Source organism: Mauremys mutica, chromosome 1 (genome assembly GCF_020497125.1).
Source record: "Mauremys mutica isolate MM-2020 ecotype Southern chromosome 1, ASM2049712v1, whole genome shotgun sequence".
Classification (NCBI taxonomy): Eukaryota; Metazoa; Chordata; order Testudines; family Geoemydidae; genus Mauremys; species Mauremys mutica.
The window spans coordinates 97461956-97959183 of record NC_059072.1 but is presented as its reverse complement, the minus strand read 5'-3'; the positions used below and the strand labels follow the sequence as shown (position 1 = coordinate 97959183).

General features: G+C 43.1%; 1 protein-coding gene across 4 annotated transcripts; it reads right to left on the bottom strand.

Annotated features, from left to right (window-relative positions):
- Positions 1-9958: 9958 nt before the first annotated feature.
- On the bottom strand, positions 9959-374984 carry LARGE1 (LARGE xylosyl- and glucuronyltransferase 1). Of its 4 annotated transcripts, XM_044986872.1 has the most exons (16): positions 373528-374431; positions 369285-369418; positions 269574-269760; positions 214112-214413; positions 207322-207404; positions 195118-195241; positions 163011-163182; positions 103473-103577; positions 79416-79528; positions 77989-78114; positions 64365-64520; positions 49000-49163; positions 41856-42134; positions 30509-30655; positions 24899-25094; positions 9959-21852 (listed from the first exon to the last, which is right to left on the bottom strand). In XM_044986872.1, exons 2-16 carry the CDS (start codon positions 369288-369290, stop codon positions 21655-21657), a joined length of 2358 nt encoding a protein of 785 aa, XP_044842807.1. In that variant the 5' UTR covers positions 369291-369418; positions 373528-374431; the 3' UTR covers positions 9959-21654. The 4 variants fall into 4 exon arrangements, with proteins under 4 accessions (XP_044842807.1, XP_044842824.1, XP_044842816.1 ...); XM_044986889.1 differs by lacking the exons at positions 369285-369418; positions 373528-374431 and adding an exon at positions 374947-374984; XM_044986881.1 differs by lacking the exon at positions 369285-369418.
- Between the last annotated feature and the right edge of the window lie 122244 nt (positions 374985-497228).

Here is a 497228-nt window from a genome sequence, read left to right as displayed (position 1 = left end):
GTGCACTATTTGTCTGGCTTTGAGTTTTGAAATTGCTTCTGGGGCCTGTGCTCTGTAATGAGAAACCCTAGGTCTGACAAATGAAATGAAATTGGTCTGGAGTTGGTTCCTAAAGTGAGACTTCTTTTGACTAAACTATCTTGACTTTTGGTTCAGTGTTACAGCCAAAGCTCTGCATATAGGGTCAAATACTCTACCCATTGCCCAGCCCAAGCAGCTAGGTGCATGCACAGGGGACAGGGAGGGAAGGATTCCTTCACCCAAGACTGCAGAAGCTATGTCAGCACAATAGCTGAAGTGAATTGCAAGTTCTCTCCTTTAGAGTTAGTGTGGGGGTTCCTGTTCCTGGGCTAGGGGGTTCTGTAGGAAGTGTGCATTCATTACTGCTGGGGGAATTTTGCACCACCATGCATGCACAGAATTCATGTCCCCTGCAGATTTCTTTGCTTCCCTGCAGAAAAATGACTTTCTGCTGCAGAAGCAAAGGGAAGCTGCAAGAGCAGTTATACACCACTCCCTAGCTGCACAGGTATATCATTTCAGGCACTCAGAGCAGCCGGTGGAGAGAGAAATCACCACAGAGCTGGGGACACCTCAGCCAGTGGCTCCTACCCTGAACCAGGATCAGCTGCTAGTCCCAGCGAGGCTGGAGGCAGGGGAGGACAGGATTTCCTCTTCCCCTGCAAGGAGTGGCTGGGGCTGTGTCAGAACCTCCCCCAGCTGCAGGAAACTCAGCATCCTCTCCTGCTTCCTGTCCCGATTGCTTCTCAGCTGTGGGGGGAGAGGCCACTGTATGGGGAGCTGCTCCCCCATCTGCCCAACCCCCGTGCATCTGAACCTCCCATACCCAGACATCCCTGCCAAGTCTCACCTTGTACACCCAGTATCCCCCTACCTGTCCATACCTAAACCCCACCCCACTGAACCTCAATCCCTGCACCCAGACTCCCTGCCTCTGGATCCTCACCCCTGCATCCAGATCACCCTCCACTGAGCTCCCTGTCTTCAACCCTGCACCTTGACAAGCCCCATGCTCCTGCACTACCCTGAGCACCCACATTCAGGCCCTTATGCCATTGACCCCTATCTACTGCACCCAGACCCCCACCCCACCAAGCCCCACTTCACCAGCACCCAGACCCCTCTACTAAGACCCAGGGCCGCCCAGAGGGGGGCGCAAAGGGGGCAATTTGCCCCGGGCTCCGCAGGGGCCCCCAAGAGAAGAGCGGAGGCTCCCGCCTCCGCCCCTCTACTGGAGCCTCGGCGCATGAAGCGCCGAGACTCCGGCCGAGCCCCTGAGCCCCGCCCCGAGCCGCATGGTGAGGGGGCGGGGCTGGGAGCTCCAACGGGGCCTGAGCCCCGCCCCGCTCAGAGCGGCGCGGGGAGGGGGCGGGGCAGCTGCCTCCGCTCGGCGTGGGGTTCACAGCCCCGCCCCCTCACCACGCGGCTCGGAGCGGGATGGAGCTCAGGCCCCGCGGGCGGGCGAAGCCGAAGCCGGGGCCGGGGCCGGGGCCGCGGCCGGGCGGGCGGGCGAAGCCGGGCCGGGGCCGGGGCCGCGGCCGGGCGGGTGGGCGGGCGACGCCGCGGCCGGGGCCGGGGCCGCGGCCGGGCGGGTGAAGCCGGGGCCGGGGCCGGGGCCGGGGCCGGGGCCGCGGGCGGGCGAAGCCGGGGCCGGGGCCGCGGCCGGGGGGACGGGCGGGCGAAGCCGGGGCCGGGGAGGGGCCGGGGCCGGGGGGGAGAAGCGGGACCCGCCGCCGAAGCGCAGCCCGGTCTTCGGCGGCGTGGGGCCCCTTCTGTTCCGGGACCCGCCACCGAAGTGCTCCGAAGACCCGCGGCGGGGGGCACTTTGGCGGCGGGTCCCGGAACGGAAGGGCCCCCCGCCGCCGAAGACCCCGGGCCCCCGGAATTCTCTGGGCGGCCCTGCTAAGACCTCCACACCCAGACCCCTCTGCTGAGCCCTAACTGCTTTCAACTTGGATGCCCCTGCAGAGGCCCATTGCCCCTACACCCGGAGCCCCCACTGAGCTGCCTGCTGTGTCAGGGTTGGGTCCATGTCTCGGGGTGGGGAATCTGCAGGGTGATCTCCCACCTTTGTACAACCAGTGGCCTGTGCTCCCCACTGCCATGCTGGAGCCTCTGCATTTATTTATTGACAAATAAAACTTGCAGAATTTTAAAATATTGTATGCAGAATTTTTATTTTTTTGCTGCAGAATGCCCTCAGGAGTAATTCATGTGGTCAGTTTTGCAGACAGACAGCTAAAGTAAGGCAGGGGTTTGTTGTGCAGCTGTTTTTAGGACGTAGCTTGTTTCCTCTCTCTGTTTTTTGTTTTGGTTCTTGTGAATTGAATTTCATTTGCAATTCTAAGAACTAAAGTAGTGTTTTGTTGCAACCTCCCAGCAAAGGTGTGTTTGTTTTTATCTAATTTCTCTGTGTGTGTGTGTGAACATAACACATCGTAATGCAGCCCTCCCGCTGCAGGTAGGCACTATAGAATCTAGTCCTGAACCCATCCCATCTCCACCCTTCCCCTATTATTGTGTAGTGCCGCAATATTATTTTGTGTAGCAGAACCACACCTTTTCCACTGTGTGGGTAGCATCCACACCCATGGAAGAAGGGGCAGGATTTATGTCTCAAACTAGCTGAGCTCATGTGGAGGAAAATGAAAACCTATTACCCACTCCCCACCTCACCCTGCCATGTGTGTGTGCATACGCACACAATCCTGCCATGGGTTGTTGAAAACCTAACCAGCTAAATTGATATGTTTGCTCTGGCCCCACAGCTTGTCCATTCACACCAGGGGGTGCACTCCTTACTTTTGGAAATGCTATCTTGAGCAGAGAAGTAGTTAGCAGAGATTAAACCTGTTACATTACCACTGTTTTGTGTGTGTGTGTGTGAGATGCTAACAGTGTTCTGTGTACTTTACAGATGTGTGAAGCACTTGCTGGTTTAAATGTTTACAGTCTGATTTTTTGGACATTTCTAAGGGCTTGGCTACACTTACAAATTTGCAGCGCTGCAGCAGGGTGTGAAAACACACCCTCTGCAGCGCTGCAAATTGCGGCGCTACAAAGCGCCAGTGTAGTCAAAGCCCCAGCGCTGGGAGCCGTGCTCCCAGCGCTGTCCGTTATTCCCCACAGGGAAGTGGAGTACGGACAGCGCTGGGAGAGTTTTCTCCCAGCGCTGGTGCTTTGATTACACTTAGCGCTTCAAAGCGCTGCCGCGGCAGCGCTTTGAAATGCAAGTGTAGCCAAAGCCTCAGTTTCTTATGCCTTCCCCGTGGTTTATATAGGCTACCGCTATAGACTCTCTAAATTTTACATATATTCGCTGAAGTATTTTACAATCAGTGAGCTGTGGCATGAAAACAGCTCTTGTCTTGAGTACTATACCATGATGTTGGCTCAAGAGATTTCTCTCCTGCCATCCAAATCCTTGGAGCTGAATAGAGGAACAAAAATTGCTTTTTTTCTCCAACTCCACCCTATCTCATTAAGATTCTTGTTTGTAATAGTATCTCATCCAGTGGGAATGGAATAAGGGCTTGTGTTACTCTAGTTAGTGTGCATTTTGAGACCACCACCAAGGACAACAAAGGGTGCAGCTGGTGGGCAGTAGGTGGAAGGTACCATGATGAGGCAGTTCTCAAGAAGAAATATTTGTGAGCACCTCTTTGAAAGAAGAAACCAAGGACTTGCTGTAGGAAGGATGCCAACAGTGCAGTCACTTCATGATGACTTTCTGTGAGCCCCGGGAATGAAAAAGTCAGATCTAAAATGAGTTAGTATGTGTTAAACCAGAGATTGAATTGAGGCAGTTTGCACTGGTCAGAAGGCTGGTACTTTTCCCTGGTGGCTGCCATATTTTGATCCAGAATTTAGACTTTTTAAAAAAACCCTCTAGCCCTTATGTTTGCAAAAGTAATCTTAAAAGTGAAAACCCAATGTAATCAAAGCAGTGATGTCTGCAGAGAGCCTGAAACAGTAGTTCTGAGAGGTGTGAACTGCTTCCATTCATCTTAGTGGGGTGTTAACGCCAAAACCTAATTATGAAATTTAAATGTCAAGAATTAACTATTTCATTCAAAGCATGCAAAGTGACCATCCTAATTTGCTGTTAACGGTATTTTATATTGGTGTCACCCGTGAGCAGAGCTTTGGAGAGTAGTGCTTTTCCTTCCAATTCAACCCCTGCTCTGAAGGAAGCTATACTGTGCCCTTGTCTATGTAAAATGTTTGACCAAGATTTTCAAAAATAGGTTCCTAAAGCTAAGCTCCTACATGCATATTTAGGCAGAAGCGCTGAGCAGCAGCAGCTCCATTTACTGCTTGAAAGACTTGTTGGTCACAAAACTGTCATGCAGGAGTTGTTCATGGAGTGGGCTCCTAGGGGATAGTCGAGTATGTACTCTTGTGGCATAAAAGAAGGCGGGAAATGTGGTAGACAAATAGGCTTGTGGAAATCTTTGGGAGCAGAAGTGTGAGAGGCAAGTTTGGATGGTGTAAAAGCCCTTCTTACAGATTTTAAGGCTGATCCTGTAGTCCTTTCTGAGGCAAAACTCCCACAGACATCATCAGCCTTGATTTGAAAAATTTGTCCTGAGATGAAATGAAACACATGCACTTCCCTATCCTTATGTGCCTAATCTATTTGTTAGCTCAGTGGGCCAAGGGACGTACTGGCTGCCGCTTCCAGCAGCCCCCATTGGCCTGGAGCAGCGAATCGCGGCCAGTGGGATCCGCGATCAGCCGGACCTGCCAACGCGGCAGGTACACAAACCGGCCCGGCCCGCCAGGAGCTTTCCCTAAACAAGCAGCGTCCCAAGTTTGGGAAACACTGTGTTAGCTAATAGCTTGAATGCTGCTATGTGTGTGCCATAGAGCATCTTTAAGGGGCCCAGGAGGAAAGGTTGTTGAGGGTGTGGAGGTGGCTGACCCCTGTTTACCAAATTAAGCCAAGGCTCCATGGTGCTTTACAGCCAGGCCTACGGTGAAATGGAAAAAAACAGCTTGCAACATTTTAAGTCACATACATTGCTAGATGCTGTAGAGACACGTCTCAGATAAGGAATGCACTTTATCCAGGTTTGTGCAACTAACTCACTCTTGAAAACAGAATATATTGGGGGAAACAGCTCTCATAAATAGACTTCTTTACCAGGAAGGTAAATTGCTTGTTGCTAACTACCAGAAAATAGATGCATTCAGCTCTCACAAGGTATTAATCGGATAATGTAATCTGTTTGTGTAGCTAGAAGTGTCATTAAGATGTTACGTAACTAGAAAAGAAAGTAGCTAACAGTGAATAAGTATAGTACATTATATTTAGAATGCTTTTTACTTATGTTAAGGTGTCTAATGGAGGGGGGATGTGAAATGTTGCAATTTCAGTGCCAGGTAAAGAGACATTCTAGAGGCACAGGACAAGACAAACATCGTATTAACCCTTAGCTAACATGCCTTCTGTATCAATCTATAGCGGGTGCAGGATGTCTCTAAAGTTGTGCTGACTTTTGAAGTGCTATGGTCAAACCAAGATAAGAAACTAGTTACAATCTCCATCCTGTTTATTGCATAGTCTGTGAGAGCTTAGCAAAAAGTCTTTGAAAGCATGTGAAAGAAGATAGGTGTGACGTTGCACTCCATATGATTTTTATGAAAATATGCAAATAAGTATGAATATAATGTAACTGGAGGGGAGGGATAGCTCAGTGGTTTGAGCGTTGGCCTGATAAACCCAGGGTTGTGAGTTCAATCCTTGAGGGGGCCACTTAGGGATCTGGGGCAAAATCAGTACTTGGTCTTGCTAGTGAAGGCAGGGGGCTGGACTTGATGACCTTTCAAGGTCCCTTCTAGTTCTAGGAGATTGGTATATCTCCATTAATTAGGAATATGCTTCATGCAAAAGATCTCTTGAAAGGTTTCATTACAAAGCTTATAATCTACTGAGTGTGTTCATCCTATTTGTATAAATGTATCATTCTTGTATCTGAAACTAGAAATATGAAATATAACTCTGAGGTCCTATTATAATTCTCTAAAGTGTGGGCCACTAATGGTGGTTTGGAATCTTGATGGTGCCCATCAACTAGGACAATTGGTTGTAAATGGCTCCGTTTACTTGCAAGCCTTCCTGTGAGTCAGGCCAGGAAGAATGAAGGCTTGGGGGTCTCACAGTACATGTGACCATGTCACCTGGTACTGGAATCCATCTTAAACCTGGTGCTTTTCCATTTAGAAGAGGGGTGGGGACACAGAGAGACAAAAGATTCCCACCTTGTGCCAAAGCTATATAAGGGGGTGGAACAGAACAAAGGAGGGTCTAGTCTTGAGAAATCCCCTAGTTACCACCTGAGCTGGAGCTAACAAGAACTGTACCAGGGGAAAGGAGTCTAGTCTGTGAAAGAAGCTTATTGGAAGATCTCTGAGGGTGAGATTTACCTGTATTCAGTTTCTTAAATGTATTAGGCTTAGACTTGCATGTTGTTTAATAAAATCACTTTTGCTTATTAATTAACCCAGAGTAAGTAATACCTGGGGGAGCAAACAGCTGTGCATATCTCTCTATCAGTGTTATAGAGTGCTGACAATTTATGAGTTTACCCTGTATAAGCTTTATACAGAGTAAAATGGATTTATTTGAGGTTTGGATCCCATTGGCAGCTGGGTGTCTGGGTGCTAGAGACAGGAGCATTTGCTAAGCCATTTTCAGTTAAGTTAAGCCTGCAGCTTTAGGGGCATGGGTCAGACCCCGGGTCTGTGTTGCAGCAGGTTAGCGTATCTGGCTCAGCAAAGCAGGGTTCTGGAGTCCCAGCTGGCAGGGAAAATGGGATCAGAAGTAATCTCAGCACATCAGGTGACAGTCCCAAGGGAGTCTCTGTGACCGAAACTGTCACAATACGTAAGAATGATATCTAAAGAAATGGTGAAACCCTCATCTGTTGTAAACAACCCTAATATAGAGAGGTAAGGTGAAGCTCAGATTTTGAGGCAGTCTGACTGCTGTCTTCCAGATGGGTTGGTAATGTAAGTACTCTTTTGTGGCTGTATTATGGTGTATTAATCTTTGACTAATTACCTTTTATTAATAAAGTTGATTAAGCCTAGCTATTTGATATCTTATTAAACTAAAATTAAACTGAACTCATAGCACCCCTTTTCCATATGTAGGCATGGCCTGGCTCCTTTGATGAAACAAACTCCTGGGCCAGTGGCAACTGAGCTACCATCTGTCTTCATGATACTAAAGTGTAGATGTTTAACAAAGACTCAAGGTCACATTCTCATTTCTGGGGAGATCTGTTCTTTATTATTGATTTTATCAAACAATGAATAGAAAGAGGTGTGACTAATATGGAAATAGCATGGGTTACAGTATCCCGAGAGTCTGGTTGTTGAGAATCAGATGCTACTTGCAGAGTAAACGAAACTCATTTCTTGCCATTGTTTAATCTTTCATCTGAGAGTGGGCCAAATACATCACTGGTGTAACTCCATTGGAGTTAAGGGAGTACACCAGGAAATCTTACCATTGACTTCAATGGGAGCAGAGTTAGGTCTGTGACGGTACCTCGCATAAGGTTTTATGGAAATATGCTTAGAATGTGTTTTATGCTACATATGCCATGTAACATATCTCAAAGGTTATGATCTACTGAATGTATTAATCCTATTTGTATGCATGTATCATTTTTGTATTCGAAGTTCTTAATGTTATGAATGTTGGCTGTGTACTGGCTTGATTTCTAAATAACCTTAGTTATTTAGTAGAGCATTTGGTCAGTTCCTGGAGAAAGGAATGTTGAAATTAAGTACTTAATCAAGAAGCACTTAAAGGACAATGGATCTTGGAATGCTCCAATCCACATAAGAGGTCTACTTGAGGATGTTCAAGGTAGCATGTAAACAATGGATGCTACCTGTAAAAAAACTGAGAGTCATGCATGGACATGTGACTTGCCCAGGTGACTCCTAAACTCCATCTTGGAGTTGGACTTTGCATAGGAGTGAGGAGGGAGGGTCTCCACCAACAAGAGAAAGTCTATTTAACCCCCTGTGAAACCCCTCCATTTTGTCTTCAGCTGGCTAAAGAGAGAGCCTCTCTACCCCGAAAGAAACTGTAAGGGGGTGAGTGATTGCTGGACCCGGACTAACAGATTAGTCTGTAAAAGGGAGCATTCTGGAACTGGTCTCTCTCTTATCTGTATTCAGTTTGATTATAGATTTGCGCATTTTATTTTGCTTGGTGACTTACTTTGTTCTGTCCGTTACTACTTGAAACCACTTAAATCCTACTTTCTGTATTTAATAAAATCACTTTTTACTTATTAACTCAGTATGTATTAATACCTGGGGGAACAAATAACTGTGCATCGCTCTCTATCAGTGATATAGAGGGCGAACAATTTATGAGTTTACCCTGTATAAGCTTTATACAGGGTAAAACAGATTTATTTGGGTTTAGACCCCATTCGGAGTTGGGCATCTGAGTGTTAAAGGCAGGAACACTTCTGTTAGCTGCTTTCAGGTAAACCTGCAGCTTTGGGGCAAGTAATTCAGACCTGGGTCTGTGTTGGAGCAGATGGGAGTGTCTGGCTCAGCAAGACAGGGTGCTGGGGTCCCACGCTGGCAGGGAAAGCAGGGGTAGAAGTAGTCTTGGCACATCAGGTGGCAGCTCCTACAGTGTTTCTGTGATCCAACCCATCACAAGGTGAATACTGAGTGCTTCTGAAAATCCTACGTGTACATTCCTGGTCCTTTTCTTCCTTTCTTTGAGATTGACAGTTTCATGTTTCCATGTATTTATTTACATTTGCAGTAATGAATACAATTATAGTTTTTACTGTTTTCCAGTATTTTCCTTCTCTCCTTTTGGACTCAAATTCTCCCCTTGAAGCCATAGGAAACTAAGAAAAAAGTTTGACACTGAAATAATTGTTTTTAAAAAAACCCAAACAAATTCCAGGAAGTCCTGACTTTCACTTAGTTTTGGTCATGTTCACGTGACATTTAATCTTCAGTAAATAGACTGTTCTATTATCTACTTTTTCTGACCTCACATTTTTAGAACATCCTTACTGAAAGTACACCCCATAATCATATCCCAGAAGAGCGGCCATTTTTATAAGCTTCTTCCAGGCTGTCTCTGGCATTGGAGTGTTAGGTTTGGTAAAATGCACAGTGGTCAGCAGTAGCTGACCTGTCCTCCCTCTCTCACTGTTACTCCTTTTTGGGTTTTGTAGTTCCCATGGTTCTGGAGCATGAAGGCTCTTGGCCTCCTGGATGGCATGGCAGAACTGGTTCTCCCATAGGCATAGTCACTACCCATCTTCTGCTGAAAGGATCCCAAGCTGGAAGTGAGACTGACAGTAACAGCTGGGAAATCTAACAATGGGGGAGGGGGGTCAATTAAAGGAAACATTTGACCTGCGGGTGCTTACACAGCCTCTTCTGTTGCCAGGAGAGACTTCAGATTAACATGGGAATTTGCCTTACACCTGGCAGATAAAAAAAAATAAATCTGCAACTGGGCCTGTCTCTGTGAAATGGGTCTGGCCTCCATCACACTGCAACCAGCTGCTGATCACTGTGCTCATATGTATGAGTTGACTGCATCCCTAAGTATGTGTGTTGTCTTTGTACGCAAGGGAACAGCCATAAAAGAGAGAACAGGGAAAAGGGTCCACATTCTGCAAAGCACTTAAGCATGTGTTTAACTTTAAGCAGGTGAGTAGTCTCACTGACCAGTGGCACTTCTCATGTGCTTAAGTGCTTTATTGAATTGGGGCCAGGATGAACAAAGAATAATATGAATGGAAAAAAAAACACAAATGCAAAGAATAAAAAAGTAAACAAACCTCTTTCTTATGCCATCTAGAGAAACACTGCTGCTCTGCGACTCAAACCAACATGCAGCAAGTCAGACATCGGTGGAAAGGAACTGAGAGGATTATTTCACAATTTTATTGCACAACTGAAAATTAAACTTTTTTGTTTTTTAATATTTACAAGCCATTTATTTTGCACACACAATCTAAACAGCATTTTCCCCAATAAAATTATCATCTAGAAAACTTACACACAGACTGAAGCATACATGTAAACTAAGTGTTTTGTGTTAAATGCCAGTTGCCTCAATCTAACAGCCCTGGAGTGATGAGGCGCTTGGGAACTGGGATGCAGAGGTCATCCCTCTCTAGGGAGGACTTCTGTTCAAGAGTTGCTTGTAAAACAGAATGGATGGATTTTCTTTTTCTGTCCTGAAATGTAGCATAAGGACCACCTCCCCCGCTCCCCAATCAGGAGAGAAACTGAAGAGTTCACTATTCATTCACACAGGAGGCCTTCTAGTAGGGTAATGCACAGACAGGGACATGATATTTAAAATTCAAATTCTTCCGTGTGACATGTCTTGCAAAGAAATGACAAGCATCCCCTCATGCATCGCTCACCGTTAAGGGTTATGAAATTCCAGTCTTCCCCCTGAAGAATGTAAATATACCTGTGTCATGGCAAAAAAGAGTCAGGTTCAAATCAAGCTCTGCTTGGTGAGGGGAAATGTGATTTCTCATTTCATATGGATTCCTTTCTTAGGTCATTAGAAGAGAGCTGACAGATATATTGCATATGCTGTTCCTGACCTCTGCAAAACCATACAACAGTAGCATGATGCAATGATATTTGCATATCCTTACCCTCATTGCCTTGTGTAATATTTTGCTTCAACTATTAAGGTCTTCGTCACTTTAGTCTCTAAAGCAATGTATGCTAGTCCGTTAGCATGCTGTGTCCATCACAGTGCGCTTGATTTCCAAAGCACACGAACTGCTGCTCCCATGGCTGGTCAACTCACTTTCTTAGTCACTTAGGCTAACATTTTCAAAACTGTCCACACACCTTTGATGCCCAACTTGCAACACTTAGGACTTGATTTCCAGGAAGCTGGGCACCCTCACCTCCAAATGGAGTCAAAAACAGTGGTGGTTGCTCAGCACCTCCGAGAATCAAGCTATAGGTAGCTCAAGTTGGAACACAGAAAAATTGAGGCACCCAAAACTTAATAGACATATTAGAAAAATAGGGACAATGGTCCATTGCTTCTTTAATGCACTCAGCACCTGCTAGCCTCCTTCAGGTTGCTAACTCTTCTGAGACTGTCAGCTAAATGAAAAAATGAAAGCTGCAGCAAGCTTGGAAGGAGAGTGAATATTTATGTACTCTGTTATCTGGTGCGCTGTCCATCTGGTCCATTTCTACATATGCTACCAAGGGATGGAGGACAAATCAGCTGGTTGTGTGAAGGGAAAAAAATAAAATGGGCCTTTTTCAAATCTTCCAATGTCATTGCTTTCCCCAAAGCTATGCGTGGTCATCATTAGGGCCCTACCAAATTCACGGCCATGAAAAATGCATCATGGACCGTGAAATCTGGTCCTTTGTGTGCTTTTACGCTACAGTACTATACCGATTTCATGGGGGAGACCAGAGTTTCTCAAATTGGGGGTCCTGACCCAAAGTGGAGTTGCAGGAGGTGGCAAAGTTATTTTAGGAGAGGATCATGGTATTGCCACCATTACTACTCCCCTACAATAGCTTTGTGACTCGCCCCCCGCCAACTCCTTTTTGGGTCAGGACCCCTACAATGATAACACTGTGAAATTTCAGATTTAAATAGCTGAAACCATGAAATTTATTATTTTAAAAATCCTATGACTGTGAAATTGACCAAAATGAATGGCAAATTTGGTAGGCCCCTAGTCATCATTAGCATCTCACACCCAATGGTTGGTAAGATTGGATGCAGGATTGGTACAGGATTCTGAGCATCTTCAGGCATCTCCCCTTCCTCTGAGGCTATTAACATTGTGCTATATTAAAGGCTTGATCCCTCTATTCCTGACATTCAGAGTTTCTGTTTGCTTTAAAGTAGCTCTCCTCCCCCTCCCCCCCCAGAAGTTCGCAAGGAAAAGGTGGATTCTCTGCACACTAAGCCTAAACAGCCCACCAGGCTCTGAGAAGATACTGTTCTATCTTAAAAATATCTGACAAAGTAATGGGAGAGAGGGATATTATCGCCAGTGATAAATGTGGGGAAGGTGAAGCACAGGTAAAATGTGTAATGGACTAGATGCAAAAGGATCATGCGATCAAGCCTTTTAGAAATTTCACTTGGCATTAAAGAAATTTCATGCTAACATAGGAAATGTATGAAGTGGGAGAAATGTTGAGTGCTCATGTGTGTAATTGCTCATGGTGTTACTACCCTTTGACTAAAAAACAATAATTCCTGGGAATTATGTTTAGAGGCACAGGGGGTCAGGAGCCAGAATAGTTGCAACAATAGGAACATGTTAAAAAATAAATAAAACATCGGGATCCCATCCTTGTGGCTTCCAACCACTCAACGTCCTCTCAAGTTTAGACTTGAGGGGAGGTTTAGGTTGGACATTAGGAAAAACTTTTTCACTAGGAGGTTGGTGAAGAACTGGAATGGGTTACCTAGGGAGGTGGTGGAATCTCCTTCCTTAGAGGTTTTTAAGGTCAGGCTTGACAAAGCCCTGGCTGGGATGATTTAGTTGGGTTTGGTCCTGCTTTGAGCAGGGGGTTGGACTAGATGACCTCCTGAGGTCCCTTCCAACCCTGAGATTCTATGATTCTAACTAAAAACTGCCAAAATCACAGAATAAAGAGAAGTGTGTGTAGAAATGCAGAAGCCTAAAAGCGGAAGAGCACCGGATTGCTTTTCATAAAAGAAAGGGACCGTGATGGTGTATCTTTAATAAAGAACTTGCCATTTGGAATATCATGTACCTATGTTCTTTCATACGTACAGTCAGAGAAACTACTGAGACAGGAACAGCACCTGTGAAGTCTAAAAGGTCAAGACCAATACTCCAGGCAACAGGGAAGTCTATCCCTTTTATTGAACTGTTTCTTGGAGGATTCCAATGCCCCACAATTCTAGTCTTCTGCTTCACACAATGTCCTGAAAACTTCCAAGTGTGATGGATACTGAAGAGAGCTGTACAAACCTTTTGCGACAAAACTTCAAAAAGACTCTGAAGTTTGCTTGTTTCTTATACGAATGTGGAAATGAAACCAGCAAAGCTTTTTGTCTGAAATATTTTTGGGCCCAGATAACTGAGACTCAAACTGAACTTTTTTTGCTCTCTTTCTCTATAAGCACAATTTAAAAAAAAAAAAGGCTGAGGTCTATGGGTCCATAAGAAATTTTTCTCACAGTTGGTTACGTGTTAGGTCTACTGGCCTGGATGAATCCCCATGAACACAAACTTTTACAAAATCCATATGCTACTCATGAATCTTAACAAAACTCACTGCTTTTTTAGTTTGTCTTTGCTTTACTTTGAACAATCCCAAAACTTAAAAGCAAAGGATACAAACTCTGCCCAAACATTTCAGTGTGAACCAATACCAACAGGATTTGCAAATTTTAAGGCCGGAGGGGACTATTTTGGTCATCTAGTCTAACCTCCTGCATAACACAGGCCCTAGAACCACACTGTCGTGCCTGACCATTGAATAGCTGTACCATCTGGATTTTTATGCATTCCTGTCAGTGTAAGCACTGGGCAGGGTGTATGTGTGTGTGGGGAAATTACATAGGTTATATGCCCTCAGTCTGAATCTGCACAGTGGTGAGTCCCAGAAATGCCTAAGCATAATAGGTGTCTATCACTCACTGGAGAACTCTTTATGAGCTGCAGTGAAGCACAGCAAAGTCTACCCAAAAAGTAGATTATACATAGAGCTCATTAGGATCTTCTACAAAAACCAAAACACCCTGATATGCTGCTGTCTACTCATGGCTTGTTTTTTGTTTAGTCTGGATGAGTAGCCAGAGGAACAAACAGGATACGCTGGTTTTTAATTTTTCTTCTTTAGATTTCAGTTGTTTTAGAGAACTGCAAGAGAGAACTGATGCAGCCATAAATCTTCCTCAAAATCAGCAAAAGAAGCTTGCAAGGACATTAGCTTTGCTTCAGCCATTAACTAACCAACCAACCGTCAACTTCAGGTGGGCCGAATTTTAAAAGGATGAATGTCCTGATTGCTGCTATTACCATGGTTGCTGTATTCCCCTGGTGTTTCTCCTTTGCTCACACGCATCAGTGGAATGACTGTGGGATCAGCAGAACTAACAAAGATCATGAATCTTTGAGCCGAGACTGGTTTAATCTCAAAGCTCGGCCTCACAAACTCTACAATGAGCTAGATCATTTAGAATAGGGAGGCCGTGTGGTCTAGTGGTTGATAAGAAAAGGGCACAGATCCCAGACAAACCTCAAAACTAATGTTCAATTGTGACCCAACTAACAATTTGAACCTAGGTCTTCAGAGGTAAGAGAATAGGTGTTTTCACTCCCTTAATTCTTCCTGTATTTTGGCTCTTTTTAAAAAATGAGACAGGCCATTATTTACTGCATTTTAGAATTCACACATTTAGGGGCCAATAGAGTAAGCCCTCCATGTGTGTAACTCACACTGACTGCAAAGGGCCCTACCCATGAGAAGGACTTACAGAATGAAACCCCAAGCATTCTACATGGAAAGCTTAATATGCATGGGGTTTAATTGATTTTCCCAAAGGTTTTCCATGACTAAGTTTAAACCTACCCTTTGAAAAAGGGGGCCGGGCTTTGCTCAGAATCAAGGAGACTAAAATATTATTCAAAGATCAGTGCCAGTGAGGATAAAAAGAAATACCCATCAGCAGCCACATTCCCTGAGTACAGTCCATCTTGTGCACTAAATGACACAGGGTCCTCTGGAAAAAATAGCATGTGATCTTAAAGACTGTATTATAAGGCATACACAAAAGGGTCAGATTAAGGTTGCATGAGCAACTTTAATTTGGGCATCTCCTAAGTTTTCAGTGCTTCACTTTACAGCGGTTTTTAATGTAACTCTTTGTATGGAAAAATATATCCATGCACTGTTTATATGAGAATTATGTTGCTGTAATACCTAGGGAAATAGCCATGGTTTGGTTTGAACTCTTTGGTCTCACCTGATTAGAGATCTCTGCAACTCTGAAGCGTAACTAGCAGAGGGCAAAGACTGTGTGTCAAAGCAGAGTTTCAGCCTGAAGTCAAAACCCTTTCTCTCCTTTGGATTTAAACCATGCCCTTAATGTTAGCAGATTATTAGATGCAAATATTGCCTTTTTGCACTGAATAATGGTTTCTTGTCAGTATAGGAGGAGTCAAAAGGAGTAGGACATTATTCCCTAATTGAAACAGTAATTAATTGGGGAAAATAAATCAATCTAATCCTTACAGTGGACACTACAGTGGCATGACAGAAAAGATATAATCTTGTAATTTGGGGTTGATAAAACTCTGCATACTTATGTGATAAACAGGCTAAGTGCTCCACTACAGGAACTATAAGTACTTTTGGATAAACGACCAGCATACGTAGTCCATCACTTGAATAAATGTTTTGTCTTTTCTTCTAATTCGCAAATTATTTCTTATACAGCCCATAGCAACTACACTCTGTAGGGCAAGTACACACTGTGTCCAGGGAATTTTTAAGAGGAAAATGTTGTGCACAGTTCACTGGCACATACAGTAAGTTCCTTTTGACAAAAATGAGCATTCTGTGTCTGCCTTTGAGAGGTGAGTGTGGATGTTGGGGGTCCCCTAAAAAAATAGGGTATTATAGATCTATGACTATAAGCACTTTCCCAAACAGTAATGGCTGAACAAGACCAGTAGTTTCTTTCTACTCTGACTGCTTATAATGACAATTTGAAAAAATCTTCAATTAGGTCCTGATTCAGTAACGCATTTAGACATTTCTATCCACAGTCTAACTACGCATGACAGGCTACTAACATAAAAAAATAGAATACTTACATGTCAAAGATGTTTCAGCATCTTCAATACCAGAGTGCAAATGTTGGTTAATTTGCTTTCATAGTGACCCAGTTGTTCCAGTCTGCTTGATTAGAGATGCAGAAACTTGATTTTTAAAAAAAAAAATACTTGTGGGGTATTTAACTTGAGAAGCAGACAGATACCAAAGACCACAGACTTTTTCCTTTTTTGTACTCCAACAATCTAACAAAATGGAACCCATTTCACTTCATAGCTATTGATCCTCACTCCACCTGCTGAGTTACTATGTCCTGTTGATGGTCCATAGAAATCTGATGAATATCTCTTATGATATCTGGCAGAGGAGGAGGGAGTGTCTCGCAATGCCTAAAACTAGTATCTATGCTGATTAAAAGGCAACAGCTCAAGGAGTCCTGCACAACCTTCCTCAGCTAAAAAAACAGATGGTGGCCATTAGGCAGGCCATGGTGATAGGTGAATTGGCACAATCTGGAGATCACATTATTTTCCAGGTAGAAGTTTATAGTTATATTTGAATAAACAGTCATGTAAAAATCAGAACATTAAAAACATATTTTTATATTTAATTATAAAATTGACTGTTGTACCTAACAGAAAACCACCTGTAATGTGTTTGTACAGGGCATTTATAAAACTGATGGCTCAGTTGTGTTAAGGCCTTATTTACACCTGTGTAGAGAAACAGCAGCTGCATCCCTGATGAAATTATTATGCTTCTCCCTCTAATATGGAGCTTACTACATTGCAATAAACTGCACTGCAATTAATATGAAATGGTGGTGCCATTCGCACCCTTGTCACTGAAGTGATGTCTGTGATTTAAATATAAACCACAAGAGAAGCTGTGACAGCCTATTAAATAAATAATCTGTGCTTTAAAAATGATGTGAACACAGTCAGAGTCTTCACTTCTAACATGGGTAGTGGAAATGCAGGTGCAGCTGCAAATTCCTTCACCCCAATGAGTCGCAGATGATGATTTTAAGTCCCACTTGAAAAAAAAAAGCACATATACTATGTGGAGCCAGACTGTTGGCACACAAAACTGGCAAGGTTTTGGGGGGGATTATTTAAAGTAGGAGCTGAAGGAAATCTCATCGGTACCAAGGATGACTCAGGTCAGACAAAGACAGCTGCTAGGGTTGTCGGTAATGCAAAGATATATCTTTATCCAGTAAAGGATAGGATGGCAATTGCAGCCAAACTGGAGAAGGGACAGGCTGAGATTACAGAGGTACATTTCAGAAAAGTATCAGAGTGTGAGACTAAGGAATGTAATAAAAATAAGTGCATGGGTAAAACTAGAAATATCTATATAAGTGTGAGAAGCTTACAAAAAAATAAGGGAGTTAGAATGCACGGGAATGGGTGAGGACCTTGAGATAATAGGAATTGCTGAAACATGGTGGAATGTCAGATGCCAGTGGGATACTGCCATACCTGCATATAAACTATCCAGGTTGTAGAAATGGGAGAAGCTCACTATGCTTATAGGATTCCACAGAATTTAATGAGTTAAAATTTCTTAGGGGAGAGGTCCACAGAGTAGAATATGCAGGGACATAAACCCCAAATTAGAAGAATATAAATATGCTAGTAGGGTTATATTTCTGTCCTCCTGACCAGGAAAAGGATGTTAGGTACATAATGTATAGGGAGATTAGAGAGGCAACTAAGCCTCAGGGCTGGCTTTAGGCCGATTCCCCCGAATCAGGCCCCGTGCCTAAGTGGGCCCCGCGCCCACGCCTTTTTAATTTTTACTCATCCAGCGGCGCTCCGGGTCTTCAGTGGCACTTCGGCAGTGGGTCCTTCAGTGCCGCCGAAGACCCGGAGTGAGTGAAGGACCCGCCGCCGAAGTGCTGCCAAAGACCCGGAGAGCCCCCGGGTGAGTCATCCCTGCCGGGGCCCCATCGAGACTATTCTAATCAGGCCACGCACTTCCTAAAGCTGGCCCTGCTAAGCCTAATAAAACAGTAATAATGGACAGCTTCAACTACCCACACATGAGCTGGGCAAATGTCATAAAACAAAAAGTTTCGAGAACCTATTTCTCGACACTTTGAATGACTGCTTCTTGGAACTGCTCATTTCTAGAACACACAAGTGGAGAAACTGTTCTCAGCTGCACCCTACATAACATACAGGCGCCGGTTCAAGAAGTAACTATATTTGACCCAGTCAGTAATAGTGACTACAGTATAATTCAGTTCAGCATCCTTGGGGGAGGAATCACATCAAAAACTAGTATGGTGACACTTGACATTGAAAAGCAGGATTTAAAAAGCAGGTCAAAAACGTCTTAAATCAAAATAAAAATCCTTAGACTTGGCATGGAGGATACTTATGCTCAAAGACTCACAGAAGGCATGGATACCTCTAAACAAATAAAGAAAGGAAGAGGACATGAAAGTAAATGTATGATTAAATGGTAAGTTTCAAGACAAATGGGAAATAAAAACTTGGTTGAAAGGATTGTAAAACGTAAGACAAAAATCAAGAGGGCTCAAAGGGAATTTGAAGAGCAAATAGCCAAAATAAATTTGCTCCATCTGCAAGAAGCAGAAAACCTGGGATAACTGTTGGGTCCTCTGGACCGTCATGGAGCAATTAACGACTATACGGACACTGTCAAGAATGTAATGCCTTATTTGCATCAGTCTTCCCCACAAAGGATATTGCAGAGATATCTATCCCAGAGACTCACTCTTCCCAGGAAATAAAGATAAGGAAATGTCATAGACTAAGCTGTCAAAAGAAAAGGTGCTGGAAAAAAAAATCTATAAATTAAAGAGCATTAAGTCACCAGGTCTAGAAGGATTCATCAGAGAGTACAGAAGGACTTTTAATAAATTAAGTAACCAAGCTGCTAATATAAATATGCAATTTCTCATTAGAATCAGTGACTGTAGCAGAGGACTGGAGGGCAGCACATGTACATTTTTTTTTTAATGATGCCAGGGGGTAATCCTGGGAATAAAACAGCAGTCAGCCTTACTTCAGTACCAGGGAACTTGATTGAGATTATAATACAAAACAGAATTAGAACACACCTTGATGAATATGACGATACAAATAAACCAGCACAGTTTCTATAAAGAAAACCTGTGACTCTCTAATCTATTAGAAGACTTTGAGCTGCTCATCTTTACACCAGCCAACATATTTAAGCCTAAACCAGGAGCGTCAAAATTTGCCGCCAATATGGGCCAGCAAGAAATTACCACTCCCCCACCACCCAAGAAGGGGGAGCAGGGACAGAATTGTGGCTAATGACGCTAATGGCATGGCGCAACATGGGTTGTGTCCTTGTGGTGTAATCTAACCTATAACCAGCACTGCAGGAGAATGGTGTTCCCCCCTGTACCCAGGCATCATTGTGAAACAAAGAAGAAATTAACATCCAGCACTTAACTAGTGCTATAAAACAGCTTTAGTTATACAGAGGGACTGACTAGGAATTTCAAGAAGGTAAATCAGCACTTTCACACCACTGGACTACTTAGGCCTTGTCTACACTAGAAAATTAGGTTAGTTTAACTACATTGGTAAGGTGTGTGAAATATCCACACCCCTGAGTGGCACTGTTAAGCTAACCTAAGTCCCCGTATACACAGCCCTAGGTCGAGAGAAGAATTCTTCCATTGACCTAGCTACCGCCTCTCAGGGAGGTGGATTACCTAGGCCGATGGAAGAACACCTCCCGTCAGCATAGGTAGTATCTACACTGCTGCATTTTAAGTGTGGACATACCCTTAGGAACAGATTCTGCCACCCTTACTCCTGGTGAAGAATCACTGGGACTATTTGTGGAGTATTGCACTACTCAGCGTGAGAAAGGATGGCAGATTAACAATGAGGGAGGGAGGGGTTGTTTTATTAATTTGCCTATGCCTAGCTCCTCACAGGTTTTTAGGTGAGCTGTTAAGTAAAGGAGAAAAGTAGGAAGTGATAGATTCTTACACAGCCCACACCCACAGGGGAAAATGTAACAACTACATCCAGACTCCCTCCTGGTCTGATTTCTTGTCTCCAAGAAGTTGCTTTTTTTATTTTTGCTGTTCTGTTCTTTAATGTTTGTATGATTAACCAACATTTGTACTGTAAACACCTGGCTTAGTTGTGTTGAAGTTGCTGTAAATAAACCCCTCAAAAAGTAGTAGGTTAGAAAGAAAGCCAAGATCTAGCATGGTGAGGTGGGGAGGAAGATCCAATGACTGGAAAATAAAATAAAATAATGAGCACAATGAAGTGTGGATCCACTATACAGTCTAGGCAGCGGTGTCTGTAAGTACTGTTCTACATGGTCTGGAATAGGAAGAGGGACACACTTCTCACTTTAGTCGATTCTGCTTTCTCTAGTAACATTGCAAGCGAATACAAATAGCCCAGCTAAGGGCAGTGCATTAAACCCCATCTCCTCATCCCATGTAAACACAACATTAATACTGAAGAATAAAGGAAATGGTAAAAAGTCCAGTGTCTCGGTTTTTTTATGTGTTTTGCTTGTTAGGTTTCTTGTCCACCCTTCAAAATATCGCTACGCATACTGAGGTCGTGAACTGGACCCCCCCACATTCAAGCAAACACTCACACTCAGATTCCCAACACATTCTCTTCTCCCCCTCAAATGGGGAGTTTATGCCTCAGAGTTTTGCTCCTTTTATTATAAACTCCTTTAACGAAGTAGTTCTGAGCGCTTGTAGCAGGCAGCTTGACAGCACTGAGGCGCCTGGGCTCTAGTTGTCATGCTTATATTTCCCTGTTCAGCGACGAAGTCCACTTAAAGCCCAAGGCCCAAGGCCTTCACAAGTGGGCGTGCACTGAAAGAGCCTACAGGTCAATAGCCCTCAGTAGAAAATACATCCCAGGGAAAAATCCAGTTCTTGCCTTTAAAATGGTAACCAAGCTACAACATGGCCATTTATTTCACTAGACACATGTGAATAAATTGCTCAGGTGAAAACAGGCCTTACACTGACAGGTTCCTTCACATTCTGGTAGAGGCACCAATCTTTTTTACTGGACTGCTAGAACTGGAGGTGGGCAAGCAGAATGAAGGCCAACATTTCCTTCTAAAAGGGAAGGAATGGATTTTATGGCTGGGGCGGGGGACGTTTCTAGATCAAACAGAATTAACTTGAGGATCAGTGACCAATTGATCCCATGGATATGCCTCAGCCTTTAGCACACCTTCTCTATAGTGGGATATGGTATATGCTTCCCCTTCATTTTCAAGGCTATTTCAAATCTTTGCCTTGCCCTTCATTAGAATAGCCATCCATATCAAGAGGGGCAATGTGAAAGTTCACAGGTGAAAGTTCCCCTTTTAGAGCAGTGTGGGTTTAAAATTCACAGGACAGTGACCTGAAGATCTTCCTTTACAGATAAAAAGCATGTGGAATTATTAAATAGCAACATTAAATCCTATTTTCTGGAGATCTGTCTTTGCTCAACTGTTTTGAGAAAACATATTCCCGTCCCACCCCCGCTCCGCACCATTTGTGATATGATGGGCGCATGGCTGGCCCCTCTTATTCACACCTTGCGAATGCTAAAGCTGAGAGCCTGGCAGGCGGGTGGAAGGGAAGTGGCTAATGAGCACAGTCTGAAGACATGTCGCTTCAAATCTCTACTGTTAGAACTGTTGGGTATGATATAAAAACAAAAAAAGTCTCAGTTCCAAGTTAAAAGACTGGGCCCCAAACATTAAGTGGCTCCTCCCTTGAGTGTCTGTTTCCCGTAAACAGGCTCCGTCGTGCTAGCTGTTGTTCTCTGCTGTGAGATATTTGAGGGCTGCAAAGCCATAGCGGCGTGACATATCCTGCTGGAACTCCTCCTTCAGGGTCTTCAGACAGATGCGGTATTGCTTGTTGGAGCGGAACTTGGTGATGTCAAAGCTGGGAGCATGCGGCATATGGATCATATAGGCATTGGGCAGCACTATGAATTCATATTCCTGGAAAAGGAAGACACCAGCAGTGAGAGGCAGTTCCACGATCTCTCTCTCTCTCTCTCATCTTTGCTAAGGCAAAGAAGATGGTGCAGTGTAAATCCCAGGGGGAAGAGCAAATCCATAAAGATTTGCTTAACCAACCTCCTCTTTCTTTCCAAGGATCACATTAGCCCTTTTGACCAGTGTCACACTGGGAGCTCATGTTCAGCTGATTATCTACCCCCATGCTACTAAGTTCTTTTCAGAGTGACTGTTTTTCAGGATAGAGTCTCCCATCCTGTGAAAAGTGCGTAATTCTTTGTTCCTACATGTATAACTTTACATTTAGCCATATTAAATGCATTTAGTTTGAGCCCAGTTTACCAAGTGATCCAGATCTCCTATCAGCAACCTGTTCTGTTCATTATTTACCACTCCCCTGTTCTTTGTGTCAGCTGCAAACTTTATCATTAATTATTTTATGTTCTCTTTTATGTCACTGATAGAACTGTTAAACTGTTAGCATAGGACCAAGAACTGATCCCTGCGGCACCCCTCTAGAAATTCCCAGTTGATGACAATTCTCCGATTACAGTTACATTCAGTCAATTTTTAATCCATTTAATGTGTGCCATGTTAATTTTGTATCAATATAGGTTCTTAATCAAAATGTCAAGTGGTACCAAGTCAAATAATTTACATAACTCTAAGTATATTACATCAGCACTATTACCATTATCACAGCATTTATAATCTCATCAAAAAAGGTATCTAGTTAGACAGAATCTATTTTCCATAAAACCATGTAGATTGGCATTAATTACATTACTCTCCTTTAATTCTTTATTAATCAAGTCCAGTTTCAGCCATTCGGTCATTTTGCCCGGGACTGAAGTCAGGCTGACAGGCCTATAATTACCTGGGTCGTCCCATTTACCTATTTATAATATTGGCACAAGATTAACTTTCTTCCAGTTGTCTGCTTGTGTCTTTAAACTGTAAGTCCTTCAGGGCAGGAACTGTTTCTCTTCTGTGTTTGTAGAGACCAACACAATGGAGTGGCCATCCCCTTCCCAATTGGGGCCTTTGAGATATATATATATCTCAAAAGGTCTTTATATATAAAGACCTTTTGAAAGCAGTTGGGAGAGGGGCTGCTAACTGGCTAGGTCCAGGAGTCACTGGAAGGCTGGGGAAAGTATCTTAGAGCTTGTCCCTAGAGCAAGGAGAATCCCTTTCAGAAAAAATTCCCACCTGCAGGAACCTCACGCTCTAACTACAAGTTTGTAAGCCCTTAGGAGCACAGTCTGTCACTAGCTATATATCCGTACAGACCCCAGCACCATGGGCATGTGCTGTTTCTAGAATAATTATAATTATTTCCATCCTGTCTGCCATTTTGATGGGCTATAGCAGCACAGGGCCTCTGTGATGGAGTCTCACATGCAGGCCTCCTGACAGGTGCTGGATTTGCTAAAAAGCACTGAAATCTTTCCCTGAGCTGGGAGGTGACTCTGTTAGCTGAGGCTAGAATACTGAAGCAGCTGCTTAGGCAAAGACCTGATGAGTGGGAGTGGCACCTCAAATGCAGTGGAAAGCTTAATGGGTGTCCAGCACTATTCCCCCCCCCACCCCAAATTTGGGGAGAGGCTATTGCCAGAGAGGCCTGGTCAGTCTTATCCCACTCCCTAAATCCCCTGCTGATGAGCTGAGGGCTGATAAGCAGTCAGCAATGGCAGGTGGGGGTGGGAAGAAGGACCAAAGAACAAAAAAAGAGTGGGTAGGGATCCCCTAGCTGAGACCTAGTCAAGCAAGCAAAGCTCTTTGAGGAAAACCCTCAATAGGCTCTCTTTAGAAGGGAGTGTGTCAAGGAGCTCTCTCCATTGCAAGGAGGACAGAATAATGGGAAGTATTGTAGTCTCAGCACAGATAAAGGGAAAGCTCTGAGTTCCAGAAGTTCCTGGCAGAGCTGTCTCAGTGAGCTGCCGTAGGGATGGGTAGACCAGGAATTCCAAGTTTCCTCCAGGATGACAGATTCTCGATAAGAGAATAGCCCCGTCTCTCAGCCATTATAAACAAAACATCTTTTAAATATGAGTGTGTTTGGAGGCTGGAGGAGCAAGGAAACACATCCCCAGAGACAGTTCCATCTCAATAATCATTTAAAAGAACTATGCTACAACCTCCTGTGAAAGAGCTCCCACTTTCCTTTGTGTGACGCTATACGTTGGCTGAATGCCACAGCACAAATAAGCGTTAAGCTGTGAGTGCTGTATGAGAGCTACAACTGGAACTGTAATCCCGGTTACACAGATGAGCAGATAATAAATCATTACATTGATATTCTCCACATCTGAAGTTTCACTGATCAGTGATTGAAAAGTGTATTGTAAAATTAAAGTGTTATGCACGTGCTAAGTATTATTATTAGGATAATATAGTAGACGCTATTTTTATTTGGTTAATAAACTTATTTTCCCCTCTATAGGTGAGAATACCCCCATTGGGTATAGCCTTATGGAACATAAAGGGCCTGATTGCAGCCCAGCCCAATGTGACTGTGCAGAGGTGTAAGCAGGGGTATAAATGTCCCCTCAATGCACACACAGAGACGTGCACACGCGGACACACCCATCCCTGCACAGTCTCCTTGCCTCTCAGCTGCAGGCAGGATGGGGAAAGCAGGGGTTGCATACCTTGTACCTTACCCCTCAGAGTGGCCAACACAAATGAGCCAGTGTATGTTAGTAAGTACCTGCTAATGATCAGTGTCAGTAGGCAATTACTAACCTCCAGAAGGAAGTGGGGAACAGGGAAGGAAATGTGCCTCTCTGAGATGACAGACTCCTCACAGATTTGATAAATCAATTAAATGAGGCACCACTTTTAATGCTCAGCCAATACTAAACAAGGGTTTTCTCTCTTAGATGGAAATAACCAGTTACAGAATGCAGTATGGCCGGCTGAATAATTTGGTGACATGGAATCTGAATCCACTTCCATAGTATAAGGGTTTCCTATAAAAACCATGCATCTCACGAAGAATCTCATTAAGAAGATGTCTCCTTACCTGTGCATCCAGTTCCATTATGTGAGCTACTTTGTTCCAGCCGAACCCTACAAACCTTCTGTCGTACTCTGGGCAGTCCTGCCTCACAACAACATATGGCTCAAAGTCTGCTTCCCACTCAACTTGATAAGGTGTGGTAGCAGTCCGCCACTTGGCAAAGTTCGTGGGTGCATGCCCTTTCGTCCAGACGTGATACCTTGAATATACAGAACTTGCATGGGCGTGGGGGAACAGTGAAATAAGACGCATCTTGGCAAAACTGCATAACATTACCTTTTAGATGGAACCCTTGAAAATGAGGACATTCGCTGTACAGTCCACTATTATTTTTAGGACAAATTATAGGCAACTCGATACACTATGACCATTTGTGAAGCATTTTTCCATACTTCCATGTGCTTGATGCTTATACATACCAGGCTGATGAAGTTAACTGACAAAAAGACAATTATCAAAAGGGCTATCCATGACTGAGACTGGGAAACAATAATTATGGAAAACACAAAGGGTGCATCTACACTACAATATTTCACATCCATTTCCCAGCTATGGTGTAGTTCACTTAAAGCTTTTAAAAGTTAACTATTACAGCTCCACGGTGATGAGAGTTATGTATTTTATATTTACATTTTTAAGTTGTGTAAGAGACACCTGGAGCTCTGGACAAGTGCCTCTTTTTGTTATTATTACTGTAAAAACCCAAATAAATAATTAAATTAATACATAAAAGCCTGGATAAATGCTCTCCATGATACTACAGATATCATTTTATCCAACACGATTCTATGTAAGACCATTAATTCAATTTATAAGAAAGGATCCTTTAATATTTTGTTAATCTTATTTATGTCACAGCAGGTCTCTTCCAAGCACAGCTTGAATCCACCCCACTAACACAAGGATCAATGATTCTCTTGCCCTTTCACTCTTCTTACATCTTTCCAGAAATCACTGAGACAGACTCTTGCTGCAGCATCATGGATTAAATCAAGAAAAAAAAAGAAGGCAGGTGATCTGTATTGTAGTATTTTGAGATTTATAACAGAAGGAGCAAAACAAACATGCAGTTGTGCAATATAAGGCACCTTGACTTCAAGGGGACAGACAACTTGTGCATAAAGTGAAGCATGTGCGTAACTATTTGCAGGTTGAGGGCCTAGATCCTAATATTTTGATCTCAGAAGTTTGGATAACATTACAAACCATGAAGAACCAGGAGCACAGAGGTAAGAATTACAGCCATAGCGTTAACATTTTGGGTGTATCTTATTGTTTATAATACCTGGAGAAACCGAAAGAAGCTAAGGTTCACTTTCTCTCTTCATCATGGAATAGATCAGTGCAGGAGGGACATGGCTATCAGAAAATTATTTTACTATACAGCAATTTATTTTCTTTTAAGCTGTGACAGTTTCACTTTTATATGTTGTTATTATTATTATTATCATCATAGTTAAACAGGTTGCATCACTTCAGTGAGACTGGCTAACTAGTAGCACAGAGCCTTTCAACAATAAATCGCTGGTTTGACTTTCCAGGCTGCCAGAGATCAAAGCCTTTACCATCTATTGAGAGAGACAAGGTAAGTAAGGTAATATCTTCTTTTGGACCAGTTTCTGTTGATGGAAGGTACAAGATTTTAAGCTTCCCAGAGCTCTTCTTCAGGTCTGGGCAAAAGCTTGCACATTCCATCAACAGAAGTTGGTCCAATAAAATATATTTCCTCACCTACCTTCTCTCACTCATATCCTGGCACCAACACAATTTTACCATCTATTGTCCATTTGATGTCTTTAGGAAATGAGTTGGTAGTCTCAATCCAGGCCCTAGTGAAATAAACCACAATCACAACAGGGGTTTTAAATCTGATGTAGGATTGTGGGGAATGCGGCATTTCCCCTCATCCCTCCTCTAGCATTTTGAAAGTAATAAATAAAATAAAATAATAATAATAATAATACTTACTATTTAACACTTAATGTGATCTGTATTTTCAAAACACCCTACAAATGATAGCTAATTAATTAATTCCTGCAGAGAATCATGCTAGTGCTGCAGCTCCTGCCCATAATGCTTCCCCAGTGGCAACAGCAAGAGCAGAACATGAAACTGATCAGAGTTGGATCACTTTCCCTCTACAGCTATTGCTGGCCCCACTGACATAGTACTATAGGCAGGAGCAGCAGCACAGGTATCCCCTGGGAGGGAGAGAGAGGGACGAGAAACTCAAAAGGGAAGAGCAAAACAGGATAAAGAAGAGCACTAGTGAAAAAGATCAGGACGGGAGTGAGGGAGACAAAGGCAAAATAGAAAGAAAGATAGTGGGGGAAAAGGAGGGGAGAAGGTGAGTGAAAGAAAAGTGGAGACCCTGATTAAAGGAGGGAGGCGCTACATACTACCTGTCCAATCAATGTATTTCCTTTGGGAGGGTCCAAACCTATGGATGAGAGGGTAGTTCATTCTCTAAGTCTATTCCGTTCTTGGCATCTCTGCCTCAATGGCTGAGTACATCCAGACTACCTGCCGGATCGGCGGGTAGTGATCCATCTATTGGGGATCGATATATTGTGTCTCGTCTAGACACGATATATCGATCCCCGAACGCGCGCCCGTGGACTCCGGAACTCCACCAGGGCGAGAGGCGGAAGCGGAGTCGACGGGGAAGCCGCGGCCGTCGATCCCGTGCCGTGAGGACGGGAGGTAAGTTGAAATAAGATACATCGACTTCAGCTATGCTATTCTCGTAGCTGAAGTTGTGTATCTTACATCGACCCCCACCAGGCCTAAGATGCCAATCAATGCAGCAGTGATGGTTGTTCTGTGATGTGGCCACCTGTGCACAAGAAAATAAACTGAGACCAACAAATCATTTTGCACAGAACATTCAGGTTCTTTAAAAGCACCTGAAATTCCCATTGTTAGTGTCAGTATTTTCCTCAATGTAACAGGATCTCTAAACAGATCAAGGATTTTGCGTTTGCTTCTTCAGAGTGACATAGTTCTATATGATGGGATCACATGGAGAAACCACACATATTGGCAGCTAAGAGTTTATGACTAGATAATAATCATATTATTGTGCTTTCTGAATGAGGGGGAAAAATCTAGTTATTAAGTGGATGAACTCTGGGATCAGATACCATATTCACTGGAAACGCAATGCATTAACTGTTCAGTTGCTATATTAAGTGGATATTGTATCTTGTAGCAAATATGTCTGGTAAGGAAAGAGAAAGAGGGAGGTGGATGTGGGATGCTGAAATAAGGTCACTATAGACTGATTATGAAAGAACAATTGGGTTTGTAGCCATCTTCCTGATAGTTCAGGAAGATATACATGCCAGAACCGGGTCTTGGCTACATGCTGACTATCTTGTGAAATTTTAGCTCTGCTGAAGTTATTTAGATCCTGTTAAAAAGATCTCCACCCAAAAGATGCTACCGTAAAATGATAATTTTCATCAGACATTAGTCACAGAGACATAGTAGGGAGATTCATCAGTCTTACTGTCTCTCATATCAGTATTATTGTCTCTTTGCATGTCAACCAACATCCCCAGTTTTCTCATTATCCTCCAAAGTACTTCAACATGTGCTTAACTTTAAGCCCATGAGCAGTCCCATTGACTTCAATGGGAATACTGATGTGGTTATGGGCTGGGGCCTCAGTCAGTTTATCAGTCATTTCTGGTTACACTGTCTCAGTATGGTGCTTTCTTTTACCTTCTGTACCTTCATTATCCTTGTAATATTCCACCAGAAGCACACTTCCTCATCCTTGGGACATTACCCAGTACTAAGTGGATACATCTTGCTAAGGCACAATAAAAACTAATACCATGAAACAAAACCAGAATGATTTCACAAGGTATCCCCCTGGTGCAAAGGTTTTGCACACAGCACTTCTTGGCAACCGTGAAAGCTTAAATGACTTTGTGTGTGTGTGGGGAGAGAAGTTGTGCGAAGGATGTAATTGAGAGCCGTTTTGTATTTTTCAGCAGCCCAGAGGCAGAAAAGGTCACCATTTGGAAAAGAGGTGACAAAAGCAATTTCACTGAGGAAAAGATTGTAATCTACCATGTGGTGTGAGGATCTGGGAAGCTGCAGGCATGATCAGCAATCACTGTCACAGCAGTCCTCCTCCCAGCTCACTCCCGCCAGCTTGGCCTCAACTTGCAGCATTATTAAAAGCACCTTGAAAATGTAGGTGGAAATGCTCAGCCCCGATCCCAGCTGCTGTGTGTGCCTGCTGCTAGATTTGACCAATATGATGAGACAGAAACGATTAAGAGAGTGTTTATAAAATATGCCCTACATATGTACATAAATCTACTACAGGCCTGACATCTTTCCTCCGTTCTTATTCAGTCCTTACTCAGGTCAAATCCCCAATGAAGTTACAGGGTGCAGGTTGAAAATGTGATTGTCAATGGAATATAAGATCTGAAGTAAAATCTTGAGGGTATTATTTCCCACAAGAGGTTATTTTTTCAAATAAGAGGGAAAGTTATTTTCTATAAACAAACCTCAAGTTAATCTATAAATTGCCGCACAGTTAAGGAGCAATGGAAGGAGAGAGGAGAGCAAACTTTCCCCAACACCCTTGAGGTTTTTTTTCCAGGGGCTGATATAATACCTCTATTCTTTCCCCTACCTTTCAGTTGCCTTGGGTTACCTGTTTCCCAGTGAATCACAGTCAGTGGTTCCATCAAAACAATGTTCTTCAGGATCATATGAACCACCTGCTGTGATGTCTGTAGAAAGCAGCTGGCAAAAAAGTTACTAGTGCACCTCAGAAGATGCTGCAGCTTAGCAACATGAAAGAAACCCACTGCAAGTGGAGAGGTATGAAATACAGATAATGGGGGAAGAGAGGCATCTGCCACAAAAACAATTTGTGAGAAGATGAAAGAAAAGGAAGTTTTCCACTGAATAATAATAATACCACCTAGCTCTTATATAATGGTTTTCATCTATAGCTCTCAGAGCGTTTTAACACAGGAGAGGTAAACATTATTATCCCCATTTCACAGATGTGAAACTGAGGCACAGGGAGGTGAAGTGGTTTGCCAAAGGTCATCCAGTAGGTCAGAGCTGGGAATAGAACCAAGATCTCCTGAGGCCCAATCCAGTAGGCCACACTGCACACTGCACAGCTTCGTGGCACTTTCAGAATATCCACTCATCAATCCTAGTTAAGTATTATTATCCTCAATTTTTTGGTCACATGTATGGTAGTTACCTGGACTGTGCTTAGCCAACAAAGGGTATATTACACACTTGCTGGTTTAATGCTCTTTCATGATTTTGTAATGCAATAAAAATGTCAAAAATAAAATGAGGCCAATTTAACAATAGGAGGGTACACTAGAGGGAAGGGCAAGACTCCCATGGAAATATTAGTAGATAGGGTTTAAAGATTAAATACATGCACCAATCAAGCTGTTGGGGCACTAGATCACTGCCTTTTAATAAAGTGGGGAAAAACCTCAATATATTTCTTAATTGAACTACTGACTGGCCAGGGGAGAGGCGAGCCACACGTCCACAGATGAGCAAGAAGCCAAGGTTGATCACTGCTGGAGGTTCAGTGAAAGCTCCTTCTGTTACCTGAATGTGAAGAGGGTTCCCATGTCCAACATAGATAACAGCTCTGCTTTTGACTTGGGGAAGGAGAGGCGGTACCGAAGGGTCTCAAAAGCAGGTACGATCAGAGCTTTCTTGGTATTGGCCAAGTCTAGCTGGATGACAGACTTCCTGGCAGAGAAGAGCAATGAATACAAAGGGGAGAATTTTAACCTGGACAAATCACAGTGCTTTTCATAGTAAAGAACAAAGAGATGACAGTTCAAGTGGTGCATTTTTTCTTGGTGTGGAGTAGTTTTCCTCATCTCATTTAACCTGTTGATCTAGGAAAAAATGTAAGCAATATATTGCTATGAAAGTTTGTAAACCCAAGGTGCATTTGGCTGACTGCCCAATGATATAGGTCTATCTGAATAATAAATTTGAGTTGGTCCAATTGCTTGTCCCTATAAGAGACACTCAGCTGAGTAAAGGCCAAATTCCTTGAACGGTCCTGTGTGTTATTACAGATTATGGAAATAACCACCCAAGGAATGGCAGTTCTAAGCTGACACGATTTGGTCAGGACAGTTTGGGACTCTGCATGAGGAGACTGGTTACACTTCAATATAATTAGTCTCTATGTTCCAAACTCTCTCTCACATTTACACTGGTAAAACCCAGGAGTTTAGAAAGAAGTGGCAATTAATTCAGCCAGAATTTGAATCTTCTGACAATGAAAGCCAGGGAGAGCCCATCAGTAAAAGACATTCATTTCTTTAAGGCAGGGGGGTGCTCAAACTTTTTCCTTCTAAGCCCCCTTCTTCCCCCCACCCCAACACGGTATAAAAACTCCATGGCCCACCTGTCCCATAACAACTGTTTTTTCTACATATAAAAGCCAGGGCTGGCGTTAGGAGGTTGCAAGCAGGACAATTGCCTGAGGCCCCATGCCACAGGGGGCCCTGTGAAGCTAAGTTGCTCAGGCTTCAACTTCAGCACCTGGTGGCAGAGCTTAGGGCCTCAGGCTTCAGCGGTGGGGCTTCGGCTTTCCTTCCTGAGCCCCGGCAAGTCTAATGTTGGCCCTGCTTGGCGGACCCCCTGAAACCTGCTCGCGGCCCCACAAGGAGCGCCGGACTCCTGGTTGAGAACCACTGCTTTAAGACAATCTGTATACTGTTTACATGAAAGATCAACTATTCCATTCAGATAAGGTCTATGCCTTAGAGAAACACACTGTAGTAGAGTCTCGATGGGAGTTTAGCTTCTGGTTTTAAACGATTTAATTTTTGAAAGTGCTTTGTTATGGTAATTTTCCTGTCTCCTGGTCTAAATTTTGTCTCCAACTTTAAAGGGACAGAGTCATTTCTCAAACCCCACTGTATACTTTTGTACTACTACCCTCTACTGGCCCATTGAGTTGTTACTTTTGTCCTTGTTTTTGACACTTGTATAGAGCTCGCACACCATACAGACGGGGAGTGGTGCCAATCTAAACGTATTTCACAACACACACACGCGTCCTCAAAAATACCATGTGGCACAACTGTTAGTCTCTGCTCAAGGGGAGGCCCAAGTTTGGAATAACAAGCTCAGAACTGAGATGTGCTCTCAGAGGCTGCAAATGAAGACTGAAGTCAATTAGCAGAACTGTGTGTATTATGATGATGATTTGTACTGTGGTAGTATTTAGTTCCCCAGCCCCATTGTGCTAGGCAGACTGTACTAGTACGAAGAGGCAACCCCTGCACAGAAGGGCTGTGTGTATGTTGCATCTCTTTATCCCAACCCTTCGTCTGTTTGCCTATTTTGACTGGGAGCTATTCAGGGAAGAACTGTACAGCACTTAGCACAATGCGGCCTTCAGATACTGCTGATATACAAATAAATTTCACTAACAATAACAGAGCAATCTGGCATAACACCTGCCTGCACTGCATGCAGCTCCAGCCAGAGCTATTGGGCCTTCACTTTCCTAACTAAAAAAAAAAAAAGAAGTCATTGCCACCTCAAATTGAATCTTACTGTACTTGTCACCTGAAATAACTCTGCCTCAACTTCCCTTTCATTATCTTTGCATTTCATATGAAACATCTGCCTCTCTCCCCATGTCAAACTCAGTTCTCCTTAATAGGATTTACTGTACTAACTTTTATGGTACTGCAATGAGCAACCAAGGACAATGTTGACAAGCGACAAACTATCTGCAGCCTTACGAGATGAAGGATTTGGGAACGTTGTCATAACATCGAAAGAGAAACAACAAGCCACTTTTTTAGGTCCAGAATAGCAAGAATTCGTTCCCACTGCATCAAAGGAGGAGGAAGAGGTTGTTTAATAAAATTTGAGTTTTAGGGAGTTTATATTAGCTTTGCATTCTGAGATTCTCTGTAGGTCTGTCTGTAAAATGAGCCTGTTCTTAGTCAGCTATCTGAAAGTTTGAATTGTTTAAAGAGCCACTGCCACATTCCAAGAAACTTTACACAACTGAAGGATTTTTATCTGCCTCTCATTAAAACTTTCCTGTACTTTTTCCTCTGTTTCCTTCCCCATCACTGCTAATGATCTGCATGTAGATGACTCCTTTAAAGAGAGCTTCCTCAGCCTGTCAGAATCACTGAGTGATGCCAAAATCCAGTGTTTATGACACTCCTAATGATTCTTCCCCCTGATTTAACTTGCAGTTTTTTCTAGCCCCTCTCAGTACGGAAATCACACTAATTTAATCTCACTGACCATTTTAGAACTCCCTGGGCTTGGTTTGGAGATGTACAAACCTGAGCCAGCAGCCCAGGCTGCTACATCTCAGAGGATTTCATCCCTGGGGAAGGGCAGGTAGTGTTTGCACTGATGTTTTCCTTAGATGTTTTGCCAGGAAATGGCAGCTTTAAATTGTGGTTGTTGATATTATTCTTTATTTGTAGGGCGGTAGCACCCAGAAGCCCCAGTCAGGGATTGAGGCCTCATTGTGCTAAGCACTGTGCAAACGCAAGATAATCCTTGCCCCAAAGAGCATATGATCCAATTTCAGATACAATAAGTGGGTGTAACAATCAAAGAAGTAAGAGGGAAAGAAGAGGCAGGACAAGGGTGAAAGCAGTAGCACCATGTGGTTATGTAGCGGAGGTTGTCTGCACAACTAGATAGTTGCACTGCACTCATTTCTTAAATTATTAGATAGAAACAAAATAATATTTTTATCGGTAATCCTTACAGCCACTGGCAGTGGCTGACCAAAAATCTGAGGGAGAGTGGGGGCTAGGAAAATAAGGAGGTGGGAAAGGATGCAGTTGCTGGGGACACAGGGGATTTGAGATGTATGCAGAGCTCACAAAGTGCTTCTGTTCATCTCAAACCAACCAGACAGCAACAGCTGGTGCAGCACCAGAATTCTTCTCTGGATATCATAGAATCATAGAATTCAAGATCAGAAGGGACCATTATGATCATCTAGTCTGACCTCCTGCAAGATGCAGGCCACATAAGCCGATCCACCCACTCCTTTAGCAAGCGACCCCTGCCCCATGCTTCGGAGGAAGGCGAAAAACCTTCAGGGCCACAGCCAATCTACCCTGGAGGAAAATTCCTTCCCGACCCCAAATATGGCGGTCAGCTGAACCCCGAGCATGCAGGCAAGACTCTCCAGCCATACCCTCTGGAAAATAATCATTCCCTCTTTCATTTCCTCAGCCTTGCTGGTTTGTGAGCAAAGGACCTATCTTAAGTTCCAGACATGGACAATATATCCCAACTCAGGGCAGCATGCTGAGCTACCACTAGTTCTTTAGCTGGCTTTTCCTTGCACTTGATATGCTCAGTTTTACTGATCAAAATATTTTTTCAGTGCTCATTTTTCTACTGGCACCATTCCATTACAATCAACTCATTTCATAATCTGAAGTATATTTGATTTTCTTCCACCTTTTTGCTGGGCATTGTGGTGTATGAGTTAGAAAGATTTCAACCATAATCGTCACTGGATGTGTGTAATGGAATGCCAATAATAAATCTGGATATTTTGCAACTAACACTGGGGAAGCTATTTAATTTGTGTACAGTTCTTGAGAAGATATTTTCAGTTTTAATACCTCAGCACCTATTTTCTAATACCTACCATTTCCCCAAACACCTAAAACAAGGATATGTGAATTTGTGAAGACTTTCTCTTTGTTAGTATTGTCCAGGAAACCATTTCCCAGGCATCCTTGTGTGCAGCCACTGATGTAGGATATGTCATTCTGACATAATGAAGGTTGGGTTAAATTTCTACTCTAGCAATAAGCCATAGGAAAGAATATAAAGGTAAATTTCTCATTATTAGTTTTTTTGCATAGTGTGGAATAAAGTGATCTTAAATCCCAAGAATCCTCTCAGAGGTCAAACTAACTCCAAAATACAGCCACAGAATGTTTCTTCTTCAAAATGGTTACAACTATTTACTAATTCTCACAACAACCCTTGTATGGTAGGTAAATATTATCACCTGCATTTTCATATGGAGAAACTGAGATTTAGGGTACTTACAGTCAGAGGCGTGATTGTAGCTTGTGTGAGCATACGCACACTAGCTTTAATCTAGTTAGTATGGCTAAAAATAGCAGTGAAGTTGTGGCAGCACAGGCTTCATGGGCAAAAGTGATCATGAAATGACAGATTTCACGATTTCAAGGAAAGGAAGACATGAGAGCAGCAGAACAAGGCCAATGGACTTCAAAAAAGCAGACTTCAACATTCTAAGAGAACTGCTAGGTAAGGTACCATGGGAAGAAAATCTAAGGGAAAAAAGAGTTCAGGAGAGCTGGTAGTCTGTCAAGGAGCCAGTATTAAAGGCACAACAGCAAGCTATCCTGATTCAAAGGAAAGACAGAAAGAATAGTAAGAGGCCAATATGCCTCCATTAGGAGCTCTTGAATTACCTGAAAATCCAAAAGGAACTAACAAAAAGTGGAAACATGGACAAATTGCTAAGGAGGAGTACAAAAGAATAGCACAAGCATGTAGGAACGAAATCAGAAAGGCTAAGGCACAAAATGAGTTACATCTAGCAAAGAACATAAAAGGCAATAAGAAGAGGTTCTATAAATACACTAGGAGCAAGGGAAAGATGAAGAAAAGTGTAGGTCCACTATTTAGTAGGAAAGGAAAGCTAATAAGGGATCAAGTATCAGAGGGGTAGCCGTGTTAGTCTGGTTCTGTAGAAGCAGCAAAGAATCCTGTGGCACCTTATAGACTAACAGACGTTTTGCAGCATGAGCTTTCGTGGGTGAATACCCACTTCTTCGGATGCAACATCTTGCATCCGAAGAAGTGGGTATTCACCCACGAAAGCTCATGCTGCAAAATGTCTGTTAGTCTATAAGGTGCCACAGGATTCTTTGCTGCTTCTAATAAGGGATGTCATCAAGAAGGCTGAGGTATTTATAATGATTGGAGATATACCAATCTCCTAGAACTGGAAGGGACCTTGAAAAGTCATCCAGTCCAGCCCCCTGCCTTCACTAGCAGGACCAATTTTTTGCCCCAGATCCCTAAGTGGCCTCCTCAAGGATTGAACTCACAACCCTAGGTTTAGCAGGCCAATGCTCAAACCACTGAGCTATCCCTCCCCCCTATTTAAGGCCTATTTTGCTTCAGTCTTCACTAAAAAGGTTAATTGTGACCAGATACTTAACACAATTAACATTAACAACAAAGGGGAGGGAACACAAGCCAAAATAGGGAAAGAAGAGGTTAAAGAATATTTAGATAAGTTAGATGTATTCAAGTTGGCAGGGCCTGAGGAAATTTATCCTAAGATACTTAAGGAACTAGCTGAAGCAATCTCCGAACCATTAGTGATTATCTTTGAAGGCGAGTAAGATTCCACATGACAGGAGAATGGCAAACGTAGTACTATCTTTAAAAAGGGGAACAAAGAGGACCAAGGGAATTATAAACCAGTCAGCCTAACTTCAATACCTGGAAAGATACTGGGACAAATCATTAAACAATCAATTTGTTAGCACCTAGAGGATAACAGGGTCATAAGAAAGAGCGAACATAGATCTGTCAAGAACAAATCATGCCAAACCAACTTAATTTCCTTCTTTGACAGGGTTACTGGCCTAGTGATAGGAGGGAAGCTGTAGATGTGATATATCTTCATCTTAGTAAGGCTTTTGACAGTCTCACATGACATTCACATAACCAAACTTAGGATATATAGTATGGATGCGTGCATAACTGGTTGAAAGACCGTACTCAAAGAGTAATTATCAATGATTCACTATCAAACTAAGTGGATTTATCTAGTGGAGTCCCATGGGGGTCTGTCCTTGGTCTGGTACTATTCAATATTTTCATTAATGACTTGGATAATGAGTGCCACAGAAAAACCCAGAAGGAAATTAATAATTCTGTTTTCAGAGCATGGTTTGAATAGTGTGCAGTTGTGGATGACACCAAGCTGGAAGGAGTTGCAAGTGCTTTGGAGGACAGGATTAGAATTCAAAATGACCATGTCAAATTGGAGAATTGGTCTGAAATCAACAAGGTGCAATTCAATAAAGACAAGTTCAAAGTACTACACTTTGGAAGGAAAAATCAAATGCACAAAAATGAAATTGGGATTAACTGGCTGGGGAGTAGTACCGCAGAAAATGATCTGGGTGTCACAGTGGATCACAAATTGAATATGAATCAACAATGTGATGCAGTTGTGGAAAAGGCTAATATAATTCTAGGGTGTATTAACAGGTCATTGCATGTAAGACACAGGAGGTGATTGTCCAGTTGACACTGGTGAGGCCCCAGCTGGAGTACTACGTCCAGTTCTGGGCACCACACTTTAAGAGATATGTGGACAAACTAGAGAAAGTCCAGGGGAGAGCAACAAAAATATAAAAAGTTTAGAAAACCTGATCTATGAGGAAATGTTTTCAAAAAAGGGCATGTTTAGTCTTGAGAAAAGCAGACTGAGTAGGAACCAGATAACAGCCTTCAATACGTGAAGGGCTGTTACAAACAGGACAGTGATCAATTGTTCTCCATGCCCACTGACTGCTGAATCTGCAGCAAGAGAGATTGAGGTTAGATATTAGGAAAAACTTTCTAACTAAAAGGATAGTTAAGCTCCGGAACAGGCTTCCAAGGGAGGTTGTGGAATCCCCATCACTGGAGGCTTTTAAGAACAGACTGGACAAACACCTGTCAGGAATGATTTAGGTGTACTTGTCCTGCCTCAGTGCAGGGGACAGGACTACATGACCTGTCATAGTCCCTTCCAGGCCTATGTTTCGATGATTCCAGCGTAAACTGTTCGAACCCTGGGTACTTACCCACATTACTAGCCCATGCCAGGGTCTGTGCTGCTGCAGCTTTACTTCTATTTTGGGCCATGCTAACTATATTAAAGCTAGCATGGGACTGTCTACCTGTGTTACACTCACACCTTCAATTGCAGTGTAGGCATTCCCACAGAAAAGTGAATAGCCTAATCCTAAACCCCGTGAATTGAATGGGAGTCTTTCCACTGACTCAAATGGGGCTCAGACCAGGCCCAAAGTGACTTGTCCAAGACTAATTTACAAGTCAGTGGAGGAGGTGGGAGTTCCCAGTCCTGTGTTCAGTCCATCAGATCATTCTTCCTCTCTGCAAAACCAACAAATACACCTGACAAATAAAACTAACAGCTACTTTGTGAAGTTTGTCTCCCACTGAGGTGTTACCCCCATGCACAGTGCATGGCGGCCAAAAATATTTCACATTTCATACTAGAGAGGGGCAGGTATAAATCCAGAGGAACACATTGAGGATATAAACTCCCAGTGTGTCAGTGGATGTGAGGAGTATATTTGAGCCAGGTGAACTAGGAGGGAATCTTTGCACTAGCCAATGCAGATGTAGATGCTCTAGAGAAAGAACCTGCGTAGTTATTTCATGTTAAAAAACCTCGAAGACGATTCAAATATAGTACTCACAGCTACCAAAAAAGAGCCTTTGGCTTTGGGGCAATGCTAAGGTGATCTGAGTGACAGATAACCGAATGCTGCGGGTGACAAAAGAATACTACTCAGGACACACTATAAAGGTGACTTTACTATTGTAAACTGAAAGTCTCTGAACTCTACATGCTTTCTCCTCGTATGGTATAGTAGATGAAGGGAGGGGGGAAAGAGTTTAGATGGAGATCAAATGCACTGACACGATCTTGTATAAACAGCTGTGAAAAATCTCAAATCCAGTAGCTGGCAACATACATCTAGAGCAGAGGTGGGCAAACTATTGCCCACGGGACTCTCCTGCCCGGCCCCTGAGCTTCTGGCCTGGCAGGCTAGCCCCCGGCCCCTCCCCTGCAGCCCCAGCATGCCACGCCACCAGCACAATGCTCTGGGCAGTTGGGCAGCGCAGCTGCAGAGCCCGGCCTGACCCGGTGCTCTGTGCTGCGTTGTGGTGTGGCTGGTTCCAGCAGGGCGGCATGGCTGTTGGATAGAGGGCAGGAGAGTTCGGGATGTGGATAGGGGTCGGAGTGGTCAGAGGGCAGGGAACAGGGGGGTTGAATGGGGGCAGTCAGGAAGGAGGGGGGGGTTGGATGAGGCGGTGGGGGGCAGTCATGGGCAGAGTTCCGGGGGTGGTCAGGGGACAGGGAGCAGCGGGGGTTGGACAGAGGGCAGAGGAGTTCGGGGTGGTGGTCAGGGGGTGGGGGTGTGGATAGGGGTCGGGGCAGTCAGAGGGCGGGGAATGGGGTGGTTGAATGGGTGCAGGGGTCCCGGGGGGCAGTCAGGAAGGAGGGGGGGTTGGATGGGGCAGCAGAGGCCAGTCAGGGGTGGGGGTTCTGGGGATAGGAAGTGTGGGGGGGAAGGGCCATCAGGGAAGCAGGGAGGGGGTTGAATGGGGCAGGAGACCGGGGGGGGGCATCGGGGGCGAGAAATGGGGGGGGGAGGATAGGGGGCAGGGGCTGGGCCACACCTGGCTGTTTGGGGAGGCACCGCCTCCCCTAACTTACCCATCATACAATTTCCGAAACCTGATGCGTCTCTCAGGCCAAAAAGTTTGCCCACCCCAATCTAGAGTAATGACCAGACCTAATCCAGCCTGGGCCAAGTCATTGACATAGGGTGTTTCTGAAAGCGTACATTCATTATTTCAGTACGTCTCCCCTCATCCCATACACCTTACCAGGTACGCTGTAGATATACAATATGGATAAATCAATTTATTACCAGAGGGACTTTCCCTTTATAAGAGCCAGGCCTTAAGCATCATACATTATTACTGTACGTGGGGGGACAGAAATGAATGCATGCATGGGCAGCCCTAAAGAACAATTTCTGCCATTCAGATGTATATTACTAATCAACTACCCACAGAAGGTACCAGTATAAACTCCACTGAAGAAGTACACGGGGGTCACCATTATTTAAAACAGGCTGGCAGCTTGCTATGCTATTTTGCTTAAAACTGCTCATTATTTAACAAAAAGCCCTTCACAAAATGCCCTTTTGTGAAGGGCCAGAAGTAAAAGATTAGAAATTCTGACCTTCCTGAGCAACAGGGAATTACAATTAGAGTCTGACTGGTGTGAGAGGTGCATGAACATTTGTGGGGCATCACACATCAGCCGCAACATTCAGTGTAAATCTTCTCACTTCCTAATGGCACCACTAGGTGGGGCTCTCCATTTAGTCATCTGAAGCAAATTCACACTGAAAATTAGTTCTGTCCTTCAGTGTCTCAAGTATATTTCTCCACATTATCCTCCTGTTCCTCCTTTCTTCTTGCCTTTTAGTGCTGGCTTCCATTACTATGCCTCTGAGCAGCGGGAAGGAATGAAGTGCTTTCTCTGGAACACATGCCAATGTCACAACCACGGGGGCCACGTTCAGAGCTCTAACTGGAAGTCAATCGTCAGAAAGCAGGGGGCATGTATCATATGAGACATAGGCACCAAAGAAAAGAAGAGCGAATAATAATAATCCCTTTGCGTTTCCTGAGAGGGTTATCTTGGGGGCAGGAGCAGAACTGTTTTGTGGTTCTTGCACCATAAGAGAGCAGAAGGAAACATTCTTAAAATAGGTGAGAAACATAGGGCTAAAGTGATAGCTGACACCGGAGGGTGTAACACCCTTGATTTTAATGCAGTTAAGTGCATGTACACCGATATACAGATTTACAAGGTGAATGGGATAAAAGTAGTAATCAGATTGCATCCAAATGGTGCAGGGATCTTTTACAACCAAATAGCTGACCTCATTGTGTGTCTGTGAGACTAAAAAAACCTGAATGAGTTGTGAATTTGAAGCAAAGACTTTCCTGCATCATAGAACATCAAGGTTGGAAGGGACCTCAGAAGGTCATCTAGTCCAACCCCCTGCTCAAACCAGGACTAATCCCTAGACAGATTTTCACCCCAGTTCCCTAAATGGTCCCCTCAAGGATTGAACTCACAATCCTGGGTTTAGTAGGCAAATGCACAAACCACTGAGCTATCCCTGCCCCCCTTCACTGAAATATGTATGTCTCTTTATATTCAGAGAGCCCGGGCCTGTGCAATTAAACTGAATATCTGCATACTTGAAACCCTTGTTGGATGACTTTGATCAAACATTACCAATTGTTAAGAGAGAAGATGGAAAAATGAGATTCAATAGGGATTAAGGAATTGAAATCCTTCTGTCTGACCAGGGGCTGTCCTCCTTGCCCCACACACTGGGCTCTGGTGGTCAGCCTCTCTTTGCAGAAGGAAAAAGTCTCCATTAAAGGAGGCTGTGTTAAATGATCAGAGGTCCAGAGTTCGCTCAGTCAAGTGCGTTCACATTCATTACTATACAATACAATTTCAAGTCACCCCTTCCAATTTCAGTACACTAATTATTCTGCCTTGGCAGGCTCTTGTCTTGCAATTATATATCAAACCTGCTTGGATCATAACCCCATTTCCAGGGTACAGTGCTGGGTTAATAGTACCTCATGGGGAGAACAACTTCAGTAACATTTTGCATGTTTCCTCTGTCACAGACATCCTAGACTCCTACACACTAGAGACGGAAAAGACCTAATAGGTCACCCAGCCTACCTCTCTGCTAATACAGGAAGCTACTACACATTTACTAGTGCTTGGTCCAATATAATTTTCAAATTGCCAAGTAATGAGGGCCTTCCACCACTTCCCTTGGAACTATTCCGCAGTCAGATCCCACTGTGTCTCAGTTTTTCCTTTCTTCACTTCATTCAATTACGTCTAGTTATAGCCCCTTCTGCCACCCTAAATAATTCCTCTCCTCTGCTTGGTGTTCACACATTTCTAAAATCTGAAGCTATTATGCTCCATTTAGGGCCTGACCCAACTGTTTCACTGTGTGTGTGGGGGTGTGTGTTTGGAGGGGAGTGCGTGAACAGCCTCACCTATATTTACCTGAGGTACTCGTAGAGTCCATACATGGGCAAGAAGTCAATGTCAGACAAGAACATGTATGGTGTGCTGATGTGCTTCATGGCCACATTCCGCAGGAGATTCACAGGATAGAACTGCCCCTCCTTGTACACTATATGGTACCCAACATTGCGTCGGCTCATGAGGACTTCCGAGCCCTGGGCGTAGCGCAGGAATTGTTGGGCCTCTGCATCAGAAAGATAGAGTGCCAGGCTGATTGGACCCTCCCAATGTTTGCAGATAGCTTCAAGCATCTGGAGCCTGAAAGAAGAAGGGGAAGAATCAAAAAAGGGAAACGGACGGCTCTAGGACTCTTCCTGCCATGGACCATGATGCTGCATGAAGGCCTGTACAGGTGGACTCCTGCACCTATGTGAAGTCCCACTGAAGTCAGTAGGGCTCTGTGCAGGGATCTGCCTGTGTATTTTCCCTTACAGATGGGGGCCTTATGATCCAAGGTGATTCTGAGGGCTCTCATCTTCCACTGAAGTCAAGGTAACCTCAGCTAGTAAGGTTTTGTAGCTCCTTTCAAGCAGCTGGTAGAAGGGAACAGATGTAGAAGCCCATAATGCACCTGGCCTGCTATAAAACTACAAAAGCCCTGGAAGGGCAGGATCCTAAAAGGTTTTGAGAGGGAATGAAATTTTAAGGTCATACAATGTGGTGGATTGGGTGATTACTGCATTTTATGAAAATTTCTACCGACCAAAAGAAAACATACTGTCAGGATAACGGCACAAAGATGGCACTTCTACAGAAATGGGATGGGGTATGTGGATTGTGTGGAGGTGGAGTGGTGGAGGGGTTGGACCATAGAGTATGAACAGAAAACATTTCAAACAGAAATAGCCTTTAAAATATCAATTTGTATAATTTTCAATGATTTCTCTCCAAGCTGTTATGCCATTGACTTTTAAAAATAGATTTTATGAATAGTATTTTTTTAAAACTCATACACCAGTAACGACATTATTGACAAAAACACCAAACAGAGATTCCATACACAGAGCTAAATTAAATCCTATCTGATCAAAATGCTCTAAACACTCCAGGCAGTTTCTAGAGGGACATATAGAGATTAAGATGTAATGCCTAAAAATACAGCAGGCGCTGGTTAGAAAGCATCTTTAGTTAATGTTAAGTGAAATAAGGCTATACAGCACAGCCAGGTATTCTATTCAGAATCAGCAAGAATAGACTCTACCTTCCAAATCTCCACATCAGTAGATTTTTTTCCCCATTAATATTCATACAAGACTCAAGAAAAGTTTTCTGCATCATAGTAATCAAAGGAAATAATTTCCCACGTCTACGATCTCCCTAAGCTTTGTAGCAGAAAGGAATGATGTGTTCATACCAGCAAAATATAAATTCTGATTTTTATTTAATAGCTTTTTCTTCCAGGTTTGAGTGATCCTGATGACATCCAGGAAGATATAAAGCTTTTTCCCTAGATACAAAAGATTACCTTGACTAGTCCATACCTGGTGCATTATTTTCTTTTTATCTATTATTGAAACAAAGGTTATTATCAGGGTGCGACATGCAGCTGTATTAGAAACAGAGATCGATAAAAAAGATCTAAAAGGTATGTGAAAGGCTTTAGGCTACTGATTTTAGGAATCATAAATAAAACCTGTACTGTAGCTAAGCAATAAAGAAAAGCATACTTTTTTTTTTTTGCTACACAGTAGAAACCAATTAATCAGCAAAATCCTATTAATCAGATCTCAGATAAAGGGCACCCCTGCTTAAGTGGGAAAATTGCCAGAGAACAGATGCAGAGCAATGCCTTTCAAGGACTGTAAGCAATGGATACATGATACACATAACTCATTTAAACGGCACGCCTGATGATGTCCATTATCCCTGGCTCCCCCAAGCCTCTGCACTGCCTTTGAGGGGTGCGGAAAAAAGTTTCTGTATTTCAGTTTGAATGAATTATTACTCAAAGTTCTGTATAATAAGGAATCTATTGGTCAAAAACATTTTCTGAATCTTTTGTGTTGTCTGTATTGTTACAGCCATGCTTGCTGACAGGTATTTTGAAATAAATTACCAAAATAAATTGAAACTCGTGATTATATCGTGTTATTTTGACAAATAAAATGTGCAGAATTTTGCAGAATTGTAAAATATTGTGCGCAGAATTTTTTTTTTTTGGTGCAGAATTTTTATTTTTTTGGTGCAGGATTCTCCCGGGAGTAATACTTCCAGCTCTGTTGTGTCTTTCTAAATTACATGCTCAGATCCACCACAAGTTATTGGGTTTGATGCAGGAATCACAGAGTGAAATTCTATGACCTGTATTATGCAGGAGGTCAGACTAGATGATGATAATTGTTTTTCTGGCCTTAAAATCTACAAATTATGGCTTCTAAAGCAAGAAATATAGTTTCTTTGGTTTTTCAAAAAATTGCTCTGCGCAATGCTTACTTTTAAAGCAGTTCATTAAGTAAATATCTCCCAGCCCAATGTAGTCTCTGACAAATCAAGATGATCAGTTGGTACGTTTGTTTCCAACAGGGACTATGCCAGTCAAGAGGATTTTACTGTAATTCTTTTTTGTTTGTTTGATTGTTTCTTTATGATCAACTTCCCCCTTAGGAATTCTTTTGCCACTTGACTCCCTCTTATTACGGTTTCAATACACTCAACTGGTGTCAACTGTGGCTTTCTTTGTCTGCACTTCAGGCTTGCACTGTCACCACTGCTTCTGACAGCTGAATGCTAAGGACAGACAGTGCCTTAGAAAGGCGGTCTAGCCAAGGTATACTCCTGAATAATGCCTGCATAGCTCGTGGTGCAGTCAAGCAATGTCCAGAAGAGAACACATCAGTCTGAAAGACAACATATAACAAGTATCAAACATCAATGAACGTGCCTCCTTCTATGCGCATCTATTTTGGACTTCTAAAATGTAGCTCTGCTCCCCTTCCCTCTCCCCCAGCCTGCACGACAAACATCCATAAACTATCTCTGCAATCATGTCAGTCTTAGCCCCAGTGGGACTAGATCTGGAGAGACTGATACCTGCTGACTTGGGTTCCCTTTTCTTCTTACAATAGTTTGAAGGAATAATGCAGGTGTATACCCAGGGCCGGCTCTAGGCACCAGCAAAACAAGCAGGTGCTTGGGGCAGCACATTTCCAGGGGGCGTCATTCTGGCCATCCTTTTTTTTTTTTTTTTTAACTTCTTCCTCCCCTCTCACAACCCTGCAGAAACGGAGCCATGGAGCAGCTGGGGATCCAGCATGGGAGCTGAGAAACCACGGGACCCTCGGAGCTGTTGTTCCTTGCCTAGCTCCCTGCCTATAGAGCCAGCCCTGTAGCAGGGAAGAACTACATTTCCCAGCAATACCCTTGGCAGCTATCAACAGGAAAGGGAGCAGTAGGGAGTGAGGTAGCTGAGCCATGCTGCGAGTCGAAAGGGGTGGCACTGTGAATGGGGAACAAGTGTGCCCAAGGAGTAGAAGGCTTTGCCCCAGATATCCCCTTCAGAAGACTTCCTCAGACTACATTAGGGATACTTGTGTGACCTCACCTTGCAGCCCACAAAGAAGGAATTGGGTGGACTAAATGGACAGTGCCCCTCTCTATCTGAAGCCTAGCAAGGGAGGTATGTGGATCCCACTAGAATTTAAAATGAAAAGTAAGGGAGGGGAGGCTCTGCTAGGGGACTTTGGCAGCTTTAGATACAGTACCAGGCATTTAGAAGGATTTCCACTTAGACTTTAAGGTCAGAAGGGACCATTATGATCATCTAGTCTGACCTCCTGCACAATGCAGGTCACAGAATCTCACCCATCCACTCTTGTATCAAATCTGTGTCTGAGCCATTGAAGTCCTCAAATCATGGTTTAAAGACTTCAAGGTGCAGAGAACCTTCCAGGAAGTGACGCGTGCCCCACACTGCAGAGGAAGGCGAAAACCCCCCAGGGATTCTGCTGATCTGCCCTGGAGGAAAATTCCTTCCTGACCCCAAATATTGCGATCAGCTAACCCTGAGCATGTGGGCAAGACTCACCAGCCAGACACTCAGGAAAGAATTCTCTGTAGTAACTCAGATCCTATCCCATCTAACATCCCATCGGGCATATTTACCACTAGTAGTTTTTTTTTTTAAAGAATTTTTTTTTAAGACGAACTAATTGCCAAAATTAGGCTATCCCATTATACCATCCCCTCCATAAATTTATCAAGCTTAGTCTTGAAGCCAGATATGTCTTTTGCCCCCGCTACTCCCCTTGGAAGGCTGTTCCAGAACTTCACTCCTCTGATGGTTAGAAACCTTTGTCTAATTTCAAGTCTAAACTTCCTGATGGTCAGTTTATATCCATTTGTTCTTGTGTCCACATTGGTACTGAGCTTAAATAATTCCTCTCACTCCCTGATATTTATCCCTCTGATATATTTAGAGAGAACAATCATATCTCCCCTCAGCCTTCTTTTGGTTAGGCTAAACAAGCCAAGCTCTTTGAGTCTCCTTTCATAAGACAGGTTTTCCATTTCTCAGATCATCCTAGTAGCCCTTCCCTGAACCTGTTCCAGTTTGAATTCATCCTTCTGAGCCATGGAAGCAGAAATTGACTTTTCCTTTCCAGATTTAGTTAATATTCAGAAATGGAATCTAGCACCTGCCTTCCAGATTTGAACACCCTCAAAATTCAGGTGTGCTCAAGCTCAATTTGGGCAGCTGTTACTTCATTTCTCCCAAATCAAATATACTGATCCACTGTAACTTGCTGTAGAAAAAGTAGGATAAGAAATGAAGCAGCAAGAAATGCTTCCCAGTGGTTTTTAGGACTGGAATTGCTATTTTCAACAGCTATTGCCCCCTTTTTTTTTTAAAGTTTTATTTGTTTAAAAGGAAGACAGTGATATTGCATTGGCAAATTCCCCATAGAAACAAAGAGTGGAACAAAAGAATAATAAAGGCATCTCAACTTTTCCTCATTTATGTAAGACAGCCTTATAATATGCATCCAGATATCCTCCAATCACACAAGCTGATAATTGTTCCACTTTACTGCAGTTCTGTAACCATATGGGAACCAATCCTGTCTGTGTTCTGTGCACATCCAAAATTCCTGCTGAATGACCCGCCCTGGGAGTGAGTTACCAGTGACCCAGGGCTGGGACAGCAGGAGGATGCAGGTTGCCGGGGAGAGCCCAGGGCTGTGGGGGCAGGGGAGTGCGGGTGGGGGGAGGTCACTGGTGGGGAGGAAAGGAGGGAGCCCAGCACTGGGGAAGCAGGGGAGTGTGGGGGGGAGCCCAGGGCTGGTGTGGGGGGGCAGCCAAATTTTTTTTTGCTTGGGGCAGCAAAAAACCTAGAGCCGGCCCTGTGTATACCATACAGTGTATCATTTATGTACATGTCTATCTCTATCTGAGACACTATTCACAAATCTCTATAACTGCTATAGAGGAGCTTAATAAAAGCAGCTAAAGAAGATAAAAAAGGCAGCAACTGAAAGACATGAGGGAAAAATAAAACAGCTAAATGCTGCTTTGGTAAGATATTATTTATTGATTTTAGCTGAAAGAGAGTATTTTCAACCCAAATCAATAAATTATAACAACACACCAATGAAGCATGGAAGGATTTTTCCTGCACTGCATTGGAAAGGGTGTACTTTCTGAATAAAACCGTGCAGCTCTGTCTATCACTAAAATGTGTGTCCCTGTGAGGATCCAGAACAGATGATCAGACTTTGCATCATTGCCAGTGAAATGGCACAGAGCTGCAGCTCATTCTTTTGAATTAAATTCTGGAGGGAAAACACACACATACCAGCTTTACTAATTTATTGTGGCATTCACTCAGAGTCTGTTTTTTTTTACTCAAAGATTTGCAAACACTTAAGAAATTAAGTGTTTCTTAAATTAAAAATCAATACACGAAGCTCTGGTGAACATGGCAAATCATAGCTGAATGTGCAGAATATAGTGCTGAGGAGATGGCTAAGTGGTGCCACTTTCATTAGACTGTATTTATTTTTATAATATTCTGCAAATGTTTTGTCAATCTGAATTCCTTTGGTCCTCCCTGGAATAGTGCTGACCTTCTGCTGGAGAAAAAGAGGTGTCGTGCATGTGTCATGTTGTGTTCTATATGTGCTCCACTTAATGCAGCAGCAGTTGCCTGTTCATATTAAAGTGGTGTTTTCCCCCTCTTGTAACACATTTTGATAGCAGCTAGAGCAAGGCATGGCAGCAGACTCAGACTAAAAACTGCAAGAAAATGGAGACTGACTTGGGTAAAGTACCATCAAGGGGTTGATTTTGGGGTGGGCTTTGTTGTTGTTTTTAATATTAATTTTTAAGTTTCAGAAATTGCAATTGCTGGAATTAGACAAGACACATACTGACTACTGGCTGGTCAGCAAATGGAATTTTCATCCCTCAGAAAATTAGTTTCCACTTCAGAACAGAAAACTGAAATATTGTAAAATTTAGCAGAATGATAGATTCTGAAAAGTTTCAAACCATCAATATTAAAATGAAAACTTTAATTTTTTTCCAAGAAATGAAATAATCTGAGATATTGAAAAAACATGTTTTTGTTTCAAACTGACATTTCAAATTGAAAAAACATTCCATTTCTAAATGTCAACTAGAAACAATATTTTGTTTCAATTCTCCTGATGAGAAAATTAAAAAAAAAAGTATTGAAATTGACATTTTCCACAGGAAAATGTTAGGGTCGAGGAAATTGCACTTGCAAATGAGACTTTTTTTATGCTGAACATTTTGACCAGCTCTTGTACTGTGTCAATATCCAGTACACTGTTCTCCTAATTTTTATAGGTTGTTATAAATCACAACAAATAAACCATGCCACACAGTCCTGAGTGGAAGTAACCTCTGCTATTCCAAACCTCAGCTTCTCATGCAGCTCTGCCAGTGCACCTCAGTTCCTGGTATAGATAAACAATGGATGCCTGTACAACACCTGCTTGTACTCTTCTTCATTCAAGAGTGCAAGTCCCCTATTTTCACAATTAAAATGTGATATTCCTCTCTCTCATGCATGGCACTGCTGAAATTCTGGGCAGCTTCTTGGAGTTTGTAGGAGATATTCACTGTTTCTGATTTCCTTATAGAATAGAAGAGCTTTCCCTACCTGTCCATTGAGAGCTGAGCCACCAGAGTTACATCAGTGCTGTCTGAGGCAGGCTCGTACTCATAATGTAGAAAGTACAAATGAGTGCGATGGACGGTGAAGCGCTCTCGACGAAATTCGTAGCACAGGTCATCCTCATCCAGCTCGGACAGCTGCTTCTGAAGCTGTAAACAAACATCGGGCATAAAGGTGCTGTACTCCATATTTCTTATTGCAAAGCAGGAGAATAATGAGTTCTGGGAGCCCAGTCTTGGCACAACTGAACCACAGATTGAATGGAGTGAGGGAAAAAAGTAGTGGTATTCTCCCAAGTCACACCTATTTGAGTCATAGAACAAGGTGCCAAAAAAGCCACTTACAATTGATTGGGCAGAACTTTACAGTATGATTGTCCCTTGCCTTTTTGGATTCTTTGACCAGCAGTGAAACAGCCAACACTGGCATTTAAATTATCATTAGGTTTCAGAGTCATCACTCTGATCAGACGAATAAGGCAGTTCACATCTCTCTCAGAGCTAACGTTTCAGACTGTCTGTAGACTCAGGCAGACATCACTGCACTGAACTACATTAGGTTCACACATTTTCTTTGCAACTACAATGGTTAAAGATGTAGGCCTACATTTTGAAATGGGACTAGTGATATGGGGTGCCCAACCTGAAATACTTTAAAGGAACCTGATTTTCAGAAGTTGGATGCTCAGCGCTTTATAAAAATAAGGCCCTTTCAATGTCAAGATGGGGACCCAAAAACAAAAACACTCAAAATCAATAGTCACTTTTGAAAATGGAGGCTTTAAATGAAAAAAAAAAAAAAGAGAGAAGCTTAGATTCTGGAACAGAAAAGTATGCCAAGCCGCCATGATCCATCCCAATTCCACTCCTCTATCAAATTCTTTAAAAAACAGACAACTGGACTGAATATTTAAATAGCATTCATTTAAAAAGACAAATCCAAGCAGTTAGTCTTTCTGGAAGAGTCCTATGAGATTTAATAAGGATGAAACCTTTAGGGTGTCATAGAAATTAAATCAGGTTCTATGGGAATTACTCTTAAGAACTCTAGAACTTAATAAAGAACAATTGTCTTTTTATACCTTTTACAAACTGCCCTATAAAAGTGACATAATTCTCTAATAAATTACATAGAATGATCTAAAAAACCTAAGCAAGGCTATCATTCTTTATTACATTTTATAGGATTTTTCTATACAAATTAGCCCAAAGTGCAAGTCACCTTAAAATGGATATCCTCTTGTGATGAATGGTTTACAAGCATTTATTTAAAAAAAGAAAATTGTTTTTTTGGCCAGTTAAGAATATTTTAAAAAGCTTCATTATTTTCACAAAGCAGATTTTTAAATGTGAGAGGTCATCTGTGCTGACTCCGTGGCAGCAGCAAATATGCTGTTTTCTGAGATGTAAATATAATTGTTGACATCAACGATGAATCACAGAGCTACATGTTTCCCTCTTGCTGCCTGATGGAATAATTAGTGGTACCTTTTCATATATCACTCTTCAGTCTTCTCCTGAATAAGCTGCCTTTGCAGCCTGATCGAAGGCCCACTGAAGTCAGTGAAAAGATTCCCTTTGATTCCACTGGGCTTTGGATCAGGGCCTAAGTCCTTCACTGAGCTCTGAAAATAGCTGTCAAATGAGAATACTTTTGGAAAGACTATAGTCCAAATTGTGCAGTCTTTAATCAGGCAAAACTGCCTTGGAAGTCTAGGTCACTTCTGCCTCAAAATAAATGAAAAATTCCTTAACGTTTTGTTCACGTTTTATCCATTCTGCTTTACAAAACAATATGCAGCATAGGCTCTCCCCTAAAAAACAAAATTGGCAGAGTGGCTAGATAGAATATCTTCATTTGTTCTTCTTTTCCTCCCTTGTAAAAAGACGTTAATATTCCCTTATTAGATCAGCCTGAAGTTGAAATGATTAAAAGAAATAGTTACAGAGTATTTCCTGTAGACACCTTAGGATCTTGCTTTATTTTACAAATGACTAGGTTATAAGTTTGTAACTGCACAGCCACTATTAACTAGGCAGTCATTGGATTTCTTCAGGGTTCCAAACTAAAAGGACATAAAGACTTAATTATGACTTACAGAATAACATTTTGAACTAAATTTCAGCTAGGGGCTCTGTTGAGCACTGGGGGAGAGACAGCAGCTTATGTATCCCAGTGCTATGATTGTGAAAGTCATAAAACCACCAAGGGTGCTGGTGGGGAGTGCAGTGAGTAGCAGAACCTGCTACACCCAATAGGCAAGGTGTAGCTTGTTCTTCCTCCTGCACTTCCCAGAGCACAGGATGTAGACATGTCCTTGTTTCCGCTCTGCCCAGATATGGTTCCTCTGATCTAGTTAGCAATGCCAACAGTCCCAGAGACTCTCCTTTGTACTCCCCAATGCCAGTAGCCAAAATTGGCTGCCTCCAGCTTGCATCCTTTCCTCCCCTCCAGGTCATTCACAAAGTGGCAGCCATAATTTGACCCCTCATGTTATTAGTACTTAGAATCTGCAAGAAGTCTGCGCATATGCTGTCATTACAGGTTAACACATGACCAGGAAAGCAATAACATATGACCTGATGTATAGAAATGCCCCACGTATTTGGCTCAATCCTGTAACTTTCTGAGACCTCTGGCCTTGATCCTGCAAAACACTTGCACACAAACTTAATTTTAAGAATGTGACTCGTCCCATTAAAGACAGTGGGACTCTCACAGGCTTACAGTTAAGCACATGAGTAATTTCTTCACTGGAGCACAGCCAGAATGCTCAGCACTGTACAGCATCAAGCCCATTATGAGACAAAAGGCCAAGTACCTACCTCCTCTTACTGAGTGCAAAGTCAGTAAAAGTTCCTTGTGGAACATGTTCAGAAAACTTGTTAGCCAATCAGATTCCTGTCTTATCCAACCTATTTCAAGTGACACGTTTCATTTTTTAAATGAAATTGCTACAACTGGCACCAGCCACACTGCAACTCTGCAGACATCTTGCAAAGCCAAGTAACTAAGCAAAGAAAACCAGCCCCTTGAAGGTGGCTTAGTGATATTCCAGCAGAAACATCCATCTTCTCTGGCAACTGCCAGTGACAAAAGCTGAAAAAAGAAAGTTTGGGAAGTGAAATCACCACGGATTTATCTACTGGGTGTTCTCTTTTCTGGAAGTCCAGACTATTGGCACTTTACAACAAATAGCTAATAACTACAGTGTGTTAAAAGTTAATTCATCAAAACAAGTATTAAGGAGACATTGTCAAGTTGAAAATCACATTTTGTACTTACTAGTGTTAGAAGCAGAACCAAGGACTACGCAGCAGAAAAATATTAGAGAGGAAAAAAATCTCTGTTGTTTGGTCTTTTTATTTTGTGCATTTGCCAGAAGTCTGGTCCAGATCCTCCAAGGTATTTTAGACACCTAGGGTTGCCAACCCTTCCGGATTGGCTGGGAGTCTCCTGGAATCAGGCTCTATCTCCTGGAGGCTACTGAAGCCAATCCGGGAGATTTTAGGCTGCTAAAAGTCCAGCGGCGCAGCGGGGCTAAGGCAGGCTCTCTACCTGCCCTGGCTCCGCGCCACTCCTGGAAGCGGCCAGCATGTATGGCAGCGGCTCCTAGGAGGAAGCGCAACCAGGGGGTCTTTGTACGCTACTCCCGCCCCAAGCTCCCATTGGCTGGGAATGGGGAACCTCAGCCAATGAGAGCTGCAGGGGCGGTGATTGCAGGCAAGGGCAGCGCGCAGAGCTGCCTGGTGGCCCATGACCCTGGGAGCCGCTGCCGGACATGCTGCCGCTTCGGGAGCCACCTGAGGTAAGCGCTGCCTGGCTGGAGCCTGCACCCTGAACTTCCTCCTGCACCCCAACCTCCTGCCCCAGCCCCCTCCTTTTCCCAAACTCCCTTTTAGAGCCCACACCCCAAACCACCCACCCCAGGTCGCAAACCCCTTCCGCCCCCAAACTCCCTCCCAGAGCCCGTACCTGAGCCCCCTCCTGCACCCCAACCCTCTGCCCCAGTCCTGAGCACCTCCCGCACCCAAATTCCCTCTCGGAGCCCGACCTCCCTGCCACACCCCAACCCCCTGTGCCAAAGGCTCAGCCCAGAGCTCCCACCCACACTCCAAACCCTTCGGCCCCACCCCCCAGCCCAGAGCCCGCACCCCAACCCCCTGCCCCAGCCCAGTGAAAGTGAATGAGAGCGGGAGACTGCGAGCAAAGGAGGGGGACTGGGGTGGGAGGGGGCAGGGCAGGGGGCTTGGGACAAGAGTATTTGGGTTTGTGCGATTAGACAGTTAGCAACTCTATGAAAATCATTGTGAATTAGGCTTCTAAATATTTTTGAGGCTCTGAGCCTTTGCGTATAATTAACCTCATTGTTTTATTGCTCTCTCTCTCTCATGCACTTCTTGGGGAGAGGAGCGGCAGTTACACAAATGCTCTTTCCAAGTCTCTGCAAGATCGGGTTTACTGATGACAAGCAGCAGGAAAATCTAGACTCAAACGGAACAGGCAGGTAGGTGTATGTGTAACGCCGACAGACCCCGGTCATTGGCGGGTGGGATCGAACTGGGGACCTCTGTTCGCTTAGTGCATGAGTCTCTACTGCATAAGCTAAAAGCCAACTGGCCGTTAGCTAAGGCTCTAGAGCAGATTCATTTGATCTCTCTCTCTAAGTGGTCTGAGGGCCACTAGATGGGACAGAACACGACAGCCAGGAGGTGTGTGGGTTACATATGCATGGAATGAAGAGACAGGCTGGAAGAAGGGTGGGACCAAAGAAGTTTTTATCTCTCTATCGAAGGTACTTATATGGGCCCCCATTAGTGTAGTATCTGAGCACCTCACAAACTTGGTAGTACTGTCTTAAGCCTACACAAAAGACCCAGTAGGGGAGTAGAAAAAAGTCCTAACTTTTTTTTTTTAAGATGCAAACGAAATGCAGGTTATGATACTTAATGGATGCCCAGTCAGTCAATTTAAAACAAATTCAAATGTAGAGCGCCCTTTGAAGAGACAAGCCCAAACTCTTAGAAGCCATAGGAATCCCAAAGAAGGCAGGCAGAGTCTCCTGGGTTGAATTCAGCCATTTATTAATGTCTTGTGGTGAAGGTGCTGGACTAGGACTCAGGAGATCAGGGTTAAAATTCTCAACTCTGCCACAGACTGTGTGTGTGACCCTGAAAAGTCACTGCATCACTTTGTGCTTCAATTCCCCACATACAAATTGCAGATATTAGCAATTTCTTTTTCCAGCTACTATGTTACAGATGACAATGGTTGATGTTTAAGGATATTTATCTCTCTGTGTGTTCTTTTGTTACACACACACGCACACACATATACACACACATTCCATTAAAATGAAGTACATTAAGAGAATATTAAGGATGCACAATTAAGCACTCAAAAGCCAGGAAATTGTCTAAGGTAAGGTTCCATGTACAACCTTAAATTTTGCCCCATTGGTAGTTGCCTTAAATTATTTGTTGTCATACTATTTCTCAAATGACTCAATCTTATTCATATCTACATGGCGAATATTCAGTATTTACAGGCTGAGAATGTATAGCCTGGTTGAAAGTTTGCAGCCATATTATACATCAGGGGTCGGCAACCTTTCAGAAGTGGTGTGCCGGGTCTTCATTTATTCACTCTAATTTAAGGTTGCACGTGCCAGTAATACATTTTAACGTTTTTAGGTCTCTTTCTATAAGTCTACAATATATAACTAAACTATTGTATGTAAAATAATAAGGTTTTTAAAACATTTAAGAAGCTTCATTTAAAATGAAATTAAAATGCAGAGCCCACCCCCGGACCGGTGGCCAGGACCCGGGCAGTGTGAGTGCCACTGAAAATCCACTGTTATACATCCATGAAAAGCACGGGTTATAATGGGAATACTGACAGATCTGTGCAAACAGCCCCTCATTTGAACATATGCATCACCAAAATGAAGATCTTAATACCTGCTACTGTTGAAGAAAGCTGTCATCTCCATTCTACATATAACAATAAGCTTATTATAGCACAGCTTCCTTCCCTTAGAATGACAGCATGTATTTCTCAGTTGGAAATATCTAATTAATATAATATTCTGCCTTCCCACAAAATCTTTTTCTCTAAGGCTACAGGCCAATGACCAGGTAGGGAATACTACCTCTAGAGACGAATCCTACAGCTTAAAAGCCATGTTCTTTTCACCCTGTGTATAGCAGCTATTCTCTGGAGAGAATCTGTGGTTGGAGGCAGCAAGTGTTTTCATTAGCATCTGCATGTTACATGTCTCAGAAATGAAAATGGCAGCGAGCGGAGAGAGTGTGAGATGCAAGACCCAAAACAAAGAGACAGACAGATCCAAAAATAAAATGCATTTGCTAAATTACTTCTCTGGGTAGCCAGCTGTGGCATGTGAGCTGACTTCAGCTCGGGGAAAGTGGCCTTTGAGGCAGGGCTGGACTGACAGGCACAAGCAGCCCAGGCAGTATCTTTTAAGCAGCTCACTGAATTCTACCATAAATCCCCATAATTTACCAGAACTAGTTGTCTATATAGTTATACCACATGGGTGTTGCTTACTATCTGTGTGATAAAGGGTGGAATCGGGATAAACTGCACATACCATGGATCTCTGACTGCCAAACCCATGCTCTGTCCACTAATTCATCTTCCTAGGACTGTTTCAAATCTCTGAGTAGCTGCAAAGAGATGTTTTTCTTAAACTGACAGGCCATAGAAATATTTACTTCCTTCAAAAATATGTGAGATTTCCCCCAAAATGATACCGGTCCAATATCTAGGACTGCCCATATTCCATCTGGGATTAGTGACATTTTAAACTCCAATATTTCATTACCATTCCAACTAGAAACATTTGCTGTATCACAGTGGAGAGGAGGAAAACCAGGTTTCCTAATGGTATATAACCTGGCTCACAAGGTTGAAAATAACAGTTATGTAACAAAATTTTAAATCATTTTTAGAAATGTATTAATAATGCATTTTTTCTCCCTCTGTTTTCTGTACTTATATGACCTCCCCCTTACCAGAGTATCTGAGAACCTCACAATCTTTAGTGCATTCATCTTTACAACACACCTGTGAGGTAGGGCAGTGCAATTATCCCCATTTTACAGATGGGGAACTGAGCCAGAGAGAGACTAAGGGACTTGCCTAAAGTCACATAGAGAGTTTGTGGCAGAGAAGGGAACGGGTCCTGGATCTAGCCCCCTAACTGCATATTCACTCCAAAGCATGTACACTTCAGATTCATAGTGCAAAGACTTTGCAGTTGGCGAGATAGGATAAATAATATCAGCACGGGGGCAAACTGTCTGCCAGCCTTAAGTGGTGCAGTTTCATTAATTTCAATGCAGCTGTACCAATTTACACCCATAGACAACTTGACTCCTGATGTTCAGCACTTAAAATATGTCTACATTAACTGCTCTCTGTAATGCAGCATAAACAAAATAGAAGATAGCGTGGGATGGCGAAAGCATTTACTTGCCCTTGTTTGCGATGATCTACATAATGCACTTCTGGCTTCTCCACTAATTAGTGATAAAGCCAGTCTAATCCCACATCAATTAAACCTTTATTCCTCCCACACCATCACAGATTTTGTATCTACACAATGGGCCAAATTATGCCTTCAATGATACTGAGCTGTGATAAGGACAAGGAGGAGGGTCCACTGTCTGAGCAGCAATGTCAGGAGTCATTATACTGTATTAGAAGTAGCCAGTGTTCCTGCAGTGCAGTCATTCTGGCATGCAGGAGGAGATGAGGTCATAGCCTCACTCACACCCAGCCCAGAACCACCTTCTCTGCAGGCATGATGTGGCCCTGCATTCTTACTAGAAATGCCCCCTTTCTGCAGCTGGGTAGCGATGGTGGGAGCACTAGTGTAGATAGGGCACCACCATTTTTACCACCATACAGTGCTTTTATTAGCGTTACCCCACTTACAACAGAACTAAGATTCTGTCATCATCTCTCTCCCTGTGGAGAGATGAACAGGATGGTTGGGAGTAACAAGTAAAGGTAAGAACAATGGCTACGCAGATAGTGAGCTGTGACTGCAGCTTATCATGCTGGTCATAATTGTCTCATTGCCACCATGTGCTCTCCTTCTTCTGTTTCTTGTAGGGACCTGTAGTTGTCCTTCCTGTGGACCAGAACTAGAGGAGGGAAGAAACAGATACTTTGCCAGAGGGTTTCACAGATATTTGCTGACAGCAGGGGAATGATGAGACTCATGAATCTTGGGTTCCATTCCAGACTCTGGAGAGGAGTGTGCTCCAGGGAATACAGAATCTTCTGCCCATTCCACACAAACTTGACTGCTCTGCTACTTCCCTCCAACCTTTTTCTGTCCCACTCCTGTTTCTTCCTCACCTCTGGCTTCTTTTCCCAGTCCCATTATTATTATCATCTACCCAATCTCCATTCCTCAGGCTTCTCATATCAGTCCCAATCTCCTTGCCTAGCTATTCCTACTCTCCCTCTCTGGGCTTGCTGGCCGAGTCCTAATCTACCACCTCACTCCTGGTCCCAGTATTCTTGCCCAGCCAGTCCCAGTCCCCACTCTCCTGTTCCAATTTGTCCCCAGTTTCCTTGGCCAGCAAGTCCCAGGTCTCATCTCTTGGCTCTTCTTTCAGTTTGTCTCCCCCGTCCTCCACATACACTGGCTTCCAGTCCTAATCTCCCTCCCCGGCCTCTCATCCAGTCTGATTCGTTTCCCCACTCACTTCACTTTCCCCTTGTCCCAGTCTCTTTGCTCAAACAGTCCCAATTCTCCCCCCACATCCCAGACCCTCTATCAGATGTGTCTTCTCTCCCCAACCCTATTTCCCCTCACTGGTCCCTAGCTCCAGTCATCTTGCCCAACCAGCTCCAGACTCCCCTGCTCACTTCTCTGCCTTCCTTCCCCCCAGCACCCAGTCCCTGTCTCCTTCTGACCTCCAGGCTCCCTGCTGTCATTTCCCAGTGCCAGGCCACACTCCAGTCTGGAGTAGCTAAGAGCAGCAATTACAATTGTGACTGTAGCCCTGGGCTGGAGCACGCTCAGTCGCTCTGTGGGGATGGCATATGCAGAGTTTGGTCAGGGCTAGGAGCTCTGAGACGCTCCAGCACACTGAGGAGAATCTTCAGGGATTTTACTTGGGAAACTCTGGCAAGTCTCTACTGAATGTGTGCAAAGTGTGATTTTTCAAAGGCTTGTAACTTGGCGAAATGTGTACTGATTTTCATGGAGATGGCAAAAGGCACATCCCTGAGGCAAAGGCTATACCCCGGCCAAATTTCAAGTCCTTGCTCCCATGCAGGTGCCTCAAAGAAAAAGTCACCAGACTTTTTCCCATGGATAAAACAACATATTTTTCCATAGGCTGTTCTCAAAAATGGCTGAATTGTGTTGGTTGAAATTTTCCAAAAATATCAGTCCGAGGCAAATAACTGGAATGGAAAATTTCAGCCCAAACAGTTAAAGTTTGGTGAAGTTATAAGCAACTGAAAACAGGGTCTTACAAAGGGAAATGTCAGGCAACCTTAATCAGAGGTGGTAGTACCAACCCCATGTATAATAACAACAACTGAGGCCAATGAACAGACAAGGATTCAGCTAGGAAAGACCAAGGTTTCCCATCTCAAATAACGTATGGTTTATAGGGAAAAAAACGCCATCATGACAAATCTTACACCCCAATCTTTCCATTAGTGCAGACACTTGTTCCCATGCTGGAGTGCTGCACAGGCACAGGGTTTTTTTTCTGCATCGATCTGATTATAAGATTGGGGACCTTTTGTCTGGCTTGAAAGCTGTATTGCCAGTTTATTTTTAGACATGTTTAATTTTTTAAGAAGAAAGCTAACATTAGGTGGGGCATGGCTTGCAACAGTCACCAGTTCCTCTGATGGAAATTATAACAACGCATGCAGAGGTCATCGCCACTAGTTAAAATTTTTACATCTCCAGATTGGTAAAAACAGCCCCTTCTCAGCGAGGGCTAGTTAGAATGGTTTACATCTGGTGTGTTGCTGTTATGGAACAAGGGCCAAAAAGAAAATAGTTTGAAAAAGTGCTGCTGTGTTTTCCGTTTACTTTTCGGGAAATTCTTTTAGAAGGGTCTCATCCAAAGCCCACTGAAATCAATGGGAGTCTTCCCGTGAATCTCAATGGGCTCTGGATCAGGCCCCGAGTCTCATAAATATGGGTTGTCCCATTGCATCTCAAGCGTAAGAAGAAAAAAAAATCCCCCTTTGGCAGGGAATCCTCATGAGAAATTGTCTGCAGAAAGGAGCTTTTATGGGACAGCGTAAAGGTTGAGTCTTTGTGTCCATGTGCCAATATCAGGCTCCTAGTGGATATTATAGCCTTAGCTATGGAGTCACATTAGGACACTAAACATATTGCTCAAGCATTTGAGGCTTTACAAGTAGGCCCTTTAGTATGAAATGCTGGACATAAATATTATAAGCAAGAGAAAACTCATAACTAAGAGATTATTGTGAGCTTTACCTTTATGGGTTTCCCTGAAAACTTGCTTCTTGCATTAAAAGACAAGAGGATGGGGGGCAGGCCGACGTGGAAAAGAGCATGAAACAAGTGGGACAGAGTGACTAAAGGCCTGATCCAAAGCCCAGTGAAGTCAATGGAAGCCTTTCCAGTATGCTTAGGCTCAGATCTTAACTTCCCATCCACAGGTTGCCTGAAGGGAAGGGTAGTGATATGTCACAAATCAGTACAGGAGAGCATTTTCACTCTGATTTTTCTTTTAGTGCCCATGAAAACAAAAGGGACTGATGGCACTGGTTCCACTGCAAGCATAGTATGGTCAGCTCCTTCCAATGACCTCCAGCTGTTCCTCTATAGACCTGGCAAGGAGCTCTGATAATTTGCCTCATTTCTGACCAGCAGCCATCCCTTCTATTCCAGCATTGTGCCCCCTTCATCCCCACTGTGGGAACTGGGCCAGACCCTCAAACGTCATTTGCTGTGCTGTCAGTTGTACTAAGGGAAATGAAAGATCCTTTGATTCAAGGAACTCTCTTCATTTCTGTGTGTAGAAAGAATAAGAAGAAGAACGGTGGAGCAAGGCAATGACTGAATATTCTAATTCAAGCATTTTCATCCAGGAACTTGTAATCATGGCAATGGAGCAGCAGCCGCCACCAATGAACATTTCCACCACCTCAGCTCCAAAGTCCAACAAGCCAGCTTTTTCCTTTTCTCTCTTTGAAAATCACCACCATCTGTGCACTTGTCACAGCTAAAACAGCCTCTTCCTGCTAGCCAGGAGGATCCAACTTTAACTTAATTCAAAAATGTTAAACCTTTCTCTCTCGTTGTGTACCAAGATGACAACTGACATTTGCCAATGAACTGGGTGACGGTAACTTCACAGGGTTTCCTTTGCTACGGTTGCCATGTTAGGCAGACTGGTTTTAGAGATGGAAGACCATAACCAACACACAGGAATTTCTTCCGACTTTAGGATGTGGGCTCACCTGTACATGATGCTCAAAAGCTATAAGCACTGTAGACACACTCTATGCTGCACTGAGAAGAAGTTAAAGCTGTCACCGCATGTGTTGTGTGATTCCAATAAAAAAATGTATCTGCTCTGTTTGCAACTGGCAGCAGATTGACAGCACAGCAGCTATAAATGGAAAGGAGGCTCATACATAGTAGAATGCACAGATGCCCATCATTTTTTCTCAGTGCAATACACTGATCACTATGGCCTATGCCAGTGGTTCCCATCCTCTGGTATCCTTACCAGTAGTTATACTTCTGGCTTTGGGGCCTGGTATTCTAGGTTCCAGCTCCCAGCCATAATGATGAATCTGCATGGTATGTGCCATTGCCCATCTCCCCTTCATGTTCACAGTTTCTAACCCACAGTGGAGCTTGTACAGCTTGAAACTCCAGACTCATAACATCCCTGCTGTTTGGTGCAGCTGAAATGCCATTATTGATTAGAAAAGACTACTAAATACAGGGTCCCTGGGGCACATCCGTTCCGTGTGTGGCCCCCTGGGTCTTTTAATAAACACTTTCAAAAAGAGGAAAAAAATATGAGTTAATTTACCTGCACATCGATAGAGATATAGGAGCAGATTATCATTTAAACTAAGGCAGTGTAAAGGGGCCTTACAGGGGGAATAAATGTAATTACATCCTTTTAAAGGCCATCTTTATAATCATCTTCACACTGCCAGAGGGCTGTAAATGGGCCTTAGTGTAACTGGGAATAGTGTATAAACTAGTGAACTTAATTATATATTTTACAGATATTTACATTCCAAGCAAGACACTAAATACATCACCATTACAAGTATTAAATTACAGTACTGTAATAACCAGCATATTGGACTGAGGCCTTAAGGGTGGCATCTGATAAAGCCAGATTGTGAGTGACAGACACAACAAGCCACGGCTCTTGTAAATGATCACAGGTAGGGTTCAGGGGATTAGTGATCATCTAGCTCTCTCTAGTTTTAAAACAGTTTAGTGTCATGGCAGATGTACCTGCTTACTCAGTTACCTACCACTATCTATATACCAACTACAAGCTCAGTGAAATGTGCAATTTTAAGCTTTCTGAACTGCCAGTTTCAGAACCCAAAATATACATTTTTCTCTGCACTCTACCAACACAATCTCTGGAATAAATCAGTTTACCAAGGTATTACAGAGGACAGGGAGATACAATGACAAGCACATGGCTGCACATAAAGCCTTCTAATCCACTAGGAGTATCATCATCTCAGCATAATTCCATCCCCTAGCCTTATTTAAGCAATAAAACATGACAAGGGGGTGTGACTCATGCTGGGATAATGCCATATTGAACAACATGTGCTGTGTGAGTCCTAGGAGCAGCATCAAAATGCACGTGACATATATGCTTGCTTTGCCATGCCATATGACCTTTATAAAATCAGATACCATTAAATCAGAGAGATCCAAGACGTTGCATCTGACAAACTGTCTATATAAAATATATATCTTACTATGTGCCCCTTGTTTTGTTTTTTAACCTTCTCTCCCTTTTTATATCCTTCGTTTTCCCTTCAATATTTTGATGCCTCTGTTCTTCAGCCTTTCAGTGACCTTTTAACATTTTTTCAGTTCATTTTATTCTCTAAAAGTCTCTCTCTTGAAGAGGTTTTTCCTCTTCTGATTTGACCTTTCCCCTCCACATCTATTTTTGCCTTCGCTGTTTCTTCTCTTCTCTGTTCCAGTCTCTCCACCACTATTTATCCATTTCTCACCACTTTCTTTGATTCCCTATCCTCCCCAAATGCAGATGAGATGATAATTCTGGGTAACAGCCAGGCCTTTGGCTGTACAGCATATGCTCATCTAGAAGTGCTGTAGTTGAGAAACTATTGGTGGCATGTCCTATGGCTGACTTACCCACAGAGGCAATGGGAACACTCTCAGGTGTTGAAAATACTAATGCCTGCTTCTTGTCTCTTGGTTAGTAATGTGTAAGCGGCACTGGTTTTGCTTTACTGACTTTCATATAGAGTATCTCAGGTATTTTACAAGATCCATTGTCCTTTTCTTAAAAATGCATCATAAAGGGCTACTACTTTTTGCTTCTATCTTTTCAAATTTTGTAGCTGAAATTGATATTTGGCTAGAACTCTTTTGTGGCTGCACTGCACAGAAAGTTCATGTATCTATCTATATGTAAAGGCTTCCTTCAACTTTTAAAAAAAATTGTTACCACACCCACATCCACATTCCCTGTATATAAATGTCCTTGCAGTATTCAGAGGAATCACTTAATCTGGCAGATTTGTCTTGTAAATATTTTGCTGCTGTTCAGAACACTGCTACTGTAGTTTGCAGGGAAGGAGGAGGGCACATAGTTATTAAAGAAAGATACTGACAAATATGGTATTTTCCTGCAATATCCTGGACAAGCCTTATTGAATTAAGTTTAAGTATCTTAGGAGTTCATTGTATTAAAAATGCAAGTGGTTATGTATTTGTTGGATTGTGTGTGTAATGTCTCTAGGGGTGAGACATGACTAATGAAGACCTTGGGAAATATTATGAGCCTCACAATCTATTTGAAAAAATGTGCCAGAAAAGAATGAACTCTTATAATTAAGTGGCTTTCTTAAGAAATCTCTAGGGGGAGGTGTATGCAAATGTTACCCCTCCAGTTATGTAAGAACTCAGCCTTTTGAAGCTTCGCCCTGAGGAGGGAGGACCTTTGTCTGCTGATCACCTGTTACATGAGGACAAGAGCAGAGGCCCAGGTGGTATAAAGGAGTGACTCACAGATTCATGAGAGTGCTGAGCCAAGGTGGTTATAAACTTGTAAGCACAGAAAAAAACCCTGGTGGAGTTTGAGGGACTGACCCCTACTAGATTCTTGGTTGGAGTTGGAGTGATCTCTGGTAAGCTTATCAGCATGCACGTAGCTTCTTGTATTGTTTTCAATATGTTTTCTCTGTTATGCTCTTATCTTAAGAATAAATGTGCTTGCTTAGAAAGGGCTGTGTGATAACTTACATCTTTGGGCAATTATGCTGTTTATTACCACGGAGGGGAAAGCAAAGCAGGTCTATTTAGGCAGTCTAACTTGCTGGGGAACTCACAGTATAGGCAGGGAGCTGTGCAGCCCGAAAAAGCCCTGGTCAGGAGGGAGAGAGACATGGGTCTCCACCCAAGAGAGGTAACAGTTTGAAAGCCTAGAATATTGTCATTGCTGGACCACAAAAGGGGAATACAGGGGCAGTTGCCCTGAACTGTGACAGAACCCTCCTGTAGTCTCACAGCATAATTGCACATTCATGGATTAACTCATTGTATACTATGCAGTATACATGTAAAAGGCAGATTTTTGACTTTCAAACCCAGCATTCTGGATGCTTTCATTTCTTCTTTATTATTTGCATTATGGAAACACCTAGTGGCTCCACCTTACACCAGGGCCCCACTGTGCTAGGCACTGTACAAACACATTATAAGAGACAGTTCCTGCCCCCAGAGATCTTAGCCATAAGGGTGGGATTGTCAAAAGTGCCTAATGGAGTTAGGAACACCAGTCCTGTTGATTTTTAACTTGTGCTTCTAAATCTCTTAGACAATCCCACCCTAAATAGAAAAGGCAGCCGAAGAGTTGGGGAAAGGGAGGATTATTATCCCCATTTTACTGACAGGAACTAGAGCAGAGCGAGAATGAACGATTCACCCCAAGTCAGACATAATGTTATGGGAACTGCACCCACATTTTCTGAGTCCTAGCACAGTCTCTTAACCAAAAACCAGCCTTCCAATCATCTGCATTGTCTCTGTGTTGAAAGAAACCCTCAGGCTTCCCACTTACATTTTCACTGTTGACGTCTGCCTCACTGGGGCAGCCAAAGAGCTCCCGCCTCAGCAGGTTCCCATCGTACTCTAGGAATGTCAGGTAGAGGTTGCGGAAAAACTCCACATGCTTGTTTTTCACTCGCAGCTTCTTTGGCGAGTTCCAGTGAATCACCTGGTACGGAAAACAAAAAGGAAACAATCCTGTTGTCAGAATGCAGCCTTGCTCTAGCCATCACCTTTATACATCTTTAATATCCTTCCTTCTTCGCAAAAATATCCTTCCCTCTTTCTGCCCTTTCATTGGGAAGGTTTTGTGGAATATTCCATAAGTAATGGCATGCACGGGATAGATTCTATGCTTTTCTATATCTTCCATACAATGTATTGCATATAGATGTGAGTGTATCATTACACTTTGTGATGCAACACCACATGCATGTTGGCAGAGCTGGAGTCATGGACCAGTTATGTTATAGATGTTGGTGAGGGGAGAAGTGTGATGGAGAAAAAGCTGAGCCTACAAAATTTGGCCTGGGATTTCCCAGTGACTGTCTCAGCCGATGAAAATTATTCACTGTCTAGTGTCAGACAGCCTCTTCACTTATTAGGAATTAAAGAGAAAGATCCTCAAATTAATTTCTGTTTCTCTTTACCCACCACTCTGTCGCTCCAAACAGACTGAATCTGATCCAAAAAGATGCATTAGCTGACAATGATTCATGTTGGGTAACTATATTTCCCAAAGGGAAAATGGGACACCCCCAGCTGCTTACCTGCACACCCCCCACCCCCACGTGAGGCTGTTGCCAGTCACTGGAACCCTGCCGGACACCTGCATACTGGAATGCTGCCTCCTTGCCCCCTCCCCACCTGTGTGGGCTGGCATCTCTGCTCGCCTGCCCACACGTTTCTCCACACCATACCCCACTTTTTTGACAAAAGTGGGCATTTGTCCCATTGCTCTTGCCAACTGATCAAATCGGCAAAAGAAAACGGGACAAATGCCCACTTTTGCAAAAAAAAAAAAAAAAAAAAAGTTGGGATGGCCGGGACAGGGCTTAAAAAAGGGACTGTCCTGTCCAAAATGGGACCTATGGTCCTTAGCGTCATGTGAACTTGGCTGAACTTTGTTGTGTTGCATGGCAACACTGTTTAACTCCAAGTGCCAGCAGGTATTTAGCCATTACTAGAGGGGGATGACTCCATTACTGGCCTAGGTTTAACAGTGCCCCAGACATAAAGGGTCTGATTCTCACCGCTCTGGTGGCATAATTGAGAATAAAGCCCAAAGAAAACAGCAAGAGAGGAGCCAGGAGTGGCTGGCAGGAATGATTTCGTTTTATGGAGATTATATTTTAGCCATAAACATGAAAGCTTCGTATTCAATTTTTTTCTGTGACTTCCAAAGGGATTAACCCTCCTCTCCCTTTTGGGAGTACTTCCAGATGGGGATTTCTGGAGGTCCTGTGTACCCATTAAAGTAATGACATGAAGGCGTAGTGTCCCTCACAGTCAGCTGCAACAGACTTCAGTGGGTGCCAACTGCTAACCTACTGCTGCATCCCTATACTGTAAACTTTGTTCTAACAACCCTCTTTTCTGATATGGAAACCTTTATTCCTTCCCTGGCCATTGATAAGGAACCAATCAAAGTTTCAGAGGACCAAATATGCTGTGATGTAAATTCAAATTGTGAAAAATAAGATCACCTTCAGAAATAAGCAAATCATTTTTTTCCAATTAAAGAAACATTTCAAATAAAAATAATGAAGTATCTACATACTGTATGATCCGGGGAGACCACTTGGAGCAAAGATATTGCTCTAAAAATTATTCTTAGGCAGTGTTGCTTTTTGTTGGTGTGGTTTTGTCTTTTTCTGTATTCTCAGTGTCTAGTTTAACTCTGAAATAACATCCTCTATGGTATGCAATGAGAAGTAAACATGATATAGAAACAAATGGGAGCTTTAAGCAGCATTGCTGGGATCTAAAACAGATTGAAAGCCATACAAGATTTACTCCAACAAAAGAGGATCTTGAAGACTCCCTGCTTTAAAAAGGGCTTTACTGGTTTCACCCCATTGTGTTTAACTGCAGCAGAGGGCACTGCAAAAACCAACTCTGAATCCTACCTCAGGGGAAGCTGACAAATATAACAACACAAACAAGGGACTGAAGGAAATCTAAGGGGCTGCTAAACAGTTTTAAAGGGTTCTAGCAGTTTTGTCAAACAGGCATGGAATGTGAATTGTTCATCTGTTGATAATCTGGACTGCTTTAGGATGAGATCAAAGAACAGAGAGACTGGAAAAGTGCAAGAAAAATGCCTACCAATGAAATCTTTTCTGTGCTACTCCCACACTCAGGATGATATCCTTCCTGCATTCCCCTGGGGTATTGTGTCTCGTGCCTGAGCACCTCAAATCCTCATCTTAGGGATTTGAACCATGCAAACAGTTAATGAGAATAAACAAAATTTCTGTGTATAGGACTGGCTCCCTTCCCCACAGGGCTTTCCCATCATCACACACTATGTTACATTGCAGTAGAATACTAGTGTCATGATGCTTCTATTCTACTACGTGGGTGATGATGTCAAATCTAGACAACTGCAGATGCCAGCTCTGAGTCTCCTTGCTGCTGCAATTGAAAAGTTATTGTGTCTCCAAAAGCTGGTAAGTGTCAAGGACCTGGTGGTCATGATCTGATCAGATTTGAAATGTGTGTCAAGATTCTGTATGTGTACAGATGTCAAGGCTGCCTGGAGTGAGCTGAAGAAAGATGAATGGAATTGATTACTGTCCAGAAAACTTGAATTTTTATCAAGAAGGACAAGCATATTTCAACTGGTCAGAGGATGGAAAGAAACAATGTGTCAAGGACACTAGAAAAAGCACAAAACAGATCTACTAAAGGGGAGGGGTTAATTTAAAAAGGAGCGTAATTAATGAAACTCCCTGTAATACCTGAAAATACAAAAGGATAGCAAGCTTCACAAGGCACTGAGCATCTTAACCACCAGCATCAATTCTTAATATACACAGAAGACAATATGTTTTTGCGAAGAGCCAAGCCCACAAATTCACCACGGGCTCAGACTGAAGCTGGATTATTTCCATTTTGTGCACCATCACCAACAGCAGAGATTCTACAGGCCAAAGATACCAGTGCAACCTTACATGGGTTGGAACACGCATCACTGAGGGCATAATATGAAGACAATAATAGGAAGATATAGCTGAAACCATAATGGGGCTATGAGAATCTTTGTTACTGGGGATGATTACAACTCAGTTTGACTGTTAAGAGTTTAAGGATGATTTGGTGGATAGGGCAGTTAGAAATTAAAAATAAATCTTTACGTGCAAGTTGAGCAAATCTGAACTGGAAATTAGAAAGAGACAATGAATGTAGAACCCAAAAATGTCATTTTTGCCATGCCCCTTTTCCAGGACTGAACCACACTTTAATATTGTGTTCGTTTTCTTTCTTTCTTTCTTTCTTTCTTTCTTTTAATTTCCTAGCATTTTAAAAGAAACTGAAAAGAGAGAGCTTCAATTTCCAGGACTTTGAAGCTCTGGTGGTGTGGAAAAAAAACCCTGCAGCTAGAGCATGTAAATTCCACTGCCTGGAACTGCTTGGTTAGACACCACATAAACACGGGTATCCTTGACCAAGGCCTCCTCAGAACTAAGGAAAATATACCTCTTAATCTTTATTTAGCAATTTACTTACTAAAAGATCAGATCTTAGAATTCCACACCTATTTAACACCTGATTAATCACCATTAAGCAACTTGGCACTATCTAAATTTCTACTAATACCAACCCACTTAATCAGCAGCCTTTACCACTCACTGAAATTAGGCTCAATCAGTTCCCTGGAATACATCCAAATATATTGTGCCCAAGTGAAGCAGAGTACATTGTAATGATAGTTTACCTTTATACCACATTTTTTGTCCCAAAGCACTTGGCCTGTTATACACTTGGCACATCATGAAAATGCATTTAACTTTGAGATGGAAGACAGCAGAAAATGCTATACAGCAGTGGAGGAAGGATATGTAGCATAATGATGCAAGCACAAACTCCTACTCTTCCAACCCTGGCTCTAACATCCACACAGACATCAGAGCTGCAGTTTTTAAGGTCTGGCCTGAAAATTCACACAGTTAACTGCATGGAACTCAGTTAAAGACAAAGTTCTGAGCAACCTTTCCCAGGTTTCAAGTTGCTCCAAGCTGCATCATTTGCTCCAGGGAGACTCAATATTTCAAACCTGATGTTCAGAGCACACAGCCATACCCTCCAGCAGAACACTGTCTCTCTGGGTATCTTCTTAAGGCTCGTCTAAATGGTGGAATAATGTGTTCTACCGGGATGTGATTTCTAAAGCACACTAACACATTAATGTGAGGTGGTAGGTGATAAGTAAGGGTGTGTTTTTTTTCTTTATCGAAGCAGGTTCTCCTGTGGTATTTGAGTGGCCCTTTCCATGACGTGATCTACTTCTCTGGTGGAGTGTCCTTGTTTAGTTAAGACAGATTTAAGCACACTTAGGTGTGTGTATTGCAAACTTTCTCTTCAGAGCAAATTCTGTGGTATCTGAGTGCCTGGTGGTAGATAACAGATTTCTTGGTGTGTCTGGGGTTGGTGCTGGATCTGTGGAGGCAAGAGTGGTCATCAATGAGTTTCTTCAATACAGTCATTTGTAGCGTTCTAATGTTGAATTCAGTTGTAGTGTCTAGGAAGTTGATGCTGAGGTTGGAGTGTTCTACAGAGAGTTTGATGGATGGGCAGGAATTGTCAAAATTGTGGTGGAAATCTCTGAGACAGTTTAGGTCTTCTGTCCAGAGGATGAAAATATAATTGATGTATCTCAGGTATATTGTTGATTTTGTGGTGCATTTTTCAGAAATTCTTCCTTGAGATGGCTCATGAAGAGGCTGGTGTATGGGGAGCCAACTTAGTACCCATGGTTGTTCCCACATTTTTGGCAAAGTGTTTGTTGCTAACTTTGAAGTTGTTGTGGTTGAGGATGAAATGGATGAGTTTGGTGCTGTGTTTTGGTGCTGAGTGTTGTCCATTCTCTTGTAGGTATTTGAGGCAGGAACCAATGCTGTCATGGTGAGGAATGTCGGTGTATAGGGAGGTGACTCCATGGTGGCAAGGATGGGATTCTGGGGGAGGTTGTTAAGGTTGTGGAGTTCGCAGAGGAAATTTCTAGTGTCTAAGGTGCCACAGGACTCTTTGCTGCTTTTAGGAGGAAGCTGGCACTTTGTGTGGCGAATCATGTAAGGATGTGCAATAGGGCCCTCAGTGGCCGGGCAGTCTAGTGGCTAGATCGTTAGTTCGGGGGGGCTGTAGGAGGACCTGACCGCTCCTTCTCCCTCAGGTCCTGGCCCGGGGTCCTGTGTTGCTCAACCCCTAAACAGAGAAGATGGATCTTTCTCCCAGCCGTGAGGGGAGTTCAGGGCTTGTTTTCCTGGCCTGCTCCCTATGCAAGTCCTTTTAGTTTGTGGGTTAGCCCCGCTAGTCCAGCTGCCCCACATTTGGGGATTCTCTGTAGGTTCCCCTTGGCCGGGGAAGACTTACTTGCCTCCAATGGCTGCGTTGGCAGGTAGGTTGCAGGTCTGTGCCTTCAGGCAGGCATACAGAGAGCTCCTCCCTCTTCACCAGTCAGCCCCTGACTGAGCCAGGCTCCCTTCTTTTCTCCCCACGCCAGACCTGGCACTGGCTGCAGGTATAATGGGGTGGAACTAGCTGAACCCACAGGCTGCAGTCTTGCTCGCTGCTCCTTCACAGGATGGTTTCTATGAGTTCTGATATTCCTTCAGTAAGGATGATGAGGCCAGATATGATGGATCTGCATGGGTTCCCTTGTTTGTGTATCTTGGGGTGCATGTAGAAGGTCCCTGGGATGGATTGATGGGAAATGAGATTGTAGAGTTTCTCTTGGAGTTGTGTGGGGAAGGATTTGATTGTATCCATGGACTTAACAGGGACACTGCTTTCATGGATCATTAAAACAATCTGTAACATACACCTGCCTGCTGACAGTTAATGGTCCACTTCAAACTCCTTTTGCATAACAGACTAACCCTTATTGCCCACTCCATCTCAACTGACCTGCTGCATATGACTCCTTATGCTTAACTATCTGTCACAACTTGTATTTAGCTCAGACAATCTGATTTCTTTCCCCAGACCTGAAGAACTCTGTGGAGTTTGAAAACTATGGACCTCCCACCAACACAAGTCAGTCCAATAAAATAAATTTTCATATCTACCTTGCCTCTCTCATATCCTAGGACCAACATGACTGCAACAACACTGCAAATAATAATTTAGCAAATTCCCCGAGTCTTTTTACCATGACTGAATTACCAGAATCCTTGTGTGTAAACAGAAGTTGAATAATTGACAATTAGCCTTCTTCTCATGCTTCACTCATTCATTAAGGTCACAATTCACTGTTGGAGACATTACAATTGTTTACTTTCTTTCATAGGATCTCTGTTGCCAATTGGTCTTTGCCTATGGTTGCCAGATACCCAGTTTTGGACCAAACTTTCTGGTCAAAAAGGGGACCTAGCAGTGTCTGGTCAGATGTGCTGACTGGACACCAAAGGTCTAGTTACCATGGGGTGGCGGGAGGCGCCGGTCATTAACCCGCACCAGCTCCTGCTCAGCCGGGGCTGCTTCCTACCTACAGACAGGCTCCTTGTCAGACTGCTGCAGCTTCCATCCCAGCCCTGGAGCAGAGAGAGTCCAGCTGGGGTGGGAGGGAAGTGGAGAAGATCCAGTGAGTGACACAGGGATGGGGGAAGAGGACAGGGGCAGGGCCTTGGGGGGGGGGGTGGCCTCAGAGGAAGAGGCAGAGCCTTGGAGGAAAAGGCTGGCAGGGGCAGGGCCTTGGGGGTCCAGTTATCAGTAATTAGAAATGTGGCAACCCTATCTTTGTCAGACCCCAGTAACAGAAATGTCTTCACAGACAAGAACACACCTTTTGCCAAAAGGGAAAAGCAAACATAGGTTCCCATCCAACTCTGCATGCAGGCTGAGCCCCACTGATTTCAGGGATCAGGAGCACTGAGCATATATGTACCTCCAGCATATATAACTGTAAGCTATTATCTATACAGTGTGAGTATCAGTGCTTCAGCACCTCTTGCCTGATGTACTGTGCCCCTCTTACGACTTCTATAAGAACGGCTCACTCTGAACATTCTGAGACGGATCCTCAGCTGGTCTAAATTGGGATAGCTAATTTTGACAAAAACAACAAGGAGTCCGGTGGCACCTTAAAGACTAACAGATTTATTTGGGCATAAGCTTTTGTGGGTAAAAAAACCCACTTCTTCAGATGCATGGAGTCTCCGTGCATATCTCCATGCATCTGAAGAAGTAGTTTTTTTTATCCACAAAAGCTTATCCCCAAATAAATCTGTTAGTCTTTAAGGTGCCACCGGATTCCTCATTGTTTTTGTGGATACAGACTAATATGGCTACCCCTCTGATACTAATTGCAACAGCCACCAAAAATCTGGGCCTCTCCAATTTAAAACAATGAAAATTGCTAAAGAAGATATAAATGCAACTTAAGGGGAAAATGCACAGAGAAAAATAATGATTAGAATCCTATGCAGCGTTGACAGGATATATGCAAGAGCTTCCTATACCGTCATAAAGCATGCTGACCACATTGTGCTTCCATTATTCAGGGTTGTGAACAGAGCAGCAGAGAAGTATATACATACTTCAATAGCAGCTAACTATGAAGCCTCCCTAAGTTTATTTGACATAATGTTGTATGTAATGATGACAAATCCTCAGATCCTATGGACTTTGAGACCAGATGGAATTAAACTGGTGTATTTTCAGCTTGACAGGAAAAAAATGCAGTTTCATTTGACTTGACTAATACTAAGGCCTAGACCAGCTTTAGTCTGGAATTTAAATCTCTTCCAGTATTTCCTTTTTTACCACGACATCCTTCTTAATCCTCCACCACCAACTTTACAATTCATCTTTCTCTCTCCCCTGGAGGCCTCTACTACCTTATTCTTTACTCCAGTCTTATTCACCATGAAATACAGGATGTGCCAAATATATTGTGTTGTACCATTTATATCAAATGTCATGGAAGCTGACTAATTTACAGATTTAAAAAATATGTTTTCAAACTTGTGTTAAATATGTCTGCTGCACAATTCACGTAAAGACCACATACTGACACAGCTTGCATTTTGTTGGAAACTAGAATCTCGCTAAATGCCATAATGCTAATCAACAAATTAAAAAATGCTCAGAAAAATAAAATAAAAATCCCAGTCCTGTGGTCTCACTTTATTGACCAGTTCCTCAGCTTGTGCACATTGGCACAGTTTCACTGAAGTCAATGGAGCTATGCCTATCTACACCAGCTGAAGCACTGACCCGATAACTCATCAAAGATTTATGCCCCTGATTTAGTAAGATACTTAAGCTTATGCCTGATTTTAGGCATGTAAGCATGGGCGTAGTTTGGGGGCAGGTGCAGGGAGGGTATTGCCCCCCCCTTAAAAAAACAGAGGCAAGGTGTGTGAGGGGGTGTCACATGGGGTCACACGCCACTCCGCCCTCTCCGCCCCGGGCATTTCTGCAAATGCTAAGCTGCCCTGCAGGGCTTGCTTTGCTTGGCCTGCCTGGGAGCGGGGCTCTGACCTTCCCACGCTCACCTCCTTCCCCGCATCCTCCCTGGCATGTTTCAGTTCAAGGGGAGCAGAGGAGGTGGTGGGACAAAGCAACTGTTCTCCTGCACTTGGGTCGCTGCCTTGACAGCTGGACGCTGCCTCCTTGGTCCTAGTGCCTCCCTGTTTCCTGTACAATGGTGAGTGCCCGTGGTGGGGCCGGGCAAGGGGGCAAGGTGGTGCTAGGGGAAGGAGGGTAGGTGGAAGAGAAAGGGATTGGATGGGGGAAACAAGAGCCTGGCATGTGGAATCCCCTCGGCAGCAGCAGCAGCTGCCGCCCTTGCAGGGAGGCAGTCCCAGCAGCACCAGAGCAGTGACATCGCTGCAGCAGCCTGTGCTGGAGTGTCTGCCAGCAGCAGCTGGGGCTCCTCCGTTAAGCCAGCCATCCCCTCCCCCCTGCACCGGCAGCCCAGGTACCCCTCAAGGTGGGGGGAGAGAGCCAGTGAGCCAAGGGAACTGGCTTCAGCATTCACACGCGTATGCGTGCGCGTGTGAGTGCTTTGCCCTCCTCCCCAAATATAGCAGTCACACAACACCTATGCTTGTAAGTACAACTGAAGCTGGAGGGACTAGACTACTCATGGAGTTAAAATTAGGCAAGTATTAAAGTACCTTGCTGAGTCAGGAGCTAACCCCAGGTTGCCTGAATTAGGTTCTTCTGTATCTAAGGCTTCATTACTTTTTACAAAATATTACAGTAATTTTAGTAGCATGCTATGAAATACAATAATACATAATTGAGACTAAATGACATTAGTCAGCATAAATTTGGTAATCCACAATGGGTGTCTCAGATATTTCTGTGAATTAACATTACATTATTCAATTGTATATGGAAGATATAACATTTTTCCACAAGAGGGGCATTTTGACAGAATTTGTCCTTTAAAAGCATTTTTGCTTCTGCTCCAAGATCTCTTTTTTTGTTCTGAGCCTGGCAATCACTCTTATACATTGTTCTTACCAGAAGTGTAAAGGAACCGGAATGTCCGCCAGCACTTTATAACAGGACAGAGTGCAGTGACACTGTGAATCCCTGCTGATTGGATCCTGCCTATACATGAACAGTAGAATGCTTATGGCCTGCATTAATTTTTCAGCAACCCTCTAGATCACTCCACCTAGATTTGTGATGTAACCCCATCAAAAAATCAGTTTTCCTCCATATAATTCTGAATAGCACTGGGTGAATAATTCACAGCAAATAATGTAGTTGATGATTTTCACCTTTTTTGTTCTTTGTTAATTGTCTACAAGCAATTTATGGTTTTATAAAATTTGTTCTTTATTTTAAATTATTTACTGTCTAAGTTTGGCAAATAATGTTTGATCTGTAGATTGCATGAGCAGTTTGTTGCAAATATCTGCTCTAGGAAATTCAAATCATGTTAGTTACCTTTGACTGGACATGTAGGTCATATGCCATGTTTCTGGTCCCTTTTTGGATTCATGTAACTTTTTGAATCAGGGATTACTTACATTTATGAATCCAAAATGTGCTGTTTCTATGAGCTCTCCTACCAAAAAATTCATTTGATTGAACATTGAGAGAAAACACAAAGATGGACTCAGCCAAAATGAATGTTTTAACATTTGAAAAAAAAACAGTCAGAAAAATTGTTTGCAATATTCAAACAGTTCTAACTGTGACTAGTCCATACTGACAATGCTTGCCTACTGCTGCCTAGGTAGGCTGTACTATACTAGACCTTGTGGAATAGTTTCCACTCTCCGGCCCCAGATGTCCTGCATGCAACATTTGAATCTAGAATTTCAGAATTACAACTGCACAACTAATCTTAGTTAATCTGGACTTGTTTAAATCCATCCAACCTGTCTTGTAGTATGGAAACCACTACAGAACTAACTGAAACTTTGTTATAATTCAGTTTAGAAACTTATTCTGACCCAGAGAGGCAGACTAACATTCTCCATTTACGACGTAGCTATTATTGTTCTTTTGGTGCCTTGCTTCTGTTTCTCCTCCTACCCTTCAGGAGTCAGTCTTAGGGGTCCTCCTGGGTATTGTCTTCACTACGGGGGTAAGTCGACCTAAGCTACGCTACTCCAGCTATGTGAATAACGGAGCAGGGATGACGTAGCTTAGGTCGACTTACCCCAGTGTCTTCACTGCACTGCGTCGACAGGAGACGCTCTCCGGTCGACTTCCCTTACTCTTCTCAAAGAGCTGGAGTACCAGGGTTGACTGGAGAGTGCTCTGCCGTCAATTTAGCAGGTCTTCACTAGATAGAGTGACCATATTTACCTATGCTGCATACGAGACATCTGGTAAAATTACTCATATTCAAGCAAGTTCAATGGCAATGAATCAGAACTATGCAGCACAGACGTTCAAATTAACATCAAGTTGACTGAGCCCCTGTTAAAAAGAAATGCTGCGTAGCTGGATTCTTTTTATTTACCTTCTTATCTTTAAGGCTTTAGGGTTCACATGGGGAGAGGTGACAAACACACAGTCCTGTACACCTCTCTCACACAGGGAGGGTGACTGACTGACCCAACTCTCCTTGTCCAGCGCTCTCTGCCCTCCATGCCTGGCTGGGCCCCCCGGGATGAACCCGCCTCTCCTGGTACCTGGCACCGCGTCTTCCTGAGGCAACACGTGTGGGAGCACGCTGGGTCATGTGCCCCCCCTCCCTAGATTTCTGCCAGGGTTCACGCCAGAATGTGGCCACCAGCAGCCTTTTGGCACTGTCTATGAGGGAGGGAAGGGATGGGAGCTGCTTCCGGAGTGGGGAGGTAGGGATGACCTGGCCTGTGTCCTTGCAGAGCTCATCTTTCCCCGCCCCCCAGCATCCCTCTTCCCCCTTGTGGCTGGAATCAGCTTGTCCCTTCCTGCCTACACAATATCGAAAGGCAGCTAACACCTCCAGGCTGCTGCTGGCCACCGACATAACCCCGCCGCCTCCTGACCCCCGACTACAGCGCGGGCAGGAGGGATTAAGCCAGTGGTGGGCAATCTGCGGCCCATCAGGGTAATCTGATTGCGGGCCGCGAGACATTTTGCTGATGTCGACTGTCTGCAGGCACGGCCCCCCGCAGCTCCCAGTGGCCGCGTTTTGCTGTTCCCAGTGTGCTGCAGGGATGTGCTGGCTGCTGCTTCCCACCGCTCCCATTGGCCAGGAATGGCGAACCACAGCCACTGGGAGCTGTGATGAGCTGTGCCTGAGGACGGTTCACGTCAGCAAAATGCCTTGCGGCCCTGATGGGTCGCATGTGGCCCTCAGACTGCAGGTTGCTCACCACTGGATTAAGCTCTAAGGATGCTTTATGCACCAAGCCCCAGGGAACCTGACTGCAAACAGGCTGGAAATTGCTTCTCCCCACCACTCCAGAGCTTAGCTGAGGGGTGGAGAGGCTTCCCCATGCCAGCGCTGGGCGGGGCTTTGACACTTGCAGGGCTTGGCTCCTCCTGGCCAGTGTCCTGGGCCAGAGGGTCTTGGGCTTTCCCGGGGCACCAGCCCAGCCAGAGGCAGTGGGGGAAGGAAGGCGCCTGCTGGCCAGGCTGTTGGTGAGCTGAGCGCTCTGACTAGAGGCTGGTTCTCCGCACAGCGCTGGGAGTGGGATGCGCCCTGCTGGGGGAGGGGGGGGGAGATATGGAGGAGCAGCGGGGCTGCAGGGGGGTGAAGGGGCAAAGCAGGGAGAGGACAGCAAGAGGGGGAGCACATAAAGGGCAGATGGGTGGGCAGCAGAGATGACACGTAATCGGTCATTGCCTGGCACTTGCCTGCACTTACCAGCCACCGCAGATCAAAGTGTGCAGCCAGTGCCGGCTGGAAATGGGATGGGGGGCAGGGCCCTGCTGGCTGAGAGCCGGCACACAGTGACGGACCAGCAGGGGGAGTGGCTGGACTCGCGCGCTGCATCTTCACCCCCCACCAGCCTTGCACACCCACCCCCATAGTTGGCCACTGGACCCACCCACTCACCACTGGTGGGCAGGTGGCTGGCGACCAGGGATTTGGCCAGCACCAGGACCTGCCAGTACTGATGACAGAGGAGACAGAAAATACGGGACAATTCACTAGACCCACTAAATCGATCCCTGCTGCATCGATTGCAGCAGCATCAATCTCCCCGTAGTGAAGTCACCTATCGATTTCCTCTTCTGCACTCATCACAGTGAAAAATGTGTTGCTGAGTATTCTCTTTATATTGTAGCGTTACTTTTATCGTGCTATATCCTGTTATCCTTACTTGGTTTCTAGTCAGTCCTTATTCAGGGGAAGTCTTAGTGAAGTCAGTAGGAGTTTGCCAAAGTAAAGAGCTGGTAAAAGCTGAGTAAGAACTCCGTAATGTCCTTAGGATTTGGTCCTCCATACACCATAGAAACAAAGAAATGTGGGCCTGGAGAGGAAGTCAAGAGTTCATCTAGTTCACCCTCCCTCCCTCCCTCCCCTCCTGTCTGCTCCTTCCCCCCCACCCTGCTGAGGAGACAATTCAGTTCAGGGTTACACCATCCTTCCGCTCCTCTTTGTGAGACTCTCTGTATCAAACAATTCTGCTTAAAATCTCTTGCAGCATGTTCAGAATACAAGGGTGATATCATTCCCTGTTCAGGAGTAGTGAAGTACTGAAACAGCAGTGAGTGCTGCAGGTCAAGCTTAAGTACATTGGCAGAGACAGTGTGTGTCGGTAAGGAGGCGGTGCAGCATTTGTCTGCACCCAGCCTAGCTCTGGGCAGTGTTATCCATCTTCCATTTTCACGATTACGAACATGCAGACCAAAACAAAAGCACATTTGTTCCCTCATCTTTTACTGCACAAAGAATGCACACAGGTCATCCCTTATGCTTCATCTCTGCCACTGTGGGAACTTCCATTTTATCTCCCAAAACACAAGCAAGATCCAAGTCACTGGGTTGCAGCTTCAGCTAAATATACCTTTAGGTCAGAAACATCCCTGTAGCACTGTTCAGAACGGGTGTGGTCAGACAGCTGCACGTTCCAGAAACATGGAAGCTGGTAGACAAGGAATGGGTTCTGTTTGATGACTGCATTGAAGATATCCTGGCAGACAAAGACAGAAAAACAATCAGATGTATCATTTCAGTAGAAAGATGATCAATCACATCTCTCCGAACTGACTCTCTTCAGTCCTTTGCTCAGAAAGCAAGTGAGAGGGTGAATAGGGAGTTATTACATTAAGCTGTCAGCTCTGCAAACCTAGCTTCACAATTCTGTGTTGGTTAAAGGTGCTGGAACCCCAAGGGCCGACTTGCAGGTCTGAACTAGAGGAAAACAGACTCTTTTTCACACAGAATGCTAGCAGACTGCACCTGGGTTTTCAAAACAAGTATTTTGTACCACTGGCAAAAATTGTTTTTTCCCCATTATGGGGAGTACTATGTGGCAGATGGTGAACTGCCTGCTATTCCTAAGTACAGCATCAATTTTCAGTAAAAGAAAGAAGAGTGATCCTGGCAGTTACTGTCCCTTATGATGAACTACCAGTAGGAATATTAGTTATTATTTTATATTGCCCGTAAGTGCTCTAAGTGTTTCACAGAAAACACGCGAGACAGGGCTACAGAACAGCTTACAGTTTAAGTGCCACTATGATCTGCTCTTATGAAGCCATGCAGTGGGAGGGGAAAAATGGTCTTTGTGCTTAAGGTACTAGAGTAAGCGTCCAGGAATCTGGGTTCAATTCCCACCTCTGCTATAGGCTCTCCATGTGATTTTGGGCAAGTCTCTTATGATCTGACTCAAAGGCTACTGAAATCAGTGGGAGTCTTTTCATAGACTTCAGTGGGCTTTGGATCAGCTCCTTAGTTTCTCCGGGCCTCAGTTCCCCATCAGTAAAATGGGGACAGTAATCCCTCCTCACTTAACAGGGGTACTGTAAGGAAAAATACATTAATGTTTGTGAGATGCTCATATTCTGCAGCGATGCAGGCAACAGAAGTATCCAGAGACTGACAGAATCAAAATCACCATTTGCCAAAATGAAAATGACAAAAGCAGTAGCAAAAGAAACAGTTTTTTCAAGCTTCAAAAGTCTGGAGTCTTTCAAAGAAAGAATGAAAGGCTAAAGTAAAGGCTATATAAAAGAAAAAGACTCCAACTGTTTCCCTTTAAAAAGCATCTGTGCATCAGAGGTAAAAAATTCAGTTTGTAAATAGGAGTCTTATGGATAAATCTCTATCTCCTACATTCAAAAATTTCTTCAGAAGGACATGGCAATGAGTTCTGCCTGTTTAAGTAGACATGGCAGGACACCTACCTATCTTCCTTCCTCTCTCCCTCCCCACCCCCAATCCAAGGAGCAATGTTTGTACCAGGTCTTCAAAACTGCCCGCCCAACCCACCTGGTCAGCCAATGAGGTTGACAGCATGCTCATTAACTCTCTTTCAGCTGTGAGTCTCCACATCTGCTCCCATTTCATCTTTCGCAACTTATCCAGAAGTAGCAGGATAACCCCTGAAGAGACAGGGAAAGAGAAGCCATAATGTAATGTGCAAAGCAAGGACCTTCATGCCTAAGTGTTGCATCAGTGCAGTCAAAAAAAGAGCATTTTGCAAAGACCAGAGTTGGAAGTTATTCCAGTTGCCAACCCATGCTTTTGATTGAAATCAGGATAAATATTTTCATGACACATTAGTTACAGACATAAACTAGCTCTAATAAATAACAATTCTGAAGGAGAATGTATTATAATAATAATTATTAAAGTGTTTCTCTGTTACAGTGGTGCCCAAAGGTTCCACTCAGGATTGTTACCTCATTGTGCTGGGTGCCATACAAACGCAATAAAATAAGACAATGTCTGCCCCAGAAAGCCCACAACATCAATAAGGACAAGACACAACAGGGAGTTATAGAACACCACATGGATGGGGAGAACTGTGCTTGAAATGCAGTGGAAAAACTGAGGGACAACAGCCAAAAGAAATTTGGTTCATCTAGACTCAGCAAAGGGGCAGCTGGGCCAGAGGGTGGTGTTACAGGTAGGGAGGGGAGCAGGTGAAGAGCTGGGGGCAGGGAAAGGTGCTGTATCTCCAGCAGGCCCATTACATTGACCCTAGAACTAAGCCTGATTTCAGTATGACTGGCCTGGACACTAGGGCGCTGCTGACAAACTGAACTGGTTCACCTGGCCACATGAAAGAGAGAGTTTCGCAAGTCAGCTTCTTCATTCCAAAGGGGATTAGATGGGAGTTTCCAAATGAGAAAAAATGTGTCTCGTGTCATTCGATAGTGACCCCCACTGCAGCTGCTTTAAGCAGGGAAGTTATGGGCTCCAAAGGGAACCCTGTCAGATTGCTCTCTGCCAGAGAAATGGTGGTGATAATGCTGGTTCTTGAGAATGGGTGTATCTATTATCAGCCAGATTCTGCCATCCTTGCTCACACTGAGCAGAAGATTACTCCGTGAAAAGTCCTGCTGATTTAAACGAGTAGACATTTAATTCTGGCCTCATTAAGGTCAATGGGAGTTTTGCCATTCACTTCAGTGGGACTGGGACTTCACCCCTAAAGTGAAAAGTATTATTCAGTGTAAGCATGGTAGAATCTGGCCCCATGTATTTATTTTAATCACTTAGGGCCAGATTGTGACTCCCTTACTTCCAATGGTGAGCAGTTACTTACAGGAGCAATCCCACTGACTCCTATGAAATCACCATGGTAAGTAATGGGGGGGTCATAATCTAGCCCTCGTAGAGAGCCTATCACTGTGGCATTGAGCATTAAGCAAGGAAAAACATGAGAGAGAACAGGATCCTCAGATCAGAAAGTAACATTTAGTGGGAAAAACAGATGGCTCAACATTCAGTCTCCTTCTTTGGTTGTTTTGTTTCTGGATAGAATTATACTACTTGTGGATGCAGAAAATGCAGTAGAAGCAATGTAGCTGGACTTAAGTAAAACCTTTAATACAATGCCTCACAACACCTTTCTTGAAAAAATTAATTCACATGGACTTAGATAAGAATGCTGTCATGGGGAATGAAAACTGTCTGAAGGACCATAAACAAAGAGTACTGATAAATGGCAATGTATCAAGGTGGTGGGAGGTGTCTAGTGGGATCAGTGATAGATTTTCATTGGTGTTCTGGAAGAAGGAGTAAACAGAATATTAATGACATTTGCAAGTGATACTAAACTGAAGGCCTTGTAAAAATTAGCACATTTAAATGATAACTAAGGGGGATTATAGCAACTACTCTCAAATATTTGAAGAAGCAAATACCAAACAGGGAGAAAATTTATTTGGGGGAGCCCAAGGGGATATAAGTAGAAGTAATAGGAAGAAATTATGAAAAAGGAAATAAATGTAGGCTGAATATTAAGAAAAACATTTTAGGAGTTCCTATTAGATTGTGAAATAATCTACCAAGAGAAGTGATAGAAGCCCCATTGCTTCGTAGAGACGCACCAGCTGTAGAATCACACAGTCTCCAAACAGCTCTCTAAGAGAAGACTCAGCTAGGAAATTGCCCAGCACTCAAGTGCAGCTCCTATCTGAAAAGTAGGCCCAGAATAATATAGTCTTGTGCTGTAGAGAAAACTATACAACGTAAGCTTATAAATTCACCCCCTCCCTCAATGTGGAGGAAGATATGGACAACTTCTTGCTCCCCCCAGTTATAAATTGCACAAACTTGGTTTAATAATAAACAAAAACAAGTTTATTAACTATAAAAGGCAGATTTGAAGTGGTTATAAGGGCCAGCAAACAGAATAAAGCAGATTACCAAACAAATAATACAAAACACACAAACTAAGCTTAAGATCTTAAAGAGACTGGTTTCAAGAAGTAATTTCTCACCCTAAATGTTGTTTTAGACAAGTTGCAGAGTTCCTGTAGCTTAGAGTTATTTCTCTTTAGAGACTAGACTTCTGTCTTAGTCTGGACTCAGCCCTGCCTTTCCCACCGCTCATTTCCTTTATCTCTTCAGGTACTCTCAGCAGTCTTTCTTCTTGGGCAGGGAGGCAACGGAGAAGAGCCCTGTTTGCCTTACTCCCCAGCTTTAAATAGAATTTACATAAGGCGGGAAGCCTTCGTTTCCAGTGGAAAAGTACCAGTAGCGTCCCAGGTGGTGTTTAGTACCAGGTGACATGACCACATGACCTAGTAAGAGTCACCGCAATGTCCCAGGATGCCTCTCAGGAAGTAGAGAGATTAATATCTTTAAAGCCTTATTGTTTCTTCCTAATGCCCCATCAAAGCTGATGGCCTGTTGTCTGGTGGGTTTTTTGCAAGTAAACACCCAGTTGCAATTGTTACACAGTTAATATTCCTAACTTTAGATACAGAAATGATACATACATACAAATTGGATAATCACATTCAGTAAATCATAACCTTTCCAACGATACCTTACAAGACTCATCTTGCATAAAATATATCTCAGTTATGCCATATCCATAAGGTAAGCATACTTCCCTAAAGAATATGGGGTGTAACGTCACAACAAGTAGAACTACTAATCCCAAATTAGGAAGAAGCCGCCACATGTTTGAATCTGATTGAAATTTGAGAATGGAAATCTTTTGCTGCCTAGTGAATTATGCAAAAGAAAAAATATATTCCGGCTGCGTAGTCTGCGGCCTAGTTTAATGCTGTTCTCCACTTCAGTCCATCTGGCTCCTAAGCACCCTGGAGCCTTTACTGGAGGAATCCCTTTTATTTTCAATCTGCCTTTCTGCTGCAAGGGGTTATACTGGAAATGGACAAACTGCCACAACATGCCACAATACATTTTTGCCAAACTGTTTGTTTTCTATCCAACATAATTGAATTTTTTGTTCCAAGCAGATATGTGAGCATTGGACTAGAAACGGAGCTTGAATCCTATCTGGAGTTTGCATTTGTGTGTGTATGTTTTTGAGCGCATTACTGTGGATTGGCCGAGATTGAAGGTCAACAGGCAGCAAATTCTTCCCACTGCAGCAGCAGATTAGGTGAGATAACCTCTCATCCTGCTGTAGGTTATTTCCAGATGGTAAGAACTGTCAACTTTGTTTTAACAATATAATATACCTGAGGCAATGAACTATCCATTTATTTAACAAAAATCTCATTGCAGGATTCAATTAATTCTGCTACATTTGTAAAATGTGTTTTATTATATATCTATATATATGTACTGCTATATTTTGCTTTCTAATAAATCTTCTTTAAAAGCCCAATCTGGGGAGGGATGGGGAAAGTACTTTACATCTGCAGTATTCTCCATTTATTCACCCTCTCTCAGTCTTCTGTCAGGCAGTATTTTATGGTGTCACAACTAAAGAGATTACGAGTTCCTGAGGGGTTATCACAGTGGCAGGTGAGAGGCAAAAGCTGCAGGGAAGGGAGGGTAGAAACCAGAGCAGATGCAAATGTATATGAATTATGATCCAATGCAGCACAGGAAACATGTTCACAGCTTTTAAATACAATGGTATTGAGCTTACTGATGATTTCTACTCTAATTTACCTAAAGGTTTGGTTTAACACGTTGATACAATCACCATTCAGGGCTTCTGCATTGCAGATTTGTAATTTACTGCCACTATAAAAATAAAGGGGAATATTTATAGCAGTTTAAACATTCATTAAAGGTATACAATTCTCCTTAGTATTAGTGAGAATAAGGGATTTGCATTGAGGGGAGAGTTAATTCAAATAATTGAATTGATCTTATTTAGTGTGAAAGCAAAAATAAATGTGAACAGGAAACTTTTAAAAATGATAATGCAAAAGATCAGTGCTTTCTCTTTAGAATCCAGTGCACTTTCATAAAGCTCTTCCATTGCTAAAAGGACAAAAAATCAATGTGCCAGCATCCTGTAAGTCTGAACTAGCTCAGTTTGACACTTAGAATGCAGACAAAGTGCCTGGGACCATAGGAGGGAAAGATTTGCCTCAGGAGCCCGCTCCCAGAGCCAAACTGACTGAAATTTCAGGCTGGATTCAAGATGACAACTGGCAGAATGCAGAGGGCTCAGGGATTTACCCTCAGCGGCTGTGCTGGGGGAGGAAGAGGTGAGGACCCTCCTCCCCCACAAAGGAATCTTTCAGGAACATCTGGCCCCAGTTATGGAGCTTTTCGTTTTTAGATGAGAGTGAATCATTTTCTTTTCCCCACACCCCCAAACAGAAGCAGAAGTAAAAGTCTAACAGAAAGAAAACACAAAGAGAAAAGGGGGAACCCAACTGGCTTATGAGTATTAGCCAGGCTATGATTAACCGCAGAATGCCTCACTGTAAAAAACAAGCCAAGGCAAATATTACAAAGCTGTGAATGCCTTGAAGAGCTCTTTGAAAAGCACTCTGGTGCATGGACCATTCTGTTTCGGTGGGGCTTTAATATTTTTTGTGTTTCTCTTTCCTTGTGCCTTATTACTAAGGACCATTGACATGTTAACAGATTCCTTGCTTCTTAGAAGTTCATGTATTCCTACTGCTCCATGGGTCTCAACCTGGGCTATCTGAAGTGTTACAGCCACTGAGTAGATGCAGTAGGGTCAGGGGGCTAGGAGAAAGGTTCCCTTTGGTATGTAAAAATAAGACTCAAAATGCTGAATGCTTCACCACTTTGAAGAAGAGAGGGATTTTATTATTGTTTTTTATTTGGCTTGATAAAAGGTGAGGTCCCCCCCGATTGTTTAATCGAAAATCTCCTGTTGATGCTATGCTAGGTTCATATTTGATCAGCAAAATAAAAATACAGTATTTTGCCATTTTCAGGAACTACTGGCTCTGAGACAGAATGAAATGATCCCCTCATCTTTGATTTTGCTGGGGTTTGGAAAGTTCATGAGGGCCAAACTTCAGACTCGTGATCCCTGGGGAGCCATGTGCTTATTTCCAATCTTAAAGACACAGCCCTCGGTTTGCAGAGCTGTCAGTGCACTCACCACCCTCTTCTCCTGCCACCAGTTCCATTCCTCACTGTAACATTTGCATGAAGTGATGGAACTTGGGCAGGTGAGACAAGGAAGGGAAAACAGAAATGATTCCCCTTCTTCTGACCCTCATCAAATGGATATTAGGTATCAGCCTCATTTTCCTTCTGAAAAGTTGACAGGTAACACATTTATGACATCATAAGTGGTTGCTGTTGAGATGCTTCTAGCTCGAGGCGAGCGACAATTGGAACTTCCGTCCCACAGGAAATTCGGCCGTGTCAACCTTTATTTTTGTCCCAAATCAGGATGAAAAATTGAAATTTTGAAAATTTTCACAGAACAGAAATTCTGAGAAAATTAAATTTGGAAGTGTTGAAACATTTCTGCGTTTTCCCACTGTAATGCACTGCCTCATGGGAGCTGTAGTGCAGGAGTCTGCTGCTCCCACTCCTCTCTATGGGCCAGGCTCCCTCACTGAGTTACATCTGCCAAGACACACCCAGAGGTATGTGACTCCTATCATGCACCAAGCAGAGCATGGTTAGACAGTCACTGTATTTCCTTATCAGTGCACTGCATTACGGGAAATGCAAACCTCCAGGGAGCTCAGCCCATAGGAGCGAATGGGGGCTCGTAAGGCAGTACACTGACAGGGTAATACAGTTTAATGTTTTAATGAACTGGTGTGAAACAAAATGTTTTGGGTCAGTTTAGCAAAATGAAATATTTTAATTTAAGTTGAACTGACCTGAAACAAAATATTTCATTTTGATTTCTGGCAAAAATTGAGATTTTCAGCAGGAAAATTTTGATTGTGCAGAAACTGCTTTTCCCATCAGAAAGTCATTCAGATGTGAAATTCTTGACCAGGCCTCCTTCTAGCATAGGGGACATGGGGGTTTCTATTAAAATTTACAAAGGAATGTGAATATAGGAAGTTGCAAAACAGCAATTTAGCAAAGGAAACACAGGTCATATAGTGAAACTTTCAAATTAAATCCATTCATTAAAGTTGTCATTTTAAGGCAGTTGCAAAAATATTCAATACTGAGTAAAGAAAGTTTAGCTGTATTTGAAGTTTTTTATTTAGCTGTGTGACCCTGCCTCTTTCTTTCAGACAGTACAAAGTGCTTTTGCGAGTTGTTTAGGCGATAGCAAAATATGTGAACAGCATCTCAGAATCCATCTATTTTAGCTATTTACAGTGCCTATCACCATACTGTCCAAATACTGGATCATCTAAAGCAGTATAGTACCTGACAAAGATAGGCAGGGACTCACTTTAGAAATTATTATACAGCATCAGTGAGATTAAAAAAACGTATTGGGATTTTACAATGTATGACAAGCATGCCAGAGACCACACTTCAGACCACCCAGTCCAGAGTGTGTTAAGGGGTAATGTGCCAATTGTAGGCTGGCACTGTGAAGGTTTAGACTAAGCTTGTAGACTCAGCAGAATCTGTGGCTTGTAGCTGAGCTGTCCCAGGAGGAACAACAGGAAGGAAATGTGACGCAGAGATTCACATTTCCTCCCTTGCTCCAAGGGGGAGGAGAAATTTGCCACTCTATTTGTACTATAAGGTGATGATCTTCCAAAGATTATGCACATGCTTATAACTTTCACTTTACACACCTAACTTGAAGTCAATGGGACTTCTCATAATGCATAAAGTTACGCACATGCATAAGTCTTTGCAGATGACCAAAAAACCGGAGGGAGAGTGGTAAATAACAAGGAGGACAGGTCACCAGTAATGAGTGATCTAGTTCATTTGGTAAAATGGGCACAAGCAAACACTATGAGTTTCACTACAGCTAAATGTAAATGTTTACATCTAGGGAAAAAGAATGTAGGCCACACTTACTCAATGTGGGACTTTATCCTTGGAAGCAGTGACCCTGAAAGATTTGGGGGTCATGGTGGATAATCAGCTGACAATGAACTGCTCTCACTGTGACTAAAAGGGCTAATGCAGTCCTTGGATGCATAAACATGGGAATCTCGTGGAGATTATCGTAGAGAGGTTATTTTACATCTGTATTAGGCACTCGTGCGACTGCTGGTCCAGTTCTGGTGTCCACAATTCAGAGAAGAGCCACGAGAATGATTAAAGGATTAGAAAACATGCCTTATAATGACAGACTCAAAGAGCACAATCTATTTAGCTTAACAAAGTACTCACATAGGAAACAAATATTTAATAATGGGCTCTTCAATCTAGTAGAGAAAGGTATAGCACAAGCCAATGGTTGCTAGACAAACTCAGACTGGAGATATGGCATAAATTTTTAACAGTGGCAGTAATTAACCACTGGAATAATATATATCCATCACTGACAACTTTCAAATCAAGGGCTAATGGGATCCTTGGATGTATTCTAAAAGACGCTCTAGGAATTATTTTGGGGAAGTTTGATGGCCTGTGTTATACAGGATGTCTGACTAGATGATCATAATGGTGCGTTCTGGCCTTGGAATCTATTCATCTATGAAGATCATGGCCTAAATAACCAATTGTATCATTTGCTGATACAGAATCCACTGGACCAGACCAAAAGGTGTGATTCTTATTCACACCAGGAGATTATGTGGAGTACACTTTAGTAAATTCTGCACACAATTATATGTTTGTATATACATGCACATAAACATGAATGCACACACTTATTTATTGTGATGGGGGAGCCTCTAGGCAGTACTGTGATACAAATAATAGTAACAATAACAAACATGTTGATATATTAAATTAGAAGCCCATGAAATTCAGAGTTTAAGATGCACAGACATTCAAATAGCCACCACAACCATAACTCTGCCCCAGCTGGGATGTGACAGTGTATATAAGACTGAGATTTAGAAATCTCTGCATAGTTTTTTAAGTAGTTGGATATCGTTAAGTGGAAGATACCAATTCAGAGAGTGATGGTGAAATTGTTGACTTGATTTATGGACCTGTCTAACTCTTGGTAATAACACTCTGTCCTGGAAATAATTTGGATTGTTTTCTGCTGTTACTGGTATAATAAAGAACATATCTTATGAATGTGTTTTTTAATACTTAGTGAGTGGAGGATTGCACAATAATACATTTCTATTGCATCTTGATGTATCACTTAGCCATGCATTTATGTACACAACCCTTGTGTTTTTTAAAAGGCTTTAATAATGTATGACACCTAAAGAAGATTTGCAATTGTGTGTAATTTGTTAAATGAGAATACAGAATGCGTTCACATTTGAACGTGTCCCTCTTAAAAAAGGAGCAGAGTAAAAAATCTGTTTTGAATTTAAAAGTGGGCATAATGACAGAATGCATAACTCTGGTATTCTGGATGTGCGTATGGAAAATGAGGCTATGATGGAGTGCATTTCGAAGTAAGTTTATCACAGCTACTCTGCAGGGAGCCTAGTTCCTCTTGCAGCATTATGAACACTTTATTTACACTTCCCGATGACCAGGTAGCGTCATGGAACACTCTTAGTTTATGTTTTCTTCCCCCAAAGTATGAGTTATGGCTTGTTGTTTCTTCCAGGGCAAAGTTAAGATGTGGAAGCTATATGAGTATGACTCTGGCTTATTGTACAGGTGCAATCTTCACTCTGAATTTCCTAGGTTTCTAACATTTTAGATATTTATTTTAACTCCAACCTTCTTGAAAGATTTAAAATGCAATATATGTGCCTATAAGCTTAGTTTCTCATTAACTATATTTTTGGTGGAGGATTTTTCCCATTTTTAAAAAATTCTCTAAAAATACTGCTGGAAAAGAGCCTTCTTACTGCAGACTCTAGGAGGAGGAAGAAGGAAGTCCCAATCCAGGCATGCAGTGGATCTTTGGAGGTCCATGGGGTGAACACCCCTGCTGGTCATTGAGCCTCCCCCTAAGCAAAGTCGCCACCCAACCTCTTGTGAAGAGGAGTTCTGATGTGGCAAGTCTCTGAAAGGTCAGCAAAAAGAGAGTAGCACTTCTGAGAACTTCTGCAGACCCGAGGAACAGGACTTTTCTTTGAGAACCCAGGACATGCACAGAAGTGCAGCTCACCTTCTTTCAACTATTGCAGGGCTGCAGGGTTCTCCATTGAAAATTTGCAGGAAGGAGGTGGTGTGGGTGATGAGAGACTTAAAAATTAGCAGAATCAGAAGAAGCAGGGGAGAAATCTTCCCACCCATCCTACTGCTCATGGACCTCTGTGGAGAGAGTGGTGGAGAGTGATGAACCTGTACCACCGCTTTCCGTGACTGTTTCCTGCTGCTTCCTGGGTCCGATGCAGGGAGTTGTAAGGATTGAAGAGCCTCTGGAGAGGCTCTCCCCATGAACTTTAGAAGGCTCCTCAGCCTCCTGGTACCCTCCATCCCTTGTGGCCCGTATGAGGCTATTTGGAGCCTTTCAAATCTAAACATCTCATAAACACCCTACCAACAGCCAGAGCTAAAATATGTTCACAGACAGTGTGGGGGATGAGCAGTGTGTTTCATAAGGCTCACCAGTGGAGTCCACAGGCAGGAGCAGGGCCGGCTCTGGCATTTTTGCTGCCCCAAGCAAAAAAAAAAAGGGGGGGGCCAGGGCCATCGGAGCAGCAAAGCAGGGGGAGAAAAAAAACACGGCGCGGCTGGAGCGGCAAAGCCGGGGATGGGGGACATGGCGCGACTGGAGCCGCAAAGCGGGGGGGGGGGGAGAACAACACAAAAACAGTGCGGCTGGAGCAGCAAAGCGGGGGTGGGGGGAGAAACAACAGCGCGTCCGGCAAAGCAGGGGAAAAACAAAACAAAAAACCCTACAGGGCGGCCAGAGCCAGGGGACTCCCTGTGCTGCAGAGTGCGCACCCGGTCTAATGGGGGGAAGGGGAGGGAGCGGGGGGGAGAGAGAGAAGGGGGGGCGGCCAGCGCTTCAGCGGGGCACTTGCCATGGGGCCCCGACCGCCGTGCCGCCTGCCGGGATGGCTCTGCGCCACTCCGGTCGGTGGGGAGGGAAGGACGCGGGCTGCCCTGCCGAGTTTGCTGCAGGGCCCTCCCCTCCTCCGCGCTGCTGCCCCCTACAGGGCAACCGGAGCAGCGAACAAAAAAAAAAGCAGCCGTGCCGCCCTAGGTTTGGGTGGAATGCCGCCCCGTAGAATCTGCCGCCCCAAGCATGAGCTTGCTCAGCTGGTGCCTGGAGCCAGCCCTGGGCAGGAGACCAATGGCCCTGGATCTCCTTCCCCATCCCAACCCCCCTGCCATCTCCAGCCCAGACGATCTCATAAAGTCAATGGGATTTAGAGTCCTAAGTGCCTAAGTCACTTTTGAAAATGGGGCTTAGTCATTTAGGCATTTCTAAAAAATGTACACATTGTGTTGTTCTTTGCTGGTACAGAATTGTGATGCAGAGTGGAAAGAGATTTGAAAGAGCCTATGAACTATAAAAGCAGAGATTATACGACAGAGTCAGTGGAAAGTAACAACTCCAGAGGTTTCCAAATTGGTGAGCCAGAGAGAGGATCTCTGAGAGGGAAAGTAGCAGCAGCTCACAAAGTCCTGTAGACGTTCTAAAGTCCCAGAAGCTGTAAACCCCAATTAATACATTCCAATGTGAAGTCTTGGTGAGGCAGAGAAGTGGGAGCTGTGGAATCTGTACCCTGTAGCAGAAGGACAATGATCAATCAGCGTGGAGGAATGAGAGATGTCACAAGGCTGAGAGAGCCTAACACAGCTATCCCTGTAGAACAGGGGTCCCCAACGCAGTGCCCGCGGGTGCCATGGCACCCGCCGAGGTGTCTGAATGCGCCCGAGTACTGGCCGGCGGACAAGCATCTGCCGAAATGCTGCCGACAAGCTGCGTCATCCAGAGGCATGTCAGCGGCATTTCGGCGGTGACGCCCATTTACGTTGCCACTTGTCGGCGGAATTTCGGCAGATGCTCGTCTGCCGTCACAGTCCTCCGTGGCTTGTCGTCTGATGCCCGCCAGATGAAAAAGGTTGGGGACCACTGCTGTAGAACATTCATCCCCAAGGACAACTCAGAATGTCTTTCTGTATATGTCCAGGAGTCAGGATGAAGTTACAAAAATGGATACTAACTGGAAGGGAGACATTGCCAGGTACTTGTTCTAATACATTACAAAGCACTTCGGAGTGCTGAAGCATTAAAAATGTTGTAAAAAATGCCAAAGTTTTCAGAGATATTAAAGAACTCTTCCTTCTCTGTGACAGTGAAAAATGGGATGGTTTGTGGTTGTTACATTGCAGGAGGCTACACTTCTTCCCCAAAATTAAGAATGAGGAGATTCAGTTCATCAAGCAACTTGATTGGCTGGACATTCATAAAGGCTTTACGATGAGAGAGAAATCCTGCTAGATAAATTATAGTAGCTACATAAATTATAATGTCAGAAGAGACCATTGTGATTATGTAGTCTGACCTCCAATATATCACAGGCCATAGAACTTCCCTGAATGAATTCTTATTTGAACTACAGAATATCTTTTAGAAAAAAATTATCCAATCTCGATCTAAAAATTGCAGGTGATGGAGAATCTACCAGGACCGTTGGTAAATTATTCCAATGATTAACTACTTTCACCGTTAAAAGAATTTCATCTTGCTTCTAGACTGAATTTGTTTAACTTCAACTTTCAGCCACTGGATCGTGTTATACCCTTCTCTGATAGCTTGAAGACCCCTCTGTTATCAAATTTCTGCTCTCCCTATAGGTATTTATAAGGGGTGACTTGATCACAGTCTAATCTTCTCTTTGTTAAGCTAAACAGGTTGAGCTTCTTGGGTCTATTACTATGTTTTTCAATTCTTTAACCATTCCTATAGTTCTTTTCTGAATTCTTTCCAATTTATCAAAATCCTTCTTGAATTGTGGACACCTGAACTGGACACGATATTCTAACAGCAGTCACACTAGTGCTGTTATATACAGAGGTAATATAACCTCCCAACTCCTATTCAATATTCCCCTTTTTATACCTCCAAGGATCACATTAGCCCTTTTGGCCACAGTGTCACACTGGAATCTCACGTTCAGCTGATTATCCACCATGAATCCCAAGTGGTTTTTAGAGTCACTGCCTCTTAGGATAGAGTCCCCCTATCCTGTAAGTATGGCCTACATTCTTTGTTCCTAGATGCCTAACTTTACATTTGGGCATACTGAAATGCATAAATGCTGAATGAATTACTGGAATCCTGCAGAAAGCCAGAGAAACTGGGCATTATGTGGCTGGCCTTCACAGGATTTTATGGGGAACAACAATCAACCTCCTAATCCAGGAGCAGCGCAGGATCTCCAAGGTCCCTATGCGGGGCTCCCAGCCTCTGAACTTGCTCCCCCATGCACAGACTTATTTGGAGCTAGGGATCTGATGCAGAGCCCTCTTCCCCAGTGCATACATAGTAAAGAGGATCCCTGATGCACCTGTTCCACACATGTGCCCTTCACTTACAAGTTCACTAGGGCTGCCACAGTGACTTTCTTGAACTCAAAACCAATGAGTTGATTTCATATGTGGAGAAAAAAAATGGGGCAGATTTGCAGCTGGTAGTTAGCCCTACTGACACCCAGGTGCCTCAGTTGAGGACCTGACCCACTGTAGTGGGTTCTTTTTAAAATTTCCCCAATATGTGACAAAAGATGAAAATTAACTTGGAAGGTTGTTCTTGACTGCACTGTCCTTTCAAAAATGTATTTAATGTGGGGTGAAATGTCACTGATTTAACAGATTTTATACTCTAGGTTAAGTGAGAGGGAAATAACTGCACATAGCACAGGTAGGTCATTATCCCAAGCTGGCTTCTAATAATAACAACAGACCACAGTGTTAATTGGAGGAATGGACATAGTGTCTGAGAGCTGGTCACAGCCTTTCTTGGCTGGGTGCTCAGTTAGTGTTTTACTGAAACAAGGGTGTGTGTGTGTGGGGGGGGGGGGGGGGGGATGAGCCAAATTGGCTAAACAGACTCTTCAGTAAATCTTTTCTTATTTGGAGGTGTGTGTGTGTGTTTAATGAAACAATTGTACAGTATCTGTAGTTTTTCTGTTAATCAGAATTGATAATTCATGCAATCGATCAGGTTCAAGAGAAAAAGAAATGTAGTAGGGGAGGGAGAGCAGTGATACAACATGAAAACATTATCTTTAGTGATTTTTTTTTAAACCAGAGTATTTCCCCCCAATTTCTACTACCCATCTGTTTTGAACTCTGGTGGTTCAGATAAAATGGGACCCAGATATGAACCACACCTTTTGCATAACCAAAACCACCTCCGATTTTGCCCATCTCTAGTTAAATTTAACTTTTTAAACAGCATTTTAGTTGCTTATTATCAGTTTGTTATTTGGTTGCTTTATAAAATGTTTCTAAGGCAGTGGTCCCCAAACTTTTCAGGGTCACATCCCCCTAACCCTCCCCCTCGAGCCTGGACATGGACAGGAGTAAGGGGGCAAAGGCTGGGGCCACAGCCAGGGGCGGGGCTGGAAGCCAGGACTCTGGGTGTGGAGCCGGCAGCCAGGGCCCCAGGAGCAGAGACCCGGACATGGGGCTGGCAGCTGGGGCTGGGGCCAGGAGCGGAGACAGATGGCGCACCCTCTCCCCCCCCCCACCATGGGGGTTGGTCTGGGCACCAGCTGTGCTCCCCCCCAAATGTTCCTCCGTGCCCCCCAAGGAGGGCGCACCTCACAGTTTGGGGACCTCTGTTCCAAGGGCTTGTTTACATAGCACTTTATGGCAAGGCAGGGTGTGGATCTAAAGCACACCACACCAGATTGCTACACAGTAATGTCCCCTGTGGACACTGCTATAGCACAGTGAAAATCCTGGACTCAGTGTGGCTTGACGTATGCGCAGCAAGTTGGTGCACTGTAGATTCACTCCCTGGCTTGCCACACAGTTACTCGCTTTGCAGACAAGGATTGTACATTACCACCAAGCAACAGTATTTTCTAATGGAGCGGTTTTCACTTTGGGTCCTAAAGGCCACTCACTCATTACTGCAACCCACCCATTCGCACAACCCTTTCCATTCTAATAAAAGTTGGGTTCACAGCAGAACTACATAGCTGGTTCTGTGTGAGGAGTAGGTTTGTGGGCTTTCGCCTGGAGCTTTTTCTGGCTGCTAGGTGGATGGCTCAAGTGGGGACAACACATGTTGACAGCACGTTGAGACCAACTATATAGACTCTTGAACTTATTGTGGTTGCTGGGAGATGGTGGGCCTCAGCCTGCCCATAGTTAAAGGCACTCTCTCATCTGAGGGGGAAGGGGCCAGTGTATCAAGGCCACAAGTAAATACTGGGGACAACAAATGAAAAAACAGGGATGGGTGTGAAGGTCATAAAGTGAAAATCAGGTAACCAGAAGGGGACACCGAGCAAAGAACCCCTGACAGCGCCCACTGATCCTCAAAGGAGTCAGTGGGCACTGCCCAAAGAAATGCTGCTCATGGGTGTAACTTCACAGGATCAGAAACAGGCCCCAAAGTCACAGAATGCCCTCTCGTCCAGCTTCCTCCTCCTGATGTGATGGATGGCCATCAGTTTACAAAGAGTTCTCACAAGTCTGTGGGGCCACAGATGGGGTAGGAGTAGAGCAGGAGTTGTGGGGAGAATTGCAGCCAGAACCTCAGTAAGAGGTTCTGGAGGACCCGGAAGAGGGGTTGTAGTCTGACACATAGATGTGTGCCAGAGTCTCTCTATCACTGCAGAAAGGACAGGTGCCAGGGGAGTTAGTGAACTGTGTCACATACATGTCTGTGACCTCAGTTCCATGGAGGAGCCGACAACTGATATCCTTAGTGGGCCGTGGAACCAAAGTGGAGTACAGGCTCGCCCATGGGTACAGCCTCTTGAAGTGCTTGGAACTGTGTTCTGTGCAGGCAGATGGAGGAGGGGAGGGCTGAAGAACTGCATCTGAAATGGTTTTGGGTAGGAAAGGGTCAGAGCAGAGAAAGCAGGGGAGAGGAAAGGACTGAAGGGCTCCTTCCGGGACGTAGCAGCTGCCCTATTTTGCAGATTCCCCCCTCTCCCTCCCTCCCCCGCACCACCACCACCCCAACTAGAAAGAAACTCAGTGGGTTCCCCATCATGACACACTTCTGGGTAGCGCCCCACATGCTGAGAAATCCTGCACTAATGGTTGGGAGAGGCAAAATGGAGTCTAATCTGGACTCTGCCACTTCCTGCTAGGTGAACTTTGGCAAGTTACACAATCTCTGTTTCCCCAGCTATAAAAAGAAGATTTCATTATTTAATTGTCTTTGTAAAGCACTATGAGAACCTGGGATAAAAGATGCTCTGTAAGTGAGAAGTTTTGTTGTTATTACGATATATTTGTAGGGATTCTCCTTGTGTATTCCAGAAGTTTTTTTCCTGTTATTAGGCACTAGGATAGCTTTGCTCATTTTTATGCATAATTCTTTCTTCATCTAAGCTTAATGCACTACAGAGGGACCCCCTATAATAGAGAGAGGGCAGCTCAGAGTGCTGGACAACTGACTCATAAGTCTCTCTTGTTCATAAAAATCCAAAAATACTGCACTTCAAAATGACCTAAGTGGGTTGGAAAGAAGTTCAGGATTTTTTTTTTTGCATAACTAAATTTACGGTGCATATGTATGTCTACGTATTTACATTAAACACATCTAAAATATTATGGCTAGATTCTGATCTCAGTAAAACCACTTTAAAGTTGGGCCAACTTCATCAACTTTAATTGAGATACTCTGTATTTACACCAGTGTTATTAAAATTAGAATCTGATCCAGTGTGCATCTATGCCACAGCTTTTTCATCACAGGTTCCTTGGGAGATTAAGCGAATGAGTGCTTCAATAAAGCCAGGTGTTGTTCTAAAGAATGCAATTATAACAAGGCTTGATGGAGTTAATTTGCAAGGAGCAGTGCCTGTATCTCAGAGAATGCTATGAACAGTGGACCAATTCATTCACAATTATGCCATTATTTCCTGGATAGGCCTCAAACTGGATACACCATTTTTAGAAATGAAATACACATTGACCTGCATTTCTGAAATGTCAAGTGTGTTGTAAACTAGTTCACAGGACATCAAATGGTTTAGAAACTGAGAAGGGGAGATTGGAAAGGGAGCTGCTCTTAATCTGTAGCCAGTTTTAGGTATCTTATTTTTAAGTGCAAGCTGTAGATTACAGAGAGAGAACAAGACACAGGGAACTAGTCATTAAAAAGCAAAATTACCATTTCAGTGTTCCACTGATGACACAAATAGATTGAGCATTCTGCTCAAGGCTGAGTGCATTAATGCCTTGACAGAATTACATACTTACAAAATCACTACTTAAACTGCACACACATTACCCAGATTTTTCATAAACCAGAGTTAATGCAGTTGTGTAAAACAGAGTATATGGGTCTAAAAACATTACACACAGACTACAAGACTCACCAAGTAAGAAGACAGCCAGGGAAAAATCTAGCACAAAAGTCTGAAGAACTACTACAATATGAAATTGATTAAATAGACATGATGTTATCTTTTTTCTTGGCACTAGTGTTTGACCTCATTCTTCCTCTATTTTTTTAACCATATAAAGTGAATTTTCAGCTGTTTTCAAAAGATCCTGTGCTCATGGTCAGGCCTAATGAAAATTCCTGTGGGGCCAGAACTCGCAGTAGCTAATGCTTTGTGTAACAGGAGGTGTACATGTTGCACTGGCTTTCAGAGAGGGTGTGGATAAACTTAGTGAAATTGTCTGGAATGAGTCCATTTACATGCTGTATAGCTTAGGGTTCTGTGACCGACTAGTTCTCAAACCTTTTCACTCGGTAGAACATCCCTTGAGAGATTCACTCCTGAATTACCTCCTCTCCTAAACATCTGCTGCTTGGTTTTCAAAATATTCCCCCCTACAGACCACTAGGAAAGGCTCTATTTGTGGTCAACATTGATGGACTACAGTTTGAGAATCAGTGCTGTAACTAGATTGCTTAGGTTGATTTCTGGGTCTTATGGGAAAACAAATGATGGTAGGTTAGCTATTTTTCTTTATGCCAGATCTGTGCTGGATTAAGTAGTAGTATCCACAAGACTTGATCTTGAGGATTGATGACCACCAGAAACTTCCACCAAAGTCATTGGGAGTTACAAATGCTCTGAACCTCTCAGGAAACACACCAAATACTTGTTTTTTTCTAATATAATATGCAATATTGTGGACAACACTAGTTGCACTGAGCAGAGTGGAACACTCATGTAATAAAAGTTAAGCACATGTACATTTGCAGAATCAGGACCTTAGACACTCCATTTTCGAATGGTTTATATACATTACAATTCTTTGCTGTCCTTGGTAATTTATTTGTTGCATTGCAGATACACAGGCCCATAATGTGATATAACATTATTTTAAATACACAATCTGCTCTGTAAGAGGCCTTATTTGTTAATAAGAATTATACAATCTTCATGCAAAGTCTATATAATTCTTTACGTATGTTTCCCACTCCAAATACATCTTTCAGTGGTCTTTTCTCAAAGAGTGAAAAAACAGACCAATGTCAGCAGTCCACCACTCATGAAATACATTGAAATAATAAACCAGTGTGCACATGTAGTCCATTAATCACTGTGTGCTATGCTTGCCTTTCTATGCCCAATCCACAGATATGGTCTATTACAGCTCTGAGTTTGAGAGTCTGGCTCTTTAGCTCAAGCTGTAACAACTCCTTGTTTCAGTTCTCAGTGGGTCGGCCAAGATGGTGGCCATGACATAATGGGGGTTAGTCTGGGATTCAAAATGCTGTGGGTCTCAGAGGCTGAGGACGGGCTTTGTCTGTTGAGAGGAAGTATGTAATCCACTGGTCAGTATATGTTACATGTTCCTTTCTGTGCCCAACCCATAGAGGATGTCAGTTTTTTATACAGCCTAGCTCTGTAGGTCAAGCTGTGGAGATTCCTGCTTTTAGCTCAGATGGTCCCCCTGGTCAATCCCTAGTAATGATTCATACGGCAGTTGTCACATAGACATGATGCAGGAAAGGAAATATTTTGGTATGAAAACATTTCAGTTTCAAGTTTCCAGGGAATAGGATATAACGTATCATAATTAACTGCAGGGAATTATTATTTTTCCAATTAAAAATTATTTTTCCAATTAAGAAAACTCTCAGGCTCTCCTTTGAATTTTTCTGTGTCAATAAAATGCCAATCCTTTCTTCAGCTTAACCTTGTTCCTCCTTGTTCTGCATTTGGCATTGGTTCACATAGTCTCTCTGCTCCCTTTAGAATTTCATATGCCATACTGGGATGGATGTCCCCAAAGAAAGGACTCCTGTGCTGTGGCATGATAGGGGAAGGATTACAAGCTGTGCTGCCAACAGTGGGCATTGTTGTAAATAGACAAAACTCTCTCAGGCCCTGAAAGCACAATACTAAAAATATTGCATGGCACAATTTTGTTTGAACCATTTTACAACTCCATTTGAAGACTCAGGGTCCAATCCTCAGCTGCTGTACATTGGCCTACCACCACTAGAATTAAAGAGCTAGGGCTGATTTACACAAGCTGAATATCTGGCCTGGAGTCACTACAATGAAATCACCAGAAACTGCTTTTAAGAAGTGTTTTCCACCATTTGGGAAAGTATAACATAGACAGACCTATAAGTCAAATAAATTACCAGGCCCTGAGAGTTTACACCCCTGAGTCTTAAAAGAAAAGAAGAGAGATTAGAGAAGCCTTCACTTTTATGTTCAGAATTCTTTGAGAAGATGGTTTCCTGAGGACTCAGAAGACCATTATTCCAGAAAAGAATGACAAGGCTGTAGAGAACAATTCTAGAGTGATCGGCGCAACACTGGTAGATGGAAAAAGACCAGAAAAGATTATGCAGAGCCTACAGTCGTTGGGAAACATTTTCAAAAGCACAGTTTAATTAGAGACTGCCAGCATGGATTTAAAAGAAGGAAAGTTTATTTTAATTAACGACATACTGGGGTCCTTCAAGTATTACTGCCACTGTAAACAAGAGAAATGCGGTGGATGTTATATACAGTACTTAGACTTTCCACAAGGCATTTGATAAGGTACCGCACTGACTTTTACTGGACAAAGCACAGAAAAAACTGGTACAATGGTTAAAACAGCTTGCTGAACTGAAAACTGTTTCAAACAATGGAAATAAAGAGTGGCTGTAAATGGGAACTTCTCAAGCTGAAAATGAAGTTTTCATTGAGGTCTACCCTCCCACATGCTGGATATTAAGTCCTCTCTGGTTTTCTTTAGATGGGAATATTATGGGCTGGGTTGTGACTTGGACTGTCTGCCTGTGCAAATGAATGAGAGAGAATAAAACCCTCTCTGACAAACCTACACGGACTATCTGGACATTTTGTCTGGGCACATAGGAGTGGGGCTATTCATTTGCAGACATGGTTCAAAGAGCAAGTGAGCCAGGAGTGACAAGTGTAGGATACCCGGTGTTGGTGGTGATGGGGCATATCTGAAACACAAAGACACGTGGAAGGCAGCTATGGTGTAAAAAACCTAGAGGCGAGTGACAGATGAGAGCAAATTAAATACAAACTTGCCAGTGTAACATGGTGGCAAAAATCTCTTGCCACAAATCTGAAATAAGGCTGTATATTCTGCAGGGCTATAACAGAAAAATGGAGTAGAAGAGAATACAAATCTCAGGAAGTGCTACTGGTGCTGTACAAGATGCTGGTGAGATGCTATCTACAACACGGCACTCAGTCAGTCTGAATATTGGAGATTTGGTCCTTTGCTTTTAACTTCATTAGTTTGGGCTGGATTATTCCCTCACGCTAAATGACTGTTGTCATAAACATGGGGGTGTAGGGGAAGGTAGGGTTCCAAGTGGCCCTCCCTGAATGTTTGTTTAAATCACTTGGTGGTGGCAGCGATACTAAGGCAAGGAAGGAGTTTGTGCCTTGGGGAAGTTTTTAACCTAAGCTAGTAAAAATAAGCTTAGAGGGTCTTTCATGCGGAGTCTCCACATCTGAACCCCAGAGTTCAGAGTGGGGAAGGAACCCTGACAACTGTGCAGGGTAGTAGGGCTCCCTCTGTGTAACCTTCTGCAAGGCTGCATTAGCCTTGTCTGGCTTATGGGTCTGGGGGTGACAGGACAGAGCAGGAGCTATGCACGCAACACTCCCACTGCAAGAAATTGGGTCGGTGGGGGGAAATGGCTGGGCATGGTCAGGAAGTATACTGCACCCTTAATAGGGCTGTAGCAAAGCACTCCCACCAGAACAAGAAGGGAGCAGGGGAGAAATTATGCCTCTGAGGCCTTATTTACACAAACATTTAGTCCAGGGCAAGATGGGGTGTGACTTTACCCCACACTAGCCTGCTGCATGCTAACTGCCCAAATGGACCCTTTTGATGTGCTCTTTGTTCCACTTGGCTTTGACGCAGAGGTGCACTGCATGCATCAGCAGGGTCCACACAGACACTTACTATGGGATAGATTTACACTCCAGCTTACTGCAAACTGAATGTTTGTGTCGACAAGCTCTGAGACACAATTCCTCCCTGGAGATCCTACCGGAGTGGCTTAGCTACACACAGCTCCTCACACAGGCTCTGGTTTAAAGGCTCAGTCTAGCTCTTAGTTTAAAGGCAGAATATTAATGTTAGACGGTTGCGGTGCTTTAAATATGGCTTCACTTGCCGCTTACAAAGGGGGTTAGAATAATTCTCTCTGGCTTATATTCAATACCTCTATTTACCTAGTCAGCACTTTAGGATTTGCTCTTTTCCAACTCTCCTTCAGCACTCTGCTAATTATTCAAAGAGCTGGGCCCTCCACTTCCCCTTCCCATTGTTTTTTAGTGCAGCATTTTGCTAATAGTTCTCATCTCTCTTTGGCCACTTCCTTCAGAATTCTGGATCCCTCCTTGCCCTAGAACTGTGTTATGGGTCAGCTGTTTTAATTTGCTTATCACATAACAGATAAGGCTCTGATTTCCTTCAGTATTTCTTCTTCCTCTCAGGAGATTTATGTCTCTGGTCTGTTCTAGGAATACTGAGGCAAACAATGGATTTAATTTTTACATTTTTTACAGCCACTTATGCTGATTCTGTCAATAATCCATCTTCGCTATCTCCAAGATTGCAATGTCTCACTTAATGACCTCTTGTTGCATGTGCTTGAAAAATGTCTTTCCATTTATTGTAACCTCCTATGTAATCTTCCTTTCACTCTCCACCTTTTGGTTTTCTCTCTTCTTTTTTTACACTCTCATGGGCTGTAAAGGGCTGAATTTTAATGGATCTGTCAGGAATAACTGAAAAATGGGTCTCTGAGCAAGACTAAAATCTATGGGAAAGATTATGCATGGCCATGTAACAATGTATGTATACAGTTCTGTCAAGAATTACCATATGTAACGCACACAAAGTACTATAGACATTCAATTATTTTAGCTTCACCGAAGACAGAATTTAGTAATGTACTAAAGTTTGTTTGGTACTTTTACAATCTGTTTGGATCAGTGCCTTGTGCCAAGATAGAATAAAGTTACACAGCTCTCCAAGTAACAGGAGCTGATCAAATCAATTTTAAGATCCTGGGTGTGGGTCATTGCTGTGCGACTCTAGTTTTATGCCGGTGAAATGAATGGAGTTCAGACATTGTCAAACTGAAGTAACTCAGTGACGATCAAGGCCTTCTATGTCCACTTGTGCCTCAAAGCTGCCAGAATGGAAAATAGATACAAAAATGAGGAGAAAGAGGATGGTTATAAAAATGGTGGCCACCTTTCAGTGGAACAATAAGTATTGCATGGTGATGTGGCATTGAAAAGGCTTTTTTTTTTTTTTTAAATACAGCCTGCAAGGTAACTGCAGGTCGTGGGACACACCTGTGAAAATTGGCATTCTGTCAGGTAGTTTAGGATGGGTATTAGTCCTACTGTTTGCTCCTCAACTTTGGGGAATTCAGAACCAGGAACTCTCTTCCTACAATTTAGTAAGTGACATCCACTAAAAATCTTACATCCTTAGGCTACGTCTACACTGTCAGCTAAGAGTGTGAATCTCAGCTCACGTCCACATACTCACACTAGCTCATCTGAGCTAACAAGAGTATAAATAGGAGTGTAGGCACGGTAGTATGGGCAGCAGAGGCACAGCTAAGCCATGACGACTACATACCTACAGGGTTCAGGCAGGTTTGCACTTGGCATGGCTAAGCTGTGCCGCCACTGCTGCTGCTGCCCGTACTACCAGGGCTAGGCTGCTACTTATACTTGCGATAGCTCGATGTTTCTCTGTAAGGAACTGGAAATCACACCCCTAGCTCATAGTGTAGATGAAGCCTTTACCCAGAAGTCTGTTCGATCTTGTACAGGTTAGGAGCACATTCTCATTAGGATAAATATAGACATAAGTGAGATCCTTTGCGGAGGCTGAAGTTTCCCAATGCTGTCACGATTTCCAGTTGAACATACATAGCAGCATCGGATATGAACGACTGAACTACGTCAGCACAGTGCAACCCTATGGAACCCTTTTTTTAAAAACAGGAAATCCATTTAATACAGCCCAAGTATTTCTGTGAAGCAGAGTTCAGTTATAATGAAGAATTGTTTAATGATGTAGAGTTATTTAAATGGACACATATTTTTTTAAATGGAGCCTTCACCAGATGTTCTGCCCTTTTATTGCAAATGCAGAAGGAACATAATTCACTACCCTAGCATATAAAATCCGAGATAGAAGTGATTTAGATGCATGTGTGTGTTCTTTATACACCTGGTATGTTTTCTCACATTTCAAACACAAATCAGTGGGAAAACTTGTCTCTCCTGTTATAATAAACTCTGTGATATAGTGCATTTTCTCCCCTCATAGCAAGCAGAAATTGACGATCAGAGGTTTGCATTTTACTAGGACAATTATGGGCCTATTGCTGTTCTGGAGGAATTACATTTTTCTCACTCTGAAATTTTGTGGTGCCATTTACCTCCAGTGACTGGAAATGAGCCTTTGCTCCTATTCCTTTCCTCTTGCTGGGCCCAGACGTGCACGCGGGGCACATCGTCAGAATGCTGTGTGTAGTGGAGATGGAATGATGGGGTGTCAGCTCATTGAAGAGCTCCCAAAATAGGTCGCGTAACCTCCCCAGGAACTGCACAGGCACCTGCAGTTGTAACATTAACCTGTTCCTCAGTGTAACATATAGGACAACACCATAATTGCAGCTACAAAATGAACCATAAAGGATCAGTTTCTGTACTTTCAACTGCAAATTCTTGCAGCATAATGGGAAGGAAAGAGTGAATGGCTGTATCTGACACCCCCTATGTTCAAGACAAATTCTATGCTAACCTCAACCCCTCGTTGATTTGTCTTTATCCATCTGCTGTCTCTTGTCTTATACTTAGATTAGAAGTTCTGTGGAACAGGGACCATCTTTTTGTCCTCTGCTTGTACAGCACCTAGCACAATGGAGTAATGGTTCATAACTAGGGCTCCTAAGGGCTGTGGTAACACAAAATAAATAATAGCAATAACTCATAGTAACATTTGAGGGCCTACCTGTGTTGTAACCCCTCCCAAGAGCTGGCCAGGGACGGTGATTCTTCCAAAGGTTGCCCAGATACCAGTCACTCTGGTTCTCCACCAAGCCAAGAACCTGCTGGCCTGAAAACAAGCAACATGCAAACAGATAATTAAACAGAAGACAATTAGTTTATGGGAATCAAATACAAAATCTGGAGTACGGCAGGCAGTGGAAACAGAGCCCAGCAGTTCTGATGCTCCCTTCTTTCACATGTTATGAAGATGGGTAATCACCTAACTAAAAACAGGAACATCCTGGTAGTGCAAGCTCATCATGGCTCATTTCTCTCCTTTCTCCCCAGGCTAGTTTGAGTAACTAAACACTATGGGAATCTTTGTCACACTGACAAAAATATATATCAACAAGTTAAATCTGAATGCTGCCTGATTTTGGCATACCATGCTGGAGAATCCTTCCAATGAGAAGACAGGGTTAGTACCAGGATACTCTAATATAATGGTTTGTTTATACTTTGACGATAATAATTTAATTGGAAAATGGGTCTGATATGGAAAATTATTTCCTCTTGCCATTTTTTCCCCTTTAATTTCAGCATTTTCTCTGGCAGAGCAACAGAGAAAATTCCTTTTGCTCTAGCAAATGATGGATTCAAAGGTTTTAGCTAAAAGACAAAGTTGCACAGATTTAACTGAGGGCTTGTCTCCACGACGGGGTATTGCACACTCCGTGCGTGCGTGTGTGTGTGTATGTGATTTCTAAAGCACACTATCGAGCCGAGCATTCACTGGTCTGCATAGATCCTGCTGGTATGCACGTAAAGTACCCTGGTGCCAGGGGCGGCTCCAGGCATCAGCATGCCAAGTGCGTGCTTGGGCGGCAAGCCGCGGGGGGTGCTCTGCAGGTCACCGTAAGGGCAGCAGGCAGGTTGCCTTCGTCGGCATGCCTGCGGAGGGTCCGCTGGTCCCGCGGCTTCGGCAGACCTCCCGCAGGCATGTCGCCGAATCCGCGGGACCGGGGACCTCCCGCAGGCAAGCTGCCGAAGGCAGCCTGCCTGCCGTGCTTGGGGCGGCAAAATGCCTAGAGCCACCCCTGCCTGGTGCACTTTAACATAGTGCCATTTGAAACAGTACTGTGTGAAAGTGGACTAGGGAACTTTTAGTGTACACCAGCAGGGTATATGTGGATTAATTAATGTGCCATTAGAAATGCTGTATAAAATGGGAGTAAGAAAAGTGACTGTAACAGTCCTTTTGGAGGGAGGGGGAAACTTAATTTGTAACCAGGAAAAGACAAGGGTGACAATGTTTCAGGGTCTGTCTGCACTACAGCCGGGAGATGCAACTCACACTACTGGCTCAGCTAATAAAGAGCAGTGTGGACACCGGGTCACAGGTGGTGGCTTGGGCTAGCCATCTGACTCCAAGCCTGCCTGACCCCACGGGTCCGGGCTCAGGTGGCTAGCGTGAACTGCCCCCTGTGCCACAATGTCCAGACTGCTATTTTTAATGGAATAGCTCAAGTGAGTGTGAGTGTGCCTGCCCACACTGGGAATCACACCTCCCAGCTGCAATGCAGACGTATCCTCAGTGGGTAGGCCCCCTCAGGGAGATTGTGGTGGACAACAGCTGAATGACTGAGACTGGAAACTGTATTATCACCTTTTCTAGATACTATAGAAACACCATGCTCTGAAAGGTGAGTACATGGTTTCAAACCTAACGTCCCAACTACCCTAGCAAAACTGCCATGTTTCCAGTTATGATATGCTAGTATGCAGAGATTGGTCAAACATGACATAGCTAGTATGGGACCAAATCAGCATCACCAAAAGGTGTCAGAGCCATAAGAAGACTGTATTTTGAGGGAAGAAATGGTGAGCAGTGTGATTCATTAAAATTCATAAGCACATGGGACGAAGCCCGTTCAGATTAGGTGATCACAATGGTCCCTTTTGGCCTCATAATCTATAATATACTGATATCTAGAGTAGTGTACGAGAGTTCTTTGTTCCAGACCATCTTATAAGGGGTGGTTTGGAATAATAAAATAAAATAATATATATAATATAATAATTATATTATATAACAAAACAAAAATGTATATTATGGAAACATTGTATTAATCATGACATGGTTTGTCATCACCTTGACCAATCTACTTGTGTGGCCTTTCTTTTTCCATTCCTGTTTGTTAGTCTTTTTAGAATGTGAGCAATTTTGGGCAAGGACCATTTCTTCTTCAAAGGCGGTACATCAAGGATGCAACTGAAAGTTAATAATAATAGTTGTGTGAGGAGGGCATGGCAAGTCAGAGGAGGAGGTCAAAAAGCAGATGTGTGTGGTTTAGAGGTCGAGTGAAAAGAAGACAAGCACTGTCTCCTTTCAAAAGAAAAAAATATCCATCTGGAGGACTACAAGGCTAACACCTGTTGATTCAGGGCTGGAAGGCTGGCTGTTCCTTATAAACACTACTCCATTAGAGACAGAGTACAGTAAATCAAAAGAGAAAACTATTAGCAAAGGATGAGAAAACCAGAGAAGAAAATTCAGGGACAGCCTGGCTGGAACTGAATGTCACAGGTGATAAGAACTGAATGACCCTGCCCATATTCTAACAGTGCAAATGCATTTCACAACTCAGCAGTTAGCAGATGCTGCTCAGGATTATACTTCTCACATCAAAAGAAATGCTAGAATCCCATTTGAAAGAAACAGATATTTAAATTCCTCTCCATGGAACATCAGTCTGCTTTCATTATTTTATTCTTATGCATTACCAAACACAAGTCACAGGGTTCAGTCTTCAAACTGATTTATAATAGGCAATGCACAAACCTTGTTGCTGGTTAATGGATTTGCTCTCCCACCTACTGATCCCAACTCTCCATTTTGAAAGATATTCTTACCCCTCACCTAGTTTTTCCCCAGATGAAAGAGAGAGAGGAAGGCTTAGAAAATAATCTTTGGTTGTATCCTTTAATTTATTCCCCCCGTCCCCACTCAAAATAAGAGGGGAACATGAAAAAAAGACTAAAAGAACAACAGAGTAAATGAACACGAAGGGATCTAAAGAAGGAAAAGAAGAGTGACATGTTGGTTTCCATGTGCTAGGCATTTATCAACATTTTCTAAAAAGTTAAACCAAGTCTTTCCCCATGTCTGACGTTCCTCTTCCCCTAAACGTTATCTGCTCTTTAGCTGCCAGATAAGCCAAGTCGCTGTGCCCCTGGAGGCAATTCTGCTCTTCCACCTAAGCAATATGAGTCATTTAGCTATAAGCACTGCTTTAGAGACTAAGCTTTCAGTGGGTTGGAGTGTGTCCAAGATGATAGGATATATCCCAAAACGCAGTTCTGGGAAGTAATTTTTAAGGCGGTATCCATTATCATATTAATCCTCCTGCCTACTTCTAGCCAAAAGGGTTGTATGATCCTGGGACAGCCCCAACACATGTGAGCCAGCATGGCTCCAGAAGACCAACTTCTCCAGGAGCAGTCTGTTTTGGAAAGGCTCACGCAGTGTTTTCCTATGTAGGGACGAGTGTGAACAAAATATAATTTTCTGCTGGATCAGCCTTACTCGTAGATCAATAGTAGAAAGTTAAATGTTTTGCTAGGCACTTCCCCATTGGCTAGGGTTCAACGATATACACAAAGCTGTGTCCCAGGTTTGGCACAGGAAATCTACATTAGGGAGGGTCTTTGGGGACAGAAAGTCATAACAGGCTATGGCTAGCTGTAGAGCCCTCTCCCACCAAACAGCAATTCTGGAGTCTCTGGTGCTCCTAGCCCATCAGGACCAACTATGCCCTCCAAGAGGTGATTAAGCTGCAGGTAATGCCATGCAGCTGGACCAGGAAGGTTGTACTGTTATTGGAATGTTTGGAATAGCAGAAACTGATTCTCTGAGATCAACTGAGAGACCTAAATTACTCCTTTATTCCCCTGCTTTTTCCACATGAATGATTTTGCATCAATTTTCAACAATGGGCCACCCTAAAGTACAGCATCAATGTGTAACCCGGGACAGAATTAAAAATTTCTAGCAAAACTGGCCCTTGTTTGTCTGGTTGCCTACACTATAGGGGACATTTTATAATCAAAACAGTAATAGGCTTAAACCAGTCTTCCTGCCGGCGGAGGGGATGGATCAACTCTCACTCCACCAGCAGCCAGGGAGGGCTCTGCTCCATTATGTTGTGGAGACACAGGGCTGCCTGGCTAAGGATATGGGGCTGTCTGATAACACTGCCAGTTGGGGAAATGGAAGCCCAGATGTGACTGGGAGTTGCAATCTACACAGAGCTGGTCTTGGCCTCCCATCCACTCCCCAGATAAATATTTTAAAAATTCCTTTAATTTTCCTAAGATAAAACTGAGGAATAACAACTGGAGACATCTCAGGATACACACTATTCAGAGAAACACATTCATTTTGATAATATTAATTTTGCCACAAAGACTAACGGTAAGGATTCTCAGTCTGCCTAAATCTCGCACAACCTGGGTCAAAATATGCTCTAGATTAATTTTGACCAGATTTTCCATCTAACTGGGGATGAGTATTCCTAAATATTTAATATGTTTGAGTTGCCACTTAAAATAAAATAATCTTTGATTGTATCCTTTTATTTGTATCCTTCCTCACACCCCTCCCTCCCTCAGTCACGTCCTTTTCTTGACAACACTGGTCCAAATTCCATCCTCAGGAGCACCCATGGGGGTTTGACAGGACGTAAAGCAGAAATTAGCACATACGGTCTTTGTTAAACTGATGCGATGACTTCTCTTACAAGTTTGAAGTAAGTTGTGAGTGCTCATTTATATTTTTCACTAGTTCATTTCCATTTGCTCTAGACATGGATACTGTCACTGTTCCAAATTATTCCCTTCTGTAGCATCAAATCCAATGTTAGAGGTAGTTAGAAAACAGAATTTCCAACCCTCAGGACATTCTGACATTTCAAAATTTGTTTTCATCCAAAATGGGAACAAAAAGTCAAAATTTTAAAATATTTTGCAGGCCAGAAATTCTTAAATATTTTGATTTGGAAACATCAAAATGACCTATGGAAATGTTTTGTTTTGTTAACGTTAAGCCATTTTGTTTAAATGATGTTGAAACTTTAGAATATTAAGTATATAGAACACAATATTAAAATTTAAAATAAAGGTAAAAGCTTAGAAGTCAAAAGGAAATGATAAAAATTGGAACAAAATGAGAAAGTCAAAATGAAATACTTCCTTTCAATTTTGAAAAATTTCCACCAAAAATTTTGTAAAAAATCAACATGTTCCTGCAAAATATGTATATTTCAACAAAATTGCATTTTCTGACAGAAAACTGTTGTATCAACAACAACAACAAAAGTGACCAGCTCTATCTAATCTGTCTTCTCACTAGCCTTTAACACAGTATTATTTAGTTACTTTTAAAACAGAATTTAGCACTTATAAATGTGACAGCTAGAGCAATGCATAGCATGGGCAGATGCTGTGAAAAACTCACTCCTCCCACGGCTCTGTGACTACATCTCAGTCCTGGTCTGCATCACTCCTACCTGTGATCCCCACCATATACACATAGTTCTGCCAATGCTTCTTAATCAAAACCTCCAGCTATTTACCAATCCTTGGTCTTCTCCAGAGCAGAGACTGCAGTGCCAAATACACCGGTGTGCATTTGTGATGTGGACACACTTCTACCAGGCACTTCCCCAGACTCATTTAATCTCTGACCGTGTTGGCACTGGATCCCAGATCTTTTGAGGTGAAAGACTAGTGCACTAATTTGCTGTGCCACCAAGCATGGAGTCCTTTTTAAAAGGCAAACAAATAGAGCTATTGTTTTGGATGAGAATACAGTGGCTACCATGATGCATTTGAATTACTCAGTATTCTGCGCTATCTGTCTCTCCTTCTTAAGAGTTATTATAATAAAACACCATGACTAACAGCAAAAGCTTTGTCATTGTTTTCTGCTCTGGGCCTGCAGTTATGATTAAATGCACTCCTCTCACTCTTTGTTACTTCAGGCACAAGTTAGCTTATGAAAATGAAGCTGTCTTCTTTACTTATTCATACATCATCACTAACAGCCAGACAACAGAAAACAAGGCTGTGATTCTGGTATGACCAGAGTGAAAATTTGTCAAGCAGGCAGAACTAGAGCTCGATCATCCTGAACCAGGTTGCATTCTGCCAGGCTGACGGAAGAGTCTTTCTTTAGAAGACAGCTGCCCTTCTACTGTATTTTCCACAGCGCCACATTCTGACAGCTCACACAATGAAAGGTTCTTCTCACCATGCATAAGCTCAGTTGTCGTTAGAAAGAGAACAAACCATGGAAAATGGACATTTCTGAGCCTGACAACTCAGTGTCTTAAATTCTGTTTTCACGTTGTGGATTTTTAATGGCTAACAGAGAGGAAGGATAGTCTTGTGGTTAGGATGCTGGACTAGAACTCAGGAAAGCTGGGCTAATTCCTAGCTCTTGTGTGACCACAGGCATGTCACTTATTCTCCCATCTCAGCTCTTCATCAGTGAAAATGGGGCTAATAATACTTCCTATCTCCCTGTTTGTCTGTCACATCTATTTAGATTATAAACTCTTTGGAATAGGGACTGTATCTTACTGCATGTTTACACAGCACCCAGTACGATGGGCCCCTTAGCTCATGTGAGGCCTCTAGGTGGTACTGGAATAAAAGGTTTATGAATATTTTCTAAATTTTCCCTAGTGGACATCTGAATCTTTTTTGTTCCAGCAGCTTTAACTGCTCCTGCCTCCTTTACTGCGGTCACCACAAGAGCAAGGTACCCTCCTAGGGTGGGAGCGCTTTAGCCAGGCTGCCACTCCTGCCTCCTCTATGATTCCTATGGCACCCAGGCCAATCACCAAAAGTGAGAGTAAAGCTGGTCATCAGACACTTGTGGCATGTCATCACCTGGTCCTTAGTGGCCGACAGGGGAGTGGGATGTCACCTAAAATGTCCTCACCTGCATTTGGTAGAGTTTTCCATAGTGAATGGTAACCAAAATGTACTTCCCCAGCTTTAAAACTACAACATCAGGATTTCTGTACTAAAGAGGTTATTACAGCATACTAGAATAGAACTCGATGCTGCTGCTTCTGCCAACTACCTCCACCGTTGTGATTTAGACCACCTGCCCCACCCCCGCCAAACCTCTGTACAGAATGAGTCTTTGCACCACAGGTCACTCCACTGCCATAGCAATATGAATGTCTGTGTTTGTGCTGAGAGAGTGGACGAGGGAGGAAATTGGACTTCGAGTTCGGGCCTGGTAGGAGCTGGAAATATTGTAGAGATGATAGCCCCCCCCCCGGCATTTGGGAGAGAGGAAAGGAGAATAAAAGGATGAAAGTGGTGAAAAGGGAGAGAAAGTAGATATTCCCAATGGCTGGGCCTCTCTGAATTGGCCAGCACTAAGTTATGCAATCGTGGTCAGCACTGGACGAATCTACTATGGTACAGTCAAGTGAGGTTATTTTTTGCACCAATATGAGCTTAAATAGTTCCATTACTGCTCCTCCCAAACTCTTCATAACCCCCCACCTCCCTCCTTCCCCATTACTGCTCACAGCTTCACCATCTCCCTAGCATCCAGACCTGTAACCCTTGTGAGATGTTTGACTCTGCTCCAGGAGACGAGAGAGAGCGTGCATGCATGAGAATGACTCTAGGCCTGGTGATTAGAGCACTCACCTGCAAGGTAGACAACCAGGATCCAGTCCCAGTACTCCAATGACTAAATTTTTTATTCACTGTAGAACAGCTTCAACAGGAGAGATGGGCCTCCTATAGCCCAGTGGTTAGGGCACTCACCTGAGAAGTGGTAGATCCCACTTCTAAATCCCTTCTCCCCACATAGGCAGAAGAGGGGGGTCTTGAACCTGGTGTCTCCCAGATGAGTACCCTAACCACTGGACTAAAAGTTATGAGGGAGGTGCCCTTCCTCCCCCATGCTCTCCCAGTGTTTTGTGCAAGTTTACATATGGGAGCCAATCCAGCAGGCAAACTCTGAGCATGCTTACTGGATTGAGCCCCACAGGTGAGGCGGAACACCTATCCTCCTCTGGTTCGTACATTGCTCTGGGGCTTAGGTATCTTGATACTTCGCATGGGGCTGCAGTGCACATGCACAGAGGCAGAAACAGGTGCCTAGGGAACTTTTACTATAAAAACTTAGGCCCTGAGCCAGTTTAGGCCACTACAAGATTTGGTGGCAGCTGAGTTGGGGGGGTTGTGAATCCCATTGGGTCCTGATTCTGGGATATAGACGGCTAAAGTAATATTAGCCTCATTTGTGCCATGCAGGAATACATGATTATTGAATAAAGATTTCCCCCACCTCCACCCCCAAAGATGAAACTGTCGTGGAGGAATGTGCTAAAGAAATTAAAGTAATTTTTCATGCACTGTCATATCTTTTACAGTTTTATCAATTTTATTATTCAGAGGCTAAAGTTCTGAGTTACACCAAGTGGGTAGCACAGATTCTGTCTGTGACATACATTTTGGTAATGAGGAATTGAGCAGTGGGTTTCCGTGTATAACCAATACTTATACTGCACTTTTTATAAGTAGATTTCAAAGCCCTTTATAGAGGAGGGCAGTATCTTTATTCCCATTTTACATATCATAGAAGATTAGGGCTGGAAGGGACTTCAAGAGGTCATCTAGTCCAACCCCCTGCTCAAAGCAGGACCAAAGCCAACTAAATCATCCCAGCCAGGGCTTTGTCAAGCCGGGCCTTAAAAACTTCTAAGGATGGACATTCCACCACCTCCCTAGGTAACCCATTCCAGTGCTTCACCACCCTCCTTGTGAAATATTTTTTCCTAATATCCAACCTAGATCTCCCCCACTGCAACATGAGACCATTGCTCCTTGTTCTGTCATCTGATACCACTGAGAACAGCTGAGCTCCATCCTCTTTGGAACCCCGCTTCAGGTAGTTGAAGGCTGCTATCAAATCCCCACTCACTCTTCCCTTCTGCAGACTAAGTAAGCCCAGTTCCCTCAGCCTCTCCTCATAAGTCATATGCCCCAGCCCCCTGATCATTTTCATTACCATCCACTAGACTCTCTCCAATTGGTCCACCTCCTTTCTGAAGTGGGGGTCCAAAACTGGAGCAGGAGGCCCAAAAATGGGGAAAATATGGGGGAACTGAGGCACAGACTGTCATGATTTGCCCAAGGTCAGTGGGCAGGCTAGTGGAAGAGCCAGGAATAGGATGCAGGTCTCCTGAGTACCAATCCAGTGCTCTAGTCTTTAGGTCATGCTGCCTCTCTCTATATTACAATCCATGTGTGATGATCTCAGCAGTCAAGAAGCATTCAGAGAGCCCCAGTAGCACTCATTTGCTAATGGTCACGTTGACCAGCTCTCCCTTTGCTGGGTGAATTGGTGGCTGAGGAGGTTTTCTTCCTTCTCTCCACTTGCCTATAACACAGAGGAGTGGGAGTCAGGACATCAGAGTTATATTTTCTGCCCTGCCACAGATTTACTAAATGACTTTGGGCACAGCACCTGACCTTCCTCAACTGGCCAGATGCTGATTTCAGCAACACCCGTGTAAACCTGGAGGTAACGCCATTGAATTCAACTCATGTAACAGAGATCAGTGTCAGGTCCTGAGTCTGAGTTTCCCCTTTTGAAAAATGGGGATATCAATCCTTACTTCATACAGGCATTTGTTGGGTTTAATTCAACATTGTTTGTAAAATGACTCCAGATACTCAGAACAGTAAACTACTAGATATATCTAACAAAACACTGACATGAACTAAGCTGGAGAGAGAGAGGGGGAGAGAGAGAGAACGAACATATTAGTTACCCAGTAACTGATAGTGGAGGTTTTTCACATCCTTTCATTTTATATGCCACAGGAGGGAGAAAGAAAGGGAAGCAGCTATCAATATAAGGGCAAGCTATTAAAGGCATGTTTTCCCTCTGAAGTAAAAACTGTCAAGTCTCCTACAAATCGCTCAAACAAGAGTAGATACAACAGGAATGTTTAGAAGTGTGGTTTGATGCAGGTATATCCACAAGAGATTCTTTTTGCTCCATCAGGAGTTGTCCCAGAAGACAGTAGCAGGACAGACACAGAAAGAGAATGTGACAAGCCAAATGAAAAGGACTGTTGCCCTCAGTTCTCTGAATAGAGAAAATCAGGCCCATTCTTGGTACAGAAGGGCTGCAGTCACACACTTGATAACAAAAAAGGTTGCCAAATTAGCACAAGTGGCATTAGAAGTCTAACTGGACCGACATTTCTTTCCCTGTTGGGGCTTAGTCCTGTTAAAAAAATAAACAAGATCTGTGTATTGTAAGGAAAGTCCCTTTGGCTATGTGTGTTAATCAGCCTGAGAGATAGTCACAGCACAAGAACGCAGAATTATTCCTCTCTTCGATGAACATAGATTGCTGCATGAAAATAATATATACCTAATGTTTATTATACTGATGATTGGTCTGTTTATATGAAGAACCTACCCATACTGTTAACTTCAGGCTTCAAGACAAGTTAGGGGGCTCTATGATTATTGCTAAGAATGATTTATGCACTAGGGGTATCAGCTATCTATTGTTTTAAACTATTTATTTAGGAAGTTTTAACAAATTTACAGATCCTTGCCATGTAAATATCAAAAACAAAACAATCACTACATCAGTTATCTTTTGTCTAAAGAGATATAATACAGGAATATAGTAATCAGAGCTGTCTTTTTAATAGGGTGCTACCACATTACAGAGTGAGCATCATTACACCCATGAAATTTTCAATGATTTTATTAAATTGAGTGAAACATCTATATACACATATTTAACAGACCAGGTACATCTATCAAATGTTCATATTCAAACAACAGGATCAGTGTGCTTTTTTTTTCTCTTTTTTTTTGGCAGGTTAATGTACTTTGTCTGAGTACTGAATAAAAGGTAACCAAATGTCTAGAATATTTATCTGTCCTCTATCTTCCTGCGTATGTAAATTGGTGTGTGAATGTTTCCATAACCAAATCCTTCCCATTTTTTTTGAATCATTACTCAATGGTTGGGCTATTTTTTTTTCCAATGAGAGACTATCAATAGCTGAGCAGATACTTACTAGTAGATGAGAGATTAATTCTTTCCTTTTGTATCACCATTTCTACTAGGAAGCCCCTGGAGGGTTATCAAAAATCATTTGATAATAAATATCCAACAATTTGTGGATTGCATCCCAATACTCTCTAATGTCTGGACACATACACCATAAATGCATAACATCTCCTCTTTCACTGCAATTTCTCCAACATTTATCCCCATTCACTCTCTCTATTTTTTAACCTGACTGGTGTGAGGTACCATTGAAGCAAAGATTGATATCAATTAGTTATAATTTTGTTTCCTAATTGACCAGATGCCATCACTTCCATTAAAGTTCGGTTTCTTATAAAATAGGTTTTCTAGAAAGTTGAGAAAGATAATGCCTGACTTGAAAGTACTGGTACCAAGGGAGAGTGGGCCAATTAAAGTTAGTTTTGATATCTAGATAACTTGGAAAAGTTTCTTTACTGAATAGCTGGCCAACTGTGCGTATTCCATGGCTCACTCTGAAGCTTTCTGGTTTGCAATTGGGTTAAGATCTGGATTATTTGCAATGGGTGTCCTTAGTGAGGGAAAATACCTGATTTTTTTATTTTTATGATCTGGCATTAAGGACAATTCCAAGTACACGCCGAATATTGTCTAAATTAGCTAGTAATTTTAAAGTGGTAAACATTTATCCATTGCTAACAGTTGAACACAGTTGCTCCCATTTGCACATCATGAAGTGCGTTTGCTGCACTGTCAGCTCAACCAGACAACAATCTTCTGTCTTGTATCTCTAGTCCATGGTGTAGGGCATACTTCTGCTTGATGGAACAAAGCAGAGGTTGCACAGAGAAAAAAAAAAAGGAAGCAGAATGCCTTAGAGATTAGAGTAAGGAGATGTGGGTTTTAGTCCTTGTTCTGCTACTGACTTGTTGTGTAATCTAAATCACATCCTTATGGTGCTTCAGTATCTCCATCTGTAAAAGGGCTTGATCCTGCAGAGGCTAGCTACAGAAGTGTTGAGCTTATTAGCACAAGAGAAGAGGTGATGAGCAGGATGAGGAACCTGATCCTGCACTAATGAGAATACTGCAAGTTACTCTTGTCTGCTACCAGAAGGGTGCATGCCTACCTTGCAGGCTTGAGGATCATACTTGAGTCCTGACATGACCATTCTTCATCCAAACTCGGATCGTCTTTTTATCCTGCACTCTTGAGAGAAAGAAAGTAATAGGGCAATGGAGCTGAGACTTATTTCTCTCAATAAGAGGACCGTGTCTAGCACTTAACTCTAAATGCCGCCACCTACTGTCTTAGTTCACACTTGCACTGACATGCAATGACCTGGCACAATGCAAGGACTTGTAGCATCAAGGCTGGCATGGTGATACAAATACTTACCTTGCACTGTAAAACACCTGGAGATCCTGGGATGAAAGGCACTATACGTACTATTTGTTGCTATTAAATATTTATTACTATTTATTGTTATCTCTCAGATGGTCACTCCAGGTAAGGCGCACACCTATCAAATGACGATGAAGTGGTTAATATTTCCTGACAAAGAATCAAATTATTCTTTAGAGGAAGGGAAAAAAATCTTCAGACTTTTGCAAATAAATCTTTGCTGATGGCTCTAGAGATCTGAGGCTGGTTACCTAACCTCCATCTTATCACTGGCATTTCTCATTCTGTCCTGTTTATTTGCTTAGTGCTTAACGGTTCTTTTCATCTTGAGGAACATAACAGCAAAGAGGAGGGAGCTAGTGTTGACTGAGTAAGAAAAGAACCAAGTGCTATGAAAATCAGCTTCTTCAAGCTCTCTCTCTCTAATTATTCCATTAGCACAGGTCTTCCTTTAATTGATACAAACAGATGAAAAATATGATTGAACAGTTCCCAGGAGAGCAGAATTTTATTACAACGCTCTGAGCCAGTGAGACTTTAAAGTGTTATAAAAGGGTTAAAGTTTAAAAGAAAATAGGTGAGAGAGTTAGAGAAGGTGCAAATTTCAGTAGGTGGCTATGTTGTTGATAAGGGGGAAAAGGGTGGAGGGGGCAAGACTTGCTGTCCAGTGGAATGCAACAACTCTCCTAATGAATTCTGCACACCATCTCATTCAGCTCCGTAATATTTCACTCATTGATTTTACTGTCAAATGAAAAGGCGCTTGTTCCAAATGGCATTTAGTGAGACAGATGGGGAGAGACCTAGACTTCATTACTTGGAGTTTGCTCTCTGGATAATGTTGACGTTACATGGGTAGAAAGCAACAGAGGGCAAAAGTCCACCACTTCCGATGTCTGGAACATCTCTTTGGTTCACTTCCTGGCAGCTGAAGGGCTTTTAATTTCATCAGACTGTAGTCTGCCTCACCTGTCATCTGCAGAGGCTTATGAAACAGTTTAGCTCATACTGTCCTTCTCACCCACAAGCTTTATGCAACCAGATCAAATGAGAGACACTCCAGAAGCAGAATTTACTGCTGGTGCAGATGGCCAATTCTAGACTTCCCTTCCATTTTGGAGGTGGTGGGCGGGCGAAGGCTATGAATTGTTGCACTTTGACTTGGCTAAATGGATGTTATTGAGATGCAGAGTTACGGTAAATCTACCCGAAGTATTTAGCATTGTGCTTCCAAGAGAAGACATATAAGTTCTTACTCAGCTGAGCCTGTCCACTCTAGCCCCAGCATTACAAATGCCATCAGAAAAAGCCCGAAGCGTGCTTGCTGACACTAGCTGCCAATGACTGCATGAAACAGAAGGTGGCTAAGAACTCTGAGCTGGTTTTAGTCACAGCAGTAAATGAAGAGATAAACCAAATAGCACCAGCAGGTGGGAGTGCTGCCTATATACAGAGTAAGCTTGTAGTAGGAACTTACAGAAAACTGAAACTCTGCTGTTTAAAAAGCACACTGCAAACCCTTTTAGACAAGAAATTAGTAAAATTAAAATCCCCCCTTTGGGATACTTATTTGCAGCAGCACGTGGCCGGAGGGGTAAGACCACATTATCCATTCCTGTATGTAAATGAAATCCAATAAGATGGAGGAGTAGGCCCATCTGCTGTTTACCTATGACAGCCCAACAGCTGCTATTCTAGCTATGGGGGGTTGGGGACCCAGAGTTTATACCCGCCCTGTCCCCTTGAAGTCTGATGCAGACAGGGGGAATAAGTATGGTGAAGCCTCAGTCCAGGAGAGTAATAAACTTGGAGGGTAATTATCAGTGGAGGGTAATTATCGGTCTTACTTTTGAGGGAGATGCTGAGGTGGAGACTGGTCACCACAGGACTGTCTACTGGGAAGAGGGGCAGGGTAGATGTATAATGGCATGGGAGGAACTGGATGCATCTTGCAGGTAGTACTGTTGGGATAAGGAATGAGATGAAGTCCATCATTCCAGTCCCTGGAAAAATCATGGAGCAGGCCCTCAAGGAATCAATTCTGAAGCACTTAGAGGAGAGGAAAGTGATCAGGAACAGTCAGCATGGATTCACCAAGGGCAAGTCATGACTGACTAACCTAATTGCCTTCCATGAGGAGATAACTGGCTCTGTGAATGAGGGGAAAGCAGTGGATGTGTTATTCCTTGACTTTAGCAAAGCTTTTGACACGGTCTCCCACAGTATTCTTGCCAGCGAGTTAAAGAAGTATGGGCTGGATGATTAGACTATAAGGTGGATAGAAAGCTGGCTAGATCGTCGGGCTCAACGGGTAGTGATCAACGGCTCCATGTCTAGTTGACAGCCGGATTCAAGTGGAGTGCCCCAAGGGTCGGTCCTGGGGCCGGTTTTGTTCAATATCTTCATTAATGCTCTAGAGGATGGCGTGGACTGCACCCTCAGCAAGTTTGCAGATGACACTAAACTTGGAGGAGTAGTAGATACGCTGGAGGGTAGGATAGGATACAGAGGGACATAGACAAATTAGAGGACTGGGCCAAAAGAAACCTGAGGAGGTTCAACAGGGACAAGTGCAGAGTCCTGCACTTGGGAAGTAAGAATCCCATGCACTGCTACAGACTAGGGACCGAATGGCTAGGAAGCAGTTCTGCAGAAAAGGACCTAGGGGTTACAGTGGACAAGAAGCTGGATATGAGTCAACAGTGTGCCCTTGTTGCCAAGAAGGCTAATGGCATTTTGGGCTGTATAAGTAGGGGCATTGCCAGCAGATCGAGGGATGTGATCATTCCCCTCTATTCAACATTGGTGAGGCCTCATCTGGAGTACTGTGTCCAGTTTTGGGCCCCACACTACAAGAAGGATGTGGAAAAATTGGAAAGAGTCCAGCGGAGGGCAACAAAAATGATTAGGGGGCTGGAGCACATGACTTATGAGGAGAGGCTGAGGGAACTGGGATTGTTAGGCTGCAGAAGAGAAGGATGAGGGGGGATTTGATAGCTGCTTTCAACTACCTGAAAGGGGGTTCCAAAGAGGATGGATCTAGACTGTTCTCAGTGGTACCTGATGACAGAACAAGGAGTAATGGTCTCAAGTTGCAGTGGGGGAGATCTAGGTTGGATATTAGGAAAAAATATTTCACAAGGAGGGTGGTGAAGCACTGGAATGGGTTACCTAGGGAGGTGGTGGAATCTCCTTCCTTAGAGGTTTTTAAGGTCTGGCTTGACAAAGCCCTGGCTGGGATGATTTAGTTGGGAATTGGTCCTGCTTTGAGCAGGGGGTTGGACTAGATGACCTCCTGAGGTCCCTTCCAACCCTGATATTCTATGATTCTATGAAGCAGAGTGTGGTCAGAGCCCAGACCAGAACTGAGGAAGTTTTGAAGCTATTTTTGCATTTTGTTTTGAGGAAGAGGTGGGGAAAGGGTCTAGAGCAAATTTCGGGGGAAAAGAACAAGAGGGAAGCAGTTGCTGGCCATGGAGGGTCTGTTGTGAGAAGAGTGGAGAGCACAGAGGGTGTGTATTTGAAGAAATATATTGATTAGCAATATTACTACTAACAGGAACGTTAACACAATATATTAAAATATTTGTCTAATAATACAGGGCCTGATTCTCCCCTCACACTGGTAAAAATCAAGGGTAATGCCATTTAAATCCAGACGCTCTATTGGGTTAAACTGTCATAGATGCCACTGAAGTTAATGAGGTTATGCCATTTTACACCAGCTGAGGATCTGTCCCAGTGCACATTGGAGTAAGATGCTGTTCTTGTGCTGGTGCACGTGAACCAGGATGTCAAAAACTTTACATCTTCACGTATCTTTAGCTACACTGACACCAAAAGGCTGCAAACTCGGTGGCAACTAATTCAATCTGAAAACAGATTTTGGTATTGAAGTGACTATAATGTTATTAGTAACGGGGCTAAACAAAAGAGTGATTTTTTGAAAAGAGGATTTTAGTCTCTCTTTAAACCATGCTGTCACAGAGTCCAAGATGGTGCAGCAAAAGCACCAGATGAAAGAAACCATTCCTCTGCACCCCCGCAATAAACACACGAATAAATAAATAAAGTAAATGTACCAGAAGTTCTTATGACATCATAGATCCTGGACCCCAGCCATGCAATCCTTGCAAGAAAGCATTCAAAAGGCAAAAAGCCACTGTACCCATTAATCCTCTTATCCTCTACTAATGCATGAAATGTACGCAGCATTCCCTTTATGATGCAGTAAAACAATTTTTATGGGTTATCTATCCAACTCATGTCATGATGTATTTTTCAAATAAAAAAGGGTAAGAACAAGGAGTCAAGTGAGCATAAATCCCTATTGCTCATGTCCCTGGTTATCGACCTAGGGGCAACAGGGAAAACAAAGTTGTAGAATTCGCAGCTAGCCTTGGCTAACCCTCATCGCACAGATGCAAGCTGGCACTATAAACTCTTCCTTAAAAAGTAAAGCTATTAGTTAGATTACATAACAGTTACTGGCAGAAGGTCCACATGATGACCCCTCTTTGCGGTCGAAGTGCTATCACGGGTTAAAGTTCATTGGCTCTGACTCGGCTGAACCAAAAAATCTCAAAAAATGTACGTCACTCCTTACTGGCATGTGGTGTGAGGCTGAGGTGGCTTCTCTTTCAAAGGAGTGCAGCAGATCTAGTAGACCCCATACCTTCAATAATCAATATGAATTACAGTTTGAAACCCAGTTTGCTGCTACTTTGGCAGCAAAGAAAGGGGATGACACAAAGTACTGAAAGGCAGCACCAATTCAGTATGAATTCATAGATCATAAAAAGTACATGCCAAAAGCAGCACCACAGGTGTCATCAGGGACTCAACAAAGAGTAGTGGGGCGAAAAGAGTGCAGCATTAAGTTCTCACTTCAAGTCTGATCAATACTATACTGTGCTTGGCCAAGTTTCCAGGGTAAAACTGGAATCTTTGGAGTTAGGGCTGTTAAGTAGCATAGCCCTAAACTTTAAAACTAAGAATGCCTCGAATATTTAATACCTAATGGGTAAAAAGCTCACCTGTTCTAGACTATTTCCATTTTCCAGCTGTGGTTATTTTATCGCTCTTTTTCTTTAAGGATTGTACTTTATTGGTGCATGTGTTTAATAGTTGATGGGAAGGAGAACCAAAAAAAGTAGCAAGAGAGCTGGAGCCATTTTTATAGTGGGGGTGCTGAAAGCCATTGAACAAAACTGCAAACTCTGTGCATGATAAAAGCCATATACTCAGTTGCTGTAACTGCTGCAAGCCAGGATGCTGCTGCACCCCATTTAGGCATAAGGTTGTAATGCAAGCTAGCAGCAAAGAAGATTGATGCAAATTTGGGTTAAATATGCAAAGTTATCACCTGAGAAATCAGGCAGGGAACAGTTCCTCTGTATAAGGTGCTGGTGCAGCTATACCTGGAACACTGCATTCAGTACTGGGGTACCTCATTAGCAGAAAGATATTGATGGTTTGGAGGGAGTACAGAGAACAGAAACAATCTTACATTATGAGGAAAGTTTAAAGAGCTAAATATATGTATGACTTGGCTAAGTAGATAAATGATGATTTATGGGTGGGGGAACCCAAGAATCTAAATATAACTAAGACTTTGTTTATACTAACCACTTAGTTTGCAGCAAGTGGGGGTGTAAATCTACCCTGCACTAGCTTGCTGTGTACTAAGTGTCCGGTTGGACCCTGCTGCCATGCACCAAGTTCCCTAGTGTGCTTTAATCTCACTACGGGACTTCTAGTGTGCGTCAGCAGGGTCCGGACAGACGCAGTGCACAGCAGCCTAGTGTGGGGTAGATTTACACCACTGCTTGCTGTGAAATACCTGTTTGTACAGACACGCCCTTAAAGTTGTAAACACCAAGAAGGGAAAGGGCAGAGCCAGGGGATAAGTAGGAATACTAGAATGAAATATCAGAGTGAAGATTTAGGCTGGATTTCAGTGAGATCTAGTACATTCTAGAAGTGAAATCCTGACTCCTGTTGTCTTCAGTAGAGCCAAGAGTTCACCTTAGAAGCATCCATCATTTGGGATGGGACATTTAAAACTAGACTGGTCTAACCACTAGAAAATGCAACCTAGGGAAAATGCCTTACAGGCAGTCAGGATGGACTAGAATAACTACTGTGTAGGACTGTGACTTCTCCATTGGAGACCTCCATCAACCACCTCTGTCCCTTTAAGAAAACACACTGACTATTTTAATTTTGGTTCATTGGCAAAGGTTTATTTTCTTTCTTTGCAGTTTATGAGTGGGTGAACCACTTATGAAGTCCCCTTCAGTCTCAACAGTCCCAGAGTGGCTTGATCCATCCAGCCCCAGTGAAACTATCTATGGATATTTCTATCCACACTAATTGGCTTTAATTTCCAGTCTGGTCACTAGCAGGCTTCTTCAATCTGTGTGAACGGAATCCTTCCCTCAGGGTTCTCTGGAAGAACTCCCATTCCCTTGGTGTTCTAGATGGATCTGTAACTGAGCCCAGGTAGCCTACTTCCTTCCTCTCCCTGAGCCTGAATTAGCGCCTTCCCTGCCATCAGGGTTTTTTATAAAGTTGTTTCCAGCTCTAATTCCTATGATTCTGCTCACTGCATTCAGTGTGTAAAATGAGACTGTTAATAGTGCTTTATAAAAATCAATCTGAGACCTAGGGTCATTTTGACTGATACACATGCCCCCTCCGAATATAAAGGCATAAACAAACATCATTACAAAAAAGAACATGAGACGTTGATTTCTTCGCATCTAGAATGAGGTGTGACTGTGATTGAAAATAAGGCTGTTATTCTGCCACCTGGATTCAGTCCATAAATTGCAAACAAGGAGCTCATAGCAACAAACTCCGTGGCCTAGATTAAATTCTGGGACCACCTTCCATTAGTTATCACCACACAAAAAGGAACTCACCTCCTGCCTTCTGTGAAAGGAAAATAAACACTTTCCTGTTTGACATTATAAAATCAATGAGGTGAATGGAGAAGCGCGCTTGCATGCATGCAATGTAGGGAGGGAAGATTTATATAAGTTGTGACATACGTCACTAAGGCATTAAAAAAAGATAATTTATCTGGTTTGGTGGAGGAGAATAGGTCTTCCATATATCATTATCAGATTTAGATCAGCTCTCAGAAATGAAAAGTACCAAATGCCATTTTATTTTGTGACAGATGGGAAGGCTCTCCCTTCAGAAAGACTGGATGAGGGCCGACTCTGCAGCTGATCATAAATTATTAACTAATTTGAAGGATTTTCTCCCCTCCTCTCTTTCTCCAAGTCCTCTAAGCTAATTTGGTGGCTAATTCAGGACAGATCTAAGGCAGTAATTATCAAGCAGGTGAGAGAGGATTAAATAAATGCTCCAAGACAAGGCAAGGCTGGGCTTCTATCACTGAATCGCCACATACCTTAATCCTGACCACAAAAGTTTATTTAATTAAATCATCTTTGTGTAGATAATACAGGTTTTTTTTAAATTGCTGCAAGGAGGTAAAAAATATCCTTCTGTTTGGTTTTTATATGTTATCAGGATTCTGTCATTTCAGAAACAAAATGTTCAGAACCACATTGATTCACCATTAAGCATACTTGGATAAATCAAGATACCTTGCAAGTTCCCTCACTTTGTGCTTGTTCTCCTCCCCCCAAGGATTCTAGCAGAGCATTAAAAATGCATGGCTGGGGGGTGTTTAGGGAACAGCAGCAGCCGCCTGACCACAGGAGCAATATTTTTAAAAGGTCTGGGCCAGCCTTACCAAAGGGGACTCTTCCTCCTATATGTAAGGAGGTCAGCCACTAACTAAGCCCATGCTTCAATATTACAGATTGCTGGGGGAAGAAGGGAGTGTTACAGAAGGAGAGGGGATCAATTTTGAGGGATTTTTGTTGTTGTTGTTTTACACCTGTGATATAGGGTGAAAGGGAAGGGGTGGTTATTTTAAAGGAAAGGGAGACGTGAAGGGCCAGGGGAGCTTTTGGTCCCTGAGGGAGAAAAAGGGAAGTATTAGGATGTTGTGGCTTTTATTGTTAGGCTGAGGGGAGGTTTCCAATTTTATTTTCATGGGCCAGAGGGTGGGTTAGTTAGGATATTTTTGGTTGTGTCTTATCCCGCTCCTCTGCCCTCAGCGGAAGAGGGATTAGGGTTATAATGGCCATCCCCTTAGTAAGGAGTAGAGTGGGAATCAGTATGTAAGGAAGGGGATAAAAGGTATGACACTGTAACAGGTCCTCTGCCCGCCCCTCTTCCTGGGGCCCACTGGCGGCCCCAATAAAACTCAGAGAGGCCTCCAGCTCTCCAGTACCTGTGGCTTTATTTGCACATTTCTCCCACCACCAGTGATATACTAAATACAGAGCTTGCAGCCCTGACAATCTCCTCTGCTACACAGAATCTTGCCTCAGCCTGGAGACTGACCTTCCCCTGGCCACCTCCCCACTCTTCTGGCTGCCAGCCAGCCTTTATAGCCCTTGAACTCTCAGGCCCACAGGTGCAGCCAGTTCTAAAGGCCAGGAACCAGACTTCTCCTCAGCCCCAATCTATTCCCCCTGATTGGGGCTGGCTGAGCAGGGGCTAATTAGGTGCCTTTGCACCAGCACCCTGCTACAGACACCCTCCCCCAGTTTCATGGGAGAGAGAGATCCTGAGGGAGGTTGAGTGGCAGAGCACATGGGTGAGGATGGGAGCTCTTAGAGAATGAAGGGAAGTAGGGTCTTATATATATGATTCTGGAGGACTGGGCTAGATATCAACACATGCACCTGCAGTGACAGTGACTCCATCCCTGTAACAGATTCCTAAGAGGCTAGACCTATGCTATCAGGAGATGAGGATACTAAGACCCGGGGCAGCATGAGGCATGTGGTAGCTTATTCCATCCCTGTTCAGGTGGGCAAGGGAGACTCAGCAGTATGAGACCTCTTTCCTTATGATGCTATCACAGGTCACTGTGGTACACAGATGGCCTGAGCCAGATGAAGCAGAAAGGAAGATAGCTAGAGCTTTTGAAGTCTTGGCTATGATGGAGACAGAGGGGAGTTTCTTTGCCTCCACCATAGTATCTTGGAAGTCCCAAGCAGCTAAGCTGTTCGGAGATGTCAACATCTGAACCTCGTTTGCCCCCACTTGTCTGCATAGTTGAATGAAAACATCTCACATTGTGAAACAATCTAGTTGGTGGATAAAATCACATGGAATTGGACTAGACTGTCCGGCCAGTATCAACTAATATGGTTCAGGAAGCTATTACTTTCTATTTGGACCTAATGTTCTTCTTGGGTGGAAAAAAAATCCAATGGGGAAAGATCGGGTCTGTTATTAATGGAGACTCAACATCTTCCTTCAGAAGATAAAAGTGTTATCGCCTTTTGCAGACCATGTCTACTTGTTTACACTGGTTCAGTCAGTGTTCTTGCCTTTTTTAATTTCAAGCCACTGCAAAAAGTAGAAAAATAATACCTTGGACACAATCATGACAGTGACAACAAATACAAAGTATTGTGAATTGATTTTTGGCCTGACAAATCTTGACAGATTTCCTTTAAATGACAGCTAAGAGCTAAAATCTACATCTGGTAGAGCTCTGTTTTTCCCTCTGCTATATTAAAGTAAATGAAATAAATCTTTTTTCTCTGGGGAAAAAATAAGGTAACTAAAATATTACAAGAACTTTTCATTGTTCACACCCTTACAATTTAGGAAACATTCTTGTGGTATCTGTGGCCAGACATAGTGGAGGGAGATTGTTCATAAAGAATATTTCTTTTCATGATAATTAACATATATTATTTCAGAGGTAGGGGTACACCCAAATAGCTTCCATGTATGGATGATACAAATTATGTGCATGTACTTGAATGTGTGCACAATAAGGATAACAATCTAAAGCACATTGAAGTAAATATAAAGACTCCCACTGATTTCGGAGGGCTTTGAATCATGGCCCTTTGAACACATACACATATCCATATATCATAGCCCTAGTCTTTGAAAAAAAAAAAAAAAGGAACAGAAATAAAGGTCCCCATATTCTTTTCATACTGATAATTTCCAGATAGATCCTATCCATTATTCACTGGGAATAACACCAAACTTGAGGAATGAGCGGATCTGCACGCATGCGCACGCACCCACACCCACCACCTGCCAATGAAAAAAGAAATCAATAGAAATTAATAAAATTAATTAAACTCTGCATAAGGATGGGAGAGAGGGAGGTTCAGAGAGGAAGCTACAAGATGTGTGCCATGCTACATACTAAAATGTTCCCATTGTATTACTCAGAGGTGATTCAAAGAGCCACTCACGCAAACTCTGATATATTTTATCTGGCCCATTTAACTATCATGTAGTTGTTCCTCATTTCCTTTTCCATCATTACTGATTGTCAATATATGTGCATGTTTTATTTAATCTCTCAGCTTCATAATTAGTCAGGATCCTCCTGCCAGACTCATTCACTTGATGCCACAATCCCATATTCGTGACATCAAAATCATTTGCACGATGATGGATTGTGATATGCTTGAATGAAATTGGCAAGAGGGTCAGGTTTGATTAGAAAGGAAAGAGCTTTTGTTTTATACACACACACCTTGGTGATACTAATCAGTAATTAAGGGAAGGGTTAATCCAAGGAAACGCACCTGGTTACTCTGAATTTAGGTGGGAGTTGATAGCAATGGGGGTTTGGTAAAATAGTTTTAAGACTATCATGTGGGTGGCAGAGGCTCTTGAAACCTTTTAGGATTGACTGAAATTAATTCATAAGAAAATTAATAGATTTCTAGCACGTTTATATTGGATTGCTCTGGTAGCGAATGTCACTTTATAATTATTATGTTGCAGCTGTGATCAAGAGGCTGGATCTGGATTTGATGCTACAAAATCCTTGGTTCGTCTCCCTTAGCATGTCCATGTTTTTTTTCTCTTTCGCAGCTCTACTTTGTAGAGCAAAGTAGACTATGTTGAAGCAACCAGGTCAGTGCAGGTGTCTGGACACTGGATTAAAATTAGGTGCATACTGGTACAAGGGCATCTGTCTATTCAGATGTTCACTCTCTTTCAAGAGTGCCCAGAGTGGAGTTCCAGTACTATCAAGCCCCCTGAAGTGCAGGTTTGCTGGCTTTGAAAAGCTGTTGAATAAAACACACTCAGTGTGGTACTCTTAGATGTTAGCAAATGCCAACAGCTATAGACCCTGAATAAAATGAAACCTATAGAGTGTGAGAGAGAAAGAGAGAATGAAATCCCTGCATTCAGAACCACTTTATCACAGAGCAGCAAAGAGTCCTGTGGCACCTAACAGACATATTGGAGCATGAGCTTTCGTGGGTGAATACCCACTTCGTCAGATGCATGTAGTGGAAATTTCCAGGGGCAGGTATATATATGCAAGCAAGAAGCAGGCGAGAGATAACGAAGTTAGTTCAATCAGGGAGGATGAGGCCCTCTTCTAGCAGCTGAGGTGTGAAAAACAAGGGAGGAGAACTGCTTAACAAACAAATTTAATCAGGATTAAACAAAGACTGTGAATGGCTAGCCAACTACAAAAGCAGTTCTCCTCCCTTATTTCTCAACACCTCAACTGCTTTGTGGCTTTTACAGATCCAGACTAACACGGCTACCCCTCTGATATTTATCACAGAGGATGCACATGGGGCCAAGTTCAGACCTGGTGTAAGCAAGGTACAAGTCTTTACTTCAGTGGAGCTATATCGATTTGTACCAAGTCTGAATTTGGCCCATTAATCCTACACTACAAGGGGCTGTAGCATTTTTCATACTTTACCTCATAAAAAACCCTTTTGTTTCATCAGTTAATGTTGGCTTTGCCACGAACAATAAATAACCACCTTCTCTCCCAATGAGAAGCAGGGTGGTGATGACCCCTGTCAGAAAAGGAGCAGAAGAGTTTGGCCAGCAATCCTGTGGCTGAGGCGTGCTTTGAAGAGTGAATGGCTGTGTGGGAGGGGCTTTGCCACTGAGCAAACTGTGCTTTATGAACTCTGATCCATGCCACCATAAAACAAAGGAACTAGTTGCTTTGGGAAAAAAAGAGAAATATTAAACCAAATAAAGAACATTCCCAAATGCAAGAGGGTTCAAGGGCTAATACTGCACTTATAACAGGATGGCAGTGCAGGAAATCCCACTTGATATCTGTGAGAGTTGTCCAGTGGTTAGAACACGGATCTAAGACTTGGGAGAGAGTGGTTCAATTTTCTGTGCCTCAGTTCCCCATCTGTAAAATAAAGATAAGAGCACTTCCCTACCTCATACTAATGGCCATACTGGGTCAGACCAATGGTCCATCTAGCCCAGTATCCTGTCTTCCAACAGTGGCCAATGCCAGGTGCTTTGGAGGGAATGAATAGAACAGATCATCATTAAGTGCTCCATCATCTGTTGTCCACTTCCAGCTTCTGGCAAATATGCTAGGGACACTTAGAGCATGGTGTTGCATCCTGGCTAAAGCCATTGATGGACCTATCGTCCATGAATTTATCTAGTTTTTTTTAACCCTGTTATAGTTCTGGCCTTCACAACATCCTCTGGCAAAGAGTTCCACAGGTTGACTATGCATTGTGTGAAGAGGTACTTCCTTTTGTCTGTTTTAAACCTGCTGCCTATTAATTTCATTTGGTGACCCCTAGTTCTTATGTTATGTGAAGGAGTAAATAACATTTCCTTATTCACTTTCTCCACACCCGTCGAGATTTAATAGACATCTATCATATCCCTCCTTGGTCATCTCTTTTCGAAGCTGAAAAGTCCTAGTCTTTTCAATCTCCCCTCATATGGAAACTCTTCCATATCCATAATTATTTTAGTTGCCCCTTCTCTGTACTTTTTCCAACTCCAATATCTTTTTTGAGATGGGGCATCCAGATCTTCACACAGTATTCAAGATGTGGTTATACAGTACATTTATATAGAGGCATTGTGATATTTTCTGTCTTATCTATCCCTTACATAATGGATCCTAACAGTCTGTTAGCATTTTTGACTGCTGATGCACATTGAGCAGATGTTTTCAGAGAACTATCCACAATGACTCCAAGATCTCTTTCTTGAGTGATAACAGCTAATTTAGACACCATCATTTTTTATGTATAGCTGGGATTGTGTTTTCCAATGTGCATTACTTTACATATATCAACACTGAATTTCATCTTAAATTTTGTTTCCCAGTCACTCACCTCAAGGGGATGTTGTGAGGAGAAATACACCAAGGACTGTGAGATGTTCAGTTGCTATATTAATGGGGCCAGTATCATTACCTTAGATAGAGTTGTTTTATTGGCATGAATCTCTGTAGGAAGGAAATGTAAATTTTGTGTGTGTGAAACAAAATTTCGAAATTCACTCAGGATAGCATGTGCACCAAAAGTACTTGCACACTTATCCACTTAGCAAAAAGAAACAATACCATGCGACTTATCCAACCAAGCACAATTAAATGGTACAGCTCTTATTTCCAATACAGTGCCTAATCAGTCCACTGAGAACAAATATTTCAATACATTCACATAACCAATAATTCTGAGGAAACTGTGACCTGCAAGAGGAAAAAGAGGCTCAGTTTGAAAAAGTATTCGTTATAAATGATTATGTATTTGTAAAGTGGGAGCACATACAGGTGCCAACCAAGATCATGGCTCAATTGTGTTACATATCGTACAAACGCGGTAGGAAGAGACAACCCCTGCCTCAAAGATTTTGCAAACTAAATAGGCAAGGAAGACAAAGGGAGGGAAGTATGTAGTATTAATAACCCCATTGCATAAACAGGGAACTGAAACACAGTGGTATAATAAAGGGACTTACCCATAGCCACACAGTAAGTCTGTGGCAGAAAGAGTAACTGAACCCAGCTCTTCAGGGTTCCAGACCAGTGCCTTAACTACAAGACTATCTTTCCTGTCCAATTATTCACTTAGCTCCAGCCATTAGCTCAGCCTCTCTCTTTTAGTTCAGATAACTCTCTCATCCTTATTCTACCCCTCAACTTCCAGGTGGACTTTGTAACTACTTATTTTAGGAACAGATACAATAACGTTTGCTAATACTTGGACTGCACTGACATGCATACATTTCTAAAGTTTTTGGTTTTAATAAGAAAGTTTTAATAGCTGTTAAGATTGCAAAGGAGTTCAGCTCCACTTGAAGTGTTAATTTTTTAAAATATTCTACAAATCAGAGAGGTTGGGAAAAAAATAAAAAGGAAGTCGTACAAAATTTTCTCAGAAGATCTGCAATGACTCCCACAGAGACTCTGTTTTCAAATGCAATTTCCGCTAACAGAGTGGCAAAGGAACAGCTCTCTAAACTGACTCAATGTGTTAAACGTGACCTTGGAAAATGCTTTGTAATACGCCAGGACACAAAGAATATATAATTCTGTGGCCCAGTAATTAGCAAGCATGCACCAATATTATATTCGTGTTTTATATATACTGGTGAGCAGACAAACAAAAGAGGGGTGGAAAAGATGAGAACGGAATCCATGGCAGGCTGGACAGTCTGTTTGATGAGTGTAGTTAAGAAGATTAATGTATACTCTAAACTCAACTCCCCCAGTCGGCCAGTGCTCAATAATTTAAAAGACAACGCCAGAGCCTTCATTTCAAGGTGATACAAAATTCTGATGATAAAAGAAGCAGCTGAAAACTTACTTTTAATTAAAGAACAACCAGGCTGAAACTCCCATGTGCCTAGTAGGAAGCAATATCATTTAGGCAATGGTGTGGGACACTATTATTTATTTAGTTCCTTTTATTGACTAACGGGTTTGAAAGAGAACCAATAACTACTGCTCCTCCCTAAGATCCTTAATAATACAAGAGTATTACTCACCTACATAATGAGAAAAAGATGGGGAGTAAGAGAGAGCAATTAGGCAGACAGATGTACAGCTATAAGGCACAGACATAACAATCCCCAGAATGAAGGGTAGGGATGGATAAATGACCAGAATAGTATATGAAATATTACATAGTCGTAAGATGAGTAAATTGGTGACAAAAATTTATAAATGGCAGACAGATGGGCAGATAGGTGATGAGCAAATTGATAGGTGAATGCACAGATGGACAGAGAAGTGACAAATACATTAATGAATTATAGATAAAGAAATTCATCAAGATGAGCAGAGATTAAACAAACAGAGCCCACAAAACCAGCCTAAGAGATGTGGAATTGGCTTAAATGTCCATGAGGTACCAAGGAGCCTGCTTCACACCTTTGCGGCAAACACCACTTTTAAGCTATTAAAGTTTATCAGGGGTCACAAAACTATATTTGTGTTAAGAGTTTATGAGTCATGGGTGGGAACTTTTTTCAGAGGGTTCTTTGAGGGTTTGTAGCCTCAGGGAGCAGCATCTGCCAAGACCCATGCCAATGGACAGTGGCAGTTCATCATGGTCATCCAGTGACATTTTGCTGACTCTCTCTCTCCATGGTGCCAAAATCAACTATTTTAGATTTCTGCCCAAATGTCAACAACTTGGTGCTAATGGAAAATTAGCACACCCAGTCCTCCCATCAGCAGTGAGAAGGACCAGCACCTAGCAGGTGTTACTGACTGAGTTCAGAACAAAGAGGGTGTATACTGGACACGGAAAGGCCATTACTCCCCTGTCTCTGTCAATCATTGCAGGGATAGGTCGTATGGGCGCCGGTTCTGCAAGTCACTTAAGCTCAGGCCTAACATTCAGCATGTGCGCAATCCCAAAGAAGTCAATGAGACTATTTACATGCTTGAAGTCAGGAATGTGATTAAAGCACTTTGCTAAACAGGTCCCATTGAAAATAGATTCCAATGTCAGTCAGTCCTTCATCCTGGAACAACATCTGTGTAGGAAAAGGGGCAGGAAATCACAGCACCCCATTCTGCTCTCTAGTATCCTTCCATCACACTCAAAAATTGCAGGTGAATTAACTCTGGAGGGAGCCACTGCTAGCCTTCTATCGCCTTATGGAAGATCACTAGGATGCTATGGCTTTGGTAAGGGATGAGATACAAAGAAGGGGAAAATAAAGGACTTGCACAGCAATATTCAGAACTAGGCAAAATGCTGCTCTGAGCTATATAAACCTTCCTTCTTCCTCCCACAGTTCAACCTATACACCGCAAACCCTCCCCTTCTATTTTCTAGTCCTGAGCAGGCTATCAGTCACGCTGAAGTGTATGCTAGAGCCGTAACATGGATAACAGTCCATTAAAGACTCGGATGAGACTAACAAACACATTTCATTAATCACAGCACAATCTAGACCTGAACCCAGATCGGCAGGTTTGAAAGGTTTGCAATAGGATCCGTCTGCATGTCTCCAATGGTTATCACTGGGAGAGGGAATCTTAGCTGGATATTGCTATTATCCTTCTTCTTTCTCAGGGAAAAATGGCCCATGATCATTACTTTACATTTGAAGGGAGAAGGAGTCACCAGAGCTGGAGTACAAGAGAGTAACAGAACCCAGGCTGTTATCCCCCTGTTCAGAGAAAGTCGGGACACTTTGTTCAAGGATGAGGAGCCTGATTTACAGAGGAGCTGGGTACCCAAAACTCCCATTGACTTTAACAGGAACTCTTCTGAAATTCAGGCCAAAGTTTCCAGCTCTTACTCAGATGCTGTCTTTATTTAGGGCTTTAACAGAAAAACATAAGACACCCAAATGACCTTTCTGCCTAGGGTCCCATGCCCAGTACTGATTCAGTCACTATTAAACTGCAGCAAGTAAAAGCTAATGGAAACAACCATTTGAAACAGAGAAATCCCCTTTGTACCAGCTCTTATATATTAGCTCTCTGGCTTCTTTCAGTGGCTTCCCAGCCCCTTCCCTGGAAAAGTCAGCAGGTGATTTACATCCTGCTGGGTAATTGGCAGGTTAACAAGGATTACTTGCCAAGCATATCTAACCATTTAACCCCTGCTGACCCTGCATGCCTCTCTGCAGTAGATAGAGGGGTAGCATTTTTTTCCCCAGGGAGCAGACTGGGGAGGGGTTCTTTCAGCCCAGATCGGTTCTCTACTTGAACACTGAAGGGCCAGTACAGTCTGTCAAAAAAGGCCTTTATTTAGTAACGCATCTAAAGGACGAACTGACAAACGTCTGGCCAGGGGGCCAAATTTGAGCAACACTTTTTTGCTCTAGCTTTAGCTCACTGATGCTGTGCTAAATTATCTAACTCTGCTTTATTAAAAAAGCCTCTCCCAAGTGAGCAGAGGGAACTGTCCTTGGTCTCTTTAGTTGGATTTTACTATGCAATGTTAAAAATCAATGGGAAAGACAGGCTGAATGGGGAATAAATACTTAAGGAACACAGTAGCAGTACCAAAGAACAGCCAATGTATTTTTAATATAACTCCGTTCTCAGCTGTAATGAATCTGCTTTGGATTCACATCATTCCCATCTACTAAATTGCCTGCCTCCTGCTTTGTTGAAATTAGTACCATGCAGGATTCTGCAGTACACATCTTTACTGAAGTGCCAGATCAAAGGTAGGAAAAATCATTTCCAATTTTAGTGGTCCCCCGATTCTTGTTTGTGGGGACATAGCAATATTATACCTACTGTATGGCCTCTGCTGTTTAATGCCCATCTGGGGAGATTTTAAACCATGCAACACCTATAGCTCTTATTTGTGCCCTGGTAAATAAAGCTGGGTTCACAGGATCAAAGCATTTATCCTGTATCTGCTAAAGAACTTGCATGTGTGCAGTGTAGTTGTAGCCATGTCGGTCCCAGGATATTTAAAGAAACAAGGTAGGGGAGGTAGGGTACTATATTTTATTGGACCAACTTCTGTTGGTGAGAGAGACAAGCTTTCCAGCCACACAGAGCTCTTTTGGTCTGGGAAACATACTCCCTGCATCATAGCAAAATGCAAGGTGGAACAGATAGTTTAGCATAAGTAGTTAGCACACATTGTAAGGGACCATTCAAGGTAGAGTGGCCTGTTAACATCTCTGCAGCCATAAGACAAAAAGGGGGGTTTAGTAGATTACAGATTGTTGTAATAAACCATAAATCCAGTGTCTCTGTTCAGTCCATGATTTTTAGTGCCTAGCAAAGTTATGAATTTAAGCTCCCAGGCTTGTCTTTTGAAAGTGTTGTGCAGGTTTCCTTTGAGGATGAGGACTGCTGGTCAGATATAGAGAGAGAGACCGCTTTGTGAAAAGTGTTTGCCTACACATGATAGGGTGTTTTTCTCTTTTATCATTTTCCTGTGTAAGCAGGGGCGGCTCTACAAATTTGGCCGCCCCAAGCAGTCATGCCCGGGAGGCGCCCCCGAGCCGCGGGAGCAGCGGACCTCCCGCGGGCATGACTGCGGAGGGTCCGCTGGTCGCTCGGCTGGACCTCCCGCAGCTGCGGGCGGTTCGCTGGTCCGGCGGCTCTGGTTGAGCTGCCGCAGGTATGCCTGCGGGAGGTCCAGCCGAGCCGCGGGACCAGCGAACCGTCCGCAGTCATGCCTGCGGGAGGTCCACTGGAGCCGCCGGCCGAGCGTCCCCTCCGCAGTCATGCCTGCGGCAGGTCCGCTGCTCCCGGGGCTCCGGTGGACCTCCCGCAGGCATGACTGCGGCAGGTCCGCCGGCCCAGCCTGCCGCCCCCCCGGGAAAGGGCTGCCCCAGGCGGGTGCTTGCCCCGCTGGGCTCTGGAGCCGGCCCTGTGTGTGAGTTCATTTGAGAGCACAGTGATTGTCTGGTTTCACCCATACAGTTGTTATATTGGGGCATTTCCTGCACTGGATGAGTGTCTGGCTGTAGATAACAGGTTCCTGAGCGTATTTGGGATGGTTACTGAATCTATGAAGGTAGTTGTGGCACTCTGTGGTTTCTTGTATATGGTTGTCTGTAGGGTTTCATTGTTGAAGTGAATTGTAGTGTCCAGGAAGTTGATACAAGAAGCCCATGGATCACCATACCACTCCAAACACCTAAAAATCTGTTATACAACCAGGCACTCATCCAGGAGGCAGGGGACGTAGCAGATGGGAATTGTGTGAATCCACAGCAGAGTCACACAGCTGAGAACAGAGTAACACACCTTAACACAATCAAAACTGCTTTCACCAAACAAGGACACTCCACCAGAGAAGTAGATCCATCATGGAACAGTTCACCCAAATGCCCTGAGAGAATTTGCTTCAATACAGAAATAAGCCCCCCTCTCCAACTGCACACTCCTACTTCTCACCTACTACCCTACTCTGGAACCCACACGGGGTATCATAAAAAAAACTACAACCCATATTCGATGAGAACCCCATTCTGAAAGAAATCTTTCATGAACCCCCACTTTTGACCTTCAAATAACCCCCCAGCCTCTCCAAGCTCATCATCATAAGCAGCTCTCCACAAACCAGGACACACCAACTCAAAGCAGAACCAGACCGAGCCAGAACAATAGATCCAAAACCTGCAGACACATCTCCACTGCTATTGTGATCAACTTCCTCCACAACACACCTTTGAAAATCCACGGATTCTACACATCTATCGCAATATGTGGTGTATCTCAGCCAGTGCACTAAAGGCCCCCAAAACAACTATGTGGGTGAAACCAGACAATCATTACGCTCATGAATGAACTCACCGAGAAAAATGATAAAAGACAAAAACAACCCATCACTTGCGGGTGAGCACTTTTCACAAAGCCATCACTCTATATCTGACCTATCAGTCCTCATCCTTAAAGGAAACCTGCACAATGCTTTCAAAAGATGAACCTGGAAGCTTAAATTCATAACTCTGCTAGACACTAAAAATCATGGACTGAATAGAGACACTGGATTTATGACTTATTACAACAATCTGTAACCCACTAACCTCCCCTCGCCCATTTTGTCCTATGACTGAAGAGGTGTTAAAAGGCCACTCTACCTTGAATGGTTCTTTAGAATATGTGCTAACTACTTATGCTAAACAATCTTTTCCATCCATCCAGCTGTGATGCAGAGCAAAAAGAACAGGAGTACTTGTGGCACCTTAAAGACTAACAAATTTAGTGCTCTGTGTGGCTGGAAAGCTCGTCTCTCTCACCAGCAGAAGCTGGTCCAATAAAAGATATTACCTCACCCACCATGTCTCTCTAAAGAACTTGCATGAAACTTTGGCCCCACTGTGAAATTTCTTGAACATGCCATGTCTTGTGGCAAAGGCTGGAATACTCCCTAGAATTCAGAAGTTACATTTACTGTAAATTAATTCTATTTGGGGCTTCACCAATCCCTTCAAAATCTTCCTTCCTTCATGGAGTTAGGAAGCACTGGGGTCAACTCATGCAACTTTATTGAGAGTCTCAAAATATCTGGGGTTTCATTAATGTCCCAACTCCTAGAGTTATGTAAGTATGGGAAAAAATCAGCTTTTGTTTATTTTTTTAAAAGGAATTTTCTAGCTTTCATGGTTTTGAAGAAAAGCCTGAAAATGCAACTTGAGCAAATGCTAACAGTGCAAAAACAAGAAAAACAATAACCCAAAACTTAGAAAAACAAAACAAAAAAACCCCATACCTCAGGATTTTTAAGTCTGGCTCATGATTTTTTCAGGTCTGATTCGTGTGCTAGCCCCCTTAAAGCTGGTCTAAGGTAAACTATAATCTAACAGGAGGTATTTGAGATTTGCAACTACTTATTCTTCACATCAGGGAGTGTGGAGACCTACGTACAAAATTTCATGCAATACTATTAATGTCACACTGTACTGTTTGCATCATTACTGATGCCAAGAATTTGTACCATGCAGAATACTCAAGCAGTCAGTCAGGATGTAGTATGGATAAAATGGCACCAGCTCCACTACTGGTAGCTGGCTGGCTGAGCTTGCTTTATCTAATACTTGAATGCAAACAGTGACGCATCTCAACTGAAGACAAATCAAATTAACCCTCTTCAGTGATCTAGTAAGCAACAAAATGTTCATCTGGAAACCCAATGTGTTCCTTTCAAACTCTTTCTAATAAAAGGTAAAATAAATACTGCAAGAGGACAGGGATAGTTTCTTCCTCTGTAGATGACTTCTGGCAATTCCCCATAAAAAGGGCTTTATTTGCTTTGAGTATTTGCCCGTATTTCAGCCACGAGTGTGGCTGTACCCACTCCAAACCACTAGTATAGGCAAGGAAAGCTGTGATTTGCACCAATGCAGTTTGCTCTGGTTTAAAGCAAACACAACCACAGCTTACCTTGTCTACACTAGAAGTCTGTAACAGTGCACTTGTGGCATCCACTGTGGTTGGAATCAGGGCAAATTCCCCATGTAAAACAGGTCAAAGTCTTGCATATTCAGTGAAGCTGACACAGGGAGGATTAAGTAACACCTGCCTGAGCCTGCCTGGTCACTTTTAGGGATTAACCTAAGGGACGCCAGGCGGGAGCACCACTGTCACTCTCTCTTGTGGCTTTCTGCCAAACAGAAAATGCTTTGCTTTGAGGCTGGGGGCTCTGCCCTGCCGAGTACTGCCTGCTTTTGGGGCTGCATTGCCACACCATTGGAGTGGAGGCTGAGGCCATTTTCTGCCACTACAGCCAGCTCCTGGTGGATTTTCTGCTGCCAAAGGTCTTGATCAGGTTTTCATAGACTCTGGGGTGAATATGGCCCACAGTATAAAAAATGAGGAAGGGTCAAAACAGAATGGGAAAAAAAGATGCAGGAAACATCTGGTGCTACAAGGCTGCATGAATCAGGTACAGAGTTGAATATTAAACATTAAAGAGATGGAAGCAGAACCAAGTATGTCCCAACTATAGGCTGAAACTAAGGAGACTTTTCTTTTTACCATCTAACAAAGTTTATTGCATGTACTTCAAAGGCAGCTGTCTTAGGGAGCAGCAGAGGTGGGTCAGAGAGAATCTTACCAGCGATGCTCAGCATAAAAAGGGAAGCACTTATACTAAATCAGGTGAACGGGTATGAAAAAGTATTAGCCCATGACTCCCAAGAAAACTAAGAAAAGAACCGCAAACCAAATCTTAAAATAAAATAGAGGGAGAGAGAGAGAGAGAGAGAATGTGGTCCATATGAAAATGAAAGTAGAATACTTTAGCCCTTTCACTGCTAGGAATAGTGTGGGCAGATGCTATGCAAGCTTTCCACAGCTCAGCCAGGACACATACCTCAGTCCTGACCTGTAACACCCCTTGCTGTTATAAATCTCTGTTCTTTCTTGAGGAGAGGCGTCTACTGAATGTGATTATTAGTGATATGAAAAAACAGGGCTACCAACATAGTATTTACGAATGCAAATGTCACTAAACTGAGAGGTGTTACAAACACCAGTGAGAACAGAGAAACAACACAAAGGAACCCAGGGAGGCCAGAAACGTGGGTGGGGGGTATACAGAGTTCAACCTAAGCAATAATAATCCAAAACACAGAGAAATAGTGAATGGGAAAGAAATATGTGGAAAGCAGTAACGCTATAAAAGACCTAGCAATAACAGAGAGAGGAATGGTCTATAGTTCTTTCAGAGGGCTGGGATACAGAAATTTCTTAATTCTAATCTCACTTGTGAGATTCACCTGCATTGTGCTCTCTGGTCTATGCCTCAATTTCCTAATCCATAAAAATGTACAGCCCTAACTTGAAGGGATGCTGTGAGGGTTAATTACATTCTGCATAGCATTGTAAACATAAGTGCCCAGTTATTTCTGATAGTGCACAGCAAGTTAGACATGAATTTGCAATGGAATATGGAAGCAAAGGAGCCAGCACTGCCCCAGTAGGGTCATGAGTAAGGCATTGGCTTGCTAACAGGGTTTGTGGGGTTTAATTGTATCTGGGATGAAAAAATATTTATGGCTTTGTGACTAAAGTACAGTATGTAGAGCCAGGACTTCTGGATTCTCTCTCTGGTTTTGTCATGAACTTCGTATGTGACCTTGGACAAGTTACTTAACTTTTATCTCAGCCTCAACTTCTCATCTGTAAAATGGAAATAATAGTATAACTTTACCGCATGGGTCTTTAGTGAGAATCAATTCACTGATATTACTAAAGTGCTGTGAAATCCTCAGCTAGATTGTGTTGTATAACAATACAAACACATTTGTATTATTAATTTGCACTGCATCATAACATGGACAAGGAACCTGAGAGGCTCTCTCTCTGTAAATCACAGTTAAGTTCACATTTAAAATACTATGTGAAGATGTGGTTACTTCAAGACCAGAAACATCAGCTTTCAGCAAAACAGAAGGAAATCAGAGAATTAAAAAAAAGGGGGGGATTGATTTATAAGAAAAAAAAAGAACAAAAATATATAGATATGTACGCTTGACCAAACAATGATTATGGTGAGATATAACAATCGAACAACTGAGGGTTTAAACATCAAGGAGGGAGAAGAATTTACTAGGAAGGCCCATTGGGAGTAACAGGATGAAACAGAGCTCAAGAAAATAGGGTGAGGTCTACTAGACTGCAGAATAATCCCTACAGGAAAAAAGAGATGGCCCCCATCACTTATATCAGTTAAAACTAGACTGAGCAAAACACTCCAGGATGTGCTGAAGGGAACAGTGCCACATTGTCAAGGAAATTTGCTAAGTGGGCAGCTTTTTTACTATCTCTACCATTCTATGACTTGTACTGAATTTTGGTTGTGATACACACCCCCCACCAGGGACTAGAGTAAGATCATCATCATTTAACTTGTAAACCATTGCAGACTAAACTGCAGTCTCCGGCAGTGAAATGTCTCCTTTCTAATTAGCTTGTTGCCCATTTTCTTTAATGATACCACAATCCAATGCATGTGACATCAACACTTGCACTCAGTCTCAAATTCGGGAACTCAGCACCTAGCCTAAGCCAGGGGGGTAGCAACTGGCTACTTCCACTGGGAATAGGGGAAAAGGGGATGATAAAATCCTGCCTCTCTCCCAGGCTGAGCAGCAGCTGCAGCAATCCTCCACAGGCCAGCTGACTGCCTATATTGCTATGGAAAGAAAACCAGAGGATCCATACAGTAGAAGATCTCTGGTTTTACCCTCTCTGTACTGCCACACAGGAGGATTCCCTGCAAAGCTGGGGTCTTGATCCAGCCCTTTCTCCCATCCAAGGAACCACAGAAATTCTTCAACTGGGAGATTGGATTTGTCCCTAGTGGAACTGTGGGGTTTATAAAAACTGGATTGTGCCATTACAGTGCTGTATATAGTATAATTATTGTAATAAAAACAGGAGAAGCTTAGCCTGCAAATCAAGCATATACAGACAATCCCTGCATTGTGCGCACATCTCACACTATTCCTAGCTATAACAAGGCTATCGTATCTTCATTTTCATGAGCATCAAATTCATACACACTTGACATTTTTAATAGCTTGATTTATCATCTTTTTCTTGAAGTGGCCCAAGTCTCATGGGTTATTATTTTTCAGAAAAACCCAGACCCAAATCAACTGTTCATAATAACTGCTTCCGGTTTTATGCTTAGCATAGTTGGTAAGATTGTTTCTGGCAGATTTCTGCTGCTCACTAAGTCAACTGTCTTAAGTAAAAAAGTACATTGTATCGCAGATATATGCACTGTTTTCCAATTAAAGGCTGGATTCCCATCTCAGTTCCACCCGCACAAATCCAAGAATGACTTCACTGAAGTCAATGGAGTTAGTCTGGATTCATGCTGGGGTAACCAAGACCAGAATCTGGTCCGAAATTTGTAAATGTCTCCCCTCTGAATTCTATATTACGGTACTCACAATAATTTGTTACTGAACTTGCACAATATTCTCCCGAGATAAAGTGCTCAAGATCTCAATGAAGGGAGGAAGACAAGATGATTGTTTGTGTGTGTGTGTGTTACATTTACACAACTACATTAGCACATTCTGTTGATCTGGAGTTACATTTGCCTACTAATTTGCCACACTTCCTTGCTGACAGCACTAAAATGTATGTGCACACATGCCCTAAACAAAGAAACTGAATTCAGGTTGTGTGTATGTTGTGTTTGAGAGAGAAATGTGTATGTGTGTTTTAACCATACCTGTTTTCCCTGAAAAGACTCATCGGTATTAATTACTTACAACTTCACTACAGACAATTACGGACTGCTGTGGCTTTCAATATACTGCTGTGACTGGTTCTAACACGCTCTTCAGACCGGAAATGAGTATCAGGTGGAGCTGCTTCAAGCTTGCCAGCCAAGAAGACAGTTCTGGCAAAAGCTTCTCCTGGTTCACAACACAAAGTTCTCCGTACTGTTCACCCAATCGATTCAAAATGAACAATGCATCATGTGTGGGAATGCTGCTGGGAACACACTCAGTCCCATTGTTTCTGACAATGAGGCTAGACAGAGACAGACTTTGAGAGCAGATCAGAAATGTCAAATATTGTGTGTCTCCTAAAGGACGTCTCCTTTAAACATTTTTGCAAGGAAGTGTATTTGTAAGTGATTTCTTCTTATTTCCCCAAAGCCTGGGCCTCAAGTCACAGCTCCTTGCTTCTCTGGCTGAAGACTTGATGCAGCTCCTTCCTCCAAGCACTAGCCAGAAGGAATTGCTCAAGAATGACCAAAGTTGCTCACAACGAAAAGCTTGACCCCATATGGCCCATTGTCTTTCCAATAACTTCAGGTCTTAGTCTCACCAACATGCAGACTCTATAAATTATTAAATATATATTTTAAATTCCTCACTTCCACCAAGGAATAAATTGAGACTAAGCAGGCCTTGATTCACCAAACTTTCCTCTCTTCAACCCCCTGTTGTTTATGTCTCACCACGCCAAGAAATTCTTCTTTCCACTTGTCTCTAGCATGAAGATCTGAGAGCTGTATGGAAAGATACCCCAGTGGTACACGGTGAAGCAGTTGAGTTGCATATGTAGGTATGGCTTACACTGGTAACATTTAAAACACATTATATAAAATTAATGATGAAGGAAGGAAGAGATCAGGTCTGTACAAAGTAAAATGAAGGGTGGGGGAGGGGCAAGAGTAAATCAGGTAAAGGCCAGTTCAGAGAATGCTGTCAAATCTCCAACCACAGGAGGGCCCTGAGGCACTGGAGCCCCACCCAACAGGGACAGACTGATACACCCTTGTGCTGGTTACTGACCATCCTCCAGCATCGCATGTTGTACTCACTGTTTCAAGCTGCTGCTGATGCTCTGCAGTGTCAATAATTGGAGCCGGGGGGGAGGGGGGGAGGAGATATTTCCTCTTTTGTTATGGGCCTGATTGGGACACTTTGAGATTTGCAGCTCCTCATGTTTAATAAGATGTCCATAAATTCTTCCCCTAATGTTCCCCACAAAGCCACACTCTGGGTCTGGAAACACTGTCTATTCCCTAATACACTCCATGGGAATGAAATCCTCCCTCCCTCCACTGAGCTGGCATGACGCAGCAATTTGGGACAGGTGAGGCAGGAGAAAACTCACACAAAGAGCCTTGAGCCTTCTCACTATGAGGTCCAGTCAGATGACTTTAGAGGAGGCCTCAGCTGCTCTAGCACTAGTTCTCTGGGTGAGTTTATCATCACTGTGGACTGATATTACATCAGAAAGCAGCATTTTAACACACACACACACACACACACACACACACACACACACACACACACACACACACACGTCTATTTCCTGATGATGTATGTGGACGAAAGCACAGAAGCTATCAGCATTTGTGCTAACTGGCCTCTAAATAAAGACCTTTTGGAACCAGCAAGGAAACACAACTGCCTATAACAAAGTAAAGGGTAAGGCAAGACTGTTAGAGAGCACAGGAACAGGCTGAGATGGCCTATTCTACATTAGAGGTGGGAAGACTGCTGTGAAAATGGATTTGTATTGAATGCAGCTGGTTAGTAAGATTAATGAGGGCAGGAATCACATTGCACGGTGGTCAATCTTCAATAATTTAAGGATAATAGAAACTAATTTCAAGGTGATAAAAAACTCCCTCTTATTTGAAATTTGGCTGAGGCTTCTCAATGGCGCCGAGAGGCTAAACTTTGCAAAGTTAGCATGCCATCAGGTGCAGAGAGAACTAAGAAGTGCTGTAGAAACAATTAGCAATAATAATCTTCACCTATTTTTGACTCTTTCATCCGCAGCATCCCACATTTTCCCTCCATTTTTAATAAAGGTAATGAGGAACTTGGGGGCAGTGGCAGGGTGGCTAATGTGAATGAATATATGGAAATAGAAATTATCACCTCCAAGGTGGTAAGCCAAACTCAAACAGCTTAATGAGACCAAATTGAGGTGAGCAGATAATCTCATTACAAGAATATTAAAGGAACTGGCACATTACATTAGAAGTCCAATAGCCGGGATATATAATGAATCTGTAAACTCAGGGGTCATACCCTATGACTGGAAAATTGGAAATATAATACCTACATTTAAGAAAGGACAAAAAAGTGATCCAGGAAACTCCAGGCCCATTAGTTTGACCTCAATTGTACGCAAGATCTTAGAACAAATTTTGAAAGAGAGAATACTTGCAGACAGAGGTAAATGGTAATTGGGATAAAATACAACATGATTTTAACTGAAGGTAGATTGTGCCAGACCAACCTGATCTCTTTCTTTGAAAAGATATCCAATTTTCTAGACAAAGACAAAGCAGTAGATCTAATCTATCTTAATTTCAGTAAAGCATTTGATACAGTTCCACATGGAAATTATTAATTAAACGGGAGAAGTTGGGGATTAATATGGGAATCAAAAGGTGGGTGAGGAACTGGTTAAAGGGGAGATTACAGTGGGTCATGCTGAAAGGTGAACAGTCAGGCTGGAGGGAGGTTACTAGAGGAGTTCCTCAAGGATCGGTCTTGGGACCAATCTTATTTAATATTTTCATCAATGATCTTGGCACAAAGAGTAGGAGTGTCCCAAATTTTTTTTGCAGATGACACAAAGTTGAGAGGGATTGCCAATACAGAGAAGGACTGGAATATCATACAAGAAGATCTGGATGACCTTGAAAACTGAAATAATAGAAATGGGATGAAATTTAATAGTGCAAAGTCATGCACTTATGGACGAACAACAAGAATTTTGCTATAAACTGAGTACTTATCTTTTGAAAACAACAGAGGAGGAAAGACTTGGGCGTACTGGTTGACCACAGGATAACTATGAGCTGCCAATATAATGCAGGCATAAAAAACAGCTAGTGCAATTCCTTGACACATCAGAAGAGGTATATCCAGTAGATATAAGGAAGCACTATCACCATTGTACAAGGCAGTGGTGAGACCTCATCTAGAACACTGTGTACAGTTCTGGTCCCCATGTTTAAAAAAAGTGAATTCAAACTGGAACAGATGCAGAGAGGGGCTACTAGAATGATCTGAGGAATGGAGAACCTACTTTATGACAGGAGACTTAAGGAACCTAAGAAAACGAGGGCAGAGGATATATATGATTTTTCTCAGTAAATACATCAGAGGGATAAACATCAGGGAGGGAGAGGAGTTATTTAAGTTAAGGGCTAATGTTGAAAGGATAAATGGATATAAACTGGCTATCAACAGGCTTAGGCTTGAAATGAGATGAAGGTTTCTAACCATTCTGGAACAGCCTTCCATGAGGAGTAGTGGGATCATAAAACCTAAATGGTTTCAAAGACTGAGCTTGATAAGTTTATGGAGGGGATTGTATGATGTGACTTCTTACAATGACATGTAACTGATCTGCAACAGCTAGTAGCAAATAAGTTCCAGTGGCCGGTGATGAGACACTGATGGGGAGGGCTCTGAGTTACTACAGAGAATTCGTTCCCAGGTGTCTGACTGCTGGGTCTTGCCCACATGCTCAGGGTCTATCTGATCACTAGATTTGGGGTCAGGACGGAATTTTCTCTCAGGTCAGATTGGCAGAGACCCTGGGGTTTTTTCATCTTCTTCTGCAGCATGGGGCACGAGTCACTTGCTGGTTTGAACTAGAGTAAATGGTGGATTCCCTGTAATTTGCAGTCTTTAAATCAAGATTAGAGGATTTCAGTAACTCAGTCAGAGGTTATGGGCCTACTACAGGAGTGGGTGGGTGAGGTTCTGAGGCCTGCAATGTGCAGGTGCTCAGATTAGGTGATCATGATGGTTCCTTCTGGCCTTAAAGTCTATGAGACTTGCCAAAGTCTGGTAAGCCAAGAACCATGGAGAATTCTTAAGCTTCACAAGCTCCTTGCTCCCTTCCTCCCCTTGATGGCCTTCCCACAAGTTCACAGCTAGACGCTTCTACAATCATTAAAATATGCAGTATCGGAAATGTCCATACAAAAGTCACAATCATACTTGCCCAGAATAATAATGGCTAGTAATAATCTCCACATCTGACCTGCTACATACCTTAGCTTACCATCTTCCCAAATGCCCCACCTCCAAGATGACCTTTGTGGCACACCCTAATAGCAAGGATCTAGGGGTCAAAACAGGAAAGCAAGAATCAGAATCAAACCCCATCAAAGAAAACACTCTGCCACCAGGGTATATTAGCCCAAGCACCAGGGGCAGCTCTAGACATTTCGCCACCCCAAGCATGGCATCATGCCGCAGGGGGCGCTCTGCCGGTCGCTGGTCCCGCGGCTCCGGTGGACCTCCCGCAGGCGTGCCTGCCGAGGGTCCACTGGTCCCGCAGCTTCGGTGGACCTCCCGCAGGCATGCCTGCGGAGGGTCCGCTGGTCCCGCGGCTTCGGTGGAGCCGCGGGACCAGCGGACCCTCTGCAGGCATGCCGTCAAAGGCGGCCTGCCTGCCTGCCGCCCTCCCGGCGACCGGCAGAGCGCCCCCTGCGGCTTGCCAACCCAAGCACGTGCTTGGTGTGCTGGGGCCTGGAGCCGCCCCTGCCAAGCACTTCTGCAGAGCACAGCTGCTAAAGGTATCACATAGAGAGAAGGATAGTCTCAGTGGTAGCCAGATCGCAAAACATTTAGGGCTTCATAGGTCAAAACCGACATCCAAAAGCTACTAGGCAGCCAGCGCAAACCGCAGAATACAGGTCTAATGTGGTTCTCTGCATGAAGCATAGCTTAATATGAAACCTGCTTCTTTCTGCAGCTCTAATTTCAGCTTCTGAATAGTCTTAAAGAGTGCCCATTAACGCAGTCTAGTCTTTTTAATAACTATAACTATCATGACAAGATTTCTTATGTTAAAGTCACTGATAAAAAAAAAAGCCAAAGCTTGGAGTATGTTTTTTAAACTAATGTTTGTTGTCTGAGGGTTTACTCAAGCAATCTTACTGGATAATGCTACACTGGGGCTCAGTATTATTGACCTCTGAGGTAAGTACAGTAATAGAAACTTACTGACATCACATGACTGTTTTCAGACAACCAAAAAACAATATTTTCTTCTTGGATTTAACATTTTTATCATTCATTATATAACTCTAACTATATTATGAAACTTCTACAGTGGTGTGTGTCAGATTTGCAAAGAAGACCTTAGATAAAATAAAGTGGTTTACTACAATTATCACTATCTGAAAACTCTATATTGAGGGGGAAGTGAAAGAGAGAGAGAGAGAGAGAGACTGACAAAGCTTTCACCCAAAACAGCAAGCTTCCATGGTAATAAAGGACAGCTCTGTGTGATTATGGCAATTAAACCTTTAAAACAAGAATATAAAACCAAAGCAGAGAATCACAGAAACCGAACATCACCTCACTGTTGTTCTGAACTATTCCCCACTGCACAAACCACTCTGAGCCTACTTTCTCCCCACTCTAAGAACATAACTGGTGTTATATGAGCAAAACTCTTTAGGAAGAAGAGGAAAGCAACAAGGCTTTTCCTGCACAGCAATAGAATTGCAGAGATTTCTTACAGTTCCCTCTTAGAAGCTAGGAATAGGGGCCCATAACTGGAGCTCCCAGGCACTACTGCAATACAAATAACAAACAAATACAAATAACAAACAAGAATAATAATACTAGAAATAATTATTCACTCATGTCAGAGGGGGTGACATTTGCACTACTAATTTATAGAGCAAAGTAGTGGATTGCAAAGCTCAAAGTTAACTTAAATAAACGTTGAATTACTCACTAAATGTTATTCTACTAGTCACATTAAAAAAAAAAGATTTTCCTTTTTGTTCAACAGTTCCGGCAGGGGGATGCAATAAATCTGGAGAAAGATGTATTGATTTCAATAGAACTATGCCATTTACACCTATTTAGACCCAAGATAGATAAAATCCACTAATTTTACAGCCATGTCTCTTTTCTTGATTTCTCATTCCCTTTCTCCATTTCTTGATTCCTTTCTCTTCTGCTGTCTATACCACATTTTCATTCCCTTGCCTTATCCCCACACCGTTTTCTCTCTTTTTCCTCCTATTATTTTCACTTTTTTATTGTTTATCATGGTTGAATGAATTAGATGATCATGAGAGTCAAACTGATGTCAGTGTGCAAATGTTCTCTTACAGCTCTGCCAAAGTACTTCAGATCCCAATCCCTGCAGTTCCAGTCCTAGGTCTCTACACAGCTCTGCTAAATCAATTCAGCCCTGACCTGCATTTCTCTTGAGCAGAGACAGACAACTGTACCAAAATATGTGATAATTCTGTGAGCCAGCTGAGCTCAACAAACTCTTTTTATTTGTCATCAACGCCAGATACCTAGAGATGAAAGGATAGTGTATTTAATCGCTGTTGCCCCTAGTCACCTCTCCTCACCTTTTGATAATTGTCCTATAAAGGAAGATTCAAGTGCACAGTAAGAATAGTTAAGTAAATCCTATAATCAAGGAGCCAGAATCCTCTACCGGTGTAAATTGGCATTACTTTATTGACTTCAATGGTGCAATGCCGATTTACTTCAGCTGAGGATCAGGCCCATGATTTTAAGCAACACTCATCTTTATTATGTAGCTGCAGCGAAGATCACTTGCCTCTCCGTGCTACTGGGAGAGCTGGTGTTGATATGGCTCAACAATGAGGAATTCTGGCAATAAGCCTGTAGGCAGCCCTTCAGGGGTGCCCCAGAGCACCCACAACAATCACATCCTGAAGTATCCAGGCAGGAAGTATTCCACTATAACTGGCTATTGAATCCAACATTTGTAGAGGACTCAGTGGTGCAGTGGATTAGTGGAGTTCTGGAGACCGTGGGCCACATTCAGAGGGGATGTAAATGTGGCTTATGCTTCAATAAAATGGTGTGAGCATAAATGAGAGTAAACTATGCACCGAAGGGGCAGAAGGGCAGAGTTGTGGTGGGAAAGGCTGTCAGCAACAATAGCATGTAAGATAAAGCAGGGTGTTTTATCTTACACATTCTTACATCCAACTGCTGGCTGTTTTTCTTGCTACACCATCACCTTTCTGTCCCCAATGGTCAAGATCCCTTCCCTGGGTGTGTCAGAGCAGCGTCCCCTTTCCAGTGTCTCAAATTCTGGAGGATGCCAGGAACCAAATCGGCCCCAGACACAAGTGAGAGCGGTCTCAGGGTTGTTCTAACTTATCCTGAAGATAACGTCTCCCAAGGAGCTACTCTGCTGACATACCCTTCCCACTCCCAGAATGACCCCCTATGCCAGTAGGATCAGATGTAGCTGATGTCGGGCTGGCCCGATATAACTGAGGATTTTCTTAAACTAGGGGAATTCTTAGGTGCTGCCATCAGTCATTGGGTCCCCTTTGCAGAATTCAAGCCACGCAAAGGGAACATAGTAGGCCTGAGGAACTTACCCTGAATATACCAGCTTCCGCTCACTCCAACTTAAAGTGTAATTTATACCACCATATACGCCATCTATGGATTTGGTCCAAATCTTATACAGAAAACAAGTGAAAATTAATCTGTTATCTCAACCTAACCTCCATTTGCCACATCACAAAACTACTACACATTTTGGCAGTCCCCACTCAGGGTAAGCCCAGAACAGAAAGAACAAGGAGTACTGCACCTCACTCCTAATTTGCACCAATGAAGCTGTAAAGGAACCAATCCTAGAAGAATGCTATGTGCTGGTGGGTCAGAATTGGGGTTCATTGGTGGAATTATGCAAGGGGAGCTTGCACTATGACTGGCTTAAATCAGTGCGGTTATTGCTTCACATCTACAAAGAATCCTGTGGCACCTTATAGACTAACAGATGTTTTGGAGCATGAGCTTTCGTGGGTGAATACCCACTTCGTCGGATGCATGAAAGCTCATGCTCCAAAACGTCTGTTAGTCTATAAGGTGCCACAGGATTCTTTGCTGCTTTTACAGATCCAGACGAACACGGCTACCCCTCTGATACTTCACATCTACAAGCATTTAATATACTAAAATAAAAGTCTGGGACACACTGGGTTTTAGCCCATCATGGAGTTTCTGTTGAAAGTTCTTCAACCATCTCTGGTGTATATTTGGAGTGACCAGGGCTAAAACCCGTAGCAATGCCTCAGGGCATAGAAAAGATTTACTTCAAGAAAAGAGTTAGAGGAAGAAAAGCCCCTCCATTTAATTGAACTGCTTGGCATGTACTGAATGCAAGCTGAAGATTACTACAAAGGGCATGGAGAAGAACAAACTTGAGCCCTAAGTAAAGTACAGACACTTGGGGGGAGGAGTAGGTCATTACACACAAATCTATTTCTTTCTTCTGTCATTGGTCTGGGGTTCAAAGGTCCTTGGTTTTCTAGGATACTAGTCTAGGTTAAAAGTAAACATGAATGTTCTCTATTATTTCTACAGAAGTGGACTGATTAAATTAAATCCTATAAACATATGATTTGTTGTTGTGTTTTTTTTCACTGACTCACAAATACAGTGACTTTGTACACAGCATTACTTAAACAGTGTAATACATCAGCTTAATTTGATACGCCTCCTGCCCCGTTGCTGGGTATTGCAAACAGCAGTATCACAATCTTATACCGCTGATGGGGCAAGCATAGCACTGACCTCTGGGCAATGCGTTCCACCTTCCAACTGCAGCCTGCAAGACAGATATCCCCTAATCCATTCTGTACCCCTTGCACATTCTTGTGCCGTTAAGGATAGCATTAGACATGATTTGCAGCATGAAACCCAAAAAGGTGAAACCTCAGATGAGAGCTTTGTAATTGGAAATGGGGCCTTAGGTCCTTAAAAGTATGGATTGTTACTGCTGTGCTAGGTTGGTTAAGAAAATATGTCTGGCCCAGAGCTGGAGAAAATAGAATATCAAGTTATTCCAATGCACGTCACAGAGAACAGCGAAAAGCAAATGTTTTTGATAAATTACGTGTGATTAGCACAAGGGCCCTAGGCATGGAAATCTATCTATTAGATATCATTATTTCTTTAGTCCCAGTCATATAACTATCAAACCTTAGAGTAAACTTCATTTGTTACGGGAATGACCCACGTGCCTCATCCTCTGGGCTTTTTCACTTATGTCAAGTGAAATCATCATTACAGACTCGTAGCTAAATGTTGTTGGAATGATGGACAGGTAGCTCTTTCCTCCACATTCATGGTCTGTTTATTCATCTGCTCTGTTTACTGAGAATCACTAAATATAGAAGCTACTGGCACCAATATTAGTAAATGGACTAAGAACATGTGTTTCCTTCAGGGGAATATTTGACAGTGTATTTTTAAGCCATATAGGAGAAATAAAGTGTAAACAAGTTGTGAATTGATGAGAAATGAAATGCATCAGTAAGAAGTTTGATTATTATTACATGAAGGGTATATTGCATCATTGGGGGAGGGATCAACCCACCAAGATGTCTGTCAGCACTCAGCAGCTCCTGATTTGTTCCTTTTATTATTGGAAGCAGGTTTCTCATTTCTATAGAGTCCTCCACAAATCCTCAGATCCCCAACATTTTTATCCCCATCACTGAATTGTCCCTCTCCTGCACTGATGAGACAAGGCCATTGTAGAGATGTTTCTTCCCCCCATGCCCATCCTCTGGAGGCTGAATGTTCTGCCTTCTGACAATTCTCAGCCTATGCTGGATCCAGGGAGCTTGGGACCTGAATTCTGATCTCAAATGATGTCTACCACCAGGCTGACCCTCATAAGGTTTCTTTCAACAAAGGCTTGCAATAAAAGTCCTTCACAGAATAACTGACAGAAATGTAATTAAACCGGTTTGAATCTTCCACCAAGTGTTCACAGGAGACCAAGAATATTTTCCCCTTTAATACTGAAAGAGTCATACAATATTTAGTTTGGAAGTTTGGTAAATCATGAAATCCCACCATGGAGCTCTAAAATGGATGGCATGCCAACACAGACTTAAGAGAAGAGAAGAGAAGAGAGATGCTGAGAAAGCTCTATATTGGTGCTGAAGAGACAGAAACATTCCTTATGCCTTCTGCATTGCCAAGTTTTGTGATTTTATTTCAAGTTGTCATAATATTTGATGTTTTCTAAAAGCCTCAGTTGCTGGAATCAAAAGATGGCAAGTAAATCTCAGCTTTAATTTCTAATGAAGTAAGTTAATAGACCTAATAATTTTGGAGAAAATCATGAAAACATGAAAGAAGTGTATCCTAAAGGCTCAGAAACCAAAAAGCAAAGGAAAATAATCATATTTTATATATCAGGATTTCCCCTAAGAGATCTCCCAAGTTTCTATACAGCATTGGACCCATAGCCTCTAGTTTGTTGTTTTCCTGGAGGCAGAATTGGATGCAGAACAGTTCCGCTAATAGAATAGATATTTAAAAATCTTTAACCATTTAATTTGAGTGCACAACGTACACACAAAACTCTTTGTTGGCAAGAGCCATTTGCTACATCAAAGCCCATAAGTTGGAACGTGTGCATGCTGAGCCATGTAATAAACTCTCTCCTGTGCATTCATTTACTGATGTCAACATTCTCATGAGCTGCATCATCACAAAAGGAATATCTTGGCAAAAGCAGAAGAGCAATTATAAAGGAAAAGGCTTCTCTTTGCACACAAATATCCATACAAATTTGTCTGAATGGTGGGAGAATGATTAAGTGTTCTTCTTAGCCCAAGGAGTTAGTAAACCCCATTTTCTTGCTGTATCCCCCTGTCATCAAAACTTAGTATTTACTTTCAATCATTTGAATTGTTAATAGAATATCAGGGTTGGAAGGAATCTCAGGAGGTCATCTAGTCCAACCCCCTGCTCAAAGCAGGACCAATCCCCAAATGGCCCCCTCAAAAACTGAACTCACAACCCTGGGTTTAGCAGGTCAATGCTCAAACCACTGAGCTATCCCTCCAGTATGAAGCCCTACAGGCCCTTTGCCGGGGCCAGTCCGCATCCCTTGTTAGTCCCAGAACTAGAAGTAAATTATCCAGCAGCATATGGAGATCCGGAAATACCAACACATACCCCAGAATTTCTTATCAGCTATAGCTATCATATAGGATTCTTGTTGATAAGGCTTTAAACTTTTGCACTAGAAAAATGAGAAAACACATGTTGCAATAATCAGAAATAGAAAACTTTAAACAGATACAATCTCCACAGGGCCCTCTTCAAAGAGAAAATCTATTTCATTAGTGGAATAACCCTAAGAGAGTGATATACTGTAGTCCAACCATAAAACACTTACACAGGTCTTTCAGAAATTAACAGATGTTTGGTCATAAAAAGAAAAGTATGATTCGGCCCTTTTAGATACCTATAAGAATTCAGATAATTTTCAGTTATTTTAATAGCCACCTGACAATTTTATTAATGCACAGTGCCACTATCCGATCCTGTTTCCTTCTTAAAATGACCAACTCGTATTGTGTATTTTCATACATGTCAAGGTGAGAGTTGCTAATGCCTTCTCTTGATTAGTTAGAAAATGAAAACCCTTACTGTATGGACCAGAATAAACAGAAACATGGCTGTAGGATTGTTCACAAGTAATGCCTCATGCAGCCTGCACAGATCCAGTCTCAGAATGCTCTAGGAAAGCTTTAGTGATTTTACTGTGAATAGATGGGCAGACTGGACCACAGAGCCTTCTGAAAAACAAACCTTGGTCAAACTCTGTCTTAGGTCTCAGGTGACAATGAATTTTATATTTTCATCTCAGCTTCAAATGGATGTTTGATTGCATCATAAAACCACCATATGCATGTAACCCTCTTGGAGTTTAGAGAGCATGGCACCTTTACAACCCTGTCCTGAGGCAGAGGAAGTGCTGGTTGTTCAGGGGGAGAGATGTCGAGAGAGGGAGAGGACAGGGGTATGACTGTGTCTGTAGCTCCAGACAAGAGGAGCTACAGTGAGCAGGCCCTCACATGGTGAAGCAGCCAAGAACCAGCCTGAAGCCTGGGTGGGACAGAGTGGCCAAACAGGGATGCCCCAGGTTGGGAGCCAGTAGGAGCACTGTGCCGGAAGAAATCACTTGAGAAGGGGTGAAGGACAAATTGAAGTCAGACCCAGTATCACTGTCACCAAGACCTGTCTGGGGCCATGAGTACTGGGGCTTGTGACCTTGCACTGGGAATAAGGACGGAGGTTGTAGCTAGTTAAGTGGACGGAGGGTTTTGCCACTCTGCGCGGCCTGCAGAGAGCGGCAGAAGAGGGGTTTGTTGGGGAAAGTTTACTGGTGCAGAGGATGACCAGGAGCACCCAAGACTCACTGCCAAACTGGAACTCTGCCCACGATTCTTGAATTCTGAGCCCTGGTCTACACTACGAGTTTAGGTCGAATTTAGCGGTGTTAGATCGATTTAACCCTGCCCCGTCCACAGACTTAAAGGGTTCTTGAAATCGATTTCTGTACTCCTCCCCGACAAAGAGATTAGCGCTGAAATCGACATTGCCGGGTCGAATTTGGGGTAATGTGGATGCAATTTGACGGTATTTGCCTCCGGGAGCTCTCCCAGAGTGTTCCATTGTGACCACTCTGGACAGCGCTCTCAACTCCAATGCACTGGCCAGGTAGACAGGAAAAGCCCCACAAACTTTTGAATTTCACTTCCTGTTTTGCCAGTGTGGCGATTTGATCAGCACAGGTGACCATGGAGTCCCAGAATCACAAAAGAGCTCCAGCATGGACCGAACGGGAGGTACTGGATCAGACTGCTGTACGGGGAGCCGAATCCATGCTATCAGAACTCCATTCCAAAAGATGAAATGCCAAAATATTCAAAAAAATCTCCAAGGGCATGAAGGACAGCGGCTACAACAGGGACCCGCAGCAGTGCCGCGTGAAACTTAAGGAGCTCAGGCAAGCCTACCAAAAAAACGAAGAGGCAAACAGTCGCTCCAGGTCAGACCCCCAGACATGCCGTGTCTATGATGAGCTGCATGCAATTCTAGAGGGTGCCCCTACCCCACCTCTGTTTGTGGACTCTTGCAAGGGGAGGAATATCACACAGCAAGGATGAGGATTTTGGGGACAAGGAAGATGGTGAGGAGGAGGAGGGTAGCGCACAGCAGGCAAGCGGAGAAAGCGTTCTCCCTGACAGCCAGGAACTGTTTATCACCCTGGAGACAATACCCTCCCAACACTCCCAAGGCGGGCTCCTGGACCTTGAAGGCAGAGAAGGCACCTCTGGTGAGTGTACCTTTGTAAATACAAATACATGGTCTATAAGCAAGCATGTTTAATGATTAATTTGCCCTGAAGACTTGGGAAGCATTCGCGGCCAATTCAGCTACTGGAATGCATTCAAGCAACATCCATTCTTTATCTCTCTGTGTTATCCTCAGGAGAGCGATATCATTCATGGTCACCTGGTTGAAATAGGGGGATTTTATTAAGGGGACATTCAGAGGCAAAATGCGACCTTGTACCGAAAGCACATGTGCTATGTAAAGTTAACAGCTTGGTTCACCGTGAAAGAGTCTACCCATTATTCTCTAAAAATGTGTTTTTTAAAATACTACTCTCCCTTTTCTTTCCTCCCACAGCTGCAAATGTTTCAACGCTTCCCCATCACCTCCGTCCCAGAGGCTAGCGCAGATAAGAAGGCAAAAAAAAACGCACTCACGATGAAATGTTCTCTGAGCTCATGCAGTCCTCCTGCACTGAAAAAGCTCAGCAAACTGCTCGGAGGCAGACAATGTCAGAGTCCAGGAAAGCACAAAATGAACGTGAGAACAGAAGGGATGCGCGAAAGGACAGGTGGTGGGAGCAAGAGGAGAGGTGACGGCAGCAAGATGATAGGTAGGGGCAGCGTGATGAGAGGAGGCAGGATGCAATACTGAGGCTATTGGAGGATCAAACTGATATGCTCCGGCATATGCTTGAGCTGCAGGAAAGGCAGCAGGAACACAGACCGCCACTGCAGCTCCTGTGTAACTGACCACCCTCCTCCCCACGTTCCACATCCTCCTCACCCAGATGCCCAAGGGGGGGGGGGGCTCCGGGCACTCAACCACTCCACCCCCAAAGGACTGCCCAAGCAACAGAAGGCTGGCATTCAATAAGTTTTGAAGTGGAGTGTGGCTTTGTCCTTCCCTCCTCCCCTCCTCCACTACCCCACCCTGTGCTTCCCTCCTCCACCACCCCTCCTGGGCTACCTTGGCAGTTATCCCCCATTTGTGTGACGAATTAATAAAGAATGCATGAATTTGAAACAATGACTTTATTGCCTGCGCAAGCGGTGATCGAAGGGGGGAGGTCTCGGCTGGATTACAGGGAAGTAGAGTGAACCAAGGGGGCGGGTTTTCATCAAGGAGAAACAAACAGAACTGTCACACCGTAGCCTGGCCAGTCATGAAACTGGTTTTCAAAGCTTCTCTGATACGCAGCGTGCCCTGCTGTACTCTTCTAACCACCCTGGTGTCTGACTGCACATAATCAATGGCCAGGCGATTTGCCTCAACCTCCCACCCCACCATAAACGTCTCCTCCTTACTCTCACAGATACTGTGGAGCACACAGAAAGCAGTAATAACAATGGGAATATTGGTTTTGCTGAAGTCTAACTGAGTCAGTAAACTGCGCCAGCGTCCCTTTAAAAGTCCAAATGCACATTCTACCACCACTCTGCACTTGCTCAGCCTATAGTTGAACAGCTCCTGACTACTGTCCATGCTGCCTGTGTACGGCTTCATGAGCCATGGTATTAAGGGGTAGGCTGGGTCCCCAAGAATAACTATAGGCATTTCAACATCCCCAATGGTTATTTTCTGGTCTGGAAAGTAAGTCCCTTGCTGCAATTGTTCAAACAGACCGGAGTTCCTGAAGATGCAAGCGTCATGTACCTTTCCCGGCCATCCCACGTTGATGTTGGTGAAATGTCCCTTGTGATCCACCAGTGCTTGAAACACTATTGAAAAGTACCCCTTTCAGTTTATGTACTGGCTGCCAAGGTGATCCGGTCCCAAGATAGGGATATGGGTTCCGTCTATTGCCCCACCACAGTTAGGGAATCCCATTGCAGCAAAGCCATCCACTATGACCTGCACATTTCCCAGCGTCACTACCCTTGATAGCAGCAGCTCAGTGATTGCATTGGCTACTTGGACCACAGCAGCCCCCACAGTAGATTTCCCCACTCCAAATTGATTCCTAACAGACTGGTAGCTGTCTGGTGTTGCAAACTTCCAGAGGGCTATCGCCACTCACTTGTGAACTGTGAGGGCTGCTCTCATCTTGGTATTCTTGTGCTTCAGGACAGGGGAAAGCAAGTCACTGGGAAATCATCCCAGACCTGCAACACTATGCGGTCCCACCAGTCTGTGCTTGTTTCCCGGGCCCAGAATCAGCCTTCCACGGCATGAGCCTGCCCCATTGCCACCAGGATGTCCAAATTGCCGGGGCCTTACTTTGAGAGAAGTCTGTGTCCATGTCCTCATCACTCTCATCACCACGCTGCCGTCGCCTCCTCGCCTGCTTTTGCAGGTTCTGGTTCTGCACATACTGCAGGATAATGCGCGAGATGTTTACAATGCTCATAACTGCTGCGGTGATCTGAGCGGGCTCCATGCTTGCCATGGTATGGCATCTGCAGGAGAGCAGGAGCAGAGTTGCAGCGGAAGTGGTGGATAACAGAATAGATATTTATAGAGAACGACGAGAGGACCTGTGAGGTGGATTCATGAGAGCAGGAAAGCAGAGTTGCAACGGGAGCCCATGACAGCCAACAAGGAGAAATTCGCTATCGATCGAGACAAGAGCAGGAGAGCAGAGTTGCAGCGGAAGCGGTGGATGATGACGGTCATATAGAGGACCTGCGAGGTTGATTTATGGCACCAGAAGAGCAGAGTGGCAGCGAAAGTGGTGGTTGGATGGCCAGTTTTGCCGACCTATTGTACCGTCTGCTGCCAGCAGCTCCAGGACACAACAGCAGCAGTGTCCCTTAGCTGAGCTGAGCGGGCTGCACGCTTGCTGTGGTATGGTGAGACAAGAGCCGGAGAGCAGAGTTGCAGTGGATGCCACGAGACTAGATATTTATTCAGAATGATGAGAGGACCTGCAAGGTGGATTCATGGAACCAGAAGAGCAGAGTTGCAGCGGAAGCGGTGGTTGGATGACGACGGTTAGCAGTCCTACTGCACCGTTTGCTGAAAAGCAGTATGGCGCCCACACAGAAAAAAGGCGTGAAACGACTGTCTACCATTGCTTTCATGGAGGGAGGGGCGACTGACGACATGTACCCAAAACCACCCACAACAATGTTTTTGCCCCATCAGGCATTGGGAGCTCAACCCAGAATTCCAATGGGCGGCGGAGACTGCGGGAACTGTGGGATAGCTACCCACAGGGCAACACTCCGAAAGTCGACGCTAGCCATGGTACTGTGGATGCACTCTGCCGACTTAATGCGCTTAGTGGGGACACACACAAATCGACTGTATAAAATCGCTTCCTAAAAACATCGACTTCTATAAATTCAACCTAATTTCGTAGTGTAGACATACTGAGCAATGCATTTAGACTCAGGGTGTCTATCCTTTTATATTGTGGTACCACTGGGCCCGTGAGTCCTCATGTTGTTCCCCCATCTTCTCCTGCTGTTGTTTTTCTACATTCATCCCTCTTTAAATAAGTATTTCCCTTTCCTATATTTGTTGTACTATTGTGTGTGTGGGGGGGTGTGTGCACACGCATGTGCTTTGGGAGGTGGAGGGAGGTGGAACAGGTGCCCCTGGGGTGAAAGGGAATTTCCCTGCTGCATCCCACGTGCACCTTTTCTTGGCTAGAGCTACCTGCAGAGGAGACTCCATCTTGGCCAGGAGGGAACTATAGTTACGTGCAAAAAAGGACTGAGTGCTGTCTTTGTGTAAGAAAGGCCAAGGCTAAGGATTAGCAGAAATTATCAAGACTGAGCTACTTTAAGAGAGCTACACTGGGGGAAACTGAAAGAGCACTTTCCTACACTATTCCTGACTCTAGCTGATTTGTCAGCCCCTCACTTTCAGGCACATTAACTTCACACAAAAATTAAAAGCAACACACACACATGATATATAAACTGTACAGATAATAGTTCTTGTAGGAGCATTACTAAACCACCTACACAGGAATTTCTTTTTTCTGCTAAAGAAGGTGCGAGATTGCATGAATTTAGATTGTTACCTCAGGCAATCTGCAGAGCAATGTGCCAAAGCGCCTACATGCTGAGTGTTTACAAATTTAAAGTTTGGGATTGACTATGTGCCAATCCCTCTTCAGCTGTGGGCACTAGACCCTGCACCCAAATCGCTGTTGACCTTTTCTGGTATTTATGATGTCAGTACAGATTTTTATCACTGTTTGAGCTCTTGACACAAAGCAAACAGGTTCTGTAGCTTGTGTTTATCCATGCAAGGTATAAGAACTGGGATTTCAGTTCCTATCTGTCCACTCTCCTCTTTAGCTGCTTGGACAATATGGGGTGCTGCGTACATCTTAATTATTTAACAAGCTTTTTCAGAGAAAATTTTTATATATAGAAAAAAAAATGTAGACAGGCTGGGTAACCTGATCTGCATATGGGATTATGTGAAATATACCATTTATTTTACTTATTACAGTCAGTTGATTTTTAAACAACTTCCAAATATTTATAGTTAAGTACAGCTGCAAAGGCAAGTGGCCAATTGGACTGTGGAATTGACTGACATTGCACATGCATTAGAGTGGCATCAGAGGCTAGCCACATTCTCCAAGGCTGGTATGCTTAGGGTTTGTCCCAAGAATCACCAAAGCACCTTTGAAGTAAATGATAGTGTTAAGTCTAAAACTGGCAGCAAAGAGTCTTGTGGCACCTTATAGACTAACAGACGTTTTGGAGCATGAGCTTTCGTGAGTGAATACCCACTTCGTCGGATGCATGCCTAAAACTGACTCTTCAACACCATGCCCCCCCCCAGGAACTGCTCGGCTCTCACACATGCTTCTGAGTTGTTGCTTACACATGACAATGACTAGGCAAAACCAAGCAAAGATAGCAAGTGCTAGCTGCCAGTAGGCAATTAGGGTTGCCTAATCCTATCTCTGTGTGGAGACCCATACCCATCAGAGGCAACAGAGGTATAGAGGGTCCCTGCAAGTCTCCCTAGCTTGAATAACATTCACGTTAGTTTTGTGGTTCACAGCCTGGGTCGTTGTTGGAGAAATGTGTTTCTGTCTGGTCATAGCTCTTACACCACAGGTTGGGTTGTAACCTACTGAGATTAAAGGTAAATTGAAGAACCTTGTCCAACAGCAACAACAATCCCAGCTGCCTTATAAAGATACTGCTATGTGCTTTTCACTCATCTAATTACCAAGAGGCCAAAGCAGAGAAGTGAGGATGGGGAAAAGAGAGAGAGAGAAAGTAAGAAAATAAAATAAAAGAATGTAGAAGAAAAAAGACTAGTCTACACTACTTCAAAAGGGAGAAGGAGATATGGAATTCAACTAGGAAACGATATGATTACATGTGCAAGAGGGAGGGGTCTCTTGAAAACAGTGAATAAATTCTGTATTGGGATCTAAAGATATAGGTAGGCTAGAACATGGCTTTTAAAGATAGCCCTAATATGTTTTGGCCCCATCCATACGGATTTTCAGACTGTATTAGAAGAAGCCGTTTTTGACGGAACAATGTTTAAAAGAAACCTGGTTCCCATGCCAATATATTCAGAGAAAAAATGATTTCATTGTAATGGCACTGGATTAGGATTTGGGAGATTCGGGTTCAGTTCCCAGTTCTGCCACAGACTGGCTGTATGACCTTGGGCAAATCACTTAATCCTCTGTGCCTCAGTTTTCATCTATAAAAGGAAAGCATTAATACTTCCTTTGTCTATCTTGTCTGTTTAGACTGTAAGTTCTTTGAGGCAGGGACTGTCTCTCACCATCTAGCACAATGGGGTCCTGATCAAAGTTGGGCCCCCCATGCGTAATTCAAATAAGAGTGAAAAAGTCAGAGCCAAAATGGCTCTGCCCCATTTAAACCTGGGCTAGGGGCAAACAATGTTTACTAAATAATTAAAGACAAAATCAGAAATTTGGAGGGGGAAAAAATCTTTCATTGCTAAGAAGATGGAATAATCAATATAACAAAACAACTAGCTGATGGGGCCTTTTAAAAATTCTATGACTGATGGCAGAGAACATAGTTTAAAACTCGTTCTATTCTCAGCAGAATTCACACAATTTCTGCCATGAAAGTGGATTGGCCACACTAGGTTTTACTGCCTGAAACATTTTACAGCACTTTATCCAAGAATGTGTATGTTCTATGGTCTTGTTTTCCTGCCCCTAGGCTAGATGGTTTCTCAAGTATGGAACTGTCAGAATCCAATGTGAAATTAATGGAAAACCTAACCTGTGTAAATTAAGCCTCAGAAGCCTGCCCCTACCAGACTGGCTGCAGACAGAAACCTTTGAAGTTAATATTAATATATTGTTTGTTTAAAAAATCTACTGTACAGAAAGAGATACTGCACCATGCTTAACGTTGAGAGACAGGGAGAGAAAGAGGCTAAAGCAGGAATGTCAAACTCATAGCTGACAAGCTGGATCTGCCCCCCCTCAGTGCATATATCCAGCCCTCAATGAAAGATTCAGATTATACAGAATGAAAATTTCCACTACACTAATAAAAATCTAGCCCTTATGGTTGCAGAGATAACCTTCTAAATGTGACATAGCCTGAAACAATATTTCTAAAACCATCTAAGAGCTGTGTGTTTCCCATATTAATCTCAATGATGTGTCAACTCTGAAGCCTAATGGTGCCACTTCAGTTAAAAGATTTTCAAATAACCAAGTGCACATATTTATATGCGTAATTTGTGCACTCAGCTACCCTGATTGAGCAACTCTGGTAACTGCATATGCAGAGGAGCAAATAAACAAATAGCAATGGTTCTAAAAAGCATCCTATATCATTTTCCCCCGACTGAGTGATGTTGAATGTAACAGTAACTTACCAACTACAATATTAGTTATTATATAAGGGGCATATTCTCTCTCCTTGATCTTTGCACAAATCTCCTGTTTTTATTGATGATTTTTTCCTCACAATACCCTGTGAAGAAAGGAACTAAACAGGGGTAACAGGGTGAAATTTAAGTGTCTGTGATATACAGGAGGTCAGATGAGATGATCTATTGGTTCCTTCTGGCTTTAAACTCTTTGAATCTATGAATTTGTGGGAGACCCTTTGTGGATCAAGGACATAGGATATCCCTAACTTTATAGCCTTGGGTTACAAGCCATAACCACAAATTTAATTTGGGCCTCTCAAGGTAACACATCTGACATGTCTATGCTGAAAGACCATCCTCAACCTAAACCTCTTCTACATAAGTTGTCCTAGAAAAGATAATTTGAACCATCAGCCTCTCTAAATCCTTATGATCAACTGGAAAATTTAGACTTCCTGGGAACAAACAGAACCACAGATTTCAAATGTGTCTCTGTGTGTGTGTTTGTAAACGGGAAGAGGCTGTGCTGGAGTGTAATATCTGCTATCCTCCAGGATCCCACAAAAGGAAGCTCTGTCCCTCTCCATCCTATACCTGCTGTGAACATACTTTTACTGGCTGAAACATCAGATGAAATTATCACGAGATTTCCAACAGCCATTTCTAGCCAATAACTGGTGTCTGAACATTTCTACTAAGAGAATCACTAGCTCTAAAATTGCCCTCCAGGATGGAGTAGGATATGGTGTCAGACTCCTACGGAGGAGATAACTTCCCTTAACAGCAGTATTACTACTGTTGTGCTAAGTACTGTCTCAGGAACACACTGAATTGTCCCAAAGAGGTCTTTTCCAAGTTATTGTGAGAAGACTAATGGGAAAACTGAGGAATGGACTAAAGAAGCCTAAAATAATTGTTAAAGATCGATTTTATAAGTACAGTTGTCAGGCATGCTGGAAATTCATGGCGCCATTCAAGAATCAAATCTCTCTGTGATCTGAGAACAAGTGGTAGTCATCCCTCCTAGCCAGTCTGAAGAGAAGAAAAATATCAAAACAACAAAAAATAAGGTTTCAATATTTAAAGATTGAGCGTGGTGTGGCAGGAGTGATAAACTTGGTAGATTCCTGTGGGAGAGAAAATAGGAGTCCAAAGTCACTGAGTGCTATAGTTTTTAAATGGGAGTTGTGTGGCTAGCCCCTCCTTACCCATTTGCTTTGAAAATGGCTCTCTCCTCGTCAAACTGTGTGACAGACTTCAGGGAGGTAATGGCAGTGGATAGGACTGAGGGAATCTACTCCATCCAGCAGATGTCTTTATCGACTTATTAACCAAAGCAGGAAATATTTTCCTTTCATACACATAATTGCAGGCAATAATCCGCCCTCCCTTGCATCACTCCAAGTAGGTTCTCCTCATTTTCAGTGATAACAAATAGAGGCTATGTTTAAAACAATCCATTTGGATTTATTAATAAAAATAATGTGAAATAATGAGGTTATTTGAGTATTAAACATCTAAAGTTGCCTAGAATCACATTTTAGCAGGTGATAATAATTCCTCTCCCCACTATGCACCTTATTCCTGAACTCCCCATGCCCACCAAAATATTACAAAGAACAAAACTGCCCCAAATTAGTGTTGACAACTGAGCCTGCATTGTTGTGAAGAAAAACAGCAAGCAGAGTACACATATTCCAACACCAGAAACCACAAGAGTAGAAGTATTTAAAAAAAAATCTCAACTTCCCCCCAGCTTAGTTTACAAAAGCATTAAAAATGGTATTAGAATACCTTTGAACTTGTGAAAGACGGCCCATAGCTCAGCAATGTCAGTGGCAAAGGTTATGTCTGTGTCGAGGACAATGACTCGCTCGAGATTGGAAGGGAGAGTCTTTGTCAGAACCAGCTTCATCAACCCATAAATCCCAGAGTAGTGTTTGTTGGGGATCCAGGATACTTCCGACTAATGGGAAAAAAAGGAGTGGGGGAAGGAAGAAAAGGGGGGGAAAAAAACAAGCTTAGTTAGAGACATATTGTTTTATAGATATAGGTTTCCAAAATCTTCCTGACGCTAGTTCTTGCAGTGGGGGAAGAACTACTATTGGGGGCCAGCAATAATAGAACCATATGGTGGCAGCCCTGAGCAGACATCTGAAATGCTGGTTTTAAGCCAACATCAGAAAGGTACTAAAGTTTCTATAAGCTTGAATCACAGAGTAAGTTCTTTGAGGCCACAGCTTCACTGAATATAATTAAAATTGAACAAGCCTTTCCAACCTTGTTGAATCCTTGTGTGTCTTGGTAAAATTAAAATACACCTTTAATCCAAAATCCCATGTGTATTTTACACTGCTTTCATTTTCACACCAAAGCAAAACAATTCTCTGTTTGCCATTCCCAGAAACGACCAACTCTGAGGAGACAGAACAAATGCTTTTCCTTCTCTTTATATTTAGCGGGGTCTGGAGGTCTTATGATGGTCAGCAGGTCCACATTTCAAAATGTTGGTCACTTGGGAACAATGGGACAAGAAACTGGTATAACCCTTTACTTTGAAAGCTGACAAAGGCCTTCCTACCAAATGTCATCTCAATCCAGTTCTTACACTCCTAACTGCTGTCATGTGGCATCATATAGAACTGGTCAAAAATAAGGAGGAAAAGGAGGGAATTTCAAAAAATTTCAACAAAAATTTGAAACTTTTTGACCAAAAATGGGACAAAATTCAAAACCTTTTGACAAAGTTTCAGGTGATTTTTTCAAAAGTACCTAAAGTGACTTAGGAGCCTAAATCTAATTTTTAAAAGTGAAAGACACTCAGGCTCCTAAGGTCTGGTGTATACTTAAAATATTGGGCGACCTAGTTACACCACGTGGAGGCGGTGTGTGAAAAAATTCAACTCTGGAACACCATAATTGAAATGACTTAAGTACTGGTGTAGACCTGGCTAAGGTGACAGAAGAATTCTTCTGTTGACTTAGTTACCACCTCTGGGGAAAAAGAGGGGGGGTTATATATTACCTGCATTGACAAAAACTCTTTCCATCACTGTAGGAAGCATCTACACTGTTGTAGCCACTGTAGCGCTTATAGTGTAGACAACCTGAAAGATCCACTGACTTTCAATAAGACGTAGGTTCCTAAATGCCAAAAGCCACCTTTGAAAATGGGACTTTGGCTCTTAAGTCATACGCTTTTGAAAATTTTACCTTAGTCTCATTTCTGATGTTCCTTCTGTCTAATGTCTTACAGAGCATTCACTAAGCCCTGACATCCTCACTCAGTTTTCACTCAAGCATGGCTCCCATTGCTTCAGTTACAATTTTGACTGGGGGACGCCTGGGCAGTGGGCATGGATGGACTTCAGGATTTACCAGTATGCTGAGCGCTGAAGAAGTTAGCACCAGGCAGGCGTGTATAAACCTGACTTCTAACAGAGAGCAGGTTTATTTTATTGTTTCAGATCACTTCACTAGCATCTCTGAATTACTATCTGAGGGTACGTCTACACTACAAGACTATTTCGAATCTACTTAATTCGAATTTGTGGAATCGACCTTATGAAGTCGAATTTGTGTATCCACACTAAATACACTAATTCGACTGTCTGAGTCCACAGTAACGGGGCCAGCGTCGACTTTGGAAGCGGTGCACTTTGGCAAGCTATCCCACAGTTCCCGCACTCCCCGCTGCCCATTGGAATGCTGGGTAGAGCCCCCAATGCCTGCTGGGGGAAAAAATGTGTCGAGGGTGGTTTTGGGTAACTGTCATCATTGAACCGTCAATCACGCCCTCCCTCCCTGAAAGCGCCGGCGGGAAATCTGTTCGCGCCCTTCTCTGGTCGGTTACAGCGCGGACGCCACAGCAGTGGGAGCATGGAGCCCGCTGCGATCATCGCTGCACTTATGGCCGTTGTCAACTCCTCGCACCTTATCGTCCACCTCTTCCACAGTCAGCTGCTGAGAAATCGGGCGAGGAGGCTCCGTCAGCGCGGTGAGGACAGGAAGTCACAGAGTGGCGCAGACCTCTCACAAAGCAGGGTACGCCGCGCAGTGGAGATCATGGTGGCAATGGGTCAAGTTCATGGTGTGGAACGGCGATTCTGGGCCCGGGAAACAAGGACGGACTGGTGGGACCGCATAGTGCTGCAGGTCTGGGATGAATCACAGTGGCTGCGAAACTTCAGGATGCGTAAGGGCACTTTCCTTGAACTCTGTGACTTGCTGTCCCCTGCCCTGAAGCGCCAGGACACCCGGATGCGAGCAGCCCTGACTGTGCAGAAGCGAGTGGCCATAGTCCTCTGGAAACTTGCAACGCCAGACAGCTACCGGTCAGTAGCGAACCACTTTGGCGTGGGCAAATCTACCGTAGGGCTTGCTGTGATTCAAGTAGCCCACGCAATCGTTGAGCAACTGCTCTCAAAGGTAGTGACCCTAGGAAACGTCCAGGTCGTCAGAGATGGCTTCGCCGCGATGGGATTCCCAAACTGGGGTGGGGCTATAGATGGGACTCACATCCCTATCCTGGGACCGGCCCACCAGGCCAGCGAGTACATTAACCGAAAGGGCTACTTTTCTATGGTGCTGCAAGCACTGGTGGACCATAGGGGACGTTTTACCAACATCTACGTCGGGTGGCCGGGCAAGGTTCATGACATGCGTGTGTTCAGGAACTCTGGTCTGTTTAAACGCCTCCAGGCAGGTACTTTCTTCCCGGACCACAAAATAACGGTTGGGGATGTGCAGATGCCTACAGTGATCCTCGGGGACCCAGCCTACCCGCTAATGCCCTGGCTCATGAAGCCCTATACAGGCACCTTGGACAGTGAGAAGGAACTCTTCAACTACCGGCTGAGCAAGTGCAGAATGGTGGTGGAGTGTGCTTTCGGACGTCTCAAGGGGAGATGGCGGAGCTTACTGACTCGCTCGGACCTCAGCGAAAAAAATATCCCCGTTGTTATTGCCGCTTGCTGTGTGCTCCACAATCTCTGTGAGAGCAAGGGGGAGACCTTTATGGCGGGATGGGAGGTTGAGGCAAATCGCCTGGCTGCTGATTACGCTCAGCCAGACAGCCGTGCAATTAGAAGAGCCCAGCGGGAAGCGCTGTGCATCCGGGAGGCTTTGAAAGCTAGGTTCCTCGGAGAGCAGGGTAACCTATGACTCTCCAGTTGATGTACAGAGAAGCTGAACCTGAGCCTGTTTCAGTGATTGTTGACTTCGATCTGCGGTTACATACCCCGTTCTCCAGGTTTCCCCCCTTCCAACACACGTTTTAAAATAAATTTAATGGAACACTGATTATTAACAAAGTTTTCTTTAATTATGAATTCCTGTTCAAGGGTTGAAACATGGACACAGACTGTGGTGGGTACGGTGTGCACTGATGTACAGACCGCTTCTACACTAGAGGAATGACAGGCTCCTGCTCCTACAGCGGTCTCTGGGGGGAACACGGTTGCAGGTGGGTGTGCAGGAAGGGGTGGGTTTGCAGGAAGGGGTGAGGGGTGCCGTCTTTGGGACGGAGTTTGGATGCAGGCTCTGGGCTGGGGGTTGGGGCGTAGGAAGTGGTGAGGGGTGTGTGGGAAGGGTGAGTATGTGTCCGTGGATGAGGGCTCTTGCTGGGGCTCAGGGCATCGGAGAGGCTCGTGGCTAGGGTGGAAGGGCATGGTAAGGGCAGCCTGCCTTGCCATTTGTGGATGTCAGGCGCTAGGACCCTGGGGCAGCATACACCTCACAGACTGACCCGGGGCAGCATTCACCTCCCAGAATGACCCTGGTGCCTAGTGACTGCAGTCTGTGTGTGTCCTGCTGTTGATCCTGCCTCCAAGTCTGTACCCTTGTAATGGAGGCTGTCCTATGCAATTAAAAAACCCCTCCCCCCCACACAAAGTCTTCTGACAAGGAAAACGTGACTGAAACAGTGAATAACAACAAACTACTCTTAATACTCAACTACACAGTGGGGGGATGAAACTTGGATTTGGGACTGGGTGATCCAGGAAGGGAAGCACTTCTCATACTTTAGGGAATGAGAGCTGTTTGGTACATGAGCGCTCTGCTGGGGTGGAGTGACAGTTTTCACGGCCCCTAGCGCCCCTCCTTCTTGTGATTTTTGGTGAGGGGGGGACAGGACTTTGTGGCGGGGGAAGGCGGTTGCAGATACAGTTCAGGGGGGCTCTCTGCTCCTGCCTGCGGTCTTGCAGAACATCTACAAGGCACCGGAGCGTGTCCGTTTGCTCCCTCATTAGCCCAAGCAGCGTTTGAGTCGCCTGCTGGTCTTCCTGCCACCACCTGTCCTCCCGTTCGCTGTGTGAGCGCTGGTGCTGACATAGGGTCTCCCTCCACTGTCTCTGCTCGGCCGCCTCGGCTCTGGAGCAAGCCATCAGTTCCGAGAACATGTCGTCCCTAGTCTTTTTCTTTCGCCGCCTAATCTGCGCCAGCCTCTGTGAGGGGGATGCCGGGGCAGTTCGTGAAAGAGCCGCAGCTGTGTGATGGGAAAAAGGAAGTGATTTCCTTGAAAAGATACATGTTTGCGAACACTGAACACAGTCTACTCAGTTTCAGTGAACAAGACCATACAGGGCACCTAGTCTCACGAGCTCTCAGGACAAGTTCGAGATTTCGGAATACGCTTTCATTGGCTGCGGTCTTGCACAGGAGATCGGACAAGCGGGGCGGTACAGCTGAATCCGTGTAGCAGCCAGGCCTGGTAAGCACTACACTATAGGCTGCTTAACAGTTAATGGATAGCTGTGCCCTCCCGCTGAAGGCAATCTGGAAAGCATAAAGTCTGACCCTGTTCCAGCCCCTCGCGGCTGTGCCCGGGAAAGATCACTGTATGCTTTTCCTCTGCGGCCTCCAACACGTGGCTGTTAAACGAAGGTCATTGCTATGCAAAGTAAAAGTCAAGCATTCACAATAGTAACAGTACACTAATTGCCCTAATTAGATGCAGCAGTCGCCGAGATTACCCTGAGGCGGGTCACTCGGAGAGAGAGAGAGAGGATGCTGCTAGAATCCCTGCACAGACCAGGACCGTATGCTGCCATGCTGGTGGAGGCAATGATTCCGCTGTACATTAGGATGGCCTGGCGCGGAAGAGTGTGCTTCCACGGAGCACCAAATAAGGCACCTCTCCCCAGGAACCTCCTGCGGAGGCTTTTCGAGCTCCTGTACGAGAGCTTCGTGGAAGTGTCCCAGGAGGATTTCTGTTCCATCCCTATATGTGTGGACCTTCTTTTTATATAGTTTTATATGGAAAAGTTTTTATATAGTTTTTATATATTTTTATACCTGTTTTTTAAAAAATAAAGGTTTCCATGTTTATAGCACATACCGACTGATCCTTCCCCTGATTCGGAGTCCGGGTTAACGGCCGGGGAGGGTTGGTAGGGGATCTCTGTGAGGGTGATGAAGAGATCCTGGCTGTCGGGGAAAGCGGTATTGTAAGCGCTGTCACCTGCGTCGTCCTCCACAAACCCTTCCTCATCTTCCCCTTCGGCGAACATCGCCGAGGAACTGCCCCTCGACACTATCCCATACTCAGAGTCCACGGTCACTGGTGGGGCAGTGGTGGCAGACCCACCTAGAATGGCATGCAGTGCCTCGTAGAAGCGGCATGTCTGGGGCTGGGCTCCGGAGCGTCCGTTTGCCGCTCTGACTTTTTGGTAGCCTTGTCTCAGGTCCTTGATTTTCACGCGGCACTGCATTGTATCCCGGCTGTATCCTCTGAGTGCCATGGCTTTGGAGACCTTCTCGTAGGTCTTTGCATTCCGTTTGTTGGAGCGCAGCTCCGAAAGCACAGACTCATCGCCCCACACAGCGATCAGATCCAGGACTTCCCGGTCTGTCCATGCTGGGGACCTCTTTCTATTCTGGGATTGCATGGACTCCTCTGCTGGAGAGCTCTGCATCGTTGCAGGTGCTGCTGAGCTCGCCCCGATGTCCAACCAGGACATCAGATTCAAAGTGCCCAGACAGGAAAAGGAATTCAAATTTTCCCGGGTCATTTCCTGTGTGGCTGGTCAGAGAATCCAAGCTTGGACTGCTGTCCAGAGCGTCAACAGAGTGGTGCAGTGTGGGATAGCTCCCGGAGCTACTAAGTTCGATTTGCATCCACACATAGCCTAATTCGAGCTAGCCATGTCGAATTTAGCGCTACTCCCCTCGTCGGGGTGGAGTACCGAATTCGAACTAAAGAGCCCTCTAGGTCGAATTAAACGGCTTCCTGGTGTGGACGGTTGAGCGGTTAGTTCGAATTAACGCTGCTAATTTCGATTTAAAGTCCTAGTGTAGACCAGGCCTGAGACATTTTTTGCATACAAGAGCCAATTTCTCTTATACTCTCCTTCCTCCCCGCCCCCCCCCCCCCCCCCCCCCCCGAAAAACCTTCCCATTGCAAAATGAGTGCCTGAACATGACTTGGAATTTGGGAGAGGAAAGGTTAGGAATAGCTGCTTAGGCTGAACTGCTATAATGCATTTCTCTTCTAATATACAGTACAAGTTTGCTTTACACCATAACTAGGGCTCTGCTGATATAAGATGACCTGCTCTATTCCCTTTAAAACAGGGTACAGCTTTCATCTATATTCTATTAGTTTTCAGCACCAGACACAGACCTTTACACCCCTATGCAGTTCATTAGGCAGATGGCAGATACTGAAGCAACCTGTCCCATTAAAATTTTAGGGAGTAAGGTAGGAAATATCATCATGTGGTCTCAAAACAAGTCCCAAAGTGAGAGAAATTTGAACAGTACTAAATGAAAATGAAGGTTTTTTTTCTGAAGGGACCTCAGCTTAGCTTCTATTTGTATGCCTGAAACTTTACATGTGCAATCATTTGCATACACACTATTTTTTTTTAGCACTGTGACTTGCACACAGATGCAATCAAATGTACATGCACAAAACTCATTTGCTCTCACAAACAGGATTTACACGTTTGTACACTTGGAAGTGATAGTGCATATAGTAGGGTGGTCACCCGCTCCGGCCCTGAAGGGGTTAAAACAGCCCTGGGAAAGGGCTGCCCCAGGGAGCCAGAAAACGAGGCTGACTGGGGAAGCAGCCACTGCTGGGGCGACGCCCCAATCAGGCCACAGGTGGCCCTATAAAAGGCTGTGGGCCAGAAGCTCAGGAAGTCTCTCTCTAGCTGTGGAGAAATGGGCATGGCTGCTTGGGAGCTCAGCAGGGTACCTAGAGTGGAGCAGGGCTGAGGAAAGGCCAGAGGAGCTGGGGAACTCCAGGCTAGAAAACCTGCAGGCCTTGGTAAAGGCCGGGAAGGGTACTGGGGTTGCAGAGGTGCAGCCCAGGGTATGCAAAGGCAGCAGGTCCAAATCCCGCTTGCCGATGAAGAGTGGTATAGACTGCAGTTTGCCCCAGTGAGCAGGGGCTAGATGGTGACTGGCAGTAGCCACTGAGACGAGGTGGGAGTAGAGGGTTGGGGGTTCCCCTGGGTGGGGAGACCCAGAGAGTGGAGGTACTGCCAGGGGGCAGCACCCAAGGTAAAGGGGCACCAGGGTCTGGGAGGGACACGGGGCCAGCGGAAAGCGGGACATTGGCCAGCAGAGAGCGCTCCGGAGCTGGAAGAGCTAATTCCCAGGACGACCAGCAGGAGGCGCCGTGCCAGTGAGTCGCCGCATCGCTACAGTGCACAAAAAACTCAGCGACGGATTCTGATCTTACCCTGGCACTACAGATACACAAACACAGGCCACGTTGTAAAAACAAAACAAAACTGGCTTTAATAGTCCACTTCCTTGCCTCATTTTCTTTTCTTTCTTTTTCTTTCCTTTTCTTTCTTCCCATTGTCATATTGTGCGTTACCAAGCTACAGTGCTTAGTAAAGAAATCTAGTTTCTTTCTTACCTAGAAACGCACACATTGGGTAATTTTGTACGAATATAAATAAACCTTAAGTGCTCTTCAGAATTTTTTTTTTTTTTTTAAAAACAGGCAGAGCTGTGTAGAACCAAGAGGTTAATTGGGATTCCAACCCTAAAAACAGACCTATACTCAAAACGATTCATTGATCCCATTCTCTCCTCTGCATGGTGTCATGGGGAATGGACCATCATATGATAGCGTTGGTAAAGGAATATCCCCAACCCCAAATTTGGATTTTATCCTGGGTCCTGTGCCTGAAGCACCTGCCCAATCTGAACACGGGAACCAGCTCTGCACCTGTACTGGTGTGATAAAAGGGTTAATACAATTTTAAAGACTCAGGCTTGCTTTCATGAATATAATATCCATTCCTATGTTATTAATTTTAGACAGTATGTCCCTAGTCTAATTAGTGAAAATGCAATATCGCACTACAGTACCTCATAATATGCTTATGCAAATAAGACTAATACGGCAGGGGGGTCAGAGGATTCATATACATGCAGAGACAAGCAGGGAAGGAAAAAGGTGGTAAGAATCACAAGAGTCACCTTCCAGGAGCTGCTCACTTCTTTGCATTCAGGATTCCACCTAATTTCTAATACTGCTGTAATGTGTCAAGGTAGGGATGAGACCCTTTGCCTGGTAATTCCTTCAGATTTGGCACTGAGAAATGACAGTCCCACAGCACTGAAACCTACGCCATTTCGAAGGATCATTGAAAATGACATGAGTAGTCCTCAGTCCAAGTGGTCCCCCAGAGCTGGTTCGGCATTTTACATTTATCCATTAAACTGGATATCTACAAGTATGACTAGGCAATTAATGATAAAGCTTGTAGGTGCAATGTGTTTTTCTGATGTAGAGTTCTCTATGCCACAAATAGGAGTCCTGGATATCGCCACCAATTCCCCATATTCACCTTTAACAAGGTCACCAAAACTGCTCCTAAAAACTGGATGAGATTCCCTCTGACACCATCAGCACTATTTCTGGGGTGAGCAGCATAATTTGCTCATGGCTTCACCATCCACGAGTAATGGGGCCATTCCAAACTTGTGCCAAGACCACCTCTTTATATTGCACAATAGAATCACATATTCTCTCTCTCTGTATGTTTTATATATTCACATGGAAAAAAACATTAGAACATAAAAGTTGCAAAGACAAGCACTTAAAAGTTAAGGACAGAATTAAAGTTAAGTAAGGTTTCCTGGCCACAAATTCTTGTAAAATTCTACAACTTATAAGACATCCCCTACATTTCAGATAACGTGTGACAAAAATAGACTCTTATTTGTACAAATATTTTGCTGCAGATTACAAATCACCTTGACTTTTATCATCACACAAAAAATGACCCAGTTATATTATGTTTGAGGATCATTTTGCCTTAAATGTAGTATCAGAATCAGTTCCATAGCAACCAATATCCCCAGAAGATACAGAACAAGTAAGAAAGCAGGGGGACTGTAAAAGACGTGACTGAAAGGGAGGTGGTGATATATTCAGTAAGTTATACAGTTACCAACTAAGAGGATGCTAGGAATCAGAATCATAGAAATGTAAGACTGGAAGGTACCTTGCGAGGTCAACTAGTCCAGCCCCCTGCACAAAGGTAGGACCAATTATACCTAGACCACCCCGACAGGTGTTTGTGTAATCTATTCTTAAAAACCTCCAATGGCAGTAATTCCACAACCTTCCTTAGAAACTTATTCCAGTGCTTAACTATCCCTATAGTTGGAAAGTTATTCCTATTATCTAACCTAAACCTCCCTTGTGGCATATTAAGACAATTACTACTTGTCCTACCTTCAGTGGACATGGAGGACAAATGATTACCATCCTCTTTATAACAGTCCTTAATATACTTGAAGACTTATCAAGTCCACCCTCAGTCTTCTTTTTTAAAGACTAAACATGCCCATTTTTTAACCTTTCCTCGATAGTTAAGGTTTTCTAAACCTCTTATTTTTGTAGCACTCCTCTTGACTCTCTCCAGTTTGTCCACATCTTTCTTAAAGTGTGGCACCCAGAACTGGAGATAGCACTCCAGCTGAGGTCTCACTAGTGCCCAGTAGAGTGGGACAATTATCTACCCATTTCTACAGCACCCCTGTTAACACACTCCAGAAAGATAGTAGCCTTTTTAGCAACTGCATCACATTGTTGACTCATCTTCAATTTGTGATCCACCATAACCCCCAGATCTTTTTCAGCAGTACTACTACCTAGCCCATTATTCCCAATTTTGTAATTGTGTATTTGATTTTTCCTTCCTAAGTGTAGTACTTTGCAGTTGTCTTTATTGACTATCATCTTGTTGATTTCAGACCAATTCTCCAGTATGTCAAAGTTGTTTTGAATTCTAATCCTGTCCTCCAAAGTGCTTGCAAACCCTTCCAGTTTGTTGTCATCTGCACATTTTATAAGCATACCCTCCACTCCATTATCCAAGTTGTTAATGAAAATATTGAATAGTACCAGATACAGGACAGACTCTTGCAGAACCCCACCAGATAAGTCCCCCTACTTTGACAGCAAACCATTGATCATTAATCTTTGATTATGTCTTTTAACCGGTTATGCATCCACTTTATAGTAATTTCATCCAGGGCATATTTCCCTAGTTTGTTTATGAGAATGACGTGTGGGACTTTGTGAAAAGCCTTACTAAAACCAAAATATACCTATCACATCTGCACCTTTCCCCCCATCCTCTAGGCCAGTAACCCTGTCAAAGAAGGAAATTAGGTTAATTTGGTATGATTTGTGCTTGACAAATCCATACTGGCTACGACTTATAACCCTATTATCCTCTAGGTGCTTACAAACTGACTGTTAAATAATTTGTTCCAGTATCCTTCCAGGTTAGGCTGGAAGTTAGGCTGACTGGTCCATAATTCCCCAGGTCCTCTTTTCCCCTGCCCCCCTTTTAAAGACAGGTACTTTGTCCTCCATGAGTTCTTAAAGATAATCACTAATGGTTCTGAGATTTTTTCACCTAGTTCTGTAAATATCCTAGGGTGCATTTCATCAGGCCCTGCTGACCCGAATACATCTAATTTATCTAAATATTCTGTAACCTGTTCTTTCCCTATTTTGACTTGCGTTTCTTGCTCATTGTTAATGTTAATTATATTAAGTATCTGGTCATAATTAACCTTTTTAGTGAAGACTGCAGCAAAATATACCTCAGCCTTCTTGATGTTGTCTGTTATTAGCTCTCCTTCCCCACTAAATAGTGGGTCTACATTTTCCTTCATTTATTATGTCCCTTCCTAGATATAATTCATTTTGTGCCTTAGCTTTTCTGATTTTGTTCCTACATGCTTGTATTAATCTCTTGTACTCATCTTTTTGCAATCTGACCATGTTTCCATTTTTTGTAGAATTCTTTTTTATTATTTTATTTTTATTTTTATTGTCAGGTAAATAAAGAGCTCCCCTGATGGAACCAGATTAACCTCTTACTATTCCTCTTAGCTTTCCTTTGCAGCGGGATAGTTTGCTGTTGCACTTTTAATATGACCTTGTAGAGAAATTGCGAGCTCTCCGGAACTCCTTTTTTTCCTTAGATTTTCTTCCCATGGGACGTTACCTACCAGTTCTCCAAGTCTGTAAAAGTCTTTTTTTTAAGTCCATTATCCTTATTCTGTTGCTCCCATTCCCTCCTTTCCTTAGAATAATCAAATCTATCATTTCATGGTCACTTTCAGTCAAATTGCCTTCAACCTTCAGAATGACAACCCAGGAAGGGCAGGAGCAGTGTAAAAACAAGATTCTCCGGCACTAGGAACAATGGTCAGAGTGTCTAGGATTATAAACCCATGTTAGACCTGAGAGAACTATGGCTCTAAATTGAGTTTGGATATTAGCATGAGTAATAGACTGAAAGCATGTGACCAAACGGAACAAAATCATGAGAAAGAAGGTTAAACTTGTAATGACCCTTGAAATACCAGCGTTATTTTACTTAAGGTTTGGGTTGAGAAAACATGGCTAATTGGGTACCGGGTGCAGTAAATAATTAGTTATATAAGCGCGTTTTGAAAAGAACTGCTTAATCCAGTAACTAGGGAAAAATGTGACAAACTGAGATATGAAGAAAACCTTAAAGGGAGCAAAGAATCCCGTGGCACCTTATAGACTAACAGACGTTTTGCAGCATGAGCTTTCGTGGGTGAATACCCACTTGCATCCGACGAAGTGGGTATTCACCCACGAAAGCTCATGCTGCAAAACGTCTGTTAGTCTATAAGGTGCCACAGGATTCTTTGCTGCTTTTACAGATCCAGACTAACACGGCTACCCCTCTGATACTTAAAGGGAGCAAGGTTCAGCCCTAAAGTCACTCACCAAGGTTTAGCAAAAATCCGATAACCAGCAGTGACATCACTTGTTTGCAATAGTGTCTGAAAAGCAAGGTTGTTCATGGGTTTCTTTTTCAAAGCTTTTCCTTACACCTCTGGAGTCACACTATGATGGGAAGGTGTCTCCTGGGCCTCTACCTGTTGTTAAGTATTTTGGCCAGTGCTTATAATTCTATTGTTGCTAGGGTATAAAATATAGGTACATATGCTTGTATTTGTATTGTGTTTGTAACCAACACCAAGTGGCTTTTGGGCTGGTAAAGGAGTGATGAATTGTGGTAAACATGAATAAAATTATTAGGAAAACTATTTCAGAGTGCTAGAGTAAACTACTGCATCAAAAGCATGTTTAACCACGCTGAGACCATATCTGAAAAACAAGGTGGCTAAAACACCATGCCAACAGATATCCTGTCTCCCGCACTGCTCCCACTGTTGCAAAATGTTAAGAAAAGAAGCCTAATGTAGACCACAACACCTCAGAATAAAATGAGCCCCCATCTGCAAATCTGCAGGCTCCTCTCTGTTAATTCAGGACAGCTGCTATTTCAGTGTGAGTCACATACACATGGAGCTGTCACGTTTTTTCTTCCACAAAGATGCTTGAGTCTGGTTTTGTACACTCTAGATCAACATTCATAACGGCTCTCCCAAAGCCGAAACCTGTGCTGTGCCAGCTCAGAGAACTATAGCAATCATTTTTTAAAATGATTACTCCCCCCCCTCCCCAAGATAGCTGACAGGAGAGAATCCCTGCAGATTTTTCCACGTGGATACTGATTACCCTCTAGTTCTAAATGAAGTATCTAAATGAGCATGAGAGGCAAGAAGCACATAGCCCTAGTAATCTGCTGACATTCTGCACTCATTAAGGAAAGCACCTGCCTAAGTCCCACTGGGTTCAATGGAACTTAAAACACATGCTTACGCATCCTTCACAAGAGGGATGCTTTCCTGAATCAGGGTGTTTAAGCAGGGTTGTAAATGCTACTTTTTTTTTTTTTTAGGTGCTTGGATGAGGCTGAGCTATGAAGGGAGGAGCCAAACTGAGGGTCCCAGAGCAGCCTCTGACTGGGGCTTTCCAGTAAGAGAGGAAAGAGGGGACATGGAGCAGTAGGGGAGGGCAGGCTCTCTAGTCAATAGGGGGGATGAGAGACTCAGCAGAGGACCAGAAAAAGCTCCTCTCTCTTCTGAAACATTCCTACTTCTGCTGCTGTGAAGGCCAAGGGAGGACTGAGAAAAGCGCCCTAGTTGAAAAGCTCCCAACAAGCCCTGATACAGGTGGCTGGGAGCAGAATAAATTGGGGACACTACCCCAGCCTGACTACCAGAGTAATGGAGGCACCAGGGTGACCAGACGTCCCGATTTTATCGGGACTGTCCCGATATTTGCTTGTTTGTCCCGCGTCCCGACCAATGTTAGGTCGGGACACTGGACAAACAAGCAAAGGCTCCGGAGCCCGAAGGGCTCACGCCCTCCCCTGCCCCGACTCCGCCCCCTCCTTCCCCCATTGGATCCTTCCCCAAATCCCCGCCTCTTTCCAAGCATGCCATGCCCAGGAGACTCAGGGGAGTGCGGGGCCGGGGTGAGTGTGAGTCTGGCCTGGCCCCGAGCAGGCAGGACTCGGGCGCGGTACCTGGAGGGAGAGTAGGGGGGCGGCCCATGGGGCTAGGTGGCGGCTGTTCTCCCCACCTGGGCAGGGGACTCGGGAGCAGCCGCTGCTGCAGCTCCCACTGCTGCGGGGGAAGGAAGTGGCCAAGCACGTGGCGCTCGGCGGCTGCGGCTTTGGTGCCCGGGCCCGAACCCCCCGAGCCCGGGCCCGCTGCGGGGCAGCGTGCACACTGCGCTCAGCCCCTGGCCAGTCGCGTCTGGGCTGGCTGCCCAGCTGGTGCAATCCCGTGGCGGAGGCATCGGCAGCCCAGTCCCGTTCGTTCCCCTGCAGGACCCGAGCGGGATGCGGGGGGCTGGGGCCTGCTGCCCCCACTCCGAGGCCGCCCGCAGGATTGCACCTGCTGGGCAGCCAGCCCAGACGCGAGTGGCCAGGGGCTGGGTATGCGCAGCGTGCGCGCTGGGTCCCCGCAGCAGGCCCGGGCTCGGGGGGTTCGTGGGCGCCAGAGCCACAGCTGCCGAGCTTGGCCAGCGGCCGCTTCCTCCCCCCGCGGCAGTGGGAGCTGCAGCAGCGGCTGCTCCCAAGTCCTGCTGCCCAGGTGGGGAGAACAGCCGCTGCCTGGCCCCGCAGGCCACCCCGTACTCTCCCTCCAGATACCGCGCCTGAGTCCTGCCTGCTCGGGGCCAGGCTGGACTCACACTCACCCCGGCCCCGTGCTCCCCTGAGTCTCCCGGGCCTCCCTCCAGCGCTTGCGGAGGGAGGAGGAATCGGGGGTGGGGGATTTTTTTTTTTTTTTTGCTCTGCCGCCATTTTTCCCCCTCTGCCCCCGCCCCGCCCCCCCGCTTCCCGATATTTGACCTGGGTGATCTGGTCACCCTAGGAGGCACTGACCAAGGGGAGGGGACAAAGAAAATAAGGGCAGGCCCCAGTTAGAGAGGGTTACGGTGTTATTGTGGATTAGGATCAAGGTCCCAAATAAGAAAGGAAAAAAAGGCAGGTTGTAGGGTGGAGGTGCACTGTGAAATTGTCTAGGAGCATGGGAACCGATTTAAAATCTGTTTGAAGGCCCATCCAAATATCAGTATACTCCTGATTGTAAGTGTTTAAAACTTCCCAGTGCTAAGGGTCATTAATTCTTCTGGATCCCTCTTACATATTAAGAGCGTGCTTCAACTGTGATCTCACTACACTAGCTTCTCACCTCTCCCCTTTGGTATATCACTATCTATATTAAAAAAACAGGGCAGTTTTCACATAGCAAGGTAAAACATGAAAAGGCAGACTTCATAAATAAATCCTAACACTAGTGTTGGGTTCAATGTAAGCATCCTAGGGACAGTAAATTGAACTAGGATTTGAAGAACAAGAAGAGAATTACTGTACAAGCTAACATTCAAGAACACAGAGGAATGTCAAGCCAAAATTATGTTGAGCTGTACAGATTTCTCTTGTTCTCTAATTCATGTCTTGAGCATTGGAGATGTAGCTTCAGCAGCCAAACCTGCAGCCTGTTCTGTTATTTAATACTAGGTAAGGAGGGGGATACAACTGTGCTTACAAGCAAAGCACTCACCTCTTCAGCCAACTGACCAGATGAGCCTGTGATGTTGATTCCTCCCCAAGCAATGCCTCTGCCCAAATAACCCTAGCCAATTGCTATTTCCTTTGGGAGAACTTCTAGAATATGTAGTCTGACTGCTAGAATCCTGTGTATCCTTTGAGTTTCCTTGGCAACCAGAATGTAGCCCATATAGCAGTCTCTGGCAATGTCCATTAAACTTCACACAGTAAACTACAATTTTTTACATGTTATTTAATGTAAATTCTTCCCTACATCACTTACAAAGGGGCTATGCTAGAGTATCTATGGCAGTACAAAGAGCTTCCTGTATAGTGTTATAAAGCTCGAAAAGTTTTGGCCAATGGAGAGCTTTCAATGCTTGCTCAGCCCTCAACACTTTATACTAGAAAAATGAAGCCTTCAATCTTTATTTATCTTCTCAGTGTATGCTGTGAGTAAGGCTACGAGTCAGTCATGGATTCTGTGCTTTTAGGTGACCTCCGCGACTTCAGCCCCGTGGTGCTGGCGCTCAGGCTGTCAGCCTCGGGCCCTGGGGTCCGGCTTCAACAAATCCACGGATTATTGTTTATTGTCCACGTCCTGTCCGTGCATGAACAATACAATTTTAAATATCTCTCCGTAAATAAAAAGCTAAAACATTTCTCAGCCCCCAAAAAGGGGAGGGGAAAAAAAAAAAGCTCTCAACTTTCTTCTGTAGAAAAAGACTGACTATAAAGACTTTGCAACAGGCCGTAAGGTCAAAGTCAGGCTCTGTCAGGCTGCAGTGGAAAGCAAATTCTAGAACTCTGCACTGAAAATGCTGCCCTGCCCTAGCAGTACCACACGGAAGGACTGTCAGCTCAAGTATCACAGATAATCTCATCTGCCAGATTGGGATGTAAGGAAGGAACTGATCCCCACTCAGGACACACTGATCAAAATTTTCAGAAATGGGAGCGTGAATTGAAGCTCCTGAGTCCATTTGTAGGCACCTAATCAGTAAATGGCCTGAATTTCAAAAGTGCTGAGTGTCCAGCAGCTCCCACTGACTTCAACAGATGTGCAACATTTATGAAATTCAGGCTACTTACTTAGGTGCTTACATATGAACTTAAGAGCCTAACTTTACATACTCATTTTTGAAAACCTTGGTCACTGAACACAAGACTTAATGGGTTTTATAAGTCAAAACAACTATCATGAATTGCACCCAGAAATGAACTGCACTGCACTCTATGGAGCAAAGGTGCTGCTCAAAGCTACAAGTGCCACTAAGTAAACAAACAAACACATTCTTTGCTAGCTGAAGTCTTCATGAGTATCCCATGAAGAGCAACTCAATCTACATATGAATTAGGAAATGCTACTGGTTTTTTATATGCTTTTGACATGGTCTCCCACAGTATTGTTGCCAGCAAGTTAAAGAAGTATGGATTGGATGAATGGACTGTAAGGTGGATAGAAAGCTGGATAGATCGTCGGGCTCAACGGGCAGTGATCAATAGCTCCATGTCTAGTTGGCAGCCGGTTTCAAGCGGAGTGCCCCAAGGGTCGGTCCTGGGGCTGGTTTTGTTCAATATCTTCATTAATGATCTGGAGGATGGCGTGGACTGCACTCTCAGCAAGTTTGCAGATGACACTAAACTTGGAGGAGTGGTAGATAAGCTGGAGGGTAGGGATAGGATACAGAGGGACCTAGAAAAATTAGAGGATTGGGCCAAAAGAAACCTGATGAGGTTCAACAAGGACAAGTGCAGAGTCTTGCACTTAGGACGGAAGAATCCCATTCACTGTTACAGACTAGGGACCGAATGGCTAGGAAGCAGTTCTGCAGAAAAGGACCTAGGGGTTACAGTGGACGAGAAGCTGGATATGAGTCAACAGTGTGACCTTGTTGCCAAGAAGACTAACAGCATTTTGGGCTGTATAACTAGGGGCATTGTCAGCAGATCGAGGGACGTGATCATTCCCCTCTATTTGACATTGGTGAGGCCTCATCTGGAGTACTGTGTCCAGTTTTGGGCCCCACACTACAAGAAGGATGTGGAAAAATTGGAAAGAGTCCAGCTGAGGGACACAAAAATGATTAGGGGGCTGGAGCACATGACTTATGAGGAGAGGCTGAGGGAACTGGGATTGTTTAGTCTGCAGAAGAGAAGAATGAGGGGGGATTTGATAGCAGCCTTCAACTACCTGAAAGGGGGTTCCAAAGAGGATGGATCTTGACTGTTCTCAGTGGTACCTGATGACAGAACAAGGAGTAATGGTCTCAAGTTACAGTGGGGGAGGTTTAGGTTGGATATTAGGAAAAACTTTTTCACTAGGAGGGTGGTGAAGCACTGCAATGGGTTACCTAGGGAGGTGGTGGAATCTCCTTCCTTAGAGGTTTTTAAGGTCAGGCTTGACAAAGCCCTGGCTGGGATGATTTAGTTGGGAATTGGTCCTGCTTTGAGCAGGGGGTTGGACTAGATGACCTCCTGAGGTCCCTTCCAACCCTGATAGTCTATGATTCTATGAAATTCTGATGTGAGTCAAACTATTACAATAGTGTGGTTTCATTAAACAAAACTACATTTGCTTGATCTCACAGCTAACTTGCTGGAGAAAATAGATGATTATGTCCACACCTGTTTTGATTACACTATTGATAGCTTTGTTTCTGCTGTGCACAGAAATATATATATATATTTACCAATTGGGGCTCTGGCAGCTAACCTGTATTTAGCATAGGGCTGTTAGAGCTGTGGTTATCACACTGCTACTAAATTGGAGGAAAATACTGTTTGGTTTTTAGTGACCATCAATTTACTCAGCGGGGTCAGAAAACAACCTGAAATAGCAACAAAAAGCTTAAAATGAAAGGGGGGGGGGACAACAAAATCTAATTGTTAACCCTGGATGAGGACATTTCTTTATATAATTAACGAAGAAAGCTGGGCCATTTTCCTAATCACAGTATTTTTAAATTCACATAGGGAGAAGCAGTTCTTTCTGCAGGGAATTTTTCCCATGCCCCTCCTCAGACCCATGAAAACATATCTTGTACTCATGGTACTAAACAGATCAAGGCTGGCTCCACAACAGTCTCTCCTTCCCTACCACAACATCCCTCTGAGAAGGGGATTTGGTTTTTTTGGGGGGGAAAGTGAGGGTGGTGGAGGGCTGATCTGACTCCTGGTACAAAACTCCTATTTCCTCAAAGGGGAACAGGAATTAAGATCAAGACCTTTGTCAAGAATGGGTTAATTTAGTATTTGTTAATAGACAAGGTTTGGGGTGGGAAGGTGAGAATTCGGTATGAGTGAAATTCATGCCTGTCTGGCACGTATTTTATTAGTGTTTTTACAAGTTTAAAAATATGTAAAAAACCAGGAAAAGAAAAACCCGCTGAGAGATCAATTCTGTGTGAGTGAAGGGCAAAGAATTAAAAATATGATTATTGCCAATAATAATTTCACCAGGACAAGTGCCAGTATGACTCTCTTTGCAAGTCACCTCTGCAAATGCAGTGCCTTTGCTTAGTCCTTGTAGTATATTCAGCCAACATTAACAAAAGGTCATGTTTTAATTTTAAATCCTATAACTTTAACCTTGAATCTGTTTTTTCCCCCTGGATGATTCACAGGCAGCGATTATATTGATATTCCCCCCATAACAGGTCCTTACTATTTATATGAATGGTTGTCAAGGAAACCAGGTGCCGAGGAAAGCTGTATAACTTGTCTAGATTTAGAATTTCTCGTGCATGAGAGCACAATACAAAAACAGAGAAATAAATGACCCTGAAAAACAAACTCAGGAATACCTGGGCTTTCTGCAATTTTATTATTTTATAATTACTTTATTTTATTTATGTTGGGTTTTTTGTTATGACTCAGCATAAAGTTTGGTGACCTTAACAGAATTCTGACTTATCTCCTGCTTTGAGAACAGATAATATCTCCCATACACATATGCAACAAATCTGGATACAACTAGTGATAGGCAAAACATTGAGATAAAAGTGAATGATTATCTGAACCTTGGGGATGGGTAATGGAGATCAGCTGCAGATACTATACAGCAAGATACAACTGGAAAGGAAGATTCAGTATTAAATAACAACTAACACCACGCAGTAAAGAATAAAAAATAACTGCAAATTAATTCTCATCTATTTGCAACATAAGGCAATCATAGAATCATAGAATCTCAGGGTTGGAAGGGACCTCAGGAGGTCATCTAGTCCAACCCCCTGCTCAAAGCAGGACCAAACTCAACTAAATCATCCCAGCCAGGGCTTTGTCAAGCCTGACCTTAAAAACCTCTAAGGAAGGAGATTCCACCACCTCCCTAGGTAACCCAGTGAAGGCAGCCTCACGGAAGTCTGGTTTTCCTTCATCTTCTCCAAATCTTTCCCCAGTACACACAAATCAGGTAAGTGAGGAGGAAAACTTGACTTAAGAATGCCTTTTCAGCACTGGCTTCTTTAGTAACAATATAAAGCAGAACTGTCTACAGTGGGCCATAGGAAAGCATGTACCCAATGTGCTTTAAATGTGCATAAAACTGCATATGGTCACCATAAAATAAAACACTTTTTCCTCTTACCCCATCTGCAGGCCCCACAGCATCTTCAGAGAGTCAGTAACAATGTTCTAATCTCCCTCATGTCATCTACAGGAGCCATCTCCCTCCTCTCAGGTATCCATCCTGATTTCCTCCAGAAGGTTTCCACTTCTACTTCCTCATTTCCTCCCTCCAAACCTAAAAGTACCTATCTGGTTCTCTCCCCTTCCACCTCTCTCTCTCTCTCACTTGCTTTCTTTCTGCCTCTCCCCCAGCCCCTGAAGTTTTTTTCATCTGCCCCAGGATCTCTCATTCTGTCCAAAGCCTGAGGAACCCCTTTGTTCTTCCCCACTTTTCACTGGGAGATCACTAATGCCCACGTTTGGGGCGATGGAAAGGAGCGGCTAGCCACTTTTATTTGGTGCTGCACTACTTGTTCCTGACCACTCAGTCCCAGCATGGTGAGACAGTAGGGTGGAGGAGGAGGAGGTAGGAGTGGTAGAGAGTGTCCCGAGAGGAGAGAGAGAGAGCAGTGTGATGTGCCAACCTCCCTCTCCTAGTTGTCCAGGAATATCTGAACATGCAGTTGTATTTTAAAGAACCCTTATTGAGAGCAGAGGAACAAACCATCCTGATGTTCAGAATGAATAGCAAATATGGCAGGCAACCAGCTTGGCTTAACAGAGAAAACTTCAGTGATCTTAAACACAAAAAAGGAAGCTTACAAGAAGTGAAAATTTGGACAGATGACCAGGGAGGAGTATAAAAATATTGCTCGAGCATGCAGGGGTGTAATCAGGAAGGCCAAAGCACAACTGGAGTTGCAGCTAGCAAGGGATGTGAAAGTTAACAAGAAGGGTTTCTACAGGTATGTTAGCAACAAAAAGGTCAGGGAAAGTGTGGGACCCTTACTGTATGGGGGAGGCAACCTAGTGACAGATGATGTGGAAAAAGCTGAAGTACTCAATCTTTTTTTTGCCTCGATCTTCATAGACAAGGTCAGCTCCCAGACTGCTGCACTGGGCAGCACAGTATGGGGAGGAGGTTAGCAGCCCTCAGTGGTGAAAGAATAGGTTAGGGACTATTTAGAAAAGCTGGACATGCACAAGTCCATGGGGCCCGATGCAAAGCACCCAAGGGTGCTGAGGGAGTTGGCTGATGTAATTGTAGAGCCATGGGCCATTATCTTTGAAAACTCGTGGTGATCGGGGGACGTCCCGGACGAACGGAAAAAGGCAAATATAGTACCCATCTTTAAAAAAGGGAAGGAGGAGAATCCGGGGAACTACAGACCAGTCAGCCTCACCTCAGTCCCCGGAAAAATCATCGTGCAGGTCCTCAAGGAATCCATTCTGAAGCACTTGGAGAAGAGGAAGATGATCAGCAACAGTCAAAATGGATTCATCAAGGGCAAGTTATGCCTGACTAACCTGATTGCCTTCTATGATGAGATAACTGGCTCTATGGATATGGAGAAAGTGGTGGACATGATACACATTGATTTTAGCAAAGCTTTTGATGTAGTCTCCTACAATATTCTTGCCAGCAAGTTAAAGAAGTATGGATAAATGGAGTATAAGGTGGATATAAAGCTGGCTAGATTGTTGGGCTCAACAGGTAGTGATCAATGGCTCGATGTCTAGTTGGCAGCCAGTATCAAGCGGAGTGCCCAGAGGTTGGTCCTGGGGCTGGTTTTGTTCAACCTCTTCATTAATGATCTGGATGATGGGATGGATTGCACCCTCAGCAAGTTCATGGATGACACTAAGTTGGGGGAAGAGGTAGATATGCTGAAGGGTAGGGATAGGATCCAGAGTGACCTAGGCAAATTGGAGGATTGGGCTAAAAGAAATCTGATGAGATTCAACAAGGACACGTGCAGAGTCCTGCACTTAGAACGGAAGAATCCCATGCACTGCTACAGGCTGGGGACTGACTGGCTAAGCGGCAGTTCTGCAGAAAAGGACCTGGGGATTAGAGTGGACGAGAAGCTGGATGAGTCAACAATGTGCCCTTGTTGCCAGGAAGGCTAATGGCATATTGGGCTGCATTAGTAGGCGCACTGCCAGCAGATCGAGGGAAGTTATTATTCCCCTCTATTTGGCACTGGTGAGGCCACATCTGGAGTATTGTGTCCAGTTTTGGTCCCCCCACTACAGAAAGGATGTGGACAAATTGGAGAGAGTCCAGCGGAGGACAACAAAAATGACTAGGGGGCTGTGGCATATGACTTATGAGGAGAGGCTGAGGGAACTGGGCTTATTTAGTCTGCAGGAGAGAAGAGTGAGGGGGGGGATTTGATAGCAGCCTGCAACTACCTGAAGGGGGGTTCCAAAGAGGATGGAGCTAGACTGTTCTCAGTGGTGGCAGATGACAGAACAAGGGTCTCAAGTTGCAGTGGGGGAGATCTAGATTGGATATTAGGAAAAAACTATTTCACTAGAAGGGTGATGAAGCACTGGAATGGGTTACCTAGGGAGGTGGTGGAATGTCCATCCTTAGAGGTTTTTAAGGCCCGGCTTGACAAAGCCCTGGCTGGGATGATTTAGTTGGGGTGGTCCTGCTTTGGGCAGGGGGGTTGGACTAGATGACCTCGTTAGGTCTTTTCCAACCCTAATCTTCTATGACTCTATGACTCCCACGGCTGGCTGGAGATGAAGGCTGCAAACCACCTTTTTTTTTTTCTGGCAGTCAACCAGGAAAAGCAGAGACATGGTTAGGTAAAAGGCCAGAAAACCTGAGCATCTCACCAAAAGCTGGAGGTAAGACAGAGCTGGCTAAAGTTTGGCCAGGCATCAAACACAATCCACGGCTGCCCTCTCCCTTCATCTCCATGCAAAGAAAAGACAGCTCAATTGCTCAACTGCATACTATAAATAATAGTGAATGAAAACAAGCAGTTTGTACTAATCCATCAGGGAGGATTCAAATCCATGAAAATATTATAATTGTAGGCTGTTTAAGGTTTTTAAGTACGCAGATACATGCTCATTATCTGCAGCCATCAGAGTTTCTGGCAAGCTTCCAAGCAATTCTTGAGGTCACAGAGTGGAGCCATCCAATCTACATTTTGCATGATGTCAAGATATAAACAGGTATGTCGCCAGGGTCCACTGACCAGAATAAAGCACAATATGCTTTCCTCTATAATTGCACATTATTTATTATTCAAGATCAAGAACACAGTCAATCAGTCATGTAACAAAATTATAGTTGAAGTGGAAGCTTTTGCTTTAGTAGATTTGGGGAGAGGTATAGCTCAGTGGTTTGAGCATTGGCCTGCTTAAACCCAAGGTTGTGAGTTCAATCCTTGAGGGGGGGCCACTTAGGGATCTGGGGCAAAAATCAGTACTTGGTCCTGCTAGTGAAGGCAGGGGGCTGGACTCAATGACCTTTCAGGGTCCCTTCCAGTTCTAGGAGATAGGTATATCTCCAATTATTATTATTATTTTTTTGGCAAAAATCTCATGAGCCTATTTTAGGGTGTTAGAAGTGGGTAACATAGCCTTACCTGAAATTAGTGGTGTTAGCGAAGAGATGCCTGTCATAGAAGTGACTATCTAAAACAATAGCTAGCATGTATTTTTTTTCCCCTTTTAAGATGGGAGACTCTAGTGTGTGTCTTATATAGGACAGAATATAGTGGGGATGCAACTGGCGAGCGGTGCAGAAGACACTGCTCTAAAGGAGAAGGTGCTCATATGAAGCCAATGGCAGATTGATGACACCACGATAACTCGGATGGAGTGATCAAATAGATAATTTGTCTTTATCTGTAATGTTTGTATTCAGAAGGTAATTATCACAGATTTCTACCCACCCCCACCTCTTTATTTTTAGGTTTTTGCTCCCAGAACATGACTTAGAGGGACTTCAAAAGCTCAAAATTCAGTATCAGTAACAGTCTCAACAGCAGGTGGCACACACTTACCTGCTGGTGAGGAATAAATGACTTATCCCGTTAGAAACCACCAGTTCTTTTATTTTTAGCAAAAGCAAAGTATTAGCAGAAAAATAAATCATTCCCATCCCTGCAGGGATAGAAGACAGGTGAGTGGGGAATCTATTACATTGCAACTACTTCTTTAAGAGCTCAAGAATTACAGGAAGGATTTTTTTTTTCCAACAGTAACTATGATAATAGATGCTCATTCTTGGAAACTAAAAGCTCCAGGAATGCAGTCTGGGGAAAAAACACACTAATAATGAATAAAACTTATTATAGTTATGAGCAAGCAACACTAACAATAACCCAAAGAGGCACTGAATGTAATGGTACAGAAATGTATTTTTGGTTTGTTTGTTTGTTTTCAATAGAAAGAGACACGATCTCTCACAAACAATACAAAACTAACTAGAGAAACATTCTGAAAAAAAAATACATAATGGGGGTGGGAAAGTAGAGCTCCTCCAAACCAAGCAATAACAAGCTGGATCCTAACTACGACAATTCACAGCAGTTGATGATCAGGCCCAGATTCTGTAATAATGGCAAGGCAAATATAATTTCAGATTGCAAGGAGTGATGTTTTGATAAAGCATTTAAAGGAAAACTCCAAGTATCTGCCTGCAAATATCCTGGATAGTAACTGATCTGGGGCTGGCTAGGATCATTGGCATGACTCTGAATACATGTACCTTAGCGTAGTATTGTATTTTATCTCTACCTAAGGAATAACAAAGGAGAAATGCAGTGAGGTAGACATCAAGATATAGTTCTTAAAGAGTCAGTTAAAACAATAAAACTGGGTAGATATTCTAATGGCTTTTACCTTCTCTAGACAGAAGCTAAGGGGTCCATTCAGTTGCAGAAAAGAGTCGCATGAGAAAAGGCACAATCACTTGAGAAGATTAACAACAGATTATAATATACTACACTGAAATTTCATCACCAGTTTTGGAGGAATGAGTCCTATGCACCATCTTGTCCTTGTGAAACTTACTGTAGCTGGAACAACCACTTGAGTTTGATGCTTGTTTACTGTGAAAACTGATGTGTCTACCACTAGTAATAAAACTTCACCTTAGGAACTCAAGCTCCCTGATATCAAGAGGCTCAAAAGAAAGCTTTGTCATCATGGCAAAGACTATATTTATGGGGTAGCCCTTAAGTAATAGGCTTCTCATGAACTTCAACACTAAAGCGTGTACACAAACCCAAAGTTAGGAGGACTGTCTGTAACCCACACTGAGATGGATATTGAAGATGTGGAAAGACTGAATTTGGCTCATCACACACACATGCACTGTAAGAGATATGTTGCGGCTTGTAACCACTGAGACCCTAAATGCTCTGGGAAGGTGTCTCATGAGGAGGCAGGTAGGTCATGGATAAAATGAGAAGCATTTCATCATGAGACTGAATGCTCGTAGCATGGTCCTTCCTGATACAGCCTGTCTCTTTATTATCCTCTCCGTACTCTTGAAGGGAAAAGGAAACATCCATGCCTGCAATGCTTCTATATATTGCAGTTGTTCATCAGAAACAAGCTAGGACAAAGCACTTTATGATGCTTTCTACAACTTCAGGACCCTGGTAGTGGTTTAGGCTTTTACTTGGATTCCTTCCAGTCTGCCATCTTAGCTCAGCCTATCAGTCGGACATTGCAATATATGCACTCCAGTTCTTTGTAAATCCACTAAATGTTTTGTAAAAACATGGGGACTGGTATCAGTCCCCAAAAGAAATACCTTGAACTGTGAAATGCCGTCCCACTATCACTAATCACTAATGTGACATGGAGGTATCCCTTAGACACATGTAACAGTCTACAAGATCCAGAAAGCATAGCTAATATTGCTCTTTCCAGCTCCTCACCCATTAGTGGCAAAAAAAGAACTGATGGCTGAAAAAGAGCTGACCTTTATCTCTTATCAGCAGTTATAGGAGGTACATACTATTCACTGAAGAGACTGAAACAGCTCCACATTTCAAACTATATTACAAGCGTTCCCTCTGAGTCGTGCATTAGGAGAATAAATCCAAGAACAGTGATCTACTATAATACTTACATTTGAGAAAAAAAATGTGGTCAATACAGCAGACCCCTGATGCAGAAGCAATAAGCTCCCGTAAAATGCAGTTGCAGTACTGCAGAGCACCACATATGCAGCAGTCATTTCTGAGCACTTTCTCTTTTACAGCGTGTAGGTTTGGATCATTTTCATAAAACTGGATTATTTTTTCTGGAAAAATCTCATGTGTAGTCATTTGTCTTTTCTCATCCCCTGGTAAAGTTCTTGGCTTGAGATACTGCATGTCTTTCTACCATAACGGCAAAACTGAAGTACTCCAAAGAGGAGTCTATGCTGTTGAACTTTCAGAAAAGAGTATGGCGCACATGTGTGTGTAGTGCACACGTGGTGGTGATGGGGAGGCTTGGCTCATTATTTACTCAGTCTATGCATGAAAGAAAAGAAGAATGGCAAGAGTAGCTTACCAGTGAAGGTGCAATGAGGGCATTGATTTCCCTTTGGTTCCATAACAGAAGGAGCCCCAAAGGGAGCTCACAATTTCTACAGCGGTAAGGTACAAAAATGAACAAAAGGTCTCAAAGCAGGTTGATCCCAGTGCCAGTAGGCAGCATTAATTGGCATAGTGGGCTGGGCACAAGCCTTTACTTTTGAAATAAGGTTCAAATAAGGTTCAAATTCTGACTTGGGACACTGGTGACAATTAGTTTGGGAGTCTCTTAATTCACTCCTGTGAATAGCCCAAAAACTCTATATCACATCACAGCACAGTTAGCCGTCTTTGCTCAGATTAGGCCCCAGGCAGGAGTATTAGGGGTTGTTACAGGTCAGCACTGGGGTATACTGGCAGAACTCTGGGGGGGGAAATGCTGCACTCAACGTCTCAAATTGACCCATAACCTTTAAAAAAACCAAGCTTCCATGACACAAAGCTCTTCTGTAGCAGTTTGTCTTGTTTGTCTGGTGGCCTGCTTTCCTTCCAGAGACAAGATTCCAGGGAAGGCTGCTCATAGTGTACTCACCCACTTCTAGCAACAGGATTGTAGGCACATGGGTATTTCTGGAAGTCTTCTCCAGCAGCAGCAAAAGCGATCCATGCGACTGACATTCCAGTCATTTTGGGTCTGCCTTGCTGGATTCCCCCTTGTTTCATTGCAAGTCTTGTATTGAACAGAAGAAATCTCAAGACCCACATTCAATGTGCTTTTATCTTAGGTTTTTTACCAAAATTCAGGGTCTAAGTAATGATGGAAAACATATGAATTTTTAATTTATTATTTTGCATAGACTGGCTCATACCACAAAGAAATTGGGATGACAGAGAAGTAGCACATAGGCTACTGAGTATGTATGAATAGATCTTCTGGGATCATAACAAAGGCTCTGTTGTGCTACAGATTTTGAATTACCATCCATTTTTCAGTGGACACAGATTCCCTCCCAACTAGTTTGCTGGGAAGAGCCATGGCCTTCAAAAACTAGTTTCCTTAAACCCAATCTGTAGCAATGAAAGACAAAGAAAGGAAAACAGTACAGGAAGTTTAACATGATAGGAATGTATTAACCATAAACATTTTTCATAACCTGTATTTCCTGATTTAGGGTGTCTAATGTTAAAAATGTGTAACAAACAACTCCAGATTAGTATGAGACACAAATAAATCCAGATCTAAAATAATGTAAGGCTAGTGGTGGGCATCCATTTCCATAGAGTTTCTCTTACACAGATTCTATTTTCATGGGTCTGAGATTTGTTTTGTTTTGCTTTTTCTTTATCATCCCTTAAAAGGATAAAGGCTCAGGGGAAGGAGGAATAGATGTATAATAGAGAACCATATACACAGCTATGCCACATTACAAAGTCAAATCGCTGCGCTCCAGATTTAAAAAGGAGTGTTTGAAGGATTCACAGTAGCAGGGTGAAACCAGATTTGTGGGATTGTTGGGAGTAGAAAATCTGCATAATCAGTGGTCTTTGCTTTCTTTTTTTATCCCCTTCTTCTTGCAGCGTAGGCCTGCAAGCTTCCCTAAAACCTTAACAGAGATGTCATCTAGTCAACAGCCTTATTTTCACTCCCTTCCTCTGGGACACTACTTGCTGTAACTCTAAGGAAAATAATATACATTTTAGAATCTGCCAAATATTCTAAGCCCCAAATTCTACTTTTTTAAAGTATATAATCTGGTAAGGAGTGTTCTCTGAATCCTAAACAGCAATTTGAAAACAAACATTCCACTGCTGAGAAATTCATCTCAAAAGACACTATTTATATAGGACCTAGGCAAAACAACCCCCTTGAAAACAACCCCCTTCTTGACTGCAGAAGCAGTCAAGACCCAAAGACTACGCTCAGGACTTTGTGAAAAGGCTTGTGGAAGCATCATGGATGAAGTAAACAAAAACTCCTAACTCCTGCTCTATTAGGAATAATGGGTGTGTATGTCCCTGTTTACCAAATGGAGAAAGGACAAAGACAGAAAAAATTCATTTCTGAGCTACTAATATGGTGCTACAAAACACAGCGAATAAAAGGAAAATTATAAAAAAGATACTCAACAGCATCTTAAAGCTGGCTGTAAAACTTCAGCAATTGGGACTCACATAGGAACTGAATGATTTCAATGGAACAGTAGAGAGTCATTAAAAGCAAACATAATACACACTATATCGTGTATATGTCATTTCTGATAATGGTACAACTGGTAGCAAATTATTCCACAATCCGCATATGCTTTCCTAATACTGACCAAGGTAATAAGGTTCCCACAAGTACGTGTGAAAAACAAACCCAAACAAGTCATGCCAAATTCACTACCGAGATTACCTCAGAAATATCAGAGTAGCCTTTTATTGCCCCCTCCAGAAAACACCAATTTGTTGAAACCTAATGCTCTGCAGAAATGTTTCGGTTTCAACAAACTTCTGTGGAAACACAAGGCAGGGTTCCATTGGAAACCCAGCAGGCTGCTGGGGAGCTCACAGTGCCAGGGCACACAGCTTCCAGTCAGCATTGCTATGCTGACTACCTCAGAGTAAGGGACCCCAGAGCTGCCAGGCTGCCTGGCAGCCCGTCTCTAGCAGGGGGTTCACAGTCTAGGATCCTTGCTCTACAGCAGGGTGCTTGGAAGCCCAAGCTCAGGATGGTGCTCTCAGGGCTTCCTTACTCCCTGCCCTAGAGCCAGGACTCTCAGGGCTTTCAGGCTCCCTGCTTTCTGCAGGGGAACCCTTAACTCTGAGGGGCAGCCCGAGGAGTCTTCTAGCGCTGGGAAGCAGCTGACTGCTCCATTTCATGTAGGAAAAAATCAGACTGAAATGGTTTGATTTTTCTGAAACAAAAACGTTTTGGAATTTCTGTTCCATAGAATATTCTTAGTTTCAACCTGCTCTTCCTCAAAAACATGTTGGTACATCCTACTGCAAACTTGGCTGAAACTTGCAGGAGGATCTGGATATGATTCAGCATTATACGTGCCATGTGTTGTACCCACCCCTTAAAACTCCACTGATATCAATGACTCTTTGCAGTCATGGGGTCTGGTTCTGTGCTGTCACATTCACCCATGTTGAGTATTATTTCATACTCTGTGACTAGACTCCCTGAAATCAGTGAAACTGCTTGTGTAATACGACACACTTTAAGTATGGGTGGCTGTATTGGGATGGTCTACTTTCTGTACATATCAATAATTGCACCACATAAGATCTCTCTGTTACCTTTGACTTAACTAGCTTGGAACAGACCCAAAGGATAATGAGGAAAGGACTAGCAGATCAATCTCGCCAAACTGAGACGCTGAACAGGTACTGTTTATGCCCTATCATCTACTGTCGGGGACATATAATATACCTACATACAAACTACAACATCCTTCTCTGCAATGAATGTTCACAGCACTAAGGAAAGTACCTAGCTACCTAAGTTGATAACTGCCTGTTGCTTCATGTGGAAAAGATGTTAAAATAACCAAAACAGCAATGAACAAGTATTTTGCTCAAGGATCATCTTTCACTTTTACCATCTCTTTCCACAACATTTTGTTCTCAAGATCCTAGCAAGTGGAGTGCTTTGATTTTATCTTAATTAGCACAGCAATTTGCTAAAGTTTGTTTTTCCGTTTCTACAGAGTCTTGATCAAGTTTAGCAACGAGTAGATTGATATGCTATACAAATTACTGCCACCATCTCCAAATCCGAAATTTTGAATAGCGAGATCTACCTGCACAGCTGAAAAACATGCAGCCCTGAAACTCAATGTTGAACCTCTGTGATCTAATTAAAACTCTGTAATTCTGCTATGGAAAGACTTTATGTTTAGAATATTATTTTACTTATTTATTTATTTACACTGACAGAGCCTTCCTCAACTCCTAATTATTCCTTTTGAAAGGCAGTCCAGACAAAGCAGCAAATTATTTCTAAAAAAATTTATATAGATTTATAATTGGAGATATACCTATCTCCTAGAACTGGAAGGGACCTTGAAAGGTCATTGAGTTTAGCCCCCTGCCTTCACTAGCAGGACCAAGTACTGATTTTTGCCCCAGATCCCTAAGTGGCCCCCTTGAGGACTGAACTCACAACTCTGGGTTTAGCAGGCCAATGATCAAACCACTGAGCTATCCCTCCCCCCACACCTCAGAATGTATGCTGTTATGGTGTCTCCACTGCTTAATTTGTAATGAAAGAGGTGCTGGGGCCCAAGCAATTAGTGCTGGAGCTAAACAATTTTTTTACTTTCGTAACTGATGAGGCAAAGCCCAGAGGTGCCAGGGCTATAGACTGCCAAGCCTAGAGGTGCTGGGGTTCAGTCCTGGCACAAATTAAGCACTGGATGTCTCAGACTATGACTATGATTTTTGTTGTGCAAGTTTTTAGTTAATTTCATGGCAGAGATACAGGGAAAAATCACAGTCACTGAAAGGTTACATCCCAAGGTGGTGGTGGGGGAGGAGGAACAAACCCGCTCTGCATTCACCCTGTAACAGTGTCCCGCAGGGCTGAGCCTGGCTCCACATTCTGGGTGTTGTGACTTTGGGCGCTATGTTGCAACACCGATCAAGTTTGGCCCGTGCACACTTCCATCTCCATCTAAGGAGAGGCAAGACGTGTCAAACCTAAGTGGTGCTGTGACCACACGGACCAGGTCGCAACACCTGGAGCAGAGAGCCAGACCCACAGAAGCTGCTGCTGTGGGAGGTTTCAAATGTTATTAAAATTCATGATAACCATGAACACTGTGACCTCCGTGCCAAAATCATAGCCTAAAGCCTTGTCTACACTTATGGGAGGATCGATGCATGGCGATCGATGCATTGGCGGTCGATTTAGCGGGTCTAGTGAAGACCCGCTAAATCAACTGCAGATCACTCTTTCATCAACTCCTGTACTCCATCTAAACGAGAAGCGCAAGGGGAGTCGACGGGAGAGTGTCTCGCATTGACATAGCATAGCGTGAACCCCGCGGTAAGTAGATCTAAGTACATCGACTTCAGCTACGTTATTCATGTAGCTGAAGTTGCGTAAATTAGATCGATCTCCCTCCGGAGTGTAGACAAGGCCTTACTAATACACATGCCTCAGGAGTGCCAGGAAGCTGAGTGCTTACAGTATGAGAGGCTTAAGATTCCATCTGTTCTACAAGAAAGCTGTGTCCCTTTTACAGGGAAGAAATTTTATTCAATGTAATTCACCTTGAAGGACAAGAAATCTTCTGCAAGGCAGGTAGAATTTTAAGGCTCATAGACTAGATGTGGCACTAATCATACAGTGCAGTAGTTGTAATACTTTGGGCAACACAGAGAGTTCTGGTTAGTTCTGAGTTCTCAAACACACAAGCTGGAATTCTTGTCAGCCAATCAGAATGCTGTCTCAAAACTAGACAAATAAAGTAGAAATAAAAAAAAATAAAACGGCTTGAGTTTGTTTTTGTTTCTCTTTACCTTGAGCTCATCTGCATCATAGAAGTCTATGCGCACAGCAGGGACCATCCAGGTCTGGAAGAGAGTCGCCAGGATCTGTTTGGCAATAGCATCTGCAATGAGGTGGAAGTGAAGAGGGTTTCGCCTGGTATAAAAAGGGAGAGAAGGAGATATAGAAACCTTTGAACCAAGCTCAAATTATAAACAAAGGACACCGAAATCTACAAAACTTTACCCAACCCTACTGTAGCATGATAACATACAACACTTAGTACAATGGAGTCCAGGTCCATGGCTGAGGCTCCTAGGTGCTACCACAATCCACATGTATTAATTAATAATCACAGAAACACAGGATCAGCTTTTCAGCAAAATGTGCACCACTGTGGTTCTATTTATTTCAATGGAGCGATGCTAATTTACACCAGCTGAAGATCTGGCCTAAAAAGTCCAATTCCATCTTCTAAAAGTAAACAGTCCCCTTTGGAAACCTGAACTTACAAGGTGCTTGCATTTACTCTTCAGGGTTACCCTGGTGGTCTCTCTGTGTGATGACAATACTTGCCCCCAGGGAAGCAGGGAGATGAGAGGTTCAAAAAAACACCAAACATGGTGGTGGTGTTCCAGTCCCAGTGCGCCTGCACACACCATTGATTCAGAACACATGTTCGGTGACGCTTGGCAGAATTCATTTTTTTTTATATTTCAATGGAAAAAAATCAATTTTTATTTTCAACACTTTCCCCCCCTCCATTTTTATCAATTTTAATTTAATGCAAGTTTCTTCAGAGTGTCAGTGGCCTGGCTGAGCCCCCAACCGCGGGGAAAGCCACCTGGCTTCTGAATGGCTCCTTTCAAGGGCTCGCACTCCTTCTCCTCGTAGGTCTGGCTAGGGGTCTCTACTCTGCCCTACCAGCACCGCAGCCACCTCTTCCACACACACCTTGCGCCTGCGGGGATCATGTGCCAGTCATGCAGAGAGCCCTCTGCAACCCCACTGACACAGAAGTAAGAGGGGTCCTGGCCAACACCCCCAGCTGGTGAGTGAGAGAGCAGATCGGTGACAGCGGGGCTAAACAGGGCCGCTATGCTGCCACAGGGCTGGTGACGCCCAATCCCTGCAGGTACAAGGTGCGCCAGCAACAGATTGATTTTTTTTCATTGATTGCAATGTGTCCACTGAAATCAACGCTGAACAACCTTTATCAATTGAAATTGAATCCTGCCAAACCTAAAGTACGGCCTAGTCATTAATGCTAGGAGAACCTGGAGCTAGCAGTCCCATGCCAATGCCTCTCAGCTACTGTAACAATGAAAGGCCTCAAGAAATTGATTGACTGGGTATTGCAAACCCCCTCGTGCCCCTACCCACATAAAGAAGGAAGGGTTGGAGGAAACCAGACACAAAGAGAAAATTTTGTTTAAAAATGTGTCCAACTTGGATTCACACTAGGATTCATATAAGCAAGGCTTAATCAAATGCATCCAACCAGGATGAAAGATTAACCAGAGCCAACCTGAGTTGAAAGGTTTGATAAAGCTTACCGAACGCTTTCACTGCAGTAGGAGTTGTGACATTACAAACACTATGGTTAAATCACCTCTCTTTGCTTCCCTCTTTGGGGGAGGGAGAGCAACAGCCTGATCTTTATTCAACTTCCGTGGTAGGAGTATGGAGACCTGTCATTGGAATTTAGCAATGATTTGTAGTAAGAAGGGGTACTGCATATTTATCCATAAGCTGGCAACTTCGCCATCAGCAAAGAGGAATGGGAATTCGTGAAAGCCACTAAGAAGACAGATGGTCCATTTAGCCCTTAGCATCAGTACAACCTTCTTTTGATCTTCTGGGAGGCATAATGGAGTCTCATTTATGTGGAATTTATAAAAGTAAATGGGTGCACTTGTCAAAGGACATTTTTCATCCACAATGGAGGAACGTTTAATTTCAGATGCTGGGGAAGGTAATGGTTGCTAATAAAATCTGCAATGTGAATAAGAATTTGGGGAACCCATGTATGTTTGGGCCCATGCACGTCTAAGATGGTCCATTACACTTTGCTCTGGTTTCACCCAAAAGGTCAAGCGTCTTCTCTTTCCCTATTCTCTGCCCCAGAGAACAATCTGTCCATTTTTTAATTGTCATTTCCTTTCTGCTCTAAGGAAGATCATTCAGTTTTTCCTCAATGAACACAGTCAATCAAAAGAGTATGAAAATGTATACAATGAACAGGATATAAAATGGTAGCACGTGTTCCAGCAGAAAAAGTTAATCATAGTGACATTAGGTGTCAGCCACACAGTTTTGCAGTGCCTCAGACACAAGCTTTCTGCATCTGGGGTTCGAGCTAACACTCTTTGAAGTCAATGGAGTCATTCAGTGGAGATGCGGCTCATGCCACCCGTTTGAGAAAGAGGTATAAAGAGTACAATTAGCAGTATAACAAGTGGATGTACAACAAGATGGTGGAATAATTTCAGAGCTCTAACCTCACCCAATCTGAATTCAACAACATCAAACAAATTAAACTATAGTGGCCCCCAGTGTAGAGGAATTGAGAGTATTTTAGCCTTTAGCATGCCCTGAGGCAGGGAGAGAATGGAGAAGGAATTCACCATTTGCCAGCTGCTGAGTATCCTATTAGCAAACCAACGTGTCAACAGTAATATGTCTAGATCTGCTTCATTAAACCAGCACGAGAGAAGAGGATAACACCATGGGTCATCTAAATTCCCCAGTACGAGAAAACAGGTAGTTTGCCAAGAAACTCTGAGAACAACAAAGATTAAGAAAAGTATTTAATTGGCAGAGAAAAGTCTAGGGGAAACAGTACAAAAGCAGTAAATTTGGGAACAGACAAAGCAATATGTCAAGGTGTGTTGGTCAGAGTGAAAATTCCATAGGCCCTTCTATCCAGCAGAAGTTGAGGTTGATCTCACTTTGGACATCTAATGTAGTTTCTGCAGATATCTCCCAGTTGTTTTAGTTTTGTAGCCTTTCAGGGCCATTAATTCATATAACTCAAATTGGACTGGAAAAGGAGTAAAACTGAGGAAAAAACAAACAAACAAAAAGTTCCCCTTTACTTTAAACCATGAGCTAATAAAAGAAAATCACACCAAATACTAATAGATGAAATAAAGCAACAAAAAGGAAAAACATTTTTTATATAAAGAAATTCATATGTTTGGTGGCATTTCATACTCAAATGACCCAATGTGTATCAAACTTAAATAGAAGTAGCTAGGTTACATTTTCTTTAGTTTAGCTCCTCCTGGGAAAAAAGGAGAAGCTGTCCTACTCAAAAACCTCTTTCAAGATGTTAGATCGCAGTGAAGATTCAGCTGGAAGGAAGGTATGTGTCAGAGGCAAAATAGGGGCTTAACAATTATGTTCCTAATACAGATCCCAGTGACCTGCTGACAGATACAACTAAACGGTATACTGGCCAAGGCATGTCTTTGGTGAGGTGATTTAATTATGTAATGAATTAGGCCCACCATCTACAAACAGATTTAGGTATTCCAATGCCTCACTTTTAGGCACCTAGAAAAATCACAGGAACAACTTTCCTGGCTTTGTGAATTGCTCTGGGTATTAGGCAGAAGATAGGCATCCTGATGCCGACAGTGAAGCAGCCCCACACATGCCCAGAAGCAGAAAGATAGGCAACTAGGGAACTTTTACTGCAATGCCATAGGCGCCAGGTGAGTTTAGGACCTACTGGATTCAGCAGCCAAGCCAAGCAGGAGCTGTGTGTATTGCAGTCCTACTTATAAATAAGACTTAGACACCTAAGATCCTTTGTATATAGGAGCCTTAGAGTCTAGGCGAAACTGTAAATAGTTCATAGCAATGACCAAACCCCACCAAGAATCCCTTAAGAACATAACAGCTGAACTGTATCTAATAGATAATAATTGAGCCAGATTTAATAAGTAATAACCAACCCAAATCTAACAGAACATTGCTGGAGGTCATTCCATCCACCTTTGAATCTAGTCATTTTTCCCCCCCAACAGTGGCATTGAACTACTGGATGTGGGAGGTTGTGTTGTGCGCACATGGACATTTGTGGGAGGAAGCAGCATCCCGACTCACTCTGAACTCCTTCTGGAAATCTAAGGCCATTGTACAGGCATTACTTAGGGACAGGGCCTTTGACCAGATGTGGTGGCTGGACCTTTTCAAGGTCTATAGGCTATGGGTTTCTATGGAGTGTTTGTGAAATGGGTTCATAAATCTCTATGATAAACCAAACTCCACTGTAAGAGTCAATGGTTTGAACACAGAATCCTTCTCATTACCAGAAGGCATGAGGTAGAGCTGTCTTCTTCCCCCATTATTATTTGCCAGTGTTACTGAACTACTAGCTGTAAGAATTGTGAACAACTCCACAAAAAGTAAAATTTCATTATTCTCAGATGATGTTTTGATGTACCTTTTGGAATCAATGAAATCTATTCCAACACTGAGACTGGTCTTTTCCCAATAAGGAGAAACTTTGGGCAAAAAGTATACAAATCAGAAAGAGAGAGTTTCGCCTCACTCAGTGGGAAGAGGAATCAGCTGAGAGCTGGCCTTCACATACTTTTGGCTGGCTGGCTGGCTGGTGTGTGTGTGGCATCCATCTGTCAAAATGTGGCTGCTAGGGGGAGGGTACTCATGGTGGGCAAGGACGGTGAAGAGGTTTAAGTGGCAGCTGGAAAGAGTGGAAGTTGGGGGTGGGACAGTTATGTGTATGGAAAAACTGGGAAAAATTGTACTCTAATTACAAAGTAATGTGCTTTTGGCAAGTTATTTTCTTATTTTTGTATGTGTGTCTTGTCTTTTAAAATGCAAACTTGTCAGAGCAGGGACTGTCTTCTACTCTATGTTTCTACAGCACATGGCACAATGGCATCTGGTTGGGGCCTTTAGGCACTACCAGATGCAAAATAAATAATAATGTTAATTAAAGGGTCTGTCCCTCATTCTTGTGTCATATTCAGGAGACCGCTTTCTTGGGGGCTGGTCCAAGTCTCTGGTCTGAACTCAGAAGCCAGGACTATCACAAACTTCACCATCTTCTGGTCCAAATGCAAGGCACACTTCTTCAACCTGCCTTCACTAAACACACACACAGCAGCATGTACATTTCACAAAACAAAACAAAATTAAAATCCTACACTACATACACAATTGTGCCCCCCCCCACCGGGGGCCCGGCTGAGAGCAAGAATAAACAACATTTTTAATCATATCACTTAATGAACTATTGGAAAGTGCACAGACACTATGATGATGAGGGAGGTATAAGAACCTGAATAAAATAGGAATAGAGAGGCCTTAAGCTATCCATGGATGAAGATTCCTTATAATACATCACATTTGCAGAATTTAAATTTGTGGATTCGTGAACATTAAAATCTTTATTAAAACTTTAAAATATTTTCATGTAAACTAGGTTTTTATTGCACTGATCCTTGTCTTTTTTATTTAAAAAATTATTTACTTTAAATGTAAAATATTTATATTGAAGTGATCATTTTTCCCAATGATCAGTTACTTTTCACTTTCTCTCCCAGTCCCTTCCCCCATTTAGTGATGGCTTTAGTGTTCTGCACATTTCCTGCTGCTCTAGAAACCATAGGGACTTTCTAGCCTTGAACCATTATTTAAAAAGAAAACAGCACTCATTTGACTCCGGCCAGTGGGTAGAAAGATAGTAACATTATAAATAATCCTCGCCATGAATAAGCTGGGACATCTATTTACTTTTTTTAAATTAATGAATGCTGATGGCTGAGTCTGTCAGAAGCGTGACTGGCATAAGATTAGCAGTACAGCATCTCCCAAAAGAGTTTGTCTTGTTTAGTAAAAGTGGTCCAGTTTAGGTCTGGTTTAGCTAGCATGCTAATTACACATTTCCTAAATTTAACCTTTTTTTCCTAGATGAGATGCAGGGTAACAGCTTTAGCTTGATTTTTAGCTAGTGGAAACACGCAAGTCATGACACTCAAGATCCACCCTGCATAGAAACAACCCCTCTCATTAGGAGCCAAATTCTAAAACCTGCACAGAGAGGGGACAGGAAGGTCTGCAAGGCTCCCTTTCTCATCTTGCTGAACAAGCAAGCAGTTGATCTGTCCCCCTAAATATCAATTGAGGCCAGGGCTACCTATGCAGAGACCCATGCCTTAGCAGCACTCCCTGGTCAGGTCACAGCTGGAGTAACTTTTTTGGGGTTCAGGGGGAGGTAAAAAGAAACATCAGATATTTCAGCTGAAAATTTGTTTAAACTTAAGCCAAGGTTCATTACATTGTACTCTGCATATAAACAATGCTGTCTTGGAAATGGGCATATGTTTTAAAGATTAGCTTGATTGGAAAGAAAGGACCTTATGGTTAGCAGGAGCTACTAATCTGGAGAAATGTTCATACAGGTCTCCATAGTGCATGATGCAGGTTGAATGGGAGGGACACAAGTGGTTGGTTCAGAGGGTGTGAGTACAATTTCATGTCAGCTGTAGTTTCAAAGTCTGACTTGGGAGGCCACAAGTGAAAATTGGTTTGGAGATGTCTCCTTCTATTCCCATTTGTACACAACACAATTCAGCATGGTTGACAGTCTTTTGTGAGTGGGTGGGATCTGACTAGCAGCAGGCGTTGCAAGTCACAGTGAGTTGCATTGAAGGAGCTATATGTGTGTGAAAGGTGGGATGGAGGCTTGCTTGCTCTATATCTTCTTCCTTTAAACTAATGTTGTTAGTGCTTCACTTTTATGATCACTATGTTCACTCTCAAATATATTTGTAAAAAGGTGAAATGTACATGCATCTAAGCATGTTGTCAAAGACCTTTTTAGATTCTTCTGATCACTGATGTTTAGGCAGACGTGATCTAGCAGGTGCAAGATTTAACACTGCCATCACCAAAGAAAAACTGAAGGATTGTGCCATGTAACTGAAGGAGTAGATTGCAAGGAAGTGGGAGGTTTATAATGTGGGCAAACACTGTGCAGCTTCTCTCAGGCAGCTCTGCTAATGCACCTCAGCCTTGCCGCCCTAGAACACCCCTGGAACACATCCTGTTGTCTGAGAGCTTGGCCTCTTCCAGGCAATCCTCTTGTTGTCCCCTCTTCTCCTGATGTATTTCATTTGGTGTTTGTTGTAAGAGCACTGATTGCAATGAGTTTGTCTGGCATTCATGCGGATGTCACACATGCTTTTATCGGAGTTTCATTGTAATTTAGTAATTAAAGGATGCTTCAGCTAGAGTGTCACTGTGTATTTTAATACAAAAGAGGTCCCTAGACTGCCTTATACAGTCTGTGGCAATTTTCTAGAAAAGGATGTCATGTCAGTCTAATCATCCTCCCTCCTGTGCATTAACATATTTATTATATCCCTACCTTTGAGCTGGAGTGCACTAAAGAAAGACAAAAGACAGCAGGTGTGCTGGGTCATTAAGAATGTAGACAACAGGAGCTTCTAAAGATGGAGCATGCTATCCCCTCTCCCCTGCTTGAACATGCAGAAAATCTTGCATATTGAGCATGTTAGCTCTCTGTGGGTCTTTCTCTGCCAGCTATTAAAACAGCAAGTTTGTGATTCCAGACATACCATACAGATCATGGGACACAAGCGAAGCTACTTATCCAAGCAGTTTGGAAACTATTTTTGTATTCAAGCAGCAGGGAGTGGGAAGAGGAGGTGGTAGATGATACAGTGGCATTAGCGGATGTCTTCCTTATAGGAACACCTAGGTTCAAAACTGTACCCCATTCCCCAGTAAAAAGGCGCTGAATCAGAAAACATACATTCACACCACAAAAATCACAACAGCTTTTAGCACAGTTTGATGTAATTGACACACTTTTCTCAGGGACAACTCAGCAGAATTGGAGTAGCACAGAGTTTGCGGGCTACGAAAAACAAGCATTGACTGTGCTGCATGGGGGAAGCTTGCAGTCAGCCCTCAATCCTGGACCGCAGTGTTCCTGCTCTCCAGCTGTGATCATCTGAATTGCTAATTATGCCAGACTATATGGATGCTTTGTGATATGGATAAATTTCCAATAGGGACTTGGTTGAGACCATCCAACTCATTTCATTTGTGATCTAAGTAGAGTGACCATATTTTCCCAAAGGGAAAATGGGACATCCCAGGGGCCGGCCCAAGCCCCCCTGCCATCCACCCATGCGGGGCCAGGCCAAGGCTCCCCTCTCCTCCCCAAGTGCAGGGAGGCCCGAGCCCCCCTGCTGCCTGCCCATGCGGGGCCAGCCTGGCCCGAGCCGCTTTCCTGAGCCCTTCCTCCCAGGTGGGGCTGACATTGGTGCCCCCCCTGCACGTTTCTCCACACCCCACTAGGGGTCACACACCCCTTTATTGGCCAAAAAAGTCAGGACGACCAGGACAGAGCTTAAAAAAGAGACTGTCTCGGCCAAAATGGAATGCATGGTCACCCAAATCTAAGTCAAATTTAAACATAGTTTTCCCAAGGTGAAGGCACTAACTCAATCCATCAGACATTTTTAATGCGTAAGATGGTGAGAAAAATGTTTCTAAAGCACCTAAGTCCCATTTTCAAAAGTGACTTAGCAGCCTAGTTCCTACTGACTTTCAATAATTCTTAGGCTCCTAAGTGCCAGGTCACTTTTGAAAATGGGACTTGGGTGCTTTTGAAATTTTACCCTATGTGTCTAATATTGTAAAGTTGTGGCCTGCCTTAGAAACACAAACAAATTGTCCCGTGTTGCAAATCTTATTCCCATAAATATTCTTGTAGTACCTAGAGTACTGTTAAAAGTAGTTCTTTACTAGATCTTTCACAAGCTATGTGCACCTCATATCTCATACAAAGACATGTCAAACACATCCATGAACAATTACGCAAACAGATGTACTTATCTCTAAGTTAAGTAGCCCCACTTACTTTAGTGAAACTGTTCACATGCTCAAAGTTGAGCACATGCATAAGTGTATGAAGAATTAGGACCATAAATTATAACATGAAAGCTATGAGAATGGGAATTGATGGTAACTAAACTAACCAGGATAGACAGACAAAAAAAAACCCCACCCTATTTCTAGATTAAATAATATGGGTGACATCTAATTTCTAAGAAGGAGTTACAAGTCAATACTGGATGGTAATTAAAACTTATGTACAGTAATAACTATATCCCATGGAGAACACTTAGCTGTAAAGGAGTTAATTTGAGAGTTCAAGATCTCTGTCATTCTTTGCATCTCACACATCTTCTTAAACTTGTCAAGCTGTTTTTAGTGGCGTTTCTTTCTGCAACAATTTCAATGTGTGATACATTTTCCTGCTGCTATAAATGTATCTATAAATGATAGTTTTCTTTTACTTTCCAGTGATCCTAGAAATAGGGAACTAAGGGACAAAACAGGAAATTCCTCGCCCCTCATTGTCTATAAAAACAAACAAAGCTATTTATACAAATGTCAGTTAATTTCCAAAGTTCCCGTATATATCAGTGCAAAACAAACAAACAACAATATTAGAACGGGGTTCATTCTTTCCTCTTTATGATCTCTCCAAAAGCTTGGGGAACAGGCAGTTTTTAATCATAGAATCATAGAATTGGAAGAGACCTCGAGAAGTCATCTAGTCCAGTCCCCTGAACTCAAGGCAATATTATCTAGACCATTCCTGACAGCTGTTTGTCTAACCGGCTTTTTAAAATCTCCAATGATGGAGATTCCACAACCCTCCTAGGCAATTTCTTCCAGTGCTTAACCACCCTGACAGTTAGGAAGTTTTTCCTAATGTACAACCTAAACCTCCCTTGCTGCAATTTAAGCCCATTGCTTTTTGTTCTATCCTCAGAGATTAAGAAAAACATTTTTTCTCCCTCCTCCTTGTAACCAGTTTTTTCAATCTTCCCTCATAGATCATGTTTTCTAGACCTTTAATCATTTTTGTTACTCGTCTCTGGACTCTCTCCGATTTGTTCACATCCTTCCTCAAATGTGGCACCCAGAACTGGACACAATACTCCAGTTGAGGCCTAATCAGCGCAGAGTGGAGTGGAAGAATTACTTCTTATGTCTTGCTTACAACACTCCTGCTAATACATCCCAGAATGATTGGTTTTGGTTTTTTTTTGCAACAGCGTTACACTGTTGACTCCTAATTAGCTTGTGGTCCACTATGACCCCCAGATCCCTTTACGCAGTACTCCTTAAAATCAATAATAGATAATAGTTAAGCTGTTGCAAACCCCTGTGTAGACACACATATTTCAGTTTAATAGTTTAGCTTAAATCTGTTCCTAATCAACTTAAGTTAAACTGAAATAAGTCTGACTTAAAGTGAAATAGTGTCAATACAGCATTTTTCACCAGTTTAAATTTAACGTCACACCCTAAGTTAAACCGGTTCAATTATGTGTATAGACAAGCCCGGGATTCTTCTACTATTATCACAGTAAGGGAATGTCTATATTGTAATCGGGAGGTGTCACTGCAGCACATATAGACATACCTAAGCTAGCTGTGATCTAGCTAAATCAAATCTAGGTCAGGCAATAAGGACAGTGAAGTCTCAGAAACTCAGAAAGCTACAGGGGCTAGCTCTCCCCACCTGGGACCTTGGGTAAATACTAGAGCAGCCGGTGCCCATGATCTATCATTTAATCTATCTAGACCAAAGTTGACTCAAGTATTTCTACATATGCTGCAATCATACCCCCAACTGCAGTATAGACATACCCTTAGGGTCACATTTTGATACCCTTGTTCACATTGAGTATTCCACAAATGGTCTCACTGGACCTGATCCTCTACTGCCTTGCACTTTCTGCATTCATTTACAGCTGTACTAAGTACACTACCCTTCTGATTTAGGTGTGTTTTACACTCACTTTACACTGGTAATAAGTGACTACACAAGCAGCAAGGCAGTGAAGAATCATGCCTACTGGCGTCAATGGGACCACTCCTGGTGCAAGGTAACACTGACCATGAGTAAGGGCAAAGCGTTCATGCTCTTAGCACATTTTGATAACCTACCTAGTCTGCTTTAGGTTGATCATCTCTCTCCCTCCTTTCCACCCCCTCCCCCGACAGGAAAACATTTCACTACATGTACACTTACAGAGGTTTGTAGAGTACAGGCATTACAGGCGTAGCTATACTCTGCAGCGAAAGATAAGCTGCATTCACACTTGATACTGTGATGTGTAGCAATACACCACAGTGAAAGGCTCAGGCAGTGGAGAGGCAGTGGGGAAAGAGTTTCATCACGGTAAGGAAAGGCTCTGGCTGCGGGGAGGAAGCAGGACACTACACTGCTAAAAACAGCAGTGTAGACGTGGGAGGCAGAGCCTGGGCATGTGGAGAGTCACACAGGGTATAGTCCCTGGGGAGGTTCAGGCTTGTAGGGCACTCTACTCGTCTAAGCCATGCCTACCCATCTACACTGCTATTTATACCCTGGCTAGCTGGAGCATGCAGCGTCTGTACTCTACACTCCACTCTGAGTGTAGACACATCTTTTTGTTGCTCCTCACCAAGATGAGCAATGGACATAAGATGAGTATACACTATTACACACAATGCCAATATTCTAGGAGTGCCATTTCTTTTGCTGACTGGACATTTCTTCTTCAGTCTCAAACACAGTCACACTCTACTAGCTCTAATTGCACTTGATATGCTAAGGCCAGATTGTGAACACCATATGCTCACTGAAGACCCAGGAATGCGCAATCTAGCCCTTGGTGAGTATATTGTGTACGGTAACAGGTCTACTTTGGAAAAATATGGTGTAAACTGTAGGCTGGGGCAACATAATCACCATGTTTATATATAAATCTCAAATTCCTATCTACACCTGTGCCATAAACTATTAGACCTAGGCCTAATGAGTATTATATTATTATTTGACATCACTCAAGTGTGCTAGGCATTTTATAGTACAGATAGACAGATACAGTCCCTATGCTCCCATAATGTATTGGGTGTAACTGACTGGACCTCTGATCCATGAGCCCACTACAGAAGTCTGCATGAAGGGAGAGCTGTAAACTACTCCTGGCACTGTGGGGGGTAGACGTAAATCCCAACCTCTCTTACTTCCAAACAAACAGGATTACTTGCTGTAGCCTGGAAAGGAAAGCTGATCTCCCCCGAAGGGAGAGTTTAGAAAGAGCAAGTCCTTATTTTGTTTGGATTCAGACACACAACATACAAGAAGAGAAAGCCACTTTTACCTGTGAAATAAGACCGATTTGACAAGCGTGACAACATCCCGACTGGCGTTGTATCCAGCACAAACAATGGCGACGTGGATCGTCTGAGGGAGAAAAGGACACAAAAGGAACAAAAATAAAGCCTTTTTTGTGTTTTATCATTCATGAAAGAGAAAACATACATGGCAGGGCTATATTTATTGTGGCAATTGTTGGAGCTCGGAGTGGGTGGTCTGCAGCTGTTTGCAGCCCACTTGAGGCAGTTTTGTTAAAAACATTTTAATTGAGTTATAACACCATCATCATTCCAAAGTCATTACTGTTGCTAAATTACATCTGATGTAGGAAAGGCATTGTATTTATCAACTGTGCGAGTATTTTATATTTGTGTGTGTATGCATTACACACGCACACGCGCGCACACACACACACTCACAATTTGTGTATACTATTTAAAGTATGCAAATATGTGCAGACATTTTAAACACTGTTTTATCTTCTGTACTGAGATTTATAAATGTATGTATGTTTGCTATAAGCAGACATGTTCAGGAATTTTACATCATGGAAAAACTACATATGCTTATTTGGCTTTTAATCTGAGGTGAAGCAAGATGGAGGAAGACACAAGAATAGTTTTAACTCTTCTCCCCACCCTCCTTTGAATCTGAGGCAGAGGTTTGGCAAGTTCTTCTGTTAGGCTCAAGGAGGGGTAGGGAAAGGTATTGTCCCCAGCAATAATTATCAACTAACTTGAACGTCATTCGTTTACCCTGCTCTGAATGTTTCACAGTAAATCATTGCCATTGCTTTGGGAAATAGAAAATTAACCTTTACAGATTTTGATTTGAACATCCCCACTCTTCCTTTTTTTTTTTTTTAAATGAACAAAGAGGGCAAGGAGAGCTCACCACGCTGACAGAACAAAGCTCTGAAATGGGATATAGCTGTGAAAGTGTAGGGATGCCTAGTTGGTTTCCATTTGAAGCTTGGCTAGCTAGTTTCTCACTCAGACAGCTCTTACTTTCTGGAGGGAGCCCACTATGCAGAGAACAAATAGGAATTCTCACTCCTCACATAGTCAGCAGTCCCCAAAAGTGGACTGCAACACAGGCTGGGACGATCTGTAGGTTTTGAGAGACATGTATTATCCGTACAACCAGAATCTGGAGTGTTGGGTGGCAGGAAGAAGAGCTGCACCATGTGTTAGGTATCAGTAGGGCTATGATTTTGTCACAAGGCCACATAAATGATTAACTTGAGTAGAGTTTGTGAAATCTTAGAAATGGCAGTAAAAACGTATTTGGTTAGTGTCCCTCAGGTTTGACCCATCTGCCCCTCTGTCTCCATCTACAGGGGACAGATGGGCAAACCTGAGAGGTGCTGTGTCCCCATGCACCAGGTTGCAATGCCCGCATCAGGAAGCTGGGCCCAACTCCATGGGACAGGAGCCACTGCTCTGGGATGAGTGCAGGGTGGGCTCGCTCTCTGCCCTCACTCCCAGGGCCTCACCTTTCAGCCCCCCGCCCCACTATATTATTGTGTATGCTGGTGTAGCAAAAACTACTGGTGACCTTTCTGTGACTTATTTTTTCCCTGCATCTCTGCTACAAAATTTACTAAAAAAAAATTCCTTGCCAAAACTGTAGCTTTAGGTATCAGTCACATTAGATTTATTGCAGCAAACTTTGGGAGTGGTGCTGTGAGGTATTCAATCCTATAAACTCACACTGAAGTTAGTGGAGTTGAGGCCATTCAGCACTTAGCAAGATCAGACCCCGCGTCACCATCCTGATATAACGAAACAAGATAGGTTGCCAGAGTAACAGCAGTTTAACCTATAACTGCTGAATCTATAGACTTGGATTCCAGTATATTTTTTATTGCACTCTGCTTGGTTAGTCTCCCATCTGGGTGTCTCCCAATTTATCTATGGCTTTATGGAGCTCTAAGCCCTTACTGTCAATTAAAGTCATGTTAGCAGACCGGTTTTATACACAGCTTAAACTCTACTTTCTTCCGGTGATTGTAGACCAGGTACAATCATTCTGAAGCCATGTTATGGACTGGGCTTAGACACAATATTGCTTACAAGCACAGTTTTGCCTAGTCTGTCCTGACCAGAAAAATCAGATTCTAAACTGTGTTAGCATGAGCCTATCCTGTCTCTAATCTCCCTTTTCTAAGCAAGTTGGTTGAGAAGTTATCAAAAAATTGTCTCTCATGCCACCTGTCAGCTGCCAATGTCCTAGAGCCTCCTCAGCCAGGCTTCACAGGCCAGAGCACAATAGAGAGACGGTACTTGTTGCTTTGTTGAATGACTTCTTCCAGCCCAGAGACAAGGGAAAAACATCCATAGAACTCCTGCTGGACCTCTTTGCAGCACTTGATACTACTGATCACCAGATGCTCCTGTCCTGCCTCCAAGATGCTGTGGGAATGAACAAAAATGTCCTGGAATATTTCAGAGGGTTATTATGGATAGCTGATCCCCCAACTTCCAAAGCCTTCACCTGCAGTGTGCTCTAAGGCTTAGTCCTTCCCCAGATATTATTCAACATTTGTACACAGCCACTGGGAAAGCTGGTGAGACAAGATGGGCTGCAGCATCAACAATACACAGACACAACCCCGTTCTATATCTGAAAGGCAAAGTACACTCGCTCAAAGGCAAACAGCGCCATCTCCCAGCTTTCTTTATGCCTACCCAAGACTGAGTGATGCTAGCAGGAAGAGGTAGGCACTTCAGAGAACTTGCCTCCTCTGTAATATTCCTCACTATCAAGGACATCTCCCTCAGATTACTAAATTGGTCAGCAGCCATAGATCCTTTTGAAATTCCTCGATGCTCCTGGATACCCACTTCCATCTGCAACTGGCTAGAAGATTCTATCCATCTATCAGACTCAGACCTGGCCACACTGATTCATGCATTGTGACCTCCAGGACAATGGACTTCAAGACAATGTACTCAAGATCAAGTTGCTTGTCTAACACAAGACACTGAAGATGCCTTCAAGAAGGACAAAAAAGTTGGTGCTGCCCTCATGGGACTTGTCAGCTGCATATGACACTGTCTGGCATGTGGGGGCGACAGCCAAGTTTGTGCAGTTCTTCATGGACATGATAAAGAATTGGATCTTGATCTTGCAAGCTGGAGATAAAGTTAGTGAACTTAGGCATCTCTGTGATGGACTCCTGCAAGGATCTGTTCTAGCTCCTATTCTTTTTAAATTACTTACCTATGATCTACCAACAACTAAGGCTGATAAGAACATACATGGGGATGATACCTCTCTCGCCGACGTGGGTAACATTCTAAACGATATTGAAGGGTCACTCAACCAGGACATGAATGCTCCAGCCACTTACATTCTTCAGTGGACATTTATATTAACTGAGTCTAAGACAGTGGCCACAATGCTATATGAACAATCGCTTAGCCAATCAACCCCATACAGTCTGTGTTGAGGATCATTCTCTTCCTTTCCAGTCAGTTGTCACTTATTTAGGAGTCAAACTAAATCATAATTTAACATATCGGTCCCATCTAGAACTTTTGAAGAAAAAGGTCACCTCCTGCACTGCCTTAATCCAGAAGCAGGAACCTCCTGGGGAGCATAGGCAATATTCTATGATCTTCAGTCCTAGCCCTGGTATTTGCTCCAGTGGAATACTGGGCAGCAGTTTGGGGCAGAAGTCAGCATATGCATCTCATTGACTTGGAGCTGAACACAGCCACCTGTACTATTAGTTGTTCTCTTAGCCACACATTAACATCTAATTTATATGTATTGGCCTATATGGCTCCCCAAAACTTCAAGGAGATGCCATCATCCTGAAAACTGCCTGGAGAGCTATGCTGGATGAAAACAACCTGCTGCGTCCAAGGCTGACAAAAGATGCAAGTAAGCAATGCATAGAAGATCTGCATGTCTCTGGAAGTAAACACTTACTCAACCTGCAATTCCTGCTGACTTACTATGACTGACTTTGCGACATCCTTTAGCAGCAGCCACTCATGTACTCATGTCCAGTGTTGCCAGTCCAACACCAATCTCAGATGAACCAAGGCATAGTGAGGTCAACAGCTATGTCCTCACAGAGTGAAAGCCACTCTAGTACCGAGAGGCAGGCATGCTGACAAACATTAGAAGCCCTAACCTATGACCACTTGTTTGCTGCTTGGGACACAGTTCCTGGACTTAGTTTAACAAGCTGCTGACTGGAACCACCAGAATGGCTGCCATAATGGAGAAATTTGGTTTAGCCCAATCTTCAGTGTGATTGCAGGGCAGCGATGTGGACGGTCAAACACATGGTAGAGGAGTGCACGAATAGAAGATCGGAGGATGGAGTGAAACACCTTGCTACTTTTGATGATGAAGCAAGATGGCTGAATAATTTAGATATTGACTTGTGGTGCATGTGACAACTTCCACACTCAAATCTGCAAAACTCATATCCAAGTATGAAGCCACATACCCTAAGAAAGCTCCAGCTGTCACAAAATGTAGCAGACCACCACCATGAAGACATCCCCCTAGTGCTCTGCTTTGTGCTAAGTCCAGTTCTAAACCATTGTCTGGATATTCAAAGCCCTCCATGACATTGCCCATTGCAACCTAACAGCGCCTCTCCCTCTGCAATGATAATCTCCCACAACAGCTACATTCCACCACAACAATACATCTGTCCACTAGTAATGGGAGGTCTACGAGTGCAAGACATAGAACTTTCACAAGACTTGGATCTAGCTAATGCAAGCAAGAGATTAGAATGACCACAGACCTGATCAGACTTCTCTGCCCCTCATGCTACATTACCCCATCAGAACAGCTATCCCAGCCCACAGGACACAATAGGAAGTGGTGGCTAGGCTGGAATATGTTGCACATGCTATAAAATGTTAAACATCATCAGCTACATCATAAATATTGTAACAGAAATCATGTTATCAGAGAATAAATTTTAATCACAATTAATTGCATTTTCAAATGTTTTATTATTATTAAAACTACCCCCAAATGGAGAGTTATTAAATGTTTCAAGATTTAAAGAGCTCCTTGACTGTGATCAACAGTCTAATACCAGCACTTTTATTCTCCCACAGAGCTCTAGCCTCGCCCCTTCTTTTGTACTGCTTCCCAGACTCTTCCCCTTCTCTACTCCACACCCCAAGCCTTGCTACAGGCGCTCTTAGGTCAGAAATGTAGAAAGGTTCAGTTAATACCTCCAAATTTCAAAACACTGAATGTGTGCGTGTGGGTGGGGGGAGGAATACTGCCCTCACACACAGAAACACAGAGCTGGCATCTCCAGTAATAGCATAAACAATGAGACCCCTGGCAAATCTGATAATAAGGAAGTTAAAATTAAACTTCCATTGCTGTCACTGAATTATAATGTGAATTCCTTAAGAAGGAGGAAAAGCTATTTCGTTATCAACATTGCATGTGGTTAGATAGGGGACGGCATGCCCAGTGAGGTTTCATGTTTTATATAACCATTGCCTCCAGCTAAACCCCACAGAGGAAGCACATGTATTTCTGGAAGGCCACTTAAACTATTTTCTTTTTTAATAGCTATTCACTTGCTCTAAATTGGTTGAGGGCATTGAGGTTAGGACTGAGCTAACCAGTACTTGACTAAGAATAAGTATAATTTATTTACTTAGGGCCTTATCCTCCTGCCACTGAATTCTATGGCAAATCTCTCCTGTATTACAGAGAGCAAGATCAGACCTTCATTGTTCGGAGGAAAAAGTCTGACTCCCCACCTTTAGCCCCAGTATTACATTTTTTGATTGTCAGAAAAAAAGCCCAGCACTGGAAACCTGTGTTTTAGTTCTAATAGATACATCAAATTTGTCAGATGAATAGACAGCAGACTTAATTTTATATGAAGAGATAATTAAGACTAATTTTTGCCCCTCAATCATATTATTTTTCACCTTCTGTTTTTTCAGGAAAAAAACAAGATAAAAAGGATGACAGGTATCAGATTAAACGTGTTAATTTTTTAATGGGGGAGGGTAACCTATTTTTGACTCTCCTGCCCCTGCTAGTTTGGCTTCATTTTGAACTAGGCCTCATCCTGGCTTCCCATTTTACACTTGAAAATTTGTGGATGCATGTTGATATCATTTAGATGTCCAACTACCTGATTTGCAGATACAATAAAATAGTTGAAAGTCTACATGACATCCACTGCAAACATGCAGGTATAAAATGAACGACTACTCAAAAACAGACACCCCCTTATCCCAAGCCCATGGAATTGACCAACCTCTCCTAGAAGAGTCTGCCATAGCTAATTGTATAGAACATGTGGCTCTGCATCAGCTGCTACTAGATACTCCATTGATAGGCAATTCAGAAAAGCAAACAGATTAGACAGCAGCAATCTAAGGAACAGAAACTCAGAGTTGTGCTGACAGGACGGCTGGTGCACAAACAAGGAAGTAAGGTTTTAAAAAGCACTGTGTCCTTATCAGCTCATTTGGAAACATCTGGGGCCAGATTCACAGCTGACATATATCAGCGATGCTTTAGTGCAGTCAATAGAGGCTGGTTTACATCTGAATCTGGACCATGAGAATCAAAAACAAGACATCAGCCATAAGGAAGAAAAATTAATATTTTCAAGAGTATCAAAAGATGACAAAAGCAAACTATACTGTAAATCTATTAGAATTTACTGCACAACATCCCTTGAAGGGAATTGCAGCATTTTCAGAAGCACATTCCTTGGGTGAATAAATCCCCCCTCCCCCCGCATTCATTGTTTCGGGTAATGCTTTTTGTTTTACCTCACACTTCTCCACTGCTGGCTGCTGCCCACACTCTGAGCTGTTCCCTGCCACGATGCCAGCCCGCAGGCTCTCACTGTCCCCGGTCCCCTCCTCCATGGAGTAGGTTTTTGAATGATTGCCACGACGGTGCGTTGGGCTCCGGCTCTGCACCAGGCTGAGCTGCTTGCGGAGCGCCCGGTTCTCCTCCTCCACCTCCCGCATGCGTATTTCCAAGCTCTCCCGCTCCCGCTGGTTCGAGGCTGTGTAATGAGGGCTATGGGGCTGAGATTCGATTGGCGACAGCGACGCCGCCTTCCCATCTAAGGGATGGAAAATAATATCTGGATGAGAGCAGGGTTAACATTTTGTGTGTGCTTTACATAGCAAAAACAGACAATTATTTCAAATAAATCCACGTCTTATATAGACTAAGGTCCCGATTCAAGAAAACACTTAAGCACATGGTTAACTTAGGCAAGTGCTTCAGGCCTACTGACTTCAAGTCCTATTAACTTCAAGGGAACTTTAAGTACATACATAAAGATGAGCATGTCTGTCTTGGACAGACATATTTGCCAGAATCAGGGCCGGAACTGGAAGATAATGAGGAACAGGAGGATTTAATATAATGACAATTAATATATTGTTAGAGGAAGTGGCAATTAATATACAGTGAGGGAAGAAAATGTTTTTTAAAAAATGGATGAGACAAAGTATTTTTTCTATTCCCCCACCCAAAAAATTGCAGCATTTCAGGTGTCACATCTTGCCAAGAATTGACCCTGCATGATTTCATGTGTGAGGGAGTGATTTACATCACTCAGGAGAGACCCAAGATGCATGAGAAGGAAAACATAATTACATATAATGTACCCAAGAGAGGATCATTCCACCGTCTGTTCCAGGTGTGTTATTGCCACAAGGGTTTAGAGAGAGAAAAATGGAGAGAGGCAGCCAATCTTTTAGTGACAGAGACATTCTTCCAAATTGCTTTTAACAGAGCAATATATTCATGGCAAATGTTTGAGAGGTGATTAAAAAAAACAAATCTAGTGTTAAATAATTTTCAGTTAAAATTAAATGAGACCAATAAAAATGAATGGTTACAGGTGTCCACAGAGTAGCAAGACAGTCTGCAGTTAACAAGGGCTAAGTTCACTTCAACACGTCACTGCAATGAGGATGATGGGTGAATGCCTTGTGCCTAGTACTTCTCAGAAATAAACTTTCTGCTCACATGCATTTAAAAAGGCTGCACTGTTTAACAATTCTCCGCACTGTGCACAATCACACTGGCTTTATCAAGCAGTCACCAATTTGTGAATGGTTTAGAAAATGCAAAATCATACAGGTATTGCTGAGCTATCATTATTACCAGGAAATCACCTCGTTCTCAAATTTATCTCCCTGCTGCAAAGACCCTGTTCATCTCCTGCTTCACTCTACTGTTTCTGACTTACTTCATCATCACTAAACTCCTCAAACTGAGGTTATGAAAAACTGCTATAGAAAAGAGAACCAGTTTTCAAGCCTCCACTGTTGCACATCAGATACACACACAGAAATATGCATGCACTATATATTAGTTGCCCTCCCCCAAATCCTGTTTGATTTTTTAAAAATATGAATACGTTTGATAAGTATGTCTGAGTTTGTAAATATGTGTAAAGACAGAATTCTGATGCTTGTTTATTGATATTTGTAACTTGTTAAAAAATCCCAAATAGTTATTTTTAACATAAACAAAACAAAACACAACATTTTCTTAAACTTACAAAGCCAAGCACACAACAGTTAGGAAATGCCAGATTCAGAGTTGCCTGAGCAGCCTTAACCTGCCCCTTTATGAATATGCATTATGACAATTTTTATGGATCACATCCTTTTCTTTCCACTGGATCCCACCTTATTCTGGAACAGTCAACACAAAAATCTAACATTAGCAAAATGACCTATTTTTAGAGCTGGCCAAAACGTGTTAAAAATCAGCAACAATATTTTCCTCATCATTTCAATTTAAAAAAAAATGCAACCAATTCTATAGTTATTGATGACAATCTTTTTATGCCCTTCAAACTTTTTTTTTTTTTTTTTTGGGTAAAAATTCAGAATTTTTGCTGCAGGGCTGGTGACACCTAATTTCTGCAGGCACAATGGGAGGAGGTTTCACTCCTGCCAATTGTTACCAATCAATCTTTGTTTCATTGATTTCAGTGTGTCAGCTGAAATCAACTTTTACTGAAATCTACTGATTTAAACTGAATCCTGCCAAGCCTAGCTATTTGATATGAAGTTCTACATAGAAAGTGTTAAATACAGAGGGACTATTTTTCCTCCAAAGAATCTCATAAGGGCTACTGCAGCAACTCCCTCTGCACTTCTCACTAGCCTTGCAATAGAAGGTGTTTTTCTTAAAACCCCAGCCCCATGCATCTGACCAAGTGGGTATTCACCCACGAAAGCTTATGCTCCAATACTTCTGTTAGTCTATAAGGTGCCACAGGACTCTGTCACTTTTTACTGGAGACAAGTGACTGTGAAAATCTCAGCTTTCATTTAAAAGCCAAGGAAGTTTCTAGTCCTCATGGGTAGAACCCCACGTGGATACAAATATATATCTGCAAATATTTATATCCACGGATATAAATCAGTATCCGCAGGGCTCTCCCAGGAACTGCAGTGGCAAAAGAAGTAGAACGTGGGGCCGCCGCTCCCAGTAGCCAGCGCCCCATGCTGGCAGCTCTTCCCGTGCAGCTATACCACCCCCAGCCCTGTCCGTGTCTCTTCTACGCAGCTGACTGCACCTCCTGTCAGGATCTGTACAGCTGCGCTGAAGGACAGGGCTGGAGGCGGTACAGCAGTGCCGGAGGTGCTGCCAGCGCGGGCCACTGGCTACTGGGAGCGTGGCCCCACATTCTGCTCCTTTCGCCATTCTGCTCCTTTCGCCATTGGAGAGCCCTGCGGATGCCGATTTATATCCACGGATATCTGCATTTGCAGATATAAATTTGTATCCGCGCAGGGCTCGCCTCATGGGTGCAGAGAAAAGCCTGAAAATATGAACTGGTTTGACCTAAAGGCTCAGATCGGAAAGCAAATAAAAAGAATCCAAAACTTAAAAACTAAAAACAAACAAAACAAAAATAACCCAACATGATTATTAAACCAAATTCATGATTTTGGGGACATGGCTCAGGATTTCTGAAAGCTTAGGGTTGGCAGCACTGGTATTGTGAGCATTAAGTATTCTCGTCTGGATGGAGACTTGCAGAGACATTGGCTTCAGTGCACATATAATTACAGATGAACCTCTCTGAGGAGTTTCTTAATGTTGCAGAATAGTTTGAGACACAGGCTTAATCACTATGCCCACTTGACTTAGCCCCTGGTCAGTTTTAAGAACATTATGTATATTTGTTTCACCTGACCTTTAAAGAAAGGTAGGTGGACTGAGGTACAGGCTGATATAAAGGAGCAATAGTATTTGATTGATTATGCTGCTAGATAGAAGGGTTGAGTTGGTTGTACCGCACTTTAGGCTTATACTTTAAATAGTTGGCAGGGTGCTTTACGCTGATATATGGGCATTTTTTATTTAATCTAAATCAAAATAAAATGAAACCATTCATAATGGGGACTGCGTGAGTTTGGTCTGAGAGCTTGCCCAGGTAAGAATACAAGGAATCAGACATTGTGCGGTGAGGAAACTAGAAAGCTTCTGAATGCTGTAACAAATATTAATAGAGCTATTCATGTTTGTTCTTCACTTGGTGTTGCTGATCCAGTGTTTGGTCCTAAGCAGGCTCATGCCTATTTTATTTTTATACTGATGTCAAGCCTTTTACCCCAATCCTTCTGTGCTAATAACATTTTACCTAAGAAATAAAAAAACTACTTGCTAAATTTCACACCTATAGACCACAAACTAAACACTGAAACTGGAGTAATTATGGTATTGTATCCAGAAGGCAGTGGTTTATCATCACAGTAGGAATGGTAGATCGCAAACTGCTTCCCATGTCTTAACCCTTAATGAATCCATGCAAATTTATTAACAGAAAAAAAAATTAATTCTGTAGTATTATCCCTATCTTACATATGGGGAAATTGAAGATCAAATCGGTTAAGAACGTAAGAATGGCCATACTGGGTCAGACCAATGCTCCATCTAGCCCAATAGCCTGTCTTCTGAGACAGTGGCCAGTGCCAGATGCTTCATAGGGTATGAACAGAACATGGCAATCATCAAGTGATCCATCCCCTGTCATCCAGTTCCAGTATTTGGCAGACAGAGGCTATGGGACACCAGAGCATGGAGTTGCATACCTGACAATCTTGGCTAATAAGACGTATCCTCCATGAAGAGAGAAGAGTGCCACCTACTGGGCACTTATACCATTTCCTGGAGCACAAGGCGTTTTTTCTTGCAGGCTCCCTCACCGAACCACAGTCTCAAAATGACCCTCCTTAGCTTACAACAGGGGTCGGCAACCGGTGGCTCGCGGCTCGCCAGGGTAAGCACCCTGGCGGGCCGGCCCGGTTTGTTTATCTGCCGTGTCGGCAAGTTCGGCCGATCGCGGCTCCCACTGGCCACGGTTCGTGGTCACAGGCCAATGCGGGAGGCAGGAAGCCGCGGCCAGAACATCCCTCGGCTCGCGCCGCTTCCTGCCTCCCGCATTGGCCTGGGACCACGAACCGCAGCCAGTGGGAGCTGCGATCGGCCGAACTTGCCGACGCGGCAGATAAACAAACCGGGCCGGCCCGCCAGGGTGCTTACCCTGGCGAGCCGCGAGCCACCGGTTGCCGACCCCTGGCTTACAAGATCATGCATTCACAGCCCAGGTGTGTAATTTGCCCAAGGTCACAAACTGAGCCAGTGGCAGGGTCAGGAATAGAACCCTTGAATTCTTGGGTCCTAATACCATGTTGATGCCACTAGGTAAGTACACCGCTACCTCGATATAACACAAATTTGGATATAACACGGTAAAGCAGTGCTCTGGGAGGGAGGTGCTGCGCACTCCGGTGGATCAAAGCAAGTTCAATATAACACGGTTTCACCAACAATGCGGTAAGATTTTTTGGCTCCCAAGGACAGCGTTATATTGAGGTAGAGGTGTACATTGTCTAGATGTTTCTGCTAAAATGATCAGGAGTGAAAAATTCTTGACATAAAGGCACTGCCTACCATAGCTCATTTAACTGAGTTAGTAACTACACTGTCCATGCCTAGACTAGGAAAATACATTGTGTTTAAAAATGCATTAGTTAGCATGTTTTAAAACACTAGTGTAGTCAGAGCTTAACACCTTTAAATGCATATTAGCTGGCCATGGTCAATCCTAGGCTCACTCCAAGATAAGATGAATGTTACAATTAACACTTCACACAGATAACCTTTCCGTTTGTCTTATTGCAGACCCAATAAAACAATGCTCCTTTAGTTTGCGTTCAATTCACATTTGAAAGGTTTTTCTTTGCAACTTTAAGAACAAGAAACTTAATATTTTAAAAACAAAAGCTGACATTCTGCAGAAAGAAACGGGGGTGGCAGGTGGCCACCCTTGCCAGTTTGCCTCTGGATCTCCCATGAGCAAGTTCACTCAAAACCCATTACATGGCAATTTATTCCCACAGGGAGCCTTGCAGAGAATTACAAGAACTCTAGATAGCAAGAGAAACAAGAAGAGCAGAGAGAGGAATGCTAACATAAATGCTCTTTGTAGGTGGGTAGATGTTTTCTTTTGTTTTGGAACACTGATTCAACTTTAATCACCTATTACCTCTGCAGCTCCTGGACTTCTGGCTCCGTTAACTCATGGCAGATGTTGGTTACAAGGACCACAAGGATGAAGTCAGGTTTGTTAATGGTTTGGTGTTTTAATGTCTCTGTCTCCACACAAGGATCCTAGGGGATGCTAAGTCTCTCATTTCCACACTCACTGAGAATTTCTTCTCCTCTATGTCTAGGACACAGTTTGCAAGTCGCTCACAGGTGATATCAATTGGAACTGGATAATGGTGCCTGGCGAGCTGTATTGGTAGTAGCCTATAGAACTGCTAAGTGAAGCCCAAGCAATTTAATTTATTACTGCAGAAGTCTGAAGTGTAAACACAGCATCCTCTAATTCCAATGAGTGACCCTCAAGAGGCACTTATGAATTTATTATACTGACCAACTTTAAAAAAAAAAGGAGGGGGAAGAGAAGGTAAATGGATTTTGTGCCTCTGAAGATGTCATGTTGCGAACACTGAAAATTCAGGTCCTTGGAACAACTGCAGCACAGGAAACAGCAAGTCAAGCTTCCCCACATTACCTGGGTAAGTTTCCTCATCCTTGACCTGGAGGGACCATTTCCGCAAGTATTAGCTCGAGTTGCCTTGGCCTATTCAAGACTCAGTTCTGATAGTGCCAATAAAAGTGCCATTAGTTACTGCACTGAATGCATCAATTGTTTTCACACATGACACCAATCGTCAGGTACTTACCACTTTTGGTTGCTTACTCCCCTGGCCTGGATTCAGGTTCCGATTTGGCAAAGACCGTTAGCATGTATTTAACTTTAAGCCCATGCTCAAGTTCCACTGAAGTTAATGGGACTTAAGTTAAGCACATACTTATGTGTTTTGCTGAACTGGGGGCTCAGACATGAAATATCCAGCCCCACTGCATCCCAGCCTAGCCTGCAGCTCTTTGCATTATTCCTTTCTCATCCCCCACAGCAATCCATTGTTACAAACATCATTCTCTTGAGCAAAATATCCATTCACAATTAGTGTGTTTGGAAATTATATACATTATTACACTCAAAAAACAACATTAGAAGAATGTAATGGTTGCAAAGTCGAACGCACAAAAGTTAGGAAGTGTATGAATTAATTTTGCCAGTGCAACCTTCATTTGGCCCCCTAGGCATATGCGTTATGACAGTCATTAGTTACATGATCACATACTAGGATTCCTGCCTCTTCAGTGAAAAGGATGGACAGTGTTCAGTGAAGGAGCAGCCATTCTATATTTTGTGTTTTCCTCCTCACTCAGGCCTCATTTACTGCACACAATTCAAACCCTCCTCTGAAGACAAAATTGTTAGTTTCCTCATGGCCTTTTTCTATGGTGATCACCACTAAAATATCTGAGTGCTTCACAAACATTAACTTATTTTTACAACCCCCTGTGAGATGAGGGTACATTACTAGCTCAATTTATAGTTGGGGAACAGAGGCACAGACACATTAACATCAACAGGGTACACCAATTTGGGGTGTCCGATCTTGATGCGTACAGCCTGATTTTTCAGAGAACTTGATGTTTTATAGCACTTTATATGTTCAAAACACAGCTCCCATTGACTTCAGTTGCAGTTGTGAGTGCTCTCACTTCTGCAAATCAGATGCCAGGGTCTCAGGCTGGTTACCTAGCAAAAGAGGAAAACACAACATAATGACCATCTGTGAAAAGTTGGTTCAAGTGACTTGCCCAGCATCACAGAATTCTGCAGCAGAGGCAGGGATAAAATTTAGCTCCCCACAATGGATTTCAACTGCCTAAACCACTAGACCAGTGGTCCCCAACCTTTTTCGTCTGACGGGCGCCGGACGACAAGCCACTGTGGCCGGCGGACGAGCATCCGCTGAAATCCCGCCGAGAAGCAGCAACGTCATTAGGCGTCGCCACCGAAATGCTGCTGACAAGCAGAGTCATCCATAGGCGTTGCCGCCGAAATGCCACCGAAAATCAGCATCATTTCGGCGGCGACGCTTCTGGATGACGCTGCTTCTCAGCGGCATTTTGGTGGATGCTCATCCGCCAGTCAGTACGCGGGTGCACATAGATGCCCCGGCGGGCGCCATGGCACCCGCGGGCACCGCACTGGGGACCACTGCACTAGACCATACATTCTCTTCCTGCAAATTCACATTCACTACACACCTTCCTACCCCTGTTGTGTGCTCCAGAACATGAGGGCAGCCTAGGCTCCTGCTTCTCTCGTGTTCCTTGAGCGGGTCCTGAGGGAGGGTGCTCCTCGCCCACCATTCACCCCTGGCCCTCCAGAACTCGTGTATGGGCCCCTGCCCTGCGAGACTTCCCAGCCGCCCATGACATGTGACTTAAGTCTGCTAAATGCCATCCATCTGGTCTGCCTCTGAACTGTGCCCAGGAAAGATTTACATGCACTCGTGCTTCACACCATCCACTTCCTTGCGTCCCACTCTGACACCAAATGGCGGGACCTGCTGCCACCTAAGTAGGGCGAGGAACCCTGGTGGGGCCAGTCTCTGCTCCACTCTGGTCTCACGACCCACCAGGGATATTAGTTGCCGGCTCCTTCATGGAGCCGTAAGCACAGCTGTGTACCTGGCAAAATTCATGAACTCTTCCAACACCTGTCCCTTTTGTGACAATTGGGAGACCCAGGCACACATCTACACAGAGTTTCAGGTTGCAGCCCCTCTTCCGACCCCTCCAGAACCTCTTACTGCGGTTCTGGCGGAAGTTTTCCCTGCACCTCCCGATGGCTGCACACCCCATCCACAACCCCACAAAGTCACAGGACCTCTTCATCAACCTCCTCCTGACACTGGCAAAGACAGCCACCCATCATACCCAGAGGAGGAAGCTGAATGGGGGAGGGAGGTGCGCTCCCATTGAGTCTATTTCCGGTGCTTTGTCCGCTTCAGTCTTTGGGCAGAGTTTCTTTGGGCGGTGTCCACTGGATTCTTGGACACCTTTGAGGAGCAATGGGCACTGTCCAGGGTTCTCTGCTTGTTGTCCACCTTTCGATCCCTGATTCTTTACCTCTGAACTCACCGCTGTTCCTGTTTTTTTCATTTGTTGTGCCCAGAAATTAACTGTAGCCTGGGCTCAGTGGTTCTGCCTCCTTACTTGAGGAAGCAGGCCTTTAGTTATGGGCAGGCCAAGATCCGCCCACCCTAGTACTACAAAGAGTACAGTACACACCTTCCTACTTCTGCAACAAACGAGGCAGAGAGCCAACAAACAGTGGCATCATTCACAACTCAGCCCCAATTCATCCCCATAGCACCATCCCTCCTGTGCAGTGAATGACACACCACACAGTTCTGTGGAAAAAAATAGTACTTGATCATGTCATTAAGGACTGTATCATAATGCATATGCAGAAGGCTGAATTAATGTTGCATGAGCAACCTTAATTCTTTCATTCCCTAACTAGTGCTTGGGGTATTAAATTAAGAAAGGTTGAGGATAAGGCAGTAAAATATAGAAAGAGTTCGCATCAATCTAATGGGCCAAAGGAGAAACCCACTAAACATAGCATGATAAATCTGCTAAGCAGGAAAATCATCATTCCCATCAACCCCATCCCCACTGACCTATAACCTTCCAGGGTCACACAGGCACAACCCCTTCCTTCCTTGGACAAGAGGGGGCAGAGGACAGAACTAGCAGCATGGCAAGCCAGGAGCAACAGAGAAGCTGGAGGTTAGGGGAACTGTATACAGAGCAGGCTGAAGCAGAAGCCAGGGAACTGTGGGAGAACGGGGTGTGACTTTTGGACACTGCAAATGGATTCAGGTCTATGAGGAACTCCTGGAAAAGTAACAATGTCTGGGGCAGAGAGATAGTGCAGAGGGGTTCCAATGGCATACCCCACTAACTGATCCTGCCAGGAAACCTGCAACTTCCTCCTTGTTTTTAATATAAAATTGTACTGGAAAGGGCATCCCAGACAACAGGTCTGAAGAACCCAACCCTCAACGGACTGCTCCGCAGGAGTCCCCAAAAGAACATCTATACCTCAATTTGACCAGTAACTGTTTAAGCCACTGAACCTAGGGTATCTGCAACTTTTGCCTTTTGTGCCATCCTTGGTAAAATACCCCTTCACTTTAGCCGTATGTTTGAGTGGTTTTGGAGACCCACCAGGACTAGCACCTACATAGCTTGCTGATGAAGCACTTTCAGTATTTATCTCCATGTCGCGGCAAGTACCTCAGAGGTTTGGTGTACCACAGACCTGAGCAGCTATAATAGTTACAATATTATGTGTTTTCCTCTGAACGTGGCACTGGTTCTTTCAGTAGTATTCATTTTCTGTAGACAACCAAATTTCCTAACTAAATGTTAAGATTCCCATCTTATTTGTAAATTAAAAACAAGAGCCAGCAAACATTAACATACCTTGTTAATTTCTTTGCCTACAAAATAGCCTCTCTTTTTTTCCCTCCTCCTGTCTCCCTCCTTATCTTCCCCTCTCTGCTTGCATTGCCTGGCAAAATTAATGTGTCCACAAGAAAAAGACTAAAAATAACATCTCCCACCTATTTCTTCCAGAAGCGGAGCTGAAAGAAAATACAGTTTTATCAGGATGGGTATTGAGAGAAAGTAAGATTTTATCAGGGACTTGGCTTGACAAAGATAACGTTATCAAGAGGGGACCTTGGCAAAGATAACACATTATCAATATCAGGAGTGAAGCTTGGGGAAAATAACATGTTAATACCTATTAGGTTCTAAATCAAGCATCTGTGCGCTTGATGAATCGTTATTTTTTCCAAGCCCTACTCCTGCAAAGAAGCTGATTTTTTGGCAGACGATGCTTCTGGACAACACTTGGTGGAAATGCTTTCTCTAGTAGCACTAGAGGGATTTTCTCCTTTTTAAAATGTTCTTGGTGAAGGATGCCAGCCTGACAGCCCTTGAGGCTAGAATTTCTATACCCAGAACAGGATAGCAGGGCACACTTCCATACAAAGTCTCTGCAAGTACTTCAGGAGGACCACATGTAGGGAAAGAAGGCCAATCAGGCCCCAATACCCATTCTGCCCTTGACCTCTCTCTACCAAGTCTGGGAATTGTTGCCTATTATAATGATGGTTTCTGGGATGTGAGCACTTGCCTACTAAGATGCAGACTGAGAACAGCCATCATCAATCAGATGATAACGGCTTTTGGTCACTACCAACCATTTCTGGATAAGGAATGGCCAACTCAAACTGAAAATGCTCCATATCTCATTACTAATCCCCTGAGCTGCTCCGTAGACAAAGTACAATTACAGCCAGCTCCTGAAAATGTGAAACAATTCATAGTACTGTGAACAAACCCAAATCGTTACCTCAATGTGGCAGAACGTGGGTGTCTACAACTCATTATTTGCCCATCCCTGGGATAATTATGCTTGGAACTAGGAGGGGAGTTGCTCACGGGAGTAGGAACATGGGGTGAATAATAAAGCACGCTAGGGAAATATTCATTAAATGATTTCTGCAGGGAAGATATTGTAGCCAGCTGAATTTCTCTGGCTTATAGTGGGGAGCAGGAGGGAAAACAACAGCAGCTGCTAATTTTAAGATCTTCTGTGGAAGAATCACACCTCTTTTTGACAGTCACCAATTGGATACCTCATCCTTGGGCCCCAGCAACTTCATTATTCACGGGTGTGGCCATTTAAATGAAAACAGTACCTACTACAGCCCTTATTCAGAAGTCCAGCCCTATTCTGCAAAATGCATGCTCAACATTAGGCAGGTGCTTAAGTCCCTCTAAAGTTAAGCATGTGCCTAAGGGCAGTCAAAGGGTGTTATTCCTCACAGCTGTACACCCTGCTGCTATCATTAATGACACTGGGGGACAAAGAAGTAGAACTGTTCCATGTTGGCTTCTGCTCAATAAAAAAGATGGAGAGGCAGAAAGAGAAAAAAAAACCCACCCTCACCACCCAAACCAGTGTTTTCCAGTGTTTTTTAAAAGCACAACATTGGTAAGAAAATAGTATTTGCAAGCTCATAAAAGGGTATTACAGATACCTTTAGGTTTCTAGGACTGCCACAACAGTAACCACAGGCAACAGACAAAAATGCTAACTCAGGGCCTAGTAGTAGTTAATTCAGATTCTCCTGCTGATGAGTTGGCTCAGCTGCTCATCAATAGAGACTCCAGCTGATAATTATTAAGTTAAACTTCTGAGCAGTATTTGCATATGTAAAGGGCGCTTTCTCTGCTGTAGCAACAATGAAGACTAGAATGCGTTTCGTGATTGTACAGCACTTGCATTTAGGGGATTTGGGTGAGAAGGCCTACTTTGCATATGCTTTCGTATACTAATCATGTCAGCCATTTAGGAAAACTAAAAAGCTACACTTAAACATACAGACATATACATGCAGATGCAAAAACCTGTTGACCTAAATTTAAGAGTTAAATACTCTTATCGCTCAAACTGAGCCAAAACACCTTTAACAAGAATCCTGCCATTTTCTCAAAAAACACAAATGTTAGAGTCTGGAAATTCCATGTTAAGGTTCCACCTTAAACAGAAACCCCAAATATTCAAAAGAGAGGCCAATACACAGGTGAGACATCCAAATAACAACCTTAACTCTGCTGTCATAGCACCATCATGAGAACAACCAGAAACCAGAATGTAGTTTTCTGGCTAGATAACATTCTCTAAGGTGCTTTTGCTGAAATAAGGGATAGTGTTTTTCAATGTTAGAAAATTTGTTTGCCTGGGAACTTCCTTACATTTTGAAAAATGCTTAAGAATTGCTCTGTGACAAGAGACCCTGCAGACCTTGCAAACCATTCAGAAACTCCAGTGGACAATACAAATTGACCACAGATGCAGACTATTGTTTCCAAGACATCCTCTGACCTCCAAATATAGCTTTCTCCTCCCATTCATAATACTGGACCTCTTGTCTGCCACATGGCTTTCCATCTTCTACTTCCTCCAGACTGGAACCACCTGCTCTGTATCATTCTCCGCTAGCCACACCCCCCATCATGGCCATGCCCACTTTGCAAGCCATGCTTCAAACTGAGGCATGCATATAGTGCATATGGATGTTTTTACATATACAGTCTTCCACATTTTGTTATTTCGGTAACACCGCCTTCAGTTTACATAATAATTAGACCTGTTTGAATACTAGGTTATTTTTCTATGGAGATTTTCAATTTTTCATTAAAAAAAATGAAACCTAAAAAAATTTCACCCATTTTGGGGTTTGGGATTTTCCTGATGAAAATTCCAAAATTTCCAAGGAAAGCACACATCTTCCGTGAAAATGTTTATTTAATCAAAAATCCAATTTAAAAATTTTGAAAGATTTCCAACCAGTCCAATTATAACACCATAGAACCTATAGAAGGCTCACCTAATGTCCGTATAGCACTGCAGGAGAAGTGACATTTGTATTTACATTTGCTTCAGGGATAAGAGACGCCAAAAACTCTGCAAAACACAGTAGAAAGATCTTTGTGTAACCCAAATTTACACAGTGTGGCTCTTCATCTTCCAGTAGTGGCTGGACCATATAGAGGTTTATGAGTCCACCACTACAGCCTTTACATTAACAGACCTGGGTCATTTAGCTCAGACTGCACAAGCTGGTGCTTTTAGATCCAATCTGAGGCTCAATTCCTGCTGTTCCCCACCCACACACATTATGTCTGCAACATATACTCATACTAAACTCTGTGTGAGCTGCTTAAAACTTTCTAGAAATATTTTACTCTAAGATGAGATATGTGAAGCCTGAGTTGGTTTTGGCTAAGCAGAGAGGGTGGGATTATAAACAGAGGTATGATGAGATGTGGGTGTCCAGCATCTGAAAAATCAGGCCTAAGGCTTACAGCTGGGAGTTAGTTTCAACGTAACTATGGAGGAACCCATGTCCATGCCCATATATATTGTTATGGCAGTAGTCACGAGATGGCGTTGTTATGTGTGGTCTTATAAGTTCTTTTTCATAGCATGCAAGCATTCTTCAGTCTTTGAAGAAATGCTGCAGTTAGTTTTAGGATACAGTCTGTGCTGGGTGGTGTTGCAAGCAGTATGAATGTTTGCTCTATGCCTTAATGTTTGTATCTGGAGTCTATTCTTGGGGCAAAGGTGCTGCCTTCTAGGGTTGCCAGGCATCCGGTTTTTGACCAGAACGCTTGGTCAAAAAGGGACCTTGGTAGCTCCAGTCGGCACTGCCGACTGGGCCGTTAAAAGTCGGGTTGGCAACTCAGTGGGGGCCCAGGGCTGCTCCCGGAAGCGGCCACCAGGTCCCTGCAGCCCCTAGACACATGAGCGGCTAGGGAGGCTCCATGCGCTGCCCCCACCCCGAGGGCCGGCTCCACAGCTCCCATTGGCCGGGAACCGTGACCAATGAGAGCTGCAGGAGCAGTGCCTGCGGATGCGGGGGCAGCATCTGCAGACACGGGGGGCAGCGCCTGCGGGTGCAAGGGCAGCACGCTGAGCCTCCCTGGCTGCCCATTCATCTAGGGGCTGCAGGATCCTGGTGGCTGCTTCCTGGGAGCCATGTAAGCACAGCCGAGAACCCGCCAGCCCAGCGTCCCATCTCGCATCCAAACTCTCTGCTGGAGCGCGCACCCTCCTAACACGCTGCTCCAGCCCCTTCCTGCACCCCAAACTCCTCATTCCCAGCTCCACCCCAGAGCCCACATCCCCTCCCGCACTCATAACCCCTCAGCCCCAGCCCAGAGCCCCCTCCTGCACCCCAAATCCCTCATCCCTGGCCCCACCCCAGAGCCTGCACCCTCAGCCAGAGTCCTCACACCCTCCCGCCCCAGCCCGGAGCCCTCTCCTGCACCCTAAGCCCCTCATTTCTGGCTCTATCTGGAGCCCACACCTCCAGCCCAGAGCCCATACCCGCACCCCCCGCATCCCAACCTCCTGCCTGGAGCCTGCTCCTGCACCCCAAACGCCTCATTCCCAACCCCACCACAGAGCCTATGCCCCCAGCCGGAGCCATCACCTCCCTCCCGCACCCCAATTCCCTGCCTCCGCCCAATGAAAGTGAGTGAGAGTGGGGGAGAGTGAGCAACGGAGGGAGGGGAGATGGAGCAAGCAGAGGTGGGGCCTTGGAGAAGGGGTGGGACCTCGGGGAAGGGGTGTTCAGTTTTGTACTATTAGAAAGTTGGCAACCCTAGCTGCCTCTGAAATAGGCATAGATGTTTTGACTGAGATTTTTGAAAGAGGGGATTGCCTGTATGCTGACCAACCACCTCTTGTTCAAGGACTGTTTTTATTTACAGGTTATATGAAAGTTAAATTAAGAAAATACCCAGATGTCACATGACTTATTTATCTTCCAATAGAAAAGTGACCTGCAAGGCCTGCGAGTCTGCTACTGCTCAGCACAGAAACAACAGTACAAACATGCATATACACACACACACAAAAAACAAAAAAAAATCCTAGCTCTGTCAGGCAACGTGACCTCTCTACTTTCTAAAAAAATATTTTATACATGCATAATACAAGTGGAAATACCACAAGTTTATTTTTCTAATTTAACATACACCTGTGTTATTTCAAAGGTGACAGAATAGTGCATACGTTATTAATAGTCTTCTAGTATTCAGAGCTTTCTATTCTCCCCACTCATTTCCATCACTTTTCATTCGTTGCACCTGTCATTAAGCCACTTCAGTCCTGAAGAACAGTGAGAGAAAAATGCAAATAACTGCACATTCAGAATACACGAAGGCTGATCTCTGTTATGACATTTATCTTCACTTGTGAGGAGAGACAAAATAACTCATGAGTGAGTTCCCCCTCCTTCCTTATGAAGAAAAATGTCATAACAGATCATCATCGAGCAGATACAGCAAAAAGTCTCACAAGTAGCTAGCAAAAGTAAAATCACTTCATAGCTGTGATGCAAACAGTAAGCAATATTTCACAGCTATGACATCGGGGGGTGAAATATGACTTTTAAAGTGACAAAAGAAAAAAAAAACAAGCCACATTTTGAAAAAAAAATAAAATGGTGGTGTACAAAATAAAGTGACCTGGATGGTATGGTGACTGGCTGAATTACCTCTGACAGCACCGCCCAACCATAAGCTGTCCATAAGTGTTCCTGTAAACTGAACTAAATTTGTAAGCATATTTAAAAGCTTTCCCTGTTTCTCTGTAACCCTATGTTTTCTAAACAGAAACCCAAAAAATTGCCAGAGCTGGCTAACATATTGACAGACTCTGGTTAAAACACATTTTTCTTATCAAAAACTTTAGCATATCCATCAGGCTATAACCTTCCAGTTCTGATGAAATCACACATCACAAAGGGTGAAATCCTCACCCCACTGAAGTTAATGGCAGTTTCACCATTAGCTTCACTGGGATCAGAATTTCACCCAAGGGCTTTCCTCCACTAGTTATGTCACTAGGCTCCACTGAAATGTATTAGCAAAGGAAATCTTTCTGGGGGCAGGGTTAAAACCCCCCAGATATTTTGCTATAATTAAATAAATAAAAATAAAAGTATCCCTCCTACTGAGGTACAGTTGGTGAGTACATAGTGAATCTGAGGTGACTCCTACGGAAGCTACTGTAAGGAAAAGTAATTCTTTATATGATTTTGTATTGATTTATATCTTGATCATGCTTGAAGTCAATATGAGTGTTGGTCCATTTGCAAAGAATGAGCTGCATATATAAGAATCATTAGACTAGATTTCATATTTATGGTAACGGTCGCAGTCAATATATAGGAAATTTACTGAGCTTTACATTTTTTTTTGTTATAGAAGCAAAGACAGCACATTAGGAGCATAATCCCATTTCTACCAAAGTCAAAGGCAAAACTCATTGATTTCAATGGAAGCAGGAATGGTTCTAATATTGCATGAAATTTTGCATGCATAGGTCATACTGTTATTAATCATTTTTATGTAGCACCAGAAATGCACGCAGCACTCTACTGTGATAGGTCAGTATGTGGTCATGTCCCCTGTGCCCCATAACAAACAAACAGTGTTTCCTGTGCAGCAAACAAAAGAATACCTTTTCAGAAAGGCTGAATTTACTAGGTTTAGATATCACCAAACAGAGGAAATCAGATATTGTAGCCTAATGTATGAAGTGCGTGTTATATACTAATTTAAGTTTAGGTTCTGATTCACAGAAGCACTTACACATATGTTTAAGTTTTTCCCTATTCAGGACAATACTTAAGCATGTGCTTAGCTTTAATCATGCATTTAAGCCCTGTGGATGTGCTTAAGTGCTATCCTAAATAGGGATGTTTTTCTGAATCAGGGAAGTAGAGCTCAATTCTTGAAGGCTTGTTACAAAAATACTCCCCATTTTCTTCGCCTTTGTCAAATGGAGCAATACCTTTCCAACACATAATTGTCTTCAAATATATTTCTTAAATGCAAAATATTTTTGTGGAAGGATTTAATAAAATAAATACTATTAATATATGATTTTACTTAAACTTTCTGTAGGCTAGCGTGTGACTGGAAGTCATAGCCAGTGGTCTCCACACATTACACATACAGTGCACTAACTGTTTGTTTGAGTTCTTTGGCAAGATTTATTTTTTTATTTATTTTCCTTTGTCAATATAAATGCTTCCACCGCATTCTGAACCAAAGGGAGTTTGTCTGGTTGCTGATTATAGTCTTGCAATCGCCCTTAATTTTTGTTGGTGTACTTTCATTAAAATTTCTATTAACCTTCTTTCATCAATGTGATTTTAGACCAATTCATTCTTACCACTTTTCTAAAATAGAACAGATCAAACCTAACCAAAAATATCTCACATGTACAAAAAAAAAGTCAAGCTGGAAAATAATAGTTCATCCACATAAAAATACTGTATCTCTGAAAGCAGCCATGTTAGCCTTCAAAGGTCAACTTAAACAAGGCACATTAAAGTAGCTTCCTTTTCCCACTGTTGTGTAATATCTGCCTTGAGACTCATGTCTCTCCGGTTCTGGTAACAGGAAAGTGGTGGCTCAGTGCCCCACAATCAGGTTCTGGAAAAGTCAGCTTTCTGGGTCAACAGCGACAGGTAAGAGCATATATTCAGCATAGCACTATGCCATAAAGGTTACGTTTCAGCAGGAAGTGTCGAGTAGCCATACATCCTGCAGGCCTCTATACAGTGACATATTTCGTGTTCCGTCTCACACATACAGAGACAGAAATCGATTGTAAAGACTGAGGCAGACAAAGGCATTACAGCAGCATCAGTACTATGTTTATAAGTTATTTCTTGTTTTTAGTTAAATTGCCTAGGGTGGTTGTGGAATCTTTATATGCCTAATGTTAAATGTTTTTGCCCAGTATGCTGTCAGTCACAAATTCAGAAAGACAATTAAAGAGTTAAAAATTCTTGGTTGCTTTGTTAGGAGTTTTTAAAGACTACTAAATCAATGCCTTTTCTGAGGTAATAGTTAGCATTATTTTAAAGCTTTCAAGAAGGGAACGTTAGTCCAAATGGAAGATGTATACCAAAAAAACCCAAAAGGGAATAGATTTCATTGTTCATTTAGTCAGTCACTGCCTTTTGGACAGAGACAGAATTCAGATTCACATGCATTCAAAATACTATATAGAGAAAATCATTTATGTACATTGGTGCCTCCCCAATATTCGTTCTTTTCATTGCCACCATCTGGACACCTGAGCTGCAGATTCCTGCTGAAAAGTTCAGACCAAACATAAGATAATACCAACTCAGTTCCATTACACAGGAAAAGGTGCCAACCCTAAACAGGTTGTTAGGTAGTGAAAATTTAACTCTGTCAATAACATACAATGCAAATTCTGACATAGCAATTACATTTTATTTCATTTAGGGTCTACCCCTTTTATGAGTGATCTGTTTTTCCCTGCATCACTTGCTCAGGCCTTAACAAGGTCCTGGTGATCCTTAATACTTTAGGGCAGGTCTACTGTTCAATCATTGCAGCGGCGCAACTGCACCAATGCAGCTGCACCACTGTAGTGCTTCAGTGAAGATGCTACTACGCGGACGGGAGAGCTTCTCCAGTTGGCATTGTTAATCTACCTCTGTGAGAGGCAGTAGCTACGATGAGGAGAGAATCTCTCCTGTCAACACAGCACTATATCTACACCATGGGTTAGCTTGGTATAACCGCATCGCTTTGGGCTGTGGATTTTCACACCCAGGAGTGATGTAGTTCTACAGATGTAAGTTTATAATGTAGACCTTACCTTAATGTCAAAACCCACCATTCCCCAAATACCCTCTTCACTTCTAAATTTCTGCAAACTCTATCTTCATCCTCTGTGTAGCTGTGCAAACAGTAATTCTTCCTCATAGGCTGATACTGATCCTGCTCCATGGCATTAGTCAGCAAAAAAAAAGTTTTGAATTCTCCAGCCCTCCTCTCTCAACTTTAGCCTTCAGCACCCCAAGCAGAGCTAGATTAGATTTAGATTTAGAGTTAGATTAGATATATCAGTCATGCATGAGAGACCTGAAATCAGGCCTAAACTGAAGTTTCCCACAATCACACAGCTACCAGCACATTTTATTTAACAAAAGAGGCCACATAGAAGTCTATGGTGCATTCTTTGCTACATTTCTGAATTCCATACATTGTCTGAATTTAGCATGTCATATAATTTACAATGCGTGAACATCTACTGTTTTAGGAAGCAAAGCTGTGAATCCTGCTTGTGACTATTTCTGGTTAAAAAAATTAACTAAATTTCATGTGTAATTTTGTTGGGTTCTTTTTAGCGAAATGTATAATTCCTTGCCAGATGGTGTTTGAGTTATCTAAACTATTAACCTAAACTTAATTAGGGATGAACTAAGGTAATTAAGCAGGGGGTGAGGTGGCAGAAGTATTCAAGACATCCAACATCCAATATAAAATACAACTTTATATATCTGAGATGGGAATTAATCATAAAACTGTGCTTAAAAATGCAAATTCATTCAGAAACAAACTTGACTTAAACAGTAGTTACTTGCAAATAGTTTAAAATGTGACAAATTCTGAACTAGCTGAAGTGGGCACAACTCCCACTGAGATCTTTAAAGAGTATGGCTCACTTATAAATATTATCGGTATACTATAATTGAAAGTCACCAGATGGTGCTATTTCAGATAGTCTTAACAGTGGTTCTTAAAGAAATGCTCCATTGTTAATTGTGGTGCAGTTCTTTTAGACTGTTTCATGACAAGTGAAATTTGTTCCCTAATTAAGTCTTGACGGGAATTGTTTCAGAGTTGTAGAACTAATGGAACTGCTGCCCACAGTATATACAGACAAATATATAAAAGGTGCCTTTGAATAAGTGATGAGGAAGTTAATGGAGAAATTGAGTGGACAAAACTGTGCTGTTAACATTTTATGTGATCTCTTCTTTGTTGCCAATTAATTCTAGATAAGTTGGCACTGAACTGGCATGACAGACAGATAAGGCTACAGGATAAAATAGAAGTTTCAAATGCATTTGGGGAGCAGTTTCAAACAAAACTTTTTAAACAATAAACTAAAGGCTACTTGAAGGAGAAATGTCTATTAAAACCTGGTGAAAATATTCCTATTTTATTATTTAAAATCCAGCTCCACAAAGGATGTGTTGGCAAGAATTGTACATTTCAAGATAAAAGCAGTGTAGGATAATTTGTTAGCTCTGTGTCCACTATCCACTATCCTAAAACAATACATATTTCAGGACTATTAGACATTTTTAGATGAAATAGGATGGCAAGGGAAGTATAGATATGTTATGTTTCTGGAATACACAGGCAGAGCCATAACTAAGAATTTTCGCACCCACTTGCGAAGCGGGGGGCATGCAGAGTCATGTGCCCCCCAATCCCGATGTCTGCCTCCCACAGAGGTTTTCAAACTGTAGGGTGTGCCTCCTTAGGAGGATGAGAGAGTCTAGCAAGGTGGCTCAGTGAACCAAATCAAAGCATATTAGAACCCATATGGATCACTTAGGACAATTAAGTGTAGCAGTAAGCTGACAACAAAAGTAACAGGATTCTGCTTGGCTCTATGTTATAGTTCCCATTGAGTATTTTTTATTATTATATACTAACCATTTTTGCCTCATTTGGAAATGAGAAGATAATTTCTGCAGGGGCCCATAATTTAGAATCTTAAGCTCTTCGAAGGTTGATATAGCTAAAGGTCTAAACTAAAATATATCATGAAGAAACAAGGAAAGATAGATTTATGGAGACTTTTGCATCCCTTGGGATATAGCAGATCAAACATCCATATTTTGGGAGGCTGGAGTGACTCCTAGGGATCCCTGTACATGGAGATTCCTGAATGCAGGTCTAAAAGATTACATGTTTATATGTATGTTTACGGAACATATCTCAAATTATTTTGAGGAAAAGAAGAATGCGAGACCAGTGAAGCAGTGCTATGGAAAGTATCAAAGTCAGTAATCTGGAGCCATATTTCATATATTCCTCCTAAAAAGAGACTAGCAAGAGAGACACAAGCCAATTTAGAATAGATATCATATGACCCAAAAACTAAGTATAATCAATCCACAACAACAGAGCTGTTAAGCAGGGTGAAGATATAAAAAAATATCCATTTGAGGTTAGGACAAGCACAGGATAACCTGACCTTAATTCAATTTTTACAACGGAGAAACAGATCAGGTACACCTTAAGTTAACTTGTTGAGAAAAAGGAATACACAAATGCTACGATGGAATATACTTTATTTTAGAAGTGTTTTATAAGTTTTAAAGAATTCATGTGCTACTCCTTATCAATAATCGGTCACCTTTTCTGCACCCAGGGAATCATGAATCTATCCAGCAATATTTACAGCATAGTACCTGATCAGTTCAGAGAAATGTGAAATAAACCTATGGCAACAGAAGATGTCAAGGTAGCTCACACACACACACACACACATACATATACAGCAAGAGCAACTCCCCAGGATCAGAAACATGTTAAGCTGTTGAATGGTTCTCTTGAAAAGGAAATATTACCTGCTTTATTAAATTAAGCAACAGTGATTCCTTTTCATGGTAAGGTTGGTGAGGACACAGCCAGTGCTAATCCAACAGGCAGGGTCATTGACAGAGCTTCTTGAAAATTTTGCCAAAACAATTTCAAATTAAGAATGGCTCTTCAACCAAAACAAAAATTTTCACAGATTTTTTTTTGTTTGTCAATTATTGTTGTTCATGTTGTTTTTCAAGTAAATAAACAAACAAACAAATATGAAGGTTCTTTCCACTTGCTTCCCTTATCCCCTTCCTCCCAAGTAGCCACCATTTTTGCAAGTTCACAAAAAAAGGTGTGAGTTTTCATGTTCCCAGCTCAGTAGTGATCAGATCACTGTATATTTAGGGTCTCAGCTGTAATTCTGAAACTTAGTACATATAAAACTACAGTGCCGGGAACGAGCTGCAACTATATTAAGATTTCCCTTTAAAAAAACATGAATTGCATAGCAGAATTGGAGAAAGCCATCTGCTGCCAAATGTCTTGGCAACAGGTAGGACTGTTGCTGGCAATTGTCAAAAAAGAGCACATGCAATACAGCTGTTACAGTTGCTATAATATTGGCAGCTAGCTAGCTTCAGTCCTTCTATCCCATTGCTTCTCCTTCCAAATCACTAAAGGCTGGATTATGGCCTATGTGCTGCTGTCAGGCAACTCGGGGTGGGAGCCAAGAGACCATGCAGCAGCTGGAGTCCCCAGAAGGAATTCTGGCCAAACTGATGAAGGTGCAGCATATTTCTCACATCTGTACCCCGCCAGCTTAGATAGTGTGGAAGGAAGAGCAAAGCCATGACTCTGTCCTCACACACCACCCTTCTGGTACTTGCTACTTGCAGCGGTGGGAGCAAAGATAACTTTACCAACTAGTATTCTGGTCAGCCCCTCTAGAGAAGTGCAGGGGAGAGCAGGGAAGACCCTTGCTAACTCTAGAAGTGGCTGGACAGTGATTGTAGGACTGGATGTGACCTTGGCAGGTCTTCTAGTCCAGTCCCCTGCACTGAGGCAGGACTAAGTATTATCTAGACCAGTGGTTCTCAACCTATTTACCATTATGGGCTGCATATGAAGCCCACAATGTGTTATGTGGGGCACATCCAATACTACTTGTATGGCCCTGAGGATGTAAACATGGGCCGCAGCTGTGTGCTGATTGGGCCTCAGGTTGAGAGCCACTGATCTAGACCATCCTGACAGGTGTTTATTTAACCTGCTCTTAAAAACCTCCCTAGGTAATTTGTTCCAGTGCTTAACTACCCTTATAGTTAGGAAGTTTTTCCTAATGTCTAACTTAAAGCTTCCTTACTACAATTTTAAGACCATTACTTCTTGTCCTCTCCTCTTCTTTATAACAACCTTTTACTTACTTGAAGACTGTTATGTCCCACCTCAATCCTCTCTTCTCCAGTCTAAACAAAGCCATTTTTTTCAATTTTTCCTAGTAAGTCATGTTTTCTAGACCTTTAATCATTTTTGTTGCTTTCCTCTGGACTTTCTCCAGTTTATCCAGATCTTTCCTGAAGCATGGTGCCCAGAACTGGACACAGCACTCCATTAAGGCTTTATCAATGCTGAGTAGAGTAGAAGAATTACTTCTTGTATCTTGCTTACAATACTCCTGCTAATGAAGTTTTCATATGAGAAGCACTGAGGAGAGGGAAGGAATCTAAACAGGATATACGCATTTCAGCCTAAATCACCATCACTGTTATTCACTAAAGCATTGCCAAATTGTAATAATGAATTGCCATAAACATGGAACAATGGAAGAGCATGCAGAGCATTATGCTACTCAGCTGGCAATTTAGGATTTGAGCATGAGACTTGTGATATTTACAATTTTCCCTAAAGTCCCAGCTCCTGGAGTCATGTGTTTACATAATCTCAGCTTTCATAATAAAAAATGAATTTCAAACCATCGTGAACAAGGAAAAAAAGTTTGAAACTGTGAACACTAAAGACACAAAAGACCATAGACAAATAAAAAGAACCCAAAACTTAATGGATGAAATCCTGGCTCCATTGAAATCAACAGCAAAACTCTCACTGACTTCAGTAGGACCAAGATTTTACCCTGTTGTGTCTTTTGCTCTTTACATACCAAAAACAACATGAAGAAACCATAGCTGGATCCCACATAACCATATTTACTAAATAACTATATATAAATACATGAGGGATAGATACATACATACTGCTGCTCTGGCTGTTTTCTGGAAGTTTCTAAAATAAAAAAAATATAGTGAGCACCACTAGAGGGCTTGCAAAAGGGATACTACCCAATTCCTATAAACTAAACATTTTTGTTTAAAGAATCTCATGATTTTTAGGCTAATCTGATGTTTTAGAGCGAGGCAGTGACTTGTGATTTTATAACTTTGGGTTTGGCAATACTGAGCATATTGGAAGTGAATGCATATCTATTGTACCTATAGACTGTGAAGCCTAATGCACAATATGTCAATCAGAGAGGACACAGTTGGTTAAATAACACGCTCTCTGAAGACACAAGGATCAAAGATGTTGGAGAGACAGCAAAAACCCCAAATCATTTCATGCCAGTCATAGGTAAGAGAAAACTCCACAGCAATCAGTCTCCTTGCTTAAGTGAAAAAGGTCACTGAGCTTGCCAACAATTAGGGACCTGTTAACTATGCAGGTTCTCAATCACTATTAATTGGAATCAAAGTAGCCTTTCGTAGACTTCTGTATCCCCTCTAAACTTTGAGATTGGGAGCTCAGGGAACTGTAACCAACTGTAATCCTTGATCTTGGTCTGTCTGAGATATAAAATGGCCTTTGAAAAGTAGAGGGGGCGGAGGAAAAAAGGCTGCCTTCTTTAGAAAGATGTACACTGCTTCTTGAAGTCAAAAAGAAAGGTAGCTTAGACCTGAATATCTTACAGCAGAGGTGAAGCTCACTGCAGAACCCTGCAGCAAGACTGGGATCCGGCAGGTCCCGCAGGACCTGTTGCTGTAACAGTGGGAGTGGGATAAAAATTCAATCAACACTGGAGTGGGTGGGATTGGGTATCGTGGGGTGGGACGGGAGCAGGATTAAAAAATAAATAAATAGTCATGGGCAGGGCTCTAGCTCACTGGTACCCACATAAGTTAGCTAGCCTTAATGGCACAAATGCTTATGTGCACATACTCAGTTGGCATGCAGCAGAGACGCCATCTGGTTGGTGGAAATAATACTTTGTACTTCTACCGTTCCTTTTATTCCAGGATCAAAATGTGCTTTACAAATATTAACTAAGCTGTGAGGTGAGTAGGGGTATCACTTCACCTATTGCTGAAATGAAGCCACCTCTGGAGTGGAACACAGCAGCTGTTTAACAGCATGCAGAAATGCTACACAATCACTGAAAAGTAAGGCTGGAGGGTGCTGGGCATGTCGCTGAGAATGAGCCTTAAGTAGAGAAACATACTGCATTCAGCTGAAACTGCAAAAGTGAACAGCACATTCCCCAGCTACAGTAAGACTCATAAATATGGAGGGATGCTTCCAAAGTATAGATCTAAAGACTGAGAGTGCCTGCCGCTGTAGATCTAGCGCAGATATTCCTCGCTTTCCCCAATCAAAATTTTCTTTTTTGTCCTGAAACAGGATAGTCTCTCTGATAGTAATTGCATTCTCACTCATCCAGAATACTACAACAAGACAGTACTAAGACATTGAGAGTATTATATACCACTGAACACTAAACTGTAAACATTATAGGACTGTACTTTTATGTATGTTTGGGTTGCATTTTCAAAAGTGCTCAACATCAGACCAATTCAGTTCCCATTAAAGTCAATGGGAGTTTTACAACAATTGAGTTCAGTGGGAGCAGAGTTAGGCCAATGCCAAGTGCTTGTTTCTTTCTTGTTTAAACTGCTCTTATTTCCTTTTTTGTGGTTTATAGTGTTCTTACAAATCCTTGATAAATATCCAGCCTCAGGTTCCAACCCTGCAAAAATTTATGTGTGAGCTTAACTGAAGCCACATGAATGGTCCCATTAAAGTCAACGTGCTTATTCATATGCTTAACGTTAAATACACACGTAAGTGTTTGCAGAATCAGGACATTATATTGTAAAACTGGGTATCGTTCATTTTATGCATTATGGATTCAATGGAAAAAGCCCAACATGAATGCAGTTTTAGGGTTCTGAGTTTAAAGTCTGGAAATTCAAAATTCAAAGACTGTAATTCGCACAGCACCCATTACTCTTTCCTTCTCTACATATGTAGTATTTTGTATTACTGTTTATGCACGTAAATTTATGCCCTAATGTACATGTAAAATGTTACCAGCTTCTGTTTCCCACAGCAGCTGTAACTTGGAAGTACTTGTCTTTTGTGCATTTAAATTATCAATCATAACACAGCCAAGTAGTTTTTCGCACTGAAATTCAACTTGAAATGCATTTTTAAGAACAAAGTGAACGTCCAGATTGATCTCTAAAATAGCTCTGCTTCTCAGTGCATGCTGAAAAATTAGTGGAAGATCATTTACTAATGCTCATGCACAATCTTTGATTTTTCAAATGTAACATTTTCTATACCATGTTTTTTCTAACATGTCAAAAGCCTTTGTCTTCATGAAAGATTACGTCCACAGTAATTAGGAAGATTAAAATTAACCCCTTTTAGAATTATTCATGCACAAATGATGTGTGAAAAAATGCTATTTCATCCCATATTCTGATAACTCAAAAACAACCAAATAGTATTTTATCAGACTCATTCACACCCATCCCACACCAAAAGAATTCACCTTTGGGTTAAGAACAAGCACTAGAAATTTCAGCTCAAAAGTTAATTTCTTCAGAAAAGTATCAGAGAGGTAGCCGTGTTAGTCGGATGCGGATGGGTACCCACGAAAGCTCATGCTGCAAAACGTCTGTTAGTCTATACGGTGCTACAGGATTCTTTGCTGCTTCTTCAGAAAAGTTAAAATTGACTAAAAATAGAGACATAGAAAAAGAGCCTCCTCTTAATGTGCCTATCACAGCTCCATAACCCATACAGATTACGCCCAGGGGAATTCTGCGCCACTGTGCATGTATTATAGTTTAAATGAATTATTACTCAAAGTTCTGTATTAGTATACCTAGTAAGGAATCTATTTGTCAAAAAATATTTCCTGAAACTTTCTTGTTGGCTGTATTGTTACAGCCATACTTGCTGACAGGTATTTTGAAATACATTTCCAAAATAATTGAAACTGGCTTGATTATATTGTATTATTTTGAGAAATACAATATGCAGAATTTTTCAGAATTTTAAAATATTGCGTACAGATTTTTTTATTTTTTGGCCCAGAATACCCACAGGAGTAATAGATGCATAATATTTTTGAGTGGGTGATATTTGAAAAATAAATAAATACTCTCCATCACACATTTTATTAATACCTGAAAATGGTTGAACTATTTTTGCTCAAACTTAAAAAAAAAAATTAGGCACAGCACAAAAATGAAATATTTCAGCCTGAATGGTCAAAATTTGACAAAGTTTAAGCATCTAAAAGAGCTCCTTTAGAATGGAAATACGTAGGCAATCTTAACTCTAGGCATTGCTCCATACTCCACCTATTACTTTGTTATACAATATACATGCACTGCGAATGTGGAAAGTACTCATGTATGTTAAATGCGTGTCATCAGCAGTCTGATAACATACATACAATCTCTATTATTAGAATTTTGGTTATGAATGACCATGTTTTATATAAACAGGGAGATGTACCCGGTTATCTCTTAATTACGCTAAAAATCCCCACAATGATCCAAAAGCTCAATTATCTGTACTTATTATTCTATGCATCCAACAGCATTTGAGTATTTGAGGTTGTTTTGCATTTGCTGTTTGACTCATTTACAATCACTAATATGGATGTAATATTCTATCATATGTAATTTTCACTTTCAATACTCTATTTTCAGTACATAGCTCTTCAGTGTTAACCGAACTGGCATTCATAGGGATGTTTTTTGTTAAAAAATAAATTAGTCTGTGAAACTGAGATCTAGCCTTATTCGCTGAGGAACAGTTGCACAACTGAGCTCCTGCTTTAAAAAAAATACATATGTTGATAAGCTCCACTAGCTGCTAGAATTAAATAGCAGATCTTGGTTACTTACTGGTTAATAAACAAAAATGTGGATAGCAAACAATTACAATCAGTCGATAGGTTTTACTGTTGTTTGTAATGCTGGAAATCATGGGATAGCAGTGCCGCTTGTCTTTAATAACAGATTCTAATTCAGCCTCCCAAACTATAACTTTCCAGACTGTGCAGGATCTACACTCTCTGTTCAGTGGGAACTTTTACATTTACAATTGGAAGAGAGATATTATACTTTATTTTTCATTATTTGTGTGATGCTGGTGTTCACGAAAGTGGAGGGCTAATGGCACAAGCTAGAACTGGGGACATCGCAAGGTGAGACAGTGAAAGCTGCTCCCATGTATCTATACCACGGTACCTGAGTTCTAAACCATAGCACTTCCCATTCATTCCAGTCTGAGGCTGCTATTAAACAGAAGCTTCAAACTGTGGCAAACTATTCTAAAGTTTTAGGCTTGTGAACCAATACGATTCCACTATATTTATTTTTCACTGTGACCCAAGCGGGAGTGGAACCTTGCCTTAACCCACTGCATCACCTTGCATTGTTTGTATAAGAAATTCACTAACCCAAACAAACTTTGTGCTTTAATTTTAATGGCCACGACCAAACAAAGAAAAAAGCAATATAAATGTTAATGAGAAGCTGTCTGCTTCACTTTATTTAAAAGTCAGACTAATCCCATAATCCTAACAAACCAAAATATTAGGCTATCCTCAATTGCAACATAAAGATGTCCAGATGGTGCCTGTCTAAAGGGAACAACAAGAACAGGAATCTGACCAGCTAACATCCAAAGGAAAGTCTGAGCCCCAAGGAAAATGGAGTCAGGATAGACTCAGCGACAAAGATGCTTTGGAAAAGTGACCCAATCTCAAGGGAGAGTGGATCTCTGTTGAAAAAATAAGCTTCCATTTCAGTTAGGAGGTGAAAATCTCATTGCATAGCGAACAAGGGAGGAGGACACCCTCTCATGTCCCAGGAGGAAGCACTGCCTGTGTAGTGTAGCTTGTGGCTTTATTAAATCAGTGTTTGGTTTTTAGAGATATAAAAATTATAAATCAGCCATTGAAGCATTAACGATAGCCAGCAAGGCAGCTAATACATTGCTTTAACAACAAACAAATGGATGGCTGCAAAGACAAAAAGAAAGAAGATAAAAGGAGTTCATATTTTTTCCCCTGTGACACTTGAATGTTCTGCTATTTCAGTCACAGTAAAGCGGAATTATTACACACAGATAATTTCACTGAGCTCTTTCTAACATAATATCCCATTAGTATAAGTCCAACTCACAGTGTTGCAACATGGGCTTTGAATGGGGCCACTGCAAGAGTTGAAAAGGAGTCTTGAAGCCAGACATCAAAGCAGGAACTACAAAACCCTAAGCAAAGCTTCTTCTGTGATTCAGCTGACTAGAACATGGACACTAATGCACCAGGGTTCTGTTCCAGAGAGTTACTTTGTTTAGACTCTCCAGTGAAGCCCAAACCAACTGTACCCAAGGTCTAGCTGAATACCAGCACCCTCAGAATTTAGGACCCATTTCTCATGCTGACTAGTACCTTACTCCACAAGCAGTCTCATTGCAGTCATGTGGCAGAATTGGTTCTTTAATAAATACGAAAATTAATCAGACCACCTTATCTCCTCTGGTCCAAAGGCGTAGAAAAAACCCCAAACCCAAAGCATTCAGAATATTTGTTCAAGGGAATGTGTTCACTAAAGTGCCAAAAACGCAATTTAATTTCCTCCCATATAGGAAAAGATGCTTCGGTGACAAGAGTGCTGATGTTGAGCCAATATTCAAAAAGGACAAGCAGGATGACTGGGGTAACTACAGGTAACTTGTATCAGAGGGGTAGCCGTGTTAGTCTGGTTCTGTAGAAGCAGCAAAGAATCCTGTGGCACCTTATAGACTAACAGACGTTTTGCAGCATGAGCTTTCGTGGGTGAATACCCACTTCGTCGGATGCAAGTAGTGGAAATTTCCAGGGGCAGGTATATATATGCAAGCAAGAAGCAAGCTAGAGATAACGAGGTTAGTTCAATCAGGGAGGATGAGGCCCTGTTCTAGCAGTTGAGGTGTGAAAACCAAGGGAGGAGAAACTGGTTCTGTAGTTGGCAAGCCATTCACAGTCTTTGTTTAATCCTGAGCTGATGGTGTCAAATTTGCAGATGAACTGAAGCTCAGCAGTTTCTCTTTGAAGTCTGGTCCTGAAGTTTTTTTGCTGCAGAATGGCCACCTTAAGATCTGCTATTGTGTTGCCAGGGAGGTTGAAGTGTTCTCCTACAGGTTTTTGTATATTGCCATTCCTAATATCTGATTTGTGTCCATTTATCCTTTTCCTTAGAGACTGTCCAGTTTGGCCGATGTACATAGCAGAGGGGCATTGCTGGCATATGATGCCGTATATTACATTGGTGGACGTGCAGGTGAATGAACCAGTGATGGTGTGGCTGATCTGGTTAGGTCCTGTGATGGTGTCGCTGGTGTAGATATGTGGGCAGAGTTGGCATCGAGGTTTGTTGCATGGATTGGTTCCTGAGCTAGAGTTACTATGGTGCGGTGTGCAGTTACTGGTGAGAATATGCTTCAGGTTGGCAGGTTGTCTGTGGGCGAGGACTGGCCTGCCACCCAAGGCCTGTGAAAGTGTGGGATCATTGTCCAGGATGGGTTGTAGATCCATACTTAGACTTTTGTAAGGTGTTTGTCTTAGCACTGCACCATATTGTTAAAAAATTAGCACTGTACAATATCAATAAAGCACACATTAAATAGATTAAGAACTAGATAAATGGAAAAAGGCACAATTTTTTAATAGGCAGGGTAATTTACATTGGAACAACTTTCTAAGGATTGTGGTCAGGGCCGGTTCCAGGTTTTCTGCCACCCCAACCTGCGCAAAAAAAAGAAAAAAAAAGCCACCGCTCCACTCTTTGGCGCTCCAAGAGGGACTGAGGGACCCGCCACCGAATTGCCACTGAAGACCCGGATGTGCCACCCCAATAGCGGCCGGAGGGCCGCCCCTTGGTATTGGCTGCCCCAAGCACCTGCTTCTTTAGCTTGTGCCTGGAGCCGGCCCTGATTGTGGTGGATTCTCTATCACAAACTATTTTTGAATCAAGATTAGATATTTTTCCAAAAGACAAGATCTAATTCAAACAAGAATTAATTCCTATGGCCTGTACTGTACAAGAAGTCACACTAGATGATCACAGTGGTCCCTTATGGCTTTATAATCTTTGAATATATGAATTTACAGATCTCAAAAAGTAGTGGTCAGTGGAGAGTCATCATCAAATGTGGGTGTTTCTAATGGTGTTCCCAAGAGATTGGTACTAGGGCCGATGCTATTCAACATTTTTATCAATCACGTGCAAGTAAATATAAAATCACTATTGATAAAATTTGCAGATGACAATGAATGGTGGAGGACAAGGCAGTAATACAGAGCAATCTGGATTGCTTGGTAAAATGTGCTCATTCAAACAAAATGCAAAGTTATTCATCTAGGTACCAGGAATGCAGGTCATACCTACAGAATGGAAGACTGTCTTGGAAAGCAGTGACTCTGAAAAGGGATTAAGGGGTTAGGATAAACAAGCAACTCAAAACACACTCCCTGTGTGATGCTGAGGAAAAAGAGCTAATGTGAACCTTGGATGTATAAACAGGAGAGTAAAGAATAGGAGTATGGAGGGTATTTTCCCTCTGTATACTGCATTGTTGTGAGATACTGTACTGGAATTCTGCATGCAATTATGATGTTCTCATTTTAGAAAGGATGTTGAAAACTTGGAAATGATGCAAAGAAGATCCATAAAAGAGGTTCAAGGACTGCAGAAAATTACAGAGAGAGACTTAAAGATTTCAATCGGTTTAGTTTATCAAAAAGAAGATTTAGAGGTGATTTGATGACAATGTAGAAGACTCTTGTGGGGGGGGGGGAATACCAGATATTAACAGGGCTTTTAGTCTAGTGGAAAAAGGCATAACAAGAACCAGTGTCTGAGAACCGAAGTCAGACAAACTCAAATTAGACAATTTTTTGAGAGAGAGCGAGAGATTAATCATGAGAACCACTACACGGGGAAGTGGTGGATTCTCTATCCTTTGATGTCTTCAGCTCAAGAGTGGATGCCTTTCTGGAAGATATTTCTTCATCAAACAGAAGTCATGGTTTAGCCAAATACAAGTTATTGGGCTAAATACTGGGGGTAACTGGGTGAAATGTAATGGTCTGTGATATACAGGTTAGACTAGATGATCTAATGGTCCCTCTGGCCTTAATCTTTATGAAACTATTACAATGCTCATCCCTATTACTGCACACCACAGGCCAAGTCCTGAGAAATACTGAGCACCTAAAATTCTCAACTGGAGTTGCATGTGCTTAGCACCTCTCAAGATCAGGCTCTATATGACTCACACGACCACCATCACAGAAAATCAGTCCTAAAATAGGTCCCCACATGGCTTCCTTGCCATTCCAAAGATCTACCAGCACAATGGGCTAACAGCATCCTATCAAGGGAGGATTCAGATATTTTACACCACTTTGATGGCTAACTGAATAGGTAACTTAATAAATAACTGTTGTCATGTAGGAGTGTGGCAGCCAAGTACTACAGAATCTGAAGAGTTGCCCACATAGCATCTTTGCAGCAATCTATGGCTACACACTCTGGAGCAGAGTCTCAGCTGGTGCAAGTTGGCATAAACCCTTTGAAATCAATGAAAAAATGACAGTTAACACCAACTGAGGATCTGCCCCTTTGTGCATCTTCTGTCTGGGAATTAACAGTTCCCAAGTTCATTTTTTACCTAAACCATGAGGATACTCAGTGTTCCAACTCTCTAGGTGATGGAAAGGCAGATAGAATCTTTTAGTTAAACTCCCGTCCTCCTCCCTAAAACTACCATGCAGATTAAAGAAGGAATCCCAAAAGACTTCCAAAATGACCAGTCTTAAATGCTATGTCTTTGTGAGAAGTTATTGGTAAGACTTATAAAAACAGATTTAGATGAGGTGATGGGTGTGGTGTTGCCAACCTTCACCAATTTATTGCAGGTCTCATGATATTTAATGTTATACTTAAAGCCCCAGCTTCTGAAAACATGAGAATTACATGAGAATTACTATCTTTTCATGTAAAAACTGAAAGTTTTCATGGTTGCAGAGAAAAGCTTGAAAATGTGTCCTAAGTGTATCCAACATGTTCATAAACCAAAAAGGAAATAAAGAGAACTTAAAATGTTGGTTGGTTTTTTTGGTTTGGTTTGTTTTAAGGGAAAAACACATTATTTTTAAGACAACCTCATGATTTTTGAATATTTGAGGTTTTCAGTATTGTAAGTGATCATTTTTAGTTAAAGGGATATCATCAAACTGAATTCTAGTCAATTTAAAAAACAAGTTAAAAGTAATTTGAGGTTTTATACCTATCCCTATGTCCTTCCATCTATATTTGTGGTTTCACAATCCCATTTTCTTATTTAACAATTTATTTTTCACTATCCACACAAACAAACAAAGACAGATAGATATATTCTATTTCCTCACATGAGAAAGAACTTCATTCCTTTTAGGGCATTTAGTCCCAATACCAGAGTCTGTAGGATAGGTTTTCCTATGGCTGGATTTCATTACATTCATAATGTTTACCTGGTGCCATGAGTCCCAGCCATAATTTATACAGGTAATTTTTTAAAATGCATTCCTAGCTTAGAAAAATTCCAATAAAAAAATTAAATTGCAAGAGATAAAATTTATCAGTTTCAGGCTAGGATTCAGCAAGACGCCTAAAGGCATTCTAGTATCCATCTTCTTATAATTAATCAGTTTTTTATTAAAAGAAAGAAAAAAAATCTACAGAATGGAGAAAATGGATAAGGCTTAGAGAGTTATTAAACATAATTGCCCCAAAAGGTTAAAGATGTTCATATACTCATTAAAAAAATGAATGTAACTGGTTCAAAAATAAAATTCTGGCTTTTTTGCTGATAAATTTAAAGAAAAATGAGAGGTCTGCTTTGATTAACATAATAAAAACGTATCTCAAATCTCCTGCCTCTATCGCCTCCAGTGAATTGAGAGTATACCCTTCACCGCTAAGTTGCTTGAAGAGATAGAAACTGGAATCTGACTCATTTGATGCAACAGGTTAAGAAATAAACTAAACAAGCTTGTCTTGATATTTACCAGGAAAACCCCATGTACAAAAACCTCAAACAAATACCCTGCGTTCCCAATCTACCACCCAGCCCTGGTGCAGGGACTGAGGCATGGCTGGTCAGGAACAATCTGGGTAAAGAACAGTTTCCCAACACAATGCTTCATGCAATACATTTATCTTTCACGCTCTCGTTGTTTTCAGCAGATGATGAAAGCTACAAATTTAACTGTGTAAATGCCCTTATTTTAGGCTAAAAACAAAACCATGCCTCTAGTATTTTACGTACAATACTTTTATGGCTGTTCCTCACTTGCATCTAACATCTTCTCGTTTGCTGCTGAGGCATTATAAAGGCACACGAGTCCTCTCTTCTTGGAGGTCCTTTTCTCCCCTACTCCCCTTTTCTCCTCTACTCCCTAATCTCGCTTGTGCCCCTCATATATCTGTAACTGTCTTCTTCCCCACCTTGGAACCCCTTTTCTTCTTTACAAGTTATCTAAGCCTCTCCTTCCCCTTCTAGCGCACCATTGTCTCACTGTCAGAAGTTCTGAGATTTGCTATAGGGTGCCCATTTTAAGGTACTGAACTGCAGAGACACAGCTTCCTCTGTGTGCAAAAAAATTCCAAGTCCTCATCTGCAGTTTCTTTCCAATCCCATTGGTTATAGCGCTATTTATTTATAATACAGGCTTCTTATCATTACATTGAAGCAAGCACAAACTATGGGCAAAAATGCCCTCAGACATCAATACTGCTGCTGGAAGACATTTACTGGACTAAATTCTAAATATTGGGGAAAAAGAGATAAGGCAAGGATTTATAAAGAGATTTTCAGCTATCTAAAAACACTGGACATTCCTGATTAACCTTGGCTGGCAATGTGACATTAAATTACATCAAATTTTCTCTAGTGAAAGCCCTATATATGGTTCCAGCTAAATAACTATTAAGCTGTGCTTGTAAGCCAGAGAAAATGGATGCCACAAAACTATGTGAGAGGGTAACATGCTAAAAAAAATAGGACACAAACCTACAAACCAACCAGTGAGTAAGTGGTTGGGAGAAAAATTTATTCATAAAGAGGGTCATCAATTAACGTATGGACGGACTCCCAAAGCAAAAACAGAAGCTGCAATCTGTGAATTGTTTGGTTAACATTAAGTAGAGCTAGACCGCACTTAGAGGGTTGGACGCACAGCTGCTTGGCCTGTCCATTCTAAAACATTACTGTTTTACTGATAGAAAAAGAATGTCTGTCTCAATCTGACTTATCATATCACTGTTATAATTGTGATGATTTGGGTAGCAATGTTCTATTTTAGCTCCATTCCTAGGTTCCTTGGCACTGTCATGAAGACTGCATTACTTTAAAATTATGGTTTGTGTCTGGCAAAAATTACTTTGCTAGCAGAAACCTATTTGAGTAGAAGAAAGAACGAAGACTGGAAAAAAAAAGAGAGAGAAGTAACAAATAGTGCACATGTGAAGGAAAACTAGGAGATGTTGAGGATTTCTGATTGCAGCACGGTTTGTGTCAAACTAGGCACATAAATGCTATTAGAGATACACCAGAATAGCAGCCCCAATTCCCCATGGGAAATGCTGCCAATGTACCCCTAGGAGTTCAGTGATAAAATGCAGAAGGTTGAACATGTGTGACAAAGAGTCAGGGTGAAATGAAGCATAAAAAGGAAGTACACAAGAAAGAGCCTAAAAGGGTGGAAGCGTGAAAACATTCAGAAAAGTGTGAGGCTACGAGGGAAGTGTGAACTGGTGCAAGTGTAAAAGGAATATACGGGTAGAATTTTGAGTGAGTAGGAGCGAGACTGACAGAGGGTAACAGAGCATAAGTGTGAAAGAAAAAGCAGGCGTACGAATGAGTGTACGAGTGGGCAATGGAGTGTGATAGAGTGACAGGTTGTGATACAGTGAGAGACAGCAAAAGTACGAAACCAGACAGAAAAGAGCTTCTGATGATGAATTTCATTTTTTTTTAAACTTCAGCATGTATCAGAAAAGAAGCTCAGCTGTGTGCAAACAGAACAGCGAATTAAGTACAAGCAGAGTAGGAAGGAAAGAAGAGGCATGGTGGCTATTAAGGACACTGGATACACAAAGTTTTTGGACTCTGCTGTAATTGAAGAAAAGGGAACCAGTAGCTTTCAATATTCTTGGTGTTTCAGAAAAGTAAGTGCAGGTAAAAGTGTTTGATTAAAAGCTTCCTCTTTGTCATTATGGATTATTTTTCTGCCTGATTCTACATGGAAATCATAATATGCCCATAAAAAAAACTTCAACAAACCAGTGTTAAGGTTGAGAGCGCATATCAGCACCAGAAACTTATGGCTAAGAAAAATATTACAAAAATGTTGTGGTTACCCCAAAAATAGCCATTAGAAACTCAAAAATATTTCCTGAGTTAAGGTTAAACTTAAAAAAGTCAAATATTTAAACGTCTGGACATTCACAGTTCAGGTGCTCAAAGTACTTTAACCCTGACATTGTAATGACTCCAGGATCCTTGCACATCTTCTGTACTTGGTTCCTTTCATGTCTATATTGTAAGATATGGTACTTTTGGATCAAAGACTTTTTTCTAAGAGATTTAAGAAGTCCACAGCCTCTCAAACCAAAGCAACCATTGCAAGAGTAAGGCACTCTCGTTTTTGTGGTCACTGAGGAGATGAAACTGCTTGTTCTGGATGTTTACGGTTGTCTCAGAATTTCTGTTTGTTGTTTGTTTTTTTCACAGAGTATGAGTTAAGGTAGTTTGGGTGCCTTACCTGTGAATCTCCAAACTTTCAAAAATGTTTTAATTTCATTTTACCTTACTATAGTTGCCTGGGTTTCCATGTTCTATCATTTCTCCTCTTTGCATCCTGCCCTGAAAAAACATAACAGTCTTCCCTATTGATTGGCTTATGTTTTGAAGGCGCTCTTCTGCAAGGCCATTCTGATTAATCTAAATGGTCAATGAATCACTTCTCAGATATGCCTTTTTCAGTCTCAAAATCTGTCTTGTGCACTAGATTTCACCACAATCTTTCTAATAATTCTCATATGAAGCCTCTTATGAATAAGATGGAACAGAAAACATTGATTCATATAAATGTAGGACTGAAAGGGACCTTGACAGGTCATCTAGTCCATCCTCCCATTCAGAGGCAGGATTAAGTATACCTAGACTATCCCTGATAGGTATTTGTCCAATATGTTCTTAAAAATCTCCAAAATGTATTAGACAATTAAAAAAAAATTATCTAGCACTTATTTTTCTTAAGTTCCATATCTCAAAAACAAAATTTTGGCAAAAAACTATCCTTTGCCCACAGATCATGTACCCAAAATTTGAAGTGGAAGTGAACATTTTAGGAAGTGAACATTTTGGCATGGTGGGACCAAAATTACGCTTATAATGTTAAGCAAGTTTCAACCTTAAAATGTGGCTGAATTATAAATAGTAACTTTGTAAAAATTGTATTTTGGAACTCAAGCTGGAATACAAAAATAAAGGGTTATTTCTCTCATGCAACATCAGAACTAAAGAGCTGTGGATCAGAATGTTGTTAGCAATTCTGTTTATGACATGCAAGACAGAACATTTTCCATCTCATTCTCCTATATCTGTATTACTGTCTCTGCAATGCTAAGAGGAAAAGTACTAAAATGTTAGTCAGTAAAATAAGGAGATATAGCTGAATACACACAAGATACCAGTCTAAAGAGTAAGATGACTCAATTTTTGCCTAATCACTTGCAGAGTATAACTGTACATTAAGTATGAAGAGGCTACATCCTCTCTCGGTTACCGGTCTGGTGGCCATAGGTTATTTTGATGTCATAAATTTAGAAAAGATGAACTTGTATCTGCGCCAGGTTTTTTGCCATCTAACTTTTGATAATCAGCAAAACTTATGGAAACCATGCCAGATGGATATTTTATGTCTCATATATTTAAGTCAGAGTCAAAGCAGGATGCTTATTACCATACCACCTGAAAGGAGCTATATGAGCTGCATCAGAAATCCAGTCCTGCAAGGAACTGTTATGGGTTGCGTTAAAGCTCACTATAGTGGGTGTCACAGCTGCCTTTCATTCAGATGTATGTAAAAAGCAACTGAGCTCCTTTATGGAATAGGCAGCTGAAATCAGTGAGGCCTGTGACATCCCCATATTCACCACTGTCATATAATTATTATATGTTTTGTACAAACTATGCCTTGTGAGGTACCACTTTAAAAGTTTTAATGTATTTAACATTAATATTCTGTTGAATTGTATGTGCTATCATTGTATGTGAAGTTATGCAGTTTTGCTATGTATGACTGAATATGTTGTGAGGTTGGGAACACCCACAACCAGCCTTTCAACTACAACAGTGGAGTAGCCAGAAAGTGTTTAATGGCTCACCAACACCCATCAAAGAAACAATCCATTATCCTAGGAACCGTATGCCATGGAGACTTCTCAGAGAGAACACGTAGACAATGGAGAATGCTTGACCAACGGGGGCAGACCCCATGTCACAAGGATAGATCTTTCCAGCAAGCTGGAAGAAACGATAAAAGAGGGGAAGTGTTATCATCACTTGGCCTCACTTCCCCAACAACTCAACACTGGAAGAAACATCTGGAGGACAAAAGACTTTGAATTGGGGGAGGCTGGTCCCAGGCTGGAAAGCAGTTTCAGCCTGTGTGATGAGGATCTATGACTTGTTTGTACCATCTGTCAGGGTTAACGACTGCTTGATTCAAATCCTGAGTTAGAACTCAGACTGTGAATTTATTTTCATTTCTTAAGTAACCAACTTTGGCGCTCCACGCTTGCTACTTATAATCACTTAAAATCTATCTTTCTGTAGTTAATAAATCTTTTTTTATATTTTACCTAAAACAGTGTGTTTTGTTGAAGTGCTTGGGAAATCTCGGCTCACTTTACAAAGGCTAGTGTATGTCCTCTCCACGTGAAGGGAGGGGCAGACTGGGTAATGAACTTACACTGGCCAAGGTTCTGAGCAATGCAAAACGGTACAGTTCTGGGGTGCAAAGCTGGGGAGCTGGGGGGAACTGGCTGGAGCCTCTCTATTGTTGGCTCATGAGTGTCTGGGGAAAGCATTCATGTAACTCAGTTGGGTGTATCCCTGCCTGTGGATTTCTGTGTAAATGGAGTACCTGCTAGAGGTCTGCGGCTTGACACAGCATCAGAGAGTGAGAGGGATACCCCAGGTTGGTGGGACAGAGGGCTCGGCAGTCCCATAGTTCAGGCTGCACCCCATCACAGGGCCTCTACCCAAAACAAAGCCACATGCAAGACTGAAGCAGGAGTTCGCCATGCAGCCCAGTGGGTGTCCTACAGTGATCAGATAAACTTGGGAGCGAGGGATTGATAGGATTAGAGTGCTATATGTCTGTGTGTGTGCAAGAAGTACCCTGAAACATCACAAAAACAGACACAGAAAAGGAGCAGAAAGCCAAGGAGACGGCAGAATAAGCACTGGGAGCGTGGCCCTGAGAAAAAGTCTAGAGAAAGTTTCTGGGCAGAATGCTGGCTGAAAGAGGCTTGAAACAATAAGCAAAGAAACTGTCTCTGGTTATTTAGAATATAATAGAATATCAGGGTTGGAAGGGACCTCAGGAGGTCATCTAGTCCAACCCCTTGCTCAAAGCAGGACCAATCACCAGACAGATCAGATTTTTGCCCCAGATCCCTAAATGGCCCCCTCAAGGATTGAACTCAGAACCCTGGATTTAGCAGGCCAATGCTCAAACCACTGAGCTATTTGATTCCTACTGTGTCCTGGGAAACAGGACTTTGTACATTTTTTTAAATAAACTGGATTGCATCAAAGAAATACCTGACTCCATCATCCATGTCTCCTTCCTAACCAAAACAACTCACAGGCCCCCCAAAAATGACTAATCACTCATGTTAGAAACGGGTGGCCATGTTAAGATCCAACATTCCCATTCACTATGATCAAATAGGTCCTTTTGCATGTCTAATTTCTATGGTCCTATGAATACAGATCCTGGTTACTTATAATTAAAGATCCCACTACACTTTTAACAAGAGTATGGCTGCTAGCCTGAGTGTCCTGGTCAAATTCCAGTGCAATAACTATATGCCATCCCCCTAATATTCCCCCTGCTGCTTCCACTTGCTACAATGTGATTCTTCACTTCCAGACCTAACCTCTTACACAGTATTTCGGTGCACTTTTGTGACATGATAATAACAGATGTTGACTGCCCTCAACTTAAATCAAAGTCACTGGGAACTACAGGCGCTCCGCATCTCTCAGGACCAAGCTGAACACTTTTGGATTCTTCACAATAGAAAGAATAGCAGGAAGAAATCAACATGCCAGGCAAACAAAATGGGATGAATCATCCCCAAGTTAACTTTGAGCTGTTCCTGCTTGAGGGTACATCTACACTGCAAAAAAGACCCGTGGCAGCGCGTCTCAGAACCTGGGTCAACTGATTTGAGCTCCTGCTGTGGGGCTAAAAATAGCAGTGTAGATGCTTGGGCGGGAGAAGGGCTCTGAAACCTGGTGAGCAGGGTGGGTCTCAGAGCCTGGACACCAGCCCAAACCCAAACCTCTACATCATTATTATTAGCCCCGTAGCGCAAGCCAAAGTCAGCTGACCAGGTCCCAGGCTCTGAGACTCGCTGCTGCAAGTCTTGTGTAGATATACCCTGAGTTACCGCTGAGCCTGAACCTGACTGAGTGTGAGGACTCACCTCTGAGTCTGAGCATAATGAGTCATCAGTTACCTGCAGGGTTCAACCTACAAGTGAGATCCCACCCATGTGATCCTAAGGCAAGCATATAGGATCCTAAGGGAAGCAGCCTCTCCTGTCTGCTCACTGCCACTATCTGGCTGGGAACTCTCCCCTTACCAGTAGTCTCAAGTCTGCCTTTGCTCCTCCTCCAGCCTGCTTCTGCTCTAGCCCATGTCTGTTTCTACCCCAGCCACCCCCTGTTCCACCCTGCATCTGCTTCTGCCTCAGCTGGCCACCTGGCCCTCTGACAGGAAAAACAGGAGGATCAGAGCTTCTTCAACGCTTGCTGTGTGTTTCCTTACAAATTGCATTCCTTGAACCACCCACTTTGAAAGAAATTCACTTTCCCACACCACTGCATTGTATAGCTATGATTATAGGAAGAGAATGTCATTTGAGAGAGAATTCCGAGCAGCTTTTAAAGAGCTCAGTAGCACTGGGAGCATTCTCTTTTTTCCCTCAACACTTCCTCCTTACCTTCTGAGGCAGGTGTGATAAATCCCCATTGCCCGCACTGTAACAATAATACTACCTAGCTTTTATACAGTGCTTTACAAAGGAAGTAAGTGTCATCATTGTTACCATATAACACACACTGAACTACCGGATCCTACAGGGTTAAGCCTTAAAACTGATGTTTTTTAAACTTAAGAGGCCAAAACCCAAGCAGGACCCACTCGCCAACGGAGAGGAGATTCTTGCCTGTCTAACAGAACCTTGAGATGAACCAGGGAAGCAGGAAGAGGGCAGAATAAGTCAAAAGACAGAGAAAATGGGACTGACTCAACAGCCTGGTGATTAAGGCACTCAGCTGAGAGGCAGGAAATGTAGATTCAAATCTTCTCTCTTCCTGATTCGGAGTAGTGATTTGAATCCCCCTCTCATATCTCCCAGCTGAGTGCTTTAATCACCAGGCTATAGAACTGTTCTCTCTCTTGGGCCCAGTGAATACTTACGTATTTATACAAAGTGGATCAGCTTTAACAAGAGAGATTTGAAGCCACCCACTCCAGAACAGTCTATAGCCTGGTGGTTAGAGCATTCACTTGGGTGGGGGGAGTTCTGAGTTCAAAGCGCCTGCTCCAGAGCGGGGATTCAAACTTGGGTCTTCCACATCCCACACGAGTGCCCTAACCACCGAGCAAAAATTAGACAAACAGGCACAGTGTGCTGGCCAGAATTGATATTTCCAATTTGTCTGCCAATTCCAAACAGAATCAAAGCAAATATTTCCCGATTTTTTTATTTGCTGGGTCAAGAAAAAAAAACCAATTATTTGCTCAGCTCTAGAGTCATAATCTTCCCAATGGTTCCAGTGACATCAGTGTGAAGCTGGGACATCAGTCGACATTCTTCAGTCAACCAACCATGGGGCTGAGTGTGGCTGCAGAAGATTTTTTTTTTTTACTTTTACAATGTGCTTTAGGACTGTGCAAAGTTTAACTTCTTTCTCCACAAGTTTCATCCAGAACATACGTCATACATCAAAATTCCAGGATGACTGCACTTGAAGTTCTCTGATCTTTTTTGTTTTATTTTCACTGCCTGAACAAATGGCATATACTTTTCTTCCTGCATTCTTGGATGGCATCTCCAGTAGTGTGTAAACAACATTCTGTGTTCTTTTCAGACACAGAATCGATAGCATTAAGTAGGAATGCATTTTTCACTGTATGGATTCTTGCAGCCATTATTTGATCATTACTTGTGTTCGATCAACCATCTTGCATTAAAGTCCATATTTATTCTTTTACTTCTTTATTTTTTCCTCACTTTCTTCAGTTGCAGCATCCAGTCATGTACCTGTCAGTTTCAATCTGTCTTGAGGAGTACATCCAAGGCTACACACTTTAATTGCTTCCTTAAATTGCTCATTTTGTGATACATTGAAGGTGATGATTTTAGCATAGAGGAAGGTTGCAACTTTCTTGTCAAGTTCAAGACTTTGCCCTTCGCAGTTGTTTTTATGACAATCTCTGCTTGATCTTGGTCTTTTATTGGGGAGTTGAAGATGCAGAGACACTGTTCCTGAATGAAACCAATATTGAACTACAGTATCATGAGTCTGAAACAGGGTCTTAAATTATCATTGCAGCTATGTTTCAGTGACAACTAAGGAACCAAAAATATCTCACTGGCAGGATTATTCCACTTCAATAAATGTACCATTCAATGGCTCATTTGATCACAAGAAATACAAATAAGAAGAATTTCTGCATTTTTAAATTAATATGAATCTCCCTCTCTTGCTACTTAACTAGTTTTGACAATGTTTACATTATCTATAAATTTAATTGCTTTATAACGTCTGCGTTCAGTACTTCAGTTCATTCAATCACTTGTTTCCTAATGCTTCCTTCAATTTTAGGAATGTTGATTCAGTTAAATTCACACACAGTTTGATAGCCACTATATACCAGCCACTCATGTGTGGCATTGGTCAGCAGCTTTCATATTTACTACATTTGGAAGGGGAAAACCAACTACTGAATTCAAAACAGTGAAAAATGAAAAATATGGAGCTATAGCCAGCTTTGTACAGAACCATGTTATCAAAATACCCTCCATCTTCTAGAAGTTTCTAGATCCTACCAAACCAAGCTCCTCAACAGTTTACAACTCCACCTAGACCCCTCATTTCAGCATCCAATGACAGTTAATTTCACATATTAGTCATCGACTGTACCCATTCCTAATGCTAAGATTTAGTCATGGGTATTTTTAGTAAAAGTCATGGACAGGTCATAGGCAGTAAACAAAAATTCACAGGCCGTGACCTGTTCATGATTTGTACTATATACCCCTGACTAAATCTTGGGTGCTCTGGAGGGGGGGGACTCTGGGGCGTCACAGGTCCTCTGGAGCGGGAGGCAGTCCAGCGGCAGAGGCCCCAGGACCGCAGCTGTCCTGAGCGGGGAGTAGGAGGGAGGGTAGCAATGCGTGGCTCGGGAACACCACTGGTGCTGGGGGTAGAGGGGCGCACGGCAGCCCTAGACTGCCCCAGCAGCTGTTCAGGAGGCCATGGGTCAGTCGCACCCACTGCTGCAGAAGTCACGGAAGTCACAGAAAGTGACAAAATTCGTGACTTCCATGACAGACACACAGACTTACCCATTCCCATTCCTCTATAACTTTCTAGACAGTTCTATAATTTTATTGTTGACTCCTAATAGGCCTGCAGACATGGCAAGAATCCCAATGTGTGCATCACTTCCCTCTTATTTTTTTGTTTCCAAAATATTTTTTGTATGGAAAGTATTACAAGAACATTTTCATTCTCAGCCTGAACTTAGAGTCTAATTTTTCTAGTATGAAAAAAATCCTTGTTATGTTCAAGTAAATTAATATAGACACAAATTCCTTTTTGTTGTTTGTTCAGTGAGATTGCTTTCAGAAACACGACAAATGACATTGTCAGTCTCTGAGTTCAGCACCTACCCCATCTCCAGCACAATGTCCGTTCCTGATACCCTCCACAATCAGTGCAATCATATTCCTTCCTCACATCCTCTCCCGTTCCATCGTTACTAAAATGCCAGGATCACCCTTTCTGTTGTCTCAGTCACTACAAGCATCCCCACCTCCCTGTTCTCACCAATGGGGTTATTTCTAATAAACACAGCAAACTATATATTAGGAGTTCAATGCCCTGCGATTCACCAGCTCCTTCATCCCTAGTAAAAACCCTAAACTCACCATTTTAACCCAATACAGCACTACCCAGATCCTTTCTTCCCCACCATCAGTTCAACACACATATCACCACATCTTCAGCTATCCCATCATCACTTTTCTATCAACAGCACAACTTCTGCACCATTGCTAATACTTTCACCAACAGCGTCTTTTCATTTCCTGCCTGCCACTGTATAGCACCCCTGCACCTCTCTAATTCCTAAATGAAGCATTTTACTATCAGACATCCAGTCCTGAAACACAAAGCCATACCTGATCACAGAGTATTCTCTCCCTGTAGTCAGAGAGCATTTCCCTCGGGTTTCCCAGCACTTCTGTGCGGCCAGGCTATGACTAATGCTACATGAATTTACAGGAATACTTCTAGCCAACATCTGCATAATACATCTTTCTCCTCCATGCTCTTTACTGGTGGATATATGAAGTAAACAAGCTCTTTCATTATTAAAAATATACACTGTTTATTTAAATATGCAAATAATATCAAAACAAGCTGTTGCCAAAGGCATTATCTTCCCCTTAAGAAAAAATAAAACAGCATATTTTATCCTTCCTGGTGTATGGGGCTTCCTATTTGTAGGTTGGAGCCCAATACGCGCCACACATTTTTCCTATAAAAAACTATAACGCTTTGCCTCCGGCTGACACTAATATTATTATATATCCAGCTCCCTCAAGTCAACCTGCAAAAAAAACAACTATGCCAATTAAAAGGAAAATGGTGTTAATTGTTTTAGATGTGTTGTTTCCTTTTCCTTCACAGCCAGCAACTGTCAGCACAATAAGTGGAAAAAATGCAAAAAATACATGGTAATGCTGACGACTAGAGGCTTCTGATGTCCTTTGGATTTTCAGAAAAAAGTCAATATTTTCCTGACCTTATGGATCATCCTGGTATTTTTTTAAATAATTGTGATGGCTCTTAGGGCTTGTCTACATGTGAAAGTTATACCAATATAAGGTAGGATGTGAATTTAAACCAATATAGTTATACTGGTATAACTCCCAGTGTAGACACTCTTATTCCAGTATACTTTGCTTTGGAAGCAATTTAAACTAAGCTGGAAAAAGCCACTCTTATTCAAAAATAAGACTATCCACACAGGAAGTTATTCCAGGATTATTATAGTGGTTTAACTATACTGGATATAGTTATACTAGTATAACTGATTAAACTTTTCCGTTGAGTCAAATCCCCAGGGTTAAAGGATTTATGGTTTTTCCACCACATCACTAGCACACAATAAAGCTAATCATAGTAATGAAGAAAAAGAAAAAACACTCCCACACACACACACGGGGTGCTTCTGAGGGGCCCAAATAGGATTTCACATACCAAAACTACAAGTCTCAGCTATTTCAATGCCCTGATCTAATTTATCCAGCCTCTGAATACAATAAAAACCATGAGCTCCAGAGCCAGCTTTGTGCAAGGAAGAATTTTCTTCCCTCCATCTCTTGACAGTGGTCTTCAATTAGAGTCTACAACGATGACACTTACTGAGACTGACGGAGGAAATAAAAGGAGTGAAACTACTGAAATGCATCTGCAGAAGCAGATTATTCAATGTCCCGCAGACATCGGTGCGAGTGACAGCCGCCAGAGCTTAGTGAAAAAAAGAGAAGCGGAAAATTAAACTTCTCATTGGGCCTGATGATGATGAATATCTTCTCTCTGACGAGCTGAGACGGCTTAATCTCTGCTATTAAAATTAAATCACTGAGGTGCAAATATGGCAGCTGAAGCGGGGCGGGGGTGTGTATGAGAGTGTTTCAGATCTGGGGAGAAAGGCAAATCTGAGGAGAAATCACAGAGGTACATTCTGCACACTCACATCTTAACCCTGCTGAAACTAGGAATCAAAATTGAAACAGTCATTAGCAAAAGCACTGAAGCCATGTCATTACTAGGGGAGGCAGTACTCCTGGACAATGCAAGTATCTCATGATCTAAAACAGACTAACAATAAGTTTCAGAAAATTGGAAGGCATTTTCATTCTTCAGAAAGTCTCTACTTCATAGTTCCACATTCCACTTCAAATGTACACAAACTAGCAACTAATACCCTCACACAGAAATTATATGCAGGATAACTTCATCTACACAGATACGATTTTTGCATGTGGCTCCTTTTAAAATATTCTACAATCTGTTTCCTTTGAGATCATTATTTTAAGTCCCAGACTCTCTAACAAATTGCAGAAAAGGGTGAAATAACTAAAGATCATTATTGTTCAGACTTCTGGAAAAGAATACTGCCTCACATTAAGCTTTCAGACTAACAGAAGCCATTGTTAAAATCAGTGCAGATTTTGGAAGGATATCATTATTTTGGGATAAAAAATAGTTTCCATGTTAACAGTTAATTTGGAAACCGTCACTAATGCTATATAGTTAAGAAATGCTATCACCTTTTCGGAAATAATATGACTTGGTTAAATTAAATCCTGTGACAGGGAGGTGGCTTATTGATTGCAACTTACTAAAATCCTGGTATTAGTTTAAATAACTCTTGAGTACTTAAGGCATTAATCCTGTGAAAAATAAGAGAGTAATATCTTCTATCTTTTAATACAGTACGGGTAAACTGTATAGATTGTTTCATTGTAAGAAAGCGTGTTGTTTTACTTGGAGACTCCAACACAGAGATGCTGTTATGATATAAGATTACAAATCACAAATAGTTAGCTGCCAAATTTCTGCTATAGTAAAACTTGTTTCCTAAAGTGAATAATCACTCTTCAAATGCTGCTAAAATTGTGTTTGATTTGATCCTATCTGACGAGTTATTTTCAAAACTTAAAAGGGGGATAAGCTATGGCTTAGAAAAAAGAAATCTGGTTGGGTGATTAGTTTTCCTGATCAAGTGGCAAGTGCCTTACAAGTCTTCTAGTAATTAGCCTCTTGGTACAGTTAATAATTATCCTATAAAATTACCCAGTGCTTGAAATGGTAACACATTTTAGTGTCTGTAGCAGTGTAATATTTATAGTTCTCAGGAAAATATTTACTATAGTCCACTTCATGCACTGTAGTGCAGTTTATTCTACATTAGACAGAAATGGTATTGTCTTATTTAATCAAGGTGCAGGATACTATACAGTTATCAGTGCACATCTGTACAATTTTTTCTCCTATAATTATGGCCCTGAAAAAAGAATCATTTTTGGACTACACAGGTATTGCAAAAAAAGCCCAATACCATAATTTTTCCAACAGTGGGGAAGCAGAAGCAGGCATCAGCACGTGGGGTAGCCAATGGCTATGCAGTGTCTCTTGGGGTGGCCCCCCCATTGGCTGCATGCCTGCCCCCGCAAGCTCTGTCCCTCTCTGTATATTAATAAGCCCAGAGGACAGCAGAATGGAAGCATTGCAGGGGAGATGGTTTCTGAGAAGCCCAATATAATTTAAAACGACTGCTGCTGCCCAGTCCTGCCTGCTCCATCCTAACCCACACTGACCTACCCAAGAACTGCTGCTATTTTTCCAGCAGCAGGGAGGCAGAAGATTGCATCCACACACCAGTCTCCATACTTGACTGACGGTTTTATGCAAAGGTTTGCAACAGTGACCTTTCGCTGACTGTGTTCCATGCATATCCCCTGAAAATTGCTACTTCACCCATGACATTGTCATGAATTTAAAAAAAATCTGAGATTTTCTCTCTACTATTATGCAATCCCATGAGCTCTGATTGGCTGTAGGTGTCTAATTTCCATAATTGCTGTATCATAGGGTAACTAGCCCCTTTAGGAAGGAGCAGAGTCCAGTGCACCTGTGGCTGATTAGCTACCTCCCAATTGGGCTTAAAAGAAGGCACTTGGGCCCTAGAGGGGAGGAGAAAGGGTGAGTTGGAGACCTGGAGAGCCAGAGAGCTGTCCGCTGAGAGCCCACACTAGAGCAGCAAAGAAACAGGCAGGGGAGAGCTGCCTGGGAGAGACACAGAAGTTGCAGAGAGCAAAAAGCTCTACAGGTCATCCTTAGAAATAGGGAGGAATTGCTAGGAAGCCAGCAGAGCGGTTAACCTGTTGGCCTTCCTGAGCTGCATACTGAGTTTTCAGTAGAAGAGTTATGAGACCGGTCATTCTCGGATGGATAGGTGTGGGAGTGGGGCCCCGAAACAAGGGCAGAAAGGAACTGGGACCAAGTGCTGGTGGACTCACGGATGGGTGAACTGTAAAGGATGTTCCTAGAGAAGGAGAACAGAAAAAAAAAATCACAGTACCTTTATATGCTTTACTCTGGGAATTAGGAGAACAGTTTTACCATGAGGGTTCTACACACTATTGTACCTATACATAAATAAATGATGTCCAGAGGTGGGACTTTGTATTGGACAGTGAAAGTCTGTACTCTTTTTATGCCTGGGCTGGGGGGAAATGTAGGTAGACACACCTATCCATGCCTAGCCTGCCACAAGAGGGCGCCCCGGGGGGGGGGGGGAGAGGAGGAGAGGCACCTTCTCACACACCGTATGGTTGTTTCTCAGTCATAACAACATGAAAAATCTCTGTTCCAACTGGCTCATATACTCAGAATTTTCAAGCTGTTGGTCAGCAGTAAAAGTGGCCACTTAACCCTGCTTCTCACTACCTCTGGCTGAAATAGAGAAACTAAAATGTTCATATGAGGAAGGACTGGGGGAGAGAGATCAAAAAACAATGAAAATGGGACTGGCTAACTGTTGAAATGGAAATAGTCTTTTTAAAAAAAAAAAAAGTTTAAAAACTATTTCCTATTTCCTTCTCATCCCTCTTCTCCCCTCCTGAAGCAAGACAAATTCAGGCTCTCTTAGAAATAAGGCATACATTTTTCACAGTGCAGGGTAATCCCACTGGAACCACTTACCATGGGCTGTGGTGGAATCTCCATCCCTTTTTAAATCTTTAAACCAAGATTAGCGGCCTTTCTAAAAGATATGATCTCGCTCAACAAGAAGTTATGGGCCTGATGCAGGAATTAGTGAGTGAGGTTCTGTGGCATGTTTTATACAGGAGGTTAGACTAAATTATCAGAATGGACCCATCTGATCTTAAAAATCCATGAATCCTCACAAACCAGGAAGGCTCTGGTAACTGTTGCATGTGTTTACATTGGAAGAATCCCAAACCCTCCCAGCCAGTTCAGTTCTGAAACACAAATTAGACAAAGAAACTATTACAGCTATTCTGAGGAGAGGCTTATCGACATGTAGAGGAGGAAAGATGAATAGGTGAAGAAAAAAAAAGAGGGAAGGAAGAAAATCAAATGTGTGTGTGTGGAGGGGGAGACAATCAGCCACAGATTTTTTTGCTGTAGTTTATTCAGCTCACAATGTAGTCATTACCTTGTAAACAGAAAGCACCCCTGTGTTATCATTCCAGCACTTATTATTGTTTCTTTTCAGTAACCGGCAGTCAGTATTATAAAGCATAGGAGAGCATATACTATCTCATTACTTCAGCTTCGGCAATAACATTTCCAATAACAATCTACTATATATTGGATCTCCTTGAACACTATATAATATACACCAGTATTAAATTGCACCGTGACTACCTCTACCATTACACTTGGTATTTTTCCACTTGAGGACGCTAGTATTCTAAATCTGATTCTGCAAGCTACTACATGTGGCAATCCAGCTATGCCTGTGTAGAGCCCCACTAATTTCATTACGTTTCTGCACAAGCTCATGGGTCCATCTGCAAAGAGCAGTTTGGAAGACTGGGGCTTAAATTGTTGTTCCTCTTTAGAAGAGTTATAAAATTGCTATTAAAAGTGTACTGAGATACGGTACTTTGTCATTAGTTCCTACTTTAACATAATCACGAACAGAATATTAGACAGAAAAGACTGTTTTAAGAAAGTCAGTAGATTTATCTTCTGGGTTTTTTTCTTTGAAATCTTCATTTATATTACATTTTTCAAAAGACAAACAGATTATTGATTATAGATTTGGTTTAGCATAGCGTAACTAAGACAATTGTGTAAGCTGTACTTCACTGCTGTAAATCTAATAAAGGCAATTATAGCACTCTATGTACTCAACATACTGTATTTAAAGAATGAACAAGACAGAGTTATCGAGGAATAACATTAGATGTTTGTATGGTTACACCCTATGTGCTAAGTTATTTTTCATAGAGTGTTGGGAAAGGAAACTGATGTTACACAACCCATAGATTAGAAGAATCACTATTATAGCCCCAGACATCCAAGGGAACTCCATCCCAATCATCTGATAAATTTAAAGAGAGAATCTCAGGCTAAAAACACACAAGCTTTCTGATCATCATCACTTTCTCTTATTGTGGGGGTACCTAGAGAGGAAAGGGAGTCATGCCAGTCCATAATTTTTTTTTACAGTTTGCTATTCATTCCACTTATTTCTCAAAGGGCAGGTGGATACAACAAAAACTTTACTTAGGCCCCAGTCTTACAGCGGGATATGGAGGATATGAAGCCATAGGAGGGAGGCAGATGAGCAAAACTTCAAGTGAAGAAACCATTTACCCAGTTAATCTCCATCCCATACAAGTTTGTATTGCAGAGCTCACCAAAGTGTGGGGCGCCCCCCAAGGGGTGTGTGGAGGACCGGCCAGGAATGCACAGCGGGGCCCAGTCCAGCCCCCACAGGAACGGGGAGGGAGTGCCACCCAGCACCTCCACACCCCCAGCTCTGCTTTGGTCCAGCCCCAGCCACGTCCTCAGCTCCCCATCCTGCACATGCCTGGCCCAATCCCCAGCCTCAGCCACTGGCTGCAGCTCCATTCCCAGCCCGGAGTGGAGGCTGGGGGCAAGGCTCAGAGTGGAGCCACACCTGGCCACGGACCCGGCTGCCGGCCCCCACCGCAGCCAGGCTGCAGCTCCGCTCCTGCCCCAACCCCATCCATGGCCCCTAGCCTAGGACCTGGCCCCAGATCCACCCCCAGCTGTGGCCCCAGGCTCAGCCCCCTTACCCCTGTCCACATTCCACCCCACCCCCCACCCCGAGCCATGGCCACGCTCCCGGCCCCAGCTCAGGGAGGGTGGGAATACAGGCAGGGGTAAGGGGGGTATGACCATCAAAAGTTTGCAGGCCACTCCTGTAGTGACTGACACACAAATATGTGACTGCCTATGAGCGTTTCAGGTCAGAAAAGGGGTGTTTAGGCATAGTGCCAGTACCTCAAGTTAGTATATCTTGTTTCCTACTGGTACCATATGCTTAAGTTTAAATAGATTTTTACCGAAAAAATCCCAGATTTTACAAAAAAGTATTATTCAGGGTTTTTTTCCTTATTTTCACCCTACTTTTGTATCATTCAAATATATAAAAAATAACTTGTTTTATTAGGAAAATACAGTACATTGCATGAGATATATGTATTACGATAGTACATTAGTCTATGTGTATATGCAAAGCTGCCTGTGAAGTAAGGCTATGTATTCGTCTAGAAGTTTTGGAGGTACTGACTTGCAAGCTATGAAATTCAAATCTTTGCCGAGAGACAGTCAGTGTTCACAAAAGGCGCTTACGAGCAAAAGCAGACCTAAACAAAACCTTTCTCGGTGTTGCCATGCAGCCAAACTACAGTTCAAGCAATTCCTAAAGTTTCCTGAAAAGATATGTTGCACCAAGGACAGGTAACACTGTTTGACCTGTGCATCAGTCTGGCATCCTTACTATGGTGATGAGGCTCTTGTGTTTCTTCTAAGGCAGTGGTTTTCAACCCGTGATCTGTAGACTCCTGGGGGTCCACAGATTATGTCTAAGATTTTCAAAGGTGTCTGCACCTCCATTTGAAATTAAAAAAGGTTGAAAGCCACTGATCTAAGGTCTCTGCGAGAAAAAAATGCACATATACTTAGATAGTATCTTGCTTGCAGCAGAGCCAAAGAGCCGCTAGGCCACCATATCTCAGTTCACTTGCTAAAAATCATAGGTTTCCTAATAAATACAGAGAAATCCATCTGAAACGTCTTTTCCCAGGGCCTTATTCAAATCCCATTGAACTAAATGTTAAGATTCACATTCACCCTAAGCAAGCACTGAAACAGGTTTCTCAACTGAAACTTTTTGGGATTCACAGCAGATAACATGCCTGAGCAAAATAATTCATAATGAAAAATGTATTCTACAAATTTTGCCTCTTTCTGTTAATAAACTGTCTGTGAAGAAATTATTTCCTCAAATTTGTTCACTATATGAAAACAATTGATGAATATTTTAACTATTAATTCTTCGTATATCTTGTTTATGAGCATAAAAATTCAAACTCTGTGAATCAGGCATGTGGATCATGAGATACAATTTCTGGCACATAATTGGATGAGTTTAACCCCCAGAATCAATTTTCTGATTCAAATATTCACAGTTATGATTTCAAAGCTCACGCCCCAGGAATATTAAAACTTAAAGCTCATTGTGTCTGTCCATATTCTTGCCAATTAGCATATTCATTAGCGTATGTATTGAAAGTAAACATAAAAAAAGAGTGAAAACAGCATCAAAGTGAATCTGTTTAAATATTACAATGAGACATAGCATCATTATTTATTTATTTGTGTTCAGTATTCACCCAACTCTGGCTGTAACTCTGATCCTACTGATTGCCTGGACCAAAAGTGACTCTATATGGAAATGATATCAGCCACGAGGCATTTAACAAAGTCACACGGAGCTGGAAGCGACAGAGTATTTCAGAAGGATGACGGCCCAGTCATTAAAGTACTAGTCTGGGACTTAGAAACACCAGGTTCAATTCCCTGCTCTGCGACAGTGTTCCTGACCTTGGGCAGGTAAATTAGTCTCTCCAGGCCTCAGTTTGTGTAAAATGAAGTTAATGCCTCTTCCCCTCCTCACAGTGGTATTGAGGGTAAATGTGTTGAAGACTGTGAAGCACTGAGATATTACAGTAATGGGGCCAAATGGGTACCTATGACAGACAGACAGTCTAGAGAGCACTTGCCTAATGACAGTCCCATACATCTGTTTCACATGGTCCCCAGGGTAGAGGGAATGGGAGAGACAGAGCCCACATGCTGTATTTGCAGGTATTGTGTTAGGGTCAGGAAAGAGGACATCAAATGACAAAAGGAAGGAGGTAGTCTACAGAGGAGTGAAATCTGCCCTTATGCAGCTTTCAAAGTCCCCTGGAATCTCTCAGAAGCTTTTGTAGGAACTACTACACTGGGCCATTTTTAAATGTGTTGTAAAAACTAAGGAAATTCCCAGGCAAAACACCCACCTCCTTAAACTGGAGTTAAAAACAAAATAAAAAAAAACCTGCAGAAAATGCAGCACAAAAGTAGGGTTTTTCATCACATGATCACACAAAACTGAGCAATATGACATACAGTGTTGTTTTGCATATACTATAAAATACAAAATCATGGCCTTTCAGCATGTAAGACCATCTGTTTTCAAGCAACCATCTACTGCCCCTTACATTTCCAGTTTACTGTGAATCCTATAAATGTTTCATCCTAGGATGACCTCACACAGTGATTGTACATTAGTGTAGAATGACTAAATACAATCACACAAGCACACGTGTATACATGATCAGCTTTTTGAATTGTCAGAGAGAAAGCTAAAATCTGAATAGAAGCGGCAGCCAGCACATCCCTCAGCCCGCACCGCTTCCTGCAGCCCCCATTGGCCTGGGACTGCGAACCACGGCCAGTGGGAGCCGCGATCGGCCGAATCTGTGGACCCACCAGGTAAACAAACCAGCCTAGCCCACCCTGGTGAGCCACGTGCCAAAGGTTGCCAACCCCTGATATAGTAAGATCCTCGAGATACAGATTGACTTTGTGCTCAATATTTGTTTCACCTGCCAGGCACTGATAAATGGATTGAAAAGCTGTCCACCTGCACTGTAGATAGCTCTGCATACTTTACTGAAATGTTATTTTGTAACCTCACACAGAAATACTCAGCAAATCCTAGCATAACATTTTTACAACAGCTGCTATTGCATCACTAAACAAAGGAAGGGAAGGAGGAACCCATTTGAAAACTAGCCTTCATCTGATCTCAGCCATGTTCACAATGACACTAACAGGCCTATCTCCCTGGTGTAAGGTGAGAGTAACAGAGGCTCTCAAACTGGAGCTCCACTAGTATACCTGAGAAGTGGCTTCTGGTGGGGCTTTAGCTGTGAGTGCCCCATGGCTCTGCAATTTGTTCTCCTTCTCTACCCCATCAAATCTGATGACAGTCAGGGCTCGTTGCAAGGTCATTTCCTCCCCCCCTCCATCCCCCCCTGCATTTGAAGATAAAGGGATGTGGGGGAGGGATTGTAATTGTAGAGGTGAAAAACTCTTCAAAGGGGAGGGAGAATTGTGGCAAGTTATCTTAAATTGCTGCTCTTGTGTTTTAAAGTTGTGTCTCAAGAGCGCCTAGAGCATATGGATGGGTGCCCTTTTTAAGTACTTCTATACCCTTTCCCGCACTCTGTGTCTGTCTTGTCTATTCAGATTATAAGATCTTTGGAATAGAGACCATCAACAACTCTGTGTTTGTCCTGGTTGGTCCTGAGGAAATGCTGTAATAAACATGATTATTAATAACAATAAAATCTATATAAACAAACATTTATCTTTTTAGAGCGGCTCTTAAATTAAGATTTTATCATCATAATTATCTACCACCAAGACATGGGATACAGACAATGAAATGCCAGGAAGCACAGAGAAGAAAAAGAATAAGGAGAAATAATTTCTAACAGTGCTTTTTAAGTGCAAAGTGGAAGAGAAAAAGCAAACTACTGATGCCAGAACCTACATCCTCCTCATCTGTCAGATGGTGGCAAGGACTCCTGTTGTTAAGAGCTGCACACAGGAAGCCATTTGCAGTGCATGACAACAGCTTTATTTAACCTATAATGATTGAAATCCCATGACTTGTCAGCTCCCATCCTCCTCATTCGTCAGTTCCCACCAGGTTTTTTTTACTCTTACCTTCAAAACTGCCAGAAAACAGGTAAATCCAAGTAAAGGCTGGAACAAAAAGGAGAGTCAGAGAGGCAGCAAGGAATTTCCGTCTCCCTCTGCAGATTCCCAGCATTCTCTCAGAAGTAGAGATTCCCAACCCAGTGCTGTTCCTATGTCGGAAGCGCGTAGTCCACAGCCTCCCACATATTACTCTCTGAAAGGGAAAGGAGGAAAGGTTACCAGTTTTTACCACTATATGAAGCCAGGCTCTTCCAGTGTCCTGCAGAGCTACAGAATGAGGCTGGAAATGGGGTTGTTCAAACTGCAAAACAGTTCCCATTTCAACATTCTGCACAACAAATATAATAATGCGTGTCTGAGAAGTGCCCTACAAGAGCATAAATCAATAAAATATATCACATCAGCTAAACACACACTGAGCTCATCTTATAAAGAGCAACATTTGTATGCCACCCTTTGAACAGAAAAAGACTACATTTTCCTTGATGTCTCTGGGCAGAAAAGAGAGAGACACCTGTATCTCCACCTCTACTCCTGAAGAGCAGGAAAAACACTGGTCCACTGCTGGCCTAGCTGCTGGTAGTGAAGGACTCAGAAAAATAATCAGGAAAGGGAGGGTGGGAATTATGGTAGCCACTAAAATGACAGGGTTTGCCAATTACAAAGTGATACTGATGTACATGTAAAAGGGAGGAAAAGGGAAGGTTTACAATGGCTAAAGACAGAAAACAGAAGGAAACGCTAGCAGCTGGTGGCAGGAGCTTCAGACTATATGCAATAAGAGAGATAAAGAAGCAGTTTCCTTCTTTCAAGAATGCCATTTCCACCTGATTCCAGTATTTCAATTATCTTAACATAGTTTAATGTAATTTAACAGGTATTTCCTTCTCTTTTATATTATGGAAAATGTATGACTGATATTTTAAGGGCGTTACCACTATATGAAAAGAAAAAAGAAAATCTGGATTTGTTTAAAATAAAAATTTATTCATTACAGGCATTTTCAGTAAATGATTATTTATATCCAGAGCACACATGACGCATTAAAGACATTTTCACACCTCTCTCTTTTCCCTAGAAAGGAAGGAATATTGAAAAATACCAGGATTTGGGTAGGGCAATAGGGGAGAAAAACAGGTATCAAATCCATGCAAATCTATTTGTTTCAGGATTCTGCAGAAACCTCCCCAGAAAAGGTTTGTGATTTCAAATAAAAATTGGTGCAACGCGGTGACAGTGATTGTAAGAGCTAAATCAAAGGTACTGTTAAGTCTTTAATAATAGTGCCTTTTGGTGCATGCTGAAATGGAAGATTCCTACACAGATTTACATTTTTTAAAATCACCATTGCGTGCAAATGAAAACACATTTGATCTTTAAGACCATAAATGTATTAAATTCACAGTGAAAGTAAATTCAACTTAAAGCAAAAGTAAGAGAGAAATTAAAGTTAGGAAAAATGGGCTCAGAAAAAGAATTTTCCAATCATTTTATACTTGAGACCCCAAGTGATGGGGACCTAAAGCAGGGGACAGCAAAGACTACAAAAATTTACCCAACTCTTTCAAAATGTTACTGAATAGCATCAGCTTTACAAACTAACTAAAAGAGCAATTCTGCAGCCCACAAAGAAGCAACAAAACATACAAGTAACAATTACTGCACAGGTGCCAACCCCAACTCTGCGCTAGCACTCCTCGACCCCCCAGCAGCCAGGCTGGGCCCTTAGCTCTGGCCTGACCCAAGCCCATGCCATCTCAGGCATTACTAGGAGATGGAGGTGGAGTTCAGGCTCCAGGGTGGGACCTGCAAAGGTTGTGCAGTAATAAAGGCCTGGCAGTGACCACTACTGTCACCTCCTCAGAACCAGCACCCCCTGCGCCAGCTCCTCAGCAAACCCCCTTTTCCCACAGGCAGCCTGGAGAGGCAGCACTGCCCCTACCGGCTGGCAGCAGTAGCCGCTCAAGCTCCTATGCGTTGTGGCTGCCATTCTCTGGGCAGGGGGAGAAGACCTGTCAGCTCAGCATAGCACTGCCCCTGAGGCTGCAGCAGCACTACCAGCCGAGGAACAACATTTTACAGAATGTCAGAAGCAGGGGCTTCAGTGACAGATGGAGGCTGGAAACCTTTAAGCCGGTGCCCTCGAAGGACCATGGAGGGTGCAGTTACCCTGAAACAGTGACACTGGTTATATTTCATCTGTTTGTTTTAAAACATCCCACCAGAAGTCCTACTGTGATGAGAAGAGTGCTGTTTATGCTCATCTAAAAAATACAGATAATTTTGCCTGGCTTTTGATGCATTTCACCCTAGTCTTATGTGTACACAGTAAAGCGTACAGAGTATAAATAACTTTGTTGTGTAGAGATGGCAAAAATTCTATACCATTTTCATAGAGTGCATTGCTGCTATGCTTCGGTACAATGTAAAAACATACATCACACTCAAAGGGCGGGATTTTCCAAAGCACTCTGCGCTGGCCTAGCCTTGCTCTCACTCAGTCAGTGATAGAACTCTCAAGCACAGCACAGTTAAGGACAATCATGAATGCTTTTGACAATCCCACCCCATGTGCACTGCCATGAGCATTCTGATGCACGTTGCGATAGACGATCATACACCGACTCGGAAGAGCACCAACAGAGTTGGCAGCATGCAAATCCATATTTGACCTGCATGTTTAAGGAATAATTCAGTTTTTCCTGAGTTACTGTCTCTTTTATTAAATACCCATGAAAATGTAGTTTGTGAATTGGCCAATACGTAAACCCTATCCTGCACCATGCTCTAACTGCTCTGCGCCACTTCACTGGTGCAAAATAGCCTCAGGATTGGGCAGCATAAAGAGCATGTTTGCACCCCCACGTCAGCTGCACTGAGCATATCTTGGCTGCAGATCAGGATCTGGCCCAGACAATTTTCTGCCTTTATATGTGACTGCCATCTTTCAAACAAAACAGGCAAATAATTCTGCACACTCATGTAGAACTTTTATCTAACTAAGGAAGCTGTTTGGGAAGTTCCCAGACAGACAAGCCAGGTTGTGATGGATCATCCCAAGAAACATAAAAAGATTTCATCTAATGGTGCTTAAAAAAAAAATAAAGTTTCCATCATATCCCACCTTCCAAAGACTCTGAGTGGCTTCCTCAAGTCTTCAATGGTAGCTTTTCAAAGTATAAAATCACCATGCTTGCTGATGTGTTAATGCATCATGAGAAAAACCCACACCAGCAGTTTTGCAAATGACCCATGGAGAGCAGTGAAGATACTTTGCTTATGGCAGAGCTTCAAATTCAGTAGTTTATTTTTTGAAGTATACACTTAAGAATATTTCACCTCATTTACAATCTTCAAATACACAGGAACAAGGCACAGTTATTCTTTGATTATGTTGTCATCATGTCAATTCAAAGAGTATAAATTTGTTACTCTTGAAAGAGTGGCAGACAGCACTGGCTAGAGCAATGGCTGAACATAGCAAAGGTTTGTACTGTGTTTGCTTCCCCCACATAGCTAAGCCATTAGATCTTAGTCCTGACCTACAGCAGCCACTGCTATTCCAGCCATTGATCACTCCTAAGCACTATGCCAGATACAGTGTGGTTTTATAATATGAACTAAACATCAGGTTGGTGAGGATGTGGTCCCTTTAACTAAGTCCGTATCTCCAGTGATCAAGCTAAAAATCTCCCATAGATTATAATGCCAGCAGTGACCACTGTGATCATTAGCCTGATCTCCTTTATAATACAGGCCATAGAACTTCTCTGAATTAATTCCTCTTTGAACCATTTTATAAAAATATCCAATCTAGATTTTTAAATGTCCAGTGATTTTTAAACGTTCACTCCAACCCTTGGTAAAGGCCATTGTCACTGAAACAGATTTCAGGACCTTTCATTATTGCTCTCAGCATTTGAACTGACTGCAGTAACAATTTATCTCATCTCTAAAAAAGAATATTGTGGATTGTGATGGAAGGAAAATAAGAAAGAGAAAGCGCTGGCCAGGCTGTGCACAGGGTGCAGGGCAAGACAGTCCAATGAAACAGAACCCAAATAATTCCTCTTAACCTGCTACTGAATTTACACAGCTGCAGAAAAAGCCATTGGGCCACATTCTACACATTCAATCCCACTGATTTCAGTGGGTTTACCAGAGTATAATTGAGGGCTGAATGTGTCCCATTATGTCTATCATAATGGGAGGGAGCTGCTGGCAGGGTGTTCTGTGAGAGGGCCTCAGATTAGAACTCCTTCCTATGTGTAGTCTTTCAGAGCACAGATTTATTAGCCTTCTGGGCATATATTTTCTCTCTTCACTAAGGAAGAGGGGATGGGCTATCTTTATTGATGAGCTATATTTTGCTGTTTTATGGTTTTAAAGTATGGGATAGGTGCCCAGAGCACAGGATGGGAACTGACAGTGACATTTTAGAAATATGAAAACATAAATACCGCAAATGATGCTTGCTTATTGCATTAAGGTAATGTATGTGCTGCACAGATAAAACTGAGAAAGACGAAGAAAGTTTATGGGCAACAAATTTTCGACTCAAGGAAGTTGAAAGAACTGTCGGTAAAGGCACAGTTCATACTGGAGCTCTCGAAAAAGTTTCAACTGCTAAATGATTTGCAAACTGGTAATATAAACACTATTTGTGACAACGTTGAGAAGGTATATGCGGAGGCCAGCAAAACAGTGCTTGGCTATAAGAGAAGAGAGCGGAAAGTATGGATTTCAGATCATACATACAAACTCATTGAGGAGAGGAAGATAGCAAAATTATGTATGCTGACTGGAAGTGGTGAACAACAGAAAGCTGCGAATGAAGAATACAGGGAGAAAAACAAGGCTGTGAAGAGAAGTGTTCGAAAAGATAAAAGGGATTATATTACCAGTCTGTCAAGAGAGGCACAGTCAGCAGCCGTGCAGGGCGACACAAGAACTGTGTATAGAATCACAAGGACTTTGACAGGAGAGTTCAGCAATAGGTCAACAGCGGTTAGAGGAAAGGATGGGAGAATATTGATAGAAGAGAAAGAACAAATTAATCGATGGGCAGAGCATTTTAGAGAGACTCTAAATAGACCAAATCCTGAAGAGGTAGTTGAAATAGAGGAAACGAGTTTTCAGATGGAAGTAGAACAAGGGCCTATCACAGAGCGAGAGATAGAAGAGGCCATTAGACAGACAAAAGAAAATAGGGCACCAGGCGAAGATAGAATAACCGCAGAAATGCTAAAAGCCGACCTGAATATGAGTGCCGGGATTCTAGAGGAGCTATTCAACAAGGCATGAGAAGAAGAGAAAGTACCTGAAGCATGGAAGAAAGGTATCATTGTGAAATTACCAAAGAAGGGTGATTTGTCTTTGTGTGATAATTGGAGAGGTATAAACCTGTTATCAGTGCTCGGGAAGGTTTTCTGCAGAGTCCTGTTACAGAGAATAAGACAAGCAGTAGAAGAGGTCCTGAGGGAAGAACAAACAGGATTTAGGAGTGGGAGAGGATGCGTTGATCAGATATTTGTATTACGTATGATAATGGAACAATCCCTTGAATGGAACTCACCACTGTTCATTAACTACCTTGATTTCGAGAAAGCATTTGATAGCGTCCACCATCCATCTCTCTGGAATATCCTAAAAACATATGGATTCCCTCCGAAAGTTATTAACATCCTCAAAGATATGTATGCCGATAATAAGTGTTGTGTTCGCCATGAAGGACAGCGGAGCGAGTGGTTCCATGTGAGAACGGGAGTTAGACAAGGATGTGTTATTTCGCCCATCCTATTTCTTGTGGTTATAGACTGGGTGATGCGGAAAGCCACCGAAGATAGGCCAAGAGGGATCGCATGGGGACCCTCTGGTCATATTGAAGATTGTGACTTTGCGGATGACATCGCCCTGATTTCAAGCTCTCAGATGGACCTCCAAGAGAAGACTGATAGAGTAGGTATAGCAGCAAGGTGCATGGGACTTAATATCCACGCCGGTAAGAGCAAAACAATGAAAGTAAAAACAGCCAGCTCGACGACGACAGTAGTATGTGACGTAGAATTGGAGGAGGTGAACGATTTTAAATATCTTGGTAGTTACATATCGGCTGATGGTAATATTCAGAAGGAGATATCTACCAGAATCGGTCTTGCAGCAACTGCATTCTATAGACTTCAGAACATTTGGAGGTCGGCCATCTTGCAAATGAAAACCAAGGTAGAGATCTACAGGTCGAACGTCCGCTCTGTGTTGCTTTATGCGGCGGAAACATGGAGGACCAACAAGAAGATAGAAAGTCGGCTTCGGGGTTTTGAAGGAAGGTGTCTTAGGCGAATTCTTAACATACACTGGCCGCAGCGTATCACCAACGTTGAAGTGAGCCGATTAACGGGCATTAACAACATAGTGGATGAAGCCAAACAACGAAGATGGAGATGGTTGGGGCATGTGTTGAGAATGGGTGCTGATAGACACCCTCATATTGCCCTACGATGGACACCACAAGGAAGGAGGAGGAGAGGTAGACCATTGGGGACGTGGCGAAGGACCATTGAAGAGGAAATGAAAGGCATGGGAATGAAGTGGGATGAAATTTGCTGCCTCGCTCAAGAACGAAATGAATGGAGGAGAATGGTTGACGCCTTATGCTTCACTGGGAGTGAATAAGAGGAAGAATGTGCTGCACACAGTCAGTTTTCAAATGTTGATAAATCTGATTTCAAAACATAAATCCAATCTTATAACTCAGTGTTGCAAGAGTGAACTCAACAGAAATATGCCCACTTAAACCATCTGAGTTCTGGCCCAACATTTTTCAAACTTAGCAAAGATTGAACTCCTCATTGAAGACTACATACAAATGAAGATGGAAAATGGACCCTCTATATTCTCAGAACATTTTTCTAAAAAGTTAGAACTAATTTTAAAAGAGAAAATATGTATAGTTTTTCAAGATTATGTAACTCAAAAACCCAGCTGAATAGATTTTGTACCAGACTTTCTTTTAAAAAAAAAGTCACCTTTGGGCTAAGGCAAAGCAAAAGTAATTTCATAAAAAAGAATTCTTGTTTCTGAACATCATGAACCAAGAAGAAGGATTTGAATGGAGTGGCTTTCTCCTCCTTGATTACTGCCATCACCACCACAATACTGCACCACCGTGAAAATACCTGGGTGACAAGTCACAATGGAAACAGAAGCCATTCGCTCCTGAAATAGACAACTTCATCTGCATCTCTCTCTCCCCTCACACAAACTTAATCATGGTCCTCCCTGCCATCAGTCAACTGTGTACTGAGTAACTTGGTCGCCATGCTCACCCTTCCCCTGTGTACACACACAGTCTCATACAGTTTAAGTCCACAACAAGATCATGAGATCATCTAGTCCAACCTCGTGTATATCACAGGCCATTAAATTTCACCCAGATACCCCTATATGGGTCCAATAACTTGAGTTTGACTAAACATTTCAGTATCCAGGAGACCAAACTATTGAGTACCAACAGCACAGAACAAGTGAGATCAAGGGGCAACCAATATCTGAGGCCCCTGCAATGGCAGGAAATTGATCAGGTGAGATATGCCCGAATAATCTTAGCAGTGACCCATCCCCCCATGCTACAAAGGAAGGTTAAAAAATAAAAAGACACAAGGTCCCTGCCAATTTGACCTGTAGGGAAATGCCTTCTTGATTCCAAATCTCGTATCAGTTTGACCCTGAGCATGTCAACAAGACATACCAGCCAAGCATGGATTCTCTGTACCACCTCAAAGCACTGGGTCCACCCCACCTGGTGTCCTGTCTCCAGCTCCGGTCAATCCCTGATGCCTCAGAGGAAGCTGAACAAAGCAACCAGACAACATCTGGACAACTGTGCATTGGGGATTAAAAATCCTTCCTAACCTCTGCAGGCAACAGACTGAAGAGGTAAAGTATGAGTTCAGATTATAGTTAGCGTCAAAATGCAGAATAGCAAGTGTTATGAGCATTTTGAGGGCAATATAAGCAATCCTGTACTCCCTGTGAGCCATGAAGGAAGATGATGAAATTGTGAGTTTGAATCCCCCTGACTCCAAGACCAGAAGGGCCCATTACAACCCTCCAGCCTGAATCCCTGCACACACAGGCCACAGAACTTCTCCCAGAAGATGGCTTGAAGGATTTTTAATTATAAAGACCCCGAGTCTCGCTTTAAAGACTCCAAGCAATGTTGAGTCTCTCCACCTCCTCTGTCAATGTTTAATTAGTCTCATTACTAGAAAACTGTGTCTTATTTAAGGTTGACTTTGTATAACTTCAATTTCCACCCATTGGATCGTGTTATGCCTTTGTCAGCAGAATTGAAAAGCTTGCCACTAGCAGATTTCTTTGTCTCTAGATATTTACACATGGAAAGCGATCAGGTCAACTCTCAACCTTCCCTTCAGTAAGAGTAGGGTGAATTCCTTAAGCTACACATCATAAAGCTTGTTTTCTAGCTGCTGGATCATTCTTGGGTCCCTCCTTTGAACTCTTCCCAGTATTTCCACAACCTTCTTTAAATGTGCACACTAGAACTGAACACTGTATTCTAGTAGCTGGCTTACCAACATACAGAGGCAAGATCACTTCCCTACTTCTACTTGATATTCCCTTTTTTATATGTGCAAAGGAAGGTTAAAAAATAAAAAGACACAAGGTCCCTGCCAATTTGACCTGTAGGGAAATGCCTTCTTGATTCCAAATCTCGTATCAGTTTGGAATCAAGTATTCGCCCATTTTGCCACAGCACTGCACTGAGAGCTCATTCTGACATGATTATCTGGACTGACCCCCTAGTCCTCCTCAGAGTCACTGATTTCCAAAGACAATCTCCCATCCTGCAGCTATAATATGAATTTTTTTGTTCAAGATATATTACTTCGCATTTGGCTGGATTAAAATGCATGTTCTTGGACTGTGACCATTAACCCAGGCGATTCAGATCACTCTATCACAATAACCTGTCCTCCTCATTATTTACTACCCTAGCAATCTGTGTGTCATCTACAAACTTTACTAATAAAGATGCACATGCTTCTATTACTGTGTCACTGTGTCAGAGATCTTGCTTCATTTTCAGCCAAGGATTATCAGCTCAGCAAAGTGCTAGGCAGCTCTCAACTAGTAGGAGCAGCTCATAATAAAGTGTAGCATATAACATTCCACTAATCATTTTAGTATTCAGTTTCTATTAGCAATTTTAATTATGGCATGACAGTTTGACTATGTAGGGCATTCAGCAAGAGTGCAGCTGAGCAGTGTTAAGAATTATGACAACAAAATCAACACAATTAACTAGATTTAACAGTTCCACTATAAAAGCTTTCCCTATTGCCTTATACATTTCCCCGCATTTGTCACTGTTAATGTTATCCCAATAATCTTCCATTTATTTTCAGATTCAATTAAATGAAAATATTCTGTTAAAGTGATTTATATGCCAACCCTGTGTTTTGGTTTTACCATATAGCTTGAACGAATGCAGTGCAATTCTCCCTACTTTTCCACACTTGCAACAACAGGTTCAAGGAACAATTTCTACTTTAAAGCTTTTCCCTTGGCTCTCAAGACTGATGTATCGTTGGAGCATCCATCCTTTAAGTGAGACTTTCACACTATACCAGACTTAAAATAAAAATAACCTACAGAAAAATCCATTCAGTTAGCCAGTATTTTTCCTTTTTCCTTTTTAAAAAAAATTGTAATAATTTTTGTTAAAACAGGAGTTCTCTCCCTGGCACCCAACTTTATATCTTGCAGTAAAAGCTGTAGTCCCCTAGCTATAAAAGTTGACTGCGACAAGGCAGGAGGGATAGCTCAGTGGTTTGAGCATTGGCCTGCTAAACCCAGGGTTGTGAGTTCAATCCTTGAGGAGGCCACTTAGGGATCTGGGGCAAAAATTGGTCCTGCTAGTGAAGGCAGGGGGCTGGACTCGATGACCTTTCAAGGTCCCTTCCAGTTCTAAGAGATTGGTATATCTCCAATTATTACCTTTATTACCTAAGGTGTTTGTCATGTCAAGAGAGAGACTGTTGCCATAAAAAGATTCTGATGGCATAAATCCAACATGGTGGCCAGAAAATGTAATAAAAGATGAACTCTGAAAGGGCAGGTCCTTATTCAAATAAATGCCCTCTTTGCCCATATGTGCAACCTTTAGATTTCTTAGAGGAGAAATGGCATTTTGAGAAAGGACAGTGGCATCTTTTCCCCATCCCCTTCTCTGATTCCTCTACATGGAGGAAGCATGCTCCAAAGCCTACCAAACAGTTCAAACTCCCTTGACACTGATACTTCAAGGCATCCGGAGGTCAGGATTTTTAAGAAAGGCCTGGAGTCTATTCAGACACAGAATCTGCTCCAGCAGTCTATTAACCCACGCCATAGGAATGGACTATAGCAGAATCTCCAAATCTTTGTAGGATCAGGTGGTAAAATTAAGACGTATGGAGCACTGCTCGGGTAAATACCCTTCACTAAAGCATCTAAATCATCCATGATTAGAGGCTGAGACTAAGAAATTTCATCTTACAAAACAATCAGTTGTTGGACCTGCCGTCCATAAGGGAAATAACTGGAACCAAAGTTCCTCCCGCCCGGCCAAAATAAACAAACAAACAAACAAATAAATAAAAACATTTCCCTCCTGGGACAAGAATTGTCTATTTTAAAACTTTCTATACTGAGTTTCAACTAGTTACAAGAAAATAGCCCTAACTATGGGAGAAAAACAGCCAACATGTTGACAAGCTGAAGGTCCAAATGGAATTCGAGTTTACCTGTCTGCTGGAGGGCTGGAACTGACAGCATGTGGGAACCACACTACCTTATAACACCTCACAGGGAACATGCCAGTGCTCAAGCAGAAGTCCATTTGACCCCCAATGGTCAGAGGCTTTTCAGAAAGTTCCAGGACAAGGTGCAGTGAGCGGCCCGTCTCATGTAGGGTTGCCAGTTTAGGTTGGATGTATTCCTGGAGGTTTCATCACATGACAATCTTTAATTAAAGATTAATTTTTAATTCCTAGAGACTCCAGGGCAATCCTGGAGGGCTGACAACCCTAATCTCAAGAGTGGGGATCCGTCCTGACAATACACCAAGAAGAAACTCCTCTTCTGCTATGTACCACTCCTCCTGCTAGAAGTACAGTATATGAAGGTACATCTACACTACGGGACTATTCCGAATTTGCATAAACCGGTTTTGTAAAACAGATTTTATAAAATCGAGTGCGCGTGGCCACACTAAACACATTAAATCGGTGGTGTGCGTCCATGGTCCGAGGCTAGCGTCGATTTCTGGAGCGTTGCACTGTGGGTAGCTATCCCGTAGCTATCCCATAGTTCCCGCAGCCTCCCCCACCCCTTGGCATTTCCGGGTTGAGATCCCAGTGCCAGATGGGGCAAAAATCATTGTCGCGGGTGGATCTGGGTACAGCCTCACCCCTCCCTCCCTGAGCAGCAGACAACCGTTTCGCGCCTTTTTTTGCTTGGTGAACTGTGCAGACGCCATAGCACAGCAAGCATGGACCCTGCTCAGCTCCATACCGCAATCGTGAATGTTTTAAACACCTCGCGCACTCTCGTGCAGTCTATGGTGAACCAGGACCTTCAATCCGAGGCGAGGAGGCGGCGGATACGGCAGCCATAGATACGTCATAGACACAGAATTCTCTCAAACCGCGGGCCCCTGCGCTTTGGAGATCCTGATGGTAATGGGGCAGATTCTATCCATTGAACGCCGATTTTGGGCCCGGGAAACAAGCACTGACTGGTGGGACCGCATTGTGTTGCAGGTGTGGGACAACTCCCAGTGGCTGCGAAACTTTCGCATGCGTAAGGGCACTTTCATGGAACTTTGTGACTTGCTTGCCCCTGCCCTGAAACGCCATAATACCAAGATGAGAGCAGCCCTCACAGTAGAGAAGCGAGTGGCGATAGCCCTGTGGAAGCTTGCAACGCCAGACAGCTACCGGTCAGTCAGGAATCAATTTGGAGTTGGAAAGTCTACTGTGGGGGCTGCTGTGATGCAAGTAGCCAAAGCAATCACTAAGCTGCTGCTACAAAAGGTTGTGACTCTGGGAAACGTGCAGGCCATAGTGGATGGCTTTGCTGCACTGGGATTCCCTAACTGTGGGGGGGCGATAGATGGAACCCATATCCCTATCTTGGCACTGCAGCGCCAGGGCACCCAGTACGTAAACCGCAAGGGGTACTTTTCAATGGTGCTGCAAGCACTGGTAGATCACAAGGGACGTTTCACAAACATCCACGTGGGATGGCCAGGGAGGGTTCATGACGCTCGCGTCTTCAGAAGCACTACTCTGTTTAAACGGCTGCAGCAAGGGAATTACTTCCCAGACCAGAAAATAACAGTTGGGGATGTTGAAATGCCTGTCGTTATCCTGGGGGACCCAGCCTACCCCTTGATGCCATGGCTCATGAAGCCATACACAGGCAGCCTGGACAGTGGTCAGGATCTGTTCAATTACAGGCTGAGCAAGTGCAGAATGGTGGTGGAATGTGCATTTGGCCGTTTAAAGGCGCGCTGGCGGACATTACTGACTCGCTCAGACCTCAGCCAAACCAATGTCCCCTATGTTATTACTGCTTGCTGTATTCTCCACAATCTCTGTGAGAGTAAGGGGGAGACCTTTATGGCGGGGTGGGAGGCTGAGGCAAATCACCTGGCCGCTGATTACGCGCAGCCAGACACCAGGGAGATTAGAAGAGCACACCAGGAAGCAGTGCGCATCAGAGAAGCTTTGAAAACGAGCTTCATCAATGGCCAGGGTACAGTATGACTGCTGTGTTTTTTGATGAACACCCAACCCCCTTGATTGACTCAGTCCCTGTAAGCAACTCCCCCTCCCCCTTCGAGTACAGCTTACTTATGCAAATAAAGTCACTCTCATTTAAAAAGCATGAATTCTTTATTGATTCATTATAAAAAGAGGGAGAGAAGTAAGGGTGTGGTTTGGGAGGAGGATAGGAGGGATGGAGAAGGCCATTAAAAAAAAATTCACAGTAACGAAATCCTTCTGGTTGGGCTGTCCACGGGGGTGGAGTGGGCGGGTGCACGGAGCCTCCCCCCACGCGTTCTTACACGTCTGGGTGAGGAGGATGTGGAACATGGTGAGGGTTGAGGGTGGTTATATAGGGGCTGCAGCGGCACTCTGTGATCCTGCTGCCGTTCCTGAAGCTCCACAAGATGCCGGAGCATGTCAGTTTGATCACGCAGCAGCCCCAGAGTTGCATCCCGCCACCGCTGATCTTCCTGCCGCCACCGCTGATTTTCCTGCCGGTCTTCCTGCCGCCACCTCTCATCTCGGTTGTCCCTCCTGTCCTCACGTTCATCCCTCCTGTCCTCACGTTCACTGGCCTCTTTCCTATAATTTGAAACCACGTCCTTCCACTCATTCAGATGAGCTCTTTCATTGCGTGTAACTTCCATAATATCCGAGAACATCTCATCTCGCGTCTTCTTTTTCCTCCGCCTTATCTGTGCTAGCCTTTGGGATGGAGGAGGGATGGTTGAAAAATTTGCAGCTGCATGAGGGAGATAAATATTTAGAAAGATACATTTTACAGAACAATGGTTATACTCTTTCACAGTGAACAGCACTATTCACCTAGCACATGTGATTTCCCTACAAGGTCGCATTTTTCATCTTAATAGTGAGTGCTTGCAGCTCTGGAGTTACAGATCTCACAGACACAGGTCCAGGCATCAGAATTCAGCTTGCATGCGGCCATGGTAAGCCACTGTCTTTCGGCTTCTGTAGTGATTTACCCCTCCCCCCAACGCATGGCTAATACCACGCTAGCTCCCTGCTAATCAACAACCTTCCCCCCCCACCCACCCACTGCGTGTCTGGTAGCTTGGGGAAGATCGCCGGTGACCAAACACAGAAAAGATCATCGGCATTTCACTCCTCCCCTCCCCCCGCTTCGCTACGTGCAGGAAAGTTTTTTTTTTAAGCTGATGTCCACGAACCCAGTAGAAAAATGGCCACCCCCCTTACTTAAATTCCTGATTTTTAACCAGGTTATCCTGAACGATATCACTTTGCTGAGGATAACAGAACAAGATAAAGAGCGGATGCTTCTTGAATGCCAGCAGTCACCGGGACCATACGCTGCTATGCTTTGCCACGCAATGATACCTGATTACTTGCTACATGCATGGCGTGGTAAAGTGTCCTACCATGGTGGGCGGAACAAGGCTGCCTTGCCCAGAAACCTTCTGCAAAGGCTTCTGGAGTACCTACAGGAGCGCTTCATCGAGATGTCCCTGGAGGATTTCCTCTCAATCCCCGGACATGTTAACAAACTTTTCTAAGTAACTATACTGTCTGCGAATGCATCCCAAGTCCTCAGGGCAAATCAATCATTAAAAAAGGCTTGCTTAAAAAACAATGTTTGCTATTTGCAAAGGTACACTCACCAGAGCTCCCTTCCATGGCGTCATTGTCTGGGATAGTGGCTTGTGAGGGCTGGGAGGACGGTAATTCCGTCAGGGTGATAAAAAGCTCCTGGCTGCTGGGGCTCACGGAGTGCTGTGTGCTCTCTGCTAGGTCTTCCTCCTCTTCTTCATCTTCATCTTCCTTGTCTGCATAATCCTCAGCCATGGCAGAGATTACAACCCCCACCTCGGAATCCACGATCAGGGGTGGGGTACTTGTGGCGCAACCCCCTAAAATTGCATGCAGCTCAGCATAGAAGCGGCATGTTTTTCGACCTGCCCTGGACCTTCCGTTTGCTTCTTTGGTTTTCTGGTAGGCTTGTCTGAGCTCCTTAACTTTCACTCTGCACTGCACTGAGTCCCTGCTGTGGCCTTTATCCGTCATAGCCTTAGAAATTCTTTCAAATACTTTTTCATTTCGTCTTTTGGAACGCAGTTCTGTTAGCACTGAATCCTCTCCCCAAATAGCGATCAGATCCAGTACCTCCCGTGCAGTCCATGCTGGGGCTCTTTTACGATTCTCAGGAGACTGCATTGTTAACTGTGCTGATGAGCTGTGCGTGGTCACCTGTGCTGATGAGATCTCCACGCTGGGGAAGCAGGAAATGAATTTCAAAAGTTCGCGGGGCTTTTCCTGTCTACCTGACCAGTGCATCCGAGTTCAGAATGCTGTCCAGAGCGGTCACTGGTGCACTGTGGGATACCGCCAGGAGGCCAATACCGTCGATCAGCGGCCACACTAACCCTAATCCGATATGGTAATACCGATACTAGCGTTACTCCTCTCGTTAGGGAGGAGTACAGCAACCGGTTTAAAGAGCCATTAAAATCGATATAAGGTGCCTCCTAGTGTGGACGGTTGTGGCGTTAAATCGGTTTTACGCTCCTAAAACCGATTTAAACGCCTAGTGTAGACCAGGCTTGAGTAACCACTGACCTAGGTACTGGAGAATAGAAGAGGCTGATGTTCAAAGCAGAAAACAGAGTTTTTGTAGTGCTGCTCCTTGACTGCATGTTGGTTTCAATAAAAACACGGCTCTCAGCCCCCTCTTAAGAACCTTCGCCTATCTATTTATCCATGGAATCAATGTAATCCAAAGCCTCTTTCCCCTTTGAGAGACACGTAGACTAACACAGAAGGAAGACTAAAAGTTAATGTGAAGGGAGGAGATTAATTAAGACAGCAAGAGGGTAGGTGAACATGTTCAAAATTTCTACTGACTGGTCAACATAAATATGAGGGGGGCAAGGGAGAGTCAATTCATTGACAAATTAGAAGTGCAGCAAAAGCCCAACACAATCATGACAAAGATAAAACTGGGCTGTTACTCATATTTTATATCCAAAGAAAGTTATCCAGTTCTAAAGTAGCTACTGACTTGTTTTCTCCACGAACAAGTCAAATCCCTTTCTCCAAATGTTTTTTAACCACACCCATTTACCCATATGCACATAAAGCAGTAGCTATTTCATCTGCTCACCAGCCTGTCTGAATATTCCCCACAGTCCAAGGGAGGTGGAACAGGGTTGACCCAGTTGGAGGATGATAGCAAAACACTACCCCATGCACATAGTATAACTCCATATTAAAAACACCCTCATATATGAAATTCCAACTTCACTGAGTTATAAATTTAATGAAGATCACAGAAAACTAACAGTAATAGCTGTGGGGTGTAACTTTCCCTACAGATGCAACCCCCTCCAGAAACATAACTTAAATTTAGATCAATCAGAACACTATTCTGCAGCAAAAGTTTCACACTTAAAAAAAATTACTTTGACCAAAAAAAAAAAACCCACATACCATACCACATTTCTTGATCAAGGAAGGAAAATGCCATCCTTAGAGTGCTAGTGCTTCATAGCTTTCATTACCAGTGCATTTTCCTTCATCAGGAACCAATGATTGAGGAGTTGTGTATTTGTGCATTCACTGTCCCTCCTTCTTTCATGCTGTGTATGCCCCCCACACAGAAAGCAAGGTTCCATCTTTAATCAGAAACTTCAGATTAAAAGACAACATTAAAACACATACAGAGTATCTTTAGTTAAACCCTCAGCTGGAGTAAATCAGCATAGCTCCATTGAAGTCAATGAATCTATATCGATTCACACCAGTTAAGAATCTGGCACCTTGTGATTAATGGGTGTGATGTCATATCCATGATTTAGAAGACATAACCTCTGCTTTATTCTTACATATTGCTTAGGTTTTATTAAAGCCAGGTAAACAAATTTGTCTTTATTTTTGTTCAAAATCAAGTCAGCCATCTCATGGAGAATTCCAAAGATAGGAAATTCCCTTCACTTCTATCTCTATAATCATAGTACTGGCAAGAGATCTAGAAGAACATTTCACTAAAGCTGGGCATGACCAAAAGCATACAGAGGATAGACACTTTGTTAAGTCTACACTTTTACATAATGGAAAACAATTTTTGGCAAATTAAGACAATTTATAAAGGTTTCAGAAGTGTCTTGGTGTATTATTACAGAACATCAGATGTTACCATGAGATGCAAGCTACATTTTCAGTTAGCACTTGGAGGACTGTAATGAGGATTAACGTTGTTTTCGAGCAAACTTCCAAGAAGTTTATATTGGAAATAAAGTATTAGCACCAAGGCTCTTCAAAAAAGTGGATAGATAATTCATGTTGAATCTGGAGCCTTGGTGTCTGAGATTTCCTGCTACAATTCTTCTGTCCACTGCGTACTAAGTTATATCAATTTGTTCTTAACCACTATGCCTTTCAGGCATACTGCAGAATCTGTCCGTTTCCCAGGTTTTACTTGGTTGAGTGAGGAGTGAATAGGCTGAAGGGAAAGACTTTTTCTTTAAGATCTATGAAAAGCTCTTGCAGAGTGGCTTGAGGATCAGGTTTTATTTATTTTTTTAGTAGGAGAGATCAACTTGGATGTACAATGTTGTTTTGTATGCTTTATTATGCAAGAGATTACTGAAGGCCAAGCAAAAGCTAAAATGAAAAAGTGGTCTAAAGAGGACATATTGACAAGAGAAGATCAAAGAATATGAAATTTTCATTTGTCTAGTTAGCATTTAAACACAATTCTTTCAAATAAATCTAGTTTGGATAGCTCTTCTTACCCTTCCTTTAGAATACATCTCTGTCATGAAGGGAATACGGTCTAAAGTCAGAATATGGGACTGAGAGTTAGGATTTCTGGGTTCTCTTCCCATTGCAACCAGTAGTTCATCAGTCTTAATTAATCTCACTGAATGTCCCCTTATTTCTTATGTTATGAAAAAGGGAGATGAGAAGCTCCCAATCTGCCTTTTCTGTACCATTCATAATTACATATAATATATCCCATCTTGTCTCCTTTCTAAGGTGAACAGTACCAATCTTTTCAATCTCTCTACATATGAGAGAGTTTTAACATATTTCTGATCATTATCATCACCCTTCTCTTAAACCCCTATAATTCTGTAAGTACAGAGGTTATAAATACAAGATTACACATTTACTTCAATGTTCAGTAAGTCTCTTGAAAAGAAAATTAATATATATATTAACTGCATGATTAGAATGTGCATAATTAAAATTTCAGTTTAGTGTCCTATTATATCCCAAGCGCATGTGTGTGTGTGTTTTGGGGGTTGGGGAGGGGATAGTTGGGGGGAGAGGGGGCAGGCAGTTCGATATTTTTTCAAGGGAATTTAAGGGACAGCAGATAACACAGACGGGTACTTATCACCACTCTTAGTACTTTTCAGATAATTTGGCTCTCCTTGTACTATATGGACCCTCACTAATCTCTTGACAGCACTTTTCCTATATTGCTAGCACCTAAATCCTACAATCATAGGCATTTGGGGAAGTGTGGAGACTACTCTCTCCCTCTCCCTCTCTCTCTCTGTGGCTCTGATTCAGGAAAGCTCTTAAAGACTTACTTAACTTCAAGCATATGCTTAAATCCCATTGCCCTCAATGGGGGTTAAGCAGATGGTTAAGTGCTTTCCTGAACGAGGATGTGAACACAGCATTGGCAAACCCAAGTGTTTAAAAATCAGTCAAACCCCCCAAAATCATGAGATTTTAAGATATGATAAATGATGGGTTCTTTTCACTTGCCTTCAAGTTCCTGAGCTTTAATGGAGTCCCATTATAAATCTTTTCTCTGTAACCTTGAGGGCTAAAAATCTACGCTAAGAGTCTCATGTATCATCTGATGCCAGGAGCTCGGGCTCGAAGAAAAACACCAACTATTGCAAGGCTTGCAATAAAATTGTGAGAATCAGCAACAGTGGAGGGGAGAGAAGGTATGCACGTGTGTGCATGTCCATGCCACCAACATGCAGTCCTTGACCATGTATTGGGGTTGTTACTACTGAACTCCTGACTGTATCTCCAGAATTCACTCTGTTTCTCATCAAGATACTGTCAATTAGGCCTGTTCAAGATTTGTTTGTTACTTATTCAAACATGCTTTGGGAGTAACAAAGCATTTATGAACCTTGAGACAAATCCCATTTTGCCCATAGCTGGAAGATCCTATGTCCAATCAAGCAAATGAAAGGCTCCCTCAAGGTTTGTGATGAGCAAACTTTCTCCAATATTCACATCGGAATAAGATTATACATGGAAAGATTTTGTTCAAATTAATAATAGTGGAACTCAATAGTGTAAAATCAAGTCATCTTTAAATATTTCTGAGTCAGCTCCTGCCTTGACATGAAAAATCCATACAAAGAATGAATACAGACTGCCAACCTCAGAAGGTTTACCCTCCTATTTTGTAGTCTCCAAAGCTAAAATGAGAGGGACGATCTGACCCTGTATTTTTAATTCTTTTAATACACATAACTGTAGCTCTGGCAAATGACTTCAAGTCAGTGTTCAACAGTAAAATTGGCTTGTATGAGCAAAATTACCTTGGCTGTTTACCAGGCTTGCAAAACTGCACAATAGAGGCAAAATAGACATTTGGGAGAGTGTCTATTTGCTACTTGTGACAGAAGAATACTTTAGCAATAATGCCAGTATTTTGTATTTATGTAGCGCCTTTGATTTGAGGATCTCCAAGCTTCTTACAAACACTAAACTTTACAAATGGTAAGTAGTATTATCCCTATTTTACAGAGCCAAAGCCTGAAGAAAAGTGAGTTGACCACAGTCATACAGCAAGTGAAAGGCAAAGCCGGGAATAGCATCCAAAACGCTTGACTTGAGTTAAAATGCCCTGTTTATTATTAGATCATATCTCATTCCTTGTTAATACTTCACAGTGTTTTGTTCACTAACCTATTCAGTGCACCACTAACAAAGATTAATCAATCAGATCTAGGCACTTTTTGATAACTTTAAAAGTAATCTATTTCTCCTTTGTTCAAATCTTGTTTAGTTAACTCCATGTGTGGGCTTAGAGATTTTGGATCACAACATCTAAAGAACTATTACAGTGTCTGAATCACATGACACACTACATGGATAGCATTTCAAATGTTTATAAAAAGCTCAGTCAATATGCCAAGCGGTAGGACACTTTCATTTTGAAACTCTAACCCAGGCACTATATGTACCTGAAATTCAGCCCACATGCCTTTTGGTCAATCCCAGCTGAGCTTTATCATTAATCTCTTTCTTCTTCACTGATGCCAGGCAAGGATTTGAGTGTTCATATGGAAGCCACACATGGTTTTGTGCAGTTTCAGCCTCAAACCAGGCAAAACTCAACATCATATACAGCAGCATAATGAGCTCAAAACAAAGGAGTCCCACAATGCTGGGTGGACTGAAATCACCAAGCTTTACACAGCTATATTAATAAGGACTAAATCACTGGTTGTGGCCCTATCAGCTGTGATAACATGAAAAAGTTTTCTCATCTCAAAAACTAGGCTAAAGAAGGCTTACATTTTTATCATCAAATTCATAACCTGTCTTGTGTTAAGGCTCAGAAGTTCAGCTACTTTGGCATTTAATAAATGTAGCTTATTTGGGACATTTTCCAACTCCTAAACCAGTGGTTCTCAACCTATTTACTATTATAGGCCGCATATGCAGCCCTCCACGTGTCATGTGGGCTGCATCCACACTATATACTACCTGTATGGCCTTGAGGATGTCACATGGGCCACAGCTGTGTGCTGATTGGGCTGCAAGCAGCCCACGGGCTGAGTACCACTGTCCTACACTATACCAGGCAAGCATGGTGAAGTAAATCAGTGGTTCTCAACCAGGGATCCGGGGTCGCCTGGGGGGCCATGAACAGGTTTCAGGGGTCTACCAAGCAGGGCTGGCATTAGACTCCCTGAGGCCTAAGGCAGAAAGCCAAAGCCTCATCACATGGGGCTGAAGCCCAGGGCCCTGAGCCCCACCACCCAGGGCTGAAACCAAAGCCTGAGCAACTTAGCTTCACGAGGGCCCCTGTGGCATGGGGCCCCAGGCAACTGCCCTGCATGCCATCCCCTAACGCCGGCCCTGGCTTTTATATGCAGAAAACCGGTTGTTGTGGCACAAGTGGCGCAAGCTGTAGAGTTTTTATAGCATGCTGTGGGGGGAGGCCTCAGAAATAAAAAGTTTAAGAACCCCTAAAGCAATTTACTTGGTCAACAGTTTGACTCATTTACTTTGTTTTTCCAAATCTATAATGCTTTACAGTTATTCCCTCAGATCTTTAAATGCTTCTGAGAAAACAGATGAGGTTTTAACTAAAGGAAAGCTCTATTTGAAAGTCAACTACTTTTACTTTTATAAAATGTTTTTCTTTATCAGTGACTATTAAAGGATTGCAGTGCTACAGTTGGACAGTAGATGTCATATGGTTTAGCAAGATGACTGAACTAAGAGCAGAACTATATCAGATTGAAGGAGGGAAGAGAGAGAGAAGGGAAGTAAGAGGCAGCCAATCTCTCTAACAACAGTTTGCAATAAAAAAGTAACGACGCACATTTGTTGGTTTCAGGAAAACATATAGTAACCACACACTTGAAAAAACTATACAGTCCCTGAAGGGAATGGCTGGCTTGCCCGATTACTGGATAAACTGTGCAAAATAAAAACTAACATCCAGACAAGAATACATCTTTTTGATGGTTTTGATCCCTTTAGAATATTATTAATAACTAGTAGCTGAAAGCCTGGCCTGTCGCACAGGTATAATTTGTAAACTTGTGTGTGTAAAAAAGCCAAATATAGCTGAGAACTCAAAAATGGGATGGTAACAGACTGCAAATCCCAGTGATGATTGAACCTGGTGATATTCTGAACAAAAAGAGCTCTCAGCCATGCTTGTAGCTGTTTCCATTGCTTGACACTGATTGAACAGACCTTCTAGGCTTCAGACTGACACACAGAGTGACAATCGTGGAATCATATTATATAGATTATTTCTATTACAATAGCACCTAAAAGTTTCAACCAAGATCAGAGCCTACTTGTGCTATGTGTTATACAAACATATAGTAAGACAGTCTCTGCCCCAAAAAGTTTGCACTCTAAATAGACCAGGCAGGCAGAGAGTACTCTTATCCTCATTATACAGATGGGAAACTGCAACACAGAGTAGTCAAGTGACTTGCCCAAGGCCATACAGGACATCTGTGGCAGTGCTGAGAAATGAACCCAAGCCTCCCGAGTCCCACTTCCGTGCCTTAACTGCATAATCGTCCTTCCTCTCTAGAGCATCCCTAATATCAAAGTGTTAATGCCATGTTCCTGCCCAGCCCCATTCGCCTCCTAGTCACTGTGACAGAGGAAGTCACTGCAGACATAGATTTTCTCTGTCTCATTATATTGCCTCCAAGAGCACCTCCCTAGTACTTAAAAATGCAAATTACAGTAATATTCTCTGTCTTTCCTTCTAAGCCTGTAGGGGAAATAACTTGATTGGCTTATCAAGGGTTTAGGGGGTGATATTGTTTTGGGGTGATATTGGTCAGTGTGTGAGTGAAAGATAGAGCATGTATATGCACAAGCGATCATGTGTATTCAGGAGCAATTTATTGAAGTAAAAATTCTTGTGAAAGTACTGTTGCTTGCACCCACGAGCTTCATCCGATTGGTCAAAAGTTTAGTTGTTCCAGGGGAGCTCAAGGTTGTGGAAGGAGTGGTGATGTCTCAGGCAGGTGGGGCCCATCCCAACACAGTGACTCTGTTAATGGGGACGCTCCACTTTTGCAGAAATGGGGTCTGGATTTACACAGTAGAGGATTAGAATTTCAACCTTAACTAGATCTTTGTTACTAAAGATACACCTACAGTGCAGCTGGAGATGTAATTTCTAGCTAGGGTAGACACTCAAATGCTAGCTTTGATTGCTATTTTTATTGCGCTAGATCAGCGTGGTTGCAGCAGCACAGGCTAGTCACCCGAGTACAGTCCCATCTGAGATCTTAGGTATGTATTCAGGCGACTAGCCCAAGCGTCTGCCCACACAGCTGTGGCCACACTGCTATTTTTGTCGCACTAGCGCAAGCAGAGCTAGGATACATATGCCTACCTGAGGTGGTAATTACACCTCCAGCTTCAAAAACAATGTACAATAAAGGCTACAATAAAAGTTACCACTACCATTTCCTTTTGTTTTTTTTAAGTACGCTGACTGAAAAGGAATAAGGACTCTGGGGAAACTGATGGGTAACACTCTACAAGCTGCCATGCTATATGTGTTATGCTCTCAGGTTGTTAAAAAAAAAATCACAGTTCACCTGTTTTCAGAGAAACTTTGAAACTGTATATCAGAGTAAAGTTCCATATGCACTAACTCAGATCCTATTTTCCCCACATTCGTTAACATCTCATAAAAGGAAGGAGTTGTCCTGGTTATTAATTTAGACCCCTATATCTTCTCAAAGGATTAAAATTATACTGCTAGGCAGTGGTGGATTAGCCACAGGGCCAACGGGGCCCATGCCCAGGGTTCCTGGCTAATTGGGGGCCCCAGAAAATGGGCATCCTTGTGCCCTGACCCACCCAGTGCTCCTGCCAGGGTGCATGACACAACCCCATTTCCCTGGCAGGAGCACCGGGGGGCAAGAGGGAGACTGCAGGCAGAAGGGGTGGGGAGGAGCCACTACTTGCTCTGGCCCAGGGCCCCACAAAACCGCAATCCACCTCTGCTGCTAGGACAGCAAAGAAACGATCTGATCTAATTTGCATATGTCTGTGCAACCAGTTAACTAATGCTGGCTGCTGCTGGAGATCAGACATGATCAGAATGATCCCTTCTGGCGTTGGAATGTATGATACTATGAAAGACATCACATAACTATTTTTTAAATGAATAAAACAGGATAATTAAGAAAGACAGCAGTGGATGAGAAGAAATATATAATGGAAAACAATGTTAAACTCAAATTAAATTAAGCACATTCTCTATAAAACTATTTAAGCAATTTAAAGACTGTCTTCTCCTTTCATCATATGCGTAGAAAAGGAAAAAACAGTCTCCTCCTATTGTCAAAAACAGTCCAGTCCCTGTACAGCCAAATACTAATGGCTTTAAGTTAGCCCAAAATGGGACTGTCACAGCAAAAGTTTAATATCTGGTGACAAAGGCTGTCTGGTTTCTAAGTACATATCTTAAAAGTCCATTTCAATACCAAGGGATTTATTCATAGTTTTATATAGCCACTATTATGAAGAATCACAGGCAAAAAACAATTTTTAGTATACACAAATGAGTGATTAGGGCCACAGACTACAATGGGAGTTATGGATGCAGTACCTTTGAAAAAAAACAGGCCCTAGGTGTCTCAAGTTGACCCTCAAAAACTGAAACATCTAAAATTAGTGATACTTTTGAAAATGTAGGTCTAAGCAATTGTGACCTAAATTGTAATGCAAAAACAGGTCCCAGAGGTGAAATTTCAGCTATTACACTGATCCACTGTGCAACTGCAATCCTTTCTCATAATTAAAAAAATATGGAGCTGGTAGGGACATTATAAATGTTTTGAAATTGTAACAGAAAAACAAATCTTCATCATCCTCCTGCCCCACCCACCCACACCACTTTTCTCCAGTTTCAGTTGGTTAGAAAATTGAAAACGTCCCCCCACCCCCCAAAAAAGGGGTGAGGTGAATTTCACAAAAAAATTCTGCAAAATTGGAGGGGGGGGCTGTTTTTCCAACCAGTTCTAGCTAAACACTTTATGCCTGAAAAAACTAGAATCCAATAAAATATACAAGACTCAGCAAATGGAAAATTAATCTAAGCTACTACTATGCATATGTAACTAACAACAGAAACCCTCCATAAAAAGGAACATAGCTTTAAATTATTTTTTCCTCAATTTTTTAATGCAAGCAGCAATTAAATTTATTTTGCTTTCACCACAAATTTATTTGGGGAAAAAAAGGCCAAATGGCTAATTCAAACTAAAGTAAAACAAAAATATTTAAACCATCACAGAACAAACAACTGAAGCAGCTCTCTCAGGGAAATGGCTGTTATTCTAAACCACGGATTGCTACTGTCACTTCAAGAGCTGCTATGCTTCTCTGAAAAAAAAATTGTTTCTAAAGAGGACATTTTTCAACTCTGCTCACTGTATAATTTATGCACCTCTCTTTGGCTATGTCCTTGTTACTTAGGATATTTAATTACTAAATAAAATAAAATAAAATAAAATCCAGAATCTCTCTCTTAGGCTTTCATTTAGCACCTGCTGCTCGTTCCCTACATGAGGTGAGGGAGCAAAGATCCTATTTTTCATGCAAAGGCACCTAGTAGTAAAGAACAAGGGAAGAGAAATATAGAAAAAAATTCTTCTGTATCATATTTTCTAAGTGTAATATTTGTCAAGAGGCATCAAACTATCAGCTATTACAGCCAACTAAACTGGTGTTTACTCCCACCAAGGGAAGATGGGGGCGGGGGGCGAGAGAACACTGTGGTAAATCTAGAGGGCAAAGTAGAGCAATATGCAGTGTACACCCATCATTTCCATCACATATCCCAAACCTTCCAACGAACAGATATTTCAAGGGGATCTGGGCACCTAACTCCCATCAGTCTCCTTTGAAAACCCCAGCCAGAGTTCCCAGCAGGCTTCTTCACTCTGTTCACCTTTCAAACACTGCTCTGCTATGTAACAATGAAGTAAAACGGGTACCACGGAGAAAAAGAAATGTCCCCCCAAGACTCTCCCCTTCTGTTTCCTGTGAAGTGAGCTAAAATTACAATAATAAAATTAATAGACCTGTTTTTCTGTTATTGCTAATAAGACTATTGTAATGAACTGAGTAGTGTGTATGCTTACCTCTCAGCTACTGGATGGGATCGGGCTCACACTGCTAATAGCAAAAAGAGAATGCATTTTTACTTCTCGTCGTGGGGGCCTGAGATTTTGGAGCAGGCAGATTCAACTTCCTGCTGTCACTGTGAAATTCCATGTAGTCACGGTGTACAGCATAATGACAACCATGAATCAGCCCAAGATTTGTTACAGTCCTAACCCTGATTAACAAGAACCTGAGAAACATTTGTGTTTGTGTTAGAGTTGGTATCCTCCATAGGCTGCTGAAACTGAAGGGACACCTGATCACAAACATTTCAGTGAGTCTGATATTATTAATATATTATATTAATTACATTATTATTATATATTATTAAGCACTTACATTGCCATAGTGCCTAAAGCCCAACCAAGCTGGGCCTCCTCTGTGGATGGCATTGTACCATCATTTCATAAATAACAGTCCCTGCTCCAAAGAGCTTACAGTCTACAAGACAAGACATAACAGGCTGATGTTCCATCTAGGAAAAAAACCAGCAGTAAACAAAACTGGGGAAGCATAGACCACACAGCTCATTATTATATAAATGACCTCATTCACTGTAAATGCTGAGTGGCATGGTTAGTATTGTAACAGTAGAAACACTACCCATTACTTTTTAAAGTGTTAATACAATAAATTGCAGCTACAGTAGGGATTTTGTCTATGATGTAGAATCATACTACATTTTATTAATACACTAGTGCTGAAAATAATAATGAGCTAACATAGGCAGGTTTTGCAACACAGGGAGACACTTTTTATTATTATTTTTAACACAACCGATGGTGGGGGGGAGCCTTGAGAGTAAAGGAAGTAGCCTGTGTTTGTTGTAATGAGAGGTAAAGAAAGAACAAAGGGACTTCTGACCCCAGGCGTAACCAAAAATAAAAGTGATAATGTGGCTTCTTCATCCACACAACTGCTGACTCTGTACTCACTTATTCACTTTACATATTGTTCAGAAACATAACGGAGTTAGGTAACTGCTTTTTTTTTGATGGGCGGGGGGTGGATTTTTGCCATGTTATTTATCAGCTGGGAAATATTTCCTGACACGCTGTATTTTGACAGACTTGCTCAGTTTTGACTCAGCCTTTGATAATTACACAGCAACAAAGCTGATGATTATGGGTAATTTCTGTTTGCTGCTTACACTATGGTTATTCCAAAGTTTTCTTGATAGCAGTAGTTGAGTCATTTCAGATACTATTTAATTTTACAAATATCTTACTACATTTTTTTTGTTTGTGTTTGGTTTGTCTTAATCTAGACACATGGATGGATTTTAGTGTTTGTGAAAATGACTAACTAGTGACTACTTATACCATGAGCAGATGTTGTGCATGCCTCCTCACATGCTGTAGCTCTGCAGTAGACCTCACTCCTGACCTTTAACACCTTCTGCTGTTCCACTCCTAAATAGAGAGGCCTACATTTTCAAACTAGAGCGGTGATTTTGGATGCCTCTATTCTTGGGTGTCCAACTTGACACACTCTAATTGTCAGAAGATGGGTACTCAACACTTTCTGAAACTCACACTCCTTTAAGGTGCTCAAAGAGGACACAGTTAAGGTTGTGTTGCAGGGGTGACTTGTTCCTTAATTTGCATTTGCTATTTTCAGATGTTTAAAGTAATTCAAACTTAACTCCTGATATCCTAGTTTTCAGTTTTGAATGTAGCTGGATGAGGCACTACTGAGCAAACAACTGCGTTAATAAAGTTTTGGGGCATGGAATATTTTCTAGCTCAATTACAAGCTATTGTGTTTGATGCAAGAATCAACGGACGTAGATCTACTGCCTGTTTTGCAGGAGATCAGAAAAGATGATCATAATGATCCATTCTGCCTTTTGCATCTATTAATATTAACCTCAAACTCCAGAAAACATATATTGGGCCAGAATTTCAGCTGATTTAAATTGGTGTAGTCCCACTGCCATTGATGGAACTATACTGATTTACAGCAGCTTAGGATCCAGTCCCTGATGTGCAATATTGTTCACAGAATTACTCTTCAAGATTTGCCGTGGAGTCCACTCCTTCAAGGTACTGCGCATCACGGAAGGTGATAGAGGGCAATCAGCATCTTGTTGGAGATTCTCAGGAATCTCAGAAGATCATGAACTCTAGGCAGTTAATTTTACAATGCCTGGCATGGACATGAAAAAGGTCCCAGCTAAGATCACAAAATTATCCCACATCCATCTTTTTTAATCTATATTATACACACCTCTAAACTGCAGAAGAAGAGGGATTGGATGGTACAAGATATTGGTAATGGGATACGAAGTCTTTCATCTCTAGGTCACTGGCTCAATTCCAGCCAGTTCAGCAAGGACTGGAAGTCATTACCTTCTAACTGCTGTTTGATGGTCTCTGTGAAAAGTTTTGTTGGTAACAAAGTTCCCAAATAGCACAAACATCTTAATGGACAATTTGCGTAATGCTGTATCTGTACATTCTGGGCCATAACCTCAGCTGACAAAAATGGATGTAGATCCTCTGAAGTTAATGGAGCTATGACAATTTACACCAGCTCAGCATCTGGCCCACAATCTTTATTGCCCATTTCCTATGCTGTATGCCTTCTGTCTTGCAATTAGCATTAATAAATGCTTTAACTATAATTCTCTTTGACAGCATCCTATTTAAGGGAACACCCTTTCAAAATGTCTGTTGGAGAGATGATATCTTAAAGTGTATGTGCAGCATGGATGGAGCTGTCTGTCCTCGTTAGCCAAGCAAAAAGGAAAGGATGTGAAACACAGACCCCAGAGCACAGCAAAGCACTTGTCACATTCCATAGTAAGTCAGGGAGCATATACTACAGGGCTGCAACCTTTGGAGCCCCTTAGTGTCTCAAACTGCTTTATGGACACGTCCTGGACAGATATGATATCCAGGCATCTGAGAGTGCAGCCTGTTACAGCACTGGAAGATGGCTATTTCTACTTAGCCTTTTGGCTATGGTAAAACCTAATATCAGTTTAATATCTGATATGTCCTCTGTGTGAGGACTACAGGCTGCATTTTCACAGGGACAGATTATGATCTAATGCATTTTCCATGGCAATTTCCACGGTCTAATATTCAAGCTCCTAGTGGGAAAGCGCCCACCTTTACATAAATTGTCATCATGATTCATAAGCTTGGCTCGGGTCCTGAAAACCCTGGTGTACATCCCTAGTTTTACTCATGTGATTGAAGTTATGCCCATAGTTCCACAGAGGTAATAGTTTCATGGAGTTTAAGGCCAAAAGGGCCCTAATCATCTAGTTTGACCTGCTGGACATCATAGGCATTACATTTCACCCTAATACCCGTATATTGAGTCTAATTTCTTGAGTTGAACACACACATTTCACTCCACAGGAGACTAAACTATTGTGTGCCACAGGCAGGGAATAGGAAGGACTGAGGTGCACCAACACCCATGGCCTCTGCAAGGAAAGGGAATTCATTCAGTGAGATATGCCGATACTTCTAGCAGGCAATCTATGCTGCAGGCAGAAAGGGGAAAAAAAAGTCCCTGCCAATCTGACCTGGAGGAAGAGTCAAGTACAGATAAGCCTTTGCAGGACTGGGGCCTTTGCAGCCTGACTGAGGCCAAGGACCGAATGCTCTTCCCAGACTAAGCTCCCCTCCTCTCCCCCCACAAGTCCTAGAGATGATCCACTCCAGGGTTGGGTTGAGGAACACTGGCAGGATAGTTTGAGGAAGCTTGCACTTCCCCTGTGTTCTCCATCTTCTGTACATAAACAGAAGATTCAGTTTTCACATACTATCAATCCAGCTCCTTTAACTAGCACTAAAAGAGAAAGAGAGAGAGAGAGACACACACACACACACAAATAAATCACAGATCACCAATTTCAAGTCTACTGTGCACCTGAACTGGGGAATTGGTCTCTCTATGCAGGTGCATTTTTCAAATATACAACTACAGTACAAAACCAATCCCTAGGAAACTGCTCGCTCGGGCCATTAAGGGAGTTGCCAGCAACATGATTAGGCCATGTAAAAATCCAGAAAAAAAATGTTATTTTAAATGTACATCACAAAAGAGCTTGCTTTTGCCAGGTTTTAACTGTTCTATCATTTACCAATCAAACCCATCAAAAACCTAGCACACCAAACATAAAGTAGTCTGAAATGCACACATTTGTTTCACATGGCTCCAAAACTTTCAGTTTCACTGAAGAGGAAACCATTTCTCCTTTTTGATGACCATGACCACAGATTCTGGACCTGGTATTGGAAGCCAGTGGACCTAGGATAACGTCTCTGATACTGGAAGGACAATGAAGAGGGAACCTTTCTTCTTCAGGCCCTCCCATTCCCGTTGCAGGAAGCCAACAGATCAAACAATGGACTTGATGTACTTCATTTTCTCCAGTGTTTCATCTGTTCTGTGGGTGAAGAGAAGCTCCCTTTTGAATACATCAGCCTCTCAGCATTAGCCTGAACTTCAGGCGAAAAGGCCCATTGACTTGAGAAATGGTTGATGCCCCCATCCAAGCCAAAGTCTGAAGCATCATGTGTGTTTGGACACTACAAATCCATCAGCCACTAGTTCCTTTGCTATCTGTTTCTGCTCCTCAGGAAGACAGGTAGGGAAGAGGGATCATTCATTCCCCAAAAGATGGAATTGGTATTTCACCATAAATGCTTGGTATCTGGCCTCGGTGATGCCTAAGCAACCATCTGATAACAGCTAGACAGGGGGTTATACTTACTGCTCTGTTTGGCTAATGACTGCACACACAGCTAGTCTGTGCTAAAGCATCTTATTATTTTTGTTACCCCATCCTCCTTCCCCTCCTTGTCTCATCCACTGCTGATGTCTTGTCTCAGACAAGGACTGAGATTTATTATATGTTCGTACAGTACCTAACACAATAGGACACCAAATTGCATGAGACATCTAGGTGCTACGTTAAACAACCAACAACAATGGAGGAATAGACCTTTCTCCCCCCCAAAAGCCAATCTTTTTGGTGTCTTTGATGGGAAGGTCTGACCTATCTGAGAGCTCTTCATACTTTCATTGACTTGTGGCATTACCAATGAACTGGGAGTAAGATGAATTAAAATAATACCGGAGCCCCCATGACACCAAGTGCAGATGAGCCACCTTGTAAATCAGATATCTTTAGCTGTGTTCAGCAGCCCATCACTAAAGAGATTTTCCCTTTGTCCTTGGTCTCTAGAATGTCAAATACCAAGCACATACTCTCCTGGGCCATCACACTTCACAGTTCTAGCACCTTTTCTGTAGGGTCCAAGAGCTCCCAAAATTGTGAAAACAAGAAACAGATATGGCCAGGGGACATTGTTCTGAGGGGAAGTTGAGAAGGAGGCAGCCACTTCCTGCTCCTCGGGAATGGGTGGTTCCATGTCTCCAACCCCCTTCTCATCTGATCCAGCTAGGTGACCATGAATTCTGGACAAAGCAGGAGACGATGTGGGAACTGGCAGGGGTGGAGGAAATGGAGATAAACACCTTAGTTGTACAAAGAGAAGCAGAACTGTGGGGTGGAGTGTCAGGCTTCACAGCTGTATTTTATGATTCCCCGAGTATCAAACTTAAAGGGAGGCCCCTGAGAATAAGGCCACAAAATCCTCAAGCTCCAAAGGGAGGGCAAGGGAAGGGAGCCCATGGCAGATTATCAACTTGACTGGAGAAGGCTCTGAGTAAGAGTTCCTCATAGATGCACTGGGAAAATGTAAGCCCCAATTTCTCAAAGCACCCCTGCTGCTTAGAGTTCTCCCAGTGAACCTTCAAGCCCACCTCAGGCAGTATCAGGGATGACCAAGAGTAAGAAGCTGATTCAGTGTTGGATCCAATGACCAGGCCCATAAGACTCTCTCCTTATGAAGGTCAGGTCCTCTACTGCCAATAGGTGAGGGCTAAGGTAGGAAGACCCCACATGCCAAGCAGTAATTCAGGGAATAGGTTTCTCCCAGGTAGGACAAACAGTGGGTTTCTACTTCCATGAACACACAGTAATACTATGCAGACCACTGAAATCTTCTCTTCTTATCTGAATCCTTGGGAGACAGATTGGCCGTAATGCACTTGCCCTGGGTAAGAGCCAAGCTGAAAACTAACCATGTAATGGGACAGGAGTTGAAGGAGAACAGTGGCTTTGGATATCGATGTTTATTAATAACTACCTAATCACCACCATATAATATGAGAGGAAAATTTGTGTATGAAACTCCAGAAATAGTTCTGGACACACAGAAAAGGTCCCACAAATGGGAGGAGGAACTGAGGTGGATAGGATCACAAGACTCCAAATATTCAGTGCTACAATAAGGTATTCTAGCACTCCAACAGTAACTGCTTTCCAATGGGTTCCCAAAGTTCGGTGGCAATGGGGTTTGCATCCAATGTGAGAACGTGCAGAGGCCACTTCAGAGAAGAAAGTGGCTTTATCTGGGTTTTGTTTTATTATCAGGACATCAGTTAAGAGAAAATTTGACTTTAACAAGAAAAGCAAGGACGGTCTTGCATTAAGGCAATGGCCTGGAACTCAAGAGATCTGAGATTCTGCCACAGATCCCCTGCATGACCCTGGGCAAATCACTTAAGCCCTCTGAGCTTTGATCCTTATCTGTAAAACAGCGATGATAATAACACTCTGTCACTGAGATATTGTGATGATAAATTCATTCATGGCTGTGAGGTGCATGATGATCATTGTAGAAAAGCCTATAAAGAAATGTACCATATAGACATTAAAAATAACTTGGCTCTTTAAGATGTATCTTATTATCCACCTCCTCCTAGCCCAACAGTATGTGATGCCCTAAGTGGCAGTGCAGGCGCCCCTCTACATCTTGGAGGAGATCATGCTATCCTTTCTACTCTAGCCAGAACAGGGAACACAAGGAAAAAAAACTCTATTGATGTTTCAAATATCAGCACCTTTCAGCACACCACCATGCCCTATAGTATCAGTACTCTTTATCCTTTAAAGTAAACACACAAAAAGGAAAGCAAAAAGCTTCCCTATCTGGGCAAAATCATTTCAGTGAGTGAGGAAAATCACAATCCCTTCCTCCCCAAATTATTAAATAGAGCTTTAATCTTAGTCTGTCCAGTGTCCATTGTCAGATCTGAGTCATGCAAATGTACAGCACCAGTAAGCAGCAAATTCAGGCCTTTCAGAGGCTGAGCAGGAGGTGCCTGGTGCTGCAGGAAGCGGAATGATCCTCCCTGAACTCATCAAATCTTCTGTGTCACTTAGCTACAGAATGAACAGCAGCCTCAGTGAGCTGGAGTCACCTTGTTGCTTATGTGTATTAATGAGGTCAGAAACTGACAGAGACTGCTTGCTGTACATGGAAGCCAGATGCAAGACTACTAAACTGCCAGAGGCTGAATGGTCTGATTTCACTCCTACTGGTATTATTGTATTTCTTACAAATAGCTCATTAAAGCCATTATCAATTGTTAGCACAGTAGCCTGAATATCCATAAAACACATTAATAGGCATAAGGCATAATAATAATAATAATAAGGCAAAGTTTGGCTAAGCTAATGAATGCATAATAGATATCTTGATTCCCCCGAGACACTGCTGTAGTTGAAGGACATGACATTAAAAGGCAAGGGGAACTTGGGTCTAGTTACCTAATCTCCCAAAATATTTATCCAGTTCTCTGTCATTGTAAGTTATACTAAGACTTGAGTGTGTACATGGATTTTCAACATGGCAGGAGTGGAAACTGGCAGGACTGCAAAAACAGACTCTATAAAAGTCTCCTTCATATATATTTCAAACAATATATTTACTTATATACCAAGCGTACTGTGAAATCCTGCCCCCTCAATGAGAAAGTGGTGGAATCTCCTTCCTTAGAGGTTTTTAAGGTCAGGCTTGACAAAGCCCTGGCTGGGATGATTTAGTTGGGGATTGGTCCTGCTTTGAGCAGGGGGCTGGACTAGATGACCTCCTGAGGTCCCTTCCAACCCTGATATTCTATGATTCTAAGTCAATGGCCAAATTCCCAATTATATCAATGGGGCCAGGATACCACCCAAAGTTTTCCAACAGGCTTGGCGCTTACCTAATCACCGCTGATCTGGGGCAGAAGAATTGAAAATACTGTATACAGCCCAATACTGTAATTTTCATATCATTATGGAGATGTGGTAGAGCAGGGGTAGGCAACCTATGACACGTGTGCTGAAGGCGGCACGCAAGCTGATTTTCAGTGGCACTCACACTGCCCAGGTCCTGGCCACCCGTCCGGGGGGCTCTGCATTTTAAATTAATTTTAAATTAAGCTTCTTAAACATTTTGAAAACCTTATTTACTTTACATACAACAATAGTTTAGTTATATATTATAGATTTATAGAAAGAGACCTAAAAATGTTAAAATGTGTTACTGGCACGCAAAACCTTAAATTAGAGTGAATGAATGAAGACTTGGCATACCACTTCTGAAAGGTTGCCGACCCCTGTGGTAGAGTGACCAGATGTCCCGGTTTTATAGGGACAGTCCTGATATTTGGGTTTTTTTTCTTATATAGGTGCCTATTAACCCCCATCCCTGTCCTGATTTTTCACACTTGCTATCTGGTCACCCTAAGGCAGGGGTGGGCAAACTACAGCCTCTCAGGGCTTTGGATCCAGCCCGCGGGATTGCCACCCCTGTGGCACCGGGGGCCCCGCTCTGCTCCCAGAAGTGGCTGGCACCACGTCCCTGCAGCCCCTGGGAGCTTCGAGGGAGGCACCCACAGGTGAGGGCAGCGCACAGAGCCCTCTGCTCCCACTCCCCCTCCCCCAGGGGCCACAGGGATGTGGTGCTGACCGCTTCCAGGAGCAGCATGGGGCCAGGGCAGGCACAGAGCCTGCCCTGGCCCTGGTGCGCGCCGCTGCCACCCGAAGCCGCTCCAGGTAAGCGGTGACAGGCCGGAGCCCGCACCCCGAATGCATCCTGCACCCCTCATTCCAACTCCCTGCCCTGAGCCCCCACTGTACTCTGCCTGCACCCCAACCTCCTGCCACACCCCATACCCCTCCTGCACCCCAACCCCCTGCCCTGAGCCCCCTGCTGCACCCCAACCCCCTGCCCTGAGCCCCCTGCCACACCCCACACCCCTAGTCTGCCCCAACCCCTTGCCCTGAGCCCCCTCGTACACCCCGCACTCCCTCCCACACCCCAACCCCCTGCCCCAGTCCTACATTCATGGCTCTGCATGCAATTTCCCCACCCAGATATGACCCTCGGGTCAAAAAGTTTGCCCACCCCTGCCCTAAGGTGTGGTGACAGCAGCTAGTTAATCTCCCATTCCTCTCTAAAGTAATTTTGACCCCTTTTGCCGCATTTTACAATAAAATTTAACTATTCTATCTGAAAATTGATATAATTGATATTGATATTGATATTAATCTGCTGTGCTACAGCAGATTTTTTTTCCTCAGAAAATGAAGACACATTGCATAAGGTGCTTCCAATGTTGAACTGTTCTCATTTAAAAATAAAAATCTAAAACTATATTATCCTCTCCTAACTCAAGACTGCTAAACCTAGACAGTCTAAATTGTTCAGCTGGACTAACTGAAGAGGAATGACTGACTAATTTGGGGGCACAGGAGATGGGACTAGATATGAAAAGAGGAAGAAATGCATCCTTCTGCATATGTACCTTCTTTTAAAGTCTGCATTGATCCCCTTCTCACATTAAAATGTGTGCATGAGTCTGCTTCTGACACCAGAATATGCACCCCATGCTTATTTTAAAATCCATTCTCTCCAGATGAGTGACATAATTAAATGCACAAGTCAGCTCTATCTAAAGCTACAGATTCTTATGGGATCTTGCAGAGTTGGTAAACTCCACAGCATTTACAAGCCCTGCATGGACTCCGGTCTATACAGAGCCAATAAAAGGATAAACTGTCATGAACGGAGTATTTTTTAGCAATTTATTAACATTAAAAACACCTAGAAATTCCCAGGCTAATGACTTAATTAGGATGAAGTTATTATAGATTATCAGGGTTGGGAGGGACCTCAAGAGGCCATCTAGTCCAATCCCCTGCCCAAAGCAGGACCAATCCCTACACAGATTTTTACCCCAGTTCCCTAAATGGCCCTTTCAAGTAAAGTTGAAGGAACAAACTAAGTCACTTCAAAGGAAAGAAAAACAAACAAACAAACCAAAAACAACCCCAACTCTTATTAGGAGAACATTATAATTTTATTTCAAAAAGGAAGGAACACACATCACTAGTAACACACAAACACAACTTTAGAACCCCTGGAAATTAAAAGTTGAAAAACACCTAAGTATGGAAATGCACATTGCAGTTATCCAAACTGCTTTGGCTCTGGCCCTCTACCACTGCTTTGACAACAGCCATAAACTTGAAATAGTGTGCACTGCTAACACTAGAGTAAGTTTATCAGTGGCTTTTAAAACTAAAACCACAAGACTACAATACATTTAGTTTTAGTATGACAGCACACTGTCATCTTATTGAAACCAAACTCCACCTGTGCTTCCATCATAAACTCACATACCTCCTGGCTTTTTAAAGCTTATACTTAGTACACAGAAATATAGGTGTAATGATTGTCCACTTTGTAAATCAAACAAGATTGTACTGGAAAAGTGTGTTACACTGAGTCCCAAAGGTACACATAGCTCCAAATATATATGTTATTAAACATATTCCTACCTTATTTACAAACACAAACCCCCTAAGCCTAGAAAAATTAATTACAGGAATTTCACGTTACAAGCACAGTGGTAGCAGGTGGTGAAGAATACTGGAAACAAATGCCATGCATTTCAATATGTATTACAGTATTGCATTCTTCATACAAATGCTAGAAATACAGTGGTTCCTCCAAATTTAAGATATCAGCAGTCTTATGAAAACTCACTTTGAAACTTTGTGAACCCATTCATGTTTATTCATGCAACAGAAGGGCTATTGCAAATTAGGTCCAAAGGATATGCCAGGGGATGGGGGGTGTATCGGAAGTTGGTGGTAGCACAGTGATACAGTTAAGGTTATTCAGGTGACCTTCTCTGTACATGTTTACACTTCCAAATGTATGGAGGGAGTTTTTGTTTTAGTTCTTGTGTGGAACCTTAACTTTTTATTTACAAGCTCATGTTTGTAAAGACAACATATAAAGATGGGATCTTCAGAAGTGCTCAGTGTTGGACTGACTCTCTTCTTATTGAAGTCAATGGGAGTTTTATTATTCACATCAATGAAAAACAAAAGTAGGCCAATGCTGAGTACTTTTGAAAAACGTCAGCTGTTTTGAAAAAACACCACTCTCATAGGTTTTATTCCTAAAGTGTTCTTTATTCTCCAACCTATATTCTAGGTTAAAGCTTTTGATGGAAGGAATAAAGTAAATAGGTATTTTAACCACTTAATTATTTAAGCATCAAATTAAAGATGCAATTCTAACCATGTATATGTGCATGGTTCCTAGAATCAGCCAAACAAAATTGTTCAATAAAAGCAACAAAAAGAGGAAAGGGGAAATATTTAAAAAAAACACACACAATAAGGTCAATATCAGTGCAATGTACATTGCTTCATTTTAATCCTCTTCCACACACACACACAGATAAACCTCTCTCAGAGAAAAAGGGCAAAGCCCATTCCTGCTCCTATTTTGCCAATGAGGTCAATAACAGGAGAATCAAACTCTTCACTACAAATTAGAGCTTTAATCTGTCTCTCCAATATCAATAAGAGAAGAAACAAACCCTTAGAATCCAACTGCCAATGTTTCCATTTTTGGGTACAGTAACTCCTCACTTAACATTGTAGTTATGTTCCTGAAAAATGCAACTTTAAGTGAAACGATGTTAAGTGAATCCAATTTCCCCATAAGAATGAATGTAAATGGGGGGGGGGTTAGGTTCCAGGGATTTTTTTTCTTTTGCAGTACAGTACAGTACTATAGTTGGGAGGTGACCCCGCCTTACCCCACACAGGCACAGCCCACTGGCACTGGAGACAATGAAGCCCAAGCTGCCATCTCTGCCACTATGACCACACTGCTAGTTTTAGCACACTAGCTCGGTCAGAACTAGCGCACGTCTGCCTGTCCACACTCCCAGCTGCTAGGTAGACATACCCTAAGTGCTATCCACATGCCAGACAGACAATCTAGCCCTCCCATTAAGAGCCACTGAACCACAATCTCGGTAACAGCTCTTTTCTACAGACCCAGGGTTCCAGAATAGAGACGCCTTCCTCTTGAAACTTATAGTGCTGCTTAAACAATGATGCTTCAGTAATTCCTCCCGCCTATTTGATTTACCTTTCCCTGCCTCCAGCCCAATTCAAGGCCAGCCATGCAAAGCAAAAGCAAAACTTTAGACACACAGGCAGTAGAATAATACAAAAAGAAACTATTTTTCTATTTTAAAACATTCTCAATGGACCCAAGAACAATTACACAAAAAAATCATTGTTCTACAAGGCACACTCAATCTAAATAAAGTTGCCAGAACAACTCCAAAAACAGTTACGTACAATCACAGAGACTAGAGATGATGGAGAAGATCTCTAACCATCCCAAGACAATGCAGGGTTTTTCCACAATATATTTTGAACAGTGCAATGTTTCTGAAAATCATCACTAAGCCTATCCCACAGATTCCATGGCAGTGAAACTCCATATGTCACATCAGAGATCAAAATGTCTGGGACCAGTTAAATCGTTCACTTTAGATCTAATAAGCATTGTGGAGAGGGAGCCCTTCACATCACACTCTACTGACCAAACCCGCTTATGGCAAAGCTGCAACGGAATATAAAATAATTTCTAAACACTTGGACCAACGTAACATATTCCTAAATCCCAAAATATGGCCCTCCCCCCCAGCCAGCCAGTCACCTTCTCCACTCCAGAGAGAAAGTGATGTTGGTGATAAAGTAGGTAGAGCTCTTCCCCTTGTGTTAGCAATAAAATTATATCCCAGCGGAGATGCAGCCTTTTGGATGAGATGCATAGTATTGGAACATTTGTGTTCATCACAGTTCACAGGGCACTTTAAGCAAAGGGAGAATGCTAATTCAGTTGCTCTGGCCAAATACCAGTTTGGGACAGTGATATTCTGCCTAACTAGATTCCCCTTGCAATTATAATTAAAAAAGGCATTTCTGTTCTAAACTGTTGTGCACTGCTGCTGTGAGCTCTTAAAACAGTCGCCATGCTTTTGCCCAGGAACGGCTGCATTTAAGTGGTGGGTGAATCAGTGGTTTTATGGATAGTAAAGTGCCTTGGAATACTTTTAGATAACAGGTGTCATATAAGCATATGTTATATACATATTAAACTGATCAAAGTACTCCTAAATTAAGCCCCATGCCCCTCTTCTCCCCTCCCCCAACACACACACACACACACACACACACCAACTCAAATGGACATGTAGATCCATGTGGAAGAAAGCCTTGTTCCAGTTTGGGGCAGGTGGGCGGGAGGAGTAACGGCTCAGTACTTACATGTTGCATTACATTTACAAAGTGTAGTATAAGCACTATCTAATGAATCCCCAAATATGGCTTAGAATTAGCTCAAGGTCACACAGTGAGTCCATGGCAGAAGTAGGATGAAAACGCCTAAGTTCCTGGCATCACAGCCGGTGATCAGTCCACTAGACCACAGTGATTCTTTAAAAAGAATATTCTGTATTAGTGGCATGAGGTAAGTGTGTTCGGAAGACAAACGTGGGAAGAGGACTGCCAAAGACCCGAGACCCCTAAACCAGGATGCATGTCTAGCTCACTCCTGACAAAGGATTAGTCCCAGGCACGCGCTCTCTTCCTCATTCTGTTCATTTGGTCAAAACCAGCACTCAGACATCAGCTTGCTTGAACCCCCTGCACCAGTACCAACACCAACAGCTCAAGACATATTTGACATCAAAGGAGTTAGTTGCTGTTGTGCAGTTTCTCTTTGCAATGCCATGAGCAACCTTTTCAAGTCTGCATATCCTACTAAAGTACCTTTAAGTAAGTTAACTACAGAACTGGTATGAATTAAAAAAAATAGGAATCTTCTAAATCATTACTAGCATCACAATATTTGGGAGCTCAGTGCAAATTAAATACTATTTGAGCAATGGTATCTTGAACACCCTCCATCCTTACTACTAACTCACATAATTATGCACCTGCATGATATATAAAAGCACACACATATATCACTTGCATACACAGACTGTACTGATATGACATCTCTCTCTCTCACACACACAGTCTATTTTACTCTACTGTATTCACACTTATGTCAATAAACAGGCCAGTCTTTTAAATACTATCTACTGTATGCAGTACAACTTTAGGAGCAGGAAATCTAGCTCCAAAGTCATTACAAATTCTATATATCAAAAGTACTTTTATGAGACCATCAACAGTTTATTTACTTGGGGTGGAGTGGGGAGGAAAAAAACCTCCTGAGCCCAATTATCTCAAAATTTATCCTCTTTCGTTCAGTTTTCTCATTAAACTAGCACACAGAAATATGGATCAGTTGCTTCAGATTTCAGTACAAAGTGCCTGATTCTAATCTCAATTACACCACTGTAAGTAAGGAGTAACTCAAATGAAGTCAGTTGAATCTCACTACTGTAAAAACGATTCGAGAGGATAATCTGATTGTGAAGTGAAGAGTGTGGGCCACAAAGGAAATGCGTCTTCTAGAGGTCTCTAACCCTTTGGTTTTGATCCCTGGAGGTGGTTTTAGGAATTCAGCTCACCTGGAAGCCAGTCTGTCCCTCACCCATGTCATCTGGGGATGGATACAAAGCAGCTAGTCCCATTCACATTTGATTGCTTGAAAAGGAGAATTTTTCATCTGCTAATACATTTCTGAGCTCTGCTTTCCACCAGTACAGACCAATGGACAATTCTATGCAGATTGAGGCAGGGAGGCAACCAATCAGAAGCTCTCATTTCTGCAACATTGAGCCTTCTGGCTCCACCTCTTCCCTTACTCCTCAATGCAAGTCTTTTCAAAGCTTGAAACTTAAAGACATCCCGCAAGGGAGAAAAAGTGGATTTGTGGTCTTCTTTATGATGTGTGATGGCATGAAAGGGTTGTAGATTTGTTTCTGTTTGCTCTCGAAGGCTCTTTTTCCTACTTGTTTTTGTCTGCCATGGAGCTCTGTGGATAGCAGGAGAACAAGTGCCACAAAGACATCAAGAGAGACTGAAAGCTGAGCAACTGAGAAGGGAAGGTCTTTTTAGTCATAATTCTTATACTCTGTGGTGATATGGATTCTGGGAGATCCTTCAAGAAGCATCTCAGAGCTCAGCCTTCAGAGCAATCATTTGAGGGATGTCTTTACTGAGAGGAATGGCAGAGAGTCCTATCTAACTTGAAGAACTATCAAATGAGACGGTTGTGACTAGGGTTGCCAGGTGTCCGGTTTTCAACCAGCCCACCTGGTCGAAAAGGGACCCTGTTGGCTCCGGTCAACACTGCCGACTGGACAGTTAAAAGTCCAGTCGGCGGTGCTGCGGGTCTAAGGCAGGCTAGTCCCCTACCTGTCCTGGCACAACGCTGCGACACGGAAGCAGCCGGCAGATCTGGGTCCTAGGCAGGGGCAGGGGCACAGGGCTCCGCGCACTGCCCCCATCCCGAGCACCAGTTTGGCACTCCCATTGGCCAGAAACCAGGCAATGGGAGCTCAGGGGGGCAGTGCCTGCGGGGGGGGGGCAGTGCGTGGAGCCTCCTGATCCCCCATCTAGGACCCGGACCTGCTGGCCACTTCTGGGGTGCAGCACAGTGCCAGGACAGGCAGGGAGCCTGCCTTAGCCCTGCTGCAATGCTGACTGGGAGCCGCCCGAGGTAAGCCCATGCCCCAACCTGAGCCCCAACTTACTGCCCCAGCCCTTAGCCCCCCCCAACCCAGAGCCCCCTCCTGCACCCCAAACCCCTCATCCCCAACCCCACCCCAGAGCCCATACCCCCTCCTACACTCCAACCCCCTGCTTCAAGCCGCAGTCCTCTCCCACATTCCGAATCCCTTGGCACCACCCCCAAGCTTAGAGCCCCCTCCAAACCCCTCATCCCTGGCCTCACCCCAGAGCCCGCACCCCCGCCTAGAGCCCATACCCCCTCCTGTACCCCAACCCCTGGCACAACCCGCAGCCCCCTCCCACATTCCAAATCCCTTGCCCCCACCCCCCCAACCTGGAGCCCCCTCCTGCACCCAAAATCCCTCATCCCCAGCCCCACCCAAAGTGCTCACCCCTCCTGGAGCCTGAACTCCTCCTTTCTGGCCCCACCCTGGAGCCTGCACCTCCAGTTAGAGCCCTCACCTCCTCCCGCACCCCAACCCACTTCCCCAGCCCAATGAAAGTGAGTGAGGGTGGGGGAGAGCAAGCCACTGAGGGAAGGGGAATGTAGTGAGCAGGGGGTGGGGCCTCAGGAAGGGCTGGGGCTAGGGTGTTCGGTTTTGTGCGATTCGAAAGTTGGCAATTCTAGTTGTGAGATGGGATCCGAAAACTCAGCCCATGGGATGGAATAGGTCCCTCTGTTCATTTACTGAAGACAGAGCTTCCTGACAGATATGGGCTTGAATAAGCCAATTGCTCAGATAAGGCACTACACGCTATACCTTTCTGTTAATGGCTACCACAACCACCCTCACGTCTCTTGTGAATATTCTTCATCCTGTTGCTAGTTCAAATGGCAGAGTCCTGTACTGGAAAAGGTGTACTCCTACTCCAAATGCAGGCACATTTTAATATACCTGAGTAAAGGGGGTGTGCAGATACACCAGGAAGTTCTTTGGGCTAGTAATAATCATAATGGACCCACAAAATTCCATCTTGAATCTCTGACAGAAACTGGTTCATTCATTTCAAGTGGAGGACCAAGAATTTTGGTAACTGGACACAGTCCAGAGTATGTGCCCTAGAAGAGGTATCCTAGGCTGACCTCACAGATGACACCTTTGTCAATGAGATTCCATAGTTTTGGGAGAAAAGGTGGCTCTCTTGGGAGAAAGGAGGAGGGACAAACAAGGTAACAAACCAGCAGGGAAAAAGAGAAGGGAGCAGAAATCTGTAAAACAGTCTTTTTTGAGCCATTATGCAGGGTACCCACTTGTCCCAGGTGATCACTTAGCTGAATGGCATGGAAATGCCATGAAAGAGCTTGTCTTGCTGTCTGAATCTGTACAAATAGGATCCACCTACTAGTCTGCACTGGTGACAAACCAGAGATCAGAATGTGCCTTGAATGATCTGCTATGCTAGAGACCATCAAGCATACCACACCGAACAATAGGAGTGACTGAATTAATCCCAGTGAAAAGACAGCCTGAGAAGTTGTAAACCAGCACAGAGCAGCAGAATGCTGAAAACTGGGCTCTGGGGATCAGCAGAGCCAACAGGAATTTGTGGGGGAGAAGCAATGAAGCAGGTCATGCCAGAGTAAAAGAGTTTTTCAGCCTATTGTAATTTTTGTTAATAAATCTGCAACTTCATATCACAGGCTCTTAACTGATTATTTTTCTTCTCTTCATGACAGCATATACCTGATGAAAACGCTAACACCTGAACTTGAACAATTTAGAGTAGTGATGGATTCTGTTGCCCTGTGCTAAGACTAGCTAAATATGAGTCAACAGTGTAATGCTGTTGCAAAAAAAGCAAACATCCTGGGATGTATTACCACAGGGGTAGGCAACCTATGGCACACGTGCCAAAGGCGGCACACGAGCTGATTTTCAGTGGCACTCACACTGCCCGGGTCCTGGCCACCAGTCCAAGGGGCTCTGCATTTTAAATTAATTTTAAATTAAGCTTCTTAAACATTTTAAAAACCTTATTTACTTTACATACAACAATAGTTTAGTTATATATTATAGACTTATAGAAAGAGACCTTCTAAAAATGTTAAAATGTGTGACTGGCACGCGAAACCTTAAATTAGAGTGAATAAACGAAGACTTGGCACACAACTTCTGAAAGGTTGCCGACCCCTGCATTACCAGGAGCATTGTAAGCAAGACACGAGAAGCAATTCTTCCGCTCTATTCTGCGCTGATTAGGCCTCAATTGGAGTTTTGTGTCCAGTTCTGGGCACCACATTTCAGGAAAGATGTGGACAAATTGGAGAAAGTGCAGAGAAGAGCAACAACAATGATTAAAGGTCTAGAAAACATGACCTATGAGGGAAGACTGAAAAAATTGGGTTTGTTTAGTCTGGAGAAAAGACGACTGAGAGGGGATATGATAGCAGTTTTCAAATACATAAAAGGTTGTTATAAGGAGGCGGGAGAAAAATTATTCTTCTTAAACTCTGAGGATAGGACAAGAAGCAATGAGATGAGCTTAAATTGCAGCAAGGGCAGTTTAGGTTGGACATTAGGAAAAACTTCCTAACTGTCAGGGTGGTTAAGCACTGGAATAAATTGCCTAGGGAGGCTGTGGAATCTCCATCATTGGAGATTTTTAAGAACAGGTTGGACAAACAGGTGTCAGGATGGTCTAGATAATACTAAGTCCCGCCTTGAGTGCAGGGGACTGGACTAGATGACCTCTCAAGGTCCCTTCCAGTTCTATGATTCTGGACAGGTTACCTAGCACCTAAGATAAGAGCAGGAAGTTTAAAAAAAATCTTGCCATACTCCTGCAGCTAGCCCAGGACCAAACTGATCAAACCAAACCAATGCCAAAATGCATTGGACCGAGTGTGCAAGTCATCAGAATGCCATCTAATGGGCCATAACAAATTAAGTAGAAGAAAAACAGAACCCAATTTATGCAACTTATTTATCTTTTTTTGTTCTCTTACTTGCTTTTGAGCACTTGATATTGCCCTGGGTCTTGGACCACTGATAAATACGGCCCTGAGATCATGTCTGTTAGGTATATTTTATATGTTGGTGCCTGGTGGAGTCTCCCAGGGCTTCCTAGGATCATTTCCATAATTACTGGTACAGCTTTGCAACCCAAAGAGTTGCCAGTGACACCACCACCCTCTGATGCATAAAGGCACTCCCTCCACATCATGGCATGTCTCCTCCAATCGCTTCAATAAAGAGCTGTCTGCCAGCTAAGCCAGCTTCACCAACATTCCATTTCCCCACGAGATTACTGCTCTCTCTACCTCTGAGGGGATTTCCAAGTTCCTGGTGCACACACTGAAACTCTCTCTATTATCAGTCTTCTTGGCAATGTCCCTACTGCTTTAGCTTCTCTTTATCTCTTAAATGATGACTAGTAACTGAGTCTGTTGTCAGAAAGAGGAAACAAATTCTGTCCCTTATCTCAGAATGTAATTCCAGATTGTCATTGGGGCTGAAATTTACTCCCATTTTTTGTTGTGTTTTTAAAACAAACTAGCTATGTAACCTTAAAATTTCCTACTTACGGGGGTGTTCTATTTCTCAGATTTCTGAACGTGTGCTATTTACAGAAGGCTCTGATGTCAGTTCTGAAATACGGGAATGACTCATCTTTATCCCACATATGAAAGGACTAAAATGATTTCTCAAGCACACACAGAAAAATCCCTTGACCAGCTCTCTCCTGCTATCCGTACAGTGGGGGAAAGCACCACTATGCATTGCCCGGGTGAGGAGTGAACTTACTCACTTCACCATACCATGCATGCCATATGTAGAGCATTAGCAAAGAGGCTTTATATAATAGCTTGATATACTAATCATACAGTCATCAGATTTCAACAGTTGGCAAATACCAAAAAAAGTGCTCTATTTATTAAGATAATTACTCAGAGGGTTGCACAATACAGGGAAAGGTGTATAAATCAATGGGGAGGACATCTTCCTTCCCCACTCCTAAAAGATCTCTCTTGCTCCTGAGGGAAATCCACATCTTTTCTCCTCTAATTCTTTTGCCCATCAGACAAGGAGCTACTCAATGGACTATCTGGAGAACAGAAAAAGTGCTGCTACTTAAACAGGCCAGTTGATGGTCCTTGTTGAATGGTTCAAGACTCTCCATTCATCCTCTCAATGGCTGAGCGCACTGCCTGTGCAATGCATGCATTTTCCTTTCTAACAGGTTTATCTTCCCATTGCTTGCTACAGTTGCCAATGGATACATTACATTTAAAGTGAATTTTTTCTGTTTCAGGATGGGTGGAAAGCAACTTGGCAACGATGAATACTGCAAAGCTAACCTGTTCCCCAGACTAAACGGTTGGGTGGGAACGCACTCAAAACACCAGGAAAACTGGTCAAAGTGACTACACGTAGTGTCATCAAGTTTTAATTTTTTCTAAGCCCTGGTCTACACTAAGCTCGGGGGTCGAACTAGGGTACGCGAATTCAGCTACGTGAATAACGTAGCTGAATTCGAACTACCCTAGTTCGACTTACTTACCGTCCAGACGCCGCGGAAGCGAACTCCGCGGCTCCAGGGTCGACTCCGGCAACTCCTCCTGCCGCGGTGGAGTACCGGAGTTCGAACTAGCGCTTCCGGGGTTCGAACTATCGCGTCTAGATCAGACGCGATAGTTCGAACTCCGAGCAGTCGAACTCGCCGCGTCGACCGTCCCGGTAAGTGTAAACGTACCCTAAGATTTTTAAGTTAATTTGATGCTTGTGAAAATAAGGGAATTGCAATATTGGCTAAAGACATAAGTACAATGCAGGTAAGTACCATGAAAGCTTCTCCTACACAACTTTGCCAATATACTCAAGTCCTGATCAGCAATACCTGTACAATTCTAGTTACAGATCCTCTTGAAAAGAGGCTGCCTGTGATGTCAAAGTGTATAGTGGTTTGGGGCTGTGGAAAGAGGTCCATCAAACTCATGTCACTTGTGACCTCTCCTGCATTTGAGATGTGCTGTGCTGATATTTTCCCAAACAGATTTATAACATTACATACAAAAGCTCAATGTTAATGTTACTATTTACTGAGTAACATCAGCATGTATGGCACTCTGCAAAACAGAGGAAGAGGTGACCTCTACCCTAGGAAATGTAGACATATAATAGAATAAAACGAGATGACTTTGGCATACAGTACAATTCAGAAATTTAAATACACAAGACTGACAGATGCTAGTCTAATAAAGAGTTATGAAATTGTATCCTTTAAAAAAACTTCTTTCCTTTAGGAACTAACAGTGATAGGTTTCTCAGGAGATGTTTGTTTTAAGGAGGAATTTGAATTAAGAAAGCTGAATGAAGAGAGGACAGTTGTCTGATGCACTGGGAGAGGGAGGATCTATAGGTATAAGGGCCAGTATGGAAGAAGGAATAAAAAAAGAGCAGGAGGTTACAATAAAGAACATTAAGTAGAGCATTATTGGTGCAGCACTGCTGGCGGGAAAGAGAGGAAATGCAATCAGTTGGGGCAAATTCCTGTACATTGATGACCACCCAGTGCCATCAAATGCCTAGCCCAGTGTTTAGTAGATAGGACATGGAGGAGGGCTAGCTGGATGACTCTTAGACCCCGATTCAGCAAGGCACTTAAGCACATGAACTGTAGCCCCATTAACTACTCATGTGGTTAAAGTTAGGACTGAGCTGAAATCCTTTCCTGAGTAGAAGCCTTGATCTGGATATGACAGAAGTGATGTATGTAGGATGATGAGAGACTTGATAAACTAGCACTGCATGAACTATATGATCACAACACATTATTATATAACCTGACAGATGCAAGAAATTAGCAATCCACATGACTAGTTTTCCTACTAAAAAAAAATCAATCCCTATTTAAAAGAGGTTTTGATAGTCTGGTGAACTATCCTGACTGCACTTAGCAAGAAGAAAACATCAGGTTTGACTGTATACAAGGACTGTTAGGAGCGATGGTAGGGGGTGTCACACTGCTTAGAGTACAGGAGAGAATTTTCCAGAAGGACTTACAAGACTGGTGCCTGGCAGGAAAATTCAATCCTTCAGAGAAAGTCAAGTTGCCTCCTTCTGCAAAATGGGATTTGACAGAGTTGGTGGTAAGAGATCAATATTTTGTAAATTCAGTCATGTGTATTTATCAAATGCTACACAAACCACTGCAGGCATGTCTTCCTTGTTTGCACTCCATCTCAGACACTATGTTGGTAACCATAACAAGAGCACCACTGACCATTCCTTTGCCTGTCCACGTTTGTTTTCAGTGCAACTCTGGTACCAATACGATACAATACAACTCTGGTACCAATGCAGCTTAGGTTCAAGCCCTCATGCTGCATCAGTCTGATTTAGGAGAAGCAGTGTTATTGTGTTTTGCAGGTATTCATGCAATAGGACTCTAGAAATTGCAGATTTTCAAAGTTAAAATCGGAAACTAATGCATCTGGGGGAAATAGCTTGATGTCATTCAAGGAATATTTAATGAAATTTTGGAATGAATCAGACGTGGCATTCAAAAGCTATCATATTGTAGCCAAACAGACAAACATATGTCATCAAGTGACGTGCAGAGAATGTTAGTTCACTTGGCCAATTATTATTTTTCTTTCAGCATCTGGCATCATCTAGTTGTCTGCACAGAACTAACTTTAGTTCTCAAGCATGTGTAAACATATCCTCAGGGCCGGCCCACAACATTTTGGCACCTTAGGCGGGGAGCTCAAATGACGCCCCCATACCCCCTCACTTGCAGGGCCAGCTCTAGGATTTTTGCCATCCTAAGAAAAAAAATTTTGGCCGCCCCCCCTTTATTTTCATGCCCCCCTGCCCCGCCCCAACTCCACCCCTCCCGAACCCCTATCCAAATCCCCAGCCCCGCCTTCCCGCCTGGACGTGCCCATTGCTTCCTGGGGGCCCCCAGCTCCTGCCCTAGCTCATCTCCGCTCCACCTGCTCCCCCGGCTGCGCCGCCGCTCCGCTTCTCCCCGCTCCCTCTCAGGCCAGGGAGGGCAGAGAAGCAGAGCAGTGGCACGTTCGGGGGAGCAGGCGGAGCGGAGATGAGCTAGGGCAGCAAGATGGGGTGGCGGGGACACTTTTTCCCCATGCCCTGGAGTCGGCACCTATGATGGCCGGCGCCAGAATGCCACCCCTAGAAATGTGCCGCCCCAAGCACCTGCTTGTTTTGCTGGTGCCTGGAGCCAGCCCTGCTCACTTGGGCCAAAATTTTGAAAGATCTCAATTCTGCCTTCTTCCTGTTCTACTCCTCTCATGGTACTGCTCTGCTACCTACCCCAATAAAGGAGAACTAACAACTTAAAATGCCTTGTTCAAAAATTTTAAGTAACACTTAACTTTCAAACGCCTGAACAGCAAATGTAACTTTTCTTGTCAGCATAGTAAACACTGGCATTTTTATCTGTTTGAATAATCAAAGTGGTGCTTTCCATGCCTTCTTGGTTGCAAAGATTTGAACTGCTTCCTGAAGGTCCACAATCTGGGCCAGCTCATGCTCTATTGAGATGGTTGCAAGGCCGACCAGCCTCTCCTGCGTCATTGTGGAGCGTAGATGTGTTTTTATTAACTTCAGCTTGGTGAAGCTGCGTTCTCCACTGGCAACTGTTACAGGAAGTGTTAGACATATGCGCAAAGCAACAAAAGCATTTGGAAAGAGGGTGGTCATCTTATTTGTGCACATATATTCCAGAACAGCCTTTGGAGTTGATCCTGCTGAAATGTATCGTAGCCCTGACCTCTAATCTCAGCTATCACAATTCCCATATCGTCCAGCTTTTTAAGAAGCACATTTGTCATACCAGCTTCTGTAGTATCATCAATGTCAATAAATTCTAGGAAATGCTCTCTGACAGTCACCATTGCAGGGACATTTTCACTAGGTTCTGTTGTTACAAAACGGACCATTAAAGTAATTTGTTCCGTATGGTTGATGTCAGGTCTGCAGTCCAGAATAACAGAGTAATAACTTGATGACTTCAGATCTGCCACAATCTTCTGTTTGACTTTTGTTGCCAGTAACTGTATGATCTCATTTTGAATTGTTTTTCCAAGCTAGTGGTGTGTGTACATTTCTTGGGTCGTGACTCTTCTTCAATGCTCCTGGAGAAAAGCATCAAACTCAGCCATCAGCTCCACAATTTTAAGGAAGTTTCCATTGTTTGGCACATACAAATGATCTGAAGTGCCACGCAGTGCTAGGTTTTGGGTAGCAAGCATTCTCACAATGGCAATGAGCCTTTTCAGAACATTTTGCCAGGAAAGAGACTTTGATGCAATCTTCTCTTGATGCTGATCCTCAATGGTGGCCTTTAACCTTAGTCTCATCTCAAGCTCTTTCCACCTATGGAATGCTCTCTGGTGATTTGCTACCTTCTCATGGCATGCCAGATTTCTAGCCAGATTTTTTCAGTTCTTTGTTCCTGTAGAACCCAATGTGGCTGGAACATTAGACTGGAAAAGTTTGCAACAAAAACAGTATGCAGCATTCTGGGTTTTTGAGTACATAAGCCATGGCCTCTCCACTTTGTCACCATTGGGGATTTCACGCCAGTAATGTGCTGGATGGAAACTTCTGTTTTCATTGTCTTTGGGGAACATGAAGTTTTTCACTTGCTGTGGCCCATGCAGTACAAGGAAGTCCCTCAGGCTGCTGCTCAAGTGGATCCACAGTCCTGGATCATCTAGACTTAAGGAACTAAACTCAGCAGCAGCTGTTTCTTGCGCCTCCACCACACTCTTCTCTGATCTACACTTTTCTTCAGGAATGTGCATGGTTACATCCATTTGAGATGGAGAGATGGATGCTGCCATAGCTGCCAGGTCACCTGTACTCTGACTAACTGGAAGATCAGGCATCTCCTCACCACTCACATCTTCACTGGGGCCGGAAGACTCACCGTGAACATTTGTGTCTATGTATCTCAGGAGAGCTCCTTCCTGCTTAGATAGAAAAGCTTCCTTTGCTTTCTTTCTTTTTCTGAATGCTGCCCCAGAGGGGCGTTTTCTTCTTTCACTCATGACTGCTGTTCTGTGCCAGCTATAGTGGACAAATAAGCAGGCTGGTAGCAGGGCCTGAGTCAGGGAAGATATCAGCATCTTAAGGGCCTAACTGGCTCCTACTACTTCAGTTGACTGCCTGTTCTCCTCAAGTGGGTTCAGGGAAGCAGCAGGAAGCTCCCTGAGAACCTGGTGTTAATCAGTCCAGGCTCCTGAGGATGCTAGAAAGGTACATAAGAGGCTCCTCCTCCTTTCTCTCCTGCAGCTCCTGCTGCTTTCTGTTATTCCCTCTCACCTTTTCTCCTGCCTGCTATGTCTCTTGTGCCCTCCTTCCTCCAGCACAGCACTCCACCATCTCTGTGCATCTAGAGCAGAGAGAATACATATGCACCAGCAGCAGACACAATTTTCTACACTCTGGGTCCTAGTGGCACTCTCCCCTTCCCCCCGGTCTGGCACCTGAGGCGGCCACCTCAGTTCGCCTCATGATAAGGCCAGCCCTGCATATCCTTCCCTCCGAGGGGAAGGTAAAGCACCAGAATGACATCAGGAGTAGGGGGGAATAAAGGAGAACACCAGAATGGCAAGGTGGAAGAAATCCAAGAATATCATCCACATTTGGGTCAGAGCCCTGGGTGGCAAGCAGGAACTGACCCCTGATGTGAGGGGGAAGAAAAGGTGGGCACACATAGCAAAGCTATACTCTGGGCACAGGAATCAGTTTCAGCATGGGGGAATTCATGCCACGCTGTGGGAATTTTAAACACAGGTTCTGCAAAGTCTGATGCCTCAAAGAAGCCATCAATGCTCTCACTAGACTATTTATCTAGTCCCTGTATAAGATTGCCTGGAGGAAAAACATGGGCAAAAAAGATTTTACCTTTCTCAAAACCTTTTACAGAAAATGCGCGTGATAATCATTTCTCTCTCAGTAGAAGCCCCAACAGAGGGAATCGAATGCATTAATTATGTTAGCAAAGGGGTGACTTGGGGAAGTAGATAAAGAATTATTCTTCTCCCTTCCCCATCAAAAAAAGAAAGATTATGACTAGCAAAGAAATCAGACTGCCATCTGGCTAGTCAGGGACCCTCCTGAGCACAGACAGCATTGTCATGCAGATAACAAAGATTAAAATAACATTAATTCCTCGGACAAGCTAACAGGAGATAACCTACTGCTGCTGCTTAACTCCTTCAAAGGCAGGGCTACTAGGAACATGCATGGAGGGAAGAAAAGCTAGAGCTTCCCTGGAACAGTCAACTCCTGGCCACAACTAGCTAGCCAGAAAATCTCCCTTTGGATGAACGATAAGAAGGAGAAAGGGACAGAAGCTGCATAAAGTGAGGATGACCCAGCGCTAAATGGCGCAGGTCAGTGACTGAAAAGAGCAAAGAGAAATCTGAAGCTGCAATGAAATTCACGCTGCAAGGCGATAAACACACGGAGGTAATAGATGTGAGAAGACTGACAAATAGTGATGTACCTATTGCACAAAAAGGTCCTAAGAGCTAAGAACCAGTAATGCTTTCAAACAATTGACAAAAAAAGCAGCTGGTGTATTTGCAGCCATATTGCAGTGCATGAAATTTGGAGAAGTTTCCATTATAGGTCAGCACTCTCAGTTCCTTAGGCAGGAGTCATCAGTGGTTAAAATATGAAAAAAACTAAAACGTATTTTCCTGTTAACAGATAAGTGGCATTTGGCAAAATATAAAGGGCCAGACAGTCAGCTGGTGGTAGTTCCATCAACACCCCAGAATGAGCTGTTTTGGGAATTATCAGATTTCTCTGTTTTGTACAAAGTGGGTACATACAGATGAGAGCTTAGGTTCAGTACTGATGCCGGTTACTTACAAATTCAAACTCCCACAGACAACAGCCTTCACTGATTTTTTAAAGAGTAAAAAAGCAAAATGAAGTCGCAGTCTCACGGCATCCTTTAATACCATCTCATCAAGGTATATGCCTGCATTCTATGTATATCGGCCTATTGAAGCAGTGCCTACTGGACAAAAGCTAGGGCTGATGGGAGGTATGAGAAAAAATATAAGCACGGGAGTGACTAATATATTCACAATGAATAGATGAGAAAACAAAAGTGGCTTCTTGAAATTTTTCAAAATTTCTGATTCACATCTTCTCCACTATCACTTCTCCTTCCCCTGTTCTTTTGGATCACAAACCCCAAGAGTATCCGGCGCATTCTGCCAGGCTTGTTAAATAACATTGCCCTATGGGATTGCTGATGAGTCACCCATCTTCATAAGGGGATTCCAGGCAACAAAGTTACCATGTGGCACCTTCCCTTTGATATGTCTGCAGGAACTTCTCCTTGTCCAAGATGGAGTTAACTTTTTCTATCCTGGGTGGCACAATCACACTTTTTTTTTTTAATGCCACATTTTCCCCTTTCTACTGTTCTTGCCTAGGAAGACCAGATTTCACAATGAAAATCCAAGACATCTAGTACAGGGGTCTAGGATGGGGGGATGATTTTGATGGGAAGTCAAGGAGGTCAGCAAGGCAGGATTGCCAATTCTAGTAATTTGGGGGGGGGTCTCACAATATTTGGCATTTTTCTGAAAGCCTCAGCTCTTGGGAGTCATGCAAATACATGAGAATCTCAGCTTTCCTCTTTAAAAAGTGAGTTGCTAGCCCTCATGGTTGTGTAGAAAAAGCTTGAAAAAATGTGACCCAAGAGCAAACTAAAGGCTCAAAAGACAAATAAGAAGAGCCCAACTTTTATTTAATCTCATGGTTTTTGAGGCCTTACTCATAATTTTTTTAACAACTGGAGTTGGTAATACTGCAAAGGAAGATTTTCACATAGAATTCTGTGGACCTGATTTTTCCAGAACTGTTCAGCACCTGCAGCTTCCACTTGCTTGAATTGGAGTTATGGGTGCTCAGCACCACTTGGGGGTAGGGAGGGAAGGAGGAAGAATCAGATCTTATGTGTTGGGCAGGGCTGGTTCTGAAATGGTGTGATGGTTTGGTGGGACTCTCTAATAGACCTTCTACAGAGAGGCAACATGTGGGAGGTATGGTTGGGGTTAATCACTGAAGTGCAGCTGCACTCAGCTGGCCTACTGTCAGTTTCACTGGTTGCCTGAGGGAGTTGAGCCAAGTCAGCAGCGATTTACAAGACGTGGGGGAAAAAACTTTATATATCTATTTTGTAAAGCAACTGGGATGCCAGTAAAGAGCCTGAAAATAGGGACATTCCCAGTCTCCAGGGACACAGTGTTACTTGATTCATACCATCAATTTAAAGGGCTGAAAAACAGTAGGGTATTTTCCCAATCAATTTTGTTCTTTTGCTTTTGACAAACTTATTTTTTCCTCCCCAGCATCTCTAATGGAATTTGAAATTAACACAGCTCAGTTTTATGCAATTCCTCATTTGTGCATTGCCATGATGGATTATATCAAACACAGGACAATAAATACATAGCTACCTGCTCCCAGGAGTGATACAGTTCTTGGGTTAGCATTTGTTCATTAAGCCAGCAGAAGCATAAATTTTGTGTAGGTCCTATAGTGGGCTTTGTGTTCTGAGATTTATTAAGTACATTCCTCAACAACAGAGCTGTACAGTTTTTTTAAAAAGTAGTTTACAAGAATCCAAAAAAACGTTCCCCTTCAGACAGTATCACTTTTAAAAGTTAGATCACGTTTTGTGCCAAAGCTATTCAATAGTCTTATTATTAGAAGATAAAAATATATTTCTTCATCTGACTGTACTTTTGAAATGGGTTCTTTTCATCCAGAAGAGGACAAAACAGCAGACATTCCATTCAGCTAGAATTCTCTCAAAACTGGATTTAGCCAAATGTAACATTAGAGCTTGAGCTCATGCATAAACTATTACATATTTATACAGTTTTGCGTCTATACAATATTTTATTGCTGTAAGCGTTTGTACAACGTGTGGCATCAATAAGTGGGTCTGTGTTTCTTTTCAATTCAGCATTTGGAGGTTTGTATGACATGAAATCCCAATTGAACATTACATTATCTTAACTCTCTAGGATAGCAACGCATGCCTGCAATGACTCACATTAGACAAGAAAAACCCTAATAGCATTTAGAATAGAACTGAAAACTTGGTATCATACACCATTCTTCAACCCACCCCCCTCATTCTGCCAAACCTGCTATTGAAATTCAGCAGTGCAGAGCACTGCAATGAATGTAGCAACAGATCAAGTCCACATGCAGCATTCAGTCTTCCCCAGAGGTTATATGCCAAGTCCAACAGAGCAGCTTTTAGTGCCAGGAGAAGGTACGTCAGAGAGATGGAAAAGAGCTACAACACAGAGTGGCGGCACAGCGGAGAGGAGAGCAGCAAGAGAGGTTTCTGAAGACATAATACAGATTAGAAACAGGAGCTGAAGCATGGGGGGAAATAACAGAATTTTTTTACCATCACTTCTTGTGTTAGAATTAAATGTTTACAGCCATTATTCAGGAGACCATTGAGTGCACAGAGCAATGAGGTAAGAGTCTGTACACAGGAAATAAAGGCAGTCTTGCCTTGACCAACCATGGGGTCCTGGGTCTATATTCTCTACATGGTGCTAATAGTGGGATTGAATAAAGACCCCAGTGCATCTTCCAGATCCTCTCCCTGCAAGAAGAATGCAGCTAGAGCAAGACAACTACCTTTATTCCTGGAGGAGTACAGAGGAAGTCACTTTTGTCACCTTCCCTTTCTTTCTATTTCATTGCAATCCCTGTTCTTCTTACTTTTTCAGTTCATCTATAGTTTTCCTTCCGACCTTCTCCTTTGCAATATGTGATACAGCACTGTAGCCGCTCTTTGTTGCCAGCAGAGAGCTCAAAAAGTGTTAGCCACACCAGCGCTTAACATCAGTAAAACTTTTGTCGGTCAGGAGTGTGTTTTTTTTCACATTCCTGATCAATAAAAGTTTTACCGACAAAAGTACAGTGTAGACATAGCCTTAGATATTGTGGCAAGGTCTTTGCTAGAAATGCTCAATGCATTAGATGAGCAGATGACTTTCCCAATATCCTTGCATAAGACCATACAGTAACTCCTCACTTAAAGTCGTCCCGGTTAACACTGTTTCGTTGTTACGTTGCTGATCAATTACGGAACATGCTCGTTTAAAGTTGTGCAATGCTCTCTTATAACGTTGTTTGGCAGCCGCCTGCTTTGTCCACTGCTTGCAGGAAAAGCAGCCTGTTGTAGCTAGCTGGTGGGGGCTTGGAACCAGGGTGGACTGGCAGCTCCCCTATCAGCTCCCCGCTTCCCTAAGTTCCCTGTGCCACAGCCACCCAGCAGGCTATCAATTGCCAGCAGTTCAGCTGTCCGGCCCCCCACTGCCATGTACTGCTCCTGTCCTCTGCCTTGGAGCTGCTCCTGGGAGCCTCCTGCTTGCTGGGCGGGGGGGGGAAGAGGGGTGCTAATGTCAGGGTGTCCCCCTCTCCCCGCTCCTGTACCCACATTTCCTGTACCTTATCTCCGGGGGGCGGGGGGGCACTACAGGGCTCAGGACTGAGGGAGCTTGCTGGCAGCAGCTGCTGTCTCAATTTGCTAATCTACTTAACAAGGCAGTATACTTAGAGTGGGGTCAGGGTACTTACGGGGCAATGCACGTCTCTCTCTGTCTCTCTCTGCCATGCTGTCTCCCTTCCCTCCATTCATGCTGCCTTGCAGAGTGTGAGGCTACATTAACAATGTGTTAACCCTTGAGGGCTCAGCTGAGTGCTAATTCATCATTTAGCAGTAAGGCGTTCCTTGGGAAATATCCCACCCTCTGACTTCACCACCTCAGCCAAGCTTCACACTCATCATTCCTGTGTACAGTATTAAATTGTTTGTTTGGCGAAAAAAAATTCCCTGAAATCTAACCCGCCCTATTTACATTAATTCTTATGGGGAAATTGGATTCACTTAACATCATTTTGCTTAAAGTAGCATTTTTCAGGAACATAACTACAATGTTAAGCGAGAACTTACTGTACTTTAATCCCTTCCTGGGGTAAGGCTTGAGCAACAACAAATATAAGGTCCAGCCCAAATCTTTTCTCCAAGTTTGCCTGCTCCTAGGGTTCCTAGTGCAGAGCTGCTCAACTTATCCCACAGTTCCTTTCTACCTCTGTTAAGACAGTAACTCTGAAGACCTCTTCCCTCTTATGTTCCCTCTCAAGCTGGAAAGCCACCATAAACAGTTATTTCCTTCATTCTCCCTGTTTTCTCTTCTGCTGCTGGATTTTGCTGTGTGGTTCCCCTTTGCCTTTTTCCAGGTTCCCTGCACAAATGATTTTATAGAATGAAACTGAGCAGGGTTCTAATTAATTTCTCTGTGCAGCTTCTCTGAGTTTGATGCAAAGTGGAAATTGACTAACCTAGTCAGTTGTGCTCTGCAAAAGCATTACATACAGACCCTACTGCAAAGAGAAACTCAGTCAACTCCCCTTTGCAGCTTGATTTCACATTGCTGCACAGCTTACTCTTGGAGATGAATGGGGGAGATGGTAGAGTGAAAAAAGTGTTGCCAAGTTCCCATTTCAGACCTTATTGCCCTGTGAAGCAAGCCACTGGCTGAATGCACCTTATTGATTTATCAAGCCTCCCATCAGTGTACCTACCCTACCACCACTAAGAGGCTGCCACATCATTCAGGATATAAATAAGCAGGCATGAAGGTAGTTAAAGAAATTGGATCAGTGTACATGTCGTATTCCCCATCAGTATCCAGACTGGACCGGGGAAGCTAATGATCCAATCAGTGGATCAAATTCGGTGATGAATCCCGGTTACATGCCACTGAGGCACACTGCGCATATGCTAAAGAGAAGATAGATTACTAATGGCAATTTGAGGAAGTGCTGCTGCTGAGATGAGGAAGTACGTTCATCATGAAGTTTAATATAATTATTTGGGATCTTAAAATGCAGTGTACATAGAAGTGACTTTGCAAAAATGCAGCGCTGCCAACTCTTATGACTTTATTACAAGTCTCACTATATAGTTAGTGTTTTTCTTAAGCCCAAGCTCCTGGAGTCATGGGATTGCATGCAACTATTAGCTTTATTTATAAAAAAACAAACAAAAACACAAAACACTTTCTAAGTCTCATGGTACAGAAAAAAAATTGAACACAAACCCTTAAGAGGTTTGAAAATCAGCAAATAAAAAGAACCCTGCATTTATTTTTTTTAAATCTCATGATTTTTCATCCCATTTTGTGATATTTGGAGGGCCCAATTCATGATTTTTAAATCCTTGAGGTTGCCATTACTGAAAAATGGCACCTTCTTACCTCAGCAAATCTGCTACTTATTTGTATTCAAAGTCCTATCTGCTAACTTCAGTGATTGATGGTATGTCTGCACTGCAATCAGAGGTGTGACTGCAGCATATGTAGGCATACCCAAGCTAGCTTTAATCCAGCTAGCACAAGTACTAATAGCAGTGAAACCATGGCAGCATGGACTTCAGCACTGGCTACCTGCCTGAGTAAGTATCCAGGGTTCCCGGCGGGCTTGTACTGCCTGCGCTGAAGCTCATGGTGCCTCAGCTTCATTTCTATTGCGACTTGTGCTAGCTAGATTTAAAGGAGTTCTGCTATGACTATGCACTGCAGTAACACCTGATTGCAGTATAGACATAGCCTAAGGTAAATGTTTGCAAATGTTTTACTCCTACAAAGACAACACAGCTATGAAAGCAGGCGCAATCTTTATCAGACTTTCACATCAGAGAGAGAACTGATAACCAAGACCCCAATCCCATTTGGGGCTTTACCAACAGAGAATTCACTGCAGGATGGGGGCCTAAACTTCATCTGCAGAATTTTTATTTCTGTTCCTGATGCCCAAGGCAGAAAAGGCACAGTTCAGCTTTCAGATCCCACGCTGGGTGTCTTTTTGCATGTATGTGTCTTTTTTTTTTTAAAACTTCTAGGCAGAACAAATTAGAAATGGAAGCCATTAAGAGAAAAACATGAACTCATTCCAATTCTACAATTGCTTTTCAGAATATACCTGAACTTTGAGCAGTTTAGCCTGAATACATGCATAGATTTAAAAGATACAAATAATTACAATTTAAGACAAGAATATTTGACAATCAGCTTCTCCTGGACTTACCAGGCAGAGCCCAAGTTGGAGACAGCCCATGTTTGCTATGCAACAGCAAGTCTTTCATTCAAATACTGGTGATGTGACACACCACTGAAGAAACACCACAAACCCATGAACTCAGGACTTGGTGGCTAAGATCTCCATCCTGCAAACACTTATGCATATTCTTACCTTTACTACTGTGACTAGCGTTGTTGACTTCAATGGCACTATTCACAGTAAGTAACATTAAACACAAGCATAAGTGTTTGCAAGGTGGGGGCTTCAGTGAGAAGCAATTACTTTTCAAATTGTTTGTTGTTTTCTGAGTGTTGCCAGCTTTTGTGATTTTATGATGAGTCTCATAATATTTGGGTTTTTTTTTTCTTAAAGCCCCAGCTCTTGGGATCAGGTTATTCTATAAAAGAATCTCATCTTTCACTTAAAGAAAGCATCTTCCTAGCCCACATGATTGCAGAGAAAAACTTGAAAGCGTGACTCCTCAGGGCTCAAAAACAGAAGGCAAATAAAAAAAAGCCAGTGTTCATTATGGCATGATTTTTAAGAACATCTCATGATTATGGGAGGGCCTGATTTTGGGGGGCTTGAGTCATGCTTTTAGAAATCTTGTGGTCAGCAATGCTGATATTTTTAAACCTGCACATAGATTCTGATAGCTATTGGAGGAGTTCAAGCAGGTTTAATTTTTTTCTCAATTTAAACAAAAGTTTCCAATTCACCTTTGAAAGCTAGCACAGTTTCTAGTTAGCTAGAGCAAAGTCACATTACCAGATAGGAAGCTAGGGTGGCTAGGTGTCCGATTTTCTACCCTAAAGTCTGGTCGAAAAGTGGACCTGATGGTGTCTGGTCAGATCTACTGATTGGACACCCAAAGTCTGATTACTGCAGGAGAGGGAGGCACCAAGTCATCAGCTGCACCAGCCCCTACTTAACTGTGGCTGCCTCCTACCTGCATTGGGCAGCTGCAGTGAGCAATGAAGGGAGGGGGAAAGAGGCGCAAACGGGAAGCGGGACCTCAAGGGGAAGAGGTGGGGCGGAGGCGCGGCCTTGGGGGGAAAGGGAGATTCTGGAACTGCTGCTGGAATGTCCAGTTTTTAAAATATTACAAAGTTGGCAACCCTATAGGGAGCAAAATTTACAATGGTCTGCAATCTGGCATACCTCCACTCTATAAGCAAAATATGAGTAGCTGCCATGCTACTGTAATCAACAAGTAATACTTCACGTTTCCATGTTCAAGAGGAGATATAGAGACACAATGAATTTACGTGGAGAAAATACTGGCCTTTATATTTTAATTTCTCCCTAAATCCAATATTGTCTTCACTTCATTGAGCCTCTGTAGTTCCTCTGGCATACAGAAACAGCAACTGCTTATAAGAGCAAATAAAATCTAAACAGCTTTTCAGACCTCCCCGGAAGAGAGACCTCACAGCAGAGAGAAAAATATTAATATTTTGGCTGTGTGGAATTACTGAGATTTACACAGTTAACATTCAGAAACAAAAATATGAACCATTGTAATAAGCTAGGTTGATACCCATTACTTTAGAGTCCAACACTGCAAAACCTGCCAAGGTTAGAAACACTTGGCAGACCAATGCAAATGTTTTTGGAACCAGTAATCTTTTCCAAGGCCTAGCTTGAAACAATGATCGAAAAGAAAATCTTTCAATCCCCGGATCTGGGGACTGAGCTCAGCTTTAGCTTAAATCCGACGAGTTCGGATTTAGTTCTACTACTTCTAAAGCCAGCATTTTTAGGCACATATACACACACGTTAGATAACTATGACGGTTGGGGTGGGGGATATTACAATGAATGGCAATCTCATAGCATTGGATTCAGCTTTGTATTCTGTGTGCTTTCATGACCCCGAAAGACATGGAATCAGTTAAAAAACTCTACCCCACATTCCTCACTTTTACAGAAGGCAGATAAACAAGAACATTGATTGAAATGGACAAAGAAAGCAACTGTTCCCAGTGTTGCATGGTCTCCTCTTCCCAGTCATTCTACCCATCAGGCAGAGCCCCAAGGAGCCTGAATATGGAATGCAGCTAAAAAACCCACCCGTCTTCCTTCTGCTACAGGTCCCCACTGAATATGTGGCTCAATGGCAAGATCCTTAGTTAACTCTGTTTCCCTTCTCCCACATGCCCACACAAAACACTGTTGTGCTTAATTTCCCTCTATTTGCACTTCCTCTAATCTCCCCAGCAAGTTTACCTGTAATCTAGAAAAAAAAATCCCATCCTATGAATTCTCTACTTTCATAGAGTTGCTATGGCAACAGCCATAATTCAGAACTTTAACAACATTTCTAATAGGTGATGTTGAAAGGGACAAGTATTCAATAAATGTGTACTCAATCAGGCAGGATTACTCTTGCAATTCATTTCTGCAAAGAAAACATTTGAGAGTACTCTAGTGACCTGGTACAGTGTATTCAGATATGACAATGATGATAAAAGGACACACACAATGGATAGTCAGATAAACAGACATGCCTTTGGGGGACTGAAAAACAGGAAACCTTATGATTATTGGGCACAAAGTCCAAATAAAAGAGCAGTAGAAGGTCCCTCCATCTCTGGTTTGACCTTCCAAAGCATTCACAATTAGGATTTAGCACAATTTTCAGTGACACAAAAACACCCTTGTTTATCCCATAGCTGCCAGACAAGGGGAATGGGGAAGGATAGTTTTGTGGTGCAGGGAATGGACTGGGACTCGGGATCTGGGTTTCTTCCTGGCTATATCACAGGCCTGCTGTGCATCCCTGGTCCCAAGCCACATAATCTCTCTGTCTCAGTTCCCTATCTGTAAAATGGGAATAATACTACTTCCCTTTGTCTGTCTTGTTTATTTAGATAAGAACAGCCCTTGCCCCAAAGAGCTTACAGTGTATTTGTACAGTGCCCAGCACAACAGGGCCCAGATCTCATTTGGGGCTTTTAGAAACTATTGCAATACAGTTCATACATGAATAATGATGTTATTTGGAAACTGATTATCCAAAGGAAAAGCACACCTCAGAAACTGAGCTGGGGTACAAGAATTTTATCTATAGAAAAACAAAGATACATATAAAGTAATAACTGAAAGTATTAGTTTTTGCAGGTTTACAACAGTGAGAGTGAAATCAGGATTATCTCTGATTCAACTATACAATTCTTTTTTAAAAGAGAAAAAAGTTGATCTTTCAACACATATTTCTTTCAACACTAATTCTAGCCTTTCAAAGGACATTTTACACATATTCCATTAAAGGAAAACTGCAATGTAATTTACAAGGTATTTTGATCTTTACAACTAATCTTTACAACTAAATACAAATAAGAGTAAGTCACCACTGAACCTTCTTCTAAAGTGTTTTAATGTCATAAAGAATAATTAACAATCCAATCGGAAAATGACATCTTGACAGTTTGATGATAGAGTGTGTAACAAGAATATCCATAATTTTAATGTTTGAACACACAAGAGTTTTGGAAGGAATATAGATCCTCATGCTTTAGGGCTTAAGCCAAACTGACCAAAGAGGGGGTGGAGAGAATCTTTCTCTGTAAGTAGGTAATGCCATAACTGCCTACTGCATAGTTTCTTGCACCTTTCTTTGAAACATCTGGTAGTGGCTACTCTCTAACAAATGACACTGGACTAGAAAGACCAGTCTAATTCAGCATGGCAATTCACATGCTACAACGTGCATCAGCAGGACTAAGGGAATACAGATCTTAATTGAATCCATAACAAATCTTTTTTTCTTTAAATTGTTATTTTGTTAATGGCAGCATCCCACACACACAGCGTTACCAATAAACCTCATTCCTCAGCTGCAGCACCTTCTGCTATTCTAGTCTTGAGCCTCCAGTACAGGTCTGCCAAAACACATCTCAAGCTACAGCATCTGCTGTCCCAGTTTTGGGTCTCTACTGAGCAGCCACAAAACAGCTGGACAATTACCATGATGGTTTGAGTATACACATTACCTACCAAACTAATTTTCATTTGGGACCTAAGCAAGAGCAAATCTATTGTATGCTTCAGATATGTTTTTGGGGATTGTAGCAAGTATGCAGGTCACTCATCCCTACCCACACAGTGCAATGGGCACCTATCCAGAGGTAGCAGCTGTACCAGCTGATGGAAAGACTCATGTTTGTTACATACGGATTGTTGTGCCAGTTCTTGATAACGTTACTCCGAAACTGATGCCTGTGAAACAACTTCTTAAAGCAGCATCTCTATTAAGTAATGTAGATACCTTTAAAAAGTTAACAATTTTCCAATGTCTCTGGACTCTAAAATCTGTTTTTAAAATAAAATAATTCAGTACTGTTGTGCCAGATACTAAGAAATTGATTTTTTTTAAAAGCCGGTTTATATAAAAGTTTTTTGCTTGCTCTGCAACTAACAAGCTATTTCCAGATCTTTGCTGAAATCAGGTAGTGATTACCATGTGTAAATAAAGGAAATAAACAAAGCCATGTGTCATGTTAAGTTCTATATCCAGTAAAAGTTTTTGGGGGAGGGAGGAGGGGAAAAAAAAAAAAAGACAGTCAACTGAAAGAAAATTATATTTTCAGCCATCAAGAGAGAGTTATACAAGGAGCACAAAATAGTAGTATCAAATATACATTACAGTAGAACCTCAGAGTTATGAATACCTCAGGAATGGAGGCGGTTTGTAACTCAGATGCTTGTAACTGAACGTTATGGTTGTTCTTTCAAAAGTTTACAACTGAACATTAACTGAATACAGCTTTGAAACTTTACTATGCAGAAGAAAATTGCTGCTTTCCCTGTATTTTTTAGTAGTTTATGTTTAACACAGTACTGTACTGTATTTGCTTCTATTATTTGTCTTGCTGCTGTGTGATTGCGTACCTCTGGTTCCAAATGAGGTTGTGGTCAGTTCGTAACTCTGGTGTTCGTAACTCTAAGGTTCTACTGTACTGCCAATTCCTGCGGTGCTCCTGTCAATTTCACATCAGGGATGTGTTCAGCTAAGAGCCAGTACTGATGAAGAACTATATAGAAATTGGCAGCAGATCATTTTCACGTAAGAAATCCCTCCCCCAACTGTCCCATTTAGTTATTTATAATTTATATGCAAGTCCATTTCTGAATTTCATGTAGTGTTGCCAACTCTCACCATTTTATCGCAAGTCTCACATATTTGGTGTTTTTCTTAAAGCCCCACCTGCTTGAATTAAGAAAATGTGTGAAAATGCCATCTTTCATTCAAAAAGAAAATGTAAAGTAAGTTTCTAGACCTCATGTCTGTGTAGAAAAAAAAACTTCAAAGTGTCAAGTGAGTGCACCCTGAAGGTTCAGAAACCAGAAAGTAAATAAATAGAACCCAACAGTTAAAAATAAACCTCATAATTTTAAGCCAATTTCATGGGGCCACTGATGTCTTGGAATGCATGGCACTGACAAATGGCAACACTGAATTTGAATGGAATAGACAAGTGATTTAACTGGAGATTTTTCAAAGCAGCCCTTTAAGAGTCTGTCTTCACCAATGCAACAATCTCCCGCTCAGCAGAGAGACTTCTTTCTGACATCATGGTAAAAATCCAGAGAAAGTTACTGCAGAAAAAAACAGCTCAAGCCTTACAAAAAAAACACATGCACCACATACAGCATTTGCAAGTGGATTCCATGCTGTATTCCCTTATTTCCATATGGAAGGACTTCAGTTCCTGAGCAATCAGGTATTCTGTGGGCTGCAAATCATACTTCTCTAAATATATCAGATGGAATTTTATTTGTTTCTGTCTCATGTGTGTGTATTTATTTTTAAACTATACACCTGTGTTTACAGCCTATATTAAGGAAGTTGTTACCAAATAGCTACATTTACTTTGGGTTATTTTTTACTTTTCATGTTGCCATTCACCACCCTCTTTTATTCCTGCAAGTTGATGAAGAAAAGTCAGAGAGCACAGAAGCAAATTTGGTATTCTCTGCTGAGCATCATATTCAAGAGAAAAATTCAACCTGCAAGGCAATAAATGGTACCTCATTTTCACTCTGTTAACTTCTGTGGCAGACAAACTAACTTTCCTTATTACATGTCACACAGGTATTTGAGACCTGACGTTAGCAGAAAATAGATCTGAGCTAGTTACTTGTTCCACAGGTTGAGGTTCCCACAGATGCCTCACTGTAAAAAGGTATACTTTATAGAGAACCAGAACAATGGGGAAAGGGAAGTATTAGATTTATATTTTATGACTCAAGATTGGGGTTCACTCTTGGGACTAAAAGCAAGTCATCAACTGCACCCACCCATTGCTGGGAAACTGAAATAAACTGCAATCAGTGATGACTCACTACATTAATTGGGGGAATGAGGGAAAGATATATTTAAGGTCAATGATCTAAGTGTCATACCCTTTACACTTACTGTGATAGCATCTTGCTTGTGCTGAAAATAGGTGGGGAATTCATACCAACCAAAGCGCAGTGTTCAGTGCATGTGCTTAGTTACGAGGCTTCACCAAAAGGAGAAATAGAAAAACAAGATTTTCCTTTCCAGAATTTAACAAACAAAAACACTCAATAAACAGTTCTGATGCCATTTAGCTCTGATCCTGCAAACAGTTTAAGCATGTGTGTACCTTTTCTCATGTAACTACTCACATGAGTAAAATTATGCATGTACTTAAGTGTTTGCAGAATCAGGGCCTTAGACAGTTTAAGTATTACTCACAGGCCAAAATTTGCTCTTGTATATTGACCCTAAAGTGAAAGGCCAGAAAAAGAACCATTTTTAGAGACTTCCCACCATTGTTTTGGTATCTCTATAAATGAATAGGTGTCTCAGTGGAAGCTGCAATTGGATACATTTTTCCCCAGCAAGACTTCCCGTCTTTTGACATAGATTACAACTGGGACAGTATTTCTGCTTAGTTTAACTGTGGTATAATCACTGGAAAACTAACCAAACAAAAAAATAGAAATTATCTTCCAGCAACTTTACTATCCTTACTTTCTGTTGCATACACATAGTTAAAGACTTTTCTCAACTGGATTTTACATCAGACTGCCAAAATGACAGCCTCCTCCTTGATTGTTAATTATCTTTTTATTATATTTAAAGCGCTTTTTTTAAAGCGATCTACTCTTCTTTGTAATTAGATGTAATGATTCCAACTGTGTCTACATGACACTGCAGTCTCCTTGTAACCATGAAGAAAGATTTTCAAAGGCACAGAAACCTACTTCCTACTGAAAGTCATGGGGAGTTAGGCACCTATGTGGCATCTATAGCTTTGAAAATCTCCCCTGAAGGGAACACAAAAATCAAATGACACTATTCTAGGAACTAAGTTCCAAGACCCTATGACTGAATTAGAAAATTGTCATTAAAAAAAACCCAAAACCCAAAAATAAATCAAAACAAAAAATACCCAGACTTGCCTCATTGTAAGTTTCATTTTGGGGCATTTTCTTCCTAATAATCTTCACCCCAAACCAGTTTTGGAGGCTCCTTACCAGCAGGCAACTGTTGTGTCATTTGCCTTTAACACAAAAATAATATTGTGAAAAAAAAAGTTTACTAAATGTACACGACAAGCAAGGCCTATTTACATACACACATTGCTGTTCTAATTGATGTTTCAAAAACACAAAACACAGTGAGCACTATTAGAGGGCTCACATTATTTAACAGGATACTACCCAGTTCCTACATGTAAGGGGATAATAGTCCCCTTACTAAAACTCAGCGGGGGTGTTTTGGTTGACTAGCTCCCAGTACCCAAAGAAAGGGGAAGGATCGATGGGAAATGAGGACCCTGAGACTGACCGTTCCCAGGACCAATGGGGAGAGGCCAATGCTCCAGGTCACCCTGATTGACAGGACGGGCAGGTTAATCAGGGAGTCAGGAAGCCGGGGGGTCCAGTCCTGTGGGTGTGCTGGAATTGCCTGGGTCAGACAGAGTAGAGCCGAGCTAAGGAGAAAGCAGGGGCCCAAGCTGAGCTGGGGAGTAGAGCTGTGCCAGCTAGAGGGGCCAGAAAAGCAGCCCAGGAAACAGGTCAGTGATGGGAGCAGAGTCACAGAAGCAGCCCACAGAGCAGAGCTGCAGCAGCCAGAGTCAGAGAGGCCAGAGAAGCAGCAGCAGCCGTGCTGAGGCAGAGTGGGGCTGGGGCTGGGGCAGTCTGGAGCTGGGTGCGGTGAGCATCTGGAGAGAGCGAGGGGGACCCTGGGCGGTGGGCCCAGCTCAGGAGACGCCCCCAGCCAAGTTGCCTTGCAGGCCAGACTTGGAGGGGGATCGTAACCCCGACGAGGCAAGGGCGAAGCTGGGATGAAGGGTCCTGCCACCTAGAGCCTGATGGCGTGTGGCCACTGCCAGAGCAAGTGTCCAACCCACAGCATCCCTGCAGCAAAGCCAGGGCCTGAGACAGAGGCCTGGGACTTGTGAGGAACAGACTGAAATTCCCTTACAGAGACACTAGTTGTGACATCCCCGTGCCACAGAGCAGGATGACGTGTTTTCCTTTAACCTTTCCATTTTCCTTATTTTTTAAAATTGATTGCTGTTTAATTAATTGTATTTGATTTGAACTGTATGTAATGATCAGTGGGTCAGGAAAGAATTCAGTGCAGAGAGAGCACCCTGGAGTGGGGTCACCCTAGCCCCTGCCCTAAGTGACCATGACAAAGTTGGGAGTTGAGCCCCCCAGGAATCCTGGGCCCAGACTTGTTGGGTTTATGAGAACTCTGCCACACCGGAAAGTGGAAGGGGAGCCCTTGAGGTCAGGCAGAGAACAAGGACTCAGATCCTTTCGCTAGCCCACTTCACCAGGATAGTGTATAAGCCAGGGAAGTTCCCCACACTAGCAGGACCGTTCCCTTGCTTACATACACACTACAGCAACCCTCTCTCAAAACATCCCTGTGGGACAGAAGAGGAAAGAAAGACACCTCAGAATAGCTGCTGGCTGTCCAATGGCTAATACTTTCAGTTAACGTTCACGCCTGATATGTTCAAGACCAGTATCAGAACTACATCACATCCTTTTTCACTCTCTCCCTCTAATGCCTTGTCTAGACTAGATATTTTTGGTCCTGTTGCAACTTGAGTTAGCTGACAACCAATTAACATGCTCAGGCTAGGGAAAACCATTATTAGGAACAAAATGTGTGTGTCCTGGATTAAGCATTGGTGGAATGCATCTATACTGGCACATACAAACACGGTAGTTAACTTAAATTAACTGAGAGTCAGTTAACTCAAGTTACAACTTGAACAAAATGTCTAGTCTAGACAAGGCCTATCAGAAGTATAACAAAGTACAAGGTGGCATGACCAGCCACAGAACCACCAAAATGAGTCTTCTCTGTATGTCATTGTACATTTTGGTAGTCCTCCACCCACATATTTATCAGAAAAAACATTTCAGGTGGAAAACTTCTTGGTTGTTCTTTCCACTACTTTAGAATTGTATGTGGTAGATCAAACTAGGCAACAAACTCATTGACCCCCATCTACATCCATCCTAAAGATGTAACTCTGTCAAGAAATGGTGGAGCCATCATAAACCAGGAGATCAAAACTCAAATGGCTTGTTCCTGTCACCACAATCTCGCAGTAAAATAACATTCTAATATAATGTCAGACCATTTATGATAACATTTAATTTTGTACTGTATAACTCTGATGGCCTCCTGCTCTGCAGAGCAAACGTAAAATCTGAAGTTAATAAAAACGAATTGTAATGTGTGACAGCCTGACTTACCATCTGCAGACAAGGATATTTGATAGGGATATGGGATAATTTTGTTTTCTGACATACTCATCTGGTTTTATATACTGTCTACATATATAACTTGTACCAGAAGTACTCATGGTAAACAGCTTCTATAGCAGCAAAGAATCCTGTGGCACCTTATAGACTAACAGACGTTTTGCAGCATGAGCTTTCGTGGGTGAATACCCACTTCTTCGGATGCAGAAGTGGGTATTCACCCACGAAAGCTCATGCTGCAAAACGTCTGTTAGTCTATAAGGTGCCACAGGATTCTTTGCTGCTTCTACAGAACCAGACTAACACGGCTACCCCTCTGATAGCTTCTATAGCGTGTGTACAGACAAAAGTTTCTACAGATGTGTTTTGGTCTAAAGTAGATAAAGATGCCTGTTTCAAGGAAAGAATACAGAAAAGGGAGATTATTTATGGTCCAACACAATGGGGGGGGGATTAGGAGAGAACTATGACTCATCCATTAAACGGGTTTTGCTGGAAGACTGCTGCACAGCCCAAAAATTAATTTGAGATTGGATTTAAAATACAGCCAATAAAAGCATGTCTTTGGTTAATACAGGACAAATGTCATACTGCAGCTAAAACAGCCAGGAGGGAGAGAGATCAGGATAAGGAATCTGAAAAAAATAGCTCTAGGGAGTTGAAGGAAGGACTTTTTTCCAGATATACCAAACGTATCATGTGAAGTTATAACCTCTAGGTCCTAACCTGGCAAGCTAGGCTTTGCATAATCTTTAGCCTCAGCGAAGTTTACTCAGTTTAACTTCTAATTTTCTTGAATTTCCTATCTATTACATAATAAAGATTGCTTTCTTTAAAATAATCTTGGTTTATGGACTGTTACTGACGGAGCTTGACAAATGCATTCTCCCACTCACCAGCTGTGGATATGAAACTTTGCCCGGAAAATGGGATGGTATATTTGTCACTTTCTGCAGAATTCTAAGCTTTCATTTTAAAAAAAAACCTCAGATCAAATAGTTGCCAAGGCATCCTCCTGAATGTGACCTAGTGCAAAGGCTGTCCCTCCTGAGGCTGCAGACAGACAGCCTGAAACAACAGACTAGGCTAAACTGCCTCTCAGAAGCGGAGCCTATCTGTACCCCCTCAGATCTCGTAAATGCTGAGAATTTACAGAAGGTGACAATCTCCCTGTCTACCTCCCAACCTCTTCTGTGCACTTGGAACTCTGGTGGTGAGAGTAAGATAAACCTTTGGGTTAACGAGTGGGCTACCAGGATGATTCATCAAGGGAGGATTATTGGAGCAGGCACTTTGGGCCTCTGCAATGAGAAAGAAAATGAAATGAACTTCAACACCTCTGTAAGAGATAAGAGGAGTGAAAGGTACCTGGCCTAGAATATTATGTCAAAGGCAGCGCACAAAGGTGTCCCAATCCCAAAAGGTTCTGCAGTCAGAGCAGACATGGGGAAAGCCTAAGCATCAAAAGGAGTAAGTGGCAGGCCTGGTGACACACCCCCATTTCTTCAGTTAGGACCCCACAATTCTGCAGTTTAACTCTAGGAACCTCCTACGCTGAGGTGTACAATTCTGTGTCTCCTCACCGCTGCCCTGGGTCATCCTGTGGCCCATTAAATCCTCTCTTCAAATACCACGCACTGCTTAAAACGAGTGTCATTCCCGCTCATGTTGTAATAAGCTTAGCAAGGCACTATCTACACAGATAATTCCTTTCATTCCATTTTGGCTGACCAAAGGAGAAGAGACCTGACTATATCATGCATTTCAAAACAGTCATTTTATTACAAAGATCGATGTAACAGGATAGATGGCAGACAAAGGACCTCCTTGTTTTATTTTAAGATAAAACCCTCACAACGTTGCTTTGTCTAGCAACTGAAATATTGAAACATTTTGTTTGGTTTCTTCCAGGGAGGGGGAAATAGATGAGCGTATTGTAGTGCTCACAGAAGGGAGGGATTGATAGCATAGTGCAGAAAGGTGCTGTGCAAGTTCCTCCACATGCAGCTCTCTCAGCACACTTTAATAATCACCTATGACTCATGCCTGTCAGCTGAAAACACTCTCCCTGTTACACAGAGTTGCCAAGCCTCTTGTATCTGGCAGCACCTCTCCACTACCTTCCTCCTAAGAAGAGTTATTTTGCACTATCCACAGTCTTTAGGGATAAAGCTTTATCTCTACAAGGTCTTTGCACACACTGCCTTGATCTACAGAATACAATTCTGTCAGACACACTTCCAAGTATGGACAAGAAATGCTGCAGAGGAACTTATGTCCGTTGTTCTCAACCTTTTTCCATACTGGCACCTCCTCCCACCCCCCAATTCCTTTCCATTGTCTTTACCATACTGGGGTTCTAGCCAGGATCTAGCTGGGACCTCTCTCCTGATTTAGCAATATGGAATAGCCAGGTGGTCACGACACCCCCCCCAATCCCGAACATCTGTTTGCAACTCCATGTTGAGAACCTCTATGCAATGAAAAGGCCACTAGGTGAAGGAAGGTCATGCACAGGCTCTTCCAGGGCTGGAGAGGAACTACCCATGGTAGAAAAAGCAGGGCTGGGGAGAGGAGGACAAGAGTGGCGGTAATGAAACAGGGGGCAGGGAGGAAAGGAAAATGTGATGGAAACAGCCCTTTAATGGTGGGGAGAGAAACTGAAGGGGGAAAGGGCAGAGAGCTAGGAGAGGTTTACCGGGGGAAGAGATGAAAACACCTCTGTAGGGCAAAGAAAAACAAATATACAGGAAAATAAATGAAAAAATGGAATAATCCATAGGAAAAACACTAACAGGGGAAGGTGGAAACAAGGCCAACCTTGGTCTATTTAACAGTACACACCATTGTGGTGTGTCGTTTTCCTAAGAGAACAGCTTGTGTGTGATAATTGCACAGCAACAGAAACAGCATGATCATTGACCTGTTTGATTAAAGGGACTTCATTAAGTTAAACATGTGTTATAAACAAAATTTACCTAAGTTCTTAATCAGCCTTAGATTCATAAAAGTGAGCACTTTAAAAATTCATTGTGTGTCACCAACTATATGCGGTTTCCTTTTTGCCCTTCTCTCAGGTTGGACAATGAACACCAATGAAATCAGCTTCACTTTCATGTTCTTATGGCTGCAACATTTGGATTTCAGATACTTCACAGTGATATTATTTTGTTTTGTTTTAAACTAAACTAAACCCAACGACAACAATTTTTACACATCTCTACAAAAACAAGTTTTTACAACATTTAAATTCAGGGTCATATTTAAGCTGACACTTTCCCATTAACGACTGAAGCAGACAAGATGTGAAGAGGTCCAATTCCCCTGGAATACATTTGGCTGTGATCTGTGGTTTCTAGGTTGGGGAAGGGCACAAGCACTAACAACAGTTTGCTGTTTGCCTGCCTGCCTGCCATGCTAATATCTAGTGGCTGGCACATGGGGAGGGAGTGGAAATGACCAATGGGAATAAAACTTATCTCCTGCTCTACAGGGGAAAAAAGCGCAACATATCCCCAACAAATTAAGTCTGTAGAAACTGGGAGGCTGAGACTTAAAGGTGGGACATTCAAAGGCACCTAGGAGAGTAAGGAGCACAAGTCCCACTTTCAACAGACTCATGCTCTTTAAGTCATTTACACTTTGTCTTCATTGCCCCCAAAAAGATGTTTTTACAGACAGTTAAATAAGGCATATTAGTTATCCCGATGTAAAATCCTGGTAGAGACAAGGCTCTGTAGCCTTTACCTTGATGTAGCTAGGCACGGTCAAACCCAAGTGGGGGTTATAATGTTGATCATGACTGGTAACCCTGAAAATTACCTGCACCTTGTCTCCATGAAGATTCAACATTGAGACAACTAATGCATGTTTCTTTCCCAGAGAGATAACTAATCTTTTTTTGGCAGTGAAGGCATAGCCTTAAGAGATGTTTTAGAAACATCTAACACAGGGGTCGGCAACCTATGGCACGCGTGCCAAAGGTGGCATGCGGGCCAATTTTTGATGAGCCGCTCAGCCCGGCTGGGACCGGCGGTGGGACCCCGGCTGGCAGGAGCTGGCGGTGGAAACCCCAGAGCAGTGGTGGGCTGAGCTGCTCAGCCTGCCGCCGCTCTGGGGCTCCCGCCGCTGGCCCCTTGCCAGCCGGGGTCCCGCCACCAGTCCCACTCAGCACCCACTGCTGGCCTGGGGTTCTTTCCCCCAGGCTGGCAGTGGGCTGAGACCCCGGCTGGCAGGAGCCGGTGGCTGAAACCCCCTGAGCGGGGCAGGCAGAGACGCTCAGCCCACCACCAAAACCCCAGAACTGGGTAGGCTGACCCACTCAGCCCGCCGCCACTCTGGGGTTCCGGCTGCTGGCCCAATGCCAGCCGGGGTCCCCGCCGCAGCCCCGCTCACCTTGCTTCCAGTTGGAGTTCCAGCGCAGGCCCCCTGCCAGACAGGGTCCAGGCTTCCAGCCCTGCTCAGCCCTACCAGCCGCCAGCTCCACTCACCTCAGCTGCTGATCTGAGGTTCCAGCCGGTTAACAACTGATCACTCAGAAGCCTGTGTGCAGTTTAAAGTATCCAAATAGGTGCCACCAGACATTGGAAAATGCAGAAGGAAAAGCAAGGGCAAGGATCACACTAAACTAATAAGATCTGCATTTTAATTTAATTTTAAATAAAGCTTCTGAAACATTTTGAAAACCTTGTTTACTTTACATATAACAGTAGTTTGGTTATATATTATAGACTTATAGAGAGACCTTCTAAAAAACGTTAAAATGTATTACTGGCACGCGAAGCCTTAAATTAGAATGTATACACGAAGACTCGGCACACCACTGCTGAAAGGTTGCCGACCCCTGATCTAACATGAGAAATCTGCAGCAGGAGAATTAGTATCCCTCAACTAGCATTTAAACAAGCTGTTGCTCTCCCACCAGACAACGTAGAAATATAAAAGTACACATGGACTTACCTTTGCTTTCAGAAAAAAGCTCCCATTTTCACCCATGCCTGTTTTAGGATCACACAAACAACTCTGCAAGGAGCATCTTGCTGCCACACTCAAATTGTCCAGCTCTCAGGCACAGTCTTATAAAGCAAGGCATATAATAGTATGCATTCTCGCCCTCTCTAAATGGCCTGAGTTTACATTTTTGGGTTATTTCCACTCCACCCAAAAAAAGTCTTTGGCTTAGTTATAGGTATTTCTTTTTTTAAACTTGCTGGTAGTAATAACACACTATGTAAGCACCACTAGATTAGCTCAGCAGATCTTCCCCGTGTTAATAATTTACACAGTACTCTGCCACAGTTAATTTGTATGGTGTATTCTAATTGGTAGAAAGTGAAACTCCACGGATACGCTACAGCAAGGAAAAGATTCTGGGTTAGAACAATCTTGACCAATGAGAAGCTTAGTATTCTAGATCTATGTAAAAATAGAGAATGTTTACGGGAGGAAGGGGGAGAAAGAATCAGATAATTAATCCAACACAGTTTTAGAAAAAAATAGAGATAAAATGTCATGTTATTATATGTGCTGAAGGCAGAGACACCTAGAGTAAAGGTTACATGACACCTTCCATTTTAAGATCCTATTTAAAGCTGCTTATAAACTTTCCAAACTTTAACCACTTGGGCTGAGGTTTTTCATGCTGGCTGTCTCTCTCAGATGGAATTAAATAAAAAATACCAAAAATGGTTCAGACTTTCCACAGAAGAGGTTACAGAAAAATATGTTGCTATCCCATATTAAGAAATTCTTCAAAACATTTAATTAAAGACCCCATGTGCCTCCATGCTTTGGAACAGGGACTTGAAATTTAGCAGAATGTGTGTTGAATGGGGGAAGCCAGATGCAGGTTTTGGTTTACAGCAGAACCTCAGATTTACGCACACCCCAGGAATGGAGGTTATTAGTGCCTCTGAAATGTTCGTAACTCTGAACAAAATGTTATGGTTATTCATTCAGAAGTTTACAACTGAACATTGATTTCATACAGCTTTGAAACTTCACTATGCAGAAGAAAAATGCTGCTTTCCCTTCTGTTTTAGTAGTTTACATTTAACACAGTACTGTATTTGCTTTTTTTCCTCCCTCTGCTGCGGCTTTACTGCGTACTTCCGGTTCCAAATGAGGTGTGTGGTTGACTGGTCAGTTTGTAACTCTGAGATTCTACTGTACCATCAAGAAAATCTAAATGAAATATTTCATTTTTGGGTCAGCATGACATTAATATCTTTCCACCAGAGCTTCCACAGTTCCTCATGCCCCCATTTTCTGCTTTTGGCTGGGTTCCCTCGCTAGACTTCATCCCCCATGATGTACTGCAATCGCCTCTCAACTGCAACTCTGCATCACAGAAGTCATATGATCACAGTGCATCAAGGGAAATACAGTCTGGCCAGAGAACCTGGCCCATAGAGGACAATGGCGCATGAGGCACCTGGACTATAGCTCTCAAAAGGCACCATGGTAGTTCAGAGAGAGACAAATTAATGTAGCACTGACCCAACACAAAATGTTTCAATTTGGGAAAGCAGAAATGATCCTTTTTTATTGAAATCAAAATTTTTCAGAACTTTCTGTTCTGTGAAAGATTTTAATATTCTGATTTTTCATTCCAGTTTGGGAAGAAAACAAATTTCTAAATATTGGAATTTCCTGTGAGATGGCATATCCCAACTTTGCATACTTATCTGTGCAACCTTAATGTTCTTTTAATGTAGTTTTTTATATGTAATATATTTTTAAGCTGCCTATCAGTTGGTATTGAAGCACCATTATCCTTAGTGTTTCTATGTTATTGGCAGCAGTTTTACTTACTATAATTAATAATTTGTAAGTCTGTCAAGCAATTCAAAATATTAATCTCAATTGTGATACTAAAAAAATTAATCATGATTAATCAGTTTTAATTGCACTGTTAAACAATAATAGAAAACCATTCATTTAAATATTTTTGGATGTCGTCAATATTTTCAAATATACTGATTTCCATTACAACCCAGAATACAAAGTGTACAGTACTCAGTTTATATTATTTTTTATTACAAACATTTGCACCAAAAAAAAGATAAACAAAAGAAACAGTATTTCAATTAACCTCATACAAGTACTGCAGTGCAATCTCTTTATCATGAAAGTTGAACTTAAAAATGTAGAATTGTTATTTTAACATAAATCTCTTCAGCTGAGGGAGCCCTTGCATGCAAGGGAGAGTGGATTTTTACCTCAGGGGCTTGGCATGCAGCGAGGGGGAGAGGCTGGTGCAGGGAGGTTGAGCTCATCAGGCCCCTGTTCTCTATGGCAGTGTTTCTCAAACTTCTTGTGCTGGCGACCCCATCTGGGCTTAAAAAAAATTGTCACTGCCCCACTAGAAAAAATTGTGATCCCCCACATCTTCAGCCCTGGGGGGCTCAGGGCTTCAGCCCCACTCAGGGTGTGGACCTCTGGTGCTGTGGGCTGCGGCTTCAGCCCTCCACCGCTGATGCTGCCCTCCTCGCCCAGACGTATGTGAGTAACACATTAAATTTTGTTTTCAATTAATTATGGCTGTCAAGTGATTAAAAACATTAATTGTGATCATGCGATTAATCGCACTGTTAAACAATAATAAAATACCATTTATTTAAATATTTTCGGATGTTTTTCTACATTTTCAAATATATTGATTTCAGTTACCACACAGAATACAAAGTGTAAGTGCTCACTTTATATTTATTTTTTATTACAAATATTTGCACTGAAAAAATACATAATATTTTTCAATTCACCTAGTACTGCAATCTCTTTATTATGAAAGTTGAACTTACAAAACTTGAATTATGTACAAAAAACTGCATTCAAAAATAAAACAATGTAAAATTGTAGAGACTGCAAGTCCACTCAGTCCTACTTCTTTTTCAGCCAATCTCTCAAACAATTTGTTTACGTTTGCAGGAGATAATGCTACCCATTTCTTGTTTATAATGTCACCTGAAAGTGAGAACAGGCATTTGCATGGCACTGTTGTAGCCAGCGTCACAAGATATTTACATGCCAGATGCACTAAAGATTCATATGTCCCTTCATGCTTTAACCACCATTCCAGAGGACATGCATCCATGCTGATGACGGGTTCTGCTCGATAACAATCAGAAACAGTGCAGACCAATGAATGTTCATTTTCATCATCTGAATCAGATGCCACCAGCAGAAGGTTGATTTTCTTTTGGTGGTTCGGGTTCCGTAGTTTCCGCATCAGAGTGTTGCTCTTTTAAGATTTCTGAAAGCATGCTCCACACCTTGTCCCTCTCAGATTTTGGAAGGCACTTAAGATTCTTAAATCTTGGGTCGAGTGCTGTAGCTATCTTTAGAAATCTCACATTGGTACTTTCTTTGCGTTTTGTTAAATCTGCAGTGAAAGTGTTCTTAAAATAAACAACACGTGCTGGGTCATCTTCCAACACTGCTATAACATGAAGTATATGGCAGAATGTGGGTAAAACAGAGCAGGGGAGTTCAGTCACAAATTTAATTTACACTTTTTTTTTTTAAACAAGAGTCATCAGCATGGAAGCATGTCCTTTGGAATGGTGGCCAAAGCATGAAGGAGCATACAAATGTTTAGCATATCTGGCACATAAATATCTTCCAATCCCAGCAACGAAAGTGCAATGTAAATGCCTGTTCTCACTTTCTGGTGACACTGTAAGTAAGAAGAGGGCAGCATTATCTCGTGTAAATGTAAATAAACTGGACAAGAAGTAGGACTGAGTTGACTTGTAAGCTCTGAAGTTTTATATTGTTTTGTTTTTGAGTGCAGTTATGTAACAAAAAATCAACATTGGTAAGTTGCACTTTCATGACAAAGATTGCACTACAGTACTTCTATGAAGTTAATTGAAAAATACTATTTCTTTTGTTTATCGTTTTTCCAGTGCAAATATTTGTAATAAAAAATAATATATGCTTTGATTTCCATTACCACACAGAATACAATAGATATGAAAACATAGAAAAACATCCAAAATATTTAATACATTTGAATTGGTATTCTATTGTTTAACAGTGCAATTAAAACTGCGATTAATCGCAATTAATTTTTTTATCACGATTAATTTTTTTGAGTTAATTGCATGAGTTAACTGCGATTAAGCGACAGCCCTACAATTAATCTCAGGCATAATTGACAGCCATAATAATTTGTAATTCAGTTGTGCCCAGAAGCTCCATTAAGGATGAAGGTCCCATTCTGGTAGGTGCTGTACAAACTGAAAAACAAAAAGTACCTCATTTATAGTTTTTAAGAGAGTCCGGTAGTGCTGGAAAGTGGGATCCTATGGATCAGTTAGTTCAGGCAAACAGGTTCAATGCAAAGACCATTTCCACACTGAACAGCCAGCTCAGCCCCTAACCGGAGAGACCATTCTGCATCACCATGTTGTTTTTATTAGCATGGACTAACATGCACTAGTAGCTGTGTTTAAGAAGCTGAATTTTCTCTTCATTTAAAAACTCAAGTCGAAATGGAAGCTGAATCTAGGAGCTGAAGTTGGTGTTTCATTCACTAACCTTTCTCAGCCCACTAGGGGTTGGAACTTTTGATCTTGTGACTAATTACTGATTTGTATGCCAGTTCTGCACATAAAACAAATGTTATTACTTCACTGTTCATGCTGACAGCTCCAATGAATAGTTAAAAAAACCAATACTTGGCAGGGAAAGCATGCTGGCCAAACAAACTAACGCAGCAGTCTATTAGCCCTTCTCCTCTTGAGTTGGCAAGTCCAGTCTGGGTCAGTATTTTCAAACCTGTATGGCTTAAGGGAAAAAAGTGTATTCGAAAAAGTTGCTGATTATTTCTCAACAAAGATCTCTATGCCGATTTACACCAGCTGAGGATCTGACCCCCTATCAGGAAGAACCATTCATCTAATAAATATCTGTTTTTCAACTTTGACTTGTTAATTAAATACCCATAGCCAAGGTAATCTCTTGCTGTATGAACCCGGAAGCGTATCATCTCCTGTGATATGGGCTATCCCTGGAGTGGCATGGCTGAGATCTGTGAAGCAGCACACCACTGCTGAAAATTAGACGACACTTGTACCACAAGAGAGATCCCCCAAGAGTATTTTTGGTTTGGTTCCAGGATGGTTAGTCTGTTTTATAGGGGGAATCATCTCACCTTAAAGTTAAAAATGCACAACCAAGAAAGACTAAAGGGAGATTCTGATAACAGTGAGAAGCTGAAGTGGGAAGATCTAGTTTAGAAGATCAGCATTGCAAAAGCTTCTCCATTCTTGACTACCAACTATGGCCATTTCTAGGATACAACATTTGGAATGCCAAAAATGTACTGTGTACTGTAAGCACCTCCCCACCCTCCACAGATGACAAAAAGGAAAGGATTCTTGCAAATGGAGTCAGACTGTGTGCATCAGAAAAAAAATCTTTAGGATAGACAAGGGAAGGAACCCAGACGGCAGATCTCTTCACAGGCAGTGCAGGGAGGAAACACACCTTTTGATTCTGCCTCAGACTTACAGGAGTCAGAGCTCGGGAGCCCTGGTGCCTTTACTAGACCTGGGAAGCCCTCCATAGAACATAAGAACGGCAATACTGGGTCAGACCAAAGGTCCATCTAGCCCAATATCCTCTCTTCTGACAGTGGCCAATGTCAGGTGCTACAGAGGGAATGAACAGAACAGGTAATCATCCAGTGATCCATCCCGTCGCCCATTCCCAGCTTCTGGCAAACAGAGGCTAGGAAAACCATCCCTGTCCATCTTGGCTAATAACTATTGATGGACCTATCCTCCATGAAATTATCTAGTTCTTTTTTGAACCTGTTGTTGTCTTGGCCTTCACTACATCCTCTGACAAGGAGTTTCATAGGTTGACTGTGTGTTGTGTGAAAAAAATACTTCCTTTTGTTCGTTTTAAACCAGCTGCCTATTCATTTCATTTGATGACGCCTAGTTCTTGTATTATGAAAAGGAGTAAATAACACTTCCTTATTTACTCTCTCCACATTGGTCATGATTTTATAGACCTCGATCATATCCTCTCTTAGTCATCTCTTTTCCAAGCTGAAAAGTCCCAGTCTTATTAATCTCTCCCCACATGGCAGCCGTTCCACATCCCTAATCATTTTTGTTGCCCTTTTCTGAACCTTTTCCAATTTCAATATATCTTTTTTTAAGATGTAGAGACCACATCTGCATGCAGTATTCAAGCTGTGGGCATACCATGAATTTATATAGCTGCAATATGATATTTTCTGTCTTATTATCTATCCCTTTCTTAATGATTCCCAACATTCTGTTTGCTCTTTTGACCACAGGCGCCGACTCCACGGGTGCACCCACCAGCAGCTCCCCGTGGCCCTGCCCCACCCCTCTGCTTCAGCTCACTTCCACCTCTGCGAGCACGCCGCTGCATCCCACTTCTCCCCCCTTCCTCCCAGCGCTTGCGCCATGAAACAGCTGATTCGCGGGGCAGGGAGGGAGGGGGGAGAAGGGGGAACGCGGTGCGCTGGGGGAAGAGGCGGGGCCGGGGCAGGGATTTCGGGAAGGGACCCAATAGGGGCAGGAAGGGGGCGGAGTTAGGGTGTGGCATTTGGGGATGGGGTTGGAATGGGGGTGGGACCAGGGGCAGGGATGGGGTGGAGTCAGGGCGGGCCCAGGGTGGGGGGGGCGCGGGCACACACCAGCACCAGAGAAAGCTGGCGCCTATGCTTTTGACTGCCACTGCACATTGAGTCGATGTTTTCAGAGAACTATCCACAATGACTCCAAGATCTCTTTCTTGAGTGGTAACAGCCAATTTAGACCCCATCTTTTTATATGTATAGTTTAATATGTTTTCCAATGTGCATTACTTTGCATTTATCAACACTGAATTTCATCTGCCATTTTGTTGCCCCGTCACCCAGTTTGAGAGATCCTTTAGTAGCTCTTCGCAGTCTGCCTGAGACTTAACTATCTTGAGTAGTTTTGTATCGGCAAATTTTGCCATGTCACTGTTTACTCCTTTTTCCAGATCGTTTATGAATAAATTGAATAGGACTGGGCTCAATACAGTGGTGTCCCCCAGAGGTCTATTTACCTCTTTCCATTCTGAAAATTGACCATTTATTCCTACCCTTTGTTTCCTATCTTTTAACCAGTTACCGATCCATGAGAGGACCTTCCCTCTTATCCCATGACAGCTTACTTTGCTTAAGAGCCTTTGGTGAGGGATCTCGTCAAAGGCTTTCTGAAAATCTAAGTACATTATATCCACTGGATCTCCCTTGTCCACATGCTTGTTGACCCCCTCAAAGAATTCTACTAGATTGGTCAGGCATGATTCCCTTTACAAAAACCATGTTGACTCTTCCCCAACAAATTATGTTCATCTATGTGTCTGACAATTTTGTCCTTTTCTATAGTTTCAACCAGCTTGCCCGGTACTGAAGTCAGGCTTACTGGCCTGCAATTGCCAGGGTCACCTCTGGGGCCCTTTTTAAAAATTGGCATCACATTAGCTATCCTCCAGTCATTTGGTACAGAAACTGATTTAAATTATAGGTTACAAACTACAGAGGAGAAACAGGATAGTCTTCCATGGAAAATGGATCTGCATATTTCAAGTATGGCTAGTTTAGCTCAAAAGGTATAAAATAACTATCTGAAAGATTTCTTAAGAGACGGTGCTGAGATTACAAATTATTTTTTTTTACTTAAATTACAAAGTCATCTTGAAGAAGGATAAAACTATTTTTTCCACGGTACCAAATCTTTGGCTGCCCAATCGGAGGTAAGGGGGAAAATGATTAGATCTATCAATTGTAAATTATACCCCACCAGACATTTTAAGCATACATTTTTCCACCTTGCTTCAGGAAGCTAATCTGAGATTTATTTTCAGGTGCTGGTGTGTGCTATGATTAGTTGGTTTCCCTTTCTATGAGGTGGTGTTGGATGCATTTATGCTTTAGCTTTTGGGGAAATTTGTCTTATCATACTTCTAGAACTACTGATAAAAATGTATCCTCCCCAACCCTGAAGCTATTTTTATATTTTTACATTGTTTGTTCAAATTGAGGACTTGCTGCTACTCAGCATGAGTAACGGTACAGCAATCTGGCCCTTGATCGCCTACAGTTTTTTAAATATCATGCTCTTTAATTAATCATGGGTTTTTAAGGTCAGTAGGAACCACTTTGATCATCTAGTCTGCTTCTTGCATTCCACAGGCCATAGAATTTCACCCAGGAATTCCTGCACCACATCTATAGCTTCTGTTTGAGCAAGAATATAACTTCAGAAAAACTTCCAATTTTGAGAGAAAGATTTCAGGTGATGAAGATTCCATCGCATCCCTTAGTGTACTGTTCCAATGGTTAATTATAAAAATTGTACAGTATTGTATTTCAGACTGAAAATAAGGTGCAATTTTTTGACAGCAAGAGTAAGTCAACCATTGGATCAATTTACTGTGGAATGTGGTGAATTCTCTATCACTGGAAATATTTAAATCAAAAGTGGATGTCTTTCTAAAAGGGTATGCTCTTGTTCAACCTTAATTTATTGGGCTATATGTAAGAATCACTGGCTGGAATGCTATGGCCTGTGTTATGCAGGATAACAAACTAGATGATCACAATCCCTTGTGACTTAAAATCTATCAGATATTTTTGATTAAAAATAAAAATTCTAAATCAAGATTTCTGGGCCCCCTCCCCCAAGAAAAGAGAGAAGGAAAGTAAAAACCAAATCAAACCAAAGCCTTAGATATCTTGACAAGGGAACCATATGGAAAGTCTTACCTTCCAGATGCTTTCCCCATGTATTTCATTTTCCAGCTAATCATTCCAACCACCCGCTGGGGAAAAACAAAATATTGCACCACTTTCTGTCATGCTAACAATTTGGTGCACACCCTGTACAAGAAACAGTGTGCATTGGATTATTTATATTGGGCCTCACTATAAGTCATCCTACAGCTGCAATAAACAGAAAATTAATTAAACCAGATGAATCTGGAATATATTAAAGCAAAAAACCTCACACAGATACAATGAAAAAGCTGCACAGTTGAAAATCACAACCAAGGCAGGAAATACTACTATCAAGGTTCAAACACCCACATTAAGGTGGCTACAGTATATGTCACCAGTATTTTGTGATCTAAATTTTATGACCAACCATAATATATTATCATACCAGAAAAACAAGATTAACTATGGGCTACCTTGGCACCTCCTATGGGGAAAAAAACACCCACACAGAGTTCTCCCAACACCTTCCTGGGGAGAGTTGGCCCTTACCCTCATGTCCAGTGTAAACCAAGGTCACGATCCATCCCCAATTGAAGTGGATGGGAGTCTTTCCATTGACTTCAACATGATTTGGACATGTCTCCAAATGAGCAGCAAAGAGAATTTATAAAACTTGGAGATGAGACAGAGCCCATCGTTGTTCACATGGAAGACTTGTGTTCTGGGTTCTCCTGCTGTCCACTTGGCTCCCTCTCAGCTCCACTGGAGTCACACTGTCAAGAACGGCCCTGCCCACAGCTGCCCTCAGTATGCTGTTTAAAGGGAGCTCTATGGCACAGAAAGAAGTTAATGCATTCATCGCAATGAGCTCTACCATGTACCCAGCAGAGGATGACTTTTATTGTTACTGATAGGTTTTTTGTTATTTGAGTGTGACTGAATTTATGTAACACCTCTCACAAATGTCGAGGTATTTTACAGCATGCAAAGAGGTAAGGAACTCAGTCAAAAAATAAGCAGAGTGAAATAGCAAAATGTTTTGATTTAAAAGGGGGGGAAAAAAAGTCTTGCTGTGCAAATTTGGTTCACATTTGCACAACTTCCACCCTCTACTTTGTTTCTTAAATGCGCATGGAACCCTGCCGAAGGTAACTGGACACAACTCCTCTTACGTATTCCTCTCCAAACAAGTACTTTTCTGTCCACTGTATCTGAATTCCATTTGGTTAAACTATTAGCTTTCGAACTCTCAGCAGTTTATAAGTAGAAAAAGTTAAGGAAAGTTATTGAGGGTGGGGCATCAGAACTCTAGACTGCAATTCAAAGGCAAATGAAAAACCACTTTGACCATCAGGACAGTATGCTTCGGAGTCACTGGTGCCATACTGGCTGAGTATAACAAAAAGGAGTGAGAGAGGCCAGCAAGAGCTTGTACCCCTTCTCCCAAGCTGCAAATCCTGCTACTCCCTCCCTTGAAGTGACAAGGCCTGACCCCTATACCTTTGACCTGGCAGAACCTTCTGCTCAGCTCTCCCTCAGAAAAGATCTGACTTTCCTGCATCCTCCTAGTAACAGAACCCCTCACTCTGACCACTCAGGTTATGCCTACATGGCACATTAAGCCCTGGCTTTGACTTAGGTTCAAGCCCGAGCTCAAGCCCCCCTTCCGTCCATATACAAATCAGCCTGACTCAGGTTAGCAAGCACTCAGGACCCTGCAAAGGGGCGTGGGTCAGAGCCTGAGTCCCACAGCGACTTGGGTGCAAGCCCTGTCATCATGGAGTGTGGACGCAGGTCACACTGCAGAGCCAAGTCCGAAAGTCTGCCTAATGCAATATGGATGTGTTAGCACAGGTGTGAGACCCGGGTCCAGCAGCTGTTAACCCAGGTTTACAGTGCAGCACGGACACTGAAGCATGGGCTTGAAAACACCAGTCCACAAACCTGGGTCCCACCAGGGTTTACAATGCAGTGTAGACATACCTTCAGAATTTAAATCTTCATCTACACCTCTGTGACACAAAGGGTTACAAAAACCTTATTAGGCTCTGCAAACCTTACAGCAGATGCTATCAACATGGGAGGCAGCCTGGTACAACGAGAGGTCACTGTAGTGAGACTTGGAAACACAGGGATCTATTCCTGGCTCTGCCACCAACTACTATGTGACCTTGGGCAAGATACTTCTCTCTGTGCCTCTGTTTCCCGTCCCATCATCTATCATCTTGTTTATTAAGATCATAAGCTCTTTGAAGCAGGGACTGTCACTATGTGTGTGTGCAGCACCTAGCACAATGGGGCATCTGACCTCAGTGGGGGTCTCCAAGCACCACTGTTATACAAACAAATGAGTACAAACTTGAGCACAGAATGAAAAACATCTCTAATTGTCAAGCTTTACACTATTTTAGTCTGTGGTAACCAGGATTTGTATATGAGTTTTTAATTACAGGTACTGGTAGTCAAATAAGCACTTAATGCACAGAATTAGCCCCTATAATTTTCATTTTAATAACCACTGACTCTCATACTTCAATGTTAGTCTGGATCTCCAGGCACAGAAACCTGCTGCGTGAGTATTAAAACCTTACCTATTCTAGACATACAGTCATGTCAGGGAACCCAGTTACAGCACACTGGGTGCTGGATCATAATAGTGCTTCATAACCAGACCACTTATGTTCTATCTATACTACAAACTGGAACAGGGTTTGTATCAGAGTTAGGAGAGAACCATGTCATATCTACATTACCCAATACTGTTGTCATTCTAACACGATGTCTGAAGTTCCCTTGTGCCACAAGGCTCAAATTGAGTAGACAGTGTAGGTCTTTTAAGTATAATCTACCTGCAAAATCTGGAGCACTGCACAGAAGTACCTGCTTCTGAAAATGAAGAAGAAAATTCAATATGCATACTCAGAACACAGTTTTAAAATTACTAACTTTCTTAAACCACCAATTTTTCCTCCAGATAATGGGAAAAACTGAAGTCCTCATTCAGAATGGCATATATACAATGTTTGAAACTTCAAAAATAAAGCCATTTGCGTTATCATAGCATGAACAGCCTCCAAAAAAAGTCTTCGCTGAAAAATACTCTGCCCTCACCTCCTTCCTCACCATGTTCAGATAAAAAATCCATTCAGCTGCGTTTTATAGTAACTTTTGAGTGGTATGGAAAATTTCAGCAAAAACTGTTGCTGTGTTTGGGGGGGTGGGGTTTGGAGAAAGTAACTGAAAAGAGACATTTATGGGATGTTATAATTCAGCAGAGCTACAGAAGACAGTTTCATTTGCAGTAGTATCATTTTCATTTGCTCCAGAATTATCCTCACCAACCAGCTACTTGCATCATAGAGCAGTGGTTCTCAAACTTTTTTTTTTCCACGGACCACTTGAAAATTGCTGCGGGTCTCAGCGGACCAATTAATGATCTTTCCAAATGTTGTTTGTAACGTTAGCTAACTATTGTAAAGCGCTTTGGATAAAAGTGCTATATAAAAAAACCCAACTTTATAAACTTTTTTTGTTCTACAAATAAAAGCACACAACTCATATTTTAATATCAGTAGTCTTACCTTTCTAATGCAATGGATGTGCCCTCCTTCCCCCACCGCGGCAGCCACCAAGCTGGGCTGGGAAGGAGGAGGGTCTCTCCCTCTCTCCCGCACTGCAGCAGCCCCTGATCTGGGGCTGGGAAGGAGGGCCTCTCTCTCCCCGGCAGCCGCAGCCTTGAAGCTGGGGAAAGTCACCTCTTTCTCTGGCCACTGCAGCCCTGCACATCCCAAATTCCCCCCACCTCCTCTTCTTACCCCACTGCCTCCTCCCACCTACCCCCTATTTCCCCACCCCCCACGCCACCACTTACATGTGCGTCTTCTCCAGGGTCCAGGCACCTAATTAGTGGAGCCACGCCTGCTCAGCTCCACTAATTAGGTGGGTGGCCCTTCATTCTCTCGTGTGCAGCCGCTCAGGTGCACACCTTATAGGGAACTCTACGCAGACCACCTGAAAGGAGCAGTGGACCACAGTTTGAGAACCTCTGTCATAGAGGCAGAACTGCTTGCCTGTCTCATCATAGTAACTGTGTCTCATGGTTTTCCATGGAGTTTTGTTCATAAAGTGTTTATCAATATGCATGCACACACAGCACCTAGGAAAGAAGAGGCAAGGAGCAGATGCTTTTGAACATTTGGGGGGAGGGGGGCGTGGGAAGGTGAAAAAGAAGCTGGCGGGGGACAGCTCTTTGCATCCAACCTGTTATAGTTATTTTGCTTTTAACCATCTAACTGAGACTCACAGATCCACCAGAAACACATTAAATCCTTTGAACCTCTGAAATGATTCATTATTGAAGTCACAGTAGGGGAGTCAACTCAGTTTAGAAGACATAAAAGACTAACTCTAGAACAAGTGTCTTTTTCCATTATAAGGTAATGGCTAAGAAAAGACGTTTTAATTTAGTAAGAAGATGCAGTCACAAAGGGAAAAGGGAGAGGGTTGGGGGAGGAAACACCCCCAAAACTTAATGCTTCCTTCCAGAATGCACCAAAGAAACAATCCCTCCCAAGTCAACTCTCTCTTTTAAACGTATCAAAATGAGATAAGCAACACCCCAACTTCTCATTATCCCTAATCCACAAATACTCCTCACATGGTATCTGTTAGATCACTACAGTGTATGCTCTCTCCAGAGCTTCAAGTATGTGTTATTAGAATAAGTTATTCATTTAACATCTTAAAATTTGCCTCTATAAACATTATCATTGCACTGTTTATTGTTGTAAGTCAGTGACATCAGAAATACTGAATTGTGAAACTCAGAAAATTTTATACATATTAAAGAAATGAATCCAATATAGTATCCAACTTCCTCCTCCTTTTAGGTGATGTTTCTCTCATTTTCAATTTTTATTGGTTATAGCCATCCAAGTGGCAAATGCTGCTGAAGGAATAACACATGCAAACTACAAATACCTCTAATGTATGTGCAATACACAAATACCTCTCCACTGTTCCAATCCAGCTGTAGATGGGCGGGGGAGGAACATAACCATCTCACTTAAATATCTGGTCCCCTGTGGCTTGATGGGAGAGAACTGAACGGACAAAGTCCTTATCTAGTTCTATGTAATCTCATCTACTGAAGGTGAGATCAGAGGTGAAATGCAGCAAATGAAAATGACTTGAACCCAGCAGAATCTATACGTGGCCAAAATGTTGTTGTTTTATTATAGGAGTATAAATGACTGCTAATATACTAGCCAGGCTATTATCAAATCTCTTCAGTGACAGAGCTCTCTGCTGAAGGGGACAAATAAAAATAAGTGCATTAAGTAACAAATCACAGGAACAACTTGTTTAGACTAGAGCCATTGTCCCAGAGGATTACAGAGTTTATTTTGCCCCCCCATCCATTAGTTGTTAGTTTTCCATCTTCATTTTAATACTGTAGCCATTATTACCAAATGCCACCAATAGCCTACTGTTCCTCTGTAGTTCTGGATGGCAAGCACATAAACGCTTTAATTTGTATGGCAAGGCTTTGGGTTTGCTTTAAAGATGCATACAATAACCTTAGTGATAACAGCCCAATTTTTAAACGCGTCCTGCCAGTCTTGTCAAACTGTCTAATGCTTTAATTATTAGTTGCTTTGGTTTGTTTTGTATTACTGTAATCCCTACAGGCCCCACATCAGACATCATGGACCCGTCGTGCAAGGTGCTGTAAAAACACAAACCAAAAAGACAGTTATTGCCGCAAGAAGCTTTCGGTCTATCATGTCGGACAAGAAACCACAGAAGAATAAGGCAGACTGGGGAGCACAAGACGACTGTGAGAAGATATGGGGAAGTGTAATAAGCAGTGGTCACAGCACAGCAACTCTGTGCATCTCAGGGTATGGCTACACTTGCGAGTTGCAGCGCTGGTGGAGGCTTTCCAGTGCTGCAATTAGTAAGTGGCCTCACCTGCAGGGCACTTCCAGCGCTGCAACTCCCTGGCTGCAGCACTGGCCGTGCACCTCACTCAGCATGGGGAATAAGGATTGCAGCGCTGGTGCTGCAGCGCTGGTCATCAAGTGTGGCCACACACCAGCGCTGTTATTGGCCTCCAGGGTATAAGGGTGTATCCCAGAATGCTTTTAACTAAATTACTCCCTTTGTTTTGTTATGCAGCCTCTCTTTGTTTTGTTGTGAACCTCCGGAGCTCTGTTGCTACCGGAGCTGCTCTACCAGAGCTGCTTATCAGCTCCTGTTTGCTGTGATCAATCTGTGAACAATCAAATGAGATCCTCCTCCCTGCGTGATTCACAGGGGTTGAGTGTTTGCGTTTTGCTTGACCAGCAGCGAGAAAAGGCGTCATTCACAGGGGTTGAGTGTTTGCTTTGCTTGAGAGAAACGGGGGGAGGGGGCAGAGGGGGGAAAGAGAGTATGTTGGATGCAGGCTGTTTGCAGTTAACAATAAGGGGGTGGGAAATTTTTCTGATTTTGCACAGTGTCAGTTCCAAAAATCCACTCTCTCTTCCCCCACCCCCGGTCCCTGTCACACTGCCCCACCCCCCCCTCTTTTGAAAAGCACGTTGCTGCCACTTGAATGCTGGGATAGCTGCCCATAATTCATCACTCCCAACAGCTCTGCAAATGCTGCAAATGTGGCCACACTGCAGCGTTGGTAGCTGTGAGTGTGGCCACACACCAGCGCTGGCCCTGCACAGCTGGACGACCAGCGCTGCAACTACCAGCGCTGCAGATTTGTAAGTGTAGCCATACACTCAGAGGGAGTAGTGACTCTCTCAAGTAGTCCCCATTGTTTAAATGTAAATGCTACACAGGGTGTGTAACCACTCCACAATCTGGTCCAAAATGCAAACTAGGGTTGATGAGAGAGCCTAAATTTACTTAGACTATGTCTACACTACACAGCTTCCATGTCACTACAGCTGTGCCACTAAAAGTCGCGCAGTGTAACCGCTGTTTGTTGGCTCTCCTGTCGACAAAAAACGTTCACCCACAATGAGTGATGTTAGCTTTGTTGACAATTGAGCACTCCTGCCGACAAAGCGCTGTTCACACCGGCACTTGTCATCGGCAAAACTTTTGTGTTTCGAAGGGGGGGGGTTAACACCTCTGAAAGACAACAGTTTTGTCGTTCAGTTGCCAGTGTAGACATAGCCTTAGGATCTTAACCATGGACTCTAGAGGAAATGAAGTATTACACTGAGCCCCAAAAGCAAACTTTTAGAAGGTTTCACCACATTGCCATTAAAGTAGTGCATGCCTCTCAACCTCTTTTTATAAACTGCAGACAACATGATAAACAAGATCTCCCTGATCTCAAGGAACAGTTTTCAGAAGATATTGTGATGCACAAAATAAAAAAAAATGAAGTAACCATCTATTTTTTTTTAAATCAGAAACACTGCTTCTAATCTAGAGATCATAAACCACTGTTATAAGAACTTGCATATTAAACTAACTGTTTAGTGTTTAAAACGTGGGCGGGGGGGGGGAGGAATCTGAATGCTAAAGCCAGTATTTTCTGAATAGTAAGCAGGAAGGAAATGGTTTTAAATCTCCAGCATTAGATTTCTGCTTCAAATTAAGGAATTTTTCAGAAAGATTGTTGCCGACTCTAGCATTGCCATGCAGTAATTAAGCTATTTCATTTAAAGTATAACTTGCACATTTGCACATGCTGTGATGTGCTTCTCACTATGTGACGTTTATGAACACTGAATTCAAGCATATAGGTACCCTATATTATTATTAATCACGTTTATTACAATAATGCCTCAGCACCAAATTGTCTTGTGAGATAAGTAACCCCTTTCTCAGGACAACCACCAAGAAAACTCATAGATGAATTAAAAAAATTTAAAAAAAAAACCCACACAATTGTTATTAAAGGATCTTGAGAGGCAATGAGTGCCACTGACCACACAAAAGAAGTTATTTATCCTAAAAACCTTTCAGGATCAGACACTAAGGGCTTGTCTACACTGGCACTTTACAGCGCTGCAACTTTCTCTCTGACAGAGTGTGAAAAAACACCCCCCCTGAGCGCAGCAAGTTTCAGTACTGTAATGCTCTAGTGTAGACAGTTCACCAGGGCTGGAAGCCGTGCTACCAGCGCTAATAGCTATGCCCCTCATGGAGATGGGTTTTATAGAGCTCTCTGCCACGACTTCACAAGCCACGTTAAAGCACTGCCGCAGTAGCGCTTTAACGTTGCCAGTGTAAACTAGCATTAAAGTTCTGATCCAAAGCTCAAGTCAATGAGAGTCTTGCCACTGATTCCCATGGGCCCTGGATTGGGGCCTCATGCCCTGGAATATGCCTGAGATAATGTTATAAATTGTTATATTTCTAAAAAGTTGGCCCCGTGTCACGTTTTATTGATCCTCTATCAAGAACAGTTCATCGGGCTTGGAATAAAAGTCAGCCTTTTCCCCATGTCGTATTCCAAACTCAATTATGAAGCAAATTTTTCTAACCAACACTGAATTGATTCTTGATTTATATTACATGCAGAGTATGAGACGACACGCCAGTGTTTTAATCAGAACCTTGTGTCTTTGTCTTCCTGTCTGTAGTCTTAAAGGAAGGTATTTTTACACAAACTGCGTCAAGCTAGGAAGGAGATTCTCTGCTTTTTGGATCCCCAGCATTTTCTGATGCAAAACTATAAGAATTCCAGAGAATTTCAGTTGTTAGTCAATTGGTCTCATGCAGATATGGAGAGGGAGGGATGAAAAAACAAAGCTGTAGGCATGAGAGAAGCTTGGACCTTCACAGCTGCTGTCAGAGACATGTTAACACACACACACACACACACACACCACTCACGCTAGATGTTCTGCATAGAATATTCAAGACATAAAAAGTAATCTCAGGATTCACTTCCAAGACAAGCCTCCGTGGAGCAAGCTTCCAGAATACAGATGCTCATCTGCATCAGAAAGCTATTCCTGAGCCACAGATTGCAATGACACCTCACATGTCTACATTTGTGCTTTGCCAAAACAAAATAACCACGCCAAATACACGTAAAGTCATCTCAGTCCCATTGTCCCCCACCAAGTACAAACCATTACAGGAGCCTCTTTAATCAAAAGTACTCTCAAATGAAAACCATCATAGCACTTAGTACTTATCTAAAGCATTTCATCTTCAAAGCACTTTACTAACATCAATTAAAATGCCATGGTAAAAAGATTGTCATTTTTAGGGGGAAGATTCAAGTGGAAGAAAAGGTAGATCTTGGTAGCCATCCGGATTAATGCAATACTGTTGTTTCACTTTGGAGACTTGGGTTTTATTCCCACTCTTCGGACTCCAGTGGAAATGAGTTCTGCTCAAGACAGAGTATTAAAATAACAGAAAATACTACAGTATATGTTGTTATTAAGGAGCACTGGCTCAAACCCTGGCTTGCACCACACCTGAGTCACACTAAAAGCACAGATTAAAGCACAGGAATCAGCCCCATTTTCGTGAGTGGAAAAATGTAATCAGAGAAGTTAATTTAAAGAAAAATAGGCAAATTTCATTCATACATTTTAAATTCCATCCCCCTGTGATGCGGTGTATAGGAAAGGTAACCATTATGTCACTGTTGTTACCACTGTTACACAATTTCCATAAATCTTATACCATGTATGTTATATAAGGTGTCAATAGAAAAGTTATGATTTGCTAAATATGATTATCCTGTTTATATGCATGTATCATCTTTGTATCTGAAGTTACGAATATTGGCTATGTATTTGGATCTTACACACGTGTTGTAGTCCTGGGTGACACCCACCAGATAGAATTTACATCAAGGCTAGACAGCTATATGTGGATGGCCCATTAAGGATTCTCCAATCTCACCATGGACCATTGAAAAAAAACTCATCCCATCCAGATAGCTCTTCCTGAGGATGCCTCAGACAGCAAGGGGCCTTTGGCCACCTCCTGTGAATCAGCAAATCATGTAAGGATATGTGATATGTTCATGTGACCTTGCACTCCATCTTGGGCCAGTAACTGTCCACAAACGGGGGCTGTGGGCTTTGTTTGAGACTGTAAAATTCCATGCACATGGAAGAGAATATAAAAGACCCCTGAAACATCTCCATTTTGTCTTCATTTCCTGCTTCATTTCTCTGGACTGGATTTCTAACAAGGAAGCTTTGAATAAGGACTGACGACCCATAATCTGTTTCAGTGATTCCAGCGAGACTTTTGCAAACCAGCAGTTTATTCCATCACTGCTACAAACCTGATATAAGGACTTTGCAATCATTTGTATGCATATGATTCCTTAACCATTCTTTTCTTTATTAAATCTTTAACTAGTTTACTAAGGATTGTCTGACAGCGTGATATTTGGGTAAGATCTGAGATTCATACTGACCTCGAGATGTGTGTCTGGTCCTTTGAGATTAGAAAGAACCTCACACATGGTGAAATGGGTTTTCAATAACCCCTCACTATATTAGACTTGGTTGTCAGGATGGAAGTCAAGGGCTGGAATGCCTAGAGGAGACAGTGTTTTGCTTCTACTTAACCAGTGGGGTGTTGCAGAAGCATTTTTTATTACTGGTTTGGTGAATTTAATTATAGAGGAAACCACCAGTTATTAGGGATTGTCTGTCCTATTTCTTGCGATCTGCCCTGAATGTGGCATTTTCAGTGTGGTCCATCCCAGGCACCCAGCCACACCCCATCCCCTCTACAATAAGTAAAGCTTTAACATCAGTAATCTGTTCAGAATGAAGGACCATTTCCTTTGCCATCCCTCACTACCTTAAGAATTTCTAAAAGCACCCATCACTGGTAGCATCAAGGCATTAGATACAAAATTGTGATTTGCACAAGTTTGTCCATTACTTGCCCTCCTTGATTTCAACTATTTTCTTTATCTAGGATGCTCCGTTGCTCATTAGCCACAGTGCAGAACAATGTGTCATGCAGCATGCTGTCAAGTGGACCAGGTTCAGGCTCATCATGGGCTCTGGTAATAGAGTTCTATGCTGGGGACCCTCCATTGAGAGCTCTTTGCCCCCAGAAGTTTCACCCTATTCTCTGAAGGCCAAATATCACAGCTGAGCTCAGTTCTGTTCTAAGAGGAAGATTCTGCCAGCCTTATAATGGATAGTACCTCATTCCATGATTAGCTGCATTGACGTCAGTAAGACTACTCATAGAAGAAGTTACTACTAAGCATAAGCAGTGGCAGAAACTGATGCCACAGCAAGATATTTAAGACCCAGACAATTAAGGGTCTGCTCCAAAGCCCATTGAAGTCAGTGTAAATGTTCTCATTGACTTCGGATCAAGCAGTGGCACTTTGAGCAAAATGATCAGGAACCTGATTAGATCCAGATAGGAACTGGAAGCCAGTGGAGCATGAGGAGCACTAGCATGATGAGCTCACTTTGATTTGTATATCTTAGAAAGTATGTTGTTTGCACTAGCTAGAAGTTTCACAGTCATCTCCAGGCAGAGTGAGCTGCAATCAGTGGCAAATTCATGAATCACAGAGGAATGACTAGCTGAAGATGGAAGAAGGTATTTCCTTGCATTGTAACAATCTGCTTATTTAGGAGCAGCAGTGAGTCTAATAAGAACCTCAGACTATGCACTACCATGAAAATAAGAGAATGGATTCTCTCTGCAATGGCTGAAGTCAGTGTTATAACCCACTCCTCTAAGTGTTTCTCTCTTTCTAGCAACATTATCTGTGTCTTGCCAGAACACTACTGTTCTGTCCAAAGCTTAAATTTTCACCAGCAAGTTATAGCTGCATTCCTGATTTAAAGGAGACATTATGGACCCAGTCCTCATTGATCAGAGAGTTGTTATACGATGAATTCAGATACTGTATGCATGTGTCATACAGCTGAGGGGAAGGGGGGACAGGAAAACACAAGGGAACCTGGATTGCCAGCCATATGGGATGGTTGACTCAGAACCTGCCATGTTAGATTCATTTCACCTGCATAAATCATCATCACTGGACAGATGCAGTGGGATCTGTCTTCATCCTGCAAAACTAGATTTTTTTGACCAATTTATTCTAAGATTATATTTCAGTATTTTCAAGAAAAATATAAAGTTGATACAAATAAATACATGGTTAAGTCCCAAGCCTACAATGCAGTCTACTAGAGTGTCACTTTCTGCCAATGGATCACAATGCCGGATCTTGGCCTTAATTACTATTCTACAACATTTAAGAAATCTACCATTACATAAATTAGTGGTCTATAAATGACTTAAGATCAAAATGACAATAAAATCACAACTGAAAAAAATAAAAATTAAATACAAACAGTAACAGATATCACTTTGAACCACCTCAATACACATCTACCTCAGCAAACTAAGTCCCTCTAATCAGGAGCTGTTTCTTCTTATGTTTATGAGGAGAGATGAGTAAGACTGGGACTTTTCAGCTTGGAAAAGAGATGACTAAGAGGGGGATATGATAGATAGATATGATAGCTAGATCTATAAAATCATGACTGGTGTGGAGTAAGTAAATAAGGAAGTGTTATTTACGCCTTCTGATAACACAAGAACTAGGAGTCACCAAATGAAATTAACAGGCAGCTGGTTTAAAACAAATAAAAGGAAGTATTTTTTCCACACAATTCACAGTCAACCTTTGGAATTCTTTGCCATGGGATGTTATGAAGACCAAGACTATAAGAGGGTTCAAAAAAGAACTAAGTAAGTTAATGGAGGATAGGTCCATTAATGGCTATTAGCCAGGATAGGCAGGGATGGTTTCCGTAGCCTCTGTTTGCCAGAAGCTGGGAATGGGAGACAGGAGATGGACCACTTGATGATTGCCTGTTCTGTACATTCCCTCTGGGGCACCTGGCATTGGCCACTGTCATAAGCCAGGATACTGGGCTAAATGGACCTTTGGTCTGACCCAGTGTGGCTGTTCCTACATTCTTATGTAAGTACTCTGCCTAGCACACAAGGGGCATCTCTACACTTACCTCCGGAATGATCGATCCAGCAGGGGTCGATTTATTGTGTCTAGTGAAGACACAATAAATTGACCGCCGAGCACTCTCCCATCAACTCCGATACTCCAGCAGAGCAAGAAGAGCAGGCGGAGTTGACGGGGGAGCGTCAGCAGTCCACCTACCACAGTAAAAGCAGCAAAGAATCCTATGGCACCTTATAGACTAACAGACGTTTTGCAGCATGAGCTTTCGTGGGTGAATACCCACTTCAAGTGGGTATTCACCCACGAAAGCTCATGCTGAAAAACGTCTGTTAGTCTATAAGGTGCCACAGGATTCTTTGCTGCTTCTACAGAACCAGACTAACACGGCTACCCCTCTGATACTTGCTACCACAGTAAAGACATCGCAGTAAGTAGATCTAAGTATGTCGACTTCAGCTACATTATTTGTGTAGCTGAAGTTGCTTAACTAAAAATTCCCCCTGCCCCTTCCTCCCCAGTGTAGACCAGGCCTAGGACTCGTCTCTCAGTTGCGGCCACTAGGTGCTACTGTAATACAAATAAATGAAGAAGAACCACTTACTACAGTGACATTTGCAACTCCATTGTTTCAACCAAAAAGTCAAAATGCTTTTTTTCTAAATCACGTAACATTTGGACAGTCAGCCTATAACTTGAAGACTCAGGGGCCGGCTATCCGCTACTGTCAAGTTGACAAGACCAAATGTGAGAGAGACCCAAAATAAAGAATGCAACAACAACAAATAATTTAAAAAATTACCCATGCTAGAAGCTTAAAGTACTCTGGCATTGATTCCTTTCATGTCAGTGACTCTCTCTAGCCTTAGGATTTTTTATTTCTGACAAATAGTTTTCTACAACAGTGAAGGGAGCAACCAAACCTGCATGGAACATAGGAAACTTTAGGACTAAAATAAGTGACGTCACTCAAAATGAGGGACATTTGAGAGATTTGTTCTCTCAGGCTTTGCACCTTAGAAAGTCATTTACCCCAGTGCAATGAAAGTTTAAAATGCTACCACTAATGAGAATGGAGAATTCCAACCTGGAAGCATTTTACACCTACTCTGCATAGGTATGAACAACTCATTGGAGAATCGGACCCCTAATGTTCACTTCTGCCTATCTCTATACCAGCTACTAGCTGTCTATGCCAACTTAGTTCTCTGGTGTCTTAAACTAGACTATTTTGACAAAGAATATTAAGTTACAACTTTAAAAGAGCAAGGAAATATTTTTCTCCAAGCAGTTTAAATATTTAATTTCCTTTCAGATATTTAAAAGGTAAGAACGCTAGCTTATTCTTTTGGCATTTTCAGTATCTTGGAAGCAGAATATATCATATGCTTTAAAAAACAGTACAAATAATTTTTTAAAACCCTTTTTTACTACTGGTTTACTTTTTGCACTTTTATTACTGTGGTTATTTTAATTACTGCTAATACTTAGTCCTCCAACGAGTGCAGGGGACTGGACTAGATAACCTCTCGAGGTCCCTTCCAGTCATATGATTCTATGATTACTTAATATTGCAGTAGCACCCAGAGGGATCAACCAGATTGGGCCCCATTTTATTATCTACTGTTTACAAGATGTTTGTACAACAGTCCCTGCCCCCCAGAAGAACTCCTTTTGCATAGGAAACACCCTGGTCAATTTCAGTTTCTCATGCACTAGTAACACAATGGTGTCATTTATGTTCCCTGTGAGTAAATAAAAATGTTGAAGCTTCTGCCTTCTCTTCCTGCTTCCCCCATTCTTCATTTATTATTTTTTAAAATAAATTAACACATTTAACATCTATTGAACAACATGCAAAAATTAGACCTAAAGCCAGTAGACAGTCTAACTTCAGCATGTCAGACTTGTCATGCAAGTAGTCATAAGAGAGACCTTTGAAGGAAAAAGAGGAAAATTTGCTTTGAAACACAACCTTCATTAATGTATAATTTTGGGGTAGAAATCCATATCTTTAATCTGAAATGCCACAAGAGAAGGAGGGAACTCAAGACTACGCTCCACAAGTGACATTTCAACCTCTTCTTCCAGTTCTGTGCTCAACCTATTGTATGATGCCCGATGTTTCTGGGATCAGTCCTGTGGAATCGCTGGTGGAAATGTTTCATAGCTTCGCAGTATAGCTTTTTGATTTTGTCCTTGTGTGTTTCCAGTTCTTTGTTGTTAATTAGATCACTATTTTTCCACTGAGACTGTTACAATAGTGTAATTAACCTGTAATCTCACATGACCCTCCAAAAATCCCCTTCCAGTTGCTTTGGAAACTTTAGAGACTTTCTAGACTCCCTGCTTATGTAAATAAGTGCTGCGTTCTAATTTGTCCTCCTTGTGCTCAATGGAAATTTCAACATTCCTATGGTAGTTGGATGAAGTTGTTGAAACACGGGACTTGATCTTCTCCCCACTCCCAGCAGCTTAAAGCAGTTAGAAAGACAGCTGATCTGGTTTCTTGGGGACTCTGCATGTATGACAGAATTTTCGGGTGGCATAGGAGCCATTTCCACTCCTTATGGATCCCAAGACAGGGGGTGTGGCAGGGAGAAAGAGGGCCTGGCCACTGTGTCTGAGCATCCTGGCAACCACCATCAGCCACAATAGCCCCAGGCTGTTGTTGACAGCCAATGTTTAGCACAGCAGCCCTGAAGCAGCTCTACTTTACAAAAGGAACTAGTCAAGTGGCAGGCCAGCCCCAAGAATGGGGAGTGTGGATGGTGACTTAAAGCCACCTTCATTGTCTCCCTCCCTCCCTCATATTCCTGAGATGTGTGTGTGATTGTGGATGAATTTAAAAAAAAAAAATCACATAAAGAATGTTAGGTCCATGTTATATGTTACGTCTTTCTCAATGAAGTTTGAACAGTGAATGCCCAAACCTCAAAAGTTTAGGATGACTGCACCCAAGAAGTTATTTTTTTTTTTTTTTTTTTAAATTATGTATTTTTGCTGTCAGAGCAAATGGCAAACACCTAATTATCATACTTTTCTCTAAATTTCCTGGGCAGCTTGGTGTAGACTCAATACCATTAAGTAAGGAGAAATCTTTTCCTATATGAATTCTTGAAGCCATTATCAGGTCATTTTTCATAAAAGACCAACAGTCTTGCCTTAGGGCTTGACTATATGCCACGGCAACGTGCGATAGAGAGGTGTGATTTCTAAAGCATATCAGCATGCTGCGTACTAACTGATCCATGTAGACCCCGCTGGTGCGAACTAAAAGTTCCTTTTTGTATGTTAACATGCATGACATTAACATGCATGAGAGAACATTTAGTTCACGCCAGTAGTGTCTACATGGGCCAGTTAATGCACAATATGTTGCCGTACTTTAGCAATCACATCCCTCTAGTGCGTATTGCTCAACTGTGTAGACAAGTGCTTAATGTCAATGCGGATTCTTTCAGTTTTTCCTGAAAATTTGTAGTACCTACTAGTATGTCTGCGAGTTTAAATGTCTCTGAAGGAGTACATCCAAAGCTAAGTGCTTCAACCATTTCTCTATATTGATCATTTTGCGCAACACTGAAGGTGATGTTGTCAGCATAAAAGAAGGTTGCAACTTTCTAATCAAGTTCAAGTCTTTGCCTTTCATTCATTTTTATGGCATAATCATTGATTGATCTGTGTCATTTTGGGGTGGTTGTTGAAGATGAACACAGTCTGCTCCTGAATGAAACTGATGTTGAACAGCTGCCTGAAGAGCTACTGGAAGGTCTGGAACAGGGATTTAAATTATAATATTTCAATGATAATGACACCATCAGAAGTTTCTTCCTTGCAGGATCCTCAAACTCATCATTGTTCCACTCGTCCACTTCAATTTAAAAAAAAGTATTTAATTCAATGGCACATTTGATCTTGAAGAATCCAAATAAGTGCAGAAAATCTAATTTGTTTTTTAAATGAGCACAAATCCTTGCTCTCTTTCTACTAAAAATATGTGACAACGTCTACATTTTACTGTAGAAGATAGCAGTATTGCCAACACCAAGTATTTCAAAATTCATGAGTCAGGTTCCAAAAAAGCATAAATGTTGGATTTTTAAAAATAATAAATGTTGGATTTGACTTTTGGTTACTGAGCCTTTAGGGTTCGTGTTTTTAACCTGCTCTCTGAGGTCTAGGAACTTAAAAAAAATAAAAAATTTAAAAAAAAATTAAAAAAAAGGCTGAGATTCTCACATAACTACATGACTCCAAGAACTGGAGCTTCAGAGGATAGCTCAGTGATTTGAGCATTGGCCTGCTAAACCCAGGGTTATGAATTCAATCCTTGAGGGGGCCACTTAGGGATCTGGGGCGCAAAATCAGTACTTGGTCCTGCTAATGAAGGCAGGGGGCTGGATTCAATGACCTTTCAGGGTCCCTTCCATAAATATGAAGATATACCTATTTAAAAAAAAACAAAACAGAAAATAATGCAGGAGTTGGCAACACTAAAGTGATCATTTTTCATTACTTACATCCATCCAATGACTTGTTTTCTTCCACTATCTTCAACTTCAGATATGTGGAGTCAGACAAATTCATACATTGATGTCTGGTAATTTCTTAACATTATTCATCCATTTGCAGTATTGATTAGCAGCAGTTTATACTAAAGATAGAATGAGAAACAGCTATCAAGTAATGTGATGACTGAAAAAAATGAGTCGTAGACAGCTTTATATAAAACCATCTTACTGAGCTGCCCTGACCACCTTCCAGAAGTTTCTAGATTCTAGCAAACCAAACCTCACATTACTCGTTCAAAACTCCACCCACTCCCCTCACGTCCGCATCCAATGACAGTTTATTCCTTCCATTAGTCATGCACCTCTCTCTCCAATCACCAATGACTTTACCCATTCCTATCCCTCTCCTTGTGAAACCTTGTGAAATGATTGGATGAAACCTCCACAAAAATACAGCATAGAAATCAGTTCAGAGAAAACCAAGCTGATGACAAACAAACATGACTGGATCGGCTCACATATCACTGTCAGTGGACAAGAGCTGGAGACAGTGAAGTATTTCAAGTATTTAGGGGCAATCATCACTGATGAAGGATCAAAGGCAGAAATACTAGCAAGAACTGCACAAACAGCAGCAGCAGAGGCAAAGCTAAAGCCAGTTAGGAAGAATAAGAACATCTTCCTGGAATCCAAACTGAAACTGCTGCACGCATTGGTCATCTCCATTTTTCTGTATGCATGCATGGACCCTTATGGCAGAACTTGAATGGAAAATACCGGTAGTAGAGATGAGATATTTCCGTAAGATCCCGAGCATCTCCTGCTTCGACCACATCACTAATGAAGAGGTCCACAATATCATCACCCAATGCACTGGGTCATATGAACACCTCCTGATGACCGTGAAGAAGTGCAAGTTGAAGTGGTATGGCCATGTAACAAGATCATCTATCCTATCCACGATCATCCTCCAAGGGACAGTACAGGGGAAGAGAAGAAGAGGTTGACAGAAGAAGAGATGGACTGACAACATAAAAGAGTGGATAGGAATAGACTTTGCAGAGACTCGAGCACTGACACACAATTGTCAGGGGTGGAGACAATTGGTTGGATTGCTCATCAGTGATGGTGCCCCAACGACCAATGCAGTTATGGGAGTGATGATGATGATGATATTCACCATTGCTCTGTCTATACTGTGGTTTATTAGAGACCACACCTGGACTTTCAGGTAAACTCAATAGCTGGCACAGGCAATCTGATATATTGCTATTCAATACTACTCTTCATTCTCCTTCCAGCAAACTTGGTGCAAATGCCTCCAAAACCTGAAAGAATCACTATCCTGTTGTATAATCGAAACCAAAATCCAACCCGTCTTGTGCAAATGAAGCACAGAGCTGCCATAATCATATTAGCTATTTTGTTAAATATCTAACCACACACTGGTACCAAAATATCTGCAAATTATGCTTCCTTCTTAACTATCAGTTAAAGAGGGTACTTACTAATGCACTACATCAGAGATGCAAAGCACAGCACAGACTCTGAGCATTAACTATAGAGGGGACAGAAGGAAAGTTAACCTGTGCCATAGTGGGAGATTAAAAATACCAATCTAATTAGCCACCAGTGATTATGCAGCCACTGAGGAGTTTAAATGCCTTGCAGGCCAGGGATTTTGCAGTTTAGGATTTCCAGTCCCAGGGTGCCTGTGCAATGAGAATTTTAAAACCTGGATGTATCGATCTATATTTTTCAGTCTTCAAAAGTCTAGTTCATAAGGATATCTGCCCAACAGTGGATTTTAACCTCATTTTTTTATTTTGGTAATGGCTAAAAGACTGCAGTAGAGTTCTTTATAAACTATGCTTCAATAGCCTAGTTTTATTTGTAGCAGAAACCAGCATTTCTCTACTGGAGTTTAGTTAAAATATTTTTTCCGCTGTGAACTCAGCACTTTCATTTAAACATACTGATTTTCCTTTCAAGTGTAGGACCCTAATGGTGTTAGTGAGAGAGGGCTGGGGGTCTTCATGTGTATTAGTTTGTATTACATTAATTTTTGTGCTTCCACCATTAGAGAAAGAAAAAGTTAGTCCCCCTAGTGTACTATTGCAGTAGGATGTTGAAAAATGTGTGTAGCAATTCACTGACTAAACTGTATATCCACATGTAGTAACAAAACTAGCTTTTTTTTCTTTCTTTTTTTTAACATGCAAAGGACACATAGGAGCTTAAAGAATCTACAGTAAAACTAGGCAACCTTTCAATCCATTTATCAATTTTTCTGCTGTTCCTCTCTATGGGCAAATGCAATAATAAATGTTGTACAAAGAAAATTAAACTGTATCCAGAGGATTTCATTAAATAAAAAGTGTGGACCTGTTGGGAATTACCAACTCTGGTTTTAATACAGTATTTTGTTTCAGATTGTGTTCTAGCCCAATTCTTTCCCCTTTTCAATGCAGAATCCAAGGAGAGCTGCAACATTTAGAGATATCTGACTTTACCGGTATTTCTCTCAAAGTCCACACCTTTTGAGATAGGAAAGTAATGGCATTTAGCCCTAGAAACACACTTTCCTCTAGCAATTTTAAATAGACGCTATACAAGCAAAGTTCTACACACAAAAGGTAAGATCAGTACAGAAATCATATGAGAACTGTTCAGACTCTTTTTCAGGTCCATTAGTTAATTCTCACCAATGTGACAATGTGTGACTGAAAAATAAGGCTCCATTTGCTTTTTGGCAATAACCCACCTCCAAAATAGAAAAAGAAAGACGCTGCATTCAGGTGAAATTCCTAAGAAGTGAAGAAGATTGCTTGGTTTGATGCTGTACCAGGGAGTGAACTTGCTTTCATACTAACCAAATCAGATGGTCTTGTGAGCAAATAGCACAAAATAGGACTCTCTCCAAAAGCACTTATAGAAGAGATTGTCAAACTTCAGGTTACCTCCACAGAGGCAGCAAATTGCTATGTGTTCCCTAGGGAGTTCAGTTTAATGAATTAACTGACAATTCACAGACATGGGATAACAGCAGAAATCTGTCCAAGTGACACACCTAGCAGGGGGCTGTGTATGTGTGTGGGGGTGCATCCACCCCCATTATCAGAATGTTCCAACCAAAATCATTCAGCCCTGACTTAACAAGCACGATAGAATCTGTTCGCAGAAAGGGTCCTGTTTCGCTAGATTGTCTATCGGGAGTAAGTGACTATTTAATAAATGTAGATAGATGGAAGTTGTTTAAAGCCTATTGATCCTCCAGAAGAAGCGGACAAGGCTGATAATGAACTTAATCAATTATATCAAACCAGCCAAAAAGATCTCTTCTTCAAGTGTTAAAATGACCTTCCTGGACACAGGCATGTATATTTTAACCTATTTGATGGCACAGTAAAAAGACATTGAATTATCTGCCTTGTCTAACACACTAAAGGCATGTTTTTTTCTCTCTCTCAGCCCCCACTTCCTATACAGTGAAATGCTGTATGTTGTGAGCCCCACTCAGTCTACCTGCTAGCCCCCCAAACTGAAGTCTACCTTGCAAAGTAGTTGAGGTGTAAAAAGTTCTTACAGACACATACTGAGCTATGGAGAGACTGACAAACAGAAACTCTTCCTAAATGGAAGTTTTACTCAAAGCCCACCTGCAACACCCTTCCGTCTTCTCCCAACTCCCCCCCCCCCCCCACACACACAAAAAAAGTCTCTCACCTATTTCTCCAACTCCACTAGTGGGCTCCTGTGACTTTAAAGAAACCCTTCCCTGCCAAAGGCAGAAGTCCAACAATACAATTGGCAACGGCCACCTTTCTGACTTTTGTAAGTTCGGGGCAAGACACGAGAAAGAGAGAGGAGAGGGGACAACAAATGAAAATAGTCCCACCAGGAGCTGATGCAAGGAAACTCCCTTCTCAGATCTTGGCCAGCGGACTTAAGTGCTAAGCCAGATGAGGGAACCTTTCTTGAGATAAGGCAAAGGGAGGGGATCTGTGCCTGGAATGCGCTTTCCGAAAGGTATCCCGGTTTGAGCATCTAGTCGGCCCCACATTTGATGGGGATTAAAGTCCAGGATCGAAAACAATACCCCCCGGCCTTTATTCGTCATGCTTGCTTGAGAAGGGGGCGAGAGAGGTGGTGAGACACCCCCGATTTCTTTCTATTTCCCTCCCCCTCCCCATTTACAACCCATTTGTCTCTAAAGCAGCAGCAGCAGCAGCGAACCAGCTCAGCACCTTACCTTCTCGGCGCGGCTGCGGGGAAGCAGGGGGCTGTGCAGAAGGTAGATGCCGGGCTCGTTCCTTGCACCTCGGGACGGGTGCGGCCACAGCCCCGGCTCTTGCCCCCAGCACAATGAAGCTTTTCCTCCTCTGCTGCGGGGAGGCGGGTCCCGTTCAGTCCCTGCAGCCCGGCGCTCCGGGGGGGTCTCTCCAGGCAAGGGAGGCGCCGGTTTCCCTGCTCTTCATGGGGCGCGGGAGCAGCCAGGACGGGGGTCCCCTCTCCCTCCGGGACGCGGAGCCGACGGATCCCTCCTCTCCTGCCCGCCCGGCTCTCTCTTCAGGGCCTGCCCGCCCGCTCCTCCATGCTGCCCTGGGATGCAGCCCGCCGCCCCCCTCGCCAGTCCCCGGCGGCGATGCGCGCTGCACAGGCCCTGCCCGACGGCCAGCGGGACCCGGAGGCGGGGGCTCCGGTCCGGCCTCCTGCCCCCTCTCCGGGGCCTGCAGCCAAGCTCCGCCGGGAGAGGAGGCCCTGCCCCGGCCTGGGAGGCGGCGGGGAGCCCCGGGAAGGTCACGGGCAGCGAGGAGCCGGGCTGGGAAGGCTCCTCCGGCGCCGCTCCCGCTGCTGCTGGCCCGGCCTCAGCGGCTGCCGGGCGCGACGCTCCGCCCGGGCTCGCTCAGCGCCCGCTCGCGCTGCCCGGCTGGGTCCCGCTGCTGCCAGGCTGCCCCCGCCGGCTCTCTCCGGCTCCCGGTGCCAGGCTGCCCCCTGCGGGTCCCCGTGCCAGGCTGCCCCCGCTGCCGCCTCTCCGCGGGGCCGGGGCCGGTGCCAGGCTGCCCCCTCTGGCGGTGCGGCTCCCGGTGCCAGGCTGCCCGCCGCCGCCGCCGCGCGCCCCGGGCTCAGCGGCAGCTGCAGTGACTGTGTGTCTGTGTCATGTCTGTGCAGCGAAGGGCTGAGAGCAGCCGGAGCCGAGGCGGGGCCAGCCCGCTGACACGCCGCCCACTGACAGGCGGCGAGGGCCCAACCAGGAGCAGCCCCCTGCTGCAGAGTCCCTCCCCCTCCTCGGGAAGGGGCCGGCTACACCTGGGCTCGGGGAGCCAGGCGTCCGCACAACCCCCCTGCCCCGCGGAGGCAGTGGCTGCTGGGGGGGGGGCTCCCTCCATTGCCCTCTGGAAAGTCCCCTTCTGGTCCCTGTAGGAAGCTAGTCCCAGCAGCCCCCGCCTGGGCTTCACTCCCCGCTCTGTGCAGGGCAACGGGCTGTAAACCACAAGCTGGGTGTTGTTTTAGTATCTGGTACGCTGAGCAGTTCACCTGAGAGAGAGCGTTAAAACCAGCGAGCTGCTGCGAAGCCCGAGTAGCACAGGGAAGCACCGTGGTAAGAGGGGGGAAGAAAGAGGAGTCACCAAGTAATCACCCTAAAGGATAAGAACTGAACAGTACTTACAGTGTCAGCGATATAGCCAGAGCCAACTCCTCTGTCTACTGTGGTCCTTTTTCCTCACTCCTCCACTGACTCTGGGATTAATCCCATCCCATGCCCCACAGGCGCTGATTACAAATTGTGTGTATGTTTCAGGAAAACCCAATAGCATCTAATATTTCTAATGCCATTCAAATGTCAACTTTTAGTATAATAAAATAATATCTAATTTCCTGGTGTCATTAACATATCAAAATGTAATATCACGTCTTTTAGCTGAAATGCGGCAGAATTTGTCTCTGGGATGTTTTGCTGCATTCTGAGAACCAAGTGATAAAAGTGCGGGCTTTCTTTCTCCCCACAGAGATGGAACTAGCGTTTACACTTTATTTTTATTCGTTTCTTTCATTTCACTTCATTAATGGCTTTGTAGAATGGATAATCGTAATAAATTAGCGTGTTAAGAAGGGAGTGTATGATAAACTGTAGGGGAGGAGGGAGGATCTGAAATTGGCAAGGCAAAAGTATAATCAGAGGAGAAACTGTAAAGCCCTGGAGCAAAATGTAAAAATAAGTATACACAATTTTATTTAAAAATAAAAATCCCTTTCAGTTTTTAGAGGTTAGTACAACCATCCACATAAAGAGAAGAAAAGCATACACACGCTATGAATAATAATCTAAATAATCATGGGTAGCAATAATATGGACACAATTCAACATTCATTGCTTTAGTTTTCCAAGGCAATAACAGAATATTAAAGGGGGGAAATGACATCTTTGGAAAATGTCATTCTACAACAGATACTTCAGCTGTTAATTTGTTCTGTTTTATCAACTATTTAAACACCAGGTCTTATTCAAAGATTTCTTTTAACCTGTCATAAAACAATCTGCCCAGTGCCTGATGCTTCAGCACTGCCCACTGCCTGGTGTTTCAGAATCAGAATTATATCAGATGAACTGAAGTAAATCATGAAGTTGAACGTGACAGTGATATCGTTTTAAGTGTCGTTGACTGTGATGTTTGACATGTAATGACACCCAGGAAAGTAATTTGAAAAGTATATCTGTGTGTATCTGTAAAAGCTACTGAATTCTACCCAGAAATGATTATTTGGAGAAACTATATATGGCATGCTGGATGAGCTCTGTTATAATAGCTATTATTCTCATGAGCAAAGAGAACTCACAAATGACTGACCTATATAAGTTACTCTGTCCATGCTCCTGGGTGAAGCTAAAGGATCAGCAGCCATCATGAGTAACATGTCTCTGTATTTTCTTTCCTGGCTGTAGGATTGAAACTACTTTGACAGGTATGATGAAAGAAAATTGCTGGGGATGTATGGAGGATGTAATAGACAGTTCTGAATACTGTTAAATTATTAATAAAACAAGGTCACATACTGGAATTATCAACAGATGCATATTGTGAGTCTCACACTTTGCCATGCAAACCAGCAATCTTTAAGAGTTTGGTCCTTCAAGATACTGGACAATTCCTGCAGGACCAGTATAACAGTGTTCACACTCGGGTGTGGGAGGTTGTACTGCTTTAGTTACACCAGTATAGTTAAAGTGGTACAAATTCTTTGTGTAGACAAGCCCTAAAATATTTACAGATTAGTTAGGTTTTGACCAAGAAAACTAAAATCTCTTTTCCATTTATCTGTTATTCATGATAACATCTAAATACAGTATCAGAGGGGTAGCCGTGTTAGTCTGGATCTGTAAAAGCAGCAAAGAGTCTTGTGACACCTTATAGATTAACAGACGTTTTGGAGCATGAGCTTTCATGGGTGACATGCATCCGACGAAGTGGGTATTCACCCACGAAAGCTCATGCTCCAAAATGTCTGTTAGTCTATAAGGTGCCACAAGACTCTTTGCTGCTTCTAAATACAGTGTGTCTCTGCAGGAGGTAGTAGAGGAAATTAAGAATGAAGCAATAGGCATAAGGGGCCAAATTCATCCCTGATATAACTCCATTGAAGTCCTTTTTACTAGAGTTAAAGCACAGATGAATTTCTCTCATGGGTTTGCCCTTTCTTCATCACTCTGGCTGAAATCAACTGCCAGTAGACCTTTAGAAAAAGAGAACACCATCAGTGGATGAGTGAAAAATGGTATATTGTATCTAGTGAATTATGGGACAGCTCAATAGCTACCAAATGTATGCTTTAAAAACAACCATATACATTTTATTACATGCAAAAAGCTATGTTAAAAGAAGATTATTATGGTTTCAGAGTCAAGCACTCATAAGTTAGGAGGAAATGAAGATTACCTTGCAACCTTAGTTGTGTATAGGCATTACGATACAGTCTTTAATTAGGTGATCACATGCTATTTTCCACAAGACTCTTGCCTCATTCAGTGTATAGAAAGGATGGTGCTCACTTAATGGGCAGCTATTCAATATTTTGTTTCTCCTCATTGTTCAATGTGTGGTCCCAGGCCTTATTTATTGCACATTATTCCAACCCTGCTCTGAAGATAGAATTATTAATTTCTTCATGGGCTTTTCTGTGGTGCTCATCACTACAGTATTTGAGCGCTTCACAAACTTCAATGAATTTATTTTCACAACACTTGTGTGGGATGAGAGGCTGGTATTATCCCCATTTTACAGATGCAGAACTGAGACACACTGAGATTAAGGTCAACAGTGTTCATTAACTGTGGCTCCCCAATGGAGCTACCAAAATCCTGATTTTTATAGAGCACTTTGTATGTTCAAAGTACAGCTCCCATTGACTTCAACTGCAGCTGTGAATGCTCAGCACTTCTGCAAGTCAGAACACAGGGTCTCATATCGGGCACTCAGAAATGAGGACCACACTGGTGTAGGGTATGTCTACACTGCAGTTAAACACCCACAGCTGGCCTGTGTCAGCTAGCTCGGGCTCATGGGGCTTGGGCTATGAGCCTGTTTAATTATGATGTAGATATTTGGGCTCAGGAGTGTGAGGTCCCAGAGCCCAGGCTCCAGCTTGAGCCGGAAAATCTACACTGCAATTAAACAGACCTGTAGCATGAGCCCCATGAGTCCAAGTCAGCTGACATAGGCCAGCTGTGGGTGTTTAATTGCAGTGTACACATATCCTTAGTGACCAGCTCTGAAAAGTTTGGTTTAAGTGACTTGCCCAGCAATCCATAGGAAATCTGTGTCAGAGACAGGGATATAATGCAATTCTCCAGGTCTGCTTCTAACTGCCTTAACCATGAGAGCATCCTCTCTCTTCCCACAACCCCCTGCCTTATTCACTACAAACCTTCCTACCCCTGTCATGTGCTCCTAGAGGTGACAGCAGACTTGCCTCCTGTTTCTCTCACTTTCCTCAAGAGGGACCTGTGTGAGGGGGCTCCCTGCCTCCCCCTCAACTCTGGCCTCTGGAACATGTCATCGGGCTCCTAACCAGTGAGCCTCCCAGGCTGCCCTAACATGCCACCAGAGCCAGCAGCACAATATCCAGCCTATTTGCCTCTGAACTGGGCCCAGAGAACATCTGTATGTGCTCATGCTTCATATTGTCCACTTCCTCCTCCTTGTGTCCCACCCTGACAGCAAGTGGCAGGACCTGTTGCCATCTAAGGAGGGCGAGGAACCTTGGTTAACCAGCCTGTACTCCATTCTGGTCCCATGATCCTCAGGGGATATCAGCTGGCGGTTCATCCATGAGCATGGGCCTGGACCTGGTGTGGTTCATGAACTCCCCAACACCAATCCTTTCTGCAGCGAGAGGGAGACCCTGGTGCACATCTATGTAGATTGCGCCAAGTTGCAGCCCCTCTTCTGGCTCCTCCAGAACCTCAGTAAGAGTTTCTGGTTGCATTTCTCCCTGCAACTCAGGATTTTCACATGCCCTATCTGTGGCCCCATTAATTTATGAGACCTTCTCATCACCCTCCTGGTGCTGGCCAAGATGGCCAACCATCATACCAGGAAGAGGAAGCTGGACGGGGGAGGAGATTGCTCTGCGACTGTGGGGCCTACTTCTAATGCCCTGTTTGATCATGCCTCTGATCAGAGTTCCTTTGTCCACTACCTCTTTGAATGCCTTTGAGGAGCAGTGGGTACTGTCAGAGGTTCTCCACTCAGTTTCTCCTTCCAGTTCCCTGATTTTTACCTTATGACTTTCACTCGTCCCCCCATTTTCTTTTATTTGTTGTCCCCAACATTCAGTTGTGACTTGGGTCCACTGGCCCCTTCCCCCCCAGCTAAGGGGGAGGGCCTTCAGCTATTGGTGGGCTTAAGCCCACGGTCTCCAGTACCCGTAATAGGTATACACCTTTCTACTCCTGTTGTGTGCTCCAGGAGGTGACAGCAGCCTTGCCTACTGCTTCTTTCACTTTCTTTAAGTGAGTCCTGTGGGAGAGCACTTCCTGACCATCCCTCACCCCAGTCCTCTGGAACTCATCATAGGCCCCCTGCCTCGCAAGCCTCCCCGGCTGCCCCCAACATGTAACCTGAGCCGGCTGCATAACATTCAGCCAGCCTGCCTTCAAACCACACTCAGAGAACATCTGTATGCGGTTGTGCGTCACACCATCCACTTCCTCACAGTTGTGTCCCACCACGACACCCAGTGGTGGGATGTGCTACCACATAAGGAGGGTGAGGAATCCCAGTGGGCCAGTCTGTACTCAGCTCTCAGCCCATTGCCCTCTGTGGATATTAGTTGTGTCTCCTTCATGAAGCTATGAGTACAGAGTCGTGAGAACTCCCACAACACCTGTCCCATCTGTGGCAACAGGGAGGCCCTGTCACACATGTACGTAGAGTGTGTCAGGTTGCAGCCCCTCTTCTGGCTCCTCCAGAATCACGTATGGAGGTTCTGACTTCACATTTCCTGGCTCCTCCTGATCCTTGCACACCCCATCTGTGGCCCTACAAAGTTGTAGGACCTCCTTATCAGCCTCCTCCTGGCACTGGCCAAGGTGGCCACCCATCACTCCAGGAGGAGGAAGCTGGAATGGTGGTATGGATCCTCTGCAACTGCTGGACCTATTTCTGGTTCCTTGTCTGCTCATGTCTTCAGGCAGAGTTCTTCTGGTCAGTGATCACTGACTTCTGGGACTCCTTTGAGGAGCAGTGGGTGCTCCTGGGGGTTCTGTGCTTGGTGTCCTCCATAATCAGCCTGATCCTGAACTTAGTGGTTCCTCCCCTTAGTTGAAGGGGAGGGCAGTTAGTTTTGGTCAGGCCTAGACCTGCCTGTCCGAGTCCTGAAAATAGTACACACCTTCCTACTTCTGCAACTAATCAGGCAGAGGACCCTACAGACAATAGCCTCCTTCATTATGCAACCCTGATTCATTCCCAGAGCAGGTCCACCTTTTGCACTGCATGAGACAGGGGATACAGTGTGATCAGCCCAGCCTATAATTATGTTTATTTAACTGATGCTTCAAACACACAGTGAAACAAGCACTGTTACATTATGTTCAAGACATAAAACTTTCATGAGCAAACCAAGACAATTTATGAACTACTCTTATTCCAGGGGTTGATAGTATAGCCCTCTACATGCTCACATATTTTATCTAATGCTCAGGGTATTCTCAGATGAACCAACAGAAGAGAGATTCAAATCTGATTTAGCAGGGCCTGGCCAGATTTTTTTTTTTTTTTTTTTTGGTGGGAGGGAGCAGGAGAGATGGACACCAAACACACAGCTAAAAATAATTACTACAAATTGGGATTCTGGTTCCCACTTTGCCAATGCATTGGACACAGTTACAGCTACTGCAAGATGTGCTGCCCCTCCCTTATCTTTTGCAGCAGGAGAGCTCTCCATTAGAGAACAGCTGGAAGCTTTCAAACAGAAAACAGATAAGATGTAATCCACTCTGGGAAGCAATTTCCCACTTCTGGATCATAAAGTGCAAGCGCTGTTGCTTATGCTCTCCACAGTGGGCATTAAATTGAAAAGTCTGGAGATTCCTCACCAATATGTGGAAAAAACAAGAGGCAAGATGGTGATGGTGACTGAGGAAATTAAGATGACTGGCAAAACAAGGCCGGTGGACCAACTGGTGTGTGTAACTCAAGAATTTAAAATCTGAGAATCCCAAAGGGAAAGTAGTTAGACAAATGGCTATGCAGATGCAGCAAAGGATGAATTTAGTTTTCTACAATATTTTTAATTTTTTTTTCAGAATCCAGTAATATTTCTGATTACACACAAAGTAGGGCTGTCAAGTGATTAAAAAAATTAATCATGATTAATCGCTCAATTAATCGTGCTCTTAAACAATAATAGAATACCATTTATTTAAATTTATTTTAAATTTCTTAAATTTATTTATTTAAATATTTTTGAATGTTTTCTACATTTTCAAATATATTGATTTCAATTACTACACAGAATACAAAGGTACAGTGCTCACTTTATTTTTTATTACAAGCTTGTTTCCATTTGCAGGAGATAACGCTGCCTGCTTCTTGTTTACAGTGTTGTCTGAAAGTGAGAACAGGCATTCGCATGGCACTGTTGTAGCTTGCGTCACAATATATTTACATGCCAGATGCGCTAAAGATTCATAAGTCCCTTCATGCTTCAACCACCATTCCAGAGGACATGTATCCATGCTGAGGACGAGTTTTGCTCGATAACGATCCAAAGCAGAGTGGACGGACGTATGTTCATTTTCATCATCTGAGTCAGATGCCCCAGCAGAAGGTTGATTTTCTTTTCTTTTCTTCTTTTTTTTGGTGGTTCGGGTTCTGTAGTTTCCGCATCGGAGTGTTGATCTTTTAAGACTTCTGAAAGCATGCTCCACACTCTGTCCTGATCAGATTTTGGAAGGCACTTCAGATTCTTAAACCTTGGGTTGAGTGCTGTAGCTATTTTTAGAAATTTCACATTGGTACCTTGTGTTTTGTCAAATCTGCTGTGAGTGTTCTTAAAACAAACATCATCCAAGACTGCTATAACCTGAAATATATGCAGAATGCGGGTAAAACAGAACATGAGACATACAATTCTCCCCCAAGGAGTTCAGTCGCAAATTTAATTAACACACGATTTTTAACGAGCATCATCAGCATGGAAGCTTGTCCTCTGGAATGGTGGCCGAAGCATGAAGGGGCATACGAGTGTTTAGCATATCTGGCACGTAAATACCTTGCAACACCGGCTACAAATGTGCCATGTGAATGCCAGTTCTCACTTTCAGGTGACATTGTAAATAAGAAGCAGGCAGCGGCATCTCCCATAAATGTAAATAAATTTGTTTGTCTTAGTGATTGGCTGAACAAGAAGTAGGACTGAGTGGACTTGTAGGCTCTAAAGTTTTACATTGTTTTGTTTTTAAGTGCAGTTATGTAACAAAAAAAATCTACATTTGTAAGTTACACTTTCACAATAAAGAGATTGAACTATAGTACTTGTATGAGGTGAATTGAAAAATACTATTTCTTTTGTTTATCATTTTTACAGTGAAAATATTTGTAATAAAAATAATATGAAGTGAGAACTGTGCACTTTGTATTCTGTGTTGTAATAGAAAACAATATATTTGAAAACAGAGAAAAATATCAAAAAAATTTAATAAATTTCAATTGGTATTCTATTGTTTAACAGTGCGATTAATCACGATTCATTTTTTGAATCACAATTAATTTTTTTGAGTTAACTGCAATTAATCGACAACCCTACAATTAATCTCAGGCATTAACTGCCATTAACTGACAGCCATAATAATTTATAATCAACAGCCCTAATACAAAGGTAAATTTGTATTTTGAAAGGACGCCATTTCGCTATTGCTGAAAGATTAGCAAGACAAATATTTTTCTCAATTTGTTTACTTAGTGCATTTGACAACACTGTGAATATAAAATGGTTCTACCAAATAGTCACTTACTAATTTCCCTCTGTGTGTGTGGGTTATTTACACAGCAAAAGGAGAGAGAACAACATTTTTTAAACTAGGATAATGCAATTGTAAAACCACAAAAATTGGCAGGGGTGCTGAAGGTCAGTGGTAGTATGTGATACTATTTTAAACTAATTTCTTGAAATTCATCAGATTTCAGGTTGATAGTGCCCCTTTAATGGGACCCTTATAAATACTTGAGTCAGGGAGAGACTCCTGTACAAGAAAAGGAATTAAAACAGAAGACAATATTTTACTAGTTTTTCCTAATACGATTCCTGAAACTCAGCAAAGGCTTGATCCTGGATCTACTGAAGTCAATGGCAGAGCTCCCTTTGTCCCCAGTGGTGCAGGATCAGGCCCTTAATAAAGAAAATGCTGAATGCAGTTAAAGATTTTATTGATGAAGGGTCTCCGTCTCTATCCTATTTGCAGTGAGGTACTGGGTAATGCACAGCAGCAAGACTTTTCCATTTTGGTATATATGTTCTCTGTATAGAAACTTCTGAAGAACATGAAGACAGTAAACAATATGCAGACTCTGAAATGGAACTATGTAGGGGAGATTAAATTGACTTTTATGCCTTTAGGGCCTGACCCAACTCCCTTTGAAGTCAGTGGCATGATTCCCATTAACTTCAATGGGGTTTGGACCAGGCCCTCACTTCCTATATCTCAATCTGTGTTCCAGCAAAGAATTGTACTTGAATGTGTTTTCTTTTCTATCAGATAGAACTTGCTACCCCTGATTTCTTCACCTCACCCCCCACAAATGATGGACAGACTTTAGTCCTCTGTTTCCTTGTTATCTCCCCTCTGTTTGGATGCTTCATTTATTGTTCTGCAGTGTAGAAAAAAACACTGAGCAAACACTGAATTGTATTGCTGTGTAATTAATATCTGCTTCTCTTTCTAGAAATATTACAAAGCGGAGAGTGTATCTATGTTTAATTCTTAGTTTCATTTTTTAAAATAAAATTTGATTTAGTTAAGGACGACCTCCACAACTAAGACAAGATTTGAGGTCCTTATTCCTACTCAAAACAGGACATTTTGTTTCCATTAAAATAGTCTGTTTTATGCATAGAAGGTTTAATTGTTTTCAGAGTACTTTCATTACCTTCAGAAAGTGTTACCAATACAGATCCCAAAACCAGGATGCTAATTAGAGGAATACTGGCTCTACTGTAGCTAAAGAGTTGTGTCTTCTTTAAGAGAAAGAAGGCTCATTGAATCACTGACTGAGCATGTCCGCCAGGGAGTAGAAATAACTGCCAGGTATATAAGCTCAGAGAATACCTATGACAAACGAGTCAGTGCCAGAGCCAAATGTCCTTCAAACAGGATACTAGAAAATGCCCCTCTGATGAGTAAGCAAACAATGTTAAGCTGTCAGGTTCTGCACCACTCAAACAAGATCAGTCACAGTCAGTCTTGTGTCTACCAGTTCCATTTCTACCTATCCAATGCAGTTATAGTCTCCACAGTGTGTGTGTTTGAAGTGTGCCATATGTACTCTCTATCTGTAGCTGAGTTCATAGACAGATAAGGTGACAGGAGCACTACTGGAATCCCTAGAACATGTATTGTATAAGATCATAGAAGAATAATTTCACTGCCTATAGTGAAGCAAACATAAGTTTGTGCAGGGCTAAAGTGAGAATGCAGACAAAAATGAGAAGTCTTTGTAATTAAAAACAGATGGATGAGAGACACCATACATCCTGCCATGAAATCTAGTATATGAAGGCTATGTTCTCATGTCGATTCATTACAGTGGGGTGCTGAATTGCTCCCAAGGATGAAAAGGAGCATGTTTAGATGTGTTGTGTTTGCTAACAGTATTTTGCCATTTCCTCCATTTACAGGGCCGCCCAGAGGATTCAGGGGGCCTGGGGCAAAGCAATTTTGGGGTCCCCTTCCATAAAAAAAATTGCAATACTATACAATGCTATATTCTCATGGGGGCCCCTGCAGGGCCTGGCACAAATTGCCCCACTTGCTCCCCGCCACGGGCAGCTCTGGGAAAAATAAACCTTCTGCATCTTGGCACAAACACAGTTTTGAGAAAACTTCTTTACAAGGTATCACTGGTTCTCAGCATCAGCTAGTGCTAAAAGGCACTAAAGCTCATTAAAAAGGTTGGACAAATATTTTCCGTCAACTTTTTCTGGATCGAAAACTAGGGGTTTTTAAAAAGCAGAAAAAAATCTCGGACAATGTCTGCTTTCCTTCAAAATTTGTTGTGGTTTTTAAGAACATAAGAACGGCCATACCGGGTCAGACCAAAGGTCCATCTAGCCCAGTATCTGTCTACCAACAGTGGCCAATGTCAGGTGCCCCAGAGGGAGTGAACCTAATAGGCAATGATCAAGTGATCACTCTTCTGCCATCCATCTCCATCCTCTGACAAACAGAGGCTAGGGGCACCATTCCTTACCCATCCTGGCTAATAGCCATTTATGGACTTAACCACCATGAATTTATCCAGTCCCCTTTTAAATGCTGTTATAGTCCTAGCCTTCACAACCTCCTCAGGTAAGGAGTTCCACAAGTTGACTGTGTGCTGCGTGAAGAAGAACTTCCTTTTATTTGTTTTAAACCTGCTACCTATTAATTTCATTTGATGACCCCTGGTTCTTGTATTATGGGAATAAGTAAATAACTTTTCCTTATCCACTTTTTCCACATCACTCATGATTTTATATACCTCTATCATATCCTCCCTTAGTGTCCTCTTTTCCAAGCTGAAGAGTCCTAGCCTCTTTAATCTTTCCTCATATGGGACCCTCTCCAAACCCCTAATCATTTTAGTTGCCCTTTTCTGAACCTTTTCTAGTGCCAGTATATCTTTTTTGAGGTGAGGAGACCACATCTGTACACAGTATTCGAGATGTGGGCGTACCATAGATTTATATAAGGGCAATAATATATTCTCAGTCTTATTCTCTATCCCCTTTTTTTGACTGCCTCAGCACACTGCATGGACATCTTCAGAGAACTGTCCATGATGACTCCAAGATTTTTTTCCTGACTTGTTGTAGCTAAATTAGCCCCCATCATATTGTATGTGTATATATATAAAATATAATTGGAGATATACCCATCTCCTAGAACTGGAAGAGACCTTGAAAGATCATTGAGTCCAGCCCCCTGCCTTCACTAGCAGGACCAAATACTGATTTTTGCCCTAGATCCTTAAGTGGTCCCTTCAAGAATTGAACTCACAACCCCTGGGTTTAGCAGAACAATGCTCAAACCACTGAGCTATCTCTCCCTCCCACTAAAGGTTATAATAACATTGGTTATTTTTTCCAATGTGCATTACTTTACATTTATCCACATTAAATTTCATTTGCCATTTTGTTGCCCAATCACTTAGTTTTGTGAGATCTTTTTGAAGTTCTTCACAGTCTGCTTTGGTCTTAACTATCTTGAGCCTTTGGTCTTAACTATCTTTTTTTTTTAATTGAAAAGCTGAAATTAGTCTGCCAAAACCTGAATATGGTTTGGGGTTTCAGAAGTGTGTGGCCAAATATTTGCTGCTTGCTGTGTTTGATTGTTTAAAGAAACAATAAAATAATTCTGCTTAAAAAAATCCAAAACTTTTGAACCACCTCAGCTTGTGACCAAACGTCTGAGCCCATCCAGTCAGAGATTTTTCCAGGTTTCTGATACTCTGCTGGCTTCCTTAACTCATATCTGTCTCCATAACTTTGGGTTCATTTAGGTTAAAACATAAGAACAGCCATACTGGGTCAAACCAAAGGTCCATCCAGCCCAGTATCCTGTCTACTGACATTGGCCAATGCCAAGTGCCCCAGAGGGAGTAAACCTAACAGGTAATGATCAAGTGATCTCTCTCCTGCCATCCATCTCTACCATCTGACAAACAGAGGCTAGGGACACCATTCCTTACCCATCCTGGCTAATAGCCATTAATGGACTTAACCTCCATGCATTTATCTGTTTCCTAGAGACTGGCTCCATGGGGTCCCTCAGAAACTGGAGACGGTTACTGTGGGTTTGTCTTTAGTATAGCTTATGTACATACTCCACGAACTGAGAATTTGAGCTTGTTCCAGAATCTGGGGTGAGCCTATGTTGTGAAAACTGAAATGCTCAAAATAGAACATGCATGTGAATGGATACAGGGTGCTAAAATTAAATTAACCCAGGGGGTCTCAAACTGAGAGTCGGGAGGTCATGAGGTTATTACTGGGGGTCACGAGCTGTCAGCCTCCACCTCAAACCCCACTTTACCTCCAGCATTTATAATAGTGTTAAATATATAAAAAAGTGTTTTTAATTTATAAGGGGGGGTCACACTCAGAGGTTTGCTATGTGAAAGGGGTCACCAGTATAAAAGTTTGAGAACCACTGAATTAACCCCTCTGGAGCCTCAGGGAATGCAGGGGAGGGGGGTCTCCCTTGGTAGGGTTGGGAAGGATATTGCTCTTCTCATGTGATCCCTCCCCCAGTGGCTAATTTTAAATGAAGCTACCCTCCCCTGACATGAATCTCCCTATGGCACTGAAATTAAATATAGACTATAATTTGGCATTTGAGAAGTGAAAGGGATGGTAGCCCTAATGGAAAAGCTATCAGCTTGGTTCTTCTGCAAGCCTCAAACTGCTGAATGAGCTTTAGGGTAGGGAAGGCTGTGCCTCCCAAACAGCCTGGCCCTGCCCCCTATCTGACCCCCACCCACTTCCTGCCCCCCGACTGCCTGCCCGCCTCAGAATCCCCGACCCATCCTGCTCCTTGTTCCCTCACTGTCCCCCCCCAACCACCACCCAAGGACTCCAACCCTGCTCCCTGTCCCCTGACTGCCCCGACCCCTATCCACACCCCCGCTGAGTCCTGACAGACCCCTGGAATGCCCACAATCCAACCCCCCCATTCTCTGTCCCCTGACTGCCCCCCACCAACCTCTGCCCCCTCCCTGTGCCCTGACGGTCCCTGGGACTTCCTGCCCCTTTTTCAACCCCCCCCCCCGGCCCCAGCACCGGCCCCTTACCCCCAGCTCCCCGCTCACCCGGAGCCTCAGCCCATCCAGGAGCTTCCCTGGACAGCTGCAGCGTGGCTCCAGTGGGGCTCCTGAGCTCCTCCCACTCAGAGCCGTGTGGTAAGGGGGCGGGGCTGCGAGCTCCAGGCCGAGCGGAGGGAGCTGAACAAAGCGTGGAGCTCGCAGCCTCGCCCCCTTACCACATGGCTCTGAGTGGGGCAGAGCTCAGGGGCCCCGCCGGAGCCATGCTGCAGTTGTCCAGGGAAGCTCCTGGATGCGCTGAGGCTCCGGGAGAGGGGCGGAGACGGGGTTGGGTTGGGCTGGGGCTGGAGCCTCGGCCATTCTCGTGGCGGCCCTGTCCATTTATGTACAATCCCTATTCACCATGCACAACTTCTGACAAGGACTTCCATTTTTACGCTTCCCAAATGTCCTTCATGTAACTATTGGAGTGCGGGTGACCTGAACTTCATAGAAATATCTCTGTTGCCACATATTCAGCAACTTTAATATACACACAACTATTCTTTTGGAGCAAAGAAAGCTGGAAATAGGTGTTTGTGTGCATAAGTTCATCTATTCCTGGTAATGTCACACCCTTTAATAGCAGTGGATCATTTTGAACTTTGCATTTCATGATGGCATTTGTCATTGGCAAGGATTCACTTTGTACCCTATAGAATGTATCAACTGTCTCTGATTCCATTTCAGGATCCTTACCTTCCACTTCCCATGGCAAGCATGGCAAAGAATCTACATTTTACTTAAGTTGTCCCCTGCAAAAAATCCCTTTGTTCAGGTGCTTCCAAAACAGGTCCCATTAAGTTCAGTTTCAACAGGAAAGAGTAGATACTTCTCAAGTGATAAGAAAACATTAAAAAGTGAGGTAAAAGCCAGCAGCAGTTTTTATTACATCTTCCCTGGACTAGTTTTAGAAACCTAGATCATGAAGATGAGCTGTTATCTCTTCCAGGCAATTGGTAAATGCTGTTTGTGATGCTAAAAGAGTGTAATATATTTCTGCGTGTGTGTGTATGTGCACATGTGCGCACATGAGAGAGAGCAATTGTGATGTGAAAATTGTGTCTCCTAAATCCAAAGCCTAGAATTGGTCCTGTTAAGGCAAAAAGTATTCCAACACGAACATCTACCATAGAAAAAGGATTATCCAAAAGAGATTAACTGAACCTTCTAAATTCAGGGGGAAAAAAAGGAAATCTATATCCTGTAAAGGTAGCAGAAATGGACCCTCATCCTCCATTAGGTGTGAGCAAAGGAGTTGGCTGTACTGTTGCTGTTTGAAAAAAAAAAAGAACACCCCCTTTCATGGCAGAATACAAAACTGGCCCTTTGGAGAAGGAACCAAAGGATACACAGGAAAAAGAAATAATGCATAAGAACTGTCTCTGTATTAACTGTAAATAAAGGTTCCTAGTCTGCAACTAGCATAGACACTTTCCATATTGGGAACAGCAGGACAATGAGATTTAGACATCCAGGAGATATCACCTTGTCTCTTCAGATTTTGCCACGAGGTCATCGGCTTTAAAGTTAAAGACATTAGGACTTTCCAAGGCAAGTCTAGCACTGCATATTAACTTCAAGGTAGAGTTCCAAAGTACAGAACCAAGGATGCTGTCTCAGCAATTGCATAACAAGAAATCTAGAGATATATTTGACATACTAAAAGCAGCTCTTAAAAAATCATTTGAATGGAGTAATTCTTCTTGAATTGACACTTACAGGGACGCATAAATGATTTTGTTCAAACCAGCAATATCTTGGACCAAAGCAGTTAGTATTTCCTGATTTTTTTTCAGTGAGAGCTATTGAATGTATCCCCTTCCTTTTTTAACCCGCAGTGCAGCCACAGTAGCAGGGGCAGCGGCGAGCAGCAACACAGAATAGCCGCTCCGAGTATAAACTTGCCCTGACCTTGTAGCTACATACTTGTGGCAGCTAGCCTGTGCTGCTGCTCGCAGCTGCCAGTGTCACTGTGGCTATACCACATTTTTTAGTACACTAGCTTGATGACAGCTAGTACGAATATGGCCACTTGAGCTGGGAATCGCACCCCCAACTCCAAGTGTAGACATAGCCTTATTTCTTTGTTTACCAAATGCTCCTTTGCCAGGGCTGAGGCATGAACCCAACTATTTTTGCATCCGAGCCTGTCAATGCCGAAGAAACTTCCCGTGTTCTTGCTGGCATTTGAGACGGTGTGACTATGAGCTGGACTCACTCTGCTTGCAGAAGACTAGGAAAGATCACCTCATCTCAGCAGTGAGACTGTCAGTGCCAAAGGATAATCCTCTTCACCCTCATTAGCATTTGCACGGAAGCTGATGCTAAGCTCAAGCAACAAGGCAATGCCAATGGATCTGTCAATACCAAACACTTCTTCACAGTCGCACTTTAATACTTCTCCAGCACTCTGAGAGTCAAGCTGCTTCTTGACACCAGGTGCTTTTTCCTCAATTTTTTAGATAAATAAAGCTGCCAGAAATACTAAAGCCTAAGCTGATGAAACTGGCTAAATAAGTGGAATTTCCTTCAAAGAGAAAACATATACAGAGGACGACATTATAAAGGTCTTTCCTCATGTGTCCTGACTTTTGGCAGCTATACAGATGTTGTCACTGGTACTGGCTGTATCCTTGCAGCCTTGATGTCGCTATCAGGGTGTACAATGAACACAGCATTTTAAGCGGTTTTAATATGATGTAATGTATTCACTGCTGTGGAGCAAAAAACTTGGAGTGTTCCTGTAATAGTTAAAGAAAAGACCAAAAGCAAAGCTGACAGCCCTTCATTGAGGAAAACCTCCCATTAAAGTCAATGGATGTGTTACTCAATTAAAGACTGAAGAATTTGGTCTCAAGACAGGGAGGATGGCTTCAAAGATTATTTCTCCAGCCAACACGCAAAATGTTAGTGACTGATTTGAAGCTGATGTTGGTATTGACTCCAGGATAGCTCTTAGCCTGTGTTTACAATAGTTCCAAGTGCTCTGCTTGAGTGTTATCAGAAAAGAGGTTGATACCACAACTCCAATTAAAAGGAGTGGCTTGAGAGATTTAAATGCTAGGCATGATGCCAATGTTGTTGTTTTTAAAACCAGTTACTGTTTGGTATAAACATTGGCACCAGACATTTCCACTGCAGAAGATATACAGAGTTATCCCCTTTGACTCAAGGTGAAAATTACCTGCCTTCTTGAGAGCAGTGTCTTCTTCCCAACATTACTGTCATAGCAAAGTTGGCCTGTGACAGACACTATACGAGACATTTCTCAGAGATCTTCAACCAGGCTTTTCCCCCCAAATATCCCTAAGGGAGCAATTTGAGAGAACAGCTAGGGTCCAAGGTTTTCTGGCTAGAGAGGAAAAAGCTCCATTAAAAAACCCACAGCAGACATAGTTAAACTTGTTACCCTACTAGAAAGAGCACAAAATACTAAGATAAATATATTTTTAAGTGTGAAAATAGAGAACTCATCAGAGATTAGTCCTTCTTTATTCAACAGGCAGGTAGAATTAAGAGTAAGAGAAAGTAGGTTAAGTGTTTGCTTGTGTAGATACCTGTGTATCCAGCTAGTGGTTGCTTTGACATTTTGGTCCCTTAACAGCTGGACTGTTTTTAGGCCTTAGGCATGTAGGCCACATTTCAAGAATGTGGAGCTATGTAGGTGCCTTCATTATGAAAAATAGTACATGGTGTAATCATATCTATTGTATAATAAAGAGAGATAGAGCATATATATATATAGGGTCTTAACAAGTTTTTAGTTCTAGAAGTCTGGGATAACCACAATGCTCACGAGTGATATAAGCACAAGTAAGTTTTTCCATTTCTTTATAGTAAGTGACATTTAAGGGGGAGATTGTCAAAGGCGCAAAAGGGAGATGAGCTTCTACCTCCCACTGATTTTAAATTGGAGCATCAAGGTGCCTGGAGTGTCTCACAGCTAAGAGTGCCAGATTCAGGTCAGACTGTCATAAATCAGGGCAGATACCCCAGACAGGTAGTATATTCTATCACTGGATTTTACCAAACCAGTAACAAAAGTGTACTCCTGGATCACTATATTAGTTTTACCATGGAGCCACAGACTGCTTTAGGCACATCAGCCCCTATTTTACCAGACAGACTAGACTTTATGATGAAAGTAACTAAATTCAGCACACATTAGGTTACTTCCTGCCCTAAAGGGCCAATCACTTATCCCCAGGTCAAAATATGCCCCAGATCTCAAAGATAAAGCTGTAGCCAATCCTTTAGTAAACTAAAGCTAAAGATTTATTAATTGGGAACAAATAATGAGAGTTATAGCAAAGGTTAAAGCAGATAAAATACATTACAGCTGGATCAGAGTAAGTAGTCCAAAATGGTAGCAGAGATGTAGTAATCTGTCAGTCTCTTACAGTCTTTTCATAATGGATTTGGGAAATTCTGTCTTGTATCTGGAAAGCCCCCTGATAGCATCCAAAAAAATCAGAGATGGCAGGATCGTTCCCAAGGTCCAGTATTTTTAATTGAAAACACTGTGCCAAGTGTTTTTAGCACAGCATGTGTCTGGAGTTTTCCCTTTGTTAGGCACACAATGCCCCACACTTTGAAGTCAATATTCTTCCTTGCTGAGCAACTTTGGACAAATGGGTGCAGGTAAACGGGAACAATATGATAGACAAAAACATTAGCTTTCATGCAGTTTTAGACATCAAATGACTTCAAAACTAAACAGTAACACAGATTATTGTTCCAGGGTTAATTATGTATACAGACAGCAATCACAGGTAAACTTAGTGTAAATGTAATTAGTGGGGCATGTCCATGTAAACGCAGTGTGACAACATTTTCCTTTGTTCTATTCTAACAAGTAGATACAATAACATTAACAACCAACAGGTTCATAGACAAGTGGATACAATAACATTATTAGTATTTCTTTTGATCTAGGGTTATGGGATCTAGGGCATGCATAATAGCAAATAAGCAACTGGGATACAGCCAAACTTAACAATTCAATTACATTTTACAAGTGGGTTGGTTGGCACATTACAATGACTCTTGACATTCCTCTGAGGTTCAGAGATAGGTGAACTGCATATTGCTTTTAATCTAAACTGGTTTGCCTGTGTCACAGGAAGTTGGGTGTCTTGCTGTCCTTTGTGCCTTTGAAAATTTCCTCCTAGACTGTTATAATACTAAACATGCATGTATTTTCTTTATGGGCTACATTTTCAAAAGGTTTCCACCACTAAATTGGGTGTTTGCCCCTAAAACAGCAGGCACAACTGGAATTTGCACCCACTGAATATTTTCAAAAGACAGTACAAACTGGGGTCTGTGATGGGTGTCCAACCCACACAAGGCTTGAAGGGGTAAATTAGGCCAATTAACCTATAGGACGCACCTGGAGGAAAGCCAGGGTGTGCTAAGGCCTAATTTCCTGATGAAGTCCAGCTGCGGGGAGGAGCAAGGCCAGGTTAATAAAGCCAGGGAGCTGGCAATAGAAAGAGGCTGCATGGAAGTACTCTGCAGTCACTCCCTGGCATTAGGGAGGTGTTTTTGAGGCTACTGAGTTTAGTAGTCTGCAGTTACTCCCTGGGAGGAGGGATTTGAGCTGGGATACCCATAGAAGGTGAGGGGAAACAGAAGCTGTAGGAAGGAGTTGAGGGAAGGAGCACCACGGCTGAGGAAAAGTACAGTTGCCAGGTACAAGGTCCCTGGACTGGAACCTGGAATAGTGGCTAGGCCCCGGTTCCCCTACCAGCCACTGAGGAAGTGGCACCATCCGGGTGCAGTGCATGAGAAGACTGCCTGAGACTGTCACTGCATAAGGACTTTGATACCTCGGAAGGAGGAAACACATATAGTGACCTAGCCAGAGGGCAAATCATGAAGAAGGAGCACCCAGAGTTGCAGAGACAGAGAGCGGCCGTAGGTCAGGTCAGACCTGAGTGGTGCTAACCCCCAGACATGGCCATGAGGTGCCCCTAGCGGTGAGTGGACCCTATGACAAGGCACAAATTAGTTGTGCTTACCAAAAGTTGCTCCTTCCAGAAGCATTGATGATGGGTATAGACTGAAGAACGTCACTGCCATAGGATTTCCACAAGGATGCAACCAGATGCAAGTGGTACATGCATACCACGTTGTATGCCATAAAATCCACCTATTAGCACCTTCAACAGGTGAGCATTGCACACCACCTCCCCATTCACTACGCACAGTTTGATTAGATCAGCCATTGTATAAACTGCAGCCAGTGATAAATAGATATTGCACTGACAGCACTTTGTACCTACTTGGTACAGTCTCGGCAGTGTTAATCTTCCTAACACTGGGAACCGGCTTAGGCTCAGAAAAAACTGACACAGGAAGGAAGAAGAGGTCTGCAGTTCCCAGGAAGCCCCAGAGCATGATTGTATTCTGATAACTGGGTTTACAGAGCACATTGTACCAAGTTTCTGTTGCCAGAGAAGCAAGTCTAGCAAAGGTACAGGCGGGACATACATAACTGTCATTAATACCTGGAGAAGTTACAAGGAGATCTGGGAAAGGAAACACACAAGAAACCATGTGTTTTTGTCAGTACCCCTTGATAGGTATCTGGCAATAAGCATCCATCAGGGAAGGAGAGGGCCTTTGGGAAGAGAAAGGGATTACATTCTATCCACATTCAGATTTCCTTTGATGCAAATCCCAGATATAGTGGCACAATACTCAGGAGCATCTCATGAATTGTGCAGTCTCAAAAAAGGAACATATCCTGAAGCAGGGAGTTGTCAGAGGTCTGGATTGGCTAGGGAGATTGACACTAAGCAAACGTATGCGGGGGGCATTGTGGGTACACAGTGGGGTAAAGTCACAGTATGATACAGCTGAGAGCAATCCCTTAACGCTAACAGATATGTCAATGCAATGTCATCCTTTAAAGGCAGTGACCATGACTGTGGGCTCAAACTGCCCACAGGTTAGTTCTACTGCTCCACACCTAGACTTCAAGAAGTACATCTTCTGTGATTTGAAAGCATTACTTCCTGCACTGGTAGCCTCTACGTTATCCTGCATAGGTCAGCACTCTGTGGATAATGGGATTATGCAGCTGTGTTAACTGACACACGGTTGAAGTTTATTTTAAAACTACCATCTAATTGTGCTACAGAATATGTTTTAATTTCAAGCAGTCACTCTTTTGTTTGGGAATAAAACCTTCAAAATATGAACAGAATGTAAAATGATGTAGGGGTATCTGCCTGAGTCTGCAGGCGCACTGAGAGAATCTCACAGCGATGTGAATCACCTCATTCCCCTGAGAGGGCTGCTAACTTTGAATTCTGATGATAATTTAAATGTTATTTTTGTTAATTATTTTACTGCTGATCATTTTAGCAGAAACAATAAGTTATGGTGTGATGGGGTGTTCACCCCACACTTGCTCTGAAGGGGTTAATGTAGGCTAAGAAGAGGGCCAATTAACTAGCCAGGCCACGACTGAGGGGAATAAGGGGGTTTAGTAATGCCCTGACTGAATAATGGAGGAGCCCAGCTGAGGAGGAACCAGCTGGGTTGGGTTTATAAAGACAGAAAGTTGGCAGCAGAGATGGGGCTGCAGGGCAGTAGTCTGTCATCACTCTCTGGGATAAGGGAGGTGTGTTTGAGGGCTATGGAGGTAAAGTTGCCTACAATTACTCCCGGGGGGACTTTTGGGACTAGCAAACCCAGAGAAGGTTGAGGAGCCAGAGGATTAGAAAAGGATCAGGGAAAATAAGGTCCAGAATGGAAAAGACCTTGGCTGCTGATTAGATCAGTGGTTCTCAACCAGGGGCATATATACCCCTGGAGGTACGCAGAGGTCTACCGGGAGGTACATCAGCTCATCTAGATATTTGATTAGTTTTACAACAGGCTACATAAAAAGCACTAGTGAAGTCAGTACAAACTAAAATTTCACACCGACAATGACTTGTTTATATTGCTCTATATACTATACACTGAAGTGTAAGTAAAATATTTATATCCCAGTTGATGTATTTTATAGTTGTATGGTAAAAATGAGCAAGTGAGCAATTTTTCAATAATAGTGTGCTATGACACTTTTGTATTTTTATGTGTCTTTTTGTAAGCAAGTAGTTTTTAAGTGAGGTGAAACTTGGGATACACAAGACAAATCAGACTCCTGAAAGGGGTACAGTAGTCTGGAAAGGTTGAGAGCCACTGGTGTAGAGGGTCCCTTGGCTGGACCCTGGGTAGAAGATGGGCCCAGGTTCCCCTACCAGCTGCTGGGGAAGTGGCACTAGCTGGCCAGTGAAGGGGAAGCCTGTCTGGGCCTGTTTGTAAGAAGAGGCTTTGATTCCCCAAAAGAGGATGACATATATGACTTGGCCAATGGGCTAAGGCACAAACACAGAGCCTCTAGCCCCTCTGAGAGCCAGGAACAGAAGGCAGGGGAGAGGCAGAAAGGAGGTGTCTGATCTGGAATCAGCTAATCCCCAGAGTGACCAGGAGGAGGTACACTAGCAGTGAGCAGGCTCTGTCATATGGGCTAATTGCTAGATGAAATGCCAGACATTAGGGTGGCAGGGCAGCTTGTTACTGTGAATGTGGCAGGGGGATGAAGCATGAAGGGAAAGAAGAGATGAATTCCCTTCTCACTACCAAAAGCCTCAACTGTCCCCTAGATAACAAGGGCCAAATCCCCAGCTGATGGAGATCAGCAGCAGTGAAGTCAATAGTGATACAGCTATCTATACCAGCTGAGGATTTAGTCCTAAATGCCAAATTGCCTTTCTGGATGTCAAACCACCACATGCCTCCAAAACAGCTGTCCAAACTCTCTGACACAGGATTTCCTCTGCAATGCAGTTACTCTCAATACAAAACTCCTCAGCACATTGACCATTTACGCTCTGGGGCCAGTGCAAAATCAAAATAAACACCACAAATAATACTGCACTGATTGGGCGGGACTGGGAGGGGGCAGAAAGTAAGCAGCAGGGAGCTTGGGGAGGTTGTGCCACATAATTCTGGGGTTCCTGCTGCCCAATTTAGGTCTAATGTGCCATACAAGACATGGGGTCTTGGATGTGATTGGTGAAAATGTGCAGAAATGTGTTTCTGGCTGGTTAGGGTTGTTAATGAGAAAAATTATATAGGCTTCTAATTGGCATGTCACGGTAAAAAACCTGCACTCCTAACAGATGAAAATTAGATAGGATTTTGCACATGCTGGGTAACATGAGTCCAACTGCAGAAGACTCAGGGGGAGAGGAAAATCATTACTAATGCGTTTTAGCAACCTCTAAAAATGACCTCAGATAGCTTTTCTATACTTTCTCTGTGATGTTAAAGTCCAATAGCTCAGGAACTTATAGGACTAGATGCAAGTACTGTGGCCCATAGGAAAGCTCAGAATCTCTCTTTTTGAATGGTCTGCAGTTCCCATTTCTAGCCTCGATGAGTCACATTCTGGACCTTATAGCCTTGATCCTGCAAAAACATATGCACGTGTTTAACTTCTCACCCTTTGAGAAATGCCAAATAATCAGTTCATGAATTATTCCCTGTCCTCTTAAATGAAGGTAAAATTACAGCCTCACTGCTGTCCATTTCTTGTATACTGGTTCATTCTTAGGGTCTTTGGAATATTTTTATTAATGTAAAATAACTTTGAAATATCTGAAATGCTACAGGTCCATCCCTCGTCCCGCTGCCTTTTAGGTGATTTCCTCTTATAATACTATTCTATTATATCAGTTGCAATGCTGGCAGACCTGTTGCCACCTCATCCCTAGGCCTCAGGCCTCACTGAACACTTACAAATGCCTAGCTGGAAACCAGTCTGGCTCACCTATGTGTTAACATTTAATATCTATTTTGCTTATGCTAAGTAGATAAGACTGTGTTTAGACCAGTGGACCCCAAACTTTTTCTGTCATGCCCCCCTTTACCAATAATGAAGCCTATCTTCCTCCCCACCCCGAGATCCAGGGCTGTGACCAGGACCCGGGACTGGGGACGGGGCTGGAGTGGAGCTGGGGGCAGAGTGAGGCTGGGTGGCACTTCCTCCCTGTCCCCCGTGTGGACTGGTCCCAGGCTCTGCCGTCTCCCCTCCAATGCTTCTCCATGCCCCCTGGGGGGCATGCTTCACAATTTGGGGATCACTGGCTTAGACTCTATAAAATGCTTATAGGATGCTGCATGTATTGATCTCACTTAAATTTCTGTAGCCCATAGTTTAAAGTTATACTGAGTGTTTGCATTGTAAACCTCTGTAATTGTGTAGCTCACCAAACAGAAAAAGCAGCATTGATTAAGGTAAAGCACTGGAGATGGCCCATTAAAAGCAAATAAGGCATTGTGTGCCATCAAAGGAGAAAGGCCCTGTTGATTGCATTCATAACTCCCTAAGGAAGGGAGGACTTATGGATGAACTCATCCCTTCAGTTTGGATTCTGGAGTAGAGGGGATAAAAATCGCTGACAAGGAGATACTGAATCTCTGTGTTTGAACCCTTGCAAGGGCTGGAGTTAAGAAACAAGAAGACAGAACTCCTCAGGATCAACCTGGGTTAGCCTTAGAAGACATTTGGATCTGACAGATTACTAATATCTGTCACCTTTTGGAACCCTAGACTGAATTTATTTGTGTATATGTGTTGCGTGCTTTAACCTACAAATAACTTCCATTTTTATAGTTAATAAATCCTTAATTAGTTTACTATACGATTGGCTACCAGCATTGTCTTTGGTGTGAGAGGTAAGGTAAAAATTGATCTGGGTTAACTTGACTTGTCTCTTGGGTCTGGGAGCAACCTGAATATTTTGTGATTTCTTTGGTGTAAGTGATTGTTTATCATCAAGGCCAGCTTGCCCGGGTGGCAAGATAGGCTGGAGAGCCCAAGGGGACTGTCTGTGACTCTATGGAAAGACTGTTACAATGATCCAGGAGTTCATATTTGTTTCTGAGTTGGTTACATCTAATTATAGAACTGCGGTTCTCAGCTGGGGGTCTGCAGCCCATTAGAGAGCTACTAGCAGGTTTCGGGGGTCTGCCTAAGTAAACCAGAGAGCATACCAAAAAACCCCAAACTGTTTCACCTTGCATTATTTGGACACATTGCTTTCAGATATATATATATATATATATCTGAAAGCAATGTGTATATACATACACCAGAGAGTGTGTTAAATTTCCTGGATGATATGTTGAAACCTATTGGCTTCAGCAGGGCAGGCATTAGGGGATAACAAGCAGGGCAATTGCCCAGGGCCCCATGGGCTTCAACACTGGACAGTGGGGCTTCAGGCGTATTAATATTTGAATATAGTCAGTTTTCTTATTTTTGTACCTATATCATCCTTTTCTTTACAGATGCATTTGTTTAACTGTATAACTATCAATTTAATATAATTGTTAATCTACTGGATATGCAGAAAAACAGTTGTTGTGGCACAGGTACACCATGGAGTCTTTATAGCATGTTGGAGGCGCCTCAGAAAGAAAAAAGTTGAGAACCCATATTATAGACTATACAGTAGCGTAACTGGGGGGGGAGCAGGGCAGTGGCTGCTCCCCCGCCGAGCACAAGTGGCGCCTTTTCTATTTTTTGGCGCCTTTTTAATTTTTACTCACCTGGCGGTGCTCCGGCACTTTGGCTGTGGGCCCTTCACTAGCTCTGGGTGTCTTCGGCGCACTGAAAGACCCGCCGCCGAAATACCACCGAAGACCCACGGAACGAGTGAAGGTCCCGCCGCTGAGGTGCCGCCAAAGACCCAGAGTGCCACCCTGTCAGTAAAACGCCGCCAGGTGAGTAAAAGTGCCGCAGCGGGTGGCACCTTTTTTTTCCGCTCCTGCTGTTCCCTCCTCCTGGCAATGCCACTGAGACTATACCCCCTGTTTGGGGTATTTGCCCTGCTTTTAACAGTCTGCCCTGAAGTAGGCATGCACGGTCATGACCCACATCAGACAGCATGACAATTAGCTCCTTAGGAAATGGTTATATATTTAACATGATTGGCCGGGCTTTTACATATTGGGAAGGTGGGAAGGGCACAGATTAAAGGCTTGTGTGTGTGGATGAGCAAAAAAAGAATGTAAGGAACAGAATGAATGCTTTATTCTAGGTAGCAGAACACTCTGAATACACCTGCTGAGACAGGAGTTGTCCTATCAAAAAACAGGGCACGAACCTGAAAGGCATATGGCTCCTTCCAGGTACAAGTTTCAATTTCTCTATGGGCTTGTTCCAAAGCCCATTGAAATCAATGGGAGTATATTGATTTCAATGGGCTTTGGATCAGGCCCTGTATGTCTGGCAGGTATTTTATCTGAAAGATGAAGGAAGATATTACACTGAACATAATGGAGGTAATAACTATTTTGGAGAGTTTGCTTGGAGCTGAATTGTGTAGTAGCACGGACGAATGGGTTAGATGGACTCTATTATTGGCATTTCCAAAATAGATATGATTGCTTTGGGAAGGAAAATCTCATGTAGTAATTTAGGTGAGTATATATAGACAGTCTCTAAATTTGGTGCAACTCCTCCTCACAGGACAATTAAATTTTTTACTGACCTTTGCAGAGGAAACATTTAAAATTGACGGTGTTTCCCTCACAGTTCTTTGGATTCCTTGCTTTAGTTAAACTGGGAGTTCAGGAGCATCCATGTGGTGTTCAGGGATGAGTGGAGATGTGTAGGCTGTGGGTGGTAGAAGGGAGGTAGCTGAGGTTAAGAAGAACTGACAAGTGGAGTGTAGATGGGGAGTTGAATCACTTACTTGCTTATATCCCTTCATTTTTTTAGGGGTTGCATTGGTGGGATATGTGGTCCAGAAACCTGAACTCAAGATTATTGCAGCTTCTTGTGTGGGAATATACACATTTAAATATGTCCATTATAGAAATTATCACATGCACTGAAGATTAGCAGCCTCTTTTTACAGTGTATACAAAAAAAAGCAAAGAACAGTCTCATCTTGAGGCTCATTTTCTTTTGGCAAAAAGGTGCAATGTGACTCACTTCATTTTGCCAAATGTTCACACTACAGTACTTCGGTATCTTATGCCAGGCAACACAGCAACTCTGCTCTTTCAAAATAGTGATTGTAATTGTGGTGCATAAAGCCTGCAATTGCAGGTCTAATTGTTTTCTGGGCCCTCCAGAATTGATTCAGAATGGCAGTTGGGGAGGGAGGGAGCACCTCATGGAAAACTGCCAACAGAGCAAGAGCCACCTCAAGCTCCTTCCCAGCTATTCTTCTCCTCGTCTGAGCTGACAGCATAGTCTCCAGCCACAAGAGGGAGGCAGTAGAAGTGGCAGGTACTGTGCACAAATGGAGGAGCAGAAAAAGAAGATAGCTGCTTCTCAAATATAAATGCTGAAAAGCAGCAGTAATAGCCCTCAAGAGGAAGAAAACTGGCAACATGGGAGGAGAGAAAAAGGAAATCTTGTCTCCCATACCCTAAACTGTGTCGATATCCCCTCTGCTGAGAAGGGAGCCAGGGGGCAACAAAGGATGGACACAGATTTTCCCTCAAAATGAACAATCACACCAGCAGCTTTCCTGAGGTAGAGAGGTTTCTTGGAGAGGACAGGTAAACACGGTGAGAAACAAACGAAAGGCTCAGACTTCAGCTGGGCAGAGAGAGAGGTGGATGTGACATTACACTCCATATTTTTTATGAAAATATGCTTATGATATGACATAACTGAGATACTTTATGCAAGATGGCTCATGTAAGGTATCATTGGGAAGGTTATGGTTTTACTGAATGTGATTATCCAATTTGTATGCCTGTATCATTTCTATATCTGAAGTTAGGAATATTGACTATGTATCTGTATTTCAAATGGGCTACTTTGGGAGTCACCCCTAACTAGCTCTTCAGGTACAACAGTGAAAAAGCCAGACAGCGCTAATGGCCCATTAGCAAAGACAATGGACTGTAAAAGAGCTTAGTCTTCCTGTGGATGCTCAAGACAGCCTACAAACAATGGTTGCCACTGCCATGCAGAGACATGGGTCCAAGTGACCCGGTACTGGATTACCCCCCAACACCCCTTTTGGAATGCCAGTGTTTTTCCACAGGAAGACAAAGGGTTCTCACCTTACACAAGAGCTGTATAAGGCAGGGGAGTGACATCATCGAGGTTCTCCTCTACCTCCCCACCTAAAGAGACACTAAAAAACACCTGGAAGCAAGAACTGAAGTTGGCAGAGAAAGGTTGAGCCCAAGCTGGAAGGGTGTCTAGCTTGTGAGTAATAATACCTGAGGTCTCAAGCTGGAGACTAGTGCTGCTGCCTTTCAAGACTTTCTGCAATCTGCCTGCAACAATATCTAGGGTGAGAAATTACTATTTGTAACCAATTTCTTTAGTGAAACAAGATTAGTTTGCATATTTTATTTGCTCAGTAATCTGCTTTGTTCTGTCTGTTATCTCTTATATTCCCCTAAAATTCACCTTTTGTAGTTAATAAACTTATTCTTGCTTATAATATAAACCAGTTTGTGCAATTCATAATTGGGGGAAGGGGGTAAAGCGGCTGTGCATACCTTCCTCCCCATTGAGGGAGGAGGCAGATTTCATAATATACCTTTGGGTCTGCACTCCAAGGGAGGTGGACTCCCGAGTGCTGGGGCAAATCCATTAAGATGAGTCTTCCCAGAGCTGATGTCAGTGTCTGTGTCGTTCTGCAGTTGGGTGTGGCCCTGCCTGTGTGTCTGCTGGAGGAGGCTTAATAGCCTGGCTCAGCAAGACAGGTAAATAGGGTACCCAGGCTGGCAGAACGGGCAGACTCAGTGGTATCTCAGCCGGTCAGGTGGCATCCTAAAGGGGGCAAACTGTCACAGTGGAGTCCCAGGGAAGTGGAAAGAAAAGAGGGAGAAACCACCCTGGAACCAAACTAAAAATAGTGGGGAGGAATGTGGGACAGAAAAAGGAGAGTGAGGGGAAAGAGACATCATAGCATGGCAAAAGAAAAAATAGAGGTGGACAACAGAAAAAGGGAAATATGAAAGAAAGAACGATAGGGAAAGAGATGTTGCTTTTTTGAAGGAAACAGAAGAGGAGATGAGAAGAAAAAGAAATTATAATTAAAGAGAAAAGGCAGACTGGAGAAATAAGAGACAATTATGGGAGTGGAGCAGGAAAGCCATCTTTGGAAGCTTCACAAGCTGTGCCAGGGTTGCCAACAGCCAGTGCAGCAGATATGGCCTGATGTGTCGAACCATTTATACTGCCTTTTTTTCACCTCCCTACTTGAAACACTGAAGTTTCTATACCACTGAACAAACATTTGTCCAATGAACATAGTGATTAATTTCACTAGCAGAAAATTGGCTAAACTATTGATCCAAATGTCCCATCAGTAAAGCAATCCTAATTATGGACTTGAAAGGAGAGTCCGATAAGTGCCATGGTGAGAACAGGTACAGAAATTAGTAAAAAGACAATCCTATAGCTTTCAAATGGGGGTGATGCCCCTGTGTTTGCCTTTTGCCATTCTGACCTTCTGTGTCAAATGGGTATGGTAAGACACCTTCCAATTTGCTCCTGTTAAAGTAAAAGATAAAAGGTCTAAACCTGTCCCATGTACTGTTCCCTCATAAGCAGGAGATGGAGTTTCATGAGTGCAGCCCAGCCTCTCACCTCCTGAGCTGTTCATTTAAGTAGGTAGTAGCATATAACTTTTATAAATATGGTTCAGAGACTAATTTAATATTTTATGAATTGATTTGCATCCAGCATGTGGCTCTTGCTCTGGTTTTACTATCCAGTATGGAGAGCACTGCAAACCTTAGACTGTTCATAAAGTGAGCCAGAAAATTCCTCTCTTAAATGTCAACATTGCCAATAAATACATTACAATATTATCCAAACAGATTGTTTCAAGAGATTTTAAAATGTATTGCACATTTTATGTGCAATAACGATCCTTAGAGATGTCTGTTTATCTTGATTTTTCCCACTAATTTGGCAAGATTTGAAGCATGAGGGTTTGTCACTGGCCAAGACCATGGCAAACACGATGAACTTCTGATGAACACACACCGCTGAGACCAATGATGTCTAATTACAGCACATGCCATTCTCAAATGCACACTTCCAATTCCCCACACAACCACCGTTGGACCGAAACCAGTAGTGTGTTCTCAACTGCTGTGGGGTATCCCTGTAAAGTGATGAAGTCCCCAACCAACTGCAAATAAAAGCTACACCATCATTGTACAGTCAAATAGGTATCCCTTCTGAGCTACAATTTTATTAACAAAAGGGTAGTTCCAAAAGACCGCTATGTTAACCTTAGGCTCGGATGCTCCTAGGGTGCTTTGCCTCAGGGCTGGTCTAGTTCGAATCTTCTTCCAAAGGGTTACTCCCAATGCCTTTATATTCCAGCACTACTGAGTCAGCAATAATTTGCCAGCAGCTCCCAGCAAGATTCCAGCATGTGATAAAAGTGTGGGGGCAACAGGAGAATTCTGTCCCCCTGTTACAGTCCAGCTAGAGGTTCAACTGAAGGGAAGTGTGTTAAATACAATTGCAGAAGGAGTATTTTTAAGAAAGAGAATTGTTACTTTAGGGTGACAGCCCCTCTCAGAGAAAGTGAGATGGATCTCTGCCAATTTCCAACTTCCCTTTAAGTTCCAATTTGTTTCCTGGAGCAAGGGAAACAACAACAAAAACAGGGGTTATGGAGGGGTGGTAATGGTGAGATGCTTGTGCTGCTGTCCCTGCTCTGGGGTAGAAGTGGGAGCGGACAGAGTGAGGGAAACACCCTCAAGTATAATATAAAGCAGGAGGGGGAATAAAGAGAGTAGTAATGCTTCAGGAAATGCAGGAGCAGGAAAGAAATACTTTGGTGCACTGGCACAATGGAAACTTGAAATTGGGGGAGAGCTCACCTGCCTTCCAGAGACAGAGGGACTTCCTTCTTTCCATAATGTTGCCCATCACCATGGACTCTGAGTACCTGCACAGCCTCAAGTTATGCTGGAGATGGAACAACAATCCCTCTTTTGCTGCCCCAGAGACACGGGGTTTTGAACTCTGAGAACTGGAAATGCAGATAAGTCATCATAGGAATAAAGGGCTAAATTCCAAGGTGGCATTCATAATGGTGTAAGTTTCAAGTGGGATGCTGGTAAAACTTATACGTTGGAAGTGTAGTAGTGTGTGGTTGTAGCAGAAACAGCAACCAACAGGAGTGTATCATATGAAGTACGACGACAAATTTGCACAATTTTATTGATATGTAACTAGTACCTCCATTGATGTCACATCTGAATTTGTCCCTATGCCTAAGTGGTATTATTAACTAGTAGAGATACTTCATATCAGGTAGTTATCTCACGGGAGAGGAATCTAAGCTAGATGTCTGTCCTGTAACAAGCAGTCGCTAATAATAAAATATTCAGACTATTACACCTCCCTCGCTCCATGACTGGCAGTGAGATGCTCCAACATCATATAAGCCCCTGACTGATACACAAGCTACAGTGGGCTAACCATACTGGCCAGTCCCAGCCCCTAAATAAGCAGTGCCTTGAATTTTACCTGTCTTATAAACAAGATCACCTACACAACACTCCCTGATTTTAAGGGGGAAAATGTTGCCCCCTACAATAATTCCTTTTAACCACCCTCATGACATCTCTTTCTTTCACTCACCCCTCTTCCCCTGGATCCTGTTTCACTAAGGCACTGTGGTTTTAGAGGGAATAGCAATAGGTTCATACCTGGTCGTCTGGGCCACAAAACCAATAGGACCCTATGGAGCATTCTTGGTCAGAGGTAGAAGCAGGAGTGGAAAGTATCGCAAACCCACTTTTCCTTAGCAATCAGGGAAGCAGCATCTTTCCCTAGCACAGCCTTGTCTGACCACCATTAAGGTCTGGTCTAAACCTAAGCTTAGGTTGACATAGCTACATTACTTAGGGCGGCGAAAAATGTTGCGCCCCATGCAATGTAGTGAGGACAACCTAACCATCTCCTCCTTCCCATAGACACAATTAAGTTCATAGAACAATTCTTCTGTAAACCTAGCTACTTCCTCTCAGATACATGGATTAACTACATCAATGGAAAAATCCCTTCTGTCAATGTAGGAAGTATCTACACTGCAGCACAACAACTTCAGTGCCAAAGCTGTGCCATGTAATGTAGACATACTCTAAGAGACTGAAAAGTTTCTCACTGCTCAAGTGACTATCTCGCTGCCTCTCTCTCTGACTGCCTTTTACTGTCACTGTCTTAGAACCTTCTCCCCAGGTTTCCTTTCAGTGAAATAATTGAAAACATACTCTTCTAGAATCTTCTACTCAGGTCTCAGTGACATCACTAACTAAATAACCTACTGTTTTGTGATGTTCTACCTACTGTTCTAGAATGTTTTTCCCAGATGCATGTTGCGTCACCATCTGCCATTTTGCTCTACTCCTACAAGTGATACATAAAAAAGTGACTGAGGAAAGCCAACCAAATGTCTGGGAGAGAATAGGTTTTGAGATAACATAAGGCACACCAGCTATGATCACAAGATTGAAAGTTACAGAAAAAGATGGGGAAATTAAATGTTCCTTTACAAAATGATTTAATAAAAACATGAATTATGAAAGGAAATTTCTGTCTTTTGTTTTTAATGAATTAACCTTGGGGACTAGAGAAAGATCATGACATCATAAGTGATGTGTTTGGAAAGCCGGCTCAGTGTAACAGTGGATGAGGCCATGATTACTTATGGGACCACCCTGCAATATGCTTTTACCTACAGTTTAAAAAAAAAGTACATTCTTAGGGATTTCTTTGTTCCCACATTTACATTTTTAAAAATGTCAAAGGGAAGTACTGGTTCTCAGACAAAGCAAATATGATGCCTTTGCGTAGCTAAATATCTACCAGTGCAAACAGAAAACAGTTTATATTCTCCCAGGAAATACCAGATATTCTTTGTGAGGCAGTTATTTGAAAGCCAAGGAATTTGTATCTCAGAATCTGTTGTTTCTGTGTTTGTGCACATACAATACTACAGGTATATTGTCAAATAGTGAAAACACTTTGCATCTACGGCTTCTCCACATGAAGAACTACCCTGCCCTAGGCTGCTGTGTGTCTAACTGTACCATGCACCCTGCTGACTGATGTGTTAACAGTTCATTAGAGCACTTTGAGCTAGTCCCCTTTCAAAGAGGACTAGATCAAAGCACTCTAATGGACTGTTAAGGTGTGTCAACAGTGTGTTCCCGGACAGTTACACCATAATCCAGGGTAGACTCATAATCCAGAGTAGACTCATAATCCATCTTGCTGTGGTCTGCTTGTTCAGACAAGCCCTTACATAGAGCACTAGCCTGATTTTTGTTACGTGTTTGTGTTGCACAATGAGAGTGATTCCTCTAAGTCCTAGTAATAATAATCTGAGAATTTTGGTGTTATTATCTCCATTTTACTAATAAGAATCTAAGGCACAATGGGGTGAACTGACCCACCCAAGGTTGCACACAGAGTGAGTGACAGAGTCTGAGATAGAAACCAAGAGACAGATCCGCCACTGGGGGAAATTGGTATAGCCCCATTGATCTGGCCTAAGGTTTCTTGACTCCTTGTCCCTTGTATTAATCAGTGGATTGACTTCAGTGGATTCTGAGGCTAAGGCATCTATTTCTTCTTGTCCAGAAGGACAAACTTTATGGTATAATGGAAATAGGGAGGAAAAAATAAGTTCCCATTCAAATCTCATGTATATTTTTAGTCCACTACAAATTTGATATTCTAGAAAGTTTGTAGTTCAGGGTGTGTTCTAAAATTGGAGTTCTAGATTTTCCCATTTCTAAATTTTAATTGGTAAGAATGAGTGATCTACTTCCAACATGCAAATAATACATATACAAATTAAGCACAACATCAAATACAGTATTTCTCACCTGCTAGGTGACCTTGGCCTATCATGGATAGTTATCTGAAACCATCCCCTTCCCCTTCAATTTCTCCATCTGAACAATGTAAAGCGCTTTGAGATCTACTGATGAAAAGGTCAATATAGGAACTAGGCATTATTATTAATTATTATTGTGTAATTTATTTTATACAGGGCTTGGCTGTTACCTCTGTCTACATTAGAAGGTGTCTCATGAGCAGTTATTGGATTAAAGGAGCACCAGCAAATTAAAATACTTTTTCCCTTAGTTACAAATAGTAATAACACCTTAGAAACCACAGCGTGAAATTGGTTTCCAAATGAGGTCTAACCTTTACAGTTTGTTTTCATAGGCTAATCCCTGTGCACATTAGGAGAGTTTGCTGACACTTCCGGCTACCTGCTGCACTCATGCCCCAGTATGATGATATTATTTCACTTGCCTCAGAAGTTACATGGAGTCTCTCTCCTTCATTCTGTAGGGAGACTGGGTGAGCAGAGCAACAGCTCCAGTTTGTGTGTTGGACAAGGGAACACAAATGCATTGACTATTTGATGGGGCAACAAAATGGCAGATGAAATTCCATGCTGATAAATGCAAAGTAATGCACATTGGAAAACACAATCCCACCTATACATACAAAATGATGGGGTCTACATTAGCTATTACCACTCAAAAAAGAGTGTAATGGCATGGCACCCACCTCCTGTGAGCACCCTCTTCTGGCCAGGTGTGTCTGCAGTCTTTAAACAGTCCTGGCCCTGGTGTCAGGCCATACCCCCAGGGCTTACTCTCTGGAGGCAATGGTTTCACCATCTCTGGGCCCAGCTCTCCAGATCCTCTTCTGGGGGTTTAATCATTATCCAACTGTAGGCCACTGCCTCAGGGACCTATGGGGGGGAGAAGAGAGGGAGACCCAGGCCCACCTACTACTCTGGGTCCCAGGCCAGAGACCCTAAGAATAGCAGCCACACACCACCATTTCCCTGGGCCACTTCCCCACAGTCCCAGCCTTCACAAATGCTTTACCCTTATCTCAAGATCCTTCTGTGTTCAGTCCCAGCAGCCAGCTAGGAGCTCTCTCTCATTTTCCCATATAGCCCTGTGTGGATAAAACATTTGTATCCACACCCAATCCGTGATCCACAAACATGGTCTGCGGATATCCCCATCTGCAGCTATAAAGTGCTGCAGTCCCATTAGCCAGCCTGGAGCATTGTCTGCACTCTTTCAACTCCTGCAAAGAACCAAACAGTGACCTGCACTGCAGCTCCTTTTATACTAGCCTGCAACCCTCTGATTGGCTAGTCCCTTGCAGCCTCCCCCTGATTGTGCAGGAAGCAGCCAATCTCTCTAGGCCACTTGGAGGACTTAGCTCCCTGCTCCTTTCCTGGGATGGATGTGGTAGGACCCTGAGGCCTCCAGCAGGGGGCCTCTGGGCCTACTCCACCCCATCACACTGAGATCTTGGAGTTATCATGGATAGTTATCTGAAACCATCTTCTCAATGTACAGCAGCAGTCAAAAAGCTAACAGACTATTAGGACACCATATTATCTATATAAATGCATGGGGAGCCCACACCTTGAATATTGCATGCAGTTCTGGTTGCCCCATCTCAAAAAAGATCTATTAGAATTTGAAAAAGTACAGAGAAGGGCTATGGAAATTATTAGGGGTGTGGAACAGCTTCCATATAAGGAGAAATTAAAAAGACTGGGACTGTTCAGTTTAGAAAAGAAATGTCTAAGATGGAATATGATAGAGGTCTATAAAGCATGAATGGTGTGGAGAAAAGTGAATAAGGAAATGTGATTTACTCCTTCACATAACACAAGAACTAGGGGTAACCTAATGCAATTAATGGGCCGGAAGTTTAAACAAACAAAAAGAAGTACTTCTTCACACAGTGCACAGTCAACCTGTGGAACTCATTGCAGGAAATGTTGTGAAGGCCAAAATTATAACTGGGTTCAAAAAAGAATTAGATAAGTTCATGGAGGATAGGTCTGTCAATGGCTACTAGCCAAGATGGTCTGGGACACAACCCCATGCTCTGAGTGTCCCTAAAACTGTGACTGCCAGAAGCTGGGACTGGCTGTTAGGGGATGGATCACTCAACAATTGCCCTGTTCTATTCACTCCCCTCTGAAGTCTCTGGCACTGGCCACTGTCAGATGACAGGATACTGGGCTAGATGAACATTGGTCTGACCCAGCATGGCCGTTCGTAAGTTGATTATATCACTGATAATTTAGCTTTCTAAGGATTGTGTTTCCTCTGGCTTAATTCAGTTCTATTTACATAGCTCTCTGAGCCTCTCTCATAGCCTACCTAGCCCACAGTTGCCACATGGGACCAGTTGTAATTGTTCTCTCACCCAATCCCCTTTCCAACTCCAAAAACCCTGTCAAAGTTATCACACATGGGATTTTGGAGTCCCTATTCCCGTTGACACATAGAATTGTGGCGGTCTTCTTTACCAGTTTATGGGATTTTTGAGGGTCCTAGCTAAGAAAACATGGTATTTTTGTCCCCATAAGACAATTTTTCTTGCTGAGGGAAAATGCTTACTGTGAAGTTCTTTTTCCCACTGACTGTGGTGTAGAGAGAGGGACAAGAATAGGTCTGAAGGTCTTTTTATTATCCATTAATTCTCCAACAGAAATTTCTCTTGTCCTTCTTGAAGAAGATCTGTAGGTAGCAGCAGCCCAGGCCTTGGATGCTCCTGATGAATGTTTTCATGCTGCATAAGCACATGCACATGCAGTTCTGTGTAAACTGGAAAGCTTGTCTCTGTCACTAACAGAAGTTGGTCCAATAAAACATATTACCTCGCCCACCTTGTCTCTCTAATATCCTGGGACCAACACAGCTACAAAAACATTGCATGAGACAATAATGGGAAATATTTTCATATGAATATGAGTAACCTCTAGTAATCATAAATATTATAATGAATTGCCTAGAGTATATGTTACTACTCCCCTCTGTGGGATAGAACCAAAATTGTTCATCTGCATGTCATGGGCCTTGCACTGCCAGTAGCAGGTAGATATTCTCCATTAGATTACACAGTTGGAGCCCCTGTGCTTCTGGAGATGGAGTTTATGAGAGCTATGTCTGCTGTTGACATGAAGTGCCCTGTGGTCTTGATGCACATCTATGTAGCCACAGATATGTTACATTATTATATGACAAGATTATTTTTTGCCATTTTTAAACAATCTCTAAAATGTATTTCTTTAAATTATATATTCCCTCCACAATGTTCCCAGCTTCTACCATTAATCTCTTATTTTTCCCATGTGGGAGCTCTGAATGTGGAACAGTCTCTTCTTCTAGCACCTATCGCATTGCATGAAGCACCCTCTGTTTAATATGAAAAGGTTACACATATTCAGCCAATCAAGGCAACTGACAAGCTGAACATTCTTATCACTTTATAATTGGATTCTCTTTTAGCACGGTTTTGTGTGCATTTATCACCAATGCCCATATCAAGAGAGGTCAACCAGCATTCCGCACATCTCCATTGCCCTTTCCTCAACTGAGATTGCTCATTTAAACTTTAGTGACCAACACTGTTCTTTACAGAAGCTGTGACTTGTGGTAACATTTACTTCAGATGAAATTTACTCACACAAGAGTGACGGAATGCCCCCACAGTCTGGCTTGAATAGGGGGGGCAGGGCAAAAGGAAATGCCAAAGGAAGATCTCTTACAGACCTGAAGTCTTGTTTCTTTTTGATCAAGTATACATTTCCTTTTTTTATTTTTCTACTAAGACGTGCATTGAGCTCCTGAAGTAGAGGAGGTATTATTAACTTATTGAGTATACATACAGTGTAAAGGGTATTTCTATAAAAAAAAGGTTTGTTCCCTAAATTATGTGTGTACAACCAGAAGGGGAAACTCTGCTTCCTGTACACAAATGGATTGAAAGGAAGCTCCTTTGTCGGGCGCAGACAATAATTAAAGATTAGCAGTAGTATTTCAGTACTGCCTGGGAAACCCAGTCAAAGACCAGGATCCCACTGTGCTAGGCATTGTACAAACACAGAAGAAAAAAGTTCAGACTAATAATAAATATTATTATTAATAATTAGTAATTTAACATTTTATGGACATTAATAAATTAACCCTCACAGTACACTGTTAGGTAAATAAATATTCTCATTTCCATTTTACAGATAGTGAAATGAAGGCATAGGGAGTTCACATGACTTGCCAAAGGTCAGACTATAAATCTAGGGCTGGGCTGGGCACAAAATGCAGAATTCCTGACTCCCAATCGTATTTTTTAATTTACAGATTATGCTTCCTCCTTATTCTCATGTTGGGTTTGCATATATAAGCTCGATGGAGCAAACGGGCAAAAGCTCATTTGATCTTGATTATCAATATGAATACAGACTGTGAAAGCAGGGCCTCACAGTCCTTTCTGACTTTCTGAGTTTTAAGCAGAAGGTGTGAGAAAAGTTATGCATCTCAATGAATATTAGATTCCTAGTTAAGAATGTGTGTTGTAAGAAGCCGGTCGGTAAGAGACTTCAGTAGAGTTCACAGTCAGAATACAGGAGTCTTATTTCAAGGGGAGCTTGTAAAAGTCTAAAGCAATGAAATTATTTGTGTGACCTTTTCACCAATGTGAGTGAGAGGTTCACCATCTGGCCCTGCATTTTCAAAATAAAACTCCTGTTTGTATCATGTGTCTTTGTGAACAAAAACATTTACGCACACAAGCTACAGCACGAGCATGGTATGTGCTGGTGACAGAATTTATACCCGCAAAACCCATGTATCCAATAGAGTCTTGCTGATGCAAGTTTTTCCACCTGTTCACAAAATTTCTAGTCCTCAAGAACTGTGCATGCAAGTATTTGTTACATAAAGTTGCACGTATGCAAAAAGGGGCCACAGGTTAATGAAACTTTGAAAATGTGACTCTTGTTTCAAGTACTAAGGAAAAGAAGTATTTAGAAAGCAGGCAAAGAGGAAATTACTGGGGTCAGCAGAAATCTGAGTTCACTTCCTAATAATACCCCAACATACTGCACAGATAAGGTTTCCTAGTCTCTTCTTAGGCTAGGAGTTATCAACTTACCTTCATTTATGCATGGGGCAAAATTGCATTACAATATCATATGTTTTGTATCATATTTCACCGTCATTTTGCTTTGCAACATGCTAATGATGCAGCAGAATATTACAACATTGCATTGAAGCAGCATCTTGCTTGAAATCTATCTGGAGCTCTTCAAAGGCAAGCTTGGCCGTGTCTACGCTACCAACTTTGGATCGATGCAAGTTACGCTGGTGTAATGCCGCCACAGTTAGTACATTGCTCATGTGCATGCATACTTGGTTCCTTGCATTGGCACTGTGCATACTCACCAGGAGTGCTAGTGTCGATGTATAGTGTGGTGCACCATGGGTAGGTATCCCAGTGTGCCACTCCCCATCGTCCATCACACTAGTATTGCAAGATGCAGGAAAGATCTATGAAAAGTAGAACTGTCATTTGAATTTCAGAAATGGTGGCAAACATATTTCAAGCTCAAATACTTTAGCAAGCATTCAGTTCCCATTTAATGAGTGTTACAAACTTTACTGTTGTGCAGATGAAGTAGTACATGCAACTCCCCTCTCCAGTGGCTTGAGCACTGAGAGTTTCAGGTACTATAGCTACACTGCAGCTCAGATCAAAGGCTGTGGGAAGGGCAGCAAAGATGCACAGAGTTCTAACATCACAGATGCCTCCAACTCTGCCTGGCTGGCTTTGGTTCACACACACTCTGTCCCTCTTTTGCTAGTATCAGTCTGTAAAAGAGGGCTGCTAGCCACACGTCTTGGGCTGAGTTAAAGGAAGATAGCCATACGGAACTAGCACAGTGCTAAAATCAGAGACTATCTCAAGCTGTATATCAAAGGTAATACAAAATAATAGTCATGAAGGAAATCAGATTCCAAGCCATGGGGATTGTTGTACCTCAGGCTACTGGGAACTCCATAGAAAACTGAGATTTATTAGTGAAGTACATAATTATGAGCTTTATTGATCATGTCTGTATTTTAGGAGTGACAATTACTAGAGCTGGATGAAATTCTTAGCCTCACCTTTTTTTTCACCCCAAAATGTGGATTCGGGTTGACCAAATCATTTAATGAATTTGTGCTGATTTTGACTAATTGTGTTAGTAAAAAGAACCCCAAAACCTAAAAACAAATTTCAAAAAATCAAACTCTTTCAATTTTTTTTTTACTTGGAATGACTTTGTTTCAATATTTACTTCAGTTTTATATTAAAAAATTAAAACATTTTACAAAGCTCAAAAAGAAATGTTTTGTTCAGTCCAAAATGATTTTTTCCTGACTTTTCTTTTCTCTGAAAAAATTAAAAAAATGTTCATTTAGGGTTGACCCAAAACAAGAACCATCCCCATTTTTCAGTACTGCAAGAGAAGTGAAAAATCAGTTATTCACACTATGCAGCACTGACGGAATTCACAATATCCTAACCCAGCATGCATTGAGGCCCAGATCTTTTAAAGTGTTTAGGTATCCCAGTTTTGATCATCAGAATATGGTCACCTTATCTGAGCACTTCCTGCCCATGACCCCCACCTTGCCCCCTCTTAGCACCAGCCCGGCTCCCTGCAGGCTCCTATGCTGGTGGCTGCATAGGAGGGTGTCAGAGGGCCGCCTGCATTGGCCTTATGATGCCTCTCTGCTGGGGGAATTCCCATGGGGACCATTCCAAACCCTTGATGTTGTATTTATGCCACCAGAGCAGCACATGTAGTAACCCTGGCCCAGACACTAGCACTTGCTGTCCTGGGAGAGAGACAGCCAATGAGAGGGCAGCTCGAGCTGGGGAGGTGGCTTGGAATCTGCCCAAAGGGGGCAGTGGAAAGGCATTTAGAGAGGGACATGAAAAAAGACTGTGCTGGGGTGAAAAGGGAATGTGCTGAGGAAGCTGTGTTAGAGGAAACTGGACCGTGAAGGGAAGTGTGCAAGGAGCCCGGTTGTGAGGGGCACAGAGCGTATGACCAGTGAAGCTGACCAATGGGGTATACTGCTTGGGTGCCTGGGGAACAGCTGTGGCTTTCCGGGCGAGGAGCTATGGTTTGCAGGAGGGCCTGTTGGAAAGAGGTGCGGTTATCGCAGCATGAAAGAAAAGAAGCATCGTAAACTGGAGAGAGGCGAAGGCGGGAGAACTGGGGAGAAGCTGGACTTTGCAGCCAGGGAAAGGAGATGATTCCCTCTTGGGGTGATACAAAGTGTTGTTTGGAACATTTCTTGTGATGGGAATTTACAGTTTATTATTTTCCGAAGCAAATATTTGGTGTTATTTTATATGATTATTCTATTATTTATATTATATTACTGTTCCGGCCAAATATCTTGGTTTTTGCTTTACAAAGTTTAAAATGTAAGGTTATCTCTATTCTATTTATTTGCCGCTGCCCCTCCTCAAATTAGACAGCTATAGCCTGGTCACTGCACATGAAGGGGGACCAGCTGATGAGGGGCAGAATCTGATCCAGTGTCACCATTACAGCTAGTGAGAAAAACTTTGACAGAACCATTTTTCATCAAAATATGCAGTTCCAGCAAAATCAAAATAATGCTGACTTCACTGAAATTTTGTTCAGGATTCCCCCCCCTGCCCGCCCCCACTCCCCCCCCCAAAGTTCTGACAGTATTTTCAGAATTAAGTTTTGAGTTTTTCATTTTGGAATAACTTTTTGTTTAGAATTGTTTTCTAATACAATACAATTCAATATAATACAATATTTTAAAAATCAAAAGCAAAGCAAAACATTTCCATGAATTCAAAAATTTTTTTTTTCCAGAATTTTCCTTCATGGTGAATTCTGACATTTTTGGGTTTCATCCCTATTCAAAATGAAGGCCACTTGCAATATTTCAAAACCCTTCCTGAAACAGAATTGTGGTCCTCTGGCCAGTTCTAGTATATTTATTGACATATTTGGTACCACATTCACTAATTGACTTTCAGCCAATCAGATACTTCTTCCTGAAGACTCCAAAAGCTCTTTTCTCACCATTAGCGTCACTGCATGCAATGAATGGAATTTTCCATTCCCACAAAGGTTATATTGGGGGGGGAGGGGAAGGTTAAGTACCTGACATCCTTAAATTCTGGATAAATTCTTTTGTATATGTAATAGAGTTGCATTTTGTTTGATATAGACAATGCTGTATGTAGTTTAATTAGCGCTGCTCAGCTGGCTGTGCAACATGTTTTTGGGCAGATCTTAGGGAATTAGTCTCATGGTTTCATTCTCCTCTATGTTCATAGGCCTCGCTGAATAGGTAGTGTCACTCCCCATTGTTCTCTCATCGGCCCTTGTTATTCTAGTTTAGCTCATGCAGAATTCACATACTTTGCTCACATTCCTTTACAGTCAAAGGATAACAGTCTGCCGCCATCCTTATATTTCCTGGAAGGCAAAGTAGAATGTAATTCTTTAAATAAGCTTTTTATTACCATTGGTGATGCCTCAGAATTCAAGGATGATTGCTATTATCTCTGGTGGATCCACAGGTGGCTAATGAGACCAATCCGGGATCCACAGATCTTGTCACAATTGGGGCAGATATTTCCCAATGGAAGGGGCAGATCTGGATTGTTGAGTCGGACTGCAGAGCATTCTTTGCTCCTTTCCCATTTCTCCATTTCTTGTTGTCTCTGTTGGATCCTGAAATACTGGGATCCTTGCCACGAGGCCCTTTTCCATTTTGGTTAGTTGAGGGCTTGGGTTTCCCATGAGTTTGTCACTTCTTCATATTGGCTTTGAGGGTGTCTTTGAAGCTCTTTTTTGCCTGCCCCTCATCCATTGGCCATAGTTCAGTTGTGACAACATAATCTGCTTTGGGAGTCAAATTTCTGGCATTCAAAGAACATGACCAGCCCAACGGAGTTGTTTGTGGATGATCATAGCTTCAATGCTGGAGGTTTTGGCTTGGGACAGAACACAGATGTTGTTGTGTCAGTCATCCCACTTGATTCAGAAAATCTTGCGGCAGCACCATTTATGGTATCATTCAAGATACTTGAGGTGTCTACTGTACATGACCCAGGTAGGGCACAGTCATCTGCATATTGGAGTTCAGTGACTGATTTGGTGATAGTCTTTGTCTTAGATCAGAGGTGAATGAGGCGGAAGAGCTTGCTGTCTATTCAGTATTGGATGTCAAGTCCAGAGGGGAGCTTGTCAGCAATGAGAAGGAGGATGACAGCAAGGAACATGGAAAAAAGGGTTGGCGCAATGACACAGTCTTGCTTAACTCCTGTCTTAACTAGGAAGGGGTCAGGTTCAGATCCGTTGCTGATGACCATCAAAGACATGTTGCTGGGGAGGTGTCAGAGGAGGGCAACAAATTTTGGCGGGTATCCAAATTTAAGGAAAATTCTCTACAATGCCTCATGATTGATGAATAAGAACAAAAGAATAAGTACAAGACATCCTGGGAACACCCACGATCTAAGCATTGGTATTTGATTGACTGTCATTGTTTGTGCTTGTGATTGTAAAGATATTTACATCACCAAAGTGATGATTCGTGCAGATGATTGTTGGATGGACCATCTCCTTAACTGCTCCATCAATTCCATCAAACTTGCACCAAAATGACAAATATGGAAGAAATCAGCCAGACGGAAGATCAATGTTGACAGCCTTAAGGATCCAACCAAATGTGACCTTTTCCAGCAGTGCCTCTCTGAGAAACTGTTGAATATCAAAATTGAGATGGAGACCCCTGAATATCACTGGAAAGCACTCAAATCGACTGTCCATGCTGTACGTGAGGTAACACAGGGGTTCTCAGCCAGGAAGCACCAAGACTGGTTTTACAAGAATGATCAGGAAATCCAAGACCTGAATGACTGTAAGCGCAAGGCCTTCTGTGCAGGGCAGAAAAACATTGAATTATCGGATAACCAACCAACAGACAATAAATGAAATCAGTAAACCAACAAAACAGTCCATTTTGACATTACTGAAACACTTCAGTTTTTCATTTCAGTTAAACGTATTCAGAAAACATGAATTAATGAATAGTTTTGGGTCGACCAAAGCTGTATTTTTTGGTGAATAAACTATGTGTGGAAAAAAATATCAGTTCTATGCTGTACTTCTCAGGATCGGGCCCTTAGTTATACAGGAAATGCACAAGTAAAATATCACTTTGTGGCAAAGAGTACACAGCGTAGGGAAAGAGTGGCATGACAAGAGAAAGCCATACAAATTAATAATTTTACAGTGATGATCAAAACACGGAAGTGGAGCGGAGCTGTGCTACTTTGCACTAATGGATGCTCAGTCCTGAATGTCAGAATGTCTAGTTCATCAGTGACGAGGCAAATGAGTGAGCAATTGCTTTATATCTGTGGAGGCTGTGGTGACTGATTTAGCTGCTCACATCAGAAATGTTGCCACCTCACCTCTAATGAACTAACACTTTAATGAACACAGCTCACTTCGCAAAACACTTGTTTTAAGTGTTGAATTAGCCTTGTTAGACAAACCCCAGAGAGGGTTTTCTTTTCTTTTTCTTTCTCATGATCAGCCAAAGTTAAAAGCCTGTTGTTCTTTCACATAGTCACAGGTTTGTCTTTTTACTATTTCATGAAGGCAATTTTTTTTGGCTGCCTGAAATGTCATATTGGCACTGATGTCAACGTAAATGCAAGGAGGTTTTAAACCTCTCTTTCACCTGCTGCTCTGCCAGTGACATCACTACTTGTCTGGAAACCACTGTGATGGCACAATGATTAGCATCACTTAGAGCTAAGTCCTTAACTCCTTACTCAAGCTAAACCAACATTAGAGCTGCCTTTGTATTTTTGAGTAAACCCGTGAAATAAATTTTACTCTTACTCCTTAACCCCAAATATAACTAACTCGCATCTACTATGATAACATTACTATGTACTGGGCTAGAATGAGGAGAGCTAAGCAAGATGACTATCTGGGACAACTCCAAATTTCAATGACTAATAAAAAATAAATGAACAAATAAATCAGGAAAATCTTTGGGTCACACCAGCAGTCTCTTGCTGCAAGAGCAGTGCATCCAGCTGCTTGTGCTGGGATCTATGCACAACTGGCAAGTTTTGAGAGGAATTATTCTCCAGGCAAACTGGGAATGACCCACTGAAGGTTTTATGGGCAGCTTGGTGAATTTAGTACCTATATAGTTGCTTTATCAGCACAGACTAATTTATCACAGCACCTCAATGCTTGCCTATCTCATGATCATCTCCGTGTTTACAGAGAGAAATTATGCAAAGACGTTAAGTGAGCTCATTGAGTCCTAGAAGAAACCACTATCCATAGCAGGATGCAAATGCAGGAATTTTGTGCTCTCAATCCCATGCCTAATCCATTAGACTAGACTGCCTCTCATGTTACCGAGTTGCTTCCCTTGTGACCTGAGGCCACTGGCTGCTCAGCAGAAGTGCCAACTCATTTGCTGACAGTGGGATGGGAGGGAGCTTTGGCAGTCTGAGCATCACTCAAAGGTGTGGCTATAATTTTCATGAGTCCCAAGTGCTACCCTTAGGTGTCTGTAGGGAGGAAATCTGCATAATATCTTTAAGACAAATCTGCAACAAACTCTCCACCCTAGAAACTGGCTTACCTTGTTAAGAGTATTGTGACAGGGTGGCAGAGTTCATTTCTTACCCCACCCTATAAGGAGATATTGGAAGGAGATACAGGTAAATTCTTGTTGTCCCCTTGGGACAAGTGTGGCTTATTAGGGGCCACTCAAAATATAAGGAAAGTCAATATAGCTCATTGACAGTGGCAGCTAGGGTCTGGGACAGATGGATTGTGAGGGTAGGAAGCCTAGGAGAAGCCAAACCTGGGGAGAAAGCACAGACTGTAGTTTTATAGTGTTATTTTGGAGTCACCTACTTGTTAATTGAACCAGACTCCATGCATGTGTGGCTTTTGTTTGCTTCTTGATGGGGACTCCACCACTTTAGAGCTGTCTTTGCAAGGAAATGGGCCAGATTTTCAAATGGAAGTTAGGTGCCTAACCTGCTGAAGTACTTTTGAAAATCCCCTAGGTGCCTATCTGCACTGTTAGGCACCAAAATGACTTTGAAAATCTGACCCTATAATCTTACTTTAAAAAAAACTGAAAGCGGAGATTAGCTTTGACATTTAGAGGTCTCCAAACTTAAAAAGTTATGGCTGAGGGCATTAGTAAATCTCAAAGGCTGATCATGATTACCATTGACTCAAATGTGAGGTTAGCCTGAGTATGGGCTTCAGGATTTGTTCCACAATGTGTAAATAAGCATCAAAGGTAGGCAAGAAAAGTTCCTAGCTATTGGAATTTTGCAGCCTTGGACATCAAGAGAACAGAAAGACAAATTCCTGGGAACACTTTTGCTCCTTTTTTCCCCTCAATAACAATTAAAAATAGGCACGATGATAACCTCCCATCATTACCCGAGTGGGGTACACAGTCCTGGCACAGTATAGCAGAGATATGTATAAACTCATCCAGTAATTCAGACCAAGCCACCAAATAGACTGATCCATGATCACAGATTATTTAAAAAAGAACTCATCCGTCGCAATGCAGTAAATAATTCATAAGAGCGTTTACTTACACTTTTCTTCCTTTTTTCTATAATTACTTGCTCTTTAAACAGTTCCAGTGCTGTGTATAATGTAACTGACTGTGGCTCAGTCCCCGTATGACAATATAATGCAGGTAATTTGCTTTGGCTGTGTTACTCTATCATTAGTTAGGCTCTCTGTTTAATATGTCATACTAATGAATGTACAAAAATCCATGCTAACTTTTGCACTGCTTTTCTAGTAGCTATTAAAATTAGAGGGGAATAGAGAGACAGAAGTCTAATTAATAATATGTTCATTTCAGCTTTGTGACAAGAGACCTTTGCGACAAGTGAAGAAGGCTGTTTATTTCTTAAATCCGTATAGTTTCAATCAAAGATTATTGGCTACAATGTTCCTATATGTGGATACTTCTTTGTGGATGCATAATAAACAACAATGAAAATAAAATGTTAAAAAAACCCAGACAAGTAGCAAGACATTTTGTCTTGGACACAACTATTTGAGCAAAAGAGACAAGAAGGCAACAGATGACAGATGAATGGGCCTATGATAGACTATATTTTTGTGTCAAAACAGAGCCTACTGTCTCTAACAGTTATTCACACAGTTGGTAAGTTACCACACAGCTTGATTTCCAGATCAGCTGGCACATAGAGGCTTAATTATACACATGGTAAATATTCAGGGAGGACAATATTCTGGCTTCAGATCTGGGCACCCAAACCTAAGGCCAGAGTCTAGCCTTGCCTCTCCTACTGGTCTCAGCTGTATTTGAACTGATGTGACATTGCTCCTTGAATACCAGTGAAGGGGAAAGTCTCAGCTGCACTGTGATGGATTTTTGCTACCTATTGTATCTATCTGTGCTTTGATCATACTGGCTACCTAGATGAGGAGCTGGGGGATTAATTTTAACCTGTTTGTTACCCAGGCAGATTTGGATTCTGCTCTCTGACCTGAACTGTTTCTTTGAAAAATAAGGCTGACATAAACTAATATTCAGAGGCGCTCTTTGCTGTGAAAAGTGAATGTAACTGACACTGTTTGCACTTTCCCATCTTTCCTTTGTACAAGTTATAGTCTGAGCAGTACAGGTGTGAACATATCGTTCCATTAAAAATGAATTGACACTAAAAATAAAAAGGAACTTTCGAAGTACTAGACTGGGGGCCTAGAATTTGGAAATAAGGGTTTCATCTCATTTAGCTTTCATGAGCAGAACCTGTTAGGAGTTGCATAATCCGGAAGCAATTTGCAGTGCAGAAGAGCAACTTTATTGAACCTATCCATTTATGAATACCACTAAGTATAAAAACATTTCCAGCTCAGTTCGTGGTAATCTGGGCTTTCAATTCCCAGTACTCCTAATGGAAACTGGGTGCAGAGGTGAAAGTAAGCCGGTACGCCCCGGTACGGCATACTGGCAAGAGCCGGTGTGCCATACTGGGGCGACCTGGCTTCCCCAGGTGGCAATTTAAAGGGCCTAGGACTCCCAGCAGTGGCTGGAGCCCCAGGCCCTTTAAATTGCCGCCAGAGCCCCACTGCTGGAGCCCTGGGGTAGCAGCAGTGGGGCTCTGGGGGTTATTTAAAGGGCCGGGGCTCCCGCTGCCTCTACTGCCCTGGGCCCTTTAGATAGCCCCTGGAGCCCTGGGGTAGCAGTGGTGGGGCTCTGGGGGCTATTTAAAGGGCCAGGGTGATAGAAGCAGGGGAATCCTGGTTCCTTTAAATAGCCCCCAGAGCCCTGGGGTAGCAGCGGCAGCCAGGGGCTCTGGCAGTGCTTTAAAGGGCCTGGGGTGGTAGCAGCAGTCAAGCCCTGGGCCCTTTAAACTGCTTCCGGAGCCCCTGGCTGCCGCTGCCACTCCGGTGGTGGAGGAGGAGGGCACTTACTGGTACAGGGCGGGCTGGGGCTGGCTCTGACCCCCCTCATCTCCACCCCTTCTGTCCAAGGCCCCACCCCTTCTGGGGGCCAGATCTGGCCCCAACTCAGCCCCGTACCGGTAAGTCCCTATTTCTACGTTCACCCCTGACTGGGTGCATAGTTCCTCTCCTGGCTCTAATTCTCCTCTTACTTCCATTGGTGTAAATCAGGAATAACTCCATTGAAGTCAATAGTATGGCCAAGAATACAAGATATTGAGTATATTTAGGATATAGAGGTGAAATGTGAGTATTTAATTAATGTTGTAAAACAGGACCTACAGGTCTCAGGCCTGTAAAATATTCAGCTTAGCCACACAAGGCCGTAGGCTTGAAAGAGGTTGGTATGATTACCTGACTGAAAGATAATCCTGTACCAGTAAAGTGTAAGATTATAGTAAAAGATGGGTTTATTCCTGATGTTCTGGAAACTATGCAGCAATGTGACAATTAACACTACAAGAGGCCCCATAGTAACATTTTTGGGGCTTCTATAATAACCTCAAGTTGCTATGATAAGTCATTGATGAAGATGGTAAAGAGAAGAAGGGGAACTAAGGGGATAGCCAGCGAGAAATGGGGCACCCATAAATTAGTGAGGTGTGGAAATGTGGATAAGAAAAAAAGGGTTGGAACCCTTATGCATATTGTGATACAGCATGGCTAGAGGGCAGCAGGAGAGTGTTAGCAGGGAGCCTTATTCCCTGCAAGGGGAGGAAGGTTTGCTATAGATTAACTAGAGCACCTGAAGCCAATTAGAGCACCTGAAGCCAATTAGAGCACCAGCAGTCAGTCACATGATATAAACCCCCTGCTTCAGTCAGACAGTGTGGGGGTTGGAGCAGGAAGGTTTGGTTGGAGCAGAGAGTGGTTTGAAAGAGTTGAAGCAGAGAACAGTTTTGAAGAGAGACAAAAGGAAAGTTTGGAAGAGTGCTGTGGTGGGCTGAGAAGTCCAAAAACCCTAGGTAAGGGGCACCTGGCTTGTGTAGAAGGAAGGCAAGAAGCCCCTCCACAAGCTGAAGGGCAGGAGAGGGAAGTAGCCCAGGGGAAGGAACCACCAGTTCAAGTGGTTCACCACTAACCTCAGGGCCCCTGGGTTGGGACTTGGAGAAGAGGGCGGGCCCAGGTCCCTCCCTCTCTTCTCCACTCCTCAAGGACACTAGTGGGGTAATTAAAAATACCGGTTCAGAGGCAAGCAATGGCGCCCTGAACCTTCCCCAAAGAAGAGAAAGCGTGAGACCCGGCATAACAGTACCGGCAATTTGCCACAATATGTATGAGTCTTCATAGCCATAAGTATAACTCAGTATAAAAAGGAGTTGCCTGGCCTGTGTGCTGAATGGTGGGAGGGGAAGGACACAAGGAGGGATGCAAGGATTACAGCCACAGGTGATGATGATGAAGAAGAAGATAATGACTGACAATCCAGGCTTCCCCAGAAGGAGATATGAGATGTGAGTGATGCCAGACATGGGGCTAAACACTTTGCACTCTCGCTCCATGTACTATTGTATTTCAGTGTTTTTGAGACTGTTTATATGCTGAATAGATTTGTTAATAAAGGGACCTGTGCTTCTAAGGCCTCCCATTCTAATGATACTGATAATAATTCCTGATGCTGTAGCCCTCAGGAGACTGAACCTTTATTGACCACTGGGGTCTATGAGATAATTCACTATTCAATTAATCAATCAATCACCAGTCCCTCAATAAGGCTACAATGGAGTTACACCATTATAAATCTAGTGGCAGACAGATGCATAAAATCATGGTGGGGGGACCCACATTTATTTTTTTGTTTGTTTGTTTGCTGAGACCCAGAGGGATGGTTCATCTGGGTCTTTATTTATTTATAGCTTTTCCTGGAGAGGTAGTCAGTTCAGTATGAACCAAGAAAGGAAAGCGGAGGTCATGGGGTAGTTTGTGTTGATTCTTTTTCCCACTTGATTGAGATAGTGGTCCTTCATGATTTCCTTTGTATATGCTGCCATTATAGGTAACCACTTTATACAGATGACTTGCAACAGATTACATGAATGGGACAGAAGCCAGAGCACTGGTGGCTATTTATACATTCAGAATCTGAATTATTTTGAAGTACTGTGTGGAGGCTATGCTAAAAGCTAAGAAAGTGTTGTCCTCCTCTACCATAGTGACTGGGGAGCCCTGACCAATGAACATGTTCCAGATAGTGTGGTAAATCCAGGCTGCCTTTGAGAGGAAAAAGTCAGATGACGAACTTCCATCTAGTTAATGAATAAGACCAATCAGAGTCAGAGCAGATTTTCTTGCCCTCGCTGAGCCAGTCAGAGTCAGGATGCAGCAGTTGCAGTGTCTCCTGTGGTGGAGTTTCTCCTGCTTTTGCTCAGTGAAGTTTTGGATGTTCTCAGAGCGCTGCAGCCTGCATGATGGACTCATGATCTTCCTGACTTGTACAAGAAAGTAGAGGATGTGAGGAGTGAAATTACCATCCTGTCTCTCACCTTCCAAATTTGGGAGGAAGATGATTGAGGATGTTGTAAGAAGGACACTAGGGGTTCTTTAATTTATTTTACTTTTTGCAATCTCTCTTTCAACATGAGCATGGTACAGAGCCCTCACTGGGTTCATTGGTCAAGTTCCTCTTAGCAATGAATAAAAGTCAGTGGTCCATGCTGATTTCTTCAGATCTGTCAGCTGTCATCCATATGTTGATTCTGGCAAGGATGGTGTCAGGGTATACCCCTCAAAATCTGAACTCCGGGGTACAGATGTGGGGACCCGCATAAAAGACCCCCTAAGATTATCTTCTACCAGCTTAGGTTAAAACTCTTCCAAAGAACAGTCTTCTGCTTTGGACAGATATTGCTGCCACCACCAAGTGATTTTTCACAAATATTCAAGGAAGGGTCACTTGGAATCCCTATCCCCCAAGCCTCTTCATCCCTGGGGAGGCTTGAGAATAAAATACCAACCAGTTGCCTTAGCAATGTGAGCACAGACCAACCCCTTGTCTAAGGACTTGGAATCAAAGGATTCTTTAAAAAAAGGTAAATTTTGTTTTTAAAAAAGAAAGAAACATCTGGAATACTCCAATTATTAAACACCAAAATATTAAATAATAAATATTAAACACCGAAAATAACTGTCTTGGGGTTCAGCTTAAAGGTTACAAGCAAAACAAAAGCACCTGGGGTTAGCACAGAGGAATCCACAAACCAAAACAACCAAAAAGGTTCGTAATCGCATCTGTCTTATCTTTTCCTGTGCTACTTACATATCTGGGGTTCCAAAGGAGGAGTTTCTAGGTATGATGCTGATGATTTCCCATACCTGGCTTAAAGCTTATAGTGTGTTGCTGCCTTCCCCTCTCTCCAGCCCAAGAGACAAAGAACCCCCCCCGCCCCCCGAATCCTGCAGTTTTCCCAATTTGAAAGGGTACAGCCTCCCTATTGGTTCCCCTGGTCAGGTGCCAACTCAGGTTAAGCTTCTCTTAACCCTTTACAGTTAAGGCAATTAGGGAACAGCTGCTAAGGAGGAATCTATACTTACTGTCTGGCCGGGTGTCCATAAAAGGGAGCTACACTCCCCCTCCCCCACATCATTTATCACAGATGGGCAGGGCTTCAGTGGCTCCATTCCCTCTTCAATGAGAAGCCCCAGAGATTGGTATTAGGAAATTGTTCATTTGCCTCAAAGGCTCTCTGGTCAGTCCCACAGGATTCCATTCTGTCATCCTCGTTCCCTGCATATGTGAAGCCACTAACAGAGACAGTGAGACAGCTGGGGTGCTGACAGAGCTGGTTGCAAAACTGGCTTCCTTCCCCCACCCCCCCCCCCCCGCAAAAAAAAAATTCTACAAAAAAGAAAAATGTCTAGTGTTTTTAGAAATTTTATTAGACATTTTTCATTTTTCTTTAAAGCACTAAAAATCATAATTTTTGCTTCATTTTTTATCACCCAAAAACTGAAACATTTCCTCCAAAACCCAAATAAAGTTTGGTTTTCAGTTGCCCTTAACCCCCTCCCACCAAAAACAAGAACAAAAAAACACAGAAAGCAGACACTTTTTGCAAAAATTCTCATCTACCCCAAACCCCAGTTTTCCATTGACACATTTTTTTCAACAGAAAATTGCCAAACTAGCCTAGGTGCATTGCTAGCAATATGCAGCTAACATGCAGCTTTACATCAGCTTTTCACTAGCCTGTGAGGATGTGATTTCTCTTGGTTTCCTAGTGCTTGGCCAAGTATGATCCAGGATGAGAGAGTGTTAGCTGAATCCAGGGGTTAAAGTAAGAGGCAGCGGGAAGCATAGCTCCCATTGTTCTGCTAAAAGTCTCCAACCCTTGGCTTGGGTTAACAGTGTTCCCTCAGAGTTCCTCCTTCTCCGTGGTTGGCACAGACAGAGCTCCCCCCCGTTTCTGGTAAGTCTGCAGAATTATCTGTCAATTGTGGAAGGGATGGTGTCTTCACCATTATTGAGGAGGAGTCCTACCATTTGCTAATGAGGTTTGTGATCTGGGGATGACTCTGGACCTCCAATTAGCGCTAGATTCCCAGTTTTAGCCATGAACAGAAACATTTTTCTCCATTTGCATTTGACAAAAAGGTGATAAACTTTTGGTGCAGTTACTCAGGCTGAGATATTCTGGTTTAAATGAATGCAATGTGCTCTATATAGGACTATTTGTAAGCTTCACCTAGTACGGAACATGTCTCTCTTCTTACTTCGCAATGATAGCCATGGAGAACACCATACATTTCTCCTCCTCTGTGTGCACTGCTTCCTATTAGCTTCTGGGGGAAATCCAGGAAGCTGTTTTTGATCCACCAAGCCATTCATGATGTGGGCCTTGATTTACCTTTAAAGATCATCTTCTCTTTGCATGGCATAATAGCACTTGAGAGAAGCTCAGGCATTCCCTAGATTTGAGGGCTGGCTGCAGGGCATTCTTGTTGGAGGGCCTTCGACTCTGGAATTTGCCTCTTTACTGCTCTAATAGGAACAAAGTTTATTGACCATGAGGGCATGGTGCTAGTCTGGTAATGTTAAAGGCTTTCAATCCAGTAAATATATCACAGCTTATCTCATTTTGTTAGTGTACCTGTGTTCAGGGACTCAGTGGTGGAAAACATTGAGAAATAAATTGTCAAATAAATAGATAATTAGCTATTAATAGTGGAGATGAACTGAACGAGGGTACACTTTGATCTTGCAAAACCAAAATCAGAAATGGATTTGATCCATGTCCCATTCTGTAAGAACCCCCAAAATCGGCCATTTCAGATACACTGAAACCAGTTTAGCCCATCGCTAAGCAACAGGGATAGGATTTCATGCTCTATCCCCCTATTGCCAATTAACCTTTCTATATACAGTACATGCTGACAGAGAGAGTTCTATATTCCTTTAATGGACACCACTTTACTACTGCACTGCATTAACCAAGGCTTCCAGTTGGAATATGCAATTTCAGTAAGTTCACAACCAATGATTTCTATTTATTTGTCGGTTGTTTTCCTGCCATTTGCTACTCAGAAGGGAAGAAGGTTGCTGAGATGTCAGTATCTGAGGAAATAAAATGTACTGGTAAAATGACTTATTAGGTTGCAGTAACAGAAACTGTCTAAACACTTCGCTAACAAAATCTAGTGATGATAAATTACATCGCTGCATTTTAAAACACCCCCCCACTCCCATTCCCTAATAATAACCTTTCCAGATGAATCTGTGCAGCAAAAAATATCTTTCTCTTTATGGAAGACCCATGCTGGGTCCATTTGAAGAATGATGACCTCCATAGCCACTGCAAATTCAATTTGTCCTCCACACCACGAGATAAATATATTTCCCTTGTGTTGAACATTAACTCTTAGAGCACTGAAATGTCACAGGCTGCCAACAAAATGAATGCTTAGGAGAAAGTCAGTGTATAGATTGTACATCTGCATTCCCCAAGGGTTATAAGTGTCTGACAGAAGCATTGCGGCCTTTATTTGGGCACTGAGGACGGAGAGGAATAATACTTTTGTTTAACTCAGAGGTGCTCTTGTTGCTTATTCTGCATGTCTGCTAATTCATATGTAGGTTGCCAAGTACCATTGCAGCTGATTTGTTTGTGGTATTAACCCTGCTAGCTCTGAGGTACTTGCTTAAAAAAAGAAAATGTCAAGAGTTCCTGCAGTGGCTTAAGATACTAAGCACCAACCCTCTCAGGGCAGACTGTTAAGAACCAGGGCACAAACCACAAACTGGTCATGAGTTCTGTACTTAGATCTTACCAGCCAATTATCAAGTGCAAACTCCTCAGGTGCTATAACAGCCTTAACATGAAGTCACAGACAATGCCCCGGAGGACTCGGATCTGTCTTACCACCCAGGTAAGCCTACCTTCATGATAGATGATCCATTACATGACAAATCACAGTAACATTCAGATTACTCCCAGTCCCAAAGGACCAGTCACTCACCCCGGGTCAATTGCACTTTAGATCTCACATCAAAGACAATGTTTGTAGCCAATCCTATAATAAACTATCTAAAGATTTATTAAATGGGAGTTATTTACAAGGTTAAAGCGTGTAAACATAGATACACAAATAAGTTATATTCTTAAGTTTCAAAACATAGTAGGAAGCTTCTATGATAAGCAAGCTCTATATATCCTTTAGGGCCAACTCAGGCTAAGCAATAGGGATCTTTTGATTATGCCTAGTAATCCATGCCTCTTGAGGGCAAGCAGCATAAAGATAGAGTTCCTCCTTTTAAAGGGTTTTTATTCTCTTCCACCCCCTTCTGCTTTGAGCTGCAAACTCAGCTGATGGGAGGAATTCATTTGCAAGACTCATCTTCGTGGGGGGAGAGTAAACAACTAAGTCTCTTGTCCTCTTTAATGGCCTACTCTAGTCCATCTGGTGTTGACAAGCCTTTGTTGTCAGGCAGGAGTGAGGAGGTATGGAGCTAGAAAGCCAAAATCTAATTTGTTTGGTTATGACCAATTTCCACCGCCTAAATTTCTGGCAGCAATAACACTTGTCTCTTTTCATAAAGACTCCTAGGTTAGTGAAAACACTTGCTCTTCAGACTTGTATTTTACCACAAATCCTAAGTAGACTCAGGGCTTGAATTCAACTGGAGCCAGCCCGAGCAGAGTGCTGGTAAATATTGTCAAACCTGTGGGAGCCCTGGCACCTCCCACGGAGCTGAAAGTCTGAGCCCTGCCATGCCCTGCATCACAGAAGCCCCAAGCCCCAGTGCCTCCCACAGGGTTGAAATCCTAAGCCCTGGCGCATACCATGGGGGTGTAGCGCTGGCCCCGGCACGCCTTCCCCCTACCGGGGCTAAAGCCCTGAGACTCCTGGTCCCGCAGCTGAAGCCTGGAGCCCCGAATGGGGGAATAGCATGGGGGGCTTCAGGCAATTATCTGAGAATTTAGGCCCTGGGTAGACTGATAACATTCCTTCAGTATGGAGAGTCCTATAGCTTACATGGACACCATCATGATTTTTAAGCCTCAAATTTGATCTATCTTAAAACTGTTCAGTTCTTATTGAAAAAAGTCTTCCCAGTTCTATATACTCTAGATTTCTTTTAAAGTTACCTTTTCATTATCTAGATACTGTGCCTGATCCTCAGCTGGTGTAAACTAGTATAGCACTTGGAGGTCAGACTAGGGGATTATGATGGTCACTTCTGGCTTCAACATCCACGAGTCTATGTAGATTTGTCCCATTGTATATAGTAACATCCAGTTGTGTTTCTGTCTGCCTACAGCCTGAAGTTTAATGAGCATGTATGTGCCAGAGAATGTTATGCCAGCTGTGGAGAATGTTATGGTTGCAAGGAAACTCACAATATACTGGTTCTAGCACAGGCGCTGACTTTCTTCTCTTTGGGTGGGTGCTCCACCCCGACTCCTCCCTGAGGCCCCACCTCCACTCCACCTCTTACCTCAATGCCCCACCCTCGCTCTGCCTCTTCTCACCCCTCCCAGCCCTCTCTCCGAGGCCCCGCCCCTCCCGCCTCTTCTCACCCCTGCTCTGCCCCCTCCCCTGAATACACCCACCCTCTCTCCACCTCTTCCCGCCCCCACTCCACCCTCTCCCGCCAGTGCCTCCTGCCTGCTGACAAACAGCTGATCGGCAGGTGGCTGGTGGATGCTGAGCACCCAGTATTTTTTTCTGTGGGTACTCCAGCCTCAAAGCATCCACGGAGTTAGCGTCTATGAGTACTAGCATTTTCCAAAGGGGAAAGGGAGTCTTCGAATGGAAGCAGAATTTCATGTTTATCGGGTGAGTGGACAGAGTAAACTTGAGGCCAAGATTTTCAAAAGTGACTAGTGATTTTGGGTACCTCCATTTTTGAGTGCCCAACCTGAGACACCTTCAAAGGACCTGATTTTCACAGGATGGGGGCTCAGCTCTTCCTGACAATCAGGCCCCTTTAAAGCGTCTCAGGTTGAACCCCCAAAATCTGAGGCACTCAAATCACTTGTCACATTAAACTTAAACATTAGCCCTTCTTGGGAGCAAACAGCTGGTCAGGATACTAAGGGGTAGACAGCATCTACAGTTCTCAAGTTAAAGACCGGGGATAAGAGAAAATTAGCTTGTGCTGTTACTGAGGAACACCGCTATCATTTACAAACTGGATCTTAGTTTGCTATTTCTGTATGCTCTTAAGTGCTGCTAATTTATCTTGTTGCTATGTAAGACCTAACTTAATTATTTATAATTCTTAAATGCCTCGTTCCAGCTCCTGTGACAGTCAGTGGAAAGGCTCCCATTGATTTCAGTGGGATTTGGGTAGGTTCTTAAGAGCATTGCTCAGGCAGCACATTCAGCCCTCGGGAAAAGGGAATGCCCCATGTTGCACTTGGGTGAAACTCTTCCAGCCATCCCAGAAGCAGTGCTGATGAAAAACTGGTAAAAGTCAGATGCAGCCCTTCTGGAACAATGGATTGGTCTGATGTAGAGCTTAGAGGAAGGACAGCTAATAGGGAAAATAGGGAGTGAGAGAGGACCTTCTCCCCAAAACTATGAAAAATACCTTGAGTGGCCTTTTAACTAATTAATATGACCAGCTGCAAAAAGTGGGACACTCAGGGTTGTCTGTCCATTAGTCCCACCAAAGCAATGCTCTCCTACATCTGTGAAATGCATTAATCAGTGCCCTGCACCAGAAACCTCTGGAGGCTTTGAAGAGCACTCAAGCTGCTTTCATATGACCTTATCCAAGTGAAGCCCCTTTCCACATGGCTAGTGTCAATAACACAGAAAGTATTGTTTTAACAGCCTGGCTTTACAGCAAGACTGATCTGCACTTTCCTTCCGCTGGATGTTCTCATCTCTGCTCTGAACTCTGGAAATCAGCAGGGACTGAGCAGCTATTTTTCTAACAAGAAAGGTATATAAGAAGTGATGGGCTTCCAACTTTAACGGGAAAGTTAAAACTTCAAAGAGGTCCCCATTTCCTTCCTCTCCTTTCCCTAGAAATGCAAGATGAACTAGTAGACTGAGGTTTGTATAGAGAAGAATAATGTACAGGGCAAACTTCCTTTTCTACACACCAAAAGAAGCCCAGGGATGAAAACAAAGTGACACTGTTTCAGAACATTACATTTATGTCTGTGTACGTTATTATAGTTACCTGTCAGAATTACATGGCTGAATTCACAAGGGTTAAAGATCAGAGGCTGAGATTATTAGAGGACTAGCAGCACATTGCAGTGCCTTTCTGAAAGATCAGTTGTTGAAGCACAGAAATAGTAATTTCTACATTTGTTTTGCATAGGATTTGCATGTATTTAGTGCCATCCTTATTCAGCAAAGTACTTAAGCATGTGCTTAAATTTGAGCATGGATTTAAGTCCCATTGATTTCAATAGAACTTCAGCACATGCTTAAATGCTCTGCTGAATTGTGGACTGTGATGCTTTGGGGGTCACCCAGATGAGCAAGGTGTTCTGTCACCACCTGCCCTGTAATCTTGGGTGGCTCTGTGTTGTGCACCTCTGGCTCAGAGCCCTGACATAAGCAGCATGCTTACAGCACAATGGTCTCACCTTGGTTTCCACCAGCCCAGTTATTCCTTGCAGGGTGACACCAACAGCCATTCCAATCATAGATGCCGACTCTGTGGGTGGTCCAGGGCTGGAGCACCTAGGGGAAAAAAAATAGCCGGTGCTCAGCACCCACTGGCAGCCCTGCGGATCCACTCCTCCCCCTTGTCCACAGCTCCTCCTGCCCGCTGCAATCAGCTGTTCAGCAGTGTGCAGGAGGCACTGGGGGAAGGGAGAGGAGTGGGAAGAGGCGGGGCAATGGTGGGGGTTTGGGGGAAGGGGTGGAGTGAGGGCAGGACCTGGGGCAGAGGTGGGGTCGAGCACCCCCTGGCAAATCACAAAGTTGGCGCCTCTGCTTCCAACCCAAAGTCTCCTCAAAATCATCTCAGCTGCAGTGCCCAGTCCCTCTTACTAGACACTCACAGAGGTAACACCAAGTTTGCTGCCTCCAGAGAGCCAGTACATACACCAGCTTATTAGCTCAGCGGGAGTTATACACTCCACCTTAATACACAGGACTGGGATGCTCTGTAGAAAAATTAGAATCTGTTTATTGACAAAGAGCATAGATTAAATAATTTCAAGCAAGAGTGAAAAAGATTTGAAAGGGTTACAAACAAAACAACATGCTTTTTAGCATCTAAAGTTTAATTCTAGCAAGATATAGTTTTGCCTAAGATAGATTCTTAGTCGCTTCAAATTATCAGCATTCTCCTTAGCACAAGGATCCATCTTTCATAGATATAAAGTTCTGTCTTCTTTGTTCTCTCAGGTGATGGATAACCCAAATATCTCTTTGTCCCCCCCCCTTTATATGATCCAACATTTCTTGTCCCTGTTTCAAGAGGGTTTCCTGGGGTGCAGATTCTGTCTTCTGGTATGATCATTAAGTGGTCTTCACCCTCAATTGTAAACTTGATGGCTTTGTTTACCTTATATGTAAATGTGCTTCTATTGTCCTCTGCTGGTCATCAAGCCAGTCAGACAAGTAAATACACATTCATTTGTCTAAGGCAGGCTGGGGCTTATGCACTGCATCCCAAACACAGTTTAAGAACATATTTCCAGCATGCTCCGATAATTCTTTGTATACAACTCATATATATGTCACACAATGATTTTTGGGACCAGCGTGCCACCAGTTTACCTATGATATTTTACATGATATATATTGAGATATATATTATGACAGCAGTGTGTTGGAGTAATAAGTTTGTCAGGCCTGAGATGAGTTACAGTATGGCGGGCCCTCTGCCAGTTGGTCTTGAGGGGCCCCCCATGGTCAGTGGGCATTATGCTATCCTTTTAAAATAAAAACATTACACAGGAACAGAGCAATTGGCATACTGGCACAGACTGGAAGACTATCTAATAAGATATCCTGTCACCATCAGTGGCCTATAATGCCCTTAACCATGTACTGCTGTATCCTGGTGAAAAATTCTTCCTGATCTTAGCACATAATCATGTCCTGAAGCATGAGGATTGATAGTCCTTGTAATTTTATTTTAGCTACAAACCCTGCAGATGTTCTTCTGAAGTATATAAATGCCCAGTCTTTTCTTGAGCCTAAAAAGTCATCTGTCTCAATAGTCTCCTGAAGCTGTGACTATCACAGTTTAATTATACCTTGTGTAAACACTATTACCTGTTATCCATTTTAAATGTATTGTCTTCACACGACGGGGGCGTGACTTGCAACATGCTGCAAAGTGCTGGGCTGTAACTCCTCCATGTAGACACTGCAGGCATGAAGTTAAAGATTCTTAGTTTGCACTAATGTAGTACTCTTTAAAGAGCTCTACGTGAGTTCATGGCCGCAGTGTCCACATGGAGGAGTTATAGTGCAGCACTTTGGTGCACACCACTATTCATATACCCGTACTCCAAATTGTGGGGCAGTGTAGACACGCCCTAGGAGCATTTGCATAGCCTTCTTTCTAGCATTCCTTATTTTATAAACCATTATTATAGCCTCTTTTACTCTTCTACTTTCCAAGTTATTATTATTATTATTTTTTTTTTACAGTGTCCTAAAGTGTGCTGGATGCCTCACAGTGCAAATAAATAGCACAGGATCCTGATGAGTTGACAGTCTCAGGTCTCAATCATCGCTTTGCCACATGCCTCAGCTAAGGGGCAGCATAAAATTGTGCTGTCCCCGGAGCAGATCAGAGAGCAGGTTGTGACTCAGAGAACCAACATCCAGTCCCTGCTTCTCCCCTTGCTGTGCCAGCCCTTCACCTGGTGTAGCTTATTTTGGCGCATCAGTACTGGCAAAATCTCTACCCATTTCCCTTGCACTTGCATGGAGGTTGGAGGCTGCTTTCCCCACTGTGCTGATACCCTAAATATGGGCAGCTGGCAAAGGAGTAAAGGGGTCCCTTACCCCTCAATCAACAATGTTGCCTTAAGGGCAGATTTTGACACCCTTTCTTACATCGAGTAGCATGTTATTGCACAAGTAACCCCATTGAAATCAGTGGGGTGGAGGAGTATACCATGCATCATGAGTAAGGTTATCAGACTCTGGCCATATGTGACATACTAATGCAATGAAGGGGCGACAAGACAAGGGGATGGGAATGAGGGAGGAGAGGCAGTGGACACAGTGACAAGATACCACAATTCTTAGCAAAGGCAGATGTGCAGAATAAGCTTACTTTTTTTTAGGGGAGTTTGCTTTGTTTAGTCATTTGAACATTTGGATAATCAGTTAAGGAAGCAATGAGGCTGCAGTAATGAAAACTAGAGAGGATAAAGGCCTTGAGGGGAGGTTTTTCCCCCCATGTGGACAGAGAGGTCAGATCTTAGAAATATTTTGGAGGGAAAATATGCAGAATTCAAAGACAGGCTGGATGTGAGGGACGAAAGAGGGGAAGATGCCAAAGATGATGCCAGGCTATGGGCCTCGTTGACAGGGAGGAGAGTGGTTCTATCTACAGAGAAAGGGGAGAATTTTAAAGGAAAAAAATCAGCAGCTCAGTTTTGGCAATGTCAAATGTGGCCAAATTAAAAAATGTTAGTCCTTTTTAATCTCTCCTTGTATGGAAACTCTCTCAGGCCTTCCTAACCTCTGCAGGCAATCATTTTATGCTCTGAAGCATGAGATATGATTAGCATTATAATTATCTGAGCTTGCATAGAGACAAATGTTGCTAATGGTCATAAAATTATTCAGTGTGGGGTGGTTTTTCCATACCCAGCCTCTGCGTTTGTCTTGATAACCTCTTGTGGCAGTGACTTCCAGAGGGAGACTGTACGGTGAACAAAGTAGCACTTCCTTGTATTTGTTCTAAATATACGGTCTCTTAGAACCGCCAGCCCACAAACTCCCATTGGTTTTGAAAGAATTCAAAATACTAAAAGCTGAACGGAGAATGAACTATTGTTATGGGTGAATGTTATCAGATAGTTTTATGGAAATTGGGGGATTATTTATATATATTATAATTATTATACAATTCACTAAATATATTTGAAAGCTAAATGCACTGCTTATTAATTTACATTTTAAGTATCCTTTTGTTCTTGTATTATGTGACAGAATAAAAAGCAGCGACTAATTAGTCCTCACTATTTCAAAAATCATTATGAATGCCTCACTCAAGTCTCTTCTAACTCTTCTTTTCAGGAGAAATTCAAGGGTGGCCTGTCACAGATGACTGGCCCTTTAAGGGAAGATGCATCCGGCCCTACCTGTGACACACTTAGCTGGCCTCCTCAGGTGTAAAAAGTGAGGAATGTCTCATGACAGGCAGGCCATGTGGCTAAAGCAGACCTTCTGGGACGGAGATAAGGCAGAAGCCTGTAGAGAGCATGGAGACTCCCAGGAGTTACTGCTCAATAGAGAGTAGGGAGAAACTCAGAGGAGCCCAGGAAGGGCTCAGGAGACATGACAGACCCTCAGGAAGGAGGGGCAGGGCCCAGCTTGAGTCTGAAAGGAGTGGACTCTTTTTGTTAATGACTCAGCTGGAGGGAAAAGTTGCTGCAGCAAGGATGAATGGAATTGTGTGAGGAATAGGAGCTAATACTGATGTCCCTGCTGGGACTACCAGAACTCTAAGGGCTAGTCTACACTTACCGTCCGGGTCGACGCGGTGAGTTCGACTTCTCGGAGTTCGAACTATCGCGTCTGATCTAGACGCGATAGTTCGAACTCCGGAAGCACCGCGGTCGACTCCGGTACTCCACCACTGCAAAAGGCGGTGGCGGAGTCGACCTTGGAGCCGCGGACTTCGATCCCGCGGCGTCTGGACGGGTAAGTAGTTCGAACTAGGGTACTTCGAGTTCAGCTACGCTATTCACGTAGCTGAACTTGCGTACCCTAGTACGACCCCCGCCCTTAGTGTAGACCTGCCCTTAGGCCTTGTCTGCACTTGGAATTAGTCCTGATTTCAGCCATCAATGCAAACCCCTGGTGTTGAGAAGGAAAATTTCAAGCAGGGTTTCAAGCAGGGTTGAGCTCCCACGACAGTACAAATCACAGCTACAATACGGGTTTGCACTGGTGCAGCTACTTCCTGGATGGCTGAATGCAGGACTAATTCTAAGTGTAGACAAATGCTAAGGCCGTGCCTGTTAAGTGGCCCATTCTTGTCTCCTCCCTCATGTCTCTTTTCTGTTCCTTTGCTTGCTTTGTGTCTGGCCCTTTGCTGCTCTTTCTAAAGGAGGGTTTGACTGTGAGAGCTGGACACCTTGAACTGGACTCTTCCCTGGTGCTGACACCACTGTTCTACATCAGCGAGATGCTGCACTGGCAGGAGCTGCCATCCTGTTGGTGAGACATCATCCGTCAGATGGAGCATTAAGCTACGTGCTATGGAGGCCAAGCCTATTAAAATACCATCCATCTCAGGAATATAGCAAGGGATGCATTGACCAGCTTTAACATTAAGAGCAACAGCAGACTTCCTGCACTCAGCATTTCCCTCTGAAAACAAGCTTGCTAAATGACTCGTCTGCAAGTTCACTCATCTGCATCCCCAGGAGATGGCCTGTCTCCCATGCCAGTGCATTTACTGTATCCACTGGCTGCATCCTAATACATTTTTCTTCTTGTCATGAAAAAAAATTAACACATTAATAATTCTGATTAACTGGTTACCAGTGGTATCCCCATAGTACAATTACCTACTTCCTTCTCTGTTGTCATATAAGAGGATCTCTTTATGTGGATGTCAGACTAAGTTATTGCAATAGCTCAGTAATCAGCTGCCAAATCCCATAGGCATCGGTGGTCTCTTGCACCTCTGCTCTGGTGGAAAGTCTCAGAGAAGGAGGTTCTGAGGGAAGAAATCATGGAGATGCTCTCCTGGAGTTCCTCGTTATCATAAGGCAGCCTGCCTGCAGCGCCCTTTTGCAGCAGGGTGCAGCATGACAGACACACTTGCCTCAGTTTCCCCTCTCAGGTGACCCAGTAACTTCACTTCTGGCTTTCTTGTCTCAATACTATACCTCCTTGGGGCTGGCTTATTATGAAACATTGTCCAAATGGTCCAAAACACAAGTCCCAAACTTGTAGTCCATTTCTCATCCCAGTGCAAGCAGTCATTAAAACTCAGAACATCTCACTCCTCAATGCCCTACACAATGGAGCCTTCCGCTTCACCCAGACTTTCAGTCCTCTCCTGTCCTTGTGCCAGGACAGCCATCACAGCCCTTTCAACTGGAATGAAACCCCATTCTTCCCAGCAGGAACCCACACAGCCTCTCTTCTGGGAGCATCCCTCACTTCCCTGGCCCTCTCTTCGTTCCTCTAGGTCCAGCTCTCCAGCCCTGGAGATGTCAGCAAGTAAGCCCTTGGCTACAGCTCCCCTGCTCCCCTACCTTCACCCCTCCCTGGCCCTTGGTTACAGCTCTCCAGATTACAGCCAGCAGGCAACTTCCTCTGCTGCTTTTCCTGCCTTCTACCATCCAGCCTTGTTTTTCTGGCTTGGGGACACCAGTCAGAAGTCCCTCTTGCTGCTCTCCTGTCTTTAGCCTTCCCCCAGGAACCACCGTTTGCTTCCTTCTAGGACTCCTCCAGTTTTCTAGCAGCATTCCCTTCCCCCTCACTGAATCAGTCTGTTCTGACTCACTGGCTCTCTCCCTGATCCTTTATAGCCCCTAGGTGCTGCCACACCATCTTAATTGGCACAGAAGTGCTGGACCTACATCACTTCCAGGGGCCAGCCACCCTGTGACACTCCCTTATTGTTCTCTCAGGTGTCAGGTTTGCACTTTCTCCACCCCTGTGGAATAGGGTATGGGGCCCACCCCCAAACCAGCTGGATCCCCCAGGGCCAGAGCTATCCAGGTAGAAACCCCATTGCTATGTATCAGCTCTAACATTTCTGATCCCTGGCAGAATAGCTCCACTGGAGCAGTACTAACAAGGACTCCCCCTGAGCTGCTCCCTGGGCTGCTAGGTGGCGGTTCCGTGAAAAAAATAATGCAGACTAAGTCTGGATGGGGAACAATATAGTTCCCCTCTGGGCCAACCTCTGGCCCATCTATTCCTCCCCTTCCCTTTTCTTGCTCACTCTCCATCCCTTTCCCTATACAGACAGATCTGATCCTGCAGAACACCTCTGGCAGGGTCCAGAGTAGAGCGTGAACAGTGCCCTAGAGGAGGCCAACACCCCCTGCTATGAGGGAGGGAGGAAATCCATATGTGGAAGGCTCTCTCTGTGCATGGATCTAGTAGGGTCAATCTGGCCATGGCTAAAAACTATCCACACATAGACAACATTAAGTGATCTAACTCAGGGCATTTCTTTGTAAAGTACACTGCTCCCCAACCCAGTAAGGTAGAAAAGCAACTTCAACCATTCAGCTAGTAGAGAGATCTGTGACATCCAAGCAGCATCTCTGTTATTCATAGTGAAGAAACAAAAGATGACAGTGAATTATGGGGCTATAATCCCACACAGGAATTCCCATGATGTCATCAATCATTCATGTCAACCTTGAGCAATTTGTGTCGCTACAAGAGCACTGATATGGAGTTATAGAGCCAATATTCAAAACCTGCTGATTTTTATTTTATATAATACAGAGGTGTGTGACCCACATACATATAAGGGTGCTATGGTCACCAACTCAGCCTAGGGAATAGTATTCAGGGCCTGTGTCCCAGAATACCAGGGTTCTACCAAAAGGAGTGTGTGAGCAGCCCATAGTGAGCGGATGTATGTCCTCTTTGAAGGACTAGCTAGGCAGTGGTGTATGTATTTAGATTTATTGATGCTCACCCATACCTGTGCATTACGTATCATGATGAACCATATTTGTGAATGGTGATGATTTAGTATATTTCCATATCTATATTCAACTACAAACTCCCTTTTGTTTTCCGAGTGCCATTTTGGTTGTAAGATGGCACTGTCCCTTTCCTGTTGTCTTTTTGTCTCCATCTTGAACTGAAATTCCAAGAGGTATTGACAGAGCGTGACTCATGCAAGGCAATCAAGGGTCATTAATCTTGAGGGTCTTCTATTCAAATTCAAGTATCCTTGGACAATGAGTCAGCTACCCCCCAGATTTGGTGTCTGGTTGCTCAGAATAAGGAGGCCACATTTCTTTGCAACAACCCATGAACCCCAAATTAACTCTAATGTTGTGGCACGAAAAAAGCCCTTATTTAATATAGTTTTTCAGTCCCATATCTATCGGTACAAGAACCCATCCTGCCATACTTCTCTTTATTTCTCTCCATGTTATGAATATTCGTTACTTGTATTACGGTAGCACCTCAAAGTTCCAATCAGGGATCAGGGCTCCACTGTGCTAGGCACTGTACAGACATATCACAAAAAGATAGTCCCTGCCCCAGAGCTGACAGTCTAACTAACCTGAGAGACAACAGGTGGATATAACAAAGGGATTGATGGTGCAGGGGCAGGCACAAGGTAACACAGTACAAAAGTTTAAATTAGTATAATAAGCAGTGGTCATTAATGGCTGCTCAACCATTGTCCATTGTTGTGTAGGCTTCACACAACAGGAGGCTTGTAAGGAGACATTTGGAGGAGGACAATGTAAGGGGCATTGTGGATTATCACAGGGACCTTTTCCCAGGCAGAAAGGGCAACATGGGAGGAAAGTGCAATGGTGCTTGCTAGAAAACTTGATAAATGAGCAATGAAAGCTGGCAGCACTGGCAGAACCAAGGCAGGTTACCCCCCCTGCTATCTTCCTCTGACCCTTCCCCTTCACTGCTGCTGAAGGGGGCTTTGTTCTTCTGATGTGTTGTTTCCATTTTATTTCAAAACTGGTAAGCATGAGGTCCCACCTGCGTGTAACAAGACTGACAGATTATAAAAGAGGTGGTGAGTGTGAGGTCAGATCTCAGTGTGTGAAAGTTAATACCCCCGTTCACAGCAATAACTTATAGTTATTCATATAAGGGACATTCACCCCATACAGAGGATCAGCACAGGGTCTACCTAAGTCCTATTTAAGCTGTGTTTTAAGGGCTTATGTGAGACTTATATGGTGTGTGGCCCATACGCTGTCCTCTTGCTTAGGGTGAATTTCATCTATAGTTGTTATTAACATGTACAATATCAACGAGATCAGAGCACTGGCTCTTTGGTGCCCAAGCACCACCTGCTGGCTTCCACCTCAGTAAAGTGAAGGGCAGCTCCAGTGCCTCAGATGCTGTACTTGTGACCATCTAGTGTACTTTAATCAGAGGCCATTGGTACGCATGCTAACTTATTACACTATGTATGGACAGCAGCCGTATAGCCACTCTACAGAAAAAAAAAAGGCATGTTCTTAATTCATGGTGGCTAACTCACACTAGCTAAGTCTGGTTAAAACAGCAGTGAGAACTCAAAGTCAACTTTTAATACGGGTTAACAGCATGCATTAAAGCCTAAAGGACAACCAGGGGTTGAACTCAAGCTGCTAACCTGAGTTAAAAGCAGAGTTACTGTGTCTTCATAGATATTTTATTATGAGTTATCTAAGACAAGTTAGCTTACCTGGGTTAAGAACACACCTTTTTTTGCAGTGCAGATGTACCCTACACTGGAATTCAGCTACCACTCTCACATAGTCTGACATTCCTTCACAAGAGTTACTAGGAGACTCTAAAAACTACAGAAGCTCTTTCCTCCACAATTATTTTAGGGTAAGTTTTAGTATCACACCAATCACACTGATAGTTTGCTGGATCTGGTTGCGATGCTAAAGTTGACAGGAGTAGGTCATAGCAAGGAGTTGGAAGGAGACAGCAGCAGCCCCTGATTCAACACAAGCTTAGATTAGAGACACGGACATAGATCCTTCTGGACGGGGGTTGGTGGGGGGGAGAGAATTGTCATAGCTCCTTTGAAATTGATGGAACTGTGACAGTTTACATTAGCTGAGGATCTCCCCATGAACACCATTAGAAATAGCTCCATTCTATCAGACATTAATATTTGAGCTGCTGCTGGGGAGCACTGCTCTCAGCATAAAAAGGGTGTGCATATCTAAAAGATGGCATTCAGCCACCTGCACTCTCCTGATCCTGGGCTCATCTTACTGCAGGCTGGCCCCCTGGTGCAACTCGGAGTAGCCTAAGGGCTGCTCTAAATTTTGTTGTCTCTCTCTGTTTCCAAGGGGCTGCTCCAAAAGCCAGGGATCACCAGGTTGCAGGGATAGTCTAGCCATGTTCCTTGTACTGGTCATAGGGTGGAGGGAATGGTGCAGTATAGGAGCGACTCCGTGGAGTGGTGTGGAGATCCATACCATCTGAGGATACCTCTATGCAAGGTGAATTGTTCAGTGGCTGGATGATCTGTTGGCTTTCCCCGCAATACACTGGAAAATCAGGCCTGTTGTATTTATCTATTTTACTGATTTATAGACCACCTAGTGTTGTGGCAGCTGGGTGTTTAGTTACCAGCTGAAGAATATAAATTCTGTTAACTTCCATAAAACTCTGAGAAAGGACAATGCTTAAGAAAAAACCAAAAATCTGGTGGAAGCTAAACATCTGGTATTGTGCCAAGTTCACAACACTCAAGATATAGTGAACTGCAGGTTTTTTAACATCTAGAGCTGTCGTGGACTGGGAAGTGGGCAGTCATGCCTAGTGGTTGTAGCAGCGGCAGTCAGTGCCAGAATCTAGTTAGTCAAGAGGGGTCTGGTCAGTCAGAGGGTTTGGCTGTAGGTCAGTTCGCTGGTCTCAGGTTCAGCTGCAGGCCCTAATTCCTGACAGAGGTTTTTGAGAAAATGACAGTGCTCTAATAGTATTTTGGCCTGAAGTAAAAGAATAGAGGTAACATTTTTTAAGAAGTACCTAAGTGATTAGCTGGCTATGTCCCATTTTAAAAAGTGCCTTCGGCACTTACAACACTAAATCCCATTGACATTGAAAGGGACGTAGGCTCCTAAATCATGTGCTTTGGAAAATATTACTGAGTCTTTCAACCTTAACTCCTGGTTTATGACAATTTTGCCTGGGAATTTCCTTAGGCTTTCAAAAATGTTGAAATAACAGGAATTCATGTAGGCCTCGCAAGTGTTCAGAGACATTTTTCAGGACACTTAGAGTATCTCTACACTGAAATAAAAGACCTACAGCACCAAGTCTCAGCGCCTGGGTCAATTGACCAGGGCTTGCAGGGCTTGGGCAGTGGGGCTAAAAATAGCACAGTAGATGTTCCAGCTTGGGCTGGGGCCCAGGCTCTGAAAGCTAGCGAGAGGGTAGTGCCTCAGAGCTCAAGCTCCAGTCTGAGCTGGAACGTCTACACTGCTATTATTACCTCCACAGCCTGAACCCGGCGAGCCCAAGTCAATTGACCTGGAGTCTGGGCCTTGGTGCTGTGGGTTTTTCTTCACAGTGTAGATGTATCCTTAAGGACTCAACTGAACCTTGCAAGCCTTGCAGGGTGGACCCCAATTCTTCTCAGACAGACTCCCATCTCCACATGACATCCTCCTCATTGCGCTTTCTTGCTCCTCCATGGCTGTGCTGCTGTCTCTCGCTCCAGAACATAACCACCTGCCTCCTGAGAGATTCTGTGCCTGACACTCCTCCCATCATGGCCTTCAGCAGCCAGGCCAGGCCATACAGAGTCAGTCCCGGGAGACTGAATCAGGCAGCCCACACCTAACAGTCTGCACTGAGGCACAAACTCACTATTGAAATACAGCATATCTGCACAATAGCCCCTGCTCTTACCCTGACAACACAACTCAGTGCATTTGACATGGGAAAGGAACCAGGGGAAAGAGCATCTTTCCTCTCACAGGGCTAGACTGTCCCTGGCTCTTGTGTAGATGTGAAGAGGGGCCTGGGTGAGAGAGAGGGTGCAAGGAACCTTCCACTATTGTGCAGCCTGTGCAAGGATGGAGGCACAACTGCAGTCCCCCTTAATGCCCTCTGAGGGTGGTAGCGATTCTAAAGGGAGGAAAAGAGGCAGGCCCATGGGATCACCCTCTCTTTGAATCAGCCAGAATTGCTGGCTGAAGACAGAGGAACACCCCCCTCAGGGACAAGGCAGTGTTAGGGTTGCCACCTTTCTAATTGCTGGTAACCGTACCTCTGAGGCTCTGCCCCACCTCTTCCCCAGAATGCTCTGCCCCCGCCCCACCTCTTCCCCCCCAAGCTCTGTCCCCATCACTTACTCCTCTTCCCTCCCTCCCCGTTGCTCGTTGAATCATCTGAAGAAGCCTGCTTACAGGTAGGAGGTGGCCCTGACTGAGCAGGGGCTAGTGCAGGTTAATGACCGGTGCCTCCCCCTCCTCTGTGGTAACCAGGCCTTTGGTTTGGGTGCCATTTAGGGTTGCCAGGTCCCCAAAAATCAGGCACTTGGCAACCCTAAATGGTACCTGGACACAGAAGCCAAAACCCGGACGCATGGTAACCCTCGGCATTGTGCACACCTCACCTACATGCCTGAACATTTCAGGAGCGATCATGCTTCTGGGAGACAATTGCTACCTGGGCTCCCCCAGGGGTAAGAGAATCTGCATCACTCCCAGCCCATGATAGTGCCTCTCAGCTGGCTCTTCATCAGGGATTCTGGAACATAGGGAGACACCCCCCCAAGGGGTGGGTGTGAGCCTCATGGGCAATGCAATATTCCAGGGCTTTGGGGCAAAGGAGTGGGTTTCTTTCTGTCTAGATACACCCGCCTTCTGAATTTTTAATCCTCTTATATTTCAGTGTCTGTTTAACCTACTTAAACCTCTGCTGACAGCTTTATAACTTCCATGGCCGTTGGTGGCAGTGGCTGCTCCTATAACAAAGGGGCAGCAGGGGAAGGAAATCAACTTTCAACTTGTCTCAGGAACATTTAGAAGTCCTGTCCCCTCCTACATTACCCACTGCCCAGGTTGTTTTCTAGCCATTTACTTTGCTTATCTACATTTTCACAGGCCCTGGAGATATGTGCGAGGGGCATACAGTAAATTACACTGTCAAATTGGCTAGTATGAAGGAAAGTCTCAGGGAGATGAGTGCCAGAGCCTCTTGAGATAGCACCGTGATGGAAATAGGTTATAAATAAGGAAGCCAGGACCAGGGGCAGAAGTGACATATTAAAAATTCTGTCCTTGACATTTATACAGGGGCTTCACATTCTTGGCACCTGGGAGAAGGCTTGTCTGCTGTTGATTTATTTCTCGAAACTGCTAAATATGTTATCACTTCCTGGAACACACACATCCCCAGCAAACACCCCTTGCTGTGTAAATATCCACACAGCACTCCCTATTCCAGCAGACACCTTTCTCTTTAGGGGAAAAACTACAGGCATGCACCTAACCCGGTACCTCAGGGTCCGTATTCTGCTGCTTTCCTTTCTGCCTTGTGTCAGGATACTGAACTCGACCATCTCATGGTCACTGCCTCCCAGGTTCCCATCCACTTTTGCTTCATCTACTAATTCTTCCCGGTTTGTGAGCAGCAGGTCAAGAAGAACTCTGCCCCTAGTTGGTTCCTCGAGCACTTGCACCAGGAAATTGTCCCCTACACTTTCCAAATTGTCCCCTACACTTCAACCCATTCTGGGCACCACCAAAAATTATACAAACCTATCACCCCTGACCTCAGGAGCACCCTGTTGCCTATCAGGTCAGATCAGCTCAGACTCTCCATTACCACTCCACCACTTCCACTTGACACCCCCTCACCTCTTCTTTGTGACAAGGCAATAAGAGAAACTGTAGGCGAATGATAAAATAAATATACTCCTAACCTTAAGGAGATGGATCATTTGATGATTACCTGTTCTATTCATTCCCTCTGGGACATCTGGCATTGGCCACTGCTGGAAGATAGGATATTGGGCTAGATGGACACTTGGTCTGACCCAGTATGACTGTTCTTATGTTCTTATTCTTGCTATTTCCTTCCTGTCATTTCTTTATTCCTTTCATCAGTTCTCACCTTCCATCTCTCATTTTCATTTTCTTCTTTTTTTATCCATTTTCTCTCCTGTGATTTCCTCCCATCTATCTCTCTCCCTACGTCTCATTTCCATTTCAATCTCTACTCCTCCTTCATACTCTCTCCATCCCCTGCCTCTCCTGAGTTTACACAGAAGAGCTCTAAAAAGAGCTCACAGAAGCACCTTAAAGTTCATCGACCAAGAGGATGTCCCTGCACGTGACTGTCACCAAGAGAGACATACGCTGTGCTAAATTCCTGCTTCCTCCTAGCAGCAGGCAATGGTACTGCTCTCCCATCTGCTCGGTAGCTCGCTGCAGCACAGTGGAAGTGGACAGGCTGTCACAGACATTGTGGGAGAGGGTGAAATATGAATGTATCTCGCACAAATTCTCAAGACAAGACTGCCCCACCCCAAAGTAAAATTTGCCAGTCTGGACCCAGTACAGAGGTGTGGAAGACAGAACTCAATGTGCCTCAGCGCAGTGCCTACTGTGTTCGCCATTGAAAGAATAATGTTTTACAGTTCTATAGCAGCTTCCATCCAAGAATGATGTTGGTAATTCAGACCTGGCCCAAGTTAGAGCAGCTTCAGGGCTGCTGTAACATGCATCGGCTTATAATGGCCACTTATTGGCCATCAGGACTGACAGAAGACCCTGGCCCATGTGCAATGGTAAGAGGGGGGGATTTCAAGTTGGTTGAAGAGCCTGCACCCACCATGAGTGAAGTTGGAGGGGAGAGCAGGCTAGTTCTACTGATGACCCTATGGCCAGAAGCCCATTCTGAGCACAGGCAGCAGATGAAGAAGAGGCTGGATTGGTTGAAGTGCCTCTGTCCTGTTCCATTTCCATCTCTCCCATTACCATTTCCTTTCTGCTATATTCTACTGTCTCTCATTATTTTGTTTCATTCACTTCCCCTCTCCTCCACTCCCATCCACAAAGTCACTTCCTTTTCTCTCTTCCCCCCTGGGTCTCATTTCTTTTTCTCCCCTGAGGTCCCCTTCACTTATGTACCTCTCATCTTTCTCCTAGGATGATCCCGCCTTAGTCTTCATCCTCTCTTCCAGTCAGAGAAGCATTAAAGCCAGCCAGTTACTATAACCATAAGGGTGTGCACTAGACATTTACCTCTAGGTTTGACAGTTGGAATTTTCACCCTCGTTGGTAGTTAATTGATGTTATCACCACCTGCCAGCTGTTCAGTGCCCTGTGTGAAATGAACTGGGAATCCTCCATCTCTCTCACACACAAAACCCACCTATCTTATTTTGTAACAAGGGGCCCCCTTTGTTTATAGTCTCACCAGAGAATTTAAGGACTGAAAGTTTCATAGAGAATGAGAAACCTTCTCATGTTTAGAGGTGATTCCTCGTGGCCTAGTTTCTTTAAAATTATTTTTCAATATTTAAAAACGAAATGTTCTGGTCACTTAAGAGCTCACCTATTATAGTTTAGGGAGGTGATTTTCACAAGCACCTCAGGGATTTAGATGTACAAGTCCCATAGATAGTCAATGGAATTTATGCACTTAAGTCCCTTGGGCTCTTTTTTATCTTCCTCTGCAGCATGGGGCTCAGTTAACTTGCCAGTTTAAACTAGAGTAAATGGTGGACTCTCTGTAAATTGAAGTCTTTAAATCACAATTTGAGTACTTCAGTTACTCAGCCAGAGGCTATGGGTCTATTACAGAAGGAGGTGGGTGAAATTCTGTGGCCTGCAATGTTCATGAGGTCAGAATAGATGATCATGATGGTCCCTTCTGGCCATAAAGTCTATGAATCTTCTCCTTAGTTTTCTTCCTCTCTCAGGGGACCATTGTTTCCACAGTGTGTGTGAATAACTCCCACTAACAAGAGAACAGGGATTAATTTTAGAAACTAGTTGTGTGGAAACTTGAAATGTTCAGGGAGGAAATTGCAAGACCGAGGGAGTGTGTCAACTGTTTACTATGGGCTGGATCTCTTCTGAGAGAGGGGCCTGGGATAGATGTACATTACATGACCATCTCTGAAATTTACCACCCTTCATTCCACTAGTGACCCTTTTCTTCCTCAACAGGCCATTTTGCTTTGGTGCTGGATTACAGAAATTGAATAGCTAAACTGTTCCCCATTAACATACTGTCTACCTCCTTAATTGTGTTTCCTGTACGTCTCTATAAATAGATTTAAGCAACACACTCACTGTGATCTTTAAGCTGTGAATTTCTGTTGCCAGGGAGATTTTTTTTTAAAGCCTAGCCATAGAAGCACCAAACTTTGACTGTAAGCTCTTTGGGGCAGGGAGTGTTATTGTGTATTGTCCACCGTCAAACACATCATCGGTACCAGATAACCAGTAAATAGGTAGCACCTCTTTTCCAGTCATGGCTACGAACCTTTTCCATCTGATGAGATTGCTTTCCCCAGGCCAAAGCAACCCTTTTGGAAGTGTCTTTTTTATGGATGAAGCTATACCAGATGGGATAACAGAATGTCCTAGGAGTGCCACTGTGCCATTCTCTCTCCGGTAGAAGGGTTATGCCTGAGCCTATATGGTTTCTCCCTCTGCTTTTGTGAATCAAACCTAGAAGAACTCATATGGCTTCAATTAAACACTGGGCTAATCTGAATGACATAGGGATTTGCATACACTTACCCTCAGTTTTCTGAAATAGCATTGCTGTCATCTGCCTCTAGAATGGCAGATCTCATGGGAACTGGGAAACGTCTGTATTATTAAGTCTGAATTGAACACTGACTTCAATTACTACATGTTAATAAACTCTCCACTGAGCGTGAGGGAGCCTCTATCAAGCTTGAGTACATCCTTAACTTTCAGAAACAGGAAATCAAGATGCTATTTTTTTCTGAGTAGGGAGGGGACTCCATAACACTTCAGACTATTGAGAAGTCAAATGAATCATTCTGTGGGTGTAAAGTTGGAAATCATCCCAGGATTTAGAGGGAAAAGTAATCAACAGGGTTTTAAACAAAGGAGATGCCGCAGAAATAAAGCTTGTCAAACCATGTCAGTTTCTGACTAGCCTCACATTTTTTGACTTAAAATGCAGTGAGGCTCAGTCAGTGGTTGAGGACAGAAGTTATTCTTTGACTCTGTTGCTCTGCCTAGCTCAATAACTTGTATGATATGAAGTGATTTGTTGAATGGAATGGATCTGCTGAATGGGAAGCACAAATGTCGTGATGGGGCAGACAGTGGTGGATTAGTCACCTGTAATGAGATAGATAAAGAAAGCCTGTGGACCCAGTGACCCTGTTACACCTGTGGCCAATGTCAGGTATGGAGAGGAGTGCTAAAGGCTGAGAACTAGCCCAGTTTGGGGCTGATGAAGAAGGAGGACAGTGCTCTGGCTGGTGGGAGAAAAGCCTCATTACAGCCCCAATACAGCACTTGCTTGCCAGCTACATCAGCCCTCCTGGAAGGGATGACCAAACCTTTGGGGGAAACAATCAGCAGAAACATGGATGGTTTGACAGACATGCCCTGAATAGAAGGGTGGGGCCCCCCCCGAAGACTCCTGGGGTGACCCTGGTATTGAGTTGTGTCTGGTTTGTTCCTGATTACTGTTGAATCTTTAAACCCCCAAACAGGTATGACTGAAGGGGGCTTTGCCTGGAGAGCTAAAGCACCTTTGCCCTGGACCTGACAGAGAAGAAACATAGCCATGGAGACTTGCAGTTGGGTGAGTTATGCCCTGGAGGGCCACACGAGGGTGCTGCCCCAACAAAGTGGTTACAGGCATGGGTAATACCAGGGGCTAGAGGGCTGGATTCACTGCTGGAGAGCTGATCAAATCCTGCACGAGTTCACAAGACACAATGAGCCACAGCTCATCCTCCTTGTCCATGCAGTTTTTGTCTGGATGTCTCTGCTCAAGAGAGTCCTACAAAAGACTAGCACGGCTGTGGTAGGTCAGGATTGAGATGTATTAGCAGCTCTGGAGCCTGAAATCCTTTGTTTTTCCACAGAAGAGGTTTAGCATGGGTAGTGGCAGTACAAGCATCCCCATATTGCCCTACTGAAGTGCCTCAAAGCAGACTTACAGGAAACTGCTCTAGGGATGAGAAGCAGCTGTGAATTTAAGTGTGCATATAAATTGGGGGCTAAATTGTAGAGCCTGGCCTAGTGCTTAGAAAATTTCTGGAGGCGAGGGAGGAGGTATAGTGGTGGGCTGGGAATCAGGAGGAACAGTCGTTCAAAGGCTGGAGAAGGTTTCAAGTGCTAAGGTTTGGAGGTAGCACAGGCTAGGGGCGGGGAGTGTAAGCAGTCACACAGTCTGACCCCGCCATTTGCGAGAATTATGCCCATTCCCATTCCGTATGAGTGTTTGGCAGAAGACTCTCCATACTGTAAATTAAATATAATGCACTTACCCTGTCTCCCTTGTTTTCATTCTTCCTTTTCTTTTCCTTCACTCCAGTTTTCCCTTACATCTGCTCTGTAATGTACAGGGCTTTTTCATTCAGTCCGACTTTCCTATGGTGTTCAATTGGCCAGTCTTTTTCCTTCTCTTTCTCCAACCTCTATTTCCCTGTGGTGTGTTATCTCCTTCTCCCCTGCCTTCAGTTCTCTCATCTTACCCCTCCCCTTCTCACATGCCCTCCCTTCTCACAGTCAGTGTCTTGTTTTTTCCATTCTGTCTCTTCCACTGTCTCTCCACTCCCCCCTCACTTTCACTTTGTTAGCCCACTCTACCTCTCACAATCACTCTGCCTTTCTCATTCCCAGTCTGAAGGACAACAGTTCTTGGGTATGACCAATCCTTTCCCCTCATTGACCCTCACTTTTTCCATGCATTGAGTCATTACATCAATAAAATGCACCCCTATACTTATATACTGACATTCCTCTTATCAATGGCAAAAGATAAAAAGGACAATCACCACAAACAAGCAGTCTTTTCCCACCATTCCCACAGCATGGCCTTCAAGCAAACAACCAAGAAAAGAGACAGAATGTTGACTCTATATTCAAGGACAACACAAATTTGGTCTCTGTCAGATCAAGCCGGCAGAGCAAATTACATAATGGAGGAACCTGCACTGAGAACACTGAGTCACCAGCCCAATGACACTGAAAACTAGAGGCCATTGGAGCAAGCATATCATTGCCATGGTGCATTACAGGCTGAGTGGTGATGACTCAGATAGCCCCAGAGGACTGTATAAACCAAAACAAATACCTTGAATTGCAACCAGGAGTGAATATGAAGCCAGTGCATCATCTTCTTTATTAGTTAAGCATCAACAGTGCACTTATGCTGAGAACTGGTGTAATATTTTCTCATTGGTTCACACCACCTAACTGTATGGCAACAATAGTCTATACCAGCCAAGCAGCACAGTAATCCAGTCTAGAAATCAAGAGGGCATGGATTACCATAGCTGGATCTGAAAGGAAAGGTCACACTGCCTAGCCAGATGCAGAGGAAAGAAAGGGGTCTTAGCCACCAGAGCTTTCTGGGATTCTTGAGACAGCTGTGGATCCAAGAGTAACTACAAATTAAAAACTCCTGAGGCAAAGGGTATTGAACAATGGATGTAGAAATTGCCCCTTCCAGGCCTTCAGAATCTTTTCCCCAGCCTACTGGCATCTGCTCCATCTTGTCTGAACTGCATTTCAGCAAAGTCCATTTCATCCAGGTGCAGTCTTGGCTAGGCACTGGGAAAGCGCTGATGTTATGCCATCTGGGTCTGAGGCGATATGAAGCTGTGTGCGATCTGCACATTGATGGCACCTCAGCCTGTGTTGCCTCACCATCTCCAGCAACCTTACATAGCCCTCAGTTCAGGAATGCATCCCTCATCAGGAGAACATTTAAGCACACGCTTAATTTTAAGCATGTGGTTAAATGCTCTCTTGCAGAGAGAGGGGCTTAAGTACTTTCCTGAATTGGGGCCTGTCATAGAGCATTCCAGCCTGGACACATCCCTGCAGCAAGACATGGCATAAGAGGCATGACACATGCGTCATGCCTCAGTTTCCCCTCGCAGGTAGCCCAATAACGTCACTTTAGGATCTACTCTCTCAATACTACCTGTCATAACTATAAAGAGAAGGGAACAGCCCTCCTGTGTACAATACTATAAAATCCCTCATGGCCAGAGACACCAAAATCCTTTCACCTGTAAAGGGTTAAGAAGCTCAGGAAACCTGGCTGACACCTGACCCAAAGGACCAATAAGGGGACAAGATACTTTCAAATCTTGGTGGGGGGAAGGCTTTTGTATTGAGAGAGTAGATCCTAAAGTGCTCTTTGTTTTGGGGGTTGTTCGCTCTTGGGACTAAGAGGGACCAGACATCAATCCAGCTCTCCAAATCTTTCTGAACCAGTCTCTCATATTTCAAACTTGTAAGTAACAGCCAGGCAAAGCGTGTTAGTCTTATTTTTGTTTTCTCAACTTGTAAATGCTCCTTTTTGCTGAGAAGATTTTACCTCTGTTTGCTGTAACTTTGAACCTAAGGCTAGAGGGGGTTCCTCTGGGCTATATGAATCTGATTACCCTGTAAAGTATTTTCCATCCTGATTTTAGAGAGATGATTTTTACCTTTCTTTCTTTAATTAAAAGCTTTCTTTTTAAGAACCTGATTGATTTTTCCTTGTTTTAAGATCCAAGGGGATTGGATCTGGACTCACCAGGAATTGGTGGGGGAAAGGAGGGGGTGGTGGTTAAATTCTCCTTGTGTTAAGATCCAAGGGGTTGGATCGGTGTTCACCAGGAACTTGGTGAAAAAGCCTCTCAAGGCTACCCAGGGAGGGGAAGGTTTTTTGAGGAAAGAGGGTGTTCCAGACACTGACGAATCTGGATGGTGGCAGCGAACCCAGATCTAATCTGGTAGTTAAGCTTAGAAGTGTTTATGCAGGTCCTCACATCTGTACCCTAAAGTTCAGAGTGGGGGAGGAACCTTGACACTACCTCTCCAGTTAATTGGCCAAATTGGAATGTAATGATAAAGCACAGGTGCACTGGCCCTGCTACCCCTTATAGGGCCATGGTCACTCTGTGACAGGGCCATATATGTTAAACAAGAGAGGAGATGAGAGAGCTTTGCTAAATCCTACACATGAGAGCCTTCGTGAGCTCACAAGGAGGAAGAAATGGAACTTCTGAGTGACACCATTCATCCCAGCCAGAGTCCATGGGGGAATTAATGGGACATGTGGTCAGTGTGGTCCAAGACTACTGAGAACTCTGAAAGCATCCACATGGACACCTGACCATTTTTCACTGTTAGGAGGAAGTCATCACTGCAGAAGCCTCTCTTCCATGCCTTAGCTGGCTCTTATCTTCAAATGTGCAGGTTTTATCTTTTGCTGTTGGATGGTAGCAGGATCCCTGCATCACTACTGGCATCTCAGTGACTGTATACAGGTGTTGAATCCAAAACAGAGCCATACAGATGGACAGGAGGATGGAAATTGTGTGCTTCTAAGCCCAGGTGACTGTGATTCCAGTTGTCCTCCCCTCCTTGCTCCGGTGTCTTGAGGATGAGCATGCTGCAGGGCTCCATCTGGTTCTGTGATAAAACATAAATTATTAAAACATATAAAATATTGATGAACTGTTCTATAAAACAGAAGGACTTTAAAGTATTGATTAAGAAGTGAGAAAGTCATAATGAGTTTCAGCCAGAGAAATAATAAGGAAATGATTTTGTGTTGTATCCCTTTTCATGGAAGTGCTAAGAGACAGTTTTTGCATTGGACTGAACGGTCGTCTGTATAGTTTATACATCATCATCATCATCATCATAATGCTTTGCACTTATATGGTATCTTTCATCAAAGGATCTCACTGCACTTTACAAACAATAATGAATTAGGATAGACAATAATCCTGGGAAACAGGTGAGCATCATTGTAGCTACAATGAGGCAGTGGCTGAACGAGAAGACCCTGATATTTCCCACATACGGCAATTTATATTTAAATGGAATAGTCTTTGAAAATCTAATAATGATGATAACACAACACCGAGAGAGAGGCTTCCATGTAAAAGATACACAGATCCATGCAGCAGCACGAAAGTGTTAAAGACAAAAAAAGAAGTGCTTTGCTTCAAATAAAGAGTAAATACCTACAAATGTGTGTGTACAGTGTCTCGCACAATGGGGCCCTATTCTCAATCAGTCCCTTGACAGTACTGTAAGAAACATGATTAATAATACATACGGAATTGCAAGACCTACAAAAAGCTGCTCACCATCCCATGTCATTAGAGACAGGGATGAAGACAAGGGTATGAAGAGCTTTCAATCAGAACTGAAGAGGCTGCGATGAAATTAAAAATGAATGTCTGACCCAACTGATAATGATTTACCGTGAAATTACTACCTGCTGTAGAACTTGATCCTGCACAGAGCAAGTGCTGAATGATGCATTTAGAAGTGCAGGATAAAGAGTGATGGGCAAGTAGCACAAGGGACCCGATCCTGCATAAGGAACGTGCTGTTGTGGAGACCATGGGGTGTTAGGTGCCTAACTTGAAATCAGTGGCAGTTACACACCTTAAAAATGTGTCCTTTAGGCATTTAGGAGCTTGAAAATGGGATGTAGCCATCTAAGTCATGTGTGCCTTGCAACACAGTGAAACAATGCAGAAATACCTTTAAAAAGCTGGGGCTAAGTCCCTCTTGCCCATTAGCAGGAGTAGGGCTTAAGGCAAATGGAGAGCCCAGTGAAATCAATGGACTGAATTTGGTCCATTTAGTTCTTTTAATCTTTTCTGCATCACTTAATATCTCCAGGTGCATGCAACTCATTATTACATTGGCTTTTCCCTCTAGCACATTGCACTGCAAACTCATACCTAATTTATTCATCACCATCCAGCATCTCTTTTAGCATTACTGTTTTCCAAGTATCTCCCTTTCCATTGAAAAAAAATCCTGCTTCAGATCAGTTTCCCCTGTATGAATTTTCCTAGTTTGGATCAAATTTTGTCTTATTTTCAAACTATATTTCTCATCTATAAAATGCCCAGATGCAATGGAGATGGGCTTACTATAAGAACCCAGAGTTTAATAGAATTTGTATTAGTTCTCTGTCCTCACTAGTAGTGAATTAATATCATCTGTGAATTTAATTAGCTTTCTATTTCTCTTCTTTTAGAGTGATCATTAATACGATTGTTCAATAAAACACTGCCTAAACTGATGTCTGTAACATCCCCCCAAGACCCCTTAACCCCTCAAATAGATACACTGTTCTTTATAACTCCATGTTGCTTATTTCTCATTGCTTCATTATTGTATAGATGCTTACAGATTCTTTTTTCTTTAATGACAGTGTCAACAGCTAATGCAACCAGGTCTTCTCTTGCCTAAATATCTGTGCTTTGTGTACCAGTCCAACCAACAGATTCACATGGCTTTGGAAACAGTGTTTTACTGAACTACTGCTTCAGAGCCACCAGGGGGAGCATAAAACATTGGTGTTGGGCGTGTCACTAAAAGATTGGTGAGTGGCTGTTGCTTTTTTTTTTTCTTCAATTTTTTTTTAAATTCATTAAGTGTTACCTGTTTAAAGCAGCTGGATTTTTTTAAAGTCAGGAGGACATTTCCTATCACTGTTACACTCAGACAACAACTAAGCCACTTATGGATTTACTGCTCCTTTAATGAAATAGTCATGGCCTTTAAGAGGTATGCATATTTAAAGTGACAGGCAACTGCTTTACTCTCAGTTATAACACCACTGAATGGGAGTAGCCCATGGGACACCAGTTCTGCTGGCATGGCAGGGCCTGGGAGATAGTTGCTGAGGAGCTAGACCTGCATAGAAATCATGATAGCACAGTATGTGTGCAGGTGCACACTGAAACTGTTGAGGAAGGTAGAACAAAGGGGACTACCAGGCCCATCAGAGGACCATGGAAGAATCCAAATGCATGTAGGACCTGAGAGATGCTCAAAGAGTTCAGTGTATGGGAACAACAATAAATAAGCTGGATGTTCCTATAACTTAGAGTCCATATCTTGTGCCAATTCTGGATTGTCCCAAGGTGGGGAAAAATACTCAGTGGTAGCTGGTAGTACCAGCAGGCAACGCTGAAATGCTGTGGACAGTGCTTATTATCTCATTGTTACCTTGTGCTCCTATTGTGTCTGTTATGTCCACCTGTTGTCTCATCTTAGACATAGACTATTAGCTGTCCGAGGCAGGGACTATTTTCTTGTCATATCTTTGTACAGTGCTTGGGGCAGTTGCACTCCAATCCTGATTGGCCACTAATAAAATAATAATAATAGCATCTGATGACCTGCTTGCCTGACTTCATAGTGGATCAACTTTTGGCCCTAATATAAGTTAGTGTTGTTTTGACCAAACTAAGATACTGCATCAGAAAATTCTATCCCCTACTTTCTTTGACAGCTTAGATTCTAGGACATATGGGAGATAGTAATTAATTTTTTCTTTTAAAATTTCCCAGCACTTATATGGAACTCTAGGCACAAATACAAAGTGAATGTCCTATACTTTGTGGGTCATCTACCAAATGTTAAAAGCATCTGTTAACATTACATTGAATGATAAAAGAAACAGGGCAGAACTTCAGAATTTCTGCAAATATTCATATTCCAGTTACACAGCTTTGACATAGAATTAAAAATAATAAAAGGTAACTCATGGAATAACAGATTTAGAGGACACCTTATTCCTGGGCCTTCAGTGGGAAGGGATTACAGGTAGAATATATAAAAGCTGACTTTACTTGAACAAAATTAAAAAATAAGCAAGAAGGATAAGTGTGTGTGTGTGTGTGTGTGTGTGTGTGGCTTCTGACTTCCACCTGAAAGGGAAAAAATGGACTGTAATAGCAATGCACACCACTGTCTGCAACTTGATGGCAACTCAATACGAATTGTTGTTATACTTCTAGCAAGGCTGTGGTCCATAAAACACAACCCATCAGAGCAAAGCTGGCCTGGTGATTAGGGTGCTCGACTAGAGGTCAGTTTCATTTCCCTGCTCCACCACTGTAAAGGACTGGGTTGTAGTTGGTTTGGCCTAGTGGTCACAGCTGGGCTGTAGTCTGCCCACCAGGGTCAGTAGTGATCAAGCAGGAATTGGAGGAATCGAAAGAGCCAGCTGCTGTAAGCAAGAGTCAGGGTCAGAGTCAGGCTGGAGAAAAACCATCGATCAGGAGATAATGCAAAGCCTGGCATTGCAACAGGCCAAAATTTATGTGGTTGGCAACTCCCTGGGGCAACCCTTGGGGTTAAATAGGGCAGCTGGCTAATCAGAGGGCTGCAGGATACCATCACTCTGAGTCTTGGGTGGTACTTCCTGCAGTGCCTACTCTCCACAGTGCTCCTTGGCGCTGCAACCTCATGGTCACACTGTGGGCATATCAGCTGTCCCAAGGGTAGACCTGGGTTCTAGTCCCTGGATCCTTCCAACTACAGACTTCTTGTGTGATCCTAGGCAAGTCACTTATTGTCTTAATACCTCAGGTACCCCTCTGTAAAATGGGGATAATAACATATTCCATCCAGAGGTGTTGTGAAGAGAATACATTGAAGATAGCGAGGTGCTCAGAGCGACAAAGAGTCCTGTGGCACCTTATAGACCTTGGCAACCTTTCAGAAGTGCTGTGCCGAGTCTTCATTTATTCACTCTAATTTAAGGTTCTGCATGCCGGTAATACATTTTAACGTTTTTAGACGGTCTCTTTCTATAAGTCTATAATATATAACTAAACTATTGCTGTATGTAAAGTAAATAAGGTTTTTAAAATGTTTAAGAAGCTTCCTTTAAAATTAAATTAAAATGCAGAGCCCCTTGGACCGGTGGCCAGGACCCAGGCAGTGTGAGTGCCACTGAAAATCAGCTTGCGTGCCACCTTCGGCACACGTGCCATAGGTTGCCTACCCCTGTTATAGACTAAAAGACGTATTGGAGCATAAGCTATTGTAGGTGAATACAGATACTACAGTGATCAGAACCATGTAAGTATCCTAGATCAACAGAAAGTACTTCTACTCAAGTGGTGATGGAGAAATTGCAAATAGAAAGGAAATTTGAAATATACAATCTGGTATTGCCAAGAATACAGACAAATTGGCAGAAAACTACAACTGTTACCAAAAATATCATGGGAATGAGAAATGTTGAGTTCTCCCTACCTGTGTTACTCATGAATACAGTAACTCCTCACTTCAAGCCGTCCTGGTTAAGACTGTTTCGTTGTTACGTTGCTGATCAATTAGGGAACATGCTCATTTAAAGTTGTGCAATGCTCACTATTATGTTGTTTGGCTGCCTTCTTTCTCCACAGCTGGCAGCCTCCCTCCGCCCCACCCTGTCCCCTCCTCACAGCACCTCCTGCCTGCCGGCAGACCCCAAAGATCAGCGCCTTCCCCCTCTTCCCCCTGCCTCCTGCCCATGGCAATCAGCTGGCTTGTGGTGTTTAGGAGGCAGGAGGGAGGAGCGAGGACTTGGCACGCAGGCTCCCCCTCCCTCCCCTGCCTCCTGAACACCGCAAACCAGCTGACTGCCCTGGTCAGGAGGCTGGCGGGGGGAGGGAAAGGGAGCCTGAATGCCAAGTCCTCGCTCCTCCCCCCTCCCTCCTGCCTCCTAAACGCCACAAGCCAGCTGATTACCCCGGCAGGAGGGAGGATTCAGTGCGCCTCCCCCCTCCCTCCCCTGTCTACTGCCCGCGGCAATCAGCTGGCTTGCAGCATTCAGAAGGGGGAAAGGGAGGGGAGAGGAGCAAGGATGCAAAGTAAAGGGGGAAGAGGTGGGGGGAGAAGAGGCGGGTCAAGGGTGGGGGCTTGGGGGAAGGGGTGGAGTGGATGGGCCGAGGGTTGAGCAAGCCCCCTGCCCCCAGCAAAATCAATTCCTGTGCTTGCAAGAACACTCTTGCACCCTCTTCCACTCTCTGACTCCACCACCTCAACCAAGCTTCATACTCAGCAGTGATTGTAGTATTAAATTGTTTCTTTAAAATTGTTTAAAATGTATATAATGCCTTTTGGCTGGCAAAAAAAAAATTCCCTGGAACCTAACCCCCTCTATTTACATTAATTCTTATGGGGAAATTGGATTCGCTTAACATCGTTTCACTTAAAGTCACATTTTATCGGAACATAACTACAACGTTAAGTGAGGAGTTACTGTACACAACACCAGTATAATGATTGAATGCATCCGCACTATGTAATAATGTAGCTTTTCATTAAAGTCAAAGACTCACATAACCTCTAACCAGGGCCGGCCCTACATATTCGGCCGCCCCAAGCAGTCATGCGCGGGAGACGCCCCGGAGCCCCGGGAGCAGCGGTCCTCCCGCTGGCTTGACTGGTGAGGGTCCGCTAGTCGCGCGGCTCGGCTGGACCTCCCGCAGCTGCGGACGGTGGGCTGGTCCGGCGGCTCCGGTTGAGCTGCCGCAGTCATGCCTGCGGGAGGTCCAGCCGAGCCACGCGACCAGCGAACTGTCCGCAGTCATGCCTGCGGCAGGTCCGGTCGTCCCGGAGCTCCGGTGGACCTCCCGCAGGCATGACTGCGGCAGGTCCGCCGGCCCAATCTGCCGCCCCTGACGACAACTGCCGCCCCACGCGCGTGCTTGTCGCGCTGGGGTCTGGAGCCGGCCCTGCCTCTAACTGTTCACTGCAGACATTTACGACAGGGGTCTAAAGTGACACACTCAAGTTCAAAGCATTTAGCACAAGAGCAGTCAAATTAGGCTTCTCTGAGTGTATGGAAGTGTGAAATGTTGAAGAAAACAGAACAGTTAAATTTCAACGTCAACCTCCACAACTCACCTGAAAAACAATGTAAAAAAATCTAGTTATATTAATAAAATTGATCTGAGCCAGGTCAGTAACAAGGGTAAAAGAAATCAAATCAATAAGATAAATGATACCTCCAGCAACCTTGAACTCTATATTGATAGAAGGGTGGATGGAGAGATTTGAGGATCAATGCCACTATCTCTAAAATTTCAAGGTAATTAATGGAAAAAAATGTAAAGAAAACATCAGAGAAACCACTTCAGCCTTTGATCTTTACAAAAAAGACCGGGTCTTCATCTCCTCACTTGAATAAGATGCCGGATACTGACTCACAAGCGGAAAGTGCATTAGGGAAACAGAGTTAGATGAGGCCTTTGTATTCAGGAATGGAAATCCATCTAGTTCAAGGTCTACAAACAATTATCTTTGATTCTGTGTATGGAGACACATTAGATTTATACTGTGCATGGAATGAGCATAGACGTGGCCTATTGCCATGAAAAACAAAGTTTCCTAATGGGACACAAAGGCTGAGACAAGAGGGAAAGAGTGATACCTATAGACACTTTAAATGTTTGACACTAATATATTTCATACTGGGTCAGCAGGGTCTTCTCTGAATAACATAGTTAAAGAATGAACAGGGCAATTGCTGGATACAGCAGGAAAATATTGGCAAGTAAGGGGCGAAATCCTGGCTCTGCTGAAGTCATTGGGGGCTTTACCATTGATTTCAATGGGGTGAGGATTTCACTCAAAATGTCCATGAAAAGAGTAATGCCTCTGGGGCATTGGGGTGCATGGGAAGAAAAAGACAAGGTAGAAAACAAGCCAGACAGCTAGAAACAGAACAGCTCTCCAGCTATATGTAGGTGCCTATGTAACCAACACACCTCCTGGGTGTAGTGTTCTGTCCCAGCTGGTGGTACCAAGACCACTTAAAGAGAGAGATAAACTGAGTCTGCTCTACAGCTTTAGCTAACAGCCAGTTGGCTTTTAGCTCATGCTATAGAGGCTCATGCACTTAGCTCCAGAAGCACCAGGTTCAATCCCGCCCGACGACTGGGGTCTGACGGCATTACATCTGCACCAAGAGCCTGCAGTACATTCTTGCACATATATTAAAAATAGTAGGAAACAGGGTATTCCTTCCCCTCCCCTTCAATGTCATTCATCTAATAAGATAGTGTCCCCCCATGTTCATATGAGACAACCATGTGCTAAGGATAGTGATACATTGCATGCATTTTGCTTGGGGATTTAAATGAGGGTATGGTATCAGCAAAGTGCCCTAACCAACCAGTCAGAACCTGGGGGATGGATTCTCAGTCACTCTGTTCCTGCACTTGGATCAGGATGAGCAGGTGGGATGGGACGTGGCAAAGATGGATTCAAGCCCCCTTCCTGTACCCTGGGGCCATTTCAGAGCCTGCCCAAACCCTGTTGTAAGTTGGAGACTAGCTGTCTGGCTTACTCAGGCGATGGGAGTAGGGCTGTCATAGTGCTCTTACTCCAGCTCTACTCTGGCCAAGGCAGCCCCCTGATCAGGGGAGTCTTCTCAGAGGCTTTAGAACGCTCTCACAGCTGGAGCTTTGTAATTGGCATGTGATGTCACATTTATGCCTGTATGCGGCTCTGTTCTTCTTTTCATGTGTGAGTATAGTTTCCTAATAGCAATAAGGCTCCCCCCACCAGGGCATGTGTCTCAAGGTGATTATTACATTTCTTGGAGAGTTAAAGCCACTCATGCCTTCAGCCTCCTGCTTTCTAACACCCCCTGCGGAGTGTAATAATCACCGTGCGATGCACTGCGGACTATGTCTTATTCCTTGATTAAAATTCAGATGGGGTAAAGCTAGTCAGAACGAAAGGTCTTTCCACATGTATTAAAATCTTTAAATGTAACCAGCGCTATTAAGTCTCCAAATTGTCTGAAATATTTAACTCCAGCGAAATGAAAAGATTCAACAGACGTGAGGGAAACTGGACGATAATCTCTGGAGAGCTACAAAGCAAATTACACACATGCACGCATGCACACGCATATACACGCACACGCACACCCCTACCAAACCTACAACAACAGAAAGGATGTGAAAGTTTGTTGTTGGAGTTAGGGTGACTGAAACCTCACTGAGGGGAAGACAGAAGGAAGCAGGAGAGCTTTCAAATGACATTTTAAAACTGGGGTCGGAAGCCCTCCAGAGGCTCTCCGTCCTCTGCTTGACAGCCCTCCCCATGTGCTGAATGCCAAACATCCTGACACAGAGCTAAAATGGAGACTATTGAGGATTATTTGCCTTAACTAGCTGTTCTAATTCCCATAATTCTGATGCTTAAATGAGGGCTGACCTTTGACCCTTCTTCCTCCACTAGGATCCAGAGTGTTCTCTCTCCAATTTAGGAAGTTACAGAGGGACATTTGAAATAGAGGTTCCTTTGAATAACCACTAATAAAAATATCGAGGAGCTCTGTTAGCTTTGATCTCTTATCACATTGTGCACAGAGCTCTCTTTTGCCAAGCATGGCTGCGCATAGAGTCTCTGTGTCTAATCAGACGTGTCACACCTCCACAGAGGTAAATTGTGTTTATTTGAGAAGGAAAATTAAATTACGCCTGTTTAGGAATTAATTATGACTACCTTGGTTTAATCTGTCATATTATCCCTTTGTTGGCACATCAGGACAAAAATCCACTGACCCAATTAAAAAACTAACATTAAAAATGTTACTTGTTGGTGAGGGAGGGCAGGGAGCAGGAGGAAGATGGTGTAGAGCAGGAGTTCTCAACCTTTTTCTTTCTGAGCCCTCCCCCCCACATATGCTATAGAAACTCCATGGCCCAGCTGTGCCACAACAACTGTTTTTCTGCATATAACAGCCGGGTGTTTGGAGGTTGCAAGCAGGGCAATTGCCCAGGGCCCCATACCACAGGGGGCATTGCGAGGCTAAGTTGCTCAGGGTTCAGCTTTAGCACTGGGTGGTGGGGCTTGGGGCCCCAGGCTGCAGTGGGGCTTTGCCCTAGCAAGCTTAACACCAATCATGCTTGATGGACCCCCTGAAACCTGCTTGCAGCCCCCCGCCACAGGGGGTCCTGGACCCCTGGTTGAGAACCACTAGTGTAGAGGCCTTTGCAGCTACTAAAAGGATGGTGCATCAACTGAGCCGTTGAACAGCAGAATCTGTCCTCTTTTTGGAATGAAGAAACTAAGTTGGGTACATGTCAGCTGAAATATCTGAAATGTTCTATGAGTGACAACTTGCAGAATACACACACATGTCAACGTTTCCAAATCTGAGTGCCTATAGTGAGGCATGTATTGTAAGATTTTCAAAACCCCCTAAGTGAGTTAGGCGCCAAACTCTCAGTGGAGTTGAGATTTTCAAAAGTGCCTAAATAATTTGGGAACTGAAGTCCCATTTTCAAAAGTCATCTAGGAACATAATTGTCATGGAAAGCCAATGGTTCCTAAGTAGGGCTGGTTGAAAATGTTCTGTCAAAACTGCTTTTCAATGGAAATTTTTATATTTTGTCAAACCTGAATGGCCAAACCCCATTTTGGTTGAAAATGAAAAACTGTCCTGAAAATGACATATTTTTTCAGAAGTTGTCTGTAAATCTACATTTCCCATTATAGCCAAGGGACTTCTCTCACGTACTACCTCCCCTCACCAAGAAAGGAGAAAGTGATGGTCATGGTAGATGTAGTCCAGCCAGAGAGCCCAACCCATAGAGGGAATACAGGAGCATAAAGCACCTAAACTACAGTTCCCATGAACCACGGCTGTGCCATTTTAAATCATTTTGAAATATTTGGTGTTTTGATAGTTTGATGAAAAGACACATTTTTCCACAGGGAGAAAAAAACCCAACCCTATTTCCAACCAGTTCCAATCCTGAGTGCCTATGCCACTTTTGCAAATGGGATTTAGGATCCCAAGTCACTTACGGACTTTTGAAAATTATACCCCTAGATCCCTAGTTTTTGTGCCTGAATTAAAAGCAGCCTTATTTTCAGAAGGACTGGATACCCACAAAGATGTTTGGAGACTGTAGAATGGTGACACAAACTGGAATTCTAAAATCAGTCACGGATGTCATATCTTTACGTGTATCTGGCTCTGTTATTATTGTCGTTTATAACGGCAGTAGATGTCCCTGCCCAGGCCATACAAGTTAATAGGAAATGCAAGTGCTCAACCACTCTGAAAATCGGGCCACTGTTATTAATATGCCCAAATAAGGATTTAGGTACTTAGCAGCAAGCACCCAGATTTAAACATTCTGACCTGTGCTTCTGGGATACATTTAGACTTGGAAGGATTAGATTAAAGGGAAATGGTAAACATTGATTTTCCTGTACACACACAAACCGATGGGAAAAAAACTCGATTATCAATAATAGAAACTTACAGATAGGCAAAGTAAGAAAAATGATGCTTGATAAATCAGTTTGATTTAAAGATATTTACTTTGTATATTTTGACATGCAATGTTGACAATTTGTGTTTTAACAGCATTAGTTTTAATTTTGTTGAATCTCAGTGCCATTAAATAATTGTCTGACCTACACCCCCATTATTCCCACAACTCTGAAAATTTAAATTGATAAGAATAAAAAAAATTACTTAAAACCCATAAGACATAAAGATAACAGAGCTAGATGCGGCTCAGTTACTTAGGCCTTGGCTACACTTGCAAATTTGCAGCGCTGCAGCAGGGTGTGAAAACACACCATCTCCAGCGCTGCAAATTGCGGCGCTGCAAAGCGCCAGTGTGGTCAAAGCCCCAGCGCTGGGAGCGCGGCTCCCAGCGCTGTACGTTATTCCCCACAGGGAGGTGGAGTACGGACAGCGCTGGGAGAGCTCTCTCCCAGCGCTGGCGCTTTGACTACACTTAGCGCTTCAAAGCGCTGCCGCGGCAGCGCTGCCGCGGCAGCACTTTGAAGTGCAAGTGTAGCCAAAGCCTTAGTGTAATTCTGGAGTAATCCTGTTGCCTTAAATGGAGTTACTCTGGATTTATGCCACTGAAACTCAGGTAGTAATGATAAGGGAATTCTAATGCAGGTGAGGGTACTGTATTGACTACTCTGGAAGCGTGATTCCTGTTTTTTCCACAGGAAAAAATGGTGCCAAAATGAAAATGTAATGTCATACAATACACATGCACACACGCTCTGCTGACAGAGTGCCTCGAGGTTTTACGGGGTGAGAAGGTGCTCCAGTCTTTGCATGCATCTGCTAAAATGAATGGCATTGCAGGCTAGTCTTTTTCCTGAGATTACCAGGAAAGGTCCTGCTTAGTGCCAGTTGTAGTCATGGTGTTTGCAATGTTGACCACAGTGCACTGGGAACTGCAGTGAGGCCACAAACTCATTTCACATAGATCTCTGCATAGGTGCCTAGGGGTAGTGATTTGTCAAAAAGTGCCCTGAAAGTGAAAGATGATGCATCCCATTATCAGTTACCCAAACCATCCAGTCTTTATCAAAACGTTTTCAAAGTGAACATCTCCCCTATTGTTTAAATGGGGTGTTTAATCTGGACAGAAAAGGCAGCACAGCCAAAGGAACTGAACACGCAAGTGGGAGTGACATGCTCCTGACTTTTAATCCCAACTCTGGCACTGATTTGTGCGGCCTAGCGCAAGTCACCTTCCTATGTTTTAGTTTCCCCATCTGTAAAACGGGTCTAATAATGTTTTACCTCAAAGGGTGTTGTGAAGCTTAATTAGCTACTGTGCATACAGCATTTTGATGTAAAGGCCTATATAAATTTTAAATACTCATTAAGAGACCAATGCCCCTCCATTAATCAAAATGTAGCCTTCATTTCCAGCCAATCAGATCCTGGACTGGGACTTTCTAAATAAGGGGCACCATAGAAATTTTAGCATGCTGAAATCCCAGATATGCAGACTGACCTATTCTAGAGTCATGCCGTGGAAGACTGGCTGTATTATCACTAAAGGATAGTCATCATCACTTCCAGATGTGCTAAATACTGTACACTGTTGCAGGCTGAAAGTGAGTGGCATGAGCCCAGCACAGGATTTTAAAGTGGCTAGCAGTGGCATAATAGAATAAAGAAGGCTCTACTGGTGATAGACAATGGGCGTGCTCCCATGTTCTATGAATAGTGGATGTCTGCCCCATTGTCAAAAGGACTCTATGGACTCTTTAGTTTGGGGATAAGTCTACAAGAGTGTTAAGCAGGGAGGGGACACTATGGAGCTCCTCCAAGATGATCCACAGTGCATTATTGAACAATCACAGTTAAATGTAAGCTCACAATAAGACTCAGAACAGAGAGGAGTAAAGTGACTACTGACTATGAGAAAACAGAATTTCATACGGAATAATGGGAGGATCTAGGAAGGGGGAAGACAGCTAGATGGGGACAGACGGCTTAGAGGTCAAATCATAGGTATCTGGTATGTAGTATGTGCAGAGCACTAGGTTAGGCTCCCAGACATAGGACTGGGCTGGCATTGCTATAGGTTGAAGACTTTTTAAAAAAATAACAGACAGATTGAATAAACTTTTAATCAGGATCCAATATTGGAGAAATTTATCCAAACCTACTGGAAACTTATAAGGTTTGTTTGAATATCACTAAGTTTGAACTGAATGTGTGTGTGTCACAAATGAACTTTGGGTACAGTCCTGTGGAAGAGATGAAACTGAATTAGATTCACTTCTCTGCTTGAAATGGACTCTAGGCCAGCACTTGAGGAAAGGAGAACCTGAACTGGATTCCTGTGCTCACCTGGAATGGACAAAGACACAGCTTAAATTGCCTGTCTTGGGTACTTCAAACTAACCACCTTAATGGATAGCTCTAGCTCAGTGAAGCACAACCAGACCAATGGAATCAGTGTTTCCCTGTAAGATGTTGACTTCTTATTATATTCTTTATCCCCTGTCGCATCGGGTTATACGCGATGTTGATCTTGTCTAGGGGGAATAAATAGAAATGATGGACAAAATCTAAGGAGATAATAGACCCAACTCATTTTCAGAACAGTTCAGATCAGCTGGAGGGACTGGATCAGCATTTTTTGACCAGAGGCAATCAGAATGTCTTCAAGAAGAAGGTAATTAGACATCGTAGAATTGTGCATTCCCCTGCTGGAAGCTAATGAGTTATGGAGCCCAAATGAAGGAGAAACAGAGCCTAATTAGGCTAAATGGAAATTCCTACAGGAACAGGGAAATGTCAAGGAGCAGCGAGAAAAACCTGTTCCAGCACTATTTTAAACAAAAGAAATCAATTTGTCTTTTTAGTGTAATCATTTCTATTTTTACTGCAGAACTGAAACAATCATTTCTTACTCTCTCTCTCTGTCTCTCCCCTTCTCCTGCCCCACTGTCCCATTTTGAATGCTTTTTTGCACTTTTGGTGTAAAGAGCCCACCGTGTTTTTCCACTCAGACATCGTAATGCGTTATCATGAAGGTTACCGTGATGTCAAAATACAAGGCGTGGAGAGAGTGAGCAGAAGGGGATTGACAGTGCAGTGGTGGTGGGGAATGCTTTTGCTTGAACACCCTAATTTGTATTTTATCACCTCAGATGAAGCTTCATAAAAAAACTGTCAAAGTCATCCAGTTTAGAACTATGATTCTGCCAATATATATTCTCGGAGGCTATTTCCTCCCCCGTCTTCTTCTCCTCTCTCGCTCGTTCTCTATCTCAGCACTCTCAAATTTCGGGGAAGTTTGGATCTAAATACGAATGTTGTGGCTGGCTCCTACATAGTGTGCCAAACCAAAGCCTTTCCTCTGAACATTTCCCCCAAAAATGCTGTTGAATTTTGAGTCTGGATCTGGATCCAGACTTTGCATCTTCAGCCCATTTTCTTAACCTGCTATGGAGATTTGCATGAAAACAGAAGCGTGGCTGTTTAAAGGAATACATCTGTTTATTCCCCATCTCTAGTCCCTTATTAGTGATATCATAATCTTTTCCATAGTGAAACCATTACGATGTCACCTACAGTGGATCCCAACCTTTAGTAAGGAAAGAGGGGATAGAGCCCTGTTATATACAATCCAAGGATCACCCTGTTAACCTCTCAGGTCACACTGTGATCTCATCTGAGACAGAAGGAAGAGAGCAGTGGCAGTGGTGAGGCAGTGGCAGTTGTGTTAACAGACAAAGCTTCTATTCACAGACCACGATTTTCAAAATGGGCATGTACAAGATGCAAGAAGAGGGAAACTAAAACCAAACTAACAAAAACATGTCCCCATTTAAGAAGGCCTTCAAACCAACCCAAACAGCAGAGTCCCTAATTCTCTGATTGTCCTAGAAGACATGTGGCCTTTCCCTTAGGCATCAGTTCCAGGAGGCAGCAGTTTAACCAAGCTCATAAAGCCTTTGTCTCAGAGCCTGGCGTCAGAACAACCAGAGTCGCTAAGGCCAGAGCAGGTGAATGTCTGACAGCTAATATTGCTTCTGAGCCCTCCTCCTCTTGCACAGCTCCCCTTTCTTGTTTATATGTAGCCCCCCCGCCCCCTTCCAAAGGCACTCCAGGGCAGGGCAGGGTCCTCCTTGACTGTGCCTAAACTGTAAGCTCTAGACTGCCCCTGAAAGGGGCAATATACCCAATATACCCCAACACTGGGTTCCTAAAGTTAAGCTCCTAAATCCATATTTAGGCACCTAAATAAGTGGCCTTGCTTAATTTCAATGAAAGCTACACGGTGCTCAGCACTTGGAAAAGTGCTTGGAACACTTATTTAGTTGCCCACATGTGGATTTAAGAGTAGGGTTGCCAACTGTCTAATTGAGCAAACCCAAAGACCCCTGCCCCACCCCCTTTCCCACCCCTTCCCCGAGGCCATGCCCCTGTCCCACCCCTTCTCTGAGGCCCCGCCCCCACTCACTCCATTCCCCCTCCCTCTGTTGCTCACTCTCCCCCACCCTCACTCACTTTCACCAGGCTAGGGAAGGGCGTTGGGGTGCTGGAGGGGGTGCGGGTTCTGGGAGGGAGTTTAGGTGAGGGAGGGGGTGCAGAGTGCGGGCTCTGGGCTGGGGCAGGGGGTTGGGGTGCCAGAGGGGGTCAGGAAGATGGTGCTTACCTCGGACAGCTCCCGAAAGTGACTGGCACATCCCTCTGGCAGCGGCTCCTAGGCGGGGCGGGGCAGGGGGTAGGTCTCTGCACGCTGCTGCCTGCAGGCACTGCCCCTGCAGCTCCCATTGGGTGCAGTTCCTCGCCAATGGGAGCTGTGGAGTCAGCCCTTGAGGTGGGGGCAGTGTTCGGAGACCCCCTATCCTCCCCCCCCAGGGGCCACAAGGACAGTGTGGGTCGCTTCTGGGAGTGGCGCGGAGCCAAGGCAGGTAAAGGAGCCTGCCTTAGCCCCGCTGCCATGCTGGACTGTTAGTGCCCCAAATCTCCCAGTTTGGCTGAAGTAGCCTCCGGGAGATTCCAGGAGACTCCCGTCAAAACCGGGAGGGTTGACAACCCTATTTAAGGGTCCAACTTTAGGCACCCACTTATGCAAACCCTGGCCTTATCCTTTGAAGATGATAGCAGAGCACACCAGGGATGCTGGGGTGTTTTGAATGTTTGTATCTTACAGTAAGTCTGTAAGGCCCCATGGTTTAGATGGATTCACGCTCTGTTTAGTCTTAATCTATCCTTGCCTGTGTATGGCTGTTCCAGTTTTATACCTCCTGAAGAAGGTACACATTCATAATTAAAGCTGCCATGAGTAAGTAAACTAGATGTGAAAACCTCTCTGAAAAGAAGATGTGTTCTCCTCAGTCAACCGCTTCCACTGGTCCACGTTTACTATCCCGGAACAACAGCTAACGCCAGGGGGCCGGAAAGAGCTGGAAGTGTTCATTGAGGCTCAGGGTGCGACACATGGGCGAATGGCAAATGACATGGAGAAAAGCAAATCACACCAACAATCCTTTTTTGCCTTTGTTTTGCTAGAACAGACATTGGGTAGCTCCAGAAGCCAGACAATTTCATGGTGTGTTTTTAATTCCAGAGGAAAGGCAGAGGGAATGCTGGGTGCCAGAGGACAAAAAGGGAAGTGCTATTATTATTTACAGTATATTATGGTAGCACTTCGTGAGGGGGCAACTGAGATTGTGGCTCCATGCATTTCACAAAGATATAATGACAGACAGCCTCTGCCCCAAAGATCTTACAATGTAAATAGATGAGACAGCAAAAATATACTCTATTTTACAGCTGGGGAACTGAGGAAGAGGGATCAGGTGACTTGCCCACAGTCTTTGACAGAGGGCGGGAACTGAACCCCCATTCTCCTGAGTTATCTTCAGTCCAGTGCCTTCCTTACAAGGATATCCTTGTTGGGCTTTGACCCAAATGGGAAAGTTATGAAGGCAGTGATTCCTCTCTGTTGTCTTATGATCCATAGGGTTTCTTATTTGCCCTTATAGGGAAGAGCTGCAGCACACAGCTAAAACCTCTGTCATTAATCAGGAAGTGTTCTCCAGAACAGTGTGTATGTACCGTGAGCTGCGGACTATTCAGGAAACTGAGGGAGTCAAGTGGGAAATTTGGCCCATACTTTGAAGATAAACACCCAGCAGGTAGCTCTTGCAGCAGTGGGGGTTGGTGGGAAGGGAAATATGATTTGTCCTCTCCAAGGGGCAGGAAGCAAGGCTCCTTGGGACCATTTTTGCTGGTGTGGATTTAAACAATGTTCTGCCTGCCTGCCTGCCTCTCTCTCTCTCTCTCTCAAATTCATCCTCTTCCCTCATTACTCCTTAGCCTAAAGTCTCCATTTCCTTGCCAACCAAGTCCCCATTAAACCCACCTCCTGCATCTCCAGCCCCCCAAGTCCCAAAGCAGAGGTCCTGTTTGCTTGCTCCTCGGCCTGCCAGAACTACTTACTATCTTGTCTGCACAGTTCTGGTAGCTGTCATCCGTGCTTTCTGGATGCCCCAGCCAGCTGTCAGTCAGTCACACTGGCGTGGCTCAGTCAAAACGCCTGCTGGGGTTTCCCCAACAGCAATGAAGCCAGCCACCAGCAGCTGAGAGAGGAAATGCTACCCTTGCAGTGGGATGCTGGGAAGCAGATATGGGGAGGGAAACAGTAAAAGCAGAGCTAGGGGCAGGAATAGACTGGAGTCTGAGCCACCCAGTTGATCCCAGCTTTGTACAGCAGGTGCCAGCTGTCTGCTGCAGTGACCAGCAGCACTAGCATGTCTCCTTGGGCTTATAAACTCATTTTTGTCCCCCTCATCAGCCTACTAAGTGACTGTCCCTGGACAGTTTCATTGCAGCCGCTGGCTCATACTCAGGAATGGTGCCTAGCTGGCATTTGCTGGATGGGAACATCATGTAGACTATGCCCCACCCATCCACGGATGAACCAGAATTGCACTTCACTTATCCAGCATCCGTGGCACAGATGAATAGCACTCACTTTTCACTCTCCTGGGTGTCTAGTTTCAATGCAAAGATACACTTCTATTGCCATTTGAGCTAACTGAGCCTTTTAGACCAAATTCAGAACTGGTGCATTTCAGGGCAGCTCCAATGACGTCAGTGCAGCTTCAGCCATGTATGTCATATCTGGATTTTCTTTGATCTAGTGACAGGATTTTCTATGGAGCTCAACACCATAATATCTAAATGCTCCACAAGCACTAATGAGTTCATCTGCACACCACCACTTTGAGGTAGGCAAGCCAGACCAGGCACTAGGCAAACAAAAGTGGAGATGTTGCAGGGAGACAAACATTAAGTGATGGAGAGTGGGATGCTATCCCAAGAAGCTACAAAATACTAGGGACACTTTCCTGAATCTAAAAATATTTTAGCCATATTAGAGGCAGGAAAAAGGCTGGGGGGGGGGGGAAGGAAGCCCCTCTATTGTTTATTTGGAATGCTAAGATAATAAGATAGCAATACATTATATTCTATTAGAATGCCAACAAAGTAAAATGCTGGCGTCACATTTAAAGAAAGTGTCAGCTGTAACCCATACCTGTTCAGTGTGGCACTCTCTCCTCCTCTAGCTGTGTGGGTTACACACTCCCTGGCTGAGGAAGCTTGTCCTGAGCTGCATAAGTTCACCCACCTCAATTCCCTCTACAGGCCACCACTTGTAACGCTGCACCCCAGGATGGGTCACCATCAGCAGGGATCACACATGGCACCTCTGGATCTGAAGTTTCAGCATGAGCTGTTATGGCTTGAGCTAGAAGAGACAACTCTGTTAGTCAGTGCTGAAGCAGGCTCATCAACCTCTCATCAACCCAGCCACTACTAGAGGGAGACAGAACACAACATTGTGTAGCTGTGGTTTTGGATAATATAGCAGGTTATCCCTTTTCCCACACTTATTGCAGGAATTCTAGAGTCCCATACCCACCTTCCATCTACAGTCAGATCTCCAATTTCCCCTCGCACCTCACAGAATAAAAGGTACCATGCACACAAACATTTGAATTTATATAACAATTTTCTTCTAAACAAACCAATTGGAAACATTTTTTGTCTTCCTCTTTCTCGTCCTCCTCTTTTTTCCTTTCCCTTGTCTCTTTGTCCTACAGATAGCTTTCTCTTTCTCCCTTTAAGGCCCCAGTGAGGATCTAGCTCACTGTGTCTAATGAGAAACCACAAGTCAGTACACTCCAGCAGTGAATCCAAAATATTACAACTGCTTTTTTAAGAGCTAAATTCCATTGCATGAGAAAGATGGCAACTGCCCCAAACTGACAACGTAGGGCATCTGGAAATACTCTCAATTTATGCACATGAGAGAGAGAATTAGGCACATAGACTCCACCCACAAAACTCCCCCAGCAGGGTGAAGAATGACAACCATTCTTCCAGTAAAACACAAGATAGAATACGGCCTCATTAGAATCTTCTCACCAGGAAACTTACTTAGAGAACAAGAATGTTACCAAGCAACTAATTTTACTGTATTAATTATTACTATTAACCCTTGTGTAGGTGTCATACCCACCACAGTTATTGTGTTATCAACCTTAGCTTGTGTGGACCTTTTTATGAATACCAAGGGAAAATTTATACATGGTTTTGGAAAAGGCCTTATGATTGACAACTCAGGGTTGGTGCGTTATAGACCCGTGAGCATAAAAAATGATGCTGAACCATAATCACTGATAGTTCACTTGAATAATTGCCCCTTATATAAAGGGATGAGCCAAAGTTATGCAAAGACCAACATCTGGCTGAGATAAGTTAGGCACATTTTAACCAAAGCGAGGTTCACTTTTTGTTCTGCCGGGAAAGGTAGCATAGTGGTCAAAGCTACCAAGGTTTGAGACTCACTTGCACTAAGAAGTAGGGAGCTGTCAGAAACCAGGCGCAGTAGTTAGGGCAGGACTCAGGAGTCAGGAATCAGAGCTGAGGATCATACCTGGAGTCAGAGGCCAGATGCTGAGCCAAGGGTCAGAGCCAAAGTCAGAAATTGGAGCCAAGGACCAGAGTTGGGTTACCTGGAGTGAGGTAAGGCCTGGCAGGGCTGTGTCCAAGGCTGGAACAAGGCCAGAGCAAGGCTGGGAACTAGGATGACCACTCATGCATTCTGGAATACTGGATATTCCAGTACTTCCAGGCATGCCCCTGCTGGCATGATCTCTCACACACACTGCGTGCAAAGTCAGACCGCATGGCAGGCCCCATTTTGAAGAGCATGCCACCCTGCCCCTGCCAGCAGATGTGGTTTTCTTTCATATTGGATGGGTCTGCCATTTTGAAGCAACACACTCTTCAAAATGGTGCCCCCTATCCTATACCAGACAAATACATGTCCAGTTTTGTCTCAGTACCAGATGGGGGACAAACCACCCAAAAAGATGTCTGGTTTTGAACCAGACAGGCAAATGGCCTTCCTACTGGGAACAGGGAGACATTATCACAGCCATGATCAAATGCTTTGAGCAATCACCAAGCAGGTGCTGGGTTTAGGAGCTGGTCTGCTGACTCTTCCCACCAATCAGGCAGCCTTCTACAGGCCAGTTGCACTCCTTAGGTTGCCTGGAGACTGGCTCTGCTACAGGCTCTGATGCCTGACAGGGGCACACACCTGCACACCACAGATCCAGTCATTACTTAGAGGAACTCTAATGGGCCAAATCCATCCTAGTGTCTGGATACCAGTTCAGGGACAGTGTATTGCCTGCTGCAAATGAAGCAGTTGCAGACAGGTTGCCTCTAAGAATGATAAAGAGAATCTTAGAATGGTAGAGACTATAGACTTCAATGGAAGTTCACTGGGTGTTCAAAGAAATACTCTTTCTGAAATTAAAAATATTGCATCCAGTCTTTGCACTGCTGTTGGGCTAATTGCTCCATTCAGGGAAACCGGCTGTTCACAATAGATGCCAGCTGGAAAGACATGGGCTGGGAGATGAAGAAATATGCGCCATCAGTGAGCACTGTAATAGGATCAAGCAGAGTTTCATCTTTTCTCACTACTGTCATTGCCTCTGTCACTTCCATCTCCATCCCCTCAAGCCCCAGTAGGGGGCAAAGGGACTTTGAAAACATGTACCAGTAGGTGGGAAAGAAAGGATCAAGAGTCAAGATATAAAATGCAACAGAGAGATTCCAGACTCTGGTGTCTGAATCCCTCCCAATCAGTGCTCAAAGTGGCTTTTGGAAAATAACCCTCAAGCCCAGGTTTTGTTGCTGTTGATGACACTGACAGCTCATGCTAATGCTCTCACATCTGCAATAGTAACTGCATGACAAGGAATGGGAATATTCTAGCTGGCTCAACAGCTTCCCATAAGGGATTTTAGAAAGCAGGCAGGCATTCTAAGGTGCCAATAAGCAGGGACGAGGATGTCACTGGCTATTCATTGGGCATGGACTGCACAATGCAATTTACCGAGTTTCAATCGTAACCTAGCAAGTGATTTTGAAAGATCTGTTGTTTTCTGTGTTGTAAAACTGTTTCTCTCATATAGGTCCGGTATTTTTTCAGGGGATTTTGCTTGATTTTTACCTGCTTTTACACCACCTATGGTGGACCAGAACAGCTCTGCTGGCTCATCTCAATCCAGAGCTGCAGCACCTCCTGCTATTCCAGCCCATCGATGGCTCTCACACACAACTCTGCCAATCCATTTTGCTCCTGACATTAAGTGTCCCTTGCTATTCTAGTCTGGTCTCTCACATGCTCATATCAATACAGTTTACAAAACTCCCCGCTGTACAAGTCCTGATCCCAATCTCTCCTCCAGAGACCTCTGTCAATACCCCTCAGTCCTGAGCAGCAAAAGCCTTCTGCTATACCTGTCCTTCAGCCTCTGCCAAGATAAGCCTCCTGATCACGCCAAAGTATTTGCACAAATAGGACTAGGCTGAGAGCACCAAAATCTTCTTTATTTCTGACATAAACTCTAACCCTGCGAGCTCATTTCAATCCCATTTGCCTTCTGTGCCACTATGCCCCCAGCAACTGCAGTTTGAAGAAAGGAAGATTCCATGGGGGCAATTCTCTTGGTGTACCTGGTTCTGGCTGAACGTCTAGTAGATGAGGGCAGAATCCTCACTGGTTCCTGTTGTGGTCAATGATAGGCCGTGTTCTTCAGAAACTGGGCTTCTTGCCGCTTCTGTTTTCCTAACCTATCAGCTGCTTTCAGTCTGGGTCAGTATTATGAAATAAAAAAAGCATCCAGAGCTTTGTGTTAAAGCGGACAATGAAGGAAAACTTCTTGTGCCTTGAAAAGGCAGACTGGAAATAACTTTTCTATTTGGAACCCACTAGCACTTAGTGGGTCTCCCAACTTGTCTTCTGATTTTAACCCAAGAGCAGTGCTTAATTTGTGCCAGGGCTTGCCAAGTCTGAGCCCCGGCACCTCTAGGCTTGGCAGTTCATAGCCCAGCACCTCTAGGCTTGCTGCATCAGTTATTAAAGTGAAAAAATTGTTTGAGCCCTGGTACCTCCTTCACTGCAAATTATGCACTGCCCTAGAGGCACAAAGGACTGCAGAACACAGTACTTGGTTACAAGATTGACAGAAAAATCACAAGAGGTAGAGAAGGAAAAGGGGAAGAGCAGGGAGTGGGATAGGAGGGGAATAGGCTGTGTTTATGCAGACAATGTTGGGGAAACTGCCTGTGTAAAAGGAAGAGCTGTGGGAGCTAATTAATTCTCTCTGGGAGGCAGCAAAACACCAGTGACTAGTCTACGCTAGGGCACCCACTAGTCAACTTGTACCAGAGTTATTTTTATTTGCATTACAGTGGCACCAATAGGCTCAATGAGAACAGGACCTCACTGTGCTAGGTGCTGTACGAGCACATTGTAGGAGACAGTCCCTGCCCTGGAAAAGTGAAAGTCTAAACACATAAGACAAAGTGTGGGTGAAAGGGAGCTTTATTATGCTCATTTTACAGATGAGGAGAGGAGGCACATATAAAGTGACTTGCCCAAAGACCTAGATCTTTGGGACCCTGCCCCTATAGTCAGAATGGTACAGGACTTAATGGTGAGTCCTGGAGCCCCAGGCCCTTTAAATTGCCACCAGAGCCCCACTGCCGGAGCTCTGGGGTAGCGGCAGTGGGGCTCCGGGGGTTATTTAAAGGGCCGGGGCTCCCGCTACCTCTACTGCCCTGGGCCCTTTAAATAGGCCCCGGAGCTGCGCTGCCACTACCCTAGGGCTCTGGGGGCTATTTAAAGGGCTGGGGCGGTAGAAGCAGGGGAATCCTGGGCCCTTTAAATAGCCCCCAGAGCCCTGGGGTAGCAGCAGCAGCCAGGGGCTCTGGCACCAGTTTAGACTGCCCGGGGCAGTAGCAGCGGCAGAGCCCTGGGCCCTTTAAATAACCCCCGGAGCCCCCGGCTGCTGCTGCTACCCCGGCAGGGGAGGGGGAGGGCACTTACAGGCTGCTGGGTTACTATTTGGGATATAAGAATAAGATATCATAACCTTTAATATTGCCTCACCATCACCTGTACGGCTAGAGGATTATGTTTTCACCAATGTAGAAACTTTTGCATACTTGGGCAGCACCATCAGCCAGGATGATGGAACAAGCCAGGACATCTGGAACAGAATCAGTACAGCCAGGAACACCTTCAGGAGCTTAAATACAGTCTGGAAATCATCAAACTACAACAGCAAAACCAAACTGAAGATTTATCAGAGCTGCGTACTTTCAACACTTGATAGTGCAGAATGAGGGGGAATGACAATGTACGACATGTCCAAACTGTCTTCATTCCATACAACCTGCCTCAGGAAAATCCTCTGTATCTTTTGGCTCAGAACAATCTCAGACCAAGACCTATTCACACAGTGCAGCCAAGCAGATATGAGTACCATCATTGCCAGGAGGCATTGGAGATGGACTGGCTATGTGCTTTGGATGGAAACTGATTCCATTGCCAGAATAGCAATAAGATGGACACCTGAAGGCAAGTGAAAACGAGGCCACCCGAAAACAACATGGCGAAGAGCTGTGGAAGCTGAGCTGAAAAACCTGGGGCAGAGCTGGGGAACCATTGAAAGACTTGCCAGAAACAGACAGGAGTGGAGGAGCTTCATTGCCGCTCTGAACACCAGAGGCGTAATGGGCACTAACTAACTAATGTGTGACAAGACCCCCACAGAATGAGAGTCCTGATTCTGACATCACAGACACAGGCTTAGAAATGACTTCCAAGGCTAAATTGCTCTTTTAAATGGATGAACAGAAGCGGATCAATGCTTTTAAACTCCAGACAGTGTCTTTTTTTTCAAATTTGTATTTAAGTAACTTCCTCTCCCTTCCTCTCTCTCTCTCACTCCATCAGAGCTGTAAACTCAAATAGGGGTTAGAGCTTCTTCTGAAGATGAATATCAGATAGGAAGGAGATCTAGTGGAAATGAAAGATCCTCTTAACCCTTATTAATAAGCCTTAATCTTAAGCTTATTCATCGTTTAAGTCTTAAAATTAGCTGCAATATTTAAATGAGGCAAAATCAAAAAGATTGAAGAGGCGACTGAAATCTCTTGGGGGAGCTGAAGAATAATCCCTAGAGATTGAGACATTGACGGTGACTGAACCTGCAAGAAAAAAAAATCTTAAGACTCAAAGCAAGTTGCTAATTAGATCCTATTTATAATATTAGTCTCCTTCAAAGGCTTATGGGGAAGGGAAAAAAAATCCAGTGATTAATCTCCTTGTAGATTTAAACACACCAAAATAACACAAATGTTTAAATGAGATTTACATTAGCCTTTCCATTGGACCAAGACATGGCTACAGAGCCAGGGCTATGAATTCCTACCTAAAGTGTTAATAATAGCCACAGGTTCAAGCCAGGCACCTCTTGGGTGACCAGATGTCCCATTTTTTTTGGGACAGTCCCATTTTTTGGGACTTTTTCTTATATAGGCGCCTATTACCTTCCACCCTCTGTCCCGTTTTTTTCACGGTTGCTATCTGGTCACCCTAGGCAGCTCAGTTTATTAGATTAGGTAACGTTGTAAAGAGTCCTCCTTCAGACATTGCATCTTGATCAGGATTTGTTTTAGTATTTGTATTACATAAATGCCTCAATGCATCAATCTGCTATGTGCTGCACATTATTAGTATTATTAAGCATGTTCATTATGGTAATACCTAAAGGCCAACCAAGAATGGGGTGTCCACCCACACACAAGGCAAAGCAGGTTACATGAGGTCAACTATCCTGATAGGCTGCACCTGGGGAAAAGCCAGGGCTGGAACAGCTGATTGAAGGTGTAGCCTACCTGAGAAGGAAAAGGCAGGGCTGGTATAAAGCCAGGAAGCTGGCAGCAGAAAGGGGCTGCAGGGAAGTAGTCTGCAGTCACTCTCTGGAAGGAGGGAGTTTGGGCTGGTAAACCCAGAGAGGGGGAAGGCCAGAAGATAAGAGCAGAGAAGTAGGAGTCCAGAGAGACAGCTTCTGTCCTTCCTGCTTCAGGGCCCATTGCAGGTTTCCTCCTTGCTCTTTGAACTGAGCACCACTTCCCAGGACATTCTCTCTGGAGACCCTTTTGACCTAGCAGGTTCCCACTGCCTCCCTTCCCAGAGGACTCTGCAGGCTCTCCCAGGAAACTCACTCCTGCTCCTCTTCCTTAAGGACAGCCTGGATCTTTATAGCCCCAGGTGTGCCCCACTCGCTTAATTGGCCAGACTGCACAAGGGTGCTGGACCTGCTTCAACAAAAGGGGCCGGCCACCCTGTGGCAGGTATGGCTACAGCCTGCTGCACTCTAGCAGTTCCTGGCTACTGCCATGGGCTGCTGCAGGTGGCCATGGGTCAAATCAGCTTCTGGCAGCCCCAGAGACAGGTGAGCATAAAAACGGTAGAAAGCTCAGACTGGGGCCAAATACTTGGTCCCTTAGGAACTGGAAATCCCAGCTTTCCAATGAGGATACAGGGTTCCTAGGCCCTGTAGACTGCCAGATAGCTCATCATAAAAATCATTGCATTGTTATGTATAGAAAAGCTACTTTAGAGGAATTTTCCTAAACTTTATGAGTGATAACTTACCTCTCCTCTTGCCATTACAATTGAGCTTGTGTTACCAAGGAAACTGGCTTTCCAGGCACAGCGATACTAAAGCAGTGCCAATGACATTTTTTTTTAAAGTATTAAACATTCCAAACATAGGGGAATTTCTGGAATTGATATGGCATATACAAAACACAGGATGGTAAAGCTTTTTCTGGCACTTTTGGGGGATGATCTACAGAATTCATTCCTGCCTTTCCTGCAGCTAATGATTAGTGGAAGGGCCCTAAGGCTTGGGGCATTATAACACTTGGAATTTTACTCTAGCTAGGGTAATCACAGATGTGATGTTTACTATGTAGATTAAGGGCCTGATTCTCATTTACACTAAGGCTCCTTTACACCACAGTGGCAGTGAAAAGGAGGCCCTAGTGTGAATGAGAATCACTCCCATAAATGTCTTATCACTATTCAAATCTCTTTGCTTTGATTTTTCCCTTGCAGCACTGGGTTCTACAGGTTCATTTTATGATGTATAAAATGGTATTTCCTTTGATCCTTTTAAAATGTGTTCCTTTTCAAGGGCCTTTCTTGTGCATGCTTGTACTATGGGAAGGGTTAGGCAGGAGCATACAACTGGCCTCCTCTATATACCCTTTGGTATTTTACGGACCCTTATGGTAACATCCTGACGCTTTAAATGGTTGGGCAATATGTACTTAGAGCAGAGTTTTACTTCCATTTGTATCTGTTTGTTGCCAGAATAATAAAGGCACCACAGGAGGTAGCTGTGTGTAAATCAGCTCTCCCTGTGTCTATATAAGAATGGCCATAACCGGCTCATGCCAATCGTCCATCTAGCCCAGTTTCCTGTCTTCAGATAGTGGCCAATGCCAGGTGCTTCAGAGGGAATGAACAGAACAGGCAACCATTGAGTGATCCATCTCCCTTCACCCAGTCCCAGCTTCTGGCATTATCTCCTTCATTTCTGGGTCCAAATATAACACTTATCCTCGCTCAGCTTGTCATGTACTTCTGTACCAGATATGGATGGGTCATAAGCTTGCTTATGCACACCAGATGTGTTCATCATAAGATCCTTTAATGCGCTGCCAGGAATGGCTAAGGGTCGTTTAAATAAGGTATTTTACACACAGTGCCACCTAGCGCTGGAACAGTATAATACAGATTAGCATTCCATTACATCTACCCCTTTAAGTTTTACATTCCTACTGTCCCACTGTCTGGAGTGGCTCACAACAATGAGTGCCAACCTCAGAGCAGACTGTCAAGAAGCAGTTTGGAGGTCTCTGCCCTGGTTGTATGTTCTATAATTAGATTTCACCAACCCTATAACAAATGTGAACTCCTAAAGCACTATCAGTCTTACCATGGAGTCACAGACAGTCCCCTTAGGCCTTCCAGTCTATCTTGCCACCCAGGCAAGCTGGACTTAGTGATAAATGGTTGTTATAGATCAAAGATCACAAAATATCCAGTTTGCTCCCAGTCCCAAGAGACCAGTCACTTACCCCAGGTCAATCTGTACCTTCGATTTCTTGCCTGTAGTAAACTATTTAAGGATTTACTAACAAAGAAAATAAATGAGTTATTTACAGGTTACAGTAGGCAAACATATATAAACAACTGAGTTACAGTCTAAAAATGTTGTAGAGCAGTTTTTAAACTAGGAGATGGGGGAAAGCCGACTGCTGCAGAGGAGCATGTGGATCGGACACAGACTTCTCTTAGGGAAGAGTCTAATGATAGAGAATCTCCAGGTTATAGTCAGGAGCAGAGGATGGAAGAGGATAATGTAAGGGCCAGATCAGATGATAAACATTCACATAAAAAAGAATCTGACACATCAGAAAAGGGCAGACAAATAAACAGGGACAAGTTTTTAAAGTGCTTGTACACGAATGCTAGAAGTCTAAATAATAACATGGGTGAACTAGAGTGCCTTGTGATAAAGGAGGATATTGATATAATAGGCATCACAGAAACCTGGTGGACTGAGAGCAATCAATGGGACACAATCATTCCGGGGTACAAAATATATCGGAAGGACAGAACAGGTTATGCAGGTGGGGGAGTGGCACTATATGTTAAAGAAAATGTAGATTCAAATGAAGTAAAAATCTTAAGCGAATCCACGTGTTCCATAGAATCTCTATGGATAGAAATTTCATGCTCTAATAAAAATATAACGTTAGGGATCTATTACTGACCACCTGAACAGGACAGTAATAGTGATGATGAAATGCTAGGGGAAATTAGAGAAGCTATCAAAATTAAGAAGGAGGATTTCAATTATCCCCATATTGACTGGGAACATTTCACTTCAGGACGAAATGCAGAGATAAAATTTCTCGATACTTTAAATGACTGCTTCATGGAGCAGCTGGTACGGGAACCCACAAGGGGAGAGGCGACTCTAGATTTAATCCTGAGTGGCGCGCAGGAGCTGGTCCAAGAGGTAACTATAGCAGGACTGCTTGGAAATAGTGACCATAATACAATAGCATTCAACATCCCTGTGGTGGGAAGAACATCTCAACAGCCCAACACTGTGGCATTTAATTTCAAAAGGGGGAACTATGCAAAAATGAGGGGGTTAGTTAAACAGAAATAAAAAGGTACAGTGACTAATGTGAAATCTCTGCAAGCTGCATGGGTGTTTTTTAAAGACACCATAAAAGAGGCACAACTTCAATGTATACCCCAAATTAAGAAACACAGTAAAAGAACTAAAAAAGAGCCACCGTGGCTTAACAACCATGTAAAAGAAGCAATGAGAGAGAAAAAGACTTCCTTTAAAAAGTGGAAGTCAAATCCTAGTGAGGCAAATAGAAAGGAGCATAAACACTGCCAAATTAAGTGCAAGAGTATAATAAGAAAAGCCAAAGAGGAGTTTGAAGAACGGCTAGCCAAAAACTCCAATGGTAATAACAAAATGTTTTTTAAGTACATCAGAAGCAGGAAGCCTGCTAAACAACCAGTGAGGCCCCTTGATGATCAAGATACAAAAGGAGTGCTTAAAGATGATAAAGTCATTGCGGAGAAACTAAATGGATTCTTTGCTTCAGTCTTCACAGCTGAGGATGTTAGGGAGATTCCCAAACCTGAGCCGGCTTTTGTAGGTGACAAATCTGAGGGACTGTCACAGATTGAAGTGTCACTAGAGGAGGTTTTGGAATTAATTGATAAACTCAACATTAACAAGTCACCGGGACCAGATGGCATTCACCCAAGAGTTCTGAAAGAACTCAAATGTGAAGTTGCAGAACTATTAACTAAGATTTGTAACCTGTCCTCTAAATCGGCTTCGGTGCCCAATGATTGGAAGTTAGCTAATGTAATGCCAATATTTAAAAAGGGCTCTAGAGGTGATCCCGGCAATTACAGACCGGTAAGTCTAACGTTGGTACCGGACAAATTAGTCGAAACAATAGTTAAGAATAAAATTGTCAGACACATAGAAAAACATAAACTGTTGAGCAATAGTCAACATGGTTTCTGTAAAGGGAAATCGTGTCTTACTAATCTATTAGAGTTCTTTGAAGGGGTCAACAAACATGTGGACAAGGGGGATCCAGTGGACATAGTATACTTAGATTTCCAGAAAGCCTTTGACAAGGTCCCTCACCAATGGCTGTTACGTAAATTAAGCTGTCATGGGATAACAGGAAAGGTCCTTTCATGGATTGAGAACTGGTTAAAAGACAGGGAACAAAGGGTAGGAATTAATGGTAAATTCTCAGAATGGGGAGGGGTAACTAGTGGGGTTCCCCAAGGGTCAGTCCTAGGACCAATGCTATTCAATTTATTCATAAATGATCTGGAGAAAGGGGTAAACAGTGAGGTGGCAAAGTTTTCAGATGATACTAAACTGCTCAAGATAGTTAAGACCAAAGCAGACTGTGAAGAACTTCAAAAAGATCTCACAAAACTAAGTGATTGGGCAACAAAATGGCAAATGAAATTTAATGTGGATAAATGTAAAGTAATGCACATTGGAAAAAATAACCCCAACTATACATACAACATGATGGGGGCTAATTTAGCTACTATGAGTCAGGAAAAGATCTTGGTGTCATCGTGGACAGTTCTCTGAAGATGTCCACGCAGTGTGCTGAGGCGGTCAAAAAAGCAAACAGGATGTTAGGAATCATTAAAAAGGGGATAGAGAATAAGACAGAATATATTATTGTCCTTATATAAATCCATGGTACGCCCACATCTCGAATACTGTGTACAGATGTGGTCTCCTCACCTCAAAAAAGATATACTGGCACTAGAAAAGGTTCAGAAAAGGGCAACTAAAATGATTAGGGGTTTGGAGAGGGTCCCATATGAGGAAAGATTAAAGAGGCTAGGACTCTTCAGCTTGGAAAAGAGGAGACTAAGGGGGGATATGATAGAGGTATATAAAATCATGAGTCATGTGGAGAAAGTGGATAAGGAAAAGTTATTTACTTATTCCCATAATACAAGAACTAGGAGTCATCAAATGAAATTAATAGGCAGCAGGTTTAAAACAAATAAAAGGAAGTTCTTCACGCAGCGCACAGTCAACTTGTGGAACTCCTTACCTGAGGAGGTTGTGAAGGCTACGACTATAACAGCATTTAAAAGGGAACTGGATAATTTCATGGTGGTTAAGTCCATAAATGGCTATTAGCCAGGATGGGTAAGAATGGTGCCCCTAGCCTCTGTTTGTCAGACAATGGAGATGGATGGCAGGAGAGTGATCACTTGATCATTGCCTGTTAGGTTCACTCCCTCTGGGGCACCTGGCATTGGCCACTGTCGGTAGACAGAAACTGGGCTAGATGGACCTTTGGTCTGACCTGGTATGGCCGTTCTTATGTTCTTATGCTTTCAAAAGGTGACAGAGTTGCAGTAATCTGTCAGCAATGAATGTCTTTTAGGGGTACCCAGGTGGACCCTGGGGATCTCTGCTTCTGTTTTGTAGCTCCAGCCCTGTGAAAGTCCAAACACAAAAGATGAAAAAATATCTTGTCAGATATTTTTATTTCCTTCTTCCAGAAGTCAAGCTGATGGGATGAGCCCTTTTGCATGTATGCTCTTCATAGGTGTAAGGGGGCAGTTAACAAAACCTTTTTATTGTGATATTCCAAATTGGTCCTGTAACCGAGTGGCACCCACTTCTTGTGAGTGCCCTCTGGTCAAGTGTGTGTGGCTGCAGTCTCTCAGTTAGTGGTGACCCCTCTCAATGGTTTCTCAGGCAGGGTTTCAGGGACTTAGCCCTGCGGCCAAGTCTCACACACTATCTGTATGTGAAACAGAACAAAACCCTTCCAGTGTATACAGCCTTTAACTTGTCCTGGCCCTGGTATGGAGGCCATACCCCTAGGGATTCCTCCCTGGAGACACTGTCTCTGTGGCCCTCCCCGGTCTCAGTCCTTACTCAGTCCCAGTGGCGAGGTCCTTCCTTGCTTCCCCAGTCCCTGCCAGCAACTGATCTATTTGTGGTCCGGCTGCTCCTTCAGCCAGCCAGGAACACAGTTCTCGCTCCTCCAGCTCCAGGCAGCAACTGACTGACTCTGGCACTGCAGCTCCTTTTATATGAGTCTGCTGGGCCCTGATTGGCTACTCCCTGCAGCCTCCCTCATTGACTGTCTCCCCTGCATCCACTCTAGGCCATTTAGGAGGACTTCTCTTCTGCTCCTCTCTGGGACAGGGTGTGACAGGACCCTGGGGCCTCCAGCAGGGGGCCTCTGGGCCTAGTCCACCCCATACTGGCCTATTTAATTTTGAGAGGCCTGCTTGATGGGCAGGAGATGATCCCTCCTGACTAAGTTCACCATTTTGGAGCAAACTTTTTTTCAGTTACAAAGCAAAAACTTAAATATTACCTTACAGCATGTGATAAAGGTGTAAGGGATAAGTGAGATAAAGATAAGTGATATAAATGCATGCAGCAACTTATAAGCATTTCATGACATCTAAACACTAAACACTTTATTATAAATTTAGTACCCATTTTAACCATATTAACACACAGGTGAAACAGACTGGTTTCCAGCAATAAATTTGTCAGTGCTCAGCTAAGGCCTAAAGCCTTGGCAAGAGCTGGCACCTGGTCTACCAGCATCAGACTTACCATTTACAATATTTACACTATCACATTGTCTTTGAAGTTCAATATATAGTGGTCTGTTAAGTGTCTCTGAATTGTATTGGCTTTCTAATTACATCACCCAAACATGTAACAACTTGGTCATCTGGCTGTCCATTAGTTGCAATGACTGACTTTGGTCAGTTTGTAATCCCTGAGTCATCCCCCCTTTGTTCTGCATCTGCCACCTGTAGAGTTTGTTCTGTTGATTGTTCTTTCTGAGGAACAAACTGTAGATGTTGATGGTTTCTGCTGAACTCTCCACAGCTGGTCTCAATTACATATGATCTGGGTGCTGAATTCTTGTTCTTTATGACAGCAGGGGTTGTCCAGCCTTTTTCTCCATCCAATTTGATGTGAACACAGTCACTAGGTTCTAGACCTGGCAGCTTTCTGAGTGACATCTGTTGTAAAAGTGGTCATAAGCTCTTTTAGGCTTTTTATCTGATTTGGCTACTCTCTTCATGTCCAGTCACTTTGGAGATAGATTCATTTCCAAAGCGAGAACAGAATTGTCCTCCCAGCAGGAGTTGTGCTGGCCTATATCCAGTAGATGTTATTGATGATGATCTGTAAATCAGAAGAGCAAAGAAAGGTTTCTGTTGTAGGATTTTCTTAGCTGTTTGTACAGCTCTCTCAGCCTCTCATAAGAACATAAGAATGGCCATACTGGGCCAGACCAATGGTCCATCTAGCCCAGTATCCTGTCTTCCGACAGTGGCCAATGCCAGGTGCCCCAGAGGAATGAACAGAACAGAACAATCATCAAGTGATCCATCCACTATTGCCTATTCCCAGCTTCTGGCAAACAGAGGCTAGGGACACTTCAGAGCATGGTTTTGCATCCTTGTCCATCCTGGCTAATAGTCATTGAAGGACCTATCCACCATGAACGTATCTAGTTCTTTTTTGAACCCTGTTATAGTCTTGGCCTTCATAATATCCTCTGGCAAAGAGTTCCACAAGGTCTCCTTTCAAAAGTCCAGTATCACCAAATGTTCCATTGAATCCTTTCACCTTTTTCACTAGGCCCGTCATGGCTGCCAACCATGCTGCAGCTTGAGAAGGCTGTTGGTCTCTGGCCCTTTGATCACAGACACCTAAATGCATAGCTTTTGTCTTTGTAAGTTGTTTGTGTGGTGAACTGGCCCATGCAGTTCAGAATACCTCCAGGGCTAGTCAGAGCTGGGTCAGGTGACTTCAGCTCTGGGAGGGGTTGACAGTGATTGTAAGTCCCTTCTGAAATGACTATGACATCAGCTATTGAGTCAATTTTAAAATCAATACTCTTTCCAGGAATATTCTATTTCACTCTACCAGGCAGGTTGTCTGTCATCACAAATGAAACAATGGCTCTTGAAAGTCTCTAATAAGAGTCTACTCCCTGACTGCTTTAGTGTGGTGAACAGCTGCAAAATGTCCATATTTCATGCATTTATTACATAGTGTGCCTCTGGCTGGACATGCATCACTTCTTGGGATTGACTATTTCCAAACCTTGTGCATGTAGGATGGAATTTGTCCATCTTTCCCTGGGAGTTCTCTCTCATCGCCTCAGTGGTTCTATGACTTTTAACACCCAAGTGTCTGTTTACAGTTTCTAAGCTAGTTTCAGGTTTTTCAAATTTGTCAAGTTTCTTGAAGTTTGGTTGTTTCACCATTTCAGACTGTTTTGCTATTTGAATAGCTGTGGCTATGATTAAATCTTTTTTCAATTGTAACTACTGTGAAAGGTTTTATCTGTTAACCCAACAATCAGCCTGTCTCTGATTTTTGCATGTTTTGCATTCCCAAAATCACAGCTTTCAGCCAAAGTATGCAGTGCTCTTATAAAACATTCAGCATTTCCCCCTGGTTCTTGAATTCTCTGGTGAAAACATGCTCTTTCATAAACCACATTTCTCTGAGGTATAAAGTATGCATCAAACATCACCAGAACTCTTTCATAGGTATCTTTGTGACTATCTTCAGTGAAGTCAAAGGATTCAAAGATATACCCCGCATGCTTCCCCACAGCATAAATTAAAGACGACACCTGTATATCTCCAGTTTCTTTGTGGAGTGTGTTTGCAATTCAAAATCTTGCAAAATACTGCTTCCAGTCTGTTGTGAAGGTTCATCAAAGCAGAAGTTCTCTGGAGCATTGAAGAGTATCATGTTGATGAGATTCTGCAACCTTTCTAGCTGTTCCTTGTATTTCTGTTCTTAGTTTACTCCTGACACTGTGTCATGTACTTCTGTATGAGATATAGACTTATCACAAGCTTGCTTATGCACATTAGATCTGTTCAACATAAGATCCTTTAATGAGCTGCCAGGTATGGCTGAGGTTCCTTTAAATAATCTTGCACCCGTCCACATGACTAAGCCATTTTTGTCAACTTAAAAGGCTCTTAAAATCGATTTCTGTATTCCTCCCCGGTGAGGGGATTAGCACTGAAATCGACCCTGCTGGGTTGAATTTGGGGTAGTGTGGATGCAATTCAACGGTATTGGCCTCCGGGAGCTATCCCAGAGTGCTCCATTGTTACCACTCTGGACAGTGCTCTCAACTCAGATGGACTGGCCAAGTAAACAGGAAAAGCCCCGCAAACTTTTGAATTTCATTTCCTGTTTGGCCAGTGTGGCGAGCTGATCAGCACAGGTGACCATGCAGAGCTCATCAGCACAGGTGACGAAGGAGTCCCAGAATCTCAAAAGAGCTCCAGCATGGACCGAACAGGAGGTACAGGATCTGATCGCTGTATGGCAAGACGAATCTGTGCTATCTGAACTCCGTTCCAAAGGACGAAATGTCAAAACAGTTGAAAAAATCTCCAAGGGCATGAAGGACAGAGGCTATAACAGGGACCCTCAGCAGTGCCGTGTGAAACTTAAGGAGCTCAGGAAAGCCTACCAAAGAGCTAGAGAGACAAACGGCCGCTCTGGATCAGAGCCCCAGACATTCCGCTTCTATGATGAGCTGCATGCCATTCTAGGAGGTGCCCTTACAACTACCCCAGCCCTGTGCGTGGACTCCGTCAATGGATTCTCACACAACAGGAATGTGGATTTTGAGGACGAGGAAGATGATGCTGAGGAGGAGGTTGAAGATAGTGTACAGCAAGCAAGCAGAGAAACCGGTTTCCCTAACAGCCAGGAACTGTTTTCCACCCTGGATCTAGTACCCTCCCAACCCACCGAAGGCTGGCTCCCGGACCTAGAAGGTGGAGAAGGGACCTCTAGTGAATGTACCTTTGTAAATATAATCCATGGTTTAAAAGCAAGCATGTTTAATGATTAATTTGCCCTGAAGACTTGGGATGCATTCGCGGCCAATACAGCTCCTGGAAAAGTCTGTTAACGTGTATGGGGATGAAGCACAAATCCTCCAGGGACATCTCAGTAAAGCTCTCCTGGATGTACTCCCAAAGCATGTTAGCCACGTGGTGGGGGGAGGGGTGAAGCGATCACCCCAGAGAATTGTGTGTGTGTGTGTGTGTGTGGGGGGGGGGGTTAGTTGGGTTTGTGCTGCATGTTAACCCGAAAACCACAGCCCCTCCTTTTTAAATGGCCAACCCAACAGGTGCTTGGTATGTGAAATGAGGGTGCTGCTGTTTGAAACCATTCCTACATGTTATGAAGGTTAAAGAATCCAAAAGACTGTGGCTTACCATGTCTGCCTGCAAGCCAAATTCTGTTGCCCACCAGCCCTGTGTGTGTGATCTCTCACACCAAACCGGCAGGCCCTCAATATAGGAGGCAAAATGTGACCTTGTAAAGAAAGCACATGTGCTATGTAATGTTAATAGCTTGGTTCACCGTAAAAGAGTCTACCCATTGTTCTCTAAATGTGTATTTTTAAAGACTACTCTCCCTTTTTTTCCCTCCCGCAGCCGCAAATGTTTCAACGCTTCCCATATCATCTCCGTCCCAGAGGCTAGCAAAGATTAGAAGGTGAAAAAAAATGCAATGAAATGTTCTCTGAGCTCATGCAGTCCTCCTTCACTGAAAGAGCCCAGCAGAATGCATGGAGGCAGACACTGTCAGAGTGCAGGAAAGCACAAAATGAACATGAGGACATGTGGCGGGATCAAGATAATAGGTGGCGTCAGTGTGATGAGAGGAGGCAGGATGCAATGCTGAGGCTACTAGAAGATCAAACTGATATTCTCCGGTGTATTGTTGAGGTACAGGAAAGGCAGCAGGAGCACAGACTGCCGCTGCAGCCCCTGTGTAACCAACCGCCCTCCTCCCCAAGTTTCGTAGCCTCCTCACCCAGATGCCCAAGAACGTGGTGGTGGGGCCTCCGGGCACCCAACCACTCCACCCCAGAGGACTGTCCAAGCAACAGAAGGCTGGCATTCAATAAATAAGTTTTGAAGTGCAGTGTGGCCTTGTCCTTCCCTCCTCCCCTTCTCCCTCACCCATCCCGGGCTACTTTTGCAGTTATCTCCCCATTTGGGTGATGAATTAATAAAGAATGCATGAATTTGAGACAACAATGACTTTATTGCCTCTGCAAATGGAGATCAAAGTGGGGAGGGGAGGGCGGCTGGCTTACAGGGAAGTAGAGTGAACCAAGGGGGCGGGTTTTCATCAAGGAGAAACAAATAGAACTTTCACACCGTAGCCTGGCCAGTCATGAAACTGGTTTTCAAAGCTTCTCTGATGTGCAGCGCGCCCTACTGTGCTCTTCTAACCACCCAGGTGTCTGGCTGCACGTAATCAATGGCAAGGCGATTTGCCTCAACCTCCCACCCCACCATAAACGTCTCCCCCTTACTCTCACAGATATTGTGGAGCACACAGCAAGCAGTAATAACGATGGGAATATTGGCAAAAAAAACAGGAGTCAGTAAACTGCACCAGCGTGCTTTTAAACGTTCAAATGCACATTCTACCACCATTCTGCACTTGCTCAGCCTATAGCTGAACAGCTCCTGACTCTGGGCCTGGCTGCCTGTGTATGGCTTCATGATCCATGTCATCAAGGGGTAGGCTGGGTCCCCAAGGATAATTATAGGCATTTCAACATCCCCAATGGTTATTTTCTGGTCTGGAAAATAAGTCCCTTTCTCCAGCTGTTCAAACAGACCAGAGTTCCTGAAGATGTGAGCATCATGTACCTTTCCCGGCCATCCCACGTTGATGTTGGTGAAACGTCCCTTGTGATCCACCAGTGCTTGCAGCAGCATTGAAAAGAATCCCTTTTGGTTTATGTACTTGCTGCCTTGGTGCTCCAGTGCCAAGGTAGGGATATGGGTTCCATCTATCGCCCTACCACAGTTAGGGAATCCCATTGCAGCAAAGCCATCCACTATGACCTGCACATTTCCCAGAGTCACTATCCTTGATAGCAGCAGCTCAGTGATCGCGTTGGCTACTTGGATCACAGCAGCCCCCACAGTAGATTTGCCCACTCCAAATTGATGCCCGACTGACCGGTAGCTGTCTGGGGTTGCAAGCTTCCACAGGGCTATCACCACTCACTTGTGAACTGTGAGTGCTCCTCTCATCTTGGTATTATTGCGCTTCAGGGCAGGGGAAAGCAAATCACAAGGTTCCATGAAAGTGCCCTTACGCATGCAAAAGTTTTGCAGCCACTGGGAATCATCCCAGACCCACAACACTATGTGGTCCCACCAGTCTGTGCTTGTTTCCTGGGCCCAGAATTGGCGTTCGACAGCATACACCTACCCCATTACCACCATGATGTCCAAATTGCCAGGGCCCATGCTTTGAGATAAGTCTGTGTCCACATCCTCCTTACACTCTTGTCACCTTGCTGCCGTTGTCTCCTCGACTGCTTTTGCAGGTTCTGGCTCTGCATATACTGCAGGATAGGTAATAATTGGAGATATACCAATCTCCTAGAACTGGAAGGGACCCTAAAAGGTCATCAAGTCCAGCCCCCTGCCTTCACTAGCAGGACCAATTTTTGCCCCAGATTCCTAGGTGGCCCCCTCAGGAATTGAACTCACAACCCTGGGTTTAGCAGGCCAATGCTCAAACCACTGAACTATCCCTCCCCCCCAGTGCACCTGGTGTTTACAGTGCTCATAACTGCCACAGTGATCTGAGTGGGCTCCATGCTTGCAGTGGTATGGTGTCTGCGCGGAAAAAAGGCGCAAAAGGATTGTCTGCCATTGCCCTCACGGAGGGAGGGGCGACTCATGACATGGCTTACAGAGTTGGCTTACAGGGAATTAAAATCAACAAAGAGGGTGGGTTTGCATCAAGGAGAAACACACAGAGCTGTCACACCAAAGCCTGGCCAGTCATGAAACTGGTTTTCAAAGCCTCTGTGGTGCGCAGCGTGCTTTGCAGTGCTCTTCTAATCGCAAACAGCCTAGTCAGCAAACAGTGCCAGTGAGATTTTAAACATCCAAAGGCACCTTCTACCACCATTCTGCACTTGCTCAGCCTATAGTTGAACAGCTCCTTACTATTTTCCAGATTCATGAGCCATGGGAGCAAGAGGTAGGTAGGTGCGACCACGTGGTGCTGCCGGCTGGGAGAGCAACCTGATGCAAAAGCCTCCAGCTCACATGATATTCCAGGCAGGACTGAATCTCCATTAGATGAAACTTAAAGAAGAGCATGACCTGGAGTCACTCCCATTTAAGTCCAGGTGCCCCCGACTGACATCACCAAGGATGGCCAGGAGCACCCATGTCTGCCCAGGCACCCCCAACCGACCTCATCGAGGCTGGCCAGGAGCACCCATGTCTGCCCAGGCACCCCCGACTGACCTCACTGAGGTCGGCCAGGAGCAACCAGGAGACAGCAGCAGATGGTAAAATACGGCTGCTAACTGTCTTTGCTAACTTGCAAAGGCAAGGAGCTGCTGGTGACGTACGATGACTGTGAGCTGAGAAGACTCCATGCTTGCCATGATATGTCGTCTGCATGGGTAACCCAGGAAAAAAGACGAGAAACAATTTTTTGCCATTGCTTTCACGGAGGGGGTGGGGGCTGACGACATGTACCCAGAACCACCCGTGACAATGTTTTTGCCCCATCAGGCATTGGGAGCTCAACCCGGAATTCCAATGGGTGGCAGAGACTGCGGGAACTGTGGCATAGCTACCCACAGTGCAACGCTCCGAAAGTCGACGCTAGCCACGGTACTGTGGACGCACACCTCCGACTTAATGCGCTTAGTGGGGACATACACAATCGACTGTATAAAATCGATTTCTAAAAAATCGACTTCTATTAAATCAACCTTATTTTGTAGTGTAGACATACCCTTAGTCTCCTCACCGTATAGTCTCCCCCTAGGTCTCTAATAATTTTTGTTTGCCCTTTTTCTAGCCCTTTCCTATTTCTCATGTCCTCTTTGAGATGAGGTGACCACCCTGAAAAGCAGTATTCAATGTGAGGACATACTGTACTGTGGTTTTATATAATAACATCATATAATTTTGTCCATGCTATTCACTATCTCCTTGTCAAGGCAGCCTAACCTAACATTTTATTTGCTTTTTTAACTGCTGCTGCTGCATACTGAGCCTTAATTGAGCTATTTGTAATGATACCTAGATGTCTTTCCTGAGAAGTTAAAGCTAATTCAAAATTCATCAGTGTAAACAAGTAGTTTAAATTGTTCCTTCCAATATGCATTACCTTGCACTTGTCTACAGTGAATTTAATCTGCCACTGTAGTGCCCAGTTATCTAGTTTTGATAGGGTTTTCTGAAATTCTTCAATCCTCAATCCAGCCTCATCTTCACTAAATAATTTTTGGTGATCAGCAAATATAGCTGCTTTAGTTATCGTCCTCTTGGATTAAAATATACTCAGCAGGCTCAGTTCATTGCCCGTATTCCTCTGATAAAACTGACTTACTGATACACTCATTTACTGCATCTCCAGAGAAGCCTCTATCAATGGTGCTCTTATGGAGCCCAGCCTGGAATTTATAGTGGCACTACTTTGGATGGTGGCACTGCTACAGCTCTGCTCCCCTGAGGGTGACTCCTCCTTTCAGTGCAGCTGCACCCAGGAGAGTGAATCTGGTGCAATCTGCTGAACAACATCTGTTCTAGCAATGCAGATTTCTGCATCACTATTATTAGTCCCTTTCTGCATTGAGAAGAGGGTGGGTTTTTTTTGCTGCTGTTGTTTTAAACCATGGATTCTACCCTAAACCACATGATTTCCAGCTTTCCTGAATAAACTTGTATGAAGATCAAAGAATTCTATCCAGTTAGAAAAGCACAGCTGATCCTTATGGAAACTTTGTCCCCATTATATTCTACTTATCTAGATGCTTTGTAGCTAGCATTAAAAACATATTTAAACACACAGAGATGGATTGCTCCTGGGTGCTTGGGATGCTGAAAATACCCCTATCTCTCTGGTAAGTGAACAGTAGATTCTCCTGGACTGGCCAGACAATACACTTCTGATTTCTCTGCTTTGTGAGACCACATTATGTCATACCATAAAATGGAGGCTGTTCAGAGAAGAGCTACAAAAATGATGAGAGGGTTGGAGTTTTTTTCTAAACATGAATAGATACAGTTCAGCTAAAAGATGGCTAAGGGGAAGAGTATACACAACCATGTCCCTGGATGAGTCATCTATGGGGACTAAACTCAAGACCTATGGATCTAAAAATATGAGCTTTTACTGCTTGAGCTAAAATACTAACTTCATTAACTTGGAGGCAGTAACTGACTTAAAAGCTGTTATTACAGGGCCTAGCCACCAGAGAGAGAGACAAAGAGCTTAGTGGTTTAGTGTTGGTTACAATAACACTACTCGCTATATGTTTGTACACAGATAGATAGAGGTAGATAGATAGAGAGGATTAAGTGAGGTACACAAGTTTTTATTTAGCTATAATAGTATTAAATTAAGAAAGGAGACATTTAGACTGAATACCAGTGATAGTGAGATCTTTTATCCTGTGTAGTTGTGTCTCCTGGGAAATTATTGAAGTCCTATCACTTGGGCCATTTAAAACCAAGCTGGACAGAACTTTAGAAAATTGACTCTAGGGAAGGGTCCAGCACTAGCCAGGCAATGAAATGAATGATCTAATGGGTCAAATTAAGAACCCGTTTCTAGATACATCTGGATAAAAAAAATATTGAGACTGCTCAAAGAATTCCAGACCTCCAGACCACCTAATTCCTCTGTGACATAAAAGGGTACAATCTACATGCCTGTCTTTTAACGTGGGGTGTCCTTTACACTTCTTTGCTGCTGTAGCCTCCAGTCAGGACTACTTACAAACACCTCCAACATGTAAGTTACTCCCAGCTTAGTCTGTGTGTACCTGCAGCCTACCTGTCACACCAAGGCTCTTATCAGCCTGAATTATACTGTAGGGTGACCCCAGCACACTCCCAGTCCCAGATTTCCCCCCTAGAAATGTATGTCTGTAATGCCCAGCCATCTGCTGGACAATACAAGCTTATATAAAGTCCATCATTTTATTAATAGAAATGATATGCACAAATCTTGTTATTCCAAATGGAGTTTCCCAAACACTTCAGTTCAAACACACTGGATTAGATAAAACAATAAAACAAGTTTATTAACTACAAAGAAAATGATTTTAAGTGACTACAAGTAATGAGGTAAAACAGTCAGAAATGATTACAAGAAAAATAAAGATAAAACACAATTAGTTTCTAACTTAACCAACTAGGCTAAATTCAAAGTATAGTTTTTCTCATCATATGCTCTCAACAGTCTTACTGGCCAAAACTCTTAGGCCAGGACCCAGTCCCCAGTTGAATGGCTGCTCCCTTTGTTCCTTCTGGTGCAGTGAATCGTTGGACAGAGAGTGAGAGAGGAGGAGGAGGAGGGGTAGGGGGTACATTGGAGTGTCTACCCCTTCTTTTTATAAGCCTGTCCTCCGTTTGAGAAGCATCTCCAGCTGGGAGCATGGCAACAGGCAGACTGTGTGGATGGGAACTCCATGCTGTTTCTTTGCTAAGACGTAGATTTTTCACGGCTGTCCCCTTCCCTGCCAAAGACTAGTCACTTGGCAGGTAATGGCCTATAGACCTTGTTTTCATGTGGCTCAGGCATCAGCTTGCTCTTTGTCTCTGAGGAACTGGTTTGGCCACTCCCCAGACTTGGCACATGTGTTAGTAACACCATAGAGCGGAATCTTATAACTTTATGTACAATGTCGCCACACATCTTTTACCAGCACAACAATGACCAGCAAATTATGAGTTTTCAAATTATACCTCTCAAGGCATACTTTGTACGAAGATTATTACAATCGTGTGCAAGGGGTGAATAAAGGGGTACAGTCTGTCACACTTTCCCCTTCCCTCATCTCCTTGATTGCCTCTTTTTCCTCCCCACCCTAACGTGATATTTTTGTAGCATTGTCTGGTTTTATATTGTCTGGCCTTGTAGCTTTGTTGCATAATTGCTTAATTCTATTGGAGATCTTGTGAAGGGTGCAGTATTCAGAAACATATATTAGCTTGTACGTCATTCACTTTTTTGTACTTTTCATTTTAAAAAATAATCAATACAAAAGTATTCACAAAAACATAATAATCTAATAAGTGTTTTCCATCCTTCTATAAAATTATTGATTTCTTTTGCATAGGAAAAATGCTGCACAGATTCTTTTTATACAGGCTACATTTTTTGCTTCGGTGACATACTAAGGAACAAAGAAAATCATAAGCACTGCATCACCACACCGTGTCTTGTGACATATAACCAAACCTCTGTTTATACACAGCACTTGGTGTCGTGTTCCCTACTGAACAAGAAATAAAACAATTGTCCAGCATTTGTGCCAAATCGGCGTTGCTGCCACACAGAATGATCCATTTTGCTATTCCATTAGATATTTTGACCATTACATCCAAAAGAAAGAAAAGGAAAGATTTCCTGGTGAAGTATTAATAAAGAATTGAAAATACTATTTATTGTAGAACATACAGAGCAAAATTCTGTCCGTGGATACGCATGCAAAACTCTAGTTGTCTTTAATGGTATGTGAATGGATCTCTCCAAGGGCAAAATTGGACTATTATTATTTTTTTTAAAAGCCAGGTAATGATGAGGTACAGCACTTACAAGAGTTTAATCAATAACACTGCAACCTCAAACTGAATATATTTTCAGATTTCACCTGAGATCGTTATACCACATGCATTTAACCTGACAAAATATCATTTCAAGTCTCATTCACTAGAGAGTAATCAAGGTCTTGATACTGTTATTTTTTCTGCTACCATCTTGTAGCTTTGACTGATGGCAGATCCCAAAAGGTAAAAGTTTATCCATTGTGGTTGACCTGGAGGCTCACAGGACGGGAACATTAGGCCCATTTCTCCTCTCATTTGCATCAGTGTAAATCAGGAATCTGTTGGAGTCGCATTTGTGTAACTCAAAGGAGAATCTGGCCAATTTCATCAGTTGTTTGATCATTTACCATCAAGCTCCTTTTCTCATAACAGGGTGACCATCGAGCTTTGTTCTGGAAAAAAAATCACAAGTTTATGCCACTTGAAATCAGTGAAAACCAGCAGCATTGAAAACCGGGCCACTTATTTAGATGTTTAAATACAGATTTAAAGTAGAAGCCTAACTTTAGGCACCCGTGTTTGGAAATTTTGGCCATAGCTGCCACATTATTTCTTGACTTGACTGGAATGAGCGTAACTCTTGGAATCAGGGCCTAAAGTTTCAGAAGTGAGTAATGATTTTAGATGCCTGACTTCAGACACCCTAAAGGTCTTGATGTTGAGAAAGCTCTGAGTACCTGCCCTCTGAAAACCAGGCCCCTTTAAGGTTTACTTGGTCCTGCCTCAGTGCAGGGGGCTGGACTTGATGACTTCTTGAGGTCCTTTCCAGACCTACATTTCTATGATTCTACAATCTTAAGTTGGGCACCCAAAATCACTAGTCACTTCTAAAATTCAGGCCCAGATTTCAGATGCAAACAAGTCTGAAATCTGCTAGTGAAAGACTGTACAGGGATAGGAGCTGTGCACTGCAGAGGAATGTCTTGGAGAAGCTCATGGGTTGAGGTCCACTGATTGTCACCTGCTAGGCAAGGTTTGAGCTGGGAGAGCCCTGAGTTTGCTGGCAAGGCAGACAAGCTGGTATAGCAGGCAGCTACCACACAGCTTAGCTACAGCAAAGTTCCCACTTGCTGAGGTTGAGAGGGGCAGCACAATGTCTCACAGCTCTCGGTATCCACAGCAGCTTGTCACAGTG

Excerpts from the sequence above, each read along its gene's own strand:
- LARGE1 (XM_044986872.1), bottom strand. Across the intron at positions 42,135-48,999 it reads GCTCAGCTCTCAATGGACAG|GCTCCAGATGCTTGAAGCTA; the intron begins GTAGGGAAAGCT and ends TTCTTCTTTCAG. Across the intron at positions 21,853-24,898 it reads TAATGGAACTGGATGCACAG|GAATATGAATTCATAGTGCT; the intron begins GTAAGGAGACAT and ends TTCCTTTTCCAG.